Raw genomic sequence first — 467,269 nt, 5'->3', positions numbered from 1 at the left:
GTGTGAGACTCGTCCCACAGCTTGACCGTGAATATGTGTGCCGCTGGTGTAACTCATGCTCTTTGTAGGTGGAGACGTTCATGCAAGATTTTCCCGCCCTGAAGATTGAGGAGCTTGCGAGAGGCTTGATTCAGGAGAGAACTAACAACATCAACTGTTGCTGGACAATACTCGCGATCGTTCAAATTCCAAGTGGGAGTTGCAAACGGTTTAGCAGCGCATAGTTGTGGGTCGATCTTAAGGTCAATCATCTTTCATTTGCTACTTTTTTGAATGTTGCTCTTTACTGGAGGCTGTGCATAATTTCATACGTTGTGAAATTGCCTTTATGAAATGCAGCAATGCTTAGACCTTTTAAGTTATAGTTTAACAACTCTAGGGTATTGATTTATGTTAAAATTTACTTTTATACTTTTATACTTTTATGAAAAATGCACTCTGATTATTCTTTTTTCTTATGAATCGTAATCTGAACTGTGCAGAATATTTAAACCAACATTTGAAGAATTTTGTAATTTTCATTTCGTGTTTCTTTACCCATTGATACAGTATGCTTCAGATCAGTTCAACCGATGACATCATTTTAGTAGGTGCATATACAAGACGCTGGTTTCCCCCCGAAGTTTGAATTTCACCAAGATGTGCTCTCACAACCAACGCAAATTAGCAAGAGGTTCATTCGTGCTGCAAGAGAGTGAGTGACGCCCGCAGTCGGTCGCATGCGACTTTCTCTCTTTATCCGGCAAACTACGTGGTTGATCGTTGAAGCAAATCATCGCAACGAACGTTCCATGGAAACGCACAACCGGTGTGTGCCGTTGAATGAAGCGCTAAAGGAAAGACATCAACGCCACATAACGCGAGGAACCTGACGTGCGGCTCGATACACCGGAAAGGGTCAATTGCATTATTTGTCAGCAATGCAAGCCGACAAGCATTAGGGTCTGGGAATTGACCGGAAAAGAATTGGGATTTAACGCACCTTTCTTCGACTGCCGCCGCTGCCTCACAGTACCTAAAGGGTGTGAAGCCGGGCCAGCTCTACCTGCCATGGTACGAGACGCATCACAAGAAAAAGGGCAACACAAAATGAACCTGCGAACCTGCGGCATAGCACAGGTCTCGATCGAACACGCAATCGATGCGATCATATCTCCCAACCACGAACGAACCGAAACGAAACGCATACAACAAAGGCGTCGTTTGGTGCAATGTTTGTTTGTTGGCAAACATTGGTCCGCATTTTGAGGAAAACTACAACAGTATCCTCGATGCTCGTCGAGGCTCTTTCGAGAATTGCCGGTTTTGTCGATGCTCTTGGGAGGATTGCCGGTTTCGGAGGTCTGATAATGGCTTCTTAAAACTTCTCTTCAGGTTTCGTTGTCATTTTTTTCGTCTCGCTCGTTCGTGCCGTGCACCATCTACGCCTGTGAAATTTTGATCGTTCGCATAGTAATATTATGCTTAAGGCTCTTCTTCTTCTAAAGCCTTAAATTTAAGGTTCATAAATACACACACCAACAGCCAAAACCATCCTTGACATTGGTACGATGTGCGGTGCATAAAGACAGACACCCGGCAGACGGCGTCAAAGTCGGGATGAAGACAACCACAGGAAATGGACGATTCAGCGGCACAGAGCATGCCCCGCATTGTCTCGCATTATGGGGCCGCTTGTTGCAACACAAACATTTGAGCAGTTTCGTGACTTCCTCCTGCGCTACATTGTGCATGCGAATGCAATCAACGAACAATTCAATGTCTGGGGCTGCCTACGATAGCGATCGAACACTTTTGCTTTTTTGCACCTTTTTTTAACGTCCTTTTTCGCAAAGGAATCTGTATTCTTATCACCGCGCACCGGAGCATCGTCTTGGTGGGGTGCTTCAAGCAGATTGTTCATTCTTTTCTTTTCTATAGAACATCGTTTTTGTTTTGTTTTAATTCTTCCTTCTTATCTTTCTGATACATTCCACTTGGTGGTGTGCATCATTATTATGATCGCTATTATGTTGTTGAGCTCAAGGAACTCTAGCAATCAACGAAGTCTTGATACAGATGCCATGTATTTCAATCGTCTGGTAGCATGGCAGTATGGCAAACTCTTTGAAAAATGTGAACTTCCAATGGCCGATGTAGGAGTACGACAGAGCAATACAAATGTCCAGCAACGTACTGCACTTGGAAGCTTAAGGGGAGATGGTATGTATTACTTGTAAATCGTAAATCATTTTTATTTGCTGAATGTGCGAAACCAATTGACTTGATTCAATGTGAAATTGAATGTTGGATATTTAAACATTAAGATTAAACGGTTTGTTGGGAGCATTTGAATAGATCTGTTAAAACAATGTTTTAAACTGGAAATAGATGTCATCTTAATGAGAGCGCTACCAAATATTAATTTGAACTATTTTAAAATTGAACTAACATTGGGGCCCTTCACGATTCCAGGCAGCTTTTTGTATGGAGTTTGACAGTTGGAGGCTGAAATCGTGTAAACACTCCATACAAAACCACACACAATACTAGACAGCAATTTTCAGTCTAGATTATTATAGCCTCAAAGCTAAAATTAGATTCGAGTACCATCTCGATAAAATGGCAAAACAAGGTGGTGTTTACATTTATCCCAAGATGCATTAAAGATATGTGGTGATGGAATCCAGAATCAAAGTGTATGTAGTCCAGGTGGTCTCCTAACATGTTTTTTATAACCAAATTTGAATGTCACTTTTTGACAGGGTGAAAACTTTTGTTCAAACAAGCTTTCTGGAGGCTTGACGAATACACAAAATCTTCATTCAGAAACAGAAGCGATAAGCTGTACATTATACCCATTTAGATAGCTGTTCGAAAACTGCTATACAATGCAAACAGCTAACAGGTTGAAATTTCAGCCTAGGAACTCCCATTTTCCTAGGGTCCCATTATTTGTAACGTAAGATAGTCGAACTTTTTGTTATTTTTTATTTAAACATTTCGAACATTTAAATGCATTATAGTTTCAAAAATGTTCGAAACCCATATTTATTTACGCTGGAGGTGCTTGTTGGTTTCAAAGTAAAGCGTTAGTTTAAAGAAATTGTGTTAAACATAAAAATTAGGTTTTAATATCTTTACGTAAATTGTCAACCTCAAATCTTCATCACGCAACATATCCAAAAGAATTAACTAAATCACACCACAAATATGGTGCATGTGTCTTTAAAATACAACTACTTAGAAAAGGAAATAATGCCCATCCTCTTTTCGTCTATTCCACCCAGCAATGAAGTACACTCAACCCTTCCTTTTTCTTTCCTTCATTTCTTCCCGTTCAATAGTAAAGTCAACCTACTTCTGCGTTTAATGCAGATCAGCAGAGCTCGCTACGAATTCCTGCGACACACTAAACTCAATGCTCCGGGGAAAAAATATCCCATTACTAAACAATGACACACCGTCGCCTCAATTCGGTTAACCGCGACTATATATTACAGTAAGATTATAAAGCAATATAAAACGAATCGCAAAAAAAAAAGAAATGAGGCGTCACGGCACCGGAGCAATTTTACGGTGAATTACATGTCCACCGATTTCGCGTCCAATTCCGGACGTGTACGCGTGGGTCGCCGGGTAAGCATCGCGTCTAAAAACTGGTACCAATCGATGATGTGCCTGAGACTGCAGAACCACCGCCCCGGAGCACCGTTTCCGATACACAGAAGATACACTCGCACCTGAACGTTGCGATAGGGGGTTTAGGTTTGGCCACCACAAGGGTGGCTAACGAAAGTCACACGAACTAATGGCGTCGTAGGGTTATTTTACTACGCGCGCGGTCATTCCTGGCGTGTCTTGCATTATCAACATTTGATGCGATTAATTGCTGATTATTGGCAATCACGATGAGCTACGAAACTTCACCCGCTCTGCGTACATTCCGTGACGCATTTCTAACATGCCGTAAGCTTCCCGGTCGTTTGCAGCGCTGTACCACAACACGGGAAAACGCGTACGAGTAGTACTCGGCAACTATTTTATTTTTATTAGAGCTTCGGGCGATCAACCAACGTTCGTCTGCTTCGGAAGGAACGTCGCCCGTGGCCCTTGGCCGGTTGTGTGAAATTCTTGCCTCTGAAGGTTCTCAAGGTCAACCATTAGATATGGCCAGTAAGAATCAGCGGGCTGCTGCAGCGGTATTTAAGGCTGACCCGTTTCAGCAATCAAGTGTGTTCTGTTCTCGACTCTCTACATCGGTGGTGGTGCGCCAAGCCAGTGAATTATTACTACCTTCCGATCGCTTGCAGCCATCGGTGAAGATCGAGCACGGCGTGAGAAGAAATTTCCTCTTGCTGTCTCTTCTTCCTCTCCAAAGTTCATGTATTAGAGGAAAGGAAAACTCAATCAGATTGCACATCTTGATGGTGTGCAACTCATTGGGATATTTTTGTTGATAACAAAATTTCTCGCCATCATGCTGAGCTAACAGACGTTAACGCTTAACGGCTAATTGACACCGTTTGTGCGATGGTGAGTCGGTGTGATAATCATTAATCCTCGAACGAACCAAACGAAGCTTCTCTAAGCTTCTTTGCAAAAAAACGCAGCACGAAACATTTGCCTGAAAAACGCACAAACTAACTGTAGTTCCAGTGCTCATTTGCGTTCTTCCGCGAATGAGCGCATCGGAGGTGCAATCCTTCGTGGGCATCATTTTGCGGTGAATACTTTTTGCGGCAGATTTGCCGTACAAAACCTGTACTACTCGATCACTTCGGGCTGGTCATCGAGCTGCATCGATCGGCGTTTCGATGAGGGACGGATGAGTCCAGTGCTAAATTTATCCTAAAACAGCTCATCAACGGTTCGACCACGGCCACGAGAGGGAACGAGAATTAGCACGGACTCGATGAAACTTTGCTCATTACCCCTGGCAAACGTTAGGTCAAGCTTGGTGGTTGCGTCGGGACTCGACGGCATCATCAGGATGAGATCATATCCCGCCCGGCATCGTTGGTTAATGTTTACGATGTGTGCTAGTGATGAGACGATCATATCGTCACAGCATGATGCGAAAGAGGCGATATCGGGAATTTGTTTTTTGTTTGCATTTCAAGCGGAAGATGCGGCCACTTGACGCTTCGATAGCGATCTGGCGCTGTCAGCGGATTCCCCCCAGTGCTTTACTCGTACGCGTGAGCCTGTGCATGATGCGGATTTCACGAAAAATATTCAAGTATTCTAGGAACGAGCGCCCTTCGAATACTGCAGATTTGTGAGGAAAAACGTAAAACGCCGATCATACATCATTGAATCGGTGCTGACACATGCATCGGCTAATAAAGCTCTACGTTGATGAAAATAATGATTAATGATCAAGGTACACTGATTGGTCCGCACTACAACCGTGTTAATAACCCAACCAACGGTCACGATAATGCTCGTGAAGTCATATTGATTCAATCCCTTACGTACGAAATCTAACATAACATGTTTCCCTCGATATTGGAAGTAAATAAGATTAACTAGTATTTATTATGCTTTGAATTATAAGGGTCTTTTGGGCTCTTTTGTTTCTTTTAATCCAACAAAATTAAATTGAAAATAATAAAATATTACATTTTATATTACCTAATATATGAATAAAATATGTTGATATCGTGGATCAAAATCACACAAAATGGATGATGCTCATAAGCTTAGCTAACAACAGCCAAACAATCAATCAATTCCAGCCAACAAAATTCATGCTCGTTGGGTCAAGTACGATCATGTTTACAGTTCATGAACAAAATCAATGGAAAACCTTAAAGCTATGCAAACATATACAATATCTAGGAAGTGCATCCGAACAATCGCGATAGATTGCTATGAAAATGTAACATTTGGTTGCTCTTATCAATAAAGAATCAAATTTTGAAAGATAAAAAAGAGAGTTTGGAATTGTGTCATTCAAACAAAATTTTGAAAGTTTAAGAAATTTAAATTACTTTTTATTTGTCATACAACGGCATAAAAAATGCCGTTTGGAATCGAAACGAACTTTAATAAATCAAGATGGAATATGATTTTTTGTACAATCAAATGAAACCAACCAACTGCATTTTAATTGAAATAATTCACAAACGGATGAAGTGTTAACAACATGTCTCCAAAATAACAACCATCATTTACATAGTAGACCGAACAGTAAAACAAACACCGTTACGACAATCAACGAACTCAGCTTAACTTTAGGCAACTTTTTGTGTTCAATCTGTGATACTCACCAAATTTGGCCACCCGACTGGAAAACCGCTTCTCCAAACATTCACATCCGTCGGAGGTAAAGGAGGTCACGTTGCAGTCAGTTGTGAAATTGTGTTTGTTTCGCTGATTTGAAGAAAACAACCGAACGTGAAAGATTCTAGCGAAAAGTCTTCTAGCAACAAATCAATTATTCTGATTACCCTTGCGTCACTTAGACTCCCTCTCTCACGGGCACACAGACAACACACACAGACACACAACTTTCGAAGAGGTGAAAGAAAGAACTGTGATAGCTGCTGGGGCGCATCCGGTAAGCTTGCCTCTCATCCTCATCCGAGGGCAAAACAACACCAATCTGTTGCGAACAAAGAAAAACATCAACCTGACAATGCTGTTTCCGGAATGTTGCCGATTCCACTGCGATTATGATGATTGTTTAATCTTCGTAATAATCATACTCGTAGCATGATTGTCTGCGCACGTTCCAGCAAATCCCAGCAAAAACGGGGCGCAAAGAAGTGTCGAATGGTGTTGAGCCACGGTGTGAAGGCAACAAACAATCAAATAAACAGACGAAAGAAAAAAAACGTATCAAATCATTACACCTAGCCGCAAGAATCGAGTGCTCGTTGAAAAAGTTAGTGGAAGTGGGAAAAGTAAAGTAAAAAAACATACACAAAAACACAAACACATCTTTACCATGCAAGACTAAACTAACGGGAACATGGACCGGCATGTGGTTGTTCTGAATAATTGCATCGGTGGTACGTATTTGCGAGAAAAGCGCTTAGAAACTTTATTGCTAGAACACTGCTAGATACAGATTCTGTGGTTGGTGGCATTAGAAAATGGAAAAAAATCAATTTATCTTTTATCAATCTGAAAAAAGTTCATTTACAGATTTAATACATTCTGACGTGTCTCTTTCGCCTGTTGAAAGTATATTGAATATTAAAAAAAAGCAAGTTTAAACAACTTCACCGATCGTTACTTTGTAGCACTCCAACACGTCACGATGATGCGCCTGCTGGTCATCAATGTCAAATTGGCGGAGCATTTATCAGCAAAGTTATCACAGCTGTGTATGCTAAACCGGCTCGTTTCATCCGTGTGCAGCCTTCTACAAATACCAATAGGTGACAAATCAAGCAAATTTAATAAACGAATGCCCTTGCCTACAGAATGACGATACATTCCAAGCGCTCATACGCCAACCCTCAAACGGAAGCTGTAAGACGAACAGTTGTAAGTGGCGCATCGTTTTGTATCGCTTGTAAAACGCCCGGTAGGCATCGGAACTTGTTACATCACTTGTGCCGCGGTACCCAATGTCATTAGTCAAATGTCGGCTCATTTGTTTTTTAACTTCATGCAAGCAGCGGTGCAAACTTTACAATCGCAACAACCGCCCTTTTGCAGCGCTATCTCTGTAACTTTGGCAAGGCTCGTAACCGATCGACGAACAATTGTTGGCCCTAGGCGTCATATTTGAAGTGTTTAGCACGTTTTATGCACACTGCATTCCGTTAGCGTAAACATTTAGTTTTGTGTGCATTAATGAGTGAAATAAATTTGCCTTTCTTCATTAGCGGCATGGCGTGTAATCGTACCCGGGGAAGATAAACCATCTTGAATGCATTCGTAGCCTGCTGTGTTTGATATTAACATTTGCCTACAGCCTCTGGAAGGTAACGGAGAGGCGACATTGGCACAACATCGGATACGCTGATGATGAGCTATTCCGTAGGGGCATATCAGTTTTATGAGAATGATAAAAACATTCACTTCACAAATAAAAAAGTTTGCTGCTAATGTACCATACAGTTAGTTTTACAGTATGCTTCACTATTACTCATCATTTGAAAGCTCTTCTACTGGACTATTGTATAAAATTGGAATAAAAAGGTGGTTAAAAACCGAAAACAATTCATCATAAATAATTGTACACAATTGTATGCGACATCCATGCCCGTAGTGGAATAAAATATTTTTTCCAGTTATTTTATTGTTATTTAAATTGCATCTGGCTTGCTAGTCTCTTTATCCTAAGAAAAAGAAACGTTTGTTAATGTTACGGTACAGCCTAATATAACATGGTCATCTGCAACAGGTGTATAATAGTGTAAGAATGCCTTAAAGTAAACATATTTACAGCAGTGCAATATAGGTTTTTTTGTATATAATTGTCTTCTTCTTCTATTGGGCGTAACGTCCTACGCGGACATGCCAGCCCATACAGACTTTCGAGACTTAATTCTTCATCACACAGTCGAATAGTCCATCCTTGCTACGGGGCGACTGGCCATTCTAGGTTTGAATCCAAGATGGACATGTTTTTGAGTCGTACGAGTTGGCGACTGTACCTAATGCTGCGACTGCTAAAATTTAAGCGAATTTAAGAATGTTTAAAAAGCTATTTCATTGATTGCTTAACGATTACAGTTTTTAGTTGGTTGAAAGAAGGACAAACCGAATGGTATCGTAGTAAATTATAATTGGCTATAATGTGAAAAAGTGAAACATAAATTGGAGAGCTCTCCCGAAGGTAGATGAACTACAACCAAAAATACTGAAAAGCGCCAAACACATTATAACACTTTGCCCTTGATTCTTAATCACCTGATGTGCCTACGCAGCTTAGCAGAAGCCTACACCTTTGCAGACTCGACAGCAAATTAAAGACACCCAAGCACGTCAGTTCTGTTTAAATGGGGCTCTACTGAAACAACAACAACAACAAAATATACGAATTTGGACAATTCAAATTAATCTACATCTTCACCAGCCATGCTACAGGACGTTGACATCTCAGAAAGCGTCTGATTTCGTAATGTTTCATTCGCGTGTGAATTACTCAATGTCTCGGACGAGAACACTCATCAATAGACAAAATGAAGCACGGCCTAAGATTTTATTGCGTGAAATTGTACCTCATCTAACACAGAACAATGTGAGATCACCCGTAGTTGATCGAGGATGATCTTTAAAAAACGCCTCTGATTTTTTTCCTCCCTTTTGCTTCAAAATGTATTCTTTTAGCGCAGCCTTACACGCGGACTTTTATGATTGATAGATCCCGCGTTGAGTAATTGGCAAAAGGGTATGGATCGCTCACAACCAATTATGACCTCATCGAGTGTCTACTAACGAACCAACAGTTGACAGCTTGGTTGAGCTTTTTAATATAGCTACACAACCGAATCATACATTTACCATTGGTTCGCGAGTCTATCCAATCCTATTACAACTAAAGCACGACCCGTCAGTCCTCTGTGCCTGGCCGCTGCTGATAACCAACAGTACGAATCTTTTCATCGTATGAGTTAGTTGTCCACCTACACGGTCAACGATCCACGAACTGCAACATTGTTTCCACACGCTTCCTATGCTGCAATATCTGTTTGATTGCCTCAAACCTGTGCTGTGGAAAAGAATGTTTCGCAATGATAGAATGCAACGCTAAAAAGTCTTCCGTGGTCAAACGCTTTGCTTGCTCTGCACAATGCACTCTGTCCATTTCTTTACCGTCATCCGTTTATGCATCATGAATTTACAAGCGAATGCATTGGAGCTTTGAATACGAATCGAGCACTGAAGAAGCCTCGCTTCGCGATTTGTGAAATGCGTGGCGCAGTGAGTCAGCAGCACAGACGAATAAAATAAAAACCATTTTGAATTAATTTTATTCTTCACTTTTCTTCGTCCGATGCTTCCTTCCTCTCTCAGCCCAGCCAAATTGCAGCGTTCATTATTTGTGTTCTTAACGTTACAAAGCCACAAAAATTGAAGGGTGAGTCTGGGGTGATGGGGTAGGATTCATTTGAATGATTTACATAAGGTAGCATACGCACGGCACCCGCTTAATTTATAAGCCGCATGGGAGCTTATGTATGTGAGGATCAGTTCATAAAAAAACGTGCATTCAAAGGTGACATCATACTTGTTTTGTGTCTGTATCGAATAAACTTAAGCACAGATACAGCCGTCTCGTTGGTACGGTTTCATCGGTGTCCAGCAGTATGTTTTTTTGTTATATTTTAAATAGTATATTTTAATAATTTTCTCGCCAAACCTTATTCTGGGTTTTGTATGTATATAATACGATATACTATAGTTTTTATGCTGTCAAATATTTCTCCACAACTGTACCTGTAACAGGTAGATTTGCTTGTAGAAAACCCTCCCAAAACTGTTTATTCTCCTACTCATATGGATAACGCAACCCGATGATGACTTCATTCATCTTAAGTATATTATTCGTCTACCAAGGCCTTCTTCCATTCATGGCGCTTTCAAGTATGTGCAACCAATCTCATTGGAGTAAATCATGTTACGCAACATGAAATAATCGAGATACCAGATTTACGCCAGCGATTACACCTCTGTGAATTGATAAACCTTGTGAAAGTGTTCGTTGGTTTCATTTTTTGTCTTAAACATTGCATGATATTTTATGGTCTTTTAAGAGAACTTTTATTTGAAAATATTTTAAATTTAAGCATTACAGTCTGAACTCACTGGTTGAACTTCGATTCCCTGCCAAATATTGAATATGTGCTTTTTAGTTGGCACGTTTTTCCATACAAAAATATTCTGAAATTTTTTTCGACAAGCCATGAGAATTTTGCAAAATTTTCAAAACCTGGTTTTCCAAACAAACGCACGCTTTTTAATTCAACTGTCAGCCAACTGTTGAGTGTTCAACTAAAAAACATGCCAACTAAATAGCGTTCAACTATTGAATTCGGACTGCATTATTAACGCATTTTCAGCTGAAAACTATAAAATAAAAAGTCTTCTGTCGTTCAATATTATTATATTACCTTGAGCAGCATTCCCAATATATATTTTGATATTATTTCTAATTTTAATAACATAGTTAATTTTTTTAAGTAATAGGGCAAAGCCGTGCATCCTGAATAGAAAAAAAATCTTTTTCCATGGAAGGTTACTGTAGAAAACCGATTTTTAAATTATCTTTTTAGTTGGTGTATTAGATCATAGCTACTCTCGGTGGTTGGGTTTTGACAATAATTTCATACATAATTTTAAATAAACAAGTCTTCAATCAAGTTGAACTTTCAACTGCTGAACATCTGAAACGTTAACTCAAAACAAAACATCATCATCATCGAAGTAATAATGAATGATGAAAACTGTATCCTTCCAAAACTACCTTGCTAAAATTAAGCTAAAAAATCCCTTGCCAACCCAATCAAATTCAATGCGGCTGCGCATCGTGGGAGACCGACAGACATTTAGATTATCCCCAGGCTGTTTATTCAATTATGCATCTTCTGCGGCACACAGATTATCGTGATGGGCCAATACTTTGCCGGTTCGAATGAAGTAATTACATTTCTAGAAGGTTAGTCCGGTTTTCCAATGAACATAAGCTGCCCGGTTTCTGGAAGAATGCTTGCAGTGCAATTACACTTGTACGGATGATAGCATAATTAGTCCATCGGATGCAAACAGAGACCGGCTAGGTAATGTATCCTCGAAGGGAAGTCCAACAAAACGCTGAAAAGAAGTTCAAACATTGCAAGGTTTCCGTCTGTTCATCCTTCTTCTGCTGTAGGATTTCTGGATTTACGCGCCCACCACCACCAATACCACCGGCCACCACCCATAATAGGTGCTAAAGTTTGTGAACTTACAGAGCCGCACTGTTCCCTAGCCCTCGAGGGTGCGGCCCAGGATAGCCCATTAAACGCCATTATACCCAAAGCGACATACGCCTTCTGGCGCCAATCGGCCCGGTATTGCTTTCAATTAAAACATTCGATAATTGTAAAATGTTGTTCTACTACAATTTAAACCGACGCCGATGCATTGTGCTGCTGGGAACCGGTGACACGCATGGCCCCTGCGGGGTATTCTTGCCCCACGATCGGGAGCTTTTGATGCATTCGCTCGATGGTGCTTGCACTTAGCCAACCGTGCTGACTGCTTCCCGTTGCGCGTTATTCAGGGCGGACCCTTCCTGCCATAGCCCATGGCCAATAGCATTTGCCAGGAACGGCCTGCATTAGCTCATCGCTCAGCAGACATTTTACGCCACTCGACAGCGTATGGACATTTGAGTATGTGTGCCGCTGCAGGCAGCTAGAACTACTGTAAATATTGATTATTTTCTTATCCTCCTACGTTGCTAGATTTGTTTGGTTTGCTGTCTGTGGCCCGAAATGCAATTATGCATCAAGAAGACTATCATTCACTTAGAGCAATATCAACAGTCCCTACCTTCATTAGTATGCATAGAATTGTGTCCCAGCTACTACAGATTGTACTGTTTGTTTTTCCAAAATTAAACCCAGAAATTTAAAAAAAAATCTTGCTGATCTCCCAATGGTCTATAGTGTTTCACAACTTGGTGAAAAAATACTCCTACTTCTACTAGCTGGACATGCCAATGCCACAATGGCTTTCGAAATCGACATACACTGAAACACGCACACACACACTTACACCATCGCAATGAACCATTCCGGATCTTCCGTTTTCGAGCGGCCAATCCTCACAGGTTCACCCACGAATGTTCGCCATTTTCGGAAATCTGGCTCCAATGCTATCGAACAACTTCTTCGCAATATGGCTCGCCAGCTCGACAACGACCACGACGACAACTCACCCACCCTTGAGTCATTGCCGAACATCTGGTCGAGTGGTTTCCTTCGACGAGCGTGTACACCCCCAACCGAACCGACTGTCCGTTGACCTTTTCGGCAGTTCTTCTTTTCCCTTACCAAGCCATTACGACGGCTTGGTGCGACACGGAAACCCCACACTTCGGTTTTTGAAAGCTCCAAAAAGCATTCTGCACCCCGTAACGAAGCGAAGTGATTCCTTTTTCGAAGGATTGTAATGACATTTTAGCCAGACCTAGTGGACAATGGCACTATTATTGACGTGCTTTGTTTAAGGTTTTTCCAACGCTTTCGATCATGCGTCGGTGGCGCCCGTATTGCATCGAATTGAGTAACAGTTTTGCTCGCCGCAGTAGATTGATTTGTTTGTCCCGTTAAAACCTTGTTCAAACGATGGCAAAATTCGCTTTATTGCCACTGTAAACAAGTTTATAAAGAGGTAGAAGTTTTATTGACTGAGATGAAAACAGTCATAATGCATAATGCTTTGTTTATATCTAAATCGCGATGCTACAATCGTATTTCATGGTGTTGTCAAACCGTACGAACTACCAACAAAACCGTTATGAATTAAAATCCTACAAAAACTAATCCACAATTCCTCTTTTATGAATTGTACAGTAACTCAACGAGAAAATCTGTATTTACTCATTTGTTTATTTTTAGTATATTTACTACCAAATTTTGGTCGTGATTTCAATTCTTCTTCTTCTTCTTCTTCTTCTTCTTCTTTTGGCTCAACAACCGTTGTCGGTCAAGGTCTGCCACTGTACCACTTTCTTGTGGAGTTGGGCTTTCAGTGACTTATTGATTCCCCCCATAGCAGGATAGTCAGTCCTACGTATGGCGACACGGTCTATTTGCGGCTTGAACCCATGACGGGCATGTTATTAAGCCGTACGAGTTGACGACTGTACTACGAAACTGGCTTACCGGTGATTTCAATTAAGACTGATATTGTTTAAGGTCTGATTCAAACCTGTGTGAATGAATATCGATTTATTTATTGATTACTAGCTATTGAACTAACTACGAACAGAAAAAAAAGTTTCTTCTTCTTTAGTCTTTAGATCTTTAGTTTATATCGCCTTGGTTTACGATGTGTTTTAGTTGACGCATGTGTTCTTATGGTTATGTGATCTTTTTACACATTTTAATTAGAATCATATAAAGCTTCTCATTTATTTATGAAAAATTAAGTAGTAAACTTGGCTTATGAATCCAAAATATTCTATTGGAAAAAGCCAACATGCAGCCTTTTTCATTTCTGTAATATTGCAGTTTTCACTTTAACGTTTAACTTTATTCATTACATTACTCTTTGATTATCTTAATATCATACTGTTACAGTATAGATTATTTGCTCAATTTTCTCTTATTTTAATAATCTATCATGTTTCAGCTTGCAAAAACTAAACTGAACAATCTTGGATGACATATATGTTTTTTTTTATTAACTGCGAAATCAATAAAGAACCATCAGTGAGTGGGTAAAGCAGCAACTATAACTGGAATAGTGAATCAAACTTGATTGTTAAGAAAAGATTAATAAGTATATGCCCCAATTTTATTTTCAACCAAGTTGTATTTTGTTACTTTTTCTTGTAGTTCTAGTTGAACCTACTTATTAGAAATGATACAATTCAAGGTCCCAACCATGGTCAGTTCTTAAACTTATTTTAGTCGCTGCAAGCTATCAAAGTATTTTTAACAAAAAGCCACATTAAAAAATCAATTTTCAAAACTATTACACAATTTGAAGCAAAAAAAACAAAAATCCCGGGATTGGCTCTCCTCACGATCCTGTGATTGTTATAGTGGCTATGTCAAATATAGCTATTTTACTGCTTCGTGAGCTATTAAACCCATGGGGGAAATGGGAAGTTTCTCTAATATTTGGTCACGCGCGATAGAAACATTTACGTGACGCTGCCGCTTTACACTCCTGCCCAATAGCATCATATTGATAGTTGCAGTTTTTGTCGTGGGCTGTACATGGTTTAACGCTTCCCGCCGTCTGCCACATGGCGAAGATGACGACAAACAGCGGCGGCGGCAGCAGCAAGGGATACAGTCGAACAGCCCGGGACCTTGACATCGTCCAAAGTAGGGCCGAATCAAACCTATGATTAATCATATCCCTCCGCCAAGCCAGTGTGAGTACGAAGGAGCGCGGTGATCTTTCTGCAATTACTTTGCCCACCGGCGCACTACATTGTTCGGGCGACACTCGGTGCGGGGTGATCAGCAATGCTTTATCCGGTTTCTTCCCCGCGAATGCGTTCTAATCCCAACCGCCGTGCGGGCGTGGGGGAGGTGGGGGGGGGGCAATGCGTGGTGAGTGCTGTTGAACACATATGCCATAAATTGGACAAGTCGCTCCTGCGTAGGTCGAACGCCGGCTGCTTGTTTGCTGCTTTGCTGAATGCTTGAAGGAATCGTTCCTGGTACGAATAGCACCAGAAGAACACTAAACTATCTGAACTTTTTTTTTCGTTTTTTTCATCCTATTGTTGCTGTTGTTACTTCCATTAACTCCAACAGAGGCGCCATAGTCTTTGTTCCAGTGTCCCCAGTGGCAGTGGCAGTGGGTGGATTGCTTTCATTTATTCGCTCACCCTTAGTAGGAACCGGAAACTGGATCCCTGTTCTTAATCGACTTTATCTAGAAATTATGGACTGGTTGAAAAAATACACAGACGTGGAAGAAAATACGGGTACAGTCTGTTCCCCAGTTACACGGTTTTAGACTTCGGTTTCAGTTTTCTAAATTTGACAGATTAAATGACAAATCAGTACAATTTGCTTCAAGTTCGGTATAAATTGAATTTTTGCTAACAAATTGAAACCGCTTAAAAGCCAGAAATATTAGAATTTTCTGCATAAATCATATCAAATAAATGATAAAGTGTATAAAAGTATTAAATTAATTCAAAAACTCCGAGTAATCAATAGTATTATTGTCAAAAAACGTGAAATTCTACTTACGCGGATTCGTCGGGAACGCAGAAACCGCGTAACTCGGGAACAGACTGTACTTTTGTAAGGCAATATTACAGAAACATTTATTGGATTTAAATTTCAGTACAATTATTATATTGTATTACTCCATATCACAACTTCGCTTTCTAGCAACGCAAAATCGTCCATCTCTTCTTCCTGGTTTTGATAACAGCCAAGGCCAATGGCCGTTATCACCCATAAACTTGACCCCAACAAAAATGCTCACTTCTTCCTGTGGATAAGGGTCAACTGAACCACAACACCACAGGAGTCTCCATCGACGCCAAACATCACCGCGCCCTTGCATCCCAAGCGCAAGGCGTGCGAGTCTTTCCCATTCCACAAACGTTACGATACAATTGATCGCTAAATAAATCTCCTATTACGTCGTGTAATATTGTTAGCATCCTTTCTGGCGGGTTCATTGCTTTCACTCAACTTTGCGATAAATCATATGCGCCCGCAAACGTTTCCCGATTGCTAACATACTTCACACTGTGCAGCAATTGGTCGTGTGTGCTGGCACAAATTCTAATCGTACTTTTTCTAGCGATTTTTATCAACCGTTGAAAAATAGAAGATGCAAGTATTGGGGATCTACCCATCGTTTGATGCCCAAGTGGGTAGTAGGATAAAGTGAGATGGAAACCGAAGCTTGGAAAAGAGAAAACAAATAGTGGTGTCAATGGCAAATTCTTGCCTTTGAATTATTGCATCGGAACCCGGTGGGACATGTGCCCCATGCTGGGTCGGTGTTTCCTTTGAAAGCGCATCCCTTGGAGCTGGGCTTGCATTCGCATTATGTTGGAGCGACATGATTGTTGTTTTGTTGTTGTTGATTCTTTTCAATTGCACTTATATAAGATTCACATCGCATAGTATAAGAGCAGTTTAAAAAAGAAATACGGTGATACGTGGATAAGACAAATTCCTGAAATCAAGAAAACACGATAAGGGACATCCCGAAAATTTGTATTAGAGACTCCAGCATTAACCGAGCACACCGGTGAGTAGGTGAATGCTACGAGATTTTTTTGTAATATCGGTGTTATAAGTTAAAGTTTAAAGCACGATTTAAAAAAGAAAATTGTTGACAATAAGCTTTAAGTTAAAAAAATAGTGTCATTAGAAACGTTGTAATCTTTTTAGTTGTGCTAATGTTTGTTGATTCGCCATCCGTTCAATGCAATTGAAAAAAAGGAGAACGAAAAATCAAGAAAATTTACGTTTATTTTATGAAGTGAGAGAGAAGGTGGGGTATCTAGCCATCTGGAGAGAACGAGAGAATATTATTTGGAATTGTGTTATACTTTTCCCATTGTTAAAACCATTTTTCGTGCATACAACAACCCCTCGTATGTAAAATGAGTTAAAAAAGATTCAAATAGAAAGTAAAATACCTTCTCGCATTCAGCGTGCAGGATTTGAACCCACGGCCGGTACATTTCTATGTTCTAGAGAAGTCTTAAATTGGAAATTAGCGCATGAGAGTTATGCTAACTTGCCCTTTACTATTCAATCCCCTAATAAATGCGATATAGAGAGAATATGAACAAACAACGGAACTTTGGTAAGACTAGTGTATTACACACTAGTAACGGCATTGTCAAGATTGTAACATCCCTTTAACGGCCTTTCCATAGGCTTTTCATATGTTCTTCATGTTCCTTGGCACAACAACGCTGAATGATCAAGCCTGGCCAAACCTTTGATCGAAAAAAATGACTATTTTTGTCATATTTTAGTCACCGCAGAATAATAAGCTTTTAGTACAGCAAAACCGTCCAGTTGGAAAACGAACGTCGTTCGGAATTACGGGAGCATCTTAAGCGGTGCTCTGGCATCAATCGAACAAGACATCCGTCTCGAACAAACGTATAAAGTTGTATGAAGGTGCACCTTCAGACATATCGATCAGATAAGACAAACCTGCCAAATTAGATACATTTTCCATGTTCGATGTCGTGTTCGATTGCTTTTTTTGCATTTTTTTTTTAGTTTTTATGTGATTGCTTGAAATTCGGTCTGGATAAGGGCAGTCGATATTTATCAACGCTGATCGGATGCGATTTTATCGGATTAAATTTATATAGGATTTGACAGATAACGTCGGACGTGCGATTTCGTCGTCCGACGTTATCTGTCAGATCCCATATAAAAATTTGACAGGCCGTCCCATAAAATCGCATGCGAAAAAGCGTTGCCACCGCCCTAACCAAGGTTATTAGACTCTATACAGGTTATGACAAAAGCCTGTTTTGGCCGATTTCCAATAAAAAAATGAATGAAAAAATTTTGACAGACAAATTGGAATGGTTTGTTTACAATTGGACTGGTTTGTTTACAATTCGACTGATTGCAACTGGATTGCAATCGTGCAATAGTACGATGTTTTAGGTTGAATTGTTCAATTATTGTAAATCTAATTTTAATTATGTACTTTCTACTGGACTTGTGTAGAAAGTGGAGAAGGGATTCCGCTATGAATATTCGTGTGTTATCGTATTAAGACCCAACATGTACGAGTTGAAAAATCGTTACGTCGGAAAACGATCTCAGGACATTAACTTAAGTTTGCTGCAAAATCATGTGTGTATAAGCAATAAGGGAGAGCCGATAAAGAAGCGGATGAAGTAGCCAGATAGTGAGCATATGCTGGACGGAAAATGTATGCAGCGGCTGGACATAAAAAAATCATATCGAACGACACGTTTCTAACCGTAGATTAACATCAAACCAGTCTCTAACAGCACGTGGTAATTTGATTCATATTTTAGTGAAATGAAAAAGAAATAATTTTATTTTTTAATTTCTCGTAGAATTTCATCACACGAGATTCTTTCCGTCCAAGAACAGTCCTGTGATCTAGTGATGGGCGTTTCGGAGCGCACCAACGGCTCCGGACTAACGGGTCCGGAGCCAGCTACGCTCCGACGGCTCCGTAGCCGGCTCCGCTCCAAGGGCTCCGCAACCGGTTCCGGACTAACAGCTCTGCACTCACGGCTCCATTCCAACAACTGCGGAGCCGGCTGCGAGTCCACTGTTCCAGAGCCGTCGACGAATCAACGGCTCCGAACTAACGGTTCAATAGAGACAGCATTGCATGCTAGCCTAATCAAAAAACGAATATATCTTCTCGTGGAAGCTAACACACGATGTGATTGCAGTATTGACATGTATGACGTCATAATATTTTTCATGTTTGATAGAGGCAGATAAACCCTATCCACATTATTTCACTTTTCATACAAATTATATGATAAAGAGAAGGAGAAAGAGATGAATATGAGGGTCACCGAGAAGAGCACTTGTGAAGGAAGAGTAGTGGCTGAGCCGGGGAGTAAATGTTGAACGGTCCTGTTGTAACAATTATAATTAGGAAATAAACTATAAGTATATTTGTGCTTATGCATAGTTGTTATTTAAGTTATTGTCCGCGGTTCCATGTCGGTTCGTTGCAGTCGTCATGTTCGAGACGATCGTCTATGCTGCCACTGTTGCCGTTCCAGTTCAAAGAAAACAAATATTCATTCCGTTTTGGCTGCAGCCTTATTCCTGTGGGGGACGATAATGCATGTCACCTTGGGTGTAGCTTAAGCAGTGTTTTAGTAAGGACATACCACACAAGCTTCTACCTTATCATCATCTCAGCACCGCAATTTCGAAGGAGGGATACGCATCATCACCGCTGCCGCAAGTTCGTCAGTGCCGTCGCGGTCCTAGTTCGGGTCAAGTGCAATAGCGGAACGAAAGTGATGCCGGTAGCATTTTTTGCACCACATCATCACAGGTTCCCTGACCAACATCGTCAAAAGGGTGTCATCACATCGATACTCTTTCACTGAATTGTTCCGTGTCCGTTCCAATCCGAATAAAGGACGAGCTGTTATGCGCGAAGCGACATGGGATCTGGCCACTTCTCATACGAGGGGCAGCATCTGGGACAGCACAATAACCCAGTTTGGACACTGTTGCTGCTGGACGGCATGAACTCTCGTCCACTGAAGCTAGGACAGCAATACCAAACCTGTAGAACAATTGAAACTGATGAGACAATCCGACGATATCCAGGGCATGTAAGCAAAATTGACTTAGCATTAACCAATCCAACATAGAAGTCATATTCTATAAATGATATAACTAGTTAGCATGAAGAATAATTGTAGCAGTAATTTCGTCTTCTGTAAACTTATTTATGTTGCTCGTGCCAAGCAACAGCTGGTCGGCATCTATTTTGACAGAAAAGTTGTAAACAAGGTATCCATAATGGTGACCCTCTCAAACGCTCTGTCGTAACCTGTATAGAGTCTAATAACCTTGGCCCTAACAGTCGATAAAAACTCATCCTAGGCCCGTGTCATTGCTTTTTCACATGCGATTTTATCGGAAGGCCTGTAAAAATTGTTTATGGGATTTGACAGATAGCTTCGGACGACGATTTGCTACGCTTTCCGATAAAATCGTAAGCAAAAAAGCAGGCCTTGGACGGAAAAAACTTTCATTTCATATTGTTATTTCTAAACGAAAATAAACTTGTGTAAACATGTTGCTAGCCCCTGGATTGCAACATGTTCCTCTGCCAAATTTTGTTTCAAAATAATAAGTAAAAAAATGTATTCTAATTTTTCCTCAATTTATTTTTTCAAACAAAGACATCACAGCAAAAATAGGAAATATTTCTCAAGCCATTTTCTTTACAATTTTTTATCAAGTTAAAAAAAATCCCTAAATGTCAAATACGATGTCCACCTGGTCGCTCTCCACACCATCGCAATCGGTTGTCAGGTAAAACAGCAGAAAATATAACAACAAATGGAGCTGTCCGTACTGTACTCATGAAGGAAAAACTAATCTCCAGTTGGTTCTAGGTTTTGTTCGTCCTCATCGATTGGTTGGTTTATGTTTTGTTGCGCTGGTGAATTGTGTTTTACGTACGCGATTGCGTTTGTATCAGCATGAAAATCCACTTCCGCGAACAGTACTGCTCGAATGGAGAGGAAATTCTCTACGTCACGCCAGATCGTAAGCAAAGATAGTTTGGCCCAGCACAGCCTCCCATGGCTGGTTTATTATTTATTAACGCGTGCAATTTTTCCTCCTGCACAGACCAAGACACTGTTGTTCGCGTAACAGTTAAGGGTGAACGGCCATCGATACGGAAGCGCTTCAGCTTAAAGCGGTTTTTTCAGCATCTCTTCCTGCCTGTTGGATATCCGGACAGTGTGAGCAGTGACTACTTATCATACCAAAAGTGGGACACGTTGCAGGCTTTCTGTAGCACCATAAGCGGTAAGTTGTAGACTATGATGACAAAATCCCTTTCAATTTCATGTGTTTAACACTGTAAATCACACTCTTTCGTTTGCGTAGGAACGCTAACAACTCATGCAATCCTCAAAGGAGTTGGTGTCGGAAGCGATGCGGCCAACCCACTTTCAGCAACAATTACATGGGTGCTCAAGGATGGTACCGGACATTTGGGTAGAATACTGTTCGCCTGGTGGAAAGGGTAAGCTTGGCAGGGTTGCACTGCTTTCTGTCTTTTTAATTTTTGCGATGCGATGTCAATGTCACTCAAGCATGTTATTTCACACGACCCATTTCTCCCGGCGAAGATTGTGTTTCATGTTGCTATTTTTAACCTTCATTTCCACTTCCATAACAGTTCGGAATTAGATATCGATTCGAAAAAGTGGCGCATCCGCGCGGATATACTGAACGATGTTGCGATGGCTATTGATCTGTTCGTGCTGCCGTACTATCCGAAGGCGTCTACGTACATACTATGTGCAACAACTACCATGAAAGCGATAGTCGGTGTGGCGGGTGGGGCGACCAGGTCCGCCCTTACCCAACACCATGCCATACGCGGCAACTTGGCGGACGTAGCATCGAAAGATAGCGCCCAGGAAACTTGTGTCAATTTAATTGCCTCCTTTGTAGGGCTTTTCCTTCTCACGTACCTGCAAAATCAAAAGTAAGTTGGTTGCAGCTGAGTCACCAATCATCGAAGGTGAACTAATTGTTTTGCTTGTCCTTTCTAGGGTGTTGTATGGTTTATTTGCCTTCGTGACACTGATTCACATCTACGCCAATATCAAGGCGGTTAAGGCAGTCTGCTTGAGAACGTTTAATGAAGCACGCTACTTAATCGCATTGGAAGAGTACTTTAAATCCGGAATGATGCTCTCTCCGCAGCAAGTCAACAAGCTGGAAAGAGTCACCGTTGGCCAAACTGTGACACTGACGGCTCGGGTGAAGATCGGATGCTCTGTCCGGGAGCTCACCGAGTTTTATCGCAACTGCTACGATCTGGAAAACCTGATAGCTTGTTTTGATTCGCGGGACAAGTTTCTTATAGCAGAAACGCGCCACTATGTCGGTGTATACCTGCACTTCACGGTTAAACCGCTGGATATTATAAAATCCTACTTTTACGTTGCTTCCTACTTGCAAGACAAGAGCCAGCTGCGCGATCGCTACTGGGAAATACAAAACAAGTGGAACGAATTCCTTAACATGGCTCAGTGCGAGGGATGGAACGTACATGCGCATTTGCTCAAAACCGATGAATATCGGCTCGATTGGAGGATATAGACCGCCGTAAGATATCGCCATTATCTGCCCAACTATCTAGTACCAGCGTTCGGCGCAGATTACTGCTGTTCGTAGAGAGGGGGTAGTCCGTTCCTCTTTCGCGTGCTTTCACAATAATGACACTCAAAAATCCTATGTCCTCCATCGCACTACCATCAGATTGTATTGTGCAGGATCATAAGCCGAGTGCCAAAGAGACGGTAACGGATGGAAGAACAGCACAGCAACACAACGGATTGAAATAACACAACGACAAATAACAACGAAACCATCTTGTTCTAGTCAGTACGGAGGACGGATCAGTGAAAGGAAAACACGTCCCAACGACACGCACGCACCTTTTTAGGACCAAACTATGGGAGCACATCGGCAACTGTAGCTCGCATTTTAGAATTAGACGAATGCACTATTTCCATTGTTCTGCAATGTGTAGAAGCGAGTTGTACGCAAGGGAACGGTCATAGATCCGTAGGATAAACACAAATGATAGAATTGTTCGTCGTAAAGATTACTTTTAGAAGAAGGATTTAAGTTTAAAACCAGGCGTTTCAAGCAACATCGACGTCAACGAAAATTCATTTTCGAACTCCATATTTAACACGATACAACAAGCTGTGTAGGGAATTTTAATCATATCAACTACAAATGAACACGCCGTTTGTTCACGCCGCCAAGATATTTTTCGATCCCCAAACTCCGATTTGATTATACGACGTAGAAAAGAAATTTTATCCGCTTAAAAGCATTTGATTATTCGATTCAACTTTGAACAATTGCTTTAATTGCCACTTATTCCATAAAAAAATGCAATAAGCAAGTTAGTTAAGAATATAAAAATGGTACCAGATGAGTTTCTGGATTTTTTTGTGAAACTCCAATACAGCAGCAGACTGTTAATCATTCCTCTATGATAGGTTCCAAAAACTTTTATCGAGCCGACAGCTGATATGCGATAGTATGATAGAGAAAGGCAGCACGGTTTTATGCATTAGGCTTTTAGCAAAGTTTTAAACGGCATTTTATCAGTGAAAAAATAGCAGCAGAGAACCGAAAACCAAAACTCAAACCGTCTACAAATGTATGCTTCACTGCTGTGATAAAAAAAAAAAAAAAACATTAGCGCAATTCAACCGTTCCCAACTTATATTAGTATTTTGGTATAGCAACTTTACACCCTAGAATCCTACCGCTGTTGCCCAAAGTAGGAAAAAAGTTTACTGCAGTACCGCTAAACACTTTGTTCCATTCGTTTGCCTTGCTGGCGCTTTTTGGGCCATTATGCCGTCAGCTTATGTTGCTGTTTCTATATGGCAATTTTAACAATCAGCGCTATCGTAGATTTATCATTGCACGAATACCGCAGCAAGTTCTAGATCATAAACGGACAGAATAAACAATTTTCCAAATTGAAACAAACGACGGGTTTTCTTTTTAATCATTCCAATGTAATATCAGCGTGTTTGACGTTCACAGTACTTTATTAAGCTATATTATTCCTTTCCATCGGGCTACACAGTTCATTGCATTGACTGCTAAACATAGATAGGCCAGCCTTTTCTCATTGCCCTATTCTGGTTTTCCTCCCGTCTGCGACAAATGTTTGATGATATCAACCCAATTCCAGCCACGCTGCCGGTTACCCTTGCTATCGACACGGTCCCACTGTTTCCGTTTCTGGGCCTTGGTAAGATGTTCCCGTTTCGCATCTCTCTTACCATCTTTCCCTTCGTTCGCCACGCCCTCTTCATCAGAATCGCTATTCGATTGTTCAGCTTCCACACGTGCGTTGGTGGTACCGATGATCATCTGCTGACCATCACCCGCATTACAGTTTTCATCCGTCAGCAGTTCATCCAGCTTATCCTTTAGGCACTCAAATAATGTGTATGTCATGCCACAACCAATCCATTGTTGCGCTTCTTCATTTAGGATGGAGGCAATCGAATCTTTCGCCGAACGAGAGCTAAACATTAGAGTGACAACATGGAACAGTTGTTAAAACTTTCTACGACCCATTGAAGATGAATTGTTTCACTTACAGATTTCTGTTGTAGAAAGTTTCCAGATTGAAGCTGGGCAGCTCATTGGGATAGTTTGCCGTCCAACATATCTCTAGCAGAAACGATTTGTTACCTTCTTCACCGTACTGAAAACAGAAATTGAGTCTTAGAAAAATACATTCTTCCGGATACAGGACGAGATGCCGGATACCTACTTTGTACTGGTACGTTTCGGAGTTCACCTGCTTGAAGGCACTGTCACCTTCGTATATCGCTATGAGAGCTTCCCTTTCGTCATCCTGCATTTCTTTTGCCTCGGACATTTCTAAAAGCAGCTACTAAAACAGCTAAAAGTGAATTAAATTAGGTGTCGAACACGAAAAAACAACAAGTGGCACACGGTGGCCACTGTTTACGTTTTTTTTCTGACCGATTTGCTGTCAAAATCTGACAGCTGTGGGATGACAGCAAGCTCCTGACATTACTGACGTTATGTCACAAAAGCGCGCAAAATGCTTTGTGTCGCAAGTGTTTTGATAGGAACGTGCAGGAGCACAACAGATGGAACCGGCCGAGCTAGAGTTTATCGGTGAAAACTCCCTAATTAGTGTGATACCCAACTTTAACCATGATTCCATCTATCTCATATCGGGCACCATTGAACCATTCCGAGGTGGCACACCGCTTTATGTACCACTATGGCTGGGAATACATCTTCGACAACAACAAAAGTGTCGCATCGTAGCACCGAACTGGATGGATATAGATCTGCTGGAAGATATTAAGGAAACGGAGAAGCGCATCAGGTATAGTAATCCGTCAATGATGCACGCAACGATTTTGCTTACACACGATACGATTCATTTGCAGTACCTTTACCAAAATGCCCAGCCCCAACTACATGGTGGAAGCTAAATTGATTCTCAATACCGCGCCGGAAGACGTTCCCTCGTCCGATGGCATCAAAACGCTCATCAAGGATATCTACGATGTGCGCTGCGCTAAGCTGCGTACCACGGTGGAAAACTTCATCAAAAGTGAAGGGTCGCATACGGTGAATTTGGAAAATGTAACTGTGCTGGAGCTGCACACCATTCAACCGTTGCTGCCCCATGCAATGGACTTGCTTAGTCGGATAGAACAGACGAGGAAGGTTGTACGTTCGATGAACACAACTACACAATCGTTCAGCTTCGGTGGTACGAGCGGGCTGGGATCGTCCGGTTCATCCAGACCCTGGTAATGTATTCTCAGAACTAATACTAAAACAGTAAGGATAAAATCACCTTAAAAAAGGATTGTCCATTAAATGTCTAAAGCCAGAGAGTAAGTTTATAGATTAATGTTTAGTAAGTTATGTGTTTTATCGTACCAGTCAGGGATACTGTTTTCAATCAATAACACCCGAGTGGGTGTAGGAAAAGGCTGTAAATTTATTGTCTTTTTTCATTTATCTGTTCATATGTTCAAATCACAATGGGCTTAAAAGAAAGTAAAAGCTGTTTTCTTGTAAAAAAAAGTTATTGTGAATAAAATATATACTTTCATTTAAAAGGTTTAATAATAATGTATTGTGTATCACTTCTACTCATCATTCCTAATTTATTATAAATTTTCATTTACAGTTTGATTCACATTAAAAAAAAAACTTATTTAGTAGTTATAACATGAGATGAACTAAAATACCGGAAATTAGATAAAAAATCGTTTAAATTCATTGAATGTATGTTTCATCCATTTGATATTAGTTTCACTGCACTGCAAATCCAATCAAAAAAAAACTAAACAATGATAACTTATGATCTTTATTACCAACTTTCGTCTGTTAGTGGGTGCATAGAAGTGAAGGGCAAAACGCCTTCGAAGGCCTAGCCGGTTCCGACCGGATCCAGACAATTTCGAAGCCGGCTTTGGATCGCTTTGGGACCAAATTTTATAAGCGCGACAGGACCAACGAATGCTCCACAACGTTATGCATGTCAATACTGCAAAAACATCGGGTGTTCGCTTCCACACTTTTGAGAAGATAGATTCATATTTTTCAGCTGTCATACAATCCTGTCTCTATTGGATCGAAGCCGTTGGTCCAGAGCCGGCTAGAAGATAGGATAAACGATTCCAAGATAAACGAGTTCGGGTCGAATCGGCTAATAGCAGGTGGGTGCTACACGTTCATGTGGCTGAAATGATTAGAATGTTCAAGAAAGCATAAACGCTTCCTTCTCACTTTTGGTCAGCAGCTTTAGGTCGGTTCTTGAACCTTCTTTGGCACCTACGGGTCGGAATCGCTAAAGCTTTTTTGCACCTACCAGAATCGTTCCACTTGTAGATTCCGGGTCAACTCGAATAACTCCAGATTGCTTACGGATCGACCCGCGCATCACCATCAACACCAAATATTACACGTGTGATATAATTAAAATTAAAAAAAAACACAAAACGTTGAAATTTTTTACTTAAATCAGTCAATTGTACACACTCAGATGTATTTCGAGCTTTGTATGGTTTGATCTTTGTAATGACTAACGTAACGAATATACTACCCGAATTGATAATGCTTTTACACGTTCTTATGGTCTACCGGTATTTAGCTTAACATCAACTTAACCCTACCGACGCACGACATAGCACGCCTTGGATGAGTCTTACTGTGCGACAGAAATGGTTTTCTAGCTAAATGTGCTGGATTTGCGTGCCTTGCTGTGCGAAGAAGAGAGTAGCACTGAGGCCAGCCTCTTCCCTTAGCAAGGCTGCAATCTCCATTTGAAATGAGTGAAATTATAACGAACTGAAAAATGAAACGAAACAAAAGAGTTTACTTCTTACTAACTAACTACTGTTGAACGGTTTACAACATTCTCGATCGTGTTTTCTTCTACAGAAAAGTACCCAAATGCTTCACCGATATTGGCACCTTAAAGCTAATGACTCGAATCAAAAGAAAAGTGTTACGATTAGTAAGAGTTACACGCTGAGCTGATGCTTCTGTTTCAAACGCGTCTTTCAGTATTGACGATCGCCGTCAATCAGAAGACGAAAGAGAGTGATTTAATAGGCATAATTTGCTTCTACTCTACTAGTAAGTTACTATAATACAAGCAAACGGTTCAGTTTTCTGCTAGCCAAAAGGTGTACTATATTGTATCTTGCCCAAAGACACAACAGCGCATAACGTTGCTTTTGTAGTCATTATTGAAAGCTTTTTGATTGCGATTGAAACTTTGCCCCAAACTTTTGCCGTTTTTTGTTGTACAAAGTAATCGAAACAATTTGTTTTCTTGTGGTTTCCCCCCCCCCCTGTTTGCACTCTCTCGCCTACGCTTTGCCTACGCAACTAGACTTATCCTAAAGTGTTCCACGCCGTGTAGACGCGTTGTTCGTGTCCTTACAAGCAACTATGAGATTTCGAAGCTGATTTTCGTTTTTAGTGTGATTGGTACACCGTGTTCTCTTACAAGCAAACGGTCCTGAAGACTGTCCCCTGGGTCCAGGGGCGCAGTATCCCGCTCCATTCCGGCCGACAGAAACGGAGCGCGAACCAGCGCCCTGCGGCCAATCCCCAGTACGTGCGCCATCGCGTAGCAGCTTCTCTCGCCGGGAGAGAACTACCCGATTTGGCCCACACGATTGACTAAGGCTGGAGGATGATTGTTACGTTGTATGACGGGGTCAACGGGACAACTATGTACAATGTGGTTGGGGATGAGGTGGACCGAGCAGGTTCTTGGGAGGAGGTGGGGGTGAGTGTGCGCGCATATAAGTTTATCCATACTATGTACAAATCATTGGACTTTTGCTCTTTTGTCTTAGCTCCCTCTTACACTGCCACTATCTTGCTTGGGTCGACCTTTACGCGCAGAAACACGGTGTCATCCCGCACAAACGGGCGCCTGTTGAGCAGCTCGTGCGAAACAAATCGTGGAAAGCCGAACCCGAGCGCATCCGGCTCGGTCGATGGACGCTGGAAGTTCTCCCACGTCGGATCTGGCACAAACGATTCCGCGACGCCTCCCTGGCCGCCGCCGCCGCTTCCGAGCGTTCCCTGCTCGAACAGTGTGAAGGTGACGGAGTGGGAGAAGGGCCACTTGAGCAGGGCATCGTACTCGCCCGGCAGCACCTTGATGTACACGGACACGTGCGTTCCCTCGCCCGGCCCGTTGCCGTTGAGGAACATTGACGCCTGCAGCTTGTAGCCGTACTGGCTGGTGTAGAACGGTGGCGAGACCAGCTCCAGCCCGTCCTTCGTCTTCGCTTCCTGCATCTTCACCGACCAGTCGGTGATCTTCCACAGCAGCGTGCCGGTGTAGTTGGTGCTCAGCTTCGCCATGGCGCTCTTCAGCATATTGATCTGCTGTCCCTGCCGGCCCGACAGTGCCACCATCAGCGACAGATGCGCGGACGTGTTCGCCTCCAGATGCGCCTCCAGCAGGTGGCGCGGACCCTTGAAGCGGCATCCGGCCTCCTTGAACGTGCACGGCACCGTCAGCGCTTTGCACTCGTCGCGCAGATGCGCATCGAGATCGGCGCGCGCGAACGGCCCCGCGTCGCACCGCTGCGGACAGGGGACGGGGCTGCGCGGACAGGTAGCGCCATGGGCGGCCAGCGTGTCGGCACAGAACTCGCGGCCACAGTGCGGACAGCGGCGCAAACGTTTGGCACAGTCTTTGGCACGATGGATGGACATGCGGCCGCGGAGTACGCGCGTGCCACACTTGGACTCGCAGTAGATCGGTTCCGAACTGCAGGTGCCGGCGTGCTCCTCCAGCCCAATGCCGGTGAACTCCACGTTGCAGAACTCGCAGATGGCACGGCGCAGGATGCAGGTGAACGCCAGATGGTCCGTCATCATTACGCGCGGTATCTGGGAGCCGCACTTGTTCGGGCACTGGATGGCATCGTGCTTGCAGGTGTTCAGATGTGCCTGGAGGGAGCAACAAGAAAAGGGGGGGGGGAACGTATTAGAAAAATGAAAGGTAAGTATGTATGTCGTCAATATCATCTATGGTTTAGCTAGTCCTCCTCAAGCAAACTCAACTCCGACAAACATCTCTAAAGTCGTCATATATATATAAAAGGGCGTTCGATGGTGGATTTCTAACAAACTCAAACGTTTGCGTAGGCCGGCTCGCGCTACAAAAGAGCAACGATTAATTAACTTAAGCACACGGGCACAATTCGAAAGGCCGGCCCGCCAGACGAAACGATTCGATTCTTGTGGGCTGTGTGATGTGTTGTGTACCGGAGGAACATACAGGGTCACCAGCCACGCGCGCAGTACTGACCCGCGCAGGCCCGCTCGCTTTCGTCACCTGCTGCTACCGCCGAACGCGAGGATCAAACGATCGTCAAACCAGTTTCCTATGGCACCCCGCCTGCGCACATTCTCACAGTTGCGGATTACTGGTAGTTGCGCACAAGGTAGTAAGAGGTACGCTAAGCTGCTCTAATCGAGTGCTCGCGCCGTGCGTCTTTCGCGTGGAGCTCGCTCTCTCCAAAGCAAATTTTCTTCATTTCTTCTGTAGCTCTTCTACAGCTGCAGCACGCTACAGAGTGTGTGTGCACTTTCATTCGTTCATCCCGAATGAAGAGATAGCGGAGAAAAACGTACTTCCCTGAAGCGCTGGTTTGCATACGTGAGCGGATACTCTCGGGAAAAAAACGAACGAACGAACACGTAAAAGACTGTCGGAATAATCACCTTCAATTTCCTCAACTCGTCAGACCATTTGCAGCCTTGCTTGTGATGAATGCAGAATACCAATGAGCCCATGATGGCCTTCTCGGACTCAGGATCGGGATAGATCTGTGAAAAAGAGAGAAAGAGAAGAAAGAAAAAACATAAAATTAAAACATTGCAACTGATGAAGGTAAATGCGTCACCGAAATGGCTGAGCAAAAGAACACAATAAGCGAAAAAGATGACTCTAAAAGCCCCAAAGAAACTCTCACATTTGAAGCCAAGAACATTGAGCATATTAGCGACACAGACAAACATATTCCCGACTCTTCCGGCACAATCACACAGCAGGGACACTACGACTTCCAGGATCTTTGACCGCGTGGCCATTGAGCATAAACAGGGTGTGGTGTTGGGGCATGAAGGCGCTCACACTAGAACGCGATGCGCACCAGACAGGCCAATTCATTTCATCGCCACCGAACGGAAATCAAAACAGAATAATCAAAAATAGTTTCCAGTCAAATCCGTTTGGTCATCGGTGCCCCGCCAACGGTCGCGGATCAACGAAGGGAACGAAGGAGCCGGTCAAGTGTGCCGCCACTGTTCCTCGCGCGCGCGCGCACACAAACACACAGCTACAGACAAAGAAGGAAGGAAAGAAACCTTTTCGATGCTAAAAGCTCCGCCGCTACTGGCCCGGGCGAGAGACCATTTCCTTCTCAGCAGCGCCCGTTAAGCATACACGCTTACGGGTCGGTCTCCCACCGTGTGTTGGTTTGTTCCAGCAAAATACCGTTCAATCCTCAGAAACGCCTAAACCACGAGCAGGCGGGTGCAGTGTGCGAGGGCTCGGCAAGGGGAAGAAGACCTTCCTCTGTTCCTGTGTGTTGTTAGCGTTTTGTTTGTTTTATTATAATGCCGCTTTCCGCTGCATATCAATGAGCGCAATTCAATATTGGGCAACTCAATGGCCCTACCGGGAAGAAGCGCGGCAAGCCAGAGAGGCAGCCACTGGTCAAACAATCGGAAACAACATTCAATGAATTCGGTTCGGTTGAGCCCCCCAGGAGGACGTGTGCGATAAGGAGTAATACTTTCGGATTGCATGTCCGCCGCCAGCAGCTCAAAGCTGCACGTCGGAAGTCGGAAAGCCGCTCCGGGAGAACAGTCACGCGATAATGGGGCATTATTGTTACCGGGGGTCGTTGACGAATCGATCGATCGAATCTCAGCACATTTGCTCCGAGCTCAAACGGTGTTGTTGGTTATCACAAATTTGTTTACTGAATCATTGGACATTGGACGCGCCAAATATTGCTGCTGTAGATGTAGAGAGTAGAGAGCTTCCAAGCGCTTTTTATAGACAGAACGAGAGAGAGAGAGAGAGAGATAGCACCCAATTAAGCGTACCATCTGTATTGTCCACAATTTAGGTAAATTTTGGCCCAGTCCTTATCACCTCACAACCCCCTTCCCCTATTACTGTACGCAACCATCAATGAGCAAGACATCATCACACGGGAGAAATCACTTCCCTACTTCCCCGGGGTACTGCTTGTGCAGGCGTTTAGTAGTGTGACCCCGATAAGGCAAAACGCTTACAACACGCCATAGAGAGCGAACTGCTTGGGTTGGTCGTATCAGATAGTACCACTGTTGTTGTTGTTGTCGTTGTTGGGGATTGAGCCCAAATGCTCGGTTTGCACGGCAGACCCCTGTGTACCAAGTGTGCTAACAAACTAATAACATTCCAGCGACTCTCGAGCGCCACGCGGAGCGATGATAGATACGCGCCACGCGGAGCGATTGTGTCGATGTACGTCCGTGTGAGAAAATAGTTACCCCGTCTGTGGCACGGTAAGACGGCAAGACAGATAAACGCACACACTGGACTGGCGCTGGACGCAACACGTTGACCTTGTTATACTTTAATCGCTCCTTAGAGAGGCCGGCCCGTGCACGCATTTTGATTCAGCATGCGGTTTATGATCTGATTTGGGCGGATCTCGTGCGATCATAATTTAAATCCTTCCTTTCGATTCATACAGATTTGCAGGTAAAGAGGCAAAGAAAGACAAAAAGAGGTAACTTTCGAACGGAGATGGTGTTTTTCACTGAAAACAAAATACCCTAAATTTGACAGAAATGTGTCACTATCGCGCTTATTCACACCGTTTTATCCTCGTAGTTTTTTTTTTAATTTTTTACCATATTGTTACAATTTATAAATTCACACACCATCATTAGTCGACCATCTTTCACACCGTACCAGCCCATTCCAGACCTCAAATACCCTTCAAAACCAGTGCCGACAACTGCTTTACAGTTAACGCGTATGAACAATGCATATAATTTACCGGCCGAAAAAAATAAAGAATGCATATGATTCTTTCGACTATGTTTTGCCATACAGCGTGCGTTTCACATTCTTTTCGCACCCGGGTGGACGGTGGAAATGTGCCACGGGAAAAATAAATAACCCGACACGGGCCCGGTTCTTTACCGAACCCAGACGGTGCTTCACGCATGGAAAAGCGTCACTTTAGGTAAAATTGTTGAGACTCTTGCTGCTGCTGGTGTGTGAAACTTCGCTCGCTTCGGAAAAACAAAAAAACAGAAAAAACGCATTTATTTTTAAACATACATCGGCCAGGGGGCCCGGGTGTACGGGTCCGCCTGAGCAAGAAACTCTAAATGTCTCTAAGGAACACTCGCCAAGCACTACCGCCATCGTCTCTTCCCATGGTTGCGCACCGGAAGCGACATAGCAGTTTTATTTATTTATTTATTTATTTTCTCCATCCACCACGAAATACGAACGCGCAAAGGAAAGCAAAATGAAAAAATCGGCCAACAGGCCGCCAGGCACACTCGATGAAAATCATTTGTTGCGCAAAACGTGTGTGCCTGTGGTGATACCGGTGCGTCTATAATGATAAATGATTATTGTTGTCATTGGCTGGGGTGGCCTGTAAAATTTAAACATTCACCCCGGAACAGTATTGTTCTAAACAGTTTCGATGGAGATTGAGGGAAGGGGCATCGAAAACGACCATCAACAAGTCGGTCTGTAATTTCTGCGGGGCTTTTGCTTTTCATCTGACTGCCCATCAAGGGCAAAAGAGGCACCGCGATGCGTTGGTACGATCGTGCCCCAACCAATTTCACCTACCGTCAGCCATCAGCGGAACGGCCCCGTGGATGGACATCAGCAATCCCTTGCTGCGCGGTGCGCTATCTTCCCTATTCACGCTTTCTCGCCTTTTGCCTCGCCCGATGGAAACGTCTTGCAATCGTAAGACCGTATCATCATCTTCCGGTCGGTCCCGGCATGTCCCGGGAATGACGATCAAAGGCTACCCACCCCGGTGCTTCGCCCGTTCGCCAGCAGCCGAAACCCATAAATCATCCACGGTTGACCGCGAATGCATGCGTGCCTTCTGCTGGGGTGGCCTGGGTGAGTGGGATGGAAGGCCCTGGGGAAGGGGTTGGGTGGCTTCTGCACCGCCACAACACTGCGCGGTACCGTCAGTCCCCAGGTCGGATTGAAGATCGTTTGCGATCACCATGCGACGTGTTCCCTTCAATTAAACACCTTCAGTTGACGGAGCTCTGCTAGCCAAAAAGCGAGAAGGGAAAGGTTGAATGGAGCTCAGTAGAGGATTGGAGGGGCATTTCCACACACACACACACATACACTAAGCTAAAACAAATAATCAGCAACATAATTGGAAAATTAACGCACACTCCTTGATGCTGTCGTTGCCAGTTTGATGTAGAGAGGTTAAGCAATGTGTGGTTGCGTGTCTGCGTGTTAGTGTGCGATCGAACGAACGGTCGAAATGTGTGTTTACAGCGGAAAAAAGACCAAGAGGCAAAAATTAATAAGCGTTAAAAATTGTCTCGTCAGAATGAGCTTACTTCAACGAAATTTGGCGCTCGAAAACGAAACGAAAAGGGCCCAACTCGAGCCGAGCGACACGATCCTCGTACACACCTAGCAACAACGCCCATTCACATCGCTCACATATATGTGTCATTTGCCAACCATCATACCACGGGCGAACGGCGCGTGCTGTATGGAAAAAGTCCGCCGACGAATTGATTAAACGATCCGGTTTGGAGCACTAATGAGATAATTTCACAACCCCACACACACACAGCATATATAATGCACACAAGATCAACCCACGATCGAGAGTGAGTGTAAGTGAGTGAGTGAGCGAGTGAAATCTTCATTCAATTATTAGGTCGAGGATGAGGAGTTTCACTTTATCCAGCTGTTCAACTTTTCCAAAACTCAATCGAATTTCGACAGGTACCAAAACACAGGGGTGCGGAAAATTTGCCCACTCTCGGGCACTATCGCACAATCGCAAACCAATCAATTCCCACACAAAGCACTTTCCATCCTAGTTCGTCTACAAATGCCCTTAGAATGGTTGGTACGACCATGACTCCAATTCTTCCATTAGTCAGTTGTTGAGATGATATCAAAACGAGTGTGCATTCTTAAAACGTACACTAAAAGGCGTACGAAGATGTAGAGAAATCAACCGTGAAAATGAATGGAAATTAAACACTGGAAATTGAGAAACCGATCGGGCTGAACCGCCACTTTGTGCCACTCCCGGCCACAGCACACAAAACAAACGCCTAGAAACGGAAGCTTTAAGAGGAAATAGATTGTAAACATCACCCTTTCGATGCGATGGCGCACTCCCTTTGCAGACTGAGGCCCAGAAAACATCTCCCCATGTTCCAGGCAATGCCCCTCGCTAACCTCCTGCACACACACACACACACACACCCAGGTATATTGGAAATTACGATAGCTATCACTCAAAGAAACAACCGAATCAACCGGAATTCGACGAAACGCAACGGAAATTTGTTTAGTTAGTGTTGCTTTCGTTTTTATTTTTCCTCCATTTCCACTTTCACGATTATCACCATCATCAACGGCAAACGTTTGCAAGTGGCAGCAGCAGCTTCAGCACCAGCAGATAAATGAGGCAAAGTTCGGTTCTCTCCGACCCCCCCACCTGCCCGCCCTGCCTATTAAGCTCACTTTCCTGTATCTCACACGTACTTCTCGCCACGCACCCGGAAAGCTAATGTTTTATCAATTTGCGAATCGAATCGATCGACTTGAAAGCGAAAGTACACGCCTGGTGGAGTATCGTTTCCATCCAGTGGCAGTTAGTACACACACACGCACCCTACTCACGCAACACTCGGCACGTGACTTGATAGATTGTGTTCACGGAAAATCATTTTCACGAAACCTAAACACATCGTCGCCAAGCGTCACACAAGATCTAACGCCTCCAGCGGGCTGGCGATGCCGTTGCGTTGCGTTTTAAAGAGCTCCTCCAGCCCGGGGACCCAGCTAATAATGCAGTTTGCTAAAAATAAAAACTTTACGATCTCCCCTGCCGTTTGCTGCTGGTGCATCTTTTGTTACAGCAACATGTGCATACGTGCTGGTGTGGTGCAACCATGCACACACATTGTTGGGGCCCACAAACAGCACCCCCGTCGTAGAATTCTATTTTTTTGCTCCAGCCGAAGATGGTGCAGAAGAGAAGTGGATACCCAGTAAACTAAGCATCACAACGAAGAAACGGCGGACGTGAAAACCAAGAAAGTATCTCATCAAAACTCGCCTGCGCTTGTGTATATAACTATAAAAAGAAAAGTTCTTCATTCCGCCACAAATGATCTCCGCTAGCGCGCAGAGATGATCATTTGTGGGAAGTGTACACCCTTCTTCTGCTGGGTGTAGCATGTACCATCTTCTTCTCACGCTGGAAAGAGTACAATAAAATTGGAAACAAAACCCCCACAGCTCAACCAAAACCCCTTTTTGGACGCCCTTGTTGAAGTCTCTGCTGCGGTCTTTTGTGGGTACAAATTGGGGGGGGGGGGCAAAACACTCCAACGAGCGTACGGTACTGGCTTCTGGTTTGGAGAAATTATTACAAGAATGTGGAAAACAAACAGTCCAAACGGATGAAATGCCGGCTCGCTACTTCAACCATACCGTCGTCATTGGTTGTGCCGATGATCCCGGATTCTTCCCCAGTTTGAAAGAGTCTCAGCTAGGCTATCTTAGATACGCCGGTGCCAGTGCACCAACCAAGACGGGAGGTAAGATTCAATGAAGTTGTGTAAACATTTACACATGTTCCTCATGCCCCGCAGTGTTCCCTGCATCCACTCGGGCCCCACTTTTTGTACACCTCTCTGTCTCGCTCTCTCTCTCGCATTCTCTCATGCACCGACCATTCCGGACAACGTTCTTCGATACCGGTTGTACACACTCATTATCATGTGTACGCCGGAGATGAACCCAAGGGAATGCGACTGCCGGCGGAAGTCGAACCCTACCAACGCAAGCCCGCATCAGGCGGTTTGGGCATGACTTTAGAGTCTGTTTTAGTTTCGTTTTGTCCTATTACCCTTTCAGAACTGTTCTTCATGGTTCTTCATCCTACAATGAATTGCTGCCGGGGATAGCAAAATTTGCCCGCATACTTACAATTTGACTAATTTCCGTAATCGGCACATTGGGCGGCGGGGTCGGCGAGGAGGACGAGGACGACGGCGACGAGGACGACGACATCGTGCTGGCCGACGAGGTGGAGGTGGATTTGTTACGCGGTGGTGCCGGCGGGGGCGTTATCGGCAGCACGTTCACGTTGCAATCCTTCGAGTTCCGGTTGGGCGATATGCGGGCCGGAAAACTCAACGTTTTCGTCCACTGTGACAAACTGCGCACCATGTTGCACTTAGCTTTGTTTTCTATTTTCTTAATTCAATTCAATCGTTTGATCTCGCCTTCTATACCTCGATCGGTCTGCTAATCGCGATCAATCGTCAAAGGCAATGACCACAAATAAACACACACCAGCTTTCCACATGAACTCGCACACTTCGCACAGGAAATGGACACGGACCGTAGTGGACCGTGGTGCTAATACCATTTGATCAAGTTAATCACTCAGTGGGGAAATTATGTCAAGATGATTTTCCACCTTGGCACGGCAACCTTCACGCTGCCCGGTCAACCCCACACCACTAATGCTTTTTGTTTCGATAACACCACCGCCTGATCGATGATGAATGGCGAGAGGCGAGCGTTTCCGTTTGCAACAGTTGCTTCACCATTCAATAACAAATAACACACACTTTTTGGGTCACTTTTAAGGTTTTAAGTTTTTCCGTTTTAATATTATCATCACAAATTCAAACACTTTTTGCAGCAATTGAAAAGATAAAACATACTGTTTGAAATGTGTCCCTTGGCGGCTGCACTGTGATGCAGGAATTGTGCAAAAACGTTCAAACTCGAGCGACGCCGAAACAGACCGTACGTCCGTGCTCACGCGAGTTACAAATGTGTTTGAAGTTGGTTGCGAGCAGCCGCTCGCATCGACGCCCATGGCTTCAGCTGAAGTACTGAACCCGGTGGTGTAGCCGCAAGAGTGAAACGGCGTGATGCAAACAGCTCGCGGTCTCTTTCTCTCGCACTGTGCCAAAGCGGTACAGCTGCCAGCTGATGTTTATGTTGTGTTTCTCGCGGCGACACTAACACACTCTCGCACCGGGGTACACCGAAAGGAGATATCTTTACGGGTGTTGTAATTTTTTTTCGAAAATTCAAATACTTTTTTATAATATTAAATAAATTTATTTTTTTTGAATTCCATGTTCTACAAAAGTACAATACAAACGGATAATCGAACATTTAGCGAGATTTAACTCTTACTGTCGCATTGTTTGTACAACATAAACAATAATCCGCTTACATGAGTCTGGTTCATTTTGCAGTGTAATAACAAGGTTGCATTTTGCTGCTGCACTTTCAACATCCCCGGTAGAAATAGAACATCCCCGTTGGAAGAAGCCAGCTGTTCCAGGATGGGCTCTGGACAAAACAACCTTCCGAAGGCAAACAAGATAAAACAAGAAAAAAGGAAAACAAAAAAAACGCATAAATGAAGCGACCCGCCATGCCTATGCTGCACGCCGTTTATTTTGCCCAGTTATGCTCTGTGTTGGTGCGACCCGTTCAAACATGTCCGTTCTGGTACAGAGAGCGAGGGCTACGGCGTAGTTATGCTGGGCTCGTTTCTGTCCCGCGATTACTGCTGGGAGAGTGCGGAGAGGGCTTTTGGGCTGCTTCCCTGCACACACATACACCACAACGATCCGCTATGCATCATCCGTCCCGGCTGCTTCACCTCAGCGTCCCACTCACACCATTCCTACCCATTCCCCAAACCAAAGGCTCTAACGTTCCAGTGAGTAGCGAAAGGTCCCGTTCCGTATGTTTTTTTTTTGCTGCCTGCTTCCACACCACACCTTTTTGCCCTTCTGTGTGATGCGGCTGATGATGATGGTGCTGGTGCTGTTGTTGTTGGTGATGATCTATGCTATGCTCTCGGCTCGTACGATCGTGTCGCTTCACGATGATCTTTGCCCATCTTGGTCGAACAACCGTGGAGAATAATCTCTTTTTCACTGCCTGCTACAATGTTCCTCAGCTAAATGATTGTGCTACGATGATCTGTCTGTTTATTCCGTCCTTCGTGGATTCGATATCTTCCTACAGGCGTTGGTGTTCATTTCCGGCTGCAATAAAACAACCGATCGAAGACACACGGGCTGTTTCTTTGGAACATCTTGGGTTCAAGTGTTCGTCAACAAATATGGGAAGAGATTATTACATCGATGAATGCACTAACGGGAGCTTTCGAAGAATCGAAACGGAAATCAAAACATCCTTCCCAGAACAACCCTTCAACGTTGATCCTTTAGTAATCAATATGCGAGGTGCAATCAATTACTTTACAAAATCGTATAAAATATATTTTATTTTCAATTATTAGTTAATTTATTTATTTTGATATAATTTTAAGAAAGTTTCTATTGAATTTAATCTATTGATTGATTTAACTTATTTCCACTTACATCCTGCCCCATAACATTTTTCGCAAGCCATATGTTCCTCTCCGTGGACCTTTCAACGCGTTGTCAAGAAATACTTTCATGGACCGAAGGGCATATGTTTGCTAATTTTTGACGTACCACGTATCATGCAATGGGAAAAGGTCCTTTTCCCTTTTTATGATACGAGGAAATATTGTTGTTCAAATCAATACTTCCAATGGTACGGTATTTGGAAGAATTTACTTCTTATCCCGATTGAAAACGAAATATAGAGTGATCGAAATAAACCTGGGGCTTCATATCATCGAAACATCTGCGTTTCGGAAGCTGTGCCTTTCGAAAAATGCATTAACAGCTGGAAAGAAAAGAAGCACACACACACAGTTATAGAATGTTATGAGTTGCAGTTTTTATGCAGAAACATGAAGCCCCATCTGACCACAATCATGAGCATGACAAGGTTTGAAGCATTTCCAGCTCCTTGTTTGCTCTTAAAATGCTGCTCGTTTTACACCATATTTTTAAGTGTCGAACCAAATAATCAAACAGCATCTGTTCGTGCATTTGTTTACTAAGTAAATCGATATGCTAGCATTGACATTTATTTAGCAAACGTTACATCAATTTGAGGGATAATCAAGCAACCGCTCCGCCCAAAATGGTTGTGCAACTGTGGTCCACTTTCAAACATTTAACGCACGCATTTCGATATCACATTTAATGAAATTCAATCTTCAATCAGTTTTCAGCTGCTTCATCATCATCATCATTTCGCCCCGATAAAGTGATTTGAAATAAGACCTACGCCTTGGTGGTGTGGCATTTTTCGATAGAATTCACCATCTCCGAATACCGAAAAGGTCAAGTGTTGCTTGCCATCTCGGTGCCTAAAAGGGAACACGTTAGCACGTGGAGCAAGACAGCATTGCTTCGATCGCCTCATCATTGCGCCTACACACGCCCGACCGTGCGCTCCCGAGCGCGACAGTCTAAAGTCTGGTTCTCAGATGTAGAAAGAGCATTACGCAACGTCAACCAGCCAGGCTCGGATCAGCCCAGCGAAGCCCTAGCCGAGGCAAGTGAGCTCCTCGCGAAGAAACTTCCAGCCGAGGCCTATGAATGGCGCCACCACTACCGGGCGGATCAACTGTCAAATTATCTATGGGCGCACACGTCGTGGGAAGCGTGGTAGGCCCATTTGGCTGTTGTTTCTGCTGACTGTATGCAGCATCGATTTGGCCAACGGGGTGACAGGCCCGGCTGGGGTGAGCTGGCGTGAAGCTCCAAACTGGTTCCACCGCTTTTCGCTAACACATTTGCACGTCAGTGCACGTACACTTGAGCAAAAATGGTTTGTCGGTGTATCGACCAGCGTGAAAGGTGTTGCATGTAGCCAAGTTGAAGGATTTCTTGTGCGGTCTGAGAAATGCTTGAAATATAATATTCTTGTTATTAAATAATGTATTTTTTGAGATGCATTAATGTTTCCAATGCGTTCAACTATTTCCATTTGTATAGATCTGTATCTTTAATTCGTGTGCAAATAACCTTCCCAGCCATAGGCCAGCTCCTCCTTAAGGGCATTGAAGCAAACCAATCCAAACGAACTGGCTCAACCGCACAAGTATGACACTGTACTTTGTCCAGCCGTCCTAGCTCTGCCCAGGTCCGGGAGCATGTTTCAAACCCGAACAAACACGTTTGTTCATGCCTTCTTCTCTCTGAATCACCCACACACACCGGGGCCTGGTTCGCCAAGGTAGATCAACTCCATAGCCGCGACGTAGATCGGCTTTTTTGTTGTTGTTGTTGTTGATGGTTTTGCTTTACCGTCACGACTCGCGAGAGCCTTTGCCTGTGGAGTGATCGCGATGGGATTGCGCTTTTTCCGTTACGATCGCCTCCGGGCAAGGTCATAGAAGGCCGCCGTGTGTACCAATACCAACGAAACGCTGCGGACAGCAACGTGCACTAGTGCGATGATCGCATCCTCCGGCCCGGAAAGGAGCTGCAGACGATGCAGTTCACGTTGGCTGCAATTGTATTGGATATGGAACGGGGCACGGCTCCAAGCCGTTTCTCTTGACATAGTATCGGATGATGCTCGACAACGGAGGGTATTCCAGCAAAACGGCTTTTTTGCGTTTCTTCGTTTTCTTTTCTACCTTTCTACCTTTTGCCCGTGTGTCTCACCCGATAGTGGTCTCGATCGCTCTCTCGTGAAACGGTGGCTAGTGTGCCAATTTCCCAGCTTTTACCGCGTTCGCTTGGCACCAAGACGCCACCACCAAACGAACCACTACGCTCGCGATTGAGCCGCTTGTCACTGCACTGGGTCGGTGGATGGCCTGGGCCTGGGGTTTAAGACAAGGTGTTGGAAAGTGCCATACGCGAGTCGTTTTTATCCGTTCGGGCAAACGCGGAAACCAACGGTTTGCTGCGTGAGAAAAATGGCCACCGTTGCTTGGGTCGGGTTGGCCTGACGATAGTTGGTGGTTCGTTGCCGCATTGCTTTGCGTTGAATGGAGCGAAGCGTTGAGCATCGAAACGTACCATGAGCTGATCATGTTTAGCATAGCGAAATGGTCGCAAAACTAGTTACCACTTTGTGCGAAAATCAAAGATTGGCGTGGGAGTAGCCTAGGTATTTGCCGAGAGTTTGCTGTAGTCGTCCGTTATGAAGATCGGTTGTATCAGTTCGTTTGTCAAAGGTTCCCGTTAATGTTAAGAGGAAAGCACACGAATAGTAAAAGATAATATTAACCGGCCTATGACACATTCCAGAACGCAGAACGTATTACTTTTGCAAACAATATTATGATGGTGGACAGCTAATGATTTGTAGTTATCGTACGATTCGTTAGCAGACTCAATTTGAACAACTAATTCACATTGCATGTGTAGTATAAGAAGAATAAATAAAACGGTCAACATCAACATAACCCGATTTTGTACCAGTTGTTTTTCAACATTCTTCAGATATCGATCGTGGCTTGCCGCCGACCGGTGGCGTCCGACGTCTGCATTCTTTCATCCAGTCTATCCGTTTTCTCGTCTGTTATCAGCAAAGCCACCATGGAAGCTTCCTACGCTGTCATTACGCTGTCCATACGCTTCCAAGCAAAGAGAATTAGGTGTCCACTATTTGTGCGTGCTCTTCACGCCTAATTTCCTGGCTCGAGACCCGCCACTCTCTCAAACGCTCGGGCTGCTGTTGTTATCTGTTGACCAATTATCGGTTCCGTACCGGGATCAACAAAGCGACAACTGTTGGTGGCACCTTCCGAGTAACGAATGCTGTTCTCTCGAATCTCTCGGTGTGCAGTGAACAAAGACGGAATAAAGAAGGTTGGACTTGGCGCATCCGAAACCATGCGGAACCCAACGCAGCAGCACCTTCATCGAAATAGGTGGTTATTTTATGACGTCTCCGGGTGCATGAAGATGATTGCTCTACCAGCACCACTGTCTGACTCATGCAGGTTCGCAACGGTGGCTAGGGCTTAAGGCTCGGTGCCGGTTGGGGTTTAAATTCAGGTTCGAAAAATACCACCTCGCTTGATGAAATGTTAAGGTTGAGGTAGGTCTGCCATACCTTATCACGGCAAGACAACTGGATGAATAGCAAACAAAAAACATCTAACCGTCACAAAAGCACAAAAGCACAAGGTCCGGGTAAGGGATGGGTGCCACCAAACCGGTGAGACAAGAGGTGCAGGCGGAATTGTTGGTCTTTATCTCTTTTGGGTACTTTGCGTCCTTTCGTAAGCTTTCTGGTGGTTGTTCCTCTACCACACAGCGCGAGCATACAATCGAACTACGCAAAGTATTAGATATGGATGGCGGCACACTGTTAACGGTTTTACGGATCCATGATTCGGGGAAACATTCTTCTCTCATTCCCTGCAAAATGGCATCAAACGATGAATACCATTCAATGAAGAGGAACCGACAAGTATTTTAAGGTTGCATATTAAGTAATTTGGTAAATTCTATTTTTCCATTCTATTCTATCAAGTTTTGTTTTTGTATTGTGTAAAAAGGGTTTTTTTTAATTGTTTGTACAAACTGAATTCCTCAAAACTCATACTGAAAGATGCGATATGTACAAAAAATAATGCAAAGGACGAGAATTTTTAAATCATGAAGATCAATCCTTTAAGCTATAAACTGTATTATTTAACTAAAAGTTAAATATTGCAATTTCAAAACCTATTCTTCAGACTCTGTCTTTGAGTTCCACAGTAACTGACAGATTCCAAAACTACCTATGGCAAAATATTCCAGCAATATTTCATCGACATGAATGGGTGAAGTAGTGCACATATAGTCCGAAATTTATTGTTTCCTATAGTATTTATTACCTAGTGTACCCAAATTCGGCAAACAATCAACGACCGTTAGTGATTTATGCCTTTTTAAATTGAAATGTCTGGTTTAGTACAGACATGCTGTTCCCAGACAAACTTCAAGAGGAAGCATCTGAAGCTACGGCTGAATTTAATCGGCATCTCCCATTTCGCACGTTTGTCCATTTCGCACGAGATGATGCAACGTTTGTGAAATAAAAGTGGAAGAATTATACGCCACATTCTACGTTCGGGGACGAACAATGATGCAATCATGTTGAAGATTGTGTGGCATCTTAAAGCTTCTATCCTTTTGTTATTTCGTTGAAAAATGAGTAATCAATGCCAAATGAAAGACTCTTTCGGCTTGTACAGTGAAAGCATTTCATCTCAATGTGAATATTTTGTAAATTTTAATAACTATTGTTAAAATATCCCTCACACCGATCCAAAATACACAAATGTTACCGATCTTGAAATTCTAACCGTTTTCCTCCCAAGCCTGTGACTAGCTCTGCATATATACACACAGTGCAGGAAGTGGTAATTTGTACTAATAACAGGAAATCATGCTACCTTCGCCTTCACCGCACAGAGCTGAAACGTCGTCTGTGCCAAAAGAGCAACCCGTTCGTTTGTCTGAGCCCGGTGCAATGCACTTGAGCTGTGCGGCAACCAAACAACTCCAAACCGCAACTCGAAACCACCGCTCACGAAGAAATGCAGATGTTGCGAAATGTGCGGCTTTCAGCGTTCTGCGAAAGTCCGGCCTTGCCTTCCCCGGGACACGTCGATCCGGTCGCTCCGTTCGTTTGGTCGCATGAATGAAAACTGCTGAAGGGATGTAAGTGCTATTATGCTTGTGTTTTGTCCATATTCGTTCGATTAACTTAAGCATTGCCGATTTTTGGCCAAGCCTCTGCTTCGAGGTAGAGTTGGCGATCGCACACATGTGTCTATAGGGCAAAATTTGAGCCAAGCTGATGACACAGTCGAAATTTTCAACCAAGCGCCAGTCAGGGAAACGGGAGGAACTGTCTTCGCCACGCGAAATGGTGAGACGGACGTTGGAAAGGGCACAAAACTGGCCCCCAAAACAACTTGCCAGGCTGCTTTCGTTCAAATTACCATCGACAGCTGCGTCGAACATTCCTTCCATGTGAGCGCTTGCGGGAACGAGAGCTCACATGCGTCGTCCCGTTTCGACACGAGCATGTACAGAATTAACCTTCAAAGGTCGTATTGGCGTTTTGCTTTTCTCACTGTGTACATAGAGCCATGGGGGATGGGCAAACGAAATATAAAGCAAGAGACAGGATTACCAAAGTGATCTGGCCGATTCAAACGCCAAGATCGCCGGCATAGCTTTCACACGAACAAATGTTTTGTCGAGAATTTTGGAAGGAATGCGGAATTTGAATGTGATTTCATTGATTTTGACCATAATGTTAGATTTCCGGTTGATCATTAAATTAAACCACAGAAATTATTACATCTGCTGGTTTCACTTCATTCTGGAGCAATGCTACACTGACAGAATACAGATGTACAAGTTTAATAATGAAAAGAGTATTATACTTTTACGTTTTGAACGCTGGAAGCAGTTGGCAGTTGCTGTCTGCGAATGATAAAAACGGTTAGAGTTTTTCATAGCGTGACCGTTATTGGGGGCTTTGCAAATATCTTTGCGAATTTACTGTTCAGCTCAGGAGCCACCTGCTCTTATATGCCTACCAGCGGGAACGTATAACCATCTGCAAAGTATTGAGGATACACTCGTTTACGAGTCGCTAGCACCTGCTCTTACTAGCTCAGCGTTACTTCTTTTAGCATGACGAAACCATCCCAAACGTTGGAGACTGCTATCTGCTTCGATATGAACAATCAGTTTCATCACTGTGAATAGTTTTGCATTTTTCAAATTCAAACATTACGATGATTGTTTTTATAACACTTTCAGTGCCAGTTTTCAGGCATGAAAATTGATTGAAAAAAAAAACAAGGCATTATACTTAATTTATTATCTACTTTTCATGGGACTTTGTTTTTAAATAATTTTGTTAATCCTTGTATTATTTGGCAATTTGATACATATTCAAATAACCATTATCTCTTGTATGGCATTTGCCTTAGTAATTACTTTGTATGGACCAGCTAACATTAGGCTTACTGTTGTATATTTACATGTTGAAAGGCTGCCATCAATTCTAATTGTCATTGTACTCAAATATAATATAATAATTCAAATATAATCTCCATTTTAAGAGATATTTTTCAATATCGCAATATTTTACAAGTTCATTTTAGGAATAGCATCAAATCTATTCAAAAACTCGCATTAACAATACGAATATTGAATAGTTTGAACATTTGAACAATGATGGTCCCTACTAAAATTATTGTTAAGGTTTTGAATTGCTGCCGATCTCCTCAAATGATCTTGCATATTTACTAAATCGCTTTCCAAGAACCTCCCTATGCTCGAGCGGTATGCTACAATTCTGTCCGGCATGATCAATTCCCCCCAAAATGGGTCTATTTGAATTTCACGGACATCAAGGTATTCAAAATACATCTGCTCGCGTACGCGTTTGGATAAAAAAGAGGGATCTATTAATCACCTTGGCTTGATTAGTGTGAGTCTATCGAACGAGTGCCTCATCAAATGAAGTTTTAAGTCGTGTAGGCATATGTAGACAAAATGATGGGAACAGTGCAAGATGCGCAAAGGCCTATCAAGTAATATTAGAAGAAGAGCTTATGGAAGAGGTAATGGATAGGTAACTCGTTTTTTGAACAAGTTCTAGGAATATATCAATTGTAAGGATTGCTTAGCTGTACTTTTAATTTTTGCAAAATGTTTTGAAAGCTGTTTTATTAATGCAGAGATTCGTTAAATTCCTGAACGTAGTACAACTGAATTCATTACTGTTACTAGATGAGTACGGTTAAACTTTCGTTCGCATATTGTACGATCTTTTCAATTTAACGACTTCATATTTTCGTGATTTACGTTTTGCATTCCAGTAAGTATTTAATTCGCAAACAATTGCTCCTAATTACTCTAGGTCGAGTGTATAATAAGGTATGCATATTTCCTTGGCACCAGATCAAACAAAGTGAGTCGAATTTCCCCGCCTCGCTCAAAACATAGCTAATAACCTTCGGGAGCGTGATTCCTTGGTTTATTAGACCAAAACAAGGGAGGAGAATCTCACTGGACTGGACTGGGGCAAATATTTTCTCATGAATTGGTGTTGAAGATGATGAGACGGGAAAATGAAAAGAACCTCAGTCGTAAAAGGAGACTGTGAAGAGAAGGGCGAAGCACTTTCGGTATAAACTAATTTGATTTTCCTTAGCACGAAAAGGAACGACACATGCATATTCCATCGTACGGATCATCGGTGTGGTTAGTATTCACGCGAGCCCGAAAAACTAGAAAAGCTAAATGATGATAATAATCAATAATTAACGATTCGGTATGCAACTTTTTGAAACGATCTGCCGATCCGAACTCGGTGAACTTGCTCTCCGATTACTCTGTCGGTTCTGGGGAATGACGGACGATTTGTTTGATTATTGGTATTTCTTTTCTTCGTTTGTGTGTTATGCTTCATGTCGGGATGATCCATCCATCCCCACGCGAAGAGATCATTTCCTTACATTGTTCTGCCGGAGCAGTACGTGTTTGAGACTGGAGCAAAGGATTTCACCAATTGGCTGTAAACTGTAGGAAGATGATCTTTCCGACGTGAGACAGCAATTTCTCATTTCAATCTGTGGAATTCGTCCCAGGGTCTAAGGTTCCCATCGGCGGCCGCGTCAGCTGGACATAACGTCCGCATTCTTCGCGACGAATAATTGACCGAATAGTTTACCGGAGCTTACGTATGGTAGGAAGTGCGCAGGTTTCGGTCTCATTAGGCTGACCGTTTTTGCGCAATGTATGGTGGTGTGGTCGTGGTTTTGCCGAAAAATTACCCTCAAACCCGTCCCATCGACACGGTCAACGGAAGTAAATTATTTTGGGGCGAAGAATAAGAATGCGTGCCCTGCTCGACCTGCTCGACACGGGACGAGACGAGTGAAAGTATGTAGCATTTGAGCTTCCGACCAGACATTCAGCTGGGAAGCATGAACGTCTACGTTCACGCCAAGGCCTTCGCCAATGTCGACCGCGTAGTTGTTGGGATAGTGTTCGTTTTGTTTCTTCTGCTTTTAGTAAATTTCTTTTCAAGCATTCCCTTTGCACCAGTGCCACACATTCGGCTAAGTTCTGTTAGTGTAACTACCAATCGCCGAGCACCGGGAATCGTTGCAAAAAAGAAACTGAACAAAAAAACCTGTACCCATGCACAACGGCCAACAGTGGAAACCGGAAAGGTAAGATGATTACAAGCAGAACTAGCTTTCTTTCCTGCCACTGGACGACATATGCATGGCTTTGCCATAGCGCTTGGAAACCCAGCGAAGGCTTAACGATGCAACGAAGTGTTCGTTGCTACAGTCGGTCAGTGGACTTTTGGGTTGAAGAAACCCATCGATTTGCCCTGAACGAAATTAGTCAAGCCCATGTAATTATATAATACGGTAAAACTTTTTTGCAATATCATGCCAGTGTTTTAATTATTTATACAATGAATCAATGAAAGCAATGGAACGACTACAAAAACTTGTTTGCAAAGGTATGTTCATTTAAAAAAAATATCCATATCAACGGAAGTAATATAATATTCATATCAATCACTTAACAAATAAACAAATATCTAGAATATCCATTGTTCTTATTTATGTGAAGTATTTTTGCGATTATTTTCAATTCAAAAGCTCTTACAGCACTTTTTATAATGTTTTAAAATTTACAAACACCAATACTGTAAGAAATATAGCAGCAGAAACCTTCCCATGTTTGTTGTATGTGGCAATAAACAGATCAATTTACAGGCAAACATTAATTCTTGGATAACAAAGCATTACTTAGAATTTGGTAAAGCTAGTGTGTCTAACTTTGGATCATTTGTCACAAGCTGACGAAACGAAGGTTGGCATCCTAACTTGGAATTCTATACAGACAGAATAGAACAGTTTCAAAAGACTAAACCTCTCGACAACTTACCGTTGTGTGTGATTATTCTCCATTTTCAATAGGCCTCATGACATTCAGCCTCACAAATGTTGAATATTAATTATCTCACATTAGATGGTACTGTTTGAATCGTGTAAAAGGGGTTCACCGAACCATACCAGTGCATTCGTTTGTAGGATTAATACAGTTCAAATCCAGAGGTCATTGCTCGACCATACTGATGCTTGTGAAGAGAATTCTGTGGAACCCGTTGACCGTGCTCTTTGACACAGAACCGTGTAGAATGGGATTACATAAGAACGATCAGAGGCAAGCTTTTATATGTTGAGCTTGGTAATTGCAACGGTTTGCGTTCACTGGATGTTGAGTTTCTTGTACATATGATCGCCAAAAATCGTGATTGTTGTTATTCGATAATGAGCAAATTGAATTTGAAATCTAAAATTTTGTTAACAACTTGAAACACTTCAAAAACCATTTTAAATAAGGTACACTTGCACCGTGTATTGCCCAACGCATTAAAAGCATCAAAGGTCGAAAGCATTTTTCAAAACGTTCCTATCTGTCAAAGGAGCTGAAGCAGATGTTGTCCTCGCCACGTTCAATAGATTCATTCTATTTTCGATCCCAACGACGACCCGATCCTTGCTTGGCACTTTGATTTAGGTCGTGTTCGCTCCTTTTGCTTCTTCCATTACGCTTCCTCCATGGCTGCAGCAGTGCACTTTAGGCGCTTGTGTGCAATCTGATCAGCTCAGATCACCGAAAGGAAGATGTGCTTCGTACAGGGCATAACAAAACATACGCACATGCGCACATAGAACACAGGGCAAGGATTTTCAACAGGAAACCACACTCGATGCAGGGGTATGGATAACATCTGCCCTGTTTGGAACAAGATCGTATTTTATAGAGTTTCTTTTCTGTTGTGTTTGGGTTTAATTCTTCTCCCTTCCTTTGGGTGCTCCATTCGTGGTGGGCTGCTTTTCTGAAATCTGTTTGAAAGAACGGACATTCCAGCATCTTGATGCTCTACTCACATCCTGTCAATGTGTAAAACGTGCCACAGGATTTTACGATCGTTTTTTTTTTCTTCTCCATTTTGTCGCACTTTCCATTATGACGAACCGACAAAATTGTAATTCGATCGGAAGAAAATCAGTCCTTTGGGTCGTGCACCAATTCAAGTTTACTTCCTCTTTCCGTGACCACACTCTTTTTGCGGAAGTAATAATGCATCGGAATAATCAAAGAAATAAATTTAACATCAAGCTGCATTGGCAGCGTCGTTGGCTGTTGAATGAAGCTGTTCTCGTAAGTTGGAAGCAGTTGAACGTTTTCATTTCCTGCACACTTATTTCGTTTCAAAAGTCAATGGTAAATTTAAATAAATTTGCAATATTGGCTCCAGGCGTGTGATCTGTTCGCAAAATTTCCCTTAGCAGATAATGAATTGTAAACATTTAATCTTTTTAATCTTCTAAGTCATACAAATAACTCATTTAAGATTATTTGCTTGCTTGTTTTGCCAATTGAAACCATCCAAATGAAAGATTAAACCTTCAAACTCTTTCGTGGAACAACTAATCACTCTTGATTATTCTTATCCTATTAAAGTTTTGCCGATATCTATTCATAGATTATTCTACGCTTTACGTGCTAACGAAGGTTAGGTACAGTGGTGCAAAAATTCAACATTATGTTAACAATCAGCATCGAGGACAAACCACATATGCTGCCCAGATTTCGACCCTTTTCACGAAGGAAGTGTGAAATAGCACAGCGTTTGCATTGACCTCCTGGCATGATCCTCCCACCCAACAGTGTAAGCTGCATTGCTCTGTGTGTATAATGGCGTTGGTTGGTTGAATGGCTGCGTCAGTTGTTGAACGGTAAAACTTTCCCGATTTTCCATACCACATGTTCAACACGTTTGTTGAGCCACCCTACACTTCGCTCCACGCCAGATCCGTATGCTGGATAACAATTAAGGGATTTTTTTTAAGTTCGTTCGACCTACTCCATACGGCGCAGCAGGACGTGTGCATTAGCTAGGAAGCTCAAGCTGCTCCTACTAGACGTTTATGCTGGTACGTATTTCAAATCGGCCTTTTCAACAGACTGTTGATCTTTCCCTACAATTCATTTGGAATGACTGTTAGAATGAACGAGCTTGAGTTATTAAAAGTTTGGAACATTCAACCATTACAATCTTCTCACAACTTCGTTCGGGAAAAGCCAACTTTTCGTTAGCGCCACCACGTGCTGATCGTATGAAGATCGTAAAATCTAGAATTCCCGTGTTGGACGATGTCATTTTGCTTAGAAATCAATAAAACTCCCAATACCGAACGCTGTTTAAGGAAACAATTAAATTTTATTGCCCGATCTCCTCTCACAGTAGAAGTATAAAATTTGTTTTATTCCTCGGACTGCACATGGCACCTTGAGCGAGACACATCACCCTCGTTAAGCTAATATTGAACAACGGTTGCATCTTTTGAGTGTTGCGTGAGCGATGAAACTCTCGATGCATCATTTCTTACAATTAGACCATATTCATCGATTGATGCACGAACGTTGTAGAGAATCCCCGATGCTAAACGAGATCGTAAAACTCATTAGCTGGAATTAATTTTACAGTGGAAGGAAATTTATTGTTCATTCAAGTCATTTTACGTATATTATTGAAAGTGTCAATTAAAGTCGTTCTCATACTACATGTTTTGCATATTGTACTTGAATGAACATAGATTTTATATTTAATTAAAATTGCAAAAATGTGACAAAATTTATTAATCCTAAATTTGTTCAATCCTAAATCGAACATTCCTAATTTAGAATGCATTGCATAAAAATTTCAATTTTCTTTCTCGTTTCAAAGGTTTAAATGAATTTCAGAAACATACAAAAATATTTCCACTCGCTGACCCAACCCGCATGACAATACGTTAAAAATTTGAATATCGTCATGTGCTTTCAAATCTCGTTGGCATTCGTTGCGCAGGATATAAAGGATACGCGTACTTTGCAGCTGTTGTTTCTCATTGAACCATATCTGTTCTGTTGATTGCGTTTCTGCGCTAACGCTCAAACTCACCTGCAGGATTGCTACTCAGGGTAGCATGTGCAGTGTGTGATCTGTAAACGAGCGTGCCGGATAGTTGGGTTCCCCCTTTCGAAGCGTACTCTCTCTCTCTCTTACTCGATCACCATAGACCACGAAGTTACACCTCAAGTGCTTCCGGGAGTGCCGGAAGAGTGTGTCACCCCCGTAATTTGGATTGCACCAACGTCATCCCCTTACTTGGTTTGACTTTGACAGGAGCGGGGCTCGCTCAACTGAAATGCTCAGTACGGTTCCCCTGCCGAGACATATGACCATATGTTCACCGGCCCACGAGAATATTTGTCGCTCGTCGACGGATACAAACAACCAAATGTCCTTTGATGAAAAAGTAGGGGTCTACTAATACTTTCCGCACGCGTGTCGGAAATCAACAGGGTGTTGTTTCCGGTCTGCGTTTCCTAGAACGAGTGATTATGCCCTACTGTCACAGTGTTGTAGGGTTTTTTTTTGTAATGTTTGATATGCCAACCCCCAAGATTGTTGCCGACGCTTGTATTTTGCACGGTGAAATATTCTGCGCGAAGGCATTTATCATCACTTTCCCTAATTTTACGTTTTATTGGAGGGGCAACCCTCCTACAGCGCAAATTGAGCTCAACCAAGACCCTAAATGTGCGGCTTCATGCCAATCGTGTACCCTATGGCATGCACGGTGAAATTACATTCTGCTACTCAAAGAACCGAACCATGTGCTAGAAGCTTCCCTGCTGCAACTTCTACCGATGGTTGAGTGTTGTTGTTTCTGGATATTAACGTCTGGTATGAAGTGCAAAACTGAAGCTTTGAATTGTTGCTGTTGTACGAGATTTTGTTGCACAGCAAAATCTATAGCATTTGGAATAATCGAAGCGTAATATTACGAGCCGGTTGTAGCATATCCACCAGACCGCATAAAATGAGCCATTAAGCGGGTTTCTCGAAAGGTGATAGGAAATGCAATAAAGTGCATCCATAGAGCAACACAAGCCAAGACGTAGTGCTCTTTATCGCAAACCGCAAAGGGTTTGTGAACTCTAAGCTGCATAAACATAATTATACTTTTCACTACTACAACTGCATTCGTTGGACGAAGGGAAACCCGACGATGCAGCGAGCTCAAAAACATTTTTCCCCTGTTATCGTACTAAATGGAAAGGAACGGAAGAAACTAAGAATGCTAGTTATAATCAGACAAAATCAGGCAAGCAAAAATACAACAAAGCATTGCTCAACTGTGACGAAACGTTCAATATGCTGCTATAGTGCAGTAAGCATTTTGCCTTAAGTTGCAGTCCAGTAAGTTCAGTTTACACTCAATGCTTTAGTCTCTAAAATGCCAGTTAAATTTCGAGCGCTTTGTACAAACAGGTGTTTGTGTTGCATTATAATTTAGTCGGCAATTCTATATGCCTAAATATGTACAAAAACAATGTTTTTATTTCATCATTTCTCTGGGGTTTAAACCTTTTGATCTGACTTCAAGCTGTAGGCAATATTCCCATTTCTGTTTCCGTCCACATCTCAGAAATTGAACGACATAGCATCGTTCTTCAACTAATGAGTTTAACAGAAGCGTAACCGAAAAACTGCTTAGCTATCGCATCACAGCTCTGGTTTAAAAGGTTTGTATTTTATTTAGAGACCTAATTCAAACAAATCGTTTGAAAACGTACTTGAGGCACTCTTATGTACGCGGTACAAAACGTTTGAACCCTAGTTTTGCCATAGGAGTCTCTACATCCGGTAGAGCACGTGTTTCCCTGTACCTTTTAAATGAATATTATACTTTTGCATTTGGGTTTAAATAGTTGAATAAATTGAATTTTGATTTGTGTTTTATTTAGCTACGTTTACCAAAATATTATTTCATGTATGAATTATATTAACTATGAGCATCGTACGCTTGGTCCATTTGAACCTCGCACATCCTTCTCTCAACCCACAAACGCATATGAACCGCATCTTGGGCACGTGCATCTGCTAAACCGTTTATGCAGCGTTTACTTAGGTTTAATGCGTCCAATGTAACTTAATATTATTGTTTGGCTTACAATTCCCTAGCGGTAAAGTAGGTCCGTCACCCTCCTAACTAGTTTTACTTTAAATGGGTCCATTCCATAAATCTCTACAACGATTCTTACCCTTGGGTAATTGCACCATTAGAACCAACCGAAAGCTTGTTTGCTTTTCGTAAAGGTTTTGTTGCATTTGACATAGCTTTGTAACTGTTCAACCAATCAAATGCGTCATTCGATCTGTACCACTTGCACGGAGAGGAAATGAACGCAAACAATTTTTTTTTTGGCAGAGTTCGTTTGGTTTAATTTAATTGTTATATTTTACCGAATATTCGATGTGTATGAGCTGAAATGCGGTTCTGAAATCGCTTTCTAAATACCTTCCAAATCTCTAAATTCGTTTCAAAAATACCACAACAATCCTTAAAGAGAAAATCATCACCACATTCTTTAAATGTCTTCTGCCCATCATAATCCGAGAGCGATTGTAGATATAAGGGTAGAAAAGTTAATTTTTCTTTTCATTAGAGTGATTCAAATCAACCATTGGATGCTCAGCTAGATAGCCACATAGCAGCGAGTGACTTCAAGCGAGACACCTTCCTCAAGTTCTTGTAGACAAAAAACGCCCCATTTTGAAACACAGATCCTAAGTCTTGACCGTCGGCCGGAAGCGCCCGGAATGGTCGCGTAGGAGGTTTTAATAATGTAAGCTATTTAAATTAAATGTAAAAATGGTCGCCAAGCTGGAAGGCGCGATTGATGGGCGCACGGGGGCGTAGAAACGAATAACGTTCCCACACAGTGCGCCAGAATGTTCGGCTTACTTTAAAAAAGCAGAAGAACAACATTTCCTTCAAAAGTTTTCCAAAAACAACTTTAACAAAATGTTACACCGTTTTGACACAACAATGGCACTATGAGGTGTTTTGATTTGATAAATTGAAGCAAATTTGAACTTTGCTTAGGTATAGCGCACAATCTCTGTGTGGCAATGTAATGCTGCTAGCTGATCGCACGTAGGCATATTCTTGGTATAATCCTACGCACGATCCCAACTGCAAAGTTTCCCGCCACAATCTGGGGAGACGACCAACACACAAAAAAACCGTGGGAAATATTTTGGATAGGAATTTCCATTGTCGTCCAAACGGTGCTGGTGCTGCTGTTGCTGCTAAATTTGTGGTCAGACGCCACGGTGCCCAGACCGCAAGTTGTTGTTTTGCCTGTAGAAGTAATGCTGCTCCCATCAGTCAACAGCTTTTTTTGTAATGTCTTTATGTTCACATGTCACCGTTCCGTGACGTATATCTCAGTACCCTTTGTTTTGAGTGTTTAAGATTCTCGTAGAACGTCGATGTTACAGATAGGGGCCGAAGGTGAGCATACACAGCCAAGCTGCTGTGCATAAATTAGATGCCACAACAAAAAAGCACTGCACTAAAATCAAAACTACACCCTCGGTGTGCCTGTGTGGTCGTGTGGTAATATCTTTCACCCTCAGTCCGTAGCCTCAATGTTTGCAAAACAGCTGCTTCCTCTTTCGAAGTCTTTGTCAGAGTCAGTGGTGGTTGGAGGGCTGGAATTTTGTCCAGCAGCACCGATGGTTGCATTTGACTGGCTTCTGATGCCGTCTTCCGGCATGCTGTAATTAACTCAATTTGACCTTGTTGAGCTTTTATGGGGCCCTGGGGCAGGGAGCTAGGAGCTTTTAGCTTGTGGACGACACAGGAAGTACTTTCGAAATCCTATATTTCCTCTCCATCGTAAAATATTGCAAACCAATCAGAACACGCACAAAGCTCTGCTTTCCGCCTTCGTCCCGCATACGGCTAGCTATCCCAAAGCTTTCCATTGTGGGGTTAAATTTCCTAAAAGTAATGGCCCACGGGAGGTGCATGATCTTCTTATAAACCGCTTCTAACCCTTCAAGCTTTTCTGTTTCACCCAAGCCGTTTCGAGTCGTTTCACTTTTGGGACCCCGCAATAAAACGGTACGAATATGAAATCAACTTACCGTGGCGTAGTCCTTCTGCGATGTCACCATATTTGGTACCGGCTGGCTCACGATTAAATTATTCTCTCTGCTCGCGGTGGACAGGACCGCGTAGGTGGACAAACAGCATTGCGAGACGTTCGTTTCCCGGGCGTTTGATGTGCCAAAAGATTGTGCCAGTTCATGACGATCAGTTTCGGATCAGCAAACGCGGGACCGCAGGAAAGAAGATGAATGGAAATCCATTATTATACTTTTTTTATACGTATATATTGTTTGCGTTAGCTTGAGTGTGAGATGCTCTGTGGCTCTGCGGAATATGGAATATTTATTCTTTTTTTGTGTGCTCGATCAGCCCGCTTCGCCTTAACGATCGCCCACCTGAACTGCCATGTATGATGCAAAGGCACAAAATTATCTAGGCATTTATCAACGCACCAAACTGTGCGGTTTCTGCGAATGGGTGTAGGATTGTGGTAGGAATCGAACCCGATCGATCGTAGAATAGTCTGAGCTAGTTTAGTACCTGCTATACCTGTTTCAACCATCACTAAAATACCATTCCAAATTGAGAGCACGCGTTAGAACGAACCTGTTAACTAGTGTACATTCCTTTAACTCCTACGTGATGACTAGTGATGATGTTGCCTTAATTGTCAAGCAGCCAAATTAAGGCGCAGCTCTACACAAAACCTATTTTTCAACAGCGAAAATATGCAAATGCAAACGACTTGCATATTTAAATCTCCCTAATGAACATTGTGACATGCAGGGTCCATATTTTCGATTAAAATTGTGTCACGAAGCAATCTCAAATAGTTTTTTCATAGTTGTAGGAGTTTGTGGTTTATTATGGGTACGTCACGAATGCAACAAATTTTAGGGAAGAGTCGAAATACAAAATTAGGAAATGGCTCATCTGTAACACAACCACCATACTTCAATCAACTTTGCGTTAAATTTACCTCATAATCTGTATTAATTCGGAGCGGATCCGCGCCGTATTGGACATGTCTTCGAGTGCTGACATTTTCAACCTTCACCTCACTGTTCTACACACAAGTAAAGCACACCTTAGAACATACACACACTCACTAACTCGCAGCTAATACACTAACACACAAAGTCCAGCACCAAGTGCAGTTCCTGATGCGTTTGGCACAGGTTGAACCCAATATCCCAATAGCGAATGACCGAAATTTCACCATCAGCAGCGCCACAGTGACTGCACAACAGGCGATCGCGAAGAATAGTAAACAACTGATGATTGTGGCATTGCAGCAGGCGGTGCACACGGGCCAAGTAATACGGTTGTTTGGTTGATGCAACCGAGAGAGCGGGTTCATGGGTTCATGTTCCTGCACGCAGCGTACCACACCACACCACGACAGCTGCAGCGCTGGTTTGCTTGCGGCCGTGTCTCTCGGTGTGCGATTACCGTTGCAGAAAAGTTGCAGCCAGTGCGAGCCACCGATCTGCAAGACAACAAGTTGCCGTTGGTTGATTGCGTTGGTTGCCACCAAGTGCAGTGCAGATTGTACATAAGCAGTTGTCGCCTCTGCGCGAGTCTCTCCGCGTGTGCACCGTGGAAGGTGTGTAGCGCTAGGGACACAGGTGCGGTCAAAATGAAGCCCGCACGAGAGTGGAAAGGAATACGCTTGGAATGCTTAGTAAAAGTGACTTTTGTACCATAAAACATTCACACTCCTCAAACACTATCAGTGAAACGTTTTTGGAATCGATGCACTACATCTAGGTGTGTGAAACGGTGCCATTTTCATGGCAAGTGCTGTGTGCAAAGATTTGATCATCACTGTAAACTGTACATTGTGGTTATGCGTATGCATTTGTCGCCGATGGGTACCTGCTCTGTCCCGATTCCCTAGACTCGTTCTGAGACAATGTCCATCCAATCCAACCATCCATCCATCCATCCCATCCGTGGATCGTCGTACGCGCATCATCTTTACACACGCACCACCACCACCACCACCACAGTAATAATAATTCCCATGTCAAGCGTTATTATACTGTATTTATACTCTTTCTTCGCTAATTACTAGCCGGTTGGTGTACCTGCTCTCGACTGCACTGCACTCAGTGTATGTGGAGACCTTTTTTCCTGTAATGCTGTGCTACCTTTCGCAGTGTATGTACTTACGGCACACGTTCTGTTCTTTGTGTCAACGGCGTTACATTAAAACCAGTTGCTCGGCCAATGTACAGCTCAAAGCTTCCATAAAAAAAATCTCCTGCATTGGTGGTTTATAAACAGTGCGACACACTTTAGCCCACAAGGTCCACTCTATTTGATCAATCGCTTGATCTACGGCCAATCCCTCTCCTCGCTAGGGCGCCTTATAACCGTTCAGCGTATTACATGCAACCCCTTTTTTATTAAATGATACGTTCTCACTGTCCCACTGCGTTGGCCACTTTGTACCGGGAGGGAGAGGAAGAGAAGCGGATCTTTCGGGTTAGTTCAATTCGGGTTAAAACGCTAATTCTCTGCGCAAAGCAGCCGTAAGCAAACAGTGAACCTATCCCGCCGCACCAAATCCAACGAAACAATAGATTTCGTGCGAAAAGCATTAAAAATAAACAACGAACTTCCTATATGGACGTTGGCACGTGATATGAAATCCCAAACGGCTTTGTACGGAAATACCCTTTGCCCACAAAAATCAAGCGGCGCATCCGCTTCTGTTCGTTTCCCACGGAATTTACAGACCATTTAATTATTTTCCAAAAAGTAACTTTTGTTTTACTTTAAGTTTGTGTTGGTTCGGGTGTAGCAGAAAAAGGAAGTAAACAGTTTCAATTTCGTAAATAAGTTTACTGTAGTGCATGAGTTAAATGTTACACGAACGTACAGATGGAATGCTTGCTAGGCTGTCCGGGATAACCTGTACACCATTGGTCGGGAACGGTTGCCGGCTGTAGATTAGCCAAAACGACATGCTAATGAGCCGAGCGGAAAAAGGAAATGTGCATACATGTGTTGCTGGAACCTAGCAGAAATTCTTGTTTTACTATGCAAACATCGTTTCATTCATAGTGCTGGAGTTGCTTTCGAAATTGATATGGATGTAAGTAGAATTATCTTCCATCTTGGGCGCGTGCAATTGTTCCCTGCGCATGATTCCAATGTATGTTAATGGTTGTTAGATACAACGAATCAAATAACGGTAAGAACGGAAGCCTGCACATTCACCATTGTGTTGATGAGTTCAAACAATAAAAAATAAGCTTGAAATACAGATCAAGAGATAGTCTCTACGAATGTTCTCTTACAGTGATCCATAAATATTAGTTTTAATATAGAATTTAGAATTTGAAACTACCCCTGCTTGCTATCATTGTTTACAAATTAACACACCACACCACCATTTCAATAAATCATTTAGTATGTCATCAATAAAACAATCGCACTATCAATCAACGCAGTCGTGACGGATTGATCGTGCTAGAATATATTTTCAATCCAATTTACATATCATAAGCATCATTTGTAGCTTTTAATCTGTCCGAATCATGGCGTAGAATGTGGAACAAAATGCTCTGCCTCCCGCTTGGCATACGTTCGTACGGAAGCATGAGGTGCGCCCTTCTTACGATGATGGTGGCATACTGATGAAACTTTAACCCTTACTTCCTTTCGGGCCGTGTTGTTCTTTGCGCTTGTGTTCTGCTCTTTTCCGTTCCGTGTGGTGACTGCCCGCATAACTTTAACTTCAACTTACTTGCTTGGCCCACCAGCGTGCATGGCACGTGTAAATTATGTTCCCCATCGGAACCATATGCAAACATACTACTGGTCGAGTTGGATTGGGGAAGAAGACGTGCTGGAGGAAATGTGATAGAAAAGTGGGATAGAGAGAGAAAGGGCAAAGATGGTATTAAATTTAATTTTTGAGCTGATTGATTACTTCGCTGGTCACCGGATATTTCTGGTCCAATGGCTATGCGTGTAGATACACGCATTCCATTTTTGGCCCGCGTTGCCCCCGCGTTCCAATGGGGGATCATTGCAGAGCGACCCGGAGGTCTAGTGTTAATTTTGACACTCTCTTCCAGTTCACTCCAAACTCCATCTTTCCCTGCGGACCCCGTGGACTATGAACGAGGCGTACAAAATAGACTGCAGCCACATGATTGATCTCTACGCGTGTGTCATCGTGTGGTACGCAAACAAAGCGCTTCTAGGCAGATGTTTTCATAATTTTCATGGATGGATATCGATCGAAGTAACCAATGCCGGACGGTGACGGGCTGGAGATTATTTATTTTGCAAATTTTATTGAAAAGTTATATGAAGAAAATGGAATCGAAATTACAACCACCTCTCAAATACTTTCTTCGCGATGAAGTCGTTATCCATAATGAAGAGACCAGCGCGTGGGTTATCGTCCACGGAACAGTTATCGATATAACGCCACTGTTTGCAGCAGCCGAACGAAAGACATCGCTACAGAAGAAGGTTCTTTGTTTGATGATTTACGTTTTTGTTCAGAGAATTTCAGAAAAGTTCAGTGGTGCCTAACTTATGTGTATTTACAAATTGTATACATTATTATATCGCCCCCTTTTAGACACTACAATGGCTGTTGGCGCTTGCGGGGCAAGATTTAAGCTCGTTCTTCCATAACAACGAGCATACTCCCATCGAGCGTACCAACCGCAACGGAGAACGGGTTCCAATCTTTGTGCCCTGTTTGGAGCGTAATCCTGCCACCCAGCTCTACTGGTACCGTGATCCGGCTCTGGTCATTGGACGCATTACATTCCACCCATGCCCGGTGAAAATTATCAACACATTGACATTCCACGAGACGGAAATGATCGTTTGTTACGAAGATACGATCGGCGACGTGCGGGAAAAGTACTTGCGCTACAACGACAACGCCTACCGGTACGAATGGCGCAAAGATCTCTCCATGGTACGTGGTGCCCCGTCGTCCCCAGTATCCAATGCAACTGATGTAGGATAGCTCACGAATCGTTTTCCATGTCTTTGCTTAGGGATCCGAGACTGGACTGCTGCGGATGGATAAAACGCTTACTGAAAATGGGTATCAGGTCAATCTGCGCAGTCCGATACCGGTAATTTGGATATTTTACATTCTACCTCCGGGAACGATAGACACAACGAATGGCACGCACTCTTGCTCTGGAACATCGTGCAACACGGTGAACGGGCCTCAAGCGGAGGAAAGCCAAAACGCCAGCGCATCTCCAGGTGGAAAACAAAGTATAAACGCGACCACAAAGACAAATTGTACGGCTCTGAATATCCACGAGTGTGCGAAAAACTGAACAAATTACAATATAATAGAAATTCTTGAAATTTTTCCGAAGACCTGCTTTTCACCGTTCCACCGCCATCAGAGGCAGACAACCTTCACCAATTGCAGTAAGTAGATCAAATGGAAGTGGCGTTGGCGTTGTTTTGGCTCCCCATCCCAGGCTACGGTGTTTGTTTCCTACCCTTTGCTTTCTGTTACTGTTTAACTTTTCTGTTCTCATCGTCAACTTTACCAGTCGGTCAACGGTTGGAATGTCTAACTTTTCTCCTTTCCACCCATTTCTTGCACCTTAATATGCGACTTCAGCTGTCTCTGCGCTAAACAACGGTAGTACCACGGAAGACCGTGGTTGGTTTCTTACTTTCCTACTGCTTTGTTTACTATTTCTATCTTGTACAATCTCACCTCAATTTGTGTTCAAGCGCTAGCATCTGAGATCTGAGGTATGTGTGATTCAGTAGTCATCATCATTGCAAATGTCACTGTTTGAAGCTATTTTGAAATGAAAGTAATTTGTTGGATAATTTCGTAGCAATGTTTTAGATTATGGTGTGATAGTTTATTTAATGATAATATATTGCTAGGAATGTTAAAGCATATTAACATTAGAAGACAAGCAATGAGGAAACAATAGAGGGAAACCAGTGGAGTAGTTCAAATATGGTTTATCCTTGCTTATAGATTATTATAATTATTTTCACTATTTGTTTTAATTTCAATTTCTCAAAAGTGTGTAAAGTAAATCTATTATACATTATATGATTTCATGCCACCTTTAATTAATGGAAATAATTATTTCGCTAATTGGACAGGCACGGATATCAAAGCTGAATAGTAAGCTTATTAAGTCTTATCAGTCTTCATTTTTAGTATCTTTTCTTATTTAAAAAAGAATATGTCAATTATATTCGAAACCATTTTCACACATCCTCCCAACAGCCACACGCCAGACTTGATAAAACAATCATCAACAGATGATAAGCGTAGGATTTCATACCGATTCCTGCACTCGCTTCCACCATCGGTATAGTGCATGACCAATCATTTCTTCAAATTGCCTGTCACGCGTGGGTCTAAATTAGCACGTTAAACTACACCCATCGCTGAGCCCTGTCCTAGCACCCGTATGCTTTCATCTTCCAAGTGTTGTTCAGCATCCGTCCCAGTCGAATCTACCGACCAAATTCAACCGACAAACTGTGTGCACCTTTCAGCATCCTTCATTAAACACGCAGGCCGGCTGCCCGATCGGTGCCAGGTGCTTTCAGTCGAATCGATTTCTTTGAAGGTTTTCTCGCATGTGTACACCACCAGTACGACATTCCGGTTCGGAGGTTGTATTCGTCGCACCCACTCGCGCCGTACTGAAGATAAATCGGCCGAAGCGTGTCTGCCAGCAACAAACGGTGTCGAACGGCTGGAAAGCAGCATGCGACTTCAGTACGAACAATCTTGAAAACAAAACACCAGCCTCAAAACGCAGGCACCACACAGGGGCTGTGGTGAAACTTATCCTGCTGACGCGCTCTGGTCGGCTGTAAGCATACATCCTTTGAAACGAAACATCTGCCGCACTTGGTCGGCAAGGTCGGAAATGGCTATGCTAACTGTACCAGGTATTCAAAGTTTAACCCATGACGCTTGTCGCTTTCGGTGCACCCGGATTTACGTGCGCAAATTTGTATTACATTAGCTTTTGTGTTTCGTGCATTTGAATCGTTCTTTTTTGTTTTTAGCTAAGCTTAACTTTTAACTAAACAATGCAATTATAAAGTGAAAGTTAACATTTTATTTCACTATCATCCTATTACACTAGCTTATCTTGATAAATTTATTAATAAATTAAATATATATCTTACGCTACATTGAAAATAAAAGAAAAAACAATCAACAGCCACAAACATTTATCTTACAGTGTTATGTTTATGGTACGAGATTAACGCACAGGCGCAGGAAACATCCACGAAAAATTCCTCCAAAAGATTTAGGCCACACTAAGGAGCTGGCGAAGTAGCAGCGGAAAAGGGAATGCACCAAATCATCGCTAAAGATCTCTTACACACGGAACGCACAAGCGTGTGCCGCATCCAAAAGACCCATGTCGGTATAAAAATCGGCACGCGACAGCTGCAAGTTTTTCTCTCCATTTTCCACCGTGCTTCATCCTTTTGTGCTTAATTTCTTTCCGGCCAGCAGCACCAGGCAATAGTGCTGCAACACAACACACTAGAAAGATCCTGGCTGAAGCAAGCAATGGAATGATCCTCTTTCTCTCCACACACGCTCCGAGGACACTCCGCTTCCTCACCAGCATCCTTCCATCGTGACGCTCTGCCACTTTCGGCTAGACGTGTGGTGGCTGCCGTTGAAATGGCTCCGATGGGCAGATGAGCTGCCGTTGGTGTCTCCCGGTTTTATCCAGCGCGATCCTTTAATTTACGGCGTCGACCACCGGGGCGCGATAGCTTGCTTGGCTTTGTTGGAGCCTTTTTTGTGCAACGTGTTGTTATTCGTTTGATGTTTATCGTTGGGCTAACTCAATCATTAGCTAACCGATTTCGATGCTCTTCCTTATGTCCTGTCTGTATACTACCGAGCAGCAGCATAGTTTGAACCCATTTTTTATTTATTTTATTTGAGGAGATGGGATTTTTTGTTTTTAGAGACTACAAGGAATGTTTCACATCTGCGGATGAAATGAGTTTATTTTTAATCTGTTGTCGTTTCTTCTTCTCAAATTGTATTGGTTTAGGATGGAAAATAGATAACAATGACATGTGTGTGCAAGCGACAATAAATTTATGCTTTGTTTTCAGAATTAAATGATGTCGTAGAGTATGATTAGTACGACATTCAAATCAGTCATTAATTTTAAGATTGTTAAATCTAGTTATAACTTTTAATCCTGGGTTATGAACGGGAAAACTGCATGAAGCTTATTTTCAAACTTAAGATTTTGTTTGTTCGACCGTTGTAAAGGCGCCCGAATGCATTTCAGCTAATGCAATATGCTTACAAGCTAAAAATATTGACTGTGAAACGCATTTGCAATAATACTAATCACTATATGATAATAATAGTTTTAAAAAACAGTTAAACTTATGTAATTTAATACAACTTTCAATACAACTTTTTTCTCTTTATAACTTCTGAGTTTTCAGTATTTCAGTTCTGTAATAAATTTCTTATAGCTATGGTACACAACTAACTATGACATATGAATTTCAATAGAATGAATTTAATTTGCTACCCATATTTATGTGTCCCTTTTTCCGTATTGAAACCTTTGAACAACATTGGACAGTAAGGATGATTTCGAATAACTTCTCATTTGAATTTTAAATATTCGTCGTAATTTGTGCAAATATGTCCTATAGCGTCGACCACTGTGTACAAAACATCGCATCACTTGTCGACCAGTACGGCACCCATTGTTACAGCGCATTGCATAGATTTAAGACAATTATTTCTTTGCATTATATGATGAGGGTACTTGATAAGGTGTAACAATTGGTGTGCTAGCACCAATTGTAGCGCTATCGACAAAAAACATAAAAAAAGAAAATAATTTACAAAAATTTCTTGGCTTGCCGAGAAAATTGCCGAAATTTTTTTGTATGAAAGAACGTGCCTACTAATAATCACATATTCAATAGTTGGCAGGGAATCAAAGTTCAACCAGTGAGTTCGGACTGTATTCGTATAATTTATCGTATTTCCTTATTTTCTTACAAGTTTCACAATTTATCAGAAGTTAATAAATCAAATAATCACAATTATTATTATCACTGTCAAAAAATCAACCACTCCTTATCGATGTGCGAAAAAAACCGCCCATAAATTAATTTCAAATTACAGGAATTCCTCGATACACGCCATACTCGATGTACGCGATTTCGCTGTGCGCGATGTTTGACATTTGACAATTCTTTGAGCAAAATTGTACTGATTTGACACATAACATGTTTAATACAAAATATACTACCTTTTGGTCGATTTTTTCTTTAAGATAGTATAGCCCTAATATAGCAAAGAATTAAAAAAAAATATTTTGAAAGGTATAACATTGTAATCATCAATTAAAAATAAATCAAATAACTAATTTAGTGGCTAAATCAACCACTTCAAGCAAAATTATGCGTAAATTAGCTATAATTTGACTGAAAACCTCGAAATTTGTCATATGCTAACATCTGAGGTACGCTTTTGTCATCCTGAACCTATTCAATATTTTAAATATAAAACTTTAATCATTTTCAACATCTAGTATTCAAATTTTATAATTTTAAATTCCTTAAAAATATTCAACTTAGTGTTAAAAATCAATTTTGTGAGATTAAACAATTTAAATTCGTTTTTGGACTAGCACAACAATTAATACATGGAAGAGGTTTTGGAAAACTGCTATAACTTTTATTAAAAGTGTTAAATTTGCAAATGTAAAAGCAATAATGTAGATAAGATATGTGTCTATCTACTTCATATTTGTTTATCAATTTTATTTCAGTAGTTTCGACACAATTCTTCGTTTAGTCCAATCACAAACTCGTCCATAATTAGTGTGCCTACCCGAACAAAATTGGTTGATTTGTTTGATTTGGTTTAGTTTGATATTGTTAACCATAAATTGCATACAAATTTATTTAAGATGCCTGTATAAAAATATCTAAACAAATTTTAACCTAATCGTTGCTTAACAGTTTGCTTTTAGGATGTTACATCTATTTGCCTGTTTATGTTTAAGAAATTGTATGTATCCTAAAAGTACTGTTCTTACCTTCATTTAAGTTGAAATTCTTACTAATAAAACCACATGTCTATCTCTACTTCTTTTGCGACAGTGTGAGCCTACATTGTTTATCTTGCTTTTGCCTGTGTGTTTTTTATGTGATATTTGAGACAGAGGCGCAATGCTCAGTTGGTTGGGGTAAAATTAGTACGACGTGCATGTTTTTTTTAATAAACTGCGCAAATAACTTTGCTGAATGAAGCAATTGTTTACGAATCTGTTATTTTCACTTTTTTACAAAACATATAGGATTTAATATTCTGTATTACCTTACGTGCACCCACCATCATCGTCATTAGCACAGCAATACAGTGTACAGCGATGTAACAGGGTAGCAGGAACAAGCTTCAATTACGCGGTATAACCGGTCAACATTCAGCCCCATCGTCAACCACCCCTCTTCTTCGTGCGATTGCGCCTACCAACCGATCCCAGCTCGTCGTAAGTCGTAAAGTCTTGTAAATGTACGCGTACGTACATACTCGTACTACACTCGCGACAACGCTCATGACAAAAAAATCATATGATGCCGTGAAAGATGGCTACTTGCTCTGGCCTTCTCACTGGGGTTGATCCACCAAAGCTCACGCAATACGTAAAACAAAAAGTTGCATGGAGACGTTATATAGTTGTATCGTAATCATGCAATGTTTTCAATGTATTTCTTTCACCAGTAATAATCAAATGACTTTCTAAAAAAATCGATATTTCATAAAAACTAATATTCAACATAAAATATATGAAGTATCATCGTGTTGATAAACGTGTACATTCTTCAAAGGAAACCATTCATTTTAATAAAAAGCTAATAATTACATCCATTTCATACATTTTCTATTCAGATTCATATATGTTATTAATGGATTGCTTTATTTAAGCAGAGAACGACTATTGTCATGTATTATATACAATCATTAAAAACTACATCTATTACTCACCTCTTATTATGTGAAATTTATTAGGTTACTTTGGAAATAAGCAACAAGTGATGCAGCGAATGATGAATCGACCAAAAAATAGAGAGTGAATGATTAACCATAAAAAAAAACATGAACCTGTCGAATAACTTAAAGTAAGAATGACCGTGAAAACTGGAAACTTCAGGACACCTCCATACGTACCTTGTTGTGCTGTTAGCATCCGAAAGAAACAGTTCGACAAAGAGTCATGTGACACACACAAAAAGAGATAAATCTATGCTTCTTATCAAAAACGAACGAATGTCCGGGAGACTTTTCCTGTAGTTTCAGATGCTGCTGCCACTGCTGCTGCTGCTGCATCTCCGAGATGGTTTCAATAATAAATAAGGTGCCTATCTTTTGTTTCCTAGGTACTATATTTTCGAGTCTACTGAAAACAAAACGATAACGAGCTCGTCCTAACTGCCCTACTGCACGTCCTACAGACGAGTATGAGCGAGTATGAGCCCAGAGGATCAGACCATAGAAAAGTGTCCGGAACAATATGCCTTCCGGTAAATGACGAACGGAGATGATCCGTGGCCGAGGTGGCCGAGATTTGAGGATATACATCATTGCCTCTGCCATCGTCACCATCGTCGGCTGGCGTGTGGGTGTGAAGAGAATTTTCATTCATTAACCACACAGCACAGAGCTCAGAGAGTTTTGTCGTTTTTAACAACAAAAGTATCAAGGATGCCCTCCAAAAGATGGATTCCACTGAAAGAAGGCATGTGACCTACTATTATTTGCATACCATTTGAAGAGCAATTCGGATCGGGACTCTTGTCGCACCTAACCTTTCATCGATGAAATCGGCTCGAGCCCTTCGCATCTTGTCGATAAAAGTTAGTTTAATTAATGGACATGGCGTGTAGCGCCGATCGTGAACTTCATGATAAGCCCCCGCTAACCTGAGCTAATAGCGAGCTAGATAACGAAGTTGATAACTTGGTGATAGCCAGAATCTTGGCCCATTGCGATAGCCACGGCCGTTTGTTTTTGGCCATATGCCGCGAGCGGGTAGGTGACGCCATGCATTGCCCTCCCGCTCCTCCCGTAACAACGTCGCTAACTATACGCAAATAAAAAGTAATCCTGGTCGATGTCATCCGATCGCTGCCAGCACATTTGCTGCCATCCGGTGTCGGTATGCAGAAATGTATGAGTATGATTATTGATTTCGGGAAACCATTTGCTTCGTTTTGCAACAACGCGTCCAATTTGCCTAACCATGGGGATTGTAAATGTTGGGCGAACTACATGATACACTCATTTCGAAATACACGAAACGCGCGTAGGACAATCAATTCAGCTATGATTGAATTATGTGCAGTACAATGCGATTTCTAAGCTTATCGCGAGAGACAATATAATGCCTTATAATGATATAGGATGTTGGCCGCCGTCAAATGAGTATGATGAATGCTTTTGTATGTTTTGTAACACATTTATGTTAAATTGTGTAACAAACTAAATCAAAATAAATAACATGAGGTCTTTTCACACATTTTCCCATTTGCATACATTCATTATCAGCAAACAACTTTATTCAACCAAACTATGCTACAACAACATGCTCTATTATTGAGGAGAGCACAATGTGCTCAACCCAATTTGAATGTATCAATTAATATATGTGCAATTATTACATTTATTATATACACCTACCTCTACTACAAAATAGGAACATGATTATTCAAAACCATCGGATGAACCATTGGTAGATGATTAATGATGAAACATATGCATGCATACTAGTATTACTAATGCAAAATTATTTAATTATTTTATGACTCAAAGTATTTTATTTTTTACCATTTGGACTCTATTTTTTAAATTCCTTCTCATGCATTCATTTTTAAATGAAAATGGATTTCAATTATGTGAAATATTATTAGCATAACATCCATTTTTAAGATTTCAAAACAGAAATCTAAATCGCCTGCATAACTATACAAATTATTTTTTTTTACAAATTTACGAAAACGTGTTATGTGACTGTTAAATTAGCTCAACAGTTCTTGGATAGTTATTTCTGACTGCCTTATAAATAAATTATATTTTTTACATTTTATGGTTTTATATAAGATCAACAACAAACAATTCAAACAGAATAACCCCGTTTTTTTTGAATGAAGCATGTTAATAATGTCATGATTTGAACCTGTGTTTGTCAAATTTAAGTATTAACAGTGCGGCTTATAAATTCAGATTGTATGTTCTTCTAGCGGCATTCTTTTGAGTAATTGTAATTTATAGAGAAATAAAAAAACTTTCCTACGACACACTATTCTATCTCTGGTGTCGAATGTGCCTAACCTTGTATAACTGTGCACAACAAACAAGCTAGTAACTTGAACAACTTTTACTAATTTCCTCACTAATTATCCTCACCGGCGCTCGGCAACACTTGCTCCGTTGTTTTCGGCAAATCCATAAATCCCTTAAAAATCCTATCCGAATTAGGTGTAGCATTCAGTCATCGCGCCAGCTACTGACGTTGGGTTGATTTTTCCAACAACACACAAACGCTCCACGCTTTCCACGCTGAGACGCAAACCGGGACGATCGTGTCTTCCCTTCGGCTCAGTCCGTCCGCGAATTCAAATGCCCGCGAATGCTCAACGCATGCCCCATAGCGCCGAATGGCAGCGTGTGCGGACCCATTTTCCGCTCCACCCGGTGTTGTCCGGTGATGACTTTCCCGACGCTATATAAAAGGTGCCAAGTGTGATGGTTCTGAATCATTCAAACGGTTGGTGTCGTTAGCGGAGAAAGAGACAGTGCCACAGCGCGTTCATAAGCACGTGTTTTGTGCTGGGTGGGTGTTCTGAGTTGTGTTTGAATTTCACCCATCACCGGAAACAGGAAGCGAATAGAAGAAAAACCGTTAAAAGTGCTGCATGCATTGCACCTTACCCGTGCCGTGCACCAAACCAGCGTCCTATGTTAATATTTAGTACGTCGGGGTAGGATTTGAGTTGTATTTTTCCGCCTTTGCGGGTACTGTATCGTTCCTTTTCGACCGGACCTGATCAAGCTTTCACCAGGCACCAGGCGTTCTCCCTTTATTCTTCCATCACAGCAACCCCAACCAACCAACAGGTAAGCAATTACTGTATGCTTATGAACTGCTGTATCCGATAGCGAGCTTGTTAACAAAAAATATCCAAATAAAAAAAAATCAACCCCACACCGGAAGCAACACCTCGGCTCCGACTTTGGCAGAAACGGCCCAGAGTAGGTGTTAATATGCCAGGCAAGGTATTATTCTGATGGCAAGGCCACCAAAAGCAGTTGAATATTTAATTATGTTTGCGAGCAAAAGTGTTTCGTAACGGGAAATGTGCAGTGTGTGTGTGTGTTTTGTGAGTAGTGTGCATGTGTGTGAAACGAAATGATGATATTATTCATCATCCCCTTTCTGCTTACTAATATGTGATATAATTGGAAGAGTTAACGTACGAGAAAGGATGCTTAAGATGCTTAAGCTTTCTAAAAGCAAGTGACACGAGATGGGCTTTCTCTCTCTCTCTCTCTCTCTCTCTCTCCCTCTCTCTCTATCTCTCTCTCTCTCTCTAACGTATGGTGTGTAATACGATAAGACTGGTATGTGATCTTTATGCTTTGCGATAATTTACTACAAGTGCTCATTTGTGTGTACTTTATCCCTGGCGCTTATCAATCATAAAAACGGTATGAGCGCAAGGATACTTATTTTTTTACAACAAGAGAAGTTTGGGAAAGGTTTTCCTTACTAGCTACTTGTTTTTTACTCGGCACCACCTGTGAGGCACAATGAGCTAAGCCCGGAAGTACCAGTACTGACCAAAGAAATTCCAAATGAATTGTTTATTGATGTAACATAATGCCATCAATAATTTAATTTTGCTCTTTTCGTTTAACCCTTCATTTAACCCGAGCTTCCGCTTTGAACGATGTGATCAATTAAAGCGTAAATTTTTAAATGCATTACAAGCGAGATTAAAGCTACGGATGGGCCTTCATCTAAAATGTATGGGTTTAATCTGAATTAAGTACTCTGAACGAAGCTAATCGCTTGAGATCTACTTTCAGTTTTTTTTTTCAATGCCCAATTATAATACATGATGATGGTGGTTGGCGGTGTTGGGCACAACTTAGTCCGTGTGGAAGTCCTTTAGACATACAAATATAATACGAGCCTTTTTTAGTGTTTACCTGAATGTTCATTATGCAACTGTAAAATTTTATATTTTACTGTTATATTAGAAATTTGTATGAGTCGGATAACATTCACTTTCATAAGAAAAAAAAGTTTTTTCATTAAAAAGAGATTGAGAAGAGAAAATGTAATTGGGAAGACACACTGTATTTGTGTCAAAAACCTCCAACAAAATCGACGGATAATTATCTGAATCACACTAGAAGCTTCATTTTTAGCATATCACATATTATTATACATATACATAAAAGGCAGGAAAAATTCTGTCTTTTTTAGGAACAGGTAGTTAAAGACGAACACTGCAGGAAATATGGACACTTGTTATAAATACTTGTTATAATCAAGTACTAATCCATCAATTCCACTATGTAGCATCCAATTTCATGGTGTGACGATGTATATAAGAATCTGTTTTGGAATGTCAATAAAAATCCTAATTTCTGGTGGTTTAAGCATCATGAAACCAAAGTGAGAAAGAAGGACACTTCATCATTGAGTAAAGCCTGGGTTACATTCATTATTTCAATATGTTATACAGTCTAAATAGTTGGGACGTTGAATATCCTATCCTTTCGTGTAAGATAAGCCATATTCTGATAAATATTTAATGAAATAAGGTACACTGGGAGATATGGACCAACTTGTCACTGGAGGATTGAAATCTGCAAAGAATGAAACACAGGTGAAAAGAGCAGCCATACATCATACTATTACTTGCACGATGCTGATGAAACATGTCATAAAACTCAATATCTCGCCATAACTTAAATCATTTTCTGTGTACAGTCAAATTTAAGAAGTGAAACTGATGTGACATCATTCATTTATCATTAATAGATAAAAGATTCTACAGCTTTTCAAAGAGCTACGTTAGAATGTTGCATTTTTCCTTGGTGAAAAAATGGCCTATAATGACTGATGAATAAATCCACCAAATTTGTTGGGGTTGCGTACTTAAGTAATTTCTGAAAATAAAATTACATTGTTCTTCCTTCAATTCGAAGCAACCGCAGCTGATTATGATGGAGCAGTGATCTCCAACCTGTAGTTCGCGGATTTACTTGTGTCCCGTTGCGTTAACAGAAGTGGTCCGCGAAAGAATTTATATTTTTGAAAAGAAAGGCTTATTGCAATACATGTGCATTTTTTCCCACGATCAAAAATACATTTTCAATAGGCTTGTTGCACACTACAACAGGACTCTTTCTTGCGCCCTTAGTAAATTATTGCTTAAGTTAAAACAAACATTTTTTAGCAGTCCATTGCTTTATTTTTTATTTAGAGACGCTAAAAACTCCGTCACTTGTCGTTTAATGAAAGAGTGACCTTGCATCTTTCGCTCAGTCTAGATCGGGATGCTTCGGGACAGCTCATCCCGATAAATGGTAGACGCTGACTATACTCAACATTTTCTGTATCGCCCTCTTTCGGGAATCTAAAAAAAACAACACTATGCTAGCGAATCGACCGTTAATAATTATTAACAATGCTTGTCTAGAATAAGATTAAAACATATTTTTGATCAATTTTTTTTTACTAAATCTACAAAATGTATGACTTCAATAGATGTGGGCCGCGGCAAATGTTTTTTCACAGCCAAGTGGTACGCGATCCTAAAAAGGTTGGAGACCACTGTGCTAGAGGAGTCAAAAATGCCTTAGTGTATGCTCTCTTAGATTTACACCTGAGCGAAACGGTGGTTCCAGATTATTAGGCAATTTAGTATATTCGGCTGTGACACGGAAAACAGTAGGTAATATTAAGAATCCTCTTTTAGCGTTTTCTAAAATTGTTCATCTCACCCCTTCCCATAGTGTCTGATAGCTATCTCAGTATGATATCAGGTGTGACCAAACATAACAAAACAGTCGGAGGAACAGTCCAAAAAGGCCGTATTACTAGTTTTTTTTGTTTTTTTTATCACTGGATTTTTAACAATGTTCTTTAGTTTTAAGTTTAAGTAATCAGTCTTTGCATACCTTCCCCTACAACTGTCATTAATGATGTAATGATAGTTGGAGTTATTATATGCCCATTTAATACATATAATATTCTTCAAATTGTAACTGATCTTTGTCACATTAATCCCAAGGTCACTAAAATTATCATCAAAGCTTTCATAATTCCTCTTCCTTTTAACAACAAGTTTAAAACAAGACTCTGATACATCACGAATTTGAGAGCGACTTATAGCTTACGGGACATATTATACCGGCTAGGCAACTTTTCCGTCCGTCATAGTTGTCAAATAATATATTTAGCAGTCTGAGTACCCATTCCGTGCTAATCGGCCCTTCGAATGTCCGTTACTAAAAATGTTTCCTTTAATCCGCTCTTAGTTCCCCGTATGTGTCCGGCTGTGTGATCTTGCAAAGACACCGGAGCTAGAGCAGGGTTAGCATTCAAAGATAATTTACTTTTTTTCCCCGGTTCATTGCAAATAAAACCACACAACATACAGCATGAAAGGTGGAATGAAAGTATACCTGACCGCGAACCGGTCGGTACGTGAGCATAATCTTTATGCCACGTTGCTAGCGCATTATTTGCATTTGCTCTCCACTGTTTCTATTTCGTTGACCATCGCTGGGTATGAATATTCATGCACAATACGTGATACTTTCGCACCCAGAACAACGGCTTGTGTATTAATATATCACTATCAATGTAACTGTTCTATGGACGCGTCCTTGAATGTTTTTTTAAAACCGCATTCGTTGTTTTCGCTCGTGAGCCACCCTTCAGGATGTCTTGCTGCAGGCTGCTTCTGCCTTCTCGAAGGCGCATCCCGCGCGACATCGACCACATCATCTTTCCGAAACGGTGGGAGAGAAGGAAAACCAGGCACACTGGAATTAAATTTACCACAAATTCCCCGAGAATCGTGCAACAGACCAACGACTAGCAACGGTACTCTATTTAGTCGCTTCGCCGCTTTGGATGCCTGCCGTTTGTATTAAATAAATCGGAAACAACTATCTGGCAGCTGGCAGCTTCTTTCACTCAGCTTTAGCGTACGCTCGATTTCGCTCTCAGTTGTTCTGCAAATCTCCCTTACACGCCACAGCCTAGCCTGGTCAGCTCCAAAGCGAACGGGAAAGGCGCCAAGCTCCGGAAATCATATTATCCATCTACGCCCTTCCCTGTGTAGACCCGTTGTGTGGTGTTATTGTAACATCGCGAGCTTGATGATTTAGTGTGCTTGATGATGAAGATGGGCAAAGTTGTTTATAAAATGTGCAGCGAACCAGCTGGTGCATCAAGGTGCAAGAAGTTTGTGAGTTTAATCATCTTAAAAAAAAATATTATCATCTTCTAGTTTACACGTCGGACGGAGAACAATTGTACATTATACATTAAAAAGTTATTTAAACTCAAATGTGAATACTGCAGTGAACAAGATCTACCGATCGTTACACATTGTTACTAGGGAGCGTTCAATATTTTCCCGTCATCTCGTATCGTAATTTCATTATCCTTGTTCTTGCATATTCCATCCAGCACAATCTCACCGGGGAAAAGCGTTCAAACATTGAACGAAACCAACATAAGCTCCGTATTTTAAAATACCGATTTCCAACCAAACCCATCATGGCATGTGCGTAAGTGTTCTGGGTAGGACATGTTGAAGGCAATTTACATCATCATGGTGTGAACACCTTGGGCGATGTATTTCATTAACCAGTTAAGCGGCTAGCAACTCCGAGCAGCATCTGGCGATTTAGAGGAGCTATTATTCTTCATTAGTACTGTGGTACAGGCAAGGGTACTCGAATCGAGTGGCCGTGAAGGTCGGTTCTAATTGGAATCTATCAAAGTTTATTATCGATTTTAAAGATGCTCGCTTTCATGTGCCCTGGCACAAACACTAAAACAATGCTCCCAAAAACTAATGCGATCCATGTCAAAGTTATTGAATTTGGTGCACGTTTGATGAATGAGTTTCGGACAAAATGGAAAGTAGGGATTTGTTTGTTACGTCCTGCGAAAACTCTCACCCGTTTTAGTGTTTAAAGTTTTAGCAACAGCCCCCAACAGCATTTTATCTGAAAGTACTTGGAAACAAAACAGTATGATGTTAAAATAATGTGTTCAGTATAGTTCATATGTTTTTATCTTCCTTCTATGTTCATCCTTTTCACTGCCGAAAAAAAATTATCTCAAACTGGTCTGCTACGAAAGGATTCAGAATAGTGCAAACAAGTTTCTTCAGGATAGTCGGATGGTGTAGATGTGCATAACAGGAATGCTAATTTATGTTTTACAAAACATAAAAATAGTATATTTCTGCAAAACAATAATGCATCAAAAGTGATGAGATGGTGTCCAACACTTGTATCGTTTTATTCTTCTTCTTCTTCTATTTGGCGTGACGTCCTACGCGGACATGCCGGCATATACAGGCTTTCGAGACTGAATTCATTACCACGCAGCCGGATAGTCAATCCTTGCAACGGGGGGACGGTCCATTCTAGGCTTGGACCCATGACGGACATGTTATTGAGTCGTTCGAGTTGACGGCTGTACCACGGGACCGCCCATATCGTTTTATTATGATTTTATTCGAGTGGTGGTTTCTCCAAAACAACGTATGGTATGATATGTTGCGTTTTATTCTAGATGATTAAAAAGAATAGGTTAATTTAGTTACAGTACAATTGAATATAAAAGTGATTTCTAAAGGTCATCTGACAATGGATTCGGTTATGGATTTGTCTCAAATCACCGAAGCACCTTTTTCAGGAAACGGAGCGTATTCCAAAATCATTTATTCTTTTTGTGTTGTAACGGGGGTTTTGTGATATTAAATGTTGGTGTTACTAGCTACATTAACTGCAAACTTTATCAATTAGTACAAATGTATTATTAACAACTTGAATTAAGACTCGACTGCTTACACCGAGGACGTTCTTGTAGGTCCGGGTTACAACCAACGTGTACGGCACCATCGCTCCCGTTCATAACCCTGGCGAGCGATCATTGCCCTATACTGCCGAACCGCTCTCACAAACACATCAACACGCTGGCAGGACTGTCAGCGGTGAGTGACTGCAATAACGGCGATCGCAAGTTCGACAGGTCGGATCACAACAATTCTGTCTATAGAAAAAAATATACTTCGAAATCTAGTGCAATAGGCGTATGATCGAGCCAACAGTGTGCTCAGTTTTGTGTTACTCTTTTCGCAAAAGGATGCGTGCATAAGCACCGAACTCTTCATCATCTTTCCATAACAAAAAAAGCAAAATAAAATTAAGAAAACAAGAAACAAAGTAGGGAAGAATATGAAATATGTAAGTGATTTTGGAAAGGAAACTCAAGGAGTTAAGTAATGTAACTGTAGTGAATTTAGACATACAGTAGAACATCGATAATCCGGAGAAAATTTAACCGACGGGTGGCTTAACCATGCGCATGAATTTAACAGCTTCATATATCAATCGTAGCAAACATTTGCAGCGATCGTTAAATTACTCGTAAAAAACATCTAGTGTCTAGTATTTTTCCGGTCTCTTGGTAGAGTCGTCAACTCGTACGACTTAACGGCATGGATTCAAGCCCCGAATGGACTTTACTCCCGTACGTAGGACTGACTATGCTACTATGGTAGTTAATAAGTCACTGAAAGCCATGCCCATTAGTGGCCCAAGCAGGCCTTGAACGATAACAGTTTTTTTTGTGGCAAAAAGAAAATTTTTGAACTTAATTTTTGTTAACAAATTAGTTAATTTGGTCTGGTTATAGTGCTGCGCAACTAAATTTCAGGGGTGCTCAGAAGTGAGCGACGAAATTATTGGCCTCAAAACGCAATTAAAATCAGTAACTTGATGACAACTACTTTGAAGACCTAAAACCAAACCATACCTTTACCGGTCTAGAAACCGATTTACCATTACTTATTCAGGTTCAGGAGCTGATCAGGCCGGAGGAGCCAAACCTCACGCCGGTCCTGTTGGTCGCCAAACTACACCCGGCAGTACATATGCAGCGTAGAAATAGCGTAGGAAGTTGAGTAGGAGCGTTGGAAACAGCGTAAGAAATAGCGTAAAATTTTCAGCATATTTTTATAGTGATAACGATTATTGAAAAAATATAATTGCAGTGATATATCGATTGGTATTTAGTAAATTGTCAATATAAACAGTGAGTTTATAAAATATATAAGAATTATACATTTTTCGAACTATTATCCGTGACATTCGATAAACCAGCAACAGTTCAGTCCCAAGCACTACGGGTAATCGACGTTCTGCTGTAATTTTTAAAAAATCCATGTCATTAATATTTCAAATGTTCATATTTCAGCATCACTGAGGCAAATGTGTCAAAACAAATCGTGAACTTTGGCAAATTCTTCAATACGCATGTGGCATGTGGCAAATGAAGTGAAAAGCACATTCAAGCAGCACCCTATGCCAACAGCTATACCTGTTATTATAGGTATAGGAGTGGCAACTCATCAAACAATCGAAGGATTGCCATCTGTTTGAATATCGTGTTTTTATGACATGGCGCGTGCCAAGACTTTCATGTACATCATAAGCGTTTATCATTATTGCAGCCATGTCTTCAATGTCATTGCTCAATCGTTCCTCATCTGCTAGTCACTGGCAGCAGTTACGCAGTTTTACGGGACAAACCCTTGGTTCCGGTATCATACCATCATACAAACTGTAACTGCAATATTCATATCGTCTAACAAACGCAGTAATCATTATCATGTTCTTACCACACTATATTGAAGATTTCAAAAACAATTTTGCATATTTTGCTGCAGTAGCTACGAAGTGCTGCAGTACGCATAACTTTAGTGTTATGACCGAGATCTTTGGTTCTTTATTACTTAAAAATTTTACACGATACGTAGTGATAAATAGAATACTAATCGACATGCAATACTATAAACACTGTACAACGTATAGCGGAATTTGGGGCAAATGTGCCACTCTAAGCATTTCATGTTATAACTCACTAAAACGTGTTTATCTTCTTCTTGTTTGGCACAACAACCCAAGATCTATTAAGGAGAACAGGTCGATGCAAAACCCGTTGCTAGGTTACCATTTTCAGCTCGCTTTTGACAGTTTCATGAAAAAGTGTTTACAAACAAACGGCTCATAGTTAACGCGCAAAAGTGGACGAATTTACTATTAGGAAGGTTATATTGGTTAAATTTCTTGCGGTCAATCACTTCTGGACAATAAAGGAGAAGTAATTGCAGTCTACTCTGTATTCAGAAGCATTGATAACCTTTTTCATTGTTTGCCATTCCGTGACCACAAACCACTACCGTTTGCAACGGTCCTGCTGGAAAAACGAAATGTTTAACATGTTCAACTGGGTTAAAGAAGTCCTTTTTACTTTCAATTGAACACTGAGAGTAAAATGAAACATCCAATTGACACACACTGGTACAATTATGCATACCGTCATTTACTTATAACCCGGCTACGAATGATAAATGAGATCCTTGGATTGTATCAGTCATGTAATATTCTAATTGGATTCTAATTATTCAAATATTCTAACAGGAATTGAATGTAAAATGCTGAACAAAACTCTCATTCACTCCATAGCAAAGTCCATCGCTAAACATGAACAATGCTCACTTTAACTGTCAAAATTTTCCCATGGCTTTCTGTAAATTTACTCTAAGCGCTTCGACCTGTTCTCTTTCAAGGACCTTGTAGCAGGATAGTCAGTCCTACGTATGGGGGCACGGTCTATTCGGGGCTTGAACCCATGACGGGCGTGTTGTTACGTCGTACGAGTTGACGACTGTACCACCAGACCGGCCCAAATGTTTATCTAAAGCCGATTTAAATCTCATAACGATTTCATATCTATTTCCTCAATTATGAATGAATTTCGTTATAATGAATGAATTAAAAAAGTGCACTGGAAAACTGTTTTTGAAGCTTTTTAAAAAGGGACGAAAAAGACGTTGTTTTTTGGGCTATGTGGCAAGAGTATGGGGCCAGACGGCCACCTGGTTAAAATAAACGTATTTCTTAGATAATTGGAAATTTTTACGTGCGTGGCACTAATGTATGTATTTCTAGATGGTAGCACTTGCACACTTGCCCCAAATAGAAGTGGCTCTCTTGCCCCAAAAGTTGTAACTTTTTTAAATAGGATCTTTCAGTGAGAAAAAGAAAGTTTTTTCAAATAACCCTACAAAATTTTCACGTTTTTCCAGCCTTACAGTGGTATGAATATTTTCTCGGTTAATTGTTCCCATGATTTTTGAGAGCTTATTTGGTTTGATTGAAATACTCAAATTTTCTGCTCAATTTTGAAATTCAACATAAAATAGTTCAAAATAAATCGATTGATTTATATGAAATTCGGCACAGTATACCTAATCATTAGAACGCAATCAATTGCATACACAATTGATCATTTTACTAACGTTTTTATAGAAAAATGCTTGGTGGCACTCTTGCCCCTATGGCACACTTGCCCCGAATTCCGCTACTGTACGGGCCGCGCACCTGCCCTGCCAAGAGCTCTTTCTCGATCGGTCACTGTGCGCACCGTGTTACGCGCACAACACACAATTGTACGCTTACTATGCGTGCGCTAGTGTGCGCATCATTCTCCTGGAAGTCGACCAGTGAGAGCCCAAATGACACGATGAGTCTTGGAATAGGCATGGCTGCCCGTAACAGTTACAAGTACGGACCAACTCACTTTTAAGATAGAAGGTCGAGTAATCTAGAGCGTTTTCACATTCAAAAAGAGAGAGTTCGTTGTGATCATAACATTTGATTGATTCAACATCTTGAAAACCGCATAACTGAGACAATGCGGGTAAAGGTGGGTCAATTGAATGACAACAGGAGGGTCGAATCGGTCTGAAAACTGTGGAACTTCATAACCAAACAGAAGCTAACAAAGTTGAAGTACGCGATGATCAGCGAATGAGAGCTGTTGCAAAGCATTCAGCATCTTTATGCAGAATGGTTGAAACGAAAGAAACTAACCCGAATGGGAAAAATGAATTTTAACAAAGGACTGAAGATTGATGAAGCCACAATGCTACGGGCCATCCTTTGCCAAAATCATGTCTAATAAAGCGACGAAGTAAAAAGTAAGGATACATAAATAGGAAAGGATACATAAATAAAATAGCATCCATTACGGTTGTGTCCATTCAACTACGATTGTAGATCTTCCACCACCGTAGTAGAAGCTAAAGATACAATCAGCATTTCCAGCAACGTATTTTTTCCCCAAAAATCAAAAGACCCGATTTTGTATATTTGCATTTGTACACAGATATCTGCTATCATTCTTATTAAATGTTTCTTATTTGAACAGCTTTTTCTGTTCGCAGACAACTGAAGTGATAAACCTACTGTGTCTGCTGATATACACACACAATGCCTCCTGTGTGTGGTAGTAGTTGCTAACATCGGAGTGTTGGAAATTTTAGCTATAAATACTGAGGAACGTTTACAGCTTTTCCATAGTCGTGCAAAATAAGTTATGATGCAAGTGATTAGTCTAGTGCTTTTGGGACTGCTGTGCTGTAATGAGATTGCAGCACAAGCAGGAGCTCAATGTGGAGCGCAGAGCTATAATAATGTCAAGACTGGAGCTAAAGAAGTAGTGCAAAGTGGACGCATTATTAATGGTATCAAAGTGAACATTGAGAGATATCCATTCTTTGTTAACATTTACAATAATGGTCTGTTCTGGTGCAGTGGTATTATCATTACTCCTTCGCACGTACTTTCAATGGGTGCTCTTTTTTTTACTTGGAAACAGTTCCTTCAATAGTGAGTATGTTCATGCTATTTTCTATGAGAATATTGCTTTAAAATTTTCGTATTTCAGCTGTCTATCTACGGAGGTGGCACAACTCCGTTATCTGGAGGAATTGCAATACCTGTGACTAAAATAACATTACATCCTAAAATAGTATATCATTTTGGTACATTCGATTTCAATTTGGTTGTTATATCTGTGCCAATAAATTCATTCCAAGGTAAAACTAATATGGCTCCGATTGCCCTTCAAACAACTGAAGTATCACCCGGATCTCGATGCTATGTCATTGGATTGGGTGAAACGAAGATTGGTCGTCGAGATGAGTTAAACGAATTGCATTACGGATCCATGAATATTGTGTCACAGAGTGCCTGCTCTCGTTCATGGGCCTTTTACCATAAGGATTTAATTACTTCCAAGTAAGTATGTCTACGTAAGTAAGTATGTAAACAGATAGGAGTATCAAAACTCCGTTGGTTGGTTCGTTCATGGTTATTATGATAACGCTACTCTCTCTCCCATAAGCATGATCTGCGCTAAATACTGTTTCGGAGTGGATATCTGTTATGGGGATCAGGGTGGTTCGCTCGTTTGCGATGGAAAACTTACCGGAATCATTGCGTACACAGGATACGGCTGTACTAGTGCTAGGCCAGCAGTATTTACTAGGATTATGGCGCCTAGCATGCGCAGTTTTATTCGTAACGAAACTGGAATCTAATAAATACTGATATTTATCGGAAATAAACTAACACTGTTTCAAACATAGTTGTAATACGCTTTAATCCCTTTGAAGAAGGTTAATCTATTCACATATTTCTATTGGCGTAACGATCTACACGGTCATATCATGGCTTTCGAGACTTATTGACTGCCACGCAGCCGGATTGTTACGAAGAACTGACTCTTGCTATGTGGGGGGGGGGACGGTTTATATGAAGTTTGAGCTCTCGACAGGCATGTTAATAAGTCGCCCAAGTTGAAGACTGTACCAGGAGATTAATTCACATATTTTGTTCTAAATTAAACATTCCAATAGTTTCATAGCAACGAATGTGATGGATGATCGATGGTGATGTTCCAAGTCATACTGCTTTCCAGGAATAAACTACCACTACTAATCCAAGAAGCGTTCGAACTATTGGCGATTATGGTTTTGCTGAAGTCACGGCATGGAAAGGGGTTGTGGTAACAAGCTGAATTATTACGTCCTGCGTTGGCTAGTTCATCATTTGCTATTTCATTGCCGCCATTGCCTGTGTAATCAGGAATACATCAGAAGGAATATTTTGGTGAGTCCAGTATATTGTTATCCTGGTGGCTTGCGTCTGTGTTTGTGCTGTGTCACCGATGGATCTAGATTAAAGTGTTTGAAGGACACTTGTGCTGTCATTGAAGATCACGTTGAGTTTATCCCTATGCAGACCTTCGTTGGATGCAACTATCAAGGCTTTTGTTTCTGCTTTGAGGATTGTGGTCTGGTCTAGCAGCTTCATGGTACTATTATCAATGTTGGAGTAGATTTCACAGCAAGTGGAACCGTTATTTACTGATCAGTCTGTGTAGTTCAGATAGTAATTGTAATATATTTGTTAAACAAGTTTAGTCATAATGATGTAATGAGTTATGAGACTATTGCAACCAGACAGAAGATAATTTTTCTTTGTCTAATCGATTTGTGGAGTGACAGGGCGACTATCGATTTGGATGAGTTTGGTGACTGAAAGGAGAGCTTTATGTGTAAACGCGGTAGAATCGGGCTTGCAACGAACGCTCCAGTAGCACAGTGCTAGGTGCTTGGGGTATGTGTTTGGAAATTTTCCCGACGATAGGACACTGTTACGCAGACGACCTCAAAATCTTTCTCCCTATATCTTTGCCTAGTGATTGTGCTCCCTACAAATCATTCTTGACATTCAGTTTTTTCCTCGTGGTGTGCTTGTAATTCCTTCACTTTATGCACGGATAAGTGTGGCGTCATTTCATTTTGTCGTTTGCAATGTCCCATCGTTTACTGCAAATTCTTTGCATTGTGTTAGTCAAACCTCGCATCTTCAGCCACCACATTCACTCAGTTATCAATAAAGCGCGGAAAACAATGGGTTTCATAAAGATAATTGCTTGCGACTTCTATGACTCAATCCGCCTGAAGACTCTTTTCTGCTCTCTGGTCAGATCGATTTAGGAGTACTGTTCGATTATTTAGTCCCCTACAGCTACAGGACCCACATTGAACATATCGAGCGTGTGCTAGGATCGCATTTGTTGGGACTGTTTGATGGGAGAGTGCCCAACGACCTGTCATAAACAGGAGGCATCCGAAGATAGCCAGAAAACCCGAACCAATACGAAACTGATCAGGACAGGGATAAAAAGGAATGGTAGGGCAACATTCGGAGCTCTTGAACCAACAGCGGGAAAAAACGACTAATTTTTTAGCGCGTTTCACGTAATAAATGCTTGGCAAAGAATTCCATCCGTTTTTGGTTATTTTAGATTCTAACAGCATTATTCCTTGGTGATATTGATTCTCCATTCCTTATTTGTTCTACCCTTTTCTACGGCCCTAACCGTGTTAAGCGTAACCGTCCTCCGCTACTGATCCTGTCTCGACGAACTAAGGTGGTCCGTAATTCCCACCTCTTTCGTGCAATTTGTTCAGTACAAGTTCAGTAGATGTTTATTTCACCCTTCCCTTATCCTTTTCCGATCTCGTCTCAGAGCCCTTCATAATCCCGTAGTGCCTGACTTTTTTGTTAATTTTTGCTAGGTTAGGAAAATAGGTAATGAGTATTATTGAAGTATTTATGTAACCAGAAGGTAGACAAATAAATATGTATATCTGTTTTATTTAATATTACAATTTTCACAGACCATATCAATGTACCTTGGAAACACGAAAAAACATATCATTCGTATATATTAATTATTCTTAGGATCTTTTAAACTACGATTATTGAGTCATCTAGTTTTATTGCATTGCTTGTTAACTCTGTATAAGTCCTATATTCGTTCCACCCTAAAGTTTAGTTCTACAGTTTGGTGTCCGTTCTCTAGTGTATGGTCCAATAGGATTGAAGCTGTCCACTGGATTGTGTATGGTCTAATAGGATTGAAGCTGTAAACCCTCATCCATCGTATCATATTCGTTGTTTGTTTTTCTGTTTGGACACACTTGCTAGGAGTCATGATAATGCCCAATGTACGTTTATGTCCAAACTTATTGTCGATGAGATAGATTCGCAAGAACTATAGGCTAGAGTCAATATAAATGCCCCTCCTAGAGTCTTCCGTAACTACAGACTAATAAGAACTGACCTTATAAGACGTGCATACAGCGAGAACGACCCTATGACTGAAATTTGCCCGTAAATTTAATCAACGTTACACTTTATTTGACTGGCACCAACCTACAAGATTCTGTTGATACGCCTTGACATTGTACACTGCGTTTAACCTACTCTTTGCGATACTTATTTAAGTTCTAGTTTTAATTCAGTGATAAGGCCGCTTGTTTGGCTAATCACTTAAATACAAGAAACAATTAAACAATTAAACAATCTCCCCTCTGTTCATTGGCTTAACATTAACGGCGTGCGTCTGAGATTTTACACGGGAAAGAAATGCCCTCAGAACAGAAATCCGTTTCTACGCGATGTATTGAGGATGCGGCTAAATCGTAACAAAAAAATACTTTGTCGTCAATTTTCCAAAAACTCATGAGCAACTTCGTTCCAAGACACGAGTCCAAAAACACACAATTGCAACAGAGTTTTGCTATCGACCCGAACCCAAAGTTTCAAATGTGATTATGAATCTTGAAACCAAATTTCAAAATTTTAAACCGCATATCATAACTGATGGCAAATTTTAAATGCCATTAAATGTGTGAGTTGTATAAACATACGCACATTGAAAGAACACTGAAGGCAAAATATATATTCTTCTCTATTTCAACGGCAGTGTCCTCCGATCAGCAGACCGTCGTCAGACGTGTAGCAGAGGAAGGAGTTGCCAAATGTAGGCCAAAACTCAATTTCTTCTTGCTCTTTGCCATCAGAATTGACGCTGTCATGCCTGCCTTTCACATGCTTCTTAAACTTATTGTAACCATGCAAATGATTATTCAGGCCATGTCAAGGGTTGTGCGCCAGAAGCGAGCAGTGCAGGTACGTCCTTGTAAGGACGGGTGCATCTATCGCAAGTAACCACCCATTCGCTCCCGAAATAACCCACGCTGTAGGGCAGCGATCGGCAAACTTTTGAGGCAAAGGACCAAATTTAGTAAATGATCTAAAGCCACGGGCCAGGAGAATGCGGTTTTTCTATTATTGTGACTTAATTATTCCATTATATAATTTTAGAAACAAAATAACTGGTTAATGATATCAAGCAATGCGATTGGTATTATTGCTGTTTTCCTATCCTGTGTTTCCTGTGTTATCCAATTATGGTTCAAAATTGATAATTCCTACTTAATTTTTTTTTAATGTACAAAATCATAAAATTTCGTATGCAACCTTCATTTCGATAGTCTTATTGTGGTGTTAAAATAATGTTAATATTAACGGTTGCATTAAAAAATGGACAACAATTGTCGATTTTTCATGGGTTTATCTTAACTCGCACTAACAAAAACACTTTGAGTGAGTAGTATCCTATTAGTTAGCAGACAAAATTTGACACCTCTATCAGTCTAACTCTAACCATGATGGCCAAAAGTGAATCAAAAGCGTGCGCAATCAAAGAATGGCACCCAGTAGCGTCCAAAATGGACTTCGTGCGGAAGATTGTGGACGTCCGTTTGGCAACAATCAAAGCATCGAAAGAAAGCCCAGGTTCATTTTTGAGGTTCCAAAAGAAGCTGAAATAAAGACGGAGGGACAAGTGGCTACATTACTGCGTTAGCTGGACCGGGATATCGATGCAACCCACCAAACAGTAAAATAATACATGGGAAACATGAATCAACAGATCAGGAATTAGAAATCGCATCCACTGGCTTCGCGAAAACTCAATGCAATCATTTCAGGTGAATTTCGACAGAATTTCGATATAACACCCTAGTCCGCAAACTGGTCCCACATCCGTCACCTGTGTCCCATCGATTTTATTCTACACTAACGTGATGCAAAAACTATACTCTAATAATTTTGTAGCAAAAACTCAGGAGGAATTGATGAAAATCGAACGTAGAACTTATATCATGCATGTCTTCGTCCACCATGGTGAAAATTCTCAATAACTGACGAAAGGCAATCTGCAAAGTCTTGAACTTATTTGTGCAAGTAATCTGAAATAATTCCCTTTCAACAGATGTAAATGTAAAGAAAGATAATCTTTCCTAGTTGTTTTCTACAGCCAGCCAAAAATGGCATATTTTTTCATGCAAAAGTTAAGGGGATATTGACCTCGAGTTCGAACCATCGTACTTTTTCTACTTTTTATAAAAATACTATAGAATGACGGACCGTTCAGTATCTGTAATTAAAAGTTGAAAAAGCACGATGGTTTAATATGGTACACTAAAAGATCTTCAGTAATTTGTGTACGAATCGTTTCTTCCCATCTTTCAAAATCAGTCAAATCCTTTCACGGGCCGGATTGAATGTTGCGGCGGGCCGCATTTGGCCCGCGGGCCGGACTTAACTGCCGACCGCTGCTGTAGGGTGCTCCATATTTTTTCTTCTCATTTTTTTGTGAGAAGCCCATCACATGTGTTTGAATTCTTCCCATGATATAGTAACTGTTTTTAAGTTAATAATCTATTATTTTCATGTCCAAGTAAAACCTATGATCTCAGTATTTCTCAAAACAACCAAAATACGTTGAAAATGTAAAACAAACCCTGTGCATATCTATCTTCATCAATCCCAAAGATTGATCTCAATAACAAGCAAATAAATTAATGAAAAAGCATATCGAAACGGGAACACAGTTTGCAATGCAGTACAACTATGAAAATTCATTTTAATTCACCATATTGCTATTTGTACTTGCTTTGCCATTTCATTGAATTCGGGTAAAACTTTCCACACACACAAAAAAGAACTTCGTAAACGAATTCGCATGCACGGTTGGTGCAAAACATGATGCACGTCCATGCAAGGAACATCATCGAAAACGTGTAATCACAACGATCGGCACGAAATCAATTTGACAACTATAAACATTTCAATCGCGCCTCGGCTCCCATTGGAAACAAAACGAGTAAAATTCCACTTAGCTTCGAATATTTCGATTACGGACGGATTGTTGCACTGTAAACCACCAAAAAAGAAGGAAATTGTGAATTGAAAGGTACAAACACTACCATTTGTGTCAATCAATCGGTGACGTCAGACACAGGCGGAGAAGTGTGCGGTTCTGTTTTATCTTGCCACCGCGTAGGAAGATGTTCATAATTAACTCTTTCCCTGCCTTTTCGTTTTGCTTGCAGCACTAGCAATGAGCCGACCCTTTGTACTGCTGGTCCTCGCGTGCCTAACCAATGTGTGTGTTTCGGTAAGTGGTCATTCGCGACGCGCCAGACACAAGTGCCGATAAGTCGATTAATCGTTGCACGTTAATTGCATTAATTGCATTTTCCCACATCCCTTCTCCATTCCCACTCGTCCCAGGAGGTTCCCGGCGATGGTATGCCCCGACCGAGCACCGACGATGATGATAGGCCCAATTACATGGCATTCAACGAAAACGCATTCAACGATAACGACCTTTCACCATCGCCCACTCCCTCGCCCAGTGACGCGTCCCGGCTGATGGGGGACGGTGCCACGGGTCACGGTGCTGGGGATGGATTAGCACGTGGTCTGTACGGCTGGAGTGGAGCTATGCCTCGATGGCGGCTCAGTCCGGAGCTGCTCGATGGTCTGAGGTAAGGGTGAATTGTTGTCGTCATTGATTATGCAGCGATTGATTGATAAATGAATCAATTTTTGCATCTGCGTCCCGGATCCGGTAACCGGATAATGACACTGGCACACAGGGCGGCGCTCGAGGTGGAAAACGACCTGTTTATGCCGCACAATGAGCAGGTACGGGAATTGCTTTGATCCATTTGGCGGCATTTGGCTTATAAACAAATTATTTGCCATTTCAGATCGAGCTTGGCCGGACGGACCTGACCGGTGAGGAGGATTCAAACGGACAGTACGGGATTGATGGGGGGCGTTATCTTCCCAAGCGTGTGCCGACCGGATTTACGGGCATGCGAGGACGCCGTGTCCCTTCAGGGTTCAATGGTATGCGATACCGCGAGACAATCGTTTGCAAGAGTAATGCAATTAACGTTCCCCTTGAACCATTCGTCCACAGGAATGCGGGGCAAGAAGTCACTCTCACTATTCAACTGGAACAATCAGGCATCACGGGGCGGTTCCAACTCTTACCGGGACGGTAAACGGGCGCCTTCAGGATTTATGGGTTTGTTTTTTGGAGTTCCTTCGGTTGGACAGAGCGTTGGGAGTTTTAGGTAATTATTTAACACTTCTTTCTTTCGGTAGGAATGCGTGGCAAGAAGAGCTTTGACACATCGCTGGACGAACGATGGAGTTTGGACGACTTGGTAAAGGCTGCACACTCCGATCAATCAATCGAATCTTCTCCAGCTGTGTGTTTTGCTTCGCTTTCTTTTTCAGAACACCGGCAGTATGGCAAAAGAGTATCCAAACTTTCTCGTGCTTGATCCTGCCCTGGGACCCTCGATGCATCTGAATGCGGCCCCTCCAAAACGGGTCCCAAATGGGTTCATGGGACTGCGCGGGAAATAAGTAATGTACCAATACTACTCACGCATCACAGCGCTTCAATAGCTAATGTCTTTCCCTTTTTAAACCATTTCATGCAGGATCATTACCGACAAGGATCGTGGCCCCAGAAAGATAGTTATTCAAGATCTCAGCGAATGTCCTTCTTCCACCCTTTTTGCATGCATGGAATGTAAATGTATCGTTAACCCCTTCTCTAATCTACCGTTAAGCAGCTGCTGCTGAACATATCATCATGATCATCATTATCAGTGCGGGAAGTAAACGTTTCTGGTGAGGTGCGTATGTACAGTAACTCGAGCGTGGACGTGTGAAATTGTTCAACAGAAATCTTAAACACAACAACAACAAACAAAACAATTGCTCACAGAGAATAATATCAGATGAAAATGAATAAAAACTGGCTTCTGGAAGTATTATTGCATCGTTAATTGCGTTCTGGTTTACACTACCATTCTCATCCGAACTCTTTTTTTTGACGAAACAGCTACTAGCTGAAAAGTGTTGTCCAAATATGTTTGATTATTGGTTAATATTTGTATTGCCAAAGCAGTTGTGACAGTTGTGAGCGAATAGAACAGAATGCTTAGCGGTGCTCAGAGAGCAGTGGCGATCAATATAAACCGAAATATGTTGACGGGTTTTTTTTTGTGGCGCGCGTGTGCGCTTGAGCTGAAATAAATAATTTTGTCGGATTAAGGCAAGCAGCGATATTAACGCGAGTTTTTTATGTTGAAAATAGCGTATAGTTAAAGAAACCGACAGAATTAAGTAGCAAAATTCTACAATTTGGTTGGGCCATAACAATAAGCTTCGTAGTATGGACCGATTATCCAGCTGCGTGGTACGAATAAATCTCGAAATACAGGACGGCATGACCGCATACGCTAAATAGAAGAAAAAGAAGAAGAAAGAGAAGAAGAAGAAAAAGAAGAAGACATTAACTAACAGGAGTATTTTGATTTTTTCCACGAACACACCATGTTATTTTGGATGCGACATAAACATATTCATTGGATTGCAGCTTCATAAGCATATTATACACAGAACAGGCGGTAACTTTGCACAACAAAGTTTTAATTTGAAAACAATCCACAATTGTTGCTCTTGAATAATAATAAAACTTTTATAATGCTCAGCTACAGCCAATTATTGGATGAATAATCGTGTTTTTATTTTTACGTTTACGTGTTTACGTTTACGTTTACATTTTTACGTGTTAAAGTACAATTCTCGCCTCGTTGAAATTCTCACCAAGATTCAACCAATTCTCGGTAAGAATTCTCACCCGGTTGAAAACTGCTGAGATAGAACGTGTTATGTATGTATTCTATCGTTTTCTCTAAGATTTGCCGCATGGTGAAGGTCTTACAGGTTGACTTTCCGTTTCAGAATCCTTTTTGATAGTTTCCGACTATCTCTTCGACGTGCGGGACAAGACGATCCTGAAGGATCAGGGAGAATATATTATAGGCGGCATTCAACACCGTGTAGCGACCTTGGCCGCTACGATAGAGACCGTCGATGGCAGCTGATAAAGACGGCCGTATTCGTACAGGCGGCTAAAGAACCTGGACCTTGAAGTAGGAGAGAAGGTGAGAGAAAGATGATCGTGAGAACGGAGAGAGGACAAGGTGATCGATGATCGAAGGGGCTAATGATTGATGGTGGCAAAAAGATGAAGGGGATTCTAGTGTCAGTGCTTCGCTAGAGGAGAAGAGTAGAACATTAAATAAAAGTTGAGTGGTATTGGGGATCATAATGTTTGTTGAGTATAATATTTTCTTTACAATCAGCCGTAGCGGCGAACTCGTTCGACGAGAAACATTCGTCGTTCATGAGTGGACAGGGTTGTACCACTAGGTTGGCCAGAGAAAAATCTATATGGTTTTTTATTTTTTGATCTAGAGCAAGGTGTATGGATATTAGGAGGTGAAGTGCTTCAGAGCAATTTGACATTTCACGACTTGACATAACAATACTGGGGGCTCCGGTATTAAAATCGGGAAGGGCTGTAGGGGGGTATAGAAAATTGTATGCGATTTGACATAACAATACTTAATGATGGCGCCCGGAAAACGCGCTAATAATTCACCTTCTAAATAAACACACCTTGATCTAGAGGGCTATGAAATGAGTGAAAATGAGCGTCGCGGAGAACGTTCCCAGGAACGAACGAGTGCGCCGGTACGGCTGAATAGCTCTAACCTTTTCAACCGTAATACCCCTGTAGTTGTTGCAGTCCCGCCTGTCTTCCTTCTTATATATGGGGTAGCTGAATGCCGAGATCCCAATCATAAGGCATCGATTCGCTATCCCACACCTATCACAGTCACATTTTGATGAATCTCGTATTCTAATCGCGCATCTCCGCATTTATTAATTTTTTATTTTTTTGTTTTTAATTATTGCTCGGCCACGTTGGGTTACATTCGGAAGTAAGAAAAGGGCCGGTCTTGTGGTGCCGTCCACAACTCGTGCGACTTTACAACATGCCCGTCATGGGCTCAAGTCCCGAATAGACCGTGCCCCCATAGGTAGGTCTGACTATCCTGCTAATGAAATTTGCTAATGATAATGATAACTACAGGATTTACTAAATCAGTTTCGAATGTAAACATTGTTATTGTGCGGTAAATGTTATTATTATTATTATGAAAATGTTGTTCCACATCGATTTTACATTTCATTTCCATCAAAATAATTTTTAATTTCTACAGCATGATTTTCAACACGACTCAAGCTGGATTGAGTTTGACAATTCTTTGTTATGTGTCGAAAATCATGTGTTGAAATCGAAATTTCATGTTGAAACTAATAAACCATTTGATAGCTGTTGAAATACATCTAGGATGCGGTGAAGTATAATATTTACATTCGAAACTGACTTGGAAAACCTTGTAATACGTCACTGATAGCCAAGCCCACTTGACTAGTCGGTACAAGCAGGCCTTGATCGGCTACACGGTTGTTGTGCGAAAGATGAAGAAAAAAAAGAAAAAAAGGACGGACGAGAGGAGGAAGGATATTATGATGTGAAAAAGGAGCAAAGACGGGATCGTTACACAAGAAGGGATAGGTTGCAATTGAACAGATCTAAGTCACTATTAAAAGACGAAATAGCTCTTACGCTCATTGCGAGCAAAACATGTACGACATATAGGTATCTGGAGACGAAAACGATAACATAAGGTGCGACAAGGAGCATAAAAATGTACACGCGACAGAAGGGAAGGAGTATCAATCGTATTAAGCGACAGTCCACCAACGAAAGAAGCCTGTGTGACCGAGAGGCGGTGCTCCAACTTAGCTAAGCCTAATAGAGCGCATCTTTCGTCATACGAAGGAAGGGGAATAGAGTGATGACCAAGCGATCTACGAAATACAATCCTCGTAAATCGTCTCTGGATCCTCTCAATCCTTTGGAGCAGAGACACTTGGACAGGAGAGCAGATAATACAGGCATATTTCAGTACGGAACGGACCCAGCAACAATAAAGGAACTTAAGATAGAAAGGATCGCGAATTTCAGTGGACAAATACGACAAATATAACCAAGACATTTATTGGCCTTATTGATGACATAGTCCTTGAAAGGAACTTGAAAGAGAGACTAGGATCAAATAAGACGTCAAGATCCTTAGACAAGGCCACACGGGAAATAGGGACATCACAGAGACTATAAGGGTGAGTTATACATGAAGAGGATCGGAAAAAAGATTAAACATAACATTTTAAGGACACAGGACTAAACCGCTAGAAGCACACCATGTAGAGAATTTACAGAGCCAGGATTGAAGGACTAGACAATCAGCTGTAGACGATACAGGAAGAAAAACTTTAACGTCATCCGCGTATAGCAAGAAGCCGTTAACAGGAAGGATAGAAGTACATTGTCATTGAGAAAAAGAATGAACAGTAAGCGACAAAGGACACTGCCTTGTGGGACACCTTGACGAACTGAGAAAACATTCAGAGAAAGAGCCACAGACTTTAGCTACATAGGAACCGTTCTTAGGATAAGAATTGAACCACGACAATATTGAGCCAAAGAAACCTAGTTTTCCGAAGCTTAGCAACAAGTAGAGATAGAGGTATACTGTTATATGCCGCTTTGAAATCGGTATACAGTATCTCCTTGCTTACCACGAGGCAGGTTATGATACAGAGAAGACAAAAAACACATTAGGCATAGTAACAATTCCCGAAACTAAGTGCATTTTAGCCGGTCTCTTAGTACAGTCGGCAATTCGTAGAACCTAACAACATGCCCGTCATGGGTTCAAACCCCAAATGGACCGTGCCGCCATACGTAGGACTGACTATCCTGCTATGGAGGGGTAAAATCCTTAAGTCACTGAAAGCCAAGCCCACAAGTGGTACAGGCAGGCCTTGACCAACAACGGTTGTTGAGCCAAAAGAAGAAGAAGAAGAAGTGCATACAATGTTTAATGTTTGATGGTTGATGAGTGTAAATTTTAAGTCAGCCAAGTAAACTATTCATAAACTATCCGGCAATGGCTGGAATGGAACCAATTCTTATCACCTTTGTATGGTGACTCCGTCGGTCCGCAGGCATCAAACCCACCCCGTATAGATGGTGTTTTAGTGGCTTTCGACGAATGCATCTTTCTGACGAAATAAATTTAGCACACTTTTCAACAACTCCCTGGGGCGTGACGTTATAATCTATTATAAAAAAAGTAAGGCATGAATGTATCACATTATATCACATTGATATTTCAAAGACTATGCCAACTTCATCGGAACATTAGTTAAACCTTGTATGAGCGACATGAACACGCAAGACGTTACGGAAAGAAGAATAATAATTCCATGGAAATCTAATTGATCGAATTATGAATCATCTACTTCATAAAGATTTATCCTCAGCTCATAAAATATAATGCAGTTGCACAAAAATTGTATGGAAATTTGCAGTTCATCATTCCCAATCGTATAAAAATTACCCTTAGTTCTAAAATTTAAATTACAAAAAGTGACATCTGTTGAGAATTTAGACACCAAACTGAGATTATGGCTGGTTCTTTAAACTGCATGTTTCTTTTATCCGATGCTAGCGCTAAATGTATATAAAATTGCGAAAACGTCGACAATTGTTGAGTTTTTTGTTTAGCATGCTATAATCCTATTTTCTACTTCTCGACTACAGCGCCAAAGTGAAGTGGAAATTTGTAACCAACATTTTTAAGGCTCTGCATTTTCGGTTTATGTCTTTGTTGTGCTATAAAGTTAAATAACCCATATGCAAATTTAGAACATTTCAAGTTTAAATTTGAATTTTACGTTAAGGATATTTTTTCAGTCGTTAATTGTGCTTCACAAAAAACGAATATATGGGGCAATCATAAAAATACTTATACTAATTATCTTATCAGATTTAAAAAATGATAAATAATTTAGTAAGTTCAGAAAAAAAACATTAAAAATCTAACGCGTTTGATCGTTTTAGCATATCTTTTTGCTTAAGTTAACTGAAGTTTAATCGAAATGAAAATTTCTATCATTAAATCGATACAGCGATTCGTGGATAAAACAGAACTCAAAGAACCAGAATAAATACAGATTATTATTTATCTTCATTGCATTCTTTATATTATTTTGTCTGCACAATTTCGTGAATAACGTGCAGTGAAAGTCCAGTATAGTAGCAGTGTCTGAGCTTTGTTTATCCTGTTTCTAAACACTAAGGACCAATGTGTTTTTACACAATGTTTCTGTACACGCAGCCCTGTTTGTTTTCAGCCCTATCTCATCTTGGCTCTTAATATTTGACCCTCTAATTCTCTACCCCGCCTTTACGCGGGCACAAACATTGGTCTTACAACTAACAACCAAATTTTCATTTTGGATGCCTCATCTATTGTTTTAGGTTGATCTTTTTTTCAAGTAAGCAGTTTATAGATTAATTTGATATAATACAAATGAATATCATATTATAATCGCAAATTATAAACGGTACTCTGCCATATTTCTTTGATTTTTGTCCGAGTGACCTTACTGTAGTCCTTCCGTAGCTTTTCTAAGCCGCCCTACATGCTGCAGGTTGCTTAACGCCCTGACGTTGCCTGCATGCTGATGGCAGCCTTCTCTTCCGCCGTTAGTGTAGCTCTCCTTTCTTGCATTTGTTGTCCGTACATCAATATAACTTAAAAATAAAATATTCCGGAGGCTGTCCAGAATATGAATCAAAACGTCCATAACTTGAAACATGAGCTCGAAACTGCCCGGACTATGAATGAAATTATCGTTGCAGTTTTATGAGCTTTTGCAGTGTTTCGAGTAAAATTATTGGAAATCTTATTTTTTTCTCAATTGTAGAAGGTTTGCTTCAGTAAAATGAGTTATGCTGGGGTATGACGAATTAAATACGAATTAGTGAAAAATTATTACATGCCAAAATTTCCTTAAGTGTCCGTAATTCGAAGCTGTACGGTATTTGCTTTAAACGTTGTGTTACCTACGTTTTTAAAAAAAATCATTGTGCAGCTCGATCAGCTCATTCTGGATTTAATACAGAGCATCTGCACTACAATTGTTGGTTTCGACCACATTGTACAATGTTCAGCATCTGTAGATTAGATGAAAATTCAGTTTTTTTATTCTTACTTTTTAATATACGAATAATTTTATTTGGACCATTGCGATGTATGAAATTTTGATTCACTCTTCCCACTCACCCCTAATTTTCTGAGTAGCAAAATACTCAATACATCAATAGTCAAATAAACAATACAAACGATACACCGATCCAGTCATGTAGGATAGGGCTCAAAGCAACTTCCCTTAGACCACTTCGTTACTAGATTCATTGCACCTACTAAACTAGACTCATCGAAAGTGAAGCCGACAAGGGTACACATATTGTCATTATAATTATTTAAAAATATAGCGATAATCGCTACTAACAATCGTGCATGTACAATGCTGCATTTGTAGAATGTTAATTTATGCATTACCTTCCGAAACTCTATTGCGTTTTTCGTACACTGCCTCCATTATTGCACACTTTGTTGTTTCCTACACTGCAATCGTTACGGGGACTGAATTATTCAGATAGTTTTGCCAATGACAAAGTGTGGATGGTTTTCACTTTCAGCAGCTCCTTGCCATTTTCCATATTACAAATGGCAGGTTCCGATTATGAATATTAAATTAACTTTCGAGCCAACAACGATGCCTTCTGGTTCGTGCAAAGAACGATTCGTTGCCATGGTATTTGGTTGGTTGGTTGCTTGGAATGTGTTTACTTCGCCTATCAGTAGAGGAAAGAATTTTAATTCGAATTTCATGCTGCAAATCAAGGTCCTTGAAAGAGAACAGGTCGAAGCGCTTAGAGTAAATTGACAGAAAGCCATGGGAAAATTTTGACAGTTAAAGTGAACATTGTTTATGTTTAGCGATGGACGTTGCTATGGAGTGAATGAGAGTTTTGTTCAGCATTTTACATTCAATTACTGATAGAATATTTGAAGAATTAGAATCCAATTAGAATATTACATGACTGATACAATCCAAGGATCTCATTTATCATTCGTAGCCGGGTTATAAGTAAATGACGGTATGCATATTGTACCAGCGTGTGTCGATTGGATGTTTCATTTTACTCTCAGTGTTCAATTGAAAGTAAAAAGGACTTCTTTAACCCAGTTGAACATGTTAAACATTTCGTTTTTCCAGCAGGACCGTTGCAAACGGTAGTGGTTTGTGGTCACGGAATAGCAAACAATGAAAAAGGTTATCAATGTTTCTGAATACAGAGTAGACTGCAATTACTTCTCCTTTATTGTCCAGAAGTGATTGACCGCAAGAAATTTAACCAATATAACCTTCCTAATAGTAAATTCGTCCACTTTTGCGCGTTAACTATTAGCCGTTTGTTTGTAAACACTTTTTCATGAAACTGTCAAAAGCGAGCTGAAAATGGCAACCTAGCAACGGGCTTTGCATCGACCTGTTCTCCTTAATAGATCTTGCTGCAAATGATGAAAACTATCAAGTACAGTTTGAACACAGTTATGAACACCTTTTATTTGTGCCCGTTTATTTTTATTGGTCTTATAAAATTACACAAAACAAATCAGCTATTTATGTTGTATACATGTAAGCAATCAAAATAATCGTTTAACGGGTGCTTAAAAGGTATTAGTCTACCTAGCTTTTGACCTGTTAATGCTACCCGATACACATGAATAGACAAGGGACTGTAGACATGAATTAAATGTAATATTATCAATCTGCTAGTGACACGATACAAAATTGCATTTTTTTATAGCACTTTGTGCGATCAGACGGGGAGTAAAAGGAACGGAGAATGATGACGAAAATCGTGTCCTAATAATTTACATTTCCTATTCCAACCATATTTGTTAAAGGTTTTAAGACACGTGGAAAACTCCAATCCTTCGTTTGATCAGATTTTTGTTTTTTTTTAACCTAACACCAATTTTGTGGCAACCTGTCTGCTAGGCAGCCATCCTTGACCTTTAAACTAGCAGAAGGAGCGGTTTATTGTCCCAAAAACTCCCAAAGAATATATAACTCAAGAATCAGTACATTTAGCAATAGCCAATAAGTTAAGGAAAAGAGGTGGGTCATGTTGCAATTCACTATATCTGGCCATTTTATGTCTTGAAGGAGTGAGTTGTTTGAATAATATCATCCGCGGAAAGTTTCCAAATCTGATAAAGACAACATGCTGGGGTCTTGACGAAAGGGCAGTAGTGGATCTAGCGGTGGGCGCACTAGGATGTTACCGGGACCCCCGTCGATTTGTGGGTGCTGTTGATTTTTAGTCGAGCATGTATATCAGTTGGTAGAGTACGGCCCAGTATTAGCGTTCGTTGACGATGGACGTTGGGGCCCCGTGATCGACGAACTCTGAGCACCTTCCTCCTCCTCCCTCTTCGTCAGTATTCAGCTAGTTTTGATGATTTCCGTTTACTATACAATCTTGACAATATATTCAATAATTAGTGATACATATAGAATAAACAAAACTAATTTAAGCAACAACGTCACTTGCCAGATGGAGGTGGATGGAAAACTCTCAGGGGCCTTTTGCTACCACGAACGGTCTAAGCCAGGGGGACGGGATTACCTGTCTGCTATTCAACTTGGCGCTAGAGAAGGCCTTCCGGGACTCGAGGATGGAGACTTCGAGAACCATCTTCAATGAGTCCACCCAGACTTTGGCATACGCTGATGATATAGACATCATTAGTCTGCGGCTCTCCTATGTATCAGAATCCTGCCAAGGAATCGAGCAGGCATCAGAGAACCTCAGTTTACTTAAGCGTGACGTACAGATAGGGGAACGCACTTTTGAAGTCGCCCAAGAACTCACCTGTCTCGGGTCAAAGGTCAGCAACGACAATAGCATGAAAGCTGAGTTGCGTGCAAAGATTCTGCCAGCCAACCGGTCATTCTACAGCCTGAAACAGGAGTTCCCCTCAAAGAACCTGTCGCGACGGACGAAGCTGGAACTATATCGCACTTATATAGTACAGATACTCACATACGCCTCTGTGAGCGTTCGAGGAGAAGATGTTCAGAAGTGTTTTAGGCCCCGTACTTGTTGAAGGACATATCGAAGAGCCTGTATTGTAACGATGAGCTATACGAGATATACTACTTGAGCATTTTTAATGATATTAATCCCATTTCATATTTCTCTCCATTTATTTAAAATAGCACATAAAACAACTCCTTCGTCCGGCCTCCATCATTCCGTGACAACCTGCAACCATGCAAAACCCCAAATCCACAGTATCGCACTTGCCACGGTGAGATACTGTTTTGTGAGAAACTCTTTATGAACAACAAAACGTCGTCGTATGACATCAAGAGCCGCTAACTTTTTCACACATTTTCCCCCAACGCTACAAATGCACCATATGGTGTAACGGTAGGTTTTTCCGGTCATCCAACGTGGCAAAACAAAACAAACAAACAAATAAACGCAAATGAAATACACTTTCCGTTAGTAATAATCTTTCCTGCACTATTTCATGTCAACCCACCGGTACGATTGTAGGAAAATGGCTCTTCAGTCCGAATGGCGAGTAAAAGCCGACCCAAACTTCGTACAAGGCATGTGCAAATGATAGGAAAATGGAACATTAAACAGGTCAGGAGCAGGCAACATTTCTGGGTCGAATGGAAAGTGTGCTAAAAAAGTCGTATATAAGACAGTTCAACACATTTGATGCATAGTTAAAGTGTATTTATTATATAGATGTTGTTTTGTTATGAATTAAGTAATTGCGAAATGGTGTTCTTTTTATCAAAAATAGAGAACATAAATTACAAATAGTTTTGGAAGAAAATAATCGCATTAATGTATGAAGATATATATGAATGGATAGATAAAATGCTCCAGGTCAAATGTCATTAGTACTATACTGATAGAAAAATGTATGCTGGTGTGAAGCTTTACCCATATTATTCAATTACAAAAAACGGGCATTTTAAACCTGACGTTAGTATAATCTTGTTGGCGAAGCTTGTATCACCTTCTCCGTAGCTGTAGAACTGGACATAAGAGGATAATTCATTTTTACAATTTTGGAATCCGTGACTATCGGATATCATGATAGATAACACATCCGGCTAGGAAAAGCACATGCCGACTAAAACACTGCCATCATATATCATCCTATGCTCACACCCTTATTGTGCAACTGTTCGCCTCCTTGACGGGCGAGAGATTAAACCGTATCATTTTCCTGAATCTCCATCTCAACTTCCGAACACATCTCAAAACCTATGCGACTGCGGTTAATCCTTTTGCATATCTCCCGCTACACCAAACATCGAACATTTGAAGGCGGCAAATCCATTGTACCAATGTGATCTCTTTACGGGACTGCAACGGACTGGTGTTACTACAAGCTGCAGGAGATTGAAACGTAACCCTGTGGAAGATTAAACTATTGCGGTCTTTACTGTTTCGAGTTTTTCCCCACTCGATACATCGGAGCTTTTGAGTTCGAGAAACATCGGCTCGCCATCGTGCTTACAGGCACTTCCCCTGAAAGTCGCCCGTCGACCAGGTTCGGCACAATGAAGTAAGCAAAAAGGATACAGCAACGAGGTGGTGCCAATTCTTTCCACCTTGAAGCGACCGCTCATCTGTACCGCATATGAACACGTGAACAACATTTTGTGGATTGTGTGGACTAATGGTAAAATGGTTGCCCAGAGGCGTTTGCATTAATTGGTACAAAATGAATTAAAGTGTCGACGATCACCGGCAACCGCAAAGAGTGTTGCGAAATTATGTGCACAATTTGTGTGATCCAATGATTATCGTGTGTAAGATTATGTGTAACGGGATTATTTAAATTGAAATAAACACCCGCAAAGTGGCACATAGCTTTTAAATCAAGTAATAAAAATACGCAATTAGAATAGATCAACCAACTAGAGCTGTTTCGAATTACCTAAATAACTTATCAAAATCAAACGACCATTGTAAGAGAACATGTTGGATACAATACCGTTCCAGAGAGGCGAAAGAGGCCAATTTGCTCAAAATCATAATGAAAAAAGATGCCCATAATGTTTTGAATAAGCTTCTCTTCCATTATTCTTGTTGCTAGTAATCCATGTCGATGAGGACATAACTAACAATGTCGATTGTAAAAATGGTAAAGCGTATGGGAAGCCATCCCATTAGTGCAACAAGTCCATAGAATCCAAACTACCCTAACTAAGTAAAACGATATTTATGAGCATTAAATGCTTAATTACTTTGCTCAAAAGTAGCATCACCCTTTCTTGTGGAAACCTTGCATGGAATGGAACAATTCTGGCGTTGTGATGATAAAAAACAACATTTAAGTATGTTATTTAATAACACATATGTCTTACAACTCTGAGTCTCTGAATCTCTAAATAAGCGAGAAAAAGTACTGAAAAGTATGACGATCAATGCTAAACAAGAATGCTTAAGGTACACGAAGCGTAAACCGACCAGGGCCCAAAGTGACGAGCGGAAAAAGATATACAAAAGAGTGCAGGATAAGATTTGCTTCCTTTTTCAATCCACTAGCGGAATCGAAACACATTTTTTGGCAAACTTAAATATATCGTTTCGGCAAGAAATTATTCCGCCTTAGTTTCATTTTCCAAAAGTGAGCTATACCTATGTTAGGAAATAATTATCATATTTACAGTAGGTTTGAGCTTCATTGTCAGTGAATTCAGAATCGCATTGTCAGTGAAATTCAAACCCAATGAAATTAAGTTGAAGCAAAGATAAATGCGAATATCTGCCGTACATGTCATTCAATTCATGAATCACAATTTTGCAGTCGTCATTTGGCCTATATAGAGTTATTAAAAATGATTAAAAAAATATTTCATGACGACAATTCCAAATCGATTACTTCTTGTTTTTATGAATGAAAACAGCCATGAAAAAATCATTCAAAGTGCATTTTTACTTGTTTAAACTAAAAGGTAAATACAAACAAATTTAGGGCAAAAGGAGGACACTGCATATCAGTTTGGCTGCTAATGATATCTGATGGTAACGTAAAAAAGCTATCGAACAGATTTACCCCAAAAATGTTCTTTGCAAGTTGGGAAAAAATGTTCAAAACGGATGAAAGGATCTTGAAAACTGAATGTAGTTTATTAATTAAATTTAAATAATTAAATTTTTTTAATTTTTTTATATTATTAGTAATTAAAATGATTGCAAAAACCATTAGTGGTTCTGTTAATCAAACGTTTAAGACAACGAGCTTAGTACACCCTGACAAAAACTTTTCCTTTCATCAGAACTGAATTAAGGTAAAGTATAGGATCAACTAACAAAATAAATTTGTTCGTACCATGCTATTTTATAAAGCTTACCACACCTTCCCCATTCAACTGTATTTGACGTTTGTCGCGATTGATGATAGGGTGTGCTGCTACCATCAAACTCATTCAAACCAGAAATTCACCTGTTCTAGGTGAGCTATTTGTTTTTACCGCGATTCGGTGGCCTTGTAATTTCACGATTCTCTAGGTTTTCCGTTTTACGCTCACACGTACGATAGGTCGACACAGAAATGCGTTATGGTTCAAATGCGTTTCAATTTCTGCACATGACAAGGGTGGATGTATCGCTGCGTTATCGCACATGGGTTTCCCAGCCCACCGAGGTCGTTTTGTGTTCCACTGAATGTATATTTTTTGTAAAATGTGATATTTTTTACCCTTTTTCTTGTATGTGATGGTATTTGGAACTGTTGGTAACGATGATCGTTTATTAGCTGCTGCCTGGTAACATATATCTTATTTGAAAAGCATCATAAATAAGCTGAAGGTTAATTACATACCCGAAATTGCCTGAGGGTTAAAGGTTCTCTTAAACATAACAATGATGTTTGTTACAAATTGTAAATAATGTTGAATTTTCCTCATGATTGTCTTATAAACACTTGTTATACTTATTGGTAGGTTTTGACCAGAAACACAATTGTTCGTATTAATCCCAATCGTATAGATCCCAAAGGCAGCACCGATTCAAACGATAGCCCTTCGAGTCACCGGGTCTCTTGATATACTTTCAAAATTGAGTTCCCTTCTTTGAATTGATTTTGCACTTGCTTTTCTGCACATTCTGCCAGTCACCGTTAGTCAGTCTGTCGCTGTACAATACCCCAAGGAGATAAAGCATCTTAAACTCAATACGCGTCGTACAATTGGGCCTGACGACCAAGCAACGCATCGAGGATTGGTACTGCTGGGCAGAGGTAAGTTCTTTGGTTTCCTTTTCTGTTTACCGCTTTCTCACAGCTCATGGGAGCAGAGCAGATCAAGCGCAAATTTAGCTTCTTCATCATCAAGCAACTTAGCTTCATTTGATACAGTTTAAGTAACAGCTTTTTTACACATGAAAATAGTGATACTTTAATTTATATAAACTACATAACAGTTGAGCAATTCATTAAATCAAATAATTAAAGTTCTTTATAATAAATGACAAATTAAACGCAGTAGCTTTGTGCTGCAAATTAAAAAAAAATCCGAATTTGGTGAATTTAACCGTATCAAATCAATCAGCTCCTAGTGCTGGTTTCAGTGGGTTTCTATTACTGCACTCGACAAGCCTTCATTGCCCTGCACCCAGAAGAAACAGCCATCTCAAGAATTTCAATGAACACATTTTACCTTTCTTTACAGACAAATGAATACTTACACTTTCGCTTGTGCTAATAAGTTTGCTTTACCTCCCCATTCCTGGCATCAACTAGTGAAGGTTTTTACTGCACCATGAAGCGCTTTTGAAATTACTCGAATGAACCGAAGAAGCATCACCGTCAATGAGTGCTAAAAGGGTATTAAGGAAGATTTGCATTTTGTCAAATAAAGTGAGTTTATAAATTGTTTTCGAAACTAGTTTAGAAGCAGTTACGCCACCCAATCTTTCGCCAGAGCTACTTTACGCTACCATCAACCAAACCGATATTATGGGGAAGAAATCAGATGCAGGACCTGACGGTTGGTGCCAACCTGTGACAAAGATGGCAAGTCACGTTTTCGTTTTGCCACGCGAATGCTAGCCATTTGCATAAAATAAAGGTTGCTCCTCGGGGGAATAAACATAGAAGTTGAGTTATTATATGCATTTCGCTGACTTTGTAGTGGTGGTAATATTGGAAATTTTTCTCTAACTACTCACTTGTCTGAATTACAGGACTTTTATCATTATTTTAGAAAATACATCAGTACCGTTTACATTTTCTGAAGAAGATGTAATGGTTGTTGAAATGTAACAAAACTCGCAATCAAAAATTGACATAAAATATAAGACAAAGTTAAATAATAATTCAAAGTGAATGTTATTGGAACTGGTTTAGTACATTATTTTTTTTACACTGTATTTTTGTTTTGTCCACTGCGTTTAAAATCTGGTCCATAAGAGCATCCCATGGAGACATTGCACATAATTTGGGGTTTTTATGCTTTATAAATCCAATTGTGAATTCATATCGAAATAAATCAAAGATGGTCATCGGTGAACACTAAATGCAGTTAGAACTCAGTTTAAAACTCTATAGACTAAAAACTAGAGTCGTAGCCCAGCAGTTATCATCGTTGTAGGATACTTTTTTTACTCTTCCTTCCTGGAAGTGAACTTTAATTGATGGGAAGATAGCATAGAGTCGTACCCTTTTTAAACATGTTCATATATAATCTGATATATAGTCCAACATATATAATCTAATCCAATTTCCCCCTAGGAATAGTAAATATGTTATGTATATTTAAAAAAAATTACATTCAAACTAAATGATTTTCATGGGTCTGTAATTGTACCTTAAACCCTTTGCTTGCCATATTTATCATACGCAAAAAGCACACCAACAGCACGAGCAAACATTGCAACATGAAACAGGCTCATATAAAATTATTATTAAATTATAAAATGTTGTATGCAATATTTTCCATCACAAATGCTACATCAAGAGATGAGAACTTCTTTGTATTCCGAGTTTTAAAAACGTATATGTAGTCCCACAAAAATATTTCGAAATTAATATTTTATGATACTATTGATCGACATTTTCCCACATAGGCTTGTTCGCTTTATTAATCCTTCAAGCATAACTTTACAATAGCGCTTCTTCACCAACGGTCACTGATGAGCACATCTTCAAAAGGGGTAAACAATTCCACTGACAAAACCACACGATCAAACGCATCAGTCTTTGTTTTCTTTCGCGCTTTTCAAAAGAGCATTGATTGATTGTGGGATATTGTTTGTTCTGTGTTTACGTATGGCTGCCACTTGTGCACTGTACCAACGGCATTGTGCTGCAACCAAATATCACCGTGTACATAGTAAGCCTCCCGTAAGCCATTGATGCCAGCAATGCCACCAGCATGCTGAAGGTCTCCACCATACCACCACGCTACCAGCCAGTGGACAGTGGACCAGCGACACTGGCACTCATGCAATAGCCATGTGCCATTATTTCGAGAAGCGTGGCACCCAAAAATGTCAAATCCTGTTTCTCGCGCTATCCATTTTCAGCAGCACGGAAATAGGGAAAGCCTTCCGTATATGTTTGCTACGGTACATGCCGAGTCCTGCTGCTGCTTTTGGCTGCGACGCACCGTCCAACGCACAGCGGCAAACAGCGGTGAGCAATCGATGCGCTGTATTGAGTTTCGAAGGATGGATCAGGAAGAACGACAAACTCACCGAGAACGGGGCTATAAATAACAAATTCATTAAGAGATAAAGTACATTAATTTGTATTCTGACCGGAAGCTTTCCCAACGCCACTGTTACTTATTGGTAACATGTTGATGAAACGGACACGCTTTAGATGTCTGGGTCTTGTTTTCAAACGGTGAAGCAAAGTGCAAATAAATTAATGTTATCCATTACCTGTTTACATCAGTCGACCCTCAAGAGCTCTAAAGCACTGCAAACGGCTATAGTATTCCCACAACAAAGTATTTCATCCTTGCATCGCATTTATGCACTAACGAAAGCAAACATTATCGCGAACGGAACGAAGCTGTTTGGAAAATTTGTCTCATTTTCTCGGTATCTTTTGCTCAGTTCGAATACCGGGACGGAACGTCCCTTACCTAGCAAATGTGGATAAAAAAGTAGGAATCCATTTTCCGGTTCCATTCATTTAACACTGAATGCACGGGCTGCAGTGTGATAGAGCGACGCACTTCAAACCACCGCCCAACAGACTCATAAACTCAATTGAATCACTGACAGAATTGAAGGGACTACTAGTTCCATACTTTGAGACATGCATGCATAAAACCTCGCTCACCCATTCTGACCTAGTCAATTTGTTTCGTACGATCAGCTTCGTTCGCTTGTGCGGTCAGCAAGAAAGTGGAAAATAACGTTATGGATAAAGAGCTTTCCCTTTATTATCATAAGGAAGCCATGTGCGATCGGGTAGCATTACGTTGACCGAGAGACCTTGGAACCTGCCAACTAAAACACCTTTGACAAAATCGATTTCAAGCATTGAACCGTTTCAATCATATGGGGAACATAGTAAAATTTGGTTTGGATTATGAAATTTCAAGAATCAATCAATCGATCAGGCTTAAAAGAAGCTATGTTTTAAAATCATATGAATCAGTATTATGTACAGTAGTTTAAACATAGACATTTTGCAAACGTATACAGTTTTGTTTAATAAATATTCAAAAAACTTGAATTATATAGTTTACAGTAGAGCATCGCTTATCCGGGCAGCTCGGGACCGGACGGTTGCCGGTTAATCAATATCCACGAAAATAGTCCAATAAATGTCAAATTCATAGAAAAAAATAATCAAATTCACTGGTATTACCAACAATTTTTTATGATTCATTCGATTAAACAATATTAGAATATAATTTTCATCAACAACTAACTGGTTTAAGTAGGTTTAACAACTATTCATGAACAAAAATAAAGTTCGAAAATAGCACTAGACACTAGGTAGCTGCACAAAAACAATGTTTACGAACTTGACTATCGCTTTAAATGTTCGTCACGATTGCAAAGCTGTCAGATTTTTGCGCACGGTCAAGCCGCCCGCCGGTTAATCCGTCCCTGGATAATCGACGTTTCAATCTTTCAGACTTTATTCGCATCTATTGTTGAATGTAACTAGCGTTTTCAAAGGTTATAAATCTTTAAACACATATTTATAAGTTCTGTCATACAACTATCATACGCCTTCATGTTTAAATTGATAATTATTAATTAAATGATCTTTGAGCAGTGAACAAAATCAAAATCATTAAGCAATAAAAATCAACAGACAATAGAATACAACATATAAGTAACTCATTATTACTGAGCCTGTATACGCTCAGTTATAATATTTTTTTTAATTTGAAAAAGTCATATAAACAGCATAAATTTCATTCTCATTTGGATTTCAATTTACATTAGGGACAAGGTTTCACATCGATCTTTGAAAAAATACCGTGAAGTGCTTTTATATAGTATACTTGGGTAGCGTTACCAAGAACACCGTTTGCAGTGAAGAGGTTCCTCAAATTGATTCCTTTGAATGCAAATAGTTATTTTTTTTACAACGGAATAGTAGCAGCACAGTAGTGAACATTGTTGGTGCTATGAAGTATGTTTCAACGCGGCACTTCATATTGTGTCGAATAATGAAAAGATTTTTTTTAATTTGAGCCCGGTCAGTGCTTTGGTAAACTTTAGTTGAAATTACGCTTTTCACTGTATGCAGGAAGGAGCTTCAAAGCGTCATAGGTTTTCCCAAAAATGGGTTTTTTGTTAAGAGTCTGAGGGGAGTTTTTTGTATTATAAAGAATGGCAAAATTGTTTGTCACAAGGGTTTAAGTATCAGACCTTAAGATTTAATAAAGTTAACAATACTCACTTACTTACTTACTTACTTACTTATCCGACGTAACAACCGCTTTGCGGACTTGGACTGCCTCAGGCGTGTCCAAAATAGCTCACGATCTCGTATCCTCATTTGTCAATCTGTTATCCCGGCTTTAATGGCGGAAGCCTCCACGCCATCTTGACATCTAAAATTGGACCTCATCTGTCCTTTTGGACGACCTAACAACGCTTTACGGGTTGGGTCGTTCATTTCCATGCGTACAACATGGCCAGCCCACCGGAGCTTGGCGAGCTTGATACGCTGCACGACAGTGAGGTCACCGTACATTTCATATAGCTCGTCATTATAACGGCTCCTCCATGTCCTTCCACACATAGGGGGCCAAGTATACTTCTGAGCATCTTCCTCTCGAACGCGGCTAAGCGGGTTTCGACAGATTTGGACAGTGTCCATATCTCATCTTATGTGAGTACCGGTGCTATATAAGTGTGATACAGTCCCAGCTTCATAGTGTGATATAGTCACGGTAGGTTCTTTGAGGTGTACTACTTTCTCACGGGTTTGTAAAGTACACCTAAAAATACAAAAAGAATGGCTCTCGCTTACTCGAAAAAGAATAAATAAAGAAATGAAAATAAACAATTATACATAACAGGAAAAAGAACCACGAACTCGCTGAGCTGTACGATGAACCTCATCTTCCGTGGCCGTGGTGACGACCGGCGGGATACAATAGTTATATTTATATTTGATTATTTTTTTTTGGAGTTTGGAATATTTTATTCGACAGCGACTCCCATTTTGCCAGAAGAGCACAGCGTGCTTAGCACTAAGTTTAGAAATGTGTGATCGATCGCAGGGCCGATTTTCAAATTCGTGGTGCAGCCTGCAACATCTATGTGCTGCAATATTAGTGTATCGGTGTAGACGCATTTTATTCGTCTGACCCTAAATGCAGTTCTCAACAAAATCAATGACTCAAATCAACTGACCAGCGATGTTAAGCCCAATCAGCTAAACTGCTGAAGACCAGTTTTAATGAATTTGAAGAAGTTTAAATTGCCATGCGTGAACTGATTAAATCATGAAAAAAACCAAAACAAGAGAATGTTCGTAAGCAGAAACATTAAAAGACTTACAACTTATTACTTCGAACACTGCACTCACACAAAATGCAAAACACAGCTTCCTGACCAACACGGAATCCCAACGTACAGCACAAAAAGCTAAACTTTGTTAGCCTTTCTAAATGTATTTCCTCCAGCAGCATGTGCTTCTTCGGTTGTGCAATTTTGCATTTTCTGAAAAGTTTGAACCAGTTTATCCGTGCTATACAAATAAAAACGCACAAGCCTCATCTGTGTTGTTTGCTTTGAAATGCCGAGATCGAGGGGGAAAGAAAGACTATTCGGCGTGCAATTCTACCGTAATCTTGTTTCGCTACTAATCCCAATCCATTCGCCAAAGTTGGTCTACGTTTTTTTTTGCTCCTACCACAACCATTCGCAGTGCGAAATAGAAAAGCGAATCATTCTTTTGTTTTCTTGCTACTGTCTCGTATGCGGACAGCATAGTTTCTGCAAATTATTCCATTCGTTGCCACGTTGCTTTTTATTGCATCTCCGCCAACCATAAGTGCAGAGTTTGTTACGAACAAAAGGCTTCATTTTTTATGTGTGTGTGTGTGTGTCATTCGTTCGGTGCATTTGTTTTTCGTAAGTCCTCATCTTTTAGTGCAAATGATAAGAAGCGCACAAATAGCCTCAGGGAAGCTACAACCGGAAATGCAAAAGTTTAATTGAACGCTTATCCATACTCAAAGCGAAGCAACATCATACTGCCTTTTGAAAAGCCTTTTTAACCAACGTTATTTGCTGTTTAGTAACATACAGTTGTATTCGTACAGGAAACAATCGAATATAGTGGTCTGGTTTGTGTTCTTTAGTAATTACAGGTTTTGCCTTGGATACGAAATAGGAAAAATATCGTTAGGTCCAAATCTAAAATGTCATCTCAAAGCTTACAGAGGTTTCCATTGTTCCCCCGACTTATTGGGCGTTTTCCCATAATTTTTTCAAATTTGTACTCATTTGCAATAATTAATAAATCATGAGACGAACCCAAAAAATTACGGAAACCAACCAATAAATTGTGGGAAACGCTGTATTATTCACGGACCACGATGCATATTTAACCTACATCGGGATTTATTTATTTAGTGTAATATTTTCATGGCCATCGCTGTGGTCTAAGCAACTTAAACCAACTATTTTAACACTATGTTCTACTAAACTATCTGACATTAATTGGGGCCATGAGTGTTAAACAAAGCCAATAGGGGATTTTTAACCGTATCGATCCAAATATTATCAAAAAACTACGGGACATATACAACAAAGGCTCATTATAGCTATAAAGTCGCCTCCTACGGTCGATACTTAGTCCTAGTGTCTAAGAATCCTAGCTGGAGTATTTATACTTAATCGTGCCAACAGATCTGGGCATTTTTGCAACACATACACTCTGAGCAACCATACGGCGATGTTTGAGAGAATGAATACCTAATATCAAGCACCGTGTCCGGTTTTTACGGATTTTAGTTTCCTAATCCAGATCGACGAGTAGGACACCATAAAGCAGAACAATACTCTAGTACTGACCGGACAAATGGCAAGTATAGTGACTTGAGAAAGCAAAGAATATCCTTTATAGTTTGAAAATGGCGATTAACAATGCCTATCATTTTGTGCGCTTTAATAATAGTCTAATAGTGGTCGTGGAAATCAAATTTTGTTGCAAGCATAAGTCCTAGATCACGGATGATAAATGATCGTTCCAAGTGCTAATTAAGTGCTAATAGCTTATAATCATAATGGATGGGGGTTTACAAACGATTGAAGGACATCATGGTACATTTGTTCACCGAGATAGACAGACTATTGCTTTCAAAACATTCACAAAACCTATATACAGTGGAGCGCCGTTTATCCGGGTTCCTCGGGACTTGACCTCGCCCGGATATGCGAATAACACGGATAATGAGTCAAATGATATATTTTATCACCATTTCCTGGATAGCTTTTGGAATATTTTATTATTTTTTGATAAAAATAACCCAGTTTTTATTAACTTCATGTGTTTCCAATGAGAATATTTGAAATTTGCCATGCATTATAGTGTTTTGTGTTACGACAATGTGCTCTTATAATCGCTTTTTTAAATATCCTCCTCATAACGCAATGTCACCTTTGTATTGAACTGTCATTTCTCTACAGCACGGATAAACGGAAAGCCGGATAAAAGGTACCCGGATAAACGGCGCTCTACTGTATTAGCTTTTGGAGCTCAATGCAGTCAGATGGCTAACGAATTACATGAAAAATCCTTACATCGTCTGCATATAATAAACAATTATGACTAGGCAGTATGGATGTAACATCATTACTATATACTATAAATAGCAACAGTCCTAAATTGTTCCTCTGTGGGACTCCTGATGAGCTACTGAATCGTTTTGAAATGACGTCATTGATCCTAACAGAGTATTTACGGTTTTTAAATAATTCATAATTCAGACAAGCCAATAATAATTGCAACAGCCTCGTGACACATAGTGCAGAATTCCAGTAGATTTGTGTTAATAGATCGTTTGGAGACGAAGCCGTGCTGTCGAGGAGAGATGATAGGTCGGCAGTAAAACATCAATGTATCATAAACTAACATCTCCAGAACCTTGGCAGTAGCATACAGTGAAGTGATGCTACGATAATTGTTTGTAGAAGATTTGTCGCTTTTTAAGCACTGGGTCCATCCAAGACGATTTCCACTGAGCAGGGAGTTTGCCAGAATGTAACGAAGCATAGAAAAGGTGGTGTAATGGATTCACGCGTATGTTACTACATTAACAAAACATTAGATAGAATACCATAAGATCCAAGGTTGATTGCTGGTTTTAGTGTTTTAAGGGTCGTTGATATCTTCACAGGTGATATATCCACGTTGGACACACAAATGGTGATAGCATCTCTAGGTACCGTTTGAAGCGCAGCAGATACTTGTCGTTTATCAGGATGTTCAGCGGAAAATTGATTATTAAACATATCAGCAAAAGCATTAGAAATTTCTGTTTGATTTAAATTCATCTTGCCATTATGGTGTAGAACTGGTAAGCTATCAAATGTGCATTTCGATTGAATGTAGCTCCAAAAACGCCGAGGTATTTGAGCATTGAACGCTGAACGCCTGTTACAAAAAGAAGGTGCAAGTCACGGTTAACACAGCGATATTTAGAATGTGCAATTCTAAATGATGCTATACGCTGCACTACATCTTTCTATAATATCCAAAATCCTGTTTACCAATGATGGGTACATTTTCTTTAATTCCGGATCGATCTGATTCCGGACTGGCACGGAGTCGGAGTTCCGGCTTTTGCAAGCGGTGGCGGAGATGTGGAAATTGTCATGGAGAAAAATTGATCTGAACTCGGTCGGAATCGCTTGGACTCTTCCGGACTCGTCGAATCCGGGCGAGTCCGGTAAGTTTGGTAAGTCCGGTCAAGTTTGTATTGTTAAAAAAGAAAGAAATTTAGCAGAGATGGGGGTTTTGTCTCGAAACAGATCCGGACTTGATCCAGATGCTGGATCCAGAATCAGACACGATCAGACTCATTCGGACACGTTAGGACTCGCCGGACTCGGTCGGACTCGTTCGGACTTGCCGGACTTGTTCGAAATCGTCCGGAATTGTGGAGTCAAATCCGATATTATTCGGTATCAGTTTTTTAGAACCGTAGTGAATCTACACCTTCATTCTGGATTACCCATCATTACTGTAATTATCATTACATTACATTGATGGATGAAATATCTGTGTGTGTTACAAACTGTAGGAAGCGGTTAAAAATTACTAATCTTCTGAACTTTTCTTAGGTTGACTTCCATGTTGTCATCGGGACGTATGTTTGTCCTGAATCTCAATGATGTGATAAACGTCATCCAGACACTTATCCATCACCCTCATCTAGATCAAGAATTGTTTGCAATCTTTGCTTACGTGATAAAACTAAGCATACTATAGTCTACTATAGACTCAATTATTCGTCTAGGCTTACGGTGACTAGAAATTTACTCTACCACAAACTTTCGAGACTAGCTCATTATCAATTCATTTGGATTCCAAATAAGCAAGATTTATTTTATAGCCACATAACTTAATCAAACCCTTATAAATACTAGCGAAACTTGTTTGAACCATAACACTACATTATCTGATTTGTCAGAGCTCTCAACGGGAGGGCAGCCCATTTGGAAATTGAATTACTTCTATCCTTGGAAGGAACCGGTGCGTTTACCATCAGAAGACAAGCTCGGGCCACCTCAAATATAATATTGTTGAAGGATTACACACTAAATCAAATCTATTCATGGTCAGTACAAATAATTGGGTCATTTTACATGTGCCGTCATTTGTTTATGCCTCGTATGGATTTGAGCACTTCCTTAGGCAATCTGATCTGGCGATCCTGTATGGGGGAAAAAATACGGAACATCTATCTCATAAAGTGCAGCCAATGTTTATCCCCGAAACAGTGACTCAATATGTAATCTATGCACAATTGTATCACATTATTTATGCATTGTTCAATTGTTTGCATCAATTTCCATTTTGAAAGCCAACTGGATTTTGCAACCACGAATTTTGTGGCTAAGAAATCTGGGATCAATAATGTTGCGACCAAGAATGTCGCTCGCTGATTCCTATGCTCCACATATGCTGCCGACTCTGGTTTGTTGACCTACGAAATCAGTTAATTGGGCGGAACAAGAACTCTATCAGTTCGAGGACCGGAATAGGTTCACGTTTCATTGCGGAACAAATCGAGGTACAGTTTTCAGGAGAAAACAAAATCGGGAACAGTTACAGCGCCGGTATGGGTGCAATATCAGTCCCTGAATCGTTATTGGTTCTTGATCGGTTCGTGGAATGGTATGAATTCATGATCAGTTCCAGAACTGGTTTGAGTAAAGTAATCTGTGCCAGGATGAGTATGGGTTGATTTTGGTGTACACTTCGGAGTAAAGGGGATCTTTGAAATTTCGTTGCATAGTCTTTTAACCGGGGTAAATTAACTACTTCAACACAACTACTGTAACTACTACTTTAAAATACACACAAATGTTGCGATTGTCATCATCACCATCACAATCAAATTTAATCATTCTTATGCTGTGATTTTAAAACGAATGTTCATTAGTTCGATTCATAGTATGAATTTTATTGCATTATTGCTTGATTCCGTGAAGATTACAATTATTTTTTTGTATTGCGTTCAAAATTTGACGAGATAAAATTGTTAATACCACGAATGCCTTCTATAAAATACACACTCAAATCTCGCATATCAGTTAACCCTGCAGACGGTTCAGTGTCATCACCACCTTTTCGAAGACGCGATTCCTTCCATGCACAAAAATGTCTATCCATTCTTTCTATATAGAAAAAACTACGATTATTGATATACTGTTTAGGAAACCTCACACTCCGAAATACAAATCCGCCATATTCCAATTCAGACCTTGCAACGCTGCAATTATGCGCCACAACCACAATCAACGATACAAAAAAATGATGATACTACATTAACCATTCACAGAATAGTTGTATTCCCGTATTCCTGATCAAATCCGTTACAAATCTGAGACCTTTACCTTAATTACGTGTGCTTCTTGGTTGCAAGAGTGCAACTTATGTTTACTTTCGTTACTTACTATCATGGCTTCGTTCATTATCAAATCACTAACTTCAGCAAATGTGAGATGAAGTTGTGCATTAAGGTAAACACACACATTGCAGATTTGCTTATCCTTCCCAACCTGCTACTAATTCATCTGTTGCAATGTTTGGACAATGAAGTTTTAGATAATCTAAGATGATATTGTATCCAGCTCTTTAAACCCCTTTTCAAGGATCAATTGAATAAATTAGTTTAGTTTTGATAAATATTGTCATTTAACTTAATTCAACACTATTCAACGGAAATCGAATTACGGATCCATGAAATAGAGAACCCGTTTCAAATGTCAAAACCTATATACAATGCAAATTACCAACATAGTACAACCTATATTTCGTGTTTATCTTTGCTAAACTGAACAAACTCCAACTCCAAATATTGTGCACAATGTGTTGAGGCAGATAAAAAATGAATTCCCTATTGCCGTATCTCTATGCACTCGTACAGTCTAGATTCTCCAAATCTCATCATCAACCGTAGATAACCTTCCACTTGCGATGGACATCAACGGATTTCGCCTAGAAGGTGAATCGACGGGTGGTGGTGGATTGTTATTGTCCGAATCTCATATACCATTTCCACCTACTGGTGACGACAGGGACGATGTAGAAGGGCTTGACTTCTGTACGCTGGAACCACTGCTACTGCTACTGCCGCTACTGCCGCTGTTGCCACTGCTGTTGAGATTATTCGCTAAAGCATACATACTGCGAGTTGGCGAACGAACGTTTGATGCCGGGTTATGAAACTTCAGCAGCTCCACCACTGTTATTGCAACCTGTACAATGCCTCGACCTTCAAGGACATCGGCTGCGCAGCACAGAAGATTCTACAATGATAATAATACGAAAAGGAATAATACATCTCTTTCCCTCTTTTAAGCACATTGTTTTTTATATTATTTTTTTCATGATGAACAAAACAACAAACGAAAATCAACAAAATCGCTGTCGAGAAACCCATACACGTAAGATGTATTTTTATTGATTTTGTATAAACTCAAGCACAAACGACAGTCAAAAGATTGTCGTTTTATGGAAACAGCAATGCATGTATAAGCGTGATAATGCTTTTCTTTTGTCGATAATTTAATAGTCATGCTATTAGCATGAGCGGGACATGGTATTAGGGAAAGCTACAACAATTCTTCAATAAAATTATTCTTTCCTAGCAGTCTTAAACGGCGTGTGTGTATAGCATAAGGAAAAGTGTCCGACCAAGAAAGCTATTGTATCTGTGTTTTTAATTTTAATGTAGATCGTTCCTGTGTAATGCAAATTAAAAAAGGCCCTTGTTAAGTGCACATTTACTATTTTGGATCTTGTGTTGTTTATGAATGCAACTTTTTGCCGAATAATATTATTTGCTAATTTTGAATCTTAACAGCGTATACGGTGAATTAAACGAGACAGATATTTCAGGAAATTGTTCAAATTCCTTGGAATGATGCAATTGATATAACTATTACAAAAATAAAGGTATTTTTTGCAATGCAGAATGTTATACACTTCTATAAACTCTATTCCTGAATCTTTGTGTTCTATAATCACCTTAGCACTACTTTTGCAATGTTGTATAGCAATAGGTTTTATGTTATATCAAAACTAGGGTGAAATATTACTTCACTAGGGATTTCAATGCTTCATCTGCATCGGTTGTCATTCAACAACTGTGAAGAGAACATTTATCTGCAATTGTATTTTTATAAGTAACCAAGAAAATTCTGCTCTGTAAATGTTTGGATATTGTCACTATCATAAAATATTTTACTCGGTCAGATTCAAGTTTGCACCCTTTCAGCGTCCTTCGGAAACCCTTTGGTTTGCTGTTTGTAAATAAGTGGAAGTTGCCTCAGTCCAGACATAATTTTAAACTAATGCACTTAAACTAAACTTAAGAAGATACAGTCGTGAGATGTTCTGCCTTAAAAGATAAAAAAATATTCCAAAAAAATCGCACGGATACGAGAACATCAAAACGATTTTAAACTAAATAGCATTCAAAATAATCTAAAAAAATATTACTTTTGTTTGAACTTTCATATTTGGTAAAGAGATTTTTGCGTTTGGAAATCTTGGTAATATAAAACATTACATTACATGGAATGAGTGCAATTTTTACTGGAATTTAATAATTCGTTATTAAACTTAGTTAAATAAAGTACGAGTTCTATTTTGCATTATTTTCGTATAACGCTAGTAGCCATTAACTTTCATGCAGGTTACCGGTACCGTAATAATGTTTACATGTATTAACCAAATACATGTACTTACATTGCATGATTTAACGAAATAAACCTATTTCAATGTTGTTTTAATGTTTCTAAGATTGGTTGGCTTCATTGAAAAATAAGATTTGCCTTTCACTGTGACACTGATACACTCTTAGCTAAAGGTTAGCGTGCTTAACATTTTATTTGTTATAAGGCAACTCTCATGATTTCATTACTCCTCTTTTTTAAGTGTATAATTTCCTGCTCAAATTGTTTCTTATTTCCTGTTCTATGTCTCGTTCCTACCATGCACGTTAAACATGCGTTGTAGCCACACATTTGCTTAAGTAATAGTAACTGTCCAACTTTTGATTATTGATTGTATTTTCCTGGCACTAAAAAGCTAAGATCAAATTAGCCAACTAGGAGAAAATTATCTAATCTAATAGATATAGAAGTTATACGTTCATGGAACTGATTTTTTAATTTAAATTGGTAAACACTTGAATAAGTACTGTGCCTCCACTTGGATTTCAAAAGCATTTCAAATTAAAAAAAATATAAAAGTTATTCAAAATAAATATAGAAAAATACAGAAAATAAATAAATAAGCCTCTTTTAAATTAATTCAAAGCAAAATGAATTGTGTCACTAGCCACTTTGAATGATTCTTGAGGTGATGTCTTGTTACCTCAAAGGAAATGAAGTGATGATTTCGAAGCATTGTTTTATCATGACACTAAACATAATGTTTTAAGCAAAAAAAAGTAAATATTTTCAATGGAATTTCGTAAGTGGTCAAATGATGTACTTCACGATATCACTTATTTAAGCACTTACCCCCTTGAATAATACTAAACATTAGCTCCCAACAAACTATTTGTTGTTGGTGGAATAAGAAGCTATCTTGTAATATATGTAAATATAAATAATTGTTATTGAACATATTTTAGGATTTTTTTCCATCCAGATCTTAATAACCAAAGATAATTATCTTTGTAAATATAGATAATGCATTTCATACTAATTTTCAATCAAAACAAAGACGGGTTTTAGAAAAAAAATGAACCAAAAAAGATTTTGTTTTGTTATAAGAACACTTTGCCCATTCCATTTTGTAAACACAAATAAACATAATATTAAAAATTAACAAACTACGACAAAGGATACAAGTATAAATAAATGACCGTAAACAAAAATGTTCCTAAACATAGAATTGTCGAAATCACTGGGTGATCGGATTCACGTCGATGAGAATCGTTTTTAGCACTGTAGGGCTCGTTTGCTATGGACACTTGCGGGGTTTCGACAATTTCCCCCTCATTTTTGATTGCCGCAGCATTTAAGATGGCAGACGTTTCGCAGTTCAGTATCTTCATACTGCTATTTGCAGCATTTTCAAAAAATTCGATTCTCTTCGTAACCACTTTATGCTCCTCAGTTTTTATCGAATCGACGTCATATTGAACGATGTTAAAATTTTCGGTTCCACTGGCTTCGGTCTTTGAACTCAGTATTGGGGTGTCAAGATCGTTTGACGGTATATGCCGACGAACAATTGAATCGGCCATGGTGGGTTGAGCATTAGTTGGAGTGAATGTTTCACCACCCACATCATCATCATATCTTACTTCAACGTCATTCATATCGTCGTCGCAAGAAGTAACGCTCGTTTCCGAATCTTCGTAATCGGGAAGACCGTAACCCATTTCATCAGCATCGTCGCTGCGACAACGAAACTTTCCAATATCACTGTCGTATTCACATTCTTCGATTATTTCATTCAAATTTGATTGTATATCGGTTGAACCATGATTTCGACGGTTTGTTCGCGTAGAAGGAAACTTTCGTTTTCTACCAGGTTTAACACTACTCTTGGGAAGATCCAATGTCACTGGAACATTCCGATGATCCTCACTGCCACGGAACGACCTTTGAGTAGGTTGGTCCGAATACTCGAACATCTTCTCACCGGTGGTTGCTAGGTCACCGACTATTTGCGAACCCTGCTGATCAATTTTGCCTACAGTCGAAAAACCATACGATTCCATTATTTCACAATTTAAATTTGTCTCTGGCTCTGTTGAGCTGTTGGTGTTGGTTGCAGCAGCTGTTATGGCTGATACGGATTGCGTTGTTGGCGGTGGCGGTGGTGGTGGTGATCGAGGACGACGAAGAAACCCAAGTGGTGATGGTGAAGGTGGTGATACGCTCTGAGCCACCGGCAAACTCAGCAATGCTGCGATCGTACGATACATCGCTAACGGATTAGGAGGTCTTGGCGTAGGACTAGTTTCCTGTGATCCATGTCCATCATCATATCCCGCCTTCCGATCATTATCCTCCAACGGTGTTGACGAGGATTCGGCCACGGTTGGTGGAACGATGTCCTGGCAGGAGCAAATCAACTCCTGCAACCAACACCAATAGCAACAGGATAGAGAGAGAAGAAAGTTAGTGCGCGTTGACGCCTGTTCCGCATTCTAGCGAATAGAACAAAAATCTAACACTAAATGTTTTGTTCATCGGCTAATTGTGCCATGTGCCATAAGCAGCGTTTCTATTACGTTCATCTTCTTGTCCTTTAGCACCTTTTCAATCATTCATTTCCTTCATTTGTTACCGCTATTTACACACAACATATTTACAAATGTAACTCATACAATTAGCACTTGTTGGAAATATAAATAGATTAGGGACTCAGATTTTGTTTTCACTTGCTTTGCTGGCGCAACTGAATTTACTTAGGCGCTCTAATGTTACTACTTGTGTAATACAAAACCTAAGATCAATCCAAAATTTTAATAAAATGTAATACACTGCTTTTATTTTTAAAGTTTTTCTTTTTCAATTCATAACTACAGTGAATACATTCAAAAGAAATTTTCATTGTTTTGACCTGTAACCCAATAACTTAGTACAAAGTTTTGAAAGGATAATTAATGTGCTTTTCTTAGCATTAGTTAATGATATCAATGGGCATCCGACAACTATCCGACAACTATCGAAAGGTAGCTTATGATTGACTTAAACGCAAACAACACAAGTGTCTAATATACTTCATAACTCAATTCGACTGGCTGCACAATTCAATTTACTGTTCATCTATTTCTTATTTTATTCATATTTCGAAACGCAATTATAGTTATCAACTAAACCTTAATATTTTTCTACTAAAGCAATTCGGACTATGTCGATGTGAATTTGTGCAATGTAGACGTCTATTTTGTTTTAAATAATATATGCAACATAAAGGTGGCAAACAAAGCAAGAGTAGAAGAAACAAATCTGAACACACATATAAATAGTCTTATGGAAGAAGAGAAAGAGAAATCAGAGCTTGAAAACCATTCCCAAAGATTAAAACCACCAAAAGACAAAGACCCACTACTTTCGCTTAGCAAATGATTTCACCAAAGATTAAAGAAACATTCAAAGAATTTCAAAACTCACCTCATCTACGCCAATTTTTCGACAAGCATCCAGAAAATAATCCACGTTTCTTCGACATCGAGCCATGGTTAATTTTGGCTAAAAATGACAATGATACACAGTTATTTTTATTCTAATTTTAGCATAAATTTAAAATGACTATTTCAAACATTGCTTACCACCGCTGAAGAAGGGACGTGAATGCTGCCAACCGATCTCGGTCGAACAAGATTCGCAAGATGGCATAGCACGACACCATCCATTAACGCAGGTGCAATGTCTTGCGGAAGCGACATTTTCAAGCGGGTTTCAATAATTTGCCGGAGTTGCTCAATGAGTTCAGTTTCCTCCTTCTGCTTATCGAACTCCCGACGCATGGTAAAGCTCAACTTTTCGGTAGGCACGTCACGATTCCACGAGACAGTCCTGCAAACAAGAATTATTTTTTCAATTATCCTTCAATCTATGCTACATCTGTATGTTAGTAACCGCTGGATGTGGAATATTGGCAACTATATGATATTAACTCGGAACACTCTTTCATACTAACCACGTTTAAAAATAACGTTTTCCACATTAATATACTTACTTGTTTGCTTTCTGTCCCGGTTTAGCATTATTTACGTAACCTACTGTCGCTGTCAACGGTTTTTGAGTAGCTCCCGGTAAGCCTAATCCTCCATTATTTGAAACCGTTGGCTTTGGTATCGACGAAGGAGGAATATTATTGTGCGCCAATACCCCACTTGTCGACTTGCACGGGCTATTTGGTTTCACATAAGCGTATTCGTTGTTGACACTTCCATTTGCTGAAGACAAAGATCCTTTTCCAGCACCGTTTGAAAGAGCATTTTTACCATGGGATCCATTAGAAACACTAGTGGAAGCAGCTCCTGACGCATGATGATTCCCATTTAAATGTGTAGGTGATTGATTATGATGTAATGAGCCAATGTTGCGAGATGGTATGACTTTTTGCACCGGCCGCTTATTAGGAGTACCTCCAGTACTATCATCAACTGTCGTGCCTTGACTACCGTTTCGATTTGGCGAAAGCAGAGGACTTGAATGGCTGCCAGTTGCCCCAGTCATGTGGTAGCTGCTATTCGGGTTTGCATTAATTTGGTTCATTTTTTGCACGCCTATTGTATGATGTGGCGATACTGGAGAGCTTTGGCTGCTGCTGCTATAAACCGAGGACGACGAGATAGATTTTGTGTACGGCGAAACATTGCTAACCGGTGAGTCCGTCGCCGATCCAGCACTATCTGGTGTCAGCGGATGATCTTTGGATCGGTAGACTGAGTCAAGATTACGCTGCTGACGCAATGCTTCCTTGTACTCGCGATACGTCTGATAATTGGATAGTGTACGGCCTTTGTCATCCATCTTTGTGCCATCGGGTGTTATGTCTCCTTCAGGCGATATATCATTGCTAAAGGAATACGGATTTACATTATTAAATAATTCAACTGAACCTCGTATATTAGCTGCACCAAAAATTTACCTATTATTGTTCGATAACTGCTTGCGATCCGGATGATGTTCCTGAAATGTGGCATTCTTCCGAAATTCTTCTTCCCAACACACATCATTGCTACCCCCCGTTGTTTCAGCAACGGCAGTATCTACTGTAGATTCATGTGGACCACCGTGGTTCGGATGAGTTGCCAGAGCGACATGTTGTCCACCTGAGGAAGGATTAGAAGCAATCTTATGGTTACTACCATTGGCTGGCATAACCGTGAAACCCGGGTGCAGTGGAGTGGGGGACCATTTTGACGAGGAAATGTTGAAATTGTGCGCATCTTCCTCATACTTCCAACGCTTACCATCGAACCCACCATCACTAGTACAGTATCCAGAGTCGACGTTTGCTCTCCGATTCCGCTGTTGGCTGTCCAGCAAACAACTGCTGGAATTCTTTGCCGAAAGAGCCGTACGTCGTAATGTTGCATGGCCATCGATACCCGTTTTAGATTTTTCCTCCCGCGACGCTACCGTTTCCAAATACTTGAAGACATGCACCAATCCGCGTACACACAGCTGTTTGAGCGAGCGTATTGAAACAGAAGCAAAAACATTAGCTTATTGTTTTACATTAGCATTAGGCAATGTTGTAATCTACTTAGAAAACAAGCCATCGACTACTCACGCTAGCTGGTGGAGAGGTGAGTGGATTGTTCGAAAGTTCCAAATCCACAAGCGAGGTCATGTGTCGAAGTTCTACCGGCAAGGTAGCGATCTTGTTACTGCTGATATCCAAAAATGCCAACTCCAGGCAGGTGAGATCACGAGGCAGGTAAACTAACTGATTGCTGCGCAAATTTAGCGAACGCATGTTGCGAAGGTCACCCATTCGCGCTGGAAGATGTGTTATCTGATTGCAAGCAGCATCGAGCTCCGTCAGCTTCTCCATTCGACCGAGCTCGTCGGGCAATGTAGCAAGGCGATTGTTCGAGACGAGTAAAACCTGAAGAGGTAGAGCACATATTTCGCGCGGCAAAACCGATAGTTGATTGTTTCTGAAAGCATAGACAAACAAACCGTGTCAAACATGTTGTTTCGTTTAATGTTGTTCACGCCAACAAACCAGTTGATTATGTGCATCGATGCAATATTTCTCACGATTAATCAGTAGCTGGGAAATACAATCGATCTTTTCATTCCCATACTACAGATGATCTGTTTCTTACCTTAAATCTAAATAAGTTAGAGAATGCAGTCCACGTATCGTTTCCGGCACAGACCGGATCGTGTTGTGGTAGACCAAAAGGCGCTCTAAAAACGCGAGACATGTGATGTCTTCCGGTAGTTCGCAGAATCGATTTCTCGACAGATCTGAAAAAAAATGAATAAAAAGAAACGTTGAAATGCAAGAATTTTATAACATATAAGAACAATAATTTAAAATTGCCTTCATCTGACTAACATTAATTTACATGTAATTTCAATAAAATCATTTGATTTACAAATTTCAATATTTTTCATACTTTACTATTTTACTTCAACAAGTATAACTTCCTTTTCTGCAATTATGCCAAATACGTTTAGCAAGATTGTACAATAGCAGCTTCAATTGCCTTAACTACCATTGGTCACGTAACCATATTATAAACATCTGGAACGAATCAATAGAAATCGGATGACAAAGAAATCTTAATTTAACCGAATTCACGCCAATCAAATTTCATAAAGATACAAATCTTCAATACTTCAATACTTCAACACATTGACCAATTACAAGCTTCATAAAGCTACAAGGTCAAACACCAAATCACAGCATAAGAAGATTGATATGACATCATAGATTCAGCAAGAATTGGACTTGTCGTACATTACATTCCCCAAATCTATTGAATCGGATTGGTTTTCATATTTTTTCATTATCACTTTCATCTGACATCACGTCACTGAAACAGATCAAACGATCATGCTGCTGATTCATAGAAAGAAAATACACGAGCCTTTTTCTTCTCTTTCACACGAGTCTGTATGTCTGAAATCATTCACCTTTTCAGAAGATAAAGAAAACAAGACCAAACATTGATACTCACACACCTGCAATCTAGCTCCATTCCCTTCTTTCTCTCAAGAAATGCATTCCCTTGAGTTTCAGAACTTGCTGCCTCTCACTCTCGCATTCGATGCACCCTTATGCTGCTGCTGTAGCACACCACACCGAGCATAAGTTCTTCTCTCCTGCCACATTTATAGCACTTTATAGCATCTCGTGGTAGTGTGTGTGTGCGAGCAATCAATGTGTGCCTTGTGCGTGCCGACCCGCAAGCCAACCGGAGCATGGTATGAGTGCGTTCGCGACATCATCATCCATCTCGAGCGGCTAGCATGCGTGTTTTCCGTAGTGTGCCGAGTTTTGTCTCAAATTCTATCCAAAAAACAACTACTCGACGCATTACATCGTGTGCTACATAATGGGAATACTGTGAGGAACAATCTTTGTTACGAGTGAATATTGGCCAGTATTAAATTTGTGTAGTGGAGCACATTATAACTGAGCGTCAACGAAACGCCGGATCCAAGTGAACACCAGGAGGTAGCCCTGCTGCTGTTGCTGCTGCTAGAGGTTGCCTTTGCGAGACATACGACCAGCCAAACTCATCAAGCGTGTTAATATTGCTTGGGAACATCGTTGCGAACTAAGCGACGTCGATGTGGTGATCATTCTCGAGTGTGTGTACATCAATTATTTTATTTACGAACGTTATTTGCATGCAAATGCTTCCGATAAAAACGCAAGCTAGATAAACTGTGAAGGGGCTGCTGCTTCCCGTACAATACACTCTGTTCGTTAACGTTCGTCCTAATAAGGTTCGCATTATAGTGCTACAAACTGGTCCTTCGTTTCCTTACTTAGCAAACCTATCCGGGACGTGTGTGCATTTGTGTGTTGGGCTTGCTCATAAGGCTGAAAGATCAAACGTACATTTTGATCAGTGAGGCACTCTCAAGGGGAAATGTGTTAAGCTATCATACGGATAAAAACATTTTCTTCTTCAAGTCTAATACTAACGATTCGATTGAAAGTGTTTTAAGGAAGTACTGCAACTGACGAATATAAAACAACCAGAATCGATAAAAATGAATCTGTACCAACCTCAGCAATCCACTGTTCTACTCTGTGCAAGTAAGTATTTCTATTTCATAACGATTGTGGCATGAACATCAAGCATGGTACGGCGTTTATCGGCGTTTGTTAGATTGTTCTCTTTCCTGCCATGCTACCTGCCCATAAGGGACTGTTTGCCCACCTCAGGCAAAGAATACAGTCGCACCCTTGTGTTAGGATCCTCAAACGCAACGCACATGTATTGGTGATCGTCTTCTGGATAGCGATCATAAATACACTGTACGTTACAGCACACCTTCTCAACCACCTCTGTAGGAGAGAAACTGACGATTATGATCCTTTGTTTAGGGAAAAATATATTCAGAGAAGAACGCGAGAAGGTTACCAGAGCGCGCTGGAGCATACAACCTTTTTTCTGTAGCTTTAACACAACAAAACCTGTTTTTTTCTGTTGTCTTCAGTGACCCTGCTTCTCTGCACGCTTGGAGGTATTAGCGCCGCCAGTGGAGGGCTTGTTGGAGGAGGCGGTGTCGGAGGCGGCAGTGGTGGAAGTGGTGGGGCTCGAGGATCGGGTATGTACAACTATGGCACCTACGGCGGTATGGGAACGGGTAGCGTAAGTGGTCTCGGGATGCGTCGAGGAGCCGGCGTGTACGGCCCGGCTGGCCTTGGAAACCCACACGAGACACCGCGATATCTTCATCCTGGCCAGGGCGGGTCGTCTGCTACGAAGAGTCCCATTTCAGCTAAATCTAGCAACCATCGTCTATCGGCCTGGGGAATCATTACGATCGTCACGTTTGTCATTTTGATCGGAGCCGGCGCGTACTGGGGCTTTATCTGCTACCCATTCTTCTGCAAGAAGGAGCGCAACTACAACATGATGATGAACATGTCGTCGGCCACCACCGCCACACCGTCGACGCGATCGACCGAGTTTGAAAAGCTCGATCACTGCTGCTCCAAATCAACTACTTCTACCCGGAGCAACGACACGGGCATTAGCAACATCTAATGCTTCATCCAACACGATCGCCATCATTCCCGCACACAACAACTGCTATTGCGGAAACTAAATTAGAGAAAACGCAGTATACTCATTGTTTAGGCCATTACACATCGCAAAGACGGAATAGCTACATTTGATCGAATGGGAAAATCTTTGTATACTTATTCTAACTGCCACATCTTATCAATTCGGGCATGAAACAACATACGAGTGTATTAAAAAACGAAATATTTCTAACAACTTCCCAAACAAATATTTCCAAACTTCAAAAGCAATTCTTTTGAGTGACTGATTATGCGTCTCTAGAATTTTTACTTCCTCTTATTGACAGATTAGTGATGCATTTATCTACTTAGCTATAACGATATCGAAACATACACCTTTTACTACTAAAGTGATAGCAGCTTGCGTGACGGTAAAGTAGTACATTGAAAATATTAGCCGAATAGATAGACAAGTATTGAATGTGACAACATTGTAATAAAAATATGCTATAAATTTTTAAACAAACTAGAATTTATTTCTTTTTAAAAGGGGCATACTTGTGAAAGAAAAAAATGTCGAATACAATTTAAGAATACTAAAATATTCTATGAAATACTAAGGCACCAACAGATTGTACTTCATATTCATTATATTTTAAAACATCTTCCATACTTTAGGTTTGTTCATCCAAGCTGTTTACTTCATTTCTGACACCATTTCTTTCCCCTCGCAATGATTGCCATAGCTGAGAGACAGGCCTGGAGAATGCGTAGACACAGGAAGTTGTCGTTTGTCATTGAATGTAAATTGGATAGGTCACAAGAGATATGATATGCTAACTCTGTCCCACATGAAATTGTACAACAATGGGGAGCAATTCATCACTGACTGCAGAAAGAGAGTGTTATACACCAACACGCCAAATGATAAAAAAAAAACTGCAACGATCCGAAATTACTGTATCATATCAACCGATGTTACCTAACTTTCTTTTTTCTTTTTTTATTCTTTAATTCTTTTAACTTAATTGTTGTGTACCAAAAATCTAGAGAATAACACCTTTATTTAAACCACTGCAAACCCATTTATTAATTTTTTAACTCTGAAGTCAATTGCATATGTTGTTTTTTTTAAAGAATATTCCAATTGAAGATGAAAATCACTCATTAAAGTCCGGATAACATATCATTTTAATACACATTTTTCATATTTTGATTTATCCCTGGAAATTATCTTGCTTTATCAGCTCTGATGGTTTGCTGGGAAGAACAAAAAAGTACGTTGATTTTGTTCCTAGGCATATTATAATTATGATTTCATTCTCGATCTAACACCACCACAGATAACAAAACAGTGTATTTCTATTCATCGCCATCACAACCACACTAACAAGCACCAATCATTTCTCCCTGTTCAGCTACATAATTTTCTTTCGCGCTTATCCCTCGTGCACGGGGATTAGGGTACAATAAATACAAGACTGTACTGCCGTGGGGTGGGTCAAGTTCAAGAAAATAATTTCTATAGCGATGGCAGAACGTGAACGGGATATCCTTTCAATCGTGTTTGCTTTTTGAAGCGAGTGCCCCCACCATCAAGTCAGACGGAAGAACGAACCCTTCGTTCAAAAGGCACGAGGACAATTTGTGCGATTCCCATCCAAATCTAAAGGAACAGAGTAGTGGCACAGGTTCGCAGCGTAATGGGCCACATGGTAAAATACACACGATATTTAGTTTAGCAACGATGGTGTTTCTGTTCGCTTCATCTTACCCTAGCATAATTCGACGGTCGCAAAAGATCATTTGGACAACAGCGTACCACGTATAGCACCACTGCTGTTAACGGCGTTAGGGGGAATACTGTATATCGCTACCGTTCTTCATTCTGAAATAATCAAGTGCAATGTGGTGGCGGTTGTATGCTCGAAAAGGCAAAGTAAAGTTGTCTGCAACTGACAGTGCATTTGTAAGTGAATTTATAGCAAAATGTATTTTTTTAGAAGCAAAATCGCAGAAACGAATCAAATAGCTAGAAATGGTAATATAAAACGTTATATTAAATAACAGAATAATTCAGTGGTGAACGGGTGGTCTAAAGGTAAACGCCTCGGCTTCTGTTGCCAGATAAAGTTCAATTCTTCCAGATTCCAGATCACCGTCCACAAATAGCTAACAAATCGGATTCGTAGTACAATTAACTCTGAGCGTCTGTATAAAGTCCACATGACCATGGATAGATAGATTGTTACGCCAAGCAGAATTAGAAGATATATTACTACACTAAAATATAGTTACTTTTTTACTTATTCCCCCCATTCCCAATAATTACTCAAAGATTATTTTTTTCCAAAATTGATTTAGTTTTTCATCTCTTCGAGTCAATATTTTTACATCTGCAGCATTGATATTAGTATAAGTAATTATGTTAACATTATTTTTGACCAACCATTGTTTTACTATAAATAAAGCGCATGCACCGTACGCTTCATGTTCGAAGCCATCTTGCATCATTATGAAATCAGGTTATTACCTCCCACATTCCTCATCAAATTTACAAAATTAGCCTTTTGAATTGTTAATTATACTTGATTGCATTACTGAAGCTCTGCTCTCATCCCATATCACAAGGTATGATAGGTGACGATGGTATGATATGCAACAACCAAAAGGACGTCTTTCACCGCATTCCTATTTTGTTTTGTACTTTCAAGACACTTATGCCAAAATACTGGAAAACTCTCAATTTCCTATTCTTCGTTTTATACCTTAAGCTATATTGTATTTATTTCATTTCTTATTTTTGACTTAATTTCACATAATTTCCTCAGTTCTATCACAAAGGTGTGAAGTTCATGCCTTTCCCTCTGTTTTCTAGTACAGGCGTCCCCCGAGTTACGACCCCCTCGAGTTACGACGATTCGCAGATACGACGATTTTGATTTTTGACAGTAAAAAGTTGTCATTGAGAAGAAATTGACGTATATTTTTGAATTTCTGAGCTGATAACCGTTACACACAAATTTCCAAAGATTCCACAACTACCCGGTATTGCATATCTATATCGTATAAACGACTTTTTGTGTAAAATTAATACATTATCGAACATTGTTTCAAATAAAAAACACGATATCATAGATTTCGACTCTTCAACATCGGTTATAACACGATATCATAGATTTCGACTCTTCAACATCGGTTATAAACTTTACATTGACAGATATTCGACATACGACTTTTTCGACTTACGCCTTGCGTTGGGACTTTTTTTCGGTCCCAAATACAGTCGTATCTCGGGGGACACCTGTATACCTTTTTCTATATCAAGCGAGTTCATTTTACAGTGTTTCTATAATAGAACCCAACCAGATTCCTGCACGTATCTGATACATTTGAAGTAGTTTTCTTATTATTGCCTTGTTTATTTGCAGCAAACTGCCTGGCCTCTTTTATACCCTACACAGCATATGAAGCATCCATCACTTTTTATAGTTAATAGTTGGCCAATCAAAAGCTTATGACGATTACAAAGATCTATTAAGTGATTTTAAAATGTGTCAATGAAACGATTAAAAACAAAATACACATACGACAAGTTTAAACATCTTGAAATGGATAACAAGGGTTTAATATAATCTACAGTCAATACTTGAGAACTCCTGGCGCCTTTCCGATTACTGAGAATTTTCTAAAGCTGTATGAAAGAAAGTGATATCATCATGCCTCGTTGTTATTATGACACATTGTGGCATCACTTCACAAGATGCCCAGAAAATGTGCTCACAACATTAAAATTATTCAATGAGTTGAGTTTTAAATTTGGCCTACACTTCAATTTGGCAATACATTCAATATACATACATAATACAACTACAAGGCGATATACTTCCATCGATATTGTAGTGAAGTGCAAAAATGATGCTATAACATGTTGTGTTACGTTTCAAATCTAATTCAAAACATTTATGTTTAGCATACAGTAATTATAGATTTATTCATTGCAGTATAGTTACTTTTGCGTATGGAGGAACGCTAAAATTTAAATTGACACTATACAGGGCGTGTAGTTGAGCCATACTACATTTAACAGTTGCCACGGGTCAGATTGTATGCCAATCGCTTTGTTAATCACTTAATTTTTAAACGTGTGTGTATTCTAAAATTTATCTATTAATGTCTGTCAAAAAAATGCTGCCTTATGCGCCACATTGAGCGGTAACGACTGTAACAAAACATTCTTCCGTTAATTGATTTTAGACTTATTAAAGCATTACGTTGATCAATATTTTAATGTTACGATTTATACAATTTACACTAATGTGATAATGAATTAAACGCAATGTTGCTAGCCATTTGTAGTTGTAATGTATGAATCGATTGTCCCTTTTCCATGCATGCATGATGCATCTGTATAAAATCTCAAAACTAGTATATCTCGCAATTCAATTGAGCACGATTGTTACGGTCTCTTCGCAGCTCATGCGTAGTTAGCATTTTATCGTGGGAAAAGAACGCACCACATTGCTCTTCATACCGCGCAAGTAATTTCAGCATCAATCCAAATGTGATGATCATGAAATTTTGAGATTTTGAACGTTTTGCATTGTGGGGTGCTAGTATTTATAGTAGATTTTGATGGTTTGTTTACGTAATCACTTCAAGTTGTAGTAGATACGACCAACCGCTCAATATTTGACTGAACAATCAAGTTTGTTTAATTATTTAGTTTCGTTTATTCAAACACATATGTGATATAGAGAAACATGCGTAATGTTTAATGTTCTGTAAAACAACCAACTTATTATTGTTTCTATTTTATCGAATATTCCACCACGCGAACTGCATATTATGAACAATCAGATACCAACTATCTTCCTTAAGGCATGACTACATCAATATCAAGAACCTTTTTTACGATGGGAAGCAACACCTACAAAGCACTTGTAACCAATTTCGGTACCACACCTGAAAACTATTCCCTCGAAACTAATGCTTTCATCGCTATTTCCTTTTGCACCTCGGGCGCGATACGAAAGTAAATACAATCTAATCTTCCGCCAACGCGACTAGCCAACGCCTAGAAAGCATGCTCCAGACGCTACACACTGGGTAAGGCTACAAATTGTGTTTTGATTACGACAATAGCCCTACTACACCGTTCGACCGACCAGGTTCCCCCACACCCAGCAAACGAAAAACTGGAATGTGTGTGTGTCAGGCCATTCATACGGTATTTGACTTGGCAGTTCCAGGCCAATGCACTTACGCCTACAGCTGCGCATTAAAACATGCGTTCGGCCATGCTGCTGCCCAAAACAACACTCGCCAAGATACTGAGACTACGGCTACACAAAGATGCATTCACCCAATGTGGTAAGAAACTAACGCTGAGTGCAACGCAATGATGCTAACCGATATATGGGGCCGGAAAGCATTTTCCTGCACGAAACGAAACAAGAGCTTTACCAAGCGATACAATGCTATAAATAAACCTTTTTTCCTCACTTCACTACGCCACTTTCGAGTGAACGCGACCATGTATCGATGCATAGAGCGTACATTGAAATCACGACCATCATCCGGAGCGCCGCGGGACAGTTTCGGGACAACCTGCCCCAGCCGAGACAAGTGTCAAGGATTGGCTCTAGCAATCCGATTTATTTCACCAGTGTCACATTGTCAAATTCTCTCCCTCATTCCTTCAGTAGAAATGGAGGCTTTTGAGCGTTCAAACCAATCATTCGCTGGCAGCTGAAGGTCAATGCAGCTATTGCATTACACACCTATGAAGCGTGTATTTCTGTGTTTTTTTGTCCTCAAATAGATTTATTCTTTACTGGGTTAGGTTTCACAAAAAAGCAACAATGGCTTATATAATTCACAAAAAAGTTGATTCTATTTGTGCGTTTCTAGAAGGGTAACAGTAATAGCAATAATAATAGAGAAATATATAACTATACTAAGTTGAATTGAATACAAATCAAACATAATCTTTACTGATAGTGCAAGCGTTTTGGCAGCGTTGGAACATGGACGAACAAAAGACTCACACATTATTTTAATGGAAAAAATCTGCAATAGGCTCAATATTACATTATGCTGGAATTATCTAACAAATTAAGTTTCATCAAACTAACCATCAAGCCATGGCCAGATATTCATAACAATAAATATCAGCAAGTAATATCAAGACTGCGAATTGGTCATACCAAACTAACTCACATCCTGTAATCTGAACATTGATATTGATGAAATCCGAGAACCACAAATAATTAAAATAAAACTAATAACATAGGTTTGAGACACGCGCGCGTACAAGTGAATATTCGGGATCCATTTGGGATAATTTATGGTTTGTAAACGGTCTAGGAGATCACAACAGGATTTACTCTTTGATGATTGTAAGTGGCCAATTCCAGATACATTAGGTTCACCTGCTTCGGAAGGTAGTGCCCTAGAGCCATCCATTGGCACTAGTAGAACTGGTCATATTCATGTGGCAGTTGTGTTCTGATAAGTAGTGCGCCGAATCCATTAGTTGGTTCTTGGGGAGCTACGTAAGGGATACATTATACACTCTGGAGCCAGCAGTTGGCATCAGTGGAACTGGCCATATGCATATCGCAGTTGTGTCTTGATAAGTGTTGCGTCAGATCAATTTATTGGTTCTTGGCGGGCTACTAAAGGATGCTAGGGAATACCATTGTATTCGATGGAGTATGACCCGTTTTTTCTTGATGAAACTATGTTGGTCATCTTGGGTGTGTGTATAAATCGAACAGTTTCTCTGAGAGTTTTCCAATGCCACCACTTGCTCGTACAAAATATTTGAATATGAATCAGAGTAATATAATCGTAAAGATACTTCCATCTTTCTCAAACCTGTGTTGGGGTAAGAGGTAGGACTTATCATCATTATTTTTCTAAACTTTTTAAAAAAATCCCATTTATACAACCTTATTTAACAATTATAAGAAACAAAAGTATAAGATAATCAAGTTGTAGATTCGACTATTTTATAATAGTCGGACACAACATGATAAAAAAGGCCGAGTTACCGCACAACTCACCACAGGGTAGATTTTACTAACCAGTATAATCTGACGTATCTGTGGTAGATAGATTTAAGTTACCTAAACAACTTAACAGAGACGAAAGAGACCGAAGAGGTCCAACACCTCTTTAAATATTAAAACAACAAACAAACAACTATACTAAGTTTGTTACAGCAATATGCCTTAAGCATATTTTTTCAAACTCCACTGTGGATTTGTCGGTCGTCTACGAAAATGAAACAAAAACAGGAAGGAACATTTTTTAAAACCGATTCACGTTATACCTCAACAGCGATTGCATGTCTTTATGGACAATCTAACACACGTGCTTTCGTTTGCATATATCCCACCACGTTTTGTATGTTCAGTTACTTTGTACGACGAATGGAACTAATTTGGTGCATGCGCAACATCAAAATGGTTCGTAGAAATCATATATTACGGTTTTTTGAAGGCAATTTTCGATTTTTTACACCAACTACCTATTAATTTGACTTACTATACATAAAACACGTGGTAGAGCCCGACAAGGACGCATCTAATACAACAATAAAATTGTACCGATTCTCCTCTACGAACAATAAATTGCTGGCGGTTTACAGTTTATTCTGTTATTGAGTTGTTTTATCATAATGAAACTCGTGAATAAAACGGAATATGATTCATTACATCCAACTCCACCAACATTACCGTTTACCGGCGCCCATACTTTGCCGGCACAATAAGGGAATGCGAGACGTCACACAATAGAGTTGTACGGAGACGGTTTCACAGTGCTGCTGCAATGCATTGACAGCCATAGCCAGACGATGTCGCGCCGGTGCAGCTCCACGTGGAGCCGCACCCTTTTTTGACTGCAGTACCTAGTGTTAAAGATTTTACCGGAAATATTCATAACATCCCTGTTGTCGGTTCTCGCCATGCCAATGAACCGAATGCCAATGGCACCTACATTCTAGTTGTTGGCGAGACTGCTTTACACGCCAACCTACACTTCTCCATTTCCACCCAAGCCTGCAGCATAACGTTACATCCTTTTACGTACTTTTTTGTATTTTGTTGTACGGTTGTGACAATAGCACACCGCAAGCAAGACAGAACAGAGACCCTCTCTCGATGGAGCCTTTATCTATCTTTATTTTTTTCTTGTTATTTATGTTTCTGTAACCAACAAAAAATGCTCCATGCATCAACTCATTTTACTATTTTATGCATGCAAAAACTGATATCATGCACCGTAAAAAAACATGTTTTTCTCTGATCTATCTAAGCAAAGCTTTATCATGTCTGTGAGCATTCCATATACCACCCAACCAATGCACATCAAACGAAAGGTGATCAAACTCTACACAGGAAATAGTAGCCCCAAACCCATTCGCACTGGCTCCATTCGTGCACGCTCGGTGGATTATTGACTTTTAATTATTTTCCTTTTCCATGCTATGCCTAATCCAGTTCAGCAAACCATATTGTTTTCGTCTGATTCGCCTGCTATGCTATTAAGCCGTACAATAGAAAGTAATTACCCCATCATCCGACATAGGCACGACGGTGTGCGTTATCTTTGCATATTGTTATCTCCATGCGTACTTTTCTCCTTTAGTCTTACGCGTTGTTTCGTTCCGTTCATCTGCTTTCGGCACGCTTTCGGTGGGTAATCCCGTTTACTTCCGACTAGGCATAGGCCAAATACTTTTTCCCCTCCATGCCAACCAAATATCGATTAATTCAACCAAACCCAATCAATACTAATTTCCGTTATCGATTTTCTTACCATAGAAATTAAAAAGGAGCATTAACACAATGGGTAACAATACCATAGGAAATGTTCACCGTGGTTAAAAGGAATTGCTGTTTTCAGCTACAAACCACAACAACAAAATTGTACAGAAATGTTACAGATCATTTTAAACCTGAATTTCTATCCTACATATTTGTCGGTATACTGCAGTACGTGACGAATATTGTACACTTTTTGTTGTTGTTAGTTCTAATGCTCGTTCGGCGAAACCCGTATGCAAACACTTATTCGCCACTGTTTCTTTTTGTACGGAACGGAAGCACACTTCAACATACAGCAAGCTAATGGATGTCCTCTACGCGCCCATTCTGAAGTCAGGAAACGAAATATTATACGGACAATAGCGTAGCAGCGTGTGTGAAAAGACGAGGAGCAGACATATATTTTGTATTTCAATGTTTTGAAACGTGCCATTCCAACGGAATAAAGGTTTATTGTGCATTCCACAGCAGTAAGCGAGATTTCATCTACAAGCTGAGTTTGCAGAAATATCACTTTAACCTTTGCCGAATTCTTTTTTACTTGAATATTTATATCGCAACGCCGTATACAAAACAGAAAAAGAAGGCAAAAAAGTAACCGTAATGCAACAAAAAGATAGTATGTTAAGCTTTTACACTGAACATTAGCAAATTTACGCCAAAGAAATATTAGTCAACGATGGGTATGGATGAATGAATGCAACATAAATATTCAAACAAAAATTCCTAACTAGGTACTTCTGTACATGGTTATACAAAAATGCCCTATTTCCATCTAGTTTTTGTTATCATGTTAGATAACGGTAATCAATGTGAAAAATATCGATAAGAACGATCGATGAAATGATGGTAAACTGCCAGATTTCCCAACCAGAAGCGTAATATAAAAAAAGCATGTACCATATATATCGAATATCATTTATCGCACCACACGTGTTGATCGTCCGCCCGTTGGCAAAATCAATCACACATTTAATAAAAAGAAGAAAAGTATAAACAATATTTCAGGATTGTAGGTTCTTGTTTTCGTGAAAAAGGAAATAAGCAATTCAAGCTATACACAAATGTCCTTTAACCAAAACCGGCTACTATTGCCACGATCCCTTTCGCGTGCGCTACTAACCATATTTAGACATACGATGAGATCATATGAATTTGTAACCTTCCTCGCATACGATGCCATTCCAAGTCTGTCTGTCATGCGTTGGAACCGCTCCCTTCAATGATGACGACAGTAAAGGGTCTCTGCTTCACTCTCCATTTATTCGTTGCACGATCACAATCAATGTCAAGTACGAGAGTGTTCGTTGGTGAGAAAACGGTAGTTATTAGTACGACCGTGTCCCAGCGCCGTAGCGAAAATTAAATGCTCACAACAACTTTGACTAATGATGAAACGATTATGAATAGGATTAGTATAGCATTGGAAAATATTTCAATTGTATGTTTCGTAAATATTTTTAAGAGTCTACATGTTAAATATTTTCATATTCTACCGCAGACTATTTTGGGTAAAAATATATTTTGTTGAAAAATATGTTCAATAAAAACAGTATAAAAATAGGAAACATGTTCTTAAACGATCGCTTTTACGAAAACTCGCACGATGTAAATATTTGAACAACGACTGGCGCCTGTTTTCCTTCCTTTTTACCACCCCGCAGAACAGCAGTTCGATCGGTTTCTCGTTACTCAGTACAAGCGTAAGCATACACTTACCAGCCCCACCACCTACTTCGCAGCCTTTACGATCATTCGACCGTTTGTGAATGGAACGCGAAACTCAAACAACATTCATCCCTGGTGCTAAACCCGCCACACACAACAGACCGATGGTGGTGGCGGTAGGAGGCATTCACAATACGACACTTTGAGGCTTTTCTAACACATCCAAATGGACAGAAACACGCTTGTCGTCGTCTGTAAATAAAGCATATGCGAAATGCTGCCAACAGCGAACGCGTGATTTGTGGCCATGAAAAAAAAACCATGCAAGCGATCAGTAAACACGGCCGATATGAAACGATGAGTCATCGCCCGATGAACACACGGCTGGAAGACGAAACATATGTGGCAAACGGCAGTGCTTCGCACACAGTGGCATTATTGCCTCAACGCATGATTTAGTTTAGATAGAAATATAAATATTGATCTTGCTAATCACTTCCACATAGGAAGCACTCGAGTCAATAAGTCTGCAGCCAAGGAAAATTGCCTGTCGCATGGTTATTGATTATCGTAGAGCACGGTTCCAGCATATTTTCAGAAAACTTGTTCGAGCGTTCAGTGTTTACGCTTTATAATCATTCGCGTTGCCTCTCATGAAAAAGCATAAAAACGGTTCAATGATAGTTTCTCCCCCCTTACTATGGATTTCTTCATCAATTGAACAAAACTGAAAGTAAACTAGAGAAAGAAAAAAAATATAACTACAGTCCACCACCTCGCCAGCATGCGCAATCATGCGCATAACAACCATCAACCCAAAGGCCTTTGCCTTCTCCAACCACTTTTAACTAGGGCCCCGCAGTACGATCAACTAAACTGTAGCTTACCCCACGCAACCCCTTTTTCCAACGGGAAAGAGGAGATCTATTTCTGATTTTAGCCGCTACAAACTATTCACTACGGGTTACACTACTGGCTCATCGCACTACCGGGGGAACGGTTCGATGCAACTGAATAGGTTTCTATTGCTCAATTAATCGTAACAAATTTTGTGGTTAGCAAAAGAGAGTGAAATTTTTCGATGCCGTTAAGCCGGACGTTTAGTCGGAGGATACGAGGCCTGACAAACGTTTGGGTAAGGTCGTCTTTTTTTTATTTTTTGGAAAGTATATGCTGCAAAAACGCACGATCGGAGATCGTTTGTAATGCTAAACATTTCAACAGAATTCGGACTGCCTTTGCAATCAATGTTACACAACGGACAGGGAACGAGTTAACGGCGTCTGCTGCGTGCTCGTATATAGACAAGTGTTTCGTGAATCATTGCCGATGTACATTTCCGAGATATAAAACATAAGTACGCGCCACTTGCGTGAGTTCGTTTGCACGCCCGAATTAAGCCTGGAAACGCTGAGAGCTTATTAATCTGCCATTATGGGATATTAGCGGGTTATAATACTTTTCATAATTGACCCGATTAAATTGCCACAATCTCAAGATATTCAACCTTGGCGAAGCGCCACAACTTAATTGAGCAATTTTTAGCTTCCTTCCTATCTTTCCATATCATATTGCCGTTTTCCCTTCCCATCGTAGACAGGGAAACCTAAACCAATCTTCATCTTTTTTTGCAATATATTCCAAACCACACGCACCCGGAAAGCGAACATCTTTTCTATTAATCAGTTTCAAGTGATCACTTTTGGCAAAGAGGAAGTGAATATTACAACACCACAAAAAACCCCTTCAAACGCCTTTCAAGATCATGGCTTACGCACCCAGTTAAAGGAGCAACAGCAATGCTCATTTCATAGAATTATCGCCAGCAAACTGTAACGCGTCGACACATGCACGCATTTGGCTGTTGCAACACAACACGAGCGTAGCGTACACATGAAGTGAGTGTGTGTGGCTGGCGGCTTATCAGAACAGAAATGTTGATTTGCTGCACGAGTAACACGGAACCAGTGTGTCAGAGTTTTACTACCCTATATGCTTTCTTCGCACTAAAATGGAAATCTGTCTCAGGTAGATTGATCATTTTCCAACTTTCTTTGAACGGTTACGGAGTTTCACCAAACCGATTTGCTCGTTTGTCTGTTTTCATCCACTTTCTATTACTTTTTAGGGAGTTTTCTTTCGTATGTTCTGGAGACAACATAACTGGAACTACTTTAACAAAGTTTTATTTTTATTGCTTGCCATTCTAATTGCTGAAGTGTAAACTGTATGATCAACAAATGATGCAAAATGAAAAATCGTATTAAATTCAATCATTGAACAACATACTTTTTGCAGCACTGTGTTAAACGTTGTCGTAAAATAAACCAAAAATACAATCAGAAGGACTAATCCTAATATTATTCCGATCAGCCAACGAACACTGAAGCTGAACTTCTTTGCGATTAATCATTAGCTAGTGAACTTTTAATGAGTGGCACTATTATCAAGCGCAACATGCTTCTCGCCTTACCCGAGAGCCTTCCACCATCGGAATGATGTCATTTGTAAATTTAACAGTACTTCTTTCTGTGTGCCTACCATCAAACAGCATTGAGGTTAAAAGGAAACAGTTATGCCTCGCTTTCTTAAACCTCTCTTCTGTATAGATAGTGCCGCTACAGATGTCTGTATTATGTCCATCTGAAGGTTTCGACATCTGGAACCGTACCGGCATCGTACCGAACTCATAACAGGCAATCGGAATGAAACAGTTTTTACTAGTGCTTTGTCTAAATGTTGCTATGAAAACCGATTATTTTATGTAATTACACAATTGTTTTTTTTTGTGTTGCATAAAAGTAACCCTTATAAAGTTGTTTCGCTGTGAGCGACTTGTTTAATTCTATTACAAAAAGAGATGGTACAACTGACATTGCAACTAGCACCCGTTGTGCGATAAGCACGAACACTGATAGTGGTAAGAATTTGCATATGGTCAAAGTGCTGGTACTGTGTGGCAAATGTATGTGTGGAATGAAAGTTGAAAGGGTCGTAGTGACCTTATTGAAGCCGTTGTGCAAAATGCGTTCAATTTAGAACTGTAGCTCGATCGATTGCATTAGAGTAATTTCAAAATCAAATAGCCACTATTCAGCTGTTTGTTTTTTATTTTTCTCGTTACAGTTATTTGTGGCAGGTCTTCTTGGCCGTAGGAATCATGTTCGAAAGCATTTACATCTAGCGGAATGGCTTGGACTACATTCATGGGTGTTCAATAATTTGTGTACGGTTTCATTTTTTTATGAGCCTCTACACAAAAGCCTAAACTACATTACTTTGGGACCACCAGCACTGTCCCCACACCTATGCCCACGGTTCAAGGCACATTATTCGGCTGGTAGATTGAGCTTCTAGGTCAGCTCGTTCAGTGTCCGAAAAAATCACCAACCAAACCCCCCACCCGTTAGCAGTCCCACATGGGCCAGATGGTAGCGACCCTTTGCCACTCCGCGAGATGTGTAGCATAATTTGCGAGCGGCCGATGTGCGAGCGGCAAAATTATTATCCTCGAGCAATTTTTGCCGGTGGCACTCACCGCAAGGTTTCAGTGCCATCGACATGGGCAAAACAAAAAGCAAATCCATTTTTTTTCCTTTTCTTGTTCCATCCACCCAATCTCATGCCCCCACCCAGTGCAGACAAGAAGAAACAGACAAGCGTACCAATGAGCAGGAGGGGGACCACTCTGCGAGCTCCTTGGTCTTGGCCTGCGAGCTCTTTACGTAAGCCTAGACTACCTCATTTTGTATGTCCTCATTTTTTGCGAAAAACCTGCTACGATGTGTCCATCGAAGGAAGCCGAGGAAAAGTCAATTTTTCACGTATTGATTTTACCTCTTTCGAACTCCGTTCCTCTTGGGTTTGGTGGGGGTAGGCTTTACCCGTCGTGATTTTACCGAAAAAACGAACGCATTTATGTCTTGGGTTTTGCATGCTAAAGGTTACGTCTTTTTCGAAACAATCAAAGGAAAAATACTCCATAGCTTTACTTTATAAATTGTTTGCGAAGATCTGTTGAAATAAATCGAACAGCATGTAAATCGACTCAAACTCGATTCATACGCCTCTTCAAACAGACCCGTTCGCCGATGGTTACGCTTTTCAAGTGCGCAGCATTATTCGATTAAAGATGCTGTATAAATAGAGTGGAACAAGTACTAAGCATTTTGATCGTATCCCGCAGGCTATCTTTTTCTATCCGTCCGTCTACTGCCGACTTCTTATGTGGTTCAAGACCTCTCGTCCGCCAGGTCGACGACGCCAGTTGTACATTGCGGCTGGCCGGTTTGCGGGAATAATTTATTTTTAACGATTTTGTCGTCGCTTCTAATTGCAAATATACTGCTGTCTGTTTTGCTCCCGGTCTATCGAATGTTTTCGCTCGTTTTATTCCTAGATTATTGGCCAATATATACTCCACACGACCAAGGTATCTGTGGCAATGGTTCGGATATTTCATTTCACTTAGCTTGTGGTGCTACGAACTATCTCGTATTGGCCAAAAAATTGCCCTTAAAAATGCTATTTCTTGCAAAGTGTATGTCCTTACCTGCAATAACCGTGTCGCTGAGGTTGTACTTCCCCGCTGCCTTCGGAAAGTCCTTCAGCTTGCGTCCGCTCAGCTTCAGCTCCCCGCTGAGGTGCGCATCCTCCAGGATGCGCTCCAGCGAGCGTGTCAGCTGACTTTGCAAGTGACCACCGGCGATGCCGACGTTGCCGACGCCGTTCATTCCTACCAGATGCAATGGTTGGTGCTGACCCGAATAGACGACGGTTGACTGGGTTGCTTTCAGGCAGGCGGCAACGGCCATATTTTTGTGGCACTCCGGTTAACAACAGGAAACACTCAAGATGCGTCTGTGTCCATCAGCGATTGACGTTTCCTCTCGCCGGAATCGCGTCGCAGAAACGGAACGCCTCGTCCTCCCCGCCCGTGCGCCGTCCGGATACGCCAACTAGGTGCTCACGGAAATAACACTTTTACACACTTTGCACCCTCTGTGCATACCAAATCATCTTGCTGACAGCAAACGACAACCATTGAGAAATCTTCCCCTGCGTATTTTTCACCTTCTTTTTCTTCACGATGCGTCTACACAACCAACCGTTTTGCCGTGCACCTGGTACACTGCCGCGCTACGATGAAAATGAGAAAAGCGAGAACCGTGAACCTATCAATTCGCCGTTACTACGGCAACGCAGACACCGACATTTCGACACCTTTCGGCACCAGCATCTAGGAAAACTCGTCAGCCAAACCCGACACGCTCTCCACAGTCCTTTTTCCCTTCACAAACACACACACACACACATGCCTGCGCGGACGCACACTGCTCTAAACCCACCCAACCAGAATCAAATTTTCTGGGCCTTTTCACGCACTCCGGAAAAACGATCACAAAAAAGAATACGGGTAGAACGGTAGCGTATACGCGCAGCGAAGTTGCTGTTGGAAGAAGCCAAGAAGTTGGGAAGCGCTCATGCGTATTTTTGCTGCCGGCGGTGAACCAACTTTTTCCACTGTCGATGCCGATTGTCATCGATTAATTGCACTTGTTCTTTGTGGCCATGCTTAGCAAGAATGGATGGTGTAGTTGCACAAACCTGCGACCGACAGCACGAGCTCGGTCGCTTCGACGCGAGATGAGAAAATGAGGAACGTATACATGCAGCAGAAAAGATATACAGACACCGTGGGCGTACACTTGCGAGCAGCGCAAATGCGACTCGATCACCGAATGTAAACGCTTCCGGGCAGGGCGTTTGACACAGCGCAGGCGGTGCTCTCTATATGGCTTTAAAACAACAACAAACAGTTATAGATTTACACAGCTTTTGCGTCTCATTATCAGCAATATTGTATCGATACAAATTAATCGACTATCCATAAAAATATTTTTCAAAATTTATTCTATTAAATGGCTTCAGTATGAACCATTCAGCAAACCAAACATCAACAATGGTAAACAAATGTTAATGCGTTTAACCCTCATATCATCGCCTAAAAATACAGAAAATTTTGTAATTTATTGTGCAAAACAGTAACATCCATCAAAAATCCAGAATTGGCCCATCTTGTTTCATTAGATTTTAGAAATCCATGTAATCGAAGATTACAAACTGCTCGTCGAACATATCACACATTATCCAGCTTTCAAACAGAAATAATGTAAGGAAAAGCAGGTCAAAATGGACACCTTCTATTTATGCATTATTTCACTACAAAAAATAATTTCTAATGCTCAAATTTATTAGTATTCGTATTTATAGCATAATTAGTATTTATTAGTATTCATTAGAGTGTTCTATGAACATCATGTAAGTTTCATTACCCTTACATAACAAATAACCAAGAAAAATGCAAAATAAGATTTAGTAGCATATTGATGTAATTTTTGCCATTCCGAAAATAAGCTTAAACCAGTGTCTCAGGGATACGTAGAAGTTTTACATGGTATATTTTTAAAGATATGATATTTCTATACAGTTTGTCGGAAAAAAGCAAGGCGATTGAATGCGCATTTTACTATTATAATAAAAAATACAAAAATGCTTCACGTGGGGCAAAATGGGCAGATGCTTTTGACATATGGCGCTTGGTGAGGCTATGGTGTAGTATTAGTCCCTACAATAATGGTAACCGGTGCAGCTTCAAAAGATTCGATTGTGTATATTAAAACGTTTAAAAACTGTTTTAATTTTGATAACATGTTTTTAGAACAATTTTAAGGGCTTTCCTGAACACCAAAACAAAAGATGGAGAGAGAATACATTTCACGAAACGTGCGCAAAAGCATAGACCATTACCTAAGCCCAGTAATTGAGGCTCATATTGCCCCTAAGCGTTTCACGTTTTGTTTAAATATGCCCATTTTGCCCCAGGGCTATCCCATTTTGCCCTGCGTGTCAAAATAGCTTCTCGTAAAACATCAATTTTTATTTTACACTTTTTTATGTTTTTAAGTTATTTTAATTCTATGTGGCAATTTAAATCCATAGCTAAATGGTGGAGACATGCAACGATGTAAGAATAATTGTGTTTTGTGCAATATTCAAAGGAATATTTAGTAAACTGCTTAACATGCCCATTTTGCCCAGCTTTCCCTTTACGGGATCACCTGTTTCACGCACACTGCTACAAACCTTTGACAGCCCGTGGACCAAAAACAAACAATTTCTGCGTAAAATAATCACAGTTTTATGCTTTTTGCTGCTGTTTCAGTTTGCAATAATCCAAGTTTTCCAAATATTTCGGAATGTATAGAAAAATCTACTGCTAGCAGCTAGCAATACCTGCACGCACAGTGCTGATTCGAAAACGGTACCAGCTCACACTGAATTTTGACTGCTCCTTCCCTGCCGCAGCCCTTCCGTCCTCTATCCCTTAAGTCTTGCTTTGTTCGACAAAGCAGGGTGAAAGATCGTCCACAAATCGTCAAAGGTTTTACGGAAAAAAATACTCCAAGGGCCCGAGTATTCGTGTGAAAAAGCGTGAAAAGCTTTAAATATCAACCTCAGATTGCTACATTCGGTGATAAACTAGGTAGTTCCAACGTGCTTAACTCAGGTAAAACAAAATATTCGCCTATTAGGGAAGGAATGTTGAACTCCTCCCATGGCAGTGTCAAAATAGGTTAATTTTTAATGCATTGCCAAAAATTTGTTTGGTAGACTATAATTATAAGTTTTTGTTCTTCTCTAACTTTCATTTTGTACAGTGTTGGAAGACAATCGTAATCCACAGCCAACCAAAGCCAGTGTGTGTGCCATTAGAAAAGTCACTTTCACTTTGTTTGACCGAGAAAGTGTGCTCCGGAACGTTTGTACGGGGTGTGACACAACGAAAAGCAGCAGCTTCTTTAAAAAACCCTCCTTCAAAATGCCAAATTCGAATCGTTTGGCAACGCATGCTGGTAGCTGGTACACGGATTCAGGTGGGCTATTCTTAACCTTTCTACATTTCGCTTGCTTCGCAGCGCAAAATTATTGATTTTGTTCCGTCTACATTAACGCCACTTCTATTCGGCAGGAGCTGAGTTGAACCGCCAGCTGAATGGCTGGTTGAACGATGCAGATCTCACCTTTGGTCCCGCTCGTGCCATTATCGCTCCGCACGCCGGATATCGCTACTGCGGTGCCTGCGGTGCTTGGGCTTATCGGCAAATTAGTCCTGCCGTGGTGTAAGTTTGCACCGTTTGCATCATTCTCATTGCAGTGGAAATAGCTGAAGTATCATTTTTCTTCTTTCGTCAGAAAACGTGTGTTCATTTTGGGCCCTTCGCATCATGTGCGTCTGTCCCGTTGCGCCCTATCGGCTGTTCAGTACTGCAATACGCCCTTGTATAACCTGAAAGTGGATCAGCAAATCAACCAACAGCTGGAAAGTACCGGCCATTTCAAATGGATGGACCAAAAGACGGACGAAGACGAGCATAGCATCGAAATGCATCTTCCCTACGTGGCTAAGGTGATGGAAGAGTAAGTTCATATGCACCTGAAACGCCTATTCGCTTTGGATGACCTTTTACTCCGCTTCTTATCCCGCATTTTAGCTATAAAGATCAGTTTACCATCGTACCGGTGATGGTTGGCTCGATTACCAATGAATGGGAAGAGACCTATGGGAAAATCTTCGCACCGTACCTTGCTGACCCACAAAATTTGTTCGTAATTTCGTCCGATTTTTGCCACTGGGGCCAACGGTTTCGTTACACATACTACGAGGAAGGGTCCGGTCCGATCTACAAATGGATCGAAACGCTGGACAAGATGGGCATGGATTTAATAGAAACACTGAAAGCGGACAGCTTCAGTGAGTACCTACGAAAGTACAACAACACCATTTGCGGGCGTCATCCGATCGGCGTACTGATGCAAGCCGTCGAAGAACTGAAACGCCGTGGTCATCGGATGAGCTTCAAATTCCTCAAGTACGACCAAAGCAATCAGTGCTGTGATAAGAAAGACTCCAGCGTGAGCTATGCCTCCGGTTCACTGATATTTGAGTGAGCTTCTCATATTATTCTAATATGACTTCTAACGCGCTCAGCGTCGAATGCGAACGTGCTCATCGTCTTGCGTGTGTGTGTGTGTGAATGAGTGTACTTCTTATTTGCCTTACGTCCAGGGTAGTGCAATTTTTAGTCCTCCTTCTGACCGACCACAAAAGCACGTTCCATTCGTATCATTTGTGTCTAAGTGTGTATGCGTGTTTCTTTTTCTTCATTTCTTTCCCCATCAGAATAAGCAGCACCGCCGCATGATGTAATTTGTTTCTCATTCAAAAGCTAATGTTAAGCTCAACAACATTGTTGATGGAAAAAAGAACAAATTAGCATTCTGGAATGTAATGTGCAAGAATATTTTAACTGAAACTAAGCATAATTAACGTTGCGCCCTTTTTCTCTCATATCGAATTCTCATTTGGACATTGGATTTAAACATCATATCTTATCAAATCGTTTCAAAAGCATATTATAAAGGTTAAACATGAAAGGAATAGTTTAAGTTTGAATAAATAAAAAGTTTTTTTACATCGTTTATATCATTCAACTGCTCTGGTAGTGTGTAATAAAAATGTCTCTAAGAACGTAAGTGGATATAGTTTCGTTAGAGTTTAATTTCAGTTTTCTTCTCGAATTGAAATGGTACAATTGTTTATCTCTCTGGTTTTGAAACTCTTTTTGGTTAATCGAAACATTCAATAACTGAAACAAAATTTAAACATGCACCGTACAAATGTACATACGAAAAATGTTATAGAAATTTCACATTTTTTTTAACTCTTGGATCTTCACATGGAACTCTGCGAACATTTTAGTAGAATTTGGCTCTTTCCGTTGCAAAGTTTGACGACCCCTGGACTATCGTTCAAACGCACCGGTTCCTGCGAGGTTCAATAATTATCCGGATCAGATTTTCTGTATTGAAGATTCGCTATTCAGTGATTTGATTATACCCAATCCACATTTGTAAGGAACCCGTAGGTCCTTAAGTTAAGTGAGGTGATAAATAGTTTAAAAAACTTATATGCTGTGGATGCGCCATTTATCCGGGCTCATCGAGACACGACACGAATTAGCCAAATTTTTATTAACTCCATGTTTTTTCAATGAAAATATTTGAAATTTGCCATGAATTATATTGTTTTTGTTATGCCAATCTCCTTTTTTTTAATATCCTCCTCAGAACGCAATGTCACCTTTGTATTGAACTGTCATTTCTCAACAACACGGATAAACGGACAGCCGGATAAAAGGTACCAAGATGAACGGCACTCCACTGCATTTTAAAATTTTACAATTGTTTCTCCTCGATTTAACCGTAGAGTTGGCAACCAGATTTACACACGTAAGTTGGCAACCGGCATACCCGGGTATTCCACACGTTTTGATGCAAAAAATTAACGATTTTCATAGGTAAACAATGCTTTCTATATTTTAATGCTGTAAGCAAGTAATGCCGACCATATATTCTCTTCTATTTCATTTATTCATTAAGTTTTTTTCATTTTTTTGATAAAAATAACGGTCAAATTGAAATTTGGAATCGCTTGATTTTGACTCGAAAATAAGCACAATACAAAAAGAGGAAGAAGAGAAACGTCATTCTCCATACAAAATGTATAGAATACCCGGGTATGCTGGTTGCCAACTTACGTGGTAAAGTTAAAAAAAATCAAAATAAAATACTTACAGGCTGTTTAAAATTACAACTTATGCACCAAAAAATCTTAACTAAAAGTTGGGAGGCTACGGAAAATTTCAGGTCAATAAAAGCAATGAATCAAAAGTTATTGCAGTTCGAAGTTGAAAAAAATACCCGGGTATCCGGTTGCCAACTTAAAGGTTAAAACTGTGAATTCAGCTTAAGCTAAACCATACGAGAAATGGGAGTTGCCACACTCTCGCGTAATATAAACGCGGCTTTACCGTATCACCAGAGTGACCAGAAATACCGATTTATCTTATTATTCCTACCGATTTTTTATATGCCTACCGATTCTCAGATGACCGCCCTAAAACTACCGATTTTCCATTTATCCTACCGAAAATCACAGATATTTGATTTTTCATTCGTTTAAGCTTAATCTGTGGCGCTTGGGATGCTCCCAAATAGCCAGAATTGCTTAAGCAGCTCATTTTGGCACGCTAAAGATCGCTGCTCTAATTCGCCTTTTGCAGTAGATAAACAGCATCAAAGTTCTATGTGGGTCTTTCAAACAGCGCCTAAGCAGCTTCCTTATGCCACGATGCCAGGGATTATTTTTCTTTGTGTTTTATTTTCAAGCAAGCGTCATCGATGAAATAAACAACAAGATTTGTTTCGTTTAAACACATATGTATATTTTTTAATCTTTTGTATTGATGAATTACACAAAATTTTACACAATTTACTGATAATTCACAATCACTTCACTCAATATTCATTCTTCAATTAACGAATCTAACTTGTGCAGCAGCAATGAGATTATTGCCGGCGTTTGTCTTTGACACTTTGACAAGAGCCACCTTGAACCGATGTCATGCATTAAAAAGCTATAAAGTTCCACCAAGTTCAGTACCCTTTCTTAACAAGCCTTCAAGTTCCACCATGGACCCTACACATAGTGCTAATCAGCCGCAAAGTTCCAAAGAGTACCATGTGCCTGTTAAAAAGCTCCATAGTTCCGCAAAGTACCGTCTATCTCTTAATCAGCCACAAAGTACGACATCGGAACGTTTTTTCGTTAAACAGCCCTAAATCAGCTATAAAGTACGAGCTGGCTATTTGGGTATTTTCGGCAGCATTTAAAGTGAAAAATAACCTGTTTATCGTGATTTTAAAATTCCGAACAAGTTAGAATAAATTAAATAAGCATAAAATCTTTAATATACACCACTTATTCATTGTTTTACTGTTCTGATTCTCTTAATCACAAAACCTGCCGAACCATTGGCTGACAGCAAAGCTGCCGAAAAAAAGCACAATTTATTTGATATTTTGAAAAATACGTAATGAAATGGTGTGAAACTTCGTATGTGAATATCAAATAAGTACACTTTCACTACAAAATTGTATTTTGTGAAAATTTTTACCGCATTTGTGCAGAATTTCATGTTTTTAGCTACCCTGCCGAAAATAGGTACACTGCCGAAAACTGGTACAGTTACCCTATATATATTTAGGGTTTGAAGGAAAAAATCTCAATTTTTTAATCATTAAACTATAAAACTCAGCCAAACAATCAAATCAATCTAAATAATCCAGCGAAAATCTAATGACAGCACGTACGATTAAATCGTATCCAATGGAGCACTTCTGCGGCCCTAAGCGGTCACGTGGAGCCCCAAGAAAAAGAACTTGTCACCACTGAGAAAAAAATGTGCATCTTAGTCCTTCTTTGGCTTAGAATTGCCAGTACAATGTTCACATCGACACTTCAGAAAGACCTTAATTTGTGTAACCGCTGAACCAAATCTAATCCATATCCCAGATAAAGGATGCATATTCACTCCTCGTGGAACTTTGATTTTGCGCATAAGTACCCAACCCCCCCCCCTCCCCTCCCGCTTAACGCTTCTTTCGCTTTTACTTTTTTTGACTCAGTTAAGTTTCGAGTTTTAACCTACCGACAACTACCGATAAAATTTTGATGCGCCTACCGAAAACTGCCAAAATAATCTGGCCACACTGCGTATCACGATGGCAGCGAATGCAATTTGTTTGGTACACGTCACAAGTGTCAATTGGTGCCAAAAAGCAACATCACAAGAAAGATCAATTCAAGTCGATTGCAGCTCTTCTCCGGTTCGGTTCCGGTTGGCCAGGCTAGTCAGGATGAAGCTACTACTAAAAATTGCTGTACTTACGGCAATATCGCTGTGCCTGTTCCAGCTAGCCAACAGCCAATCTTCCAAAAATGCGCGTGGCGTAAGTACACTACCGCCTAGGCCGGCTTCGGATGCAACGAAGTGCTGTGCTGTGTGTGCTGACGTTGATGTTTACATGTTCTTCGTATCTAATCGGTTCCCGTTCCATTCCCTTGCAGCAGGGACAACAGTCTCTGTCCGAAAAGGTGCAGCAACTGCTGGACATGAACACGAAGCGTCCGGTGTTGCGTTTCAATGGCAACAAATTCCGCGACTTTGTCAAGTCCGCCCCACGGAACTACTCGATCATAGTGATGTTTACGGCCATGGCACCCGCGCGGCAGTGTGTGATTTGCCGACATGCTCATGACGAGTACACGATCGTGGCCAACTCGTACCGCTACTCGCAGACCTACTCCAACAAGCTGTTCTTCGCCATGGTCGACTTTGACGAAGGTTCGGACGTGTTCCAAATGCTGCGACTAAATACGGCACCCGTGTTCATCCACTTCCCCCCGAAGGGAAAACCAAAACCGGCCGATACGATGGACATCCAGCGGGTGGGAGTGTCGGCGGAAGTGATCGGCAAGTGGATTCAGGAGCGTACCGACATTCAGATCCGAATTTTCCGCCCACCCAACTATTCCGCTACCGTTGCGATTTTGATGCTGTCGCTGTTTGTCGGCGGTTTCCTGTACCTGCGTCGAAACAATCTCGACTTTCTGTACAACAAGCAGATGTGGGCGCTGATTGCGGTGGTGTTCTGCTTCGCGATGGTTTCGGGACAAATGTGGAACCACATCCGCAGCCCGCCGTTCGTGCACAAGAGCCAAAATGGTGGCATTGCGTACATACACGGATCCTCCCAAGGGCAGCTGGTGATTGAAACGTACATTGTCATGTTTTTGAGTAAGTGTTGAGTAACCCACCGGCAACTGAAGTGGAGACCAACTATCTCATGATTCGTCTTTTTACAGATGCCATGATTGTGCTGGGAATGGTATTGTTAACCGAGGCTGGCTGGCAGAATGATCATCGTAAGAGTAAGGTCACAGCAATTGTGGGCCTATTTTTGGTGGTTGTGTTCTTCTCGCTGATTCTTTCAATATTCCGATCCAAAGCGCAAGGATACCCTTACAGGTAAGCCGTTATTTCCAGCAGTGCCGCTGGAGTATTGTAACATTTAACTCCAATCTCAAATTACTATTTCACTATTTCAGCTTCCTATTTAAGTAAAAAAATAGTTTAAGTATAAAGGAGCGTCCGTCTAAAATTAACGCACCAGGTGTGAACGCGTGAATCACATGTATTGGATCGCTAATTGTGCAATCGAGGGAACGTAAAAAAACGTAAAAATTCCATATTTCAGTCTTTTTAGTTCAAGCAAAAATAAATAAAATAAAGTCAGAATCTTTCTCAACACGAAGAAGATGTAAACATGCATCGGTAGAGTTAGCGGTTTGATTTAAAACATAGATAATGAACAAAAAAACTTAACCTCCTCATACGCAACCTTTGCCACCGCAACGGAACGTTGCTCAAAAGATAAGAAAAAAATCCCACTAAGTTGTATCAAGCAATAGCGACTGAGCTAATAAACAATTCAATTCGACGATGAAGAGACAGACGAAACGAATGTGAATTGCTTCTTGACAATAATTAGCAAAATAGGAAAGAAACATTACAGAAATAAGTGACCAACTTGGTCATCTATTATCATACATTTACATTACAACAAATATTGAACTTTAGCATCACGATAAGCCCTTCTTAAAACAGAGGATTCTTAAAATGGTTCTGCATCTCAACATGACCAGCTGTTGATAATGTTGTCCTATACACACGGGTTGAGTAAGGCAGTTTACAATAACCTATTGCTACACAATTACTATACTGTTATTATTTTTCTGTGCGATCGTCTTTCGTTTGAGAGACCTAGTTTTAGCATCGACAGGGGTCGAGGGTAGTTTACCCGCACCGCTGCCCGCTAGCTCCACTGTTGAACTGCCATCCTCATCTTCATCGACCTGCTTGGACGCGGTGCCGCCCCCTTTCCCCGGCCGGGAGTGTGTTTTCTGATGCCTGTTCAAATCGCCGTGGCAGCGGAACTTTTTATCACATAAGCTGCACTGGTGCGGTTTCTCGCCCGTGTGTATCATCCGGTGCGCCTGCAGGTACGTACTCGCCCGGAACGCTTTGTTACAGTACTCGCAGACAAAGTTTTTCTCGTTCGTGTGAATGCGCCGGTGCAGCACGAGCGAGTAGCGGCGGGCAAACTCTTTGCCGCAGAACTCACACTTGTGGCTCTTCTCGTTGGAGTGTTTGGAGATTTTGTGATACTTTAGATCGCCCCACTGCCGGAAGTGGTGCCCACATTCCTCACATTTGTACGGCTTTTCGCCCGAATGGAGCCGCTCGTGCACCTTCAGGGCGCTGCAGGTGAAAAAGCACTTCTGGCACGTCTGGCATTGGTACGGCCGTTCGCCCGTGTGCTGCAGATGGTGGTAGGAAAATGCAGTCTTGGATTTAAACCACCGTCCACACTCCTCGATCGGGCACAGGTATTTGTACACTTTTGCATTACTGCCAGCATCCGTCGCTCTCCGCCGTTCCTTATCATTTGAACACATTTCTTCTTCTTCTTCTTCTTCCTCTTCGTTGCCCTGCACCTGGGGTGCGAAATGTTCTTCGCTCGCTGCCGCTCCCTCATCATCGCTACACTGATAATCGTCGTCGATTGGTGGTTCATTTCGTGCGCCCGTCGATTCACCGTTGAGCGGTTCAACGCCCGATGCGCCAAGGTCTATGATTTGCATTTCATTGTATTGGGACGTTTCCTTACCATTCTCCTCCTCCTCCTCCTCCTCCTCCGCCTCCGGTTCGTAATCGTCATCTTCGTCGGATTTTTGTTCTCGTTTCAACAGTCTCGTCTTTCTTAGATCCGATATTTGGCCACAGTGGGACGGTGCAAATGAAGCCACCGACAGTTTGCTGATCGTATTGGAAGAGAGAAGAATGGAGGTAAGAGGGTTCAGGCTATCGTTGGATTGAAACGAAACGGCACGAGACTCGGCGAGTGCATCAACGGTAGAAAGCAACGGAAATGGTGTCGAATGTAACGGTTGTAGTTGTTGCAAATTTTGCGCTTCTGCCGACGGTAGGCCCGGCACGTATGTTTCATTCCTGGAAGAACCATTCAGTGAACTCGAGTTTGTAAGCTGCTCACAGGTGGCAGCATCCAGTGGCTTCAGTAATGTCGTATCTGCGGATTCTGTTTGTAAAAGCTCTAAAAAAGGAAAATAAAAAGGCGGTGTAACTCCATTTTTATCTACTTTAACGCACTTTAACGGGATATCATACCTGCATCGTTGAATTGAGCTTTACTAAGGAGCAGCAAAAAGTTGTCGCCTCCGCTTGGAATATGAATTTCGTGTGAGTCGAGCGATTCTCCGGACAGTGCCATATGGTGGCCACACTTTTCAGGTTGCTGCATGGCAGTGGTTGGGGTAGAACCAGCGGCAACAGCGCTGCCATTATTAGCATCATTAGCTTGATTCGGAAACCAGTCTGCACTGTTGGCTATGCACAGCTCTTCGGTCGTGTCCGTATCTACCGTTTCCTGCACCTTTTGTACCACATTCCGGATGCCTTCCAGCATGTCTTCAGTCTCGCTAAATTCTCCACCATTCTCTGAACATTCCAGCACTATCATGGCATCGTTTAGCGCCTGATGTTGCAGCAAACTTTCCACCGTTTTTGCACAGCTCGCACTGGAGCTGGTCGATGTGGATAGTAACGCTTTTGCGTCACTGTTCTGTGCCGGGTTTTGTTCTTCAGTCGCCTGTCCCTGTTTCATGGTACGATCATTCTTTAGCTTTTTCGTGTACTTAACACGAGGTAGCTTGGGCTTCGCTTTTTTACCATCTAGCGCTCCCTGCGTTGATAATGCTATAACTTTCATTGCAGTTGCGTTTCTGTTTGCATCCACTGTATTATTCCCATTTACAGGTGTCAAGGAGGGCTCGTAATGTTCCTTCAGATGGTTAAAGAACATCCGCTGATCTTGAATTACTTTGCCACAAAGTTGACAGGAAAAAGAATTCCCCGGATGCTGCGTGGCCGATGGCGATTGCTGTGCTTTGGGTGTGTTCCCTTTGCCATTATTTCCCGGATGTAGTGAAGATGAAGGACCGTAATTTGATTTGCTCGTTGGCTCGAATGAGCCAACTCCAGTTACCGTTGCGTCACGGTGCGACAGCTGAATGTTTGCCAGCATTAACGATTGGTCCATTTCGGAAACATCACCACAAAACGTGTCCTTTGTATCGGTCATCTTCTTTGCCAAACGCTTCTTGTGGGGAAGATTGATGTTACCCAACTGTGCGCACGATACACTCTCGATCGATGCCGCACACTCTGCCATATCGTCGTCATGCGTGCGCGATTCACACTCCATAATGCTAGCGGCGACACTTTTCGATGCCGCTAAGCTATCAGCAGCAACGGTAAATATCGTACGCTGATTATGCGGTAGGAGCGAGGGAAGAGTTGCGCAGGAAAAAAATCGCTTCGAAGATTCGTTTAAACTCATCGTGTTGATGGCCATTGTTGAGCTCTAAAAACAAAAAGAGCGAACAAAAAAGCGTCATTCTAGTTCTACAGTATTATTGATGGATTAAATGCTTACGCTGTGTACATCGGACGACAGTGGAGCCGAAGAGACGATGGGAAGCAAAGAACTATTGTGACTGTATGCTTTCAGCGTAACATCAACGGACGGTAGCAACGTACCCATGCTGCTGGATGAAGGTACGTCCGAATGTCCAAGTTGACCATTCGAGAGCTCTACAATACTCTGATGATGGAGCAAATGTCCCTGTGCTTGGTGTTGCAGGTGAAGGTGCGAACTAGTTGCATGAGGAAGACTATAATGATGATGATGATGCTGCTGCTGATGCTCTCCCTGCTGTTGTTGGTGTGTGGTCACAGTCGCAAGTGCATTTGCCATTACATCGAATCCATCGCCTCCTGAGCTGGTGGCATGCAGAGGGAAGTGTACGTAACTATCAATCGTGCCACCGATCTGACCTAATCCATTGCTAATGGGCGAAGAGGATTGACCAATGTGCATCATTTTATCGTACGACGATAGCGTACTGAATCCGGGAATATCCTAAAATGGAAAAATGGAAACGCTATAATCTAACCGGCTTCGCAATCTTCCATCAATCTTTGGATTACCTTAGTATTAGCAGCTTCCTTGCTCGTTTCACTGGTAAGCGAATGCAACTCTTCGGTGGAGGTGCCAAAGGGCCTATAGTGATGCTCCATGAGGGCGGATTGCATTCCAATCGAGCTGGTCGTGCTGGACGAAACCGAATTGATGTAATCATTTAGCAAATTGGTCGGCAGCTGACTGGACAACAGGTCCGTGCCCAATAAGGTCGATTCGATGTACTCCTGCTCCCTTCCAGCATGGGACATTCCCGTGCTGGTGATGAAGTGTAATGAACCACTGTCGGTAGACTGTAGGGTGGTTCGAAGGACTGCTTTCGACATGTCCTGATGCCCATCGATCGATCCCCCTAGATGTTCCAAATGGTCCATTTTGTGCAGATGCTTGTAGTGCGTTGGCAAATAATTGGACACATGCAGAGGAGAGTGTGTTCTGTAACGAAATGGACACAATTGTAAAATGTTTACGTTATGGTTCAATATCATTAAATATTAATTGTTCAATGCTTATCTTCGTACATACCTCCAACTTTATAATTTGTTAAAAATGGCCTTAAATAACTATCGTTTGCTTTTTCCGCCGTTTTGGAAGGGCCAAGGCGTTTTCCCCCGTCCAATTTGATTTATGTTTGCTGTCACTGCAACAATTTGTGTTTTGGCTTTAGTTTTAATTGCCACGACATTTTCGCGTGCTCGGAAGTTTAATTAATCCATAAATCGCAGAGCCAAATGAGACCCTGCAGCCCGCATTGCCAACAGGAACAAGAAACGATTGTATAAGGCTTCAACTATGATGAATACTGGTGTTCTCTGTGCAGAGGTTCATTTTGTTCTAGCAACAGCTCATGTTTGTGCACGCTTTACTCGCCTAGCCAGGTCCTCGCCAGTAGATCTATGGATTATTCCATCCATATCTTTCGTCACAATGTGGGATATTGCGGAAGGGGCTTCACTTGATCCAGCCAACAAGCTCGCTGACTGCCCATCAGAATCGTGTAGGTACACAGGGGCTTGATTTTTACGAATATTTTACAAAAATATCAAGCTGTACGTATCTCATTGCTATACATAACTCTGTCCTGCTCTGGGTCGCACACGCATGATTATAACACGCCGAATTTATATAGAAACACTTGCTGCCACTTTCGTAGATGGGTTGAGCCAGTTGTCAATGTAAATTTATAATAATGTAAATTTAATAAAAGTATGGAATTAATTGAAAAAATCAGTCTGATTGTTAAAAACACTAGCATTTGTAAACAAGACACCTTTTGTTGAAAAGCTTGTTTTGATTGACTGTCGGCTTCTGTCAAACTGCCAATGTGCAGCATTGGCAGGTAACCACAAGAAACAAAATGTTTGATCAATGTGATGTCTACATCAATTTCCTCGTTAATATTGCTCGGACCACATACCTCGGATCATAAGCAGCATAAATATACTCCCAAAATTATGCCATGAACTAAAAATGGCTTACATGACATGACTTATTCGTTAAATTATTCAATATTCCAAACGGAATCCTATATGACTCCGTTTAGGCAGCGGTAATCGCTACTGCGGGCGTGCGTGCGGAAAAATCAAAATTGTTTGACAGGCCTTCCGATAAAATCGCATGCGAAAAAGCGTTGCCAGCGTTCCTTAGGCAGCGGTAATCGCTGATGCGGGCGTGCGTGCGTTTTCTGAAAATGTATAGAATTTGACACCCGCAGCGAGTGACAGCCCGCAACCGCATGCGTCAGAATCAAACAATTTTGATTTTTCCGCAGGCACGCCCGCAGTAGCGATTACCGCTGCCTTAATCTGTGACGCTTGGCAAGTGGCATCTATTGAGCAATTCAGTGACCTGGCACCGCCTGAACCTACAAAGATTTTCTTTTATGGATATTTTTTCAATCATGCAACCTTAATCTCTGTTGATTGGGTTCAGTTATTAATTTTTAATGATGAACATTTAATGACTTAGAAATTACCATAACCATCGTTTGAAGATACGCACCGTCGCACACTTTTTTGCGGCGTGTGGTCACACGTTCCGATCTTCCGACAATCTGCCATGTGTCACAATAAACAAGCTTTTGAAAAATAGCTATCGCGAAATCCTCGTCAATCCTAGCAAAGCTTGAGTCTTGCAACCGAGTCTTCTCAAACTGGACGTACCGATTGGAGTGACCGATAAAAATCTGGCCAAAAATATCGGGTTTGTGTTTTCTTCACCCAAGTTGAAATGATTCCGTGCTCCTGTGCACAAGAAAGCAGTGATTTAACAAAAGTGGCTTAATTGTTCTTTGTGTTTCATCGCGCAAAAAAAGCAAATTGACGTGCAAATCAACCGCAGAACCTGTTATCTTTGTGCAAAAAAGAAAAAAAGGCTACCAGAAGATGTGTTGCACGGTGCCACTAGTGTGAGTCAAGCAAACGTATCCCATTGTGCAGGATACGTGATGTACAGTTGCGAAAAGAAACGTGAACAGAGATTGCAAATCATCACCTTGACTACATCCATTATCTTCGATCTCCGGTGAAATCGCCTACCGCTCCTGCCAACATATCCTTTCCGAGAGACAAGGAAAACCAGCGTAGTACGGCGTCGCGTGCAAACGGAACAAAAAGGTAAGTTGCTTTCAGCTTGCAAAAGCTTTGTTTACGAACGGATGTTTGCAATTCTCCATCCCTCGTATCGGGAGGCAATTCTTTGCGCGAGAAGAAAAAAAACTTATCACTCTTCGCAGTATGCGAATTAGCAAATTGGTCAACTTCAGTTCAGGGACTGTATTTGAAAAGTTGATTCCGGCTTTAATCTACACAGCCTCCCCCCGAGGACATACATGTTGGAAAAACATCCTCGAGTGTGCTTAGCCTGGCGAAAGATCAAAGCATGCGGGCAAAGCGCGTGACTTGGGTGAAAGCATGTGCGAAACGGAAAGGAAGGACACACGCACATTTTGCACAATTCGTCTACCATCCAAGTGACGTGTTTTATCTCGCAGCAAGGCTTTAGGACCATTTTAGCGAGAGAAGGTTGTTCTTGCCTTCGTATTCTGTTATTTGTAAGCTGTTATTCTTTGTGTTTTGTTCAGTTTCATCGTGTTATAATGCTTTATAACTCTTTGCATAATGCATTTCGCTACATGCGGTGTTACGAGGAATTTGTTCAAGGATGCGGACGGATTTACCAAGACGCTTGAAATAACCGTGTTACATCCTTGCACCACATTCGGGGGCCGCATGAAATTGGAAACAACAATCAATGTGCCAAAATAAGGTTATCATTCAGCAGCGCAAGTACAACCGATGAGTACGCAACACATCATGGGTCGAAAAGAGCACATGCAGCAGCACGCGTATTTGCCATTGATTGGTGCGTATTGATTGTACAACCGAATTCGTCCGCAGAAACGACCCCGCACAACCACACACAGTTGTGGCGACCAGAGGGGTTGCCTTGGGCAGAGAGTAATGCAGCAGCAAAAGGAACAAAGAAATGTTTGCAAAAACCGAAACACACGCCGCCAGCTTCGTAAAGCTTTCGTAATGATATAAAGCTGCAATAGCGCACCCCATTCCGGCAATAGCTCCTCAATTTAGCCACCGTGTACCGAGCAGTGTGACGGTTTTAGATATCGAGTTTATTTTCTTTTACGTTTTCTGTTGTTTTGCACGGTAAAGCACACGGGGGTTTGGATGCGTTTGTTGGTTTTACCGCATTTGTGGAACACGCATTTGTGGCAGATGCGTTTCGTGTGCCGCCGACAACGTTAACCACATTTCACCAGTCGATAACTTCGGAGTGCGGAGTGTACGCATCCGTGCGTCGGTCGTTAATTGTCGTTGGCAGGAAATTCAATTATCATCCACCGTGAATCCGTCGCAGGGCAGACAGAGAACTCGGTGGGTGCCGGTCGTGTGTGCAGGGCAGGGGTGGGTAGATTGTAGTCATCGTCCTTTCTTTACTAATTTGTTTTTCGTTTATTGACTTGAGTTTTTAATCATTTCTCGCCGCGTTTTGTTTCGTGGTTTTAATTGATTTCGATTCTCTACATTTACTGTGAGAAGTTTGTGCTAAAAATTATGTGCTAACGGAGAATACTATTCTAGTAGATTTGTCTACATTCTTCGTGGTAGCTGGTGTCATTTTAGATAGTATTGATAAGCTTGTTGCTCTTAGTTTTTCATACATTTAATACGCGTATTTTTATCACTTCAAGCTGCCTGTTTCATTTGATTAGATCACCGTTGTGGGTCAGGAAACTGTGCGTTTAATGGCGAAGTCCCATGCTGTGTCTTCCATGTTAATCGATTCCTTTTTTCAGTGGTGTTTCTTTGATAAGCATACAACTGGCTGAGGCGAAGCGTATCCCTTCTGCTGTGTTTAAAGATGTCAGTAGTACGAATTAGTAGGAAGTTAATTGTATCCTCAAGAAGCAAGAGGTCAACAAGTATTGAAAGGTGACCGGAATTTTCAGGCGATTTCCCTTTGTGTATTTTCTAATTTTTAATTATTCCTATCTTTCTCTAATTAATTTAAATGTACGGTCGTACAATTAACATAGTAGGATTAAACATTATACTGTTCTTTGTTAACTACACCTGTAGTAATACATAAGACGAATTGTAGTATAGTGAAAAGTTTTTCAACTAGAATTTAAATTTCTGAGCAGAGATCTCAAACTTGCGGCCCACGATCCATTGAACCAAAATATATTTTGTATTTCTATTTCTGTGTGCTTTGATTAGTACAGGGTTTTTAGGGGTTCACATAATATTGGGACATTTTCATGACTCTTTCTTACTGTAAGGATGTGACGGTAAATGGGCTCTACGGAAACCTTTTTTGAGATGCTCATTGGAGATGTAATCTAATACAATTCCTACGCGAAAAATGTCACGACCAAAAAAGGCATCGTACTGCTCACTTCCCATCACGCAAAGATCATTTCCCGTAAAAAAGATTCAAGGTAGTGAACTCGTACGACGTAACAACATGCCCGTCATGGGTTCAAGTCCCAAATATACCGTGCCTTCATACGTAGGACTGACTATCCTGCTATGGTCACAATACAGGGTTTCCAACGATTTATTGGTTGGTTCCCATACATTTTTGGTGGGTTCTCATATTTTTTTGGTGCGTTCCCACGATTTTTTGGCCGTTTCCCAGAATGTTTTGATTCAATTGTATTGATATCCAATCGAAAACTATAAATAAATTATGGGAACGAACTATAAATCTATGGGATACGATCAAAAAATCGTGGGAACTTATCAACAAATCATGGGAACTGACCAATAAATCGTGGGAAACCCTGTAAGTCACTGAAAGCCAAGCTCATTTCACTAAGTGGGAACAGGCAGGCCTTGACCGACAGCGGTTGTTGTGCCAAAGAAGAAGAAGAAGAAGAAGTGTCTTAAAACTATGAGAAGCCCTGAAAACCCCTGTAAAGTTATCAATAATCATATGATAAAGTATACAAAAATTGCGTGCCTAACATGAACTGCTCTCTAAAGCTATGATTTCAAAACTGGTGCGTTTGATTTTTTTCCATTTAGTGATTTAAATCATGCTCATGTAAGCAAAAAAATCATTGAGAATGCCGATTTATAAATATTTTTGCTTTAATTGATATCAGAAACAAACTTGTTTGTTATACATTCCTTATATACAAGCATGTGTTTGTAATTCCCAACTCGTTATTAAAAGTGACTGTATCATTTTCGACAAAAATCAGTATCATTGAGCTCACTTCTTCTTCTATCTCGTCTAACGTCCTACGCGGAGATGTCGTTCTGTCTGTACAGGCTTTCGAGAATTAATCAGTATCACGCAGCCGAATAGTCAGTCTTTGGTACGGCAGATGTCGTTAAGTCGTGCGAGTTCCACGGGACCGCTAAGATAGCGCTCCCTCACTCGTAAATTACTACTCATAGGTATTTTTTACTGTAGTAATGAAACTATTATCCTAGAATGAAATGATACGAACTGCGAAGGAACCAATTTTTGTAAACCCTATAGATGCTCGCTTGTGGCACACTTTATTATTTTATGCAACATTTTGGCCCACGTGATCTTATGAGTTGGACATCGCAGCTTTAGAGTAATTTGATAAATTCGTTTCTATCAAATAATTTTGTTTTAAAATATTTTTTTTGTGATTATTATTAATTAATCATATTGACAAATGTATCCGTTAATGTTATTTGTAAAAAATCCTTCTAGTAGGTTGAACCCCATGCCGCATTCTTACCTTAACGTACCTCACAACTTCACATTTTGATTTTCCTTCCTTACAACTGTTTATTAAAAATATTATTCAAACAAAATATCTGCAACCGATATGTTTATTCGTATATGTAAACACCGTTATTATAAATCCGAGATAGAAAGTTACATGCGTCGTGCGAAACACAAATAAAACAGCACCAAACAACAAATACCAAAGAATCCTTGTTTCTGCTCAACTCTGGGGTGCTTTTATCGATCATTTTGTAAACCTGATTGAAATCAATCATGCCGGGTAAACAATTCGTCGGAAGGTACCACCATTCAATTATGATTACATCTTTAACTATTCATCGATGCCGTTCAATCGAATCAAAATATTATGCTTATACCCTGTTTGTGTGTTTATGGCGATAAAACCTTGTTAAACATTCAAGAAACCATGAAACGGGATCTTTTTGGATCCGCCGTGACCCTTTTATTTTCTACCTCTAAGCATCCAATTTTTATTTTTATCGAAATCTAAGATCATGGCAATGTTTAGAAACTCCATTTTTAGAGCTTTTTTCAGTGACTTTAGTGTCACAAAAGGTATGGCGATAGAAACATTTTCATCCCTTCTAATGCCATTATTTTTTCAGTCGAATTGTACTTATCCCGTTGCCACGTTGTAACGCCACTTAAAAACGTGCTCTACAAGACTGGTCCTGGGGTCCTCTAACCTCTAACCGCGAAGGAGCGGAGGTGGCGGTTTTGTTTTGCTTACGTCCCTTTGCTGGCTGGCTGACTGGCACAAGTTAATTAGAATATCCCATCTGTGCCATTTTAAAGTGCCGGCAGGAAATGAAGAGCGTAACGGATCCAATTTAGCTTCTTAATCGCTCCGTATCCGTCGCATTCGCGTCGTCCGTATCCGCACAATCCATCCGACCTTCGAAGGCGTTCCCTTCGAACCTCGAAGGGGCATTGTTTTTGAATGCTTTTTTTTAGCGAATTCGCGTATTTTTAGTACCGCATTCGTGCTGATGACGGTATGGAAAAGGATGGTGGGACCGTGCTCCAGCGATGGTCGTGTACTTGTTGGGCCGTTGTGAAAACATGCGCGCCAGCCTAATTATAAGTTTTGCTGAACAAAATGCACGGATTGCTTGTTTGCCTTCCCGGTTGGTTGGTTCCGGCTTTCGATTTGAACTAAAAAACTGAAGGTATTGCTGATTTGAAACCATTGCTGCACATGTTCGGGAATTCGTACATGGTAGAACAATCTCCCATGCTCTCTCCTATATGTGTTTCTGTTGATGTGACCTGGGACATGATGTGGATTCATTTGTCCATAGAGAATAACGAGAAAAAATATATCCTGGTGCCTCAGCAGATATATTGTATTGTATTTCTTAGTTGCGTGTCCGCCATATAATGGTTACACAAGCTTTAGTAATAATAGGGGTAGTAATAATAATAATAGTAATAGATAACGACTAAATGTTATACAAATCATATTAGCTCTCTAAATTGTCGTGTAGTTTCATTAAAATCAAAATGGCCTGCAAGTGCATTAAATTCGCGCATCATTACCGTAATGGGTTCGTTAGATTCGTACTGCGTATTTCTAAAATTAGTTCTTAATAATTGTCGATTTCTGGTGGTTGGCCTGTTTGCATTTAAATTAATTTGTTCCAATATTTCCGGACAGTCAATATTTCCACAAAGTAGGTCAGCAATGAACATGGCTTGCACATTTCTACTTCTATCAGCGAGAGTCTCTAATCCTAGCAGTAAACGACGCGATTGGCATGGTGGCAAAGTGTTACTATCACTCCACTGAAGTCGCCGTATCTTTGGAAAACGAGTATAACTTAATGTCGTCGGCATACATTAAAAATTTCACATCACGCAGGACAAAACTCACATCATTAATATATAACAGAAAAAGTAGCGGTCCAAGATTACTGCCCTGAGGCACACCTGATGTACAGTAAAACGGATTTGATACAACTTGTCCAAATTTTACACAATATAGTCGGTCTATTAAATAAGATTGAAGCCAAGTGGGAGTACTCTCGGTTAGTCCTAGTTTTTTTTTTAGTTTTGCAATATATGGGAATTGCGTGTTAATGTGGCAAGATGGAGTTTCGAGTTTCGTTTCGAGTGCATGTAAAATGCTTCTATTTTCTGTCAAACTCTTTTCTATAGCAGTACCAATTCTGACCAAGACGAAAAAAAAAACAAATTATTATGCTAATTTCAAAACTTTAGATAATGTACAAACGAGTTCAATTAGGTAATATTTGGTTTTGTGCTGTTGCTCTACTAAATGTCATGGAAATGGGCTCGGGGTGTACAGGTAACAAGTATGGTAAGACAATAAATTAAGTAACCCGACCATCATCTTCCATTACTCCGTTGAACAGGATTACTCCCTGCAAAAGAACACACTAATCCATTTTTAATGAGTGAATCCGTGAGCATGTTGTCAGTGAGGTAACAAATCTCAGCTTGTTACGGCCAATTGGGCGCACATTAGAGTGTGATACATTACACCATAATAACTTGGGTTTGATAAGATACGCGCATACGATATACTTGACATTGCGGTAATTCAAGTTGAGACTGATTTGAATAAGAACTGTGTGTACATTCAACACATAAATAAAAATCTCTCTTTTACAATATTGTATTTTATTTATTGAATTAATTTTATTTTGCTTTTTTTTCTATTACAGATCTTAAACAGATCGTGCTTGTGTAATATTTTTGTCGTAAGCTCGAGCGCACCTGAGAACACTTCGAAGCAATGATCGATTTTACGGATGATTTGGAAAACTGGATGGGCAGACTACCGGCCGAATTAAAGGCACTGCCTTTAATACACTTGGCCATACCCGGATCGCATGACACGATGTCGTACGGTATTAAAAACAAGGCACCGGTCGCACCGGATGCTGATCCAATCGTAGGGACGCTCAACAAATTCATCCCCTGCGTCGTACGGCGGTGGGCCGTAACGCAACGTTACACCATCCTGGAGCAGCTAAAGTGTGGAGTAAGGTAGGTCATGGCGACACCACGATGGGCACACGCTGCCCCACAAGCACAAACCACCTCCTCGGCACCACTCTATCATTCGTGCTTTTATTTCTGCAGGTACTTTGATTTGCGCATTTGCATGAAGCGACCGGAGAACAAGTTCTACTTCGTGCACGGACTGTTTTGCGAAGAGATTACGGAACCGCTCGACCAGCTGAAAGAGTTTCTTCGCACGCACCCAAAAGAGTTCGTTGTGCTGGATTGTCAGCATTTCTATTCGTTCAATCCGACCGACCACTGCGTGCTGTCGGCAGAACTGAACCGCATCTTTGACAGGAAGATATTTTCCCGCAACGTTAACGAGCTGAAGGATTGCACCCTGGAGTCGGCCACCGGGAATGGGAAGCAGGTGCTGATTGTGTACCGCAGCGATGCGTGCGTAAATGAGCGATTTTGGCTGAGCCAGGACTGGCCGACGCCCTGGCCGAATGAGATCAATGTGAAGAAGCTGCAGCAGTATCTGGACGAATCGCTCGCCCAGCGTCGCCCCGATACGGGATACGTGTCGCAGTGTGTCCTGACGCCTACGGTGCGCTACATAGTGCCTCGTTTCATGTCCTCGTTGCGTACCACCTGCGCCAAAGCGGTAGACCGACAGTTGATGGAGTGGATCAAGGGCCAGATACCGGGCACCTTCGCTGGCGAGGAGAAGCCTCGCACGAACGTGTTTTTGGCCGATTTCGTCGACATTGCAGACAATCAGTTCTGTAAGGTGGTGGTGGGATTGAACAAAAAGCTGCTGGAGCAGGAAAACACCAGTACGCACAGTTCCCCGTCAAAGAAAAGTACGTAAACGGTACGGGAGTTTTAAGATGGAATGGATTTGTGTGGATTTTAACGATTCTCAGTGAACCTAGTCCAGCTCAGTTATAGCTGTGTTTTCGTGTCGGATCGAAAGTTACGTTTTATGGTTTAAACATTATCTCCAGGCAAAAAGACAAGTTAACTTTACTCTTAATCTATTTACAAAGCTAAAGTTTTATTACTGTGATACTATCGTTTATTAGATTTCAATTTGTTTGGTGCTGAAAACATATTCTTTTTTCTAAATAAGGGAAACATTACTAAAGGTGAAGGTTTGATCGACACGTAGTTTAGATTTAATGCAATTCTGACCTCTCTGTCGTAATTTATCAGTAAGCTGGACTGCTGATGTTTGCGAAAAAGAACCACTGTTCTTTAGGGTACGTACGTACGTACATTTTATGTTCATAATTGAAAGCATATTCTGACCAAAATCATTACATTTCTCATAAGTCATGTGTATAGATTTGTATTAAAATAACGGCCAATTGCAGCAACATGAAACGGCACAATCTCAGTGGCAAAGTGACAATCGTCGGCAAATGATACAATACGATAGCGATAATCACATCGGTTCATCAATGAAACCATTTTTTTTTATTACACAGCAAAACAAACTGTTTCTCTTTTATCGCAGAACCTTATCTACGCGTTCCGCCAATATATATGTACAAATAGATGGTATCGATAAGCATACAGAAATCTGTTGGCTATAGCCACTTTATTCAAATAAAAAGAAGAGAAAACACAGATGAATGCGTACAGTGAGAACCAGTTAAGAGGGACAACCCCCAATGCAAGAGATCTAATGTAATCATACAGCCATATTATTATACTTACATGTTGTTACTTCCGTTCATGTTTGACCTTCACTACCGAAGCAACAAGTTACAGCAGCAGTAAGCCAACAAACAAACAAAACAAACTAGAGCCGGAAAAACGGAATGGTTTCAAAGTTCTGATTCCGCATACCTCCGTACAGATGTGCATGTGAATGTAGTTTATCGTGAAGGATGTATAACGCAGTTGTTTAAATGTGGATGTGAGATAAAAGCAGTAAATAATCTCCTGCACAGCAGAAACCGCAGTGCGAATAGGTCGTCGTTATGCAAAATTTATATAGCCTAAACCGGTGAGGTGGTTTGGATGTTGAAGCGGTTCTAGTAAATGGTTTAAACCATAAAAAGGGGGAAGCAAACGCAATATGGATTGCAGCAATCACACTCAGGATGGAGAGCATGTCCTCGTGTGGATTAAACAAAATAAAATAACAAAATTAAAATAATTCGGAATGGCCTATACACACAGATATGAAGGTGTGAGCGCGTGACACAGCAAAGGAAACAATCAAATCTACAGAACAAACAAAAAACTGGAGAGAAGATCTATTAGGTTCTATTTTCTTCATGCTTCTCTGAACTCTTCTATACTTCAACAGTGATTAGCAGTAGTAGCAGGCTGCAATAGAATCTTAAAATTTTATAAACCAATTGTAACAATTCGACTTCTTGAACCATTCACTGCTTCCCGTCCAACTCTTTACTGTAGCGCGACCTTTTTTGGTCTCTTGGTGACAAAGATTACACATAGAAGGGTAGAAAAGCACAACAACAAAAAACAGACCATTGTCGCCTGTTTGGCCCGGGCTCTGTCGTAGTATAATGTATTCACAAAATTGTTGTATTGTGTGTACATTGTGTAGCTAGTTTTATGACTGATCGTTTTTTGATAGAAGTTAAACTTAAACTCAATGAACAATCTTGCACCGTTTCATAGAGCATAGCAGCTACAGCAGCAGCAAACAAGTTAGAATTCAAGATACGACATATGACTGAACAAAAAGCAAAAGAAGAAACATGCTATAGAATGCATCTTTGGCTCAAACGGCACAGTTTGAGACTGTGAAAAAAAGGGAGTGAGGATGCACAAATAGCATGATAATATTGGCCCACCTACATATATATTATATGATACAGTATCTTGCACAGTTTGTTAACGGTTAACTTTAAAGCATCAAGCTCAAACTCAGTTCGAACGAAGGTAGTAGATTGCTGATACAAAATAGGAAGGAGGTGGTTTTCGGGTTTTCCGCGTCTATGGGAGCACAATACAGGTAACAACACTTACACACAATATTACAAGTAAGGTAACGATATTTAATACAATGCAACGTGTACACGTGTAATAATTGTGATGTTCAAACTATTTGTGACCGTTGAAAACTGATGTACCCGGAATAGTTGTGAGTGAAGTTTAAAGAAAGATTGAAAATATACATTTTGCTGGAACAACCGGAATTTGGTGTATTTAGTGGTGTGTTTCGCAACTCACATGCCAAGCGATACCCAGTATTGACAGTTTTTCATGTGTTTTCGTTTATTTATTTCTACGTGCTCTACCACCACACGTCTCTACTTTTGGCCTGATTTCTGAAGACGCTGTTGATGTCAACTGTCTTTCGTCTATACAGTTTATGGAATTTGTTTTACCAACTGCACTTGTTCTACCGACTCTAGCAAAGACTAACAAAACAAAAAATTAAGCTTAAAACATCCACCCCCAAACAGAACTACTTCAGCATCTCACTGGAAAAAAGGGCTTTACATTTAAAGTGCCTTAATCGAAAGCTGCTTCATCTTGGGGGCTTGCTTTTTGAGCTGACGTTTCTGCTCCTTTTTCTCCCAGCGTCGCTGCTTTTCCGGGTCCTCTTCGGCAAGGATTTTCTCCTTCTCGGCCTTACGCTTCTCTTCGCGGCGCAGTGCTGCCGCCTCGGCCCGAGCCTGATGGGTGCTCTTCATAAACTCTTCCTCCACCGCAGCACGGTTCTTATCTGATTTGGCCTTTGCCTATTGGAAAGCAATGTGCGAAGGAGAAAAAACGGGTTATCACACTATCAAGATGGTGTGCGGTCTCGATCGTTTACTTACCTCCTTGGACAGCTTGTAGCGACGCACACGATCCATCAAGTAAAACACGAGTATTAGCAATGGCTTCATCTCTTCCAAATCGCCCTTCACGGGAACATTGAACCCGCAGTGCAAAATACGCTTCACCTCCGGACGCTTCAGCTGGTTCGGATCTTCTTGCTGTATCGGACCACTGTACTGGTCCGACAGGTGAATGTAGTCAATCAGGTGCGAGTACTTATTTAAAGCTGCAACTACCCTACCATCTAATATACTGGCCGACACCTCGGCAATCTCCGATAACAATGCAAACCCGGGAATACTGTACTTCTCATCGGCCTTGCTGACTAGACAACAGAATTTGTTCTGCGGAAAAAAGAAAGTGTTACAATCATCGAATGAGTGCATACTCTCTCGCGGGATTCTGCGGTGCCTACTTACCAAATCGTTGAGCTCTTTGAACATTTTGGTGGCTTGCTTCCGGCTGGCCACACAGAGCACAAAGTTGTCCATCGAGTCGGGCGACAGTTCGACCTTGATATGCAGTTGATCCTGTACCGGCTTCATGATGCCAGCGATCAGCGACACCAGATCCTGGCGCTTGATCATCTTCAGCTCGACCAGCATACCTTCGCAGCAGGTGCGGCCACTGCACCACAGCGTGTAGACACTTTCGCTTTCCTTGTTAAAGCTAAAGGTCGATCCTTCCGTTTCCTTCTTCCCATCGTCACCGACCAGTGCAAAGTTGTCTTCCAGCAGGCTGCGGTGTAGCGACAGCCACTGGTTGGCGATGGCCGAGTTTTTCTTGTTGCCGACCAAATAGTTAGCAAAGTAAGCCATCAGTCCGGCCAGCATCAGCATCTCCATCCAGTACGAGTCCCAGTGGGTGCGGAAATGTATCGGCACCTTCGGAATGGTCAGCTTCGGCTCCGCATGCTTGCCGACCGGTTCGCCCTGTCGCACCTCGTCCTGGTCACCGATCGTATTGGCGAAACCCTCGAACTCTTCCTCATCCTGGAAATGCTCAAACTCGCTGTCCTCATCCTCCACGATACCGTCATCGTCTACCTGGTCGTCATCAATCTCCATGAAGTCTTCACTGTCTTGTGCCGCACTCTTGGATTGGGCCTTGGCTGGCGGGTCGCTTCCTTGACGACTGTCGGCGGCTCCCGGAGCCGACCCGGCAGACTGCTGACCAGCCTGGTTTGTTTCTCCCATTACAAATTCATCATCGTCAAAGTCTTCGAATTCGGCAAAATCATTGTCCTCCAGATTGTCCATGCCTTGTGCGGTTAGGTGCTGGGGCATTAGGCAAAGCATTGCCAACACCGCCAGTGGAAGCAGCAGACGCATGGTGGCGCGAGATGGTCCTGGGATGAAACAGAAGTGGTCCAAAAATATGTATCCCAAAATAAATCACCAATCAGCTTCTCTCCACCCGACAGCGAGACGGATGATAAAAAAAGCCGGAATACTTACCACCAAGTCGTAGAAAAGCGATAGACCTGCGAGTGAAGTGTTGATGATCGCTTAATAATGCATTTAAACCGTAGCAGCAGCACTCTCTACTTACTTTTCAGTCTTGTTTCTATAATTTAATGACTGCCTAATCGATTCCGGATTTCGGCTGCCCCAATTGCTCTAATCAGGAAGATTTGACGGCAAGCGGACGGTGTACCATTCACAGCAAATCTTATTGAAAGGCTACATAACTCGCCTTGAAGTGTGCTGCAAACAGACATAGCTTATTCACGTGATGACTCCTCAACCTACACACTGTAAACTTAAAAAATCGATGATGTTTCACTTTCAACCAGTGTGGCCAGATTTTTTTGGCGGTTTTCGGTAGGAGAGTCAAAATTTTATCGGTAGTTTTCGGAAGGAGTTTCAATTTGTATCGGTAGTTTTCGGTATGTTTGAAGTCATTTATAAATGAAAAATCGGAAGTTTTAGGGTGGTCACCTGTGAATCCGTAGGCATATCAAAAATCGGTAGGAATACAGATAAATCGGTATTTCTTGTCACTCTGCTTTCAACACACGTGACGGCACTATGGTGGAAGGACATGGACATACTGGTCAAAATGCGTTTGCAATGATCGAGCGCCGTTACAACATGCAGTTATTATAAATACAGGCGGTCCCCGAGATACACGGTTAATGGGGACCGAAAACGGCCGCAAAATACCGCGTATCTCGAATTTCCGCGTATGTCGAATCTCGTGATTTACAGCCAAAATATCACTAATTTTCGTGCAATTTTGCAAATAGGGGGTGGTTTAAGCCACCAAATTAATTATTTGATATGTTTCTACTCAATTCAACAGTTTTAAACCTTTTGAAATGGTATTTCACATTCGATCAATACGGAAATTATTTGGTATTTCACAATGGATGTGTCAAATCAGTACAATTTGCTCAAAGAACTGTCAAATTTGGAAACCGCGTATCTCCGAATCCGCGTATAAGAGGTACCGTGTATCTCGGGGACCGCCTGTATAGCAATTTTTTAAAGCATTTCGTTCGAACCGAAGTTATGCTGGGAGGAACAATCAATTTCATTAGAGATTTTTTTACTTTTTTCTTTAAATTTATTTTCATTTTATAGAAGTCAACTCTAATCGACCTTAATATCCACCTGTTACATTAGGATTACACTATGTTGCCCTCTGCCTTACTTTTACAACATATTCGGCCACAATAGTAAATGTACAGTCGCAGAAACGAGGGGGCGGGGGTTTCATTAAACAAAATGTGTTAAAAATGTTTTCACTCCAACAGCTATAAGTATGATGTCTTAAAAAATAAAGATATAACGTTTAAACCTGAACAGATCGAATGCGTCACCCATCCGCTATTACACTACGCTAATAAAATGTTTGCTGTTTGTTTGCTTAACTAAACTCCAAAAGAAGCCGACTGTTTTCTGTGCAATTGTTGAACCATTTGTTCAACATTGTTAACGAGTTATGGAGAAGGGGCATGTGGGGGGGGGGGGGGAGGGGGGTTTGCTTGCATAGAAAATTAACTTTAAAATCCTCAATCCTACAATCGCTTATAGCTATCCTAAGTGTAGTAAGTTGTTGAACATCGTCTGATACGACTTCCATTGTATTTACCTCGTCGTCAGAAAAAGGTATACATTGTGTATGGGTGCAGCATACACATACAGGTATATTGTGGAGTTGCCTACAAGGGCAGTAATATCTTACGCGAAGGTTTAAAATTGAATGCACCACATGCTAACCATTTAAATTCGATTAACTAGCGTCCTTGCATCATGTGACATTATACATTTGCAATGGTTGATGACAATATGTGTATATACAATCGTTGTACAGTCAACCGATTGAATTGAAGCTGGTTGCGCACAACGTGCACAACGATGTGCGGCGATGATATCGAGAAAATATAAAACGATTGAAATAAAAGAGAAATGTTTGAGGTATTAACAGTGTGGTACTAATGATAATGTAAGTTGTGCTAAATTTAAAGAATGTCCTGGCGAATTAACAGTATATTGTTGCTCTAGTTGCAATTTATGTCTATATCAATATCCAATTTTCCCGCCTGCAAAGAACTGCGTCTACTGCGTATATGGTACATCAAAATGAAACAATTTCATTGTTTCCAGTGCAGGGTGCGGGTGCGGCACAAACAGAACAAAAGAAAAAGAGTATAGAAGAATAGATCACTCCAAAATAAATAGCGTAACAACCTAATCAGACCACATGTGTGTTAGTCAATTGCAGCTTTGCTTCGAACTTCGTTTCCACTACATCTTGAGCCTGTAATGTAGATTAGTAATCCCAAAAAAACTACTACTTGTACTTGCATGTCCCAGATCGGTTGTTATCTGTGTACGTATTGTGTGTGTGTGTGCTATTGCTGCCGCCAATGCTTGCGAGCTTATCATCTAGCTTAATCTTACTATTGGATTTGTTTGTTTAGCTGCTTTCGAGGCAGAATCCATCCGTTCGGCCAGTACCTGTTTGTAAGAGTATGGACGGGCATGATATTTACCGTCCGGGCCCATCACAAGCAGATCACACAAAATGTCATTCTGCACGGCAAACGCTTGCATATCGCCATTCCCGACCGGACCAAATCCACCCGTGTGTTGATCATAATCAATCTCCGGCGGTATCTCTTCCTGCACTACACCATTAGCAGAACGGTGCTGCTTCTCGATGATTTGCTGCGAAGAAGTACCGCTTTCTAGTTCGGCCACTAACTCGCCCGTTGTGCCTATGTGCAGAGAAAATGGATCAATTCAACTGAATCCGTTGCAAAATTCCGGGACACCTGACCCTGTATACTCACCATATCCAACGCTGATAAATTCCACTGGTCCATCATCTTCAACCTCCTCTACGAATTGTTCATCCTCGGGCACTTCCTCTATCAGATAATCGTAATTCACTTGCTCCTCTTCGATGATGTAAGCGTCCGTGCCCATTTCCACCTCCACATTGTGTTCCTCTTCGAAATTATCCTCCTCGATGCTTTCGGTTTCCTCTATTTGACTCGGTTCATCATCCAGATCGTCCTCTGCATCGGCCGAATCCGTCGCGGAGGAGTCATCATCCTGTTCCGTAGCAACGATTTCATATTCACCCTGCGACGTATCCATCGCATCTTGTGTTGGTGATAAAGCGATTGTGTCGCTAAACCTGGCTGCCAGTGTGTTGTCAGCACTGCTTGTACTGTCCTGCCTGATGGAGCTGGTGCTTACGTCCTTCGTGTGTACCTCGACCTTTGCTTCCTCAAAATGCTGTGCCGTTGTTACGGTTTCCGTTTCGATGCGTTCCGTCGGCGTACTGTTCGGCGGTTTATTAGCTTTCGGTTCGTTTAAGTTGCTTGAACCTATTGCATCATTTGTCTTCGGTATGTTACCGCCAGGATTTTCTGTAATAGCTGAACGATTTAATTCAGAAGCAAGCTCATCGTCTGTACCGATTTTAATTTTCTTCGCTCCAATCGTTATGCACCCTGAACCTTTTGCCATGGAGGAAGCATGCAACGTTCCTGTGAATGGAACTAGCTGGCTGGTAGAAATTTTTATCTTTCGACCAGATACACCATCGAAAGGAATAGTAAAGGAAGGTGTTTGTGATTGTTGCTTAAGTGGCGCATTTGTACAATCCTGCGTCATTGCATGAAGTTTCCCCTCATTCCGGACATCGACGTTTGATTCACCGGTCCGCATGGTGGTGGCATTGCAGATGGTGCTGTTTGTTTTTTCATCTACATCCATCATCACTCTTGAAGTTGGCGATACATTCTTACGTTCAGCGTCTGTCTCTAGCATTGGCGCTATTGCCGAGGTTGTGCTGCTGTACGGGCTGGGCATGGTTTGTACAATTACTTTCGGAGGACTTGCTACAGTTGATGCGGCCGAAGACGCATCTACCATGCTTTTGGGTATAGCGATCTTTTGCCCCAGATTGAGTACCCCCGTTACGCCAGCTGATTTCGGTAGGATGAAAACATTGTTTTTCTGTACCGTCGGGGTCAGTGTAGTACTTGGAGCAGCACCACTGGCTGGTATCAGTGGCATTGGCTGTACTAGCACCTTGCTATCACTTTTCGGTCCAGCGGATCCAGCAACATTCTCGTGCGTCGTCGGTAAGGAAGCATTTTTCGTGATGGGCGATTCTACCACAGCGGGGCTTGTAAATGTGACCGTTTTTGCATGCGAGCTTTGCTCTGCACTATGCTCGATACGTTCTGTGGAAACTTCCATCCGTTTACTACCGTGCTTAATACCGGTGGCATTCATCATCGGGCTCGATCGTTCCGTTGCCGTTTCAACTGTAGCTGTTGCCGTCATACTGGTGGTTGGATTGGTTTTCACATTCTTCACCGTTTTGTCGCGATTTTTCACACCCAACCAATTGCTTGAATGATCCATCAGCGGTGGATGGAACGGAGAAGGAAAGCCCAAACTGGCCAATGTGGCAGCGGCGGTGGATGTCGGTATAAGAATGTTTTTGCTCGGCGATTTCTTCTGATAGTTCAGCAGAGGATGCGGCAGTGATTTACCGTGCGTGTAGAATCCGGCTCCTTTTAAGGGAATGTTTACGTTTCCCTTAGCCGGTAGGTTGCTGGTTGGGTTTAACTTGGACAGATTGTACTGTATGTCCTTTTTAGATGATGGCAAAACCCCTTGCTGATGGCTGTACGTCGTTGATTGCGCGGTGCCGCTGGGAGCCGGTGTGGCAAATTGCTTTGATTTTACCGGCGGTCCCATCGTGGCACCGTGATTAATTTGGTGACCGGACTGTGGCACATTGTTGGACGTTAGGTGCTGTTGCAGCTGCGGCGGTTCAATAGTAGCGTTACCGTTCGTCGCGTTGCCCTGATGAGCGTCGAAAGGTACAGCGTACGAATGGATCAGGTGTGGACTGTGCATGTTATTGACTCTGGTGGATTGTTTTACGTTCTTCGGCAGCCCTTGCTTGGACAGTTTGGCAGGAGGGTAGGCGGTTTTCGCTTTCAAAGTACGCTTCGTGGCTTGCGGCTTCTTTCGGGGCGAACGGTCAACGGATTTGTTGCATTTGTCCAGTGGTTTAGTTTCGCTGTTTTCAGGCCGATGATTGCTCAGGTTCAACAGTATTTCGCACAAAGATGACTGCTCGGGATCAGGTTCAGCGGGTGCTGATGGTACCTCACCCCCATTCGGTATCACTGTAACGTCAGTTTCAGCTTCCACTGGTGCATTTTCGACAGATTTAGGTGCGGCTGGGCGGTTTTCTTCACGGTTAATATAACTCTTCGACATAATATCTTGCAGCTGCATCATAAGGGAATAAACAAAGCGATAATGTTAGTGGAAGCGAGTCAAGTGCTAGGGCAGCATTTTATCGATTTACCGGATCCGAAGTAACTACAGCGGCATCTCGCACAAAGCCGTTTTCGTACAATGACAACGATTTTTTAACCAGCTCAAATTTGACCATTTCTTCCGCTTTCTTTAGCCGATCGCAGGAGGTGTCAGCAGGATGGGGTAGCTTGGTGTTGGCCCGTGTGAGCTGCTCGTACACGGTGTTTGCTATGTACGTCAATGCCGTGTGGGGTACCGTTCGGGGCAGCACTGGAAAGGTACGGTGTCCTTCACGGCGCCAGTCTTGACCGCTATTGGGTCCCGAAATGCTGCTCACAGTGGAAGAATGCGAAGGAAAGCAAACAAGAAAACGAAACCGAAATGTTAGATGGACCTACCGCTTCATTTGTATGTGTGTGTGTGTGTGCGTTTTGCTTTTGCTTACATCTCCGCCACCGTTGCGAGGCGTTCGTCGTTTGCAACGCGTCTTGCTTCCGCTCTGTGCCGATCGGTGGTAATGTGGAACATTCGCCTTAAGTCCTCCAATATCCGTATCTTCTCCTTGCTCAAGCATCCTTGCGCCCGAAATGTGCTGATCACTGTGCCGTACGATTCAAGCTCTGGGGGGAGGAGGAAGAAACGAACGCTGGAACCATGCTTTGCCCGCAACAATTTTGGCGCCCACATGCTTACCTAGCCGCCTGAGAACACCGCGACACTCTTCCCGGGTCATATCCAACTTTAGTGGCCACATCTTTGTTCACATTGAACGCCGCGAGCGTCTTTTCTTTCACCTTCCCACACCGAAGCACTGCCAAAGCGGAACGTTTTGGCTTGGACCGCGTATAACCCAAAATCAAAACACTTCACTTCCGCTCCTTAAAACCAATGCGCTTGCTGCCTCTGGTCAAATCCATGCTTGTATCGAGCGGAACAGGCTAGATGGTGTGGAGTGTTATAAACAAATGCTAGAACTGTGTCCTGGCTCGCTCGCTAGCAATGATGCGATAAAGTCCAGGTGCAATCTTTCTTTCCGTGTGATATTCTAACTGAATTGGCATAATATGTCCTAGCACCCATTTATGTTTATAAATGTCAAAAGTTCTATTTTTATCTTGATGCTGGCAGCACTGGCAAACCATTGTTGCCAAAAGTTTGACGTTTGACGAGGCTGGCAAAGTGTTGCCATTTGTTATGATTTTGAGCCCGATTTGAAAAGCATAATAATGTTGGGCTATATTCGCCTGGCTTTATTTATTTGGTAGCAGAACTAATTCATCCTGGTGCATTACAAAGCCTTTACAACAGCTCACTTTTTTGTTCTGTATTATTGCGCATAATATTGCAAATCGTTTGATTTTATATGCTAAATCAGTGTGCAGCTCTGTGCCGCGCATAACGCTAACACACAGCGCTACATGAATACTTTTAATTTTGAAGACAATTTTAACTGGGAATCTTTTTGCGAGAAAAACTAAATATTTACAAAAAAAAAGAACCTCTTAAGGTTTGCTGTAGCGGTATTTCATCTTGTCCGGCGGTTCACAGTACTCCTTCACGATGAGCTTGCAAAGAAACACGTGAAACACGATAATGATAACGCAAATCGAAACCCAAAAGAGAGTCGGTAATCCACCCAGATGGTGGCCATGCCGATGCAGCGCAATCACGTGATGCTCGTGGGCTGGCGCTTCCACCACCTCCTTCACGTGGATCGCGTGCCGCAAATCTTCCATGTGCTTCTTGTCCGACGTTATGTACAGTATGGAGGTAACCGGCTCGGTAAGCTTCACGGGGAAAGTGGTTCTCGACTGGCGCAACTGCACCGGATCATCCAAGCAACCGGCATCACAGGCGTAGTAGTTTCGATCTGATCGATCTAGCGCTACGTACAGAACGGCCTTGTTATCATCCCTAACGGTAATCGAAATGTTTAGATGCGTCATGTTGCCGTAATTCAAGCGCCGGAAATCGTAATCACGATGCAAATACTTCGGGTGAATGTTCAACTCCAGGTGCTGGTTGCTGAAGCGGAATCCGCCGAAGCTGAGCACCATCGCCTGCACGAGGCCGCTTGCACCCGCCTTGATGAGATTGTGGCATCCTTGCTTTTCCAGCGTTAACATCCACGAACCGACCACTGTATTTAGATGCTCGAATGAAGTCATCGGCCGCCATAGATTTTCAGCCTGCAGTGTATGGTAGCTGTCGTAGCATCCTTCCGCGTAGGTAAGTGAGCGAGCTATCTCCTCCTTTCTGCCATTGGTTACTGACTGTTCAAATTCGTACGCTCTGGCCTGCGAGATAACCGCGTACATCGTCGCATTGATGTTGTTACCGTTCAGCGTGTTCTCCGCCTTGGAGGTGCTGATGTGAAATCCCGTTTCCCACAGATTGCTCCAAACGCGAATGTGATCACGCTTGAAGTTGTGGTACGCATTGTGCTCACCGTGCTCCGCTGCCAGCAGTGCTCGATTCATCGCTTCGATAGCGTGCTTTTCAATCGTCTCCTTCTGTGCCGTGTATTTGTCACGTGGTATCGGCTCCGAGTAGTTGACCGTAAGCAGTAGCTCCAGCTTTGTGGTGCCCCGTTTCTTGAGCGTAATTACACGAGGCAGCTTGCGTGCCACGATGGACACGACGCGCACCTTTTTGTCGTCCGTGTTTCCCGCAATCGGTAGCATATCTACCATTCCCGTAATGACCTGGTATTCCAGTATGGCGGATCCATGCTGCAGCTTAACATTCTTCACAATTGCCGAGGGCCAGTCCGATATTCGCGGCACGATCAGCTCGATGTCCATCAGTTGGTTCTTGGTGTTTGTAAGCTGAATTTCCTGCACCAACACGGATGGCATAGTTCGATGCGCATAGTATTGATAAGATACATGATAACCGTCGGGAAAGCACTGAAATCGGTGCACGATGCCGGTCAGATATTCGACGACGGTCGCTTCTCTTTCCTGCTGACCGGCGCTTGCTACACTAACAATGGGATGGAAATTAACGGGCTGCAACAGAGCACGACCGAGAAAGATGTTTAAATGTGCATCGGTTTGTACTTCCAGCCCAAACCATCCATTGCCCACGTACGGAATTGCATCATGCTCGTGCGGATAAGCCGGCTGATGGCGAATGTTAACATTGTACTCGAGGTTCTGCAGATAGAACGGAGTCAACCGATCGTCCATGCAACGCATCGATTGATCTGAAAGAAAAAAGCGGCAAGACGGTAACACATTATTGTTTAGCAAACATTTTGGACCATTCCTTGATAGCGGGTACCTCGCGTTGGTTCCGTACTGCCAAACAACCATCGCAGAAACGATGGCCCTATGTACAGCAGAATAACGGCGAACACGAAGAGAAGCAAAAACAATTTACGGTACGAAAGATTCCCATCGAACGTTCGCTTTAGACGCCGCGTCAAATCACTGGTATCGAATTTGTAGTTCATGTTAATAGCAGCATCTGTGGGGCGTGCTAAAGAACGGCAGCTGGTAAACCTACACTTCCGTAATATTTTTGTACATTAGAAAAGAGAAAAAAATGTGTTGTGACAACGTCAACGACTTTTTGTTTATGTTTGGCTTTCACTGACAGCTGCCGAATGCTGTCAGTTTTGTGGCACTTTCAGCCAGAACTGGTATAAGCTTGAAATAACCGTTGCATCCAGCATGCTTGTACACTTTACTGCTGACTTTGGCTGATCCGCGCAGAATTTGAAACTATCTCAAGAAGTTATCTATTGCTAGTATTTAAATTATCTTTGATAATTCTTAATTTGTGATATATACGTTAAAAAGAGCTGACTCCTGATGGGTTAACATTTGGTACGATAATGTTGATTCTTGGCGATGCGATACGCCCCCCGGTTATTATACGCATTCTATGGTTTGCTTTTCAAAAGCTTGAACGTTTTTCTACCAACGGCATGCAGTGCTCGGTTAGCTGTTGGTGGAAACAACATGAATCATTTACTTATCGAAGAAGACAGCTCAAACCAGTTCAAGCCATGGTCATATTTGAAAAAGCTCGTTTTAAAAGTTGTATTGAATGTTGTTTATCCCATTTGCATTATCGTCCCTTCTGCTTCAATTGCTATGATCTGCTGGAGCAATGGATCGGGCAGTTTGCTTACCTGGCATCTTTTTCTAACGGGAATAGGCGTAAGTTCAAGACGACCATGCTCTGTGTGAGGCTGTGATTAATCATTATCGATATCAGTTTCATCTAATCATGCCCACAGGAATCTCATCGCTACGTGTACTACAACCGTTGCTGCCGTTTGCTTCTTGCACCCGTAAAACCATTCACTGGCTGCTGCAGTCTGTTGCAAGTGCATGTGTCGTGACAGGTGTGGTGCTACAGTACATCAATCGAGAAATGAAACACAAACACAACCATTTCGCCACAGTGCATTCAATCGTCGGACTGTTATCGGTAGTGTTAGTCGTCGTCAGTCTGGTTAGCGGCGTGGTCGCTTTGTTGGGATGGCCAAAGCTGCGCCAATTTGTTAGGACCGCGTGGTTGTACCGCATCCATCGTGCGGTTGGAGCGGCTGGATTTTCAACGGGTATGGTCGCTCTTGCGATTGCATATGAGAAGCGTATTTTTAGGGAGCATTTTTTCCCAGAAACGCGATTTGCGCTTACGATAGCGTTAGGTGTAACGTTGCTGGTAAGTTTCTTGGGACTGTTTAAAAAAATAGCAAGTGTTTGGTTCAATGCGGTACAAAGCGACGGTGTTTCTAATGATGTGTAATAAAGATGAGCAAAAAAGCACAGTCATTTTTGAAACATAACTGATGTTCCATTTATTCGGAGTATATTGAGCTCATCAGGGTATGTTTTCTAGGAAAGAAGTGACTTATTTGAGGGCATATTACAGGCTGTAATGGAATGTAAATGTTATGTGATCTCAGCGTTCAGAAACCGTCAAATCCAAGTACTTGCTCGATAAATCGGTGCTGTGCATTTGTAAAGGTAAATCCTACATAATCTTTCGATTTAGATATTTGTAAAGATTAGATTTTGTCCTTTCCTATTAAATCAATCTTCAATGGGTTTGATAATTAGAAAGCATGCACAAAACAAAAATAAATAAAATGTTTGTAGTATATCACAGAAACATCTATAGGGTAAATGTAAATGTAAATGTAAATGTGTAAATAGTGGTGATAGTACGAATAGTGGTGGTATTGCATTAAACTGCACACCATACGATAATTTAAGAATAATTGAGTTATTTGTGTTATTGTGAAATTTCTGATTATTTACATAGATTTCTAAAAATAAATGGGAACATTCCGTTCTCAAAGACAGAAAAATACATTATTTTGTTAAATGTGTCACCATTTTTCCAATCTCCTTAGGATTTCATAACAACTCATATGCTCTCATATAAAACTCATATGTTTTTTAACGCTGTAGATGACCACAAAACAACACAATTTTTATTTCTTAAACATAAATTTGATGAAATGTTATTGATTTACTCAAATGCATTGGCTATTGACCATATTTTTGCGTATTTGAGTGTGTTTTATTATAGGTACACAAAACAGGCATGTTCCTAAAGTGGTTATAGTTATAAAAAACAGTAAAATCATGACATTTTAGATTTCAGGATTTCTGGAGATTGTAACATGTCGTATAGTTTTCACAAAAATAAGCAACAGAAATTAGTTTCCTGTAAGTAATTTACCAAAAAAGGCCAACATTCGGCCTTTCCAGCTGAGCGAAAAATCGACTTCGAATCAATTCACACTCTTTCCGGCGTGGGTAGATTACAGTCGTTTTACAGTTTTTTAGTTAATATTTTCATCACTCATATTGATTAATGTTTTGCCATCAAATTCACATGAAATCATAGTTTTCATATGACAGCTTCAAAACTAAGTTCTATTGATATTATACACTGTTTTGGAGGTATCTTTCTTTTCCACCACTATAGGAACACGATACGACAACTATAGAAACCATACCACCATTATAGGTACCACGAAGTAGTCACAAAAATACGTATTTTTTCGTAAATTTGTTGTGTATTATTGCAAAAATGGTTGTGATTGCGAAGATAAAACATATTCCATAAAACAATACAATTGCTATGTGTTAAAATATTCAGAAATTTACCTTGACGTTTTAAATCTATTCAAGCACATCTGTGCCCCTACAAATTGCACCACTATTGAGTACATTTACCGTAGATGCATTTGTTTGTTTGTTTTATTTTTTTTAATAAGTTTGTCAATAAACATTTGACTGTTCAATGAAAAAAATTTTTTTTAATATGTAATCATTTGTAATATACATATGATTGAAATTAAACATTTCATATGATTTGAGTTTGTCCCTATTTTAGGGTCTATTTTATGAGTGAGTTCATAGAAGCACCAGTTCCAATACCAAGGAATAGAGATCGATTTCCAACCGGTGCGGATTTTCCAAAGAAAGAACAAAATATCGTACTGTGATAAAATATAAAAAGATGCTTTGTTAGGAACTGTCCCTAGTTATAGTGCTTTAAAAGGCACTATAATCTATAATGATCAATTGAGTTTAAAATAAATAAAAAGAACGAGAATATCACAGTGTGGGTTGAACATTTGACTAAAATACGGGATAGAATCTTACAAAAACATGGCACATTTAAGCTTCCATTAAGAAAGATATGATAAAATCGCATTTCTAGCGAAAAAAAGAAATAGTTAAAAAAAGTTCGGAAAATGAGGAGTTTGAGTTAGAATAAGATTAAACACCAGATCAGGAGATAGTTAAATATAAGGAACATCTACAAATTAACTAATCTATTAACATTTAATCCCGACCAAGCAGCGAGCGATAATTGTCAGTATTAGCTTATATTTTCTCGCCAAACTTATAAAAGTTCGTCTCAAAAACAATTTGTAGAGCTGTTTAGTACCTAACATATAGACTCTTGAATCTTAGAAACTGCACCAATCTAAGATTACATGCAAACATGTTCTCACGGCCCGGATAAACACAGTCAGATCCAGACTTTGCCGATCTCTGCCCTACACTAATGTAGGCTCTACAATGTATTAACTTTTCGTCCAAATAATCTCTAGCGAGCTTCGGCACGAATGCTCCGATAAAGAATTGGTTTTATTATATGGCCAAATTCCTATTGGTTCCAATTTCGCCCTATAGATACACACAAACACAAACTCGTCGTAACTCGTCGGCTGCAGATAGAATGACGCGAGGGCGTATCGGTTCGGAAACCGGAGGCTTTAGTCGCTCACGTAGCATCTAGCACACGTTCTACTGATAATAATCGTCCGTAACACCACCGACCAACACAGTGTTATAAATGAGTTTAGCTTGTGTCGGTGTTGATGGAACAGAGGCAAAACAATCGGACACTTGCCTGTGCCCTTGTTATCATCGATCTATTGTCCGCGGTACAAAAGCACTGCCCGATGATCGTACCGGATTCATTTGAAAAGTGGTGCGCGAAATGGAAACTATGTGATACTTGTGCTTAGGTTGTGCATATCCGATTGATTGGGCTCATTGATCGTGTGTCGAAAGTGTTGTAGGATGTTTAATGACAAAACAAGCAAACAAGTGCTAGACATGTTTACCGCAAGCGATAAAGAACTTGTAGCAGACAAGAAGAAACCTGCTGAAAATGAGTGGATCTGTATGATGGAAGGCATTTTCAACACGCTTAACCACACCATGATCGGGGTGGTCTGCATCTATACCAGCTGGTTGTGTTGGATAAATGGATTCGAGAAGCTGTACACCTGGCACGTGTTTCTCACATTGATCGGGGTAGGACGTTGAACGAGGGGATGAGTTTGAAAGGTGCATGATGTTCACTAATGTGCAATGTTGTATGTGTGTGTCATCCCCCTCTCAAACAAACAGTACCATCTACTAATGGCCGAAGGGATCGTGTTGCTGTACAGTGGCAACGGTTGGACGCAGAAGCTCACCCACTCACACAAGCGCACCATCCACTGGCTGGTCGAGGCGGTAGGTTGCAGTTGCTGTGTAGTAGGCATTGCGCTCGAGATTTACTTCCGCGAGTCGACCAACCGGCGACACTTTTCGTCGACGCACAGTATCGTTGGACTTATATCGCTCGCATTCCTCGCCCTTACCCTGGTAAATGGGCTGATGGCATTGTTTGCGCCCGAGCTTCGACGACGCATTCGACCGATCTACTCCAAGCTGGGCCACTATCTAACCGGCACGGTGTGCTACGTGCTGGGCATGGTGGCGATCGTGCTGGCGTATGAGAAAAAAATCTACCGTCAGAACACTATCACCGAGGGCATAACGATGATGACCGTGTTCACGATAGCGGTTACCGTCCTCAGTATGGTGGGGGTGGTGAAAACGGTCTACAATCAAGTGAAAACACTCGCAAAATAAGCTGTCCTTAAGGATTTGTTGGTATGGTGGGATAACTATGCGATAGTGTTTTAGAATTTACTATCGCGAAATTATTTTAATTAGATGTATAGTCTGTTAGGAAACATAGAATAGATGCATTTAAAAGATATTAAATGATCAAAAAGTAATAAAAATGAAATTATCATCAATTATAGTTTTTAATCAACTAGTATCTAGGGCCGGTCTGGTGGTACAGTTGTCAACTCGTACGACGTAACAACATGCCCGTCATGGGTTCAAGTCCCAAATAGACCGTTCCCCCATACGTAGGACTGACTATCCTGCTATGGTAACAATAAGTCACTGAAAGCCAAGCTCACTTCACTAATGGTACAGGCAGGCCTTGACCGACAGCGGTTGTTGTGCCAAAGAAGAAGAAGAAGAAGAAGTATCTAGACATCATCCATAACGTTAGGTTCATCAAGCCCATCTACCGAAAGAGCATTAATTATCCTAATTCTCACATAGTTTATGTAACAGATAAAAAGAAAAATTGATTCATTTGGCTATAGCAATACTAAAACAAATAATAATTAAAATAAAATATTTAAAAAAAACATAATTAAATAGAGTAGAAATTAATAATTAACAAAAATAAATTAATTAAAATTAAGTAATTAATAAAAATTAAGCCAGTCTCGTGGTACAGTCGTCAACTCGTACGACTTAACAACATGCTCGCCATGGGTTCAAGCCCCAAATAGACCGTTCCCCCATACGTAGGACCAGTGGCGCGTTTAACGGTAAGCAAAGTAAGCAATTGCGAGGGGCCCCATTAATGAGGGGCCCCGGAATCTTTAGTCCATTATCTATAACAGTTGAATATAGCACTTTATTAGCAAGGAGGGCCCCGTGGGTTATGGAAGTTGGGGCCCAGCGCTAGACGAACCATAAGCACCATAATTAATTAAAAACGTGTTTCTTAAATATTTTATTTATAAATAAAATATTAACAAAAAAATTAGGAACATTACTTTATAACAGTTCAGTTAGTAGTCACTGTTTTAAGCCGATATATTCAAATTGTATAATTTCATATTTACCTCACTACATATTACAATGAAATAATACTTTGCTAGCTTTTAAACTTTTCTTCAATTTATTCGAAAAAAAATGAGTATTAAAATTGAAGGCGAAGCATTTATAAGTTTAAATAAATCGTTAAAATATTTAACATAAGCAAGGAGGTTAAAATAATATTTACCATAGTAAAAATAAATAGTTTGGGAAAGCAGAGTCAATTGAAAGAACCAAGATGAAAATGTGTAATTAAATAACGCAATCCAACTATCAATTCGGTAGACTGCACATTTTGTTTGTAGCAAGTAATGAAATCGCTAATGTTTTATTTGATAAAATCATTTGTTGTTTAGCTTTATTTCACTTTAAAGATTAATCGATTACGTGATGATATAATAACGATATAATGCCGTCATACAGGGGTTCACACTGTATCTCAAGACAGCCGAAACAGTTTCTGAATCGTTATCTTTTTTGTTCTTATATGAATAATTCCAGAATGGGGACGATGGTCTTCAGATATAGTGAGAAACCCTGTAATGTTACTAAAATATCTGTTGCTCGGATGTAGCAATCTGTTTATTATGAGTAGCTTTTCACAAACGTTTCTACAACTGATCGGCGATAAATTTATACGCGAGCGACAGTTGTAGAAACGTTTATGAAAAGCTACTCAAAATAAACAGATTGCTACATCCGTAGCAACAATATCTTTAAAAAGTATCATCTAAAAAGAAGATAGTCGCTATAAAACAAAGTAATATGGCTCGTGATAATCTCGTGGTGCAATCTACAAGTCGCACAACTTAACAACGTGTCCGTCGTGGGTTCAAGCCTCCGTTTCCCGTAGCATGGACTGACTCCGGTTGCGTGGTACTTAGTATTGTAAGTCCCAAAAGCCTGTATACGCGAACTGCATGATTGCGTAGGTCGTTACTATAAAAAAGAAGAAGATTTTGGAGTACTTTCTTTCGTTTCATTGAAGACAGATAACAAACTCCAATGTTATCAAACCTTTATTGGAAAGAAGGGAGATCTATGTTATAGTTACAGTGAGTGAAAAGTTTTGCCCATCCGTCGCTTCTTTCTATCGATCTGGTGTTGCGGCTGTACTGTGTATGTGTGTGTGTGTAGTTGTCGTTTTCCCCTGTTGTTTGATTAGTCGCAAATACTTACTAACAATAATGATGTTCTCTTTGATGTGTAACGATGTGAAGCTGTAGTTATTTCTCTTTGATAAATATCTAACTGCTACCGCATCATGCTTTTGCCATGAGCGAAATCAAACAGCCTCAACATGTTTCTTTCCATCTTCCATTTTGCTTATGTTTAAAATCTAGACATGATTTTTGATAATTGATTCCTGGATAACTGTTAATTGGTTCATAACGGAAAAAATGATCACGTTCAAGATTTGGTTAGTGTACCAAAGCTGGTACATGCCGCCGGTCGGATGTGTGTTTTATGATAACACAAATAATGATGTGTGTCGTTAGGTATGTGTCCATCACTGTTTGCAACTAATCTTTTGATTTTGAGTTAATACTAGCAATGACTTTACTGTTCGATTCTGAGTACTATCGATCCTGCACCAATAGCGTTTGGGGTTGTTCTTGTAAGACTGTTCAAATGAAAAATACTGTCCAACGGTTTTGTTTCGTTTGGAGCTAACAATTGATAGAATTGGTGGAAATCTAGGAAATACCAACTGAATCTGAGGGTCTGAGGGTAAGACAGGTAGCACCAACTAAACGTAAACGAATGATAACTCTGCATTTCTCGTGGTACAACTTTTAATTAGTAATGAACGCAGTATGAGTGTGCGTGCAACGCCCCCAGAGTCTGCGCAGCCTCGTGTTTGTGTTGTGTTGTGTTGTTAATAATAGTGCTAGAAAAGTACTCAACCGGCATCAACTCTGCCTCTCAATACAGTTCGTTCTGTCGCGTTCTGCACATCTGACAACACGCCTGGCTGTAGTATGCGTAGTTACACAGCTTCGCTTTTACCACTATCGTACAGTTGGGGAAGTCGTCGCGACAGTTTTCATCGTTTGACATCATGTCGGATCGTGCCTCGTAGTACGGATCGACCGATGAAGAGGAGGCGGGCAGGGTGGTCGTATAGGACGTTGTCGTTCTGGTTGTGGTTGAGGTGGCAGGAGGTGCAGTCGATACGGGGCAGGACTCTTCGTTACACACCCGGTAGGATGTGGGTCGATCGGCGTAGCGACAACCACCAGATTCCTGCAGTAACTTGTCGCGCAGGTTGAACTCCAAACACTTAACCACACGCCGTTGATTGCCTCCACCGCATGGTTTAGTGCACTGTTGATAAAGCAGGCAGTTGGAATTGAATTTTACATTAGATTTTTTTTTCTAATTTACATATTATAAAGCGATGTAAAGCAACTAAATATTTAAAATAAAGATAAGCATGTTGAGATTGAAAAAAAAACCCGGCAAGCAACGTGTATCTCGTAAGTTATGGATGACTTCCTCCCACCAAAAAACCATGCCAATAGTCCAATTCTTCATATGTTCACATTCAAATGTTTATAACATGCCAAAAATATCATCAAAACTTGTCATACAATCTCTCTTAATCAAATATTTCTAAAACTTTCCAGATACGCGATATCCGATAGTTTCTTTGATGTGTCCAATCAACTACAAATTGAATTGAAATACATTTTGAAGTGGAAAAATAATGTTAACAGCTACTGACAAGATTCGTTTGTGACAGAATTCGTTGTAACTAGTTAGTGGGATTTCCAGACTGTAACTTATTAACTTATTATTATTGTTACCAGTTACTACAACAATGAAAAATGGCAGGAAACAACAATCATTTTCTTCGGCATACCTCGGTCCATTCGGAAAAGTGCCACCTCGGTTTACATTCTTCAAATGATTCAGTGTCGCATGGTTCGATCGAAGACGGTCGCAGGTCGGCATCGCATTCACTCTCTGGCGCAAAATGATCATTACGAATGCAAAGAACTGTTCGGGAGCGTGTTAGGTTGAAACAATCTCCGGAGCACTGTAAAGCAGAAGAAAATTAGCTTGCATCAGTGCTTACGATCGGCAACAAACTATCTAGAAGTAAGGATGCATTTACCAGTGTCCATGGGCCCGCAAACCATTCGCCAAACTCGCATGCCCGATTGCTGGTACATTCGCGCGAAGTTTCCGGCATCATGCGCAGATCGCAACGTTCCGAGTTTATCGACGAGCTACGATCGCAGAAGATCGACCGTGTCTGCATCCCGATGCCGCAGGTTGTCGAACAGCGAGTGCTCCAGTTTGCCGTAAGCCAAACGCCAGTTTTCTTGGCCTCTGCTCGATAGTTGATGTGATTAATATCGGTTCGCTGACGGCTGTGCGGTACAGCGAAGCCTACACCGTTCGCCAATGGGCCATTTTCTGCATCGTTCTGTGTGTGGCTGTGACCCGACTGCGCATTGTGGTGATCGTGATGCTGTTGATGCTGGTGTCCTCGATGACCGCGATGCTCGTGCTGATGTTGGCTTTCGGTTGGTCTGTACCGTGGCTTCTCCGTTCTCGGCGGTGTGGGTTTCACCACGCGGGAACACTCGCAGCGTTCGGTACTCGGGGGCAACTCATCCATGCACGCACCGTTGTTAACCTGAATGACTATACCGGACAACAGCTCCTGGACGCACTTGACTTCGCGTGTCCGGAACACTTCCTCGTCGTACTTTTCCTCGCAATTGCACTGATCCCAGTCGCCGAGCTTCCAGTACGCTGGACACGGCTGAGTGTTGCATCGTAGCAAATTCTCATTCAACACTGGTTGCTGCAGATGGGCGCAGCGTTTGGCAGAAAAAACGCGCGTAGGAGACTCTCGGACACACTTTATGATAGGCTGCTGGATACCTCCGCCACAGGACTTGCTGCACGCGCTGAAACCGATTACCTTCCAGAGATACTTGCGCTTACGCTGACCAACACGCCCCGTACCAGGGATGGTACCGGTGTTGTTATTGGGAGAGCTCATCACTCGCTGCTTTGGCACTCGCAGATTGGATTTTTCCGAGATTTCATTTCCCGCTGCAAAAAAAACGACAAAAAAAAAAGAGACACTGTTCGTTGAAAACTTGCATTGCCTTCGGGTGTTACAGATGACAGGATTTTGGAGTTTTTCTCCTCCCTTTTCTGTGAATGTATGCTGTTACTGAAGTTTAACGTACCTTCGGCGCTGGGAACTTCTTCGAGCGATGAAGGCTCCGTAGGGCTAACGCTGACGGGGAGGAGATACTCGTACTTGATGCCCGGGTTCGGTGACTGTGAAAGCAGAAACACCTGCACCGGTTCGTTCGTTGGTCCAAGTGCAGTCACCCATTCGGTAATGCCTTCCACGTGCCGGAAGCTGCTGTTTGACCCGTTGTTCAGCCCATCGACTCGACGATAATCGAACACGGTCCCGGCGGCGATGTAATGTCCGCTGAGCGAGATCGTGTAGTCACCATTGATGAAAAACCGTTGATCGGCCGTTTTCAGCGCTGTCGGGTGGAGTTCCGAGAAACGAAAAAGGAACAAAAGTTGGAAAATGTATTTTTTCTAAAGCTGGTGAACATGTTACAAAAACATCAATTTCGGGTAAGGATATCTTGCTGCTTTTATTTTCAACGAAAATAAGTCGTGCATTGGTTGCCGAAAATACGGAACAAGCACTTAAAGTCACGATGAGTTATTACCAAATTAAGTTGTTCAACAACGCTTTTGGACCGAGAAAATTATATCAGTTGAGTAAGGTACTTGATTATTTTACTATTTTATTTGACACAACCTAGAGTGTAAAAAGATATACACACCAACTATCACAACCTATGTTTCCTTCTTCGGTAAATTCAGAGTTATCTAGCTTCTGCGAAATGGAACAGAACCCATACCCTTCATTTTTATAAACTGTTTGAGGTATTAAATGCACCTAGACATACTTTTAACATTCAAGTATTAAATGTATACGTAGCTGCTAATAAATGAGGAAACGTTACTTGTGTACACGTTAACATCTGTTTGGTACTAGGCCTAGTACTTATTGGGTACACGTTAACACTACAATAAGTACTAGGCGCCTCCGTCGTTGGGATGAATGGCTAATGGAGTGAACTCGATGATGGTGTTTAATAATTATTAGGAACAGTTTTTAATTTAATCGTGTATCTATTTAATGTTATGCTTTGATAGAAAAAGATAGAAAAGTTGTGTATGAAAAAAAAACTTTAATTTATGATACAGCACTAGTGAACGAGTGTTGTTCCTTTAACTTTTGAAAAAAATGTTCAAACATACAGGGTTTTCCAAGTCAGTTTCGAATGTAAAGATTGTTATTCACAGCATGCAAAATGTTGTTTCACATCGATCTGTCATTTCATTTCCATCATAATAACTTTTAATTACAACAGCATGATTTTCAACACGTCTCAAGTTTGACAGTTCTTTGTTATGTGTTGAAAATCATGAGTTGATACTGAACTTTCATGTTGAAAAAAATAAACCATTTGTTAGCTGGTGAAAAATATCTTGGATGCGGTGAAGAACAATGTTTACAATGTGATTGACTTGCAAAACCGTGTAAAACTGAGTAGTTTTTCAATTTATTGTGAGAATTCTCTTAATTTAAAATAATATAGCATCAATAGTTAATGATTCTTAAACGAGCATGCTGTTAAGTTGTATGTCTTATACATGGTTTTCCAAGTCAGTCGAATGTAAGCATTGTTATTCATCGCATTCAAGATGTTTTTCACCGGCTATCGAATGGTTTATTTTCTTTCAACATGAAATTTCAATTTTAACACATGATTTTTAACACATAACAAAGAACTGTCAAACTCAATCCAGCTTTAGTCGTGTTGAAAATCACGTTGTAGAAATTAAAAATTATTGTGATGGAAATGAAATGTCAGATCGATGTGGAACAACATTTTGTATGCGGTGAATAACAATGTTTACATTCGAAACTGACTGGGAAAACTATGTAAATGTTACCTTGTGACGTATCGAGTCTTAAGGGTATTATAAAATTTAACAATAAAAAAAGGTGATTTTTATATAATAATAATAATATCAATTTTGAAGATATTGACTGCTTTCATAATTTCCAATAAAAATACTGCAATCGTTGTAATTATACCAAATATGAATGATGAATATGCCAGAGTGAAGCTAGAGTGGTTGACTATGAATTTTCAATAGTTTGGTGTGTATCACTTTATACCAATTTTTAAGGGTTGCTGAGGACATTCAATGTTTTAATTCCATTCCCGAGGCAGCATAATCAAACGTAGCCCCGAAACATACGCTCTAGATAAACGCCACCGCATTTCAGGTCGGTCGGTGTGAAGGGAAATCACACAGCACATCGCACGAATTAATGGATAATGGTTCAGTGCGACTTTTGAGATGAAAATGGAAGGTAAATTAAGGTGTGCAGTACGGACAGATTTCCATCTCAATTTGGTTATGGTGCAGACATTTTTTGTGCCATAAGCCGTATGAGAGTGACAGGCAGTGCGAGCAATGTTCTATTACCGTCGAACAGTGAGGTTTGGTGCAATGCGGCCACCACTGCATTCTTCTTGGGTGCGGTGTCATTTTGTGCAATAGTGATCCATTTCGGATTCAAACCAAGTATTAAAATCATTTCCAGCTGTGGAGGGACCTTGTATTTGAATATAAACGCGTGGAACGATTTTACGAAAGAGAAAGAAGTGGTTCCGTTCATGCTTTTAACATGGGATGAATGCATCCCCGTGTCTCGACGGCCATCATCAATCTCCGTTTATCTCAATTGCTATTCTGCAATTCTGCATACGGCGCGCAACGAACAAAGTGTTGCACCGATCCATTATTATTATTATTATTATAGCCGGTCGATTATTATTGGATTAATATGCGATTTATGTTAATTTTTGCTCGGGTGTAGTCTATAGTCGGTCAGCGAACCGATTGAAGGACAACAGTTTATGGATTATTGGGGTGGTTCATTGTTTGGTACTGGGAAGTCCTCATAATGTTTCAACATAGCACTTGAGTATGGAGTAGGGACCGAAATGATTGGAGGTAAACTAAGCTTTTCATTTAATGGCATTCTCAATTTTATGATTCTTGGTTGGAATTATCCGTTCACCTGGTGCATGTTTTGCGGGCGAATTTTATTGACATTTCATGCAAAAATCATACTTCCTGTTGCTATAACTTTAACATTCCTGTCTGCTGGACAAAGTCAATATGATTTTTTTACTTCCTTTAACAACTATAGTAAAGCAAGAGCAACAAATGGGGATCTTAATTTGGTCATCTCTCTTTGTTGACCAGTCGAAGGTCCTGAAGGGACAAAAGTTAAAAGGCAACATGGGGTAGGTGAGGTAGTTTTCAAAATGGGTCTATTAAAATCGATTGTGTCTGAGCACCATATCGTTTTGTTAAAAAAAATGCGTGGCCACGTCCCTTTTAGACACCATAATGGGATCTGGATAGTATAGACTAGCAAGGATCCATGTATATTACGTCCCCAGGAATCCTCCAATTAATTTTATCGCCAGCCCAGCCTAACAAGTTATGGTGTCTCGCCGGAAAGGTTTATAGTACGTAGGATTGGAGAATTCCTTAAACAAAATGGTCTTATTCGTTATCCATTGCATTTTCAGCAAAGCTAGGTAACAGAAATCTGATATGTATTCACTTAAATTCTTGTAATTCTTATTAGGGAATTTCATGAGTGATGGCGAGCGAATGCTGTGATATTTGGTTCACCATGGGACAGTTTAATTCCGAATGCATAGCGTACAACATGCTGAATGTGTGTTGAGTTTACTTACAGTAAAACTAATTTACCTAACCTTATCTATTGCGTGCAAACGTGCACAGAATGACACCATCGAGCCGGATCGTCCTTCAGCACGGTATGCGGTTACCATTCATGGAATGCATTCATCCGTCATAAGTAACACCGAAGAATGAGGGAATGCTTGTATGGGAGCAGTGAGGGAGTGTGGACTTTACCCAGGTAAAAACAAGATTCTTCAGAGCTGGTTTTATTTATTCACAAGCTTCCGCCCACCGAAAGACACTGACACACCGGTGACGGCAAGTACAGATGCATCGAATGTTGTTAAAATACAATCCAAACACAGCAAATGAAAAGCGCTGTTTGAAAACGCTATGAACCGAACTTCAACATTTAAGTGACCTTCCCACGAAGGCTTGGCAAAGGAACGGGAAATGGACATGCACGGAGTGAAAGCACCGCATAATGTTGCAGAGAGTGGTACTGTGAGTGGTGAAAAAAGTGTCGCATTAGTTACAAACGATGACAGCTCCAACGGGTGCGAACGGTAGCGCCGGTTAGCTTCAGTGCACATATGGAAATGGCAGCAAATCGGCACACCTGCAAATGGCTCCGACACCCGGCCAGGAGCGTGTTGTGATGCGCCCCGTTTGCCCCACACACGGGTCCCCTTCGATGCTTTTCACGCTGTTTAATGGTTGAAATCAGACAGCTTGCAGCACAAGAAAGGAGGGCTTGTGAGAGGTGGGTGTGTGCGTGTGAGCATAGTGTCAGCAAGCGTCTAACGGCTCATAAATCTACCTCATGAAGGGTCATTTCGGCTGACTACCAAGCAACCTCGCGACGGGATGTACTTAGACGTGGTAGCAATAGTGAGGTTAGTGAGAAAGTTCTATTCATTTTCCTTCGAAGTGGGAATGAAAATCGAAAGAAAGAAAGAAAACAGTTAACAAAAACAATCTGCCACACACGCACGCAGCTCGAGGCAAACGTGTCACGTTTACGTTCTTGTGACCATTAGGAAATGCTGCAACGCAAGTGGCGCGAACGGTGTCCATTAAGTGGGAGTCGGATGCTTTCATCGTTTTTTTTTTTCGTTTGTTTAGGAAACTCCTCACAGCCCGCACTCGGAAGGCATTCGTATTGGCTGACCAAGGGATGTGATAAACTAAAAATAAACACATATTTAATACCGTCTTAAGTAAGCCAGACAGAGCAGAGCAGTGTGGATGAATAACGGGGGCCCTAAACAGAAGTGAATTTTCCTTGGGGTCACCCGGAAAAACGATGGTGTGAAAGGAACACGACGGGTAGGCCATTTCAAGGCCGATTAAAGTGCATTAGCATAGCTAGTGCTTCGTTTTTTGCCTTTATTTCTTCATTAGTAGAATGTGTTCTTCCAACCTGTGACCGCAGCGCTTTCCGCATTAGCATCGCTCTACAAATGCTGCCATTAGTGAGTGTGTGTGAGCATTTTTACACATCGAATGATGGTGTACTAATGATGGTGCACCAACACCAACCATGATGGTGGGAAGATAAGGGGAACACGACGGGGCAGTTCACTTACCGAGATAGTTTTGGCTGTTCTGTAGCTCCGTTATCGTGATATTGGATGCACCGGCCGGAATGGTGGCCACGTGAACGTACCCATTGTTCGGGTTGGTCTTCGTGTAGATACCGGAAATGGGACGGCAAACGGTCGTTCCGCACCGGACGGCGCCATTGTTCATGAACGTGCCCGAAATAACGCCACTGTTGTGAACGGCCTGCGGAAGAAATAAATCAAACACATGTCATTTGCAGTGAAAATAGTAGTGGAAGGTTGTGAAATTTCCCAATTCCGGTTGAGATTTTGCTAAATTGAACAGTGCCGGCTAGCGAGCGAGCGGAAGGTGCGCACACAGTACATGCGACACCTATAGTCAGCAGGTGGCAAATTGAAAATCGTGTTTTAAAAAGCCAGTTCAAGCTTGCAGGTCCGCTTTGTCTGCTTCGGGAATAGTTTTCGGATAGGTGTAAAATATGTTTTTTTCTTCAGAATTTGTGGTGAAGGCTGGTACGAATTTTGGTTGTGTAAAACACGACATCCTTAAATGAACCATTTTTCTAGGTGGAGAGCATACGAAAGCGCAGCTTCATTTTAGCTAGTGTGAATGAGCGACATACCGATGGGGCACACCTTTTGTATCAGGTTCAGGTTATCAGCTCAGGTGGAGTCAGGCAAAAAAGCAACATTTTATGAAAGGATGTGGTTTTCCTTAAGAGGCTGTTCAGCTCCACTTTTTGTTAAGAAACTGAAGCATAGTTAAGATGTTCATTGCTTCAAGCGCCCTGAGACACCTATGATTGAGCGCTGGAGAGTTCACGACAAAGTATATGGGTTTGCCTCAGTTTTTCTGTCTTTCGTCGACCCACAAACCTACACTACAAATAACCGACACCTGATACACCTGAAATGCGACCATGGCACGAGGAAAGCACGTGGGAAAATGGAGGGTTAGAAACACTTTCTTTCATCCTTACAGAGCCTTAAGAAACGTTTGTTTGCTTTTAATTTTCTCCAACGATCCTATCACCGAAGCGGGCGACTCGTGCCTTCTGCCGGACCCGTTTTCCACCCGGCAGTCGAGATAATTCAAGCAGGGATGCGGGCGTTTTCTCAATTCCTAGACGTCAGTCAGTCATAGTTCCATTGCCCGGTATGACCTACCGGATTCATTAAGGTCTACAAGGTCTTGCTGGGCCAGAGCCTGCCGGGGTGCCCTGAAGAACGAAAAGCCTGAAAGCATTTGCTTTACATTCGATTAATTTTCCTGCACAAATTGAACATTTACCAGTTACCGATTGCTATTGAAGATAGTGATCAATACGTGTTTTATATGATGAGATATTTTAACAAAATTCATACTAATTTCAAAATTATTTAAATGTTTATAAAAGAGTATTATGTGTTGTACTCGATTTCAACATAGTATGGCTAGCTAATTTAATTACAAAGAGCTGCTAGAAAATAATAGCATAGTATCTTTAACATAACCAACAGCAAGGGAGGATTCTCAACTGTATTCTAAAGACAGTTCAAGTTGGTTTAAGAAAATCAAAGAACAATTATGAAACGATTCTTTAAAGGAGCCTCTACTTGTTATGCAAATTTAGTTGCACCCCAGTGGAAGTTAAGGTTCAAAATACGGTTATCTTCAACTACAACTTAGCTTAACCAACAAAACCAACACTAAACAGAAACGCTACAACAAATATTTGCACACTCTACGATATTTAATTACGCTCCAGAAAACAATTCACAAAGGGATTGGCAATAGGAAGTTTGCCCTCTTGTCTCCCTTAGCCTCTTTCGAAATTATGACTGTCACACGGAAAACCAGGCAAGAAAATCACTTAATTATTCCGTTTTCACACCATGGCGTGCGGTAATCTAAGCGGAATAATTACGAATAAAATGCCTTATGATGAAATACACACAGCAGCACCACCGGCCAAATTCTATGGTCGGACAACAAAGAACAACCTGATTGCCTGTGTGCTCTTCCTGTGGTGCAAAAGCAGCCCAAAGAGAGAGAGAGAGAGAGGGCCAGGCAATGGTTTGGTTTACCGCGGCTTAAAGTTTGGCGCGTTCCCTAGTATCATCATTCTCTCCCCTGGTAGCTTCCTACCCTTCCATTCATGGCGGCCCTACTCGTTAGCATTTGGTCCCTGTTGCTGCCGAGGGTATTTTTCACCGTTGGTTGAGTGAACTGAATAAAGAGAAATAATACTCCCGAGCCTGATATATCAACCAGCGTGGCAGCAAGCTCGGGCAAGTTGATATCCGCCCGGCCATCCACAAGTCGCCTGAGCCGCCTACCAAGGAATCCTACCAAGGCTTTGTTGTTGTCCGAATCCGAAACCAGAAATCTTCTCGAAAACCCATTCCCTCAACACCCAACGCCGTAGCCCAGCCCGGTGGCACCGGTCAGCAGTACTTACCACCAGTAGTGCAACGGCAACGATCCGAAGTAATGAATTTTTAAAAAACATTTAAAACAGTTCCACTCGTTTTTCACTGAACGCTGAAAGAAATTTGCCGCCGTGCCGTTGGTTCGTTGTGGTGGATGGAGCGCGTCTGCAGAAGATGCGAGGATTTGTTGAGGGATTTTGCGTGCAAAGCCCCAGGATATTCCCAGAGTCGGCGAGGAAGAGTCACGCCAACACGGAAATGGATTGTGTGGAGAAGGTTAATAAAGTATTCACGAAACTTTTCTTCCACCGCCTGTACGCCGGGGCTACCACTTTCTTTGGACGTCAAACCCCGATGGTAGCAGCGAGGTACACGAGTAGTTCAGCTGTGCAGCGACCGGTTGGAATAAGTTCACTAAGCACACGGTGCGACGATTGTTTTAAGGCTAAGGAAAGGTTAATTAATCACGGTGGGAGCTCGGTGCAGGTTAGCTTTATAAAACGGCTCTTGGACACTTGAAAGCACTTGCGGGTGGAGCAGCTGGGTTTTACAAATAGTGTTGTTGAATCATCATAGTTTGGAAGCTGTGCTGTTTCACAATCCTCACCATTGACAAGCTACTGTTGTCAGCACTGTTATACGTTTTTTTAGTCGATGTGAGGTCCTTCCAAGACCAAACGCTAAATTTAAATCTAAGAACCACCACACTTGAGGGACCATTCCCTGTTCGAAATCTTGTGGATTTTACGTCATATTTTCTTTAGAAGGTTTTGCTTCGATTTTAAGAAACTAGTAATTAAAGCTTTCAGAAATTTTCAGTTTGCCATTCATTCAATTATTTATCATTCATACACAAAAAACATGGAATTTCCATCTCTAATCAATCCCACTCTAATTTATAAAGACCGGCTGAATTTCGGCTGAATCGAGCTTAAATTTCGATTCACTTAATTGAAGGCAGTATATCGGCCTGACCATTTCATGACCTCGACCTGCAGAGCTTCTATTAATCCCGAAAATAATCCGATTCCATACGGGCGACCGTACGCCGCCGTGTACTGTCAGGGATATGAAAGGATTTCATTAGCGAAATGATTCTTTCTTCGCACCCTGATCCGAAACTTTAAGGCAGCTGCTAAAAGGGCACACAAAGCGGGTGTGTGAGTCAAGTTAGTTCGTGGCTGGCAGAAACTGCTGTTATCCGAAACGAACCGTCAAACCCATAAGCTTCGTGGGACTGGCGACGTCGTCGGTCGTGCCGATTCAAAGGTACGGTATGGGCTTGCGTCCCGTGTCGATCTTCATTACGCTTTCATAATACATAAAGTGTTATAATTCAATTCCATCAGCCCAACATCTCACAGGTCGTTTAACTCGCGGATATCCCGCGCGCCTCCCGCAGAGTGGCCCACTAAACGTTGCCCCAACTGATGGATGGGTGGTAGCAGCAGAAAGCTTGCCGTCATCGGACAGGGGGGGGGGGGGTTTGAAACGAATCTCAGAAACGATGCTTTCCACTTCATCACCCGCACCGAAGAAGCGAAGCCAGCGCGGGTCGGGTTGATGATGATTGCTGACGTTTTGCCCCAAAACTTTGCCCCAAACCAGGGCCGATGCTCTTTTCGCAAGCGTGTGACCATCTTCGTCATCACCATCATTATCCTCGGGTACGCTAGCGAGGCGAGACTTAAGCAGAACATTGAATGAGTTTGGTCATACTCCAACGGACGTCCATTCGTCTGGGCCTTTGCTTCGTGCCAAAGGAATCCTGTAGAAGGCAATAAACGTAGCTGCTTCTGCTTAGTAGGACAAGAATGACCAATCCGGGCAGCTTTACTCTTTCGCAGCAGCAGCAGCATCAACCCGGCATCCAGCAAACGCGCAAGTTCAGACACAAAGTTGAACTCTGATCTCGGGACGGAAAGTTTATTAGAATATCAAAAGCGACGTAGCGTGCAGGGCAAGCATGCCTTCGGGGGTACCCGGGTGCCTCTGGCCCACTCGATGAATGCACCGGTTGGAATTGGTTTTTCTGGGCAGATTCTTGTTGAACTGCTGCGGCTTGTTACCGGCGTGACCGCAACGGGCAAGAGCAAGTTGAAATAAGGCTCAAAGATAGGAAAAGTTAAATAAGATGTAAGCCTACATTTCAACTGAAACCCTTTGCAAACCGGTCTTAACAGTGGTGTTGGTGGTTTTACGGTGGCTGCATTTTTCTGGCGCATTTTGTATTCCATTCTTTGTAGCGCTCAAGCGTCTCAAGCGAATGCTTTCTGAACAGAACCAAACTAGCTCTCTTCGGTTAGTTTGGTTCTATTGCTGAACGATAGCTTGTTGAGCAGGCCGTGAAATAATTTGACCGGATTTCATTCATACAGGTAATGCAGTCTAACATTGGACAGCAGCTCTTCGTTAGCTGAATGAGCCATCGCTACAACATACATCATGTGCCGCTTGCTTAATGAGATGAAATCCTGTTATATGTTTAGATGTGTTAAAGGAATGAGTGCATTCCTATTCAATACCGGTATATAAAGGGCTTTACAAAACATGCAGTAGTGTTAAAGGGAATGATTTTAATTATCTAATATTAAAATTATCCCTACTTGCAATGTTACAGTAAATTACAGATAAATTATTTCCTTTATATTATTTTATAAACTTTCGTTCACAAACTATATAATAAAAATATATTCGCCATTATGCTAGAAGCTTCTTTGTACCACTGTCCTCTGTCATCTAAAATCGTTAACATACAAATGAAACACCTTTTTTGGTTCTTTCCTAAAGTGCTAATCCAACTGCCATAGCCTTCCACTCCCCTTTTAAGCATTCCGTAGCAGCACGATACGGTTGAATGTACTCAAGCAAATACCTTGCACCTTTGCACTATTACTATAGGCCTGCTGCCACTTGCCACCATCATACTTAACCAATCCAGCCTGCTACACCTCTTCGTCGGTAGGTTGAAGAGCATCGACTTTCTTTGCAAGTTCTACCTTTGAAAGTACTTCTATTGGAGAAAGTATGCCTTTTTTTATTCAACACTGTACTCGTCCATCCAGATTGAATCAGGGAGTTTTCCGTACCGTAAAAGGGGACCGTCACAAAATTGAGGTATACAAAAAAAAATCAATTCAAGTGTGCATCTCAGCAAGGTGAACCTCTCGATACTCTTTCGACGGTCACAAATTCAAAACCCAATCAACCTTTATGCTAACAGGTCGGGATATAAAGTAGCTCCGACCATACATCATATGCATCCACTCTTTCTTGTTGTTACGATGCTTTCTTCTTGCTATTATTGGAAGTAAATCCACACAGCGGGCAATAATGTGCATGGGTGTGTGCGGTGTGTGCACGTGGGTAAGTTACGCGAGCGTTTGACAACAGTGACAGAATATGATGCTTATCACGGTACCTTCGCTATTATCAAGCAGGTAAAGTTATTCAAATTTCATTTAAAACGGACTGTTATCGAAAAGGAAATAGAATCATTCTAAAGAAGAAAAAACAAGAACACTACACACTGCACACTTTATATGATAAACTGATTCCTCCATAAACTTGCTTCAAAAGTGGTAGTTTAGCTTACAATTTATCGGATAAACCAATTCGGCCATAAGATTGCTTCTTAAGTGGTAAATTAGATTGTTGTATTCCCTTTGGAAGAATGCACTTTTCAAAGCGAATAGGGGAACCAGTAGAACACGAAAAATGGTTTCCCTTATGCTCATTTGAGGAAAAAACGTTTAAGCCCTGAAATGCCTCCGGGTGTAAAATTTAAAAAGAAGCTTGATCAAAGAATGTACAGATGCACAGGGAAAGCAATATGCTGTATTCTAAGGTGTACATGGGCAAAAAAAAACGGAACAAAAAATACTTTTAGTGCATCGTGGCCATTTCTTTTTTAAATTTAGAAGTAGCCAGGAAGTATAGAAGATAGAATCGCAGAGTAAAATTATGCCAGCACTCGGAGAGGATAGCAATACTCCCAAAAAAAACTGCACTCTATTGCCTACTTCCAAGCAAAGCTTATTTTTTTTATCTTGCACCGCAATATGGCTAACTTTCATATGAATAAATTGCTCAGTTTGTGATCAGCTGTAGAGAAAACATATTTTGAAGTGGTTAGGAACATTAAACAAATGAATTTTCAGTACAAACGGACGCTTTACAAGTATGGTTATATGAGTACTAAAACTTGTTCAATTAGGAAACAACGGCTCTGCTATGAATATATTCTATTTTTATTGCCGTACTACAAACACATTAATACTCATTGCATTTATCAGGAAAAAGCATATTAATCTATAAATAGACTCAGAACAATTTCAAAAATTAGGAAGCAGCTTTTAACTAATATTTTTTCCATATCGCTGAGAGAAATGCTGTCAAAGCTACTCTTTTGAACGATATTTAACAGCGATAGTCATGGGTGCTCGCGCTCTGGAAGCCTTATGTTGAAATCTTATGTTAAATCTTAAACCACGTTTTGGTCCCATTTTTGTTATGTTATTGCATTTAATCTTATTAAGAGGCTCATGGACGAAGCTTGCGGGCCGCGCTCTGCGGGACTCAGTTTTGTCATTCTTTACATATTGATGGTAGTGTAAATATGTTATACATTTAACTATTTAAGTTATAGGCAGTTACATGAAACCGGCACTTCTACCATTTAATTATCGAGCTGGTCGAGACGAGTGTGAATGTTTCGAATTTTTCCAACCGTAAGCAACGGCTTCTTCTTTAACAACCTCTAACATCCGTTCACGACATGAGTGCCCTTCGTTTAGATAACATATCAGCGATTGTAAATAATTGTTCAAAAATCAATTCCGAAATAAAACAAAATGTCTGCAATAAATAGCACTCAATGCAGTCATCCCACACTCAATAAAACAGGATAAAGATCAAAACAGAATAATGTACAAATGATTGTTCGACCCTTCCGCCCAGTAGACAATCAATGGACCAGCATCTGCGCGTAATCAATAGCGCCATCTGCATTGTTGACAGTTCATAACCAATCTGACCATCAACTGTATCCGATGCGAGATATCCACCAGTAAATCATTGATGTGACAGATTACAAACAATATGATTAATCAAAAAGTGATCCAAACAGACCCGGATATGGAAGTGTGTGTGTGTGTGTGTGTGTGTGTGTGTACATGCAATTTATCGATGGAAGTTTATTTGCCAACGGCTGGCCCGTGCGGTGACCACAATGAGATAATTAATTTTTTAATTTATCCTATCACAATTGCAGCCATTTTTCTGTGCACAGCCAACAAACAAACACCTGTGCGTCGTTGGGAGTTATACTTTAAATTCCAACGGGTCCCAACGAACGTCCCGTCCGGTTGCTGTTGATAAATGTTTGATTTCGGCACAAGTAATTAATAGTCCACCACACCGGGCCGGCCTTCCGGCTAAATGCGTTCGGCAAGCGTGAGGTTAATCCCATTGCGGTACCGGTACCGATTATGGGCTGCAAATGAATGCACCACACCTTCGAAGTACTGTTACCGGCCGAAGCATATTACCCCTTTTGCGATAATTAAGAGTTGCAACCGACGTTCGATGTTTCAATTCCAGCCGAACGTTTCAATTCGCAGCAAAATCGATTATCCGGGCTCGATGATGCGCATTCGTTTATCTATCGCTTTGTAAATCATCCGAGTGCCATTATCACAAGCACATGTCCAGTGTGCGCATGGAGGGTGGCATATCGAAGTGGAAGCACACAAAGGGGGATTGGTTGCATTGGATGCAATTGCAGGATAGTGGTGGAGTTTTTGAACAATTTGGTGCTGACCGTGGGCTTTGCATTTCCATATGGTTCAAGTGCAAAGTCCCCGTGGAACGAAACGAGAATAGGTTCAGTGAGCCGATCTTCATTACAACTAAATGGAAATGGTAAGCTGATTGGAAATGTTGCGGAAAGGCCAAACCAGCGGTTCTATGCGGCAAAATTGGCAAAGCAATTGGTTTAGATCGTACATAGCAAAAAATATATACATTTCACGAACGCGTATCTTAAGTATCTAATGAGTTTGGTTTATTTGATGACATAGTAGAATAAAGAAAATTCTTATATTCACTACATTACAAGTATACCACACATTACAGTCTATAAACGAGGTCGACTTGTTAAAAAAGTATTACGAAAGCCTTCTTCCAATGAAGTTTTCTGATGGAAAATCCTTATTATGCTTGATATATTGCGCAATCATAAGGAGCATAGTCTAGAAGGGGATCGATAATCCGTATCGAAATAGTTTTCGCAATGAATTGCAAAACAAATACAGAAAATTCAAATAAAATTACACCACTTTTGTAGAATAGTGTTCAGAGAAAACAAACAAATGCACAATGCCAAATCTCTCCAAAAGACTTGTTTTAGCAAGAGCACGACAAAAACCCCCGGTAGCAGTGCATGATTGCTGCATTAATGTTTTCCCAAAAGTGGTGTGATTTGTTAGGTTCAACAAAAAAAGTACACACAACAGTACAGAAGAATCTATAATGTTCGTTGTTCGAATGTCACTCAGTAGGACATTAAACATTCTTCTCTCAAAATCCTTTCATCGTACACTATGTTTCACGGAAACGGAAGCAACCACAACGCAAAACGATCTCACCAAAGACAAGCAGCATCTTCTCCAGTATACCGTCTGTGCCCTGTGTTGCCTCACCTGTTCTGTTGAAAATGGAACGCTGAGCAGTAAAAGTGCATCAAAAGAATTCCATGCATAGGGATGAGGTTACACGCACTGTGCACTCGTGTGCATACTGTGCTGCCTGTCGTTTGTCATGTGAAGCACTGTCGGTGCTGCCGGTAGGTTATTGTTGTGTTTAAAAGCTGTAAAATGTCAGCTTGCGTATCTCGGGTGCTGGTGGGAATACCTTTTGCTTGAGCAGGTGAAGGTATGGTGGAGGAGAAGAAAAGGTAACAATGCTACCATTGTATCGAGTCGACAAGGAAATATCTTTTCTCATCAGAGATTCCGGTAGTTTACTTAGACGGACTTAGAAGAATTTATTGTAGAAGTTTTCAAGTTAATTGTTGTATTTAATGCATAAAAACTAAGATAAAAGTGATTTTATTACAATGAGCTTGCAATAGAATTTATTAGAATTGAATGCAATGTTTTCTGTTATGTTACTGTATATCCTTTGTCAATTGTATGTTGAAGTCGACCAAATGGTTCAATACATTTTATTGGTTTATGCTTCTTTGCGTACGATGGTGAATAGATGAGAGAACCCCTGCATGTTGAACATTCGTGTTGATTACATACGAATACCAGTTCAGCTTATTTGACACCAAACAACGCTTAATCAAACCCGTATTATGCATCATTGAAAGGGATTCACTTACAGGCTAATACATACATCCCTTTCAAATGTGAATTGCATGCTCTCGCTTTACTCCCAAACAAATGAGACCAGTCCTTTTTATTCAGTCAGCGCAAATGTTACTTCTGTCGTTTAATGTTGCTGTCTTACATAATGCCCGAAGTGCACAAAGGCTTAACACTTGACAGTTTCAGTGCTTCAGTCAGTTTTTCAGCTCGTGCATCAACAGGCAAAACACTCGTTGGCCTCGTCAGTCGAAAAGCGTTATAGTGAGTAGGCAATTTTTCACGCCAGCATCACCGACAGGACCCGCCCGATTTCTCGGGCCTCAACGCGGAAGCTAAAAGATGCCATCCTTTGCTAGCTTTTGCGTAGTTACGCTGTAGATGCTTTGCCATACTGGCTGCCGGTAACGGTAAAGCGCGAGTCGCATTCTGCCCGTTGCAACTATGCAAAGTAATTAAAAATCCGGAACCACAGTATGCATGTCGACGTTGAGGACTGTTCGTATCGCTTAGCCCTGGAGAGGATCGGGAAAATTCACCACCAGAGCTTTGGCAGTGGGTAGCAAAGGGCAACGCGTTAGCCCTCACACTCGCTCAATGTCATTTAACTGACATGGAATACCTTCTTTGAAAGCATTCTCTTTGTGTGTGAGTTGTTGTTTTTTTAGCTTTGCATGTGAGTTCAAGCTTCAGCATATGTACTGCGTGACGATGGAGTTTATTAAAATGCGCGAAGGTAAAGGTAGAGGATGGCACTCACGGTGGACCGGATGCTTACGAAAGGTCCGCACTTCTACGAAGCCTGTTTGGAAATGATATTTCAAGCTATAGAGTCACCTTGTGAAAGATTTGCTGCTAGGCTTGGTGTAGATTAGAGTAACACAAAAACGTAATGGAGCTTTTGCGAAAGCATGCATTAGCCGGAAATTACCCTCGGGATCAGCTTAAAGCAAAGGGATGGTGTTTACAAAAGTAATCATCTCCAGCTTTGCCATACGGCCATCGTTATCAACGTATTTGTGTACAGTGGCGGACACGTGTGGAGAGCACAGCTGGTGACGAAACAATTAATTTATGGGTCATGGGCCGGTCTCATCCGGTGGACTGTGTTTGTTTCATGAAAAAAATCGTTTTCCTCAAAAAATGTAAACAAAAACAAGCATTCTAAAGCAATCGAAATCTAAACATGTAAAGCAAACATTTGTTTAATCTAGTCTGGAAAATTTGCCACCAGGCATATAATGGATGATTTGTCTGAAATACACATCGATATCTGAGTTAAAGCTATTATGATGCATTCTTAGTCAATGGTAAGACATCTTTAATTTGCAACAATTTGTTTATCATTATTATCCGATTGATTGATGCTGTTTGTTGAAAACTGTTTAAACTACATGATGGAAATTTAGGGATTTCATAGGTTCTCATAGTTTCCGGACACTTTCTTGACTTTTTATCTTTCGGAAATGAACTTTATGTGTGGGGAATTGGAATTTATAGCACACACAATCACATTCATTTTAGACAATCAAATTCAAAATTGCTATTGGATTTGTCGAAAAAGGTTGCTATAGAGTTCAATTCCCAACACCTAAAGTTCATTTCCCTCAATAAATTATCAAGAAAGTATCTCACAATTATTATAACCCCTGAAAATTCCTGTAATTTCTATGCAATCATTATTTACGAGTCTCCAAATCTCAAATAGCACAACAGTTTTTTTTATAATCAACTGACGAATAAGTTTGTCCACGTAAAGAAGAATGACTTAAATTGAAATCGAACCACGAACGGTCTATTCTAGGCAGTCACTATTAAATTGGGAAGATTCCATTGTTCGTGTATGCTTAAACAAAGAGCAACATCAACGAACACAAGTGTCCGTTTGAAAAAAAAAAGTCCGTTATGCAAAATGACAATGAAAACCAAGGACAGAGGAGCAAACAAACAACTTCTCAAGAAAATAGATAATATAGATGTTAAATGATACTGTTTATAACGATAGCACTAACGCAATCAACATAGGCATCAGACTGGCAGGACGCCTTCTGAAAGCTTCGCACCAGTACCAGCTAAATGGCATATAAAAACGATGCGTAAGAACATTGCCCGCAATTTGTCAAGTGGCGAAGTTGTTTGGGCCGTTTTTGCGCCGTTCTCCTTGACCGAATCGAAACACATTTAACATTTTGGTACAGGGCCCACCCAGGTAGATAATGCCACTAGGCATCGTTCTAATACCGCGCACGGTCCACCAGTGTGCGTACCGTACCGCCGAGCAACGCAATCAAGCGTAGTGTAATTAGAATTTGCATCTAAATTCAACATCCCGCGAGCATAGCCCATAGCGCACCGAACACAGCGCCAGTTGTGGGGCGAAATGGAGCTGTTCGCTTATACAATGGTGGAATCGTTTTAGGAAGTGTGAACAAAATTAGGCTTATTCCCACAATGCTTCTTTCAATGTCTTTAGGTTGGTCTGTGTACCTGTGCTTCACGGAACATTTCATGAATGGCGGCAGTTGCTCGATGCGTTCGCCTCAATGTCTAGACATTGATTTGCTTGGTTCGGTGTGTGTGTGTGTATCTCACGGCATGCCGCTAATTTTTATAATTTATTTTGTTGTTGTCTAAACCATTCTAGGTAGGCGACCTTCTGTGGGGCAAATGATGCCATTTGATCTGGTTTATTACGGCACGTTTTGTGGCAATCATTCGTAAATTCATTAAACGGCAAACTATTTGCACACCCGTCCTGATGGCGCCGACAACCAAATAATAACGTCATTTACCCATCTTGAAACATCGCTTGCTGTGGTGGCTGGAGGGGAGTGGGGGAAGGGAACACGCGGGAGACCCCAATGAAACGTAATGTAAAACGTGCTATCACTCGCGTTGATCAGTGTGAACCGGAATGACCTGGCGAAATGTGTGTGTGCTCTGTCATCGTGATTAGAGATGGGTTCGCCGGATCGCACCCACGGTTCCGCTCCGATTCCGGCAAGTATGATTCCGATTCCGACTCCAGAGAAACGGAATCGCTAGTTCCACCGGAATCGTCCGGAATCGCCCGGAATCGTCTGGAATCGTCCGGAATCGCCCGGAATCGACCGGAATCGCCCGGAATCGACCGGAGTCGCCCGGAATCGCCCGGAATCGCCCGGAATCGTCCGGAATCGCCCGGAATTGTCCGGAATCGTCCGGAATCGTCCGGAATCGTCCGGAATCGTCCGGAATCGATCGGAATCGATCGGAATCGCCCGGAATCGCCCGGAATCGCCCGGAATCGACCGGAGTCGCCCGGAATCGCCCGGAATCGCCCGGAATCGTCCGGAATTGACCGGAATCGACCGGAATCGACCGAAATCGCCTGGAATCGTCCGGAATCGCCTGGAATCGTCCGGAATCGTCGGAATAGTCGGAATTCCCCCATCCCCGAAAACGCCACCAATTTCTTGTACTAAAAATCCAGTTCCATCAAACAAAGCTAAAAAACTATCAGTTTGGTGGGTTAAGCCACACGGCCACAGAAGCAGCCACCACTTCAATTTTGTTGAAGTCAGATTTTTATGCACGGGCAATTTATTTGCTCAACATGTTTCACCTGTGTTAAAAATGTTATTTATTTGTGCAAAGGAAGCAATTAAACGTGTGTGTTTAAGTTGGTTTGTTGTAAAAAATTCATGTGTAATATGTGTATATGTGTGTTTGTTTACTTGCGAATGAACTCTTCCATTTCGCTGGTCAGTGCATAGTTTATAGACTAATAATATTGCTGAAGTTGAAGTGCAGTGATGTAAGTGAATGAATTTAATCAACCGAGGAGTTCAAATCCTGTTCAGCATATTGACCTAAGCCAAACCTTGACCAAACTTTTCCTCAAAGCATTTTGGAAAAGGTGGGTTAAGGGTGGACAAGATAAATACATCGGATCGGAACTGGCAGCTCCGATTGTTCTAAAATTTGGTGGGTTAACGACTGAATCGACCACCACAAACCCACGTGGGTTTGAAGTGGTTTTACAGTGGGTTAAGGACGATTTGGTTATTTGGGCCATTTCATTTCATGTCCAGTGGCGCGTTAAACGGTGGTCGGACTGGGCGGCCGCCAGGGGCCCCGGCGATCTAGGGGGCCCCGTCATTGTGGATGTTCGACTTCGTATCGATTGTACCCCCCCCCCCCCCCCCCCCTGGATGGGACTTTTACCATCTATTTCAAATAAACTTATTTTTCATTAATTAATTTTTCCCATCGCTTCAAGCACTGTATTACGAGGGCCCCGAACTGCAGAAAACCGGGGCCCCATACTACTCAAAGCAGCACATAAAATGTTCTAAGAAATCTGCCAATACTTGCATCAAAGTTGCAAGGGAAGAACGCTGCGACACGCGCGCACAGCTCAAATCAATACCTCATCATCGTTGGCGCAAAGTATTGGACAGAGCGAGAAATCGTCATTTTTTGCTGGTGTGGGTGGCCTGTGCACGAGACACCCAAACCCAAAACCACGCAGAGCAACTTGCTGCTAAAATGGAATGCACAGAACGCTGCGCTTAACTACCACCGAAAACCCGTTACACAACACAAGCATACAACACACCCAAACAAAAATTTAAAGGCCCCGAAACACAATATCAATACACCGGCTCGTAGCCGGTAAAATTAGCAGGAAAAATTGACTAACACCAAGCCAGCAACGGTGCTCCAGTGGGTAGAGGTTTCATTCGAGAAACGATTCCATCGATATCGATGTGTGCGCTTTTCAATTTGGCTTGGATGAAACGTGCCTGTGCTTGCGGGGGGCCCCTATACTTGTTTTGCAGATGTGTGCCGAAAACAGACAGCTTTCACGCGAAAAATGGTATTCACATCTCAAGCCTGAGATCGTGGAGCGTGCCTGCTTTTAACCCAAAACCTTAAATTTTCACGCGGGGCCCTACTCATCTTTTGTGGTCAACTGCCAAATAGGGGAAATCGGGAAGGAGTGGTATTCATAGGTCCAAAAAGGAACTGGGCCATGTTAATATTAAAATGATTTTTTATCACTATTTACATACAACTTTTTGGGTGAAGACAAGATAAAAAACCGATACAGCTATATTGAAGCCAAAACTCAAAGGTGGTTTACGGGGCCCCAACGATTATGTGGACTCTTCGATAAAGGGCCCCCGTCGGTAAGGGCTCCGTCGGTAAGGGCCCCCGTCGGTAAGGGCCCCCGTCGGTAAGGAGGCCCCGTCAATAAGGGGCCCCGTACATTTGGTGTCTTAGTGTGGATGGTCGGTGCACGAGCTCACCAAAAAAAAGGCGGAGACACTTGCTGCTAAAATCCAATGCACAGAACACAGAACAGAACGCTGCGTTTAACCTCAAAGAAAACCCGTTACAATAGCCACAAGCACACATTATAAACAGACAAAAATTTAAAGGCCCCTACACAAAATTTCAATGCACCGGCTCGTAGCCGGAGAAATTGGCAGGAAAAATTGACACCAAGCTTGCGTCGCTTTAAAAAGCCTAGGAAGGTCGTTTGGTCAACGGTGCTTCAGTGGGTTGAGTTTTCATTCGAGAAATGGTTAAATCGATGTCATTGTGTGCGCTCTTGGCTGGGATGAACCGTCCTGTTCTTGTATACGGGGCCCCTGCTACCGCTTTGCGATTGTGTGCCGAAAGCAGACAGCTGTTTCACACGATGGTATTCACATTCCTGGCCTAGGATAGTGGATTGTGTGTGTCTTTTAATGCAAAAAATAAAATTTTCATTCTTGGCCCTGGACCGAAGAGAAGGGGAAATGGGAAAGGTTTCAGGTTAGAAGGAAGGGGGGAAGGGTATAAAAATACTCAATATGGTTTTTATCGACTATTTAATTTTTTGCGAATACAACAAGACTAAAAACCGTTACAGCTGCATCTACATACAGCCATACATAGCCATAATACGAAGAACAATCTCCATTGCCTCGGCTATTTGGGGCCCCGTTGATGATCCCGTCGATTGAGGGGCCCCAGTGAACGTATGAATGACTTGAAACGTCTAATATATAATGTAAATATAGTTTTAAGTTAGAAACTTATAGTATGTTATGATGAGTTTACGAAAAGAAAAAAAACGAAATTAAACAAAAGGTATTGTTCGTATTTCACTGCAAATATCAAGTCGTACGACTTTAATAACATGGCCTTTATAGGTTCGATTCCTAAGCTCTTTTGTTCCGGGTTCTGGGTAAGCTCTTTTGTTGCCAGTATACTAAGAGGTTTCATGAACACTCCAAACATTTTTGGGAAGCCATACTTGCCGGAGGTGCATGCAAAGCAATGATGGAAAAAGTAAAATATGTATCAAATGTGGCTTCTAACATTTACTACTATTGGTTGACTACGATTCCTCACGATTCCGGTTGATTCCGGTCGATTCTGAACGATTCCAACAATTCTAGATGATTCCGGTCGATTCCGGGCGATTTCAGTCGATTCCGGTCGATTGCGACTGTTCCGGCCGCCGCGCATCTGTCAATGCTGGCTGTCGTTCATTTGAGCCAGGAATGTCGCGCACTGAGTTCCTCAATATCGTTCGACATGCAATCTAGCTTCTTGTGTTACTGGTTGTATCTATTTGTATTAGGTTATGCACTGAAGAAATGACATGAAATGAAATGGAATTCCGACTATTCCGACGATTCCGGACGATTCCGGGCGATTCCGGGCGACTCCGGTCGATTCCGGTCGATTCCGGTCGATTCCGGACGATTCCGGTCGATTCCGGGCGATTCCGGGCGACTCCGGTCGATTCCGGGCGATTCCGGTCGATTCCGGTCGATTCCGATCGATTCCGCGCGATTCCGGGCGATTCCAGACGATTTCGGGCGAATCCGGACGATTCCGACGATTCCGGACGATTCCGGACGGTTCCAACGACTCCGCACGATTCCGACGATTCCGACGATTCCAGACGATTCCGGACTATTCCGGGCGGTTCCGGCTTGTCGGATTGAACCTACCCTTCGGAACTGGGTCCGAAATTTGTTGGAATCGTCCGGACCCAGTTCCGCTTTTTTGTGCGTTTTGCCCAACTCTAATCGTGATCCCGGTCGGCTGACAAATGTCAAACACAACGCAAACAAACCTGCCCCTTTCAGGTGTGGAGGGCTGACACCCTTTACCACCCAGGCGTCGCACGATCGTAGTACAGTGTAGTTGGTGTGCGAGCTTTTTTTTTCTTTTGGGAGCTTCGAAATGTCAGCAAACACAGGAACACAATGTATAGATGGAACGGGTACATCGAGGGGGGCCTCAGTTTAATAGATTGATGTTTGTGCGTGTTTGTTTGAATAGTGTGTTATTTTTACCCGTATGAATCACTTGGCGTTTGTGTGCGGCTAAAAAATGAGCAAAATATTGATGAAGCGTGGAGTTCATAACTGTGTGTTTACCAACCAAACAGGCCGAGTTTGCATTCCAGAGGACACACATTTTGTGAGGATTTGTATCTATTGAGTTCTGTAATGCAACAACATTTCTTGTGAATGCTCTAAACCCGTGCATAACAGCACACTTCAAAGCTGAGCAAATGAAGTGAGTTAGTTTTGCACGTTCCCAGGCTAAGTGAATTATCTGCAAATTTGTACAAGTTTCTCGCTCCTAGGGGAACGTGCAAACTAATTATAAAACTCTACCAACTAATGCACACATCCAGCAGGAGCAGGACTGTCCAGCTATTTGCTGCAGCTGAACTATTTTAAACTTTTTTCGACTTTTTATGTACCCTTTCCATTTGCCCCCCCCCCTCTCCCCTTCTTTGCCTGCACCAACGGATACGTCTAAAGTTTACATTTGCTTTGCGCAATGTCAACTGGCGTCCAGCGCGGTTCACTCTAATGCAGACATTTCCTCTGAAATAGCTTCCCGTACGAATCTTACGCAACACATTCTCAACCACATCTCCTCAGTTACATGGCCGAGTCGAGTGGAAAGGCTGGAAACATAAATTACACACTGCTGACTCGCAACTAAGCCACATGCAACAATATACTTATACTTTAAATATTTCAATAGCACGAGCGCACAACGCACAAGTGCCCCAAAGGCGCACTGACGGCCCCGTTCGGCCCGGCTAGTGTAGTTGTAGTAGTACCGGAATGGTTCAACCGAAAAGCGGACCAAGCGCGCGCGGCAACGACGGTCGCCACTGGACGTAAACGCGTCCTTAATTACTTTGTATTTTATCTTGTTTACCTTCCAAAATCGCAGTCTGTCGAGCGAAAGCGTGAACAGTTGTACTTGAAGGATGATGACTCGTCGCTCCGGTCGTTTCTCCACCCCTCTCTCCCATGTCACCTTACCCTGTTCGCGTTTTTGCTGGCCCCCGGTGTATAGTTGTGCCCGCGCTGGAGCGACCTTGCCTGGGCAGGACGATTGCACGGTACTCGGTTGGCAGGCAACTAACTAACCGCTCAACCATTACACTTCCGATAGTGAACTGCAAACACACGACCAACCGACCGACCGACCGACCGTGTATGTATGTATGTGTGTGGATCACGATGTAACAAAGGTGGAAATCGCTTTGAGTGTTACCGGATCGCAATGGACGGAAACCTCCATCCCCCCCCCCGCCCCCTTCCCCTTGGCCAACCTTATGGGCGAACTCGAAACCTCACTGACGAATCGTGTACTTGAGGAAATGTAGCACTATGCGAGAAAACCTCCATTAGCAAAGGATGTGACGGGTTGGGTAACCTTTCTTTTTTTTCTGTTTCGTTGTTCCTGGAATGGAAATAACTTTTTCATTCGTTTTTGTATTTGCCCTCCCACCCCAACCCAAGCTGCTCCCCCCTACTGTCTCGCGGAGCTTTTGCTAGCCTTGTTTTTGCTACCCTTTGGATGCTGCAGCACCAACTGACCCCCGGTGAGCGGCAAATTGTAGGTGAACCGTAAACAGCTCACCGAAGCGCACGCTTTTTCTGTTTATTCATCGCAAAAGTTCTCATCAATAGCATTCAGAAGTATGTAGCGAAATCTACACAGGGCATACAGCGCTCTATCAACTCACCCACCAACACACACACACACACGGCCGTTGTTGTTTCGCAAAAGGGTAACGTTAGAAAGTTTGGAAAAGCGTGTAGGAAAATTGTATAAAATTGATAATAACAGTTGGACAAATGGGGTGTGTGCTAGAACGTGGATGAGCTTGGCGATCCTTTGCAACTCGAATGGATGCTAGAGGCCAGCTATGCTACTGGTGGGCGGCATTCTATGAGCCTGCCTTTTCCGAATCAATGTAGCTGCCTGTACAGGCGATAACGGGCACAATCATATCCAGTTTGGAAAACTTTTTTGGAATTGAGTTTGAAGAAAAACTTCCCGATGGTAAATAAATCAGACAGTGAAGTGAACCGTGTAGCACCCAGCTAAACACCAACACAACGCCGGAGGGTGGGTTAATGACAGAAAAAAACTTGTCCCTTTGGTTACACATTAAAAAAGCAGGCTGAGAAATAATAGCTTTTGCATATCAGTATACCGTTGAGCATACCAGTGCTCGTTCAGCAACGGCAGAAAAAAAGCCGATGCAAAATCCCAAAAGCGTGCGCGGGTTCCTTCCGGCCAATCCCACTGGGGTAGATGCCGTTGAAACTAAATAGAGATTATTGTGAGCGATTGGCTCGCAAGCGCACACGGCATAAAACCCATTCAATTTTCATCAAACCCCTACGTTCTAGCCCGGTGTGGTATTCCCGGTGTGGAAATTCAATTCGGAACACATCACGTTGCGTGGCGTATCAGTTCCCATCATTTGCAATCGAACAACGGCGCCAGGGTACGGTTCCGCATCCAGTTTTGGCGAAGAAAGCTCCCTGTCGTGGCGGTTTGCTTCGCCTGTGCAGGAGCTCTCGTTTGAGTGGCAGACAGTTTGCATAGAAAATAAGCATCTATTCGCGTGTTCTTGCTCTCTCTCTATCTCTCTCGCTCTCTGTGTATAATCTTTACGTTGAATTTGAATATCCGCGGTACGACGGGTGCTTGTTCCGTTGTGCAGGAACCCGTGTTTTGTAGGCATTAAGGTGTTACGCTACACCGCTGCACACTGAGCAAGGAGGTGACTGGAGAGTGAAACGGAGCAGAGTTGGTGAAATGCTACGCGGCATTTCCGCTGTACAGGAAATGATAGTGATGTTCTGTATGTTTTCCAGCTTTGCGGTGCGTCGAACAACATTGTTCGATTGGTTCATAACGGCATTGCATTGTTTGGTATTGCAATCCCACATTGAATATCACTCACATTTCGTGGTAAATATGCTTCGATTTCGTGGTAAACATTTATTGTTCTCATTTAGAGAACGAACAAATTATGCAAACAAACCGCATCTTTCTTTCACCTTCAAAAGGCAATTTCGAATCAATTTATCATTTTCTAAACGACAGTATTTATGCATTTGCGTTGTTCGTTCTTTCGCAAGCTTGTCCCAATCTTGATGTAGTGTGTCTGTATGTGTCGATGTGTAGAAGTACATAAAACTGCTAAGTATTCCCGACACAAAGTCAAATCGAGCTGCCGCTTGATTTACTGAGCAATAGAATCGAAATGGCATATGGTGCACGGTGAATGGTGCCCGGGCCTACGCTGTCACACGCGGCGAGTCAGTTTATAAGACGAAAAAAGTCACTTTTAATGGAATTTTCCCTTCCCCGGACGGCCATAAAACATGGGCCGTAATAAAGTGTACACACAGCACAAAATTTCCAAACATTTATGCATTCGCTTGGCACAGCATACAACAGTAAGCTCTCGGTGCTCTCAGCCCAAGTAGGTACTCCGATGGGATCCCGCTCGCCCACCGTCTGGCCCTCGTGACCCTCACGACCCCATCCGGCCGTCAGTCGAAATAAAAGTTCTTGAGTCAAAAGTCGATATCAGCATACTCACAAATTTCCACCCCACTTTGCATGATTCGCACCACATACACCCACACACACACTCATACCATTCAGCATCCAGAGTGACTGCATGTAGTCTTCCTTTCGGAGTTAATCGGAGGGCTTATGCATTATAGCGTAATTTCCTAATTTCTGCACAAAATGAGCTATCGTGCTGGATGTGGGGCAAACCTAGGCAAATGCGCTAGCGAAGCGCGTTGGTAATCGTTTTTATGTTTGCTTCGTATTAACATTGTTCACCATAGCACGCTCTCACATGCATATGACCCCGGGCACTAGCATCAAGAGGGACACAAAAAAGGGAACGCGGCGACAGAATTATGCTGCAAAAGTGCGCTCAAGTGTTTATTATGCGCCTTTGTCATCGCTCAAATCTCCGCTGAGAGTCGGGCAATTTATGCGCCCTATGCACAACTACCGCTTCACTGCTCCCTCACTATTGTCCTCAGGGAAGGCGTGTGACGCTCATCGTAACAACAACCAGCCAGGCGACTCCATATGCTGGGCGCCCTGGGTGGGGTGGGTGGAACTGTTTTGATGGAAAGATGGCCTTTTTCATAGTGGCAATTTTTGGTTTCTTTCTTATGGTCCTGCCTTTTGTTGTTGTTGTTGGTGTTGTTGCTGGCGAATGAGTCTAAAAATGTGGATGTATTTGTGCCATTTTTAATGGCTGCCACGTTCTACACAGGCAGACATTGGCTTCTTTGGATGGGTACTCCCACTCAGTTTCCCTCCCCCTCTCTCTATTCATCATACCCCCTCTCTCTCCCTCCTCACCCCCATCCCCCCATAAAACAAGCATATGCTAGTACGGATGGAGAAAAAAAAGGAATTTCATAATTTGATTCTTTCCTGCACGTTTGGTCCCGGAGTTTGTTAGAGAAAAGTTGACTTTTCTTTAAAGTTTTGCTCCTCCTCTCCTGGGAGGATGCGTGCTGGCAGCAGAAAAACGTATCGTCAAGGATCCGGACGTTTCAGTTGTTTGGGAAGCTGCGGCAGTGTCGAGGGGCAGAGGGAAGGGTTTTATTTTGTGAAATGCGAAAATTGAGTCAACTGCTGACAGCCGTCACAACGATGACTTTTGTACGTTTCTTGAGACACAGTTGTTTCGTGCTATAAGTGTGCATTTGCAGATTCGAAATAATTTTACCTTTTGCTGTCAATCAGAAGCAACATTTATTAACAAACTTTATGCTAAACGGACCGGTGTTACCATCATGTGCGAGAAGAGTGAAATTAAGGTAAAACAAAAGGATCACAAGTACTACACACTTCCAACAGGCTTTCACAATTAACAACCACTCTGTTTAAGCATAGCAGGGTAAGCTGTATAAAGAAAACTTTATATAAAAAATTGAACAAAACAAGCCTTCGCAGACACAACGTTTCCAGTGACTAGTGCATCTTTGCACAGTAGCTTTCTAAAATGTGGAGAGAAATCCACCTGCACCGTCAGATGTTGTTGATCTTCCTACGCTTATCTAAACAACTTCCAGCAAAAAGCTTTATCCATCCAACAGATCGATAGATCAAAACGTTTCCAACGTGCCCGCAAGCAAAATAAGGCCCGGCGTTGTGACTTGCTTTGATTGGGAATTGGGCAGCTCCATAAACAACCTGTTCAGTGCGCGTAGCCATGTTTTTTTTTGTTGTTTAGGCAATCGAAGCAAGCGGTCATTTGTTTTGACAATTTCCATCACAACTTCTCCCCTGCTACTTTTTCTTACTCTCTCTCTCTCCCCTCCCCTTTCTCTCATGGAATAGTTTGCTCAAACGATGTCAGCGGTTTGGTGGTTATTTTGCGCGTGTTTCGGAACCGGAATATGACCATGCACGCAACCGATGTAGGATCCTGAATGTACAGAAATCGGAAACATTGCACCGAACGCCTCCCATCGTACATCATGTTCAACGTTCTGTGAAGCTCCATACTACAGCGAGCATGGTACAGTCGGCACTTCCCAGACCAATCTCGTCCTCGCTACCATCCAAACATATCATGCACGAAACTCTGCGCAACTCCAATTTATCACGCTCTAGCGGCCGATTATAATGGTGGAAAATTCTACCGATTAAACCGCGTAGAACACCAAACCAAACCAAACCGAACCGAAGTCTGTCGCAATACAATGTCCGGTGTCCGGAGGAGAGTGGTTTTCCCGCAGCGATCCCCATACACACCAAATGGATGTCAATAACAGAAGGAGTAGGTTTGGGAAGGGAGCATATCGATTTGAGAGTTGGACCGTCTCCAACGATCACGTGCGATCTTTGCGCACAGTTCGCGCAATTTTTCGCGAGGACATGAAATGCGCATAGTGGGTAAAAGTACCATTCCCACGGAATCGTGCTGTTGCTGGGGATGCTGTGAGAAGTTTTTTTTGTGCTTTATGGGCAGACTAAAACTTTTCTTATCGCTCGAATTGCTGGGCGAATTGTTTTCCGAGCTTCTGTGGCAGCTGTGTGTGTGTGCGCGTTGCTCATCGTTCGCGTGTTGCTTCCGATGCATCGCTCACCATGGCGTTCTACAAGTGTTGTGTGAGGGTAATGGACGAGTGGGAAATAAAAGTATGAAACGTTAAGCTGCGTTTCCGTGCTTCAACACACACAACCACACATGCGGTGAAGGGAAGGGGGGGGGGGGTGATTTGGGATGTTGTCGGTGACACGGTACCAGTGGGTAGGTAGGTGATTGTTTTATGCATATGTGTGTCTGTAATGCGTTGTTTCTGCGGTTCGGTTCCATGCGGCCCTGCCCTTCGAATGTGCCTTGCCATGTGTGGATGTTTTTTTTTTGCCCAACGAAGCACTGAAGTGAAAGTTCAGAATTTATGAGCTGTAGTTTCGGCGAGGATTAATGTATATCCATGTTGCAGGCGTTTGCAGGCTTTTTTGTATAATGAAGCATCCTTTACGTGGGCGTTTCAAATTTGGGGACCTATTTGTGTACGGTTCGGTGAGATAGAGATTTACTCACCGAGGACACCTAGTTGGTGCTGTTGTGCCATACATTAAGGTGTAGTTTTAAACGCTCTCTAGCGTACGTGTTGGGCTTAGCAATTTAATTAATACAATCACGCTAGGCATGACACACCACCAGATAGAAGAACACGTCTCATAAATGGCTGGTTTGCGTTTCGTAGCTTAAAGTTATAACGTCATACTTTATCGCTTCTTTTGCTCTATAATGTGTTTAAACTTTGGATACATTTTATAGAAAGTAGCTTTTTTTATTATTCCTAATTAGAACGACCAAAATAGGTAGCTATATCCCTTTAGTTATAAATTATATAAAAACCGTATTTTGAAATATATTGTTAAAAGTTGTCTTTACTCAGCCAGGAACATTGTAATTGCTGAAGCTTAACGTTTGCATTAGTGATATATTATATTTATTATATTTATTTATTTATTTATTATAGAGTATCGAGCCTCCATGGCCTACATACACAATTAAAACTAATGTCTTATAAACTATGTGTTCCTAAAATTAGACGTAATGCAATCTCGAATGACGCTAGTACATTTCGGTACACTAAAGGACAGGTCTACAAAATTTGAAAATAAATTAAAATTCTTGGACATTAATAACAACGGATCCCTAGCACAGAAAAGACGATAACGAAAGTCAGTTATTAAAAATTGTCGAGTTCTTAAAGGTCTAGTAGGGACATACAAATTTACATGACTTAGCAATAGAGGTGCATCGATTCTTCCAGTTAATAGTTTGAACATAAAAATTTCTTGGGCAACCATTCTTCTCTTTTCCAAAGTTTCAAGCCCTAACAACTGACACCTCGTATGATAAGCTGGTAGCACGTCGTTATGTCTCCACGGAAGCCGCTTAATAGCTACCCGGGTAAATTTTCGCTGGATCCTCTCAAGCCTCTCAATTCTAGTGACTTGCTCCGGAAACCAAGCAACTGAAGCGTACTCAATCAAAGGACGAACAAGGCAACAGTAAAGTGATTTTAAACAGAGAGGGTCATGAAACATTTTGCTACTTCTAATTATGTGTCCAAGAGTCCTGTTAGCCCTAGCAATTACGTCGTCAAATTGTTTGTCTAAACAAAGTTTCGTGTCTAATATAATGCCTAAGTCCCTAACAGTTTCAGATCGAGGCAATAAAGTGTCAGAAAGAATATAATTAAAACATAATGGAGTTCTCGCACGAGTAAACGAAATGACCGAGCACTTACTAACATTGAGTGACAAACAGTTTAAGGAACACTAAAGGTTAACAGAAAGAAAGCCTTGTAATCGGAGACAGTCAATAGAACTACGCACAGGAAAGTACATTTTAAGGTCATCTGCGTACAGTAGCACCGGGCAGTCAGGTATAGCGTAAACAATGTCATTAATAAAGAGATTAACAGCAATGCTTGAAGCTTTATGTTGCATTTGTGAATTTAGAGATGAGACTTATGTTTTAGTTATGTTTTATTGAGTAATCGTTGTTGGTCTAGAATTGTTCGGCTGTTTGAAACGAGCAGACTGACTGTTCAGACGATTCAGATGAGAATTAAAATCGGTGTTGGAGAAGCTAATTGAGTGTTTAATGAGTGTTTTACTAATTCAGTTGCAATAAGATTGACAATTTGATTTTTGAATAGAAGCTGATGTTGAAATAGAGGAGCTGGTTTTTAAATAGAGTAACGTAATAGTTATAAAGTAATTATTGAAATTTGGGCCGGTCTGGTGGTACAGTCGTCAACTCGTACGACTTAACAACACGCGCGTCATGGGTTCAAGCCTCGAATAGACCGTGCCCCCGTACGTAGGACTGACTATCCTGCTATGGTAACAATAAGTCACTGAAAGCCAAGCTCACTTCACTAGTGGGTTCAAGCAGGCCTTGACCGACAGCGGTTGTTGTGCCAAACAAGAAGAAGAAGAGAATTATTGAAATAAATAAAAAATGGGAATTTACATAAGTGAGAATTATTGAAATAAACAGTAAAAAATGGGAAAATGAAAACACATGTTATGCCCGTTAAAATGATTTGAAACTATTGATTAACCTTGAACACATCTATCGGCCCCTTTACCGGCAAAGAATTAGCCATCGTATGTGGTCAGCGCCAAAAGAGAAGAAAAAAACATAAGCATAAATGATACGCTTGTTTAAGCTAATGAATTAGTATTTGTCGAGGCTAGCTTATCGAGAACTGTGCGCAAAAGGAGCGAAAACAAGAAAGCCATAAAAGCGCCTTGTCCACGACGGCGCTCGTTCACAGCGAAAGTCAGCCCGCTGATAACGCACCGGGAGATTCATTCGTTACGTGCATCTAGCCGCAAAGTCAAACAGGTGGCGTTGCACAGCGTTTAGACCGACCGACAAAGTGGCTTCTCGAAGTGGCTTCAAATCGTTCGTTCGTCGGTCTAGCCTGCGGAGTTCATATTTTAAAAGCAACCGACAGCGTCACCATCACGGGGACAGATCTCGCCCGCCCAACCGGATGGAGAGCAGTCATCAAGCGGCAAAGGACAAACGAGCACTCAAAGTACAAATCCCCGGATCGCAATTTCCTCCCCATGGGGAGATCTCGGGTAGCGGGATTAGGCGGCAATGTTTGACTGGTGAATTGAGATTCGGACCAGCACCACCATCATATCGACACGTTCCAGAGCGCGAGCGAGGATTGAGCGAGGCTGCCGTACCGCACCGCATTCAGGGAATGATCGTGCTATCTCGGACGAGTTGTACAAGGTCCCGCCCGGGTGCTATCTAACAATCGCGGCAGCAATTCACTCCAAGAGTCTCCAACGTATCGAGTGGCGTGGACAGTAGGGCACCCATACTGTCCCAATCCCGTTGAAGCGGTTGCGTTTCATGAATACGCGAATGGCACGTTTTTCGCATACGCTTTTCGCGTACGCAATTGAGAGTTGTGTAAAATCCCTACGGGAAGGCACAAACGAAAGGGAAGGCTGCGCAGGTAAGAGAGCAGGGCAGGAGAACAGGGTTGAGCTGAGACTTATAGTTGAACTAGATTCGGTTCTGCCACATACATCATCCATCATTGATATGGGCATATTTTCCATACGTATTTTTGACGAGATGGTTTATTTGTGCATTTTTTGCATCCTTTAAATTATAAATTTTGGACAACGCCGTCAGGAACAGCCATTTTTATGCGAGTATCATCAGCAATATCAGTAAATCAGACTAAATATATGAACTATAGATTCCCCGAATGAACCATGTGAATAGGATCGCACCAGGAGCATAAATAAATGTTATCCCAGCATATAACGACCAACTAAGCTCACCTTAATCGTACAGTACACATTATGACGGAATTCCTTAGTTCTCGTGTGTGGCACTGGCAATGTGAATCCTAGCCGAATAGGAATGGGCAATCCATCCACCAGCTAAGTAGGGGCAAAGTTGATGAATTTATTGAAATTCCATCTCACAAAAAATGTCTCCATCCCACAGCAAAACTGATACTTTCCCTTATTCTCCTGCTGCATCCTCATGCCAACCAACTCCAGTTCGGTCCACTTTTATAACCTCCCACTAAAAGGACCAACATAAATTTCTATAAAAGAGACCAGCAAAAAAGAGCGTCATCGAACGATATGGTGACCGGCGCAAAGCCCCTCATCGAGAACTGGGATTGGAATGTCGTCCGGTCTGGTGTACATGTTTTGCTGCTCCCGAACAGACTTCCGGTCACCTCTAGAACAGTGTGCCAACACCAAGCCCCCCAACACAGGCTCACTACCCCCTATCCGTGCAAACCGGGATGGATGGATGTCGGTAGACGTGATTGAAGTTTATTGGCAATTGATTTGAGCTGGAATGGAATTTTCACTTGAATTTCCTTCTGCACGGACTTTCCGGTGGATGCATTACGGTCCACCGTTTGCCCTGTCACTTACCTCACGCGACCAACGCAAAAAGGGTTCGGCAGAGTTTGTCAATGTTTGGTTTGCGATGTTTTTTGTGTGTGTTTTGTTGCTATATTCTACATTAAAGCTTGTATCCACTGTATAAAAACCCCCCAAGTCTAGCGAATGACAAAAAATCGATCCATTCAAACGGTGCAAATTGAGATGGAGAAAAAAGGACAGCGCACCCAGCGTTTCAGAGTACGGTCAACAAGCGCACCCCGGGATTAAACGAGGTAGCTTGCGCTAGAAAGCGTGACCAAAAACGGCGACATCGAACATGAAGCCAAAGCTTAGCGTGACAAGTGATCATGATTGTAATCGGTAAGACAACATAGACGAGGACGAGACAGAGAGTGAGAGCGAGAGAGAAAAAACTCTTTCCCATTAAAATATGTCACCCACAATGGCCGGGCCCTTGTTTTAAAGGGTGCACCTACGCCATGAAATTGCGCCAGCGGAAAGACTCGGCTCTGCAATAATGGGCAGGAAAGGATCTCGTTTTTATGCTTCGCCGGGCACATTTGGGAGATTTACAAATGTATGCGTGTAATTATAAATTTAATTTAATATTCGCAGCACCATCCATCCCCTCCCCCCAGAGACTGGGCTTCCTTAACGACTCCACCTGTGCGACAGCTGGTAAAGGTGGGATCGCACCCTGGAAGTAGCGCGTGATACGTGACGCACCTTGGGACAATGCCTCGGGAAATGGCATTATATTTAGCATAATTGATACATCCCCTAGCAGCTTAGATGGGCTTTAACACTGGCCGTATTTTCCTTGCCAGTCTGCGGTTCGTTAACGAATCATAACATTATTCACCACTTTTCCCGCTCGACGAGTGTTTTCGCGCTGTTTTCGGAGTTCGGTCGGTGCTTGTTCGGTTGCTTGCCCGGCAAGAAAAGCTACCTTTCGTCCATTAATGCGCCTCGAAAAATATGTGTACTTCAAATTAATTATCCAATAAACTTTTCCCGTGTCGGTTCTTGTCTGGAACGTTTCTTTTCATCGCCACCCATTCCCACGACGTGCGTGGTGCGGGCGTTCAGTTGCAAAAACTTTGACAATGACAGTCGCAAAAACCAAATCCATAAAAAAACCCACCCAGAGCGGCAGTCCCAAAAAGCGTGGCGGATGATAGGAAAGTGGATTAAAATCAGATTCTTAAGCACATGGCTGCATTTATCAAGCGAGTGATGTAACGGCGAACCCAGCAGCTTCCGCATTGCCAGCTAAGAGTCCGTTTTATCTGTTGCCTTAACGTACGAATTCAAATAAAACATCCCACCCGTATCACGCCGGGGGAGCGCGCAATGGGCGCGTACCTACCTGCCCATCTTGGCAAGCAGGTGTTGGGTAAGAGGTAGAATAAAAGTAGAAGAAAGATAAACTTTTCTCCAGTTGTGTGGGTTTCTTTTTTAGTGTCTCTTTTCTCAGCTAAATCATGATAACACGACTCCGCGGCCAACGAGAATGTAGTAAAGGCTTTTACTTAGTTCTTGCAACAGCGAGCAAGCATATCCCCATGTTTGTGGGGGTTACTTCAACGCTTTCCTTGCCGTACGAAACCAGCGGCTAGGAACCGTCCTGTGCCTTTATGACACGGTGCTGGCCAAAGCTGTCTACGGGCTACACGTTACGACCAGCGACATACGCGCGTCCGGAGCGTGTTTTGATGAAGGGTTATACCTATGTGGGGAGCGCGGACTGTTGATTGCTCTTATCGGGGGGAGGAAATGCGTATTTACGCACTGTGATGTGCGCGGCTTTTAAGATAAAAATTGTGTCGTTGGTATCCAAGACGTTGTTAGTTACTTGAACGTTTGTACGATGCTGGCGATGATAATAACAATAGTAGTTAGATAAACGATAATGGCAATTGACGCAACTGCAGATGTATGGTCCGATATTTTCACTGAACTTAAAATAAGGATGGTTGTGCTATTCCTTCCGGTGCGCGCTGGTGGGCGTGAGTATGAAAAACTCGAAAATATCACAATATCTGCTACACCACACAACAATGCCTCTTCACGTGTTGCATAAAGCTTTTGTTTTCGGGGTTTTTGCGCTAGCAGCGCACATGCACTTTCCACACGACGCGTTCAATGCATTCCGCACCGTCCAGAGCGCACGGTGTCAGGTGAGCGAATGCACTGTTATTCATTTTCCCGGGCTTTCATTCCATCCGGTCGGCATGCTGCAAAAGGGGCAACGGAACTACTACGCCAACATTCGCCTGGTCGCACTTGCACAAAAGCCACCCAAGGATTTGCACTACCTTGCGTATAGTTTCCCCGCGCTTGTGCCTCTGTCTGTTTTGGAACACAAACACAGCTAACGAGAAAACTGCACCAAAAACACTCGACACGTAAGCCGCCGTGTGTTGGGAAAAGCTGAAAACACTACGCGCGCGAACGGTACTACGACACCGGACTCTGTGCGTCCCCGAGCAAGTCGCTGAGCGTACTGACTGGCATGCCTGGCGGAGACTATGGCGTGTAGTCCGCTCTGGATTCCCATCTGATGGGGCAGGCCGAACCCGAGCTCCAATGCTTCAATTGGAGAGAACGCACTCGAGAGAATAACGAGTGAGTAAAACACGATCGTCGCTGTGGTAGGGAGAGCGCCACACATCAGTTTCGGGAAAACGAACTCCAGCCACGAAAAACCGGCCAAATGGGAGTAAGAAAGAAAAATAAAACAAGGATAAGGAGACTTTTTCCGGTTATCCTTTCTGACAGCTGCTAGTACATACCTGTAAAGAAGGTACTGCTTTCTTTCTGCTTTTTGCAGTTGCGAGCTTGGAAAATGCTGTTCGTCGTTTGCTCTTATGGCCGTTGCGTGTATAGACGAACGTACATTCAATGCAGTGGAACACGATGGAAGCGCATGGTGATTAGGTGAAGAACTTGCCCATTTACAATCCTTTTCTCCGTTAACGGTTGTATTGTGTAGTTCCCACGCGTAGTGTGGGGTTCAAAAAAGGGAGATATGGAGCATACGAACTATTTGCCTCTGTGCCCAGAGGTGAGCACATGTTCCTGTATATCGATGTAGATTTGCTCTCCAAAAACAATTCTAAATCTGTTAAATAATTTCAAGTAATGCGTAAATATCCATTGGATCAAAAGACTACAAAAACTGGCCCTTTTTTTACGAAATTCTCTTTTCAGCTTTTCGTCAAAAACTGATTGATATGCTTCAACTGTTTTGCTGCAAGCAAGTAAACCCTTACCTCGCCTACCAGCATCAGCAAACATAACCCACAAAAGATTGAGAAAGTGCAGAAGTTATGAATATTTCTTGAAGATCTGTCGCTAAAAAAATGGCCCATATTTGCCACATCCATCATCACCACCACCAAACCGTGCTGCACGTGATGGAGGCTAGACAACTTTTCCGACATGATTGAGCGGGAAATGTTTTACTTAACTGGACTATATATTTTTTGTGTTTTCATTTTGCCGGGATTGCCGCTCCGTTCTTTCCATTTTTGTGAAGAATTTGTGCGTGAATGAAGCTGATGCCGCATGGAGTTGAGAAACTGAAGGCTCAGTGTCGATATAGCTGTTTTTTTAAACATCTTCAGACATGGATAATGTTTTGATAAAACTGGACCAGAAGTAGAAGTAGTAAAAATGGACCAAAATTATTTTGAATGGAACACAAGATTTTACATTCTTTTCCTTTCCTTTTAATTAACCTAACAAATACGCTGCCTCCGTACGAGAGTTAAAGTTGTAATATATAACAGACTGCACGCATGTGTCCTTTTGCTCAAATAGCACATCGCATTCCACAAATTGATCTATGTATGGGCAATAAATGAAATAATCAACCATGAAAGCAAATACTTCTGATCCCTGCTTTTCTTTCATCATGCGGGATGTTAACTGAGTGACGTTTACCTTTACCGGAAATTACAAAAATATAAAGGATGAACCGTAGACCACGTGGATTAGGACGATATCAATAACTTAAAAGGAATGAATATCGTAATCGCGAATCGTATACTCTTCTTCCGATTTACATTTTACTATGCTTCTGAGAATGGTTTGATATCATAAATCAAATAACATAACAGATGTAGCAGTTGCTGATATATTATAAGGCCATTGATATATTATATATTGTAAGGCCAAATATCTTAAGTTTGTTGACTGCAATTAGTTTCAATTTTAAACTTATTTGTCAAGAAAAAGAACACTGTGTGAATAAAAATTGGCCAATAGATGTTGGTTAATTTTTAATGTCATCAAGCTTATACGTTATTCATGATTGTACTGGAACAAATTTAAGCATTGATTTATGGCGCCCAAGAAAGAAAATTGAATTCTTCCAAGAAACAAGAGTCAAAGGGCAATTCCCAGTACGCTTGATAACCGTTTTGTGCTCATATAAACGCCATTCAGCGGTGCACATTAAATGTATTATATCTTGCTTTTCGCTTTTAATCAATAATCGATCATTCAACTGCGTCTCCGTTTCATTTCACTTTTCGTGAGCAGGATGACGAGAACGGGGAAAGCTGGATAATCGAGTGAGTGCGCTCGCGCTTCGTCTTTCTTTAAGGGACGCAAATTCGTTGGCATACGCTGGGGATGTATAGTCGGGGTCGGCGTTGGAATGCGATTAATTTCCCGCCGTTCCACCGGCGGCATTCAATTCAATCGAAGCAATATCGCACAAAATAGCTTATTAAACTGAAGCCACATGCTCCGCGGTTCCACATGCTCGCGATCCGTGTGTGTGTGTTTACAGCGGTACAGCGCGACAATGGTCTCGCGCCTGATGGATTCAAATTATGATTGCTTTTGCCTTTTCACCGCTCTCGATGGAGCGATGGAATCGATACAGCAGGGAGATGCTGCACTATTCTTCCTTCGTTTGCACTATAACGTCATCGGTGAAGGTGATCTATTTTTCATCGTGTATCTCCACCCCTCTGGCGCACTGAAGTTCAAGCGTGATCAGATGTGTGAAGGGCATCCAACCCGAGGCCATTATCGGGTGGGTGCTATTGAGTCGAGCATCTCCCGGAACATTGGGGTTCGCATCGCATTCTACGCGGCGATTGTTTATGACTTGTACGTACTAGCCCGCTTCAATCTGACCTTCCGCAACAACCAGACAAAATAGCTGCTCAGGAGTGGAGTTCTAAATAAAACGCTCTGCTCATAATCATAATTCCTAAATCGCGGCCATCTGGTCTAGGTATTAAAGAACCCGAAGATACAGTTTTGCCGGCCACCAGCCGGCCTAATTGTTGCACAAACATCCAACCATTGAACCGGGAATCTGGAGTTGTGAAGCGTTTGCTCTTTGGTGTAGGTTCAAGAACAAACACATTCACACATTTCGCTCGGTGGCAAGCGATGGAGGAGGCAAACGATAACATCAACAATACATACGTCACATGCAATACCATATCATCAGGTTGGCAACACAGGAACGCGTAAAACGAAGCGTGCCACAGGAAGAGAGTAAACGTGAGATAATTTCCAACGCAATCCTACCACGAATTCTCCAAATATTTCACCACCGAAGTGTCACCGGTCGGTCGGTCGGTCGGTCGGGTACAAATCATACCTCAATGTGTGCCTGAGGGGAAGGGGGGGGGGGGGTGGGTGTGTTAGGGATTATTTATTTATGTGCTAAATTACAAATCTCCATGACGATGAGTTTTTCCTCTTTGATCTCATGTCAAGGCTCCGATGCGATTGGTGAACCTTTTTGGTTACTTTTTTTTTGTTTTCGTCCAGTACTGTTTGTTTAGCATTATTATTCATTACGGTCTGCCACGGTTACGGAATTATCGAGCGATTTGATGAAATAACTGCATTGGCATTAAATTTAATTTCAACGGATATGTAAATACCGCCTGCAAAAAGCACACCAACAGTATTGTTCGATAAACAAAGAAAAGGACATGTTAACAATATGATTCTTTAAGACATTTAGCCACTTTCTCAAGCTCGATCGAAGTGGTTGTAAAAAAAATAACATAAAATAGTGGTTTCCTAAGATATTTTAGTTTAAGTTTATTCAGTAATCGTATAATAACAATAATAGTATTGTAGCCAAAATCAAAAGCAAAAAGAGTAATTTACTAAATACGAAATACCTTTTCTACCTTTTTAAATACATTTATGTGAAGTGTTACACATTAATCAATATCTCCAAATCAAAAATAGCTCTTATTTCAGTTATATTCTAAATCCGGTACGTTCTAAATCAGGTACGTTCCAAAAAAAATCCCTAACAAAATCTATTCATTAGTCAATAAGGTAAAAATCTTTCCCGTGATACAGTATTAGACGAGCATCTCCGGTTTTGGTAGGTTGTGTAGGGGTATGGTACTTCCATCGTGAGGGGCATGAAATGCAGGCTTGAAGTAATTGACGGGCTTCCCAAGCCATCGATGACGATCGGGATCAGTTCCGAATCAGGGATGTCGGCTTGGCCAGCTATGCGCTGCATATCAAACAGGTAGCGGAGGGCAGATTCTTGGGGCTGCAGCCGACGATTGCGGAGTTGGCGGTACACAGATTCAGGAGTAGCGACGAAATGAAGGTTGTCGATCAGCTCCATTTTCAGTACGTCGTAAGTGGTGATGTCAAATTCTTTGGCGACGTTATCTGCCGTGCCTGTGAGGAGCCGAAGAGTAAACAAAAATTTGTCCGCATCGCATACTCGGTGGAGTGAGAAAAGGCGTTCCAAATCGCGGAACCAGCGGATGACATCGGAATTTTTCTCAGCATCAAGCGGCTCGATGAAGGATTCGAAATCCTTTACACAAATGGCGGTCGGTTGCTGCGCCTCGAGTTGATGGACTTTCTGACGCAATTCGGCTAACTGTAGCTGCATTTGCAGCGCTTCGATGTGAGCCTCCATATCGTCGGAACCGCGGGGAAGGGCGGCAGCTACACCTTGGGCGGAGGGCAGATTAGCATTGGCGTCGGTGGTGTTGTTCGTCGAAGCGGCATCATTAACGGCGTCACCGCCATTTTCATGAGGGTGGTACAAAATGGCGGCCTCGGGATGGTTTGCATAAGCGGAAGCTGATGCCATGGCCGAGGTGGTGGGCTGCGCTGCACGAGGGGAACGAGCGACCAGCTCGAGAGAGGCGTAAAGTTGCTGAAGATGTGCGAGGGTGGCAGTATGCGGTACGTCGACGCCGGCTTCGATGAGCGCCCGGCGAAGTTCGTCTTTACCTACCATTTTGTGAAATGGCGTTATGTCACACGCACACACGTACACAGACACACGTATACCGGCTGGTTAAGCGGCTTGCAGGCGGTTTGTAGGCGACTTTTTTTTGTTGGTTATCCCACTTCTGAGATGTAACGACCAAGCGTTTTACGGGTGGCGGAAGGTTAATCGGCCGTTTTAATAATATTTAGCACAATTCGGAAGAGCACACAATTAATTATACACATAAGTCAGTGGCTTACGTCTGTTCAGTTCAATGTCGCGCCAAGAAGACAGCTTTATTCTATGACAGTTCATCTAGCACACCGGGTGCTCCAGCGGTCAAGGTATAATGCGTATATACCGCTGCGTTTGGGGTTCGGGTTGAGTGCACAGTGGGCGATATTAGTCCGGACGATACACAGCAAAGAAGCGTTTTCTGAAGCGTTTGGCAGCTGTCAGGTGTTATGTTATTCACTTCTCACAAGTGAGATAGCAGCCCTACTCGAATTGGTGAAAGCAGATATTCTCACCACAATTGACTCATCTCTCTCTTCTCTTAGATCGGCTATCAAGAGCGATTTGCTTCCTGAGATCCTCGCTCTCGTTGATAAGCGAGCGCAACGGAGCTCACTGTTGATATCCAAGCTGCGAACGATACCAACACTGTGGAAGATTCTGACAACTGTAACCACTACAATCATCGTACTAAGCCGACTAGTGATGTTAGTGCTGGAAACTACCGAACAAATACACAAGCATCTTCTGATCCTGTTTTGAACCAAAACACCACCAACACGGGCATAGTCGAGAAAGTATGGTTATACTTCACGAACATCAAATCGCATGTCTCCGCTGATGATATGCGTGTGTGGCTTAAAGCTGTGCTACCAACGGACGATATTAATGTTTACCGTCTCACGAAAAAGGGTGTGAACCTGGACTCGATGTCCTTCATATCGTTCAAAGTGAGTGTTCCTAAATCTCTTAAGGAGCTTGCGCTGCAGTTTACTATTTGGCCAGTTTCACTTACTGTTCGGGAGTTTGTTGCTCGTGGCCTACCAAAGCAACGTGTACATGAAAGGGCTCGATTTGACCCTTCTGAGCTTATTTCGCATCGTACAAATAGTGATAATTGCTCTTCAGCTGTGCCAAAAACTACCGCTCATCCGGATCATTTTTTGGAACATCGATCGCCACCCCCACAGCGCGGGATTCTATCACCATCCCAGATGACCGAGATCCTAGAGGCTATTCAACTAGAGTTTCCTCCCACACCGCCTCAGTTATCACCGGGGGTGGAGCTTCAATCACAATCCAATCTCAGCAACAAGATCCGCTCACCACAGATCAGCCCGTTTGCCAAACAGATAGCTCACAATTAATAGACCCATTCGTGATATATTACCAAAATGTTCGAGGCCTTCGCACCAAATACAATGAATTGCGCCTTTCTGCGAATGAATCAGGGTTTGAAATGCTTGCCCTTACTGAAACCTGGTTAAATGAATCGATTCCATCCAACATGGTCCTTGATAGTGATGCCTACAACATATACCGCTGCGATCGAAGCAGGTTAAAACAATGAACGTTCGCGTGGGGTGGTGTGCTACTCGCATGTTCCGTTCGATATCCTTCTGTGGCACTTAACATTAATCAACCCACGCTTGAAGCTTTATGTATACGTGTTTCTTTTTCTAAGTTTCGTCTTTATGTGGGGATTGTTTATGTGCCACCGTATTTGAGCAGCGACCGCAACTATTTGGAATCCCTTTCTGCTTTCATCAGTGATGCTTACATGCAAATGAAACCGAATGATCATCTTATCCTTCTGGGCGACTTCAATCAACCTGCGTTAGAGTGGTCGCTTTCTACCGCAGTAAGGCCAGATTCATCTTCAGCTATAAGACATTATATGCCACATATTTCTTCGAATACATCCAGTTCCTGCTTTTTGGATATGTTAAACTTGCATGAACTCTATCAGCTGAACGGGGAGCATAACCATTTAAATCATTATTTGGACCTGGTGTTCTCCAACTCTGCTGCAGCTGCTTGTTGTTCTGTGTATCCTGTTTCGTCACTGCTCCTGCCCCAGGATGCCCATCATCTTGCTCTAGAAATTGCGTTACCGTCTTCTTTATTTAGGGCTAGTAGGGTTAAGAATGTATTACCTTCTGCTCCTAATTCATTGAGTGTTCGTTATAATTTTCGGCTCACAGACTATCGTGAACTTAATTCAATTCTATCTCGTTCCGACTGGTCTTTTTTATCAATGTACATCGGTCGACGAGGCTGTCCAATCGTTTAATGCTTTGTTAACCTCTGCACTCCTTTCATGTACACCTATTTTTCGATCCCTTCCTTATCCTCCCTGGTCCAATCGTACTCTACGCAACCTGAAAAAGGATAGAATGAAATATCTTAGCAGGTATCGTCTGAACCGATCTGCATTCACCTTTCGTTTATTTAAGTACGCTGCCTCTGCGCATCGACTATACAACAGGGCTCGTTTTGAAGCCTATTCGAGTAGACTGCAATCGCGTTTCCGTTCTGATCCAGCATCCTTCTGGCAATTTGTTAGGATACGAAGAGGGTGCAATACGTTACCTAATGAAATGGTACTTGATTCTCGAACTGCCTCTACGCCTGTTGAGATCTGTGAGCTATTCTCTGCACATTTTTCCCAAATGTTTGAGCCACCGGTTAGTGACCCTAACCTTATTGAGGGTGGGCTACTCTACACGCCAGAGAACTTAATTAATCTCTCCGATATTTCGGTTAGCTCTGAAACAGTTGTACAGGTGTTATTTGGGTTGAAACTTTTACTCCTGGTCCAGATGGCATTCCTGCCTCTGTTTTAATAAACTGTAAGGACGTGCTTGCTCCACACCTTGCTAAAATTTTCAACCTTTCACTTTCTCTTGGGGTTTTTCCTGCTCTTTGGAAATCCTGTTGGCTTTTTCCGGTACACAAAAAGGGATGCCGTAGCATTGTTTCTAATTATCGTGGGATAACCCAAACATGCGCCACAGCCAAAACTTTTGAGCTATGTATCCTTCCAACCATACTTCATAGTTGTAGTACAGCTATTAGCCCTAAACAGCATGGGTTTATGCCTGGTAGGTCTACTTCAACTAATCTCATGTCTTTTGTTTCCAATATTTTTAGATCTTTTGAGGCCGGTACCCAACTTGATGCAATATACACCGACTTTCATGCTGCTTTTGATAGTTTACCTCACTCTTTATTATTAGCTAAATTGTCTAAACTTGGTTTTGGTGATGGCATTATTAGCTGGCTGTCCTCATATTTAAGTAATCGATCATGCAGGGTTAAAACCGAGTCGTACTTATCTGAGGAGTTTTTTTGTACGTCAGGTGTCCCTCAGGGTTGTGTGCTAAGTCTACTTCTGTTTTCTTTGTTCATCAATGATGTTTGTAATGTTTTACCTCCTGATGGTCATCTCCTTTATGCGGATGATATCAAAATCTTTTTACCTGTGTCTTCTTCTTCTGATTGTCTGAGACTTCAGCATTACCTCAATGCATTTGTTCATTGGTGTTCATCCAATTTACTTCGCCTGTGTCCCGAAAAATGTTCTGTTATTTCTTTCTCTCACTCTCTTTCTCCTATTTTATTTAACTATACTCTCTCTAGCGCTTCCCTCTCTCGTGTTATGTCCATCCGTGACCTTGGTATTATACTTGACTGTCGTCTTAACTTTAAACTGCAGCTTGATGAGGTGCTACTAAAGGCAAATCGAACCCTTGGGTTTATCTTACGTTTTACCTCTATTTTTAGAGATCAAAGCATCCTAAGAATCCTTTATTGTGCTTTGGTAAGGCCTATTCTTGAATATGCTAGTATCATCTGGAATCCTCCCACTATTGATGGCTGTTCGAGAATTGAAAGCATTCAGCGCCTCTTTACTAGGATTGCTTTTCGTCGTTTGTTCGGTGCTGCCTCACTACCTCCCTATGAAACGCGATTGCAGTTATTCAATCTTCACTCTTTAAGCTTCCGCCGCCAAGTGTTTCAGGCTTGTTTTATTGGTGGCTTATTACTTTCTGCTACTGATGCTCTTGATTTACTCTCGTCCATCTCGCTGTATGTTCCCTCTCGTTCTCTTCGTCCACGTGATCCTCTGTCAATTGAAACACGTCATACTCTTTATACTTTCAATGACCCTCTTCTGTCCTGTTTCAGGTTGTTTAACCACTTTTACTATCTCTTTGATTTCGACTCCTCTCTTAACTCTTTCCGTAACCGTATTTTTTCTTCTAATTCCCTTTAATTATTCTCCTTAGTTTTCTATTACTCTCTTTTTTTTTGTTAAGTTTATGATAGTCTCTACGCTCTACCCTTGTTTTTTTTCTTTTCTTTTTTGCTAGGTCAAGACTAGGTTAGTTAGGCTTAGTTTTTCATGAATTATTTTGTTTATTTGTTAGTATTTAATTAGTTTTAAGTCTATTATATTTAGCCTTGATGGCGGATTTTGTATTAAATAAATGAAATGAAATGAAATGAAATGTTGCGCTCCGTGTTATGCTGTGTGGAGTCCTGCGGTAATAGATTTATGGCTAACTAGCAAAGATCAAACCCAATAGTATTTTAATGGTAGATTTATAATAAAAGTGGTACATAACAAAATCAAGAGCTAGTAATTTTACGATGGAAATGATCGTATAATTTATCGGATTTCCTTATTTTATTACAAGATTCACTATTTTTGGAAGTCGATTAATCAAATAATCACAATAATTATTATCACTGACCAAAAATCAACCACGGATTTTCGATGAGCGAAAAAACCACCCAACAATAAATTTCAATTTACATGTCAAATAAGAGCACAGAACCTATGCCAAATGATGTTAAAAATTCGTTTTTAATTCATTAGCACTACAACAGCTCATCCTTTTGTCTTTTTATAATGTCAATTAATTATTTTATCGAGTTAAAAGATAGCACAGCAATTGGTGCATGAAAAAATATCATGGAGCAATTGTTGTGTTATTCTCATGCTGTGGAAATTTGCTGTTAGATAGAATAAAAAGGTTGTAACATTTCGCACGACAAATCGTACGAAATTGACACTCTAAACTTTACCTTTAAAATATAAAATTTTATAAATAAGTTAGTTTTCTCGTTTTCATATGTTTTAATTACTAGTTAATTTGGCCAGGTTTCAGGGCTACGCAATAAAATGTCAAAGATTCCCTTTACTGTAAAGAGTACACCGAAAACAATGGTCTCGAAACCCAAGTAAACGGTAACTCATAACGGTCATAACGGTGGTACGATTGCACACAGGCACATGCGTTGGAAGCAAATTGAAAGAAAAATTCCCCATGCAAAGTGGGCCCGAGTGCTAAAAACTAAAGTAAAAGTCAAGCACCCGTGATACGAAACGTGTTATGCGTGGTGCTGCTTGCCGACGTTTAGACGTGTTTTCTGTTTTAAATCATTCGCTAATCATTTCACCTCTCCCCCAACCTGCCCCCTCCCTCCTATCGTCCCATTAGTTGATGGCCGTTCTTCCATCACGAATTTGGATAGAAAAATTGATACAACGGCAGCATAGACTGCGACGTGAGTGAAGCTAAAGCCCGCGATTGGACGTTTTTATGGGTTTGCTAGAAATTCCTACGCCTAATCGCCGATTAATTCCGTGTTCTGTTGTGCGTGTGTGTGTGTGTGTGGGTGCGTACCAATAAATGTTTGTGTGTTTTTTTCCGCTGTTATTTAAATCAGATTTATTCCTAGGATCAAGAGATTTTACGCATTTATTTTACAGTAATGCTTATTCCACTTGACACAGTATGGCGAATCGCAAAACATAGCTTCGAGGCTGTTTTTTTTTTAAATCAGACACATCAATTTTACCAATTAAGTCTCAATTAATTTATAAATAATTAAACATCATACTTTGGACTGTTTCAACGTGCTTCTATTTATGAATTTTAACTTGACGCATTGTCAATAGGAAAGATAAACGTGAATGATATTACCTGTCATGAATATGGAATGAACAGCATAACTCATAGCTAAGCCGTGCAAAATCAAATATTGAAATGAGACCCTAATACAGCCCGATGAACAATGTCACAGTGAAGTGTGAAGTAGTGGGATTTGCATAATAATATTCTTCTCTTAAAATAGTTTCTTGTTTCGTTGAGTACCGTGGGTTTTTAGGACTTTCGGTTTGAGTTTGTCAAAGTTATGAGTGTTATTCTATACTTTTAATTCTAATAAATTTCAGTCCGTAAAGGATTATTTTGACAATTTATTTTAAATATATTTTAGACAAACTAAGCATAAACTCCTGACCGTTTCTTTCTATGTACAATATCATTTAAAATTGGTTTAATAAACGAAAACATATACACCAGCAGATTGATGAGGCTATAATTAGGCTAAAGACGGTGCATTTGCAGCGCAAATACATCGATTGATGTTAGCATAAACATTCGCAGCTAGTTTCAGCGCTAATTTTTTCGATTTCTCCCTCCCTCACGCCGAACTGACAATTACAGCCCCAACGCCAGCATGCGCGGTCCGTAAATCACGCGCAAGCAGTATCCTTCCCCTTGAATTGATAAATTAGTCACACTCCACCGCCGACTCGAGATTGATTCATCGGTAACATTGTGCCGAGGTTGGACGAGTAAATAATTCAATCGTCAACGAACCAATCCGATCGCTGCTGGAAGCCCCTAGTTTACCAGCTCTTCTATTCTGGGTTTCCTGCGCAAATAAAGCTATCAACAGCAGACACAGGTTCAGCATGTGTCGCATGGGCTAGTCGGCTGGACGAAGGCAAATTATCGATCGGGAATAATCTTCGACTTTACGGCGTGGTTCGTAGTTCGGGACGATCAGAAGAATTGATGGGACAGGTTTGGAGGCGCCATTCATAAAAATACGATCGTTTTCAATCAAATACTGTTGCCATTTTTTGTCCTATTCCTCTTGTTGTTTTTTTAGCAATCAGTATGGGTTTTATGATCGAAATCTCGTAAAACAGCACAAAGAAGGAAATTTTCGTTCGTTCGAAGCGTATTTCGCAATCTGAGTCGCTTGGTTCAAGCAAACCTCTTAAGCGGTATTTATGCAAATTGAATACTCCTACACATAGTTTACGGCTTAGCATTCGCATTTTTTTTAAATAGACATATTGTGCTTAGGTACCAGTTTCCAGTTTCACCGAATAGACATAGAAGCATGAAGCTAGCGAACGTTATTGTTATTTCTTCCACTAGAATTTCTTTCTTTAAGAAAAAAAACGAGCCAATGCTCGATTTCGTCATAACAATCTCAATTACATAAACCTTACACGCATATTAGCAGCAACAAATATGGTATCAATTTTTGCAGTTCAACAGACATTGCCCGATTCTCCACGGTAAACTTATCGGTGGGATATTATGAAGCATGCCCATGAAGTACTTTAACTCATGCCCGGGGATATATTATGAGCGAGGGAGTAAAATGGATCATCGAATTGAGCTGGTTTTCGATGGGAGAATCCTTTCCTCATATCATATACGCACGCATACACCGTTTCCGGCAACGGATGTCGATCGCACGCAACTGATAATGACAGAAGGGCCACGCTATGGGCTCGAGGATGATTCTCATTTGCAACAAATTACTCATAATGATGAGCATCATCAATCACGGCACGCGATAAGATCGGATAAGGAGCGTGAACTCATGTACTCTGGGTTGGAAAAGACGTGAGTAGCAAATAAATAGGATAATGCTGTGGACCAAGCAACAACATTAGAGTTACTTATACTTTTAGTGAAATGCCCAAACAAGAGACCTTCAATTAGCGTTGTAAAAGGCGATAGAAAATCGTGCGTTTGATATTTTTCAGCTTGTCCAATTTGTGCGAATGAATCGCTACTGGTTCAGAGTAAACATAGTTATAAGCATTTTATTTTATTAACCTAGTTCGTTAATAAACGTCATATTGTTTTCTGAGATAAATTAATTGTAGTATATTGCAAAGCTATATATGCCATTCTGTAAATTACTGTACTGAAAATTGATTAAATCGGTCTATATTAAAAAATATTCTGAAAAACAATTAAATAAACAATCACTCTAAAATTTAATGTAATACACTTTATCTGCACCACAAAGAAAAAAATAGTTTATGTCAACTCTACTCCGCGCATTAAATCGGATAATGATTGCGCATATTCCTTTGCGCAACATTGTGCGCGATCTATGAAAAAGCTTGGCGCTTAGCTTAAGCTAGTGTAATATAGAGGACGCTGGTGTTGGATTCGAGACCGGCCTCATAGTACAGTCGTCAACTCGCACGACTTAACAACATGCCCGTCATGGGTTCAAGTCCTAAATAGACCGTGCCGCCATACGTAGGACTGATTATCTAGCTATGGGGAGTAATCCAAAAAAAAGTCAGTGAAAGCCAACCCCACATGTGGTACAGACATAGGCAAGGCAGGCAGACCGACAACGGTTGTTGAGCCAAATTTTATGTAAATAAGTAAAATGTCATAAACATTAACGGGGATGCAACTTCATTGTTTTGCTTTTACTGCTTTATTTATGCATAAGTCTTATTCGTGCAAAAACGTATCAAAGTCTAGTAGGCTAGTATAATTAATTTGTTTTAATAGCTTATTATTTCGAGGTGTTGTGTATGATATACGAAGAATAATAGCATAAATGTAATAAGAAAAAGTGAGTACAAAAAAATGAATCGTTTCCTTGATCATCAATCTAAAGTTCAAGGTTTGCTTGCTTAGCTGCCTTGTACGCAACGACTTCCGTTATAATTTTCTCCAAATCGGCAAATGAATCGATGTAGTAATCGGGAAGCTGGTCCGGTTTCTCGACAAGCGTCTTCAAATCTTCTTTTTTGTAGCGCCCTGTACCAACCAGAAGCGTTTGATAGTTTGAAATATGTCCAAACTTTATGTCTATTTCGGGTTGGTCTCCTACAAACAGTACTCGGCGCGGGTTTTCAATTGAAAACATCTTTTTGAGTGCATCGTTCAATGGAAGCCCTGGCTTGGCCAGTACAATAGGGTTTTTCCCCCCTGTCATACGCTGAAGTATCTCAACATAACATCCAGGGACAATATAACGCATATCAGATCCTACTGATAACAATTCATCCGTAACCCCAGCGATGAACAGGGCACCTTTTTGCAAATACATCTGCGCACGCAGCAGTTTAATATTGTTCACATTGTAATCGAAGTCCACTATTACCGCTTTAATTGGTTGTCCATCGTTAATAACAGCAATGACATACTTTGCCGATTCGGTTATCGGTTCATTCGGCTACCTCCAGCACCGCGATACATAAAAACACGCGTCATTCAAACAAAAAAACAAACAAACAAACTAACGAAAAGGTTAGCATGCCCACTGTTTGCAGAAAGAAAGCTACGTGACTTACACCATCCAGTATTTGGAAGCCGGCTTGGCGTAGACAGTCCTTGAAATTGGCGCTACCAATAACGTAGCAAAGCGCATCAAACTTTTCTCGCGCAAGTACCAACTGATAGTTTTTGCCGGGTAAGTGATGTCGTCATCAGTCACCGTGTGGTCCGTCAATCCCTCCAGGTTGGCACGATAGTCTTTCATCGTGCGGACGCTGTGGTTTGAAACATATAACACCCTTTTGCCACTATTTCTCAATGCACGGAGGGCAAACTGCACGTGGATAATGCCTCCATGAAGAGTCCACAGTACGCCTGCAATGACGAGATTGATATCAAACACAAAATTACACCTATGCTTTCACATATTACTTACCATCACAGTCCGTCTGGACAGTGTCGAATGAATCAAAGAATTTTTCATCAGAATCAATCGAAAGATTCATCAGAATGGTAGTCTTATCCTGTTTGTTCTCCATTGCAATGCGATTATACGATTCAATTCTATAAACACAAGAACTGAACAACTATGCACAGAGTGAAAACGTGTTGCCTGGTTCTTTTGTTTTACACACTTGGTTACTGAAACCCAATTTCAGTGGCAAGCAACAGTGCGTGACAAACGTATGGTCACAAATTTAATCAATGTGGGAATGTTGTTGCATAAGGAAATTATTTTACGAATGTTTTTATGCTACTGTTTGTTTGATGTAAAAACCAAACAATGATAAACTTTTTTTAACAAAATTTTACTTGACAAAAATCTAAATATCTGATATTTCTATGTTTCAATGTACAGGGCGTTCGGGATAATTTTGACAGTTACATTTTTGTTTATAACTCGTGATCGAGTTGGCATAGGAAAACAAGCAATACGTCATTCGACAGCTAAAAGTGTACGGTACAAGCAGCGAAACCACCCGTGATAAAAAAAAATGTGCGTGCAGTGTTCGATCCGGAGTGAGTTGGGAGAAAACAGCGACGACAACGAAGCGGTGGCAGCACGAAAACCACATTCTTAGCAGTGGGATTGCGTGCGGACCGATGCTTTCCTGGCTGACCTCCAGGCGCACGTGATGGAAAATCCGGGGATCGGAATTCGGCCGTTGGCACGTGAGATGGGGCTGGCACCATCCACGATGAAAATGGCCCTGAATGACGAACTCCGGTACTTCTCTTACAAGCGCCGAGGAGGTCAGTTGTTGACAGAGAAGGGCCGCGAGCGTCGGTTGGGGAACGCCAAGAAGCTGCTCAACTTGCTAAAGCATCCCGTGGAGCCTGGCACGCTGTGGTTTTTCTCTGATGACCTCCCAGCTCCCCGGATCTTAATCCAATGGATTATTTCGTGTGGGGCGCGGTGAAACGGGACACCAACAGAACCTCCAGCAACACCAAGGCGGAGCTGATGGCGAAAATCAGGTCCGTTTTCGCGGCCGTACCCCGCGAAACTGTCGCCAGGGTTTGTTCTCGGTTCCGGAGACGGGTGGAGGCCGTAATAGAAGCCAAGGGCGGATATTTTGAATAAAATTAATAAAATACATCGTAAGCTACTATTTCTAAAACAAACAAAAAATCCCCGATGATTAATTTTGCCAAAAAAATTTTTTTTTTCTTTCTCCGTAGGTGACTGTCAAAATTATCCCAAACGCCCTGTATAGGGACAAGACATTGCTATTTATGTGCTTTTTATTTCAAGTAACACTTTGAAGGTCAGTGATTTAAATAAATAAATAAATTAATTAATTAATTAATTAATAAATATTTTCTCTTTTTTATTATATGAATTGAACACCAGTATTTCAATTCATATAATAAAAGTTGGAGTTGTTAAATGAATATCGGCAAACAAGCATATTGATCAAATGCGGGTTTGTCGCATATATTGGCTGCAAGATGCATGGAGTTGACAGTTTATGCAACATTGTTGCTGGCCAAATTCAACATTATTTATTCTTTGCCATAATGTCTGCAACAACAATTCAAATACAACAATTCGGTGAAATTCAACACATTTGTTAGTTTTTTTTATATTTTTGGTGACAATCAAATTAAATGGACTGATAACTTCGAGAACATTATACTAGAAACGGGACAAAAATTTGGCCATAAACTCGTATGCATGGTTGCATATACCCATTGTGTGTGCGCTACAGTGCGCTGCAAACTTCTACAACATATTTCGCTTATTTAATACCAAACACTTAGGATAATTATAAATAATTGTTATCATTTCACACATCGTGTTTTTTTGTTTTACAATATTCAAAGCTTCCAAAATGAATATTAGCTCATATAATTCTTCAAACCGTGTTGATGTTAGACTATGAGCGTTCAATAGGACTCAAGTTTGTTTCATAGCAGGGTTATTGTTAGGAACGATTGATGATCCGTGTTTAGTCAGTGATCTACGTTTTACTGTCATGAAGCTCACGTCAACACTTTGTGTTGGTAGAATTAACCGCCGGTCTGGCGTCACAGTTTTTCTAGTAAGCGCGTAGCGCATAGCAAGAGAGCAATGAGAGCGACAATTTCAAGTGCGATTGTTATGCCTCTTTTGTTTCATTGCGATGATCGGCGTAGCACATGTCGTTCTCGTTCTCTCTTTCATGTTTCATTTGATCTGAAGAGAATCACTGAGCGTCAGATACCAAGCTGAACGGTGAGCAAAGCCGTTATACTAATTCCGATCAGTTTGACTTTACTATGTTCATGCCCAGGTTCAAAAAATCTCTGCGAATAATGCATTTTAAAATGTTCCTCGTATACTGCATCACTGTAATCGTCTGTAAATGTGAAACGTGTTTGTATCTAGACATTTAGTTAAACTTAAGACATTTCTTCACCCGTTTACGGTTAATGGAATAATAGTAAACAATAACGTCATTCGACGTAAAGAAAAAAAAGCCTTTACGGCTGATAAATCGAGGCTAAGGTACATTCAGTAACTATTATAATGATTTATGAACAAGTAATGCCATGCGAGATAAATACATAACTGATTCTTTTTTAAACAAGCTCTTTTAAATGGAGATGACCGATGTCCGTTGGCGCCAGTCTCGTGGTACAGTCGTCAACTCTTACGACTTAGGCCCGTGGCAGCGCTCATCCGATACGATTTAATCGGACGAGATTTATATGAGATTTGACAGATAACGTCGGATGTGCGATTTCGTCGTACGAATTTTCGCAATATGAGCCGAAATACTGTTTGACAGAAGCGTCCGATAAAATCGCATCGGATGAGCGTTGCCACCGCCCTTAATAACTTGACCGTCATGAGTTTAAGCCCCGAGTAGACCTTGCTCCCATACGTAGGACTGACTATCCTGCTATGGTAACAATTAAGTCACTGAAAGTCAAGCTCACTTTCACTAGTGGGTACAGGTAGGCCTTGACCGACAACGGTTGTTGTGCCAAAGAAGAAGAAGATTGTTGTCATATAGAAGCAACGTTAGTATTGTTACATACTGAAAATTTAACCTAGAGAGCTCGAGCATATTAATTATTTCGTCAATCCATGTTTCGATAACTAAATTTGCAAGAGTTCGACTGTATGGAATGTCATACTAAACGATGTTTAATAATTTGTACAGGTATTATTATGCTATTCGTATAGATTCTTTCTTTATTTCAAAATCGGGCTAATCCTTTCGCGAACCGGATTGAATTTTGCCTCAGAATAGACTTTGCCAACCCTTGTTTTATAATACCAGCCGGTATCGGGAAAAAAATGAACTCATTTTAACAGTCGTTTAAAGTACATTTTGATTTAGCCGAGTTCATTTGTTGTCCATTCCTATTAAAATAAACGATCGTCAAAATAGTTAACGACTGCTCGATATCGCATATAGGCAATCACGGGGAAAAATCGAGCAGTATAATTAAACGACTATTCATTTGTATCGCATACGCTCTTGACGATCGTTTGTTTAACGACGACATATGACCAGTCGTTAAAATTTGCAAATGAACTCAGTGCGTTCGTGATGCCAAATTCTAGCAATTTTTAACGACTCTGGTTCATTTTTAACGACTGTTAATTTTTAACCATTTATTTCGCGATATCGGCCAAAGTCTAAAAAGATTGCTGCGTTTTCCATCATCGGTTAGTAAACAATCAGTTTATTCAAATTAATTAGGGCGAGTTAAAGCACTTTATAGGTTTGGTTGTTAAACACACCCAAAGTGGTACGTTCTGAATTATGCTTACAGAAACCAAATATAATTTATTGTAATAAAAAAAAATATTACAAGTATCCGAGCAAATCGCTATGGCAAGTCGGTAAGCAATCAGCTTTTCATCGCGCAATCGTGTCCTCGCCAATGCGTTAGAATCAATCTTTTGACCGGTAATAGGTAAATTATTCTAAGCTCTATTTTGATTGAGACAACTATTGACAAATTGGCTGGAGGGTATGACTGAGCAGGTTGTTTACTACAAGAACAATCATGCCAAGATTGGCAGTTACTAGTGATCAGTGATAGTTATGAAAATGAGCAACATTTTAAGGCGTTAACAATTAAAAGTGCATTAAAACTAAGTTAACCAAGTTAACTAAGTTCAGCTGTTCGGAGAGATTTATTAGATTAATCACGTGTCGTAGATAGTATGAAGTAACTCCACGGGGACGGTTGCTATTCCTACTTCCGACCTTGCAGAAACCACCGCAAATAACTCATTAAACTCTAGAGCACCCAAATTTAAAGCTCTGCTTCCTGCTGCCAAGCATGAGACATTGTCCTTCGTTCACATGGCTAAAAACTAACAGTCATTATTAACAACAAAGGTGAAAACAAGCCATCAACCTTAGATACGCACCCGTTAAAACATTTCGTAAACTTTCATACGAGGAGAAAACTAAATGAAGCGTATGTTTACATAACATCAATTGATAGTGTAAATTCAGTAATCAAACATCAAGATCGTACCAGCTATGGTTACGATATTTAAACACTATCTTCAGAAAAGCTTTAAACGGAATGTGAATGAAATTGTATGTTTAACTAAGCTCTTTTCACAACAATATTGCACCACCTCCATCATCATTGTTTTTGTTTCTAACACTCTTTTTTCAATGCTCTTATCCAAAGAATACGAACCCAAAGCGTCGCATTGTCGATTAAGACAGGGCAAACGGATTACAAATGAACTGCACAACCATAAAAGGTGTCACGCTCGTAAATTTGAAGAATGCAAGCAAACCATAACTTAAATCGGTTTTACGACCTTTCCCATCCGATAACAGCTCCTCTTAATGTACACCACAACAAAGTAAACAGATCCTTGTCATTTCAAGCGTGCAGCGCAATGGCACTTTGTTGTGGGAAAAATGTTTTTTACATCGTACCACAAATTTGCCAAAAAAAACCATCTGATAAGGACAAAGCAAAGAAAATGATTCACAATGGTATGGAGACCACACATACTTTCATTCACTTTTGAAACATTTTTGCATATACGGTTTGTCTTCAGGTATATGGTAAAATACAATGTAAAGTGAAAAATTAAAGCATCAAACGTGCAACACATACCTTGCACAGCCCTTCGACACATATGCCACGGCCACTGTTATTACGGCGAAAGTATTCGGTGGGTTTCGAGCAAGGAGTTCCATCGATGACTGTTTTATTGAGCGTTGCAAAGTAACGCATGCCGATTGGTTTGCAGTTTAACTCACACTCGGCATCCTCTGGAAAGAGTAAATATTGTGGTAATAACATCGAACGCTATTTGTCGTGCGCGAGATTATAAATACCTTTGACGAAAGCTTCCCAAATATAGCGCTTGTCCTGAAACGTTTGACTGTTGAAGCTCGCACACTGTTGCTCACGGAAATCTCCATCGGTTGTGGGACAGTCCTAGAATAATTGATTAATGTATATCTTGCTCAATGTTTGTACGAAGTTGTAAGTAGCATACCTGTTCATTGCATAAATGATACCTCTTAATTATCCCAATGCACTCAAAGCTTTCAACGGCTGGCTTTGAACTTTTTTTGCCATTGATGTATCTAAGAAAGAGGAATGAAAAAAAATGACAGAAAAAAATTACTAACTATTATTGTAAGGTAAGGTAATTCAATATTTTAAGTGGTATTGTATCTTAAAACTATCAGTATCAATATTTCATAAAATGTAATCAAAACAATGTAAACTAATGTAACAGTTTCTGTTTCAACCCGAGAAGCAAGTAGAATGAAAATACAAGCACAAAACGTACATTCCTGCTGCAGATAAATGCAATCATGGAGTTATGGTAATCGCATTGTACCGGTGTTGCATTATAATTGTAAATGGCTTTGTTTTGTAATCTTGTTTCACTAGTTGGAATTGTTTTCCGCGTCTGCTTTCCCTAGTAGTCGATTATTTCCCCTAGTGACTCAACGTGAACAAGCGTTCAATCAATACACGATGCACCAATACCAGTTGATCAGTCAACAAACATGAGAGTAATATATTCAATGCATTTATATTACTACGATACCCTTCAATTGATGGCTGGTGATTGCTTTTCCACGAAACATGCTCAATGATTATCCAACATTTGGGAGTTTAATTGAACCCATCAGTTCCGCAGTAGAGCAAAGTTCTCCGAATGGTGTGCGAGTGTAATGGCAGGACGAATCGGACGAATCAACCATGTAAATGACCAGTAACATTCTAATGCTGGCCAGCGCATCAATCAATGTCTTGTCGGATTGGTTCGTGCTTGCCTTCGCGATGCTGTAAATTGGTGAGGAAAAGTGCGCTCCAAATGAACACTACCCTATCACAAAACGCGCAGCAAAAGGCGGAAAATCACCTCACACTTGCTTGGCTGGTAGTGGCAGCGATGTGACTAAATTGAATTATTTAATCTTTTACATGGAGCCACCATCTCGCACCGTTGCGATGGATCGGACCTATCCGTAACAGTCCGTTGCTCGTTAATTCAGATGTCGTCTTCCATCGCGCTACGCCGCTGTGAGGATGAAAGAAGTCGAATGAAAACTGACAGCACCAACAAATCCGTCCGGACACAGAAGGAAGCTGGAAAGGGATAGCACACACAGCTGAAGGCATGACCTCCGTGGATTGTGTTATGTTAATCAGCCACCGGTACCCACTGGTGGATCTTCTTGCAGTTCCAAATTTGAGGACCAAACTTGGTTGCTGTATGTTACGAGATAAATGTGGTGTATCTTCTACTCGATACCGGGAAACCGTCCGAAAACTCGCGAGCGCTCATAGTGGCTTTAATTCACTGATGCAAAGATAGCAACGCCACAATGCGCTTCTCCTGGGCAATCAGCATCAACGATGAATGAGGGATACGTACCAGCACATTTCTCCCAATTCAATCTTTTAGAAGGCAATGGCTGTTGAGGTTGAGTTTTAGGACCCATTATGAATGCTGGAGCCAGCGCACTCCCGGTGGGAGGTGCGTTTTTTGGGCATATCGCACGGATTTTCGCACCTTTGTCCGTAATGCCATTGAACTGCATAATCAACGCCTCACGATTACACACCAACCCGGGCTGGTGCTGGCGGTCGGTACGTTACGACGGACAACTGCTGCGCGTCAGTTACAATTGTGCTTGACAAGATTGCCCCTGGCACCGGCCTGTCAGGGTAGTCAGTGCTGGGAATATGGTGAGAATTTTTATGCGGTATTCCGAATACTCTGTCATGAATGGATAAAGACTTTGGTGAAACTGTGCACAGAGGTGCGTTAGTTTAATAAAGTTCGGTTATTGTAAACATATTATGAAAAATATGGAGGCACTCAGAATAATCTATTTACATTAACAAGAAAATTCTCAATATAGATAGACCAAGAAATAGTCCGTTTTTACTTATTATAATAAACAATTTATTTCATATCTTAAAATACTTCAAAGAGTATAACCTAAAAATTATCTTAAAAAACAAATCATTTTCAAGAGATTTAAGACAAATCACTAATTTTCTGAAAATGCAGAATAAGTTCTCAAAATACTGTACACCTCGCTTGCTCAAAAGCACGATCTATAATGCTAATCGCTTAACCAGTATGAATCTATGCTTTAAAACTGATAGCAGATCATTTCGATTCAACCACATCATAATACGAAGTTTGCATTAAAACTTTGGCAGTTGACTACCCCATGCTTGATCGTGTTAATCTTGTACGAGATTGCATCCAGTGCTTATCGGATCAGATTATTGAACGGAAAGTGTACAGGTATACACATTCTTCGGACGAATGAACCGCAGGATACAAGCTACTTCCAGCGTAACTTCACTTAAAGCTGACCTTTCACAGCTAGAACGAGTGCTTCCCCTGCTCATCATCACAAGATATACACCTTTACGGTAAACTGCTCCGGCTTAGGATGAATGCCGAAAGAAAACTCGCCCGAAGAAAAAGCGAATGCAATCTGGTCGTATACATTCATCTGATGCCCGCTCCAAACTGTATCCTAACCGATTGCATTCCGCCATACTTACCAGAAGAGTAAGAGTGAAGAGGATCTGCTTTCGTGCTGAGATTTTGATAATCCGATTAAACACTGAACCAATTTTACTTGATCTCTCTTTCTCGCTTGCTTTCGTTTTTTTATATGTTCAATGTTTGGATCCAAAATGTGTGTGTGTGTTCTTGAAAAGACATCTCAGTTCAAACATTTGAAAACAGCTATGAATACCGAAATGGAAAAGGCGAAATAAAAACAAGCATCAAGCCAGTGCCGGGAGTGGACGGTAAAACTCAATCGCCTTTGATAGTTTGGTGCAATTGTCAAGTAAGATTCCGCTTCGGCTCTGGTGCAATCGTTGACTGCACCAGAGAGACGACATTTTTAATGAATCCAATAAATTGTCGACCGTTGAGGCTGTAGTAGAAAAGGAAAACAGCTCTTGCAGATTCCATTTTCCTTCAAAACATTGCAAAGAGGGAACCACGGAGAAAAGACCCCAGCAGATTTGTTCGTGTACGGGGCTCTTCATTGCAGCAAAGAACATCGACTAGCGCTGCACCGAAATATTGCCGAAGCGATAAAACCGTACGAAAAGATACAAGCGGCGCGCGCTCCAGTAGCAAGCGAGAAAAGGCAACGGAGTGGCATAATTAGATAAAAGTGGATTATAGTTTTCTCATCGTTATATTTCCATCGTCACTTGCCCGAAGCACGGGCGAACGGGTTGCACAAGTGCAGCCCATCGTCGTGTCGTGCGGATGAAAGACCTCGCGAACCAGCCAGACCTGCCGCCAGTCACGAGTCGGAAAGGAGATCAAGTGCATGTTTTTCGAAGCGAATTACAAACGTATTTTATCTACTTGTGACGGTGATGAATCAAAGCTTCTATCTACTCCATCGTCTCCCCATCGGTGCCGGTAACCATCATCGTTGAGCTAACACGCTGCACTGATACTTTCCGGCATGGGGAATGGAACCTCTTCAAGGGAGCTATTGTAATAGGCAGGGTGGCGAAGGAAAGTGTCTATTTAAGATCGCCGTCAACGGAACAAATTTTCGGTTCTAGTGACCGAATTCTAGAGAAACGAGCGCTGTAACAAGCACGACACAAGTACAGACACTCTTGTAATGTCTTTTTGGTGCGTGAAGTAGTCGTAGAAGTTGGCTTAGGTTTATTTCACTCATAACTTTTCCGTTCGAAACGCTGGGAAACTGCTTTCGTCCCTGCACAGTGCGTGGCCCATGTAAGCATAAAATCCAAAGAAAAGATAAAGAACGCGTGATAAAGAAAACACGAGCGACGGCATTATGCTTCTACGCGTTTTGAATAGCTCGTCTTTAAGCGCGTGAATTGCGAAGCTCTGAAAAGTGGGAAAGAACACAACTTTCTTAAATACGGTGTGTGGTCCGGTACAGCAGCCTGAACTTGTGTCAGGATGCCGGTGACGGTACCTGGGGAGTGAGTACCTTTTCCGCGGCCTAAAAGAAACGCAACGGCAACATCACCATCATCTCGACGCAACACTCTGCCTCGGTGCTTCTCATTGTGTTAGCAGAACCGGAAGCCTGACGAATTCAGTGCGGAAACGGAATCCATTTACGGGTTCCGCACTTATTCGCTCGGATAGAATTAAATGTTTTCTATTGCACAAGGACTGTCGCTTCTCGGATGTGCGACACGAGAACTTTGCTAAATGGCACACTACACTACGTCACTGTCACCCCAGCCACGTTGAAATGGGCGTAAATGTAAAAGTTGTGACACAAAGTTGTGGCAAATTTATGCAATGAAAAAGAAACAAAATCCCCTATCCAGCAAAAAAGAACCAGGGAGCATGCAACTGAGCTGGGGCTTAATTACAAGAATTCCGCAAGCACACTGGATGGACAATAGCAATTCCTGCTGGTAGCTTCCTATCTTAAGTGTGAGGGTAAAGTTTTAATTTCGTAGAATACACAATTGTGAGGGATGTAATAGAAGCGAGATAGTGAACAAACAGAAATTATTTTATCCTTTTTGGTTCTACCGAATCATTGCTTGCCGAACCATTTTCAACGGGATGGCTGATTAGTTTCTTGATTGTAACAGCTTCTGTTTCAGGTATATGTATACAAGGGGTTTTCAGGAATTCTCATAATTTAGGGGCACTTTCTTGACTCTTTCTTACGGCAAGTGAACTTTATGAGACGAGTAATGGACACTACGACAAGCTTGGGATCTTTTTTGACAAGCTTAGGTGGAATCCAATAGGAATTTCTAATGTGTTTATTGGAAAATTGCAATTGCAATAGATGCAACTAAATTGGGGTTTGAACCTAATTTTATATCTCTCATATTTCTATCTATATATTTCTTCTTCTAATTTGTGTAACGACTAAAGGCGGGTATTTCGATTGTTTTGAGTAAACGTGAGTGAAGCGTATCGTTCATTTGTATGAACGTGAATGTGATTTCGGTTATTTTGTTCTTTTACAAATAGCAATACCTGTAAAGTCTGTGAATCGGTACAGTATTAGAAACTATACATAGAACTACAGATTAATCCGTTGGTCTGATCGCATGAAAAGCAAGCGAATATTGACAATCAATCATTCCTATCTATCTAGCTATCTATCACCCGGCAAAGCGATTCACACCAACAGTTTAAAATCGACCATTTACTGATTTGTTTCGAAATTTTGCAAATGTTGGAAGGCGTTTCTGATTTTGATTATTTCAAAATAATCATAAATGTTTGCACTCATTTTTATGATTTCTTTTTCAAGCAAGCGAATATTGACAATCAATCATTCCTATCTATCTAGCTATCTATCACCCGGCAAAGCGATTCACACCAACAGTTTAAAATCGACCATTTACTGATTTGTTTCGAAATTTTGCAAATGTTGGAAGGCGTTTCTGATTTTGATTATTTCAAAATAATCATAAATGTTTGCACTCATTTTTATGATTTCTTTTTCATTGATGTATCGAAAGAACCTCTCTCTCTCTCTCTCTCTTGTTGGCCTGCTCATGATAGAGCACGTCGATGTGACATGGCCCGGTCAACAATATTTCTCCATGCTGGATGCTCGGTCCCTGGCTGCAGCCTCCCATCCATGCAGATCGAAAGAACCATAGAGTCCTTTTTTTGTAGTATTTTTTTTTAGGAATCATGATAATTTTACAAGGTATTTGAGCAGACTTTTCTCAATTACAATTTTAAATGACATAAACGCTACAAAATACATGCCAAGTTACATGAGCTTCGCACGGCATACGAGAAAAAGTAGTACTAATGATTTATATTTGCGAATGTTTGACTTCGTTGATAAATAAAAAACTCTCGTTGTGTACATTTTATTTTTTTTGTCTTAGATATTGCCAATTTTCCATAAATGTTTTGTTGTCAGTAATGAAAATGAAAATGAAATGTTTATACAAGTAATGAATGAAAGTAATGAAATCGAATAAAATTATTTATTGTTGTTAGAGTTATCAATTGTTCATATACCATATTTTTCGAATTCGTGTAGAACACATGGAAATGAATTGCCGCGTTTCGACAAAACGATTTCAAGCCCAACCCTGTCAAAATCACCATTTCCCATGGTAACGTAAAATCGACCAGAGTTCGGCGAATCTTTTTTGTGCAGTTTTTGCCATCCGCCACAGGCTGGATGGCACGAATCTTGGCTTGTAATCCTTTAACAGGTGCAAAGAAAACGAAGTATTTTGGTATTTAAACCTATTTTTGGCATTCATGCGCACGGGAGAACATTCGTTTAAAGGTGTTTAGTGAATTCCATACGGTAAATCCATACAAGTAAAAAAAAAACATATGTTAATGTGTATACGTCCATAAAATCGTCATTTTTGAATCCACAGAAATAGTGCTGTCAAAATAAAAAAATGGCATAACTCGAGAAAAAACTGTATTGCATTCGTTGAGCTCATTAATATTACGAGGGGCTTTCTAATTTCGAGCTAATTTCATAAACACTTAATCTAGCCTTCCATTTCTGCTCATTGAATAATCTCCTCAAATCCACATGCCCACTACACAAAATACTGCGAATGGAAAGACGAGGGGTGATATTCGTGCCCTTCGTCCTTTATAGGTGTTCCTTTCTATAACATACAAAACCGAGTGGGAAATAATAATGGTCTCCTATTAGCAAAACTTGCACATAGAGCAGCATAAGACTCTCTACCATTGCCTTTTGAGGGAGTGGAAAGTTGGTGCATAATCAGAGTATGATTTGAATTCTATTACCGACAATAACCAATTTACCGACCACCACGGCACGACGACACCCCATTGTTGGTGTCTCCAACAAGCAAAAGCGCTCCAACAAATTGCAGTCCTTGTTGAAAGTGCACAGCTAACATTGTGTTCCGCTAAACTTATGCCTGTACGGAGCAGAAGTGCTCTTTACAAACTAGATACACTTAGCACGTGGCTAGGAGAATGAAACATCACCCCGTGCAACTAAACCTAGAGTTATGTTGTATCCTGAACAACTCATTCCATTCAATCAATTCAATCGAAACCATTTTCAATTTTGATTGGTGTATTTATATCGCTCTATTACAACGTAGTCGGTCGAATACGGCCGGCCGGTCTGGTGGTACAGTTGTCATCTCGTACGACGTAACAACATGCCCGTCATGGGTTCAAGTCCCAAATAGACCGTGCCCCCATACGTAGGACTGACTATCCTGCTATGGTAACAATAAGTCAATGAAAGCCAAGCTCACTTCATTAGTGGGTACTGGCAGGCCTTGACCGACAGCGGTTGTTGTGCCAAAGAAGAAGAAGAAGAAGAAGATTACAACGTAGTTTTGTGCGCATGATTGATACGATCGCTTATAGTGATAAAGAGTGGAAAACAATAGAAAATAATGATTTATCAATTCATAGAAAAGTTGAAACTTTGAATGTTCCAATGAATGCTGTTACATTATAGACAGAAAAATCTGATATAAAAAAGGCATGAAATGATGATTGTTATGTGAATCATTTCCTATTTCATCACTTTACCAAACATCTTGTCGGGTGGCGATGTTTGGCTCGATTTGCATTGTTATTCAATCGAATTGTTCTAGGTTTGCAGAAGGGAGGTCCCATCGGGAATATGCACTCACGGTAAATGATTTACTATTTCACTGACTACCGATAACGACTTTGGGTTCGGCCCATCTTGACATTCAAAAACTGTTGCTCAAAGAAAATTGAACGAAGTTCACGGTGCAAAGATGTTCATGATCGAGGTCACGACGATACGATCGGGTGGTCGACCCAGCAATGCATGGCAATATATATATTTATATAATAAATTGCACTAGACGTAGAAGAGCCCCAGATGAAAGCTAATCCTCTTTAGTAAAATTCAGACGATGGCACTATGCTGACAAGCCCCTTGCCTAGGGTGGTTTATATGCCGGCGAAAGAAAAACAATGAGTCAGTAACGTGCCTAGCGGGTTGATTTCACTACGTGAATGAAAATTCCCTGCGCGTCTCTATGCTTCGCGCTTTCTTCTCGACTCCCCTGAATTGTTCTTCTCCCGCAGCGGGCACAAGTTTGCGGCATTCATATCCCATTTGTAGCGCCGTCGCGCAGACGAAGGATTATTTATATTTTGCGATTTAATTTAATCAGTTGCCAAAAACTTGTTGCGCTCAATGAAACTGTGCGAGCCAGGACATCCACCACCGCTGGTCAAGGGGTGCGTTGCGGTAGGTGAGGATGATGATGAAGATTATGATGAAAATTGTATTGAGTTAGGGTAGGAAGTGGGAGTGGAAAGGCCTATCCGGGGAATTTGATGCAGAAAGTTTTCACACTTGTGTTTGCTTTTACGCTTTGGATTGTTATACTTTAGTTTTATTGTCTTTAATGGATGGGCAATGATTGAGAAATCTTTCGTTTGAGTTAGTTATTTTGATAAGTTGCGCAACGAGTCTCGAACAACAGATTCGTCTACAAAGGAGGCAGATTCCTTAAAACTCCATGATGAGTTTTTTAGAGATATATATATATTTATATATTTTTTTAGATATATATATTTTTTTGAGCCGGTCTCATGGTACAGTCGTCAACTCGTACGACTTAACAACATGCCCGTCATGGGTTCAAGCCCCAAATAGACCGTGCCGCCATACGTAGGACTGACTATCCTGCTATGGGGGAAATCAATAAGTCACTGAAAGCCAACCCCACAAGTGGTGGGTTGGCAGGCCTTGACCGGCATCGGTTGTTGAGCCAAAAGAAAAAAAAATATATATATATATTTTTTTAAATAATCCCTTTACACCATTCCCGAATGTACTGCTCTATGCTTGTAGACAGCACCGTACTATTCAAAGAATTTGAAGCAATTTACCATCGAATGAAATCATCCGCACCAAATGTTGTCAGATGCTGAGACGTGCCACACTCAGTTCCATTCGCATTCCATAATCTCGCCTTTGTTCCAGTGCTTCTCATTCGCACTTTAATTAAATTCGCATTGCACAGTCCCTCAAACTGGCGGCAATAAATGAGATAAACTTTCCGTTTTTATTACCTAATCCATGATTACGATGGATCGTTTCAGTGCTCATTTTCGGCGCAGTTCCGAAGCGATGGAATTCCGCAGTCACGCAGTTTAGCGGTCGAGTTAAAGTGGTTTTATAATGCTCATCTGAACGGACGATTCATGCCGAACAATGGTCTCAATCGAGAGTATGCAGCACAGAACGCAAGCGAACTTTTCGTTGTATTAAATTTAATTAAAAACTCCGATATCGAATCGATACCACTGAGAAACTACCGTGGGTCTGACGGTTTAGCGACTCATGGCTATTTGAGATGCAACAATACATAATTGGTTCGGATGAGTTTATCGTAGCTTTTAATTAAAGGAATTCAAAAATATATGTATATAAATATAGAGAGATGATAATATGCATAAGACAACTTTGATTTCTTTTGCAAAAAAAGAGATGATTTATCATATTTTTGCCTAGAGAATATTATGCATAAAAGATATCTGAAATAAGAAAAATAGAGTCAAGAAATTTTTCTCGATTGATCCTTGCAAGTTGTGTTTTGTGTTTACAGTCTATACACGAGCAGTCTAAGCGTAGTAGGCGTCTCTATACACGAGCAGTCTAAGCGTAGTAGGCGTCTAAACTTCAGATCGAATTTCGAAGACGAATTTAAAATACCCGTAAAATACCCCTCCAAGCCCTGAATGGGCCGTGCCCCCATAGGCAGGACTTACTATGCCCACTAGTGGAATAGCCTGACCTTAACCGACAGTGGTTGTTATGCCAAAGAAGAAAAATAATGTTTAGTAGATCGTAGAAGAATGCAAAAGATCTTTTATTTATTTATGTTTTTAAATGTTGGTCGGTTAAACTTGGTCTTGACTGTCCTTTTTATTTTGTTTGATTAATTTAAAACGTATTGCTTAAAACTGAAACATTTTCCTTTGAAACTTGAAAAATATCTTCCTCGGTTCGTTTCCCGCTAGGGTTTTGATGTCGAACCGAGTTTTCAAGACGATAGTACACGTAAACTAAAATTCATGTTTCATCAGTACTTAATACGGGCCTACATTTGGATGCATTAGAAAACACTTACTTATTTGCAAAGTGGAAAAGGGAATCTAACAAAAAAAAAAAATATCCCTACGACTTACGGTACCATGATAGACAGAGAGTAAAAAAGTACTTACTCTCGTTTCCAGCAGCTGCGAAACTGAGTCTTTACGCCTCCTCCACAGGATCTAGAACAAGCCGTCCAGTTGCTCCATGGGCCGAACAGATTTCGCACACTAACATTTGCCAAGGGAGGTCCAGATTCTAGCTGTAACGTGAGATTCTGCTCGTGATCAGCAGTTCCGGTTGGATTTTCTTCTGTCGTTACTGTTGTTGTTGTTCTTATCATAACGCCATTTTCCACTCCACCGGAAGATGCCTCACTCGAACGGACCACACCGTTTAGTTCGGCAGTTCCGCTCAAAAGTGCTCCTTCAGCAGCGCCCCTTGTCAATGGAATTCGATCTGATTTACGCTCAGTGGTTGCTACGTTTGTGGCTGCAACAACCGAACCGCTCGACAAATCATTATTTAGGGGATTTTCAGCGGTAGTATTGTGGCCATCGCCCACACTCAGGTTCTGCGCCAGAGTCCGGTTGCCCGATCCAACCGCGACATTAATTTTCTGAGTTTGCTCCTCCACTATGCTGGTGACTGTTGTAGCAGGAAACTCTCCAGCCCTCAGCCCAGTAACAGCCACTCGAACGTCCTGTGGTTCCTCTGGTGAGCTAACGGATGGAGCCATAATGTACACCAGAGGTTTCGGATCGCGTCCATCCGTGGCTGTCCCCGGGTAAGGCAGTTGTGCCGCCGATAAACTGTCCATTTTTCCACTGGCTTCGATTTCCTGTCGGTTGACATCTTGCGTAGAAACGACATCATACCGGTAGCGTTCAGCGTCGTCTGTTAAAATTTCTTTTTCGTTGTGGGACGCTGCGTGCACGCGGTGAGGATGAAAATTCCAACGCTGCTGGTCATGCTGATGTTGATGATGCAGCCGATCCTGTTGCTTGCCGCTGTTGGGCGGGGCGGTATCGGTGCCGGAACCATTATTGACACCTTCGTGCCCATTACTGCCACCGTCAACTTCCGCTCCGTTACCAAAATGGGGAACGAACGAAATGTCATTCTCTGACAGCGGTTCGTTTTCGTTCTTGAATTTGATTAACTTTCGCATGTAGGTTGTCCGCTGAGTCGTTGCTACCAACGAGTCGGGAGGTGAATTCGGTGCGTTGACATTCGATCGCTTTGCGGCCCTTCTTTCGAGCCACTCTCGGTGTATCTGCAGTAGAAATAATAATGAAAAAAACGAACAAGAAAAGGTTAGTGTGTTGCCACAACAGGAACGTGCGGCCAGAAAGATGCTTTCCAGGTGCACATCTTGGAGGATGAATTATAAGCAATAAGATCCACAGGATGATTTGTTGACAGAATGAATGATTTGCACGAAAGCGTGCATTGTGCTCTCATTTATGTATGCTTTAACAGATGTTGATGTACGCTGCATTACGGATACGTGTTTTTATATCCCACCAAACATCCTTCAAGGCATTACAAAAAAGGAAGTAAATCACAAAAATTATAGACACATTCAAGGGAGAAAATAATTATAGCAATACAGTGACTAAAAATGTCAACACCGAATCAAAACACAAAATAACTATATGGAATCATACCGAAGAATCAAAAGGAGTAGAATTACAATGGCACATTAAAGAGCACATGATTTGATTTACGGACCCCTCATCGGTTTGAATTGAACTCGAAAGGATGTGAAAAGGCAAAGGGCATGGTATGTTATTATGCATCAAATCAAACCCATAAGGCACCATAAAACGGTGATTCTCTTCGTATTTTGACAAACCAGCTGTGATCGATCGAACGCTTCCAGTACTCTCAAAGATACATTTTAACCCATAGCAAGCTCTGTCCCAATAAACTACTTATAGGAATCGTCTCATTTATTCAACATCCTTTGCTTTGCGCACTGCATTGTATTTACCTGTGCATGTATAGGTTAGCTGTGCATGTGTGTGTTCCATGTAAAAACTATGCCAATCGTTAACAATTTTGAAAAGACAAGCTCATTCCTCATCACAATCAAAGTATATTACTTAAATTGTTTAAATAAAAGTATTTAAAAAAAATTGACCAAAATTTTGTTTTTGTTAATTGTTTAAACATTCATAATCGAAACAGTAATAAAAATGGGTTACAAAACGGGTTAAGTAATACAATAATCATAACGCTTTTCTGAATATTCCAACGTAAAATGTCAATTTGAAATATTTTTAAAACCAACCTAACTAAAACATGTTTTATGATTATTTGAAATACCTCATTTTCAAATTGATTGCGCCATGCCAACGCGTGTGCCTTAGTTTCTTGTACATTCAATTAAAATATTCGTGTAAAATCCAGCTCAACCATCACTAACAAACGGCACTCAAATTATTTCCCGTTTCACCACGGCACTAATTAGTCACCAAAAACCGCAAAACTAGAGTTGCGATTACGTCTGCACTGCTACCTCTAGCTTCTGGTAAAGAATGAAACTTCAATTAAGCTTGGCTCAACACCATAAAACCAGTCTAGACGGAAAATACAATCGTTTTTCAGGGTCTATGATTTCTCCCCATCCTGCTACCCACTCTGAGTCACGTCCAAAACAATTCAGATCTAACGACCAGATCTGACCGCTAGCCATGGACAGAAAAAATGGAAACAGAACCCAAACCAAAGCAGCCGAAGCAACCGAAATTTTGCCATCCACTTCTACTACTCTTTCCGCTGCTCGATACGAACTCGCACTGCCCATCCGACATTTGAATGCTATTTGCAGCAAATTACTATACAGATTATGTTAAATTTAGTACTGCCGAATCCGAGCTTCCGAAAGTTGTCCACTGTCGGAACAATGAGCGTAAAATTGCGGCCCGTTTGCTGCTACTGCTGTTGCTGTGTTGATCAAGCTAAAAGGTGCGAAGGCATGATGAGGCAAGCAAGCAGGAGATGGCAAGTGGTTCAAAATTGGTATTTTATTCCGCAGGAAAGCTGTTGCAATACGAAACAACTCTATGACAAAAAAAAACACACACACACAGTGCACTGATATGGCTGAGCTTCATCATGTACTGTCAAATGCAGCTAGTGTGTAGCACAAAGAACTATCGCCGTGCCTGAGCTAGGGCCGAAAAACTACCACCAAACGGAACATGGCAGAACAAATGGAAGTGAAAATGCATCACAAAAAAGGATCCTCACCTTCAACACAAATTCGATGCAAGTTGGATGTATATATTTTTTTCCTTTCTACTCGGATAATAACCTACCAAAAAGCACAGGACACAAGTTTTCTGCCAACAATTGGTATTCGGTAGAATTTCGGTAGGTCTTCGTTTCGGCTTTCGCTATACTGGTTTGGCTAGCAGACGGCAAAATAACTTGACTGCCGATGAGAAGCTGAGAAGATTTCGTTGATTCGGTGAGTGGCGGCAAACAACTTTTCTTCAAAATGGCAATCAAATTGCGAACAACTGAATATCTTTGGGAAAGCAAAAAACCGCAGTAAAGAAACAGTGCCAGTAGATTATATGCAAAATGATGAACAAAATACATCGACCGAAGACCATAAGAAGATGGCTAAATGGTTAAATGATAGGGTGAAATATTTGGAGGAAATGATTTCATTATATTTAAGCATATTGCAAACATTCATTGTAGATGAAGAGGGTAACTTGCAGGTGTTTGTTTTAAATTAAACTGATTTTCATTTAATGTTTAATTAAGTAACTCCCTGATTGATTCAATTAAATTTTTTCTTGTCTGCGTCCTTCTTCTTATGAGCTACTATTAATGATAGTTCTGAAGTGGAACCACATTTTCATAAATTCTCAATCATCCACACCATTAATCGGTAGCGTGAATCTTTGACCATTAACCAATTTTCTTCACTTAGCTCCCTTATCTGTCAATCTCTTCCTTAAAAAATGCAAAGCATCAGCTAGCTGTATCCACCAGCAAAGGGAAAAGGGAAAGCATTTCTACACACGAAATGACATCACCCACGAACTACCGTTTGCTTCCACCACTACACATACACACACCACACACCGGCATAATGAGCCCATAATCGATAGCATATGTTCGTAAATCAAAGCCCGCGTCATTTTATGGTGCGGTCTGGTTCGGCTGAAACTGAAACAAAAACGATAATGGGCGAACAACCCATAAAAATTGGTGCTGCCCTTGATGGTGTAAAATTCCGCGCCCTTAGCACTTTTCCCCCAATCTCAGGAACATGCGAAAGGGTGGGGAGGGGTAATAATTTTTGGATGTATTGGAATAAAAATGCTGCCTGTCACAGGGCACCGTTACGGAGGAAAGGAAACAATTTGTGACATAGGCTGTGGCAAAATGTAGCAGCAAAACAATGAATGATGATCAACGCAGCGTAGAGAGTGTGTACGCATGATATACCAATGGGTGGTGGTTGGCCGTTGTTGAATTTGTTAATGTAATTCAACGTCACCATTTGTCGTTCGGTGCCAAGGAATGCGTAGGACGTCCGCAATCATATCGAGCGTCTCTACACATACGACATAAATGGCATTTCCCCACGCTGCACACCGCTAGAATTTCACGGCTCTTTTGCCTCTGCTATTTGTACACGAGACAGTAAGAGGCGTGTTTCTTATGCTGGCAAGGTCGTACACGCGTCCCTGCTTCTGAAACTGAAAGCGAAACAGAAGTTGAACTGTTCCGCATACGAAATGGGTGTTTCGTTCAAATGACACACATAATCGCGAATGTCATGTTTGTCGAGTAATGGCTCTCATCTGCCAAGAATCGTATTGTAAAATATGTTTTTTAAGGCTTCGTTGATGATTTGTAAGCGTCCTTGCGGTGATCTGTGCGGTAAGTACATTCATAGGTGAGGAAAGAAATATATTTATTATATTCAGTGATACGCAACCAAATCGGTGTGTGTGTGTTGTAGATTGTTTTAAAAATTTAGTTTTTTTTTTAATTTCGTATAAGGGAAACAGTACATTAAATTGAATTTTTTAATACTTGTCAATGATTTGTCAATGATTTTAACATTTGTCAATGATGCTGGAGAAACATCCAATCGAGACGAGAATGATCAAGCGAATGAAAGCGGTTTATATTCTAATTATGTAAAAATCATACAATCGATAAAAATAGTGTTTTTCCAAAATTTCAAACCAACGACCTTGGGAGAAGGGTTCATCATATTGTTTTAGTAAAACAAAACTAGCATCTTTAATCCTGCCCAACATGGTGAGCGCCAATATCGAATTACAAAATGACTGTAAACTATTGCCCTTCATGTCGCCTCTAGCCGTGCGTCAGTGAAGTTGCTCGTCAAAAGGGTCATGTTCGCAACATAAAAAAAAACAACACAAACGCAGGCATTTTGGAGCAGCAGCAGCAGGATTATTGAACCCCATCATGAACGCAGCCCAACGGTTTTGTTTATACAAATTTTTATTTCGCATACCGTTCGCACACAAACCACTCTCTCAACTTAGCACACAAACATACTTATTTCCTCCCTCAAAAGAACACCAAAGAACATACACAGTAAGTTGCCCGCGTCCATAAATCATATTTCGAGCAAACGGTTGCTGCATGAGCCGGGGTTGAAAGAAGATTCCGGACACGAGAGAGCACGAGAGCTCAACATTACCGAGCACCGTTTGTCTGGAATTTAGAATCTTTTCACCCTCATCTTCCACGCTCGATCAATGGCGTTATAGACATGATCGCGTGTTTTGCGATGTTATTTTTTGGAGGAGAATTTTCTGCCATAGTGGCAATGGCTCAGGTCAAGTGAAGATAGAGAAGAGGTTAATATGCTAACCAAGCATTTGACCATAATGTTGTCAGCCAAACAGCAACAGTGGCCGTATATTGCGCAACGAAACCGACCACGGAAGTCAACACAGCATGTCAATAGGATTCAGTGAAACGCACACGCTCTGCTTCGGTTAGACGTGGCGCGAAGGCTAGTGGGTTATATTAACATCATTACCCCTTTGCCAGCTACATCCAAGCATTCCCACTTCGGATTGTTGGCATTTTTCAACATTTCATTCCACCCGAAACCGATATAATTCACGATGATGAGTGGTTTTCGTTGCATTTCATCATATTTCACACATGCCACAGTATGACGCTCACTTCCTTTCTATCGCCTACAGAACGTTGGACCCAAAATGCTTCCCCCCAAACGATAGGGAAAAGGGAGAAATATTTGCCTTCAACCGCGCGGCACACAGTGAAATACTTTTTCCCCGCAGATTGTAAGGGCCCCCGATTTTGGTTTGCCTTGGCTTGAGTATGGAGAGCCATGAGTATGGTGTTCGTCTCCGGTGCTGTTTGACCGTTGACCTAGAAACTGACCAACCATCAGCGAGAGTTCAAATTTACTGGCTGCCTTCCTTTGTTTGCATTAATCCCTCCACTCCAAAACGAAAACACGGACTCGGTAAAGGGTCCAACGGGCGTACGTTGAGACGTGGGAAATCGTTGCCCCTTGCAGCAAGGTCACGCAAAAATCTCTCCCATATTTGTTTTTCCCCCTGTCTCCTCCAGCCTGGCTGGGGTTGCTCCAATGAGCATTTTTTCGGCTTTGATTTATCGCCCAGCCGAGAAGCTGTGATTGAATTCTCTGAGCGGAGGACAAGTGGAAATGGATCAATATTCAAAAACGATTGAAACAAGTTTGTTTATTTTTACTCCACGTTTGCCAACGTTGGATTGTGCGCGCATTTGGGAGTGCATACTAAACGTGCAGATATATTTTCCAGAACAGGAAATTACATAACGTGTGTCCTTCCGTTTAGTGGTACAGTGTACCAATAGTCCCTACGTTGATTTTGTTTGTTTGACATTGTGTAGTTACCTGTTACGCGGGCGGAAGGTAATAAACAAATAGATTGCAATTTAATTAAAGTTTTTTTTTTAACAAAAAACAACAAGCTGTAGGTGTGCAAAAACCCAACACCCATTGCATAAAATTGAAAACTGCTGACGATTGACGGGGCTTTTTTAGTAACCGCACTAGAAGAGTCGGCTACTATATCCAAAAGGCAAGAACCACTAAGCGACATAAAATATTCAACACTCAACGGCTGTAAAACTATCAGCACAATCGCACAACAACCATCATAAAAAAGCATCATCATAAGCTCTGCCACTGGCAGACCAATTTTGGGAAAAACTGCCTCGCACCCTCTCGCCTTCACCGTCCTTGACTGCTGCTTCTGGTGCAACATGCTAGCCTGTGCCGTGCAGAACAGGCGAGATGCGGTTTTGCTCTTCGCTGCTGCTGCTTGCGGAAGCTAACCCCTTTTTTTAAACATGTTCCCATTCGACACTCGTCGAAAAAGCCAGACCCAAATCTGATCTAGCGCTACTGCTATCGTCACACCAACGAGGATGCGAGCACCGCTTCCGTTCCAGCAAACGGGGAGACGATGGTGCTATCGCTCGCCCGGGCAGAACCATTGTCTGCAGTAAATGAACCGGAAAATCTGAAAGCAATGCTGCGCAACATTTACCACCCCCAGCATGCACACGAAACGCTCAGGCTTAAGAGAACGCCATCGAAACGGTAGCGCGGGCGGATGGATGAATCGAGGGGTTTCGCTTGAGAGCATGCTTCCACTGTGCCACGATAAAGTAGGTGAAAAATTTGAATTTTAACCGAACACCAACCCCACATGATTCGAATTCTGTGCCGTAAGGTTGTGCTATAGGTCAAACCGCACGAAACCAAGCTTGGAAACATCATCACTTTTGTCCGCACTTCCTAGGCTCAATTTCGACCTCCCCGGCCCACACGACAAAAGGTGGAAAACTCTTCGTGCCTTTGCTTCCTGGCGCTAGTACGGAACATTGTGCCGGCACAAGACTCCTTTGGTCAGTTTGTGCGCTCAGATGTGTACATGTATGTTCGTGGGGCAATAAATTTCGAACATAATCGAAAACCTACCGGATCTTTTGCCGGACACCGCATACAACAAGGCGATTAGGTTTCCTGATTTAACTTACGGTTTCGCTTGATCCGCAATATTGCCGGGGATTGGTTGTCTGGGCCTGTCGTCATCGTCCGGGATGCGAGAAACGGTCCTGTGCACGCTCGGGCGCTGACGTTTTGCTCTACCTTGGGTCCGATAAAGTTACCCTTGCGGTGCAAATTTTATGGCAACACACGGATAAGGAAGTGAAAATTAGGGTACGACACAGTAATGCTGTTCAACGCTTTCTCGGAGCTAAAGAGATTGCTTTCAGGCGAGAACCACTTAGAGGTTTCTGATCGAGGAAATTAATCTCGGACGATATTAAGAAACTGCACACAAATTTCAAGTTCAAACACTTTACCAAAAGTCGTTCTATGTTGACTAAGCCAGATTCAATGGGTAGGGTTATACCTAACTATGTTCTATAGCGTTGTACTACTATACTATAGCTTAGTATAACATATGAGAAAATGATTTAGTGAACAGAAAATCGAAGCATGGAACTAAGGAAAACAACATTTAGTAAGTATATTCTTTAATATTTTAATTTGACATTTTCATTCAAAGATTAAGAATAATGTACATTCGAATAGGAATTTCGCTTATATGTGTTTTAACTTATATGTTCCTTGTTTAAGCTTATATGTTTTTCATTTGTTTACTGAGTAAAAAATGTAGTATGTCATAGTCTTCTAATGTACAGATGAGTAAGTTGCAACAAAGATCAACAATCACAAAGAGCAAAAAATACTTAGAAATTCTAACATTTCATCACCTTTCATCGCCATATCCAGGGCAGGTCGGTGTTTGAGCATGGATTCTATCGTTACCCTTTTCCTACCGTACAGGTATGCCCTTTGCTACACAAACCCTCCCCAAACGTAATGAGCCCTCTCCCGTACCGTACATTAACACACTTCCGGTACACCAGGGCATCACAGCCACGGCATGGCGCGCTCGCAGCCCAATTTACCTAAGTGTGAATTGGGAACAATTGTTTGCGCTTACGCATCCGGACACAGGCTGAGGCAACCGATCCGTGCGTGCGTACAGACGACTCATGGTCCCCATGCTCCGCCACATTTCCTTCCAGAGCAGTGCACTCGAGCAACAGCACAGCACTTACCGCGAAGCGTGTGCAAACAATCGCAAGAGAAGTTCCATCCGTCCACAAACACACAACAAACTACCAACTCAAACACACATTGCAGTGCACCTCTTTTGGGCAGAGCCTGCCAAAGTCGAAGGCGTCAGGTCGAAGCCGGCCACCTCTGGAGTGTGCCAGCGCCACAGCCGCCGCATCGAGCATTAATATGTCTTACAACCACCCGTGAAAACGACACCAAACGCGGCATCATGCCACCATACCACCAAAGGGATCTGCTGCGGCGGTTGGGCAATGGCGAGAACCGTACACGAAAGGGAAGGGTATCGCTGTTTATGTTACATTCTTACTTCCATGCCTTGCTTTTCACCGTTTCACGTTGATAAGATATAACTTAATCTGCTGCCGTTTCGTACTTGTTTTGCTGTCGTGTTTTACTTTTTGTTGTTCTTGTTGTTTGTTGCTTCTTGTTCCTCCGACACAGACGAAACGGTTCCGAAACGGTAACAGGTGGTGGAGGATACACAAAGAGTAAAAATGTGAATGAATGGAGTTTTCCACGGTGATGCAGCGTGGTCAAATTATAATTAATCAATTAAATTTGTATGCAAAGTTTGTAAAAGTTCAAGGAGTTTGATGTGGTGTAAGTAATTATCGTTGAATTAGTTTCATAGTGTACACTCATTTTCAAACAAATATAACGAAATATTTATCAAAAACTGTTTGAAACATATTTTACCTCCAACGCTTTCAACGTGATACATTTTGAATTGTAAATTTTTAAACTAAACCTTAGCACCTTAAGAATTAAACAAAAATCCCTGAGGTATTATGATGACACAAAATATTCCCAGTGTACAGCAGGGCGGCACGACGTTGACCCACGATCGGTAGGACCACCGGACGACACCAAACAGATGCTATTAGGAGAACATGCTTTTCCATTTTGCTAATTAGCCACATGGTCTGCTGACTAGTCCAAGTGGTAAGGTGTCGTTTTTTCCTGTTATCTCAACCACTTTGCTACACACTCGCTACACTTGCTCCGGGAGAGTTTCCAACCCTCGTTCACTTTTTATCCTCGGTGGTAGTGCACCGAGATACCTGTACCGGTCGGCACAAAGTGCAACATAATTCCGAAGGGCTATGCTTTTATGTCTGCCCCATGTATGGTTGCATTTTCTCCCCTGCAATTGCCTTCGTACTTACCCGTATGCGATCCCTTGTAGAGAGGTCAGCTGCGATCGTATCGATTGAAATGATAGCGACGATAGTCATACAACACACCAGCCTGTAATGGGAGCAACAACACGAAAAAAGGAACAATATTATTTAGGGCACATGGAAAAATAACCAAAAAAAACAAGCTTACACACACAGACAGACACGCACATATATTGTGTTTAAGAACCTTTCTGTCATCACACGACTTTGTTCTGCATGACCTACTTTTCAACAAGCATCAAACCCCACGCAATGATGCATCCGGAATGTAACGTCCGTGACACATTGCAGACATTGTTACATAGGTCACAAACGCTTTGCCGGGTTCACCCGTTGATGCACAACTGCTCGGCACAATCAATCGTCAACATTTTCTTTGCACTAGCCGCATCTGCAATTAATGGCTTTTCAATTTTCGTCACACGAGCCAACGACTGATTTGCTTTGGCTATAATCGTCAAGCAACTTTTTCAAATCATCCAATCTAGCGCCCCAAGAATTATCTGCTTAAGCCTTTGCTGCCAACACGCCGACAATGATGATGGATTTTTTTTCTTCCTTCATCACGTTAGACTAGAACATTGGTCTACCTCAACACACGCTTCTTGGCAGCTTGGCTCTCATACCGAGTTGAAAAAGCAACGGCTATCTCTTAATGCGTTGATGAATCCATTTAATATTGCGGAACATCGCTGAACACTTAATTAAAAAATGATCGTAGCACAAGCCGGAACGGTAACGACACACCACAACTCACAGCTGCACAGCGCTTCTTTGTTTTGTCAAAGGGCTTGTGTACCATGTTTGGAAATCTGTACCATGGTTGTATTTAATTTGCTTTCGAAACTATCGAAATGCGTGTTGCCTAAAAGGCTGGTAAATAATGGCATCGTGTGTTGCTCGTTTTAGCACACAACAGCTATAATCTACGCTGTTAGTCACAGCTCTGGTGAGAAAACATTTACTTTTCAATAAGGATTTGTAAGCATGTATCGAATTGGACAAACTTTCAAAAAAGCGCTCAGCTTAAGCGCAAGATTTGGAAAGCATAATGCTGTTGTTGGGATTTTTTACGCTTCCGCCTAGTAATATATCAACGATTATTTTTTACCTTCGGGATCAGTTCATAAAGGGTTTCTAACGGTAGAATATAATTGGAAGACATCGGCTCATGCTTGAAGCCTTTTCCTTTTCTTTGCATGCATTATTTTTTACATTCGCTTCGCATTTTTATTGCAATGTACAATCTACAACCAAATGACGTGGTTCATCTCTCTTGCAATTATTTAGAAAGCATCATAAATGGACAGGACAAAGAACAGAAAAGATTAGATACAGATTTTAACAGCATAAAAGTGTCATAAAAACGGAAATTAAATAAAAGATTTTGGTTTGCTTTTAAAAGCATGAAACATGCAATGCATTAGCACACAATCCTTCTAGATGTGCAAACTCCCACCCGGGGTCAGTGAACAAAAAATCTATTACATATTTTAACCCACCCGCAGATTACTTTCGCCTGTTCGTTGCAGATTTCGGAGCGCGACCCATTTCAACAACAGTTAGCCAGCATGGAATAAAAGGACCGTACCAGCTGATGCACGTCCAACACTCTCACTCCATCAAACTCATGAAGCCCCAAAGATCGTCCTTGCTAGAGGATAAGTGTTCGCTCTGGTTCTGCCCAGTGCGGGGTTGAAATGAAACCATGCGACGAACAGCCCGTTGCGTGTAATTTATTTTCCCTCGTACACCGAACGTTCCCCGAATGTCCTACAGCATCACATATCGGTGCCTGTTTTGGATGACGGGCAAGGCGACCCTGCTTCACACACTGCTGGCACCACGTGTCGAATTGACGGTCGAGATGAAACGTCAGTCGACCCCGACACGCCTGTGCGCTTAAGTGTGCTCTATTGTTGTTTTTTTTTTAAGCTGTCACTTCATGCTGAGTGTGAGCATAAGCTTTAGGCGCCGTATTACGAGATACGAAGCTTTCAACGAACGTTATGAGTTGCTCTTAGCCTTGTTAACTTCTAGCCTAGTATTTCAGCAATATATTAACGGTTTTTTGTTAAATCATTCTAGATATGTTTGGATTGGATGGGTTGTGTATTTCGTAGCGATTAGTTAAATGCTCGAAATCGCAATATAACTCGCAGTGTAGCTTCTAGTATCTGATAGTAAAATGAAGCAGACCTGCAAAAACAATAGTAACACACCCTTACGATCTAATGCATGTTTCATCTTTTCGTTTCGATATTTTGGTTCCGATCTCTGTCCACCAACACTATGTTGCAGTATCCCTTGCTTCATGCCGAACATTGTTCGTTCGATGTGTGCTTGCTGTACATGGCCTGTACATATTAGGCAACCACATCAGAACACTTGCTGTGCCATGTTCCGCGCAGTGTGGAACGATACTCGGTAAGCAAGATTATCGAGACCATTACAGAGCAATGGGAGCGCCGGGAGCGGGAGTGCAAATGTTAGAGCAAGACGATTTCTGCACTTCTTGCTCGCCCCAGTGTGCTCGGTTATCTTTATTACCCCAACGAATTCAATAAAATATGCTTATGAATTTATGTGTGTACAGCCACAATTCACTTGCCCGAGTTCGTTCCGGACACTCGAACGTAACATCGTAACCACGCACACACTCCCTCTACTACTCGACCGCTACTACTAGCTCGGTCCGCTTTTTCCAGCCCACAATCATAGGAGCATTTCCCCAAAAACCCCCAACGACAGTTCCGTCTCTCTATGGGTAGAGACTGAGGGTGGTTTTTGGGGAACAGCATCTGTAATTGGTTCCAGTGCACGAAAACATCGGTATCGAGCAAGACTGCAGTTGCTGCTCGATGTGCACGCCATTCAATTGGTGTGCCAGTGCTTCACCATTCGGGTGAATGGTTTCCCCCCAAACTGTGACCCTTAAAACCAACAGGCCAGCCTTAACGATGGGATACGATTGATATAGGTTACACAATGCTCGATACCAGGCAATCTCGTAAGAATTGGCCAGTGCATTTGCACCATACTTTCGGATGCCGGATACTGACTAGTGACTTCGGAGTGAAGCACATAAATTAGGCCACACTATACATACATCCCTTTCTCAGCATAGTGTGCTTGCAAAGCCACAGATATCATTTTCACAAATTAGGACAAATATTGCGTAAGTTTGTACCGTACAGGAATTATTCCGGGAAAGTCAAGCATGGCTTAGACGTTATGAGGGAAGTCGGCTCCGAAATATGACTCTCTACTAATTGAATGCGCTGCAATATTGGAAAGCAGCATGTGATGAATGTTTTATGTCACAATGTTTACAGAATAAGAACAGCATGAGTGTTTTCAATAAAACACACGCACACACACACACAACCCCGATATAAAATCGAAGAATATTCACCATTACCTAACGACTCAAAGCATAATTGTTTATCGATTAAACCGAATGCCTGATCGTTGTGTGCGTGTGTGGTGGTGCTAAGTACGAAAGCTTTGCTCCCAAACACCGGATGTACACTGTGTTTCAGCTGATTAATTCTGGAAATGGTCCGGAAATGTCTCCGCATCCTTCGCGTACCGTGTTGTGCCTGTTGTCAGCGTTGTGCGTTGCGGGACTGCAACGTTCCCGCGACCGCCGCGTGTTGCTAATTATATACAATTATCTGGCATGGAAATCAATCCCATCAAATCAACCCAACCGCTCGGCGAAACCGATTGTGCGCGCCCTCGTAATTACTTCATTTTCAAGAGTATCTCTCTAACGTTTCTCGCTGCAGCCACTCGGAAAGTGCAAAACCACTCGAAACCACCGTCACTTTCCGTTCCATTCTGGCGCGAAAGAACCATCGAATGCCTAGCGAGAGTGGATGCGTGATCGAAATGTTAAGAGGTCACTTTTCTTGAGCTCTCTTTCCCCGTCCCGGTACCGTTTCGTTACCATATGCTCCACCACTGCATTCGCTGCGTTGCGGAGCGATCTTATCGCGGGTGCATTATTGCACTTTTCAGCAAACAATGGACTCCAGATTGATGTTTGATTGTCTGTCGAAGCGGAAACTGCACGATACGTAGTGTGCGGGTACGGAGATGGGCGATGGGAGTCTCCGTTGACGTCGTTATTCACGTAGCGACCCACTTGAGCTCGCGCACTCTCTTCTGCCAGCAAACATACGGCAAGGCAAGATGATACCAGCGACCGGGTCGGGTGTAGTAGAGAGCACAGTGCAGCCACCAAAACCAGGTATGGCTCGTTTTACGTCGTACGGTACAAAAGTGCACCCGCAAATCATGTGATGATGGGTTTGGTGCGCTTCGATTTTGATGGATTCGGTTATTGATTGCTAAACGATCAACCAGGGTTCAAGTGGTTGCTCTATCGATGCTGCCGACACAAATCATCAGCCAGTCATGCAACCGGTAATTACAAATTTGTTCCTCTCAGTGCTGCGCCTGTCGAGCACAATTGAAAGCTCCTTGTGGGTGCGCAGGTGTTGCAATGTGTGCAGGGTGTTAATTAATTGCATCACTGCAATGCATCTGCCACCCCACAGCAGCTCTTCCGAGCACGTGTTTTAGAGCAGTGAATAAAGTCCTTCAATAGTTCTGTGAGTATATTTTAAAACATTTTTTTAAAGTGGCATCAAACATTATTCATTATGAATGTTCCTTCGTTTTACAGGCGCCTGTTACGGATGAAAATGTACGTCTAATTTATTAAGCTTAAACATTAAACAGATACTTCAGCTGCCGTGTCCTAAGCCACAGATGCGGAAAGCACGTTTGCGAAGCAGAGGCGTGCGTTTTATTCATAAACACAGGCAGTGCAAATGTTCGCTTCCTTCGCTTTAGCAATCCCGCCCGCCTTATCTTTTACCTTTCTTCACAAACCGTCGGGTGTGCAAATCAGTTAAATAAGTACATGCCCTATGATACATTCTACTCAAGTACCGCAGGAAGCAAACGCGCAGAAAGCAAAGTTGCGGCAACCGATAGGAAAACCTATTGAACTAGCGAAAGTTAGGATTCACCGCACCGGTGAAACGGAAAATACGTGATCAGAAAGCGTCAACTCGTTAGCACCGGCCTGCCAAAGGTTCCGATGGAAGCTTACTGCGCCAAGCCGAGATTATCGGGAAATATCTTGCTGGATGTATTCCTTCAACATCCGGCCACACTACTGTGTCACACAAACTGTAACGATCGATACACAAAGAATACAATGTAACAAAACGGTGCAATGTATCGAGCACATCGTTATGTGCTTTTAATGTAAAATGAAACTCTAGGTGTCGTGTTAAAGTGGTCCCAAATTAAAAATCATCCGTTTGCAACGTACGAGACGCGTGCCATTCAAAAGGTCAACAAATTGCAGCAACATTAATGACAGGTAGCAGCATTAAACCGTTGTTGCTGAAGTGCAATTACACGCTTCGTACAAAATTATTGAGCCATTAATCATTTGACGTTTAGTAGCTCGTTCGACTAAGTACAAACTGAAATATTTATCACGGTGTATCTGACATCGCGATCAGATGTTGCACTGTTAAGTTTATCACAGCACTCGGAAGCCTTGTTTCGGAGGCTGCACCGTACTATGCGTGCCATATGCGTGAGCAGTCGGCTGACGGACCACACGGTTTGTTATTAATATGCGAGCCGGAAAGATAAACATCTGAACCTAGCGACCCGGTTACCCAATGCAAAACGGTCATAAACAGGACCCCTTGCCTGTCGGCTAAAGCCCTTTAACAGAGATTTGATGCGAATGAAGTGGCCGCTGCTAGTAGTACACTGATGGAGGTGTGGGTTCGTACTTTAGCATTCACTTTCTGTGGATGAATGCCGTTGCTCTGCATTCGTTTGATATGCCGTACTGCAACAAAGTGTATCATAACATTTCGCATCAATGCTGACACACTAGCTCGTTTGAGCGATGCTTTGTGTACGGTTCTATTTAACAGGAGTAGCCTAACGATATTTATAGCTATGTGGTATGTAGATAAAATGTTATGACATTTTGTAGACTGCTGAACTACATTCATGAGATGGTTCTGGGATACAGTCGTCAGATCGTACGTTGCCAAATCATGGCCGTTATGAGTCATGGTTTCAAATCTTGAAAAGATAAAGCCACCCAGCATACAGTATACTCAGCATACGCAGGACAAACCTATGCGTAAATCAACCGTGTCACAAATATTCAAGCCCGTGTATAAAAGTATGAACCAAGTAGAAAAAAGAAGCACCGGACACCTACAAGTATTGGACAGATTCTATTCCCATGCGGGACCATCTCCTTCTCCAAGATTGACTATCCAGTTGTGAGATAAGATAACATAAGATGTCTTTACAATCTCATACGAGCATGTAGGTCGATATTAATTTAGCTGAACAATCAAACTAATCATTGATTTCCCTCAATTAAAATAGATTTTGAAATGTAAATGTATTACAATAACGAGACACAGAGAGAAACAATCATGTCATAAGGTAGTGATATTTCCATACATTATTTTCCTCTCAACGCAAAGAAAAAGAAACGTTAATATCCTGCCAGGTTTGCGAATTGTGCCAAAAGTGTACGATTCGCATCATAGACCACTGATGCGGATGTGTGGTAATTATTCAGTTCATACCCAATTACACTGCCCATCGCACACCCGAACATCGACGTAAGTAATCTCATCCACACAAGAGGCAACCGCAATTACGCCCAACCGACCGGACGCTCGTTGGAATATGTGGGATCCGGAACAAAGACAACGAGCCTTGAAACCATATCGGACGGCCGTTTCACCCTGCCATACTCTTCTTTTCAGCTTCACTCACCCGAAGAGCGCCACATCATCAATCCCGGCTCCATTATGTCCCAGCGGAAACCTGTGTCCGGGTTTCCGAAGCTTTCCAGGCATCGGTGGCATCGGAAAATTGTGAGCTCCGGTACGTATAATAAATCCCTTTCGCCGGGCGTAGACTGGACCGGCCCCGAAGGACACAAATAACGCAGGTTGCTCTCGGGACGGTCGAGAAGATATCCGTCCGTACCCAGGCGAATCCTGACACCAACCGCACCGCTTTGTACCCGTGCCAGGATCAAATCAGTCCGCAACAATGCAGGACGTATCGGGTACGTTCCACCCGAGCATAAGCTACATGCCGCGTTGTTTAGCAACACGGCCAGTGCTGGCGGGCACGCATACACACACACTCTCTTTCTCTCTCCTTTCTAGATCGATTCACTTGTCACGGCAATAATAATAGCAGTAATCATCATCATCAAATTCACCGTCGTCATCGTACCTCATCCAGCCATCCATTGTTAATGCTCGCCAGAGTCACAACATGAGCTCCGGCAACGCCGACGAGGCGGTGTATTCTGGCTAACTCCTTCACCCACTTTCTTTGGAGCGTTCCTTTCCGCTTTTCCATGTTTGTGGACTAGGTAGGGAAAGAGAAAGATAGAGAGGAAGAGAGAAAGTACCCTGGTGCAGTCGGCGCAACTGAACATAAGAAGGTAAACATCTTAGAATGGCACCGTTCGTTTGAGAGGTTTGTCGATACTTGGCTCCAGTCTACGGACCACACGGTGCGCGGTACGCGGAGCGCATCCGTCCGGCAAGTAAATAGTTAGTCAATCAATTGGGCTTTTCATTCTGGATCCCGCTGGCACGTGGCTGACGATGCTTTTCTTTGCGACACCATGCGTTCCGGGTGTTTGTTCGATACTCGGCACTTGGGCTTTCTTACATTCTTCTCCTCCGCATCGCAGTGTGGGTGCGGGACTCATTCCGTTCAATTTCATTCCCTTTCATTCCCGTGCGAAGAGCAAGAGACCGCTTGCTTTCTTGCCACCGTATATCTGCTGCTAACTTTACGCTATCATAACCACAACAGAAGAGGACGACGGGTAGCTGAGCAAAGCAAAGCAAAGCACAAACACAAATGCCCAAGCAATCGCCAATTTCCTGTCGGCTGTTTCGCAAACAAACAGGAAATATATCCTCAACTTAACAGCATAACAGCTATCGTTATCATACACGTGGAATGGTGCGTTACGAGGGAAACAATCGGCATGAGCTTGATCGAAAGCAAGGATAAAGGGAATTTATGTCATGTGAGCAATGCAATTTATTGTTATTATTTTTTCGTTTGGAAAATGTTTTTAAATATTTTACTGCAAAAGGTGTACCATACAATTGTTTAGATTTACTTCGCTTTAGCATGGTTCAAAATGATTAAATACATGATCTTTCTAAGCCATATTATCTTCAATCTAAGAATTTTAGAATGAGTAAGTGATAAATATTTAGACTTGAATCGGTGTTATTTTACAAATATGATGGCCAATTTTTAATTGGGGTCACTACGATGAAACCCTTCCTAGCTTGTTAGAAATTAACCGCAACGAAAGTGGTTCAAAAATCAGCTGCGGTTTTGAAACTGGACCCGCAACAAATATCCAACAGCTTTAAAGCATATTGCTTTGCCATGTTTACCATCTTTTTTTTTTTGTTTCTGATGAGAATTATAATTAAATAGAAGCACCAACCCACATGCACACATGCTGACTGAGAAAAGATACAGTAGTTTGATCATGTGTTAACGAGAACAGGAAAAAACCTAATGATTTTAAATCAGCATGTTTATCAAGAGCTTCTCAACCGTTAACGACGAGTGAAAGGTGTATGCAAGCAGAAATGGGTCGGTTCTGCATCGAAGCGCCCGCCTTGAACGGTGGGAAATGATTTTGGGGAAGGAAGCCCGTTAAAGTGGGAAGCAAAAATACTGCTGACCATATGACATTAGTGTCAGCTCATCGGTCGGTTTGTTTGATTTGATTTTGATTCCAGCAGAACCCGCAAATTTTGGCTCACTCAAAGATATTTTCTTTGGATGTGGAAAGTAAACAAACGTCTGTGGAGAGCATGGTCGGTGGAGCGCAACACGATTTTATTTTTTTTGCACTTGAAATTTACCACATACAAACGCAGTTGATTGAGAAGAAAAGTAAAAAAAATACTTTCAAGATATTAAAAAATAACAATAACATTGTATTCGTGTTTCTGAACATAAGTTTAATTGAGCAAGATTGCACATAAAAACAACATTTTAAAAACATTTTATCCTTTACGATAATTATTAAATGTCTGTCTCTGATATGATTATTAAATTACAGTTAAATCTCTGATAAAATTTGTAAGCCTCACAAAAGTAGAACAACTTTTTTTGAAAAAAAATGTGTTGCGTACTTTAATTCACGACAAACCAGCCCTACAATTCCCTTCCAAAATTAAGCGACTCTGCATCTTCTTCATCACCTAGCACAGTAGGTTAAATGTCCTGCTTTAGAGGTTGTGCAAAAAAAAAGAAGAACCAAACAACTCATACGCCGAATACTGCCAGAATGAAACATACTGAGCGGGCGAGCCAGAATGCTTTGAAAGAAAAATGATTTATTTGTTTGTTTATCGGTACAAGTGCAGACTACCACTTTGCTAGTGCGAGAAGCGATTTAGGAACCGATTATGAAGCATGGCGCGTTGCCGGAAGGCAGCATAAGCCCGTCCTAAACCACCCCCGTCGACTGCTCCAATGACTAGCCCCAGGCAACAAGCACTATTTTCCTCCTTTTTTTGGTGACCGACGTCCAAAAGAACGGTCGACATCCAACCGAATACAGCAAACTGTTAGAATGCACTCACACACACGCGCGCCAAGTGCAGTGAGGAGTTTGGAGAGTAAAATGTCACATCGAAAGTGACGTAACAACAGCGAGAGCGACCGCTTAACGACCACCAAAAACAACACAGTTTGATCGAGTCCGGAGGTCTAGCAGGGCACTTCAGTGTGCTTTGCCCATTGTAGATTTCTCTGTGGAGGGCTTGGAGTCTTCTTAATTCTCTTCCTAAGACGAGGGGGATTTTTATAAGAGTGGAGCGAGCACACTTGAAAAAAGTGTTGCCGTGCCCACCACGGATCGGAAGGAATCATGTTGTGCGATTGTTCTAATGTAGAGAAAGTATACTTTCCAATTGAAGCTTTCTATTCGACGCTTAAGAATGAGCATATAAAAGTTTATCTGTGCATCGTATTGAATCGAATTGACTACTATCTCCTACATCGGATTGGTATTGTCTTAATATAAGTTATTCCATATTTTTGAGCACCATACAATATTATTCAATTAAATTACTGGTGGTCTTTTGAACAGTGCCATCGACGGTCTCGCATCAACATTTTTGCACCATCTCGCCCGCTTAAGACTAAAAATGTTCTGCAGATACCTCAGCTTCAATCCAGTGCTGGTCGGACCCTATGATTCGTATGTCTGCAGAGTTCAATGCTAGCTCCGATGCATTTGACTTTGGGATATGTTCAAAGGGAGCAGTTCAAAGATATACTATGCTCTGACTCCTGCCATGGCCTATGTAATGTAGCGCATTACTATTGTAACGTTTGTAATAATTGCTGCTGTAGTGAAACGTCAATATTTCATTTGAAAATCTTGTAATCATAATGATTATTGTTTTCACGGTTTTACTATTTTTTTTTGTCAAATCTTCAATTAGAGCGCTAAACCCGTTGAATCAAATAAATAATAATAATAATTATAATAACAATAATAATAATAATATAATAATACTAATAATAATAATAATGTAATAATACTAATAATAATATTACTAATAATAATAATAATAATAATAATAATAATACTAATAATACTAATAATAATAATAATAATAATAATAATAATAATCAATTATTATTATTATTATTATTGTTATTTTTATTATTATTTTCATTATTATTATTATAATTTTTAAAATTTTAAAATAGTTATAATAATTATAATAATTACAATAATAATAATAATTTTAATAATTAAAAATATTATTTTTTTTTATTCAGGAGTAACGGTCCAAAAAGGCCGTATTGCTTAAAATTAAAAATATTAATAATAATAAATAATATGATTAATAATTAATTATAATTATAATAATTATACATAATTACATTACAACTATTACAATAATTATTGTTTATACAAATTATAATTACAATTATTCTAATAATTATAATAATACTCATAATAATAATAATATGATTATTATTTTCAAGTCTTACGAATTTACAACTTAGCCGTCAGGGGTTCAATTTTCGTATGAATCAAGCACCCCATGCTCAGAACTGATGTTCTTACTCCTATTCTTAGTTTTATGTTCTTAGTCCTGCATAGCCAAACGTATTACTGCTTGTTGGTGTATCAAATAAGAAGAAGAAAACTTTTAATATTTTATGAAATACTTATGCGATACAGCTTTCTACTTTTAGCATCAAAAAAACTTAAACCGATAAAAGGTTCTCCTAAAACGACAAAGTGTATTGACATAAAATGAGAAGCACTTGAACATACCTAGAAATGGATCAGTTTCTTCTACATTCAAAACTTTCATTCTTCAAATAACGACCACAATCGCTGGTCACAAAATCAACACAACCCTAAGCCATTATTGTACGAGTTCTAGCAGCATAAATAATAACACCTGATCGTCAAAGCCAACACAAAAAAGGCGGACGCAGGCATATGGTATCTTCCCACATATGCCATCCATTCCGAAAGCGCTCCGCTGATCTTTATACAAATTCACAAAAGAAATCAATAACATTCCATCCGCTTGTGATAAATTGCTAGCCCCTCCAGAAACTGCTGTTCGCGTTAACTTTCTTCCGCGAATAACAGATTTGCTTAAAAGCATTCCTAAAGGCACGATTCGACAATAGCGAGCATACCAATAGGAGGCCCTACCGGTATCATACCCGGCTCACTTTCACGCACGCACGCACACACATCACAAGGTGACCTCCCAGATCGTAAATCATCTATGCCGCTATGCCACGAAGGAAATGATACATATTTTGCTCAGACATCCCGTTTCCGCTCCGTGCTTCCGGTGGGGGATGATGCTTTATGCTTGTTATTTTTTCGCCGGGATCAACTCCACGAATGCTCTTACGATGGGGCGAATGCCGTTGCAAGTAATGACAATTGAGGATCCCAGCCCCCTTCTTGCCCGTTCCCCATCATGCATTCTTTATTCTTTTCTAACAACTGAATCCTTTTTTTAAGTGAGAAATTTTCAAATGACGGTGAATTTTGTCTGTGTGAAATATAACCTTTGACGATGAGATTTCCCAATCAATATTTTGCTTTTTTTGTTTGTTTAAAAGCAGTAATAAGATTCCACTAGCTAGCAACGTTAAGTATCCGTAAAATGTAAAGTTCAAGTGTTACATCGAACTTTTGACACCAACGTTCATCCGTTACTGGCACGACGTAACGACGACGATCGACGAATTTCCCTCCCGACTGTGTAATCCGAACCAAAGTCTATCGTGTGCTCAAATCGCTTCTCAACTATCCAAAACACAGCAAGACCATCTCAAATCGGCTTCTAGCGTTAGCAGCACATCCTGGAGAATCTTTCGACCAGCCAAGCCATCCCTCAGCCACCCGCCCTCTGATCGAGGATTATACAGTGCATCCGAAAGTTCTGCCGGAACAACAATTAAACATCCGTCAAACTGTCGGATTTTAGATGGATGCTCGACTTGCCGAAGGCTTTGCCCTACCCTGCTCGGCAACTCCGAGCTTACCGCGTCCGTCCGGCCGTTGATGGTACGGCGGCACGTTCATCCACCCGACGAACGAACAATTCGATGGGATTTCATTTCGGCTCACGTTTTAGCAATCAACTTGATGTTTTGTGTAATGTTTCGCATGCATGTGCGCCCGCCCTGCCGAGACTGTACAACTACTCTGGCAACACCATGACAAACGAGATTTTCTTCCGGGCAGGGCTACACAACTGGACTAGGATCTACTGCTCGTGCTCGCCAGCGCACTCTATCCCCCAGATCTGTCCCGTTAAAGGAAGATTTCCAGATGTTGCAGTTGCGGTGGCTTTGAAATTAAGGATTTGCTGCAACAAAGCCGTTGCATAATAAATTTTATGCATGTAAATGAATGCACACATTGTACCATGGGCCATGGTGATAATTCTATCGGGGAGATTAATTTCGGACACACTACTAGCTCATATATCAATTCTGACTTCTGAGAACGAACGGTGTGCCTTGTGGCTGTGCATTATACTATCTTGAAAAACAATTACCACAACGCACTGTGTATTACTGCTCAAGAAAGCCAATCTCGCCTTTGTAAGCTACTAAATTTGATTTCATTTGCAAACATTAGCACCCAACGTGTGAATGTTGTATCAGTGGAGCGTCGTAAGTTTACCCCAGCACACCCGGCGTTGGTACGCCAATGCGTCCACCAACTCGTCAAAAATGGACGGTTTTGAAGCGTGCTCCTTGAAATATTCCGGGTCTCGCTGACCCGGCTAATCTCACACTGCCCGGAGAGGGTTTACAAATTACTGTTTATTATCAATTCCAATCAACCCGCGCCGTGGCTGTTTTTGCGTATTCACCCATGGGCGATTCAGAGTGAGCCTTTGTCAAAAACTTCCTTGCCGCCGCGTGGAAGAGAGAGAGAGAGAGAGAGAAAGATAGAGAGCGAGAGAGAGGGGAGTACTCGATATTGCGTACACGTCGCTGATGCGCGCTTGCATTTCGACCTGGATGAGGTTATTAAATTTTACTTCAACCAAGCGTAAAACATCAAACGCACACTCCCGGCCGTTAACCGTAAGGTCGTAAACATTTTAAAACCACCAAAACGAACCAACACCGACGGATGGTAAAAGGGTGGAAAAATGGACAAATTTATGGCAGGTATTGTACCCGATGGTCCCAACTTTAAGTTGAAAATCAATGGTGGAGCTTGTACCAACTTGCTTGACAACAGTCTTTAAGGGTGAAATTTGCGCGAGATGCGTTGTACTACTGCAAACGACGAACGGACATTACATTTGGTTCATGTTCTACACCCGGTTTCAAGCGGTTCTGGAACGGGCATCCTTTTTTAATTATAAACGGTTTATGCAACACGGCACATATTTTTTACAACCGTCGAATGGGTTCCAAAAAAGCAAAATTAAAACTCATACTAGGTTATATGTTATTATGCTCTATCCATGTTGTTCAAATTACTCCAACAATGTAGCCCTTTCCGTTTTAAGTTCCAAGGCTGAAATTTCAGCCTGTCAGCTGTTTGCATTGTATAGCAGTTTTCGAGCAGCTATCTAAGTGGGTATAATATACAGGTGGGCTTATCCCAAGGTGTATGAATTTAGAAGACTGATTTTTATCGCTTCCGCTTCTGAATGAAGATTTTAAGAGTGTTGTGTATATTCGTCAAGTTATCAGAAAGCCTATTTGAGCAACAGTTTACACCTATTCTGTCAAAAAGTGACGTTCAAATTTGGTTATAAAAAAATGCCATGAAACCACCTACATACACTTTGATTCTATACTCCATCACCTAATATCTTTAAAGAACCTTGGGATAAATGTAAACATCACCTTATTTTGCCATTTTTTCGAGCAGGTACTCGAATCTAATTCTAGCTTTGAGGCTAGAATAATCTAGACTGAACTTTGCAGGCTAGTTTTATGTGTGGTTTTGTATGGAGTCCGGGATAACGGACTGGCAGACGAAGGCGCGAGACCGTGAGCGGTTTCGGACACTTCTGAGGCAGGCCAAGACCGCAAAGCGGTTGTAGCGCCGGATAAGTAAGTTTGTATGGAGCAAGGTGGAATGTATAATGAGGTGTAGTTTTAGCGCTTTTGGCGATCCCCCCCCTGGGCTCCGATTTTGACAGATGGTTTTCCGCTTGTATATGTATTGATGGATTGTTTACGTTTTGCATGGTCAATATTTGGTGGAGATCAATTTGGATGAATATTTTAGTTTATTAGAACACAGCTCGTGATTTAAAATGGAAATTTTCCTTCGAGAACTTGAAGTGTTCGCCAAACGCGGAAAACTAACTGTCAGTTTTCTTCGTTGATTCTTCTTCCACCTAGCTGTCAAAACGGGCTTATAACTTGACCTGATATCTTTACGGTCCTTGGTATGGAGTGTTTACAAGATTTCAGCCTCTAACTGTCAAACTCCATACAAAAATGCTGACTAGAGTCGTGAAGGGCCCCAATGTCGGTGGATAACACGATCAGGGAATAAGAAATCATTTCACACCCGCACCCCTGTTTTGCCCAAACCATTGAGAAATTGTATTTAATAATAATGGGCCATTAAAATCACGTAAAGAAAACACGTACTCTAAGGCGGCAGTTAGACGTCGATGGATGAGGATGATGATGATGATGGGACGCGAAAGAGCAGTCTAGTATACACGATTGCTATCCGTTCAGAAACGAGGCCATAAAATAATCTAGTCTACAGAAACCCCCCCCCCCCACTTCGGTACCTACCCCAAAGTCTAAACGCTAGGTGCCTACTTCAACGCCTGCTTCAACAATGAAGAAAGAACCAACAATCCACTCTCGTGCGGAGTACACATCCATGAGCAGAAAAGTGAGTGTAAAGACAGTTATTAAGGTAATTAAAATCACCCCTTTCTTATCACCCGCGACTGTGACCTCCACACACATCATCATTGTCACCCTCCTACAGTGTCGACGCTAGACGAGCCTCCGAGATGAACATTTATTTACCGTCTAAGTGCACACATTATCAACAACTCCTGGGCCGCTTCGAACTCGATGCCGCTGACATCACCCGTAAACATCGGTTGCCAACGCTAAAGAAAGTTGCTTCGAACGGATTCCATTTCCTGTGTTGCCTAGGTCTTCCAGGGCATCAAGGGCATACCGGGAAGGGGCTGCTTTCCGCCGGTGATTTATGCGCCGCTGTTTTATTGTTTATGATTATTATTACTTTTTAATTGATTTTGTACCTCACCCCATAGGACCGGCCCCCAAACTTCTCACCTCGGTTCGTACCCTCGACCCGAAAAGTCAGCGAACGGGGTTTTTTCCCAATCCAATGAACGGTGGAAGTATTTTCACGTTAGAAGAAGCTTCAGAGATCCAAGTGTTGGTTCTCCGCAGTGCCATTCCGCAGCTGCAAACATCAATTTCGACCACCAACACCAGCAATCGATCGCTATTGTGTTGTCGGCTATTATTCTCGGGCAACTCACAAACGCAATAGCGATGATCATGATGATTTGAATCTTTTTTTATGGCTGTCACCAAAATCATTTATAATTTATTTTATTTCACCTTGCTCCTGCCAAGAAGTTGTGCTCCTGGAGCAAAAAGGCACTTCGTTTCGTTCAGCAGATATTCGGTAACGTTCCACAATACCCTTTTCGCGTAAGTAAAAGAACGAAGAAGCAAAAGGGTACGCCATGAAACCACTTTTGCACTACCAAGTATATTGGCCGGATGTTGATCTTTGGGAAAGGAGCTTACTTTTGGGGAGTTTTCATCAACCCATCGACCTTGCGGATGATTGAAGGCAAAGAAGCAGCAAATCAATAAAGAGCCTTGATTTTATCACGACATCCAGAGTTCATCACATTTAATAGGATAGTATGTTTGGGTTTTGCACGAGTACGTTCTCTAGCCTTCTTTTTGGTAGCACTTCTCCCTCTTCTTGACCAGACCTGCCAGTAATAGGATAGTTAAAGCATAGCATCAAAAGGCTTGCAGACCGTACGCACCCATTAAACCTACAACGGCGTGTCTAAGGAGGGTGTAAAGTGAGTCCCATTTTCACCCAGTCGGACGACAAAATCCTTTTTCTTTTTTCTATTCGATCTTATCCGCTAGTATGTCGACAACACGAAGGCTCTTTTTTAGACTTAACAACAGTTTTGATGAATCTTGCAAAAGGACCCACTTGGGATATGTCTCTTCCTTTCCATTTCCGTTCTAACCTACCTCGCTCGGTGAAGGGTTTGAAGCCAAAACACAACACAAAACACATACAAAACACAACATACAAAAAACACATAAAACAGAATTGGATGAGAACATGAGCATATGGAGAGTAGATTAATTTGAAACCAATTCAATGCAGCAAAAAAAACACACACACGCTCACAATGATAAGAAAATATCAAGAGTTAGGCATCGGTTGGTCGTATACTTTTCGTATTTCTGGTTCAACAAACTGAAGCTAGCCATAAAATGATCTCCACAAGATAGCGTTTTACATGACGTAAAGATAAAATTTGTGTTAGTTCCATCTTGCTAACAAGATAAGATCTTCAAACGAACTAAATATGGAGCATCATAGATAATTATGTTGCACAATTTTATTCTTAAACACCAACCAACAGTAGTTACAGACAAAATAACAACTCGTTCGAAAGATTTTGAAAAGACATGAAGTGTTAGCATTAAACAAGAAAAGTTGTATTTTTTTGCATTCAAAAATATGTTGTTCAGCTATATTTTATATTAAACGAAAACATGTATTTCATTACCAATATTCATTTCCACTCATCATCATTAACCAGCAACAATAATGTCGCAAGTACGATATTTGCGATCAGGAAAAGCTAACGTATGTTTCAATTACCAGCAGCTTCAATGCATCTGTTCAAGCATGGATTTGGCACGCAAACAAAAAAAAGTCCGACAAAAAAGGCATCCCAACCCGCAGAGCGTTGCACCCAGTGTGCGTTCTGATTAAACATGTTCCAGCGAGAATGTGGCTCTTCATAATTAAACATGCAACAGAAGATCAGCCGGGTCGGTCGACCGGCATCCTCTCTGCCTCCCACCCTGTGACGCACCGTACAGTCCGTTATTTAATCTGCACACCAAAGACCTATAATCCGGCAGCATCGGTAGCAATTGCAGTAGCAGCCACGGCAGCAGCAGCAGCAGCAGGACCAGGAGCTGGCAGAAAGGCTTCAATCGGCTTTACCAGGCTCGAATGGGACAGGCTTTAGCGTGGCGGGTGCGAACTGGTGGCCACGAAGCGATAATTTAATTGAAAGCAGATTTCATTCCGTAAGCGATTTACGAAATGACCGCTCCATGCATGGGGCCATGCAGGCGGGAAATGAGGGAAAATGAAATATCACACCCATATTAGCAACCGCAAATAATTGAAATCGAATCACAGCTGGACGAAAAACCCCTAGCACTTGCACGGTGCACAAAAACAAACAGTAGACACGATTCAAGTAATGGCATATGATGATGATGATGATGATGATGATGCTAATGATGATGGTTTGTTTATAGTTCGTTTTGCTCTTATGAATTGTTAAAGTTAAAAAATTACATCGCAATACATTCATTGCAACATTAACGGCTTAAAGAGCGCTTATCTTGCCACAATTCCTTTGAGTGGGCAGACATTTTAGCAAATAAAATGTATTTAAAGCTTACCTGAGTATCATCCTTTGTTTTGTTACGCCAACAAGGGTCCCTAGCTATTTCGAATCGAACCGTACTTTTGGGTAATAATTTTCAATTCAAACGTATTGCACCACCACGTTTGATAGCAGCTTTAGTACCGGTCGGAATAAAAACACTTTTCGCTTCAAATTAATTTTCGCTGTCACCCAATCAAGCGCAATGCAATGGCTAAGTGCTGCGATGGCACTGATGGGCGCGCGGGGAAGAGCACGTTTTAATGCTGAAAAGTTTTCCACAATGGCACGATTCACTTTTTTGTTGGCACTTATACTATACTACACTTTCGTCCATGGAGGGACGTTTGCCGTTGGGCACATATCGGACGGACCACCACACTTCGGAATATATTAAATTTCCCCGATCACTTCACTTGTTTGGTTCCTTTGCTCTGTGACGGTAAATAAAACGGCAAGTTGATTATTTGTCGAATGCACGATACTTGCGCGAATAAATTGAAATGAAATTAAATTCGGTTGGGAAAAACTTTTTTCATTTCGCTCGCTAAAAAGTGTTTTGTCACAGGCGGTATTTCGTTTCTCACGCTTTTTCGCTCAGTGGTAAATGTAGATTTAATTCCACCACCACCACCACCGATTTATCGAAGGATTTTACAGTTTTATAATCCTAGTTTTACGTTGTATGATTATGCTAACGCGATTAAATTTGCAAAATATAACATGAGACCATGAGACTACTGCATTCCTTCCTACCAGGAACCAACCAGGTCTAAACCCCGAGCACACCTTTTTTATGCGTGGTTGGTTTAACTATCGATTCTTACCCAGATGGCCTAGATTCTTCTCGCTACCCATTTTTACTACTAACACAAACCACCCATACCTGTCGCTACCGACTGACTGGCTATGCAGCAAATGGCGGGATAATGCAGCGGCGACACTGCTGCATATCCAACCGTCGTACCACGGGGTACGATCGACATGTCTAGCCGAGATTCATGGGTGATTATGATAGCTCTAACTAGCATAATATGCTCTATTTTGGTAAAGCTCAATGATGCGTTACCAATAAACCTAACTAAACACCCCACCCGGTAGGTCTCCACAGTGCAACCCACCAGAACAACAATGGTTTACGATGCTGCCGCCATCGGAAGAGCCGCAAAAAATAAAAACACCATCCCTAGGCCCCGACCGCCGATCGACAGCATACGGACGCAGCGTGTAGTGTGTGCTACACACAACAGCAGCAAGTAAGTAGCATAAAAAAATAACAAACAGTAGCACACGATTGACAATCGATCCCATCCAAAGGGGGCGTTGGCGAACGGCGATGGGCACCACGCTCTAGCAGCAACCCACCGTTTACAATATATTCACCGAATTAATTGACTGTGATTAATTGTGGCCACGCGGAGAGCTATTTAGTTATGGGAAATGAACACCAGCCAGCCAGTCCAAACTTTCGGCCAGCTGAGACCCCCCTCGCTCTACCACGAAACCACATGCTCCACCGAAAATAACGAAAAATAACGAATTTGCCATTCAGTCACGCACGTTTCTTCGCATACACAACATTGGCATATTCTTTTGCCCGTACGCTTATCGAACCACCAAAACAAAAAAAAAACACTCTTTTGGCCTTGTTGGCGGCTCGAAGTATTCTATTCGTTCAATGAAATCACTAGTGTCCCATCCGCACAGATGTACCGAAAAATATGCACAGCACATAGACAAGCCGTAAGATTGCTTATCTTTACGTGGTTATTATTGTAACCCTAACATTTTACGACGCTTCACATGTAAATTAATGATATAGCATCCATTCCCCACCGACACTTGATTAAGCATGGTTCTCTTCAGTCAGTCGCACTTGATACGCTAACGCTTGCACGCCACATACGAGATGTGCGGTAGAATTGCGTCCGAAATCCAGGACACACTAGATCCCGAAAAAACCCGTACAATGTATTCAAACTAAGCCTGTCAATAGATGACATCATACGCTACCACGCCACGATCAACACTCACTTGAACACAACCGCGAAGAAAGTGACGATCGATCGAATAACTACCACGCTGCCATCGCACGACGAAAAACACACTGCACGCGGCGAGATTTCAAACATAACTAAACGCCATCGGTCGCACCACGGTCTTAGGGAGCGGAAATCTTCCCGCCCGCTTTGAACTTATGCTGAGCACCATATTTTTGTGCGGCAGAAGAGCCGGTCGGAACCAGCTGATGTCGTTGTCGGCGCTGGAGTGTGGCGTAAACGCACGGGTTATCGCGAGTGACGAAGCAACAACATCAACATAATTCACGCCGTCAAATTTTGATTCATGAAAAATGGTGTACTAAGTAAGTTTTCTTATTTGTGTTTAGCACGTACACCGTCCAAAGCATTTAGAATGATTCAATTTCTACTTATTTTCTTACTACTAAAAAATACAACATTTCCTTGCCACACCGTTTCTGAAAAACTGTAAACTGCATGAGTTTTAATATAGTATTTAAATATTTAGTATTAAAATTTTATAGGAGTTTTTACTTTTTCTTCTTTCTTTGTCATTACAGCTAACGTGGTTCAGGCGCTGATCTAAAGACATATACTGGCTGCTAGCTGACTTACTAGGCTTATTTAGTACCATCCAACCGTATATAAAGAGTCCTTGCTACGGGAAAACTGTCTCGAATGAGAATTGATCCCGTCCGGCCTTGTAGAAACCGGCGCCCTATCAAATTGACCGCAGGGTCGGTTTCTGTATGACAGTATTTTTGTATATTTGATTGTATTTTGTGTATCCATAACACGCAATAAATTTAATATGGAAAGGAGGTAAATTATTTAATCCTTTCTTATATTTTTGTTTGCCGTACAAATTAATGACAATGTATGGCTAATTGGATAAAAAGAAAATATTAATCATTCTGATATAAGGAGAGTAAAATTGAATAGACACCATAGATGTGAGCATAGGCAAGCAGTGCATTATATTTAATTTTATTTTTATTTTGCACAACAATCGAAGGTATTAGAGGCCTGTTCATCTATAACTGATTGTTATACAGTTCCCATTCCAGGATGGACAGTCCTGCATATGAAAAGATCGGTCCATACAGGACTTGAATCCGAGGATATGTATATTATGGAAGTTGTACGCTCTACAACTGTACCACAAGACCGCCATGAACTTTTCTTTTTTTTTCCATGAATCGCTCATTTTTCGCAATAAAAAGTAAAAAAAATATGTTTTTTTTAAACAACTCATGATTTCCCTCTTAGTGAAAAACTATGTAAAACTAAAAATAACCAACCCCTTCTTAAAATAAATAAAATAGTATGGAACAAATAGTAAATTATGATTTTATATAAATTATGAAAACATTAATTTACAATTATGCTCATTTAAACAACAAATAAGAGGTATGGGTTATGATTTCACACCCGCCAGGTGTTATTATAATTGACTAATTTTTCGGTTCGCACTATACCTCCAGCGCAAAAATAAGTTGCCCCAACGCATACATCCTCAATTATGCTTTTGCAACGATTGCATTTGCTTCGTGTACACAAACTGGTTCAATTTCGATGCTCATGCCTAAAAGGTGTCAAAAACATTATCGATTTTACACATCAAGTGTGGCTACACCCGAAGCAAAATTAGGCGCTGGAAATGCACTGAGCATTGGTAACCAACCGAGCTGGAGCTTTCTTCCAAACGATACCGGAGCAAGCCTGACCACTCTGCTCGTTCTGGAATCATATCCCAATCTTGATCTCATTTTGACTCATTCCCATCTTTAGCAGATAGTTTTTGTGCTGTTCTTCGAACACTAGCGTTATCTGCATGCGTTTGTTGGCCATCTCCTGCAGGCGCTGGTATACAACATGATCGGCGGGAAACAAACTCTTGAACGCCATTCGGTCGATAACGTACACTTGTGTGAACTCTACCGCCACAACACTGACAAGGCGCTTCAGGATGAAAGTAATGAGTGAACCCCTCCGGGGGCAGTTATTCACAAAGGTACAAACCTTCCAAAATTACGTTATTTATTGTACCTTACTTACGTACCTTTTTACGTGTAAACATCGACACTTCGCCAAAGTTATCCCCATCCGACAGGTGACAAATTTCCTTACGACTGTGGGTATAGACTGCCACCATGCCAACAATGATGAAGTACATCTTGTCTCCAAATGATCCTGCCTTAATGATCTGCAAAACAAAGCACAAATATAAACGAAAAGCGAAGTAAAAGAGAAACACGCGTCAGGTTATTTACGAGATCATCTTGTAAGTAGATTTCTTTGGTCATACTTTCTACCAACGGAAGTAGCAGGTCATTTGGAATGCCATCAAATATTTTTACCGTTTTCAAAAAGTTTGTCGCACTGTAATCTGTGATTCGTTTTTTAAGGGATTCTGTTAAAGCGAGGTTAGAATTATTGTATGTAACATATATTGCACAAAAAAAAGTTTTCCAGAGCAATTACCGGATAGGCTTTCCATTATGATGTCTTCTTGGAAAAAGCAGTGTTCGTACCGTTTGGCGTAGTAATACAGCAGTCGTTGCTTCATGTCGGCCGTGTGAAGTTGCTTCGTACGAACGTACGTTTGCAGCTGATTGGTGACTTCCGCATATTTGCGATCCATTGAGCTCATTATTTCGACCAGATTAATAATTTGCACTGCATTATACGTTTCAAAATTAATATTTGAGCAAAACTAACACAGAAGAACACTCTACTTACAAAATATGAAAAGCTTGAACATATATCCAATCACAATGCACGCCGTACTAAATGCCTTCGCCCGAGGATCGCTGGGAATTTCGCGATCTATAAAGCTGTAGGCAAACATAAACCAGGACACCGAATAAAGACACACGCCATACTGGTAAAGGGCCTCCATGTATGATATGGCTACTCCTGTACGCTCAGCTTCCCATTCGAAAATGGTAATTTTATACAAGCAAATGCACCAGTGCACGATCAGCACGGAAGTCATTACGATTCGCACAATGTAGTATTTGAGCGACTCAATTTTGTAACGCTGGAAATAACTTTGTCGTATGTAATGTTTACAATGCAAAGCCCTTACACTATTTACCTCAAACACATTTTCCAAATATCCCCAAACGTGCCTCAATGAAATGATCTTCAGCATCATCATACCGTGAACTATATCCATTACCACTGTTTGGGATATGGCATGCGTAGCGTTGTCGTAGTACACTCCCACAGATAGGGTTAAAGGTGCCATGACCAGCAGGTCAACAATCATGTCGCTTTTCAAATATTTTCTGCAATTAATCGATCGAACAAAATCTATCCAGCAATGAATGAAGCAGCTCTTCTACTCACAGCAGAATCTTTCCATGGTGCAAAACGACATTTCTGTTCAATTGATCTTCCAGATAGCCTGTACACGCATGGATCACAAAGTCCAAGGTAGCAATAAAATTAAGAACCATGGATATTATGTAAGCTCTACCACTGGCTCGGACCAAAGTCGTGAAGGAAAACAGGAATGGACATAGCATGGAAACTGCGTAAAAGTAGAAGATCAGCCAAACATCCCAGTAGAACCTGAACTGGCTGAATGGGTGAATGATGTACCAAAAGTCGCTGCGCACTTGGCGTGCCAGCTCACGTCGGTACAGACAGTGCGATCGGAAGTGCAGCGCGGCACTTGGATGTTGTCTATCGATAAGGAACAGGCGGCGCAAACGATAGACAAAGCTCTTTCGACTGCCAATACGTGCTGTTAGTACGTGATCATCATCTGCAGCACAGCCATGGGAGTGAGAAGTTTGTGTTGAATTAGAAAAAGCTTAAGTAGTTTCAATAACAATAATTCTATATTCATATTACCTTCCAATTGGTCCGACACATCGTATCCAGTAGAGTCGTCGCGCTGGGAAATCCGATGTTCCATAGAAATGTTTTGCGGAAAAATGTATGCCGATACCCGGCTATATCGGTTGGTATTTCCTTCGAACATGTTTGCACCAGAACAAAGTCTACGGTTTTCTGTTGGTCCATCATCGTTCTATGCCAAGATAACCTGATGGATATCATGTAAACTTGTGCAACGCAGTCATATCCTTTTCTTGGTTACCATGGTTACTTGCGAAAACAGAATTGTCATATGTGCGTAGGTTTGGCAGCAGAATTGTCATGGTATGGTTCTTCTAAAATCTGATCCATGATCCTAATGTTACATCACGCGAAACCGCAAGTAAAAGGGACTGTTAAATAACTGAAAGAACAATAAACTTCCTCAGGCAGTGCTAATAATGCTTGTTCCATAGTGGCAACAATCTAAATTGCACTGACATCAAGTACCAAAGGCGGTCATCATTTAGAGCGCTACATAGCGCATTGCCTTTAACAAAGAGGAACTCGAGCCAGCCAAGGGTCGCCCTCCTTCCATGATGCATTATGTATCGAAAGTAAACAGAAAAACATCGATCGTAATAATATTTTAATTACAGTTCCGGCGCTACCATCAACTACTATAAAAACGTCGATGTCGCATCGCCGCCGTCGTTTATTGTTTCTGGCCGTTCATTAGAAAACCTTCTGCTTGCCGGAGCCCGCTGCTCCGTCGGGTCAGTCAACACCGCAGCGCTGGGTCATTTAGGTCAGCCGCAGCTATTTTCCCGACCGCGTACATTTCTCTCCCTCAAGAGTGAAAACATTAATCTGTGAAGCTAAAGAACAGCAAACGAAACCGGGCAAGTAATCGACCTCAAAATCTTATCTTAAAACTGTTGCGTCCGGAGTGAGGAAATTCTAAGCTCGTTCAACCAAGTGTCCACGAGAGGGCCACAGAAGCGTCAATACACACCCACACACACACACACTCGCTAAACGCACATAATTTGAGATAAATTTGTGAGATAAAAGTGAAAACTACGCCACGTTGAGCATACAACCGGTGGGGAAATTTCATAATCTCTCGGTAGAAGTGGCTGAACGAACGACGGCTCTCCACCATGATTCACTCACAGATGGAAGATGCTCAGTACGAGATTCGCCATCAGGTGCTGAATCCGAATCAACGTCAGCAGCTGGAGGACAGGCGCCGCATCAAGGAGCAACTGCATCAGCTCGAACAGGATAACGAGTCTCCGACGCACATGTACAGGCGCAAGCTGAAGATTGCTAGCGATGTAAACCTGCTCGACCAGCACGATTCGTTCTACCACACCACCAAGAGTCTGCTGGTGCTGTTCCAAATTATGGGCGTGATGCCGATAATGCGCAGCCCGAAAGGTGTCGACATGCCTCGAACCACGTTTACCTGGTGCTCCAAGGCGTTTCTCTGGGCGTACTTTATCTACGCCTGCGAAACGGTCATTGTGCTGGTGGTGGCTCGGGAGCGCATTAACAAATTCATCTCAACCAGCGACAAGCGGTTCGATGAGGTGATCTACAACATCATCTTTATGTCGATAATGGTGCCCCATTTTCTGCTTCCTGTAGCAAGCTGGCGTAACGGTTCGGAGGTGGCAAAATTCAAAAACATGTGGACGGATTTTCAATATAAATATCTCATCGTCACCGGAAAGCCCATCGTTTTTCCAAAGCTGTATCCGATCACGTGGACCTTGTGCATCGTATCGTGGTCGTTGAGTTTGGTGATCATCCTGTCGCAATATTACTTGCAGCCAGACTTTCAGTTCTGTCACACCTTTGCCTACTACCACATCATTGCAATGTTGAACGGGTTCTGTAGCCTTTGGTAAGCATATCTCTCTGCTATGAAAATCCATTCCATTTCTGTCCAGGTTCACAATACAAAAGCGTGTGTCACGACCTCAATTCTTCATTCGGATTCCCAACAGGTTCGTCAACTGCACCGCATTTGGGACGGCTAGCAAGGCTTTTGCCAAAGAACTAACAGACGTACTGGCGACCGAACGGCCGGCCGCGAAGCTGACCGAATATCGTCACCTGTGGGTGGATTTAAGCCATATGATGCAACAACTGGGTACGTCCGTATTGGCGGTTGTGGATGCGTACAATTTCCCTTTACATTGCACTGACCCATGCATGTTGGTTCCTTTCGTCACCCGCTGCTTTCCTCAGGTAAAGCATATTCCAACATGTACGGCATCTACTGTTTGGTGATATTCTTCACCACGATTATCGCCACCTACGGCTCGCTGAGCGAAATTATCGAGCACGGTGCCACGTATAAGGAAGTGGGTTTATTTGTCATTGTTTTCTATTGTATGAGCTTGCTGTTCATCATTTGCAACGAAGCTCATCACGCATCCAAAAGGGTAGGTATGCGTACGCATGCGGAGTGTTTTTAAGGGCTTTTTACCCGCTTACGGAATTCACGACCGAATTGGGTATGTGAACAGAAAACACGCGGTGCGGTGCCCCCCCCCAAGGCGAACAAGGTTAATTTGCGGTGCTACGGTACAATTGTCCGTTACAATGATTGTAAAGAACGGTCGTAATTACTGTGGCATAATTTAGTTTTACCATCTTTTCACCACCCTTGGATTTCGAAACGGCACAATCGCAGGTCGGATTGAACTTTCAGGAACGTTTGTTGAATGTAAATTTAACGGCGGTGGACAAGGCTACACAAAAGGAGGTAGAAATGTTTCTGGTTGCCATCGACAAAAATCCCCCTACGATGAATCTTGACGGGTACGCCAACATCAATCGCGGACTCATTACGTCGGTAAGGCGCGCATCCTTACGCACAGCTTTTGAAGTGGAAGTACTAACATACATTTATTCCCTCTCTTTATAGAACATATCCTTCATGGCGACGTATTTGGTCGTTTTGATGCAGTTCAAATTGACCTTACTACGACAAAGTGCTAAAAATGCTTTCATTTCTGCACTCAAGGCTAACTTGTCTAGAATTCGATCGCTTGACGCAGACAAAGTGAACACCTAAATAAGGAAGGAACGCACGTTGAAAATATCCATTGATCCATTGTCACATGTCCAGAATCTACTTGGAGTGAGTAATATAGTAAGTCATACAACAGTTTGTAGTTGGTTATCATTCTTTATTCCTTCTGTCCAACTCATACATCCTTCTTTGCTGATAGGCGAATACCACACGCCGAGCAAACCAGCGCTTAGAACTTGCTGAACTTCTTCTTCGATCCGGCCATTTTGCTGACCTTCAGAACGTTGAAGCGCACGGTCTTGGAAAGCGGCCGACACTCGCCAACGGTCACGATATCTCCAGCTTCAACATCACTGTAGGTGTAGAGAAGGAAATAAAAAACATAATTGAGCATCAGTACATATCGCAATAGAAACTAGGTGGAAACAAGGTTTTCATTCAAGGCAGTAGTAGAGTAGTAATGTACTATAATTTTTAAATTAAAATAAATGTTGAATGTAATGTTGTAACTGGTATGTATACACGTTTAAATATTCATTTCTAATTAATGCAACGAAATTATGTTTTTTTCCTACTTAAATTTTACCATGAAGCTCCGAAAAAAAAAACATGAAATTGACGAAATTTTCCAAAATTCGTTATACATCGTTATTTTTTGTATTTTAGTAAATGAAAAGAGGAAAATTGCAAAATGAAATTTGAATGAAGTGTGTCGATTTTAGCCGAATTCGAAGCAATTGCCTGGAATATTTGTTGTGTGTAAAACGGTCACAATTCATTTTGAGGAAATCAACGTAATCGGAACATCTCCAAAAGAAGTTTCCACCAAAACATAAAATTGATCAAGAAGGCATATGTGAAATAAAGATTAGTTTACATAGCCTTGTTGGGACGGTCGCGTCTCTTCAACCATTTGGAACATTTCTTATAAATGTACAGCCATATCCCGCGCAAAGCGGATTCGATCAAACAACGTGGCAAACAACAAGTGTATCTTTAGCGGGTTTTTACATAATAAGAGGTGTAAATTCGGTGCTACAACATAATGCACGGAGAAAATAATACAAAACCTGTACCAACAACCATTCTGATACTTAAAAAATACAACTTTGAATTCCTATTACCCTTATTAGCTAAATACAACCTATTAATCTGAATCGGTTGAACGAAACAAATATAGGTCCAATCTAACAAATTTCGCCTAAAATGAACTGATCCCGAAATCACATAGCTTTTAGATTATAGGTCGTTTATGGGCGCCAGTGTCTGGGTTGCTTGAGAGACAGTTAAAAAGACTATCATAATGGCACAATAAGCAAAGAAAATATAATTCATCTTGGCGATGAATAACATAACAAAAATCACAAAGGGTTCAATAGATGCAAACCGATTGCTGGAAGCCTTGAACAAAACATTGCATTGTTGCGACCATTTGCATCGGTGCCATCACTGGAAGGCATCGGGAATATGAAATCGCATAACATTCACTATTGCAAGCTTTAAATGGCATCATTCTATTCTAATCAGATACGAAAGATGCTAAGTGCACTTGCTTACTATCCAATACTGTACGCTGATAACCCGCAATGTGTACTGTTGCGACCGACCATATGCATCGGTGCCATTACATGATGGCATCGGGTACATGCAATCGCATAATATTCACTGTTGCAAGTCGTATATGGCATCAATCTATGCTAAAAAGTTACAAAAGATGCCAAGTTTACTTGCTTCCTGTCAAATACTGTACACTGATATCCGGGGGACGCTGTACTGTTGGGACCATTTGCATCGGTACCATCACATGATGGCACCGGGAATATGAAATCACATAATATTCACTATTGCAAGCTATAAATGGCATCGATCTATTCTAACAAGATACGAAAGATGCTAAGTGCACTTGCTTCCTGCCTAATACTGCACATTGAAAACCGGTACTAGTCTTAGGTTGTAACAATCGAACACGAAACTTACCGGAAGCAGGGCGACAGATGCACGCTCATGTTTCTGTGCCGCTTCTCGAAACGGTCGTATTTACGGATGAAGTGCAGATAATCACGACGGATGACAATTGTACGATGCATCTTCATTTTACGCACAACACCAGTCAGGATACGACCACGGATGGAAATGTGTCCCGTGAATGGGCATTTCTTGTCGATGTAAGTTCCGGTGATGGCCTAAAACGAACAAAACCACCAATTAGTTTCATCGTACCGGTGCTCGACATCCGCAAATAACGATACACGTTACTTTTAATCAGATAGAATTATAGGGTTTAGAAAAAAGGCTTCCTCATTTTTGTATCGGAAGACCATCGTGAAAGGGTATCATCATGGGTTATTTGCTGCAGTCGCTTATTCGGCATCCCGAGATGCGATACATACCTCTTTCGGAGTCTTGAATCCGAGACCAATGCTATGGTGCATACGCAGCCCCTTCTTCCTGGACACATTCTTGCGGTTCAGGTTGATACCCAACTGCTTTTGGAACGCGCGGATATTTTGCTGTGGACAAAAAACGGAAAACGATAAGTTAGGTTAACTTGAATGCTGTCGCCACCGGAGGTAAACAAGGTTGAGCTGCCGCATAGGGTATTGTATCATTTGCGTTTTGCAATGCACGATCAGCAATGATTTTTAACTTTGGGTTACAATCTGACATTCTTCACGTTTGTGTCAGCAGACCGTCATGATTTTTTCATCATATTAGTGCATACAAATTGATCACATCTTAAGCTCGTTTCACAGGCACTCACCGCAATCCGATGGCTGCGGCACACAGCACATCGGCTTGCCCATCAGACACTCCTAACACATGGATGAATAAACTAGGTTCAAACACCTTCAAAACGCTATTTTATTCGATTTCCTTTACAACCCCAGGCACTAGAGTAGTTCCGGTAACACATTCGATTAGAAAATCGAAAATTCAAAGTCTTGTTCTCCACAAAATTCACATTTTGTTGCTCGCTGGCACAGAAACCTACCTGATCAGCCATCTTTACGGTGCGAAAAAGAGAGAACGAACACAGGAAGCGTGTCAACGAGAGCCATTTGACGTTTGGCGGCTGTCATATTTACGGAAATCGAAAATGCTCCGGGATCGGATCCAATCCAAACCGAATTGCAAAATCATCTAATTTCATTTTCGATACGTATTTGTTTTTAATGCTAGATAGGGCGTCTAAATTTAGTCAAAAATATGCAAAAATCATTATAAGATATTTTCATTTGAAATAAAATATTCAATAGAAAAACAAACACGTTTTTTTAAATATCAACATTAGAGCATGCTAAGAAACCTGAATATGCCCATCTCTAGAAGATGGTCTGATTGCTTTTAGATCGAATTAGATTGATGAGGTTTTTTTTTAATATGAACTAAAACGCTTCAAAAATATATTTTTTCTAAATAAAAACCGTATGCAATTGTTCATTAAAATATTGATCGAGCTGGATTTAGTTGATGCACGTAGCTTTTTTAAATGTTTATCCTGAGCTTTATTTTTTTCTAATTTAAACTCATTCAGAAATGATATTTCTAACTTAATTTAGATACCAAAATAGAAAACAGCAAAAAACGTATTTGTCCGACAACGGACCGAAAACGAGATTTGTCAACAGTGAAAATTAATTCTGCCTTCAAGATGGAAACAAAATAAAAATATGATGATATAATACAAACAAACAATTGTACACAGTTTTTGTAACTACAACTTTTGGTTTTATTTGACTATTCGCGTGGTACAAGTATGCTTATGAAAACTACAACACTTAAACAAATTAAAACCGTGTATTCGTGGATGTGCGCTTGGTATAAATTAAAGATTGAAAACAGCTTCTCCACCTGCCATGTCTTGTTTTTAGCATAGTTCTTTTGCACAAATTTAACCTAATAGACGGATAAATAATTCCTACAGTAGCGATCAACACGTGCTTGTGTTCATTTTGAGTTTAATTAGCTGTCTGCGTTCAAACGATGACCATGCCGATAAGATAATCCCTATCAGACCACGACACTCTTTACTAAAATGCCAAATGTATCTTGCGGTATGAATGTGTACCGTCTTCTGCTTTGACCCGTACTAGTCCTTCTTTTTTTCTGATACCGATTTGATTGCCTTGATCGGATTATCTTTACATTCCTTGTACAGATTGTTTAAATCAAATGCAGCTTTAACGTTATCGGCAGAGAAGAAGAACTTCACCAGCTTGCCTTTACTATCTGCATAGGGCCGGCGAGCCACCTCCTTGCCCTGGCGAAACAGGATCACGGTGGGTAACTGACGACTGAAGGAACTGTCCGAAATGTGGTATTTTTCCCCGATCTTCGGGAACCGTCCGACGTCCAGCTTCCCAAATTTCAGGTTCGAAAGCGCGTACTCGTTCGACAGTTCCGAAAAGATGGGAGCAAAATTCACACACGCCGGATTCCACACCGTGTAAAACGTTACCAGCCAGGTTACGCGCTTGTCTTTCTCCAGCTCCTCCTCCAATCCGTTCTCGGTGCGGAAGTACAACACATTCTCCGGCCCGGTGTAGGTTGGCTCTGGCAGGAGAAGTGCTACCAGAATGAAAAACACGAAGTAGATCATGCCCAGCCGGATATCGTTGTAGAACCACAGGCCCAAGTTCGCTATCTTGGTGTACATGAAACTGGACGTAAGATAGTTAATCATCGTCACGCTGCCTGTTTTTCTCGTACGGATCATGACCACAATCAGTAGGAAGAACAGGATCTCCGTTTCACGCCCATCGAGTTCGCATTGGTCCTCTTGTTCAAACAGATAAGTCCATAAATAGTTACAAATGAACGGTGCTCGTTTCGCGGCGATGTACGAAATGCTCATCAGAATGTTGACCCAGTAATAGGGTTTTAGTAGCAGCACTAGATCCTTCTTAAACGACATTTTTCACTTTCAAGCATCTACGTTGGATGCGTCTGATTACGTTAACTCGGACCACGATTATTGGTAAGTGTATGTTAATTAATGTTTCCTCCCTTGGCGGCCTTCTATTTTTCTTGGCTATGGCTATTATCGACTTGTCAAACAACTGGGCCACGAAAACGACAGCCCTAGCGAAACTAATCTAATAATCTAAATGTGTCAAGCAACTGTCATCGGCCTTCTGCGTTCAAAACGCAAAACAAAACACAACGGATCTCTTCATTTGAAATGTGGCAAGCAGCGTTGTTTTCATTGTGTTTCGATGCTCTACGTTAATCATACTTTTTTGATACAATTTTATGCAATAATACTGTCGGCCAGTTCGTCAGCTATTGAGTCTTTCAGCTCAAGTTCAACCAATGCTTTAGCTTCCTGGACGATGTATGCATTCCTCTCCATCAGGAAGGATTTGCGGGTAACGTAAGCAGTAACAGCTTTATCAAATGTCTCAGTTTCCGCAATAAAGTTTTCCACCGTAGGACCGTCAGCTAGATATCTTCGCTGCTCGTCTGTTAGGATGGACTGATCAACTTTGCAGGACGCCGTACGTAATTGTTGTAACTTAACATACTTTGACCGAATCAAATTGGTCCATTCTTTTATTTCCTGTCTTAGCTGCTTCTCGTATCTAAAACAAGAGGTGCATCATTATAAAAGGTAAATCTCATACCGATCAACAATACTGTCTTACCTAATGGCTTCATTAGAGACCGAACCAGAATCACTGACTGCAACAGAAAAGGAGAGATGAATGAAAGTTATACCAATTTACAGCCTTTTCAACGCCTGTACCTTGATTTGTCGAAAATAATGAAGACCGTCGTCGAATGGATGGAATGTGCTCCATGGCTAACACTAATTAAACTGGAAATTTTGCGGACTGATGATGCCGAACCGTGGAATGTTTTGTTTGGTTTGTTTGACAGATGGTGGTTTGCTCAATGTGATCTAAAACATCACCATATTTTTAGGTGCGATTTTATAAAAACAATTCATATTCTAGATATGCATGCATTTAGCTAACGAATAAATCATGGCAATTTAAATGGCATTACGATTTATTAAAAACATTTTTATTCTACCCGGCCAGTGGGTTTGCATGTATTGTAACACTGTTAATTTTCTTTTCGACCACAGGCCGGTAGGTTTTGGGATTCACAGTGAGTTTCTCCAGCTCATCCAAAGCTTCGAATCCATCTATTACTCTGTAATGGTATTAATTTTTACGTTAATCGAAGGCTCTTTAAACGAATCTCCCACCAATCACTTACTGGCCAAACAACGTATACTTGAGATCCAAGGCAGGCTGTGCGGCATAGGTAAAAAAGAATTGACTACCATTTGTGTTTGGTCCACTGTTGGCCATCGACACCATCCCCCGTTCGTTATGTTTCAGATTTTCTTTAAACTCATCCTCGAACTTTCGTTTCCAAATTGACTGGCCACCCTTGCCTGTCCCCGTGGGGTCACCCGTTTGAACGATGAATCCTTTGATATTTCTGTGAAACAAATTGCCATTGTAGTAATCGCTAGCGCACAAGGCTAGGAAGTTTTCGCAAGTTTTGGGGCAGTCATCGCAATATAGCTCGATCTTTATGTCTCCAACATCTGTGTGTAGTGTAACGCTCTGGGAATTAAAACGAAAAAGAGGTTATTAATATTTATTCTCAACAAAATAACTAAAAACTAACCATTTTTATGATTTTACCGGCGCTCTGTTTACGATACGCAAACAACTGATTTGTTTATGTTACATTTCTAATGTCAACGAATTGTCACTTGCGAATCGAAGTTTAATCTAATGCTATATTTACACGTATGGAAATGACTCAAATCAAAACCTACGAAAGCTACACAGGTACAGTGACTACCACCCAAACATTTGTTTTGTTAACAATATATTTTTAGTAAAACTACGACGGAAGCCGTAATAATGTTAATTAAATAAATAAATATATTTTTAGCATCATTAACACACTAAATTAAATATCTTGCAATCTGCGTTAATTATACAGTCTGTTCCCGAGTTGCGCGGTTTCTGCGTTCCCGACGAATCCGCGTAACTCGAATATCCGCGTATGTCGAATTTCACGTTTTTTGACTGAAATACTATTGATTACTCGTAGTTTTTGATTTAATTTAGTATTTTTATACACTTTATCATTTATTTGATAAGATTCGTGCAGAAAATTCTAATATTTCTGGCGTTTAAGCAGTTGCAATTTGTTGGAAAAATGCAATTTTTACCGAACTTGAAGCAAATTGTACTGATGCGACATTTAATCTGTCAAATTTAGAAAACCGCGTATCTCCGAATCCGCGTAAGTCGAGAACCGTATAACTCGGGAACAGACTGTATTTAATTAAATGGCCCCGTGATCAACGTACCCAAGCGCCACAGATTAAGTTTAAACGACTGGAAAATCAAATACAGTAGAACGTCGATTATCCGGGGGCGGATTAACCGGCGAGTTGCTTAACCGTGCGCATAAATGTGTCAGCTGTTCAAACGTGCGGCGAACATTTACAGCCAAGTGGGCAACCAGTTTTTTGTGCAGCTCTGTACCCAAATAGCCAGCTCGTACTTTATAGCTGATTTAGGGCTGTTTAACGAAAAATCGTTCCGATGTCGTACTTTGTGGTTGATTAAGAGATAGACGGTACTTTGCGGAACTATGGAGCTTTTTAACAGGCACATGGTACTCTTTGGAACTTTGCGGCTGATTAGCACTATGTGTAGGGTTCATGATGGAACTTGAAGGCTTGTTAAGAAAGGGTACTGAACTTGGTGGAACTTTACAGCTTTTTAATGCGTGACATCGGTTCAAGGTGGCTCTTGTCAAAGTGTCAAAGACGGACGCCGGCAATAATCTTATTGCTGCTGCACAAGTTAGATTCGTTAATTGAAGAATGAATATTGAGTGAAGTGATCGTGAATTATCAGTAAATTGTGTAAAATTTTGTGTAATTCATCAATACAAAGGATTTGAAAATATACACATGTGTTTAAACGAAAAAAAATCTTGTTGTTTATTTCATCGATGACGCTTGCTTGAAAATAAAACACAAAGAAAAATAATCCCTGGCATCGTGGCATAAGGAGGCTGGTTAGGCGCTGTTTGAAAGACCCACATAGAACTTTGATGCTGTTTATCTACTGCAAAAGGCGAATTAGAGCAGCGATCTTTAGCGTGCCAAAATGAGCTGCTTGAGCAATTCTGGCTATTTGGGTAGCTGATTTAGGGCTGATTAACGAAAAATCGTTCCGATGTCGTACTTTGGGGCTGATTAAGAGATGAAGCGGTACTTTGCCGAACTATGGAGCTTTTTAACAGGCACATGGTACTCTTTGCAACTTTGCGGCTGATTAGCACTATGTGTAGGGTTCATGGTGGAACTTGAAGGCTTGTTAAGAAAGGGTACCGAACTTGGTGGAACTTTATAGCTTTTTAATGCATGACATCGGTACAAGGTGGCTCTTGTCAAAGTGTCAAAGACGTACGCCGCCAATAATCTCATTGCTGCTGCACAAGTTAGATACGTTAATTGAAGAATGAATATTGAGTGAAGTGATTGTGAATTATCAGTATATTGTGTAAAATTTTGTGTAATTCATCAATACAAAAGATTTAAAAATATACATATGTGTTTAAACGAAACAAATCTTGTTGTTTATTTCATCGATGACGCTTGCTTGAAAATAAAACACAAAGAAAAATAATACCTGGCATCGTGGCATAAGGAAGCTGATTAGGCGCTGTTTGAAAGACCCACATAGAACTTTGATGCTGTTTATCTACTGCAAAAGGCGAATTAGAGCAGCGATCTTTAGCGTGCCAAAATGAGCTGCTTAAGCAATTCTGGCTATTTGGGTAGTGTCTAGTGGTATTTTCGAAATTCATGTTTGTACATGAAAAGGGGTCAAACCTATAGTTATTGAATAAAATAATATTCTACTAACAATTAATCGATGAATTCAAAGTGAATTTACCATAAAACTAGTGAATTTTATATTTTTTTTATGAATTTGACATTTCTTGGACCATTATCCGTGCAAAACGATTAACCGGCAACCGTCCGGTCCCGAGCTGCCCGGATGATCGACGTTCTACTGTATCTTTAGAAAAAGAAACGAAAGCTCCATAGCTTTACTGGTTTGCTCAATAGATAGCGTTTGATAATTCATCATTGCATAGCTATCCTTTTCTTGGAAAACCTTGTATTGAACTCGTATGCACCCACCAAACCTACTGAACCTATTGAACACGTATGAACTTACCGAACTCGTATGAACTTACCAAACTTGTACGAACCTTCGAACTCGTATGAACTTATCAAACTTGTACGAACCTATCGAACTCGTTGCACCCACGGGTTGGAGTCGCATATGCTTTGGCGAACCTACAGAACTTACTGGAACCAAAATCATTCCGCCCGCTCCGGGTCGCGTTTGGATGGCTCTGATACGGTAGGTTCGGGTCAACCCGCCTATCACTAGCTCACAGAGCACAAAAGAAACTGGTAAGAAACTGATTAGGAACAGCGAGTGGGGCTCTAGTTCTAGGCCCCTTAATCTACAACATGACTCCACGGGTCTGTTTCTATTTGAATACACCAATCCTGAACCATGGTTATCCTCCGGGCCCACTTTCCCACGAAACGACCACTCACTCCGCTCACAGTAACACCCTTTCGCATTTTTTTTACTCAGTTTTTTTTTCCATTTGCCATATTTTGGATTTGTCCCATGATTTATTTGGTGTTTATCTGATTTTTTTTTTTTGGAACATTTGTATTGCCTTTCAATGCAAAGATTCCAATAAATCGTGAGAAAAAATAGTTAACACTCTCTGTGAATCTTTTGTTGCATATTCATAATTATAAACCTATTTAGTACAAATATCAAGTTTTTGTAACATGTTGTTCCCCTGTTCTCCCTGTGAGCCGAACGTAATTAATACATGTCCTTTCAGCTTGTCAAGAAGGCAGCGACCATTTAGGTCATGATGCCAAGAAAATAACAACTTTATTAATGTAATGCGTATCATACATATAATAGTTGTATGTAAAAGCATTTCCCTTTGCCATTTGCATTACGGTAGCTACTTACGCTCCGTTGAACCATTAACTTATTTGCGAGTACCTTTTGCGATTGGAATAAGAAATGTGTTTCTACCTTTTTTCTTCTTCTACTGCCTAAAGTGCTAGCTCGCTTGCGGAATGGAAGACGCTAGCCGTGTGGCAATTTAAACTTTTCGATAGTTCCGCGCATATCTTTACCAGGTCTGCCGACAAATGTACACGCGAACTGCCACGTTCGAACAGATGCAGGCAGTATTAAATATTCCTATCACGCACCACACAAATCTCGCCAATATCTCGCCACCAGACAATCTCAGCAGCAGTGTGTGTTTGGCTGACTTTGCTCAGGAACTTTCACTTCCGCTTTCTTGGTCCTAAAAGGAGCGGGGGAAAATCCGAGTCGCTCGTTGCACGGATGAAAATATAAGCGCACAGAAGCATGACGGATAGGAATGGATTTGAAAGGAATGGCTATGGAGGAGAAATATACACACTAATACGACCCCATACGTATGTGTGGCTCGGTCGCTTTGTTGGTGGGCTTGTTGATGATGATAGGATGACGTTTTTTTTTTTTTTGCAAATTGTATGCAACGAACGAGGACAACGAATGCACACACGGATCACCGGATGTGAAGCGTCTATAGCACTCGCCTAGCCCCTTCCCTGTACCTAGATGCACATTTACTCTTAACTCTTTCATCGCCGCTCCCTGTCTGCCGGCTTCAGTCGAATGATTTATGTCGGAGAAAAATTGTGCATAAAGCAAAAATGTTTAAACGGGAAGAGTGTAAACGTGAGTGAAACTTTGCTTCCTCGATGCATGCCGTCGCATGACGACAGGTGAATAATGCAGTTCGTCCAGGATCTAGAGTTTGTATGCAGTTCTAGCTGGGCTGTCCTAGTCGGTTGCCCCATCCATCGAGCCAATGATGGAGTGATGGAGATGGAGATGAAGATGGACCATCTGCAACGGTTGGACGGCTGAAATTTTTCACTCTTTGCTGTCCCGAAACACGCTGCAGCCTCCGGTGTGTTAGGTGTAACTTTTGCTGGAAAAACATTTAATCCAGCGCGGTACTCGCCGTGTGGCTGTTCTGCAACGCGCACGGTAGTAGGGAACCAACGCGAGGCAACAATAAAATATGGTATCCATTCATTTCCCACTCCCCTCCACCCCGGCATACTCTGCGAAAAGACCTTACGAAAAGGGCACCAATTTAAAACGTTGTTTAAGCAGTGCATAGTTTTATCAGTTTGGGCTACACTTTCTTACGTCGATTTACTTCAGCAGTCGTGCACGGGTCGGTATACCTCACCATCGTTCTTGCAAAGCGGGTAGCGATGGGTATCGGTGCATGCATTCTGCCGGAGCATCCCGCAAAGCAGCAGAGAGCTGGCTGGCAAATTACAAACCACCCGGAACAGCACCGAACCGCAACCCAAGAGGCAACTTTTGAACTTTTCCCATTGCAACAACTCTCGCTCATTTATCAAATTGCTGGCTACCAAAACAACGTACTTTGCCTTCAAAATTGAGCAGGCAAAAAAAAAACGCAAAAAACGCTCACGGGAAGAAAACACTTCAAAATGTAAACCAGCGCACATTAAAAAAACAATTAAAGGTTAGTGTGAGTGTGCTTGGGTGGGAAGTCAATGTGGGAAACCTCATTCAACGGAAGGAAGGAGCAACAAATTGAGCGTCGTTTTCAGCGGGGCAAGCGTGCCGTGCAATCCGATGAATCGGATATTCAATATTGAACATAATAATATCCGTTCTATGGTATGGCTATATGCTGCGAGGTAAGGAAAGGCAGCGAGGGAGTGCAGAACGGGTTTCACTGTGAAAATGTGTTTTCAATATGTTGGTCCCACCGAGAGCAATTAAACGTTAGTTAGATGATCGGACAACCTCCAACCCAGCGTGCTTCAGCATCGAACACATTGCACTTACAATGCTCTATCACCGTGCCCTGGATTGGTAGTGCCAAGAAGCATATCGGATGCACTTTTTAGTAAAGTGCACCGGAATTCAATATACTTCATTTGGAGAGAGAGAGAGAGAGAGAGAGAGAGAGAGAGAGAGAGAGAGAGAGAGAGAGAGAGAGAGAGAGAGAGAGAGAAGTTTCGGATGAAAGGGAATGCTGAAGATCTGGGGCAGAAGATGGATTCGGGAAAAACGGTGCTATTTGGGTTTTGTGCAAATGGTGTGCATAAATTGCACCCTCTCTGACCGTTCCTTACGAACCGTAGCCTGGTGGCAATGAATAGTCTGTGCAAAAGTGCACTCACTGCGCATGGGGCACGAGAAGGGCGGGGGGTATGTGGTGAACGGGTGAGTAACAAAAATCGCAACAAAAAGCGCAAGTAACGACAGGGCGAAAAATGGATACATAATACCTGAACCCTGTCTGCTAGCTCAACAGAAGCATCGGGAGGAAGTGTCTCTTGAATGGACGATGAAATGGACCACCTACAGCAGTGTGTGGAGATGAAGGAGCGAAGTAACAAAACAGAACAACAAAAAATCCTTCAGTAGTCCATTGAAAAGGATAAGCGAAATGGTGGAAATCTGTGTGGCTACAGTGGAGCATTTATTGGGGCAGTTTATGGGCGTTGCTGGTTTTGTTGCCGGTTGCACTCTATCACCTGCGCCGGTATTCATTTAATGCCGGCCAGGTGATGGTTGCTGTGGTGTTCTCCACACAATGGTTGATGAAGTGTGAGCTTTTGAAAGTTGTAAGCTTTTCTGTTCGGGTTTCCTTAGTGTTTGCAATGAAAATCATCGTGGGTTGCAGTAACTTTTTTTAATTTAATAAAACAAAAAACACACAGAAATCATTCTAAAGGAGGATCAACATATTTGAAGAATAATAACAGTTTTGCCACAATATTTTCAAACACGTTTAATTTATTTGTTGGTGTAATGTAATGAAGCATGATATTATTTTATATCCTTGAAAGCTTTAATTTCTACCGATGTACAAACTTTATGTACAGCTTCATAAACAAACCATAATAACACAATAAAAGTCAACAATAAGTGGTTCATACAATGAGTTTTACACAACATATCACTTTTTGCCGTGGATTAAGTTGATGCAAATTCAGAAAGTAAGCTAATTCGATCAAACAATTTATAATACCCTGCTATAGTGCACCGCACATACATACACACACACACACACATGCATGGGTAAACTAATTCAATTTTTATGTATCCACACATTGACGTAGAGATCCATGGGAACAAATGAGTTCGTATGTACGACAACAGGAAAAAAAATCGCCCTACCCCTTCGCTCTACCCTTCATTGGAAAGTTGTAACGTTAGGAATGGTTCGACTAATGGAGGCGTATATACCTCGAACCTGTTGTGAGCAAAACTCGATCTTTGTTCCTTTTATAGCTTTATTACCTACCACACTCGATAGAAAGCGAGCAATACAAAAGAGCAAATCCGTAAGGTAAACGTCCATCTATTGATTGCCGGCTCCACCGTGTTACACTTGGCCCAGCATCAAATGCGTTCACGCGAGCACGCGAGGGCCATTTCTCGTGTGCAGCGTGCTTTTCACGGTCTCTCGGACCAGCGCAAAAGTAACCAATGGTCCAACTATAGTCGTGGCGATCTAACGCTGAAAATACTAAAATGGATTAAATTAATCCCTCTGCCTTTCGTTCGAGCTAGCGGCCGCAAATACGAAGAACGGGGCGTGTGAAGTTTGTAGGCAGTAAGTGTCTTAGTCAGGTGAAGTGAGTTAACCACATTAAAGCACCGACAGCAAAGGAATGCAACGTTCTAATAACATTCCTTTAGTGGCAAACACAAACACAGCAAGCAGAGCATGAATTTAAAAGCAAATAGTTAATGCGATATTTTCGGATGGGTAGGTTGAGACAAATGGAATGTTTTTTGTTGTTGTTGTTGCAAGTGAACGTAACACGTTCGATAAACTGCAGTAGTAATTTAACCTGTCTAGGCCTGTCACATGGTACTAGCCCGATCTAATAACAAACCCGTTATGGACCGAGGTTCCCATATGTAGGACTGACTATCCTTCTATGGCAATTCCCATTTAGTGGCTAAAGCTGACCACTGCAGCAGAAATTGCAGATTGTAAGAAAACAGTATAGTTTTACCATCAGGTAAACAAATGAATTAAAATGAAACATTCAAGTGTTTTGTAAGAGATTTCTATGTATTAGTTGTTCATTAAATACAGTTGCGGGTAACCTGGAGGATGCACATGTTCGTTCCTGAAAGAAATAACGAGTTGAATTCCAATCTGCAGCGTAACTCTTCCTAGCAAGTACTTACTTCCCGTTTGCGTGATACAAATAAGTCTAAGAAGACATCATGATCATTGTTACATAAAAAGAAGAAGCCAGTACTATTAAATTCCTTTTCTTATTTTGGCTCATCAAGCGTTGTCGGTCAAGGCCTGCCTGTACCACTTGTGGGCTTGGCTTTCAGTGACTTATAGACTACCCCCCATAGAAGAATAGTCAATCCTAGGACGGCACGGTCCATCTGAGGCTGAAACCCATGACGGGCATGTTGTTAAGTCGTACGAGTAAACGACTGTACCACGAGACCGGCTTACTAATAAATAAATTGTTTAAATATGATTGATGTTTCCATGCATTCAAAAATATACATTCGAAGAGTTTTGAATAATTGTGCCTATTATTTGCCAGCACTGAATAATTTATTTGTAATTTGTAAAATTTGTAATAATTTGTAGTAATTAACAAACAAGATTGTAGTAAATAAAGCCTTTCTGTACGTAGCATAATTTTAAGCGTTGATTAAGACATGTTTGTGCCCATCCGAAGACCCATCCGAAGACGTTAAAATGCGCTTTGATGCTGGTTTGATTGGGGATCACCCCATTGTGTAGTTTGGTTGGTTTTCAGGAAAGAGCTGGCGCTGCAACTATTGAAGTAGCGTTACAACTATTAATGAAGATGGTTTTGCTAAGACGGTTGATGGTGGGTCAAGTGTTTACCATTTTATATTACAATATGAACGTCAGGCTAATTTAGATGGCAATGTTTTTTATAATTTTATTTTTATACTACAACAATTTTCACTTCCTCAGCATTCTGCTATCACTCAGGTCATATAATCCGCTCTGTGAATATGATCGTTCATTTTCATTACATGGACTAGGTACATGGTATGGACGCAGTATTCTCGCCATCGACCTCCGCTCTTCAGTGCAAAAATCTGCAGCACCGAAAGTTTATGGTGCTGTGATCGGCCAGTCGATACGAAGCTTCCTAACCCTCTACTCATTAAGCTTGACCGGACAGTATGTTTTGGGGCGGTAAAGTGAATTCCCAACGGTCTTTAGGAATCGAACCAGGTGTTATGTGGTACCTTAGGGGAATCAGGAGCTCAGCTTGTACGCCAGTATGCTACCATTGTAATGCTTCCCAAGCATTCCCGGAAACTGTCCACCCAGGGTAATACATCAACTTGTGTGACTGTGTTTCGAAATGAAGCGCCTGCCGTCATCGGGGAGTGTGCCCCCTGCGAGGTACACAGAATGCTCATTTTCACAGTTTGAAGTTGGTCATTCGACACGGTAGCATCCTGCGGGATTGGAAATGTTGAAGCAGGTCAGCAAAGCTGCAAACAAGCTCATTTTGTTGCGCGGTACATTGTTGTCTGTGGATCTATAGCCGCGTGATGTGATCGATTTGAGTTTGGTCGGAATTTTGACAGCTTATGGGAGGAACCTGCTGGTCCAGTGTTGAGGTGTTATAGAAGGATAGAGTGCTATCCAGTGTGTTGTTTGTAAACATGATTATCTCTTTCAGCTCCAAAACTTAAGCCTACGAATTATTCATGGAAAACAGCAAAAGATTAGTGCAGTTATAAACGCCTTGTGCCCGTTAATTTGTTGCTATTGTGTATAAGATCTATTGAAACTCCCTGTATCATGAAATATTAACAAACTACAGCACATATTTTCCACACCAGTTCAAACTATCAATAGCACCTGCAGCTTAGCGGCAAATGCTCATTATTTACTACAACACATCGCTTTACAACATCTGAATTGTCGGTTGGTGCTGACGGAACGACCGTTGTTTTAACCGTTGCTTACACGAAAATACCGCTTACCGTTCCCGGGACGCATTGCTACACCGGTGGGAATGGCTGCAAAGTGGACTGTCACATTTATTGGGTGCACTTGAACCCATAAAGCTTGACTTTCTGACATTCTGCTTTCAGCCAGCCTCGATGCGGAAGTGTATCAACATCGACGACAGTAAAGCCATTTTATCACACTTCGTCTGCCGGTCTACCGCGGTACAGCAATGTCGGCTGCCAAATGGTCAGTATGAAAGAACTACCAAAGAGCTACACATAAGTGTACATACAAGGGAAAGGGCGGAAAGGAAAACAAAAACAAAGAGGAATTGTTGATGAAAGCATACACTTACAGTGTGTACGTTCTTGTTACTCCTTTCAGCACACTAACCAGAGTGGCCCAACAGCTGGCCGTTTGTTGTACTCGCCTATTTGGCACCATTCCATTGTTTTATGGGACTGTTTTCGTTCTTAAAGCTTCACTGCACTTAAGAGGGAAAGAATGTACGGTTGTCTTATGCTTCCTTTGCTCTAAGATTCGCTTGAAAATTCAGTCAGACGCCATTTGTGCTGTGGTTCAAAGCTTTGTATGCGTTTGAAAATCAAAATCGAATAATGCACTTTAATTCTATCCAACAGAGGATAGTGTTTTATACAATCCTTTAAAGCACAATAGCAGCAAAAAGGAACAAAGATAAATATTTACCGAATTAATTCTTATCTTTGGTAGCCCACATAATATCGTCCATTGTTATAGTTGTCAATGTTGGTTTTCAACCGAGCTTTTCAACCATTCGGTTCGTCTGCTTGCGTTCAATCGAAAATTGTGTGGTATGCACCGACAACCACCACTACGCTTGAACCAATTAATTGTTAATAACGTTTATCGCCTGCGGTTTAATTATTTATCCACTGCTCAAGGGGAAACTGTGTGGAGTGAAATTAAACAAACAACAAAAACCAGCTCCCAAAAAACTAGCGCCAGGGAGGGCGAAAAACAGTATTACGGATTTCCACACCACACGGCTAGCGACGGTGGTGAAAAGAGGGACGTTATTGTATACACGGCGTTTAATTTCTTTCGCGCCAAATGCAGTGCGCTCGCTCCGGTAGGGTAAAAAGATAATGTAAAAATAAAAAAAAGCTCTCTCTTGATTGATTTTATATCGCTGCGTCACGTACTCATTATGTAGTTTTATTCGATCGTAAAATTCCATGCTCGATCGCACGGTTTCATTCCACGTAGGCATAGCTGGAAGCGTTGCAAAGCGCTGCATGTCAAAATCAAATAGGAAGTCTGTGGGGACCTGCGGCTTTCATTTTGACCGAATAATTCTTATGGCTGTAGCACGTCTCCTAACCCTGCAACCCGGTGCAACTCAACGCCCATTTTCACGACGATGCCCATCAGTACCCTATTGTATGCATAATGTAAAGGCCAACAGGTAAAGCACGGCGGGTTATTATGATTTGAGATGGCAAACATTGTGCACTGGTGCTTTTTGCTTCACTTAAATTATGATCGTACCGAGGACAAAGGAATTGCCAAAACCAAATAAAGAAGCGATGTGTAATGTGTGCATATCCCATGGCCGGGCAGGGTACCTTCCTTAACGCATAATTTAAAACGCGCATTCCTGTTCGTGCTGAGGTTGAATGTTTCACACCGGAATGGCGCTTTTATTGTAAACGTTCCAAGAGTTGTCGAGTTCATAACAAGATTCCATTGCTGCAGTTTACTGATGTGTATGTGGATTCATATTTTGCATAGTAGCAAAACGCACAAGCATAAAAAAAACACAAAATATGAAATGGTGTGTTAAAATATGCGAGGTAATGGTTTTCACGAGTCTAGCGTCTAAAGTTAAAGCATTATTATTCTTATACATGACAAAAAGATCATTTGCTGCCTGAAAGACACATAATGATTATGATGATCAAAGATCTCTATGAAAATAATGATCTTGAATTGTCTTTACATTTTAAGACTTATTTCTTTTGAAAAGAGTAAAACTTTGGTTATGCATGACTCCAACAATCCAAATTGCTTGTTTTATAGTTTTCTCATAACTGAACCCCATCAATGAACCAATTGTATCCGTTCATTCCGAAAATCCTCACATTGTTTTCTTTCAGAGTGAATTATGAGTGAAATATTGTTGCCTGTAAGCAATGTTTGGCCACTTCCATGGAAGCGTGAGCTTGTTACAAATCTCGCAAATGAAAGCTTTCCACCATCCAATGAACTAACTTCACTAAAATAAACTGATGAGTATTTTCCCCTTTGACAAATGAGTGATTGTGAATAAAATCGTGAACCAAAAGGAGTGAACTGGTAAACTCCTCAATGAACAAATGAATGATACACGTGAAATGGTGAGAGAAACTCATAAGAGATGATTTTGCTTCACGCCTGAATCATCAAGTTTTCTCACATGTTTCATTCAATGTAAATGAATGTTGTTACAATTTCACCCAGATTATTCCGACAAGAACGAATAATGAAGGTGATTCATTTTGAGTTCTCATTGAATGAGTGTTAATTCATCAGGAGGCATATCATTCATTTATGAAGTCTTCATGTATGACTTTTCTCCTACAAAGAAACGCATGCGTAGTTTTACCCATTCACTGGAATTCAAAATGAACTAACGAAGACACTTGGTATTAATTCGTATTTTGTAGAATTAGTATTACAGATAAAGAGTGTTTGATTTTTTAAAACATCTAGTTTTTGAAAAAAATCCAATACCTTCAAATTAAAAATGAAATGCTTACTTTTCACATCCACACTTTGAAATCGACAACACTCAAAAAAGAATGAATGATTATCAAATAAATCGTGCACTAATGTTAAGCAATTTGTTTCTATTAATAACAAAAAAATGTGCACTCATATTGACCAAGCAAAGTTTGTCTATTAATACATCGCTCAATTTAATTATAAAAGTCAACATATTAAACATATCATCTCACTATTTAGCACCTATGGCGATATCACTATGATGATATAACGACAATAGCGAAACAACCCATTCTGAACGAGTCGCAGCATTGAACCTTCCGACAGTCATTTGTCTCACAACCGAAAGATAAACTCTCAGATAATTCCCCCCAACCAATGAGGTGAGGTGTAAATCCACAAACCCCGCAAATGCTAAGAAACGAGCACTGCCAGACACTACTGCCTACCTACCGTCTTCCAAATAAGATCCACCATCTCGTACCGGTCCCGGGGTGTCAGTCATTGTCGGCTCAAATACGACCTCCGCACCACCGTGGGGTTCGTATGATTCATTCGACGATGCTAAACAAATAAGCCTCCAAGCACGTGATGCTTGCCTTGGTCAAAAGTAACACAGCAGGGCAGCCGGCGAGTGGCTTCTGTGATCCGGCGGGAGGTTGCGCTGATTCTTGATTATAAGAGTGGCAACGGCGAAGCCTCACGGCGTACAGACAGGAGACTGATAATTACTCTCCCATTAACTAACGCTGCCGCTGTCGACCCTCTGGTGAATCGCATAATGCTGCACGCTTGGGATCGGCGCATTAGCATCGTAGCGGAGTGTCCCGGCCGGTGCCCATGATACGGTGGCATAATTTGCTTTTATCTAAACTGGAAACCCTTCGCTGCCTTCAATTTTTCAACCACGATCGTGCGACCGCAGCACGTTTCATCCTTTCATCGCTCGTAATGATGCGAGTGGTGAGGAATAGTGATGTAAATTCATTTCATTTCCTTGTTGACTTGTTTTTTCCTTCTTTCCCTTTCTATCACCCGACCACCATCATTAAATTGGCACATTTCCGCGATGTTACACTTTCTGGATGTGAGCTTTTTTCAGTTTTTCTGCTTATTCAAACCTTGTAGCTCCAGGCACGTATCAAAGTAAGGAAAACAGCATTACAAATCTCGCAGGTTTGGTTTGCAAATAATGTTCCTTCCTTTCCAATCTCATTTGCAATTCCCAAGATGGAGACGCCAGGTAGTTTGTAAAATTGGGGTTTGCAATCGGAAGTGCACGTGTAAAATCGCAGTTTTGTAGGTATCAGAGCAACACGTTAGATGGTTTTCATCGGATAGTGTGCATTGCAGTATAATTGCTTTTAAGAAAATTAAATTCGCAAAATAATACACACAATACATCTGTAGCTTATCAATTTAAGTAATTTAATTTTTACTGTATTTTTTGTTTCAAGTAGTGTTTGCTATAAATGGATAAAATTTTGTTTTACATTTTTCTCATTTAAAAATACGATTATGCATGTCTCAATTTGAATTTATTTAAATATCTAAATATTCTTATCACGTCCTTACATCATAAATCATAACTATAGAATGTTTAGTTTTTGTTTAGCCGGTCTCGTAGTACAGTCGTCAACTCGTACGACTTAACAACATGCCCGTCATGGGTTCAAGCCCCAAATGGACCGTGCCGCCATACGTAGGACTGACTATCCTGCTATGGGGGGATCAATAAGTCACTGAAAGCCAAACCCACAAGTAGTGTGGTACAGGCAGGCCTTGACCGGCAACGGTTGTTGAGCCAAAAGAAAAAAAAAGTTTTTGTTTCACAGGATTAAGATTTGTGATATTGAAAGTTATCATACATTCACAGCATTAAGATTGATAATATTGTCATGAAATGCTTAACACCATATCATCCCATTGTTCAAATTCTGAAGCTCACCAACACTTGCATTTTTTAGCTACAAGTTACACATTAGCTTGTAAAAGGTGCGTAAGACGGAAATTCAAAATAATACCATACCAGGGCTTTACAGAAGAACTGTTCTGTTGATTACTTAAGAATCAATATCTTCTACCAATTTAAATCTAATCAGTATTTTATTTAATCTTCTTCTTCTTCTTTTTGGCTCAACGACCGTTGTCGGTCAAGGTATGTCTGTACCGCGTGTGGGATTGGCTTTCAGTGACTTATGGATTACCCCCCATAGCAGGATAGTCAGTCCTACGTATGGCGGCACACTCCATTCGTGGCTTGAACACATGACGGCCATGTTCTTAAGCCATACGAATTGATGACTGTACTACGAGATCGGCTCAATTTAATAGAATGTTATAAGATTAAATTAATGTTGTGTTTCGTTTGGTATCGTTAACCTAATTATCATATTCAACTTGTAAGCCTATCAAAAGATAGCGGAAATCAAAATGTTTCTAGCTCCTAGTGGTTTAAAGAGAGATTGTTTTATTTAAATTATATGCATATAGATCGGCTTGCACATCACACTGATTCTCCTTTCCCCTGAAGCCTCTTCAATCATACCTGCTGTCCGATCAGAACGATTTTTTTTCATCCATCTATCTATCAAACTCAGCGAATGCATGTGTGAAGGGAAAACAGTATTTGCATTCATTCCGAACAAAACCGCATTGCAAACCACCATCATCCGACCATCCGCATTTGTTGTTATGCTGGCTAATAACGCAAAGCAATAATCTACGCAACGCAAATAGGACGATTGAATTCTATTGACTCATTATTATTCGATCAGCAAATTTAGCACCGTTGGACGGGCTAGCCCGAAAGCGCAAAGCAAAGAGTAAATGATTGTGTCTGTTTGTGCATTTGTATGCGTGTGTTTGAAACGGAACCAATTAGTGGATGAAATGTTGGTAGAAAACACAACGGAGGCAAGAATTCGCCCTCAACCCAGGGCACGATACAGTCAATATTTAACTTCTCCTACTCTATTATTAGATATGCTGCTATCCCGTCATGGGGTGGTTGGAATGGCTGGTAACTGGTACAAAATAGACTCGCTCAATTAGAAACTACAAATTCCCCTCAAAGTTGACAATAATTGGTAATAGATTGAAATTGTTTCTGCACACACTTTTCACCCTTATCCCGACTGATCTACCTTCTTTTCCTGCACATATGGTGCAAGGAATTTTCCCAAAACCTGCAGACAGCAGTATAGCGGACCCACCGATTGGAGCAGACAGAGTGGAAAATTTCATTAATTATTAAATTATCTAACATGATACGAAACGCCAGAAGGCCGCACAAACTATGCACGTCAGTGTAGTGCTGCCAACTGTGACCGGATGTAGCGGATATAGTTTACACGGTGCAAACGGCAACAAACTGTTGCAACACACAGCTCAGCTCACACTCACGCACCGCCGGTACGCAGTAGGACGTGCTGCGGCAATGCATTATAATATTGTCGGAAGTATACAATTGGTGTGCACGGTACCGTTCCCATTCCGCCACTTTCTACATCGGACTTTGGGTACGCATCGGGAATTTAATGAAAAATCGTTGAATGTAGCCTTTATGCAACAGACCTATCGGGCCCACAACAGTCTAACAGTATGGAAGGATGCATCAAGCAAAGAGAACCAATTCTCTTTCAACGAATGATTCATGTCCTTCGTTTCCAGCGCATTTTGGGTGAGATTATTAGAAACTTGGCTCGATTTCCATCACCGCTCCCACTGTTCCCAGCCTTCAGTGATAGTGACGGTTACATGCAGTTTTCTTGTTGACACACAAACACACACACACACACACACACACACACACACACACACACACACACACACACACACACACACACACACACACACACACACACACACACACACACACACACACACACCACACACACACACCACACACACACACACACACACAACACACACACACACACACACACACACACACACACACACACACACACTCCTACACTGTGGCATAGCAATGCATCATTTCAGCGCAACAGCTGCCATGGTCAGATGGGAACCGGTTACAATGGAAAGGGAATGGTTACGTTTACGGTACAAGCAATAATAATGATGGTGGACTGAATTATTCTTGTAAATCACCACCACTATTTCATAGCGAATGGTATTAAAACCAATCGCTGTTGTAATGAGAAATGCAGTTTATGTAAATCTCCGACTTCAAAAATTATATTTACAAACCGAAGGGTTATGTAAGCACTGCGTATGTTAGCTATTATGGATTCAAATGCAATTCGTAAAATGTTATTCAGTTCAGTACACGAGCTGTAGTAAAGTATCTGAATAACCAAACATAAAGATAAAAATATATTGATGATACGATTTGGGCTTGTTGAGCGCCTGAAGGTATGCCAAACGTTTACAATACCTGTTATGTGAAAAGATAATAAACAAAATAATAATAATCTTTTAAATTACATTATCTAGTTATAGAACTATTAGTTATAACTAAACATTTCCGTTTCACGGATTGGTTTAATAATATAATGATTTAGTGTAAAACCAGCTGGTAAAGTGTATTATTAATCAATTTTTGTATCAATTCCTTCGGCTGCTCCACTTAAGGTAACCAAAGGGTTTTAAGATAATGAGTAATTCTCATTAAAAAAATTCTTAAAATTGGGAAATCGTGTTTTTTTACACATTTTTTATGGTATATAATATTTTATTGAATTAAAAAAAAATAATCCCGCATAAACTCGAAGGCATGTTTTTGTACACTTTAATGTTACATTTGGCAGTGTTATGTCTATGCTTTAGTCCAGGGGACTCCAAACTAAAGCTCGCGAGCCGCATGCGGCCCTCGAGAGCTTATTATGCGGTCCACAATGACTTTGTAAAGGCTAATATAAATAGTGAATTATGATATTTTTATAGAATATGTAATTGTTGCTTTTTCGAGACGTAGATCAAGCTTCATGTATAGAAAGCGATAAATGTATTGTATTTTCTGTTAGTATTTTCTTTTAAAACCGGTATTGAAACGTTCGCTTTAGCTCAATACAACGATAAAATTGCCCTCAACACCGTTATATGCGAAGCAATACGGCCCGCGAACTGAAAAGTTTGTATATTCCTGCTTTAGACTCTTGTACACTTAGTTTATTTTATAAAAAAAAAATCATCACAAAACATCTTAGATCTAAAAAAAGTTGTATCTTTTGAGATAAACTGTTGATGCAGGCATGAATTCATTACCCAATTTATTATTTGTAAACACTTATAAAAAGGGTTGAGTTCTTTCTCAAAGAGGCTTTGGATCCTATTCCCTTACAAAGCAAATAATGTTTAGATTCAACGGTCTTTATGAAATACACTTCGAACTTGTTCAAAAATTTCATAGCATCATTACTACATACTTCATATCGTAATTAATAATCTATAAACGATATCAAAGCTCCTTTCGTTGATTTGACACAGACCAACCTACAACAACACATGGAACTAAATACATAGCAAGTAAAATACTGTACAGATGGACCGCCCGAATATGCAGTATCTGTTGCTGACCTAGAATCTGACACTACCATCCAATTTCAGCATCGTCGGATAGTGAGACGCGACATAGAAAATTGATTAGAATCGATTAACCTAATGTGCCCCAAACCCAATGGTTCATACCACCGACATACATCGTGCACCGGGGTCAACGGGTGTGTTTTTGTTTGGAACTATTTGCAGGGTTGCGGTCTTTTCGAAGCTTTTCCGTTTTTACTAACGACCCGGGCATCCGATGCCGTCCGATCGTCTGTGTGTGTCTGTGTGTGTGTATGTGTCTACCGTGGTAAATGATGCAGATGGTTGGCACGACCGTACACGGCCTTAGACGGGCATGGCTAATCCCGAATGGATGCCGTACTGGTCGGTTGGTCAGTCAATGATCCCATTTGCATCGTAACCGTAGCAAATATTCGCAATACCCTCTGCGGAATGGAAAACAATTAGCCTTGGTCGGGAAGTTTTTCGCGTTAAACTGCAACTCAGCTGCAGAATAACACAGATACAAGAGGGGAAAAGAGAAAAGAAAAAAGAGAAAGAGCATAATATTCGAGGAGATTCCGTAGACATGAAAGAGATACGTGCCACGTTGATGTAAAGGATGATCACGGAATGGGTGTGGATATTGTTACTAGCAAATGGGTAAAACGGCATCATTCGGCACATTACAAAGCGATGGACGGTCGTACTGCTGTACCATTCAGTAGTAAAAGATAAACCCACTATCATCACGTATTATCACGAATGTGGTAGTTGTGTGACCCGCTGCCGTTTGACAAACTACGGTTGGATCATACGAGCATGGCTAAAAGGATTGTTCCCTTCGGTGCATTTTGAAGAGGAACATAGCGGATTTGAAATAATTATAGTTCTTCTGAAGCTCATGTTATGATGATTCGTGTGATTATGGCAAAGTTGGTTGCAGCAACAGATGAGAGCAGAGACCGTGTACATGTATCAACGAGCAGGTTTTATGATCAATTTGCAATGTAGATGAAATAACTACACTAGCTATCTGAATTAGTTCCTGAAGGACAGGAAAGAGGTTGAATTTATCATTTTCATTCGTTTAAAAACATTTTTTTAATGTTATATTTCTTCTTCTTTGGCTCAACAACCGATGACGGTCAAGGCCTGCCAACCCACTTGTGGGGTTGGCTTTCAGTGACTTATTGATTTCCCCCCATAGCAGGATAGTCAGTCCTACGTATGGCGGCACGGTCTATTCGGGGCTTGAACCCATGACGGGCATGTTGTTAAGTCGTACGAGTTGACGACTGTACCATGAGACCGGCTAATGTTATATTTAGTTGCCACTTTAAACATTATTACAATGAAGATTTTTTCGGTTGACTACATCAAATCTCTTTCAAAACATTACAATGACGCCTCTTTCAAACATCTTCATTATATTGTTCGTATCAAAAGTAGTGTAAAATTTACCTTTTCGAACCTAATGACATGGGCATATTTTTCGTAACTTCTTCTTCTTCTTTGGCACAACAACCGTCGTCGGTCATTACATATAGCAAGATAGTCAGTCCTACATATGGGTGCACGGTCCATTCGGGTCTTAAACCCATGACGTATTGTTAAGCCATATGAGTTGACGGCCCCACCGTCTCCTTTTTTCGTACCATTCACGAAAAAAGTTCTTAAAAGTTACCCAAGTATGGGAATCCGCCTCAAAAGGGCTAACTAATAATTTTTAAAATTAACTACTAGAATTATTCTGAATTTTGTATACACATAATCAGTGATAGTGTACCTGGGTCGTTTTAAATTATCTTGGTTTGGTTAAATTAGGAAATGCTTCCTAATTATATAATGGATATATAATGCTTCCTGCGCATACGAGGCAAACTTTTCAACATAAGCCTTTACCTCTACCAACAGCAAGAGCATGAGGAAAAATACTTCTTTTACAATTCCGTACTCCAGTAATTATTCTGTTGCATTTCAATCCAAAAGTCGATAGGAAGCGCATGTACCGCCAATGCAATGAACGAGACAGTCTGCATGAGAATAATAACAATCCGGTTGTGGTAAGTTCCTAATTTGCGAACAGAAACATGCACAAAATCAAGTGAATGTCTCTGGATCGAACGGTTTTTGGTAACACGCCGATGATAGTCATGTCTATTCAATGGCAGAACAGATCGCGGATCCAACACGATCACTATTTCGTTGCTATGATACGTAGTATAGACACCCGCCAATGTACTAATGAGGATGATGAAAACACACAGGCTGATATCATTGAATCCGTTCGTAGCACGAACGTACGACACTCACTCAGAAATCTAGGGAAGGCAACACATTTCATGTGCCTGGTCATACAACAAAGCGGTAAAAAACTATAGCAACCATTTAGAAACGTCAGAAAATGAAAATGAGTCATCTTGTCGACATCTACCCCAGCAGCACCTTGGCAGAAAAATCAAACAAATCTTGAAGAAGACGGGAGAAATATGTCCTCATAGATATCAAAGCTACCTATACATAGAAGCATAACCGTTGTAAATTGTTATGACGCATTTAAGAGCTCTTAAAATGCCGTCCAAACTGTTCTGGCTAGTAAGAATGACTATAATCAACGTCCCTTGCCAGTCGAAGATGTAAGGAAAACTCTCAGAATTACTTGCTATCATGAAAGGGGATAGGCTTGCCTGCCTCTTTCAATATCCCGACTTACAAATCCAGTCCTACCTAGCAGTGACGTACTGATAGGTTGATGTAGTTTTCGAATCAAAGGTTAGTATCAACAACTTCACAGAAGTAGAGTAGTGCGCAACCGATCATTTAATAGTCATTCAAGGAAAGTAGTTCAACTCAAGGAACCCTTTGCAATGAAATTATTGGTTGCATATTGTTAATTTCTTGATTAATTTAGTTGATTTTAGAGACTTTAAGGGCTGTGTCTGTGCTTCATCGCATGCGATTTTATCGCACGTGCTGTCAAACGCCTTTTCGTATAATATTATGATTAATTGGATGAATTTATTGATATAACGATTATGAAAAATTAAGTTAAGGTTGTTCCTACAAAACACCACACATTTAGTTTGACAGATAAAATCAGATGCGGCGTCCGACGAAATCAAAATGTTTTGATTCCGTCGTACGACGAATCCGCACGTCCGATGTTATCTGTCTAATCTCATATAAAATTTTGTCAGGCCTACCGATAAAATCGCATCCGATGGAGCACAGACACGGGACTAAGTCTTTTAGTCTGCATTCGTCTCACAAACAAATATCTTGCGTGTCAAGCTTGCCATGCTTCGGTATGGAACTGTGGCAGACTGAAGCTGAGGTGGCAAGATAGTGTGGATGCGATTATTATTCAGGTCCAAATGGTGGATTAACAGAATATAGCTGTATTGAACAGTGAGCGGTCTAAACACTTTTGCTGTAACATCTCTTTTTCTTCTGATCGTTGTACTAATGCATTGAAAAGTTATCATAACGGAATGATCAAATAAGTAGTTATGAAAAAAATGGAGGCGCCTATCCTTTCATTGTTGAAAATACTTTTAAGTTAAGTTAAAAAAAAAGCTTATCATGAAAGGAAAGCTTGTCATGTCCTGTCAATGTTGAAAATACTTTAATGTTAAATTAAAAAAAAAAGCTTGTCATGAAAAGGAAAGCATGCCATGTCCTTTCATTGTTGAAAATACTTTAACGTTAAGTAAAAAAAAAGCTTGTCATGAAAAGGAAAGCTTGCCATGTCCTTTCATTGTTGAAAATACTTTAACGTTAAGTTAAAAAAAAGCTTGTCATGAAAAGGAAAGCTGATCATAATTGTCCATGTTACTTACTATGCTAGAGCTTTACAATATAAATTCTACTAAAGCTTATAATTTTCTTTTTTGAATTCTATATGCAACTCATTTATCCTGTATACAACATAGAAAAACAGTACAATGATCAATTTCGAAACTTCTAAACGCTTTCAATAACCAGTGTGCAAGCAACTAAAAGCTGTAGTAGGAGTGAAAGCTCCTTTGCAAGAGACACTGCTTCGTTGGGAATGTTTCATTTCATTCGTAGCTTTAACCACACTTGATGTTAAACTACAATTCGATACTGTTATATTACTTGTTATACTTGTTATATTTGGAACAGTTGTAGATATTTTTTTTTCTAAATATACGAAACAATGGAAGCAATAGCTGAAAAACTCAACTGCAGGATCCTTGCAAGCCATCATATTGAATCTATTTTAGAATATTGCCTTTTATTTTGTTTGTATGATAAACCGTGTAAGCAATCATCCATTGGGCTTTTTCAATATTTATCCTAATTCGTCTTCATGTGTTAAAAATGCATTTTAATGAATATAAAACAGTCTCTATTAGCAAATACATAAACGAAAACTTCACCTCATCACCCAGTTCAACATAATTGTCCGATAGCAAATGAGCCAAATAACCACCAGTCAATGAGTGTTGAAGGTTCGCGGCAAAACCTTTTCACCAAATCATTCCAAAGCGACCCGTCCAAATCTAAACAGATATCACAGACAAAGTTTTGTTTTTATCGCAATCTTCTTCCTTCCATGGTTTCCCTTTTACTCTGCTGATATTGCACGCATCGTGCCACTCGTATGAGTGTTTGTGTTGAACTGTACTAAGATGTTTACAGAACGCTTGTTGGCTAGAGAGACGGATGGAAAGGCGCTACGTGGGGCTGGGTTGCATCCTTTTCGTGTGGGCGCGTGAGTGTGCGATTGTTGACAAGCGAACGTCATCCAAAAGGCATTGGAAGGTTTTGCCGGCTTTCCGACGACTGCGCAGAAGCGACGTGCCGTTCGCTACACAAATACTATCAACTCCCCATCAGGATGGTTTCGTAAGGATCTGCTTGACTCGGTTCCATCATTCGTAGTTCAGCATTGTTCCGGAACAGTCACGCAGCTCCTCCGATCACCGGTACAGGGACAGAACATAAAGTGAGGAGAAAGAGGTGGTACACAAGCAGTATAAAAAAACACACACACGAAAGGACACAGTGAGTATACACACACACACATACATAGGCACAATGCTGCCTGTAGTGCATCCAAGATTAAAAGTGCGACATAGGATAACACCCTTTGAAGGAGTTCAGGAGCGTATCCAACGAAAACCGTAGTGAACGTAGTGAAAAGTGTGCGTATCATTTGCCAACCTCAAACGAGCCTGAAAGTGTTGCCGTTAAGGAAATGAAACGTTACATAAACGGGCTGTAAAAAGTGTCCTGTGTCTTCTATCAGTTCTTCTGTCAACGGCAGATAGATAAGCATCTGTACACTTGACTTAGAGCGTCCGAATTCCGAATTGTTTCAAAAATAAACATTCGAAATCCATCTTTTCGAGGCAAGTAAATATTAGCTGAAAAGATTAGTAAAGAATATAACTTTCACCAACGTCATTTACGGTGTTGGTGCTAGCAACTGCGGCATACAATTTGCTGCATCATGAAATTACGTCTTTCTTATTTCCTGTACCCTTATGTCACTCCCTATGCAAGACGAAAGGTCATGAGGTAAACGCATTGGCGAATTTATCACTAGCAGATTGAGAAATAAACTACTAGGGCCAGGCAACGTTGAGGACGCCATGTCTCCTCCTCATAGCGATACCCGCGCTGGTGGTATTGTATTCGTTGCCGTCGTATTGGCTACCAAACATGCGTGAGAGTGTATACGTGCCTTTGTTTGTCTGGTGCTCTACTGGCGGGCCAATATTTTGCTATCGTAGTGAGCTGTGTTTCAGAACGACCGTGGTGAGTGTGCATGTATGTGTGTGAGTTTGTAGTGGCGTGGATTGCGTGTACGGAAAATTTACCTTTCCACGGAGGAAAAGCTACACCAGCTCCGTGCTCGGAGCTATTATCAACATCAACATCAAAAAGTTACGGCTGCATGACCGCCTCCCCTTATCCGCACAGGAAGTGCCGTGAAAAACAGTTCCCTTATTTCGGAACGTCATTCACCGAGAAAAGTGTTGCTGTTGGGGCTTCAGCAGTTAAGGTGCAGACCAAAATAACAGCGGGTGTGAAAAAGGAGTTCGAAACAAAAAACAAAACAAAATCTACACATTCCGCCGTGGTACGACATGCACGGAAGTAGGAATGCCTTATCGAAGGTGTTTTAGCCCCATGGAGGAAGTGCTGTGTAGTTTGTGATTGAGCTCCTTCAGTTAAAAAAATAGTCCGTTTTCTTCGATTTTCTCATTATCTAGGCAACTGCATATTAGTAGTGTTACCGTGCAGTGGTGAAAAATACAGTGCACAAAAAATGGTTCAAGCGTGGCGAGGGCAATCGGTTTAAAGCCCAACGCCTACTGCGAGTGCTGTGTTTAGTGTATCCCCTGCCTGGCAGGAAGATTATTTAAAGCGTCTTACCCATACCCACACCCAACATGGATCAGCAGCATCCGCTACTGATCGATAGCGAAAACATCCACGACAGTGGCATCATTGAGGATGTACACCAGGAATCGGAGGACACCGGAAACGAGGATTACGGTGATGAAAGCAACCTCGAGTCGAACCTGCGCCGGCGGAAGGGAAAAATTATTTCCTGTGTCGAAAATGGTAAGTATTACGCGGCTGTAGCACGCTAGTTTGGTGGAAGTTTGGCGGGTAATTCTGTCCCCTTGCCAACATACGATCAAAAAATCGTCTATCGTGACGTCAGATCACAGAGAAAAGACTTTGTCCTACTACGCTGGGACCCGCTAGGAACAATTTGCTCTGCGCTTTATTACATCCCAAGTCTATCTACCGACGGCGTCAAGATCGAAACCTTGTGATACCAGAAAGATATCACGGGTAGAGAAGAAGGGAAAAAACCGCTGACCAAAGCATGTCAAATTTACATAACCGATTCCAAAGTCATTATCCTTTCGCAGCATGCACATGGATGCTGCCGTCTTTTGCACTTTTTTTTGTAGACGACACGCAAGAAGCTGTCACAGGATGGGGCGTCCTCGAGTAAATCCCGAGTGCGTGGTGCTAGTCCCTCGCGGGCCACTGGTGGTACCCTTATCGCAGCACCGCACAAAGTTATCGATTTTTCCCAAATCGGTACCGACGTTCTGGCCTGGTATTACGTTCGTTCGCTGGTTTGTTGTTATGTAATGCTCGGTGCTCTAGTACGGACGGTACGGTGCGACGATACGCCGATGATTTGCTTCGCTGGTACGCCGCCACACAAACTGCGCCTCACCACACGAAGCTGGTACGGAGCGTCGGCGAGGAGAAGGGTTACGCTCGTCCGGTTACTACTGTTGCACAATTGCATTATTGCATTGCAACCGCCCGGCGCTTGGACAGAGTAGTACGATACCGTAACCGTCAGATATGAACCACTGAAATGATCTGTATAGTACTCTACAATGTTTATTCATTCTTCAGGTTCCTGAATTTCCGCTTGATACTTTTTATTTTACCACCAAGCCTTATGCCAGGCATTGTATAATAATGCTCATATTTTACGATACCGTGTGGTGTTGGCTTCTGTTTTAGAACGGGAAAAAGTTGGCCACAGACAACCCAATTTGAAACTAAATCTGGTACAGCAACAAGCTTTTTTTCCACCACTGTCGGTAAAGATTGAATTCGCACCGATACTCCCCACTTCCTACCGCACACAGAGACGCGAGCAAATAATGAGCAACAAAAAACATGGAAACAGACGGACACTGTGGCAACTTCCAGCACAATGTTTATGGTAGGATGAAGAACTCAGAGCAGATTGCCGAATTGTTTCGCTTGCTCGTTTCGAATTTTGCCGTTTTTTTTTGTTCCTGTTTTTTCTTCATGTGAACACTTCTTCTGGGCTGTTCATTTCGACCCTTCCGCTTCATTATGTCAATTGTGTCTTCTACTTTACAACATAAAAGATACAAACTTACCCACAAATACTCACAAACCATGGCCCTTTTCCGTTCATTCGTTGTTGACCCATCTTTTACTGGTAACCGCAAGCATAAGGTTACCAGAGGTGGTAAATTAATTCCTAAGAAAGCACAACATCGCCGCCGAGCGAGCCATTCAAGCGTGGCTGAGTTCAATTGATTTTCGTCGAAATTGTGTTTGCTCACCAAACAGAGCGTTGTGATTAGATTTGTTTGGTGATGTAAGATTCCTTTGGACGCTCCATCGATTCACCGAAAAAGAAAGTTCTTTTTTTTGTTGGGTGGAAACATAGGGTAAACAAATATGGAGCATTTTTCAATTTTGATTTTTCGTTTTTTTTTCGATTTTATGGCTGATTAAATGCCTGTAAGCACAACTAAAACATGTGTTTCATTCGTGGAAACCCCCATCAGGGGAGTAAAGCTGTCCATCGAAGCTAGGATGGGGATATAAAATGAATATAAAATAAAAAAACAAAAGAAGGTAGCTCAATAAAAATTACATTGCTTTTAGTTTATTGCTTTTTATTGCTTTGCGTAATATTTTGCGACTGTGCATTGAATTTTTTTAGTTAAAGCGCTCAAAAAAGTTAAATGTAAATCAGCTCAACCCGCTATTCCAGGAACAAGCAACGCATTTTAATGAGAAACAGAATTTGAAACGGGCTGCTAACCATGCCTCTGCATTGCTAAAATATCCAAAGGCAGCCATCAAAAATTCACCACAATCTTCCACCAGTGACCGTGCAGATCGAACGGAAAAGGATATGTTTTATGTAGCCGTGTGGATAGCCATATGCACAGGGCGTAAAGTGGAAACGTGCGTAAAATTGATGAAGAAATGGTGTTTCGCATTTTACGCTGTATTAACAATTTCAACCTCTAACAAATAGCACCTACCATTTGTGTATTTCGTTGCTCGTTGGAATAATCAATGTCGCTTCAACTGTTGAAACAAATTCACCCAGAACGTGCAATTCGAATCTGTTTCTGAATGGATTCCAAAGAATGTTAATGAGCTTCACCATCCCAACGACAACGGCAACAAAGGCAATGAATTCCTGCTCGGTGGCTCAACGACACAGATCGACCAATTCTGTTGAAGGGTGCAAAATAAGGATTCGTGCATGAAGCATTTAAATATCTTGTAACGTTGATTTGAATGGTGGTCCATATAGCAACGCTGACATTGATTGAACGATTGAGAAAACTTTTACCAATCCAGGGTCAGAAAAGTTTCCCGTCCGTGTGCATCATTTTCCTGCTCCCACAATACTGTTCGATACAGAATCTATGGCAACCGCTCGGCACTGTATGTAACGCTTAACGGAGCACTTTATTTTCCTTACAGCAGATTTTCTCAATCCTTCGTTGCATTGATCAAACGAAAGTAAAGAAACAGGTTTACATATTTTGGCACACACGTTGATTATGACACTCTAAGAAGGAATATTGATGGTGCGCTATTGTACTATATTTTTCTATAAAATGTAGTTTACAAAATGTAATTGATTATTGATTATTTAAATTAAATAGATGAGATCAATCCCCTACAAAAGCTTCTGCTATTTTCCGTGACGACTTACACGATCATCCGCGGACCTGTACATGTTTTAGAGATTTAATTAGTACCACGCAGCTGGATAGTCAGCCCTTGCTACGGTCCATACGAGGCTTGACCCCATGACGGGCATACTATTAAGTACGAGTTGATAACTGATCAAATGGATTTGAGATAGGAATCATCTGTATAAGTATCCATATCGAATAGTAATAAATTAGTTTCAATTCGTATTAGAAATAAGATCCTTGAGATCTTAATATTTAATAATATTTTAATATCACATTTCGCCCAGTTAACCTGCTTGTTTTGTGCTTAAAAACACAAAAAATAAGTTGAAATGTGTTCAAATTTATTTTTTGAGTTGTACATTAGTATGGCTCGGAAACAAACTGGATAATTCGACTGTTTCGGATGAAGTAGAAATATCGCGCGAAACAACTAGCTCTGTTTGCAAAATTGAGCTACTTTTTGTCGCGCGAGACGTTGTCGCTTTAATGCTATTTGAACGGTATTACGATAGGAATTACCGACAATAGCACCCTTTTTGAATAAATCCAAAAGAAATTTCCAAAGTTACTTTCTAAAAAGAGTGAAATTTCTTTCATATAAAATTCATTTTCCTTGAACATTAATCATTACTGTACAAAAGCTACATATGTGACAATGTACACAACAAGTTGGTTAAACATTTTAGCAAGATGATAGTTATTTGTGTCTCAACCATTCATACCAAGACCAATCGCAAAGTTGTCCGCCGCAAATACCATGGAATCTACTAGACTTTTCGTACCACACAACCAGATAGCAAGATCAGCTAGTTGCACTATTGCATCGGTTTTCAACCTTTTTGTAGCCTTTTCCCCTTGTAGGATGCATGTAGGATTTCATTCCCCACTGACAAGTTCATGAGCGGGGGGAGAGCGTGGAAACCCATGGAACTTAACTAAATGTTGATCAAACATTTACACTTGTTTGTACATTAGTATTTTTATTTATTTAACATTTGTATATTTATAAATAAATCGACGAACCTCATAAGTCTTCTGACATCTGACTGATCTCTATAAATTTGACTCAACAAAATCTCGGATGATACTAGCACACTTCGGGACACTTATGAACACATCAATTGCGTTTGTGTAAATATTTATATTATTGGAAGCGTCAGATTAACACAAGTGGAGGCCCTAAACGTTCAAGCAAATAAAGGCCCTTCTAAAGTTTGGAGCCAAAGGTTTTCTGAGAAATTCTAAACCAGAGAAGGATTCAGAAGCAAATTTACTTGTGAGTGAGGAATAGGAAGGAGGATTCTTTTAGGGAGTCCCGAGACCTTTGGGCCCACCGCTTAATTTGCGTACAAATTATTTCTCTCACATTTACACAATTACATGCAAAAAAATAGTATGTATAGATTTTTATTTACAAATTACTTGCGTGGTGGAACGATATCAGAATATTTAATGTTCAAAAAACTTCGTAGCATACAATTTAAAATCAATATAGTAGGTGGAATAGTTATATTATAGTTATAAAAGCAGCTTGGGATGGTTCTAGCTTAGGATTTAAATTTTACAAGCTTTTTTTTATATAAATGAAAACTAAATGTGATTTAATATAAATACTTACTTATCATTTGAATGCAAAGTTCTTCTTCTATTTGGCATAACGTCCTACGCGGACATGCCGGCCTTTACAGGCTTTCGAGACTTAATTCATTACCACGCACCCGGATAGTCAATCCTTGCAACGGTGGAACGGTCCATTTCAGGCTTGAACCCATGACGGCTATGTTATTGAGCCGTTCGAGTTGACGACTATACCACGAGACCGCCGCAAAGTTGAATGCAAAGATATGCAAATGTTTAATTGAAACTTCAAACTGTGTCACTCTGAGGGAACTTTCAATGTTTGTTACGTAACTTATCATATATTGATGGCATTCTTATTATTAGATCACAGCTAGATTTTCCATTTCTCTGAAACTTTCACAATCTCCATGGATTACATCTCGAGCATACAGTTTGTATCTACCCGGTCCACATGCCGAAGTGTTAATCTAATGATGTCCCTTAAAACGATTAGCATGCACTTGATACCTTGTTCTTATTATCTCTTCCACTAGAACGTTTGGTTGGTCATCGTTGAAAAGTGATTATGGGAATATTTCCAGGCGAAACTGTTGCACGAGCAACTTTTTTTTTTGAATGGCCAGCGAAAGAAACTTGCCAACCGTTTGGATTGCTGGCAATGTGATTATCTAATTAGCTGTCGATCATTCTCATATGGGCGTGCGATACTCAGACGCTTATTGAATGGTAGATTTCTTTACGTGTCGTTTTTATTGATTTATATGAAATAATAATCATATGAAAATGTATGCTGTTTCCGTTGGGCATTGATTGACGTGTCGGTTTACCGTGCCGTTACCATTGCTGAACAGTAGCAATCCCTAGCGCCCGACTGGAGGTGCCAATTCCGCAGCACGAACAAAACACAAAGCGTGAATGGAAAGCGGAAAATAATGCACGAAATGCGTTATACACAGCTACTAGAACCTCATGATAAACGGAAAGGATGCGTGGTAGAAATACGGTTGCACATCAATTTGATTGCATCAACATAGTGGTTTGCGATTTGCGACACTATGTGGCTTGGATTTATACAACTCATTTAATTCAATTTACAATAACGTCTGTATAGTTTTAATAATTTTCAGCATTACACAACATTTTTTTACTACACTGTTAACAATTGCGAAAGTCTCATGTGAAAATCAGACTGCACAAACGGACTGCCTCCTAATGTGCCCCTTGATAAACATATCGTAATTATTTTTTTATGAATAGAGTTTTCCTATTTTGTGATTTGATAGTATTTTGATGATAGCAAATGCAAATCGCAAATTGAAACTAATGGCAAGAGATTCTACTGTAACGCTAGAAACACGTAGGGTAAGTGTACCAATTGTGGCTATAGCACCAATTATGCCTATTTGCATTCTTAAACCACGAATGGATTTTTTATTTCAAATAAGTTCAATTCTTTAGTTCAGTGCTGGTCACTTCTGTTTGTTAAATATCACCCTTTTAAGATGTGTTGCCAAGATGTATGGTATCTCTTACCATTTTGCTAATAGCAGTACTGTAGGATATTAGCGATTTTCAAACTTCTTGTTCTTCTTCTTTGGCTCAACAACCGTTGTCAGGCCTGAATGTATCACTTGTGGGGTTGGCTTTCAATGACAATGCAGATCTTGAGAACGTAGGTCTTAACAGCTCACGTGTCCTGAGAGGTCGTTCAGGAGCATAAAGATTCAGCTTTTCTAGCAGGTATGGAGAGTCTATGTCCCCGCTGATTAACTTCGCAACAAAAGTAGCTTGTAATGCCTGACGTCTATGTTCTAAGGTTTGTAGACTAAGAAGCATGTACCGTAACAGGTAATCTAATAGTTGTGATGAAACCTATTGCAATTGGTATATTGCTGTTCTGGAGAATCTTTTTTATATGCTTTCTATCCTAGCCGTCCAGACGTGACAGTATGGGGAGAAAAGAACTGAGTTAGATTCTAGGATGGAACGTACTAATGCGGAATATAATGCTTTCACACATATTGGATCTTTTATCTCAAGAGTTAGCCTGATTACAAATCCTAACATCCTATTGGCCTTGGTAATTATAGAGTGGTAATGCTCGCAAAAGGATAGTGATGAATCAAGGATCACACCAAGATCCCTGACTGATGATACGCGAGACAACTTGTAACTGTGTAATGAGTAACAAAAGTTTAAAGGGTTTCGTTTCCTGCTGAATGTTATCGCGCTGCATTTATCCACATAGAGGCTTAGTTGGTTTGCCACACTCCAATTGCTGAATAGGTTGAGATTGTTCTGGAGTGCGAAACAATCATCAATTGACCTGATAACTGATTGTGCGATTAATTGAGGGTGGATATCAATACAAATAGTGACACAAAACGAAGATTTGAAACTGTTAATTTTACTTATTTAATCGTGTTCATTTACTAACTTGCCTGCAGCGAATTTATTACTACTTGATTTGAGTTAAAACAATGTCACAAATTGATTTTTGGTGTAAATATCCACGAGTTTAGGCTTACAACCACAATTCGTACAGCTATGGCGAATTGCTAAGAACACTATAGCAATAATTGGTAACTTGAGATGCAATTTTTAATCGAATTTTTTTCTTATTTCGATAAACATTGAGTTAAAATAAAAAATACTTTCGTGTTCTACACATTATTGGCTTCTAGAAAGCATAAAGACTTTTAAAATGTTACCCAATACTTTTTTTACAGGAGTAAAATCGGTATCTTGATGACATAATTTAGCCATAATTGGTACACTTACCCTAATACCAATCCAATTCCTTTCAACCCCAATTTGTTTCAAACGAACTGAAGATGGCGTTAATTCAGGTAGTCCTTTTTTCACCAGAGAGGATCATTGGTTATAATTTTATTGATACACCCATCGAAAATGCAGCCAAAACCCCAGTCCTGCTAACAGTACAGATTTTGTTTCTAATTTGTAAAACATGCAACATATTGAACATCACATGTTATGTGATATAGAATAATCAATTTGATGATTGTACAATATATGTAATGGCAAATAAACATTTTTGGAAAGATGAACATATTTATGGAGGACCATGAAGATGGCTGGATAAAATACACTTCTGATTATGGTGATGCAAGAACATTGCAGACAGCACTTTTTAAATTTGATTGCTGTATATGACAACTTTTCTATAGTTGTACATGGAGTTGGAGGTCGAAAATTTTTGTGTTACGTAATTATTGGTTGACGCCTAATTGTTCTTCCCACGCGTGTTAAAATACCCTTGAAGCATTAAATATAGCTGCAACGAGTTGCCTGAAAGTGTAACCAAAACTCAATCTACGAGCTCTAAAAATAACTTATTTCTACGACTTTTTTTGCTCGCCCAAAGTACACAAATCCATCGCACAAAAACTTGATTCGCCTTGAATGGCTGTTCCTTCATTGGGCTGGAGGTTTAAGCTTTTTTCGGCCATTTGATTTTGTGAAATGGATACCGATGTACCTGATAAGCTTTCTATGCAAAGTTTGTATCGCGTTAACTGTTTGATTCTTGAAAAGCTATTTTATTTCCTTTCGCCATAACGCGCTCACTGTAGTAGACATTCGTTGCTCTGGTAGTAGCCAGAAATGTTGCTTCGTCAACGATATTTACCAGCCAAGCACAACGAACGCACAATGAACACCGAAACAGGTGGGGAAGGGGATCATCGTTTGACGTCAGCAAAATAGTGGATCCAAAATCGATGCCAGCGCAAAAGGTAACAGCTGCCATGTCTATATTTTAGCTGTTCAGACCTTTGAGGCCAGTACAAAGATTCCTTGATTCTAACGTAGTGGCATGTGATTCATGGCACCATTTTCCCCCTCAGTTTGTTCCAGTTTTACGAGCCGAACGAATCCAACCGATAGGTGCTAATGAGAATGATGTTTATTAATTTCATTTGCTCACGGTGTTTGCTACGTAAGATTTGTGGCGTGCTAAATGAGACATCATGACATTTTAAAATATCAATTATATTTTCGTAAAGGCTATACATTACTGGTTACTGTATGAACAAAAAAGTAGATCGTTATCAAAGTCAATTCCTTCAAACATTTTATGGTAAATTGTTACTTTTTTGCTTATCTTATCTTAAGATAGCATTGAATGGTACAATTCAATTATTAAAATGTTATCGAAAGAACACCGATAACCTAAGTAAAACATTACGGCCCACTGCACAGTGCAAGCAACCTAGTTGATGCCCCAATGTAATGGTTGCGTCATGTTGGCGAATGCTCTACGGCACACAATCACTGTAGGGGAGAAAAGTTTGCGGGAAGATTAAGCTACATGATATCCTTTTGCTGACACTTTAAATTAATGCTTTCTGAAGATTAAGACGATTGCTTACTACTTTGCTGAATCAGAGCCAAAGCGATGGAAGCAAGAGATTCTTTTATTAGCGCACCCAAGCAGGTTTCATTAATTAAGATTAGGTTTGTTGTTTTTTTTAATTTTTTTATTTGATCGATATAAAGTAAACCCGGGGAATAGACATCAACTAAACTAAACTGCACTGAACTCGACGAGGTAATTTCGCAAATATACTTATTTGTATTTGTAAAAATCCTTAAACGTATCGAACGAAATAAAACAAATGCCATAAGACCTTGTAATCGAAACGATAACGACCGGTGGTGTAAAAGCACTCTATGATATCAAGTTATAGATACTAATTTTATTATATTTACTCAACCTAACCTGAAAATAATGATCGTGTTGGATACGTACCGACCCGGTCGAGCTAATAAAACTGATATCAGATTTTGCTCATTATTGCCGTTCCATTTGTTTCTCGCATTTTATTTCTCCTCGCCAGCATCAAGATTAATACGGAGACGTGTGCCTTGTGCCGGCCATTTGATGACACCCCGTCGGCTATGGCTGAACAAAATTCCAACCCAGTGTGACGTAGTGATTGAATTTACAGGTAAATACAATTACGAACCCAAGCATTCAACCTCTGCTGCACTTGTCGTCCTCCCTGTGGGTAACGGATGAATTCCCTTTCTCACCTTCACCACAGAAGACGCCCCAGACGATGCGCTACGATGGCTACTAAACAGGATCAAGGCAAACCCTCCCGAAGGACTGGGACTGTCAGCGATGGTACGAGCGCACGAAAGCACAAAACGAACCGCATTCTATATTACCGCCCCAATGAATGTGTAAGTAATCGGTCCCCCCGTCCCCCAACACTCTTGCAGAAAGTTGTCATCAAACACCAGAGCGAACGATGGCAAAAATGCATCTGAATCAGCACCAAAAGCCAGATAAGGCAAGAAGTGCCTCGAGACAGAACTTGAAAACAAAAACTTCCTTTGCTGTGAAATGTCATCTAATCTTTGTGAAACGCGTTCCGTTTGAAATTGCTCTCGCACAAAGGTCCCCAATCGTAACCACCCCTGAACGATCGCTTCGCTTCTGTTGCTTTGACCTCATGCCGTAAAACTGCTTGCGTGCCTTCGACCTTGCGTGTCGGTGTGATAGACCCGTTTCCTTTCTTTCCCTTCATAGATTATTCAAGGCGGCCGAAGATGCTCGCCTGCCAAAGCGACTGCGAACCGACCTCGGTGGCGCATTGAAGGAGTTCACCAAACGGGAAAGTCATTGCTTCGCCCAATCGAAGGACAACGAGGGTGCCAACAGTCTCTTCACGTCCCAGGAACGGCAATGGCTCGTGCTACAGGTAAGCAACTCATCAATATGAAATGCACACCACCCACGGCAGAATCTTTGATGGATACGAATCCCAGCATTTCGGTCGCGTATCAGCTGATTGCTGCCGTTTCTGTCACGCTCTGGCGCTGGGATGGCGTCAGTGATCGATATTTTACTAATACACGCTCCATCACTTCCATCCATCATGTTGCTCTCACGTTCGCAACGCTACAGGTACTGCAGGGTTTGCGAGCGGGGACGCTCGATCTAAAAGCACTGCAAGGCAGGGCGCAGGTCGAGGAGGGACAAAGCATCGGTAAGTGGCATACGCACAGTAGAGATATTTTGGGGACTGTTACCGAAACGTTACCATCATTAAAAGCACTCATCGTCAACTGCCATGTCAAATCATCATCACCATCATCATCAACACCATCGTTCCTAATCTTTTACCGTATTAGTCTGGTGAAACTAATACTGACTGTAGCTGAGATTGCAAGGACGAATACGCGGATGCCAGGCGCGCCTGGTGTCCCAGAAAGTAGCTGTTTCTCTTTTTTTTTTTTGCATGGCATTTCATCCTTTCTGCTATATTTGAACCGACACCACGGAGCTTTAGCCATCCATCCAGAAAAAGGCTACGATTGACGATGGAAACTTAAAAGTTGTGCCAACCAGCTCTTTATCCTTTACGCCACTCTTTACGTTTCTCGGTGTCCATTGCATGGTTTGGCTGGTGCTATGATAACCTTTCACAAACCACACACACACAGCCAGTCACGCTACCTCGAGATATCCGAGCGTTGGTCTCCAGTGAATCAAACTTCAGTCAGCTACATCCCTTGTGTGTTTGTGGATCATACCTTGCAATAACGCCGCATCCTTGCTTTAGAAGTGTTTTGGGAGGATTTTGTTTGCTCAACTTACATGCGGTTCGTGTGTGCATGGCATGGGCTTTGCTCAACATGTGTTCAACGCCTCGGGACGCTCGGGACGCTGGAGCATTACTGGAGCGTTTGGCCATCCCACTAATCTGCTTTCCAACGAGATCAAGTCCGGTCGGGTAAAGTCGACCACTCAGCAAAACTTGTTAAAAGTTTATTGTTGGATAGCAAGTCATGAGTCGTCTTTTTCGATGGAAAAAGCAGAAGGTGGGCATGAGGCGATAAGGAGTACAACAGTGAAAATACACAATCCACACAAGGATGCGCTTGAAACGCTGAAAAAGCTATTTGTTACAATTTTGGGCTCGTTGTGCAAAGAGATATATTTGTATTTATTTTGAAAGTATAATGGTCCTAGGTAAAGATAAAAATTGTTCAAGAGTAGTTATGATTTTGTTGGGATTTCGTTTAGGATGATGTGCTATTTTATTATACTTTCCTAATTTTGGAAGAATATTGGGCCCTTAAGTGTTTATTACTATGTCGTTGAAATAATTTTTTAACTGTTTTACATGCAGCTTTACATTCTCACTGTAACAGTTCCAGTAAACTCCAGAAAGTGTAAAACAAACCGTATATGTTTGTTACCCTTGATATACCCCGATGCATTTTTTCCTACTTAGTCAACCAATCGATACATCCAAAACAAAAGAACGAAAAGAGGATATGCAAAAACAACACAACTTGTTGAACTATGCCGCCGGCGATGTATGTACGTCACATCGATGAAGTATAGCGATACTAACAAACTGTTCATTAATGTAAGCGAAAGAACAATCAACCAATTAGCACTAATCGATAAAACATTATGGGAATCGTGGTGCTGCTTTTGTCGTTTCCTTTTCATCTTGAAAAAGGCACGTTAAGAGCTCATTCAGTTTTTCATTTAAGTGATTGTGACACTCTTTGCCAGTGCCTGTACTTGATTGGCAAACTGTTTACCACACATTTCAAGAGAATACTTCTTTGAGATAGATGTACTGGTAGATGTTCAATTAACATATTTTCTGGGTACATTGTTATGTCATCTATATGGCAAAGGAAACTAAAGTGAAGATAAAAATATGCTTTTTTTTTTAATAATAACATTGGTATCATCAATATAAAATCAGTACGAATGCTTTGGCTTTATTCGAACGTCGATTTTAAACTTGATTTACTCCCTTTTAATATCCTTAATGACGTGTGGGACATGGCTAACATTATGAGCTTTTAATGACCAATCGCATCAGGATTAGGGACACAAGCTCTGCAATCTCAGCTGTGAGACAAACACATTTTTCAGGACATAATTCCATGGGAAGTATCTCGGGTTTCGCAGGTGAGACCGTCGGGCTACGGCGAATGTTAATTAATCTAAGGACTCGTGATACTATCTCACCGGTCGGCTGTACCGAAACCGAGCCCTACTTTTCAGAACCGGTACTCAATTTAATTTTCTTTCTAATAAACTAACGACGAACAACACCGTTTGCATGGTTTCCAGTGGCCGCCTGGCAGGAGCTAGGCCTAATAACGCAGGTTTTTCCGCTCCACGAGACTACCGCCTTGCAGCAGCTACAATCCAGCTGGGTACGGAAATTCTTCGCACCGCAGCCCCTAGGTAATAATTAATGTAGCTTGTTCCGGCGCTTCTACTAACCACTTATTTGCTACGCCTAGCAGTAAAAGAAGAAACATGTTATCCTTTTATTTGTCTACTTTTTTTGTCTTATTACGTGTTTTTTTTATTCATTATTTTTTCGTCTCTGTTCGCGGTGGTATCATTCACTCCGTATTTAAACTGTTCGTTTCCAGACGACATAGCGGCATACTTTGGAGTTAAAGTGGCGCTCTACTTTGCCTGGTTGGGACACTACACCTGTGCACTGTGCGTACCAGCCGTCCTGGGAACGATTCTGTACGCTGGGCTTTGGGGTCGAGGACAGGTAAGGCAAATGGTCCTAGCATGCAACGGTCGGTAGTATGATAAATAATAAGCACAAAAAATACCGACCAAGACGTACGAACCGATCGATGGAAACGGATCTACCACAATACAGTTTACGACGGCACTACTAACCTCCACGTCGGTATCCATGTACATTGGACACGTTTCCTTGACCGCTTATGTCTCGTTTCAGACGGCTCAAGACATTGGACACGTCATTTTCTCGCTTTTCAACGTTGCCTGGGCGTCACTTTACCTGGAAGCGTGGAGGCGGTACTCGGTCGAGCTGGCTTTCCGCTGGGGCACATTGTCAACGCCGCCCGAGCTGCTAGAACCGCCGCGGCCACTGTACAAGGTCTTTACATCCCTTCGGCGTCTGTCAAGGACTTGCGTTCCGACTCCTACCCACAATGCTACCATTTCACTCACAATCCTTTACCTATGTGGTGTTCTTTTTTTTTTCTTTTTTCGCACTCTCTTTCTCTTCTGCGACAGGGGCCACTCGAGGAAAGTTCCGTGACTGGACGGTTGGAGCCGAAGGAAGCACCGGCCTGGCAACGGCGAGCCTTCCGTTATCTAGTTAGCTTTCCAATTATAGGCCTCTGCCTGGTGTTGGTGTTTGTTGTGATGTTCCTGATGTTGAGACTGCAGGTATTTAGACATAATCTCGACGTCATACGACACCCGCCCCGTTTATGGTCCTTCTATGTGCAACGCACGCTTCGCAAATCACTCGAACCGAAAGCAAAAAAAAAAATCGGTCGCGGTGAATGTTGGTGCTTTTTATTAGATTTTTTATGCTTTGCTTTTTGTTTTGGTTACGCTTCTTTCGAAACATTTCTATACCCTCGTCATGTGCTGTTTGTGTGGCACTTTACCAAACATAATCGTATCCTCTCATGAATATTCATACACGTTGACTGTACTATTCCGTTTATTCCCTATCCCACTCCGATGTTGTACCTCTATATGAAACATTAATCGCCTTGTTTTTCACTTCATAGCACTTCACACAGATACACGCAAACGTACACGCGCATTACATTACGTTACTACTAATTTACAGGATTGGCTCGATCAACACTTACCCTATAGCAGTGCTGGCCTGTGGGAGTGCATGTGCATAGTGTCTCAGGTCTGAAATTTATGTTCTTTACGTTCTACCCCAAATCCCTGGTATAACTGTAGTTTTCCCTTCACTGCCCTTTCACGTTCAAATTCACACTATCCTTTTGTCATTGGCCATAAGCCCAATCTATCTAGCTGTACGTGTTTTGTACGATACGTTGCGCTTAAGCTCGATTAATATTGCACCAAAATCCAATAAATGTTCGTCGATAGGACGGTAGCGCTTATAGCTCGAAATCGAATGAAGTGTTGCCTGGTGGATGACATCCTCGTCATCAATAATAATCAGCAACACCAGCAGCAGCAGTATTAGCAACGAGCTTTCGGCAAGAGGCCACATATCACGGGCATTGATTTAGTGCCTGCCATACGAATACGAGCATCATGCTTTGTATAATCGTAGTGCGTTACCGTATCGTATGTCGCTTAAGGGGTTAAAAGGAACGTCGGCGATTGGCTTTCTGTTAGTTATTGATTTGTGAATGACAGTTTCTACTTAAATTATTCAATACTAGGCCGTTCGCAATGCACTTGATTTTGGCGTGCCCTTTTTGTCTTTATACACATTTTAATTTACACAGGTTCATAAAGAAATTGTATAGCTATTTCATAATAATATCATAATGATGTCACACATGCTTCAAAGATTTGTATGATTTGTTATAAATTTTACAAATATATTTTCTATTGGATCGGTCGAAACTAAACCAATCTATTTAAAAGGCTACCATTGTGTCTGTGCGTTAAAAAAGTTTTAATATTTTTTAATCATCATAAAATTTTGATCCATATTAATAGTTTTGGGTCCATCTACGATACGGTGAATTTTAACGCGTAATTTGCTGTATTGCTCAAAAGGAAGGATGAAAAAACCCTACCAATGTGTCCTGTCGGCATAGAGCTTCAGTCACAATTACAATCGAACAGAAACAAAATCGATTTAAAATTGAAGTTACACGACTGCAATCATATTATCATTCCATGTTTCAACCATCTCTATAGCTGTATGTCTTTTCTCTCTTTCTCCCTCTCTTTCTTTCTGCCCTGCTTTCTCGCTCCCTCTCTTCGTTTTATTCTGTCTGTTTGTGGTTCATCCCTTATCCCTTACCACGACTCGTTCGACCTTTATCCTCTGCTCCGATCCATCGATGCGGCTGGCGTCACTGCGACACCACTATCACTGCAGGACTGGTGGGATGCAAAGCTGCCGGAGCAGGGCGTTTTCAGCTGTTTGAGTGTTATTCCAAAGGTCCTGCTAGCAGGCGCCATTACACTAATGGACGAAGCGTACTACAAGCTCGCCGTCTGGCTGAACGATAAAGGTAATTCAATGGTGGGGACTGATGCGGACAGATGGGACAGCTTAAGGCAAGCCAATTTATACAATTTATTGTACAACTATCGACAGAGAACTATCGGCTGCAGTCGAAGTATGAAAATCATCTCATCGCCAAGGTGGCCCTTTTCCAGTTTGTCAACAGCTTTCTTTCGCTCTTTTACATCGCCTTTTACCTGCGCGATCAGGACAAACTCAAGGAGGTAAGCGTGTGGCAAGCGGAGTGAAATTTTAAACCTAATTTTCGAACGAGCAAAAACAAGCTTCCTTTCCCTATCTGGCCTAAACTTATTTTGCTGGTTTGATATTTTTCTTTCTCTCGTGCTTTGGGAAAATTAAATTGCTAATATTCATCCATCGACTCATATCGTGTTTCTTCTCGGGTGACAGCAACTGGCTGGGTTGCTGATATCGCGGCAAATTATCGGTAATCTACGCGAGTCAGCCTGGCCGTACTTGGTGGAGCAATGGCGCCTGGCGAAACTAAGCTTCAAAATGTGGGGTGCCCTCAGCCCAACGCAGGAGCATCCTCCTAATGTTGCGTCCTCTGCTTCCACCAGCACCAGCGCATTGACGGTGGGCTCCGGTGATGGGAAGCCGCTCGATGAAGGGAAAAGCCCCTCCGAGTTCTCCTCTTCCTCAACTCCGCCGAAACGATCAATCGGGCAGGCAGAAGTTGAAAGCTCGCTGTACAAGGTAAGCAACAACGCAACAACCATCTTGGTGTATCCCACATCTGCACGGTTCCTGAGCTGTTGGATCGATTTAAGCGAGTAGACGGGATGTAATTGAATTTCGATAATGATCTTCATCATAGATCCATAAGTATATATTTACTAACCATCCACATAATGCGGCATTTATTTTTCGACAGTACGATGGTACATTTTCCGACCATCTGGAAATGTTAGTTCAAATGGGTTATGTAGTGCTGTTTTCTGCCGCATTCCCTCTCGCTGGACTGTGCGCTTTGGCTAACAATCTGCTCGAAATCCGTTCCGATGCATTCAAACTGGCGCATGTACACCAGGTAACACGATTCAGAACCGTCAGCATTGGTTCATCAGCACACATTAAACGATTTAATTCGCCCAATTGTCCCTAAATCCTCCAGCGTCCATTTGGTCAACGTGTAGCAAATATCGGCACCTGGCAGAACGCGCTTGGTATGCTCGGTCTGGCTGCGGTTATCGTTAACTGTGCCCTGATTGGACTCTCGGGCCAAGTGTCTCGTCTATGGCCTGGCCTTACCTCCACCCAGACGGTCATTTTGATCGTGGCGCTCGAGCACATCATGCTTGGATTGCGGTCCGCGTTGACGTGGCTACTGCCCGAGCTACCTTCCTGGCTTGCAGCCGAAATCGCCCGTGCCGAACACTGTCGACGGGAAATGCAATGCAAAGGACCCTCCCCGCGACAAACGCCTCCCTCACCACCATCCTCTACTTCCATCTCGCACCATGATCAGGACTTCAACAGCAATCAGGACATTTTCGACAAAACTGAACAGTCCGTTGGCAGGTAAATGTTGTAAAGGGGTAAAATTCCATCTTAATGTCCGTCTTTTCAAGTGTCTTGTATCACGCACAAACGGTATCTGGATCTCATTCACCAACCTCTTTGTCATTCTTCCAAGATTTCACATATCTCCTAGTCATGACAATAACCCAGACAGTGGTGAGCTAGAGCGAGCTGCCAAGCTGGATAACCTCGGTATTCACCCGACTTCTCCCGCCGCTCAACAAATGCGCCAAGAACAGCAGCTACAGCAGCAGCAGCAACACCACCACCACCATCACCATCAACAACAGCACAAAAACTCCCAGAGCAGTTGCGATAATATGGACATTTTTGCCATGGACACGCGCGATGTTTCGCCCGATTCGCCGATCTCTCAGGTAGTAGATATGTTTTTGCAGGCAAGAACTATAAGCCGTCTTCTTTTTTCGCTCCAATTCCACTTTATCTGGCTCACCAATTTAAAAACAACTTTAGCTGCTCGACACATTCTTCCGTGGCAGATAACTGTCTTCATTCCGATGTTTCCAATATGTCTCCTTGCAAATCATGACGGTTTTTTTGTACTGAATGCTTTCCAAATCACAGCAAAGGAACTTATTGTGATAGGCACTATAATTTGGCAAACAATTCTTCACTGTATCATTTCACACCTTAAGGTTTGTTTAGGAGTCGAGTACAATTGAATGAGGAATATCGTGCTTTTTATGATATTTTTAAACCAAGTAGGAAGAATGTTAATGAACTCTGTGATTCCGTCATTCTCGTATGTATGTTGTGAAATGACTGCGAAATATATTGTAAATAGTATGTGCAATAATGAGAATGGCTAGAGAAGTTAAGATATTAATTCTGTGCGATGTACTATAAATGTCATGTCCTCTTTCGCTCAAACACTCAACGAATATTTTTATTGTAACATAAAAATGAAAATGAAATGATCATTTTTTCAACTTATTGTGTAAAAAATATGCATTTTTGGATCAAATTGAATATTATCACGTAAAAAAACTTCAAATGTTTGAAAAATACTATACATTTGATGTATAAACATGTAGTTCGTTTTCATTATATTAATTAATTCTTCATTCTTCTTCATTTTAAAATTTTCTCTACAATTACTTATAGAGATTTTTAAAAAATGACACAATATTGTGTCCTTCATTTATTACCCTATCTTCAAATGTTCCTTTGCTGCAGTTCTCTTTATCAGAGGAACGCTTCGAAACGGTTGAAGTCTGTACATAGAAAATGTGTCACAGAACTGTTTGTGAAAGGGTTCCTCCACCTAGCATTTATCTTCACTCAGTTTTGCTTCACTCTTTTTTGCTGGAATAAAAAAAGAAAGTATTGTATCGTACTCAACTCAACCATTTCCCTAAATACCTTCTTCATACATTTACTTATACCATTTTGTATTGTGTTTTTCTTATCTTCATATTTTCTCTAACCCTTAAATTGTTTCCTAATTAACTATATACGTACTAAATCACGACTCCTGCGAATGTTTTCTCATCAAACACTCCAAACCCAACAAAACCATCACGATAAAAATGCCAATTCTAATAACGAAACGAAACCCTGCCCTCTCTAGACAAGCACAGTATTATTACGACCTCTTCAAGATTCTCCCCTTAGTGGTCAATCTGCACAAACCGTTGCATTAGAATCGACACAAACGAATTCAGGGTATGATATCGAATCTTTCTACCTACTCTATGTCATTTAACAACTGTCGTCTGTTTGTGCGTTGCTCTTGTTCATGTGTTCCATTTGTTCTGTTAAAGTTTTCCATGTTTTGTTCTGTTGGTGTGTGTGTGTGTTTTAAGTTGTTTAAAAACATATACGGTGTAGGGGCGTATATTTTCCTTAAATTTATCACATTACTCACCCACCAAGATCAATGCAAATGTGTACTGTGACACTCTATTCATACCGTTGGTTGTGTGCCGTACCTGCATGTATTTGTGTCTCTCTTTTCGTTTTATGAAACCATTCTCAAGTGTGAAATATAAAAACATTGTTCTATTCGTTTTTTGTTTCTTTGTACCGCACGTTCCGTTTTAGTTCAAATGTTATTTTCTGTATCCAAAGAAGAAGATTGGTTTGATCCACCAGCTCGTTATCCCGCCTTCATGCAGGGAACACACAAAACGGAGAGTGATTTGGAGCGATTGGACCAACGATTGGTGGATGGTAGCAAAAACCGAACGAAACAGAGCATGAGAAGCATGTACGGCCCAAATCACTCGCGTCCGTCAAGGTTTGTCGCTTGTTCCTCTGTTGCCTCTGTTCATGCGTAAACTTAATGCGAAATAGGGACTCAAAACTGCACGGCAAGCAAACTCTACAGCTCTTACTTGTTTTTGTTTTAAATATTTTCACTATCCGTTTAAAGTCACACCGTTTACACTGTGTTGTTTCTATATTGCTTGTTCATACATTGGAGATGTTTTTCTTTAAGTTTACATTTTTTTCATGTTTTAATGCATTCATTTGTTGTATGCTTGCACTAGTTGGCGCAAATGTTAACCATCTATACTTTCGCCAATATATGTAGGCTTTGCTTTGCATTGTTGCTTTGTCTCTTGTATGCTTGTAATCCACACTCAACTTCTCTGATGAGCTGGGAAAGCCAATCTTCGCCAATCTTGTTTCTTGTTGCTGCAAGACACACCCGTCGAACATGACCGAACAAGCTGAAACACACATGTTTTTTTCTCGATCTCTATTTCAATTTTTTTCTACCTTTTAACCGTTTAACTGTTTTGGTACGCCAAATATCGGCTCCCCACAATTCTTCACACTAACTACCGTACAATAGTGCATGTCTTAAGCAGCCAAGCATTAAGCTCGCCGACATACCACCCTTCCGAGGACAAGCGATGAAGCACAGCTGTAGTATTTACGATAAGCGAAGCATCAACCTTGGGTACGGTTTGTTTAACATACAGATTTTCTCTTGTCGTAGCAATGCGTGTTTTAGTCGTCCTAATTATTATTTTTTCTACTTTTTTCTACTCCAGCTTTTTGTGTGGTTCGATTTTATTCCCACTACTTTTGTCACCGATGTGATCGTTTTTAATACTTAACCTTGATTCCTTTATATGTATGCTTTTCCAAAAAATCCTTCAACATTACTTAGTTATACTAATCTTACCGCTATAGCTTGCAACGCTCTTTTCCTTAAAACTTAGCTTTCAATCTGGCTCTTGATCTGTTAACTTGATATCCTTTATTCCTCTGCCTAGGTTCTAGTAATCCTATTACAGTAACACACAAACACTTTAATAAAGCAAAGCATACAACAAAACTCTAGTCCTGCATACCCTACCCGGTAGTGGTGTTCGGTTGCTGGTAAATATCATTCAATGCTAATCGCCTTTTTAAACACTTTCCTCTATTTCCACCGGCAGTGAAATATCGCAAAGCCCACGGATTGCCTCGAAACCGATCCAGATTCCAGAAATTCCTCCGTTCCGCAAGCAGGCACACTCCACGATGCACTCGCCCGTCAACCAGAGCCCACAGAACCCCGCCCACATGTCGTCCGCGAACCCGTCGCCGCCGCGGATCGCCGAAATTCCACCGTTCCGGCCGCGCAACCGTTCCAAGGAATGGATGCCCAACATCGAGGTGGGTCGACTGAAGGTCAGTGCTTATGCGTTCCAAGGCCAGTTGTTTGCTAACTGTGTGAATTTTTGTTCTTTTTGATCGTTTCTTTTTATCCATCGTCTTATCAACAATCCCTTCTCTCCTTTCCACTCAACCTGCGCGAATATATTGCGCCGTTTCGCCCCAAACATTGCGTCGTCCTTTATGCTGGTGCAACAATTGATGCAAAATTATTCACGAAATGATGTCTATGGATTTTTATAAATCTATTTGACACACTGGATCCGCGAATTTGTTCAATAATTTCTTGTACGACGAATTATCACTTACTTTCATCCAATTCATTACTTTCATCTTATTTTTTCGTTTTTCTTCTTTTGTTTCATTTAATTTTCCAACACTTCTCACGATCTTGAACATCATCTCGATCGATGCTTACCACGTGGCCCTCTCCCTTGCCGCGCTTTAATCCCCCTTACAATCGTTTCCCTGCCACCATCCTGCCGGGCAATGGAATTGGAAAAATGTTCTGTGCCCTTCATTTCCCTTTCTGCCCGTATTACGTTCATTCCCACATCCACGCGTTCTCATTCTTCTTGCGTGCACATACATTGTATATGTGTGTTTACATGTGTATGTCTGTCACTCACGTCGGCAATCGTAGCACACCGAGCACCATCTCACGATTGGGCCGAGCGGAGGGGCCGAATGGGCAAAACGCTTGAAGGCAGCCGATCCTTCCATCATTCACAGAAGTACCGACTGTATTGTAGCGAAGGTTGGTAGAGTACTACTTGCGCCACTCACAGGGTAGCCACCACCCTCCCTGCCACTTCACCACACGACCTACCCACTTTAATATCCACTCCCCTCGCCCTCTTCTCACCCACTCAACTCGCCCAATATGCTAGTAAAACCACAAATCCGTGCAGCGAACCTGCTGCTGTCGCGTTTAAAACAATGCATGAAACGTGTTTTATGGAAGGCACAACTTTAACTATCACGCCCCGATCGTACACCCTATGGCCCTATGATGCTTGACATAAAGCCGGTAAAAAAAATTAAAAGAAAAACCCCGAGCCTGATCCGCGTTCGGTAGTGGAAAGTTTTGCTTTCTGATGGTTTGCGCTCGAGGCTGTTTAGCTGTTTGTTTGCTGTTTCTTCCCTTAATGAACAATTTGATCATCTTTTGATCTGCCGAGAGCCGATGAAAACTGTTTCAAAATGTGTACCCCTAAGTATTGGCTTGCAGCGTTCCAAGAACGATTAAGAGGGTTTTATAGCATCAAAGGATAACCAGCATCACATTTTGAAACAGTCGAAACAGCATCCATCGAAATTTATGCTCTTTAAGGATAAGGCTCTTGCGAGCCTTAGCCGTGCTGTTATGTTTAGAAGAAGCAAGCTATTGCTGTTGCTGTTCGTAACCTCACTATATCACATATGTTCTTTAGCCTACCAACATACTCACCTATATTCACCTGTTGTGTCTTTACGAATGCATGCATAAACGTCTTTCCCACATGTTATATTTGTTGTCTGTCTACGTACGCTATGGTGTATGCACAACATTCAAGTATAATATCAAACATTGCTCGGAAAAATTGTTTATTCAACACGAGTTCAAATCGTTTTGAATGGTTTATATCAAAAAAAAATCACGACATTATTTAATTGTTGAATCACACAGTGGTACGTAGAGACCATCATATGTGAGTCATAATTTGGAGTATGAAGTCTTTTAATTTTATCATGTTGCAAGCATTTACCTTAAGCAAGTTTCCATATTCAACATGATCGTTTCCCCATTTAACATCATTTCTAATCATAATTACAAATGTAATTTTTATACATTAGCTGATTTCAATTTTTGCTTTTAATATTTCTATCAATCGACAATTACATAATCAATATATGTTTGTTTTTCCAACATTCTCACCACTTAGATGTGATTGAATGAGCTGCCAGAAGTAATAGCAATATTCATTTCGGATGTATGCTTCCTCCTCTGTATCTACTTGTTTTTCATCACTTTGGAAATCACATTTGTTTTCGTGAAAGACAGCGTCCTCCATTAGACTATGTACACTATATTGTATATTTACAAAACTTCTTCTTTGCGTTACAAATGATTTAATAATATTAAGAATTAAAGAAAAATAAACCCTTTAACTCTCTGCGTCATTACTACTGACGCAGTAAGTTTAGCATCCGCGACAAAAGCTTCTATGCAACATTAATCTACGCATATTTCTTCTGCTGTTGGTATTTCGTACCACATTACACGCCTTTTTATATTTATTGTGTTAATTTTACCAATTTCTTTTTGGTTCTTAAAAACATTTATAATCCAACAAAGTTGACCTCCTCTTGATCTATTTATAAGATTGAATTTTGTACACTCCCATATTGGTGTTTTGTTGGTATTGTAAAAAACAAAAAAAAAAACGAATGTTCAATGTTTTATATTCGCTAACGCTGCCACTAATGTTGATAGATTGATTCTGCATTTCATTGTTCGTTTATGATCGTTGTCTGCCATTGCCAAGCCTATCCCAACCACCTTTGAACCTGGTGTGAGATGCGTATTGCTTACCTTCAGTAATTTACCATTGCAGCAACAAGAGCTCGCTACCGGTTCCGACTCGGAGCTGCTGAAACCAGCACCATCCTGGACGAACGTGGCGAGCAAAGCCGGCGATCAGCAACCGGGAACGAGCAACAGTGCTCCATCAGTAAAAGCCCCTACGGAAGAAGAAGCCAAAGGTAAGCTTCACAACTCGTTCAGTTTGATACGAACAGATTGAAATGTGTGATAATCAATGTACCCCATATTTTTCACTTAGCGGCCGAGCTCGCCGCCAAAAAGTCGCGCCTAAAGCAAAGCCTCGTGAAGCGGGCCCGCTCAGTAGCTATTTTCTCATTAAAGCTGAAGGAACAGCGAGCAAAACGCGCTGAAAAGATGGCCCTTGAGGCGTTGGTGAGTATTGTAAGCGGTCTGCTGAAGAAAAATGTTGAAATTACTACCCATTCCACGCCGTAGGAAGCATTGCCTGCTCCACCACCCGGAGGTGAACTGTCGCTAATACCGATCGAGCAGCTGATCCAAGTGGATGATGTTTTGAGTCAACGAAACCATGGAAACACCTCCAGCCACAACAATGGGCACTCGTAAGCTTCACCGGATCACGACTACGTCTGTACAAACCTGCTTCGAAGATATCCTTGTATCCTTAACACTGAATCAAAACCTACAACTATTATACCAGAGTGACAGTCTCCCTTATCTTCTAATAGCATAGATTAGTGCAGTTAGTGCAATACCTTAGTATGAAAGCCCTGTTCAAACACTTTCGATTTGTTTCAACGTCTAAACGCATAAAACACAACACTTTACATCGTCGTTACTTATTTCCCTTACCCGAAGCAAGAGAGAAGATGTCGCGAGAGAAGATGCATCCTACGACGAAATCCTAGGACACTGTTGCAATGCATCTTCCATTTGTAGCGTACATCTAATTACTCTTACCATTGTTGCAAAACTTTGAAAGTAACAGGAATTAAATTTACAAAATATTATTTTGCTACAGCATTATACCTACACATCAACTGGTCAGCATTTACGTTTCAAAATCATACGCTTCTGATAAAGTACAACTGAACGAGATACCGAAATAGTTGTGATTGAGAGTTATTTGCAGTGAAAATTGAAGGATAGCAGTCCGATGCAGTGTGCATAGCATATAGTTTGCTGCTTTACAATGTGTACTAGCCACATACTTACTGCCTTTCGTTTTGCTACAACATATTATATTTATAGAAGGTTGTACTTGAGCTTTATTTACAGCAAGTAGTTACGTACGCTTAGAGAACGAGGGAAGTGCTACCGAGGTGAACAATAATCAACCAATCAATGTTGCGTATCAGCTACATGTATGCTTCAATCACGGAAAAAGCTTTAGTCTTAACCTAGGTTCAATTAGATCTCGGTCCGGTCAGGCCCGCGTGTGCAAAAAAAAACCATCCCACAAACAGTACGATCAGGTTGATCGTTCGTTGCCGAGCTGATCGGATCGCTTTTCAGTACAAATCGTTACACAATCTCAATACTCCATGGAAACAGCAATCCGTCTTGTCAATTAAGAAATTATGCACTCCCGTCCAGCACGGGATCGGTTTTACGGATAACACAATAACCAGATGGGAAGGTTTTTACAAGCCCGACTCAACAGTAATCCACCCACAGACAAACAAATCATACAAAAATGTTGACAATGGTTACAAACCTACACTATGCGTAGCGTTACAGCACTAAACTGAACACTGATTATCGAACACCAGAATCAAAATAAAAATGGCATCGAATCAAAACACTCCACAGTTACAACGTTACAGCGTGATCGTTACACTATGAAGGTACGACCAGCATTGCGCATTTAACTTTCACACTCTCTACCACTTACTTTATGCTGCTCTTGCCTATCGCTCATCAACGCTAGCTTGCACCATCTTTGCTCCCTTTCGACGTGAGCGCTATTCACACTATCAATATATAAACTAATAAATACATGGAAAAACTGCAAAACAAAACTCATTGAAAAAAGCTATAAAAGCTATCAAATCTGACAAAATTCTAAAGTTTTCAAACTTAGCTGTAAATCGTAATCGTAGCATTAATGATGCCGTTTGTACAGTTACACGCATATGCGCTGTTTTGTTGCTGTCATACGCAACGCGTAGGGATTGTTGAGCGTGTTTTCTTTTATCATACAAAATTAAAATCAACTCGAAATGTGAGACGGTTTTGCATAGATCGGTGAGGCAGGTTGGTTTTTGGACTGAATGTGTGATTTGCTGCAATGTGCAATGGAGCTGGAAATTAAAGGTCATACACGTGCGAGAAACAATGGAATGAACCAAAATGAGATCCGTGGTGACGATGGTTCGTCATCTACTGAGAGTCAAATAAATCATTAGCGGGTTTTGCATTTAGCTTTCGCCAAAGTATGATGTACATGTTGTCATGATTGGAGAAATGATTAGAAGAATGGTATTATTAGGAGTTCCGAGAAGCTACCAACATATGTCACCTATTAGCTTTGAGTGGGTTTTGGGTTTGAGCTTGTTAAAATATAGGACCTTGCAGTTCGAGGATGGTAGAGCTTCAGAAACAGACAAAGGTGATCGCGTAGCAGGTTGATCAAGCTGTACAAAAAGAAAATGGATAACAATTACCAATCGACAGCAGCAAATCGTTGACTACGTTGTTTTACGAACAGTTACGAAACGATTTAAACACAAAACGGCAAATGAGTTGGTAGGAACGATCGTGCTCCAGAACACAACTGGAATCAATAAAATAATACAAAACAGTGATCTTAAACCATGTTAATGTTTCATGAAACAGTATCAAACCTGTGTTGGCGTTTTATTTACATCAGTCTGTGTGATTTTAACGTCACACAACGCAAGCAACCATTCGTCACGGCATTAAGTAGCACACCATAAATTCACACGTTTCCCACTCGGACGTATCTGTTCGCAGCATCGGCTTATGACTTAACCTCGCCTTGGGTAGATTGAAATTTTCCCACCTCCTTTGCGCCTGGCCCTCTGCTGCTAGTCATAGCAAAACCTTGTCTTACTTGTTCGGACGCATTTTTGCGTTGAAATCAAAACGATGCGCAAAATACGCGCGCACTGCTAATGTTAAGGTGAAGCTGTAATAAAATAGTTCCCTGCTGCCGACCGTCCGGTGCCTTCCAAAATGTGTGGTTTAAAACGGTTTCTATTTAACCGTGGCACTGATATGAATAGAGGATACCAGGGTGTCTCCAGTGCCTACACTCTGTACGCTTGCTCGCTCCGCGGTTAGCCCGGAATGAACAATGTGTAGCGGATTCGTATACGACTTCTTCGAAGTTGTACGTGCAATTAACAAACAATTAAAGGGACACAGAGTAAACACGACAAAAAAAGCACACAAACACGGGGACACACATAGCACCCCAGAGTGGGCAAGCGACAAGAGAAACATAAAATGTCAGCTAGCTAAACCTCCGCTCAGCGCCTCGTCGCCCAAGCCTTCTGGTCAGGCACATTAAGCACCTGGACAGACGTCAAATACAATCCATGTAATCGTCAAGCGTACAGCACACACGGATCAACGGATCTCCTCACTGTCCATCATATTTAATGTAGAGCATCAGCAACAGATTTTCACAGCTTCCATCCGACGGGCAGCGAACCACGGCCAACGCAGTGGCCAACCCGGCCAACATCTCATATAAATCAAAAACATAATTAATTTAATCGCCATAACATTTTAAGACGATAACAACACAAGGATTTTAATTACGCTTCAACCCGGCGCTCCGTTGGGTGCCGTGTTCACGGGGTCGGGGACATCATTACCGTGTGTTCTTTGCGGTGTGTTATTCCGTAATGTTGCAGCCGCACGCAGCACACTCCTGGAGCAGTAAAACAACAGGCAAACAGCGAAAGAAACCAGACCAGGCGGTGGTACTGGTGGACGATTGGTACACATATTCTAGCTCTCCGCCACGATCGTCATGCTCGCGCGACACATAATTTGTGGTAATCATAAAGTCATGCCATGCGCTTCATGTTTGTGGTCCCATCGTTACGGGGCGTCCAACCGCGTCCTGCCGGACACTTACATCCTCATTCACAACGGCGACAAGTGTCTACCACCCAGCCAGCGTACCAACCACCATCCGCCTTCCCTGAGAAAAGCAGCATGAAAGGCGTTTCCTTCTCACGGAACTGCGAGCGACACTGGCCACAGGATGTCATTCGAATAGCTCGGAAAATGTGTATCGTGCCAGTAGCGTCTTTCGTTCCGGGTTGCATTTGCAGATCGAAGTAGGCTATGATGAGAGACAAACTGTTTGCTTCACTCTCAAAGTGAGCTTAGAATGGAATTAGTGTGGAAATGATTTTGTTAGTGCGTTGAATACATCCGATTCCGATTCCGAAATTTTATGCAGTACCTGTCAGCCAATTGTAGAGTCTTATGATTTTGTACACATTTCAAAATGAAACGTAATAAAAAAAAAATGAAACGTGAGTAGCTGGTTTATAAAATCATTCTTGTTTTGTATAAATCGTATAAATTGTATAAATTCTTGTTTTGTATAAAGTATAAAAAGGTAGAAATATCTTTGTGGTGTGAAATTAACTAACATACCGCTCCATTCAGTCGGTCTAGTCACAGTATGAACAGTCGTCAAATCCTACGACTTTAATGCCTCATATAACACGTCTCCCCGTAGCAAAAACTGACTATCCGGTTGCGTGGTAATGAAATTTTTTTTTTTAGTTTCTACATAGCCCAGCATGTCTGCGTAGGTCGTTTCGCCTAATAGAGTCTGTCCTTTTCCATGAAACTTTAAGCGTAATGATAGAGAGGAGGAAATGAACATACCTTATATTTTCAAGTCAAAAGTCAAACATTACTTTTTAGTACATTTAAAAAGTGTTTTAGAATGTGTTTTGCTCTAACCGATACTGTCAGCCACTTTACCAAACTCGATCGAAGAGGAACGGTAGCTACAGTTGTCTAGATACAACAGTTGCTTTAACTTATTTCATGAGTGTCCTGCTCAGTAATTCGTACAAAATGGCATAATTTCAAGTCATGTTTGAAATCTGCTCTGTTCGTTCCCGCTTCGATCGAGATTGGGATACTGGCTTTATAATTTGGTATAGAGCGTGTAAAAATACGATCAAAAGTTTTATCTTATAAACGTCTCCATATTCTCTGGTGCTTAAACCACGCTAATTCCACTAACGACGTCTCTCCAATCTGAAGTGATCTGAATTTCTAATCAACCCCATCAAAGCTCTCACCAATGACAAATTGTTTTAAGCTTTTTGTTTTTGGTTTCTCTTGTCACCTAAGACCGATCCGCTGCAAAGGATAACCACATCAACCTATCAACGCGTGCGTAATCATTTGATTGGTCTTATGTGTTTCCCGCGATCTGGGAGATTGTGGTCGCGGGCTAGGTTAAATTTGAATTTTGGCACATTTAGCTGGATCCGAATAAACCCCCCCACGTTCACAGGGCACTTTCTGCCCCATCCCACATGTTCTGCCCTGCGAGCCTTGTACCGTCAACGTTGTAGCGCTGTGTGGCAGTGATCCAATCCATCTGTCAAGTCACGGTGAATCATCGGTTCCGTTCCCGAAGCGTCACAACGGTACGGCACATTGTACGACGATGGCAAATTTATAGTAGCGATTAACCCTTCTTCTTTTTTTACTGCCGGATGACACAAATGACACTGGTCATGGGGAGAATACGGGGGATGAGGTACGCAGGTAGATCGTCCAAAAAGCTAAGCAGTGCGGTGTGTTCATCGCTAACGAATCAAAAACATGCCATATCCACAAACAACTAATTTATGTCTCTAGGCCCATCTTCGGCTTTTTTGGAATGGGGTGGAGTGATCGCAAAAAAAATTCCACAAACTCCTCGAAAGCTTATATCAACCGATGCACCCATTTCTATGGTTCAGCTTGAAAAGCAAATCTCATTTATTTACACCGTGTACCGCGCCACAAAATTCCACCCTTCGGCTTCAAGCGCGCGCTGAACGCGTCAGCAAATCTGCCAACAACCACAGTGAGAGAAGAAACACGCAAAGAAGCACGCAGAACCTATCCCAGTGTTGAAATTTACATAAAATTCCACTTCTCCTCTTCAGATTGAGCCTTTGCCAGCCGTTCAATGGTGGAAAGGAAAGTTCTGTCTTGCAGCTGCCTGGTGGCTTCTGCGCAACCAAACCAAGTTTATTCAGCAATGACGTTTGACGGTACTGAAAGATTGATCAAACAATCGTATTTCTGAAGCGGGCTGGTAAGTGGATTCAGCCCAAATGGCTCCACTAACAATTCTGCTCGTGATTAGTTAAAAAGAGCACAGTATTATTTGTCACCTTTCGTTAAATATATGTAATTTATTCAAATTCAATTTGACTCCTCTTATATGGAACGATTTCTGTTCCAAACAATCCAACTTCCCGTCCAATCGCAAGACCAGCACACATCCACTCCTCTCACATACACACACGCAAACACACCGAACATCTCAAACATTGTATAGAGATCACACGAGATCACCGATAAGTACGGTCGAAATGGCTAATATTTTAATTTGAAAATAGTTTCGTTAATATTTATCTATTATTTATGGCTGCCGTGCTCGTGGGCGACCCAAACCCCTAAGCACGTCCGAAAGCAGAATGGGTTGGGGGAAACGAAATAAAAAAAGAAGAAAAATAAACTGGGCACGGCAGATCGACGTGAGCCATCGAAAGGTCCAAATTTGAATGGAAATGGTCCACAGGAACATGACACAACGATCGAGCGCGCACCACACATCTACCGCACAGATCGAACTCGTTAAAGTCGTTCGGTTCCGGGGCGAGGGCAAACGGGGCATACCGTGCGATGTTGGCGGTGCTTCAGTGATCCCTCCGCGATCACATATTACACATTACTGGGCCGTGCTGGGCGGTATTGCAGCGTGCGTTATTGTAGCATGATATTTCGGGTTTCGTTACGAGCATAAATCTCTCAATTTATGATTCTCGCTGTCGTTGTCGGGGAGATCGCATCGGAAAGGTGCGATGTGCGACTGTCGTAAAACTGACATTGGTGCGGTCAATCGACGATCGCCGGCGTTGATCGGGTTGCGGAGTTCGCATTCGTCTACCTACCACAGCCAGCGGGCCAATGGGTTAGGGTTGACGCTTCCGGATCGGGAGGAAAATCTCTCCAGCTTGACGAAGAAAATCTTTTCAATGGCTAACGTTTGGCATAGATTAGGATTTGCCACACTGTCTCATCGTAGAGGGTGGCGAATTTCTTCTCTAAAATAATAAGATATTTGCAATGCTTCCTACAGCGCTACCCATATGATCGTATAAAGGTAAGTAAAATCAACCCAAAAATCTGAATATTTTACAACGCTACTAATTTTAGACTATTTCTGTAGACACCCTGTTATGACTCGGGCTCATCATATTGATCCTATCAAAACTTTCGTAGACTATATACAAGATATGCGGGCAACAGCTATTGATAAGCATACGATATTTGCATAATTTGATGTTTATTTTTTTGTGGATACACCCCTTGTGGAATGTGATCAATTCACCGCCCAATCGTCATTCGAGCTATCAATGTGGATGAGCGAAATGAAGTGATATTATAAACTAGCATTAAACAAGCCTTTTGACACGGTTCCCTCCCAAAGGTGGTCGACCATTCTACGCGGCTGCGGAAACTATATGGATCCGTTTCATTGGGCACAGACATCTGTTCGGAGGAGTCCATCGTTGAAACACGTTTGTGTTCTGCACTCAATGTGGGGACCGTTGCTTCATTCGAAACATTGTTTCCCATAGCAATATTTTGGGTGCTGCTCTTTATCTCCCATAAACCGTGTGACATTTGAACTACAGCTGCTGATTGCGTACATGAAACAACATGTCTTCCAGTTCTCTCTTTACCAGGAAGTGTGGCTAATCCGAGCTCAGACATTAACGGTAAGGTTCTATGCTGCTTAAACGCGCTGTTGAAAGGTGTTGAAAGATGCCTAAAGTCGTAAACGGCTAGGCAAGCATCCAGGCTTATACGGTCGGTATCCCATTCTAGATGTCGACGATAAGCTGGAGCTTCTCATTCACCTGACCACCGAGCAGCAGCTAAAACGCAGAAGCAGAAGCAATTAATCGCCATTCCTCGTTCATCCTTGTGGAGCCGAAGCATAATCTTACAGCACCCTATCTCTCTTCCGACGAACGAACACTAAACGTATGCGATCGTAAGCTACCCTTCCGCAGCAGAATGCACTTGTCGGAATGGAACCCTGCGCGGGCTTGTGAGCACACGAAGAGAAGATCGTTATCTCACATCACCTAACTGGGGCGTACCGAGATTTTTTTACCTGTTTCAAAATTAGACCTAATTGCTACAAGTTGTACCAAACTGGACTAATTGAAACATGATCTATCCTTCTATGCTCAATGATGCTCAAAACATGGGCTTGTTATAGTTCCTAATTTGAAGAACCGGTGGACCGGTGGGATATTTCCACAAACCTCGGCACATTGTGACAAGCATTTGGAAGTTTTACATCACTTTTACTAGCACCAGATGCTGCTGATATAACCCTAATTTAAAAGGAGCTTCTGCATTGGATGCTTGAATAAAATGCACCAAAAGGAAGTTAACGAGGACAATAATGAGAAGTGGACAATAGTGATGAATTCGTGGTGGTCTTTATGTTCTAGATCTTTACATTTCTAGAACCGAAAAAAGCATCCACCTGTCAAGGGAATTATTTCCCCGCGTTTTTTCTTGTAGCTGGATTAATCTCATTGAAATCAGGAAGTTTACAAAGAAAGGTGAAAACTTTATGGATCATAAAATTAAGGGAAATGTTTACTGTTATAGTACATTGCATTCTCTGAGGATTGACAGAAATAAAGATCTTGAGAGGAATCTGAAGCTACATTCATCATAAGGTAGCTAACGGTTTTGTGTGCTATGGGAAAACGACATTTTGTTATAATTCCTGGATGAGATAATGATAAAAATCATTGATTTGTTCGAATTTTTACGCCTATACGTCTGGACCATGCTTATGAGAAAACAAAATAGTTTGGATCCTCACATAACGCATTTCTTCTATTCCAGTGACACATTCGATATACGAAAAAGATGTTTTGCGGGATGATCTTTTCCATATAATTTGAATGTATGAAATGTTAATTAATTGTTTGCAGGACCGCAGATGAGTTCATTCTAGGTTTGAACCTATGACTGGCATTGACTCGTACGAGTTGACGACTGTACATCGGGACCGCCCATGTGTAGAAAAAGTCTAAGGGAAAAATTGCGAATATAATAATAATCATAAAAATAATATTTAGAAGATGATATTGCTCGAAAAGGACAAATTCTCTTGTATCATACAAGAAGTGGTGGATTAGTTTGGGGACCCCGTGGATGTATAGTTCAGCATATATCATAGTTGGTATAGTAGCCCCGTGAGCGGGCCTCCACACGTCGCGGGCCGCTACGGTTTTTTTTCAACTGAGTCAATTATGGTTTTCCACCTGACTGGCAGACCCTCGCGTCCTCTCATACCGTAATATTGTTTGTTAATATTGTTTTGTTTTGATGCACAAAGTGTAAAAAAAGTTATTTTACTTTTTAAATGTTCAGATTTTGGTTTTTAATTCAAATTGATGCCGAAATGTAATTCGATTTGCGATAAATAAGCAATAAAGTATAACAGGTTGGCTGATAAGTCCCCGGTCTAACAAAGAAAAACACATTTTTTTTGTCAAAATTCGTTTTTATTATTCAACATAGTTCCCTTCAAGAGCGATACAACGATTATAACGACCTTCCAATTTTTTGATACCATTTTGGTAATACTCCTTCGGTTTTGCCTCAAAATAGGCATCAGTTTCGGCGACCACCTCTTCATTGCAGCCAATTTTTTTCCCTGCGAGCATCCTTTTGAGGTCTGAGAACAAGAAAAAGTAGCTGGGGGCCAGATCTGGAGAATACGGTGGGTGGGGAAGCAATTCGAAGCCCAATTCATGAATTTTTGCCATCGTTCTCAATGACTTGTGGCACGGTGCGTTGTGTTGGTGGAACAACACTTTTTTCTTCTTCATATGGGGCCTTGACAAAAGTTGCTTGACAAAAGACGCTCTGTCTCACAAACTAATTGACATACAGACGTCAAATTTTGACACGAATCATTTGAATGTTGGTACTATATAAAAATAATATGCATTTAATACTAGCGGCGCCATCTATGTGTCAGACCGGGGACTTATCAGCCAACCTGTTATTGACACATGGCAGGGCCTTCAGATGTATCGGGCTCGTGTAGCGTACCGTACTGTTAAACTCTCCGTACAAAATGGAACGATACGGTACTCTAGTCCAAGACGTGTGGAGGCCCGCTAACGTCCTCGAGAACAGACTGTACAAGTCATTTATTCGTATAATCACGGCTTATTCTGAATGACACTTAGGGATATATTCGTAAAATTATGTAAAAAATGTAAAAAAAGGTTTTTCATCTGATTATGTTTATGAGAAGAATTTATTATGTGAAGAATTTATTCTATATGTGTTAGATATGTCCTAGCATACCTGCTCAATGTTAACCGTTTGTGACCTTAACTTCATTTCAGCACCAAACAAGTGTGTGATGTTGATCATGATAATGTTCGATATACAAGATTCAACCCGTTAACACGCGTTGACTGCCACGCTCTTGCGCAGATCGACAATTTCTCGTGCTATTGCTATCGCTCTTTTGCTTCATTGCGATAAGCGGCTTAGGTCATGTCTTTCTAGTTCGTACATTCCTAGTTCATTCGTTCCAAAGATAATTATTGAGTATCAAAGATTCAAAGTAGCAGAGCAAAAAAAATCGTCACCCTGTTGCGGGCGACGTGGCAGTCAATGTGTCAAGAGAGGTTTTTGTCGAGCATTTACATTTGGTCGTTATGCGAAAAATTCGATACAAAGGGTGTTGATTATGAGGAGTTCCACTGTACAAGATTCCTTGCTCATACAAAGGATACCTTAGCTTCGATCCAGTCATGTCCAGTTGGTCAGACCCTGTAACTCGTATGTCTGCGGAGTTCAATGCTAGCTCTGATGCATTTGACTTTGGGATATCTTCATGTTTAAAGATAAAATCCGCCCCTGTCATGGCTTATTTAATGCTAGGTACATTACTATTGCTATCATTACTATAGCAGTTCCTGCTATACTGGAACATTATTACTGTAATTTGACCTGTACTGTAAATCCTCTTAGGTCTCTTAACAGGCACATGCCCGTAGATATAAATAAATAAATAACAATTATTAAAATTATCGATACATTAATTGCATTTTTACTGCAATTCGTTAAACTTTACAATACATATTATGAATTTTACATTAATGCCGTTTATACTTTTTCACGTTAAATGATTATGACTATAATTATTCAGTACCAGTTCATAAACACATACCAAACATTGTTCTTAGTGCATTCTTGATCATGTCGAGAATCAAGGCATAAATAGTCATAATCAGATAAAAGTAAAGTGAAGTAAGTATAAAAACAAGCATAACTAATGTGAATTTGCTACAGTAATCAGTGTCACAATTAAGTATCTTATTTCTATTCCCCTCTGATTAGATTGTTGGCTTCTGATTAATCATTCTTTACAACTGATAATAGTTACCTGTTACGATTCCCGCTGACTGTATTGATTTTTCTAAAGATTCTGTACATGTCCAATCAACAACATCGCCTTGATAACGTTCCCCATGCTGCCTTCACTTGCGGCCACACCGTTATGCTAAATTATAACCTTTATATGCGGTTTTGCTGTTATTCTTTCCTGGCAAAGAGAAAACTAAAACTTCATCCACAATACGCCAGATACGATAATTCCGCAACCAATCCAATCCACCCTTCCTTTCAGCCCACCACCACCGTTGCGTAAAAAGCGGCACATGTAATTTTCACCGCTGCAGCAGCACGCGCAAAACGAAACACCGCAAGCTGCCGAGTGACATGTACGTGTATGTGTTTTTTTTTTGCATTTGTATGCATTTTCATTAACGATTTCCCGTCAACGAAGCGAACGATTAAGCCATTCGGCGAGTGCGTGCTGCGCTACTTGGCAAGGGCTGCGCATTTCGCGCACAATACGCCGCAGGCGAGCGTTTGCCGCGTAAGGACACTGGCCGGGGAACGCGCAACGTACCATCGGCAAACCGCAGCTTCTATAGGACCGAGGGAGCAAAAGACGAAGAAATCGAACCTATCGATTAGAGGTGACCCACGTTATGTCGACTTCTTGGACGCAAATGCTCATTTTTCATCGTTTCCTTCTCTGTCGCTGTCATCGATAAACGTTCGCGTCGTCACAGCCGCCCCATTCATGGTATTGAATCCTACACACATAAACAGATACACACACCAACACACACACACAATTGGCAAGAGTCGGATAGCATGCCAATAGACTTGTACTTCCAATTCTCATTTGCTGTGTGTGGCGTTAATGGCAAGTGATGATATAAATTATTGTAATTGATCCCGAAAGCAATTACCGATCGCTCGTAATTATCGTTTCATTCACAGGTTCCCTTTTTCTTTGCGCAACGGCCCGTGTGCCATCTTTCACGCACACTTTCCTTTACACATGGGGCAACACACCACCACATCGCCGCCGGCCCCCCGTATGATTCCTCCTCCCGTCCCGATCGGACTAGTTTTCTTTTCTCCTAGAACAAGTTACCTTTTAGCTTCCCGATTTGAATATGCTTTGCTGGTTGTTGTTCGTTCGTTGCGAGTTGCTAATGATGATGGTACCGCGTCAGCACTGGAAAACCGGACGCGCAGCAGCCATGCCATGCACCATGCTATGGCGAAGGAGCCCGACGGCAGCCCGCCAAGCAGCATGACGATTGCCGTTCATCATTGTTGCACCTCGTGTAAGCCCGGTGGCGTACATCGATCGGGGTGTACTTCATTAGTAGCGCCGACGCTACGTGCACAAGGAAGATGGATGGTGCAAAGGAGGATGGGATGAGAGCGGTTCGATCGGTCCTCCGCCAGACATCATAATCCGGGGCGGAGATTCGCCAATTGATACGATCCGGTCTACCTCGTTCCTCAGAACATCACCCCCCCTCCTTCCCCCCTCCACCATCACAGGGCTTCGGGTGCTGATTTATGGAACGATCGGTAATCAATCATTTGCTACCGCGAACGAACACCGGCCACTACACCACGGTGATGATTTGTGTGTCACCATCGGCGGCACCAGATCGCTGCACTCTCATCTCTTGCTGCCGCGTGTACGCGTGTGCGTGCGTTTGTGAGTAAACAAATAATTTAACCTACAACCGTATTAATAGTGAGCCCAGGTGAGCTCATTAACATTTCTGTCGTTAATTTAATTACACCCTAATGGTAGTATCCTGTACCGATGGTCACCGTTTTCGCCACCTTCCCCATTCGCTTCCCAAGCGTCTTTTTCCATCTATATCACACCGTTGGACCCTACCCCGCCTCAGGTGCCTACGAGCCCAAGACAAAGTTTCTCGCGTCAACGCGCCCGGTGTTCCGTTGGGTTGATTGACAAAGTACAGTTGTGCGTCTGCGTAGACGTAGCAATTTGCATAGATTCTGTGGCGACAAATGTGTAGTTGTTTCTCGCTGCTGTAGCCGTAGCATACGACATCGTTTCTGCAATCACTCTACGTCCTCCCAAGACCAAAGCGAACAGATCGAGGCCGATGGAATATGACAAATGTGGTTGCATTCGCAGTGCATCACTTCGAAGCTGTACTGTTGGAAAGGGTGCAACATAGTACAAACGGATACAGCGTAAGAGGTAAAAACCTGTGAAAGCGGGAAGGATTGCGATACATGTTGAATCAACATTTAAGCGTAGTTTCTTTATGTTTTTTTTAGGGAGGGGGGAATCCATGTGTGTGTGTGTGGCATTTTGGTTCCAAGGGGTGAAATCGACGATGAAAACATTTTGTCTCATAATTAAGTACATGATGCATGAGCCTGTTGACAAATTGTGGCGCCTCGTAGAATTTGTAATGTGATCTTTTGTTGACCGTTGGGTAACGGCGCGAACCAAACATGAACCAAAAAGCGAATGGCGAAGATTTATGGGATTTTGGATGGAATTTCTTTATTTATTTTCTATTTAAAGTTATTAGATTTGGTAAAAGTGACTTACAATGAAGTAACTTTTTTGTATTACCGATTATTTTATATATTTAACTGGCTTTCCTTAGATATGAGCTATTATTTATTGGTTGTTATATTAAAACATTCTACTAATCATAAGACACATCTATCTTCTACAATCTAAAACAAGGAATCTCCAACCTATTCGTAACATGAGCTGCTTATTTTTTTACAATGTTCAAATTTTCAATCATAATCAAATTTCAGAAGCATGTGGTAGGAAAAAGATCTATAAAAGACACATTTCTACAGCTGTGTATTATTGAAAAGTAAGTTTCGTTGTACTGAGGTGATTTTTTTAAATTGTAGTATGACAATATATTTTATTATTTGCCACTCAAATGTGTCTTTGTGGGCCGCGTTTAGCTTAATGACAAGTCCCGATATCATGATATTTGTGAAACAGCACTTTTTGATTTTGATGCTTTTGTATGAAATTCTGTTCAGATTATTTATTACCATTTTCTTTACAACTTCAAACATATCTAGTCACAGAAATAAGAATTTAATAAGAATTAAAATATTTTTTTAATTATTAGAAGAAAAGAGCAGGGGATTTGAAATAATCTGATGGCTATAATTAATGATTTCTAATAGCTTCGAAGTTAGACTTATCGCACTCGAAACGTCATTTTTGTCGCAGCAATCACTTTCGATTGATTACACAACAATTCCTGAAAAGTCTACACATTTCCAATAACATTTTCAAGGCCGTCGTACATAATTTAGCCTAACGGGGCAGTAAAAGTAAGGTGACGTTTTTATTCGAGATACCAACATCCAGCAGCACCCTCAACCTTCATAAGTGCTAGTTTTTGTTTATAGATATACGAAGTCTTCAAGAATGCAGTACAAACTTTCCTCGTTGGTCGAAATGTGTTAATGGGATCGGCATTGTTGTCTTGTTCATATCAACATAAGCTAACATTTTATATACTAAATTTATAAGATATGTTTCGAAGAATCTGATAAATGCGAAAAACCGGAACATTTATATTAATATATTTGGAATATTTGAGGGTTTTCTATGAGACAATTGCAAAACGAAAACAATCGTTTAAAAGACGATTTTAAAATATTTTATAACACATTTTTTTCAATAATTTCAATGATTTCATCCAGATAGCTGAACGTTCACCCTTAATCTACCACAGTCAACTGTTAAATGTTAATTACCTTTAGGTGTATTAGTTCCTCAAAATGATTAGACAAAATTTATTCGGCTTTGAAAAACAATGTTTGTTTTTCTAACCACAGCAAAGTTTACATTTACCGTCTTATCGGCCCATGCACCTCCAGCGGACTGCCGTTTGATGCAAATAGTGTTCATAAATTCACTGCTAAGCGGACCCATTCCTCCCTCCAAAGCTCCATTCCAGGTGATGCCCTAACGCGCATCAACTGACGCTAACGGCAGCATCCCCGTCGCGCTGAAATTAAATGTTTTATCGAACCGCCGGCACTTCAAAATCCGATTCTTTCTACACTGACACACACACACAAACTAACACCCGGCAGCCAGTGGAACGATTGGCTGACCACCGGGCCCGTTTCGCTTTCCCGTCGGTTTGAAGCTGACGGAAAGGTGACAAAAATCGACTTGGGTGTCAGCAGATTTTGACATCCGATACCACCAACCACGAATTTTTCTGAACCACACACACAATTATGTATAAACGGACGCTAATCGTGTTGTTGCCTTCCTGTCATAATCATAATAGTCCAAAGTGGCCCGAAAACTCGGAACCATGCCTTGTGCGGCGAGGAAGCGCAACCCATCACGTAAGGCATCATCCCGAGAATCCAATAAAATAAACATATCTACAATGTTCGACCAAAGGTTTCGCCCCGGTACGACCCACAGCTCGATCCCGCCCAGAAGCCCGCTGTGCTTACGGTAGTATCATATTCATAATTTAATGTGTTTGATCGTTACCGATGGTGTTTCGAGGCATGTCAAACATTTGCTCCAGCAGCCCACCTAGCTGGCCCGGCAGCAGTGGATCTTGTCTAAGCGGAACTACAGACCAGACTGTCGACAGACGATCATGCAGGCGATCTGCTCACGGGTGGAGACGGTCTACAGTCCGGCAGACACACATGCAATGCACACACGCTCCAAAAATGCGATTAAGAGGGAAGGTAGCAGCTTGCTAATTGATTGAAACGGTGTTCTAGGGAGGCCTCTGAGGTCCCATGCTGTTCTCGTAAAATACGCATAATTATCGAGCGGCTTTCACGGCACATCCTTATCCAGTTGCGTGCGGCTAACGCATGAGCGTGGACTTCATAGCATAAAACAAGAACCAACCACACCACACCTGGAGTGACAACGATGACGCTGGAAATCATTGATTCCTCTCGGGCAATCGAGAGCGACGATTGCGATCGCGCAGCATGCCGTATGACAGTTGAGATCGCACATTTAAGCAGCCGTTTGACACCAACGCATGGCCGTTGCCGTGTACGGACCGCTTGGTTCCTTCTCTGATCCACATTTGCATAATCCGTTGCGATGGTGGCACGCACCTTGTTCGGCACCCGCGCTAAGAGCGAAACGGTGTTACAACACCGTTGGGAAGCTTCCACAATGTGTGTATGTGTCAAATGGACTAAATCGTCCAAAAATCGCCCCGTGCCCACGGATGCTGTGATAGAATAAGATGTCTTATGTGTCTGTTCGACATTTAACGGTGTAGCTTCAAAACCACGATCATTAAATGCATCATCCGTGTGTGAATGTGATTGTGCTCATTTACTCGTAACTCGAAAGCTTCTTCAATTCGCACAGGTTACGAAACAGTTCCCCGTCTTTGAAACAAAGCAACACTCTTGATGGTTTGTTGTTTGTTGACATACATGTTTTGTTTTGTGCTGGAAGATTTTGTGCACCTCAATTTTGCCACAGTTCGCACTTCGATGACCATGGATTCATACTATTTCGGGGAGAGAACGGTTTCCCAGATACAATACGATCAATTGTTACAAACGAAGCAAACCGTAACGCAGCTTGCTAACTAGTTGAAGTAACGCTGGACCCGCCAGCGTGTCGTCCCAAAATCGGCCCCCAAATCAGTAATCCATCCTTCCCGACCATCCTCTAATTTAGTCGTCATTTTGACAGCAATTTTTAGACGCGACGCCCGAAAGTGAAAGCCATCCTATGCCACCCAGCCACACAGCCCTGTCGATTGTTTCCCCTGGCACGACAAATGCTCACTGTCACAGTCAGCGGCGTTATGGAATTCGGTGTCCATGAATAGGTCAGGGCAAAAGGGGCAATACGGTCCAAAGAAAGGTGACAAAAATTATTTCATTAACATCGCGCCTCTACCCTCTTTCGCCCGAAGGCTCCCCAACAACTCTCACGCACTCACTGAACATACGCATGTTCCTCTATGCAAACTCTCCAGCACGAGTTTGAGCTCTTAGCACAATGGGGTTGTTTTATCGCTGCCGGTTCAGTATGTGGGTTTCGTTTTCGCGCTCTTTCGACTGTGAAATTCGATACCGGCAGTCGCTCATTCACGTTAAAATGGCTCGGCATCGATCACGCTCTTCACCTTTGCCACATACCCGTGTCAATGATGCTGGCATCCCTGTCAAGGAGATCAGTGGCAAGAGCGCTAGCGAGTTTCGAGCTCAACTCCAGTAGGTCGGCAAATTGTAATTTTAAGCAACCCGGTTTTGCTTTTCCAATCACAGGAAAACTGATCCTAGAGAGCCAACCACCGGTCGGGGGTCGGGAGAGATGATTAGAAATTCCAAACGCTGGGACATTCGATAACACGACCAACGCATAGACTGCGTATCGCTTCAGGCTGCGAAAAAAAACTACCAATACGTTGTCAATAAATTGTGTTTAGCTACTAGATATACAAATTAGCCGTTTTCAACCTCTCACCCCCCGTTCACGCTACACAGGTAACGGCTTCACATTCAAGCAAGAGTCCGGGTTTGGGCATTGTTGGGCGGGTATCGGGTGACTATGTTTCAACCCCTTTTCACGATCGGGTCCTGCTGACTTGATCGAGTAAGGTGTCAAAACATGGTTTATGTGACAAACTGATACATAATTATTCCCTGCGAGGGATTAAAATGTATATTTTCTGTTAAATTAAATTAGTTAAAATATACAGGGCTTTTGTAGGGTTCTCATAATTTGGAGACACTGGGAAGAAAACTCAACCTTTCTACAGGTGAGCGTTATATGATGCGAAGTGGACTCTACGGCACTCTTTTCGAACAAAGGTCGTTTGGAATCCAACAGAATTTTCTAATTTACATGTCAAAAAGAGAGTGCTATGTTAACATCAAATTCGCTTCCAATAAGAAAAAGCTAAGAAAGTATTCAAAACTTAATGAGTACCCCTTGTAACAGGCAACAAAAAGCCAATTGGCCCAAAATCTCTATAAAAGCAAATGATTAAAAAAACAACCCATGAAAACTGCAAAAAAAAGTACGAAACAATTTTCAATTACATAGAATCTCAAAACAAACCTTTAATTCACATTGATTTTGTTATTTTTCGCGACTACTTTGCGTGAGACAAGATTAATCGACAATCTATGCTCTCGGAACATCTGTTTTAAGTGCCCTGGTAGGATGTTGTTGCTCGGCTCCGGCAAATCGGTGGCTTATCACTTGTTTATTACAGTCGTTATATTTTATTTCCGTAATCTTCGGACGCTATCGTATAACCAGTTGCACAGTTATCATTTCATTAACTAGGCAAAGGCAAATCGAAACGACGCTTCCCTGCGGTGCTGCGGAAGACGAAGACGCGTGAAAAAGTTACTTGGAAAATGGATTTTTAAATAGGAACTTAATATGATCATAACTTAAAGGACTCATTTTTTACGCGTATGCAAATTCACCGCGATGAGCAAACAAACGATCGTTCTAAAGTCGTACGGCTGAGGCTCATTGTGGCGCACGTTGTGCATTCCTTCTAAACACTCAGAGATACTGAGCTTCCTTGAATTGGATGGTACTATGGATGGATTTGGTTTATCGATTATGTTGATAAGCTTTCACTAATGATTTCCATTTCCATTGTAAGCTATACACCGCAAATAATCCGCTATGAAAACGTGTGACATTAGCTTTAACGATACCGAAAGATTGTGGTTGGGTGGTCGTTTTTTTGTTTAATTTCGATGCGTCATACAAAAACGCACACTGCAAATCTAAATGCCACCCGAAGAAAGTAGCTCCAATCGAGCTCGATACATTCTGTTCGATAGGTAACAACGACAATAACAACAACAAACTTTGCACACAAAAAAGTTATTTTTTTGTTCCTTGTGTTAAAATTATAGCGTCAAAATGAGATCATAGATCAATGGAAATATGCAAAGCGCGCCCGCCAGACCACAGCACATATGTCCACAATTTGTGCGATACTCCCAAGTGCCATAAAACCCACGTACCCCAGTGGTCCGGCCCCGATGGATAACGCGTCAATGTAAGGCAGTAAAAAATTCCCCAGAGAGGTTGGGATGAAAATTGACAGATTAATAAAAAAAAACGACGACATCAACCGATCACGAGCACGGTGTACGGTTGTGGGACCGATATCGGCCAAAAGCTCAATCTCGTTCGCGAATGGGGCAGGCACACGCCGCTCAACAAGCTCTTCGTTCCGGGGACGCGTAAAGATCACCCGTCATTATCATCGCCGTGGCTGCGATCATCCAATCATGTTTTGACGATTTCGAGAGTGTGGTGCTTTCCGTTCGAATAAATTCATATCGATACTCGTTCCGATCCTCCACCAATTCCCGTTTCCACCCTGCACACACCACCAAACGCGATCGATCCATCGGCAAGAGAAAAGCCATCATCGCACAAGAATGTCACATCGATTTCTTGACAACACACCACAACCAACGGCTCACCCCGAATAGGCGATTCAAATCCTACGCAAACCATGTTCGTGCGTTCGAGCCAAGGTAGAACGCATCGCCGATCGCTCTCACCTGTGCCTGTGGTCTTTTGTCGCGGCTCGCTATCAGCTGCATGGCGATACAAACGCGATCACACACATGACAAAACATACGTCGTTACCGAGCAGTGCCGTGAATCGAGCGTCAACCGTGGCCGGCCAGTGTCCTCCAATCGCCGAACATCGACGCGGTGGCGGTTCGCTCTCTGTCCGGTCCATTATTTTATTTATTCACTTACACGCCTCTATCCTCTCTCTTTCTACACGCGACACGCGGTTCGGTACGCATCGTATAGAAAGGAAGGTGAGAAAATGACAAACGAAATCGTAGTCACAGAGAACCCGAGCGAATATCGGGCACATCCTCCTAGAGAGCTACAAAGAGTGCTGTAGTTGATTTTAAGCAACAAAAATCATCCTATTGAGATGAGAATCCTTTGCTACGCATTCACTTAACTGTGATATTAGTGAACAGGATGCATTAAGTACCATATTTTAGCGTGTACAACGTCCCCCTTCTTCTTTTAGATTGAAAATGACCAATATCAGATCAACACGGCTAGTATCTTACTGATTAAAACTGAGGCATCACATTCCATTACATACAAAGATAGTCTAGTGTATGGATATCCACAAAGATAATACCCGAAAAATCAAAGAGTGTTGCTTAGAAAGTGTATAAGCAGAAACTCAGAACATAAAAAAAGCATACGAAGGTAAACTGATGGTACTAGATGCACGAAATGACAAACAAATGTGATCCGAATTTAATTGGTAATATTGATAAAATTGTTTTTCAATTTTGTTAATTAATAATAAAATAAAATTTTTAAAAAAATATAAATTATTTGTTTTAGTTCGTTTACTAATTATAATTACAGACAATAGCGAGAAAATTAGCTGGGCATGTATCTTTAAATTGTCAATGAAAAGTTATGAGTGAGTATTGTTTTTTTTTTTTTAATCTTAATTTTTATTTCTGTTTTGTCTTTGTTCCGTATTTTCGTACCATATTTAACATATTTGTGCGATTTTCCTTCATTCCCTTAACTTTCTTTAGTATTTCCAATTATTATTTTCATACAGAAGATCACTGCATAGTTCAAGTTTATATATAATTTTACTTTCTTGCACATTGCGTCCTGCATTGTATTGTTTTGTCGCTGAAATCACAAAGAAATCGTATAATTACAATACTGCTTCTTGCAACCCCCATCAGCACAGTAGGTGTGGGATACCGAGTTTCATTCATTGCCTTAGCGCCGATCTTCTCGCCGTAGGATCGTCTCTCGTGACACTTTTCTTCGCCTCTTACTATCAACCACGGTAGATCAGTGCGTCTTCCGTCGAACGGAAGCAGCATCACCGCTGCCAACCACGGCCGTGACAGAGACAGACATGCATGAATGGGAGAGAACATGGATGATGTGCGATAATAACGAAAGATGCCAAGACCATCTCGATCCGCTCTCGACCAACTCCGTACGCCAGACAGAGCACACAGCATCGCTCACTCGTGACTGCACAGTGACCACACAGTCCGGAGATATGGAGAAAAACCCACCGCAGCCTAACAGATGATTCGGATGGGTTTAATCAAACAGTTTATCTAGGTAAACTGACGTTAATGGTTGGACACACGCGCGTATCGCTTCGTGGTGCTTATTTCGTGTCCAGCCTGCTACCGGGATTGCGTACCACTGTTTGAAACTGTCGTGTATGTGTGTGATCATTCTGTGCTGTGACGAGCTTGCTCAAGGATATAGTTTGAACTACAGTACGCGAAACCGCCTAGTGAATTGCTCGAATCGAGTTCGTCGCTTACTACTTTGTGCCCAAGTCTTTCGTTTCGTAACGCTTGCGCCTTGGAAACAATACGTTTTACGGCTACTAGACGAGCTGATAACATGATCATAAATGCAGTGTTAGCGCTCTGATGCGCATGCCGAGTGTGTGTGTGTGTGTGTATGTGAATGTGTGAATCTCTGTGCTTTTTGTGCCTTTTTATCCTCGCAGCATGGGATTTAGTGACAATTGTAGCAAAATGAGTGATCTGAACCTGCTGCCCAAGAAGCACACCAACTTCAGCATCGAGCGTATCCTGCTCAAACAAACTGCCGCCTCACCTTCCGACGGTTCTGGCGCGCCAACCACAATGTCCCACTCACCTCAGCCACAGTTCGAGTTGCTCGAGCAGAAAGTGGACCTGACGGTTAAAACGTGCCTGAAAATAGTTCAATCGGCCACCGACCACCGTACGGCCGCAGGCTCCACTTCCGCCTGCACGGTGACCTCGAAGAATGTTATCCCGCTGGCCACCGCCGGAGACACCGGAACTTCGATCGTGGCCCCTTCCTCCCAAACGCTTCTACTCGCTGGTCCGCACCGGCCACTGAACCGCGTTCTGGACAACCCATGGTGCTCCCGGGGACCTCTCATGTTCGATCCCAAGCTCATCAGTGGCTCCGGTCCCGCCGCCAGCTTCGGTGGCGGTACTCCCCACAAACCTGCCCATTCATCCCGGGGTGCCGTCGGCGATGCTGCTCTCGGACTGCTCGGACCTGTCACACCGCCGTCACCCTCGTCGGCAGCATCACCGTCGTTGGCGTCGTCGTCGTCGCCGTCGTCGTCACTCATCAAAGCGGAAGTCGAGAGAAAAGTGGTGCTAAGCGCGTATGCTAATAATAGTGTAATTGAACGAAACAGATTATCTATCAATTATCCTTATCCGGTCGGACTGTTCAACGCGTACGCCTCGGCAGCGGCGGTCGCGGCAGCAGCAGCCGCCACCGTATCATCGGTTCACCAGTACCAGCATCATAATCAGCAGCAGCGCATGACCCCGTCAGCCCCGCCCGATGCGTTGCTTGCCACAGGTACAGCTTCGGCATCGATCGGCATCTCGATGCAACAGCAGCAGCAGCAACATAATCAGCCGCATCCCCGTGCGGCAAGTTTGTCCGCGGCTGCCATATTGGCCGGCTCGGGCACGGCTCCACTACACGCTGCCAGTGCTGCACTATTTAACAGTTTCTATCAGCTGCAGAAAAGTGATGAAAACCAGAATAGTATCTTCGATCAGGTTAGTGGAGAGGACGAAGGTGCCTCGGATGGAGGCACAACGGTCACCTCGGGCGATGGCGGTAAGGACTCGAAAACGGATCTGTTCCACGCACACCACCTACACCATCATCATCATCACCTGCATCACCATCATGAGCCGGGCAGTACGAGTGCCGCCGCCGCCACTGGTACGCTCTGTACGCTCATGTTTCCCGAGTGCTCTTATCAGTGTGCGATTTGTGATAAGATTTTCGGAAACCAAGACACGCTTATGGTAAGTAATGTTCGCAGGATATAACTTTCTGTGATATACTGAAGATAATCGTAGGAGATGTTGTTCAGTCATGCGAGTTAACGACTGTATCACGGGACCGCGTCATCACTCTGTAAATGTATGTAAAGTCTTTTTTACACATCGAAGCGAAGCGATAAAAGGTCCCCGAGATGCCCCGGAAATGTTTTATATGCTTAGTATATTTTTGTTTTTAATTGGTCTCATGAACTATTGGACGCTACCCAGTATTTGTATTGATTTTCAATTAGAGGATTCCAATGAACCGAAGGAACTAGAAATCGTAAGATGTAACCCCAAAAAGTTGGGGAAACAACCGAAAAATCATGGAAAACTCTGTAACATAAACAATTACAATGTTAGCATATGGAAGTTTTTTTTGTGAAATATCACCTGATTATAAGTTTTTGAATGATAACGCTAAATACGTTTTCGCAGCATTTTTTTTTTCTAATGAATTGTATCTATTTCATGTGATCGTAGACACTTTTGACACACAAATATGATTGTAGTTTTGAGTTTCTGTATGATCGGAAATTTCAATAATGTTAATCTTACAAAAAAATAATTGAAAAAAAAACTAAATACTTATTGTGATAAACATGATCCTTAATAAAAATTGATCATACATGCCTGGTTATTCTGGTACATGTAGCATATACTATTTTGTATACTATACTTATACAAAACTATATATTCAAATATTTAAAATACTATCGAAAAGATAAGAAAATAACAAAAGATAAATATTTACCAGTTCCTTTCCCTCAAAGCGTTCTAATTTATACATGTTTTGAATAAACTGTATGTATTCGTAGCGCAATCGGTACAATCAAAGCCTTTGACAAATTTCTTAAGAATTCTAATTGAAACGTCTTTACAAGCATACACTCTCATGATTGAAGGTTTTTTTTATTATTTGGCAATTATCTTCCAATTTCGATTGTATGTATAATGCAAGAATCAAAACAAATAGTAGTAAATGAAGCGCAGCCCGCTTATAGGAAAATCAGTCTCTGGTTATGGTCCTTTTCCGAAAGCGCACATTCGGATCGGTTACACTTTGCATAAGACTTGATGTCTATCAAACAAAGAGTGACATATCAGACAATGCTATTTAATGATAATTTAATCAAAAGACTACCTTCCTATCTTACGCAGAGAGTCGTGAGAGGAGTAGACATTCACCATTATCCTATACGGGGAGCAAATGCTCCAAGAGTGCCAAACTGTATGACTGCAGGAGCAAGAAATTATTTGTTTCACACAGGAATCCAGCATTACAATAAAATGCCACAAGAAATTGTCAATGCTGGTTCGTTGAACTAATATAGTTTAAGTGTATTGTCAACTCCGGGTGATGATGATATTGTTTCCTTCTTATCTTTTGTACTTTTGAATGTCATGAATATTTTTAAAAATAATTTACATTCTAAATTCATCAAATTTTAAAAATTATGCACATATGTTAGTTACAGGGTTACCCACGATTTATTGGTCACTTCCTATGATTTTTTGGTGCGTTCTCTCGATTTTTTGATCATATCCCTTAGATTTTTGGTTCGTTCCTATAATTTATTAGTATTTTCCGATTGGATATCAATACAATTGGACCAACAAAATCTGGGAAACGGCCAAAAAATCTGGAGAACGCGCCAAAAAAAAAAGGAACCCACCAAAACTTAATGAGAACCAACCAATAAATCGTGGAAACCCCTGTATTATGATAAATTTCTTTTAAAAATATAGAACAAGACTACATTGAATTGAAACACGCGCGCGTACAGTGGACTCGGGGTTCGGTGCTTGGTAGATTGGTGTTGATAGTGCTAATAACTCGTCATCTTTATGCTTTTGTTCAGCTCTCAAACATCTACTCGTGTGAATATTTGTAGCTTTATCAAATTATCGCAAGATACCTCGAGCATTTCCATCCTTTGTAGAAGTCAGAGGTGGGTCATCTTCATCTAAGATTGATAAGTGATATGTAATTCTAACCTTCTTATTTCGCGCAACAACAGTTTAATTGGTATCGTCCTGTCTGTCTGGACCATCGCTGTCACGACTATGACTTTTATTAGTGACGATTTATCTATTTATTTATTCATTTACCAACATATATGTCTTGCACTCTTGAGGCTGTGACAAATTAAGTACCTAAAACCTATCCTACACCTAAGTCCTAAATTATTCCCCTAACATCTCCCTTGATCCAGTGTCCCCTAAATTAGTATTATTGTATAACATTATTATTATTATTATTTAATAATGTCAATTAGCATTATCATATTATCAGTTTGAATATTATTAGTGACTCATTGGGTTATCTATAGCAGCATACTCAGTCCTACGTATGGGACAGGGTGGGGACACCCGGTACGGGACTAGAACTCATGACGGGCATGACATAAAGTCGTATGTGTTGACGACTGTAACATGGGGCCAGCCGTACACTTACATTGTTATCAGATGTGAAATCGTTTAATAATGTGTGTTGTAATGTCACACCTCTAAAGTATCTTAATCTACTAAAACTACAAACTTTTTCTGGAAATAATTAGAGTAAACTAGTTGAAATAGTAAACTGAAGAATAGTGAAAAATATTTTCATAATTTACATACTTACTTACTTACTTATCCGGCGCTACAACCGCTTTGCGGTCTTGGCCTGCCTCAGGAGTGTCCGAAACCGCTCACGGTCTCGCGCCTTCGTCTGCCAGTCCGTTATCCCGGCCTTAATGGCGGACGCCTCCACGCCATCTTGCCACCTCAATTTGGGCCTACCACGCCTCCTCTGTCCTTGTGGACGGCCTAAAAAGACTTTACGGGCTGGGTCGTCCGTTTCCATGCGTATAACATGGCCAGCCCACCGGAGCCTGGCGAGCTTTATACGCTGTACGACAGTGAGGTCGCCGTACATCTCGTATAGCTCGTCATTATAGCGGCTCCTCCATTGTCCTTCCACACATACGGGGCCAAGTATCCTTCTGAGCATCTTCCTCTCGAACGCGGCTAAGAGGGTTTCGTCAGATTTGGACAGTGTCCATGTCTCAGAGGCGTATGTGAGTACTGGTACTATATAGGTACTATATAGTCCCAGCTTCGTCCGTCGCGACAGGTTCTTTGAGGTAAACTGCTTTTTCAGGCTGTAGAATGACCGGTTAGCAGCCAGCATCCTTGCGCGCAACTCAGCTTCCATGCTGTTGTCGTTGCTGACCTTTGACCCAAGATAGGTGAATTGTGGGACGACTTCAAAAGTGCGTTCACCTATCTGCACGTCACGCCTACGTAGATTCTGATTATTTGTTGGTGGGCCCGCTGATGTTGCCACCATCAGTTTGGTCTTTGCCTCGTTTATCTGCAATCCGAGGCTCTCTGCCGCCTGCTCGATCCCTTGGTAGGCTTCTGCTACATAGGAGAGCCGCAGACCAATGATGTCTATATCATCAGCGTATGCCAGGATCTGGGTTGACTTATAGAAGATGGTTCCCGTAGTCTCCACCCTCGAGTCACGGATGGCCCTCTCTAGCGCCAGGTTGAATAAGAGACAAGCAAGCCCGTCCCCCTGGCGCAGACCCTTGGTGGTAGCAAAAGGTCCTGAGAGTTTTCCATCCACCCTCACCTGGCATGTGACGTTGGTCATAGTCATTCTAACTAGCCTTATCAGTTTGGCCGGGATTCCAAAAGAGCTCATAGCGTCATACAGTTTTACCCTGGCTATGCTATCATATGCGGCTTTGAAGTCAATGAAGAGATGGTATGTGTCGTGTCTGTATTCAGCCATCTTCTCCAAGATCTGCCGCATGGTGAAGATCTGATCAGTGGTAGATTTTCCGTTTCGGAATCCTCTTTGATAGTTTCCGACTATCTCTTCGACGTGCGGGACAAGGCGATCCTGAAGGATCAGGGAGAATATTTTATAGGCGGTATTCAACACCGTAATACCCCTGTAGTTGTTGCAGTCCAACCTATCTCCCTTCTTGTATATGGGGTAGATGATGCCGAGATTCCAATCACAAGGCATCGATTCGCTATCCCACACCTCAGTAACAATTTGATGAATCTCGTTTTCTAGTCGTGCACCTCCATTCTTGACCAGTTCGGCTGCAATTCCGTCGGTTCCGGGTACCTTGTTATTTTTCAGCCGACGGATAGCCTTTCGTGTTTCTTCTATGCTAGGTGGCAGTAGCATGACACTATCTGCTAGTGGCGCTTCTAGCTGTTCGCTAAACTGGTCGTTGAGTAATTCATCAAAGTGCTGAGCCCACCGCGAGAGGACCTCTGGCTGGTTACTGACCAGATCTCCATCCTTGTTGCGACAGCAGGTTACCTTAGGTACAACGTTGTTTCGGTGACCTGCTATCGCTTGGTAAAACTTTCGTGTCGGTCCGTACGCCTCTCTGGTTTGCTCGAGTTCCCGCATGTTTTGCTCTTCCAAAGCATGCTTCTTGGAGCGGTGAACTCGTTTCTCTTCGCGTCTAAGCCGTGAATATTCCTCTGCGCATGCCCGCGTTCTATGCCGTTGCTGCATTGCTCGGTATGCAGCATTCTTACGTTCGGTCACTTGTCTGCATTCATCGTCGAACCAGCCAGATTAGGTGTTGCCACGACGTGGTGAGAGTATATTTCTTGCACAGTTTATTATTGTTGTTTTTAGAGCGTTCCACCTCTCGCTCGTAGTTTAGTATCTGTCTTCTGGTAGTAGAGACTCTTCTAAAGCGGTTTTGAATTCCTTTTGGACAGTAATGTCCCTTAGAGAGTCCGTGTTGAGCCGAGGCTGCGTGTTTTCTCCGCCCCCATTGGCGCGGGGGAATAATTTACATACACTTACATATTTTCATATTAATCATGAAATCAACCGACAATCGTTCAATTGTTTACTCCTAAGATATACCGAATTGTACAAAACATGATGGGGATAAATTTCCTTCCAAAATCATTCTCGAAGACTATCCAGTATTGTCTGTATTCACTAATTGAACGTGTATTGCCTAGATTAACGCTTAAACTCAATTGATGACAATACCAATACCAAAACATGATTTTTCATGTTTTATTTACCAAGAGTTGACATTTTTCGCATGCATGCTTATTAATTTGACTATTAGCGAACCATCAAACATACAACTAACAAGTACGCTAACTATTTCTCGTATGCCTATATAGCCCGACATGGTAAAATTTAATTTCCTGGAACTAAACAATTTTTCGATGTTTTAAACCAGCCGGTCGGCAAAGTTCGGCCCGCGAAAGGATTTATTTGATTTTGAAAGATGAGAAAGAACCTATTCGTATACAAACGTCTTTTAGTATAACATTTCATACCGTAGAACTCTTTTAACTTTGACTATCGTAATGTGGATTGACGGACTAATCATTATGGTCAAATTTCCAGTATGTATCACTAACATTGTTAGAACAAGACAATGAGATGCAAAACAGAAACGAATATTTAAAAAAAAAAACTTAAAACCAGTGTGTTGTTTTTACGACTGCGACAATAATACACTGTTACTTTTTACAACGATTGTCAAATGCTTTTTCATAAGGAATCAGTTATCAATTTATCTGACTTGACATTACTTAATAGTAACTCACATGTACGTTTGTCTCAATAATATTTCAGCCGTTAAGGCTTTTGTACTACAAAAGCAAAAACTTTTTTGAAGCATGGTAAGGGAGATGGTCATTAAGAAGTGATATTGCTGTTGCTTTGTAGTTTTAACTGATCACATGTGTACGCACTCTGTTGCTGATCATCAACTGACCAATCTTTGCAATTAGTTTTAACAATAGGAACTATCAATTTTGAGCCTTGCTTGGATGATATATTTTTTCATCTTCTTTGACACAGCAACCGTTGTCGGTCACGTCGTGCCTATGCACCACTAGTGGATTTGACTTTCAGTGACTTATTGAATACCCCTAGCAGGATAGTTAGTCCTACGTATGGTGGCTTGAAGTCGACGACGAACATGTTGTTAAGTCATTCGAGTTGGATGATATAATAACAGAATATAAACAACATTATCGCTTTTTGTATTGCTTGATATTATAGACGAATTATTTGATTTCTAATTTTTTATTCAAACAATTTTAATGTAATAGTTTAAGTGTAAAAAACGTTTGCTCCTGGCCCGCGACTCTCGATTATGTACTAAATTTGGCGCTTTGCCTCAAAAGTTTGCCGATCGCTTTTTTTTTTAAACAGTATTCAATCTGTTTTTTTAAGCAAACTGTTACACTCTACAAAAAACAAACATTGTAGTTCGCTTTAACGTCTATAGTCTAACTTAAGTTTTCTTCTTTCCCCACGCGGTCAAGTCGGCTAATACAAGTTATTTTGTAAGTGTCACGCAGCCAGTTAGTGTGACATTCTTGTCCATCTTTTTTATGCTTTTTCCCTTTAGTTTCATGATTTTAACAACCGATTTTTTCTCCAAGCTCTCCTAATTTTCCACTAAACCTCCAAGAACTATGCAAGTTAATATCTATTTTAAGCCAATCACATCAATCAGTAAGAAGCCTTCGATTGCATATTAAAATTAATATAAGGTTAAATCTCAAGATGTATCTAACTACCACCAGTAACTACCAAAAAGTAAATTTTATCTTGTCTTTGTGCTGTGCTGTTTTTTATTTAAAAAAAAGCAAACCAAAGTTTACATTCTTCTTCTTCTTCTTTGGCTCAACAACCGATGCCGGTCTAGGCCTGCCAACACACTTGTAGGGTTGGCTTTCAGTGACTTATTGATTTCCCCCCATAGCAGGTTAGTCAGTCCTACGTATGGCGGCACGGTCTATTTGGGACTTGAACCCATGACGGGCATGTTGTTAAGTCGTACGAGTTGACGACTGTACCATGAGACCGGCAGTTTACATTACATAATCGGAATTGGCTCCGAGATCATAATCGGCATCGAAACGGAGTCTGTTTCGGCATAAAACAATTAGGCATAAAATTAGGCGTTTGGGTCCAACGATGCTACGTATTGAAAGCCGCAAAAAATCAAAATTTACTTGCAAACGATCCATTCTCACCAGCGGATCAGGCGGTTCTAACGGTAGGCGTACCAGGCGGTCGCCTTTGGCCGCGTCGATTGAGGGGCCCCGTCGAAATCGATGGTCAATAGTATACAGTAAGTTAACAGAGTGGAATAGCTGCTAGGGCCCCGAGACTGGCGAATTATTTGCAATAGCCCCCCACCATTCCCACCACTAGTTCTTAGTCCAGCATGATATAGGAATTTATTAGGTATTAGGAATTAATTAGGAATTAGGTATTATTGCTTGCTGAGTTATATATAGGTCCAAGCACTGTTTGCGATTTCCGGGAAAATATTATGCCCATTCCTAGGAACAGTAAGGGTTTCGAATCAGTAGCAGACTCAATACCAATTCAAGATCATTCTCCGACCCAATATGAGTTCTAAATAAGATTCGATGTCGTAAAACTGCAAGCTAATCGGAATTTCGTTGCTTAGCCCTGTTATCGGACCAAATTAGTGCTAAAAATGACAGGATATCTTAAATTATTTGAATTATCAAAACTACATTGAATAATATACACGACAGGGTGCTCAACGAATACCGTAATTCACGTTTTCATTTTTTTTATTTATAATTAGCGAATAACTCCAGTGTTTTTTGGGACGCATGTTCACTGATCACTGTTCAGAATGATCGGTAATGATTTTTTTTCTAAATTGACATTAACATTCACCGTAGTAATGTAAATATTTGCCGTTTTCTCCATTTTTTTCCACCCCACTAGACGCACGAAAAGAGCCACAAAACACCCCGCTTCGAGTGTGAAGAGTGTGGTAAGGGATTTTCCCAGCTGCGCAACTACAAGTACCACGTGTCGGTGCACCGCGGAACGAAGGAGTTTGCCGCCAAGTGTCCGGAGTGTGGAAAAATGTTCAACGACAAGGGCTACCTTAGCAGCCATCTCAAGATCCATCGCAATAAAAAGGAATACTCGTGTCCCCACTGTCCCAAGTCGTTCAACCAGCGGGTGGCGTTTAATATGCATGTCCGAATACATACTGGTAAGTCGAACGGTTGTGTTACATTTCGAAGGATAATTCAAACTCTCGTTTTTTTTTTCATCCCCTACAGGTGTTAAACCGCACAAGTGCAATGAGTGTGGGAAGCGCTTTTCGCGCAAAATGCTTCTCAAGCAGCACTTGCGTACCCATTCGGGAGAGAAACCATACCAGGTAGGTACTTTTAAAGTTTAACTATAAAATATACCATATTTATACTAATGTGACACCCTCCCTCCCTCTCCGACAGTGTTCCGTGTGTGGTAAAAGTTTCGCCGATCGTAGCAATATGACACTGCATCATCGATTGCACTCCGGCATCAAACCGTTCGCGTGCCCCATCTGCCCAAAAGCGTTCACCAAAAAGCATCATCTCAAAACACACCTCAACTATCACACCGGCTACAAACCGTACAAGTGTCCGCATCCAAACTGTGGCCAAAGCTTTACACAATCAAGCAACATGAGGACGCACGCCAAGAAATGCCAGTTTAAGCCGCCAGATTCCGAGTTCGTCTGATCGAGATCCTTGCTGCTGCTGCTGCTGCTGCTGGGAGGCAATTCTGTTGATGTGATATTCTCTTTTAACGCAACTATCTTAGTATGAAAGTGTAGCCAATTATACATAATTTATTTACCCGTAATAAATATTTTACTGTCGAAACTAAAACTGTTCGTTGGCTGGGAGAACGAAGCGGACTAGTAAATACAAGTATAAAGCGTTTCGTCGCCGAACGTTATTTATTTCAATTCCAACCCAATCATGGTCAAACCGGTTGTTTTGGTAAACAGAAGTAATGTAAAACAGCGTAATGTGTTCATAATTAAATCCAGTATTTTCATTCAATGCTTAACATGCAGAGCAATGCTTCAGTAGCGAAAATAAATGAGAAAATTATGAGGATGTTCGAAACCGAATTCATTTCAGATTTGACAAAACATAACCTATTCCCATACTAATCACGGACTCTTTCAAGCGACGCTAAGTACCTCCTCCTTTACAGTTACTTCATCGTCGGAAGAGCCCACCACACATGCGGTCGGAACGGCCGACGTGCTTTGCTTCTTACCCGGCCCCGCCACAGACCAGGCGAACTCGAACGGATATTGCAACGGTTTGAACTGTTCCGGCATATCGTCATCCACCGTGGTCGCAATATGAGCCGGTTCGCCCTTCATGTGTATCCGCTCCAAAATGGCAGCATTGTGCGATATCGGATCCAATCCAGTAATGTCAAAGAACAGCTCTTCCTTGCTCTTCACGTCACTGACGCCGCGTTTCGAGAAGAACTAAAATGTACGAAAAGCAAAACGTTCAAACCACTGCTGCTCCACTGTGGAAAGAAAGGCCAAAACACTTACGGTGCAAATGTTATCGCAATCCCGCATCAGGAATTCCAACGCCCCCGGGTGGCCCGGTTCGACGGATTGCGCCACATCGATGATCCAGCAGTGATTGTCGTGCATGAGAATGTTGTACTCGGACAGATCCGCGTGTACCAGGTGTGCCTCCTTGTACAGTTTGTGCATTATCTCTACCACCTCTAGATAGGCCCGGCTCAGCTGCGAATCCGACAGAATCGCTTCCTTCAGCTTCGGTGCCGGTATCATGTTCTCCCCTATAAACTCCATCACCAGCACATTCTTCTTGAGCGCCACCACCTTCGGACACTGGATGCCAACGCGCTGGATCCGGTTCAAGTTCCGCAGCTCCTTCTCGGCCCACATGTTAATGACGGTGCGTGCATTCTGTTTGGAAAACCGACCCGCAAACCGGAAATCATCCTTAATGTATCGATCGCGCTGCTTAAACTCGTTCAACGTCGTGCTGAACACCTTGATCGCTACTTCCTTCGGTGGGCTGGGTTCGTCCTCCTTGAGGTTCGGATTGTACGGGTCCGTTTCGGCGTGCAAGATGATCGCTTCCTTGCCGGTCGATATTACACCATCGATCGATTCCAGCAGCTGATTGTTGATCCACTTGTACAGTATCAAGCGGGTCGGCTCGTCCAGACCCATCTCGGCGGTGGCCACATTTTCCTTCCTATCCTGTGCCTTGTGCTTCATTTTCGTTGCCTTCTTCGAGTGTGTCTTTAGCTGGTTGAACACCTTGTTCGATAGCTTCATGTCGAAACCGGCCGCATCGCCGGTCGAAAACTCTGGCGGAAAGGACATTACCTTGCACGCGTTGCTCCGGCCACTAATGTCGAGGTTATGCTTCGTCAGCATTTCGCCCTGCTCGTTCAGCCGGAATCCAGCACGCGGCAAAAGCTTTTGCTCCTTCTCGTTCGTCTCAAACCGATCCCAGTCCGCCTTCTGGTCGACCGGTATCTCGACCGGTTCCTCGTACAGCAGCTCCTCCGGAATCACGCGATAGTTTTTGTACGACACCTTCACCTTGGAGTCCTTGTTCCGGTGATTTTCTTCGCGCTTGATTTGCTCATCGTACTCGGCATCGAACTGTGCCTGCAGCATTTGCGCAATGATCGCATCGGAATCGTGTTCCTTTTGGTCCGCTTCCTCAATCGCCCGCAGCACATCTTCCGGAATTTCTACCGACTGTTTCCCTGGATCGAGCGCACGTGAACAACCGGCCACCGGTTCTTCAAACGTGTCCACCACCGGGACGGGCACCTTCTTCGACGACGACGACGAAGAGGATGACGAAGAGGACGTTGGTCCTGGTTCCGACTGCATTACAGCTGGCGGTGGTTTCGGTGTTTTCACTTCATTTGACGGGGGACTTTCCTTGGCTAGTAGCTCACGGGCAAATTCCTCTGACATGATCTCCTGCAGATCCACCTCCGCTACGGGTTGAATTTTGGCCCACGGTGAAGACATTCTGTTTGTGTTGTTCGGCTTAACTTGCTACACTTTTGTTGAATACGATTCCTAAAGATAATTCGCACGAGCGAAAAAGCGTGATTCAGCTAGGCTTTCGATAGGTGTAAAAATATGACGAAATAGCCAGACAGAAATGTGGGACCAAGAGGAAAGAAAAACATGCTTGACAATATAAACAAAGCACTGAAGGAACAATATCTGGCAACACTGTTTTTTTTCTTGAGCAACGATTACACGGCGCTTTTTGCCGAATTTTACAAATATTTATACGTTTTATATTTTGTGATCAGTTATTCATCGATTTTTTTTTAAATCTTTGATTTACAGTCTGTTCCCGAGTTACACGGTTCTCGACTTACGCGGATTCGGAGATACGCGGTTTTCTTAATTTGGCAGATTAAATGTCAAATCAGTACAATTTGCTTCAAGTTCGGTAAAAATTGCATTTTTCCAACAAATTGAAACCGCTTAAAAGCCATAAATCTTATAATTTTCTGCACGAATCATATCAAATGAATGATAAAGTGTATAAACATACTAAATTAAATCAAAAACTACGGGTAATCAATAGTATTTCAGTCAAAAAACGTGAAATTCGACTTACGCGGATATTCGAGTTACGCGGATTCATCGGGAACGCAGAAACCGCGTAACTCGGGAACAGACTGTATCACATTCGAGCACGAATTTACTGGAATTTTGTGTTACAGATGTATGGGAACTGGGTTATTTCTCTGTAAAAAATTGGATTTTTATACACGATATTATTATGATTGTAAATATATCTACTTTATGGATAAATTGCAATTAAAACGCGAATCTGTTTAATGCCATCATCGTATGTGGGGACATTTATTATTACCATACTTTTATTAAAAAATCGCTCTAGCCATCTACGTTCATCTCTGACTCAACATCTTGCGTCCATTTAAATCATCTACATTATATTCTATCGGCCTATACACGTTTTTCCAGCCCCAGGAACAAACGTCGCGTTATAATATTACTGACTGTACAATTAAATAAAAGCTATGTTAAAACATGGAAAAAGAATGTATGAAAATAGTGATTCAAAGGTAAAAATAGCCGTGCGCAGCGTCCTTTGCAGCACGTTTTCCAAATGTATGTTGTTGTATGTCGTGTGGTGGTGGTGGGTGCGCTTATTTCTTCTTTCGATCTTGCGAACATTTCGGACAGAACCACTTCCCTTTCGGTTTCGTCGTCAGACCGACGCACGCGAAATGGAACCATTCGATGGGACACTGAAAATGGGAGAGAACAAATTGGCCGTGAAAAAAGGGCGTCATTTGCCATTGTTCCATATGTCGCATCATTTGTAATACGTACGTCCGGATTGTCGCATCCAATCATCTCTCCGTATGACACCTGATGGCACAGGCAGTAGGTCGGTTCGTTGGGATCGACTGGCATATCGAGCACGTCGCTTGGATGTGGCGTGGAGTGTCCACCGTCCTGCGCTGCGTCATCGTTCTCCACACCCTTCTGTAAAGTGCAATGTACGGGATTAGACAGAATGTTTGCAGGCCGAACACCATGCGCCAGCATTAACGATCGGAACCAAATGCATGCAAGATGAGATGAACTATTAACAAACCAGCTTGCGCTCGAGGTGCGCTTTTATGTCAAAGATAAAACATAAAATCCGTTATAGTCTGCCTTAGGTTGGCACAAACTACTTCATCAACAATGCTACTTAAGAAAGGCACTATATCTATGCAGGAACTAGGAAAAAATTTAAACCATTATGTACACACCGAGAGAATTTAAAAGAATAAACAACAATTACAGCAATTGCAACCGAGTCTGAAGCGGATACATTGGAACGTAAATTGTAAGTAAAGTATTACATAGAATAGAATAATTAAGAAAGTAAAACCAGCAAAGCAAAGAAGAAAAAAAAACAAATGATCACACACACAAAGTAAAAAACGTGTGATGCTTTGCATAGGATGCGGGATGAAAGAATGATTTTACCTTATTTTGCCCTTTGCGACCTTCTTTTTCTTGATTTACCTTCTGCTTCTTTGTGTTTTTGCCCTTTCCGTTCGAGTTGGCCGCACCGCTGCTGGTTCCACTGTTTGCCACACCCCCGTTGCCAGCCGGTTTGGCCTCATCTTCGGAGGAGTGCGTGCGCTTCTTTTTCACCGTACTCTTGCTATCCTTCACTTTTTTACGGCCCTCTGCAAAAAAAAGATGAAAAAAGATGAAAGTTTCAACCACCGCACCCACACACCGCGCCCACGGACAAAGGCGCAACTTACTTTTGGTAACGTTTTCCTCCGACTTTTCACGCGCATTCACAGTTTTGTCTTGGATTTCACCCTCAAACCGGGCCAAATCCGAGTCCAAACGACGTATATGCTTATCCACCAGTTCGTACGTCTGTATCGCCAGCTGTACCTTGTCGTCGCCATACTCCTTCGCTTTGTTGAACAGCTCCTGGATGCCCTGCAACTTTTCCTTCTTCACCTCGTTCGAGATGTTTTCCTTGGAGTTGACTAGCGATTTCAAGTACTCATCCGCCTTTTCGTCGATCGATTTCATCAGCACCTGGGCCCGAGAGTCCAGATCGCGCATCAGCGTAAAGTTTCGCTTCAATTCGTTGGGTAGATGTTCTAAACCTGCAAAAGATAGGTAAACGTTGTTACACACCCGAACTATGTTCCGCACCGATGGTGCTCGCGGTAGGGGATGCAAAGGCTAATGCCGTGTCTGTCGTACCATCTAAATAATGCTCCAAATACAAGGCCGACGTCATTTTTTCACTCTTCACTGGTTCAAACACGCTGCGAAAAGTTGTTTCGATCCACCGCAACGGAGAATATTAACAAAAATCACTCCGAGATACGTCTGTTTTGTGTGTGTTTTCCAAGTTTTTGAGAAGTGTGTGTGATTCTTTTTCTTTGCTTTCGTTCCCAGGTAGCATATTTCGCACTGCCATTGTTATTTGACATTTCTCACGGATGTTTCTTTTCGAGCAGCAGTCGGTTAGGTCTTTCGAGCAGTCTGCATTAGGCGGCGCTCTGGCACCAATCGAACACGACTTCCCCGTATCAATAAACGATGCGCAATCTCAGATCAATCGGATCGATTCTATATATTTATCTGGAAAAAAATATATATCTCGGACAAGTAATCTTAAAAATTTATGCACATTCTTGGCGCAATCTGTAATTGTATGGAAATGACGTTTATAGCTCAGGGTAGGCTACGCCCCAAGTGCCACAAATCTACTAAACGACCACTCAACGTGTTCTAAACGATTCAAGTTCTCGACCTAAACGGAATATAAAAAGACTTCGTTTAGCAGATGGCAAACGACTCATGCATTCTAAAAAAGCAAAAAGCTGGTGGCACCATCTGTTGGTGGGATACCCAACCAGTGGAGCTTCCTCGATTGGAGGAGAGCATTCTCATTCCCTCTCTACTGTTGTATGGTTTCGCATTGAAGTTATGCCACCGACAAACCGACGTGACACTGGGGTTACAAAAGTGTCCCACACGAAAGTACTGTCATTTACCAGTGAGGCGAACACTTCTGTCAAAGTAAACTCTGTTCATTGCTGCTTCGATGTAAACAACTTTTCTAAATACAAATGGCGAAGGAAGTGTGAGGCAAGATTTTGTGAGAATTATTGGACAAAACACCCAGGAAAATCATTTTATAAGTTTCCAAATCAATGCAAAAGATGTGAGAAGTACATAAAACAATACGCATTGGAATTTGCGAAGAAAAACAAAAAGGGGATTTAGCATTTTCTTCTCTGTGTCAGTGTAGTAAGCGAATCATTATAGAGATGGCGCTAGTGTTTAACGTATTTTCATTTGAAATAAGGAGACAACTTTTGAAGCTCATTTTGTTCGAAGTGTCACGTCGGTTTGTCGGTGGTTATGCATCCGAGGCGACCGCCTTTAACCTTTAAGTTGGCAACCGGATACCCGGGTATTTTTTTCAACTTCGAACTGCAATAACTTTTGATTCATTGCTTTTATTCACCTGAAATTTTTCGTAGCCTCCCAACTTTTAAGTTATGATTTTTTTGGTGCAAAAGTTGTAATTTTAAACAGCCTGTAAGTATTTTATTTTGATTTTTTTTAACTTTACCACGTAAGTTGGCAACCAGCATACCCGGGTATTCCATACATTTTGTATGGAGAATGACGTTTCTCTTCTTCCTCTTTTCGTATTGTGCTTATTTTCGAGTCAAATTCAAGCGATTCCAAATTTCAATTTGAACGTTATTTTTATAATAAAATTCAAAAAATTAATGAATAAATAAAGTAGAAGAGAATATATGGTCGGCATTACTTGCTTACAGCATTAAAATATAGAAAGCATTGTTTACCTATGAAAATCGTTAATTTTTTGCATAAAAACGTGTGGAATACCCGGGTATGCCGGTTGCCAACTTACGTGTGTAAATCTGGTTGCCAACTCTACGGTTAAGGCCGGGATAACGGACTGGCAGACGAAGGCGCGAGACCGTGAACGGTTTCGGACACTCCTGAGGCAGGCCAAGACCTCACCGCAGGACTCCGCACAGCATAACACGGAGCGCAACATAACAACTGACAGCTGCCAAACGCTTCACCGCAAGGCCAGACGAGGTGAAATAAACAGCGAAATGAACTATTTGACAGGTGAAATATCTGTCAGATAACGCATCACAGCAACCAGCTCGTGTGCAATGTAAACAAATAACGTGTACAAACTTGCAACTAAATCCATTAAATGTCTTCACGATCAAGCATTGCGATAATTTTCAGTCAATACTTCATCATTTATTCCAATTAGGGAATGTTCTGTTTAAAAAGATATTCTTTTTAAGTGAATTTTAAAAGCGGATGTTGTATCTCCCATAACCCTTTAGCTGTATATGTCAGATATTTCAACTGTCAGCATAGTTCATTTCGCTGTATATTTCACCCTGTCTGGCCGTACGGTCACAAAACGCTAGGGAAAGGAGGTAAAGCGTTTCATTAACTGTCGGTCATCGCAGTAGGTTAGTAGCATTTCAACGAGAAATGAGCGGCCTACTAAGGATATTCAAACATGGTACCGGCAATAAAGCGTTTTCTGAAGCGTTTGGCAGCTGTCAGTTGTTATGTCGCGCTCCGTGTTATGCTGTGTGGAGTCCTGCGGTAAGACTTCGAACAGGTGACAGAGCACCTTTCGAACAAAGTCGTGTTTGTTTGTCTTGTTCGATTGGTGCCAGAGCCGTGCTTTATTCGGAGGTGTGTAGTTTTTCAAATTGAAATTGATTTTACAGTTTAATTATTTTATCATCCATTATTTATTAAATAGTTGTTCACCTTTTTTTTTGCTTTAAAACCCGCAAATAAAAGAGCTAAAACATAAAAACAAAGGTAAAAATAGACAGAGAAATTGCATCACACCGCCATCAACAGAAACTCAGACAACGTCTACTTGATTGTTACAATTGTCTTTACTTTTATTAAAAAAGAAACCAGCTCGGCACATAAAAAGGATTTTTTTGCTGCTGAATTACTCAGTTTTGGCTAGTTGCTCGTTGCGTGCAGCTTCGCGGCTCGTGAATCCGTCCAGCTTGCGGATGATGTACTGGAAGAAAGCTAGAATGGAAAAAGACATTCCGAGTGGAAGGTACGCTGCCTTTATCCAGGCCCACAAACTGTTGTGAAACGAAACCAAACCAACCGGAAAAATAATAAAAGCGTTTTGATAAGCGAGACCATCATAATAAAAGCAAGTAGTCTTCATCTTACTCGTATGGGTCGTCCGAAACGGTAAACGGCCCAAGGATGGGAAGATCTCCACAATCCTCAATGATGACCGGTTTCACTGGATAATCGTCCGTATCCGTTCGCACCTGTTCCACCTTGTGGACCACAGCCTGTCCATCAAGAACTTTCCCGAAGATGGTATGCTTACCGTCCAGCCACGGTGCCGGCAGGGTGGTAATATAAAACTGGCACCCATTCGTGTTTGGGCCACGGTTCGCCATCGCTATGAAGCCTGAGCACGTGTGGTTGATCTTAAGATTTTCGTCGTCGAAATACTTCCCGTACATGCTGATCGCACCATGGCCATCACCGGACACAACATCACCACCTGGAAGGTATGATATTCATTACTATAGTGTGGATTGGTTTTGCTTTTAGCTACACACCGCATCATCATCAACTCACCTTGTATCATAAACTTCTGGATAACGCGATGGAACCGACTACCTTTGTAGCTGAATCCGTCCACATCCTTTGTACAAAGTTGACGAAAGTTGGCCACCGTTTTTGGGGCTTCCTCACCAAACATTCCGATCGTTATGCGCCCTATTTTCTCGCCATCAATCGATACGTCCATGTACACCTGCGATGTAACGGTAAACGTGGCTGCTTCGATCTACGAAAAATATATCAACGTTGAATCTACTCAAACCGTCTCGGAATCAACTTTTCTCGCCACTTCCGACTTACATCTCCTGTAATGGATGCATATATTGCAAGCAATATCCAACAACCAATGCAATGCCGCATTTTGTCCTCAATTCACCGGTGTTGTCTTCTTATTGCAAGTAACTTTCCTAGCACGTCGTATCACACAAGCGTCTGGCACATAAATAGGAGCCGCTTAAACAAACGCCATCCTTCGGGACGTTCGCTTTTGGCTCAACTTGGTCGGAAAGATACCGTACAAGTGTTCTAGTCGATATTGATTTTATTAGATGTTTGCTGCACTTTTCAAAGCATACCGTAAAACGTAGTACAACCAAGCCAAGCGTGTGCCGATGATGCACGCACACGCCCATCCAAAAGACAAAAACTTCCCCAAAACGCAACACAAACAACGAATTACATCACCATTGCGTGCGGCTATCATGATCACAAGTTATATCAGCAGCGCGTGGCCATTTGATTGGGTCGCCTTGGGTTCTTGTTCGATGGTCCTTGCATGTACACCAATATACAGGATCACATTAAATCCGATTGACAGATTATTTTACATTCTTATAACCTTCGTAGCTCCTAAACTGCAACTCGTTTCATCGTTGTTTTAGATACTTGCCTCTCCACACTACAAAAACCAAGAATCATTTAAATGTATTATTTTTATTTTCCTCAATTATGTTGTAATCTATATAATTAATTCTTAACCGAGTAGAGTTTTTGTTTTACAGCAATTCTCTTTCTTTGAGTTCGTGTTGCCTTCCTGAATACGGAACCATAACGTTTTACAACGTTTTTTTCTTCACTCTCGTGCACTTAATACAAGCCTTTTATATACATTTTGTACATATGTACAGAAAAAGGTACATTCTTCCTTTGAATTCATGATGATCACAATAAGTTAAGTAATAATAACAGCTTTCATTGATTCCTACCTTCTCTTTCCATCGACGTTTTCTGATTTTACTGGGCCGCTATTGTTTTGTTTACTTGTTCATTATTTTCATGTCGTTTTGTAGAAGAACATAAAAAATCAGTTGTAATTGTGTATTCTTCTTTTGTTATATTTGCTTGTTGTTTTATGGAGTTACTTTTGCGTTATGTTTATTTCGTTTGCTTCCCACTTTACCGTTTATCTAGCGACATCCATTTTCCAAGAAACCAACGTTGCCAACCAATGCAACAAAATACCACGAAAGCGCTGTGGCACACATACACACGCACACACACACACACATGCGAACTTTTGTAACGTTTGTTTTTGTAATTTCACTATCTAAAGCACCCTAATTTCGGACCCATATAAACCCAGCTGGCAACAACGGAGGGAATCAATAGTTGAAAGAGAAATAAATTTACACCAAAATAACATGCAATGCATAAAATACCGCAAAGACGTGTCTGTCGTGTTGGGCATATATCCACAGTACCCTAATTAGGAATGTCCTCTTTTAAAAATGTTACTGAAATATTGCAAGTGCCAAACGTACTTGGTTGTTTGCTTTGCTTTCTCCATTGTCGGCGGTTGATCGTATTTTTAACTCTAAAGTTTATGTTTAATTATCTTTTGATGATTATCGTTTTACACATGTCTTCTTTTATGTTTTTCTTTATTTTAGCGTATTGTTCATTTTGATACCGACATTATGAGTGATGGATCTACTGTGTGCTGCGCCAGAGGATTCCCATCATTCAGCAGGTTAGTAATCATGTTCTTAAGACCAAACAAAATGATTGCCCAGCAGAGGGAAAGAGAAACGCTCGATGCGTTTCGCCACCAGCTAAAGGTAAAGTTTCTGCTTTTCTTTCAGTTTTCAACAACCCCTCCACCCCCTCATGTTTGATTACAACACATAGTGAATGTGTGCCACCGTCCCTTCATTCACAGTCGCGACATTATTATTCCATTTCAGGTTTTATTTTTGTGGGTTCGAATTTTATTTATCTCGTTTTCGAATAGAGTTTATATGTACAACGAGTGGGGTTCTTTTTCATTATCATACGAATGTACTTACACGTATCGCAAAACAAAAAATTAGGGAAAAATAATTATAACGAGAGTACAAAAGGATACATAGTGATCTTGCGTGACAGAGTAAAACAATCACACTACACAACAGCGAGACACCTTGTTGCGGTGTGGTGTGAGCAGCAATGGTTGTTACCAACAGGCCACACCGAACGGTTCAGTTGCTCTCCACTGAATCGTGTAACTCTCTTTCTACAAGCTTTAGTCTTCTAAATATTACATATTATCTGAATATTATTAACGCTACGATCAAATCGGTCTTCCCCTGTCGATGCCCGTTACGTGCATTAGTTAGTTAGTGTATGTATGTTTGCTTGTTTGTTTGTTTGTTTTTACATTCTTTTTCATGCACAGCAACTCACAACACCTCACATTAGAGCATCTCATATCTTTTGCAACGATAAGCACATACTAACACGTATGCGCTAGTAATGCATCCCTATACCTAACCACGAATCATTTGCAATGTATATATTATGTTATTATGTTGCTCTGAACGTGTTTCTTTTTCTTGGTTGTGTGTGTGTGTGTTTCTGTTCTGTGTGTCTTTGTTTTTTGTGTTTTGTTTTGTTTTGTTTTTTTTGTTTGTTTTTGTTAACTGCATCTGATCGTACCGCGCGTTTCTATTGTGTTCAAGTTTATACAACACAGCTATCTTAAACCCATACACACATTTTGTGTGAACACTCACGATCGTGTGAAAGATGCAGTAAAACAGAGATGAACACACTAACTACACACATACCTTTTTCCTATCCCGCTCTGTCCTATACTATACAACATTCCTCCTCTCTTTTCCATCTGCATCTCTCCCACCATTCTAACGATACACAACATCATTATATCCGAACCGTAGACACTAGATTATTTACCAATGCATTTGTTTTCTTTTTACGTTTTACCTTTTGCCCTACTTTACTTTATACAATGCGCATTAAAGTTTATTTGTTTTGTCTTAAATACTACACTACGCTTACGTCTTCGGATTTCAACCTCAACTAGGTGTATGTGTGTATGTTGTGTGTGAGCGTATTTTCTTTTGTCTTAAATTAATTAACATCTTCTTTTCTCTTCTTCCTCTTCTTCTTCATCATCATCATCGTCGTCATCATCATTTTCATGTCTCCTCGAATGCTATTTGCATTGGAAAATTGGGGTTGTCCTCTTCTGTGTTTCGTCGACTTTTTTTCCATATTCGTCAAGTACATTATTCATGTTATAGTGAATCAAAACTAGTAATCACTCGCTTCCAATTACTAGTGTGTGTGTAGTTTAAAAAATGATAGACGCATGTCTTGCACATGTTGCAGGATGGTGGAAACAACAAATACCTATTTCACCGTATTATGCAATGCAATGCAGTAATGGATTGCCTTTTCTCAGTGCTTCTTCAGTATCTTCAATACGGCTGGCAGCACTAACCATAACGCAAACAGATAACTATCGCTGACATTGGATTTGAAACATGTATGCTGACACTCTTTCTATCTTTCTATCGCACCCTTTAAAACCAAAATTTGCATGAAACAGCCAATCGTTCTACATTCGCATTCTATGCGACTGCGCTCCAATAGAAAAAGTTTACTCGTTGTAAGTGTTGTATTATGTGCTGTTTTGCTCGAATGATTATGCAGCAAAATGGGACCATGATCGGATTATCTCCATCGTGCTGCTGCTTTTGCTATGCTTGTATGATACAATTTTACAAAATGCATAGCCCCTCCCCCATGCATTGCTCTTTTGAGCAGCGGCAATGGACCAAAGCTGAACGTGAACAATGCGCGTTGTGAGAGAGGGTTGATTTGTTACTTTGCGTAAAAAAGATTCGCTTTGCTGAACATTGAATTTTTGTTTACTTTTCCATAGTGGTGTCGTGTGGGTGGTTGCATTTACAACGATAGTTTTCACAAATTTGGCGCTCTAGGCCGTATGGTGGGAGATGGTTACTATCGGAAGTAATACTTAAGAGATATTATGGATAAATCATCACACATTTCGCACCGAGGGGTTTATCCTTTGGACTGTTTTTTGCAGTTTGTTTAATCTACGTCAATTTTCCTTTCAACACGGCCTACAAATCCTTCATTAAAACCAGTTTAAATGTATTCTTTGTACCAACGGGAGATGGGGGTACACGTGATGTTTTGTAAATATTTCATTTCATGTTGTTCTCACAAACCTATTGTGTTTTTTTGTTTTGTTTCTTTTTTACATTTGGTTATCTTGCTATGTGACAACAATTCAACTTTTCGTCTTACATGCCCCTATCATTTTCAGTGTTTTAGGATTATACTATTTGCTTGTGTGTTTGTGTTTTTTATAGTTTTGTAGTTTTTTTATGTAACATCATGCTCAGCTTGTTTTTACACAGTTGCAATCACGATTAGCAGGTACTGGATGTTTGCCACACGGTGCATTAGGTCCGGTGCGATACGAGCCAGATTTTCGTTGGCAAACTCGCAAGATGGGAATATATGCACCACGTATGCCGCCTGCGCACTTCCTGGTGCCGCTATGTTGACGATACCAGCTGCCTGTTTCTGCTGCAGGTAGGTGATGAAGCCAGTTTGCAGATTGTTCTGCTGCTGCAATACGTCCATCCGATCACGGCCACACGGCAATGCTAACAGCATACAGTGTTCGTTGACCATCTGTAAAACAATATTTACAAAAAAGGATTTGTTAAACGTTTTTTTTTCTCTCAATCGCAGTCATAAAAAGTATATTCTTAAAAATTATAAAATAGTGCATACCTGCATCTTTCTAGCTACTCCATCTATCTGCGCCGGTTCCAGCCGCATTCTCTGAGCAATGCGTAACGGAGGCGTCGACCCGTCGCTGTTGCTTGGCAACGAGCTACCTGCTACGTTTGGATTGCCATATACGAAGTGCATCTGTACTGCTGCGTGATCATTTTTGAGTGCCAGCAGTCCTTGCCACATCACCGGGTATCGCTGGAGCAGCGCATCAAGCGAATCCTTTTGCACAGGCGGTGGCGTTGGAACAACCGACACCACTGGTGCACTACCGCCGCTGACACTTCCGCCACCCATAGGAGTGATCGGAGGTGTTGCCACTTGTATGTTACGACTTCCTATGGCAACGGTTTGTGGTGTACCCATGGACGGTATCATTCCTCCGGTGTGCGCTGGGAGTGGAGCGGATGCAGCAACCGATGACGATCCATGGCCAAGCGCAACAGGATGTAGCTGATCGGACAACTCATGTTCGACCTCGCTGCGGTAGTAATATCCGCTACCCGGTGGAACAGACGTTACGCGTTCTCCAACCAAACGTTGGCCGGAAGCGGATTGCACTAGAGCCGCAGCGGCGGCTGCCACTTGCTGCTGCTGCTGCTGCTGATCTCTTTCCCGCTGAATGTGCAGCATGGTTGCGGGAGAGGCTGATGGCGGCGGTGTTGGACTTGGCGTGACTGAGAACGGTGCCCCACTGTAAGCCGACGTGGATAGATTGTGAGGACGGTGAGCTGGCGGTGGTTCCGTGCTCAGTGCTCTCGGTCCTGCACTTGCTCCGTTCGGGCCACCAATGGTTGGTTCGTAGTAGCGCGCGTTCAGTGTCTCTGGGTAGGGGTGCGGTATCCGTGCACTACCCATGTATATCTGAGCGCCTTGTGGTGAATCTGAAAGTGTATTTCGAATCATTATAATTCTGCCACGATGTGTGCTGTGAAACCTTCCACTTACCCGTCACACGATCGCCAGGACTTTGCAGACTAAGCGGAACGGCGGTTGTGCGAGGTCCGCTTGCAGGTCGGCGAAGTTCCAACGGTGGACTAGCAGCAACCGTTTCTTCCATCTCGGGCATTTCTCGCATGGGTGACCTGCTGAGAGATAAAACAGAAAGATCGATAGTACCACCATCGTTGTTGCTCCAGCGCCACATGCTGAGTTCATTCCCCTGTCTTTGGTTCAAGGCATACCTTGGAATAGGAATGTTGCTACGGTACACGTACTTCACGTAGTCCCTCGGCATACCACCACGGAATCCGCCATCCGGTCCCTGTTGAGTTTTGCACAAGCAGAAGAATGAATTAGTATCAATACCCGAAGCAGCAGATCAAATTAAGCACACATATGAAAAGAAAAGAATGAAAAAAAAAAACACATCGTATAATGAGTAAATTATATGATTGAATAATAAAAGATCAACAAAACTGATCAACAGAGACAAATGAACCTTCTATTGAAATTTAATTTTAAACAATTTTCGGAACGATTGTATCGTACGTGAACCGGCGTTATTGGAGATGTTTGTTGATGAGCAGGCGGAGGACTCTGTCCTCGGTTGATGAAGCCACTCAAATCACCACGCTGTATACCAAGTATGGTACACGCACAGGATGAACAATTACGATTGTCAAAGAAAAGACATTGACAAACAAATTTGTAGCAGCGTCCACAAGGGTGAAATATAGAAATTACGTTATTGATTGAGTGATCGCGATCGTGCGTTTTGGAGATAAAAAAAATTACATACAGAAAGCCCATTTTTCGCTTCCCGTACAACACGTGTAGTGTGATGTACTAGAACACTTACCAAGTTTGCAGGATCGTAGATCGTGCCAGGAATAGTTATGTGCCGTTGTATAGTTGCTTGCTGCAGTTGCGGATGGGCTGACTGTCCCTGTGGACTCATAGTAGGCAACGCCACACGTGTACTGCTGGCTCCTGCAATGAAAGAAGGTATACGTTCCATTAGTGAAATGATTCCATCGTGATTTGATTCACCATAACCAGAACAACACATACCAGTGACAATTGGTTGTTGGCCTTGAAGGTGCGATTGCTTCAATGGTGGACTTGCAACTGCGCCCGTCATTATCTGAGGAGCCTGATGTAGCAGCGGAGACAACCCTTTTGAAGGTGGCTGCTGTGTCTGTGGCTGCAACTGCTGAGCTGGCGGTGACGGCGTCGACACATGATGGTTCGACAACTTCGTTAGACCCACTGGCTGCAATGTACCCACTGGACCTGATGGGTTAACCGTTTGCTGCTGCTGCTGCTGCGGTGGCAATCCGGTAGCTGATTGAATTTGCACGATCTTGCCTCCCGCCGTGGGCACCTGATGGATGATGGGACCTTTGCCTGCGATTGTATGCAAACCAACCGCGGATCCTTCACCTGGTTTGTGATGCTGCAATTGATGTTGTGGTGGTGGTTGTTGCTGTTGGATGCCGGAACTAGTTTGTTGCACAATCTTATGCTGCACGGTCGTGATTGCTCCCTTATGTACGATCGTCGGCTGGCCCGGCTGCTGCACTGCTTGGTAATGTACCGGTAGTCCGGGAGCACTACCAGCCGCTATTTGTATTGTTTGACCCGTCGTTGGATGTTTACTGAGTATGTGCTGTTGCACTTGTGATACAATAGGACCAGCACTGCCCACGTTTGGTCCTTGTTGGCCAGGACCGGCCGCACCAGGTGGTTGGATAATTTTACTACCGCTTTGTAGGACAGTGGTATAACCTACAGGTATTTGCTGCTGGTGCAAAGATGCGGTAGATTCCGTGGCCGTGCCAGCCTTTCCACGATGAATTATTATTTGCTGTGGTACTGTCGGACCTGGTCCACCGGCAGCTTGCACTACATGCTGCATAGGTTTGTGTTGTGTCGGATTTTGAGACGATTGTCCTTGCAGCTGCTTGGCATTAGCAATCACTACTTGCTGTTGTTGATGTTGTTGGTGCTGTTGCTGTTGTTGCTGTTGTTGCTGCTGCTGTTGATGTTGTTGTTGCTGTTGCTGTTGTTGTTGCTGTTGCAAACGAGGCGACATTTGTACAGCTGTAGCCGGATGCATATTAGATGGTATGTTGATTAACAGATTGCCAGTGCCAGTGTGTTGATGCAACTGTATGCTATTACCAACAGCTCCAGGGCCTTGTTGTTGCAGCGTAGCGCCTGTAGGTGTTGGTTTTCCGCTGATGATGTTGGTTTGCTTGGCCATCGCATGAGACTGTGGTTGTCCTGCGATGGCATTATGTATTATGATCTGTTGCTGCTGACCTAATGCTGATGTAGTTATGGGTTGGGTTGTTAGTTTCAATGAGGATGATGTCGTCGTTGGATGCATCGTTTTTCCTCCAATCATTTGACCGGACGGTACAAATGATGAACCCATTTGGTGCTGGGTCGCTAACCCTCCAGATGGTGGCGGTTGTTGATGGCCTGGTTTCGTTACAACCTGTTGATGTTGCTGCAGCACTTGTTGTGAACCAAGCACGTGTGATTTTAACGTATGTGGTTTAGAAGCCGTTGTTGGCTGTTGCTGTTGTTGATTCGATGACACAGTTGTGGTTGTCTTGTTGGTTGTTAACAACATGCCTGTAGATGACGTGACTAATGAAACGGACCCAGGTGTTGATGTTCGACTGAGCGCGATGGGCGATCCACTATTGCTTAGCGTTTCCGGTGGTGAAGGAGAAGCAGCATTCGATACGGGGCCTGCTGATTTCAGCTGTTCGGCAGCAGCAGCCGCACTCTGCACGGCAGCTGCTGCTATCACCTTCTTCAGTGGCTGCGGAGCATTCGGCATCGGTACGTACTGACCTTCCTTGCTGTGACGCACAACTGCCATCTCTCCCGTGACGGGATCTATCAGAGTCAGTGAATTCGGCTGCGCCTGGTTTCCTATCTCGGCAGGAGCCTTCGCTTCGTCCGTCGGCTTCGATTTCTCCGACTTAGACTTATCGGCCACAGATGCTGTCTCATTAGGACGAGCCACTTGTATGCTGGGTGTTACTGGAGTTGTGGCTGACAGTGTACCGGCCACCTGCTGATCGTCCAATGCTTTTGGCTCACCCTGCACTTTCATGGTAATTGCGTTACCGGCTACGGATGGTGGTACCGTTTGCTGAGGTTTTTCGTCACTGCTATCCGTAGATGTTTCCGATATCTTGCGATCTTTACCTTTACGAGTGCTACGAGGTGATTTGCGCATATCTCCTACTCCAGAAGTTGCTGAAAGTAAAACAAAACAAAAAACAGAAGAACATTTACACATTTGAGCATTTTTATCGGAATATTTGAAATCATATAATGAATTGATTGGACACTTACCGGTCAGAGCTGTTGTATTCTGTCGAGTGGTGCGACGTGTCGTGTGAACACCTTGCTGCTGCTGTTGTTGTTCACCAACAGCTCCTGCTGATGCAATGATCTGTTGTTGAGGCATAACCACCTGCGGCTGTGTCTGTATCAAGCCTTGGTTGACTGTTGCAATAGCCGATTGTTGCTGCTGTTGCTGACCAAGCGGAGCCACTGGTGACTGCTGCTGTGCATTCGGAGCCATACCAGCACCTGGTGGTGGTTGCTGCAATTGCTGTTGCATCACACCACCGCCGGCTACTTTTGGCGAGGGACCGTTTCGAATCACATCTTCAATAATGTCATCGATAGTGCTTCGTCCATCTTTCTCCAGAAGTCGCCGAGATTTCCTGGTGTTGGCTGCTGCAGCAACAGCCGCTGCCGAAAGCATGCCGGTCGTATTTGTTGTCAACACATGTTCCTCCTTACCGACGTCCATTGGAATCGGCATAGCATATGCTTCATCGGAAACTTGCTGCGGTTGTGTAGGCTGCGATTGTTGCTGCTGCTGCTGCTGCTGTACTGGCAGTTGCGGCTGCTGCTGGTGTGACTGCGTCATCAACACATTTGTGTGCATAGTCGACTGGTGTTGGTGGACCAAGGTGGTAGTGGTGGTAGTTGTTGTTATTGATGTTTCGAGGCTTGTCACACTGGCATTGACTATTGTCGCTCCTGATGGAGACGCTGTAGTGTTGACGGGGCTAGTAGTTGCCACGCTCGTTGTAGCTATTACTGTTGCTGGAGCACTGCTAGTAACAGCAGTAGGAGTCGCCGTCGTAACTGCGGCTTGATTCTTGATTGTCAGGATTAGCCGTGGGCGCGCACCATCAGCACCGGATGACGCTTTATCCGAATTGGACACTTCTTCTCCAGAGTCATCGTGGAACTCGTAGATATCGGAGGAACCACCGCCCATATGCATTCCCACCTTTGAACCACCAACTGATCTGGGCATTCCAGGGACAGGTGGCGGGACTGATGATGCCAATGGTGTCGCTGCAGTTGCTGAGTTTGGCGTGTTTACCAATGCAGCTACTCCACCTCCACGCGCACCACCACGACCACCACGGCCACGTTTAGCTCCAGCAGCTTTTCCACCCCTGGTTCGTGTTTGAATGCCCGCTTCAAGCGATGGTTGGTCTGCATTCGCTTTGTCTCCTGCAGCCAGCGTTGTATGGCTACTTTCCGATGTTTTACGGCCTCCACGACGACCTCCACGCTTGCCTCCGCGAGCGACGTTGTGTTCCTTTTCGACCGGCTCGGTGCTCGCAGTATCATCTGCTTCTTCCTCATCGATAATCGGAGCTGCGGTAGAACTGGCAGTGGTAGTGGTGGTGGTGGTATGCAACTCATCAGCTGTTACCGCCGACATCGCCGATACTCTCTCGGATACCACCTTGCTTGTGTCTGCTCTAACCGCTCCATCAGCACCACGGTCTCTTAGCTCTTCCTTCAGCGCTGCTTTTGATTTTATGCTTTCCTGAGTGCAACCCTTGGCCACCATCTCAATAGTAGAAGCTGCTTTATCGATAGCACTAGCACTGCTAGCAATTGTTTGCGATGACGAGGAATCGTCTTCCGAGCATAATGCATCGACTTTTTTAATCACCGAATCTATGTTGATCTCCTTTGCAGACCAACAATCACTGTCCTCCTTCGAATCTGTTTCCTGGTCGTCTACATTCACACTGGCATGTGACGCTGGCGTTGGTTTCAATTCATCCACTGTTGGGGACTGTTTCGAGAAGTTTTCGCTGGATCTCTTCTCTTCCAAACCTCTACCCTTTTCAGTGTCAAATTTGTAGCTTGCCATGCTCTTACTTGCAGACACAGCGGTTGAATCGAGAGGAGTTGCCAACTTTTTGGAAATGCTTTCCGATGTGGCTAGACCAGCTGGGGTGACTGTAGGTGCGGATTGATGATTTGGATTGGATGTAATTGTGGATATTGCATTATTTCCAACACCGAACAACGGTCCTGCTGTTTTAGCGTCCGACTGTCTCGCCTTGGAAACTATTACATTGGAAGAGCTTTGTTCTCCAAACGAGGTTTGATACGAAGCAATCGTCGTAGTTGCAGGCTGTGGCACTTTAGCCGCTGTGACAATCATTGGTAATTGTTGTGGTTTCGACAGCTGAGCATGCGTCACTGATGTTATAGAGATAGGCTGATTCGCCACAATTGTAGCTGCCTTCATCGGTGTCGCTCCCGAATCCGATGGCGCTACGACAACGGTTGGTGGTGTTGTTTTGGGCGACGACGACTCGGTTGGCTTGGTGGTTACATATGTACTTGTGTTGGCGGTACTAGTGCTGGTTGCATTCACTACAATGTTTGATTTATTATGTGTAGATTCCAACCCGGCACTGCTCATTGCTGATGGAGATCCTGGTGCGGCACTGGCAGCTATGATTCTTGTCACGGCTACTGGGCTTCCTCCACTGTTGAACTGTGTTTTGATCGGATGTTGTTCGATAGGTTTTGTCGATGATGCACTGAGCGACACTGGTTTCAACTGTGATCCAACCGCAGACATTCGTGATACCGGGGACGTGTGATGATGAGTCAGCTGTTGTGGTTGGTACTGCTGGTGTCCAGCCCCTGGCGCTGTCACCGGTGATACGGGTTTTTGAGGTAGGAAGCCTCCTTGCCCTCCGCCTGGCGATCCCGTGGATTGGGAGGCATTGGGAGCATGTACCACAATATGACCACCATGGTGAATGATCATCGCTTGAGGGCTGCCACCGGTCTGAATGATGGGACTTAGTTGCGGAGACTGCCTACTAGCGGTATTCACGGCTGGTCTTAGTGTGGTAGGCGAGGACGTTCGTGAGAATGGAGAGTGTGGCGCGATGTGAAGTTTTGGCGATTGTACACCACCAGCACTGCCACTGCTATTCAATGCCGCTGTTGTTGCTGAAGCAATGCCTCGAGATGGTGTATCAGCTGTTCCTACCGGATGATAGACGATTGCATTTTGTTCTGGTATAGAGATCGAAGGCGGTGTTTGCACAACATATTGGTGACGTGTGACAGCTGCCGGTGAAAGCTTTTGCTGATCAGCACCGGTTTTAACTGGGGGAAGGTGCTGTTGAGACGGCTGCCCAATACTGCTTGATCTTGAGCTTTGGCATGTGTTGGTAGTGGATGGCGATGACTTCGCTGCAGGCTGACTCGTTGCTGTAGATGGTGATCCTACAGTTGCTGTTGGCGATTTGCTTGATGTAGTAGTAGATGTTGTTATTGTTGTTATTGTTGGAACTACCGTTGTCGCTGATCTATGATCGCTGCTTACAGCCTTTGATTTCTCATCAGCTACATTAGAAGCAGAGGGTACCTTTGTGCGATGGTCCCGGTCCTTGGCGATCGTAGTGGTCGTATGTGTTGTACCGATTTTTGGATTCTGTAGATTTACCGCATTCACCGAAACGCCAACAACAGGAGAGGTCTTGGAACTAACTTCGCTCTGTTTGGTCGATTCTACCACTGTTACCGACACCGTAGCTGAGCGCACACTGTGTTTGGCTGGATGTTGTGCTGGATTCACATCAGGTGTTACTCGCGCCGGCGAATCACTAGCCATAGCTACATTCTTACCAGGCGTATCCGGCATTTCCAATTTACTGCTTGAATCGTCTTTTTTCGCTGCATTTCCATCAGTGTTGCTGCTGTTTTCTGTTGCAATCGCCGTGGGGCTTTGGCCTGCTTTGGTAAGCTGCGACCCTTCAATCAACGGTTTGCCAAGCTGGCTCAGATCAACATCGGGTGTTTTGGGTGGATTGTCGAAGCGCAGCAGACTGGACTGTTGATCATCCTCTAGGTTTGCATCCTCTGTATCCGTGTCAATTTGAAGATCGTGCTCTGACTGCGGTGTATCTGCTTCCTTAATGTCCAGCTCTTCTGCGTTAAGGCTCATGATTGCCTTTTTCATCTCTTCATCGTCTTCCTCCGGTATCTGCGGTGGCTCTTCGACTGCCAACTGCGAGGAAAGCTGCTCCTCCTCTACCGGATCGTTATACATATCGGAGAAATCGGGCGTATTGGATGTGCCGAAGCTTTCGCCCAACAGTGCTGCTACTGCATCTTCGGTTTCTTCCTGCGAGATCACAACGCGAGATTTTTCTTCTACAAGCAGCAGCTTTTCGTCAGCTTTCTGCTTGTCTGCGTGCTTTAGTTCGACCTCCTTGCCTTCGATAGCTGGTTCTTTATCAGGTTTGCTAGACTTCTCAGTAAACTCGCCCGATATCGACATCACAGCTTTCTCGTGCAGCTGTTCTTCCAGGCCGTATCCAAACGATGGTGTTGAAAATGGCTGAGTCTTTTCCAACTGCTCTGCCGTCTTCTGTTTGGTGCCACGTAGTGCTGAGTCCTGTTGTGATTTTTGCACACTTGATGCCTCTTCTATTTTATAGGCTGGCGTAGAACAAGCTATCACTTCCTTTTCCCCGGCACGACCTGGCAACGGAATGGACGATTGTACTCCTTCCTCTGTGCCCTCTTTACCGGTGGGCTCGCAAGTATTCATTTGTGCTGTTAGCTGCTGCTTGTTGGAAGGCGGCGGACTTTCGTCAAGCAGGCAAGGCAAACTTGGGGATGGTTTGCTAAGGTTATGCTTCAAATCTTCTTGCTGAGCAGAGATGATATCCAGAGAGAGCTTATTGATCGACGGCGTAACAGGTGTTGTCGTTGGTGGTTGCGGTTGCGGATGACTGTTTACATACTTGCTGTTATTGGCATTGCCCCCGAAAGCATCCTGAGCGACATTGCCGCTTGCATCCGTAGATGGCATTACAACAGTGCCGCTGGATGGATTACTGTTGACCGACGAAACATTGGAAGCAGCAGCATTACTAGTAGTAGTAGCAGTTGTTCCCAATGAACTACCACTACTATGATGATGTTTGTGTTTCTCTTCCTTCCCACGTTTCTTTTTCTTTTTCTTCTCTTTGCGGCTGTGATCGGTGGCAGAAGCCGATGGCGCTTCCTTCTTCTCTCCATACGACATTTCCATGCTATCGTCTCCATCCGTGTAGCGAAACACGTCCAGCACCTCGACCGACGACCGCTTGCCACTGAGTGAGGCACTGGCAATGGTAGAAGCAGGAGATACTTCTTCCACCTTTTGATCGTTGTCGCTCATCAACTGGGCTTCAAGGGCTCTACCAGCTTCGTCCAGATCGACGCTGTTTTCATCTTCCTTCAGCAACACCATAGAAGCGCGCAGTTTCTCGCGATCGCGCCGCTTCTTCTCCTTGCTGCGCTTACGCGATTCCCTGTCGTTCAATGGATCGTAGGATGCGGCGCTTAGCGATACCGGTGCGGTAGCAATCTCTTGCTTGCTACTAATGTTTTGCTGATTTTCCTCATTGCCGCCGGTAAAGTCTGTTGGCATTCTGTCACCACTTGCTGCACCAGTTTTCTCCTTCTGCTCTGAAAGCTGAGGCTGCATGTCCTCTTCTTTTGATTCGTCCGGCTCCACGGAACCTTGCTTGCCGTGGGACGCTTCCGTCTCCACAGAGGAGTGCTGCGACTCTTCATCCGATATAGGCCCAAAGAGTTCCATATCGAGGAACTTGCTGTTAGCGCTGCCGGAACCATTACCACTTCCACTGTTCGGGACGCCGCTACCACTAGCCGCACTGCCTTCTTTATGACGATTTTTCGACTTTTTAGAACGACTCGAAGTGGACGATGTGGATTTGTCGTGGTCTTCTTTGGATCGATCACGCCGTTTGTCCTTCTTTCCGCTGCTATGCTTTTTCTTGTTGTATGATAACGAATGATGATCTTCGGATGACTGTTTTTTCGATTCTTCATTCAATGACGAAGGGACAGAAGTAGCATTGGATGGTTGTTGTACACTGCTACAAGACTGAGTGCCCGGCGCTACATTACCGCTATTAGCATTATCAGCTCCAACTGCCAGCGTTACTGTAGCAAGAGCAGCACTTTCATCCGGCTCAGTATCGACACTGTGAGCTTCAACGGGTCTCGGTGTAGTAGGTACATCCTTCTCCAACTGGTCGTACGTGCTACTTCCTTCGAGAGTTTTATTGCGCTTTTGTTTTTTCTTATGTTTCTTCTTGGACTCATTTTGGCTCGTTTCCGATTTGGACGACTTTTCTGGTAGTAGGTCAGCACCATCCGATCCGGAAAGATTGCACAGATGTTGCTGCTGGCGCTCTTTGATGTTGCTGAGAGACGACTTGTACGAACTCAGATTGTCGGTTGGTTCACGCTTAATCGATGTTATCACCGGCGCCGTTGGCATCAACGTGTTGCTGCCGGCAATCGAATCGTGCTGTGTATATTCCGACTTAACCACCGTTTTGACCAAATCATCATCAGAAATATCACTGGCGATAAGGGCAAAGGTCGATGGCTTATGTTCCACGCCGACCGGGACTGTGGACACTGAATCATTAGGTTTTGCAGAAGAGGACAGCGGTAGGACGGTGGCTGATTTTTTATCTCCGTCCAATGCACACTCATCCTCACTTTTGACTTCCTGTTTGATCTTCACATCCTCTTGCCTGTCCACTATTCGGCTTTGCTGCTCATTAGTGTCTGTGCTGCCAAACATGCGGCCTATGTTATCGTTGATATGATTATACTCTGCGTCGGATATCGTATTGTTTTCTAAGCGACAGATACCAGATCCCTTCGGCTTTGAGCGTTCACGCATCATCGAATCTTCGTCCGTTTCCGTGTCGGACTGTATGCGAGTCGAGCGGGAATTCTTTCGCGATGACTTCTTATCTTCACCCGAGCTGCGACGAAGCTTCTTTTCGTGATAGTCCTGCTGTTTCTGGTGCTGCTGCGCCTCGCGATTTGGCTTATCACGACCCTCACCACCAGCACTGCTGAGCATCAAATGTCCTCCACCTTCGCTACTCTCATCGTCACACAGATCGTTCAGCCGATCGCGGTTAAACATCGCCGTGCGGTGCTGATGCGGATGGCGGTGACCTTCGTCGGAGTCGGACGCCAACGACGAATCCTTGAAGTTGCGTCGAGAACGCGGAGTCGTGGGTGCATGATCTTCGTCATCCGTCGTTGTCACCATGCCACTCTTATTGTGGTCCTTGTGATTGTACTTGCTGTTGATCGTCGTATCCGAGTGCATTGCATCAGAATCGGAATCGTCGCCCTCTTCCCAGCTCTTGGAACGGTTCTTACCCTCCCGCTTGGCTCTGCACTGTTTCAGCTGCGAAAACTTGGCCTTGATTTTTTTCTCTTCCTCCTGTTTTTGCATGTTTTTGCAGGATCGCGCTTTCACCTTGTCATACATCGATATATTCGGCCCATCGTCGGGAATGTCGAAAATCGAATGCTTCTTCGGCTCGTCCGAATCATCTGTATCGGAGCTGTTCGCTTTGCGGCTGCTATTTGATCGACACTTTTTCTTTTCACGTCCTTCCTCGGCAGAAGATTCTGCCCTGCTGACCGGCTGGGATGATTTGCGATCATCACGAGCAATTCCGCTGCTTCCACAGTTTAGCTTGCTGACAGCTAACTTGTAGTCGACTCCATGCAGCCCAATACCAGCACTCCCACCGCTGGAACTGTGATGACGTTGTTTCGCATACTCCTGCAGCTCCTTGCGTTCCTTTTTGTAGCGAATACGATTCTGTTCTTCTTCGTCACTTGTAGACCGATTCTCACCATAGCTGTCTGCAGGAAAGTTTGTACTGAGCGCGTTTTCCTTGTCACGAGAAGGATCACGATTTTTCTTCGACTTGTGCTTATCGTGGTAACGTTCCTTGCGCTTATGGTGATGAGATACACCGCCACTGCCAGCCATGTTCGATGCACCGGAGCTATTAATAGGTCCATCCACACCTCCTGGTCCGCTGTGAAGATGATCTTCACTCGACAGCATGATCTCTTTACGGCGTTCTTCGAGGAAGTAAGCCTGTTGCTTTTCGATCACGTGATTGTCTACGTGCTTGCCCGAAGAACTCTTCTCCGCGGAACTTACAGTGCTCTGAGTTGACGAAGTGACGGTAACGCTGCTGCTAGAACCACCAGATTTAGATGAAACTTTCTCGGAACGATGATTATGACTGCTGCCACTAGCACTACCATCCGAACGGTTGCTACTCTTGTGGTGATGATATTTGCTGCCCTCCCTGCGGCTTGCTTCCTTGCTAGAGTCCCTTCTTTCACTACTTTTCGACCCATTCCCACCACTCGATGACATGATGGCGTTGGTGCTGCCTTCTTGTGCGCTGGAGCGTATCTTTTTCAGAGATGTCGCTTCTTCCAACGACGATTCTATGCTGTCTTGTGAACTAAGACGCCGCTTCGATGAGCTTCTTACCGGTGATCCACTGCCGGCCGAATTAACGCGATCCCGACGATCCTTATCCGATGACCGCTCTCGATGGGGCTGATGATGGTGAGAAGAGTCATCCTGATGATACAGATGTTGATGTTGTTTCTGACTCGAAGATTCTTTTGATTGCTCAGAATCATTCGAAATCCCACCACTTCCTTTCGTGTTACGACGATCTTTATCGTGTTCTTTAGCTGAATCTTCACTCCGTTTGTTATGCTCTTTCCGATCTTTCTCTATTCCGGATCGATCGCTATCCTTTTCTCGATGATCTAAGTTAGAGCTTGCACCATCTTCTTTCGCCTTTCGCGATTCCTCATCGTTATTGGAGCGTTCTTCACGCTCTTTGTCTCGTCGCTTCAACGATGCACCAGAGAAATGACGGTCCACATTACCGCTACCAGCAGCGACGGAGGCAGCCTCCTGCTTTAGTCGGTCGAACTCATCGCGATAGCTGCTGTTCAAGGCAGCAGACCCACCTCCAGCAGCTAGTGAGTGATCACTACCACCTGCCGAAGATGCGACGTGATTTCGCTCATGGTCTTTGTAAGAGTTCTTCCCGTTAGTGCTTATGTTGCCACTGCTGCTACTACTATTACTGCTGATACTGTCACTGTGATGGCGATGGTTATGATGGCTACCACTATTCCGATGTCCGTGCTCACCATGATGATGGTGGTGAGAGTGCGGATTTGACTTGCTCGATTTGCTCGAGTGCTTTGACGAACCCGTTACTGTTGGCGTCATCGGCGCATCATCAGGCTCATCCACTATATTCGACCCACTGCCAGACCCGGCAGTGGCAATGTTCGGCGACGATGCCACACTTGATGAGGATGCTGACGAGGTAGACGATGCGGTTGACAGTTTTCGGCGATCCTTGTGATGCTTGCTGCCACTGCTGCTGTTTCCGATGTTATGGTTAGTTTTGCTGCAACCGCCAGAAGACTCCTCCTTTTGTGACATGCTATTACTACTGGAATGCATATGCGGCACTTCATCACCATTTCCAGCCGTGCTCGATTTAACCGTGCCAACATTTGTACTCCCCGGCACGCTGTTGTTCACACCAGCGTTATTACTGCTAGTGTTACTCTTCACAACCACATTATAGTTATTAGTACTGGACAACTCTGCCGCTGACGATGACGATGACGAAGAAAAAGAAAATGTTGACGATCCTGACGACACAGAAGAGGACGATTTCTGTGTCTGTATGTGTGTGCCACTCGCCGCTGCCGATGACGATACCGCTGCAGCCACCGAAGACGTAAGGTTAACACTAGTACCAATACCAGTGCTAGTGCTACTGCCACCACTGCTGCTACCGCTATTTAGATTATCACTATTGTGTATTAAATTATTATTGTTGTTACCGCTAGCGTTTGTACTTGTTTTTTCCGTTAAACTAATACTTTTATTTAAAACATTGGTCTTTGGTTTACTGGTTGACGACGACAACGAAGATGATGACGACATCGACGATAGTGAGGTGGCGGCGGCGGCAGCATTCGCAGCTGTTGTGACAACTGTTGTATCGTTGGTAGTAGCAATGGTCGATTGTATTGTCGATGGTGCAGTTGGAATGCTGCTACCTTTACTATTATTACTATTAACGGACGGCGATGATGTTACGGTTGCTGGGTCGCTGCTGTTGTTATTGTTGTTGTTGGTGCCATTGCCAGTAGTATTGCCACCTTTGCTACCCATCGAGGATGAAGATGATGTTACAGTTTTCGTCTCTGTCGTCAATGACTGTGCAGCCTCCGAGGATGACGGTATGGTCGTAATTCCAGTGCCAGCACCAGTACCACTACTGCCGCTACTGATGGTAGTAGTCGTTGTTGTGACAGCACTCGTTCCTGAAGTCGACGTTGGGCTTTGTTGTGCGACAGGAGGGTGACTCGGAAAAGGATATTGAAGGCAGGATTTTACCGACGGGTTAGGACTGTTGTATGGTTGAGGGCTATTCATTGGCGATACTGAAGCACTGCCACTGACTCGTTGGATGTTGATCGGCGCTGTTGCTGTTGTTTGTGAAACGGCCATCGTAGTAGTAGCAGTAGTAGTGGTAGCAGTAGTAGTATTAGTAGTTGTAGCGGCAGCTGTTGTTGCTGTACTTGCTGCAGATTGAACCGGTGCTTCAGGAGGTTGCTGTTGTTGCTGGGAAACTACCGTTACAGCTGTTCCCGTCTTTGTCGAACTCATATGTACCGGAGATGCGCTCGCTGAAGATGCTACGCTGTTGATTACGACGGGCGAAGACGATCCTATCGCCACTCCTGGTACTATCGGTGTGGCCCCAATAGCCGATGCTATGCTGTTGCCTAGTACAGTGGCAATCGTGGCGGCCGAAGCCAAAGTGGCACTGTTTTTCGAATAGTTGGAAAAATCACGAGGCTCGTATTTGTCATCAATATTTTCTAGCCGTTTGAGATCTTCGTCAAAGATCGATTTCTTCGAAAGGACGGACTTGACGATGTCCGATGGGGGAAGTTCGTGTACGTCGAGATCAAGAAACTTGTGCCGGTACGAAGACGAGCCCGTGGTCGCATGGGAGGTGGAGGAGGTAGAGGCGGATCCTGCTGACAATGGCGACTGCATAGGATGTGCTGCCGGTTGGTGATGCTGGTGGTGGTGATGGTTTATCAAACTGCCGCTTCCCACAATATGATTGTGAAAGGATGGTTGCTGCTGATGATGGTGGTGATGAGTAGAGGAGGAATGATGATTCGAATAGCTCTTATTGCTTGACGAATGCGGAAAATGGTGGCGTTCATTCAGAAAATGAAGGTCACTGGAATTGCTGCCACTTCCCACGATTGCGCTATTACTCACACCACTGCCAACAGGGATACTGTTACTGACGGCAACATTGCTCCCTACTGCTAGCCGCCCCACGGATGCCGCCTGCGTGCTGCCGGACCATTTTTCGAACTTCTCATCAAGCGTCTTGATACGTTCGTCAAGCGATAGTCCAAGATCGCTCGAGTCGCTTGAGGTGGAGCTCACGGAGGATGCGCGCGGTGGTGGGCTGGCCGGGACCATTTCATTTGTTGTCTCCAATAGCAATGTACTACTGCCGCCTCCCGCCATGCCAAAGCTGTTGCTTCCTGATGTTGTTGTCGATGTCTGTGTAGCGCCAACTTGCAAAGGTTTTTGCAATTTGGACAACGCGATACCGGCGGGCGGTGGACTCGATAGTGCGTTATTATTACTTTGCAGACTAGAATTGGACGCAAAAGAGGATGTGTGCAGCGGCACTGCACCACTGTTGTTGCTGCTGCTGGGTAGTGTCCCGGTGGAGGACGATCCTATCGTGGGTGTAACGGAACCAGCAGCGCCAACTGCTGCCGGCTGTCGATCAACGGAGGATGTAGATGAGGACGACGAAGATGACGATGAAGACGACGAACCCGACATCCCTGCGCTAGCAGCCGCGCCCGCCGACGAACTTGTTTGCAGTTGTTGCTGTAGCGCATTGAGTCGATTCTGTTGAAACACATGCACCGCAAACCGGGGCAATGGTAGAACGAGCGGTTCCTGATTTTGCGATCGTCCCGTCGGTATACGGCGTGGCTCGCTAGGCAACAGATTCTCCGGCCGCTCATCGCACAGTGGAGTACCTGGCCGAGAGCCGTCCGCACTCTCTCCTCCGCTAGCCTCATGAGAATGTATGGAGTGGAGCTGATGGCCACGACCCCGTGACGAATGGTGGTGCTCGTTCGACGTCGACAAACTACTCGCGCCTGCCGACAATCCTGTTACGCTACTACCTCCACTATTGCTGTTTCCGGCAGTGCTGCTGCTGCTCGCAGAACCGTTCCCCGTTGATTGCGCCCCACTAGCACTTCCGCTGCCACCATCTGCAATCATTTTTCGCCGTTTACTCGAATGATGCGGATAGAGCGTGTGATTGCTGCCACTGCCACTTTCCAGGTGTGTTTGTTGCGAAATGGAAGCGCTGATACTGCTGCTGCTACTACTGCTACCGTGACGCTGGTGTAGTGACGTACTTTCGGTGGACGGTCTCCTACTATGGCTACCTCCTCCTCCTCCTCCTCCTCCACCACCAATTCCTCCAGCTGCTACCGAGGAGGACGATAAGGACGATTGCTTCGATGTTTGCAGATTGCACTCGGAAAGCCGACGCACTTCCATCGACTTTCGGTGTGTCAGTGCGGAAGATGACTGAATGCCACTGATGGAGGATGATCCGCTGATACCACCCACAACACCTCCTATTCCGGGGCTATCACTATTGTTAGCATGATGGTGATGATGATGATGGTGGTGACTGTTGTAATAACTGCTACTACTGCTACCAGTGCCGCTGTTACTATTGACCACGGCTGTACCACCGAGGCTGCCTCCAACACTGCCTCCCGCAACGGTTGTTCCGGGCGACGGATCACGTAGATCGCGATGATCACGGTGATCGCGATCTCGATCCGAGTCACTACCATGATGATGATGGTGGTGATGGTGGTGATGATGGTGTCCATCGGAATTGTATTTCATACGCTTCTTGGGGCTCACCAGCTCATCGCCACTGGACGGGCATTCTTCTAGCTGTTCTAATATATGTACACGCTCTTTTTGCAGATAGCGCATGTTACTACAATCGCCACCTATGAATGAAAATGGAAAGCAAAACACATCCCAAATATTAGTGCATGTTACAAATGATGAAAATATGCTATACTGTATATGTAGTCTATTTAATGCTTACCAGTGCCTTTTTCACTACGTTTCCGAATACTACTACTGCTCGAGGAAGGGGATAGATCGACATCTCCGCTCAGGCGGGATTGTATCGAGGATGACATGCTGCCACTTCCTGCTACACCTCCCATGATGCTGCTTGCAGGTAGCATTGTAGACGTAGCAGGTGGAGAGTCGGACGATGGCGGGGTATGGTGGTGGTGTTGATATTGAGATCCCGACAATCGGTCTTTGAGGCTGTTACTGCGACCGTAACCGCCTGTCGACGACGTTCCAGCATGGCCACTTCCGCTCCCAGCATTATTATTGCTACTGCTGCCGTTGTTATGCTCATGCTGATCATAACGCTCATCCTCGTGTGTTGAGCTGGCCGATCCTTGGCTGTATTCGTCGTAGCTCCGAAATCTCCGATCACCACCACCTTCAGAATAGTAGTCTTCGCTCGAGTACCGCATATTCCTCGATCGCGATGAGGCTAAGGAGCCGCCGACGCCACCACCACCTCCTATAGACCCACTGTTACCGCCCCGTGAACTAACATTACCGGCGCCACCGCCGACCGCTGCACTGGCGGACACCGACGACGACGATGGCGAGGCTAATGATAGCGGGTCAACGCGGGGCGATGCGCCGCCACAGACGACGCCAGCAGCCGCAGCAGACCCGATATCGGCTCCTCTGCCGCTGAGCGGATTGCCCGGTCGACTGAACGACGACCCGGATCGGTTGCGGGACAGATTATTGCTGTTGCTGTTACTGCTCCCACTGTTACTGCTGCCGACACTATTAGCACTGTTTGCCACTCCGGTGCTGATACTATTACTAACATTTCCACTAATACTATTGTTATTACTACTAGCGCTTCCAGCGATTCCTGTAACGCCGCCGAAACGGGGCGATCCGAATGACGACGCTATGCTACCGCCGGACTGCTGCTTATCTAACTTATCGAAAAACGCCTCCTGACACTCCCGAGACGCAAAGTCCACTTGCAGCTTGCGACCGCGCAACATTACGCCACGCATCTCTTTCACTGCCGCCTGAGCTTGCTGCACTTGCTCGTAGTAAATCAGCGCCAGCTTGCGCTCCCGGTCAACGGTCACTTGCGACACCGTGCCGAAATGATTAAACTGTGCCGCCAGATAGTTCTCGCTCGCACTGTCGGAGACTCCATCCAGCCACACGCAGTTAGTTGGCATCGATTTGCCGAACCCGAGCTTGATGCGATTGTTGCCAAGATGCTCACCGTCCATCTTCCGTATCGCTTTCACTACACTCACTATGTCCGAATATTGACAGAACGCGTACGCGCTCACACCCTGCTTCTTGATGTCTATCTCAATGATTTCACCAAAACACTCGAACTGTTTACGCAACTCACTCCCGGTAATGTCCTTCTCGAGATTGCCGACGAACAGGGTCCGCGTCGACTTTGGATGGTACTCGTCTAGCTCCGCCTCGTACGGCCGGAACTCGTTGTCGTCCACGTCGTAGTACCCGGCATAGGGGGCCACCTCTATCTTGCAGCCGAAGAACAGCTTATCGTGGGACACTTCCAGTGCCTTGTCAACATCTTCCGGCTTCTTGAAGCAGACGAGCGCGTACCGATCGGTGTTCTGGCCGACCACCTTCACCCACGTCACTTTGCCGTGTTTCTTATACTCGTGGAACAAGCCATCCTTGAGTGAGGTGTCGGACGAGCGGGAAGGTAAGTTACGCACGCAGATCGCCAGCGGTCGGTTATCTTCCGAATGGCAGTTGATCAAACTCGTGCCGCTACCAGCAGTGCTGCCGTTGCTAAGCACTGCACCTCCGCTTCCGCCCCCTTTCCCTCCTCCTGTGCTGCTTGTTTCAGCCGCACTTCCTCCGCCTCCACCGCCGCTACTGACTGGAGCTGCTGCAGGTGCTGTCGCTGCTGCTGCTGCTCCAACAGTGGCCGACAACGTCGTTGTGACGCTAGTGCTTGCTCCCCCTCCTGCACCACCACCAACAGATGCACCGGTAGAATTGTATCTGCAACTGGTGCTACTGGAACTGGAACTGTTGCTGCTGCTACTGCTGCTACCTTGATTGCCTGTGCCGTTAGCTGCATTATTAGCGTTACCGCCGTCCGAGCCGTCGCCACAGCCGCTGTGGCTGCTGCTATCTATGAGCACTGCTGGCGATGCTGTTGCTGCAGCTGCGTTAGTGGCTGCTGCTGCTGATGCTGCTGCTGCCGCCGCTGCTGCTACTGCAACTGCTGTGGATATCGCGGAATGCAACAGAGTCCTTCCGCCGCTTACTGTGGTAGTTGCTGATGGGGACGAGCAGTTGGCAGCAACATCGTTGCGACAGTAGGGCGACGGCAACGAGGGCAGCAGTTCAACCGACGATGCGCCTGCGGTTCCACTACTACTACTGCTGCCGCTGCCACTGCTGCGTCCCGATAGGTTCGTCGTCGTGCCAGCTTCCCCGGTATGGTTCGGTGCCCCGCCGCCACTGCTGTGCGTCGAGGAGGAACAGGAGGACGATCTGCTGCTTGGCGAACGCGATCGGGAACGTGACGCCGATCGGTGGTGATGCAAGTGCTGCTGGCTCTGATGGTTCGTCCTTTCGCTTCGCTCGCTTCCTGCTACACCCGTTACACCACCAAAACTATTCACCGGATGATGGTGATGATGATGATGATAATGCTGGTGAGGGGGCGGCTGCTGGTAATGGCTGTGGGACGAGGAATTGGGCAGCCCGGGGGATGAGTTCCGCGACGATGCGTGATGATGATGCCGCTGCGGATTGTGGTGGTGATTGTGGCTGTTGTAATTGTTGTGGTGTTGTTGGTGGTGGGGATGATGGTGAACGTGCAAGTCGTTTAGCGAGTCGGACTCAGAATCGGATCGATGAGACTTCGGGAGTGATTGTTGCGATTTCTTCTTCACAGCGTATCCATCGTAACTATTGTTATTATTGTTGTTGATGTTGTTTACACTGCCGGCACTGTTATTGTGACCTTGGTTGACTCCTATTCCAACGTCCTGCAGCTGCGAGGGAACTATAGAACTGGAGGGATGTTGATGGGAGGCCTGTGAGATCGAAGATGGACTCTTATCGTTGTTGGTTTCGCTGCTGTACCAACTGCTATTTCCACCTCCACTTAAGCGTGAATGATTGACTGTCGATCTGTAAGATCAGAATTTAGGAAGAAGAGAAAAAAATATGAGTACGCTGGAAAGGTCCCTCAAATGAGTTGTTTTAAGCTGTTGGCAATTCGCAACAGTTAGGTATAAAAAATAATAGAAAGATTTAATTATTCTTCGATATTGTCCCAATGAATTAATAAAGAAACATTGTATTTCACATTCACAAACACTATCAGCAAGATACATAACAAATAATAGAGAAAAATTGCGTAACGATCCCCCGTTCAATCTGATTCACTTATGATTTGATCGTCAAAAATCATTAGCTTTCTGATTATTCTCTACGAAACACGGTATTCTACAGAGAACTGTAATGTGCTTGAGGCTTGAAACACCAAAACTTAACTTTGGTACCACAATGAAACGTTTTTCATATAATATACTTCATTAGTAGTATTGTGTCACTGCTGTCGCATGAATAGACCCAACTAAAATCCTGCCAATATTATGAAAGATATACACATATGTCAGGGATTCCGAATGATGGATCACAGCATTTTGATCACTTCGGTTGATTGATGGTCACACTTTTTAACATTATTTATTCATTCCATACTGTTATGTGAAATATATCTATACATGGCGTATAGTGTATAACCTTCAGAAAGCTGCACATAATGAAACAATAGCACTAGTTCCACTTTTGTTCTGGATTCACATAAAGCGCAGTTAACATTCGAGAAAATCTTTTTCTTCATGTTCTAATTTCAGCCACAGTATAAGATTTTCACCATTGATTAGTTGATAGTTTAATATCAATTAGGATCCTTTTCACAAAACACACATGTCCTTTACGATGGCAAAAGGGGGCGCTAAAGACGGCGGTGTTTAAGACGACGGCAACGAAGGCGTGGTTGACGAAACGGAGTGAAGGATTTGATCGTAGAATGTCAGGATAGCGACAATTCAAATACTCTGGGAATCTGCCGTATCTGTTGGTTAAAAGAAAACGAGAGAGAAAAAAAGAAAAAAAATATAAATTCTACAATTCATAAAACGAGAATACTGTCGCAAAATAACTAACAAAACAAATTATAACAAAACAAAAAAACAATAAAATAAAATAATGACCAATTTTTGTTGTAATCTATTTCTATTGCAAAGTTAGTTTACAGTGATAAAAGATACAGGTAAAAAATGATACAACAAATAAACCTGAATGAAATTAAAATTATATATCAAAGTATCGTAGATGAGAAAAACAGTTGGCAGAGCGCGATAGAAAGACACAGGCATGACAGGTAAAAAATATCACAATTAAATTGCAATATAGTCTCTAAATATTTTTTATACAGTACGCCACATTTCAAGCACTTGTCTAAAGTACATACAATGGCTTTACACTGAATTGAATAACATATTCCGCACAGCTGCGTTGAACCTTGAACCATTTTCACGCGGCAAGGGCAGGTGTAGTATTACAGTTATGATATTTTCATTGTGGGAAGTTTGTAAATATCTAAAACAAATTACACGATCTATCATTTGCAGATATAATACAATTGGATATTAATTGCCTTCTAACTACATGCAGGCTGCGTATGGGTGTTAAAATGTTGTTGTAATTGTTAACCCTATATATTATGCACTGTTATAGTGTATATACTGTACAAAACTATAAAATCATTGATAGTAGACCAATAACTTGGTCAGCTATACAGGACATAATAGTTCGTGTTGTTGTTGAAGGTTTAATTTGTGTGAGAATTTGAGCCTAAATTTTACGATAGGGTACCAACCATACGACACGCATGAAACCTTATCACATATCTCTCTGTAATAAAACGTGATTTTTGTCATCAAAGAAATCAACAATAAATGCGAAATTGGCATGCATCATCAACGTAAAATTTATCATTAATGTTGTTGTCAAAGCATTATTTCGTACGGGCTAAGTTAACTCTTCACAGCCAGATTTGTATTTGTAAAAATCGATCTGAGCGTTGCTGTATGGTTCCAATCCGATTTTTCCTAAATTTTATCATGTAAGCGCATATTTGAAACCCCCAAATGATACATTTTATCGATAGATTCTGCTGGATACAGCCCAAACGACGCAAACAGTACACAAATAACGAGCATTTCCTTGTCAAAGCAGTTTATCGAACCTTTCGAGGGCACCAAAATCACACCAAAAAACAAAACACTGCGCATGCGCGACTGTGTCACAGCCAATCCCTATGCCGTCTTCGCCCTCGACGAAAGCGCTATACTCCGCCATCAAAGTAAAGCCCTATAGCCCCTATAGCTCGTCTCATAGAAGGGCCCCCCCTATGAAAGGAACACTAAAGCCTACTTCGTACATATTTAGAACAGGGTTCTCATAATCCGCCTATGTCTGCATGCCAAATACAGTAACAACCGTGTGTCTCAATGTCGCACATTTGGGGGCGATGCTCACAACACTAGCATAGCGTATGGTGAGCGAGCAAAAAGCTTCCTCCTCACCATTGTCGTTTTGGCAACGGTGCACTGGGCACAGCTGATAAGAGATAATTGTTACTCAGAGCACGCGCCCTTTTCCTACACGTTGGAGTCTGTATATCGCTCACTGCGCGCTGGTATCAATGTATGGGTGATAAAAGTACGACTCGGTAGCTCGGGGTCAGTAGTCTTGCGCAGTTGAACTCATCATCCTCTCTCATTCTCTCCAGCAAAACCTGGACGAGTAGTAGCCGGGCGATGTTCTTCCACTCCTGCTAGTTACACAGCAGTAATGAGCAGCATCCTATCTGCTGTAACCACCACCTTTGCCCACCCAGACCCATCTGCCTGTTGTAGTGGACAATTTCCAAAGAGCTTTAGAAAGAATAAAAAATGAATAAAATAGTCTGTATGAATCACGAATCCAACGAAATGTGATTAAATGACGTCAGACAACCCCGGGAGTAAACTTTGCTTCACATCGTTTGGCTGAGTGCAGGTTCATAGTATTTACGTAAATTTATAGAAAAATACTCCCTAGCATACTGCACAAAAGAAGATTTTAAATTGTATTAATTAATCAAGGACTTTAATGGCCAGGATTTAGTTTTCATATATGATATGAGTTCTTGTTATGCACTAAATTTATAACCAACCAAATTTATTCCATAGCGAAACACTCTTTTATCAAAACCAAACATTCAAAGCTCTCACTTACTTGTTTTATTATATCAAATATGTTATCTGTTTGAACTGTTGAGCTGTTCAAATTGTAACAAAATGCTCCAATAACGTATTTCCTGTACGTGCGCAGTTACATTTACAAATGATACATAGAAATGGTACAAAAACGAATCAAATGTCCTCAAATTGATCCTGTGGCACTGCCAAAGGCTAAGGGATTACGGAAGCAATCATAGGAAACACCCCGGGGGAATGCTCGTTAAGAACCTTAAGGGAGCTTTGCCCGCATCCATTAAATCCTGTTTTACGAGGCGGACCATCGGCAATGGCATCAGAACAAAATCAGCCGAGTGCGTCAAAGACACTACCCGCGCGTATTGCTTTCACTTATATGCTTCTAATTCAGCTAACAACCATTTTACAGAACGTTGCACGTACGAATTCAGCAAACAAGGTTAATATTCTTTTTAAAAAATCATACTAATTCAGTTGTGCTTAGTAAAGCACGTGAATGCAGCATTCTACATTGATTGAACAATGATATAAAGTTGATGAAAATGTTTATTTGTTAGTATTCATCTCATGCTCTGCATGTTCTGAGTGATGTTCTATTGGCTGCGGTTGCTTTTTAATGTGCATCGATAGCAAGAAAAATCTATTAGCCTTTTTGCCAATTAACACATTGTTCAAATTCTAAAACAACCCAAGAATTTAGAATTGATGCCAAAACGACAACATGCCCAACCCTGTAAGAGAAAAAGCATTAGTATAAGATCATCAGTCAGTACATAATAGCACACATACCACCAACGTGCGATATAGAATGGACCCAAAACATTCTTCACATACCCCACAATGTATTATATACACGAAGAATGAGAGAGTATCCTTCGTTACATTGCATAACAAACAAAATCCTCTACCCCTAATGTAACTCTCCGCAAGAGCCGCGCACTATTTCGGGTATTTTGAGGGTAATGCATCCAAAACATAGCACACATACTATGTTACTACTAGCACTCTCCTCTATTGCAGCATCCCTTTTCCGCCACAGGAATAACAGGGAAAGAGCTCTCACACAGCGACATGATATAGCAACGTACAGTCAAGGAGAGAGAGCATAAGTGAGCTTTTGAGAGAAATTATACACTGGTATACACACACACACACCTCATGGAAAAGGTTTTCCCGGGTCGTAAATATTATGTTTTTGCATTCCTGTTTTTTTTTTCAATATGGAAAAAACATTTGAGGTAATGCCAGCATGCTACATAGTAATCAGAAAAGGCTGCATGTATTGAGCAACTTTTTCCTGTCGTATATCGTAAAATATTCCTTGCTTCCTTTGTGCAGAATAGACTGGAGAAAGAGTAAAATTTGAAAACACACAATAAAAAGGATATTTTTATACGGCTATTATTACCTGATGTTTGCATGATTAGTGCTGTGCATACAATCAATGCTTCAGTAGCTTTAGATGATCAACGTTTGAACGTTTATATTAAAATTCAAAGAAAAATTTATAACATAAATGAAACTAAAGTTTTTGCTTGATTTATGTTTTGAAATATATAACAGAAAGTTGATTGCAATGAGATATTTACACCTATAATTTAAACTTCAGTACTTGTGCCGTGTCCTTCAAGAGCATAACAAAACAACATTGTCAACAACAACAACAACAAGATTCTCAATTAGTCGCTCAAGGCTACCACAAACACTATTGCTTGAGCTACACTTGATTCTTGAGAAGAAGAATTGTATATCAAATGCAATGTACACACCATGTTCGTCGCCAAATACTGTAAAAAGCCCATTCTCCGTTCAGTGCCAAGGTAAGCCACATCAACGACGATATGGTATTTGTTGCCTTATAGAAAAAAAAACTGTATAGCCATACAAATTTAACCATAAGTAGGATAACTAACAAATTAAGATATAATAACTTCCCAAACAACGACAAATTGCACTATTTTTCTTCTTATTTTCAACTAACGCCTACATTGGACGCCTTCTTCTCACATTTTTTGTGTGAGTGGCCTGTTTTTGTTACCATTTGTCCTACATCAAGCCTGCTAACCTAAGGTGACACACCACAGTAAGCAATAGAGGGTCGTACGAAAAGAATACAACACATGTTGCAACCATTTATTTAGGAGCCAGGCGCAGGTTTGTGATCGATGATAGCCAGTGAGGCGTGTTGCATATTGGAGAGTGTCTCGGCATAGCCTCCATCTATTCACACGAGGTTCAATGCACTGAAAAGTTGTCCAAGGCCCTCGTCGCTGTGTTTACTAGCCACAAATCGCGTACCCCTATAGCTATACCTACTTGCCCGTCTATTCAAGACCTCCACACACACTAAACAGTTTACCGTCTGGTGCTAAACGAGGTGCATTGTATGAGTAGCAGCCTCGAGGCTGCATCATAAGCTGCAGCGGAATAGGATGGTGAGATGGGCCCTCGCAATGGCAAAAGCGCTAGAAAGGGAGGCTTTGACGACTTTGACGATATTGTTATGACGGTGAGTGGTGACGGTACCGTTTTGTTGTGACGGTTATGATGAGAGCCAAAGGAAAGGAGAATGGTAGTCCCAGAATGAACCAGCAAAACAAGCCCAGAATGAGTGAAGTAAATAAGCACTGTGTTGCATTGATCGGTTCAAAATTGCTGCACACAAATTATCTTCAACATCAAACAACAAGCTAGACATACTAGAAACGAATTCGGTGTGGCATCACACATATGAAAGATGCAGTAACCCATACCTGACTACATTTTTCGAATTGTTTTTGATGCTGTCGATGTAAAATTTCGGTTGAAGTATGTTTATTAATTTTGCACTAGTCAATAGACATAACCTCCGATACTATCGTTACGGTTTGCAACACCAGCATTATAACATTAAAAACACACAAGTTTTCAAAAAACTCTAATAGTACTTCTCTAATCCCGTAGGTACATTTGCTAAGTACCATGATTCTAAGCCGCCACCTCAAAAAGGAGAGGTTAAAAAAAGCAGCATAAACTCTATCGAAACCGAGGACGCACGGCCCCACGAAGCTGTTTTGCAGCACACAAACCTACCCTCCTATTGCACATTCCACGCTGCAGAGTTTCTGCGACCACACTGAGAGCAAGAAAGAAGAAGAAAGATCCTCGCCACGGCTATAAACAACCAACGCACACTCATACGAACGTGCATATGCACCACACATAGCTGGGCACAATACCTAACGGTGCAGCAGAAATGCAATCGTATGTATAGAGGAAAGAGGCAGATGGCGGAGGCACGACGCGAAACTCAGTCTCGTGTTAAATCACGCGTCCTTCCCGTGACGCGCCATCATCTTGAGAGAATTGGACAACGCACGCGAATTCGCAGGCACACATAGTTCACAAACAAACAGACAAAATCGTCTTGCTAAAGAAAACAAAGCTGCCTTGAGAATCGTCATTACCGTTGCACCATTGCTCTGGTCTTTCTTTCACATAACGAGCACATACAGTTAATTGATGCGAAACATTTCTCGACACAGCTAAACAGAAAGCGATCGAACGTTGATTGACTAATAGAGAATCGCAAAAATCTTCTTAGGTAACGTGTACAATTATTTCAAAGCAAATTCCTAGGGAATACAAAAATATCTAAAATAAGTAATCACAGCGAGAGAGTTGAGTGGATTTAGATGTATCTTTATGATCTTGATGTATGATGATGTATGATCTTTACGACAGTCTAAATCTACATTATGCAACATAAACTAACAATTGAAACATATAACTATTCTTACAGAACACATTCTAACTGTGCGCGCAAAAGAAACACTCTAGACGATAGGGTGCGTCCAATTATACCTTTTCTTTTATCATTAATTCAATTTAGTATGCAGATAATAAACAAATTGAAAAGTATAAAAGAAAACACCGGTGGTGCCGTGGCGAAAAAGCATGTCCGTCATGGGTCAAATTTCGTATGGATCGTGTATTCATTCGCAGGATTAACTAGATCCTGCTGTTGACCAACCAAATCAATCAGTGATAATCAAATCCAAGTGTGGATTAGACATACCTGAACCGGCTACCGATTGTTACGCTAAATAAGAAGACAAAAACTTCCTATCCAGGTTTCAGTTTAAATGCGTAACATAAATGTAACTTAGTATACACAGACACACACACACACAATCAATATTTATACAGGTAAAATCGTCACCTTACCCTACCTTACACCATACATCAAAAAATATATTTAAATTATAGTTCTGTATAGTGATGCGATGAATAATGTATCAGTTGACCGTCATGTTTGCATGATGCTGCCATGCTATCCCTTCCTTTTCAGCCCATCGCCAATATTTCAAGCAGCTTGCTACATGTGCATTCTCAGCGTGCTCAATTCATCCGTTCCAACATTGAATGGTTAGCCGATGTGTGATTTTTAAACGACCTCAACAGACAGACGATAAAAGGCGAAAAATAGAATAACCATACCATTTGGTTTACGATCTTTCGTGGCTGCCAGATGATCCTCCCATCGCACGGAGTGCGGCCCGAGGCAGCATGTCGGCGTCAGTTTTATGACCCATTAATGCACATGCACACACTGAGAGCCAGCAACAAGCACAAAACAACCGCTTAATAGTCGCCTGGTTAACTCCATGAACTGTTCGGTTCTTATTTTCCAGTCACCATCTGGACACGGACACATCAGAATGGGTGGGTAGTGGTAGTGGGTGTCCAAGAAGAAGCAATCGTGCTCGCAGTTCAAAACGACCATTAAAATAACATATCCAACAAGCATACAATTGCTGGTTGTGAGTAATAAAATTAAAAAAATAAACGCAGGACCGGGTAGGAATGTCTAGGTTGGGTATTCAATACATTAAGACATTACAGTCAACGAGTGTGTGTGTTTCGCACAATGCATTAATTTGCAATCTTGGTCCGGCATTTATGTTCATTGATAGTTTCGTATTCTGGTGACAATTTTATCACCTTGAAATAATGTTTTCATTCCTGATTGATTTAAAAAACGAACTATATCTTAATAAAATACCATTCGATTGAAAAAACATCTCGAGTTAATAGATACTCCTTTTTGAATACGTATGATCATCTAAACTTGTTTATCGCATAATAGCAATATACCCACGCCGTTCCTGCTTGGTCTACTTTTGTCTACTGCAGTGTATTACTTTTAGAAGTTAATAAGATTATATCCATCCAATTGAAACACTAATAGCAGGTGGGAGTAAAGATAGAATAATAAATTGTATTCGGTATCAATACGATGATGTAATTTCCAGAATTCTTCAAGATTTCTCAGTAACGCACATTCTAGCTCTAGTTTTGGTATAAAACTCCTGTATTAGAGTTCATTGCTCCATGGCACATGTTACATAGATAGATAGCATATAACTTCGAAAATAAGATTCGAATCTACCATTTATAAGAATTTATAAGGTGTTGTATTTGTCGCCTCAATAATGATAACAGGCACAGCTTCAAAAGATTCGATTTTGTAGATTTAAACTTGTAAAAACTGTTTTAATTTTGATAACATAGTTTTGGAAGAACATTAAAGGCTTTCCTGAAAAGCAAAACAAAAGATAAGACGAGAATACATTCCACGAAACGTGCGCAAAAGCATAGACCATTACCTAAGCACAGTTGTTGAGGCCCATATTGCCCCAGTGTTTTAACGTTTCACAGTTTGTTTACATATGACCATTTCGCCCGAAGCTATGCCCATTTTACCCCGCGTGTCAAAATAGCTTCTCGTAAAACATCAACCTATATTTTACACTGTTTTCATCATTTTAAGTTGTTTTCATTCTATTTGGCACATTTAATCCATAGATAAAGGGTGGAGGCATACAATAATGGAAGAAAAATTGAGTTTTGTGGCATATTCAAAGGAATATTCAGTAAACTGCTTAACATGCCCATTTTGCCCCGCTTTCCCCTACCACTAGTGCAGTGCTAGGCAGCCCACATCCGTTGATGGCATACATTTCGTAAACTTAGTTTAAAGGTTGTTATTAAATCTTACTCTAGACATGGTTGTTGGAAATTTAATCCTGATCGTGGGAAATAATTGCACCATATGTTTAGTATGAAGCTTTTCTTTTTCAAAATAAATACTTTCACGGACCATGTCTGTTAACGACATCTGTTAACGTATCGGAGCACGGTCCATTCTGGACTAGAACCCATGACGGGCATGTTGTTATATCGTGCGTCATTTCATTATATCATTAGTAGACGCCACAACTTTGGTAGATGCTAAAGAGCCGCTAATAGCTATCTATGAATAATTTGATCACTGAAAATCACAATAATCCTTCCTTCGTATGAAGTTCAAGAACATGAAAACAAACCACACAAGATTTGAACCCAATCACATTATTCATTTATAATTATCTCTGCTACTATTTCAATTCCAAGCTATGATTTCCCTAAAGCAGGTTTTGTGCACCACAGTCATTCGAAATTATTCATCGGTCAATACATTGCAGAACGGTTTAACATAGTTGTGAAGCCATATTCGATCCCAACCGAGACTGAACTAAACCAGTGACCTTTACCATTTCTTTATGCAGCACGCTCAAATGAAGTAAGTAACTGCAAACCTCACGGTACAACGGCAATCAAACGTCAGTACTTGATCAACATTTGAGACGTTTTAAGCATCTCCACAAGCAGAGTGCAACACGAACATGCCACACCTCGACGACATTTGATCTTCTCATTGTTGCTCACTGTTTTATAGCAGATGTTTCATCCATACACACTTTAGTATTATTACACACGACCGATACACGTGAAAACCCGTATAAACAAACGATCGTCGCCACTGCAAGTCAACTTTTCTCTCATATTATGTAGTTCTACTGTATTGATGCAGTTACAATAGATGGATGAAATGTCAAGAGTAGCCAGTAACCAACGATAGTTTTGAGTAATTCTTATTCTTGAGCAGAACATTGTACCATTGGAAGCAATAATAATAGAAGGAGTACATTTAAAGTTTTATAGAATCATGTTGATGCATTAGACACACCAAAACTACGATAAATAGTTGAAGTTCGTGACCAAAGTGGGCGGCACATTTTATTAAAAGGTCATCAAACCTGTACGTGACTAAGAACATGCTTGTATGACGATACCGATAATATAGTAAGTGAAATCTTGTGAAAAAAATATAAAAAAAGATTTCATTAATGATTTGGCCATAGAAATGCTTTTTGACTGACATCATTCATAAACAATCTATGTAACTTATGAACCATCCAAACTCACACGTCCACTGCAGTTACAATCCATTCCAACAATATGACAAAATCCTATTCACTCTTGCAACGTGGAGTAACAAAGAATTTGTATGTTTAATACATTCAAAAGATATGGGTTAGAAGAATTAACTTTTAGATGTACCTTTTTCCAGTTGCTTAACACATAGCAGTAAAAAAATATCGCTTTACCTATAAATAAAAGAAAAAAATGCTTACATTAGTAAACATACTAACTATGTTCATTGTTGAAAAGTATTGATTGATAAAACAGTCTTTACAATTAAAACTCATAAAATATACATCTAAAATCTGAGTTTCCTTCTGCTGATAAAGAATGAACGAAAAATACCATAAGTTTGAACATTAGAATCTATTAATCCGGCTTTAAGTGTAATTTGATGGACTCTTTGAAGAATTAAAAAAAAAAAATAAATCATCGCAACAATCTTGTATGCAATGTAAATTTTGCGATAAATTTGGCAAGTAAATGTTTTATAGAAAAGTTTAGGTAGTTCATGATTAAGTTTTGCTGATGACTAGCATTGAACCTTGAAGTTCTTTGTACATTAAAGTTAATATAAGATGTAATAATTATTACAATAATAAAAGAATAAAGGAAGAACAACTTGATTTTGAGATACACAATTGTTTGTATACGATTTAACATGAACATTGACACAACTACTAAATGTACCAATAGTGTATAGATTAAATAGAACAACCAAGTTTCTTCTATTATACAATACTATGAATGGTGTTAGTGTTAATGATTTAAATATTATTTTCACTATCTAAAGCAGCGGTTTTCAACCGGTGGGTAATTTCCCCACAGAGGGGAATTTTGATTTTTTGGGGGGAATTTTTGATTAAATAAAAAAAAAATATACATAAAATGATACAAAAATTGTAGAATTCTACGTCAAAATCCAACTAGATAACGCAATAGTATTTTTTATTATTTTTTATTTTTTTGAAATATTCGAACGGCAAAGAACCGCCATCGATACAGCAAAGAGCCGCACTTTGCCGATCGCCTCCGTAGCCGAATAGTCGAACACACCTTCTTATCGTATTCAAATGTGTCCACCAGACACGCAATATTTACACCGAAGAAACTAGACACCTCGCTTTAACAATAATGCAGGAACTGAATAATTCGTTACGTCGTGGGTAGCAGCAATCAGCACCAACAGGAAGAGCACGTGTTAGTGATGTCGCGATTGCCGCAAAGAAATGATAAACACTATGAGTGTATTTGCACGTTTTGCTTAGGTTCACTGATTGCGCGGAATCGCGCTGTTGTTAACTTCTATGGCCACGCACACACATGCCATTCCCTTCTATCACATCCCAAACGATGGTGTGTTATCAGGGTCGCCTCGACGAATCGCATGATTGAGGAAACAAGACACATATCATGTTTGAGAGGTCATCTCGGGAGAACGGTGCTTGACGACAACGTGATTCTTGAATATTCGTTATTGTCAATGGTTAGATGCTTAATGGTATATTCAGTTCTAAAACAGGAGACAAACCATATGCATTTTGTACATGTTTACATTCAACACCATTAGAATCAATGTAAACCTATGTCAAACGTTCTGTAAATAGCAGAGGAAAACACAAATGCCATTTGAGCTTCTTCCTTTATTTGGTGTAAACGTCCTACGCGGACATGGCGGCCTATAAGCGCTTTCGAGACATTATTCAGTACCACGCTGCGGGATAGTTTGTCCTTGCTACGGGGGTACTGGCTATTCTAGGCTTGAACTCACGCCGGGCATGTTGATAAGTCGTGCAAGTTGACAACTATACCACGGACCCGCCCAATGGCACTTAGCAATGACTATTAAATGGCACACTGAATCGGCATTGAAATTGGTTCACGAAAGGTGTTTTAACAGTATTAGAAGTAGGAGTCAAAATCATAGGAAAAGCAACAGAAACGTAAAAGTATAATATTTATGAGTGAACTATTAATTAGATGTTTTCTTTTTTTAATGTTTGGTGTAATTTGTAAATCACTGTAATTTAACAAATATAAATACAATAAATTTCGTACCAACATATAACTTTCTTATGCAATCATGGGTAAAATAAGTTCATAAAATAAGCATCGTAAATGTTAAGCTGCTCGTTTTGCTTTTCAATTTTGCAGCCCTGTTCATTTTTAATCTTAATCATAAACATTAAGAATGTTTTTTTTTTTAATATTTCATAAAACAAGCAATTAAACTAGATAATCTATAACTTCATTTGAGTTTTACAAATTCAAAGAACGAATTGATCGTAAAATAAAATAAAAATAACGCAGCAAGAGAAAGTAGGTCGATATCTTCCTGCCGGCAATATATGGCCAAGAAAGAGACAAACTAATACAACAACATCCAATTCCAACTAACAATAATCCATCAAAAGAATTTTTCAGCATATTTCTCAACGACACATAATCGCACAAACTGAATATTATCAACAACATTTAAATTTAATCTTTAAATTAGAAAATAAAACAAATCATTGCATTTTAACATGGATACAAAAATAAAACAATTAGTCTCACAATAAATTTCCAACTAACACTCATTTCACATTAGTACAAAACCTGTTCGAGCAAAACCTTCTCTAAAGGGCCACAAGCAAGGCATCAAACCGAATTAGCATTTTATATCCTCGTTTGTAGATCAACTTGATCTGTCAATCTGTTTATAAAACTGCGATAATTTATTCGCACTGCTACAAACTTTGATGTTCAATTCATCAATATAAAGTTGTTTCAATGTTGCCAAAATCTCTAGCTATGTCAATCCAAACAAAACATTGTTTTGTTTTTTTTTACAAGTAGTTTGAAAATATCGATGGTACAACATGTCATGAAGGACTACTGTAATATGAATTTAAAAACCAATACAATTATACATGGTTTTGTGAACGTAAATAATACATAGCTCCTAAAGACGTTTCTTATTGATGTTGAAACATGGCCTTTACAGGCAATGGCGAATATTTTGATACCTGTATTTCATACATGATTCAATGTAACTAAACCCCGAAAAAACACTCAATATCAAGACAGAACATAGGAATTTTACACTCATGAAACATCCACCACCTTGACTTTTGCTTGGTGATAATATTCGATTCCATCAAAAAGCTACCAACCGGATGAGACCAACCCATGAATGTCGTTTCATTCCAAGTCAAGAAACAAAAACATTGTACACCTAAGTGGCAATAGCACCGATCAACAAACGACCCCCGCGCAATAACCTTGCCGTGGAGATTTCCCTCCAATTTCTGTTTGACCACCAACAGACCATGATGGACTCAATGAGGTGAATGGACGCGATGACGGTACTGACATGATTACCGTAAACAAATAGTTTCCAACAAATATCTTTCCCTTAAAATATCCCGCCACCTGTTTGTTTACATGTACTGAGTTGAAGAACACTCAAACTTCAATATTTTCATTTTCGATTCTTATTGTGATGGAAGTATATCTGATACGCTAAATTTATATTACTTTCGTCAGTAGTTTCAGTAGTAGATTTCCCCAATTTTGACTTTGAAAAAATCGAAGGTTGTTATACACGTAACGTAATGTGTTGATGGAAAATCTTTGGTGTAGAAAAGATTTTGAGATTTTGTTTAGCAGCCTAATCAATTTAATATTTCTTTTGAAGGCACATTTCATAGTGTGTGTCAAAAATAGATGATTGAAAAAACCTTCTGTAAAAAAAAATCAAAAGAAAAGACAGTGAACAAAATTTAGTTCTATAGCTGAAGGATTACATGCAGTCTAACGCAACTCATTTAGCGCGCAACTAAACCAGTGACAACACGATCTTCATATTCATCAAAACAGTCTCTAAGAAATACAATTACAGGTATTCTCCGATATAGACTGTTAATCCGGACCGGAAGTTTCTAGTAAAATTATACGTCATTTTCGTATAATCTTGCTTGAAGTGGTAGGTTTAGCCACTATATTTGTTATTTGATCTGATTTCAACTGTTGTACCTTTTAAAATGGTTTTTAAAATCCGACCAAATGGGAATTTATTTTACATTTGACAATTGATGTCAATTCTGTACAATTTGCTTGAAGAACTGTCAAATTTAAAAAATCGCGTATAGCAAAATCGCGTGTATCAATAATGGTGTATATCGGGAAATACCTGTAATATTGTTTTCATTCCAAATGTAACACCTTTCCTGTTTACCTTATGCCACGTTATACATAGCACTCGACGACCCAAAGTGAAACTTTCAAACCCCTTGTGAAACTAGTGAAACACAGCAAACTGTTTTCGTAAGTTAAAGCATAACAAATAGCATAGCTTTTCGTTCATATTTAACATATGTCGCATTCGAAACGTCGCCGGCAGACATGATCGTAGGTAGTATTATGTTATTTTGCGTGGAGTGCGAGACAAGGTACAGTTGCATATATTGATTTGTTGTAACACTAATATCCTACGCACTATGGCAACACATGATGATTCAACCTGACATCGTTGGTCAGGCCAGTTTATTCACACTAAAATGCAACTTGGCGGTGACTAATGTGCAATTAGTAATTCGTGATATTTTGCATACTGATTTCTAATTGCATGAAACAGTCGTGCGGTGTGTCGCGTATGCTATATTTTACATTTTTTATATGTTCGATTCGGAATTGAATAAACAATAAAAAATAAACAATAAGACAAAGAGCAATGAACGTTTGGTATGGATGGAAGCAAAACAAACTATGGGGCCCTTTCCGTTTGAAGTTCGTAGGCTGAAATTTCAGCCTGTCAGCTGTTTGCATTGTATAGCAGTTTTCGAGCAGCTATCTAAGTGAGTATAATATACAGGTGGGCTTATCCCAAGGTGTATGAATTTAGAAGGCTGAGTTTTATCGCTTCTGCTTCTGAATGAAGATTTTAAGAGTGTTTTGAGTATTCGTCAAGCCTCCAGAAAGCTCTTTGGAGCAAAAGTTTTCACTCGTTCTGTCAAAAAGTGATGTTCAAAATTGGTTATAAAAAAATGCTATGAGACCACCTGGACTATATACACTTTGATTCTAGATTCCACCACGTGATCTCTTTAATGCAACTTGGGATAAATGTAAACAACACCGTGTTTTCGAGCAGGTACTCGAATCTAATTCTAGCTTTGTGGCTTGAATAATCTAGACTAAAAATTGCAGGCTAGTTTTTTGTGTGGTTTTGTATGGAGTGTTTACATGATTTCAACCTTCAACTGTCAAACTCCATACAAAAAACTAACTAGAATCGTGAAGGCCCCCTATATCAGTCAAAAGAAATGTTCATGTAAAACATTTCCGGTCGGTCCTACCGAATTTGACCATACCCCAATTACCCGAATTTGACCAATTATGCCCCCGAGTGCCGAGTAAAGGATTCATTGGGCTCCGAAATTCTTTTTCGAACGAATTTGCACGGCTCCGACCTTAGAATGTTACATTTTTTATGTTCGATTGAAGCCACTTCTGTTTTATTCATAATCATGCCACCATAAATGTTAATAAAAATGATTGTAAAAGTTGGAATTATGTGTACCCCACATTCTACAAAACGAATTAATGTACTTTCCAACCTCCCCAAAAATCAAAACCAAAATGATATGATTACGCTTAAGCCATGAGTATTTAGATTAAGGATTAATATAATCGAAATGCCGAAGTTCTGCGATGTATAGCTTATTTTCATAGATTAGCTCACACAGTCCATTACCTCAATTCGCGAATCATCTCCCTTCAAGTGTCAACAAACGAATCTTTGTCAGATAAAATTATCGTAATTTAACAAAATTATTTGTAAAATACGGGTTCTTGGAACTTGGAAATTAGCAAAAATTATGTTTAAACACGTTTTATTACAATTTTTCTCTTGATCTGTCAAAAAATTGCAGGCAAATATATTTGTTATTCATCCAGCGATGGATAGCTTGGATGGCTTGAAAAAGATTCGCCTCGCGAAAAAGATACCTTAGTGAAAAAGTGTGGTTGGGCGATATTTTCTAACAGAACTACCGTGTTAGAACGCGACTAATGAAAAATGTCGTATTTTAATTATAAGGATAAAAAATGCATGTGACTTTAAAAGTACATTAAACTATTTTTCCAAATAAAAAAGTGCACAATGAAAAATAACACAGCAAATTTGTAAATAGGAAACTATTCCAGATTTGAAGCGAGGAGTACAAAAAGTCAATTTGTTTAACAATAATGATTTTAAACAGTATTTTATATAAATATTGAGGCATAGTTTTTATTCTCACATTTGCGGCCCGCGAATCACTGAAAATCTGTACTAGAGGCCCTCTGAAGAAATGAGTTTGACACAGCTGATTTAATGCAACAACAAAAAACAAGTTATTGTCTGTCAACAACATTGTCTGTCAAATTGATAACATGTGATGCACATTAAAAATTGAAACTGTGAAAATGTCATCTGTGATAATAATATATATCAGAATGCACTGTATGAATGATGTACTGTAACCGTGCAATAGATAGACATACAGCAAAATTGGTGACGAGCGAAGTGTCTTGCTGGTTTTTGAACGAATGAACGAATTCACATCGCGTAAATTGAAGTAGCTCAATTCTCCAACTTAATATACCCATTAGCATATACAAATTGACAGTTATTATAAACATAAACAATAGAAGGCAAAATGAGATTAAGTTAATTTTTTGAGTTTGCCTGTAAAAAAACCAGACACAGAACAATCTGGCCTGTAGCAAACTGGATATTTCGACTGCTCCGGATGAAGCAGAAATATAGCACAAGACAAGGAGTTCTGCTTGCAACATTGAGCTAATTTTGAAAATTTCTCACGAGTCAAATTCGCTCTACGTCTACTTGCATGATAAAACCAGTCAAAAAAGCCCTTTCTATCCATGCATTTTTTAGTCGATCCGAGAAAAGGCGATCTTCAACTTACAAAAATGTTCGAATGAATATTGATTGGCAGACTTTTTGTTCCTCACAGTCTCATGTGTATTGGCAAGTCCCTTATTACATCACATATTTTTCATAAAATATTAGTATATTTATAGTGCGTTGAAAAAACATAAACATAGCCATACAACAAATAAGCACTACTGCTCGCTGGTATCAAACCTGTCACTGGTGAACATAGCCTCGACATGAAGTGCAACGACAAATACAGAAGCTTAGACCCACTGGTCCCACAGGACCTCTTATATTCTCGAAAGATCCCCGCAAACACACTAACCCCCTTTGTGCTTATTACAGCGTTGGTTGATCCGCGGGCAAACATGTTTATCTGTGTGTTTGTTTGCGCGCGATTGACGATCGACGAATGAATTAGGGACCTGCTTTCGAAGAGATAGTGGTATACACACCTTGTACTAAAATGGGGCCACTAGAAAAATAACACAACGAAAAATATGAAACCCACACAGACCCGCAGGCAAACACACATACACTCAACCGCACATAACCAACCAGATCGTTTTGATTATAACACCTCACACGCAATGTACGGTATTCCAAGGAAAGGTAGGGGTGGGATGGGGGAGAAAGGCATCAAAGCGCACGGGAGGGAGAAAACGGCTTAGACGAAAGAAGAAAAAAAACACATTAATGCGAAAAATATAAACTGAAAGAAAGTAGGCGAAACACATATAACCGCGGGACGAACAAGGAAAGAAAGCTTCGAAAAAGCACGATGGCGAGACAAAGCAAGAGCAACACTAACGCACTCACACTCAGGTGCAACGAGACTGACCAGGAAAAACGAACGGAAGTGGGAATGGAGGGTAGGGGGAGGGGACTCTCCCAAAGATGGAGGGCAGCCCGACGGAAGAAGACAGAGAAAAAAATAAAACAAGTTCGTGTAAGGTTCAGTGACCGACGGTACGTCTCACATATGACGATGATGTGGAGAAGGCAAACTGTATTTAATTATGCTAATACGCTAATACGAACAACAACAACTACAACGATAGCAACACGAATCGGTCGATGATATTTGTTCGAAAAACAATCTCTACAACATAAAAAATATACCATTTGTCAACAAATGTTCGACCGATTGTTGAAGTTTACCCAATCATATAATCGAATGTTTGCAACGGGTAATTATTTACAAACCATGCGATGTTATTCGAAGAATCCATATCACGATTGCACCTACACCGGATTCAAAAAGTAAATCACAAACGATTACTTATTTGAATTAAAGTACATTTACTTTAAGACTGTAAAATACGCGTTGCAATCCAACTTTACAAAAAACATGGTTGAAATCAAACAAATATAAATGAACATGGTCGCAAATGTAAGAAAAACTGTTGGCACCAAATTAACAGTTTCTCTACATGTATTTTTCCTACATTACCAGTACACATGGCTACCGAAGTTGATCAACTATAATCATAATACCCTACCCCATCCCAAATGACAACGAATGAATGAGGATTTTTTACTGCGTGACCAAACCAAAATCGATCGACAGACACATCTATCAGTTACCGAAGAAGAACATACAACCAAGCAAAACAGAAAACCAGCTTCTCCATCCACCACATCACATTGCGTAATTCACAAAATGCATGGGCGCCTCGAGGAAGGAAGCAAATCCCACACGCACACCACGATCTTTTCAGTTTGACCAACATTTATTTACATGCTGGTGCTGCTCTATGTTACTCACGAACGTGTCTCGTATTAGCTGCCTATTTTCGGAACCACCGAAATGCATCGACTGGCGTGTTGAAAGCCAATCGATGTTCGTCCTCTGCCGAAGCTATCGATTGCTACCGTGGAAAATAGTTCGAATTGAGAACAGATTTTGGAATACAGGTACCAAACATGAACTTTGCTATAAGATTTCTTCACAGAAACTAGGGGAAGTCAGGGTTGGTTCGACACTGCGGATAAGATCGACACCTTGCTGTTTCAGTATTTATAGAACTATTTGAACAAAAAAATTTAGTACATATTATTTATATTAACTGTTTCGCATATTTGAGTCACATTTTATTGGTCAGAAACCTGTCAATTATAAAAAAAACACACACACATGGTGGTTCAGGTTGACAGCCGATGTTAATTTTTACTTCTGGGACTTGTCTTTGTGGGACTAAAAGCGTAATTTTTATATTTTACTATAAAGTATAAAATGTCACTTAAACATGTGTGGTCTATGGGGGTAAAATCGACACCACACCTGGTAGTAGAGTAGTGTAGCAGTTCACATAATTGGAAAGTTCTTATATTATCTACAGATGTTCCGTAACTATGTACGGCAAACGTATCAATCAAGCTGAGCAAACATTCAATTAAAAATACCTTAGAAGCTTTAAAACTCGCGATGTCAACAAACCAAGCTTATAATTAAGGCATTTATCTATCAATCTCTCGTTAGCCAAACTCGAACTCAAAACATGTACTTAATATATGATTTAGGCTCATTAAAACTAATATTGTTATCGATTTGATCGTATTTTAGGCTTAATTTAGGCCGGTTTAGGCTTAACTGAAGAAAAAAATAGTCGCTGGTATGGAATCATATTGACCGATGATCCACTATTGGCTTTCGAGTTGGCAGAGAAAAATAAAATTGAACACCCTTCGATTTTATGAAAATAAAGAAGAAGATTGCTGGAAAATACTGGCTGCAATGTTATTATTTAAAATAATCTTAACCATTCATTCCGTAAACCAGATGCCATCATCTCCGCATCTTCTTCTATATGGACACTGGTCCCATGCTATTTGTAACTAAATTTTTGTTCTTGCTTGTAACTTCATTTCTTTCGCATTTTTCAATGATGGTTTGTGTTGATTTTTCTTAAAATTGGTACGAAATATTTTGTTAAACTTCAATGAAAAACAACTGGTCATCAGAGTTTGTTATTTTAAAAATTATAACCAATGTGTCGAAAGCACCCCACAAGGTGTCGATTTTACCCCATCATGGTGTGTCGATCGTACCCGCACTCCACTCATAATGCAACAAAAAACACACTTTTTTATTTTTATCAAAATGTTATCAAAAACAATCCAGGAACCGTAGTTTCTCATAAAATGGTACGTATTGAATCAAATAAACTTTTTCGATGTCTACTGGTAAGTTTACATTGGCAAAAGGATTGCAATCCGGCGAAAACGTTAAGGTGTTTAAACTACCCCCAGTTCTCTTATCTAACAAAAGTTATATGAAACCGAAAAAAAAGCTGTTGACTTATTGCAAGAATGTATTCATCCACGATAACAAAACTAATAAACCACCAGACAAGAACAACAGTAATGACTTCATTAAATGAAACATTGGTACCAAATAGTGGAAAATCACAAGCTTATATATGCATAATATTAATATGGTTTCTGTTTACTGTAAACTAGAGTAGGAAACTCGAAATGATCGAAATGTTCAAAATGGAATAGGCTCGCGCCTTAAGCTGAGAGTTCCGAATCTAAAAGAAGATCGAAGTGAAAGGTGGTCGTCAAGACTGAAATAGCAATAGTAAAGTGAATGAAAAAAGAGAGCAATAGCAGAAGGTGTCTATCGTTAGAAAAAAAAAAGGTCAGTGATCTCTACGAAACAGCTGGTGCAAATGAGAAGTACAATAGTGGCGAGAGCCAGCCATGTACGTAACACAATCTCACAACATGAAAAGAAAGAAGAGAAAAACAATAGTTCAACTATTGCCAGTGAGAGAGGTACATTTCAAATGGAGCAATACAGCAATTCGTAGCTGGTTTAATCTAGTTTTACTGACTGCTATAGGCCAGCTGCCGGCAAACTTTTTACGTAAAGGGCCAAATTTTGTAAATGATCGAGACCCGTGGGTCGGCAATATGCTTTTTTTTATTTTTGCACCTTTTTACATTACAACCTTATAAAATTAAAGAAGCAAAATAATTGGTTAATGTTATCAATCAATGCGGGATATTGCTGTTTTTTTTTTTTGTTATTATATCATCCAAGCAAAGTTTAAAAATTGGTCAATCCTATTATTAAAACTAATTGCTAATATTCACACGTTAAAGATCAACAACAGACAGCGAGAAAAAGTGTCATAAATCGAAACAACAAAGTGAGAGCAATATTGCTCCTTGATGCCTTCCTCCTATTTCAACCCAGAAAAAAATAATTAGGGATATTTTTTGTAGGGTTTTAAATAACCCACGGCTGAAAAAATACAAAAAAGTATATTTATTTACTATAAGAATGCTTAACAAACAAGTAATGCTATGTCAGACAAATTGATAACTTTGATTCCTCATTAAAAAGCTCTTTCACTATCGCTGTTCTTGTAACAAGGAACAGATAACATTGTCGTGCTTGAAAAATAATAATAAGAGTTTTTTATTGTTTGTTTGTGTCTTAAAATGGAACAAAAATAGTCTTTAAATAGATAAAAACGAAACATATCAATTTGGTTGAAATTATGAGCTTATCGGAATAAATAAATAAAACAAAAATATTTTATCTAGAGAGAAATATGAGGAGCTGTTTTTCAATTTATAAGACTTTTTATTGCAAATAAGTGTGTATCGAGTATCGCAAAACGTAGTCTGACACTAAACTGCGTGTTAAAAAAGTCACATTCATAACTTTTTTTTATAAAACTACTGCTAAACTACCATTGCCTCTCAAGGTCTCATATAACGATAATTAAAACTGGAAGAGTACGACGGTATGAAATGTCATACTTAAAGATGTTCAGTAATTTGCAAATATAAATTTCGCGAAAATTTCGCACGTCACCTATAATATCTATACATTGCTACAATTTCTTTATGAATAATAAGGCATCTTACATTTGTTTACACAAAGAAAAAATCATAACACGAAAAGCGCCACATCCATATTACAAACATGTTTCATAAGGCAAAAATATACAATCGTTTTTCACTTACATACATCGAAAGAAGTAAAAATACAGCTTTATATCGCACAATACACACCTAGAAGTAAAATAAAATAAAAAAAGAATTATTGAGATGGATAATAATTACGTATGCAAAATGGATACAGAAATATAAAAAATAATACGATATTTTTTGAGACAGAAAATTTTAGATATCTCAAGCTACAATGATAGACGATAGATGCTAAGATTGGATTCATAGCAACCTTAAACAATTACGTTTATTATTCGTCAATTTTATTACGTCGTTTCTGACAATCAAGTTATTGAGAAATTCGTTGCAATTTTCATAAGACAAATTAAGTAAAACACATAATAAATTAATGCCATTTTGAACTCGACACGATGTCAAACAAACACCACAAACAGAAAATAACTGTAAGCGATATTTTGACCATTAGTTATCATAGTTGCATAGAGGCTATAAGGAATATATGGATAAGTAAAATACCAAGCAATGCATAACAAGGGTTCAAAATATTTAATATACATTCCCATCAATAAGTCAGAAAAACAATACGATACATAAACGCATAATTTAATTTATCAAAAAAAGTCATTACATTGCCCTTGCATAGACAGAAAAATACATAATACAACCAAACCCTTTTAAAAAGTTAATCACATACGTGTATTTTGCTCACAGACAAATTTACCGTTTAAAATCACACCCCAAAACTCGCGTTTCAGTCTCTTATGCATGTCATTTGCTATATCCGTTGCCAAATTAAAAATAAATCTCAGAATACCATAGTATTTTCATCTTTTTGGATGTGTCTGCGGTAAACGAAGCCTTGAAATACTAACAAATCATATTTTCCCGACGCGGCGAGGGCATCGTCTTTTCATCATCATCACACGACTAAAAATATGCAGGGAAAATGTGTTTGCACCTATCATTTGCACCATCAAAGGAAAGTTGTAGTATTCTAAAAAAATGCAAACAAAAATGTAAATGGCGTAGTGGGAATGATCGTTTAACAAAATTTGGGGTTAGGCTGGTCTTAGAATCAATGCTTGTTGTATAATAAGCCATGATGAAATTCAGCCACCTTTTTAAAGCAATACAAATTTGAAATGCCGAATTAACTTCTTTTCAGTCGAACCGCTTACGGATTGATATACTAACTGGACCATTATGTCTAACTCCCATATTATCATGTCTAGAACATTATGTGTAAAGTATCACATTAAGCACCAGAATACAGCCAATGTCAGTTGTGGTGCGCCATTTTTAGGTGCCAAGTTTTTAAAGAAAGTATATAGATCTATTTCGCCAGCTCACACCCCATCACAAATATCAACAAACGGGTGATATGAACTCGAAACAAACAATATGTGAAACACATGTGGCAGAAATAGAATACGTAACAGACCACAAAATGAACACGTGACACAAAACGCGCCATTACTACTGCGATCTAGACTTTTTTAGACGGCCTTATGGCAAAGAGATCTGCAATGCGTGTCACGAATAAGTACACAAAAATGTATCTAATGAAAACAGAACACAGAGTTGAACTATCGTAATAATAAACACCAGCATGCGTAAAAATCACAAATTTACGAGACAACTGTATAATATCCATGTACAGTCAGTCCAAAAAGTATTCGTCTAGCTGAATATTTTACAAGGCGAATTATGGCCGCAATAGGCATGGGGCGGTAAAAGTAATGATGAGGTTTGATAAAGGGACCATCAATACACACGTTTCGCTAAAAAATAAGCATTTAAATAGTTCAAAAGCAACCAAAATACTTAAAAAACTCAAAAAAGTCGTTTGATGGGCGCGCAAAAAGTATTCGTCCATCAGACTTTTGGCGTAATATGCGTATGAAAACAAAGGTTATGGAATCAAAAAATGTCCTGATCTTGTTTCTTATTGCATTTATGACTATTGGTGACTACTTGCACAACGCAAGAACTCATTTGAATCTTTAAAAAGGCGTAGTTTTGATTCACTCATCCTACAAGACTTGTTCCAATAATTCTCTGGTAGAAATATTGCATTTCCGGACTACGTGCCCAAGTTCCATTGGAAAAAGGCAACTGATATCATATTGAGAGTCTACTAAATCATTTTCATTAGTTTGATTTCAGCTGGTTTGGCGTTCCGGACAAATGACAATGCCCTGTATGTTCTCCAGCTCGACTGTTCTTGAAACATGTGATACATTTTAAGAATAATTTCTCAGAACTGGGACTCAAAGTACTTAAAAACTGCATTAATATGTTTACCCATCTCGTCTCCTATCATTTTGAATCATTTTTCTAGCTCACCTATCCTCACTGAGCCCTAGTATCATGACTCCATGATGCTACCGTTACACGAGATTTTGATGTTGCATCTTAGTAGACTGTTTTCGCTACAGTAGACGTCGGCCGTATGACTTTGGCGATTTAAACATGTTTTAATATGCTAGTAGAGCCTAATTTGAAATAAATTCCTGAATTGTTTTACGCACCTTAACAAATTTGGCCTTTTTCTGTGTATCGTATTATTCAAACAAAACATGTTTGTAACAACTCACTCATTCAAGCTATTACATGACCAGCTACGATGAAATGCAGCATGACCCATCAACCAAATGTTACCCATCTCTGTTCCTGATCTTATTGGCCATCAGAAAATGCACTGATTGATTGGTAAAATTTTATTTTTTGGACATTAAACCGCTTCTTTCGTTAGATTAACCGTCAAGAATGACTGCTTACATGGCAGTTTGTCACACAATTAGTGTCAGAAAAATGGCCAAACGCTGATCAAATGAAGGAACGAGGTCTCCCATACATTTTGTAACCTTCAAAAATGGGTTGGATAGGTTATGCATAAGTTAAAGATACGATTTCGGCATCATGCTTCAATCATTTAACTCCCCCGCCTTTAGTGCCTCTCTGATCGCTTGAAGCGCAATTGAAACAACAGAAATGCATTTATTTAGAAGGAAGTCACCAGAAGATTGATAATAATACATTTAATTCACGTCTACGTAGTGTTTGTCCATCGTAAATAACTAAAAAGCTCAATGGACGAATACTTTTTGCGCGCCCATCAAATGACTTTTTTGAGTTTTTTATGTATTTTGGTTGCTTTTGAACTATTTAAATGCTTATTTTTTAGCAAAACGTGTGTATTGATGGTCCCTTTATCAAACCTCATCATTACTTTTACCGCCCCATACGTATTGCGGCCATAATTCGCCTTTTTCTGTAAAATATTCAGCTAGACGAATACTTTTTGGACTGACTGTATAGTTTAGTGTGTTTACAACCCAACCTATGGAAAATTCTTTGATTTGTCGAATGCATGGAATAACGAAACAAATAGAAACAGATTCGTTCAGAAGAGCATACTTTCAAAACCATCCTCTGATTTATAATTGTAGCATTTAATTGCTGTATTGCGAATCAACGATACTGTATTGTCGACTTCATTCAAATTGGGCGAAGTTGTCGACTTCATTCATCTAAAATAAGGAATTTATTATAATGATAAAAGACATAAAAGCATAAAAGAAAGAAATAACATATATAAACGAATGACCCATCGAATGCAACGGGTCAACACGAAGAAAGCCGTTTAAAAATGTGCCGCAGTCTTATAACAAACATTTTTGCCATTTTTAGTTCAAATCCATTTTTAAGTTTCAAGTATTAATACATAAAGTACATAAAGGTTTCAAGTATTATTAACAAATTCTATGGATTCTATACACCAAATGTTTATTTTTCTTCTCTATCAAAACGATAATTTTGACAACTGAAGGCTTTTTACTTGAAACAAAGCACGTTACAGGTACGAACAAAGAATCGTGTGAAAAAACAACTGGAAGAAAAACATTATAAAAATTAAAGTTCGTCATAAACAATCATCAACAATGGTTGTAACCCTGTACGAGAAAGATGAATCGATCTTCCCAGACAGTAAAACAGATTACTGTGATTTTATCTCTATGCTGTCAGTTTGTCAGTTAGTCAATGACGCACACTAGCTGAAATTCTATGTTAGGAAGTTCAAACGAAAAAAAAATTGAACACACATGCGATTGTTGATCTAGTCTTCAACACGCAACTCAGATGAGACCGTCATCAGATTGGAATGGTGTAGGGGGAATGCGAAATTTTACTTGAATATTGCTTTAACATCGTTTTTAGTACAATTTCAGAATTATGTTAGTACTGAAATATATTCAAGCATAGCTCATAACATATTCATTCATATGAAGAGCAGTTAACTAAATTAATTACAAACTTAAATATAATTATTATAACTTCAAGTTTCCAAATTATATCAATGTTGTTTCTAAACTATTTTTAATATGTACTGTAAAATCTACTACATTGAAAAAATCCAGATCCTACATTCACCTTCATGAAAAAAGTAAACCCCCCACAAATGTTGTAATATTGTGATTTTTTACCCAACTCAGCTTCCCAATATGAAAACTTTAGAACATACATTTTCTATTTTATTAAAATTTTAATATTTTGTATTTTTTTAATACATCCATTCCATATAATACGACATGGTATATAAAACTGAAATGTTCTAACCATGGATCTTTTGCTCTGCCATTCGAACAACACTAAAACCCGTTGCTACGAAGCCCAGGCTCATAGTCCGTATATACAATAGAACGATGAAAGGTATGAACAAGCAGAATACGCAAGAAAACAACGTGCCGTGTAACGCAAAAAAAAAAAAAAAAAAAAAAAAAAAAAAAAAAAAAAAAAAAACAGAATAAACGAGATTTCCTCGCATAAATATAATTGGCTCATTAGATCCGACAATAATCATTTCCTCCTCTCTCGCTCATACTGGTTTATTTCTCCTTTTCTCCTTCGATCTTTCTTACAACAAAACAACGCGGCGTCATCATCGTCATCATCATCATAATCCTCATTGTTCGGGTCTACTTCTCTCCTTTCGCCGGGCCCAGATCATCATCAGTGCACCTCTCGCGCGCAGTTTCAATGTCGGGGATTTTATTCTTCTATTTATTTGCTATTTTATCCACTGTACCGTTTGCCGATCGCTTTCTGTACCCCTTTCCTTTCATTCATCTACACTCACCATGCCACCATGTCCTTCTAGAGCAAATCATCTTGATGTTGCCTTCATTCTTTCATTCGTCCATCATATAAAATGCTATTATCATCCCGGTAGAACGAGACGCTGTATGCGGGCAAGGAGAGCGATGATACGTAGCTGATCGTCATCAACACGAAAACTGGTAATAAAATGAGAGAAGTGGGGGTGGAATAAACATCCCCACCCCTCTCCGAACAAAAACATTGCTGAATGAAGAAGAAGAAGCGACGCGTATACGTAATGATCGTACACCGTTCTTTTTCGCCTGTGAGTGTGTGTTTCTGTATAGTGTAGTATTTTCCCTTCCCAGTGCCAGTCATGGCTTTCCACACTGGTGTTGTGTTTATACTGTCGATCAACTACAAAAAAACAACAGAAACAATATGCAAAATCCCAGTTGCTTCTCTCACACATCCACACCAGATGCTGAGGGCTAAGTAGAAAAACACCTCTCCACACACAACACACACAGACACATACTCAATCGCCCACTGGCAAAACAAACAGTAGACGATCGAGCGCGCTACTTCAACGCTAGAGTACTCCTGCCTGCGGCGGTCAATCGTAGGAGCGAATGAGATAGCGCCAAGTCTCCGTTGCAGTCACGCTGTACGCCACGAAGAGCAACAGCAACAGCAACCGCAGCGGCGGCAAAAACTCCCTACCCACAAAAACATCCAACCGACACACAACACGGCCGGCCAACACACAACACAGCAGCGGCAGCGCCACAAACTTGGCAACAGGGCGCTCGCACACACGGTACACACCACACACCACTGCAGCGCGCTCCGCACGTATCGCCGCCTGACCGCCTGCCCGCCAGAGCTTGTGAAACGCGTGTGCTGTGTCTCTTTCCTGTTTGCGAAATACACATTGTACTGAAGCGAAGCATACACACACGATGCTACACGGCCACACACACACACGGGAGCTTCTCCATTGCCGCTCATACGCACTCGTTAAATGAGCTGAGAAGCACCGAAGAAGACAAGAAAATGACGAATGCTGGTGCCGTGGATGGGGGAGCACATTTCCGCCCCAAACAAGGCGGGCTGACACACACAAGGCAAGGTAAGGCAATCGCATGGTTTGCTGTTTGCTGCTGTTGCTGTTGTTGCTTCACCAACGCAAAACGTGGCAACCGTGCGCGCGCGCACTGTCTCGACCAACACCACACACAGCTGGCTCGTCGTCCTTAGTCGTCGTCTTCGTCATCGTTGTTGAAGCGCGCTCGCTACCAACCACGAGGGAATTTTCTTATTTGTTCCCGTTTCGTTTCGAATCCCTCCGCGTCAATCCATTGGACTGAAAGGGTAGAGGGAATAGCCAACACACCACCGTAGTAGCTGATGGAACCAGCCGGAACTTGATGTTATTTCTCTTTCTCTTTCTTTCTCTCTGGCCTCTCCGGTTGCTGCGCTTCCAACAACTTCTTTTATTTTGCTACCGCAAGCTTATCCAAACTAGTGCCACACACACACACACACACACACACACACACACACACACACACACACACACACACACACACACACACACACACACACACACACACACACACACACACACACACACACACACACACACACACACACACACACACACACACACACACACACACACACAGACACAGACACACAGCAGAAGTCTCCTTTAGAAGGGCGCAAAAAATATATGCTGTCGAAAAAGTGATTCGTTAGTGTATTTTTTGTTCTAATGGCAACATCAACCTACATTTTATTTGATTGTAAATCCTAGCGAATGAAACTGCGATTTTATATGTATTTTTTATACATTTAAAACGTTCGGGCTTATTTCCGTTTAAAAGAACATTCTACAGTTAGTAAATGCGAGATTCCAGCTGGCATTATTCCACGAGTTCTTCATCTTACAAACGTAGCCCATCATGTCACAACGCCACATTTCCCCGATACACGTGTTTCTCGCAACGTGTGCCTCTATTAGCAGCGCTGTATCTGTCTGTGGCCGTTTTCTTTTTTATCAACCGCTCCTAAAAACCTTGTGACACGCTTCTTCTACTACCACATGTAAAATCGTGCCTCTATCAACCGAACCGAGCTCTAACTGTATGTCATGTCTCACTGTGTGGATGAAATCCAATCAACATACACAACTTTGTCTACGCATCAAGAGCACAGCCAATACGGCGTAATCACTCACCTGCGTCTAAGCATACACTTGCCAGCACCCCAACAATCACGATGAAAAGTTTTAGAGTTTGTATATGTTTTATTCTGTAACAGTACCAATACTGTCAGTATCAATCTGGGTTATAATGTACTATCATTGCTGTGAGGGTCTTCGGAGGAAATTGGATTCAATAAAGGCTTTGATCATAATGTGCCCTGTTCCTTTGCTTACATGGACATGGCCACAATTGTTACCTTGACGACATTCCGGTAACAACGAATAACAGTGCACTGAAAGTAAGAAATGATGGTCCCAAAAACGCTTGGACTATTCGGCTCGTCCACGATTCACAATGACCGGTTTAATCCATCACTTCAAAAGGTGTTGTTATATTTTTCATTTAGATGCACAACAGAGAGAGAGAGAGAGAGAAAGAGAAAGAGATTCATCAGTATTATAAACGTTCCAATGCAACTTCCCTCACACATGACATTAGTGCTAACGTGATGTCAACTCTATACTGCCACGTGCATTGTGCAGTTAAATAGTTACTTATCATCTCTAAACGTTGATCATCGCATTTCCATTATGATAAGTGTTTGTTTCTGTTTATGTGTGTCTCAGCATCACAAATAGCCAGGGTGAGTTCTCATATTCACCACTAGCTACTAAATTAAAAAAAAACGTACTGTCCCGTGTCCGTGCGCAAGAGCTTACTCAACAGTCACCATGTTATCAAGTGGATATCACAAACATTATCATCAGAACTGTTCACCACCAAACTGCGAACTCAACAATACAGCGATGATCAAAGATAATCATGATTACGACGATGCTTTAAGTTACTTGGTAGCAGGTATTCTATTTTAGTTCTATTTCTAGCGGATGGAAATAACAATAGTGTGGTGTGGAAAATTTATTTGTTTTCAATTCCGCATTTCCCGTGCCAATGAATTGAATGAATTGCTTCTTTTCATGATAGATACAGAACAAAGATACACTTGATTTCAACGAAACAATAACAAATGAGAGCAAGTTTCAGTGTTGTGCTAACATAACAAGAGCAACATTCTTAAATTTGTTTATGCGAAGTGAATAAAAAAACATGCTTCAACACGTTTTGGCACATACGTAAACAAATTATCAATTTAAATTTGGACATATATTTAGGATTTAATTATTTACAGAAAAAAAACTCAGATTTGTTTTATAACAAAGCTCTGTTGGAAGTACCTAATGAAACAAATTGCTTTCCGTTTTGCAGGGGGTTTTTTATAAATGTTTCCCTCTAGAAAATTTAAAGGCATATAATTATCTAAAATACAAATCGGCAAAGCCAATAGAAAAATTAGTAAAACCAATGAGGAGAGTATGCATACGGACCCATTGTAAAAATGCACAATGTAATAACATTTTCATGTACAAACCAAACAATAAAGCTACTACTACTACTACTACAAATTGCTTTACAATTGATGCTTAATTTACTGAACTGTAGGTAATGCCATTTTCAACAAGGAAGACTATACCAACACACACCACACGTCACCCCTATCACTCTTATCAAGCTCTGTTTGCCTCGTTTGAAAAAATTACGTGAAAGGGAGATGGGAAGAAAGGATGGAAATCAGAGTCGACCGACGCTTCGCTTGGCACGAGAAGCAAGGGTACACACAACACCTTGCATTATCCCGAATTCAAGCCGGTACATCTCTGTGGTGGACCACACAAACATGATTTCGCAATTTGCAACTTTGTCGTCACTACGTCCCTCCTCCGCAATTACGTTCTCATCCTCCTCTTACTACTTTTCTTCCGCGTCTCTTCCTGCATTGAGAGAACGCTGTACTCGAACTGTTGTTCCCGTTGCTGTTGCGATGCTGCTACTTTAACAAATGCTTTTGTTCTGCCCCGTTTTAGCCTCCGTGTTTTCTATTCCACGCCCATGTCCGACAGTCTGTGTAATGGTTTGCTTTCCGAGCGAATGATGTATACAATACAAGAGTTAAGTTTCAAGTGAGTTATTTCTCGCTGCGGCTGAGTTGAAGTAGGATAGCTGGAAGGTATTAAAGCGGACGGATTATTTTGATAATTAAACCATTCGATTTTTAGTAAGCTGAAAATATTCCTGTTTCAATAACATTCTTTTTTTTATTTGTTCAAAAAAGTTTCATCTTGAAATAACGTTCCAAGATCCTGGATTAAATTAAACCAAACAATCTATTTCACATCGAACCTATAATGTCCATCTCAATTCCTCAACTTCGAGATAAAGGGAATAAAGCTGCAGTGAAGTATCTAGCACCTTCACTGACCATAGTTAAACTAAAATATGAATTGTTCTGTAATGTAAATATGTTGACAAACACGAGATTTTATACATTTTTGGTTGCTCTAAAGTAAAAGGAGATAAGTGAAATGAGATTCCCTAAGATGCCAACCTCTCTAGGCTCTAGATCACGTCGCCTTAAGGAGACTCACTGTATGTAGAAATAATATTCGGCCATCTTAATATAATGTGAGCTTTACGAAATGTAACTGAAGAATACAAGATCAAAAGGCTTGTAAAAGCCAATTGAATTACGATAGACCATCGTTGCATTTTATGATACAATGAAAGTATAAAACCATTGTTGTATAACATTATGTTGTATGACATAGCATAGTGCTAAAGGATTACAGTATAAAAAAGGCAGAGCACTGTTGATATTTATTCCTCTAGCGCTATCTAATAAGAAGTAATAGCTGGAGAAACATTTACCAAACCAGACAGGCATGCAAGCTTGTTAGGTCGTGTTTAGTGTTTCGTGATAATAAGTTTCAACAGTGACAAGTGCACATGCAGCCCAATCTCTAGCTCATTTAACCATATGTTGAGTCCCGGTAAGAAAAATTAAATAGTAATCATTCTACATATGGTTTAATATGATTATGATGCCATATCATTTATGAATTGGATGATACCTCAGGAACCTCAGGAACCTCAAGTTCTTTTGCATATAAAAAATCTTGTACATGTCATATTAGCTGTAAACAATGCGAGGTAATATGTAGCCTGCGGGATTGTATAAAAGACTATACTCTCCTCTCCAGAAGATATCATATTCCTTGTGTAGTGGAAGCATAAAATTGATACAATAACAAGCCAGCGATGCCTTTGTTGATACTCTTCGGTGGGCAAGTTTCATCAGTTATTGTCACATTATCATTATGCCCCAAGTTACAAATAAGCTGTCTAATGCCTCTCATGAATACAGTAGCGCCAATTTTATTGGCAGAAGAAAGCGCAAAACACACAAACTATACATCAAATTAGCTCGAGCAAGAGCTGAACAAATTTAGTAAGAATTAGTGCATACTTACAGCAATTGTCAACTGCTAAGTAAATCGTTTCGACAAAAGAAAAACCAAGCTTAAATCAATGTCATAAAACGATACCGCAGAAAGGAATCAATCAAAAATGGTTCCAAGCATGCATGCATGATGATCTGCTGATCATGATTTGTCGGGTGCTTTCGACAGTAAAACCTGTTACTTTAGCTCGTCAAAAGGTCTGCGGGCCAGCAATAAAAATCATCTCGTGTTTCTTACTTCCTTCACCAGAACTAAGTTGTAATGTAAGTTGAACCATAAACGAAAGAAAGGAGCAGAAAATCAATCTTGGACCTCATAAAACTATCGTTCAACCTGACGATCGTGCAAAGTAGCGTTTATCAACACCCAGGAGTGGGTTGAGCATTTAACTCACATAATTTTCAGTGAAGAAGTTTCCTTTGTCCTTACCTGCAACGTGAAGAGAACAGGAAAAACGAAGCATGAATAAAAACGATTAAAGATTACTGTTTCTAGATAAAGATTAACAACAACTGCTTGTGTGAGAGAAAAAAATGCGAACGTGCGAAATGTGGAAAAGACACATTGGAAACACCATACACATCCCGGGATAACAACACGTGTATCTTAATAGCGGCATCACACATTCGCAATGTAAACAACGAAGCAAAGGTGCAACGAGCATATGAACCATCCTAGACAACGACAACGGCAACTGGCATTACTGAGAAGAACGTCATTTAGAAAAGAGATCAGGGCAGGGCCCACCGTGCCTGCCAGTCACGACTGAAACATATTTCACTCGGTACAGATAGATGCAGCGCGAAGATATATCCCCGATGGCGTCCATTTCCTTCGTTCCATCAGCCCTACTGCTACGTTTGTGGCCTTAGCAAAGCCGGCTTTCCTAGTGACTACTGCTAGTGCTTCTGCACATGGGTAACGAACGTACTCACGTTTCCGTGTCGTGCATCTTTCCCTTTTTCCCATAAAGGTGTTCCTCCGTCTTACTAATCATCGGATTCTAACCTATAACTAATGCTATTTAAATGTCATCCCTCCCAGGCACTAGTGGTGGAGGGAAAAACAGGACGTTTATTTTTGTTACCAAATAGCAAGCGTTCTAACAAATTGATCTACCTAATGTAACTTATGCATGCATAGTATTTAAACGTTGAATTACAAGGTATTCAAATAAACGATTACATAAATAAACAATTATTTACTTTGAAACAAGTGATTGTGAAATAACTAGTGATAAACCATCACAGTTTCCTTCGTCGAGATATTTTGTTCTCAAGGAAATCATTCATTCCCATTCATTTGATGTTCAAAATTGGTTTCCCATACAGCTTGTAGAACTTCTTCATAGATCTTGATTTCGTAAACAATTGCATCGTCAAACTACAAGCAAATTCAAGTTTCTATAACTTAATCTTATTGGCGTAAATTACCTACGAGTGTGTACACCGACCTATACAGGCCATGTAGCATTGAATTAAATAAATAATACTATTTTTTAACAATTTCAGCTTATGACTTTATCATTACTTCGGTCACATGAATGATTCATCAGATAACCCATAAATAGTGTCCTGAGATACTAATTTAGAAGCATAAAAAAGCATTTGCCACGAAAATCGACGCGTGAAATCGAGCGTGACAAGCGTGGTATTTAGCAAAATTTTGATAAAAAAATTCTTCTAAAAAAATCATAATTCCTCTTTTGAGGCGAATTCCTCAGCTATTGAAAACCGTTGGACTTATTATAAAATAATTACGAACAAATCGTGTGTTAAAAAAAATCATAAATTAAAGAATACCTCAGTTTTACAAATAATCATCAATGAGAAAGTTTCTTCGTCCAAGCGAACAGAATATCGCACAGAAAGAGCTCTTGTCCCAACGTGCAACACAGTCTATGTCTGTACATACGACCGAGCATGCTGACTAAATGAGCATGCAGAAGCCTATGGAAAAGGGTTCCAATCAAATCAATCGGTCTCGTCCAAACACACACTTTCACAACTCACACACGCGCACCGTTTGCACTGTTGTGCTGTTCCTATGCGTTTGACCATTTCAAGGACTTTCAAACGACCACATACAACCAGGCCAATGCAAACAACGCAAGTGCAAGTAAAAACGCACTATGCAAACAACAGACACAGAGTCTTAACTCTCGGCAGCAAGGGTTGGGTCTGAATCGAATGGTCGTTCCGTGTGCCGGTAGTAAGCAGGAAATGCAATACATTCTCACAACGACAGCTCCCCTCCGGCTACCCGATTGTGTGTCACATACATTTGGCTTTCCATTCTCAAGCAGCCCCAACCCACCACCAAACCAAAGTGTCACTCAGTCGAGCATGAAATTTAAATGCGTCACACTGCGACGAAGCCTACAAATAGCGCACAAAACATGTTTCACTCACCTGCTTTTTGTGCATATGCTGGTTTCATATGATTATTAGTATAGTTTTAGGTTTTAATTGTCATACTAATATTAATAAAACCAAAACTATAGCATACAATTTGTTTTCTATAACATAGAAATTTTCTAATGAATAAAACTGACGGAGATTTTATTTTAGTCGCAGGGTACAGTCATTCGACGGGTTTCCGTGGCAAAAACAAACCATGGTAATAGTGTAGGCGGACTGGAATGGACAAGTGGCGCCTTTTTAGACGCGTCGAGGAAGTAAAAACGCACGGTTCGCAGCCCAAGAAACCAGTTGGTGATCGAACTAGTTACTGCTTTGACCTAATAAAGCAATTAACTAGGTAAACGTAGTACGATCAGCGTGACGTCTACGATCCACCACTAGCGTAAACTATCAAGGCTTAGTATATGAAGAAAATAAATCGAACTAATCTCTTCCAAACAACCATTACATTCATTTTTTGGTCTTTAAACGAAAAATACCTTAGTTGTGGTTATGATGTTTCATGATCAATAAAAATGAACTGTTTGTTTTATCTTTACATTTTATGTTTCTTCATTTTCACTCGTATTATCAGAATGTATATGATTTGTTGGGACTTAAACTGAACATTTTTTACAGAAAAAAGATGAATAAAACAATGAAATCCGCAAATTTGTTGAAAAAGTTTTGAAACTAGAAATTGCTCTTTAACTATTGCCTCGGTGATGCTAGGTACATATGATATTTAGGCATTTTTCATGTTCATGTTGCCAAAGATAGTACAGATAACGTCTAAAAAATAGACAGAAAACCCGTACCCAAATTTTACAGTTTTATAAGGTGTGTTGGATAGTGTTGTTAATCCTAGGTAGCTAAATTATCCAAACATCATACGCATGTGACATCAAATTCAATGTCAAACCAATGCCATAGTTGTTCCTTTCCTTCGATCCTGCTACATCTATATCTAAGCAGAAAACTACAACATTAGTATCCTCTTTCATTAAATAATGCGCACCTTAGACTAGTTGATAACAACGTCCTGTATTAGACAACAACGTGCGTTATTGATCCTGAAGATCGAGCCACGAAAATAATTATAAAAACAACGAGAATATTCTCTAAATTATATTCGTAAGTTTCGATGACGATGTCTTCTATAAAACATAACCAGCTGCTCATCAATACTACCAAGTGGAAGACGCAATTTAATCGAATGTCTCTACGCAATTTTAAGACGTTAATGTACTGAACCCTGTATCTCTCATACTAATGTTGTACCAGGCTATAAGAGCGCAGCAGAATACCAACATTTACATTTTTGCTTGCAGACGTCAGCGATCCACACCCAAGCAGCATATATGTAACCACAACTCGTGTAGCGAATCTTCAATCCCAGGGTGTAAGTCCTGGTGGTGCAGTTTTCTTGTTCTCACCCTTGATACTAGCCACACAGTCGATTCTTAAATTACAACAAATGGAAGACCAACTATCGACGAATTGGATCGGATGGTACGATATGGAAAATTACGACACATCGCACATACGCGCCTCTTCCAACCCATACACACTTCTCTTATACCTCTTTACCTAAGATTACTTAGCCCAGGCCCATTTCGACCAGGGGGGTAGGCAGTGTGTATTCGTAGTTCCGTGCGGTATTTCGTATCGATTGGTCTCGGTTAAAGAAGTCGAAAAAAACTACTTCCTTACGAAATACATACATGGCAACAACAGCGTTGGACAGAGCAGGGAAGAATGAAACGCTTGACGCTCTTCTAGCATACGGCTTCTCTTCTACTAGATGCGATGTTGTGTGCTGCGCATTGTGCGTGTCTCATCATCGACGATGACGGTTGAAGGGCGTTCATAAGACAAACGTGAAAGGAAGGGAAGAAGGACCGTGCAAAGGGATACAAATACAAGAGAGACCTTCCGTCCCAATCTAAAAACAGAGGAATAATAAAAAGAAAAGGAAAACGACGCTCTTAAAAAGATGAAACGTCTTTCCTCTGCGGCCTCTATAGCTCTCTTCGTTCCTACACGTCTCGTCTAGCCTTTTTACACGTATACACACACAAACACACCAGTGACCAAGCAGTGGCTGCGCTGTGCTCTTCAGGTCGGTGCGTCGACATCGATTGCCTCAAATGTGTGTTGCCTCATACAATGAAGTAAGCAAGAATATGTGCGCTAGTGGTTGTAAGTTAAAAACACCAAACACACACATCTACATAAACACATCCATATACACACACATACAGGGCGTGCTGGTTGGTGATGATGGCAAAAGAAGCCAACGGACGAAGAGCACCATGATTCGGCATTTCATTCGCTCGCCCGGTGTTTTTTCTTCCTTCTCCCTTTTGCTTTAGCGACTGTGGTCGATTCAAAGCAAAGCAAACGGAGGGTGAACACACCGATAAAATCCCAGGGATGACGTGACGGCGTTGCCGACTGTCTCTCCGGCGTGCGAGTCACGGTACGCAAGAGAGCACACGCAGCAGCAGCAGCACCACAGCACACTGCTACTACTGCTGCACGGTTTGCCCTGGAGGCAGCCGTGGACCAAAACCATATCAACTCAGCGCACACACAACGTGTGTATATCGTTCCATCCATCGACTGTATACAACACAGTTATACATCTCGGTCAAATCCTTTCGGTCGCTCTCACGCGCTTACAGGCCGTCGCTGCGCAAGCGCTACACACGAAACAGCGTTTTCCATCCCGCTCGCTCTGCCAGTTTTGACAAGCGTCCAATTAAAATCAATATACTAACCCTACGGTAAACATCGGTCCACGTACAGCGTTTTTTCCCATTCCATCCTACCCCATTTTGCCGATCGTGCGCTACTCTCTTGCCGCTATCTCGCTCTCGCTCTTGGCAAAGGGAAACGGGCCAAAAACACAAGGCACACACTTTGCACAAGCCAAACTCCTTTCCTATCCCCCTCTTTCTTTCTCTCTTTCTCTCTCTCTCTCTCTTGTGAAACCAAACCCAAACCGACTGCGTGCCTCACTGCACGTCAAAAAGAAACCGACCGATGTTTGGCCTACTCGCTCTCTCCTTCATTTCCCCCTCTCAAATGCACATTGTTTTGACGCTTCAGCACACTGCATAGCGCGAAAAAGTAGCGCCACAGGAAGGAAAGAGCCGACCGAGCACATAGTTCGCTCTCACTCGCTCCCGTTTGCTTCTCGATCAACATCGCCATCATCCTTCCATCAGCCGGCAACACCGTCGTCGTCGTCCACGACCCAGCAAAAGTGCTTTGCCTCACATTATGACGCAGATAGTGTTGGCTGCCGTTGGCTTCTCCGACGGCCGGGACTTACACCGTGGGTTGAATTTGGTCCTTCGAAACGGAATGGGTTTTCTCGCTCCGATGATTGGGGGGGCTTTGGAGCTGTAATGCATTACAACTTCGAGCGCACATACATACACACACATATACTGTGCGCGAGGCAAATCGTCTTTTCTAAGTAAGAGAAAAATCCCCGCAACAGAGCCATGATGGTAGCGAAAAAGGGACGGATGGCACAACGGCATTATACGCCGTATGTGTGTGGTGCTGCCAACAGACGGAGTGATGTGGTGCGAGCGCTCTAGCAGGCAAAACGCATGACGAAGCGCATCCGGGAAGGTATACGTACAAACGCACATACACACACAATCTGCTGGTGCGGTAGCGGTGAAGATTACATTTTCTCTCTTCCATTCTATTTACTTTGACTGACACAAATCATCAGTCCATCGCATTTACTCTACCGCAAACAGAAAAAAAATCCGCCATATTCGGCGCTCTGCTGGGGAAGACTTGTACAAAAACAACATACCCCTGGCAGTACCACACTGAACCGAACCGCTTGAAGGAAGGGGTTGGTGTTCTGTGTTCATCATCTTCTTCCTTTTTCAACTTTCCTCAGGTCTGTTGAACCATATCGCTACAACCGGATTTCTACCCATAACCAGCATCCAACCAAACAGCGTAAAACACAAAAACAACTCAATCGAGGACAAAATTAAGAAAAAAAAACAACACTCTACAATACGTTTTTGAGTCTTCATCTTCACACACACACACACACACACACCAATGTACAAAGTTTCCATTGCCATTGTGAGAAACAAAAATAAGAAACAATCTCCAGCAGGAGGTGGTATGTAAAGAAATCAAGTATTGGACTTTTGTATGGAAACCATTCGACAAGCTCCACGAGTGTGTCCGCTTTCACAGGCAGAGCACCACGCTGGTGGTGCTGAGGTTCGCGTTCGAAGGGTCGTTTCTTTGCTTTTTGGAACTGCGACTTCATAAACAACAAACGAGTCTGCGTGTCATATCTTATTACCTCCTGGTACAGTGGTGGTGGTGGTGGTGACGATCGATCCTTTCTCAAGCACAGGAGATATTTGATATATTCCCAAAGTACTCTCTGCCCGGTCATACTAACCGCTCAATGGAACGTCCAACCAAGCCCAAATAAAACAAAGCAGCCAGAGAGGACACACTGCATTGAACGCCCATGTCTAAGCTCAACGTCGCACTATAAGAAGTTTCTGAGAATATGCCGATCATGAATAAAGCAAAAACGTTGTTTTCTTTCCTGAAAATGTACTCCAAATTGTATTTAAGTATTATAACCACATCATAGGAAAAATAAACTTTCAGAAGCGGTCCACAGGCCCACAAATGTAATTGATATGCGAACGTCATACATTTCTGTTACTAGCTCTTATTGTTCTTGACTGGTTTCTTCTCCTCACGTGTTTTATTCCCATGCCCTTATGCATGTGCGCATATTCTCCAGCTTGGAAGTCTTCTTTATTGGATGTTTCACAACTGCAATGTTTGCTTTTTTAGTAACTTTTACTGGTTTCACAGGTTCTCTCAGTACTAGGCCAGTCTATTTTTGTAGAACAAAGCGCGCATATCATCTTTTAAATAGTCTCATCAGTATCATAAAACGTGTTAGAACAGTATACAGACGTAGTAGACCAGTTGAATCAACTTATGTCGTGTAATTGGTGAAATATTAACTACGACCATAACTAGCATTGAGGTCATACTCAAAAAAGTTACCTTTTCCTATATTTTTTTTCCTCTAAACAACAATATTTCGTTACTAGTTTGTAAACTTCTAAGCATTAGCTTCCCATTTTCAGCGTACATTCAATCATGTGCAGACACTGAGGCACTATCCACGACAAGACGGCTGTTTTCTCGGTGTGACTCTTCCAAATTATTGCTCCATCGAGGCAAAGAAGGGCCAGTCTCGTTCTGTTCGGTCCTTACCAAAACGGGAAGCCAAAACGAGCAATACTCGCATTAACAGGTGCACAGCGTGAGTGGGAATGAGATAGTACGACGACAACGCGCCCGTTTGCTAGAATGAGTCGCTAGAAGGAACCTGGGGATTACGTTTTCTGCCGGGTAAGAAGAGAAGTTCAGCGAGACGCGCGTTTATGTCCGCAGCACTACCCTAGGGGACGTAGTGCGCGTGTATATGTGTTTGTGTATCTGCATGGGGACGTAAACCAAAACCCAGCATAAGAAATGCGAAAACTACCGGACCGGATGAATAATAACGGCAGGAATGAAAAGAAGCTCCTCATAAAAAGACAGAAAGCATGAAAGAGAGAGGGAGAGAGAAAGGGCGTATCGTCATAATAATGTAGAAGAAACCCTTCAGAATGCGAGAATGTATCGCGCAAAATGTTCTCAACCCTGAGTAAGAGTAAAAGAGAGGGGAAGCTTTTTACGTAGATTATTCTGTCCCGCTTTAACAATCGAGCACACAGTGTTTCCTGCTGTGTACTGTCAATGCTGGTGCCTTTTGGGAACGACACAGGGCTTTGGTACGAGTAGCAAAGGGGCATTTTGTGTGACTTTTGAGTGGAATTACTATTCAGTAAACTCAGTAAAAAGAACATATGAAATTTAGCTGTACCGATTACAGAACAGATCAAGTTTTGATAAATAAAAAATAATGATCTTAAGCTTTAAAAAACAGCCACTTCTGTTCGTTGTTGTTTAGCTACTCTTTTTTTTAATCCTCCATAAAACATTCGGATAGTATACGTTCCCAGCACAAGGAACAATGGATAGGCGAAATGGTTCATTATTCTTCACACAACAAACTACTCTCGTTGCAAACATTCCCATCAGGCTAGTCGGTCGGCGGACGTATTGTGGAACTAGTGCACGGTTTTGATTTCCCTCCCGTTTGATAGAAAGAGACCCAACAAGACCCTAAATCCACCTGAAAGAAGGAAACGAACATTTCAAAACCCCACACGAATTGGAAAAATTCTGCAATGGCGCTTTCCCATTGTTAATACTCGCTACTCTCGCACAGGCAACATCGTCGTTTGTGCTGCTCATGCAGAGTACGCGACACGAAACAGTTCCGCGCAAAGCGCTGCTCTAGGCATTCCGGGGACTCTTTTTGTTCCCATTATTTTCCCCCATTTTCCGTGCCGTGCTGGCCTAGCTGTTCGATTATTTCATGTCACAAAAGCCCTTGTCGACGTTCCCTGTTTTTATTCCAGGCTTTTCGTTTCATTCCTGATTCCAGCCACAGCCACTGCTTTTGAGGCGCTTCTCATCGTTTACTGCTGCTGGCTGGCTGGCTAGTCTTTTGCTTCTTCTGCTGCTATCTTATCTGGGCGCTCTCGCTCTGCCTAAGCGAACGTGTAAGCCCTCTCTCTCTCTCTCTCTCTCTCTCACACACACACCAACACACAACTGTACATCAAGGGGGGTAGGGCATCTGTGGAAAAACACTCGAAGCCCTACATGAACGGAATAGCACGGCGAAGAATACAACCAGTGACGCAGAATGAAGACGAACAAAAAACAGGCTTGGATGGTGTCGTCCGTACGCCTCTCTGTGTGAACCCATGTGTAATAATACAGCTGTGCGAATGTGTGCGTGTGTGTACAGCAGAGTGGTCTCATCTATCTTGCTTTCATTCTGGCACACAGCCAAAGAGCCCCATCTCGCTTCGGCGCGTGCATTTCGAAAAGGTTCCCCCCCTGTAGTACAATTTTCAAAACGCTGCTTTCACGCACACCAACACCCAGCAGCTTGATACGGCCGGTGGTGGTGGTGGTGGTTGTGCAGCGCGCTGTGTGCCAAACGATCCAAAGCGAGGCGATGACTTGGCTCTGCCGCGTGAGATTGTGCGCGCGCGTGAAAGAGTGAGATGTACAAAGAGCGTGCGGGAAAGCAGGAGAGCAGTCACCCCGAACGGACGAGAGTCGAGAGATAGTGAGATACAAATAAAATGTACTAACCCTACGGAAAACATCGGTCCATGGCTATTACGTGTGTGCTTTTTTCCTCTTCTCCCTTCATTCAATTATTTATCGATTTTCAGCTCCAAAATTAGTAAAATTGTATAATTTCAATATTCTTTCGCACAATGCTTTGGCAAGAACGCACCCTATATCACACGGTCAGGAGCTACAAAACCAAAACACAAGGATAGTTACAGTACTACAAAAGTTGGCAGCCATTCCCCGGCTCTAGAGCCAGGAGGGATACGTTTATGCTGTTTGGAGAAGTTTCTTTGAAAGAAATATTGACAAGTTACTACGTGTTTAAACTGACCTCTGGTTGGGTGGAGTTCGAATGGCTTAATGAAAATAATTTCATTCGTAGTCCAAAAATTGTGTTTCTGGACACTTCAATAATTGTATTAAAATAATGAATTTAGCATAATTCCACACACTTTGAAAATTTCAATCATGCTACGCGAATCAAGCATAATTCGCCATTTTAATGCTCTCTTTTTCATAGTATTCATACGCTACAACATTCGTATGCCATTGGTCGAGGAAAGAATCTCCCTGGAGAAGATTTCATTTCCACACATTGTGAAATTGTGAAAAGCCTCTTGAATCGCAAAAAACGGTACGATAAACATAAATGGCGTTCTCTAATCGATGTGTCATATTTGGCAGGTTTGGTTTTTTAAATGTGGTCTTGTTTAACACAGAGCAGAAACAGTGGACAAGCTTTTCTTACGCAAATTACTTTTATCGAACAAAATTTTACATGAATAGTGTGCGATAAACGTCGTCCACGAATAGAACACGATTGGGGATGATAAATGATGCAATAAATCGAATATTTTATTGATCATCGGAACAGATATGGCTTCTACTGTTCCGTCCGTGTTAGTGTGTGGGGAGGAGTGGAAATGTGCAAACCTACGAGTGTATTATCCAGTGCAATTTTCTCCAACGAGAAGAATGCTTCCATCCTTAGCAATCAGCCACAGCAGCAACAGCAGCACAGTCAAGGGCAATAATATGGCGGGAACAAATGCATTGGGGATTTTATGTTTATTGATGTATGCTCGACGTTCTTCTTTATTGGGATGGATTTTACAGATGAATTGCATCCTGGAGAAACTGGCATATCTCTTCTCTGTCATTATGTGCTCGCTGCCTATGCCCGGCATATCATTTGCTCTCAGTCGGAGTGCATTTATTGGCATCATTCGTTTTACACGACATTATTGTGCCTGTGTGTGCCCTTTTACTGCAATCCCAACCATGGTGGGGACATATAGAATGCCAGTAAAATGCGATGAATTGGTACTGACGATACACAAACAATTCTTAATACTAGGAGCAAATAATGTGCTAAGATATAATAAAATACGGGGAGGCCACCATGAGTTCGACGGTATATGTTTTAATAAGTTGTTCCATTTGCAATGTTACATTATTTAACGCGATTCTGGCCTCTGAACCAATATACCAGTGTGTCACTGTACACGTCAGACCATCAATCTCGTAAGTGCTCTTGTAGTTTCTCTTCGCTTACTTCACCCTTTCTGGTACATTATGTGTGCTTCTTGAATTGCTCAAATTCATAAGGGCAACCATAGTCCATAATTTGACTATCCTTCAATATGTTTCTATACTCAGAGTACCATCGGTGGGTAGGATAACGGGTGAGATAAGTACATCCCATACATCCTTCCTGTGACTAAAACATGTCTGGCAGGATGGACGGCAGCTGCACAATTGCCTTTTCGAAAACCCATACACAACTTTATTCTGAGCGTCTGCCTAGGTACCTAGGCAAATAAGAAGGAAGTTAATTCTTACATAAGCTGAGCTAGCGAGCTAGGAGAAATGACACATTTATTGCAGGGAAATGATAAATGACCTTAACATTAAGTATTAGGTACACCATGAACAAAATGCTTACCTTTTAAAATGATCCCTTAGCTTGTCCTCTCGTACCGTTTCGGGCAAATTTCCAACCCAAAGATGTCGAGTCTCGCGTACCATTTTCTAGCCTCTGATGCTTCATGGAGGCGGATCTTGGCTTCAACGAGTAAGATCAACGCGGAAGGAAGCAGACAGGGACACACGCACACATACAAATGCGCGCACACACACTAATGACTCCTCTTTCTCTTTGTGCGAGCGTGCCCTTTCTGTGATCGTTATCGCGTTACACTGAACAAATCTGAACGCACACACAAAGGAAGATTATGTTTCCTTCTCCAAGTGCAAACCACCGCCAAATGTGTGGGGGGATGGGGATGGATGAATGGGAGGATTTTTAAGATCTTAGCTTAGATCGAGAGATGTTACTATGGCGATATCACGAAGAGTGAAATTATTGCTTGGTTGTTTAGGATCGTAAGCTGCTTGCGATAGCTTCATATGGGGGGTACGGAGATTGGAGGTATCTGGGAGAAGGAATTTCGCGTTCTTGGTTGCGCGCGGTTTAGCTATCTCAATTCAATAAAAACCGCTCTTCAGCCATGTAACACACACACACACATCAAACACACCACACGCACAAAAAGCTCGTGTCGTCGTCGTCGCGCACTTAGCAATCAGAACGGAATGTGAGCTTAATCCTTTACTCGTGCTCTTCTCTTCTGCAACAGACTGAAGTTTTTCAACAATTAGAAATTTAGTGGTGGCCTTTGAAAGACGGTGTTGCGTATGCGTGCTGCAATAAGCATACACCTACAACAGTGCACTCGCGCCGTCGACGTCTCTTAGCCGACGATCTGAACGGTGCCCGGCGATGGTACCCGACGATGCTGTCGATGATCCTTTTGCTTTTGTTCAAGGCTTTCCGGCGCACATGGTACGCGGCGGGGCGCATTCTGCTTTCATCGCTGTCCCCACTGCATCCTTTCTCCTGCGAGGCAGAGGATGTATTCCCTGTTGTTGCAACTGCTAGTAAAACTCATCCCCAGTAACTCGCCGCTGGCGTCACTACACATCCAAGCACAACACGTGGGACACACCATTCTTTTCGCAGCTCGCTCGATGCATTAGGACGCGCAGACCACTCACACGCACACACAAGCAAGCACATTACCACGAATGGTAACAAGTAGATCACGCGCACACGCACATAGGATCAACTTACTACGCGCAAAGCACGCGTTGGTAGGAGGAAATGCGCACTAAAACTTCACGATCTCCACACACTCGTTCTGCTCCTGTTGCCAGCCTTTCTTTAGCCTTTTCTGCTTTACTGCTCCTCTTTCACAACATACTTGCATCGCTTTTGCAGCGGACGAGCAGAAAATGCACACAGTGCATTTCGAGCATTGCATACGCACCAGGCACCAGCACTACCTTTTCCCTTACTGGATACACACCACCGCTCTCTACTATACTCACTTTGCACTCCCTCAAAAACCTTTTAGTGAAAAAATTACAGAAAAAAAACAAAGTGAATACATGAAAAATGCAGCTCAATCGATTTCGCGCACTTAGTATGCCACACAGCAGGCGCGCCCTATGCCCTCACTGGAAACACACACACTCACACGAATACATGCACACACAACTTAAACACAGAGCTGCATACACAGTGACGCACACTCCTTTAACGCAGGCGGCGGCCGCATCGACGGTTGGTGGGTTGTTACCATGCCGATACACAATTTCACCGGCAACTTCACCGTGGTGGAGGACGAGTCAGAGAGAAGCATACTTATATTCCGCGCGACACTCCGCGCGTTCGTGCAGAAGGGTGTTTCACGCGACCCGACAAACGACAACGCGGACGACAGCCTGGACACTTTCTTTATTGCGACCGAACGCGATTTTCATGATGCTTTCGACGGGCACATCATCATTATACCGAGCTTCCTGCTAAGGCCGCTGCCCTTCAGTAGCGCGGATGGAAAATTTCTTCGCATTTTCCCTCAAATCAAACGACACCGAAAGAGCGAACGCGCGACCGATCACAACGCCGCGACACCAAAACTTAGGCCCCGTCCGCCCTTTCGTTTGCTCCGTTTTCCTTCCTCGTCCTCCACACGTAGCGCACACCAATCCTCGCGCTGTATGCGGCCGCCAGGTGATGTGAGGGACACCGAGCTAATAAGCTGCCCCGTCCCTTACGCCAAGGATAAGCAACACGCCCTTTTTGCACGGCACTTCCTTCCGCGAAAAAAAGGCTTCCTCCTATCCTTTTTTATCGACTTTTCTTTCTCAAAAAACGCACACCACCAACAGGATAGGAATAATCAGGAAACGAAACACCACTTTTGTACAGAGACAAACCCTAAAAAACAAACCCCTCGTCTGCCCGTCGATGACACACACGCTTCATTTGCGCACTTTTCATTACCTTTTCTTTACTTCTCGCTCGAACTCGCTTCGAAGATCCTGGCTGGCTGGCTGCCTGCCTGCGGGTGGTGATGGCTTTGCAATTTCACTTCTATGCTCTTCACCACAGGGTTAAAAAACGACACTTTTTACTCTCGCTGGTTCGAGGTATTTTTCGACCACAAGTATAGCAGCGAAGAGAAGCTCTCTTGCTTCCTCTCTGCCCCTTGCCGCTAATACGTAGCCGTAGTAGAGTGTAGCCAGAAGAAACAATCACACATTCACACACTACTGCTTAGGATGATTCTTCTATGCACAGTGAACACATTACATCTGCTGTAACCACAAACACACATATACATAGAAAAACTAACATTAGTAATGAGATTGGAAGGAAATGGATTGCAAATGGCTGGCTAACAGCAGCACTCATAGAAAAGCAGGAACAATAGCATCCGAGTCTGTTTCAAACATTTTGTAACATCTACTTTGTATATACAGGTCCTTAGCTACCACATTTGCTATCCAGTTTCTAAGCAACCGTTGTCATCGAGTCATCCTGGGAAGAGAAAACCGAATTTAAAGTTAGTTTTCGAAACAAATGACGCACACATACACACTCACAACACGAGCACAAAAAATAGTGCAAATAAGAATGAATTGATTGTAACAATAACCTTTAGAAAGCGGAAATGAACTTCAGAGCAAGAGTAGAACATTCAATACTGGAAAATGTCAATGCAACATTACTGCAATGTGGGTGAAAATCATGAAAATATTGTTACAATAGCAATTGCAGTGCGGTAGACGGCAGACTTTTATTATATAAGTTTTCTGTTATTCGCATATAAATTTAACGGCCACGCCATTGCTTGCACTGCTGGACTAAGCCTTTACTAAGCCGCATTATCAGTCGCTGTAGATTGTTTGACAAAAAATGCATTGAAGGAATCGAAAAAAAAACTTACCAACGCTTCAAATATATTGCACGGAGAAACCACTTCTATAAAGCATTTTTTTATACTCTGGTTCTACCCATTATTACAAGCTTCCTATTGCTTCCTTTTTTTCTAAAACGCACACACACACGCGCACAAGAACGTATATGCTTCTCTTTCTTACCCATGTACATTTGCTCGAAAAATTTACAATGTATGAGTGGCAACATTTCTTCTATACTTCTTCACATATTCTTGTTCTCTTTTCTTCTGTACTGGACGGCATTCATCATTACAGCTTTACGGAGCATCAGTCAAGCACAAAAATATATTTTTTTTTCAGGAAAGCATTATCTTGAGATTGACATGGTTGTTTGCTTAATGCTTCTAGTGGTTGCTGGAGAAAACAACGTTGCTGGTGGTAACGTATAACATGCAGCAGCACACCTTCAATACGTTGCCCTGAAATTGTTGCCTCTGTTTCTCCTTCTTTCCACTACACACAGACGCGCGGTTCCGCTGGCCCTGGATTGTTCCAAGCGATATGCCAGCACCATACACAAAAAAAAGAAAACTGTACCACAATTTTAGCTCACGCACACACAAACATACACACACGCCACGTACAATCATAATATAGAAAAAAATAAAGTTTCCTACGCTTTTGATGCCTAATGGGGTACGGAAATTTTACCACTTTTCACCTTCAATGAATGCACTGGAACACACTAGTTGGAAAGTTTTCTCTTTTTGCTGTACTTTAGTTCAAACTTCACGCGAGCGAACGACACAGCGCCTCCCTGCTGCCATGTGAACGCAAGAATAACAGTGGAATCTCGCTTATCCGTCGTCGCTCGGTGCAAACACGAATAATCGGGAACGGGTGTTCGCTAAGCGTTAGAATGGGAGGTGCTACAATATCAAACTTGTGACGTTGAATCATTTGACAGAAAGGCACAAAGGCCTGTTCATCGAAATAATAGGCTTTTTGATGTTCAATTTTTTAAACTTCATGAAACAGAGAAAACGTAAACTCTTTTAACATAGAAAAAAAAAAATTGTGAATTAGATGTATTTTTACATTTGTATAATATATTCGATGAGGAAATTAAAAAGCACGTAACAATAGGAAGGTCCGTATGTGACACGGCAATAATATTTTGCAGGAGTTAACCCTTTCAGTGACACAGCTCTTTTGGTGGTGGTACAGTAGGAATTCGTCCGAGTTGAAATTGATCGGCCTTAAAGGCAGCCAAATGTTCCGCTGTAACGTTAACCATACTGCTGTACATAGTCGCTGAATGTGGGACTGTCGTAGCCTGTGCCGGCGCACCAAAAGCATTCCCACCCAAAGAAGCGCCGAACGGATTCGCCGCTGGTGTGGGCAGGAACAGATTTTGTGATGAGGGTGCATTTGCTGAAGGTGCAGCCTGCATCGTTGAACCAAACGATCCAAACGATGCAGTCGACGGGGCACTGCTGCCGAAAGGTACGGTATTAAACAGACCACTGCTTTGCTGTGGCTGGGGTGCGGCCATCGTTCCAAACCCTCCAAGAGCGGGAGTAGAGGATGCTGCATTGTTGCCAAATATACTAGCTCCCCCAAACCCGGAACTAGCACCCGAAGGCTGCCCAAATGCACTGGTAGCGGCACTGGCAAAGAGGTTGCCACCAGCGGCTGAGTTCGTGGCCGTTGTCACACCTCCAAACAGTGGTGCCCCATTTTGGGCAGGTTGTTGTTGTTGTTGTTGTACGCTTCCAAACAGTCCTCCACCCATCACGGCAGGACCACCAAAGACGGGGTTCGGTTGTTGAGGCATGCCGAAGATATTTCCAGTGGCAGGTTGCTGTGCAGGTTTGGCAAATATGTTGCTTGTGGTGGAAGCAGCTGAGCCAAAGATGTTGCCAGCTGGTTGTGACGCTTGGCCGGTGATGGAACCGCTGCCGAATATACTGCTGGCAGTGCCAGTGTTACTACCCCCGATGGCAGCGCTGGGTCCGAATCCGGATCCGAACGCATTGCTACTAGTGCCACTGCCAAATATGCCGGACGCCGGAGCATTACTTCCACCCGATCCAATCGATGCAAACGTGTTTAATGGAGCGTTTGCCGGTTTGGCACTGCTTTCCTGCTGGTTGTAAATTTCCACCAACGTGTTCAGAATGTCTCTGTTCATTGTAGTGAGACATTGCATCTTTGTTTTGGCGTCATTGATCATCTGCGCCAGCTGCATCTGGTGGGCTGGGATGTTGTTTTGCATTTTGGCCTCCAGATACATCATCCGGATCTCTTCAAAGCTGAGATCTTCTATAAAGCTTGGTATGCAGTTTCGCTCCTTGAACGGTCCGAAACACGACAGTGGCCATTGGTTGCCTTTCAGCGACACGTCCACTTCATTTTTTACAATCGACCTGCAAGAGAAATGCTTGCTACAATCTGGAATGCTGTAGGATCGATGCTCAATGTCCTTACCCAATGTCGATGTGCTCGTTGTTACATCGGGAGCCAAATCGGCAACTGTTATTCAGAAAGTACATACAAAGAACCATTTTCGAGTGTTTTGTGGTTGCTGCTTTGGATTATACGATTGCAAGAGGCTGTGCGATATTTGTTGCTTTTCTTCACGGCCCCCAGATTGTCAGTTTATCTTCGTCCGATTTTCGTCGGGCACGAAGTTGAACCATTTTCCCCGATCAGCCGAAGTTTGACAGCTGTCATACGGCATATGGTCAAAATATTGCATTGTTTTGTTCTGCAGCACCAGTGAAAAACCAGCCGGAAAAATGTCGAATTTGATAATAAATGGTAATTTCGTACGGTGGAGTGCAGTAAAAATGTTACCAAACAATGTCCGACTGTACGAATTCCCTTTTACAGGTCTATTACAATTGCGCAACCCGTTGCTTACGTTTCGCCGGTTCCGAGGAAAGATAAACATCCAGCGACCGCGGCCACCGCATTACGAAAGAGCTCGTGTGCTCGAGGTGATAAAACCGTACTACAAAAAGCCAGACTTTAACGCACCATGCATTGATGCCGAACGAGCGAAGGAAATGAAAAGCAAGCTGGACAATCCGTACGAGACCATTATTGCGCGAGAGGCCCGGAACTGGTTCGAACACAGCAACCTCGTCGCACTCGTCCACGTGAATTCGATCAAGCAGGAGGATATGTTCAAGGCTCAGGTGGCGCTCCATCGGCACAACGTCTCGGTGAAGGTGTACGGTAAATCGATAATGCGAAAAGCGGTTGCAGACACCCGGTTTGAAGCGATATTGCCACTGTTTGAAGCGAAAACCGCCATCATCTTCAGCCCGGAAGTGCAAAAGATTAAACAGGTGCTGAGCGTGCTCAAGAAGACGCCCCAACTAGTACTGATGGGCGGTATTGTGGAAGGAAGGCTGCTGAGCAAAAATGAGTTCATGGCTTACGCTACCATGCCCGACATTACGACGGTTCGTGCGCAGTTTGCCGCCGTGCTGGACAGTGTCGGTGGCAAGATCGTGGGAGATCTGCAATGTCACCAGAGCCAGTTGGTAAACCTGTTGGATGCGTACTCGAAGACCGATCCAAAACTCAGTGAAGCAAGTCCAGCTGGTGAAAAGGTGGACAGTTGAACGGCGAGGCATTTAGATTGAATAAGTAACTAGTTGAACGAGATGAAGTAAACGTCTTTATGAGTTAATCCAAACACGCAATGATCAATGTGCAAGAGAAAGAAAGGTGAAAACGACATCATTTTCACAATATTGATCATTACAGTCCTGTAGCATCGTGTTTCAATAGTATACTACTAATAAGAGTAAGGAGTCAGTCTATTTCGTTCGCCGCTCGCAAGCAGTAGCACTTCTTTATTGTTTTGTAACACATACCATATTTTCTACAGCTGCTGGCATAACTTAAGGAATGCGCTGACCAGAATCATACTTTCCGCCATACATTCGAGCGTGCTCAGTTAGGCGGAAAATTTCGTTCGAAAATTGTTCGCAAGCTTCGTCAGTGCTTCCGCTGCATCGAGCTCATCCTTCTGGTGCTCAAGACTGCCAATGTTTGGCTGTATCGATTCTCTGTACAGTGGTGCAACATATTTGCAACCACCATCACTGCCACTGTCCGTAATGGCGTAATAGTTTCCGCCAGAGTCTAACCGCCTCTTCGTTGACGATTGTTTCCTGTAACGAGGCATGGGGTAAATATTGTTACTCTTAGCCGTGCTTTATGGAATGGCTTACAAACGTAAACAACATACCCAGAGCATTCCCAGTCGATGTAGTTGTGCTTGGACGGTGTAAACTTGGCGGCACTTTCTAGCCACTTCGTTAGTGACGGCGGACCGCGTAACACGGCGGTATCGTAACTGATCGCAGCTGGAGCCTGTAGCTGCAGTCCGTGGCCGTGGGCATGAACACAGTGTTTCTGCTGAAACGGTATGGTAGCCATCAGTACCGGCATCATGGTGGTCGGTTCATCCACCGGTTCATCGGACGCTTCCAGTTCGCCTAGATCGCGCAGGTACTTCTCCATAATGCTGCTCTTGTACTTGCTCGATCGTGATCTTCCACTGGTGATTGTGGGAGCGCCAGCTGCAGGAGAGAGGGTGGTGGACGGCGTCAGATAGAGGGTGCCTCCATTGGGAGCTTCTTTCGACGTGAACGAACGGCCATAGTGAGCAGATGTGGCAGTGAGAATGATGGGTTCAAGCCTTGTTCCACTCTCTGGATCGTAAGATCCGTCGAACTGTGTGACCTGTAGGGAAAAAGAGCGTGAATTAGCTTCAGCGGATTGATTCAAACCGTTTTTCTGTAAGATACCTTGTAGCATCGCGTGTCCTCTGGCAGCCCGAAGACGGTGTCATAGTTACGTGGAGTATAGCAGTGATCTATTCGAAACGCGGTCGGAGGATAGCTATCCCGTAAGCCTTCGTTGCTCGGACATTCCTCAATACGACCATACTCCGGAACTCGCATGTACTCGGTATATGGTCTGCAGTCTAGGTTATTATTCCGATACGAGTCACTATTGTTATTATCGCCAACACAGTCACCTGCCTCGGCATACACGTGATAGGGCAACGGGTTACCAGGGTTGTCGTTGTTCTCATACTTTTGACCCTGCCGTTGATGACCAAGATGATAGCGGTGGTGATGATGATGCCTGTGACGATTGGTGTAAGGATGTTCGCCCGAGCTAGACGTTCGCGAATCTTGCGAGTCTTCCCCGTTCTCGCCCCAAATGCTATCGTTCGAGCAGATGCTGAACTGCTCCACGTTGCCTCGTGCGTTGGTGTTGTAATTCTTGATCAGATTGCCCCACGTCTTGCGGATCGGATCGTTGCCAGAGTTCTTGAGCTTTCGGCGCCAGTTCGCAAACCAGTTGCAGATCTGCGTGTACGTCAAGCCCGTCTCAACGGCGAGCAGCTTTTTTTCCTCCCGGTTGGGGTACGGGTTTTCCCGGCGCCTCACCAGCCAATCCTTGAGCATTCGCTTAATTTCCGGTGTAAATAGCCGTTTTACCGGACGGTGGCTATCGCCCGGTGGCCATGCTTTTCTGCAAACGTTAAGAATGGGAATCCTTTTTGAGTGACAAATTGTAAAAAGAGCATATAGCTTTGTTTTTACAATTAGAAGTAATGAGCTTTAGCATTCTGTTAGTATCGCAGTGGGGGTTCGGTAAACGTAAACGCATGCAAGCTCTCAATCCGTATTACGCAAATGGTTGTTTTCTTCAGTCACGTGCTCGAAAGAGAGGATCGTACGCAAATCATTTAAAAGTAAACGAAAATGCGAGTAACTGTTGCAGGGGTCTATCTACTCCTGGCGTTTGATGGTGATGTATCAAGAGAAGATGGTTAGGATCTATGAGTATTGTTTTAAAAAAAGTAAGGTGTTAGTGAAGATGAAAATAACGAAGCTTTCCTTTGCTCGACGTATGAGGTTTGTAACATGTTTCTCACTCTCACGGCTTATTATCACACACAAACACACACACACATGGCCACACACGCAAGGAATTCGCCACGAACCTACTACGCTTACGATTTCGCACAGGTCGCGACGGTTTATCCATGTTTAGTTCTGTTTTCGTGTGTTTTCTTTTCTCTCTAGCTGTGGGTTGGTTGGTTGTTGCTGTTTCTTCTACTTTGTACGCGCGCTGCTTGGCGATCGCGAGTGATCGTGTTCGAGCGTTTTTCGAGGCGGGGTCTGCCTCCTCTTCTGTACTGTCTAATCGTTTTGCCGTGAAACCTTTTGGAGAATAGAGAAGGAAGAAACACACACACACACACACACACACACACACACACACACACACACACACACACACACACACACACACACCACACACACACACACACACACACACACACCACACACACACACACACACACACACACACACACACACACACACACACACACACACACACACACACACACACACACACACACACACACAAACACACAGAGATGCGTAAAAATTGTAATTATTGATACAACTTGTCAAAACAATACGATTGGTTGGGAGTGTAAAACGATCGCGATCGCAAATGAATTGTAATAAAAAAATCATAATTTCGCTCCTTCAACACGCTGGTTGTCCTGTTTAGTTTTATAGGTCATTCTGCTGTGCTGTTGGTGAGCCGTGGCCTTCCGTTGTTAATTCACTGCCAAATGGTATTTTTAGAGGAAGAGAATATAGTTGCTTCGCTCGTTGTGGATCGTGACATATTTTTATCCGTTTTGTTTTCTTTGTAGTACCCTCATTTAATGTGCAAACCTGACACTCGATCGTTTTGAAAACATTTCACATGCGTATTACCGCTTATGTAAGACTAAATAAACTTATTATCCTTTCGATCTAGGTTTGGCGGAGAAAGGCTCTAAATTGCTAAAATTTATTAGCTTCAAAGTTTTGATGAGTAAAAATAGGGATAAAAACACATACAATTAGAATTACGCCCTTACAGTGCGACACGAACGACAGAAAACATGAAAACATCGGCTCAAACACACCACAACTGCTTGCTGGTACCGTTGCTGGTGGCTATATTTTTTGCGGGATAAAGATAGATCTCACCACCACTCGCGTTTTCTTTAAAAAAAAAACTGAAAACAAACCAAAAGAACTCTACACACATTATCCACGGACACTACACCAAAACAGAACGTCCTTCTCCGCAAAAGTGACCTATGGAATAGAACGATCCTCTCCCCGCTTTCGCTTGTGCAGATCGTTCCGAGAGCGTTTCTGGCGTACAGTGCATTAAACGATGCATTTATCACTCTGCTTATTGTGGAACGATGTTTGTCACGGATTTTCTTCCACTGTATTTGGATTTCCCGCGTTATGACCACTAAAAGACCGTTTGGGCCGTTTGTTGGATGGAGGCGCCCAACGTGCAGGGCGTTGTCGGTGGTGGGTGGATTATTTGGATGCGGAATTATTATTTTTAGCACATCGTGTGGCGCACACCATGTAACATAGCTTTTTCTTCACCCTCAACGATTACCTCCCCCTCCCTCCTACGTACAACAAAGCGTACAGGGCAAGAGCAACAACAACAGCAAAAAACATGATCTTGTAAAGGCCACCGTTTTCTTGGGTGGAAGGATGCGCTGTTGTTTTGTGTATTTCGTTTGTTTGTTGGCTCTCGCGAATAAAATTCGATTCACTTACTCACACACTAGCACAGAGCGAGACTCACACATACCCGCACACGACAGCTCACTCGGCAGCTAATCTTCGTAGCAGAACTTCAGTTTTGAAGAAGACCCCCCCGTCCCCGTTTTATGTCTACTTGATATGGTGAGATAAGACAAAAAAAAAACAATTGTGCCTTTGAATTTACTTTCAATGTAAAATAGCACCTTTTCTGTCCCGTTAGGCTTAGTGTCAGTGCCGCCGCATTGGAGGTGTCGCAAATGGACATGTTTTTGGGTTGTGTGCTGACTACACGTACACTAACACCTGTCCAAACGCGTGTGCTGCTGATGAGCGGGCGAACTGACAAGGGCGACGAAGATCGAGATAAAAATAGTCCTTTTCTTCGGCAACCGACCGAATTACCAAACAAACCTGCACTGGAAGGGGAATAATATTACGTATAGTTTTTTGCTCCCTTAGCACTTTGCACATAACTGTATTGCCTTATTCTTAAACTTTATCACTTTACCAAAAGAAAAAAAAACGAGTTCGATCGGGGCTAGGAAAAATGCTTCTTTGTTTGAAACGTACCACTTTGCGGATCAATTATGTTTCCACCAGAGCCAACCGGATGGCTTTAAACAGTTAAGCTTTAAGCAAACTGTAGGGATGATCTTGACTAGCACACGATCTGTTTCGAGATCGGCGAAACATCTGACTGCAAGAAACTAAACTGCGCGTTGAACAGATATCGCGTAACGATCTCATCTCACACGACAATTGAGATATATCTCTGCCCTTACAGAAATCTCTTCTTGTCGAGAGTACGAGTACAAATAGGAGAGAGCGAAGAGAGAAAGAGGAAGAGAAGATGAGTGAGTATCTGTGTGACACTGTGGAACACCATCATAATCGCCTTTTTCACACACGACAGTACCGATCGCACGAACATGTGAATTAAATATCTTCTTATCGTATCTCGCGTACCCTTACGGCATAGAACGCCACGATGTTGGGAACGATGAGCGAGAAGCTGCTAATGGATCATATGTTCTACACTTGTTTGATCATCAACACTCATCCACAACCGTAACATGACGGTGGGCCCCGTTGCTCAAGGTCCCGTTTTGGCGGACAATTGCTGCACATCCCTTTTCCGACGTCTTTAACCAGCTGGTGAGAGCTTCGGCTTCGATCGACCAGCAGGAGGTTTCATTTTGCTCCTGCAATACGAACTAGCTATTTATCTTA

At 41.6% G+C, this 467,269-nt stretch overlaps 34 protein-coding genes and 4 long non-coding RNA genes across 80 annotated transcripts; 18 read left to right on the top strand and 20 right to left on the bottom strand.

The window, feature by feature from the left end:
* Positions 1 to 18,010: 18,010 nt before the first annotated feature.
* On the top strand, positions 18,011 to 19,295 carry LOC121597607. The gene is made up of 2 exons (XR_006005435.1): positions 18,011 to 18,643; positions 18,707 to 19,295. It is a non-coding gene; the product is annotated as an uncharacterized LOC121597607 (long non-coding RNA).
* On the bottom strand, positions 19,263 to 20,194 carry LOC121597606. Its single transcript, XR_006005434.1, has 2 exons — positions 19,508 to 20,194; positions 19,263 to 19,442 (listed from the first exon to the last, which is right to left on the bottom strand). It is a non-coding gene; the product is annotated as an uncharacterized LOC121597606 (long non-coding RNA).
* Positions 20,195 to 20,387: 193 nt separating this feature from the next.
* On the top strand, positions 20,388 to 23,894 carry LOC121597046 (RUS family member 1). The gene is made up of 6 exons (XM_041922511.1): positions 20,388 to 20,672; positions 20,756 to 20,909; positions 20,994 to 21,176; positions 21,258 to 21,396; positions 21,553 to 21,864; positions 21,932 to 23,894. Exons 2-6 carry the CDS (start codon positions 20,843 to 20,845, stop codon positions 22,482 to 22,484), a joined length of 1,254 nt encoding a protein of 417 aa, XP_041778445.1. The 5' UTR covers positions 20,388 to 20,672; positions 20,756 to 20,842; the 3' UTR covers positions 22,485 to 23,894.
* A 29-nt stretch (positions 23,895 to 23,923) lies between these two features.
* LOC121597047 (RWD domain-containing protein 4) lies at positions 23,924 to 24,912 on the bottom strand. The gene is made up of 3 exons (XM_041922512.1): positions 24,700 to 24,912; positions 24,524 to 24,630; positions 23,924 to 24,447 (listed from the first exon to the last, which is right to left on the bottom strand). The coding sequence occupies exons 1-3, from the start codon at positions 24,805 to 24,807 to the stop codon at positions 24,051 to 24,053; spliced, it is 612 nt and encodes a 203-aa protein (XP_041778446.1). The 5' UTR covers positions 24,808 to 24,912; the 3' UTR covers positions 23,924 to 24,050.
* Positions 24,913 to 24,999: 87 nt separating this feature from the next.
* On the top strand, positions 25,000 to 26,041 carry LOC121596389 (probable DNA replication complex GINS protein PSF2). Its single transcript, XM_041921287.1, has 2 exons — positions 25,000 to 25,290; positions 25,355 to 26,041. The coding sequence occupies exons 1-2, from the start codon at positions 25,046 to 25,048 to the stop codon at positions 25,725 to 25,727; spliced, it is 618 nt and encodes a 205-aa protein (XP_041777221.1). The 5' UTR covers positions 25,000 to 25,045; the 3' UTR covers positions 25,728 to 26,041.
* Positions 26,042 to 26,926: 885 nt separating this feature from the next.
* LOC121596811 (TNF receptor-associated factor 4) lies at positions 26,927 to 57,894 on the bottom strand. 4 transcript variants are annotated; one of them, XM_041922080.1, is made up of 4 exons: positions 57,845 to 57,894; positions 55,705 to 55,771; positions 30,183 to 30,287; positions 26,927 to 29,405 (listed from the first exon to the last, which is right to left on the bottom strand). In XM_041922080.1, the coding sequence occupies exons 2-4, from the start codon at positions 55,732 to 55,734 to the stop codon at positions 28,302 to 28,304; spliced, it is 1,239 nt and encodes a 412-aa protein (XP_041778014.1). In that variant the 5' UTR covers positions 55,735 to 55,771; positions 57,845 to 57,894; the 3' UTR covers positions 26,927 to 28,301. The 4 variants fall into 4 exon arrangements, with proteins under 4 accessions (XP_041778014.1, XP_041778013.1, XP_041778012.1 ...); XM_041922079.1 differs by lacking the exon at positions 57,845 to 57,894 and adding an exon at positions 56,649 to 56,901; XM_041922078.1 differs by lacking the exons at positions 55,705 to 55,771; positions 57,845 to 57,894 and adding an exon at positions 36,709 to 37,591.
* A 2,001-nt stretch (positions 57,895 to 59,895) lies between these two features.
* LOC121596505 (cytochrome b5 domain-containing protein 1) lies at positions 59,896 to 62,780 on the top strand. 2 transcript variants are annotated; one of them, XM_041921533.1, is made up of 4 exons: positions 59,896 to 60,163; positions 60,276 to 60,623; positions 60,706 to 61,096; positions 61,929 to 62,780. In XM_041921533.1, exons 1-3 carry the CDS (start codon positions 59,915 to 59,917, stop codon positions 60,997 to 60,999), a joined length of 891 nt encoding a protein of 296 aa, XP_041777467.1. In that variant the 5' UTR covers positions 59,896 to 59,914; the 3' UTR covers positions 61,000 to 61,096; positions 61,929 to 62,780. The 2 variants fall into 2 exon arrangements, with proteins under 2 accessions (XP_041777467.1, XP_041777466.1); XM_041921532.1 differs by having other exon boundaries at positions 62,204 to 62,778.
* Positions 62,781 to 69,476: 6,696 nt separating this feature from the next.
* LOC121597608 (tachykinins-like) lies at positions 69,477 to 88,903 on the top strand. 2 transcript variants are annotated; one of them, XM_041923482.1, is made up of 9 exons: positions 69,477 to 69,845; positions 87,161 to 87,225; positions 87,342 to 87,598; positions 87,710 to 87,758; positions 87,824 to 87,965; positions 88,039 to 88,146; positions 88,227 to 88,288; positions 88,362 to 88,493; positions 88,571 to 88,903. In XM_041923482.1, exons 2-8 carry the CDS (start codon positions 87,169 to 87,171, stop codon positions 88,491 to 88,493), a joined length of 807 nt encoding a protein of 268 aa, XP_041779416.1. In that variant the 5' UTR covers positions 69,477 to 69,845; positions 87,161 to 87,168; the 3' UTR covers positions 88,571 to 88,903. The 2 variants fall into 2 exon arrangements, with proteins under 2 accessions (XP_041779416.1, XP_041779417.1); XM_041923483.1 differs by having other exon boundaries at positions 88,362 to 88,498.
* LOC121597609 (snake venom serine protease BthaTL-like) lies at positions 80,645 to 81,479 on the top strand. The gene is made up of 3 exons (XM_041923484.1): positions 80,645 to 80,729; positions 80,788 to 81,140; positions 81,247 to 81,479. The coding sequence occupies exons 2-3, from the start codon at positions 80,950 to 80,952 to the stop codon at positions 81,440 to 81,442; spliced, it is 387 nt and encodes a 128-aa protein (XP_041779418.1). The 5' UTR covers positions 80,645 to 80,729; positions 80,788 to 80,949; the 3' UTR covers positions 81,443 to 81,479.
* Positions 88,904 to 113,117: 24,214 nt separating the features above from the next.
* On the bottom strand, positions 113,118 to 141,090 carry LOC121595815 (leucine-rich repeat and calponin homology domain-containing protein). 3 transcript variants are annotated; one of them, XM_041920060.1, is made up of 9 exons: positions 139,949 to 141,083; positions 122,004 to 122,148; positions 121,463 to 121,832; positions 121,140 to 121,353; positions 120,815 to 120,998; positions 119,897 to 120,742; positions 119,487 to 119,733; positions 119,329 to 119,406; positions 113,118 to 114,492 (listed from the first exon to the last, which is right to left on the bottom strand). In XM_041920060.1, the coding sequence occupies exons 1-9, from the start codon at positions 140,208 to 140,210 to the stop codon at positions 114,229 to 114,231; spliced, it is 2,610 nt and encodes an 869-aa protein (XP_041775994.1). In that variant the 5' UTR covers positions 140,211 to 141,083; the 3' UTR covers positions 113,118 to 114,228. The 3 variants fall into 3 exon arrangements, with proteins under 3 accessions (XP_041775994.1, XP_041775991.1, XP_041775992.1); XM_041920057.1 differs by lacking the exon at positions 113,118 to 114,492 and adding an exon at positions 114,608 to 118,286 and having other exon boundaries at positions 120,815 to 121,353; positions 139,949 to 140,535; positions 141,004 to 141,090; XM_041920058.1 differs by lacking the exon at positions 113,118 to 114,492 and adding an exon at positions 114,608 to 118,286.
* Positions 123,085 to 125,411, top strand: LOC121595816 (uncharacterized PE-PGRS family protein PE_PGRS54-like). Its single transcript, XM_041920061.1, has 2 exons — positions 123,085 to 123,955; positions 124,360 to 125,411. The coding sequence occupies exons 1-2, from the start codon at positions 123,910 to 123,912 to the stop codon at positions 124,911 to 124,913; spliced, it is 600 nt and encodes a 199-aa protein (XP_041775995.1). The 5' UTR covers positions 123,085 to 123,909; the 3' UTR covers positions 124,914 to 125,411.
* Positions 141,091 to 142,530: 1,440 nt separating the features above from the next.
* Positions 142,531 to 144,941, top strand: LOC121597428 (protein MEMO1). The gene is made up of 5 exons (XM_041923164.1): positions 142,531 to 142,966; positions 143,118 to 143,333; positions 143,429 to 143,579; positions 143,653 to 143,877; positions 143,952 to 144,941. The coding sequence occupies exons 2-5, from the start codon at positions 143,279 to 143,281 to the stop codon at positions 144,406 to 144,408; spliced, it is 888 nt and encodes a 295-aa protein (XP_041779098.1). The 5' UTR covers positions 142,531 to 142,966; positions 143,118 to 143,278; the 3' UTR covers positions 144,409 to 144,941.
* A 3,167-nt stretch (positions 144,942 to 148,108) lies between these two features.
* LOC121595724 (tumor suppressor candidate 3) lies at positions 148,109 to 149,691 on the top strand. Its single transcript, XM_041919909.1, has 4 exons — positions 148,109 to 148,311; positions 148,430 to 149,159; positions 149,228 to 149,390; positions 149,471 to 149,691. Exons 1-4 carry the CDS (start codon positions 148,219 to 148,221, stop codon positions 149,484 to 149,486), a joined length of 1,002 nt encoding a protein of 333 aa, XP_041775843.1. The 5' UTR covers positions 148,109 to 148,218; the 3' UTR covers positions 149,487 to 149,691.
* Positions 149,692 to 149,897: 206 nt separating this feature from the next.
* LOC121595722 lies at positions 149,898 to 155,565 on the bottom strand. Of its 4 annotated transcripts, none has more exons than XM_041919907.1 (6): positions 155,485 to 155,565; positions 154,009 to 154,377; positions 153,492 to 153,918; positions 152,938 to 153,423; positions 151,611 to 152,865; positions 149,898 to 151,536 (listed from the first exon to the last, which is right to left on the bottom strand). In XM_041919907.1, exons 3-6 carry the CDS (start codon positions 153,855 to 153,857, stop codon positions 150,128 to 150,130), a joined length of 3,516 nt encoding a protein of 1,171 aa, XP_041775841.1. In that variant the 5' UTR covers positions 153,858 to 153,918; positions 154,009 to 154,377; positions 155,485 to 155,565; the 3' UTR covers positions 149,898 to 150,127. The 4 variants fall into 4 exon arrangements, with proteins under 4 accessions (XP_041775841.1, XP_041775837.1, XP_041775839.1 ...); XM_041919903.1 differs by having other exon boundaries at positions 154,009 to 154,627; positions 155,485 to 155,557; XM_041919905.1 differs by having other exon boundaries at positions 154,009 to 154,627; positions 155,459 to 155,539.
* Positions 155,566 to 156,006: 441 nt separating this feature from the next.
* Positions 156,007 to 164,343, top strand: LOC121595725 (PI-PLC X domain-containing protein 3). 2 transcript variants are annotated; one of them, XM_041919911.1, is made up of 3 exons: positions 156,007 to 156,098; positions 162,426 to 162,750; positions 162,847 to 164,343. In XM_041919911.1, the coding sequence occupies exons 2-3, from the start codon at positions 162,497 to 162,499 to the stop codon at positions 163,580 to 163,582; spliced, it is 990 nt and encodes a 329-aa protein (XP_041775845.1). In that variant the 5' UTR covers positions 156,007 to 156,098; positions 162,426 to 162,496; the 3' UTR covers positions 163,583 to 164,343. The 2 variants fall into 2 exon arrangements, with proteins under 2 accessions (XP_041775845.1, XP_041775844.1); XM_041919910.1 differs by lacking the exon at positions 156,007 to 156,098 and adding an exon at positions 156,396 to 156,846.
* A 1,527-nt stretch (positions 164,344 to 165,870) lies between these two features.
* LOC121595723 (PAT complex subunit CCDC47) lies at positions 165,871 to 168,225 on the bottom strand. Its single transcript, XM_041919908.1, has 5 exons — positions 168,073 to 168,225; positions 167,979 to 168,004; positions 166,941 to 167,869; positions 166,521 to 166,865; positions 165,871 to 166,439 (listed from the first exon to the last, which is right to left on the bottom strand). The coding sequence occupies exons 3-5, from the start codon at positions 167,850 to 167,852 to the stop codon at positions 166,200 to 166,202; spliced, it is 1,497 nt and encodes a 498-aa protein (XP_041775842.1). The 5' UTR covers positions 167,853 to 167,869; positions 167,979 to 168,004; positions 168,073 to 168,225; the 3' UTR covers positions 165,871 to 166,199.
* Positions 168,226 to 169,997: 1,772 nt separating this feature from the next.
* On the bottom strand, positions 169,998 to 174,428 carry LOC121596362 (BRCA2-interacting transcriptional repressor EMSY). Its single transcript, XM_041921230.1, has 5 exons — positions 174,018 to 174,428; positions 173,770 to 173,944; positions 173,374 to 173,653; positions 170,822 to 173,294; positions 169,998 to 170,746 (listed from the first exon to the last, which is right to left on the bottom strand). The coding sequence occupies exons 1-5, from the start codon at positions 174,076 to 174,078 to the stop codon at positions 170,415 to 170,417; spliced, it is 3,321 nt and encodes a 1,106-aa protein (XP_041777164.1). The 5' UTR covers positions 174,079 to 174,428; the 3' UTR covers positions 169,998 to 170,414.
* Positions 174,429 to 174,553: 125 nt separating this feature from the next.
* LOC121596363 (uncharacterized protein KIAA2013 homolog) lies at positions 174,554 to 176,875 on the bottom strand. Its single transcript, XM_041921232.1, has 2 exons — positions 176,610 to 176,875; positions 174,554 to 176,532 (listed from the first exon to the last, which is right to left on the bottom strand). Exons 1-2 carry the CDS (start codon positions 176,779 to 176,781, stop codon positions 174,827 to 174,829), a joined length of 1,878 nt encoding a protein of 625 aa, XP_041777166.1. The 5' UTR covers positions 176,782 to 176,875; the 3' UTR covers positions 174,554 to 174,826.
* A 315-nt stretch (positions 176,876 to 177,190) lies between these two features.
* LOC121597616 lies at positions 177,191 to 180,911 on the top strand. Its single transcript, XM_041923509.1, has 3 exons — positions 177,191 to 177,493; positions 177,552 to 178,004; positions 180,500 to 180,911. Exons 1-3 carry the CDS (start codon positions 177,293 to 177,295, stop codon positions 180,524 to 180,526), a joined length of 681 nt encoding a protein of 226 aa, XP_041779443.1. The 5' UTR covers positions 177,191 to 177,292; the 3' UTR covers positions 180,527 to 180,911.
* LOC121597615 (cytochrome b561 domain-containing protein 2-like) lies at positions 180,782 to 182,009 on the top strand. Its single transcript, XM_041923508.1, has 2 exons — positions 180,782 to 181,129; positions 181,226 to 182,009. Exons 1-2 carry the CDS (start codon positions 180,893 to 180,895, stop codon positions 181,733 to 181,735), a joined length of 747 nt encoding a protein of 248 aa, XP_041779442.1. The 5' UTR covers positions 180,782 to 180,892; the 3' UTR covers positions 181,736 to 182,009.
* A 1,765-nt stretch (positions 182,010 to 183,774) lies between these two features.
* On the bottom strand, positions 183,775 to 283,248 carry LOC121595698 (thrombospondin type-1 domain-containing protein 4). 2 transcript variants are annotated; one of them, XM_041919870.1, is made up of 12 exons: positions 283,138 to 283,248; positions 281,120 to 281,537; positions 262,748 to 262,829; positions 252,520 to 253,664; positions 242,296 to 242,386; positions 242,132 to 242,234; positions 241,908 to 242,065; positions 192,163 to 192,361; positions 186,988 to 187,299; positions 185,895 to 186,847; positions 185,640 to 185,816; positions 183,775 to 185,101 (listed from the first exon to the last, which is right to left on the bottom strand). In XM_041919870.1, the coding sequence occupies exons 2-12, from the start codon at positions 281,128 to 281,130 to the stop codon at positions 184,700 to 184,702; spliced, it is 3,633 nt and encodes a 1,210-aa protein (XP_041775804.1). In that variant the 5' UTR covers positions 281,131 to 281,537; positions 283,138 to 283,248; the 3' UTR covers positions 183,775 to 184,699. The 2 variants fall into 2 exon arrangements, with proteins under 2 accessions (XP_041775804.1, XP_041775805.1); XM_041919871.1 differs by having other exon boundaries at positions 281,120 to 281,484; positions 283,138 to 283,209.
* Positions 278,172 to 279,268, top strand: LOC121595699. Its single transcript, XR_006005201.1, has 3 exons — positions 278,172 to 278,306; positions 278,382 to 278,602; positions 278,677 to 279,268. It is a non-coding gene; the product is annotated as an uncharacterized LOC121595699 (long non-coding RNA).
* Positions 283,249 to 284,528: 1,280 nt separating the features above from the next.
* On the bottom strand, positions 284,529 to 287,193 carry LOC121597039 (potassium/sodium hyperpolarization-activated cyclic nucleotide-gated channel 2-like). 2 transcript variants are annotated; one of them, XR_006005367.1, is made up of 9 exons: positions 286,989 to 287,193; positions 286,479 to 286,899; positions 286,225 to 286,417; positions 285,867 to 286,167; positions 285,609 to 285,803; positions 285,398 to 285,537; positions 285,187 to 285,330; positions 284,809 to 285,086; positions 284,529 to 284,709 (listed from the first exon to the last, which is right to left on the bottom strand). XR_006005367.1 is itself a non-coding variant. In XM_041922501.1 (8 exons), exons 1-8 carry the CDS (start codon positions 287,116 to 287,118, stop codon positions 284,871 to 284,873), a joined length of 1,740 nt encoding a protein of 579 aa, XP_041778435.1. In that variant the 5' UTR covers positions 287,119 to 287,193; the 3' UTR covers positions 284,529 to 284,870. The 2 variants fall into 2 exon arrangements, 1 of the variants encoding a protein (XP_041778435.1); XM_041922501.1 differs by having other exon boundaries at positions 284,529 to 285,086.
* Positions 287,178 to 290,124, top strand: LOC121597040 (gustatory and odorant receptor 22). 3 transcript variants are annotated; one of them, XM_041922503.1, is made up of 5 exons: positions 287,178 to 288,864; positions 288,968 to 289,113; positions 289,212 to 289,408; positions 289,660 to 289,821; positions 289,894 to 290,124. In XM_041922503.1, the coding sequence occupies exons 1-5, from the start codon at positions 288,116 to 288,118 to the stop codon at positions 290,041 to 290,043; spliced, it is 1,404 nt and encodes a 467-aa protein (XP_041778437.1). In that variant the 5' UTR covers positions 287,178 to 288,115; the 3' UTR covers positions 290,044 to 290,124. The 3 variants fall into 3 exon arrangements, 2 of the variants coding, with proteins under 2 accessions (XP_041778437.1, XP_041778438.1); XR_006005368.1 differs by lacking the exon at positions 289,894 to 290,124 and having other exon boundaries at positions 289,212 to 289,531; positions 289,611 to 289,742; XM_041922504.1 differs by lacking the exon at positions 289,212 to 289,408 and having other exon boundaries at positions 288,968 to 289,211.
* A 13-nt stretch (positions 290,125 to 290,137) lies between these two features.
* On the bottom strand, positions 290,138 to 293,060 carry LOC121597041 (40S ribosomal protein S11). Its single transcript, XM_041922505.1, has 4 exons — positions 292,994 to 293,060; positions 292,392 to 292,511; positions 291,979 to 292,184; positions 290,138 to 290,354 (listed from the first exon to the last, which is right to left on the bottom strand). The coding sequence occupies exons 1-4, from the start codon at positions 293,003 to 293,005 to the stop codon at positions 290,231 to 290,233; spliced, it is 462 nt and encodes a 153-aa protein (XP_041778439.1). The 5' UTR covers positions 293,006 to 293,060; the 3' UTR covers positions 290,138 to 290,230.
* A 653-nt stretch (positions 293,061 to 293,713) lies between these two features.
* LOC121597406 (thioredoxin-related transmembrane protein 2 homolog) lies at positions 293,714 to 295,051 on the bottom strand. The gene has a single exon (XM_041923139.1). It carries the CDS (start codon positions 294,914 to 294,916, stop codon positions 294,092 to 294,094), a length of 825 nt encoding a protein of 274 aa, XP_041779073.1. The 5' UTR covers positions 294,917 to 295,051; the 3' UTR covers positions 293,714 to 294,091.
* A 112-nt stretch (positions 295,052 to 295,163) lies between these two features.
* LOC121597408 lies at positions 295,164 to 295,928 on the bottom strand. The gene is made up of 3 exons (XM_041923141.1): positions 295,748 to 295,928; positions 295,647 to 295,683; positions 295,164 to 295,583 (listed from the first exon to the last, which is right to left on the bottom strand). Exons 1-3 carry the CDS (start codon positions 295,800 to 295,802, stop codon positions 295,253 to 295,255), a joined length of 423 nt encoding a protein of 140 aa, XP_041779075.1. The 5' UTR covers positions 295,803 to 295,928; the 3' UTR covers positions 295,164 to 295,252.
* A 78-nt stretch (positions 295,929 to 296,006) lies between these two features.
* Positions 296,007 to 296,733, bottom strand: LOC121597407 (peptidyl-prolyl cis-trans isomerase-like 3). Its single transcript, XM_041923140.1, has 3 exons — positions 296,647 to 296,733; positions 296,227 to 296,582; positions 296,007 to 296,160 (listed from the first exon to the last, which is right to left on the bottom strand). The coding sequence occupies exons 1-3, from the start codon at positions 296,647 to 296,649 to the stop codon at positions 296,034 to 296,036; spliced, it is 486 nt and encodes a 161-aa protein (XP_041779074.1). The 5' UTR covers positions 296,650 to 296,733; the 3' UTR covers positions 296,007 to 296,033.
* A 22,573-nt stretch (positions 296,734 to 319,306) lies between these two features.
* Positions 319,307 to 347,026, top strand: LOC121596083 (anoctamin-8). Of its 15 annotated transcripts, none has more exons than XM_041920704.1 (24): positions 319,307 to 319,386; positions 320,646 to 321,000; positions 330,338 to 330,448; positions 330,545 to 330,686; positions 331,036 to 331,207; positions 331,414 to 331,495; positions 333,610 to 333,726; positions 333,921 to 334,051; positions 334,247 to 334,408; positions 334,549 to 334,704; positions 335,120 to 335,188; positions 336,368 to 336,503; positions 336,590 to 336,720; positions 336,908 to 337,213; positions 337,392 to 337,547; positions 337,632 to 338,038; positions 338,154 to 338,415; positions 340,177 to 340,298; positions 340,860 to 340,967; positions 341,452 to 341,686; positions 342,315 to 342,428; positions 344,269 to 344,416; positions 344,497 to 344,630; positions 344,694 to 347,026. In XM_041920704.1, exons 2-24 carry the CDS (start codon positions 320,826 to 320,828, stop codon positions 344,823 to 344,825), a joined length of 3,708 nt encoding a protein of 1,235 aa, XP_041776638.1. In that variant the 5' UTR covers positions 319,307 to 319,386; positions 320,646 to 320,825; the 3' UTR covers positions 344,826 to 347,026. The 15 variants fall into 15 exon arrangements, with proteins under 15 accessions (XP_041776638.1, XP_041776637.1, XP_041776642.1 ...); XM_041920703.1 differs by having other exon boundaries at positions 319,309 to 319,372; XM_041920708.1 differs by having other exon boundaries at positions 319,314 to 319,431; positions 341,452 to 341,671.
* A 19,045-nt stretch (positions 347,027 to 366,071) lies between these two features.
* Positions 366,072 to 376,463, top strand: LOC121596891 (zinc finger protein with KRAB and SCAN domains 8-like). Its single transcript, XM_041922257.1, has 4 exons — positions 366,072 to 367,772; positions 375,565 to 375,841; positions 375,912 to 376,012; positions 376,089 to 376,463. Exons 1-4 carry the CDS (start codon positions 366,453 to 366,455, stop codon positions 376,356 to 376,358), a joined length of 1,968 nt encoding a protein of 655 aa, XP_041778191.1. The 5' UTR covers positions 366,072 to 366,452; the 3' UTR covers positions 376,359 to 376,463.
* Positions 376,464 to 376,503: 40 nt separating this feature from the next.
* LOC121596892 (serine/threonine-protein kinase RIO3) lies at positions 376,504 to 378,877 on the bottom strand. Its single transcript, XM_041922258.1, has 2 exons — positions 377,201 to 378,877; positions 376,504 to 377,128 (listed from the first exon to the last, which is right to left on the bottom strand). The coding sequence occupies exons 1-2, from the start codon at positions 378,677 to 378,679 to the stop codon at positions 376,811 to 376,813; spliced, it is 1,797 nt and encodes a 598-aa protein (XP_041778192.1). The 5' UTR covers positions 378,680 to 378,877; the 3' UTR covers positions 376,504 to 376,810.
* A 624-nt stretch (positions 378,878 to 379,501) lies between these two features.
* LOC121597587 (inhibitor of growth protein 4) lies at positions 379,502 to 381,632 on the bottom strand. 2 transcript variants are annotated; one of them, XM_041923442.1, is made up of 5 exons: positions 381,425 to 381,632; positions 380,965 to 381,324; positions 380,678 to 380,883; positions 380,030 to 380,185; positions 379,502 to 379,944 (listed from the first exon to the last, which is right to left on the bottom strand). In XM_041923442.1, exons 1-5 carry the CDS (start codon positions 381,459 to 381,461, stop codon positions 379,843 to 379,845), a joined length of 861 nt encoding a protein of 286 aa, XP_041779376.1. In that variant the 5' UTR covers positions 381,462 to 381,632; the 3' UTR covers positions 379,502 to 379,842. The 2 variants fall into 2 exon arrangements, with proteins under 2 accessions (XP_041779376.1, XP_041779378.1); XM_041923444.1 differs by having other exon boundaries at positions 380,717 to 380,883; positions 381,425 to 381,631.
* Positions 381,633 to 384,209: 2,577 nt separating this feature from the next.
* On the bottom strand, positions 384,210 to 385,386 carry LOC121597987 (peptidyl-prolyl cis-trans isomerase, rhodopsin-specific isozyme). Its single transcript, XM_041924392.1, has 4 exons — positions 385,157 to 385,386; positions 384,872 to 385,082; positions 384,449 to 384,794; positions 384,210 to 384,354 (listed from the first exon to the last, which is right to left on the bottom strand). Exons 1-4 carry the CDS (start codon positions 385,214 to 385,216, stop codon positions 384,210 to 384,212), a joined length of 762 nt encoding a protein of 253 aa, XP_041780326.1. The 5' UTR covers positions 385,217 to 385,386.
* Positions 384,721 to 387,891, top strand: LOC121597990. The gene is made up of 2 exons (XR_006005498.1): positions 384,721 to 384,801; positions 386,746 to 387,891. It is a non-coding gene; the product is annotated as an uncharacterized LOC121597990 (long non-coding RNA).
* A 1,476-nt stretch (positions 387,892 to 389,367) lies between these two features.
* LOC121597982 (protein split ends-like) lies at positions 389,368 to 459,223 on the bottom strand. Of its 12 annotated transcripts, none has more exons than XM_041924384.1 (13): positions 459,082 to 459,223; positions 457,953 to 457,998; positions 457,462 to 457,775; positions 455,059 to 456,522; positions 407,329 to 410,477; positions 394,232 to 407,227; positions 391,925 to 394,132; positions 391,713 to 391,843; positions 391,403 to 391,486; positions 391,096 to 391,175; positions 390,860 to 390,999; positions 389,909 to 390,795; positions 389,368 to 389,806 (listed from the first exon to the last, which is right to left on the bottom strand). In XM_041924384.1, the coding sequence occupies exons 4-13, from the start codon at positions 455,139 to 455,141 to the stop codon at positions 389,519 to 389,521; spliced, it is 20,046 nt and encodes a 6,681-aa protein (XP_041780318.1). In that variant the 5' UTR covers positions 455,142 to 456,522; positions 457,462 to 457,775; positions 457,953 to 457,998; positions 459,082 to 459,223; the 3' UTR covers positions 389,368 to 389,518. The 12 variants fall into 12 exon arrangements, with proteins under 12 accessions (XP_041780318.1, XP_041780312.1, XP_041780319.1 ...); XM_041924378.1 differs by lacking the exon at positions 459,082 to 459,223 and adding an exon at positions 458,408 to 459,005; XM_041924385.1 differs by lacking the exon at positions 459,082 to 459,223 and adding an exon at positions 458,408 to 458,951 and having other exon boundaries at positions 390,860 to 390,996.
* Positions 459,224 to 459,443: 220 nt separating this feature from the next.
* Positions 459,444 to 461,038, bottom strand: LOC121597985 (nucleoporin AMO1-like). The gene is made up of 2 exons (XM_041924390.1): positions 460,851 to 461,038; positions 459,444 to 460,789 (listed from the first exon to the last, which is right to left on the bottom strand). Exons 1-2 carry the CDS (start codon positions 460,925 to 460,927, stop codon positions 459,556 to 459,558), a joined length of 1,311 nt encoding a protein of 436 aa, XP_041780324.1. The 5' UTR covers positions 460,928 to 461,038; the 3' UTR covers positions 459,444 to 459,555.
* A 33-nt stretch (positions 461,039 to 461,071) lies between these two features.
* On the top strand, positions 461,072 to 462,063 carry LOC121597989 (39S ribosomal protein L10, mitochondrial). Its single transcript, XM_041924393.1, has 2 exons — positions 461,072 to 461,183; positions 461,256 to 462,063. The coding sequence occupies exons 1-2, from the start codon at positions 461,162 to 461,164 to the stop codon at positions 461,993 to 461,995; spliced, it is 762 nt and encodes a 253-aa protein (XP_041780327.1). The 5' UTR covers positions 461,072 to 461,161; the 3' UTR covers positions 461,996 to 462,063.
* A 133-nt stretch (positions 462,064 to 462,196) lies between these two features.
* Positions 462,197 to 466,776, bottom strand: LOC121597984. Of its 2 annotated transcripts, XM_041924388.1 has the most exons (6): positions 466,610 to 466,776; positions 465,340 to 465,480; positions 464,401 to 464,620; positions 463,190 to 463,925; positions 462,628 to 463,124; positions 462,197 to 462,550 (listed from the first exon to the last, which is right to left on the bottom strand). In XM_041924388.1, the coding sequence occupies exons 2-6, from the start codon at positions 465,371 to 465,373 to the stop codon at positions 462,334 to 462,336; spliced, it is 1,704 nt and encodes a 567-aa protein (XP_041780322.1). In that variant the 5' UTR covers positions 465,374 to 465,480; positions 466,610 to 466,776; the 3' UTR covers positions 462,197 to 462,333. The 2 variants fall into 2 exon arrangements, with proteins under 2 accessions (XP_041780322.1, XP_041780323.1); XM_041924389.1 differs by lacking the exon at positions 465,340 to 465,480.
* Positions 466,777 to 467,269: the final 493 nt, after the last annotated feature.

The sequence above is a fragment of the Anopheles merus genome, chromosome 3R (assembly GCF_017562075.2).
Source record: "Anopheles merus strain MAF chromosome 3R, AmerM5.1, whole genome shotgun sequence".
NCBI classification, from domain to species: Eukaryota; Metazoa; Arthropoda; class Insecta; order Diptera; family Culicidae; genus Anopheles; species Anopheles merus.
Note: the sequence above shows the minus strand (reverse complement) of the source record. Positions and strands in the feature narration are given on the sequence as shown.

Coding starts and splice junctions, on each gene's coding strand:
- LOC121597046 (XM_041922511.1), top strand. CDS start 20,843: ATGAAAATCCACTTCCGCGAACAGTACTGCTCGAATGGAGAGGAAATT. Junction 20,910..20,993: donor TCTCTACGTCACGCCAGATC/GTAAGCAAAGAT, acceptor CCTCCTGCACAG/ACCAAGACACTGTTGTTCGC. Junction 21,397..21,552: donor CTGTTCGCCTGGTGGAAAGG/GTAAGCTTGGCA, acceptor CTTCCATAACAG/TTCGGAATTAGATATCGATT.
- LOC121597047 (XM_041922512.1), bottom strand. CDS start 24,807: ATGTCCGAGGCAAAAGAAATGCAGGATGACGAAAGGGAAGCTCTCATA. Junction 24,631..24,699: donor CCGAAACGTACCAGTACAAA/GTAGGTATCCGG, acceptor TTCTGTTTTCAG/TACGGTGAAGAAGGTAACAA. Junction 24,448..24,523: donor ACTTTCTACAACAGAAATCT/GTAAGTGAAACA, acceptor TCTAATGTTTAG/CTCTCGTTCGGCGAAAGATT.
- LOC121596389 (XM_041921287.1), top strand. CDS start 25,046: ATGGAACCGGCCGAGCTAGAGTTTATCGGTGAAAACTCCCTAATTAGT. Junction 25,291..25,354: donor GAAACGGAGAAGCGCATCAG/GTATAGTAATCC, acceptor ATTCATTTGCAG/TACCTTTACCAAAATGCCCA.
- LOC121596811 (XM_041922078.1), bottom strand. CDS start 36,951: ATGGTGCGCAGTTTGTCACAGTGGACGAAAACGTTGAGTTTTCCGGCC. Junction 30,288..36,708: donor TTACGGAAATTAGTCAAATT/GTAAGTATGCGG, acceptor TCTTTTTCACAG/ATCTATCCCGATCCTGAGTC. Junction 29,406..30,182: donor ACGAGTTGAGGAAATTGAAG/GTGATTATTCCG, acceptor TGCTCCCTCCAG/GCACATCTGAACACCTGCAA.
- LOC121596505 (XM_041921533.1), top strand. CDS start 59,915: ATGGATATCGATCGAAGTAACCAATGCCGGACGGTGACGGGCTGGAGA. Junction 60,164..60,275: donor AGACATCGCTACAGAAGAAG/GTTCTTTGTTTG, acceptor GCCCCCTTTTAG/ACACTACAATGGCTGTTGGC. Junction 60,624..60,705: donor GGCGCAAAGATCTCTCCATG/GTACGTGGTGCC, acceptor GTCTTTGCTTAG/GGATCCGAGACTGGACTGCT.
- LOC121597609 (XM_041923484.1), top strand. CDS start 80,950: ATGGCTCCGATTGCCCTTCAAACAACTGAAGTATCACCCGGATCTCGA. Junction 81,141..81,246: donor AAGGATTTAATTACTTCCAA/GTAAGTATGTCT, acceptor CTCTCCCATAAG/CATGATCTGCGCTAAATACT.
- LOC121597608 (XM_041923482.1), top strand. CDS start 87,169: ATGAGCCGACCCTTTGTACTGCTGGTCCTCGCGTGCCTAACCAATGTG. Junction 87,226..87,341: donor TAACCAATGTGTGTGTTTCG/GTAAGTGGTCAT, acceptor CACTCGTCCCAG/GAGGTTCCCGGCGATGGTAT. Junction 87,966..88,038: donor TGTCCCTTCAGGGTTCAATG/GTATGCGATACC, acceptor ATTCGTCCACAG/GAATGCGGGGCAAGAAGTCA.
- LOC121595816 (XM_041920061.1), top strand. CDS start 123,910: ATGAATCTGTACCAACCTCAGCAATCCACTGTTCTACTCTGTGCAA. Junction 123,956..124,359: donor CACTGTTCTACTCTGTGCAA/GTAAGTATTTCT, acceptor TGTTGTCTTCAG/TGACCCTGCTTCTCTGCACG.
- LOC121595815 (XM_041920057.1), bottom strand. CDS start 140,210: ATGGCCGTTGCCGCCTGCCTGAAAGCAACCCAGTCAACCGTCGTCTAT. Junction 121,833..122,003: donor CTAACTTATTTAGATTTAAG/GTAAGAAACAGA, acceptor CTATGCTTTCAG/AAACAATCAACTATCGGTTT. Junction 120,743..120,814: donor CAGTTATCGAACAATAATAG/GTAAATTTTTGG, acceptor GTATTCCTTTAG/CAATGATATATCGCCTGAAG.
- LOC121597428 (XM_041923164.1), top strand. CDS start 143,279: ATGCCAAATTCGAATCGTTTGGCAACGCATGCTGGTAGCTGGTACACG. Junction 143,334..143,428: donor TAGCTGGTACACGGATTCAG/GTGGGCTATTCT, acceptor TCTATTCGGCAG/GAGCTGAGTTGAACCGCCAG. Junction 143,878..143,951: donor GTGGCTAAGGTGATGGAAGA/GTAAGTTCATAT, acceptor CCCGCATTTTAG/CTATAAAGATCAGTTTACCA.
- LOC121595724 (XM_041919909.1), top strand. CDS start 148,219: ATGAAGCTACTACTAAAAATTGCTGTACTTACGGCAATATCGCTGTGC. Junction 148,312..148,429: donor CTTCCAAAAATGCGCGTGGC/GTAAGTACACTA, acceptor ATTCCCTTGCAG/CAGGGACAACAGTCTCTGTC. Junction 149,160..149,227: donor GTACATTGTCATGTTTTTGA/GTAAGTGTTGAG, acceptor GTCTTTTTACAG/ATGCCATGATTGTGCTGGGA.
- LOC121595722 (XM_041919907.1), bottom strand. CDS start 153,857: ATGGACCATTTGGAACATCTAGGGGGATCGATCGATGGGCATCAGGAC. Junction 152,866..152,937: donor TGTCGTCCGATGTACACAGC/GTAAGCATTTAA, acceptor TTTTGTTTTTAG/AGCTCAACAATGGCCATCAA. Junction 151,537..151,610: donor AGCTCAATTCAACGATGCAG/GTATGATATCCC, acceptor TTCCTTTTTTAG/AGCTTTTACAAACAGAATCC.
- LOC121595725 (XM_041919911.1), top strand. CDS start 162,497: ATGATCGATTTTACGGATGATTTGGAAAACTGGATGGGCAGACTACCG. Junction 162,751..162,846: donor CAGCTAAAGTGTGGAGTAAG/GTAGGTCATGGC, acceptor TTATTTCTGCAG/GTACTTTGATTTGCGCATTT.
- LOC121595723 (XM_041919908.1), bottom strand. CDS start 167,852: ATGCGTCTGCTGCTTCCACTGGCGGTGTTGGCAATGCTTTGCCTAATG. Junction 166,866..166,940: donor TCAAAGAGCTCAACGATTTG/GTAAGTAGGCAC, acceptor TTTTTTCCGCAG/AACAAATTCTGTTGTCTAGT. Junction 166,440..166,520: donor GCTACAAGCTGTCCAAGGAG/GTAAGTAAACGA, acceptor GCTTTCCAATAG/GCAAAGGCCAAATCAGATAA.
- LOC121596362 (XM_041921230.1), bottom strand. CDS start 174,078: ATGTGGCCACTAAAGTTGGATATGACCCGGGAAGAGTGTCGCGGTGTT. Junction 173,945..174,017: donor CGGTGTTCTCAGGCGGCTAG/GTAAGCATGTGG, acceptor TCCTCCCCCCAG/AGCTTGAATCGTACGGCACA. Junction 173,295..173,373: donor CTGTAGTTACTTCGGATCCG/GTAAATCGATAA, acceptor CTTATGATGCAG/CTGCAAGATATTATGTCGAA.
- LOC121596363 (XM_041921232.1), bottom strand. CDS start 176,781: ATGAACTACAAATTCGATACCAGTGATTTGACGCGGCGTCTAAAGCGA. Junction 176,533..176,609: donor CAGTACGGAACCAACGCGAG/GTACCCGCTATC, acceptor TTTTTCTTTCAG/ATCAATCGATGCGTTGCATG.
- LOC121597616 (XM_041923509.1), top strand. CDS start 177,293: ATGAATCATTTACTTATCGAAGAAGACAGCTCAAACCAGTTCAAGCCA. Junction 177,494..177,551: donor TTTTTCTAACGGGAATAGGC/GTAAGTTCAAGA, acceptor TATCGATATCAG/TTTCATCTAATCATGCCCAC. Junction 178,005..180,499: donor CGTTAGGTGTAACGTTGCTG/GTAAGTTTCTTG, acceptor TTCGCCCTATAG/ATACACACAAACACAAACTC.
- LOC121597615 (XM_041923508.1), top strand. CDS start 180,893: ATGTTTAATGACAAAACAAGCAAACAAGTGCTAGACATGTTTACCGCA. Junction 181,130..181,225: donor TGTTTCTCACATTGATCGGG/GTAGGACGTTGA, acceptor TCAAACAAACAG/TACCATCTACTAATGGCCGA.
- LOC121595698 (XM_041919870.1), bottom strand. Junction 242,235..242,295: donor ATCATTTATGCAATGAACAG/GTATGCTACTTA, acceptor CAATTATTCTAG/GACTGTCCCACAACCGATGG. Junction 192,362..241,907: donor GTGTCGAAGGGCTGTGCAAG/GTATGTGTTGCA, acceptor TTTCTTCCGCAG/GCCGTTCACAACAGTGGCGT.
- LOC121597039 (XM_041922501.1), bottom strand. CDS start 287,118: ATGTTCGAAGGAAATACCAACCGATATAGCCGGGTATCGGCATACATT. Junction 286,168..286,224: donor ATTTGGAAAATGTGTTTGAG/GTAAATAGTGTA, acceptor AGTTATTTCCAG/CGTTACAAAATTGAGTCGCT. Junction 285,804..285,866: donor GTTCAAGCTTTTCATATTTT/GTAAGTAGAGTG, acceptor CGTATAATGCAG/TGCAAATTATTAATCTGGTC.
- LOC121597040 (XM_041922503.1), top strand. CDS start 288,116: ATGATTCACTCACAGATGGAAGATGCTCAGTACGAGATTCGCCATCAG. Junction 288,865..288,967: donor AACGGGTTCTGTAGCCTTTG/GTAAGCATATCT, acceptor GATTCCCAACAG/GTTCGTCAACTGCACCGCAT. Junction 289,409..289,659: donor CTCATCACGCATCCAAAAGG/GTAGGTATGCGT, acceptor GCACAATCGCAG/GTCGGATTGAACTTTCAGGA.
- LOC121597041 (XM_041922505.1), bottom strand. Junction 292,185..292,391: donor GATTCAAGACTCCGAAAGAG/GTATGTATCGCA, acceptor TGTTCGTTTTAG/GCCATCACCGGAACTTACAT. Junction 290,355..291,978: donor CATCTGTCGCCCTGCTTCCG/GTAAGTTTCGTG, acceptor CTACACCTACAG/TGATGTTGAAGCTGGAGATA.
- LOC121597406 (XM_041923139.1), bottom strand. CDS start 294,916: ATGTCGTTTAAGAAGGATCTAGTGCTGCTACTAAAACCCTATTACTGG.
- LOC121597408 (XM_041923141.1), bottom strand. CDS start 295,802: ATGGAGCACATTCCATCCATTCGACGACGGTCTTCATTATTTTCGACA. Junction 295,684..295,747: donor ATTATTTTCGACAAATCAAG/GTACAGGCGTTG, acceptor TTTCTGTTGCAG/TCAGTGATTCTGGTTCGGTC. Junction 295,584..295,646: donor GTCTCTAATGAAGCCATTAG/GTAAGACAGTAT, acceptor CTCTTGTTTTAG/ATACGAGAAGCAGCTAAGAC.
- LOC121597407 (XM_041923140.1), bottom strand. Junction 296,161..296,226: donor AAGTATACGTTGTTTGGCCA/GTAAGTGATTGG, acceptor ATACCATTACAG/AGTAATAGATGGATTCGAAG.
- LOC121596083 (XM_041920704.1), top strand. CDS start 320,826: ATGGATCAGCAGCATCCGCTACTGATCGATAGCGAAAACATCCACGAC. Junction 330,687..331,035: donor ATTACCGCCCCAATGAATGT/GTAAGTAATCGG, acceptor TTCCCTTCATAG/ATTATTCAAGGCGGCCGAAG. Junction 337,214..337,391: donor TTGAAAGCTCGCTGTACAAG/GTAAGCAACAAC, acceptor ATTTTTCGACAG/TACGATGGTACATTTTCCGA.
- LOC121596891 (XM_041922257.1), top strand. CDS start 366,453: ATGGGATTTAGTGACAATTGTAGCAAAATGAGTGATCTGAACCTGCTG. Junction 367,773..375,564: donor GAAACCAAGACACGCTTATG/GTAAGTAATGTT, acceptor CCACCCCACTAG/ACGCACGAAAAGAGCCACAA. Junction 376,013..376,088: donor CGGGAGAGAAACCATACCAG/GTAGGTACTTTT, acceptor CCTCTCCGACAG/TGTTCCGTGTGTGGTAAAAG.
- LOC121596892 (XM_041922258.1), bottom strand. CDS start 378,679: ATGTCTTCACCGTGGGCCAAAATTCAACCCGTAGCGGAGGTGGATCTG. Junction 377,129..377,200: donor ATTGCGATAACATTTGCACC/GTAAGTGTTTTG, acceptor CGTACATTTTAG/TTCTTCTCGAAACGCGGCGT.
- LOC121597587 (XM_041923442.1), bottom strand. CDS start 381,461: ATGACGTCGGCCTTGTATTTGGAGCATTATTTAGATG. Junction 380,186..380,677: donor GTCGCAAAGGGCAAAATAAG/GTAAAATCATTC, acceptor TGCACTTTACAG/AAGGGTGTGGAGAACGATGA. Junction 379,945..380,029: donor TTGGATGCGACAATCCGGAC/GTACGTATTACA, acceptor TCCCATTTTCAG/TGTCCCATCGAATGGTTCCA.
- LOC121597987 (XM_041924392.1), bottom strand. CDS start 385,216: ATGCGGCATTGCATTGGTTGTTGGATATTGCTTGCAATATATGCATCC. Junction 385,083..385,156: donor ATGCATCCATTACAGGAGAT/GTAAGTCGGAAG, acceptor TATTTTTCGTAG/ATCGAAGCAGCCACGTTTAC. Junction 384,355..384,448: donor GTTTCGGACGACCCATACGA/GTAAGATGAAGA, acceptor GTTTCACAACAG/TTTGTGGGCCTGGATAAAGG.
- LOC121597982 (XM_041924376.1), bottom strand. CDS start 455,141: ATGGTACGCGAGACTCGACATCTTTGGGTTGGAAATTTGCCCGAAACG. Junction 410,478..455,058: donor CTAAGGGATCATTTTAAAAG/GTAAGCATTTTG, acceptor CTGATCTTACAG/ATCGACAGTCAATCATTCAC. Junction 391,176..391,402: donor CTCCAATAACGCCGGTTCAC/GTACGATACAAT, acceptor AAAACTCAACAG/GGACCGGATGGCGGATTCCG.
- LOC121597985 (XM_041924390.1), bottom strand. CDS start 460,927: ATGGTTCTTTGTATGTACTTTCTGAATAACAGTTGCCGATTTGGCTCC. Junction 460,790..460,850: donor AACGAGCACATCGACATTGG/GTAAGGACATTG, acceptor TTTCTCTTGCAG/GTCGATTGTAAAAAATGAAG.
- LOC121597989 (XM_041924393.1), top strand. CDS start 461,162: ATGTCGAATTTGATAATAAATG. Junction 461,184..461,255: donor GTCGAATTTGATAATAAATG/GTAATTTCGTAC, acceptor TCCCTTTTACAG/GTCTATTACAATTGCGCAAC.
- LOC121597984 (XM_041924388.1), bottom strand. CDS start 465,373: ATGTTTTCATGTTTTCTGTCGTTCGTGTCGCACT. Junction 464,621..465,339: donor TCTGTCGTTCGTGTCGCACT/GTAAGGGCGTAA, acceptor ATTCTCCAAAAG/GTTTCACGGCAAAACGATTA. Junction 462,551..462,627: donor ATCGACTGGGAATGCTCTGG/GTATGTTGTTTA, acceptor GCCTCGTTACAG/GAAACAATCGTCAACGAAGA.